The sequence below is a fragment of the Oncorhynchus nerka genome, linkage group LG17, assembly GCF_034236695.1.
Source record: "Oncorhynchus nerka isolate Pitt River linkage group LG17, Oner_Uvic_2.0, whole genome shotgun sequence".
Classification (NCBI taxonomy): Eukaryota; Metazoa; Chordata; class Actinopteri; order Salmoniformes; family Salmonidae; genus Oncorhynchus; species Oncorhynchus nerka.
In genome coordinates this window covers 26,801,200-27,377,915 of record NC_088412.1, presented here as the reverse complement: position 1 = coordinate 27,377,915, position 576,716 = coordinate 26,801,200, and the positions used below count along the sequence as shown (strand labels likewise).

The 576,716-nt window shown below is 42.5% G+C and overlaps 10 protein-coding genes and 4 pseudogenes across 17 annotated transcripts in view; 3 read left to right on the top strand and 11 right to left on the bottom strand.

Annotated features, from left to right (window-relative positions):
- Nucleotides 1-66,722: 66,722 nt before the first annotated feature.
- Nucleotides 66,723-83,753, top strand: LOC135561342 (spermatogenesis-associated protein 6-like; annotated as a pseudogene).
- A 10,804-nt stretch (nucleotides 83,754-94,557) lies between these two features.
- On the bottom strand, nucleotides 94,558-101,862 carry dnttip2 (deoxynucleotidyltransferase, terminal, interacting protein 2). The gene is made up of 7 exons (XM_029686193.2): nucleotides 101,749-101,862; nucleotides 96,868-99,086; nucleotides 96,443-96,581; nucleotides 96,159-96,254; nucleotides 95,816-95,980; nucleotides 95,539-95,648; nucleotides 94,558-95,363 (listed from the first exon to the last, which is right to left on the bottom strand). The coding sequence occupies exons 1-7, from the start codon at nucleotides 101,821-101,823 to the stop codon at nucleotides 95,270-95,272; spliced, it is 2,898 nt and encodes a 965-aa protein (XP_029542053.2). The 5' UTR covers nucleotides 101,824-101,862; the 3' UTR covers nucleotides 94,558-95,269.
- Nucleotides 101,863-103,189: 1,327 nt separating this feature from the next.
- Nucleotides 103,190-114,667, bottom strand: LOC115145003 (glutamate--cysteine ligase regulatory subunit-like). The gene is made up of 7 exons (XM_029686194.2): nucleotides 114,401-114,667; nucleotides 113,461-113,529; nucleotides 106,059-106,143; nucleotides 105,278-105,334; nucleotides 104,597-104,799; nucleotides 104,390-104,504; nucleotides 103,190-104,269 (listed from the first exon to the last, which is right to left on the bottom strand). The coding sequence occupies exons 1-7, from the start codon at nucleotides 114,524-114,526 to the stop codon at nucleotides 104,100-104,102; spliced, it is 825 nt and encodes a 274-aa protein (XP_029542054.1). The 5' UTR covers nucleotides 114,527-114,667; the 3' UTR covers nucleotides 103,190-104,099.
- A 1,713-nt stretch (nucleotides 114,668-116,380) lies between these two features.
- mrpl55 (mitochondrial ribosomal protein L55) lies at nucleotides 116,381-120,626 on the bottom strand. Its single transcript, XM_029686192.2, has 3 exons — nucleotides 120,439-120,626; nucleotides 116,935-117,136; nucleotides 116,381-116,798 (listed from the first exon to the last, which is right to left on the bottom strand). The coding sequence occupies exons 1-3, from the start codon at nucleotides 120,480-120,482 to the stop codon at nucleotides 116,649-116,651; spliced, it is 396 nt and encodes a 131-aa protein (XP_029542052.2). The 5' UTR covers nucleotides 120,483-120,626; the 3' UTR covers nucleotides 116,381-116,648.
- A 28,479-nt stretch (nucleotides 120,627-149,105) lies between these two features.
- Nucleotides 149,106-230,734, top strand: LOC115144999 (breast cancer anti-estrogen resistance protein 3-like). Of its 5 annotated transcripts, XM_065003095.1 has the most exons (13): nucleotides 149,106-149,221; nucleotides 161,340-161,454; nucleotides 184,745-185,102; nucleotides 199,739-199,781; nucleotides 220,355-220,483; nucleotides 223,491-223,936; nucleotides 224,560-224,660; nucleotides 225,156-225,919; nucleotides 227,444-227,559; nucleotides 227,674-227,845; nucleotides 228,360-228,471; nucleotides 228,556-228,762; nucleotides 229,524-230,734. In XM_065003095.1, exons 1-13 carry the CDS (start codon nucleotides 149,132-149,134, stop codon nucleotides 229,697-229,699), a joined length of 2,829 nt encoding a protein of 942 aa, XP_064859167.1. In that variant the 5' UTR covers nucleotides 149,106-149,131; the 3' UTR covers nucleotides 229,700-230,734. The 5 variants fall into 5 exon arrangements, with proteins under 5 accessions (XP_064859167.1, XP_064859164.1, XP_064859166.1 ...); XM_065003092.1 differs by lacking the exons at nucleotides 149,106-149,221; nucleotides 161,340-161,454 and adding an exon at nucleotides 176,653-176,790; XM_065003094.1 differs by lacking the exons at nucleotides 149,106-149,221; nucleotides 161,340-161,454; nucleotides 184,745-185,102 and adding an exon at nucleotides 190,966-191,298.
- A 323-nt stretch (nucleotides 230,735-231,057) lies between these two features.
- Nucleotides 231,058-310,007, bottom strand: LOC115144998 (formin-binding protein 1-like). 2 transcript variants are annotated; one of them, XM_065003096.1, is made up of 15 exons: nucleotides 309,843-310,007; nucleotides 248,489-248,604; nucleotides 245,259-245,309; nucleotides 242,336-242,483; nucleotides 241,815-241,877; nucleotides 240,980-241,084; nucleotides 240,732-240,860; nucleotides 240,428-240,574; nucleotides 238,831-239,040; nucleotides 236,752-236,861; nucleotides 236,469-236,601; nucleotides 235,981-236,075; nucleotides 235,416-235,603; nucleotides 234,882-235,040; nucleotides 231,058-234,086 (listed from the first exon to the last, which is right to left on the bottom strand). In XM_065003096.1, the coding sequence occupies exons 1-15, from the start codon at nucleotides 309,864-309,866 to the stop codon at nucleotides 234,079-234,081; spliced, it is 1,686 nt and encodes a 561-aa protein (XP_064859168.1). In that variant the 5' UTR covers nucleotides 309,867-310,007; the 3' UTR covers nucleotides 231,058-234,078. The 2 variants fall into 2 exon arrangements, with proteins under 2 accessions (XP_064859168.1, XP_029542044.1); XM_029686184.2 differs by having other exon boundaries at nucleotides 231,058-235,040.
- An 11,376-nt stretch (nucleotides 310,008-321,383) lies between these two features.
- LOC115145473 (retinal Mueller cells isomerohydrolase) lies at nucleotides 321,384-336,172 on the bottom strand. The gene is made up of 14 exons (XM_029687008.2): nucleotides 331,804-336,172; nucleotides 331,351-331,433; nucleotides 331,073-331,223; nucleotides 329,576-329,683; nucleotides 329,313-329,454; nucleotides 329,072-329,219; nucleotides 328,892-328,973; nucleotides 328,667-328,799; nucleotides 328,386-328,525; nucleotides 328,169-328,298; nucleotides 327,937-328,051; nucleotides 327,690-327,784; nucleotides 327,459-327,570; nucleotides 321,384-325,223 (listed from the first exon to the last, which is right to left on the bottom strand). The coding sequence occupies exons 1-14, from the start codon at nucleotides 331,812-331,814 to the stop codon at nucleotides 325,075-325,077; spliced, it is 1,599 nt and encodes a 532-aa protein (XP_029542868.1). The 5' UTR covers nucleotides 331,815-336,172; the 3' UTR covers nucleotides 321,384-325,074.
- A 120,729-nt stretch (nucleotides 336,173-456,901) lies between these two features.
- Nucleotides 456,902-576,716, top strand: part of LOC115144992 (leucine-rich repeat-containing protein 7-like) — a 155,404-nt gene continuing 35,589 nt past the window's right edge. For all 3 annotated transcript variants that reach the window (XM_065003090.1, XM_029686177.2, XM_065003091.1), the window contains exons 1-17: nucleotides 456,902-457,637; nucleotides 513,624-513,826; nucleotides 517,761-517,878; nucleotides 518,065-518,143; nucleotides 526,973-527,062; nucleotides 531,721-531,777; nucleotides 534,384-534,447; nucleotides 538,867-538,941; nucleotides 539,960-540,104; nucleotides 540,865-540,937; nucleotides 543,224-543,353; nucleotides 544,648-544,763; nucleotides 545,652-545,721; nucleotides 545,842-545,941; nucleotides 574,822-574,946; nucleotides 575,030-575,212; nucleotides 575,450-575,584. In XM_065003090.1, the coding sequence (XP_064859162.1) occupies nucleotides 457,613-457,637; nucleotides 513,624-513,826; nucleotides 517,761-517,878; nucleotides 518,065-518,143; nucleotides 526,973-527,062; nucleotides 531,721-531,777; nucleotides 534,384-534,447; nucleotides 538,867-538,941; nucleotides 539,960-540,104; nucleotides 540,865-540,937; nucleotides 543,224-543,353; nucleotides 544,648-544,763; nucleotides 545,652-545,721; nucleotides 545,842-545,941; nucleotides 574,822-574,946; nucleotides 575,030-575,212; nucleotides 575,450-575,584 (1,788 nt within the window). In that variant the 5' untranslated portion in view covers nucleotides 456,902-457,612. The remainder of the gene's footprint in view (nucleotides 457,638-513,623; nucleotides 513,827-517,760; nucleotides 517,879-518,064; nucleotides 518,144-526,972; nucleotides 527,063-531,720; nucleotides 531,778-534,383; nucleotides 534,448-538,866; nucleotides 538,942-539,959; nucleotides 540,105-540,864; nucleotides 540,938-543,223; nucleotides 543,354-544,647; nucleotides 544,764-545,651; nucleotides 545,722-545,841; nucleotides 545,942-574,821; nucleotides 574,947-575,029; nucleotides 575,213-575,449; nucleotides 575,585-576,716) is intronic.
- LOC135561299 (glutamic acid-rich protein-like) lies at nucleotides 557,142-558,856 on the bottom strand (annotated as a pseudogene).
- LOC135561298 (glutamic acid-rich protein-like) lies at nucleotides 559,062-560,871 on the bottom strand (the record flags this gene model as incomplete). The annotated part of the gene is given in 4 exon segments (XM_065002738.1): nucleotides 559,062-559,469; nucleotides 560,010-560,465; nucleotides 560,467-560,520; nucleotides 560,740-560,871. Coding segments are annotated over 4 exon segments (1,050 nt in total), but the record flags the coding sequence as incomplete, so codon positions are not given.
- LOC135561297 (glutamic acid-rich protein-like) lies at nucleotides 561,091-562,504 on the bottom strand (annotated as a pseudogene).
- LOC135561296 (glutamic acid-rich protein-like) lies at nucleotides 564,173-565,718 on the bottom strand (the record flags this gene model as incomplete). The annotated part of the gene is given in 4 exon segments (XM_065002737.1): nucleotides 564,173-564,370; nucleotides 564,373-564,594; nucleotides 565,065-565,493; nucleotides 565,587-565,718. Coding segments are annotated over 4 exon segments (981 nt in total), but the record flags the coding sequence as incomplete, so codon positions are not given.
- On the bottom strand, nucleotides 566,302-568,027 carry LOC135561295 (glutamic acid-rich protein-like; the record flags this gene model as incomplete). Its single annotated transcript, XM_065002736.1, has 3 exons — nucleotides 566,302-566,709; nucleotides 567,239-567,667; nucleotides 567,896-568,027. Coding segments are annotated over 3 exons (969 nt in total), but the record flags the coding sequence as incomplete, so codon positions are not given.
- On the bottom strand, nucleotides 570,763-572,520 carry LOC135561294 (glutamic acid-rich protein-like; annotated as a pseudogene).

Genomic DNA, 576,716 nt, shown 5'->3' with positions numbered 1-576,716 from the left:
GTGTGTTATTAAAGGGATAGTTCACTCAAATTACAAAATGTAAGCAGTATACGGACAAGGTATGACAGCAATCCATGCTTGGTTTAGTTTCCTTGGCACTGTTTCCAAATGCTAACTGTTTGACGTTTGTGGCACAAATCCCATTCAAGTCATAACACCAATATTAGCATTTTTTGTGCATAATGTTCCTTGTACATAGACTGCTTACAGGGTAAGGAAACCAATATCTACTTTTGTAATTTGGGTGAACTATCCCATATTTAAGCAGTATTTTTAATGTATTTTTAAAATGTATTTATTAAAGTCTTGTGCCATCGCTTCAACTCCCGTACGGACTCGGGAGAGGCAAAGTTTGAGAACCATGCGTCCTCCGAAACAGGACCCGCACTGCTTCTTGACATACTGCTCGCTTAACCCGGAAGCCAGCTGCAATGTCTCGGAGGAAACACTGTACAACTGGCGACCGTGTCAGCGTGCAAGTGTCCGGCCCGCCACAGGAGTCGCTAGAGAGCGATGGGACAAGGACATCCTGGCCGGCCAAACCCTCCCCTAACCCAGACAGCGCTGGGCCAATTGTGTGCCGCCTCATGGGTCTCCCGTTCGCGGCCGGCTGCTTCACAGACCGGAATCGAACCCGGGTCTGTAGTGACGCCTCAAGCACTGCGATGCAGTGCCTTAGACTGCTGAACTATACCTTTAACAGGGTAATGGCCTGTCATTAAACTGCAGTGTGACATTGCAGCGCCATACTGCTCTTCCTACTGCTCTTCACTGGAGAGACAGGAGGTGGAGGAGCTTTACACACATGGACAGAGATAGAGAACAAAGAGAATGAGAAGGGAAGAAGCACGGTGCTTTGCTCTCTGGTAAAATGATCTTCAAAAAGAATCATTGATACCCACTTTGAACTCACATACAAGTCTTGAACGTTCAATGTTTGGACAGATACATGTCCCCAATAGAGATGCATACCATGCCATGGCAATATTTTTTATTGTGAATTGAGTTGGATGTGTTGAAAGCATCTGCTTTATAAGTGAATGATCCAGTTGCCTCATTCAAATAACAAAATGATATTGTATGCTCTGTCTGAATACACATCCACTACTCAAAGCTTTTTTTATCAAGTCTCTTTTGGTAGTCTGACATCTTTGATGTTCATCTTGTTGAACCCCGAGCCTCCTGACCAAGCGACTTCACTGTTTAATGTGGGTGGGAAGAAGGCAAGACGACTACTCCACTCACACTGCTTAATCAATATCCCACAGACAGACAAGCGAGACTTGGCAGAGGAAAACGCAGGGCTCTCAAGAAAATAGTTTGCCATCCACAATTGAAGCCCCGGGCCGTAAGCAGGGGGAACGCGTGATGTATTTTTAGAGTACGAGATAGAGATTGACAGAGAGCGAGCGAGGCTGTAAATTGAGTGTCAGTGATCTCAATACGCAGTGGGAGAAAAGATGAGAGAAATTAAACCTCAGAGCTGTAACAGAGTAATAAAGCGGGATGCAGTTCGGGGCTGAGCGTCTGGACTTTGTTGCTCTGAAAAATTATTTATAACTCTGGGGAGAGGAACTAATAATATAGTTCCTCTCCCCAGCCTTTCTCTCTCCACTTTGTTGAAAGTCCATGGTTCAGAAGGGGTTGGTTCATGTCCAAATATAACCTCTGGTCTCTCATGAACAGCAACAATGTCAAAATACATGTAGCTCTATCTCAAGGCCCCATTGGCATCTACAGAAAACAACAATGACCTACTGCATTTCACAGATGATGCAATCTCAATTGCACTTCACACTGCCCTCTCCCACCTGGACAAGAGGGGAAATAACTATGTGAGCATACTGTTCATAGACTACAGCTCAGTGTTCAACACCATAGTCCCCTCCAAGCTCATCACCAAGCTAGGGACTCTAGGACTGAACACCTCTCTCTGCAACTGGATCCTGGACTTCCTGACGGGCCGCCTCTAGTGGTGTGGGTAGGCAACAACACCTCAGCCACGCTGACCCTCAATGCTAAGTCCCCCCCTGTACTCTTTGTTCACCCATGGCTGCGGGGCCACTCACAACTCCAACACCATCATCAATTTTGCTGACACCATATTCAAGTGTGTGACAAATCAAATGTGATTTTATTCGATATTTTCAAGTTCAGATTCAGAGAAACGGGCTGGGTTTATGTACAGTGTTGTCTGTCTCTGGATCCAATCACTGTGAATAAAGAACAATAGCAGTGAAAAGCTCCTGTGTTGTTGTTGGAAGGGACCCAGCTAGCACATAACTTTGAGAACATTCTCAGAATATTAATACAACTTTCCATAAAACCCACAAGAAAACGTTTGCAATGTTCAGAGAACGGTCTAAGAATGTTATTTCAAAACATGTACATTCCACTCTCAGCGTCAACAAAACTCTATGTATCTTGTTAAGTGTGTTCAGGTGTGTTGGCTGCGCCCACTAATTGGCCACAACTGATCTTAATGAGTGCTTGTATAAGTAAAAAACATTTTTTGCCATGTTAGCTCCCATCTGGTGGCGCAGTGGAAAAATTCCATGGATAGAGAACAGAAAATAATAGATTTGAATCTCATTGACACCTTGTCACAATACAACATAAATGTGTTTGAAGATTGATACCTAAACAAATAAGTGTCATATTTGTGCATGGAGTTGAAAATAGTTAACTCAAACTAAGCTTGCATTGTTATTAAGTCTTATTGAAACATTCAGTTGAGAAAGTTATTCAAAAGCTTCCAAATTACCTTTATATTTCCTTAACATTAAAAACATTCATAACCTAACATTAATAGGGTGGTAGGTAGCCTTGGAACAGCAATCGAAAGGTCACTGGTCCGAATCCCCAAGCCGACTAGGTGAGGAGAAAAAAAAATCTGTCGATGTGCCCTTGAACAAGGCACTTAACCCTAATTACTCTTGCTAAATGTAAGTTATATCATCAAATCAAATCAAATGTATTTATATAGCCCTTTGTACATCTGCGGATATCTCAAAGTGCTGTACAGAAACCCAGACTAAAACCTCAAACAGCAAGCAATGCAGGTGTAGAAGCACGGAAGTTATAGAATGTTATAACCTAAAATGTATGTTCTCCAAATACACACAAATCTAAGTAATGGAATAAGAATATATACATATAAATATATGGATTAGCAATGACAGAGTGACATAGGCAAGATGCAATAGATAGTATAAAATACAGTATATACATATGAGATGAGTAATGCAAGATATGTAAAACGTTATTTAAAGTGAATACTGTTCCATTTATTAAAGTGGACAATGATTTCAAGTCTGTATGTATAGTAGGCAGCATCCTCTCTGTGTTAGTGATGGCTGTTTAACAGTCTGATGGCCTTGAGGTAGAAGTTGTTTTTTCAGTCTCTCGGTCTCAGCTTTGATGCACCTGTACTGACCTCGCCTTCCGGATGGTAGCAGGGTGAACAGGCAGTGGCTCGGGTGGCTGTCCTTAATGATCTTTATGGCCTTCCTGTGACATCGACATGCTGTAGGTGTCCTGGAGTTTGGTAGGTAGTTTTCCCCCGGTGATGCGTTGTGCAGACCGCACCACCCTCTGGAGAGCCTTGCGGTTGTGGGCGGTGCAGTTGCTGTACCAGGTGGTGATACAGCTCAACAGGATGCTCTCAATTGTGCATCTGTAAAAGTTTGTGAGGGTTTTAGGTGACAAGCCAAATTTCTTCAAGAGTCACCTCCATGTTTCTCACATTGACAACTCTCCGTCAGGTCTGTTTCACCTGGAAAAGGTTATATGGACCCTCCTGGCCTGCAAAACACTATTTAATTTTAGAATTGGTTAAATTAGGTTAGGGTTATGGGTTTGGTTGAGGTAAGGGTCCATTTTAGATTTTGGTAAGTTGTTTTACAGGTCAGGAGTGTCCTAAAAGCCTCTCTCGTTTCACGTGTTGCGGAGGTTGTTTTTTAAAATGGAAAGCAGGCTTCTCTTCTGAGTTTGCACAATATATCCAATACAGCAAAAGGGCTTTGCGCTTGACAGAGCTGTCCCTCTATTTCTTATTAACATTAAGATCACTTTTTTGGTCAATTACATGCAAGGTCCAGCCGAAATGTGACTTCTGCTTTAACCCAACCCCTCTGAAAGAAACATTTTTTGGGAGAGTTGCGAGGGGCTGACGTTTTTGTGTCGGTCAAAAACATACAATGGCAAGGCTTCCAGTTGCCAACCCATTGGACCTAGGAATCAAACGGACAACCCTCCGGTTGCTGGCGCGCCTCTCTAACCTCTGAGCTTCCTGCCACCCCGTATGTTTTACCTTTATGGTAAGAGTCTCCATACTGTTCTCTGTGTCAAAATATCTACAGTTCTCTATACATTTGTGATCATATGGTGCTCTAAGAGACATGTGGAGTTGCTTTTGAAGGTGTTATGATCAAATGGAGTGGGTTGTTTGCCTGGGAAAACACAGTCCATTGTTTTACATGAGAGAGGAAGCTTATGGGGGTGCCCTAGCTAAACTGACCTCGGCTAACGCCTGCACAGATCTGTTGGAAAAGAACACAAAGGAACTGCAGGCTTACATGGTCAATTATTGCTGTGGGGCCATATCTCAGGTTGGGCTCTCACCATTTGCATAATTAGGAGTCCTTGAGCCAGGAAATGTGTGATAGCGTCTCATTAAAGAGAAAGTCCCCACCCCACCCTCAGTCCTCAGCCCCTGCCATGGAGCTGTCACGTCCAATCGCCCATGACCTCAATTGTCATCACTCTTGCCCTTGAAGTGGAGAAATCTCTCTATTTTACAGGGACAAGGCATAAGGGCCTTGATTGCAGCAAATAGATCTGTAATCAGTAATCACACAGCGCTCAGTGCTTTTATCCTGTAGGCTTCATCTCCACTTGAGAGGCCAGGTTATATTTACATGCTTTGTTTTCCAGGGTTTCTCTCTCGCCGTGATTCTGATATGTGTCACACCTGCCATTCTAATCCTCTTTTCAGGCTGACCGTGAAGTCTCCGTCACTGATGGCCCACTTCAGCTGTCCTCTTATCAGCTCTATAGTGATGGTCAGGGGAGCTGTGTTTCAGACAGAATAGTGACTTGACCCCTGTGGCTCCTCTTTCCTCTCAGTGGTCAATCCGCACCTTCGACCAACATCAGCATTGCACATCATACTGTCCTCTGTTACCTCTGCCTGGTACTAGAATATCCTGGAATATAAGTCTGCGGTGGCTATCTGCTTTGCATTTTCATTTTGTAGCAGTTAGAGAGGGAGTTGGCATTGGGTGGAATCTAGATTTGTTATGATTGTCAGCTCTGTTGTCGGTCTGTGACTGTAGGGATGTTGTGGGGGGCAGGGGTATTTATCCGCTAGTGGATATGTGTGGCCTGTAGTGGGAAGGGACAGCGGATGGTTTAATGAGTGTATGAGTGTATTGGCACCAACATGCCTCTCCAAAATAAGATGAGCTGAATAAATCTGAGAGAGTCCAGAGGCTTTGTGCTCCCACAGTCTTATATCCTGTCATGGCCTGACCTTTTCTGAAGGAAGAAAACAGTGCCATGAAGCTCTATTGCTTTTAAAGCCCTCTCTCTTCCTCTCTCTCTGTGTGTCCTTGAGGAGCAGAGGGTGGCAGGGGGGCAGAGAAGGGGGCTCTGATGGTTGTTCGGGCTCAGTCAACTGGTTAGAACAACTGTCTGCATTTTATTCCAAGGCCCGGTATAAATTTTACATGAGTGACAATTATAGCTACCGCATGTCCCCGAATATGATGCGCAAACTGGCGAGCGTGTTGTGTTTCCACCTCAGGAAAGTGAAGTAAATTTATTACAGCGTAAAAGGCTCAGTGCGTTCAGAGGGAGTATGGATTTGGTAGGGGCTGGGGGCTGGGGGGGGCTGCACTGGGTTATTGAAGTCTTCGGACAATAGAGTGGAAGGCAGCATTGGTCTCTCCTCACAGAGCCCACCTAGTGGGCAGTGTGACTGTGGCATCATCTCACCCACTCACAGTCCCATAGAACTCAGTCAACCCTTCTGCTAATCCTTCTGTTCCACTGGTTTTATTGGTCTCTGTGTTTTACATGAACCATTAATTACTTGAGTTAAAGGTCCAATGCAGCTGTTTAAAAAAATATATATATCAAATAATTTCTGGGTAACAAAGTTACTTACTTTAGAAGGTCCTGTGTAGATTGTATTTTCAACCAGCAATTATCTGAAAATAACACTGATAAAATGTTTTCACACTTTTTTCACAGTTTCATCAGCTGTTGTACAATATGCTACAAAACACAGAAAAAACATCATTTTGACTGCACTGGGCCTTTAATAATACACGACCAAGTAAGGAAAATGCATCATGGCATTGTCTTGATGAGATCGTTCAACTCCAACTCAAAAGATATTTTCCACGAAGTGTCTAGAATAACACCTGTAAAGAAAATACCTCTGTAACAGACATATATAAAGTACATGAATACTGAATGGATGACAGTAGTATCCAATAAAAAAAGCTGTCATCTATGCAGAATGTGACATCCCATGAATCCACCTGAGGAAAACAACAACCTCGGTTAATTGTATAATGTCAGAAGCCTTTTCAACGGAGGAGGCTGGTGGGAGGAGCTATAGGAAGATCTCATTGTAATGGCTGGAATGGAATAAATGGATCAAACATATGGAATCCACATGTTTGACTCCGTTCAATAAATTCCGTTCCAGCCATTACAATGAGCAGCCTGTCCTCCTATAGCTCTTCCCACTGGCCTCCTCTGCCTTTCAAGTCTTATCTACTTGAATTAGAAGGATTGAGGCTGTAGCAAAAAAAAGCTAAAATGCACAATTGGAGTGACCTTCAAATTCCATAACATTTAGGTTGTTTGTCAAAGACACTTTTCTTCTTTGATACAATTTACATATTTATCCGACCTGATCGTAAAATGACATGTGGCGTATTTGACTTTCTCAGGTGAAAAATATGCTGAGAGCAGTTTGATGCTAAGGTGTGGGCATACATTTCCCTCCCTCCCTTTTTCTTCCACACACACACACACACACACACACACACACACACACACACACACACACACACACACACACACACACACACACACACACACACACACACACACACACACACACACACACACACACACACACTCTCTCCCTTTACACTCACTTATTATCCTCCCTGACTCGTGACTTTCCTAATGTAAGTCTCCTCCTTATCTGCAATGCTGTGACAGGCCCATTGAGGTCTGTGATGATGGGAGTGTTAAGAGGTTCATTAAAGGTAGACCTGCTCAGCAAGGTACATTCTCAAAGCTTACCTCTTATCACCCCTCCACTCTGCTTATACAGCACTAAGGAGGGGGGGGGGCATTGGTAAAGACTAGCTATCCAAGATAAAATACCAGGTTTTAAACTAAAACAAGTATGTTTTTCAAGGCTGACTGTATCTGTTTAACTATGACAAGTGTAGTTTTACATTGACTTTGTCCTCTGTGGTGGCTTTATTTTGATTCCTTATCCTGCCTCTGAGAATGTGTTTCAGTAGTTGCAGATGTCAGTGTATAAGCCTGGATAATATACATGACATACACATGTACAGTTGAAGTCGGAAGTTTACATACACCTTAGCCAAATACATTTAAACTCAGTTTTTCACAATTCCTGACATTTAAACCTAGTAAAAATTCTGTGTCTTAGGGCAGTTAGGAAAACAACTTTATTTTAAGAATGTGAAATGTCAGAATAATTATAGAGAGAATGATTTATTTCAGCTCATATTTCTTTCATCACATTCCCAGTGGGTCAGAGGTTTACATACACTCAATTAGTATTTGGTAGCATTGCCTTTAAATTGCTTAACTTGGGTCAAACGTTTCAGGTAGCCTTCCACAAGATTCCCGCAATAAGATGGGGGAATTTTGACCCATTCCTCCTGACAGAGCTGGTGTAACCGAGTCAGGTTTGTAGGCCTCCTTGCTCACGCACACTTTTTCAGTTCTGCCCACAAATGTTCTATAGTATTGAGGTCAGGGCTTTGTGATGGCCACTCCAATACCTTGACTTTGTTGTCCTTAAGCCATTTTGCCACAACTTTGAAAGTATACTTGGGGTCATTGTCCATTTGGAAGACCCATTTTCAACCAAGCTTCAACTTCCTGACTGAAGTCTTGAGATTTTGCTTCAATATATTCTTCAATATATCCTACCTCATGATGCCATCTATTTTGTGAAGTGCATCAGTCCCTCCTGCAGCAAAACACACCCACAACATGATGCTGCCACCCCTGTGCTTCACGGTTGGGATCGTGTTCTTCGGCTTGCAAGCCTCCCCCTTTCTCCTCCAAACATAATGATGGTCATTATGGCCGAACAGTTATATTTTTGTTTCATCAGACCAGAGGATCTGGTACGATCTTTGTCCCCATGTGCAGTTACAAATCGTAGTCTGGCTTTTTTATGGAGATTTTGGAGCAGTGGCTTCTTCCTTGCTGAGCAGCCTTTCAGGTTATGTCAATATGGACTCGTTCTACTGTGGATATAGATACTTTTGTACCTGTTTCCTCCAGCATATTCATAAGGTCCTTTGCTGTTATTCTGGGATTGATTTGCACTTTTCGCACCAAAGTACGTTCCTCTCTAGGAGACAGAAAGCATCTCCTTCCTGAGCGGTATGACGGCTGCATGGTCCCATGGTGTTTATACTTGCGCACTATTGTTTGTACAGATGAACGCGGTACCTTCAGGCATTTGTAAATTGCTCCCAAGGATGGACCAGACTTGTGGAGGTCTACAATTTTTTTCTGAGGTCTTGGCTGATTTGTTTTGATTTTCCCATGATGTCAAGCAAAGAGGCACTGAGTTTGAAGGTAGGCCTTGAAATACATCCACAGGTAGGGTAGCCTACTGGTTAGAGCATTGGACTAGTAACCGAAAGTTTGCAAGACAGAATCCCTGAGCTGCCAAGGTACAAATCTGTCGTTCTTCCCCTGAACAAGGCAGTTAACCACGGTTCCTAGGCTGTCATTGAAAATAAGAATTTGTTCTTAACTGATTGGATTGTAAAATACTGGTACACCTCCAGTTGACTCAAATGATGTCAATTAGCCTATCAGAAGCTTCTAAAGCCATGACATCATTTTCTGGAATTTTCCAAGCTGTTTAAAGGCACAGTCAACTTAGTGTATGTAAACTTCTGACCCACTGGAATTGTAATACAGTGAATTATAAGTGAAATAATCTGTCTGTAAACAATTGATTGGAAAAATGACTTGTGTCATGCACAAAGTAGATGTCCTAACCGACTTGCCGAAACTATAGTTTGTCAACAAGAGATTTGTGGAGTGGTTGAAAACGGGCTTTAATGACTCCAATCTAATTGTATGTAAACTTCTGACTACAACTGCATCAGACTGTCTTTCTAATGCTTAGCAAAAATAAAGTGAGCAAAAAACTGTGAGTTTGCCTCTACATAAGCTCCCCCCCCAAACATTTAAAAAAAAAATTGTACATACACCAGGATACCAGGTCCAAGTGATTTTAATTTAAGAAATCTTTTCCCAAGTATTCCCACGCGTAATAAAGAAACACGTGATTGTATACAAATGTAAGCAAGGTTTGACATTATTATGTTTTAGTCAAACATTATATCTGTTTGGGCTTGTGGGAAATTTGCAGTCTACAATTTATTTGTAATGATGTTCCGGTCCCTCGACCACCCGCTTAAGAAAATATTGTCCCGGGGCTGAATTGTTTTGATGTTCCCTGCTCTACAGCATATTTGTCTTGTGTTAAAAGGTTTTATTTCACTCCCCCCTAGACTCGTGTCTTTCTGTGTATTTGGATTTGTTGGGATTACAGAACCCCCTGCTGATCTTTAGCGGCACCTGCAGGCAAGACTGTGCCACTGCAGCTGTGTGCTTTGTTGTGCGCATGGGGGCTGGAACCTGTGGGGCTGTTTGGCTGAACGCTCGGCTGGGCAGAGGCAGAGGCAGACAGACAGAGTTGCAGGGGAGTGCTTGGGCTGAGGAGGCAGCAGGGACCCTATGCACTCTCCATACACTGCACTAAGATAAACTGTAGATCTTCGCTAAGCTGCTAGCCTGGTAGAAATTGGAGTGATGAAGTGCAAGGGCAAATTAGCATAAAATATATATGTCTACCAGAGCATTATTTTCTAACCCCACACGGATTTGTGTTCTGTGGTGTCCGTTGGAGTCTGTTTCAAGACTGTTGGTTTTAATGTGAAGGGGCTTCGTGTGCATGCTAGGTTTACTCTGTAAAGTCCTCTCTGAATGGAGCACTCCTGTGCTCGCCCACGGCACTATATGGGCACTGTTCCATTGTTTTGCATCAGGAGCCACGTCGTGTCGGGTCGAGGCCAAGGTGGAATTCATAACTGATGGAATTTCACACCCAAGTGAGCGCCGAGCCTGGTGAAACGCAAGCACTCACATTTACAAGAAACGCCCCGGCTGTTCCGCCGAGACTCCTGAATGGCAAAGCCATTTGTCTCTGTGAAGGGCAAAGAGAGAAAAGGAGGGAACTATCTTTTTTTTCTTCTCTTTTAAAAACAGAATAATGCTTTATGTTTACGCATCCCCCTCCTCCCCCCCACACACACACCAGAAATCCATGTTTTCCAAGGCCCTCAGAAACATAATTGGAATTAAAGACGGGAAGGGGTGTGCAGCCAATTGCCAATTAGCATTTTCTCAGCTCAGCAGAAGCTCAGGGGGATCAATAGGATATTAAGTTTGTGTACATAGCAATAAGACACACAATCACTTCCAGCCATTAGCAACACTAAACGTGTGGAGAAATGTCGACCTCCGATGGCTGCGTTCTGTGAAAATCATTTGGCAGTATTCAAGCTTGGCTGAAGTGCATTGGTACAGTTTGCTTCCATTGGGCACAATAGTATTCGGCTCTGACAAATAGTATTCTTTAGAAACTCTGAGATGGTAAGATGGAATCTTACACTTTAGTATCTTTAGAATCACTGAGGACCAACTGCAGCAAACAACACAGTTATAGGCTCATGTCAGGTTCTCCAAACAACCAGATTAAAAAATACTATACTATCCATTGGTTAAATATTACAGTATTCTCTGTAGCATTTTTGTTGACTTTTCTGTAGTATTCACTGTAGTGTTTATTGTAGTTTTGCGGACATAACTGTAATATAGTGTAGTATTTACAGTTTACTGTAGTATAAATACTATAGTAAGAAAAAACTGTATTATATACTATAGTGATTACTTTAGTGTTTTTGTAAACTGTAGTATACTGTTGTATTCACTCTAGTGTTTTTGCAGACTGTAGTATACTGTTATATTTACTGTAGTGATTATGCAGACATGACTGAAGTATTTACTCTGGTGTTTTTGTTTTATTATCTTTGGCATACTATAGCAGAAGGGTCGTTGTCCTTGAGGAAACCTACTGGACATAATACTCAGAACAAATCTTCCATAACCTGTAGGTCAGTAGAAAAGTAGGTAGGTAGGTTGGACTGAGGTCTGAATGGACAATTTAGAGCTTCTGCTCATTTCTATAACCTGTAGAGAACACAATATATGGGCTATACTTAGCATGTAGGTTTTTCACTTACGGGTGGCACAAATTGGGATACAGGGGTGAGGAATGGGCAGGGTATATGCAAATGTAATACTGTATTATATACTATAGTAATTTCTGTAGTTTGTTTGTGGACTGTAATGTTTTTGGAGTGTTTTTACAGACATTACTGTAGTAGTATTTACTGTAGCGTTTTTACGGACATTACTGTAGTATTTACTGTAGTGCTTTTGCAGACTGTAGTGTTTTTGCGAACATTACTGTAGTATTTCATGTTTTTTTTATGGTCTAGTACACTGTAGTATTTACTATGGTGTTCTACAGTATAATACAACATATTATAGTAAGTACTACACATGATCAAAGTATTCTACAGTGTGTAGAATAGTATTATACAATATACTACAGTTTAATACATAATTCTATATTAAGTACTGTAGTATTCTGTAGTAAACTGTAGTCTTTTTTCATGTGGGCAGGCCTTGTTTTCTCTTAGCATTGGTTAGAATCATCTCAAGACAACCATCTTTCCAAACCACAGTGATTGGTTGTGGTATCAACTGCAGAGTAACTGTCTGTTATCACAGGCAGTGATACCTGCTCTCAAGCTGAAGTTTCTGCCTATCTCACAACCCTCCAGCGTTGGGCCAGCTCACATAAAAAAGACGGTAGTATACTATACTATGGTTTAAATACTATAGTATTCACTGTAGTGTTTTGCAGACTTTACTGTAGTATTCACTGTTGTGTTTTTGCAGACTAAAGCCAGACTAAAGTATACTGTAGTATGTACAGTTAATTATAATTTAAATACTGTAGTAAGCATTCTATAGTACATTATCAAACTTTACTACAGTGTGAAGTATAGTATTATACAGTATACTACAGTTTACTATAGAATTCTACAGTAAGTACTGTAGTATTCTATAGTAAACTGTAGTATTTTTTCATGTGGGAGTGACACAAAGGTCAAACCGAAAAGGTGGAAAATCTGTCGATGTGCCCTTGAGCAAGGCACTTAACCCTAATTAATCCAGGGTAGACCGTTGATAATGGCAGACCCTGGCTATGACCCCATTCTCCGAGGGTGTCTCAGTGGGAGTTGGGATAAAATATGGAATTCGCATCCACCATCTCTCAACCCTCACAACATTAGCCAAGTCCCCTACCGAGTCCCCTTTTACCCCCCACCCTCCACCAAATTAAGAGCCATAAAGTAAACTCAGCTAAAAAAGAAACGTCCTCTCACTGTCAACCAAGTTTATATTCAGCAAACTTAACATGTGTAAATATTTGGATGAACAAAACAAGATTCAACAACTGAGACATAAACTGAACAATTTCCACAGACATGTGACTAACAGAAATGGAATAATGTGTCCCTGAACAAAGGGGGATCAAAATCAAAAGCAACAGTCAGTATCTGGTGTGGCCACCAGCTGCATTAAGTACTGGACTGCAGTTCTTGTTATGAGATGTTACCCCACTCTTCCACCAAGGCACCTGCAAGTTCCTGGACATTTCTGTGGGGAATGGCCCTAGCCCTCACCCTCCGATCCAACAGATCCCAGATGTGCTCAATGGGATTGAGGTCTGGGCTCTTCGCTGGCCATGGCAGAACACTGACATTCCTGCCTTGCAGGAAATCACACACAGAACGAGTAGTATGGCTGGTGGCATTGTCATGTTGGAGGGTCATGTTAGGATGAGCCTGCAGGAAGGGTAACCACATGAGGGAGGAGGATGTCTTCGCTGAGATTGCCTGCAATGACAACAAGCTCAGTCCGATGATGCTGTGCACCACCCCAGACCTTGACGGACCCTCCACCTCCAAAACGATCCCGCTCCAGAGAACAGACCTCGGTGTAACGCTCATTCCTTCAACGATAAACGCAAATCCAACCATCACCCCTGGTGAGACAAAACTGCAACTCGTCAGTGAAGAGCACTTTTTGCCAGTCCTGTCTGGTCCAGCGCCGGTGGGTTTGTGCCCATAGGTGACGTTGTTGCAGGTGATGTCTAGTGAGGACATGCCTTACAACAGGCCTACAAGCCCTCAGTCCAGCCTCTCTCAGCCTATTGCGGACAGTCTGAGCACTGATGGAGGGATTGTGCGTTCCTGGTGTAACTCGGGCAGTTGTTGTTGCCATTCTGTACCTGTCCCGCAGGTGTGATGTTCGGATGTACCGATCCTGTGCAGGTGTTGTTACACGCGGTCTGCCACTGCGAGGACGATCAGCTGTCCGTCCTGTCTCCCTGTAGTGCTGTCTTAGGCGTCTCACAGTACGGACATGGCAATTTATTACCCTGGCCACATCTGCAGTCCTCATGTCTCCTTGCAGCACTTGCAGCATGCCTAAGGCACGTTCACACAGATGAGCAGGGACCCTGGGCATCTTTCTTTTGGTGTTTTTCAGAGTCAGTAGAAAGGCTTCTTTAGTGTCCTAACTGTGACCTTAATTGCCTACTGTCTGTAAGTTGTTAGTGTCTTAACGACCGTTCCACAGGTGCATGTTCATTAGTTGTTTATGGTTCATTGTACAAGCATGGGAAACAGTGTTTAAACCATTTACAATGAAGATCTGTGAAGTTATTTGGATTTTGACTAATTATCTTTGAAATACATGGTCCTGAAAAAGGGATGTTTCTTTTAGTGCTGAGTTTATTAGTTCTATTCATGCTTGTTTTTACGGACCGTGATAAATGTATACATTATTCAAAGAGCGTTCTGAATAATCCATGCGCTTATTTAATGATTCATTCATACGCGGGCTGAGAGTGAGGGGGAAGTATTTGTGGGTTGACCTGGGCACCAGTGATACCCCCTCCTCAATACCAGCCAAGGTGTCAATCCATCCTCTCCTCCATTGTGCTTGGCGTCTCTCTATCACTTATTCATCCACTGGACTCTCTGAAGACGCAAACGCACACCTTCCTCTTTGTGACCACTGGGCCACATGCCCAGAGATATATCCATTTTTCATATAGTTGAATATGATCCCTGCTATATGGAATGTAGTCATCCATTTTGAATAAGAGACAAAGCGAAGGAAGGTTTGGCCTGTATGTGGTAATGTATGGTGTGTAAAATATGTAGTGAGGTAGAGGGGGCCATTGTGGATGCAGAACAGATTCAGGGATATAGGCGGACTGTTTCTGTGCGGTTATGTTTCTGTGGGCTGCTTTGTCTGGTGAATACCAGCAGCTCCATTCAGCAGGTAACCATGTTGATGGTAATGAAACCTGCCTGCTCTCTTTGGAAATGAGAGGCAGAGCCTGGTGTTTGGAAATCCCATCATGTAGTTGATAACGAGGGGAACATTGTGCTACATGAACAAAGGCTGCTGCGGCGTCAGAGCCCCGTGCCGTCGTCTGCCACCCAGAACAGAGGAGGCAGGAATAGGTATGAGCGTGACTCGCAGCAGGTGGAGGCAGATCAGCATGTTAACAGCTTTTTGTCCAGCCGCACCGGTATTCATCCAGGCAATTTTATTAGCCTGAATGCAATTCTTCCTCATTTCCCCTGTAGCCTGGTACTTTCACAGAGAGAAAATAGCAGGCAGATTTGATTTATGGTGCATTAAGCTGGGCAGTCTATCATGGACATCATGTAGATTGTGAAAACATACCTCCAGCAGAATATCTCCAAATGGATCTGGAGGTCATTGTAGCATCTTTGGTGGGGAAAACTGTACATGGAATTTAATTTGCAGCATTAAAAAGAGCATGTCCTTGGACAAATGGGTTAGAGGAGTCTCACTAGCACACATGTCACATCATTTCCATTGGGTCACAATGTCCCTTTTTAACAATGTTAAATAGAATTGATTTCCATCCCAGTCTGCAGATACTGTATGTTCCGTATTACACCAGCATGCAGTAGTCAGTGAATGTTGTCACTGAATTGACCTGAATGCTAATTTACACCGCATACCTGTGAAGAGTGTTTAGTGACCAATTAATCCTGACAGCAGGGCCCCAGTGTCCCTGACCATATTCTCATCTAACGTGTGTGTGTGTGTGTGTGTGTGTGTGTGTGTGTGTGTGTGTGTGTGTGTGTGTGTGTGTGTGTGTGTGTGTGTGTGTGTGTGTGTGTGTGTGTGTGTGTGTGTGTGTGTTTCTTCTCCAGCTCAACAGAATCCAGAGAAGCAGAAGAAGCTTGTTGTTCTCACAGCCCGTGTACACCCTGGGGAGTCGCCTGCATCCTTCATCTGTCAAGGTAGGTCTCTGTCTCCACCCATCTGTCAAGATAGGTCTCTATCTCCACCCATCTCTCAAGGTAGGTCTCTGTCTCCACCCATCTCTCAAGGTAGGTCTCTGTCTCCACCCATCTGGTAAGGTATGTCTCTATCTCCGCCAATCTGTCAAGATACAGTAGGTCTCTATCTCCACCCATCTGTCAAGATAGGTCTCTGTCTCCACCCATCTTTCAAGGTATTCTCTATCTCCACCAATCTGTCAAGATAGGTCTCTGTCTCCACCCATCTGGCAAGGTATGTCTCTATCTCCACCCATCTGTCAAGGTTGGTCTCTGTCTCCACCCATCTGTCAAGATAGGTCTCTGTCTCCATCTATCTGGCAAGGTATGTCTCTATCTCCACCCATCTGTCAAGATACAGTAGGTCTCTATCTCCACCCATCTGTCAAGATAGGTCTTCTGTCTCCACCCATCTGGCAAGGTATGTCTCTATCTCCACCAATCTGTCAAGATAGGTCTTCTGTCTCCACCCATCTGGCAAGGTAGGTCTCTATCTCCACCCATCTGTCAAGATAGGTCTCTGTCTCCACCCATCTGTCAAGGTTGATCTCTGTCTCCACCCATCTGGCAAGGTATGTCTCTATCTCCACCCATCTGTCAAGATACAGTAGGTCTCTATCTCCACCAATCTGTCAAGGTAGGTCTCTATCTCCACCCATCTGTCAAGATACAGTAGGTCTCTATCTCCACCAATCTGTCAAGGTATGTCTCTGTCTCCACCAATCTGTCAAGGTGGGTCTCTGTCTCCACCCATCTGTCAATGTAGGGCTCTGTCTCCACCCGTCTGGCAAGGTAGGTCTCTGTCTCCACCCATCTGTCAAGATACAGTAGGTCTCTATCTCCACCCATCTGTCAAGGTACGTAGGTCTCTGTCTCCACCCATCTGTCAAGATACAGTAGGTCTCTATCTCCACCCATCTGTCAAGAAAGGTCTCTGTCTCCACCCATCTGTCAAGATACAGTAGGTCTCTATCTCCACCCATCTGTCAAGAAAGGTCTCTGTCTCCACCCATCTGTCAAGATACAGTAGGTCTCTATCTCCACCCATCTGTCAAGATAGGTCTCTGTCTCCACCCATCTGGCCCCATATGTCTCTATATCCACCCATCTGTCAAGATAGGTCTCTGTCTCCACCCATCTGTCAAGATAGGTCTCTGTCTCCACCCATCTGGCCCCGTATGTCTCTATATCCACCCATCTTTCAAGGTATTCTCTATCTCCACCCATCTGTAAAGGTTGGTCTCTGTCTCCACCCATCTGTAAAGGTAGGTCTCTGTCTCCACCCATCTGTAAAGGTAGGTCTCTGTCTCCACCCGTCTGTAAAGGTAGGTCTCTGTCTCCACCCATCTGTCAAGATAGGTCTCTGTCTCCACCCATCTGTCAAGGTAGGTCTCTGTCTCCACCCATCTGGCAAGGTAGGTCTCTGTCTCCATGCATCTGTCAAGGTAGGTCTCTGTCTCCACCCATCTGTAAAGGTAGGTCTCTGTCTCCACCCATCTGGCAAGGTTGGTCTCTGTCTCCACCCGTCTGGCAAGGTAGGTCTCTGTCTCCATGCATCTGTCAAGGTAGGTCTCTGTCTCCACCCATCTGGCAAGGTTGGTCTCTGTCTCCACCCGTCTGGCAAGGTAGGTCTCTGTCTCCATGCATCTGTCAAGGTAGGTCTCTGTCTCCACCCGTCTGGCAAGGTAGGTCTCTGTCTCCATGCATCTGTCAAGGTAGGTCTCTGTCTCCACCCATCTGGCAAGGTAGGTCTCTGTCTCCACCCATCTGTCAAGGTAGGTCTCTGTCTCCACCCGTCTGGCAAGGTAGGTCTCTGTCTCCATGCATCTGTCAAGGTAGGTCTCTGTCTCCACACATCTGTAAAGGTAGGTCTCTGTCTCCATGCATCTGTCAAGGTAGGTCTCTGTCTCCACCCGTCTGGCAAGGTAGGCCTCTGTCTCCATGCATCTATCAAGGTAGGTTTCTCTCTGCTCTATACACCTCCCTAATAATCATGCGCACACACACACACACACACACACACACACACACACACACACACACACACACACACACACACACACACACACACACACACACACAAACGCAAAGACACATACAGCCCAGGTGGAGCATCTCACAAGCAGTTTATCAAGGGTTGGAGCGAGGTGTCTGCAGGTTGTATAACTTTTTCATTACATTTCATTACATTTCATTATAGTACAACGGTCTGATTTGTCTAATCTTAGCAATTTCTCTTAGCTAGCTCTAGTCGTCGTTGTATCAAAGATAAGGTAATTATCGTATTTCTCGTCTCCTATCTGTCCAACACGTTCACCGTCTACCGTAGCACTGTAGTACTATCACACTCAACTGAACGTCTTGATTAGTGTAGTGTTAGCTAGCTACATAGCTAGCTACATAGTTGTCTTTGCTGTCTTCGTATCCAAGATAATTGTGTAGCTTAGAGTGTGGAGTCTTAGAGTGATAATTGCGTTATTATTGTATTTCGTCGCCCTCCTATCTGCCTAGCATAGCTACGTTCACCGGCACCGTAGCACTGTAGTAACTATCACACTCAACCGAACGACTTGATTAGTGTAGTATTAGATAGCTACATAGTTGTCCTTGCTCTTCGTATCCAAGATAATTGTGTAGTTTAGAGTGTGTAGTCTTAGAGTGATTATCTTAATTCACCGAGGTTAGCTAGCCAGCTATTTTGTCGTCCTTAACGTAGGAGACACCAGCCAACAGCCAGCCAACGTCTACTGAATTGAACTTTCGCATTCGGTCGCATTCGCGTCGCTCCACAGGTAGTATCACTCTTTCACTTCATTTCATTACAGTCCCAACGGTGTGATTTGTTTGATCGTAGCTAGCTACATAGCTAGCTACATAGCCGTCTTTGTTTCAAAGATAATTGTGTAGTCTAGAGCGATTTTCTAGGTTAGCTAGCCAGCTATTGTCGTTCTACGCAACGTAACGTAACCAACACTGCTAGCTAGCCAGCTAGCTCCCGATAAGCAGCATTGTAGAAACTTCACACTCAACGGTACGACTTGATTAGGGTAGTGTCAACAACGCAGCTAGCCTACCCCAGCAGTACTCTATCATTTTAATCATTTTAGTCAATTAGAAGCTTAACTTTCTGAACATTCGAGACGTGTAGTCCACTTGTCATTCCAATCTCCTCTGCATTAGCGTAGCCTCTTCTCTAGCCTGTCAACTATGTGTCTGTCTATCCCTGTTCTCTCCTCTCTGCACAGACCATACAAACGCTCCACACCGCATGGCCGCAGCCACCCTAATCTGGTGGTCCCAGCGCACGACCCACGTGGAGTTCCAGGTCTGTAGCCTCTGGAACTGCCGATCTGCGGCCAACAAGGCAGAGTTCATCTCAGCCTATGTCTCCCTCCAGTCCCTCGACTTCTTGGCTCTCGGAAACATGGATCACCACAGACAACACCGCTACTCCTACTGCTCTCTCTCCGCCCACGTGCTCTCGCACACCCCGAGAGCTTCTGGTCAGCGGGGTGGTGGCACCGGGATCCTCATCTCTCCCAAGTGGTCATTCTCTCTTTCTCCCCTTACCCATCTGTCTATCGCCTCCTTTGAATTCCATGCTGTCACAGTTACCAGCCCTTTCAAGCTTAACATCCTTATCATTTAGGTTCATCAATGAGCTTGATGCCTTGATAAGCTCCTTTCCTGAGGACGGCTCACCTCTCACAGTTCTGGGCGACTTTAACCTCCCCACGTCTACCTTTGACTCATTCCTCTCTGCCTCCTTCCTTCCCTCCTCTCCTCTTTTGACCTCACCCTCTCACCTTCCCCTACTCACAAGGCAGGCAATACGCTCGACCTCATCTTTACTAGATGCTGTTCCTCCATAACCTCATTGCAACTCCCCTCCAAGTCTCCACCACTACCTTGTATCCTTTTCCCTCTCGCCCTCATCCAACACTTCCCACACTGCCCCTACTCGGATGGTATCGCGCCGTCCTGTCTCTCTCTCCCCCCACTCTCTCCTCTTCCATCCTATCATCTCTTCCCTCTGCTCAAACCTTCTCCCTTTCTGCATCCTTTGACTCTCTATGTCCCCTATCCTCCAGGCCGGCTCGGTCCTCCCCTCCCGCTCCGTGGCTCCGACTCATTGCGAGCTCACAGAACAGGCTCCGGGCAGCCGAGCGGAAATCTCGCCTCCCTGCAGACCTGGCATCCTTTCACTCCCTCCTCTCTACATTTTCCTCCTCTGTCTCTGCTGCTAAAGCCACTTTCTACCACTCTAAATTCCAAGCATCTGCCTCTAACCCTAGGAAGCTCTTTGCCACCTTCTCCTCCCTCTTGAATCCTCCTCCCCCTCCCCCCTCCTCCCTCTCTGCAGATGACTTGTCAACCATTTTGAAAAGAAGGTCGACGACATCCGATCCTCGTTTGCTAAGTCAAACGACACCGCTGGTTCTGCTCACACTGCCCTACCCTGTGCTCTGACCTCTTTCTCCCCTCTCTCTCCAGATGACATCTCACGTCTTGTGACGGCCGGCCGCCCAACAACCTGCCCGCTTGACCCTATCCCCTCCTCTCTTCTCCAGACCATCTCCGGTGACCTTCTCCCACCTCTGCTCATCAACTCATCCCTGACCGCTGGCTACGTCCCTGCCGTCTTCAAGAGAGCGAGAGTTGCACCCCTTCTGAAAAAAAAACCTACACTCGATCCCTCCGATGTCAACAACTACAGACCAGTATCCCTTCTTTCTTTTCTCTCCAAAACTCTTGAACGTGCCGTCCTTGGCCAGCTCTCCCGCTATCTCTCTCTCAGAATGACCTTCTTGATCCAAATCAGTCAGGTTTCAAGACTAGTCATTCAACTGAGACTGCTCTTCTCTGTATCACGGACACTGCTAAAGCTAACTCTCTCTCCTCTGCTCTCATCCTTCTAGACCTATCGGCTGCCTTCGATACTGTGAACCATCAGATCCTCCTCTCCACCCTCTCCGAGTTGGGAATCTCCATGCCCACGCTTGATTGCGTCCTACCTGACAGGTCGCTCCTACCAGGTGGCGTGGCGAGAATCCGTCTCTGTGCTCTCACCACTGGTGTCCCCAGGGCTCTGTTCTAGGCCCTCTCCTATTCTCGCTATACACCAAGTCACTTGGCTCTGTCATAACCTCACATGGTCTCTCCTATCATTGCTATGCAGACGACACACAATTAATCTTCTCCTTTCCCCCTTCTGACGACCAGGTGGCGAATCGCATCTCTGCATGTCTGGCAGACATATCAGTGTGGATGACGGATCATCACCTCAAGCTGAACCTCGGCAAGACGGAGCTGCTCTTCCTCCCGGGGAAGGACTGCCCGTTCCATGATCTCGCCATCACGGTTGACAACTCCATTGTGTCCTCTCCCAGAGCGCTAAGAACCTTGGCGTGATCCTGGACAACACCCTGTCGTTCTCAAATAACATCAAGGCGGTGGCCCGTTCCTGTAGGTTCATGCTCTACAACATACGACCCTGCCTCACACAGGAAGCGGCGCAGGTCCTAATCCAGGCACTTGTCATCTCCCGTCTGGATTACTGCAACTCGCTGTTGGCTGGGCTCCCTGCCTGTGCCATTAAACCCCTACAACTCATCCAGAACGCCGCAGCCCGTCTGGTGTTCAACCTTCCCAAGTTCTCTCCACGTCACCCCGCTCCTCCGCTCTCTCCACTGGCTTCCAGTTGAAGCTCGCATCCGCTACAAGACCATGGTGCTTGCCTACGGAGCTGTGAGGGGAACGGCACCTCACTACCTCCAGGCTCTGATCAGGCCCTACACCCAAACAAGGGCACTGCGTTCATCCACCTCTGGCCTGCTCGCCTCCCTACCACTGAGGAAGTACAGTTCCCGCTCAGCCCAGTCAAAACTGTTCGCTGCTCTGGCCCCCAATGGTGGAACAAACTCCCTCACGACGCCAGGACAGCGGAGTCAATCACCACCTTCCGGAGACACCTGAAACCCCACCTCTTTAAGGAATACCTAGGATAGGATAAAGTAATCCTTCTCCCCCCTTAAAAGACCTAGATGCACTATTGTAAAGTGGCTGTTCCACTGGATGTCATAAGGTGAAAGCACCAATTTGTAAGTCGCTCTGGATAAGAGCGTCTGCTAAATGACTTAAATGTAATGTAATGTCAAGTTCTCTTGGAATTACAGGGAAATAAGTGGAAAAAAGAAGAAGATGATTAAAACAGATCCTTGGCTTCCACTCATACCTCCCTTAACGTGTCTGCCATTTTTCAGGCTTTCATTAAGATAGGCTCTTCAGGTGAGAAATACTTGTTTCATTGACAAGTGACTGAACTCCTGCAGGGTTTCTCTCCTCAACATAAAGGACATCTGAAGTGCAGCCAGAGTGAGTTACAGTTAATAAGATGTCTTGTCTTGGGTCTTCTTTACTTTCCCATTGTTGAAAATCGAGTGTAAGAAACAGTGGAAAAACACCCAGTTGGTGTCGTAGCGTTTGGTCACCACGTAGCTCTGAGAGCAGACAGTGCACTTAGCTCAATGTGACTTTGAGCTCCACTTAGGACCAACCCCTACTCCGACACGCAGATGTGCATGAAATCATTTCAGGAAGTCCGAGCAATTAGACGGCACACTCTGTGGCCTGTACCTGTATCCCACGCTCTTTCTCTCCTCCTGCCTGCCACATTGACTCAATTAGAGAGCTTGTTATGCCTCCATTAGTGGTAACGAGCAGGACAGAGTGGGGCGGGCGGCTGGAGTAGGAGGGAGGGAGGGAGGCAGGGAGGGAGGGGTACACAGTGCTGGCTGCCGGCCCTCTCTGCTTCTTATTTACCTGTCAATTATCCTGCTTCAGTCCAGGGCTGTGGAGGGCTTTTCAGTGGCCGGCACTGTTTACATGTCTCAATGTTATCTCTCTCTGTCTCGCTCTCTTTTTCAATCTCCCTCTCTCTCTCGTTGGCTGTCTCTGTGTCTCATCTGTAGCAGATAGCGTTATCTCCCTCACTCAGTGTTTGAGGCCCTGTGGGCTAATCAGGTCCTCTGCCCTGTCTGTTTTTATCCCACTGTCAGCTCTATTCAATTTGTATCGATTTTGGAGGGATGTCTCAGGTTTCCCCTCTGATTTTTATAATGCTCCCTTTTGTCCTTCTCTTTTTGTTTCTCAAAACTCAATTAACTGGGGCCTTGGGTTTTCTTTTCAAGTCAATTTGACTGGGAGTGTGTGTGAGGATGTGTGTGCATATTTGTGTGAAGGAAATAGAATAGCTTTGAGAGTGATTCTCTCCAGCCATACAGTAGAGTGAATCTGGAGAGCTTAATAACCCTGACAGTGTCCTTTGTGTTGCTTTAGGAGTGATTGACTTCCTGGTCAGCCAGCACCCTGTAGCTGTAATCCTGCGTGACCATGTGATCTTTAAGATTGTACCCATGCTCAACCCTGACGGGGTCTACTTAGGAAACTACAGGTAAGCTCAACCATCAATATATGAAATTCCCCCTTTCTTCGTGGACAAAAAGAGCAGTTCAGTTGTAATAATTTCCATCCTGTTGTTTGAGGTCTACTGAAAAGTTGTACTTTTGATGGATTCCGCTAGAGATTTCTGACTAGACTGCAGCACATTGCTAGTGCTAAAGAGAGATGCTGTGATGATGTGTTTGGTAACGCCCACTGTGGAGGTCCCCTACCAGATGATTTATTGGCCGCTAGATGCATGTGTGGGAATAGCAGGCTGGGCTGCCGGCCCTCTCATCTTCTATTTCTCCCTCTGCCTCCAAAGCGCCATCCCTGGAATATGAACTGCTTGCGTTCCTATTCTGCTGTCTCTTTTTTCCTCCGTTGACAGTTCAACTCAATGTAATTGCTGCAGTAGTCCAGGCTGTTGCAGGTACTCTAAATCAAATCACCTCTTATTCCCCACTGCTAGTTCTCAATCCAATCATGCGCGCAAACACACACACACACACACACACACACACACACACACACACACACACACACACACACACACACACACACACACACACACACACACACACATCTTTCTGTCTCTATTCTTGCGTAAGATATATCTTGCCTCTGCCAACTGTATGCCCTTGCAATACTGTGTCTCCTATGCTGAGCTGTGTGTGTTTCCTGAGGCCATACACTCCATCCTTTGTTTAGCGTTGAGACACAGGCTCCATGGGCATCATTTCCACCTCCCTCTCCATAATTGTCTTTTACTTAATGGGGTGGACATGAGGAATACAAATGCACTGAGATGATAGTGCTTCCACTGAACATGTGTTTGTGGCCGCCATCTACTGGCCGCTCCCCCCCACTGCGCTGAGACTGTCAATTGTAGATCAAGTTTGCTCTCTGGCAATGATGAGGTTAGACACATCTTGTTTCTAATCGTTCCGTTTTAAAGGCTGTTTTCATCAACTCTGGAAAATGATGCAGTCGGCCTGGCTGAATGGTGTGTGTGTGTATGTGTGTCTTTGCGCGCATGATTGGATTGAGAACTAGCAGTGGGGAATAAGAGGTGATTTGATTTAGAGTACCTGCAACAGCCTGGACTACTGCAGCAATTACATTGAGGTGAACTGTCAACGGAGGAGAAAAGAGACAGCAGAATAGGAACGCAAGCAGTTCATATTCCAGGGATGGCGCTTTGGAGGCAGAGGGAGAAATAGAAGATGACTCCTCACCCACACTACGTCCAGGCACCACATCACCCCTGTCATCCGCGAACTCCACTGGCTTCCTGTCTCCCAATGCAATGATTACAAGATCCCTCCCCCCACACACACACATACTAGCAAAGAAATACACTACTAAGACACTCCTCTCTTCACCATACTGAACTGGGTTCGTGTCCAGATACCTAACCCTCCCCTCCCCATACACTGATACATCACACTCTTTCTCTTCTTTGAGCCCAACTCCTCTCTTTATTCATGTTTTTGTTTAGTTTGACGTTTTGTTTGGACTTTCTTTGCTTTTGTTTTCATTTCTACAATTGTTAAGCGACTTTGGGTTCTTGAAAGCAATGTATAAGTCCCATGTATAATTATTATTATTATTATATATATTATTATTAGCTCCGTGTTAATATGATGTCAATTAGAGCGTCTCTTTCTACCCCTACCAGTGAGGCCTAATTGGCCTTTCTGTGGGCTCGGCACAGCATCTGGAGCGGGATCGAACAGATGCGTGCAGGGAACAGAATCAATCACTGCTGACCACAGATTACTATCTCAGGCATGCACAGTGACATTGACACGCAGACACAGGCCCCCGTGAAAGTCATGGATACTGAGCAGCAGCAGCTGAATAGCCCAGAGTCCTTTCTTTCACAGCCACTCTGACTAGAGGTCCTGGCATTAGCTGCTCTTTGACTGGTGTCCAATAATTAGCTCCACTACATGGCCAAAAATATGTGGACAACTGCTGTCGAACATCTCTTCCAAAATCATGGGCAAAAAAATCAAATGGATTTGGTTTCCCCTTTGCTGCTATAACAGCCTCCACTCTCCCGGGAAGGCTTTCCACTAGATATTGGAACATTTCTGTGGGTACTTGCTTCCATTCAGCCACAAGAGCATCAGTGAGGTCAGGCACTGATGTTGGGCGATTAGGCCTGGCTCTCAGTCGGCGTTCAAATTCATCCCAAAGGTGTTTTTTTTTGGTATTGGTATTTTATTAGGATCCCCATTAGCTGTTGCGAAAGAAGCAGCTACTCTTCCTGGGGTCCACACAAAACATAAAACATAATACAGAATGACATAATACAGAACATCATTAGACAAGAACAGCTCAAGGACAGAACAACATACATTTGATTTAAAGGCACACGTAGCCTACATATCAATGCATACACACACACTATCTAGATCAAATAGGGGAGAGGTGTTGTGTCGTGAGGTGTTGCTTTATCTGTTTTTTGAAACCAGGTTTGCTGTTTATTTGAGCAATATGAGATGGAAGGAAGTTCCATGCAATAAGGACTCTATATACTACTGTACGCTTTCTTGAATTTGTTCTGGGGACTGTGAAAAGACCCCTGGTGGCATGTCTGGTGGGATAAGTGTGTGTGTCAGAGCTGTGTGTAAGTTGACTATGCAAACAATCTTGTATTTTCAATACATTAATGTTTCTTATAAAAAGAAGAGTGTTGCAGTCAGTCGCTCCTCAACTCTTAGCCAAGAGAGACTGACATGCATAGTATTTTATCATTTTGTATTTATTTATTTATTGAATATCTGAAACATACAATATACTTGCAGTGAAGCTGCTCACCAACTACATCATGCCAGTCATCCAACAGATTCCCATTCAGAGCGACACACAGAAGCATCCAGGGTCAATGCCCTGCTCAAGGGCACGTTGACAAATCTACCACCAGGCCAAAAAACATGAACCCGGACCATCTAAGAATGAATCCACCCATTCCAAAACAGACTGCAACTCTTTGTTAAGGGTTTCAGTGATTTCATTAGCTGTGGTTGCTGATGCGTATATGGTTGAATCATCAGCATACATGGACACACATGCTTTGTTCAATGCCAGTGGCAGGTCATTGGTAAAAATAGAAAGAGTAGAGGGCCTAAAGAGCTTACCAGAGGTACACCACACTTTATATGTTTGACATTAGAGAAGCTTCCATTAAAGAAAACACTTTGAGTTCTATTAGATAGATAGATCTGAATCCACGATATGGCAGAGGTTGAAAAGCCATAGCACATAAGTTTTTTCAACAACAGGTTATAGTCAATGATAGCAAAGGCTGCACTGAAATCTAACAGTACATCTCCCACAATCATCTTATTATCAATGTATTTCAACCAATCATCAGTCATTTGTGTCAGTGCAGTACATGTTGATTGCCCTTCTCTTTAAGCATGCTTAAAGTATGTTGTTAATTTGTTTACAGGGAAATCGCATTGTATTTGGTCAAACACAATCTGTTTGGTAAGAGCTGGCAGCAAGCTTATAGGTCTCTGTTAGAATCAGTAAAGGCCGCTTTACCACTCTCGGGTAGCGGAATTACTTTGGCTTCCCTCCAGGCCTGAGGACAAAGACTTTCCTCTAGGCTCAGATTAAAAACATGACAGATAGGGGTGGCTATAGAGTCAGCTACTATCCTCAGTAGCTTTCATTCTAAGTTGTCAATGCCAGGAGGTTTGTCATTATTTATCGATAACAAACATTTTTCCACCTCTCCCACACTAACTTTATAAAATTCAAACTTGCAATGCTCTTCTTTCATCATTTGTTTTTTTATGCATGAATACAATTGCTCACTGATCGTTGTTGGCATTTCCTGCCTAAGTTATCCCACTTTGCCAATTAAATAATCATTCAAATAATTGGCCATATCAAATGGTTTTGTGATGAATAGGCCATCTGATTCGATAAAAGATGGAGATGAATTTGTCTTTCTGCACATAATTAAATTTAAAGTCATCAAAAAGTAATTTAATTGATCTTGGCTTCATAATAAAATGTGTTCTTCTTTTTGTTGAGTTTAGTCACATAATTTCTCAATTTGCAGTAAGTAAGCCAGTCAGATGTGCAGCCAGCCAATTTATTAGCTACTCCTTTTGCCCCATCTCTTTCAACCATACAGTTTTTCAATTCCTCATCAATCCATGGAGCCTTAACAGTTCTAACAGTCAGTTTCTTAACAGGTGCCTGTTTATCAATAACTGGAAGAAGCAATTTCATAAATTCATCAAGTGCAGCATCTGTATGCTCCTCATTAATCACATCAGACCAACAAATATTTTTAGCATCATCCACATAAGAGTGAGTCACAGTAAATCTTTTGTATGATCTCTTATACACTATTTTAGTTCCAGCTGTTGGAACTTTGGCTTTCCTGGACACAGCCACTATACTGTGATCACTGCATCCAATGGGTACGGATACAGCTTTAGAACAAAGTTCTACAGTATTAGTAAAAATGTGATCGATACATGTGAATGATCTTGTTCCTGTAGTGTTTGTAAACACCTTGGTAGGTTGATTAATAACCTGAACCAGATTACAGGCACTGGTTAGAGCAAGAAGCTTCCTCTTGAGCGGACAGTTTGATGAAAACCAGTCAATATTCAGGTTCCCAAAGAAAGTAGACCTCTCTGTTGACATCACATACACTATCAAGCATTTCATACATTATTTAGATACTGACTGTTAGCACGTGATGGTCTATAGCAACACCCCAAAAGAACAGGCTATAGGTGTGCCAAGTGAACCTGCAACCACAACACTTCAATAACACTTGACATAAGATCTTCTCTAAGCATTACAGGGATATGGCTCTGAATATATACAGCAACACCTCTCCCGTAAGCATTTCTGTCTCTATAGATGTTATATCCTTGTATTGCTACTGATGTATCATTAAATAAATTATCTAAGTGAGTCTCAGAAATGGCTAATATATGAATGTTATCTGATGTTAGCAAATTATTGATTTCATGAATCTTATTTCTCAGGCTACATACAGTGGGGCAAAAAAGTATTTAGTCAGCCACCAATTGTGCACGTTCTCCCACTTAAAAAGATGAGAGAGGCCAGTAATTTTCATCATAGGTACACTTCAACTATGACAGACAAAATGAGATAAAAAAAATCCAGAAAATCACATTATAGGATTTTTAATGAATTTATTTGAAAATTGTGGTGGAAAATAAGTATTTGGTCAATAACAAAAGTTTATCTCAATACTTTGTTATATACCCTTTGTTGGCAATGACAGAGGTCAAATGTTTTCTGTAAGTCTTCACAAGGTTTTCACACACTGTTGCTGGTATTTTGGCCCATTCCTCCATGCAGATCTCCTCTAGAGCAGTGATGTTTTGGGGCTGTTGCTTGGCAACATGGACTTTCAACTCCCTCCAAAGATTTTCTGTGGGGTTGAGATCTGGAGACTGGCTAGGCCACTCCAGGACCTTGAGATGCTTCTTACGAAGCCACTCCTTCGTTGCCCGGGCGGTGTGTTTGGGATCATTGTCATGCTGAAAGACCCAGCCACGTTTCATCTTCAATGCCCTTGCTGATGGAAGGAGGTTTTCACTCGAAATCTCACAATACATGGCCCCATTAATTCTTTCCTTTACACGGATCAGTCGTCTTGGTCCCTTTGCAGAAAAACAGCCCCAAAGCATGATGTTTCCACCCCCATGCTTCACAGTAGGTATGGTGTTCTTTGGATGCAACTCAGCATTCTTTGTCCTCCAAACACGACGAGTTGAATTTTAACCAAAAATTTATATTTTGGCTTCATCTGACCATATGACATTCTCCCAATCTCCTTCTGGATCATCCAAATGCTCTCTAGCAAACTTCAGACGGGCCTGGACATGTACTGGCTTAAGCAGGAGGACACTTCTGGCACTGCAGGATTTGAGTCCCTGGCGGCGTAGTGTGTTACTGATGGTAGGCTTTGTTACTTTGGTCCCAGCTCTCTGCAGGTCATTCACTAGGTCCCCCCGTGTGGTTCTGGGATTTTTGCTCACCGTTCTTGTGATCATTTTGACCCCACGGGGTGAGATCTTGTGTGGAGCCCCAGATCGAGGAAGATTATCAGTGGTCTTGTATGTCTTCCATTTCCTAATAATTGCTCCCACAGTTGATTTCTTCAAACCAAGTTGCTTACCTATTGCAGATTCAGTCTTCCCAGCCTGGTGCAGGTCTACAATTTTGTTTCTGGTGTCCTTTGACAGCTCTTTGGTCTTGGCCATAGTGGAGTTTGGAGTGTGACTGTTTTAGGTTGTGGACAGGTGTCTTTTATACTGATAACAAGTTCAAACAGGTGCCATTAATACAGGTAACAAGTGGAGAACAGAGGAGCCTCTTAAAGAAGAAATTACAGGTCTGTGAGAGCCAGAAATCTTGCTTGTTTGTAGGTGACCAAATACTTATTTTCCACCATAATTTGCAAGTAAATTCATTAACAATCCTAAAATGTGATTTTTTTCTCATTTTGTCTGTCATAGTTGAAGTGTACCTATGATGAAAATTACAGGCCTCATCTTTTTAAGTGGGAGAACTTGCACAATTGGTGGCTGACTAAATACTTTTTTGCCCCACTGTATTTTAATATGATCTATTTTCAGCTTATCAGAGATATACTGAAAAGAGCCAACAAAGCAAGAGAAAAATATATATCATCCATATTTAATGGGAATACTTAAACAATGAACAAAAACAACAAACCGACATAAATGAACAAAGACGATACAGTCCCATAACGTGAACACTAAACACTTGCACACTGGAACAGGAACAATCACCCACAAAATACCCAAAGAATATGGCTGCCTAAATATGGTTCCCAGTCAGAGACAACGATAGACAGCTGCCTCTAATTGAGAACCAATCTAGGCAACCATAGACTTATAAAAACACCTAGATAGGAAACACCCCCATAAACATACAAAACCACTTGACAAAATCACATACATCACCGATGTCACATCCCTGACCTAACCAAAATAACAAAGAATACTAAGGCCAGGGTGTGAAAAGCAGTCCATTAATCAATTGGTGTGTGTGTGTGTGTGTGTGTGTGTGTGTGTGTGTGTGTGTGTGTGTGTGTGTGTGTGTGTGTGTGTGTGTGTGTGTGTGTGTGTGTGTGTGTGTGTGTGTGTGTGTGTGTGTGTGTGTGTGTGTGTGTGTGTGTGTGTGTGTGTGATGCGGGGTTGAAGCTACGAACACATAGGTCATCCCTTCCCGGCTTCTGGGAGGGAGGGTGGACAATGAGCCTGTCACCCCCAAAGCCAATTCTTCCTTTGGCCACCTCTCCTTCCAGTTCTCTGCTGCCATTGACTGGAACGAACTACAAAAATCTCTGAAACTGGAAACACTAAACTCCTTCACTAGCTTTAAGCACCAGCTGTCAGAGCAGCTCACAGATTACTGCACCTGTACATAGCCCATTTATAATTTAGCCCAAACAACTACCTCTTCCCCTACTGTATTTATTTATTTATTTATTTTGCACCTTTGCACCCCATTATTTCTATTTCTACTTTGCACATTCTTCCATTGCAAATCTACCATTCCAGTGTTTTACTTGCTATACTGTATTTACTTCTCCACCATGGCCTTTTTTTTGCCTTTACCTCCCTTATCTCACCTCATTTGCTCACATTGTATATAGACTTATTTTTCTACTGTATTATTGACTGTATGTTTGTTTTACTCCATGTGTAACTCTGTGTTGTTGTATGTGTCGAACTGCTTTGCTTTATCTTGGCCAGGTCGCAATTGTAAATAAGAACTTGTTCTCAACTTGCCTATCTTGTTAAATAAAGGTTAAATAAAAAAATAAAAAAATAACGGATGTAAGCAATGTCCCCATGCACTCTGGCAGCTTTCATGTCTGGGATCAGTTACTTTCCTCTTCTGGCGCACAGCTTCAGGATAGTCCTCATTAAGGAAGATATACGTTCCTCTCAAGTTCTTGGCTCTTTCCAGAACAGCTACCTCGTCCTTGAACCTCAGGAACTTGACCACTATCGGGCTTAGGCCTATCACCTGGGCCGGTGGTGGTTTTACCAGTCCTGTGGGCACGCTCCACCTCAATCGTCCTGTGGTCCATCTTCAATTTCTCAGAGATCATTTCCCTCACTTTGTTCTCAGATTCCATCCAGGTCTCATGTGCAGATTCTGCAATTCCGTCCACAACCATGTTGTTCCTCCTTGATTGTCCCTCGAGACTGATTTATCTATCATTGTTAGCATGGATTCACACACACAACTGATGTCCTCTCTCAATGACTTATAGATTGCTGGCATCTTGCCGTTCTCCTGTTTCAACTCATTGAGCTGACCCCGGGAGAACTGCAAACTGTTCTTCATGTCCTGGACCTCTCTGGTTAGGTCATCCATTCTTTTATTAGTAGAATCCACCAGTATTTGGACAAAACACTTGAAGCTATTTTCTTGTTGTTGTAACAACTGCTTGTAGATCTAGTTTAAAATATCCTTTGCGTGTGGCAGAGAGACACCACTGTCCTCAACCGTACTCTCGCCGGCTTTGGTCTTTGTCACAGTAGCTAGCAACTTAAGTTATGCTGTTACTCCTCGCAGTTCCAGACAGGGCAGGTCACGGGGAAAATTGAAAACAACAAACAGCAGGGATCTAGACAGCCACAAACCCGGGAAAATCCACGGTCCCAGGCACAATGGCAAACCGCATCGCGGGCTGTGTTCAAGAAAACCCCGCTAGCTTGATATGCAGCTAGCTAGCAGCGAAGCCAAATAGCTCCTCAGACCCATCCTTGGTCGACAGGATCACTGGAAAGAGACAAGCAGTCCCAGCAACTGATGCCAACTGCGTCGCGGGATCCAAACTAAGAAGCTAGCTAGCTACCAAGAACCTTCCAATAACAAACTTTTCAAACCGAGCTCGTCCTCGTTCAACAGGAGTTGAGGTCAGGGCCCTGCAGGCCAGACATTTGTTTTATTTTTTTTTACCTTTATTTAACTCGACAAGTCAGTTAAGAACAAATTATTATTTACTATGACAGCCTACCCCAACCAAACCCGGATGACGCTGGGCCAATTGTACTCCGCCCTATGGGACTCCCAATCACGGCAAGATGTGGTACAGCCTGGAATCGAACCAGGGACTGTAGTGACGCCTGTTGAACTGAGATGCAGTGCTTTAGACCACTGCCCCACTCTGAAGTCCTAATGTAAGTTCTTCCACACCGATCTTGACAAACCATTTCTGTATGGACCTCGCTTTGTGTATGGGGGCATTGTCATGCTGAAACAGGAAAGGGCCTTCCCCAAACTGTTGCCACGAAGTTGGAAGCACAGAATTGTCTACAATGTAATTGTATGCTGTATCGTTACGATTTCCCTTCACTGAAACTAAGGGGCCCAGCACGAACCATGAAAAACAGCCCCAGACCATTATTCCTCCTCCACCAAACTTTACAGTTGGATTGGTACGGGTATCGTTCTCATGGCATCCGCCAAACCTAAATTAGTCCATCTGGATTGCCAGATGGTGAAGCGCGATTCATCACTCCAGAGAACGCGTTCCCACTGTTCCAGAGTCCAATGGCGGCAAGCTTTACATCGCTCCAGCCGACGCTTGGCATAGCGCCTGGTGATCTTAGGTTTGTGTGCTGTTGCTCAGCCATTTCACGAAGCTCCCGACAAAAAGTTATTGTGCTGACGTTGCTTCCAGCTCTAGCAGGACATAAATAATACCAACTGACTTGTTGGAAAGGTGGCATCCTATGACGGTGCCATGTTGAAAGTCACAGAGCACTTCAGTACGGGCAATTCTACTGCCTATGTTTGTCTATGGAGATTGCATGGCTATGTGCTGGATTTTATATACCTGTCAGCAACGGGTGTGGCTGAAATAGCCAAGTCCACTAATTTGTAGGGGTGTCCATATACTTCTGGCCATGTAGTGTATGTGCAGATTGATTCTTGTAGAACAATCAGGTAGTTAAAGCTATTTGACTGTTTAGTGAAAATCTGAAAGAAAAAATTGATTGCTGATTGAATGAATTAGTGTTGTAGGTATCTGAAAATATTAAACTCATGTGTGTATGGTCATTTCCAGGTGCTCTCTTATGGGTTTTGATCTGAACCGTCACTGGCAGGAGCCGTCCCCCTGGGTCCACCCCACCCTCCACGCCGTCAAACAGCTCATTGTCCAGCTCAGCCAAGACGCAGTGAGTCCCAATCTCCAACCTGCTTCTAACATCTGTATTACACACTTTATACAGTAGTATGGGCTGTGCATTCTTCACCTTGAAGCACACAACATACAACCTTTTCAGAGTCAAGAATGGGCTGAAATTCCACAGAGATCCTAGCTCTACACTGGGTGGACAAAACATTAAGAACACCCACTCTTTCCATGACATATATTGACCAGGTGAATCCAGGTTAAAGCTATGATCCCTTATTTATGTCACTTGTTAAATCCACTTCAATCAGTGTAGATGAAAGGGAGGAGGCGGTTAAAGAAGGACTTTTAAGCCTTAAGACAATTGAGACATGGATTGTGTGTGTGTGTCATTCATGGATTGTGTGTGTGTGCCATTCATGGATTGTGTGTGTGTGCCATTGAGGGTGAATGGGACAAAAGATTTAAGTATCTATGAATGAGGTATGGTAGTAGGTGCCAGGCATACCGGTTTGTGTCAAGAACTACAACGATGCTGGGTTTTTCACTCTTAACAGTTTCCCATATGTATAAAGAACGGTGCACCACCCAAAGGACATCCAACTTGACACGACTGTGGGAAACATTGGAGTCAACATGGGCCAGCCTCCCTGTAGAATGCTTTTGACACCCTGTAGAGTCCATGCCCTGACGAATTGAGTCTGTTCCGAGGGCAAAAAAGGGGGTTCAACTCAATATTAGGAAGGTTCTTAATGTTTTATACACTCCGTATATAAAACACCTGAGTTGAGGTTTGAACTCTGTTCTGAACTCTATTTCCAGTTTAGTGCTTAGTTCACTCCTGTGGAACTGAAGAAAGGTGCTTTGGGATTGATACTCAGCAGCTCTCTGTAACGTGTACTGTAGGTCTCTGGGACATTAGATTGTACTGAGGTGCCGGTGTCTGTTGTGAACTCTATATTCAGCTTGCACTTTCTTTCTTAGAGGACCGGGCCCATGTGGGGTTTTTTCCCTTCGTGTTAATTATAAGTGGAAACGCAGGTTGTTAGATTACTGAAGGTCAGAGTCTGTCCTGGGAATCGTCTGCCCTTTCTTACACTTTCTAATCCTGATAAGACCAGGGCGTTCTGCTGAGCAAAGGGGCGCGCCCCTCAGTTTAACCTTTCCCCCTAGCACTGACACGCTGATCGATGGGCTCCTTCATGGCAGAGTGATCCACTCATGTCCCTCACACTTCTGCAAACTACATACACACACTCACATCAAAACACACACCACACACAAGTACATACTGTAGTTACCCTCTCTCTCTCTCTCTCTCTCTCTCTCTCTCTCTCTCTCTCTCTCTCTCTCTCTCTCTCTCTCTCTGACTCTTTCTCTGACACAACCACATAGCACCATTTGCATTCACTCTCATACTCACGCACATACACTACTGGTCAAAAGTTTTCGAACACCTACTCATTCAAGGGTTTTTCTTTATTTTTACTATTTTCTACATTGTAGAATAATTGCGAAGACATCAGAACTATGAAATAAGACATATGGAATCATGCAGTAAGCAAAAAAGTGCAGTTGCAAAAACCACCAAGCGCTATGATGAAACTGGCTCTCATGAGGACAGGTCACAGGAAAGGAAGAACCAGAGTTACCTCTGCTGCAGATGATAAGTTCATTAGAGTTACCAGCCTCAGAAATAAATAAATGCTTCACAAAGTTCAAGTAACAGACACATCTCAACATCAACTGTTCAGAGGAGACTGCGTGAATCAGGCCTTCATGGTCGAATTGCTGCAAAGAAACCACTACTAAAGGACACCAATAAGAAGAAGAGACTTGCTTGGACCAAGAAACATGAGCAATGGACATTAGACCGGTGGAAATCTGTCCTTTGGTCTGGAGTCCAAATTGGACATTTTTGGTTCCAGCCACTGTGTCTTTGTGAGACACAGTGTGGGTAAACGGATGACCTCGGCATGTGTATTTCCAACCGTGAAGCATGGAGGAGGAGGAATTAAGGTGTGGGGGTGCTTTGCTGGTGAAACTGTCTGTGATTTATTTCAGAATTCAAGCCACACTTAACCAACATGGCTAGAACATCATTCTGCAGTGATAGGCCATCCCATCTGGTTTAAGCTTAGTAGGACTATAATTTGTTTTTCAAAAGTACAATGGCCCAACACACCTCCAGGCTGTATAAGGGCTATTTGACCAAAAAGGAGAATGATGGAGGCCTGCATCAGATGACCTGGCCTCAAGCTAATTGAGATGGTTTGGGATGAGTCGGACCACAGAGTGAAGGAAAAGCAGCCAATAAGTGCTCACCAACAAGTGCTCACCATATGTGGGAGCACTTTCAAGACTGTTGGAAAAGCATTCCAGGTGAAGCTGGTTGAGAGAATGCCAAGAGTGCACAAAGCTGTCATCAAGGCAAAGGGTGGCTATTTGAGAATCTCAAATATAACAAATATTTTGATTTGTTTAAGACTTTTTGGGTTACTACATTTATTTAACCTTTCTTTAACTAGGCAAGTCAGTTAAGAACACATTCTTATTTTCAATGATGTCCTAGGAACAGTGGGTTAACTGCACCTTGTCAGCTTGGGGATTTAAACTTGCTACCTTCCGGCTACTAGTCTAAAGCACTAGGCTACCCTGCCGCCCCAAGAACCAGAGTTACATGGGTCCATATGTGTTATTTCATAGTTTTGATGACTTCACTATTATTCTACATTGTAGAAAATAGTCCAAATAAAGAAAAACCCTTGAATGAGTAGGTGTTCTAAAACTTTTAACCGGTAGTGTCTCACTCCAATGCACTCTAACTCCAATAGAGAACATGCACATGTAGCTCAGTGCAGAGCCACGGGCTGCGAAAGAGAGCCTCTGCCTGCCTGCTACCCACATGTGTAATTATGATTCCACTGGCAGATCCAGTGGCTGGAAGGAGAACTCTCATTAAGCTCTCCACCCCTTCACCACCTCACAGTGTCTTAACCCCCCAGCACCCTCAGCACTACATCCATCCATACAGTACAATCCCAACTAGGGCCGTGTGCCCACATCACATCAGCCCCACTCTCACCTAACCCATCCCCTGCCCTGACTGTGGCCGACTGGCCCTGTCAGAGGAGAATCCTGGGCTGCCTCTCTCCAGCTAATCACATCAGACACAGCACTCAGATTTGGGGCTCCCACATGCCAGTCCCAGTGCCAGTTCTATGGCCAGGGGCCTGGCCCTCCATCCACTGCTGTCTCACACTGTGCATATCCACTAATGAGGCTACAAGGCCACGGTCTGAGGACAACAGGAGGAGATCAGTGCCGGGCTAACATGCTACTCTTTATTTGTCCGCTTCCCTCTAGCTGGCAGATGGTTGCAGACACAGAGGATTCCAAGCTGTCACTGGCCATTTGACTCTTGAAGAATGTCAAACCGAAGCCATTTCTCTAGCTTTAGGAAAGGGCTCAGTGACAGTCAGACTGCAACAGCATTTATTTAATCCCTTTTAGTTATATAGAAGTCTTGTTTTTTATTTTGGAAAATGTATAATTGTATGTCTGTTTCATTAGAGAAAGATCCCTCCTTTTTTGATCATCTCTAAGAAGCCATTTATCTAAGCTTGATTGACAAAGATTTATTTTCATTAAATACAGATTTGAATTGCTTCTTAGCAAAGCTGTCAACTTAAATCCTTATTAGCTCTGAAGCCATCTGAATGTAAGGACATATGTATAGTTGTATAAAATCCTGTCATTTCACATCCACAGCTGTGCATTGGTCAAAAGCAAAAATTTCACAGAGTCAGTGATGCAAGAAAATATATCTGTGAAGAGTGAAGAAACAACTGGACCCATCTCCTAACTAATGCAATGCTTTCCCAGCCCATTTATCAAAGGAGAATAATCATTATTTTTGATTGGCTGATTACTCAGAACATTCATCATAGTGAATGTATCCCCACCAATCTGATAGCGCCATTTTGGATCATTTGTTAAGGATGACAAAAGGGCCAGTATTGCTATGGTTCATTTCTGACCTTTGTAATATTACAAAATTAATTGTATGTCTGAAACAAATGTATTTGGTCCTGTCATGCCTGCTAGATGGAAAATTGCACCTTGAACCCCCCCCCCCCTCCTCCTCCTGGCTCTACTTTCTTTTCCTTTTTCCTGTGGGGAGTCTTTGTCTGCTGTGTTCAGGGCGCTTGGGGACAATGCTATTTTTGTCTGTCTGTTGAGATGTCCTCTGGTGTCATCGGCCCATTTCTTATCCATTTCAGAGATTTACGGCCAATTTGTCGCCATCATTACTCCCCCTTTTCAATTCCTTAACCGCCTATTCCAGTTTGAAGCAGAACTGTCTGGCTCTCACAGGCAAAGAACAAGAAAATGTCACGGCAGAGGAAGCCATTTGGGGTGTCTCTCTAGTTTCGTGCTGTTTGTACTAAAGATGCTTTGGTGACACAATGGGGGCATAGATCCACCAAACAGACCCAGGGTGTGTGAGAGGTTGGGAGGTGGATAGATGGAGTAACAGACTTTCCTGGCACACAGGGCTTCCAGACAGATGCAGCTGCTTACGAAGCATTAACAGCCCTGTTGCAGAGTGCTGCCTGAGTGCCCGTTCAGCTTGATTACAAGTCACCTCTGTGTTAAAAAGGAACAAATACGTCCATCAATCAGTCTGTGGCAGAGAGAGAGAGAATGAGGGGCTTACAGAGCGCTGCCATGTCTGTTCTCTCTCTGTATCCCACTGGGATCCACCCACCGAATGCACTGTGTCCCTCATAACTCTGCTCCCCAGTCATACACGGATACTTCTAGGTTTTATTCTAAATGTATAAACACTCTACGTGCCCTGGATGTTGGAGTACCAGCTGTATGTTAATACTGTTAGCAGAGAGGAAACGTTTGATGCAGCAAGTTCCACTGAACCTAGCTAGGGTTTCTTTTAGAGGTATTGCTGATGCTAAGGGCTTTGTGAGAGAATCTGCCTTTAGTCTGTAATCCTGCTTAAATCCCCCCCCCCTAAAAAAAAAAAAGATAAAGATAAAGATAAAACAAACCGTTTATGGCCCAGACTAATTAATATGTAGCAGATAAGTACTTGTCTGACAAAATTAATTTGACCTTCCCCATTAAACTAAACTGGAGCAACCCCAGTTCAGATCAAGTTGAGTCCAATTCCTTCTATTGAGTTGTAGGAACTGCTACCTAACAATCTGGTCTCTCTCTCTCCCTCTCTCTCCCTCTCTCTCTCACCCTCTCTCTCCCTCTCTCTCCCTCTCTCTCCCTCTCTCTCTGAGACATTTAATTTGTAAAGCCTCTACACTCAGATTGTCTTTTGACTTTCCTTCTCTACATTTCTTAATTGCCTCTAATTGCTTGATTACAATTTCAAATGAACAATTCTCTAGGTCAAAGTGGGTTGGTAATTAAACAATCAATCACTGTTCCAGCCTCACAGTCCAGTCTGCCTGTGATTGACAGCACATTAGGAGACTGTTATGCTAACTCTCAGTTGACATTGTGGGCTGGATTGAACTTCACTGTATCATTGTACTTCCATTGCCCTTGAGATATTAAGGGGAATCACCACTTAGGGGCAAGTGACTCCTTGTTTGGAGACTGGGAGATGCTGTTGGTGATTCACTTTGGCTTCCCAGCTTGAATCTTTTGTATAATTCTGGAGTAAACCGCTGGAGCGTGGCCATTTAAGCCACCCAATGCTGTGCGAACATTTCATTTTGATTCTTAATTTACATTGTTAACAGAGCAAAGCAGTCGAGCCAAGCTATACTTTACGTTGGTAACAGAGCAAAGCAGTCGAGCCAAGCTATACTTTACGTTGGTAACAGAGCAAAGCAGTCGAGCCAAGCTATACTTTACGTTGGTAACAGAGCAAAGCAGTCGAGCCAAGCTATACTTTACGTTGTTAACAGAGCAAAGCAGTCGAGCCAAGCTATACTTTACGTTGGTAACAGAGCAAAGCAGTCGAGCCAAGCTATACTTTACGTTGGTAACAGAGCAAAGCAGTCGAGCCAAGCTATACTTTACGTTGTTAACAGAGCAAAGCAGTCGAGCCAAGCTATACTTTACGTTGGTAACAGAGCAAAGCAATTCGAGCCAAGCTATACTTTACGTTGGTAACGGAGCAAAGCAGTCGAGCCAAGCTATACTTTACGTTGGTAACAGAGCAAAGCAGTCGAGCCAAGCTATACTTTACGTTGCAGAAGCTTGGTACCAGAGAAAATGATGCCATTTCATGCAGTACTCCATCATATGAGCTGTACTTTAACAGGGGGAAGGGTCATTTTACGTGTGTGTAAAAAAATCCCACTAGGTGGTTCCGAAGTCCCAACACCCTCCACACCCTCCTCCCTTTACCTGGGTGAGCGTTGCCGATTAGAGGGCTTTCTGCCTCTAGCAGACACTGGGAAGTGGGAACTCCTTCAACTGCCTGATGGAGCTGCCTTAATGGCGGCTGTGTTTTGCTTTCTTTTTCCCTTTTTGTTGTTTCCCGCTCTTCCTCTCGGTCTCAATCGATCTGCCTGCCAGAGCCTGCTGCCGGCCCACTCCCAGCCACAATATTTCACAGCCAGCCATCAGAGCAGCTGACAGCACCGCGCTTGCCAGGAAATTGCTTTGGCTGTGAGCAGAATTTCAAGCATTGCGTCGCCCTCTCCCCCCTCCTTTTCCTCTCCTTCTCCATCCCTCCCTACCGCCTGACGACCCCCGGGAACTGAGATACGCTCTGGAATGTGTAATGAGAGGAGAAGGAGAGAGAGAGGGAAGAAAGAATGAAAGAAAGAAAAATAAATATGGAGTGAAAGGAGGCTGTGCTGGGCTGTGCTGGGGAATGAGGGGTCAGGGGGAGTGAGAGTGAGAGAGGGCTCATTACACCTGCTTCACCGTGTCCACGGCTAGAGAGAGAGAGAGAGAGAGAGAGCTTTATACACTGGCCACAGTAGCATGGGATTGGCCTGGAATTTCATTCTACAATTCTCTAACATGAAACTGAACTTTTATTCCCCACTGTGTTACCTCTGCTGTGCAGTCTTGTCAACTGAGGAGATTTTCACAAGACTGTCCCTAGAAGAATGTCTATCGCCATATTGCACCGCTTTTATCTCTGTCTTTTAAAGCCAAACTTCTGAAATAAAGCCAGAATTAATTATGAGAGGTGTGTACTGACGTAGATGTGATCTGATGTGATCTGTGTGTGTGTGTGTGTGTGTGTGTGTGTGTGTGTGTGTGTGTGTGTGTGTGTGTGTGTGTGTGTGTGTGTGTGTGTGTGTGTGTGTGTGTGTGTGTGTGTGTGTGTGTGTGTGTGTGTGTGTGTGTGTGTGTGTGTGTGTGTGTGTGTGTGTGTGTGTGTGTGTGTCCTTGAGTGTGTGGCAGCTGGCTCTCATAGTGTATTCCTCTCAGCTCCTCAGGAGTGTAGCTACAGTACCTGGTAGTCTGAGTAAAGCCTGATTGTGTGTGGGCTGGACTATTGTATTGTTGTGCAGCTGTATCTGGAGGGGTCACCCCCAGCCAGTCTCCATATCTCCTCTGTGTGGGGCCACCAGGACTGTCTCCTGAGCACTCCTCTCTTTAGCTCTGTCCCTGGGCTCTACTGGGGATAAAAATAGCACTTGTATCCTATCATTCTTACCCCCCTCCCCTCTCTCTCTCTCTCTCTCTCTCTCTCTCTCTCTCTCACTCTCTCTCTCTCTGTCGCTGTGGGAGGTGTGTCATCTCCTCTGTGCTTTCTCCTCTGCTGCTCTGCCACCTCTGAGAGTCGTCTTTCAGATGGCACTCCCATGCCGCCGCTTCCCGCTGTCCACCCCAGGAAGCTGCCCTCCACAGCCAACCACAGCATTTGTGTGACACAGCTTGGTTGTTGTTGTTCCCACTTGTTTTGTGCTCGGTTGAATCCACGCTGTGGGCATATGAAAACAGTGTAGGCAAGGAGTCTCAGTCAAATCAAGAACTTTACATTTTGATGGAAATGGCAATGGCTATGAAATGTGTAAATGGTGTATATTCAGGAGGTTTACACTCCATTTGTGACACCACTGCTTTCTCTATATTTCTCTTTGTTTGTCTGTCTGTCTGTATTTGTTTGTGGCGTACACAGAAGGTGGGTCTGGAGTTCTACATTGATGTGCACGCCCACTCCACCATGATGAATGGCTTCATGTACGGGAACGTGTTTGAGGAGGAGGAGAGAGTCCAGAGACAGGCCGTGTTCCCTCGCCTGCTCTGCCAAAACGCCCCAGACTTCTCCTTCGTAAGTTCCTCACATCAATCATACCAGGGAAAACTTTACAACTACTGCAGGGACCAGAGTTTTCCCTGGTCAGGCCATATCAATCCTAACCCTACTCATCTCACAGATGTTCCACACGAATACAGCCCACATAATAGCAGGTGCTAGTTGTCTATGCTACAATAGTGACTGCATGAACCACAGGGTAAACTGAGATCTATCATAGAGCTGGGTGTGGAAGCTTTATATTTGAAAAGTCTGTTTCCCTCCTCCCAGCCACACTGACCTTCAGCGCTCAGCCAAAGTGCCATTTTTCAGCAGTGCCAGTTACATACAGTATAGCCAGAAGAATAACCTTTTCTGTGCAGCGACACGTTCACAGCTCTCATATACTTTCTTCACCAGTACACACGGAAATTCTTTCAACAGCTAAAATCATTTTAGCCACCCTCCATATAAATAAAGGATATCACAGATTGTCCACTGGTTATTTGTGATGCTGTCTCAATAAAGAGCTCATCTTTGTCTACAGCAGTGTGTATGCCTGCATGGGTGCGTGTGTGTGTGTGCGTGTGTGTGTGTATACCGTTGGGGTGTGTATAGTAGCGGTGACAGCTGGCCAGAAGTCATGTCCCTTACTGTGCTCTTTTCTTACTGCTCATTCAGCACTGTCCAAAGCACATAGTCATAGAACTCGATAAGTTCTGCCAGGAGTGGAAGTCTGCATTTAAGTTACAGGGGTCATATTCCATTCAAGTTGAGTGAACTAAAGGGCAATGGAAACTTCCTAAATTGACTGAATCATGTTAAATGCTGAAGCTGACTTACAATCCATGTTACTATGCATAACAACAAGACTGCAATGAGCAGCATAGGCATTGTTAGAATGAAGCATTGAAATTCACCAACACACTTCTAAAGATGTAGGATCTTAATTTGAGCCTGTTTGCTACAGCAGGAAAAAAATCCTGCAGCAACAGGAAATGTGAAATTATAATTAATGGGCATTTTTGTAGTGGGAAAATTGCAAATTACAAACTTCAGAATACTTTTTAAACCTCAAATACACTGCATTGCCGGAAGTTCTCCTGCAACAGGGTGATCAAATTAAGATCCCACATCCGTATGCAAAATATATTTTGTCATTTTTCGGACTAATTAAATCTAATTTGAATTATAATGCTGGTATAGTAGAATGCACTCTGTTAACAGTGTGTTTCACCCCCACAGTCCAACACATCGTTTAACCGTGATGTTGTGAAAGCTGGCACCGGGAGGCGCTTCCTGGGCGGCCTGCTGGACGACATGTCCTACTGCTACACCCTGGAGGTGTCCTTCTACAGCTACATGGCAGCAGGGAGCACGGCGCCCGTTCCCTACACAGAGGACACCTGTATCCTTCTCTCTCTCATTGTCCTCATTAGGGGCCCCAGGTGGCCTGGCCAGGCTCCCCTGCCTCTCCCGCTGGCTGTTGGGGGAGAGGAAAGGAGGCATCTGGAGGAGAGACAGAGATTGAGTACACAACATGTGTACCTCACTGATGTTTCCTCCATTTCTTCCTCCCTCCCCTAACTTCCCCAAACTTCTGAGCTTCACATCCCATAGAAATCATGCTGTATGGATGTCAGAGTTGATTGATGGTTCAATCAATACATCCTGACCATCCAGGTAGAATAGAGGCAAGAGGAGTACAGGGAATTGTGGTGTTCTGGTGCTTGGGACTCGTTGGATACAGGCTGCAGCACAGATAGATTGGTTTAAAGGGATATTGAGTGTGAGGTTATGTCCCAGGAAGGTGTGTGGCAGAGTCCTGTGTAGATTGTTTGCTTGTTGCCTCATGTATTGAAAGGCTTGTGTCATTGAGCCAGCAAACCAGTGTTCAAACACCAAGAGTGTTTTCTGTATTTTTGGACAACAAAACGCGTCGCAAACAGAATACGATTTCTTCTTGAGAGCCCTGCCAGTGAGCAGAGATTGGGCACTGTGGGCAGATTACATTTGTGTCCTCTTAAGGGAGATACCCCAGACTACAAAAGCTCTGATTCTCCAAATCAATGCTGCTCCTGAGTAGACAAAAGCCAGCCCTGTACAGTTTTCTGGACCAGTGATGTCTGTACACCAGGCAACAGAACAGACATCTGTAGAGCCCAGTAATGAGGGCTGAGGGTGATAATGTCAGGTTATTGTAGTGGCGCTCCATCCCCTAGCGTTTATCCACATGCTGCCAGCTCCTATAGTAACAACCTCTCATTTAGGGCCAGACGAGAGCCTATTGATTTCTTAATTATTCCAGGAGTCATTATTGGAGGCCTGTCTCGATTGGCATGCAGCGCAGGGCTGAGGTGTGGATGAGTCAGGTCAGCCCCTATCGCACTGCCTTGCTCTCATGTTCCGACAGATACATAGTGACAGTGGGAAGGTGGCACCTGCCCCATTGATTTTGTGTAGAAAAGAGGTAGAGAGCACGTGGGTTCTGCTTTCGTTGTGACGAAGACTAGAATACAGCAGGCCTGTTAATCGCAGTGTTTTGTACACTCCAAAGGGATTCAGGGTTAAATTGACATTCTCTATAGACTCAAGTTTTCCATCTTGTATTACCTTGACACAGCTCAGATCCATGGGATAGAGAAGAGGCAGAAAACCAGAGTGGTGTGAAGCTTCAGCCTACAGGCAGAAAGTGTACTGTGCAGTGTCCAGATTGCCTGAGATGAGAGGAGATATGTGTAGCCTAAGTGCCCTCTAGTGTCAGGAGGGTGAGGTGTCTGTGTGTGGCTCTGCTCTGTGTAGCTATAGCCCTGCCTGGTATCACTCTGTCACACTGTAGATAACACACTGCCAGCCACCCTTATTTCTCGGGCCGATTCTCTGTATATATCAATGATGTCGCTCTTGCTGCGGGCGATTCCCTGATCCACCTCTACGCTGACGACACCATTCTGTATACTTCTGGCCCTTCCTTGGACACTGTGTTAACTAACCTCCAAACGAGCTTCAATGCCATACAACACTTCTTCCGTGGCCTCCAACTGCTCTTAAACGCTAGTAAAACCAAATGCATGCTTTTCAACCGTTCGCTGCCCGCACCCGACCCGCCCGACTAGCATCACCACCCTGGACGGTTCCGACCTAGAATATGTGGATAACTATAAATACCTAGGTGTCTGGCTAGACTGTAAACTCTCCCTCCAGACTCATATTAAACATCTCCAATCCAAAATCAAATCTAGAATCGGCTTTCTATTTCGCAATAAAGCATCCTTCACTCACGCCGCCAAATTTACCCTCGTAAAACTGACTATCCTACCGATCCTCGACGTCGGCGATGTCATCTACAAAATAGCTTCCAACACTCTACTCAGCAAACTGGATGCAGTCTATCACAGTGCCATCCGTTTTGTTACCAAATCACCTTATACCACCCACCACTGCGACCTGTATGCTCTAGTCGGCTGGCCCTCGCTACATATTAGTTGCCAGACCCACTGGCTCCAGGTCATCTATAAGTCTATGCTAGGTAAAGCTCCGCCTTATCTCAGTTCACTGGTCACGATAACAACACCCACCCTTAGCACACGTTCCAGCAGGTATATCTCACTGATCATCCCCAAAGCAAACACCTCATTTGGCCGCCTTTCCTTCCAGTTCTCTGCTGCCAGTGACTGGAACGAATTGCAAAAATCGCTGAAGTTGGAGACTTTTATTTCCCTCAACCAACTTTAAACATCAACTATTTGAGCAGCAGTCCATCTGTAAATAGCCCACCCAATCTACCTACCTCATCCCCATACTGTTTTTATTTGATTTACTTTGCAGCTCTTTGGCACACCAGTATCTCTACTTGCACATCCTCTGCTCATTTATCATTCCAGTGTGAATCTGCTAAACTGTAATTATTCACTCCTATGGCCTATTTATTGCCTACCTCATGCCTTTTGCACAAACTGTATATAGACTTTTTTATACTGTGTCATTGACTTGTTTATTGTGTTATTGGCTTGTTTATTGTTTACTACATGTGTAACTCTGTTGTTGTTGTCTGTGTCACACTGCTTTGCTTTATCTTGGCCAGGTCGCAGTTGCAAATGAGAACTTGTTCTCAACTAGCCTACGTGGTTAAATAAAGGTGAAATAAAATAAAAATAGGGAATCCATTCACTTCTTTGTTTAATTGTTTGTTTATTATTTGATCTTGTATCAAAAAGTCTGTAAAGCCTGTGACTAATGCTGGAATTTCAAATCAAATCAATTGTTATTTGTCACACGCTTCGTAAACAACAGGCGTAGACTAGCAGTGAAATACTTACTTACGGGCCCTTCCCAACAACACAGAATGAAAAAAAGAGAAATAATTGAAAAATAATAACACGAGGAATAAACACAACGAATAACAATAACTTGGCTATATACAGTGGGGCAAAAAGGTATTTAGTCAGCCACCAATTGTGCAAGTTCTCCCACTTAAAAAGATGAGAGAGGCCTGTAATTTTCATCATAGGTACACTTCATCTATGACAGACACAATGAGAGGAAAAAATTCAGAAAATCACATTGTAGGATTTTTAATTAATTTATTTGCAAATGATGGTGGAAAATAAGTATTTGGTCAATAACAAAAGTTGATCTCAATACTTTGTTATATACCCTTTGTTGGCAATGACAGAGGTCAAACGTTTTCTGTAAGTCTTCACAAGGTTTTCATACACTGTTGCTGGTATTTTGGCCCATTCCTCCATGCAGATCTCCTCTAGAGCAGTGATGTTTTGGGGCTGTTGCTGGGCAACAACTCCCTCCAAAGATTTTCTATGGGTCTGAGATCTGGAGACTGGCGGGGCCACTCCAGGACCTTGAAATGCTTCTTACGAAGCCACTCCTTCGTTGCCCGGGCGGTGTGTTTGGGATCATTGTCATGCTGAATGACCCAGCCACGTTTCATCTTCAATGCCCTTGCTGATGGAAGGAGGTTTTCACTCAAAATCTCACGATACATGGCCCCATTAATTCTTTCCTTTACACGGATCAGTCGTCCTGGTCCCTTTGCAGAAAAACAGCCCCAAAGCATGATGTTTCCTCCCCTATGCTTCACAGTAGGTATGGTGTTCTTTGGATGCAACTCAGCATTCTTTGTCCTCCAAACACGACGAGTTGAATTTTTATCAAAAAGTTATACTTTGGTTTCATCTGACCATATGACATTCTCCCAATCTCCTTCTGGATCATCCAAATGCTCTCTAGCAAACTTCAGACGGGCCTGGACATGTACTGGCTTAAGCAGGGGGACACTTCTGGCACTGCAGGATTTGAGTCCCTGGCGGCGTAGTGTGTTACTGATGGTAGGCTTTGTAACTTTGGTCCCAGCTCTCTGCAGGTCATTCACTAGGTCCCCCCGTGTGGTTCTAGGATTTTTGCTCACCGTTCTTGTGATCATTTTGACCCCACGGGGTGAGATCTTGCGTGGAGCCCCAGATCGAGGGAGATTATCAGTGGTCTTGTATGTCTTCCATTTCCTAATAATTGCTCCCACAGTTGATTTCTTCAAACCAAGCTGCTTACCTGTTGCAGATTCAGTCTTCCCAGCCTGGTGCAGGTCTACAATTTTGTTTCTGGTGTCCTTTGACAGCTCTTTGGTCTTGGCCATAGTGGAGTTTGGAGTGTGACTGTTTTAGGTTGTGGACAGGTGTCTTTTATACTGATAACAAGTTCAAACAGGTGCCATTAATACAGGTAACGAGTGGAGGACAGAGGAGCCTCAGGTCTGTAAGAGCCAGAAATCTTGCTTGTTTGTAGGTGACCAAATACTTATTTTCCACCATAATTTGCAAATAAATGTATAAAAAATTCTACAATGTGATTTTCTGGATTTGTTTTCTAATTTTGTCTGTCATAGTTGAAGTGTGGTGAAGCCTGGTATAGAGTTCCTGGATGGCAGGGAGCTCGGCCCCAGTAATGCACTGGGCTGTACCCACTACCCTCTGTAGCACCTTGTGGTCGAATGCCAAGCAGTTGTCATACCAAGTGGTGATGCAGCCAGTCAAGATGCTCTCAATGGTGCAGGTGTAGAACCTTTTGAGGATCTGAGGGCCCATGCCAGATCTTTTCAGCTTCCTGAGCAGCCTTCTTCACGACTGTGTTGGTGTGTGTGGACCATGATAATTCCTTAGTGATGTGGACCGAGGAACTTGAAGCTCTCGACCCGCTCCACTACAGCCCTGTTGATGTGGATGGGAGCCCTCATTTCCTGTAGTCCAGGATCAGCTTCTTTGTCTCGCTGATGTTGAGGGAGAGGTTGTTGTCCTGGCGCCACACTCATCATTATCGTTGATCAGGCAACCACCATCATCGTCAGCAGACTTAATGATGGTGTTGGAGTCGTGTGCAGCCACGCAGTTGTGGGTGAACAGGGAGTACGGGAGGGGACTAAGCACTTACCCCTGAGAAGCCTCCGTGTTAAAGTCAGTGTGGCAGATGTGTTGTGGCCTACCCTCACCACCTGGGGGCTCCTTGAAAGCGGCAGCTCTAGCCTTTAGCTCCGTGCGGATGTTGCCTGTAATCCATGGCTTCTGGTTGGGATATGTACGTGAGGTCACTGTGGGGACGATGTCGTTGATGCACTTATTAATGAAGCCACTGACTGATGTGCTATACACCTCAAAGTTTTCGGATGAATCCCGGAACATATTCCAGTCTGTGCTAGCGAAACAGTCCTGTAGCTTAGCATCCACGTCGTCGGACCACTTCAGAATTGAGTGCTGGTATTTCCTGTTCATTTTGACTTGTAAGCAAGAATCAGGAGGATAGAGTTCTGGTCAGATTTGCCAAATGGAGGGTAAGGGAGAGCTTTGTATGTGTTTTGTTTTGCCTCTGGTTAAACAAGTGACATGCTGCTAAATCCTTGCATTGCCTCTGGATGTGCGCTTTCTTGTTTGCTTATGACCCTATGCAGCTTTATCTTAGTGCCAGCATCGGTTTGTGGTGGTAAATAGACAGCTATGAAAAATGTGAAGGAAAACTCACTTGGTAAATAGTATGTCTGCAGTTTATCATGAGGCATCAAGCGAGCAAAACCTTGAGACTTCCTTAGTTTTAGAGATTGCGCACCAGCTGTAGTTAACAAAGAGGCACACACCTCCCCCTTATCCTTACCCAAAAGCTGATGTTCGGTCTTGATGATGCATAGAAAAACTAGCTAGATGTACAGTATATTATCCATAGTCTTTGTTCAGCCACGACTCCGAGAAACATAGGATATTATAGTTCTTCAGCTCCCATTGACAGGATAGTCTCAAACGGAGCTCGTCCCTGTTGTTCTCTATGTTCACCAATAGAACGAAGGGTAGAGGCGGTATATCATCCATTTAGTCTCGTCAGGAAGCTCGTTTGCCCCTCTTCTCTTCTTCTTTTGAGGCCCGCGATTAGGGCCTGGTCTGGAAAGAGCAGTACATCCACAGCTGTCTACTCCTTGAAGTAGAAATCTTCAACCAAATCGAATGATCTCTAGTGATCGCTGTTCTGATGTCCAGAAAGCTGTTTTTGGTCATAGGAAATAATGGCGGAAATATTATGTAAAATCACACAGCATAATTTTTTTTTTTAAATAGCAGAATTGGTCAGATTGCAGCTTTCCACTGTAGTGCCATCTTCAAACCTCTCATTTCACTCAGTGCTTTTCCCCCACCTAGTGTTTCACTGAACCGTCAAGTCCAAGGACTAGTTGACTGGCTCTCTATAATAAGAAACCCATCCATGTAGAATTACTAGTGTCAAAAATCGGATGGAAACCACAAAAAAAAGCAATTTACTGTGTGTGGAAAGAGTCACAACTTTCCCTCTCCTTGAACATGTTCCTTTTTTTGTTTTCCCACATGAAACAGATGTGCTGTATAGAGAAGACAGTTGGAACAGAAGATTCTTCTGTAATATGTATGTACATAGCATAACCACGGTGATAGCCAGCATCATACTGCATAGATAGGTGGCCACTATGCCAAATAACCAGGGCATAACAAGTCCCTTGATTATTTGTCGCTGTGCATTGGGCTTAAAGAAAGAGATGAGAAAACCGAACAGAGCTGCGGTGGCCCGTCACAACCCTCCTTTATGCTTCGGGAGCAGCAGTGTTTACTGGCCGTCTTTGTTGGTCTCTCTGTGCTAAAGTCCGCTGGCTGAGAGCAAGATGGATTAAGTGAGGTATTCATCTAAATGGCAGAGCATTGTACAGTAGTTCCATAGTGAGGTGAGTGTGGTGGGTGATGGGGAGGTGGAGGGAGGACTGAGTCATGGTAGGGGAGGTGGGGTGCTGAAGGTCAGACAAGAACAGGCCCTGGGGGCTGCGTGAGGCTGGGCCTGGGGAGGGGGGGTGTCAGCTCTACGAGGGGAGAGGACAGCGGAGACTTCATGTAGAGCAAAAATTGGGGTCAGACAGGTTGAAGGAACCAGCCATGTCGCTTTTACGCGCCAGTGATCTGGCCTATGGAGCGTGCAAATCATCAACAAAGACCTTTAAGCTTTGCAACCCCCATCCCGCTCCAAAAAACAAATTCATGACAAATAAATAATTACCTGGACCCCAAATTAACCCAACCTTCTCCGATCTGCTGCTGAGACTATTGTAGCCACCGGCATTGAAATCTTAACCTGTCTAGTAGCATGGGCCTTTATCACAGCATAGAGGGCCTCAGAGAGGGTGCTGGATGGGACATTTTTCAATCTCATAGATTTGTCCTTCCTTTCCTTCCCCTGTGTATGGGAACCCAGGTCTTAAAGACTCATTATATTGGATGAGCAAGCTGTGAATGTTCCCCACCAGAGCAGTTGGAATATTTCCTGTCGTTTAATGATTTAGCACCACCTGTAATCTCACACAAAATGGAGAGAAATTATGTTTCTTGCTGAGAATTCACTGTGGCATTTGCTTTGTTCTTATATTGGGAAGATTCCATAGAGGCTTCATAGGACTGGTGTCCCTCTGAGTCTAAAGTCTCTGTGTTGGTCTGTTATGGCTCTTCGTGGATGGGTATGGGAAACATTATGAGGAGATGAGCACTCATCCAGATGAAGGTACAGTACCAGTCGCTTGCTCAAAGACTTTGTTGTGGAGCTGTTTTCTATAGCTAAATGAAAAGGTTTTTTCTTAAAAAGTGATGTGGTACTTTAAGTATGTATAATATCTCTGAAGCAGGACAGAGCAGGCACATTTGGTTTATCCTTGTGTCGAGGTTATTCTATTTTGTCCTTTAGGTTATTGTGTGAGTTTTCAGGTTATTCTATTTTGTCCTTTAGGTTATTGTGTGAGTTTTCAGGTTATTCTATTTTGTCCTTTAGGTTATTGTGTGGGTTTTCAGGTTATTCCATTTTCTCCATCAAAAATATTTTTTAAATGTTGTGTTGTATACACACTGTAATGTCAGAGCATCATTAACAGTGAGACCAGCAAGTGTGAAGGTTGAGAGAATCTGGGACCTTATTCAAAACCCAGCTTGACGCTTTGACTGAGAGAGCAAGTACTGTGTGACTTTCAAATCTTCCCACTTTTTGGTATTTTATCAAACTTTACGCAATGCCTTCCATTTACTCAAAGTAAGATGGTGAGGGTTGATTGGACGATGAACTCCATCACTAGCTGTGTCATATGCCCAGACATGCCAGTGGTGAGAGGCATCTACGTGTTGCCCTTTTTACTTTGACAAGTTAACAAGTCCAGCGTTGGACTTTAATCCACTGAAGAGAGATTGCTCCATGTTCCGGGTGTGGGCCATTTCCCCCTGTCCTTTAGGCTCTAGACGGCTCCTGAAATACCCATTATCCCTGGGTCTCACAGTAAAAGTCTCACTCAAGCACGGCCATGTTGTCAAACCCTTAGTTTGATATTTCTGCCTCACTTAAGTTGTGCTGGCTTCCGTACACATAAATTGATACAGCACTAGAAGCACAATGTGGAACCGGACAGCTCGGTGGTTCCTCCTGGCTTCAACATCAATCACCAGCCCACTGGTTCCCTGCCTGAAGACCGCACGGCCTGACAGCTAACTGCAGTCTAGGAGATCATTCTGACAACAGTATGACATTGGTACACACAAAGCATGGGAGCTAGACTCACATTTGAATACCAAACTTGCCAATAGAACATTTCAGTATTCACTGAATGTTAGACATAATTGATGGACAGTGACAAGTATGCAAATGATGGATATCAGGCAAATATTCTTCCCAGTTGCAATTTTTTTTTCTATTGTTGCCTTCCTTCCCCCGACAGTGTCGGCTCAAACAAATGCAATTATTCATCAAAACCCTATTAGTTGTCTTACATGACAGTACACATGGAGACTTGAGACTTGTGACGCAGGTTCATTAAATTATATTTCCATCACCATCCCTAGTGGCTTTTAGGCAGACAGATTAAATAGCCAGCTAGAGCTTTATGGCGTGAGATGGACATCATTGTGTACGTACTTACCAATCTAGCCACTGGCCAAATCTGCTGCCTGCCTACCCTCTGCTCCTCTTAAGCAGCGGACACTGGACAGACCCCAGATCTGCAGCACTCAGGGCTACTCCATATCACGGCTGTCATTCCCGATTAGGAGTCTGCTGAAGATGGGCCCCTATCTGATGGCTGTGTGTGTGTGTGTGTGTGTGTGTGTGTGTGTGTGTGTGTGTGTGTGTGTGTGTGTGTGTGTGTGTGTGTGTGTGTGTGTGTGTGTGTGTGTGTTTTGTCTTTGTTACTGCATGGATGCCTGTGTTTTGTGTCTGGATGTCTGTAAGGGGGAGCCATAAGTCTATAAGGGGAACAGGTGTTGTATGTCAAATGAATGAAGCTTTACACAATAGCTACAAAGTTTACTACCTGGTTGTGTCCTCTTGTTGGAGATGGATGTTTTGTTGCTTTTGTCCTATATGAAAATGACACAAGGTCTTTGGGCATAGTTGAGCTGCAGGGGGAAAAACATGTCCCTTTGTCCACCGCTGTTTACTGTTTTAATTAGCATTGTTAATTGGCTCTTTGTGACACCCTGGTGACAGGCCTGTCACTTGAAGGTATTGATGGTGCTGATGTCCCTAATTTGTTTTCTTGTTAGGAATGGTCTGCTGTGGACGCTGATGTCTTGTTCCTTGTCATTGGGGAATCATTGTACGTCTGTCTGTTTCTTTAGACTGGGGCACATGACACTGAAAGCAGATAAACAGCCTGGTAAACAAATCATCTGTCGTAGCTAATGTGTAGTGTCCATTTTTCCCTGTTGTCTCGTCACCTCATCAGCCCCATGTTGGCTCGTCCTTGAGTCACAACATAGGCCTTTATCGATCCTACAAGGATGGATAGAAGAGATATTAAACCTCCTCACGATCCAATGAGAGAGAAAGAGAGAGAGAGAGAGAGGCTGCTTCCTTCCTCTCTGCCCCACTGTAGATCCAGCACAACTCTCATCAACCTGACATTCCAATGTACTAAAAAGGTGAGTTCCTATCACCTTAACCAGCAAGCTACACACACACAGAATTCCTTTCTGAGATCGACTGTAGTCTACTTCCCCTGTTCTGTTTTCCATCTGATAATGCGATGAAGCGCTCACCCTAATTTACCCCCCAATTTCTTGCCTTGTTTCCTAGGGACATCCTGTATTCTCTGGCCTGTCCTCTCTGTGAATTACAGTACAATGGACTGCTAATGAGCTCAGAGCCGGCTGTCTAGTGTCCAGTCTTTTTTCCTTATGTCCTGCGTTTATCTCCAGGGAGGGAGATTTAGTATAGAAATTAGCCTAAGAGGAAGATATTGTCCATCTTGGCAGAGAAGGTCCTTCAGGGAAGGCTTATTCTCTACCTGACAGTGCCAGTGGACCTACTTATATTGGGCAGCCTTATTTTCTATGGAGACAAGGAATTGGAAGAATATTTGATAGTAAAAGAGAAATTCTGAATTGTGCCTTCATTCTGAAAGGGAAAATGTACTGTCTGTGTGTTCTAAGTGGAATGTGTATTTTTGTGTCAGTGAAAGACTTACATATTTTCACCTGCATATATTTTTTTCTTTATGCACTGTTGCAAGAAGGGATGCCAAACTTCCACATCCCTTGACTATGCAGCACCTTTTCTTCCTGCCTGGTGTGTAGAGTTAATATTTTAGACATTTCCGCCCTCCTCTGTGGGCGGCCCTCAAGCTGTGCTTTGGCAGAGTCCCACTTCCTGCCGCTAGCAGCCCATCCCAACCGCTCTGGTTGCCTTTGACAACGGGCCAGCAGCCAATCAGGGTGCTGGAGTGTCCCGCGTGTAGCTGTGGTGCAGATGAAGTACTCTCCTTCCGAAACGTTCGTCCATCACCAACTTCCTGTTATAGATGTGAGATGTGACATCACAAGCTGAGAGGCCATCTGCACTCCACGGGATCCTGGGCCATTTCTGTCGTTGTTCAGAGTATGCGTTTACGCTGGCGCCGTTTCTGTTGACCAAGGGGCAACACAAAACTTTCCCGAGGTCAAAATGAAGATGTCAAGGATACATGACAGATGGTGGTCTCCCAGTGGCTGGTGTAGCATGACCTCTTAGGATAACATCCTGTAGAGCAGGTTAAAATAGATCTGTATATACTGAACAATAATATATACTTAACATGTTAAGTGTTGGTCCCATGTTTAATTAGCTGAAATAAAAGATCCCAAAAATGTTCCAAGCCTATTTCTCTCACATTTTGTGCACAAATGTGTTTACATCCGGGTTAGTGAGCATTTCTCCTTTGCCAATATAATCTATCCGCCTGACAGGTGTGGCATATCAAGGACCTGATTAAACAGCATGATCATTACACAGGTGCACCTTTTGCTGCGGACAATAAAGTGCCCCTCTAAAATGTGCAGTTTTGTCACACAACACAATGCCACAGATGTCTCACGTTTTGAGGGAGCGTGCAATTGGCATGCTGACTGCAGGAATGTACACCAAAGCTGTTGCCAGAGAATTTCATGGCAATTTCTCTACCCATAAGCCACCTCCAATGTCATTTTAGAGAACTTGTGTGCTCGTCGTCCTCACCTCCCCCTCGATTGCTCAGTTTGGCCGGGCGGCCAGCTCTTGGAAGAGTCTTGGTGATTCCAAACTTCTTCCATTTAAGAATGATGGAGTCCACTGTGTTCTTGGGGACCTTCAAAGCTGCAGACATTTTTTGGTACCCTTCCCCAATCTGCACCTTGACGCAATTCTATCTTGGAGCTCGACGGACAATTCCTTTGACCTCATGGCTTGGTTTTTGCTCTGACTATCAATTAACTATCAACTGTGGGACCTTATATAGACAGGTGTGTGCCTTTCAAAATCATGTCCAATAAATTGAATTTACCTCAGGTCGATTTCAATCAAGTTGTAGAAACATCTCAAGGATGATCAATGGAAAGAGGATGCACCTGAGCTCAATTTTCGAGTGTCATAGCAAAGTGTCTGAATACTTATGTAAATAAGGTATTTCTACTATTTGTTTTTTATAAATTATCAAACATTTTAAAAAATAATCTGTTTTCACTTTATCATTGTGGGGTATTTTGTGTAGATTGCTGCGGGTATTTTTTTATTTAATCCATTTCAGAATAAGGCTGTAATGTAATAAAATGTGGAAATAGTCAAAGGGTCTGAGTACTTTCCAAAGGCACTGTTTATCAAAAGGACTTTCTTTGAGGACCCTAACACAGTGGTCTGAAACTCCACAGCTGTCTGAAACTCCTAGTTTACAGACCACATCAGGCCTGCAAATCACATTATTCTGGCTTACAATGTCATTTTGGAATCCAGGCAAAGTGGTGCAATAAAACTACCTACCGATTGGATTAGTTTAGAAAAATGTAATTGTATTTATCTTTTTGTTGCATAAGATGAATAAACCAATCAATGCACATGCAAAAACACGGATATTGACACAACTATTCTGAAAATCAACCTGCAATTGAGCATGCTGGGAAATATGATGACGATGGACTTGGTTTAGAGTGACACAATTACACAATGAGTGACACAATTACACTCAACTCTGATTATTAACACCAGGGCCTTGGTCGGGGAGGTGACCAAGAACCTGATGGTCACTCTGACAGAGCTCCAGAGTTCCTCTGTTGAGATGGGAGAACCTTCCAGAATGACAACCATCTCTGCAGCACTCCACCAATCAGGCCTTTATGGTAAAGTGGCCAGACAGAAGCCACTCCTCAGTAAAAAGCACATGACAGCTCACTTGGAGTTTGACAAAAGGCACCTAAATTACTCTCAGACCATGAGAAACAAGATTCTCTGGTCTGATGAAACCTAGATTGAACTCTTTGGTTTGAATGCCAAGCTTCACATCTGGGGGAAACCAGGCACCATCCCTGTGGTGGCAGCATCATGGAGACTAGTCAGGGTTGAGGAAATGATGAACGAAGCAAAGTACAGAGAGATCCTTGATGAAAACTTGCTCCAGAGCGCTCACACTGTGGCAACAGGACAACATTCCTAAACACACAGCCAAGACAACGCATGAGTGGCTTCAGGACAAGTTTCTGAATTTTTTTAATGTATTTTATTTAACATTTATTTAACTAGGCTAGTCAGTTAAGAACAAATTCTTGGTTACAATGACGGCCTAGGAACAGTGGGTTAACTGCCTTGTTCAGGGGCAGAATTACAGATTTTTACCTTGTCAGCTCGGGGATTCGATCTAGCAACCTTTCGGTTACTGACCCAACGCTCTAACCACGAGAGAGACCTGAAAATAGCTGTGGAGCGAAGCTCCCCATCCATCCTTACAGAGCTTGAGAGGATCTGCAGAGAAGAATGGGAGAAACTCCCCAAACACAAGTGTGCCACGCTTTTAGCGTCATACCCAAGAAGAATCAATGCTGTCATCGCTGCCAAAGGTGCTTCAACATAGTATTGGTCGAAATACTCATGAAAATGTGATATTTCAGATTTTTATTTTTAATAAGTTTGCAAAAATTTCTAAAAACCTGTTTTTGCCTTGTCATAATGGGATATTGTCTATAGATTGATTAGGGAAAAAATTATTAAATCCATTTTACAATAAGGCTGTAACTTAACATTTTGAAAAAGTCAGAGTCTGAATACTTTCTGAATTAACTGCAAGAGTGGCTTTGGGACAAGTCTCTGAATGTCCTTGAGTTGCCCAGCCAGAGCCTGGACTTGAACCCGATTGAACATTTTTGGGGAGACCTGAAAATAGCTGTATTGCAACGCTCCCCATCCAACCTGACAGAGCTTGAGAGGATCTGCAGAGAAGAATGGGTGAAACTCCCCAAATACAGGTGTGTCAAGCTTGTTGCGTCATACCCAAGAAGACTCAAGGCTGTAATCGCTGCCAAATGTATTTCAACAAAGTACTGAGTAAAGGGTAAATGACTTATGTAAATGTGATATTTCAGTTTTTTTACAAAAATGTCAAAAAACTGTTTTTGCTTTTCATTAATGGGTATTGTGTCAAAAATAATCTCAACCCCTATTATTTCACACACAATGAGTCCATGTAGCTTCTTATGTGATTTATTAAGACAAATTTTACTCCTGAATTAATTTAGGATTGCCTAAACAAAGTGGTTGAATACTTATGCAACAGCTATATATTTTTCAAGACATTTTAATCTTCCACTTTGACATTACTCAATATTTTGTGTAGATTGTTGACCAAAATATGACAATTGAATCCATTTTAATCCCAATTTGTGAAACAAAATGTTAAGAAAGCCAAGGGTTCTGAACACTTTTGCGACTCAATTTTTATAGCCTACAGTTTACTCGCCGTTAGTCAGTAACTCTACTAACTTTTTGGGTGTGTGCCAGCTCATGCTTTCACCGAAGATATCAACTATCTCAGTAGGGTATATGTAAAATGATTAAGGGAATACCAGATACATGCACAAATATTCCCATAATATAGGTCAAGTTTAAAACATTCTCAAACTTCTTTTAAGCGTATCAGATTACTCAAACTCCTTTCTAAAAGTGAGAAGAAAAATTACAATAAAAAAGCTTATTCAGATTCAGAAGAGTTCTATGCCGAACCGTTCTTACCTTCCAAAGAATCCTTCTTGCCTTCCAAACAATCACCAAAGGGGTGTGTGTGTGTGTGTGTGTGTGTGTGTGTGTGTGTGTGTGTGTGTGTGTGTGTGTGTGTGTGTGTGTGTGTGTGTGTGTGTGTGTGTGTGTGTGTGTGTGTGTGTGTGTGTGTGTGCGCGCATGTATTCACTTACAAGAAAGGCATGGACCTCCACCCAGACACTCCATTCAGCCCAAGGATGGATTTTTTTTTACGAGTTAACTGCTTTGTGTAATAGAATTGCACCTATAGGGCCTACGATTTATGTTTAATGGGTAAATTCTGACCGTTGACAGAAATTGAAAAAAAGACAAACGACTGAATCACTTTCTTTCTTTCTTTCTTCACGGGCACTTGTTTCAATCACAGAGGTGTGACAGACAAGTCAAATCTGAACATCAACAAGGAAATGACAACAAGAGGTGAACGATTATGTCTCTGTGACATTTCATCATTTGTCTGTCTGGTAAAGAACACATTCGTAATAACAAAGCACCTGAACTGGGGAACCTCCGTGTTCATCTCTGATAGTCTATGGATTTATTGTAGTGTTTTCATGAGCTCTGGCCCTATGAATTATAACTGTACATGAGGAAATGTTTCTCTTATTGTTTTCCGTATTGGCATAACATTGTTTATGTGTGTACGGCTGATTCATCCAGATTGACCACAGTGTTTGTTTACTGTTTTTTTTACATTTTTCCTTAATCTAAATTATCTTGTTATTATTTGTGTTTGCTGTCTAATCCAGCCCAGCGTCATGGCAACTGCACGCAGAATGGCCACACAGTTTTATGATGGAGTGTCTCAAGTTATTGATGTCCTCCATAACGTAGTTGGCGATGACGGCTAGACTTATTAATTTAAATAAAGCCTAGGTGGTAAGTAATTGCCGCTATGTGATTCCCCCTTCGTGTTTTTGGCTGACCAGACTGAAATGCAATTGATTTACCCTCACTTAGTGTGGAACACAGTGTGTTGTATACTGGTCATTTATGTACCACATTTCTCTACTGGTTATTGCTTAGTTATTTACTGCAAATGGTTCTATTCGTTCTGTGAGGGAGAAACTAGGGCTTTGTTTTTTTTAAATTATTCGTAGAGTGTCGGAGGCAGGATTTAGAGGCTTTGTAACTCCAGTAAAGGCCTCCCAGCCGGGGAGAAATGGCCTTAGTGTTGACTAAACTAAAGGCCAACAGCGCCATATGTTCATGTTACAGAAAATAACCTTAACACGGTCCCCTCAGACATGAATCTGGGAAGAAATGTTGCTCGCACATTCCTCGACTACTACAGGCACAACAACTTCATCGATGACAACAAACCACAAACCCCAAATCACATCAACAGGTAATGTTTTTAATGACACATTTCTATAACTTGTCAGTTTACATCCTTTTTGTTTATCTTGATAATATTCACTAATGTTTGTGTTTTTGTGTCCTCAGTACAGAGGTATTGTCCCAGGGTCGACAGGGGAATGGAATTGGGAACGAGAAGACCTTGGGGGGTGGGAGAGGAGCAGAGAGGAAGAACCTGTCTCTTAAAGATTAGACTACTAGGCACCAGGCAGCACCACAACATACTGGAAACACTAGTCCAGTCTGACTACTCTATAGGGGCTCTGGACTCACAGGCCTATACTACATCCACACAGCCCTCATGAAAATTAGATGCACCAGCCTGAGATAAAGGACTCCTTTTCACAAAGGATCAAGTTTGGATAGCATGTTAATTGAAGGACATTTACCCATGGGACTTCATTAGAGCAAGTTTCTCTGACTTTGTATGAAATGTATAGGAGCGATCAAGCTGACACATATACATCTCATGCTCCATTTGAGGACTTCATATGTCATTCTTATATATTACCACAATGTGCTTTTTCCATTTTAGGTGTTGCTTTTTATTCAAATGCATGTATGTACTGTATGTCATTGTAAATAAGTGCATGTGTTTTCTCTTGTATGTAACTTATTGTGTGTTCATCTTGCCTCTCTCTATCATACATTATTTGGACTGGGAGGGGTAACCCATTTTTGTTTAGTCACTACCTTATCAGTATCTAACTATTGTGTTGATAAAAACTATAAAATATAACACACATTTGTAAGTTTGTCAAATGAATGTTCAGTCAGTGTTATTGTATTAGTTTACACAGGCGTTTGTGATTAAAAGAAACAGACTTGGGTTCAATTTGATTTAAACTGAAGTCATTTCATGGATAATGCATTTAAATGAATGCATTTTAAATCCCTATAGAAAATGGTGATCATCTCAAGTATGAATTTAATGTGTCAAATTCACTGATACCCATTCACTTCCCTTTCTTACTGCAATGTAAACATCTATTTAACCTATCTGTTCAGAGCACTGAGTGCTTTTTCACTGTATTTTGTAAAACACCATCCATGGGATTTGCTCAATACTAAGGCATAAGTAGGAGAGTGAGAGATAATGATATATTGGTCAAGTGAAGCATGAAGAACAACATGTATTTTTTCAGACCAGTCATTTGGAAGAAGTGAGGCAATCACTCAGCATAACAGCATAAACAAATTACTTTTACATGGTTGACGAGGAGATGGAGAGGCTGAATGAGAATGACATTTGTCTTTTGATGCTTTTACTGTCATTCTTTGCCCTGGCCAACAATGTAGCGTATGTTAGCACATCGTTCTCTCTTATATACACACACACACACACACACACACACACACACACACACACACACACACACACACACACACACACACACACACACACACACACACACACACACACACACACACACACACACACACACACACACACACACACACACACACACACACACACACACACACACACACACACACACACACACACACACACACACACACACACACACACACACACACACACACACACACACACAGGAAAATGCGTAATTCTATTCAAAGAGCATAGTCCCCATTGTGCTGCTATCATTTTAAGCTTTATCTAGATTCTAGAGCCATTATTCTCTGTCGCTTGCTCCACTAGACTGGGCACATTCCTTTCTAAGTATTTGTAAACAGCTATGCATGCATAATTGTTAATACATTTTCTCTTCAATAGTCAAAACAATTCTATTTAATATTAGCCTTCCTTACATTTGTAATGATATCGTCAGCCTCTTACCAAATCCCAGAGGCTCTTGTTTATCTAAGAAGATGGTTAATTGCACATCAAACAATATGTCTGTTCGAAGCCCTGCTTTGGTAAGTCCTGTATAAAAACAGGCACAAAACCAGGAGAGGTTGGTGTGTATAACTAATCATCAAAGGGTGATCATAAATGTAAGACTAAAGTGGGGTCAAGGAATGGAGGTTTCCTTTTCAAAATAACTCAGAATACTTCTGTCCAAGCGTTACAAAAATAATATACATGCTTGATGAGATATAAAATCCTCTTATTTTATCGCTCTGCAGGCCTGGGTCTATTGTTTGTCAGGACATCGTAAATTAGAAAATTCTATTGATTTTCAATCTGCCCAATAAATGGTTTTATACTTTTGTTGCATCCACTGAGCACAGTCTATAGAATGCAGATTTGATTGAATTCCAGTTATTTTCCCTCGAGAGTCACATGACCACCAAGATCACTGCTTCCTGTTAGTGTTTGGCAGATATGACAACGATGTTTGAAAATGGGTGGGTTGACACCTCAAAAAAGAGCTTTCCTCCTCCAAAATGTCTCAGAAAGCCCTGAAATGCACGGTGCAAATGGAAATCCAAGCTGTAGGTAGTTTTAAGGTTCACGGTTTAATGTCACATGCACAAGTACAGTGAAATGCCTTTCTTGTAAGCTCTAAACCCAACAATGCAGTCATCAATAACAATGTAATACTACAAGTAACACAAGGTAAAATGAAAACACAAGAGAAATAAAAATAAGAACACAAGAAAATAAGTAAGCATACTATATAAGTACAACCTGATATGTTATTTATTCTCAATAAGATTTGACTTAATCCATAATGCCAATAATAACCCACTCAATAATATTTGACACTCAGCTACCTAGTTAACGTTAGCTAGCAAACATTAGCTTGCTATCTATCTTCCAATCATCAATATACACTATTACGTACACTAGTAAAGCCTAATACGTATGCAGCCAACTACTCCCCCTATGAACAAAAGTAAACTCCCAAGCAAAATTGCTAGCTTGCCAGCCGGTTGGGAATGTTTCATGGACTGTAAAAAAAAATTGGGGGGACAAAGCCATTGATGACGTCACCCCATTTTTTCCTATGAGAATGCTCAGTGACACATTTGAAGATCAGGACGTGTAATTTCAGCATGTCACCATCTTACTACATGGAGGAGTTTTTGAAGACATCCTATGCGCAGTTTGAAATACTCTAGGAAGTGACTTTGCAGGCTAGCTCAGTGCTGCCCCGTCTCATTGAGTCTATCAAATTGAAGGCTGACTAAGATACTGCAGGCTTCCTTTAGCAACTAAATTATCCTTTTAACTTTGTCAGTGTGTGATTTTAAAGTAATCGGTTCAAGGAAGAATATCTTGTGAACTAAAAGCAATTATTGGTACCATGATTGCGTTCATGATTTTTTTTATATCCACAAATGCTGACCACGAAGATTTCCCCATTTACTATAACGGGGGATCCTGTTTTCTGGAAACAATGTCTGCAGTACAGGCAGTTCTCTTCTGGTTTGTCTCTAACTAGCTAATACATAGTAATGCCGTCTTTTTGTAGGCACTAATTCCGCCATGGTTCGTTGAGCAAAGCCTATGAAGAAAATGAATGGCGTTTCTGGTGGGGTTTTGGAGAAACGCTGAAAATAAGGTCTGTGGTAAACACAAGCTTAGGAGATCTTATACATGTTGTTCTATGAGGTCATCTTCATCCGCTAACATCACTTTTTGAGAATTTTGAAGAGTTTATGCAATAATAAAAAACACATAAATTAAATCATTCATAAAGGTCATGTGATCTGACTGCTATTATGTAAAAGGTTTCCGAAGACGTAAAAGGTCTCCTATTCTTTCCCCATTCATTTTTCCCATAGGGATGGCTGAATGAACCAGAGGTAACTTCTTTCTGGCTTTTAGAACTACAAGCTTGCAAGCTCCGTAACTCATACCATGCAACTTATTGCACAAAGCAAGGAATAGCTATGTAGCTAACATTAGCCTTGTAACGTTAGCTATCTACAGTTGATTTTTGTTGGATTACAGATTACTTGTCCAGGTTGTATTACCCAATCAGGAAGACATATGCCTCAGTGTCTGCATCATGGGGCAGTTCAAGAATACTCTCTGTCTGCCTCCTGTATTTTCTCTTTAATTCCATGAGAAGATGGTCTTTGTGAGTGTAAGAAGGATAGAAACCATGCTCTTCACCCTGACCCACAACGTTGCTTAGAGGAAGACGAAACAACCTCATTGTCATCCTCAAATTGACTTTCATATGTTCTTTATTTCTCTCCGAAGATGTTCACAGGAGCTGCTGACCCCGTTCCCATTGCAGGCCTAGAAGGTAGTGGTATCTTTTGCATCATTTCTCATGTTGAGCCTTTCTGGGATATCACTCCATAATATTAAACATTGTATGCCTCTGTGTTATTATTCCCTTAGCTGACACAACGTCCTTTGAACTGGTTCAGCTTGGCCCCGATACCGACCTGAGTTAAGTGCTGTAAATGGAACATTACATAGCCGTGGGAAGTAGGGGTGCTGAGGGCAAAAAAGCACCCTCTGAAAAATATGAATTAAATTGAGTTTTTAATCAAATTAACTAAATATTTTTTCCCAAAGTAATGTACTGGGACTTTACTAGTCCTATATTAGCAGACCGATATCGCTGTCTGTAGCGCGGGCCCAAAATAAATTCAGCCCTAAAAGTACTAAAAATAATTATGATATAAATAACAGCATTCTCTATGCACTGGAATTTCCAACTTGATAAGAGCGATTGATAAGAGCTAGGTAAATTAGTAATCTGTTTGGATAAGGGAATTGAAAATATAAATGACACTTGTTTTAGATCTATTTTACCTTACAATCGCTGACAAATGTGAAACCAGTCATATGGCAGCAAACTGAAGTATATCAACTTTCCCACAGTAAATGTTATTAAATTCTGTGCCAATATGCCAAATTTGTTAATTGTACAGCCTTTAAACATGCAGGGATGAGCAGTCTTGAATGTATTAATTATAGGCTACCCCGACTTTATCTGTTTCCTATTTCTATCATGTTAAATATTAGCCACTATCAGTATCGACCGTCAGTAGCCTAATAACACATATTCAACTGCCAGTTTACTGTTAGTTCCCTTCAGTTGGTATGGCCTACATTACCGTTCTAATTTTGTCAACCTTCATTTGCTTCCTCTGCAAATGCCATTACTGCCATGTGGTTGTTGCTGGGGAACATTAGTAATAATTGATAATATATTTAAAAAAAGACATATAGACTAATTAAATCGTTATGGAGCAGAGAGCAGACCAAAATGTAAAAATGTTAACCCGACACATGGCGCAATACTTTCCTGTGTCTTCACACAGTTCCATGGTTAGTGCAGGCAATAGAGGAGGGTACAGCTTACTATTTTACACTATTCTTCCTATTAAAGATTCTATGTACACTAATCTTCCAACATTACTGTTGGTTAAAAAACCTAATGTGTCACTAAAGGCTATCCAAAACAGTTTTTTTTAGGATTCATACATACTTTCCTAAACCTAAAATGTGCGTAATAATCTACAAAATCTGAATATTTTGTAATCTACCACTTGGTGTTGAAACAGAGACAAATATACATATGTTTAGATGGCTTTCATTCATTGATCCCTATTTTCTAAACCGTTCTCTCAATGTATTCTAGTCTGTCAACAAAATTCTTATTAAAGGTACACCGTAATTAAAGATAAATGTACTGAAAACCCTATTGAATAAAAACTCCACAAGAAAATCTGTTGGCCAGCCAGTGGGAGGGTTTTCAGCGGTTGAATTACATTTATTCAGCGAGCGCAAGGGAACCAAGCCTGCAAAGCCCCTTATTACATACCTTCATAAGGTAAGTCTGAATACCAACTACTGAGAAGTGCATAGGCAAGTCATGTGTAAATTCCAATATCGAGATCGGTCCCCTTGTGCCTCCAGGTATGACTTTCCAGACAACTTGTAAATATCCTGCAGTTCATGGTTTTTAATCATAATAGCGACATGGATTTAATCATTTCTAAAAGTAACCTGTTTAGGATCCTCTCTTGGCTTTTCTCTTTTGTTAATGAGCAGTGGTGATTTTACTATGTAAATCTTGGTGGGGCAAAAAATAAATAATGTGGGGTGCATGTATGTGTACAAACTATGGCATAAGGGGACAACAAGCTGTAACGGATGTCGTCGGAAGGATGAGACCAAGGCGCAGCGTTCTTTGAATTCAACATAATATTAATTAAAGAAGTGAAACTTTAGACAAAACAATAAAGAATACAACGACCGAACAGCTTCGTTGTGAAAACTACATGCACACAAACAAAAGAACAAGATCCCACATAGAAGGAGGGGGAAAAAAAGCTACCTAAGTATGATTCCCAATCAGAGACAACGATAGACAACTGTCCCTGATTGAGAACCATACCTGGCCAAACACAAAGAAATAGAAAACATAGAAACTTGAACATAGAATGCCCACCCAAATCACACCCTGACCAAACCAAAAATAGAGACATAAAAAGATCTAAGGTCAGGGCGTGACATAAGCACATAAGAGGCAATCAGTCATTTTGATTAAGACATTAATGAGCGAGCTAGGACAGATGTAGTCAATATAACTATTTGTTCAGCACTTTCGGAATGTACAGCGACCAAAATCAGAACATGGGCCATTCTTACAGTGTTCTCCCTGTACACCAAGTCAGAACAGTAGGATAAATAAATGGGGCATATAATCAGACAATGAAAGCTCTTACAATATTCAATGATTACATTTCTCAAAAACAGGTTATATGCTACATGTGCACCATCAAGTCAGAACAGTAGGTGAAATTAAGAGGTGAAAATAGAAAATAGAAATAAAATATAATGGGGAAGCACATGGGCTACTAACAGCTTACTACACAACTTACACTTAGTATTACTTTCTTAGCTACAGTATACATATCTCCCTGGCATATTACATCATTTATGCAGCAGCATACAAGACATGTTTGGACTCACCTTGTTGTGCTGTGCTCACTTGAACAGGAAGGTGGATTGGCGGGCCATTGTGGGCAAATTTTGGCATCTAACTTTGTCATCAAAGTCTGGCATTCTCTGGATTTATGGTGCTTTCAAGACAACTGGGAACTCCCAAAAAAAGTTTGAATCGTGATGGTGTCAGTAATCTTCAGGTCGTAGCTCTAGAAAGAGGCCCGAGTTCCTGATTTACAAATACGAGTTGGATGAAAGTTTAAAACGTATTTTCCCAGTCATAGCCTGTTTTTCCCGAGTTCCCAGTTGTCTTGAACTCACTAAAGTCCGATTTTGCAGTTCCGAGTTAACAGTTGTTTTGAGCACGGCACAAATTATGCTTCATTGACAACATGGCCAATGTTGAATGTTTCTCATTTTAAACCTGGAAAAGAGACCCTTAATCTTATATTTGGGACCACACAGCCACTCCACTGAATAGCAGAATAATGATTGCTTTGCAATGCTTGCAGTTAGCCACTTAGCCACTGATTCCTTCCAAACCACTCATTGTTGAATTTGCGATTTCCAACTTGTTGTGTAATGTCCAAATGCAGATGAGCACCGATACATTTAATTTATAATTTCTCTTATTTCTCATTATTTCATATTTTCTTGGCTCCTGAGTGGTGCAGCGGTCTAAGGCACTGCATCTCAGTGCAAGAGGCATCACTACAGTCCCTGGTTCGAATCCAGGCTGTATCATATCCGGCCGAGATTGGGAGTCCCATAGGGCGGCGCACAATTGGCCCAGCAACGTCCTGGTTTGGCCGGGGTAGGCCTTCATTGTAGATAAGAATTTGTTCTTAACTGACTTGCCTGGTTAAATAAAAAATGTATATAAAAAGGATTTGCCAGTAGATTATAAACTTGATTCATGATGATGACTGCTAGCTAAGATTTGACGTTATATCTACTATAGACATAACGTGATTTGACAACATTTTGGGGCGGCAGGTAGCCTAGTGGTTAGAGCATTGGACTAGTAGCCAAGAGCTTGGAAGTTCAAATCACTGAGCTGACAAGGTAAAAATCTGTTATTCTACCCCTGAACAAGGCAGTTAACTCACTGTTCCAACAAGGCAGTTAACTCACTGTTCTTAGGCCATCATTGAAAATAAGAAATTGTTCTTAATTGACTTTCCTAGTCAAATTAAATAAATGTCTTATCTATGACCTTGAGCCTTCTTGGATGGGCACTTCTAATGTAACTCTATGGCAGCACCCAAGGGGATAGATTTTTAGAGCTCTACCCTTAGACTTGGCGGTGATGTAGTGTCCCCATGAGTGACACAACACTGAGCCAATCACAACACTCCATACTTTCTGCTGCCTTGCCCCACCACAACACGCCTGCATTTTGGAGCTGCCTTACTCAAGAAAACAAAAAAGAGGCCTTGTTTGTATGCAGCTTTATTAACTCAATAACATTTTTTTTTTGTTGATTGTTTCCAAACTGATATGTGACACGTATTAATGCCAAAATAACATGCAAAACAGGGAAGCCCAAGAAACAAAAACATTTTATTTTTTGGCTAAAAATGTGGATGCTCTGCCCCACCTGCCCTGAATGACAGGTCACCAATGTTAATGAGCATAGCTATACATAGAAAAGCATTAAGATTGTGTGTTTGCACATTTATATTTTAAGCAGTGTGTTATCTGAAGTCACCTTTCTGGTTCGGATTCCATCACCTTGATAAAGGCTTTTGTTTTCTATTGTCCCCACAGGGAATCTCTCCCAAAGTGGAGTTTGCAAGCACATCCGTCCTTAAGGAATGTGATGGGATAGATAGCCAGCCTCAACCTGCCTCCGTTGTGTGTGTCCTCTCCTCTCTGTCCTCATCACAACTAGTGTTCCTTATTCAAAAATAATTTTGTTCAGCTGTGAGTCATTTGAATGATACCTAGACAGCCCAGACAGTGATCCAAATGTCTTTTAGGTTTTATAGCGTGTCTATAAAGCGTGTTTCCCAATATCTTTGCTTGTGTTCTTTTGAATTGATGCTCCCGTTTCACTATAGGGTTACTTAATGGTGGGAGCACATTACATATATTTTGTATAGTCAGTTTATGTTTGCAGCCTGTATTTAAGAGACAATGCCCGAGAAGCCGGTGTTTGGAGGACATATTGGCACCGGTGTTGTTAGGCCCGAGACGAAGTCCTCCAAACACCGGCTTTGAGGGCATTATCACTTTTATACAACGGGTTACCAACATATCCAAAAAAATGAAAGACATATTTTCATTATTTTGATTAATTTATTCATACTATTTCATCCTTCCACAAGATATAGTCCTGAAACAAATCTAGGGTTGCTACCCAAGCCGGCTAGTCGTTTGATCTATTGGTTCGGTTGCCAGAGACGTGACCAGTTGTTTAGTCTTTTTGATCTGTATCTATGGCCAGTCATTCTTTCTAAATGTTCCATTGCCATGCTGGCTGGCAACATTCTTATCCCTTGCTTGCTAGCTAGCTAACTACAGCTAACTTACAGTCACGTCAAACAGTGCAGAGAGAATAACAGCAGTAACAGCGTTTGTTTAAGCTGTTTTCTAGTGACATTTATTTGGATACATCCATAACAATGAGCTTGGGAGCACGATTTCGCCTGGCATAGAAAATGTGCTCTCTTGTTAGGACACTGTTGTTCAGAGGAGCTAGCCAACAACACAGCTAACACAATAACATCAAACTGAAGCTGGAGAAGCAGCAAATTAGCTACACTTTGTTTAGTTTCTTTTTGTATATCCATAAAAATTATGCTAGCTGATTAATGATTTCGACTGGCTGAGAAACACTGCCTGCCTCTCTCTCTCTCGTTCACTACTATGGGACAGATGGAGATCGAATTTGAATATTGAAACAATGTTGCAAATGTCGAAGAGATAGTAATGTTTATACACCGGGCTCGTTATCCTGTTGGACCTTTTTTCCAGTCTGGGGTTCTGGGTGCTCTGGAGCAGGTTTTCATCAAATATCTTTCTATACTTTTCTCCGTTCATCTTTGCCTCGATCCTGACTAGTCTCCCAGTCCCTGCCGCTGAGAAACATCCCCACAGCATGATGCTGCCACCACCATGCTTCACCGTAAGGATGGTGCCAGGTTTCCTCCAGATGTGACCCTTGGCATTCAGGCCAAAGAGTTCAATCTTGGTTTCATCAGACCACATAATCTTGTTTCTCATGGTCTGAGAGTCCTTTAGGTGCCTTTTGGCAAACTCCAAGCGGGATATCATGTGCCGTTTACTGAGGAGTGGCTTCTTTCTGGCCACTCTACCATAAAGCCCTGATTGGTGGAGTACTGCAGAGATGGTTGTCCTTCTGGAAGGTTATCCCATCTCATTTACATTTACATTTAAGTCATTTAGCAGACGCTCTTATCCAGAGCGACTTACAAATTGGTGCGTTCACCTTAAGACATCCAGTGGAACAGCCACTTTACAATAGTGCATCTAAATCTTTTAAGGGGGGGGGTGAGAAGGATTACTTTATCCTATCCTAGGTATTCCTTAAAGAGGTGGGGTTTCAGGTGTCTCCGGAAGGTGGTGATTGACTCCGCTGTCCTGGCGTCGTGAGGGAGTTTGTTCCACCATTGGGGGGCCAGAGCAGCGAACAGTTTTGACTGGGCTGCGCGGGAACTGTACTTCCTCAGTGGTAGGGAGGCGAGCAGGCCAGAGGTGGATGAACGCAGTGCCCTTGTTTGGGTGTAGGGCCTGATCAGAGCCTGGAGGTACTGAGGTGCCGTTCCCCTCACAGCTCCGTAGGCAAGCACCATGGTCTTGTAGCGGATGCGAGCTTCAACTGGAAGCCAGTGGAGAGAGCGGAGGAGCGGGGTGACGTGAGAGAACTTGGGAAGGTTGAACACCAGACGGGCTGCGGCGTTCTGGATGAGTTGTAGGGGTTTAATGGCACAGGCAGGGAGCCCAGCCAACAGCGAGTTGCAGTAATCCAGACGGGAGATGACAAGTGCCTGGATTAGGACCTGCGCCGCTTCCTGTGTGAGGCAGGGTCGTACTCTGCGGATGTTGTAGAGCATGAACCTACAGGAACGGGCCACCGCCTTGATGTTAGTTGAGAACGACAGGGTGTTGTCCAGGATCACGCCAAGGTTCTTAGCGCTCTGGGAGGAGGACACAATGGAGTTGTCAACCGTGATGGCGAGATCATGGAACGGGCAGTCCTTCCCCGGGAGGAAGAGCAGCTCCGTCTTGCCGAGGTTCAGCTTGAGGTGGTGATCCGTCATCCACACTGATATGTCTGCCAGACATGCAGAGATGCGATTCGCCACCTGGTCATCAGAAGGGGGAAAGGAGAAGATTAATTGTGTGTCGTCTGCATAGCAATGATAGGAGAGACCATGTGAGGTTATGACAGAGCCAAGTGACTTGGTGTATAGCGAGAATAGGAGAGGGCCTAGGACAGAGCCCTGGGGGACGCCAGTGGTGAGAGTGCGTGGTGAGGAGACAGATTCTCGCCACGCCACCTGGTAGGAGCGACCTGTCAGGTAGGACGCAATCCAAGCGTGGGCCGCGCCGGAGATGCCCAACTCGGAGAGGGTGGAGAGGAGGATCTGATGGTTCACAGTATCGAAGGCAGCCGATAGGTCTAGAAGGATGAGAGCAGAGGAGAGAGAGTTAGCTTTAGCAGTGCGGAGCGCCTCTGTGATACAGAGAAGAGCAGTCTCAGTTGAATGACTAGTCTTGAAACCTGACTGATTTGGATCAAGAAGGTCATTCTGAGAGAGATAGCGGGAGAGCTGGCCAAGGACGGCACGTTCAAGGGATACTGGTCTGTAGTTGTTGACATCGGAGGGATCGAGTGTAGGTTTTTTCAGAAGGGGTGCAACTCTCGCTCTCTTGAAGATGGAAGGGACGTAGCCAGCGGTCAGGGATGAGTTGATGAGCGAGGTGAGGTAAGGGAGAAGGTCTCCGGAAATGGTCTGGAGAAGAGAGGAGGGGATAGGGTCAAGCGGGCAGGTTGTTGGGCGGCCGGCCGTCACAAGACGCGAGATTTCATCTGGAGAGAGAGGGGAGAAAGAGGTCAGAGCACAGGGTAGGGCAGTGTGAGCAGAACCAGCGGTGTCGTTTGACTTAGCAAACGAGGATCGGATGTCGTCGACCTTCTTTTCAAAATGGTTGACGAAGTCATCTGCAGAGAGGGAGGAGGAGGGGGGAGGAGGATTCAGGAGGGAGGAGAAGGTGGCAAAGAGCTTCCTAGGGTTAGAGGCAGATGCTTGGAATTTAGAGTGGTAGAAAGTGGCTTTAGCAGCAGAGACAGAAGAGGAAAATGTAGAGAGGAGGGAGTGAAAGGATGCCAGGTCCGCAGGGAGGCGAGTTTTCCTCCATTTCCGCTCGGCTGCCCGGAGCCCTGTTCTGTGAGCTCGCAATGAGTCATCGAGCCACGGAGCGGGAGGGGAGGACCGAGCCGGCCTGGAGGATAGGGGACATAGAGAGTCAAAGGATGCAGAAAGGGAGGAGAGGAGGGTTGAGGAGGCAGAATCAGGAGATAGGTTGGAGAAGGTTTGAGCAGAGGGAAGAGATGATAGGATGGAAGAGGAGAGAGTAGCGGGGGAGAGAGAGCGAAGGTTGGGACGGCGCGATACCATCCGAGTAGGGGCAGTGTGGGAAGTGTTGGATGAGAGCGAGAGGGAAAAGGATACAAGGTAGTGGTCGGAGACTTGGAGGGGAGTTGCAGTGAGGTTAGTGGAAGAACAGCATCTAGTAAAGATGAGGTCGAGCGTATTGCCTGCCTTGTGAGTAGGGGGAAGGTGAGAGGGTGAGGTCAAAAGAGGAGAGGAGTGGAAAGAAGGAGGCAGAGAGGAATGAGTCAAAGGTAGACGTGGGGAGGTTAAAGTCGCCCAGAACTGTGAGAGGTGAGCCGTCCTCAGAAAAGGAGCTTATCAAGGCATCAAGCTCATTGATGAACTCTCCGAGGGAACCTGGAGGGCGATAAATGATAAGGATGTTAAGCTTGAAAGGGCTGGTAACTGTGACAGCATGGAATTCAAAGGAGGCGATAGACAGATGGGTAAGGGGAGAAAGAGAGAATGACCACTTGGGAGAGATGAGGATCCCGGTGCCACCACCCCGCTGACCAGAAGCTCTCGGGGTGTGTGAGAACACGTGGGCGGACGAAGAGAGAGCAGTAGGAGTAGCAGTGTTATCTGTGATGATCCATGTTTCCGTCAGTGCCAAGAAGTCGAGGGACTGGAGGGAGGCATAGGCTGAGATGAACTCTGCCTTGTTGGCCGCAGATCGGCAGTTCCAGAGGCTACCGGAGACCTGGAACTCCACGTGGGTCGTGCGCGCTGGGACCACCAGATTAGGGTGGCCGCGGCCACGCGGTGTGGAGCGTTTGTATGGTCTGTGCAGAGAGGAGAGAACAGGGATAGACAGACACACAGTTGACAGGCTACAGAAGAGGCTACGCTAATGCAAAGGAGGTATTTCCGTTTTTTATTTTTAGTACATTTGCAAAAATATCTAAAAACTTGTTTTCACTTTTCATTTTGGGGTATTGTGTGTAGATTGATGAGGGACAAAAATATTGAATCCATTTCAGAATAAGGCTGTAACGTAACAAAATGTGGAAAAAGTCAAGGGGTCTGAATACTTTCCGAGTGCACTGTATATTATCCATGTCCTTGTTAAGCCAGGCCAAGCCAGACCTCCGAGAAACATAGGATATTACAGTACTTCAGGTCCCCTTAACAGGATAGTCTCAAACAGAACTCGTCCAGTTTGTTCTCCAGAGACAGTCAAGATAAAATATTTAAATTGATTTACTTGTTATCATTCCAATCACAGTTTTTACTTCCTTGATAATATTCGGAGTTGAAAAATACAAAACCCGGCCGATATAATGCTAGCATACCAACATTGGTACCCTCAACAGTTAAAATGCACTGACATTAATTACATTGATTTCCTTTCTGTTCAAAATGAGGCAGAGGTTGATCCTGCCACAGATAAGAGCCCAGTGACCACCGTAGTTAGACATTGAAGAATTATTTCTGGACTTCGACAGAATGGCATTGTCTATCAGTCCAGTCGCATTCCATCATATACCTCTTTTGTTGCCATGGCTACTGACATCCCAGAAGTTTAGCAGCACATTTAACGGTATCCTCTCCTTGTGAATGTAATTATACAGAAGCAGATCAGTGGAATTGATATCCAGGTCTGGTTCCTGGTGTCTTTATGTGCTTTGTTTAGAGGAACAGGCAGTCAATCAGAGTTCCTATCCCCTGTTCTCACGTGGCGTCTCACCGTGTCCTTTGGATTTGAAGGGCAACTTGTGCTCAGTTGCATAACATGTCCATTTACTTATCAAACCGAAAATGTTTAGCTCCTTTCAGGATTTATGTTTTATAACGGGTTCTATCAATTTTGCCAGTGTAATCCACTCTCTGATGGCAACGCTTTAAATGGGAGGCCTATATGACAGACAGACAGCAGGACAGTGAGAACAGGGTAGTCATCCATTTTCCCTGAGAATTTCGAAGCCCCTGCAGTCAGTCCAAAAAAGTATTTGTTATTGTTCCAAACCTCACAGTCCTTTCAAAAAAAGTATTATTTATCATCAGTGTTGTGAAATGTAGGCCCATTCTCCAGGTGTTGTGACCAGAGCCATTTATTTTAAAGGGAATTATTGACAAAATGGTAAGTTTCCACGTGACCCCCAAGGAGATGTGGATCAGAGAAAGTTACAGCGAGAAGAATCACTGCTGCTGCCTTTAGCCTTTCTTCTTACAATGGATACTCAGGATTCTCATTACCATGACAGGTTGAGGAAAGCACTGAGGCTCCTCTTTTCAACTGTTATAGCAACCCTTTCAAAATGTCCTGACCTGTGATGTAGAATTTGGTCATTATCTTCTCCCTCTCTTATTTGTAGTCTCTCAGACAGCTGTGTTGTCCATTTCCACTGTTGTCACTCCTATTTTGTCTGTGTTTGTGTGCATGTCCCTCTTTGTAAAGTCTCATGGTGTGGACTTGACATGGTCTTTTTTTAATGGGTTTTCTCTACATGATTTGCATACGTTTGAACGGGTCTCGTTTCTCGTTTAATAAGCTACTTGTGGTTCAGGCTTTGTTGTTTCAAGGACACCCTGCTTTATCACCCGTTACCAATACCACCAGGCACACTAATCACATCAGACAAGCACAACTCATGGTGCAAAATGGCCCCTTTGTGTTCACTGCAAAAAAAGAGGAAGAGCGGAAAAGAATAGGGGAAAAACTACTTAGTTTAATTTCATTAAATCGGTCCGCTCCAAATGGCAATCTCAATTAGGATTTATTTATTCAATTTCCTAAAAATGAGTTTATATGCCAGGATGTCCCAATTAGCATTTACATGATCTTTATTCTACAACCCATGTAATGCTATTATCATATTAGTCTGAAGCTGGCCATCAAATGCAATTAAAAAAAAATTTAAACTTATTTTTCTGGGCATCGCCCGCAGGAACTAAGATATTGCTTCTCAGAATTATGTCAGTGACCACTAGAATTATTGAAGTCATTTAGCAACAAAGGTGATATCCAAGTACAGAAGTGTAACATTTTACGCTGCATGGTTTTAATGAAGGAAATCACATATTTGTAGTGGAGCTCTTTTGTTCATAGCCAGCTTAGTTATTTCCTGATAAACCAACACAGACGTCCGTATAACTGCTTAGATATGTGGCTTGTGCTTTGAATCAACATAAGCTCCTATGTTTATTCAAAATGAAAAAATCAACAACATTGAAATATCAGAAAGTAGCTTAGTTGTGGAATTGCAGTATATAGTAGCAGCTGTGGCACTATAATTGTTTTGCACTCCGACCTGTTTCCTCTCTCTGCAGCCTTGCTGTAGTCCCTCCCCAGCCAAACAGTCCCCAACCAGACAAAGACTGCTGTAGTCCCTCCCCAGCCTGTAGTCCCTCCCCAGTCAGACAAAGACTGCTGTAGTCCCTCCCCAGCCAAACAGTCCCCAACCAGACAAAGACTGCTGTAGTCCCTCCCCAGCCAAACAGTCCCCAGCCAGACAAAGACTGCTGTAGTCCCTCCCCAGCCAAACAGTCCCCAGCCAGACAAAGACTGCTGTAGTCCCTCCCCAGCCAAACAGTCCCCAGCCAGACAAAGACTGCTGTAATCCCTCCCCAGCCAAACAGTCCCCAACCAGACAAAGACTGCTGTAGTCCCTCCCCAGCCAAACAGTCCCCAGCCAGACAAAGACTGCTGTAATCCCTCCCCAGCCAAACAGTCCCCAACCAGACAAAGACTGCTGTAGTCCCTCCCCAGCCAAACAGTCCCCAGCCAAACAGTCCCCAACCAGACAAAGACTGCTGTAGTCCCTCCCCAGCCAAACAGTCCCCAACCAGACAAAGACTGCTGTAATCCCTCCCCAGCCAAACAGTCCCCAACCAGACAAAGACTGCTGTAGTCCCTCCCCAGCCAAACAGTCCCCAGCCAAACAGTCCCCAACCAGACAAAGACTGCTGTAGTCCTTCCCCAGCCAAACAGTCCCCAACCAGACAAAGACTGCTGTAATCCCTCCCCAGCCAAACAGTCCCCAGCCAGACAAAGACTGCTGTAATCCCTCCCCAGCCAAACAGTCCCCAACCAGACAAAGACTGCTGTAGTCCCTCCCCAGCCAAACAGTCCCCAGCCAAACAGTCCCCAACCAGACAAAGACTGCTGTAGTCCCTCCCCAGCCAAACAGTCCCCAACCAGACAAAGACTGCTGTAATCCCTCCCCAGCCAAACAGTCCCCAACCAGACAAAGACTGCTGTAGTCCCTCCCCAGCCTGTAGTCCCTCCCCAGCCAGACAAAGACTGCTGTAGTCCCTCCCCAGCCAAACAGTCCCCAACCAGACAAAGACTGCTGTAGTCCCTCCCCAGCCAAACAGTCCCCAGCCAGACAAAGACTGCTGTAGTCCCTCCCCAGCCAAACAGTCCCCAGCCAGACAAAGACTGCTGTAGTCCCTCCCCAGCCAAACAGTCCCCAGCCAGACAAAGACTGCTGTAATCCCTCCCCAGCCAAACAGTCCCCAGCCAGACAAAGACTGCTGTAATCCCTCCCCAGCCAAACAGTCCCCAACCAGACAAAGACTGCTGTAGTCCCTCCCCAGCCAAACAGTCCCCAGCCAGACAAAGACTGCTGTAATCCCTCCCCAGCCAAACAGTCCCCAACCAGACAAAGACTGCTGTAGTCCCTCCCCAGCCAAACAGTCCCCAGCCAAACAGTCCCCAACCAGACAAAGACTGCTGTAGTCCCTCCCCAGCCAAACAGTCCCCAACCAGACAAAGACTGCTGTAGTCCCTCCCCAGCCAAACAGTCCCCAGCCAAACAGTCCCCAACCAGACAAAGACTGCTGTAGTCCTTCCCCAGCCAAACAGTCCCCAACCAGACAAAGACTGCTGTAATCCCTCCCCAGCCAAACAGTCCCCAACCAGACAAAGACTGCTGTAATCCCTCCCCAGCCAAACAGTCCCCAACCAGACAAAGACTGCTGTAGTCCCTCCCCAGTCAAACAGTCCCCAGCCAGACAAAGACTGCTGTAGTCCCTCCCCAGCCAAACAGTCCCCAACCAGACAACGACTGCTGTAGTCCCTCCCCAGCCAAACAGTCCCCAACCAGACAAAGACTGCTGTAGTCCCTCCCCAGCCAAACAGTCCCCAGCCAAACAGTCCCCAACCAGACAAAGACTGCTGTAGTCCCTCCCCAGCCAAACAGTCCCCAACCAGACAAAGACTGCTGTAATCCCTCCCCAGCCAAACAGTCCCCAACCAGACAAAGACTGCTGTAGTCCCTCCCCAGCCAAACAGTCCCCAGCCAGACAAAGACTGCTGTAATCCCTCCCCAGCCAAACAGTCCCCAACCAGACAAAGACTGCTGTAGTCCCAGTCCCCAGCCAAACAGTCAACCAGACAAAGACCAGTCCTTCCCCAGCCAAACAGTCCCCAACCAGACAAAGACTGCTGTAATCCTTCCCCAGCCAAACAGTCCCCAGCCAGACAAAGACTGCTGTAATCCCTCCCCAGCCAAACAGTCCCCAACCAGACAAAGACTGCTGTAGTCCCTCCCCAGCCAAAAAGCCAAACAGTCCCCAACCAGACAAAGACTGCTGTAGTCCTTCCCCAGACAAAACCTCCCCCCAGCCAAACAGTCCCCAACCAGACAAAGACTGCTGTAATCCCTCCCCAGCCAAACAGTCCCCAACCAGACAAAGACTGCTGTAGTCCCTCCCCAGCCAAACAGTCCCCAACCAGACAAAGACTGCTGTAATCCCTCCCCAGCCAAACAGTCCCCAACCAGACAAAGACTGCTGTAGTCCCTCCCCAGCCAAACAGTCCCCAGCCAGACAAAGACTGCTGTAGTCCCTCCCCAGCCAAACAGTCCCCAACCAGACAAAGACTGCTGTTGTCCCTCCCCAGCCAAACAGTCCCCAGCCAGACAAAGACCAGACCAAGGGGCTGCGGGGAGCCCTGGACGGATGTTGAATGGGAAGAAGCTGCCTATGAATGGTCCATCCAGTGGATATGAGCAGTCCAATTTGGCCTCCCAGACCCATGCTCCCTCTCCCTACAACCACTGCACAGCTGTCTGAAGTCAGGCAGCGACTCAGCCACCTCTATCTAGGGCACTACAGGTTCAAGAAGGAAACAGAGCCACAGATCCCATTTGTGGTTGGTGTTTTTCTTGCTGCCTGAAAAACAGTTCGTCTGACTGTGTTTGTTGGGCTAGGCTACATCTAGAATATTCCTTAATATTGCCATGGCTGCAGGTAGCTTCGTGGTCAGAGCATTGGGACAGAATGGTTGTTGGTTCGAATACCCAAACAGAAAAGGTAAAAACATCTGTTGATGTGCCCTTGAGTAAGGCACTTAACCCTAATTTCCCCGAGGTGCACTACTCTGGCCGACCCTGTAAAACAATGCATTTCACAATACAATATATATGTTTCTTCCACCAGCACTTCTTTCACTCTCTTTCTTTAAGCCTCTTTATATGCATTGTCAGTATAATAGTTTGCCCTTGTTTACTACAAGCATTGTAAATGTATCATGATTGAAGGATTTGCATGTCTTAGATAGGGTACTGCTATGATCAAGCTCAATAAATCCCAAGCCCCTGGGAGTGTATTGAGAACAACTGGAAGGCCTTTCACTGGCTCCTCATGTTTCTGTTTGATTGTTAATTTAAAGAACATCCAGTCCTTAGATGTAAATGTCAAAGCTGTAATGTCATTAAAGTAAAGATTGGAATTAAGCCGTGATATCAGTGCGGCATCTTATGGAATACAGCTTTTAAAACGGAAGCATTTTACAGAAGACATCCCGGGTCTACAATTAACCTTGGTAATTAAGTGTCAAACCATGATTAACAAATAGTTACCTATTGAAGTAGCCTTGCATTGAATGCATTATCAATTCGTGTTTAAAGCCTGCACGCAGTTGTTTATGTAGAAGCAAATAGCTCATTTCTTAAGTGAGGGTGACAATATTCATGTTTAATTGAAGTACCTTTTGGTTGAACCTTTTTATCTAATTGGTTGAACCTTTTTATCTAATTGGTTGAACCTTTTTATCTAATTGGTTGAACCTTTTTATCTAATTGGTTTATGCTTTTTTCTAATTGTTTAAGCTTCTAATCTCTTTGGTTTAACCTTGTTATCTCGTTGGTTTAACCTTTTTATCTCGTTGGTTTAACCTTTTTTATAGTCTTTATATGAAGGGATAAACTCTTGAATATAAAATGTATATAGCAGAAGAAATTAGACCTCTGTGTGTCGTTACATGTTGCCTAGCCCCTCTACTACTCTTATAATGACTGAGTTTAGCTGATTGTGTCACGTTCTGACTTTAGTTCTTTTGTTATGTCTTTGTTTTAGTATGGTCAGGGCGTGAGTTGGCTGGGTTGTCTATGTTCCCTTTTCTATGTTTTGGGATTTCTGTGTTTGGCCTGGTATGGTTCTCAATCAGTCTCCAGAGTCTCCCGTCTGTCAATCGTTGTCCCTGATTGAGAACCATACTCAGGTAGCCTTGTTTCACTTTGAGTTGTGGGTGATTATTTTCTGTTCTGTGTTTTGTTTCACCGTTCAGGACTGTTCGTTTTGTCATTTTATTGTTTTGTTCAGTGTTCAGTATTTCTTATTAAAACAAGATGAACACTTACCACGCTGCACCTTGGTCCTACTCTCTTTCTCCCAACGACGAACGTTACAGAATCACCCACCACCAAAGGACCAAGCAGCGTGGTAATGGGCAGCAGCAGCGATCTCCAGACTCCTGGACATGGGAGGAGATCCTGGGTGGCAAGGGACCCTGGGTACAGCCGGGAGAGTATCACCGCCCCAAGGCAGAGCTGGAGGCAGTGAAAGCCGAGAGGCGGTGGTATGAGGAGGCAGCACAGCAGCACGGTTGGAAGCCCAAGAGGCAGCCCCAAAAATGTATTGGGGGGGCACACGGGGAGTGTGGCTAAGTCAGATAGGAGACCTGAGCCAACTCCCCGTGCTTACCGTGGAGAGAAGGGGACCGGGCAAGCACCGTGTTAGGCCGTGAGGCGCACGGTGTCCCCGGTGCGCAGGCATAGCCCGGTGCGATACATAGCAGCGCCTCGTATCGGCCGGACTAGAGTCGGCATCGAGCCAGGTGCCATGAAGCCGGCTCAGCGCATCTGGTCTCCAGTGCGTCTCCTCGGGCCGGGGTACATAGCACCAGCCCTACGGATGGTGTCCCCGGTTCGCCAGCACAGCCCAGTGCGGGCTATTCCACCTCGCAGCACTGGCCTGGCTACGGGGAACATTCAGACAGTTAGGGTTGGGCAGGCTCGGTGCTCGAGACCTCCAGTGCGCCTTCACGGTCCGGTCTATCCGGTACCACCTCCAACGCACCAGCCCTCCGGTGGCAGCCCTCCGGTGGCAGCCCCCCGCACCAGGCTGTCTCTCCCTCTCCTCCCTACAGGTGCTCCCGCCTGTCCAGTGCTGCCAGAGTCTTCCTCCTGCCCAGCGCTGCCAGAGTCTCCCGTCTGTCCTGAGCTGCCAGAGTCTCCCGTCTGTCCTGAGCAGCCAGAGTCTCCCGTATGTCCTGAGCAGCCAGAGTCTCCCGTCTGTCCTGAGCTGCCAGAGTCTCCCGTCTGTCCTGAGCTGCCAGAGTCTCCCGTCTGTCCTGAGCTGCCAGAGCCGCCCGTCAGCCAGGAGCTGCCAGAGCCTGTCCGGTGCTGCCGGAATCTCCCGCCCGTTAGGTGCTGCCGGAATCTCCCGTCCATTCGGGACCCGTGGCTTGGGTCCCCAGTCCGAGGTCGGCGGCGTGGGTCACCGCTCTGAAGAGGCCACGGAGGCGGTTAAAGAGGCAGAGAAAGACTATGGTGGAGTGGGGTCCACGTCCCGCGCCAGAGCCGCCACCGCGGACAGACACCCACCCAGATCCCTCCCCTATAGGTTCAGGTTTTACGGCCGGACTCCGCACCTTAGTTCTTTTGTTATGTCTTTGTTTTAGTATGGTCAGGGCGTGAGTTGGGTGAGTTGTCTATGTTCCTTTTTCTATGTTTTGGGATTTCTGTGTTTGGTCTGGTGTTTGGTCTTGTTTTATCTTTCATCTGCTACAGGTCTCAAGTACTCTGAGTGCCTCCATGATTGAGACTCCATCTTCTCATCTCCCATCCACCAAAAGAAGCCTTGCCCACAGCAGGTCCACCAGCTTTGCTGCAGACGGGAGATGAGATTATATGTAATAATATCTGTGTAGGTGGATTTAAACACGTTCTATTTTCTGAAATACTTGACTAACTTACAGGTTATCGCTTTTGCACTTTATGGTACAGTACTGTCATTCTTATTTTTCTCTCCATAGATTCCTCCCTCCGTGTCATCATGATTTTTCAACATGGATCTTTACTGTCATTCAATCAATTACAAGTAAGATATGGATTATCCAAGGCCGATTTCTTAAGTTCTTATAACTCAGAAATCATGTTCAATCACTTCAACAGAATCTGGATGAACCTAAGGCATTTAGCATAGACAAAATACTGAAAGAAGCTGCTGCGCCAAATAAGTTAATTGCCAAGTTACAGTGCCTTGCGAAAGTATTAACGTAAGGGGGCTGAATAATTTTGCACGCCCAATTTTTCAGTTTTTGATTTGTCCATAGGACAACAATCAGTTGTATATTGCACAAATCTGGCCTTTATGGAAGAGTGGCAAGAAGAAAGCCATTTCTTAAAGATATCCATAAAAAGTGTTGTTTAAAGTTTGCCACAAGCCACCTGGGAGACACACCAAACATGTGGAAGAAGGTGCTCTGGTCAGATGAAACCAAAATTGAATTTTTTGGCAGCAATGCAAAAACGTTATGTTTGGAGAGCATTTGTGAACAAAGCAACACAGCGCATCACCCTGAACACACCATCCCCACTGTCAAACATGGTGGTGGCAGCATCATGGTTTGGGCCTGCTTTTCTTCAGCAGGGACAGGGAAGATGGTTAAAATTGATGGGAAGATGGATCCATCCAGCCAAATTTTACAGGACCATTCTGGAAGAAAACCTGATGGAGTCTGCAAAAGACCTGAGACTGGGACAGGTGAGATTTATCTTCCAACAAGACAATGATCCAAACATAAAGCAAAATCTACAATGGAATGGTTCAAAAATAAACATATCCAGGTGTTAGAATGGCCAAGTCAAAGTCCAGACCTGAATCCAATCGAGAATCTGTGGAAAGAACTGAAAACTTGGAAAGAACTGAAAACTGCTGTTCACAAATGCTCTCCATCCAACCTCACTGAGCTCGAGCTGTTTTGCAAGGAGGAATGGGAAAAAAATTCAGTCTCTCAATGTGCAAAACTGATAGAGACATACCCCAAGCGACTTACAGCTGTAATCGCAGCAAAAGGTGGCGCTACAAAGTATTAACTTAAGGGGGCTGAATAATTTTGCACGCCCAATTTTTCAGTTTTTGATTTGTTAAAAAAGTTTGAAATATCCAATAAATGTCGTTCCACTTCATGATTGTGTCCCACTTGTTGTTGATTCTTCACAAAGAAATACAGTTTTATATCTTTATGTTTGAAGCCTGAAATGTGGCAAAAGGTCGCAAAGTTCAAGGGGGCCGAATACTTTCGCAAGGCACTGTAAAGGGTTGATTGAAACTCTACCTGATGGTTCAGAACCTATAAGGAAAAAATGGGGAACAGATCTAAAGGAAGAAATTGAAGAGAACCATTGGTCACAGATATGATCGTGGACTTCAGTAAACAGCAGAGGGAGCACCCCCAGATCCACATCGATGGGACACCAGTGGAGAAGGTGGAAAGTTTTAAGTTCCTCGGCACTGTATCACCGACAAACTGAAATGGTCCACGCACACAAACAGTGTGGTGAAGAAGGTGCAACAGCACCTCTTCAACCTCTGGAGGCTGAAGAAATTCGTCTTGAAATTCGTCTTGTCACCTAAAACCCACACAAACTTATATATATGCACAATTGAGAACATCCTGTCGGGCTCTATCACCGCCTGATACGGCAACTGCACCGCCCACAACCGCAGGTCTCTCCAGAGGGTGGAGTGGTCTGCACAACGCATCACTGGGGGCAAACTACCTGCCCTCCGTTACACCTACAGCACCCGATGTCACAGGAAGGCCAAAAAGATCATCAAGGACAACAAACACCCGAGCCACTGCCTGTTCACACCGAGGTCAGTACAGGTGCATCAAAGCTGAGACAGAGAGACTGAAAAACAGCTTATACCTCAAGGCCATCAGACTGTTAAATAGCCATCACTAGCACCGAGAGGATGCAGCCTACATACACAGACTTGAAATCATTGGCCACTTTAATAAATGGAACACTAGTCACTTTAATAATGTAACTTTAATAATGTTTACATATCGTGCATTGCCTCATCTCATATGTATATACTATATTCTATACTAGCTACTGTATCTTAGTCTATGCCGCTCTGACGTTGCTCGTCCATATACAGTGGGGAGAACAAGTATTTGATACACTGCAGATTTAGCAGCTTTTCTTACTTACAAAGCATGTAGAGGTCTGTTATTTGTATCATAGGTACACTTCAACTGTGAGAGACGGAATCTAAAACAAAAATCCAGAAAATCACATTGTATGATTTTTAAGTAATTCATTTGCATTTTATTGCATCTGCTAAACACGTGTATGTGATTGGATATGTGAAAATGCTCATACCTGCTCCTATAACTAAGTCATATAGTAAAAGATAATCATTTGGGATAATGTATGTGCTATCATTTCATTGTGTCTAGGAATTTATATCCATCTCCACGATTATGTCTGTTGGAAAATGTAAATATTGCTGATCAATATCAGAGAAGGTTTTGTAATCTATGTCTAATTGCTGCAAAAACATTCATAGCCATCAATTGGAAAGCCTCATATTCACCCTCAATAACAAACTGGAGGACTGAACTATCTAGCTACATACCTATTTTGTATATTATAAAATTAAACAAAACCGGAAGTGGAAACCATGATCACCAGAAGTGGAAACCATGTTTACCAGAAGTGGAAACCATGATCACCAGAAGTGGAAACCATGTTCACCAGAAGTGGAAACCGTGATCAGCTTGGGGAATGTGTTGTCTAGTGGGCGTTTTGCTTTTGTGTTGTTAGTTGGTTGTTGCGAAAAAGGGACAAAAAAGAAACGTTCCTCCCTCCTTGGCACCTGCTACAGACCTGTTAAAGTAGTGTAGGTCCTTATATTGAAAATATGTAACACATGAAAAACAGCCCATTCATTATCTGTTGCTTGTAAAGAATGGAAAAACTACATTTATTCATGTGATTTAGATAACTAATGCAGTGCATTCAATAGTGCTGACCATAGGGCTTCTGGTCTCTCTCAAGGTAGGGACTGGCTGTCTGTCTGAAATCCCTAGGGAAGTCTTCTAGACAGGACTGTTCCAGAAACCTTGTCAGGGTGGCCTGGTCAACCCTGGCTGCCTAGTCCTCCGCCCCAGTATTTGGCCAGAGAAGTCTACTGCTCAGTCCCCTGCTCAGTCGCTCCTCCCTGAGAAAGGTAACAACACACACACCCGTACTGGAACACATTTCAAAATTCACATATTTTTCTGTCCTGGCCTCCTGTGGGTTTTCTGCTATGTTAGTTTCCCACACAACCGTCCCCCTGAGATAAAGTCTGATAGTAAGGAGCATAATTAAAGTCCCTGCTAATGACTTGGTGTTTTGGCCCTAAGCAGTTTGTGCAGATGTTCACCAATGACAAGATCTAAAGTTGTGTGTCATTAGTTAGTTTGAAAACGGTTTTTCTTCCAGTTGAGTAAAAAGGGGAATAAAAAAAGTTTGGGGTATAATTTGCCTAGACTTCGTCATGCTCTGAGCTAAACTGTTTGTTTGCTCAAAAGCTGTTGAAAGGATTGCGGGCAAACCACCTCTCCCATATGAATTTCCAATGAGGTGGTATTGACAGAATGTGGACCTCATGAGAGCTTGGTCAGATACAACAGGCTGTGTACGTCTAAGCTTTCTTTTGATCACACTCGACAGCCAAGATGAATATCCCCCTCTCTCAAATTACAGGATCTGATGTCTTGTCATGTTTGTTCATTACTTAAAAGAAAAAAAGGATCCCTGAGAAAATAAGGGAAAAGGGTATTGAGTGTGGTTCAACGAGACCGAATGCATTTGACCAGACGCACACTTTAATAAATTCTGAGAGACCCTGTCATTGATCTGGACAGGTGGAAACTAAACCAACAAATGTTTGTTTGTTTGTTCCCCCCACCTCCCTGCTTCAGTTCTTAAGTAAACATTAAAATCAATATACAATTTTAAACTGGAAAGTAAATTGTAGGAAATGAATGATACTTCTCTCAATTGAAAACGCGACAGAAGTCACAGAGCTGGAGATTAAGCTGGGCTTTGTAGATTCCAACAAAGGGAGAAGGAGCACGTCTTCTGGAAGTCTTTAATGGAAAAGCCAATGATAGATGCTCACATCAACTCTACCATCCACCCTCAGTCTATTCATGTTCTAATGATTTATCCTTTATGAGTATCTATCTGAAGCAGTGACTACATTTAGCAACACCAAACGGCAAGACTAACCAATCAGATGTGGATAGGAAGTAATACAGGACTTAGAAGTATTTACTTTGTATGTCTTTGTAAGCTTCCTTTTATTCTATATGGCCATCCTGGCCATTAACGGACAGCAGAACGTTGATGTTGTACTTAAAAATAATAAAATAAGTCTGTGTCCCTAGACTAATACAGTATTTTCTATTGAAATTACACTGCTTAGGATCAGAACGGAGATCCAAATCACATTTTTAGAAGAGTTTAAACAGTCAAAGCCTCAATAATATAGAGCAGTTAGCTACATGCTACAGTGGGTACATTTTGTATTTTTTCATGTGGTATATCTTTTGTTGACATGTTTAATGCCTGTGTTATATCCACTCATATTTGTATCACAGGTCTTACCTTGGGATATAGCACAGTTTAGTGGAGAAAAGGAGTAATGTCAGAATACAAAATTATTGGCACCCATGATAAAGATGAGCAAAAAAGACTGTATAAAATAAATTATACAAATATTGGCCTATATTGTATGCTAAAATAAAGAACATTTGATTATTTTATACTAATACAGTTGCTCAGAGAAATATATTTTGTTTAACAAGTAATACTTTTTTTTCTAAGAAAGATAAGGGTCAAAATTATTGGCACCCCTGTAATTCATTAACTTTCAATAACTCACCTTGCGAGAATAACAGCACAGAGCCTTTTTCTAAAATGTTTTATGAGATTGGAGAACATATTGGGAGGGATCTCAGACCATTCCTCCATACAGAATCCTTCCAGGTCCTTCATATCCGTTGTCTGCGCTCATGGACTGCCCTCTTCAATTCAAACCGCAGGTTTTTAATTGGGTTGAAAATAGAGCTCTTCGGCCACCCACACAAGTGGTGTGTTTTGCATCAAAAGAAATATGCAAATGCAGAAAATAACCCCATACCTACTGTAAAATATGGTGGTGGATCTACATTTTTTGGGCTATTTTGCTACCACTGGTCCTAGGGCCCTTGCTAAGATCAATGGCGTCATAAACTTTACCCAGTACCAGGATATTTTAGCATAGGTTCCTCTGCTAGGAGGCTGAAACTTGGCCGCAAGTGGATTTTCCAGCAAGACAATAACCTCAAGCACACATCACAATCAGCATAGAAATGGTTAATTGGCTGCAAAATCAACATTTTTCAATGTCCATCTCAGTCTCCGGACTTGACCAGCATTGAAAACCTGTGGTTTGAATTGAAGAGGGCAGTCCATGAGCATATACAAAGGATATGAAGGACCTGGAAAGATTCTGTATGGAGGAATGGTCTAAAATCGTTCCTAATACGTTCTCCAATCTCATAAAACATTTTAGAAAACCACTCCGTGCCATTATCCTCGCTAGGTGAGGTATTGAAATGTTGTATTACTTGTTAAACAAGATCTCTTTCTCTGAGCAATTGTATTAGTATAAAATAATATACATTTCACAAAAAAATACATACAATATAGCTGTTTTTGTATTCTTTCTTTTATACCGTCTTTTTTTGCTCATCTTTATCAAGGGTGCCAGTCATTTTGGACCTGACTGTACATAGAATAGTTTCTTTTCTGAGTGAATAGATAGATTTTGATTGTTTTTCTCTTGTTTACAATCAATCAATCAAATGTATTTATGAAGCCCTTCTTACATCAGCTGATGTTACAAAGTGCTGTACAGAAACCCAGCCTAAAACCCCAAAGAGCAAGCAATGCAGGTGTAGAAGCTCAGTGGCTAGGAAAAACTCCCTAGAAAGGCCAGAACCTAGGAAGAAACATAGAGAGGAACCAGGCTATGAGGGGTGGCCAGTCCTCTTCTGGCTGTGCCGGGTGGAGATTATAACAGAACATGGCCAAGATGTTCAAATGTTAATAGATGACCAGCATGGTCAAATAATAATAATCAAGGTGGATGTCGATGATGCAACAGGTCAACACCTCAGAAGTAAATGTCAGTTGGCTTTTCATTCACAGTATCTCTACCGCTCATGCTGTCTCTAGAGAGTTGAAAACAGCACGTCTGGTGAACAGGTCAGGGTTCCATAGCCGCAGGCAGAACAGTTGAAACTGGAGCAGTAGCACGGCCAGGTGGACTGGGGACAGCAAGGAGTCATCAGGCCAGGTAGTCCTGAGGCATGGTCCTGGGGCTCTCAGGTGCTATGAGAGAGAGAAAGAAAGGAAGAGAGAAAGAAAGAGAGAAAAAGAGAGAATTAGAGAGAGCATACTTAAATTCAGACAGGACACCAGATAAGACAAGAGAAATACTCCATATATAACAGACTGACCCTAGCCCCCTAACACATAAACTACTGCAGCATAAATACTGGAGTCTGAGACAGGAGGGGTCGGGAGACACTGTGGCCCCGTCCGACGATACCCCCGGACAGGGCCAAACAGGTAGGATATAACCCCACCCACTTTGCCAAGCACAGTTCCCACACCACTAGAGGGATATCTTCAACCACCAACTTACCATCCTGAGACAAGGCTGATTGTTGCCCACAAAGATCTCTGCCACGACACAACCCACAATAATGTTACATACTTTTTGTATGAAGCTAATGTGATGTGACTCACTGATGTCATTATTCTAGGTTCCATAGTAGTACGTTGAGTCCAGACAATTCTCAACACCCATGCTACTGACAGGAAACTACATTTTGTGAGTAACTTATGACCTTTTTAGGATAGACAAAGCATAGGCCCCCACTGATATTGACTGATACTGAATGTATAAGACACATTTATAATATGGAGCTAGGCACTCTTCTTGGCTATGAAGCTTAATATGCATGTTCTGGGACATTAGTTCTGCACTACATCTTTTTCTAGTCACACTTTTATTTGACTTATTTAGTGAGCTGAACTTCCTCTCACCTCTGTGTTAATTTTGTTGCACATTTCATTTTCATTTTAAGCCCCGAAATACATGTTCGGATTGGTTTGCCTCAAATGGAAAAAGCTGGCAGGTTGGCAGGTGTGTTAAAAAACTTTTCACCTCCCACCTTTTGCTGTTTGAAATGTATTGATGGCAAAACCAAAGTGAAATATGTTTAATTTCTCTAAAGCTATCTGAAATCCGCTCTGAAATAAACGAGAGACAGGGTTTTGTGGGTGGGAGATCTTCAGGCAGTAAGCTGCTGTAAGGGCTCATCTTCCCCAGCATAAAAAGAGAGACGGTACCAAGGAGCCTCAACATGGTGCCAACAGCAGAGCTTCAAGACGAAGAATGGCTTAATCCACACATAATTAAAAGAAAAGACAGAGGGGGATTTGATTAAAGACAATTAAATCCAACAACTGAAAGAGCTTGACTTTAAAGCTGGAATACTTAATGGTGAAACAGCCTCGTCCGTTTGCAATATTTTTGCTAGCGCTGTCTTTAAAAATTTTTTTTTTTAAATGGTCCAATTAATTAATTTGCTAATATTCAATCCGTATCGCAGAAATTCAGTGTTAGAGTGATTTAAATTTAAAGGCAATATTCCCCTGTTAGCGGAGACTGAATTCCCTGTAAACACTGCAGATTTCATTTCAATAGGACATTACCTAGCTTCGACGATACAGATTTAAATGTGGCCTTTGGTGTGTATAATCTGTTAATCTTTTCAGTTATGCTCAATAATAGTAACATTAAACAACATGTTTGCATGCTTTCAGGACGAGGATGGGTGTTTGTCATAGTACATTTAAACACTTCGTCACTGACATCTTCATTTTATAGCAACCTGAAAGACAATGGGCTCTATTCAATCAGATCCACTTCAGTCAAAATCATAGCAGTTGTTTTGGTGGTGTCAGAGGTGGAACTATATTAGAGTTATCAAATCCACAAGTGGCTTCTGACATTATACCTAAAGCAGACATTGCCATTGGTCGCATGAATAGAAATTCCACACAGCCTAGTAAACAAGTTTGAACACTGGAATCAGAGATGTAATCTACACCTCAATTAAGATGCTAGAAATCATAATTTCATTTTTCAATTTGAAACCTCCTCCTTTCTCCTCCAAACATAACAATGGTCATTATGGCCAAAAAGTTATATTTTTGTTTCATCAGACCAGAGGACATTTCTCCAAAACGTATCATCTTTGTCCCCATGTGAAGTTGCAAACCATAGTCTGGCTTTTTTAATGGCAGTTTTGAGGCAGTGGTGTCTTCCTTGCTGAGCGGCCTTTCAGGTTATGTCAATATAAGACTCAATTTACTGTGGATATTGATACTTTTGTACCTGTTTCCTCCAGCATCTTCACAGGGTCCTTAGCTGTTGTTCTGTGATTGATTTGCACATTTCGCACCAAAGTACGTTCATCTCTAGGAGACAGAACGTGTCTCCTTCCTGAGCGGTATGACGGCTGTGTCGTCCCATGGTGTTTATACTTTTGTACTATTGTTTGTACAGATGAATGCGGTACCTTCAGGCGTTAGGAAATTGCTCCCAAGGTTGAACCAGACTTGTGGAGGTCTACAATTGTTTTCTGAGGTCTTGGCTCAGGCCAAGGCTGAGGCCTTGAAATACATCCACAGGTGCACTTCCTATTGACTCAAATGATGTCAATTAGCCTAACAGAAGCTTTTAATGCCATGATGTCATTTTCTGGAATTTTCCAAGCTGTTTAGATGCACAGTCAACTTAGTGTATGTAAACTTCTGACCCACAGGAATAGGGATATAGTGAATTATAAGTGAAAAGTGTCTGTAAACAATTGTTGGAAAAATTACTTGTGTCATGGACAAAGTAGATGTCCTAACCGACTTGCCAAAACTATAGTTTGTTAACAAGAAATTTGTGGAATGGTTGAAAAACGAGTTATAATGACTCCAACCTAAGTGTATGTGAACTTTCGACTTCAACTGTATATACACAGTATATATACACACAGTGTATATAAACTCAGCAAAAAAAGAAACATCCTCTCACTGTCAACTACGTTTGTTTTCAGCAAACTTAATGTGTAAATATTTGTATGAACATAACAAGATTGAACAACTGATACATAAACTGAACAAGTTCCACAGACATGTGACTAACATAAATGGAGTAATGTATCCCTGAACAAAGGCTTGGCCACCAGGTGCATTAAGTACTGCAGTGCATCTCCTAGTCATAGACTGCACCAGATTTGCCAGTTCTTGCTGTAAGATGTTACCCCACTCTTCCACCAAGGCACCTGCAAGTTCCCAGATATTTCTGGAGGGAATGGCCCTAGCCCTCACCCTTCGATCCAAAAGGTCCCAGACGTGCTCAATGGGATTGAGATCCGGGCTCTTCGCTGGCCATGGCAGAACACTGACATTCCTGTCTTGCAGGAAATCACACAAAGAACGACCAGTATGGCTGGTGGCATTGTCATGCTGGAGGGTCATGTCAGGACGAGCCTGCAGGAAGGGTACCACATGAGTGAGGAGGATGTCTTCCCTGTAATGCACAGCGTTGAGATTGCCTGCAATGACAACAAGCTCAGTCCGATGATGCTGTGACACACCGCCCCAGACCATGACGGACCCTCCACCTCCAAATCGATCCCGCTCCAGAGTACAGGCCTCGGTGTAATGCTTATTCCTTCGGCGATAAATGAGAATCTGACCATCACCCCTGGTGAGACAAAACCGCAATTTGTCAGTGAAGAGCACTTTTTTCCAGTCCTGTCTGGTCCAGCGACTGTGGGTTTGTGCCTATAGGCGACGTTGTTGCCGGTGATGTCTGGTGAGGACCTGCCTTACAACAGGCCTACAAGCCCTCAGTCCAGCCTCTCTCAGACAGTCTGAGCACTGATGGAGGGATTGTGCGTTCCTGGTGTAACTTGGGTAGTTGTTGCCATCCTTTTGGTGTTTTTCAGTCAGTAGAAAGGCCTCTTTAGTGTCCTAAGTTTTCATAACTGTGACCTTAATTGCCTACCGTCTGTAAGATGTTAGTGTCTTAATGACCGTTCCACAGGTGCATGTTCATTAATTGTTTATGGTTCATTGAACAAGCATGGCAAAGTGTTGAAGCCCTTTACAATGAAGATCTGTGAAGTTATTTGGATTTTTACAAATTATCTTTGAAAGACAGGGTCGTGAAAAAGGAACGTTTCTTTTTTTGCTGAGTTTATATAGATACATGCATACACACACACTCAACCGATCACAAGTTTCTGAACACCTATTAATTCAAGGGGTTTTCATTATTTGCACTATTTTATACATTGTAGAATAACAGTGAAGACCAGCAGCATACCACCCTGCGTGCTACTGCTGGCTTGCTTCTGAAGCTAAGCAGGGTTGGTCCTGGTCAGTTCCTGGATGGGAGACCAGATGCTGCTGGAAGTGTTGTTGTAGGGCCGGTAGGAGGCACTCTTTCCTCTGGTCTAAAACAAAATGTATCCCAATACCCCAGTGCAGTGATTGGGGACACTGCCCTGTGTAGGGTGCCGTCTTTCGGATGGAATGTTAAACGGGTGTCCTGATTCTCTGAGGTCATTAAAGATCCCATGGCACTTATCGTAAGTATAGGGGTGTTAACCCTGGTGTCCTGGCTAAATTCCCAATCTAGCCCTCAAACCATCACAGTCACCTAATAACCCCCAGTTTACAATTGGCTCATTCATCATTCCCCAGGTCATTGCTGCAACTGAGAATGTGTTCTCAAGTCAATTTACCTGGTAAAATCAAAATATGGAATCATGAGGTAACCACAAAAGTTTAAAAAAAAATCTAAATATATTTTATATTGGACTCTTCAAATAGCCACCCTTCGACTTGATGACAGCTTTGCACAATCTTTAACACATTTTTAAATATATATTTTTTTTAAACATACCATAACCACACCACCACCCTGTTCACATTAGCAAACTGCTCACCCACATGACGCCATCACGTGGTCTGCGGTTGTGAGGCAGGTTGGACGTTCTGCCAAATTCTCAAATATGACTTATGGTAGATAAATGAACGTTCAATTCTCTGGCACGAGCTCTGGTGGACATTCCTGCAGTAAGCATGCCAGGTACATGCTTGTCCCCCAGCACAAGGTGCACCTGTGTAATTATCATGAGGTTTAATTAGCTTCTTGATATGCCACACCTGTCAAGTGGATGGATTATCTTGGCAAAGGAGAAATGCTCATGAGCAGGGATATAAAGCTTTCTGTGCATATGGAACATCTCTGGGATCTTTTATTTCCATAACCCTAACACTTTATGTGTCTATATATACACACACAATCTGTGTGCCCAAACAATTACAGTACATAAAACAAACTAGACAGGCATTATGTTTTACTCCGTAAACTGATAATAATAACTGTACTTTGAAGGATACTGATTAAATATTTGTCTTGTATTAGAACTGTCTTTCCGGTCTCATTTGTGGATTCGGTTAACCCCAGCTATCTTCAATTACTGATAACTTGTTGGATATATACACAGCTAAAAAAAAATAAAGGGAACACTTAAACAACACAATGTAACTCCAAGTCAATCATACTTCTGTGAAATCAAACTGTCCACTTAGGAAGCAACACTGATTGACAATAAATTTCACATGCTGTTGTGCAAATGGTATAGACAACAGGTTGAAATTATAGGCAATTAGCAAGACACCCCCAAAATGGAGTGGTTTTGCAGGTGGGGACCATAGACCACTTCTCAGTTCCTATGCTTCCTGGCTGATGTTTTGGTCACTTTTGAATGCTGGCGGTGCTTTCACTCTAGTGGTGACATGAGACGGAGTCTACAACCCACACAAGTGGCTCAGGCAGTGCAGCTCATTCAGGATGGCACATCAATGCGAGCTGTGGCAAGAAGGTTTGCTGTGTCTGTCAGCATAGTGTCCAGAGCATGGAGGCGCTACCAGGTGACAGGCCAGTACATCAGGAGATGTGGAGGAGGCCGTAGGAGGGCAACAACCCAGCAGCAGGACCGCTACCTCCGCCTTTGTGCAAGGAGGAGCACTGCCAGAGCCCTGCAAAATGACCTCCAGCAGGCCACAAATGTGCATGTCTGCTCAAACGGTCAGAAACAGACTCCATGAGGGTGGTATGAGGGCCCGACGCCCACAAGTGGGGGTTGTGCTTACAGCCTAACACCGTCAGGACGTTTGGCATTTGCCAGAGAACACCAAGATTGGCAAATTCGCCACTGGCGCCCTGTGCTCTTCACAGATGAAAGCAGGTTCACACTGAGCACGTGACAGAGTCTGGAGACGCCGTGGAGAACGTTCTGCTGCCTGCAACATCCTCCAGCATGACCGGTTTGGCGGTGGGTCAGTCATGGTGTGGTATTTCTTTGGGGGGGCCGCACAGCCCTCCATGTGCTCGCCAGAGGTAGCCTGACTGCCATTAGGTACTGAGATGAGATCCTCAGACCCCTTGTGAGACCATATGCTGGTGCAGTTGGCCCTGGGTTCCTCCTAATGCAACCTCATGTGGCTGGAGTGTGTCAGCAGTTCCTGCAAGAGGATGGCATTGATGCTATGGACTGGCCCGCCCGTTCCCCAGACCTGAATCCAATTGAGCACATCTGGGACATCATGTTTCGCTCCATTCACCAACGCCACGTTGCACCACAGACTGCCCAGGAGTTGGCGGCTGCTTTAGTCCAGGTCTGGGAGATCCCTCAGGAGACCATCCGCCACCTCATCAGGAGCATGCCCAGGCGTTGTAGGGAGGTCATACAGGCACGTGGAGGCCACACACTACTGAGCCTCATTTTGACTTGTTTTAAGGGCATTACATCAAAGTTGGATCAGCCTGTGTGGTTTTCCACTTTAATTTTGAGTGTGACTCCAAATCCAGACCTCCATGGGTTGACAAATTTGATCTCCATTTATAATTTGTGTGATTTTGTTGTCGGCACATTCAACTATGTAAAAAAACAAGTATTTAATAAGAATATTTCATTCATTCAGATCTAGGATGTGTTATTTTAGTGTTTCCTTTATTTTTTTGAGCAGGTCTTGAAGTTCAACCTTATGTTACTGATGGCAGCAGCATGGTTCCTGACTGTTCTTTTGGGTAGTCTGTTGATGGGGATTCGCTCCAGTGAGTCCACCACCTGTGGTTTAGCCAGAGAATGGGCCACCTGGACAGAAGACTTGACAGTGCAGTTCTCAAGTGTCTTTATTTTTTTTCTCCCTGTGATCCGTCAGGCGTCCAATAGCGCTCTGGAGCTGCTAGCCACAAACACACTGAGCCAACAGGAGGCTGGCAAGCAGGGGCAAGATTTTTCTGGGTAGAAACTGGGTGAGCAGATGTTTATTCATTTGATCTCTTTGTATGTGGATTTGCATCGGCAGAGACAAGAAAATCTGTTTGATGCTCCAGCAAATATACAGATAATGGGAAGGGTTACAGACAACACAGCTATTGTAAAACAGTCCCTTTAGGCACAATGCAGCCAGTTCAGCCAACTCAATTGGCTTCTCAGGATGGAGCCAAAGAATGTCGACTAACGGTTGAAACTGGTTTTGATTTATTAAAACAATGAAAGTTGAATCTAGCAGACATGTTCTCAACAATATTAGTGCTTGGGCTGCCGAGTGGCGCAGCCGTCTAAGGCACTGCATCTCAGTGCAAGAGGCGTCACTACAGTCCCTGGTTCGATTCCAGGCTGTATCACATCTAGCCGTGATTGGGATTCCCATAGGGTGGCGCACAATTGGCCCAGCGTTATCTGGGTTTGGCCATCATTGTAAATAATTTATTCTTAACTCACTTGCCTAGTTTTAAAAAAAAGGTTACATCTAACGTTTCTTTAAAAATAGACGTGTCCTGTTTGTTTTATCCTGTAGTATTTTAGTAATTTGACTTCTAAAACAATAAATCTCACTCCATATCAGATATTTGTCAGGGGAAATAGGTTTGAAAAATTAATTCTGAACCTCGTCGGCTTAGCCAGTATAGCATAGGCTTATTGTGGCTATGCATACATACTGTATAAATCTATGTTTTTTATTAATAGCTACTAATGTGAACCTCTAAATTACAAAGTAAAAATATGTTGATGCAGATTGTTCATGTTACATGACAAATTTATAAAGAGTTTTAGCTCCATGCAGCCACTAAATTGTATGTTTAATTAATAGGCTTTGATTAAGACATTAACATATTATGGGTCTCAATACAGTCATATGATTGCATTGTGTATTACATCACTCAAAGTCACTGTTACTTTCTGAACTTATTACTCTTCCTATTCTTCTTGCCAGCACCAATGGCTGCTTTTTCTGTCATGATCTGTTGGTATTTCTTCTTGTTGTTGCTGTTGAAGTTAAAGGGAAAGTATTAGCGCTTGACAATTCAAGTAGTTCATATCAGGTATTTGATGTCAATTCAATTGTTCTGCATACCCATGAACTGTATGCCAAAAGCATATTTTCAGGAACACACAAGCTATGAAATTCAATACCGTACATGACACAGAAACCGAAACTTACTGTCTGAACTCTGCATCAGCAAGCAACTCCTCCACCATGGTTCTCTTCCGGTCTTTCTTCGGGACACGGGAATGGTAGAAGTCCACAGGGCTATCTACTACTGTAGCAACCTGCGACAGAAAATTGGTTTTGGGAATTGGTTCTTATGGAATTTCTTGTGGGAAAACGGTGTCGCATCCCTCAAACAGTTCCAGACACTTGTAGAATCTAGCATTTACCTGAATAACACGGACCACTGAGAAAAACGAGCACAGTTGAGGGTTAGATGCTTACTGACCTGGAAGTACTTGGGGAATCCATCTCGATCATTCTTCTTATAAAACCGCTTGGGGTCCATTGCTCCACGCATTTTCAGTGCTTTGAGGTCACCCTTTATTTCCTCTGTCATTTCAGGAGCCCTCATGTTAAACCAGCCGGCTCCAGTGGTCTTGTCCCTCTCCTCCTGAGCATGGCAAGACAAGGAAACATGTCAGTCAGGATAGTCGATGAGTGAACAAACTGAACAAAAATAGCTCAAATGTAGTCAAACTATAACGACTACTTGTCCTTGCATCACACTGTTGGTGTTTGCTACTTTCTCTTCTAAATGAATAAACAAGGGTATATGGACTTGTACTCACTTTGCGCTTCAGTTTCGCAGCCTGTTTGGACTCCCTGTATGGAGGCACAGAATCTCTCTTCTCAAACTCTGGGCCAATAACACTCTTCTTCATCAACTGCCAACAGAGAAAATAAATCACAATGTAGGAGAACATTTTAAAAAACACAGATCCATTAAAGTCGAAAGGTTTGAAATTGCATGAAATACTTCCTCATTGAATTACCCAGCCTTGCATAACTACACAATTTATTACCAATTATACACCATATATCACCTTCAAAACAAAATCAATTAGTCATTTACCTCATCTTGGCTCTTCTGTTCCTTCAGTTTTTTCAGGGAGTTAGAGAATGTCTTTGATTTGCTGCCATCGAAATTGATGTATAATCCCCCAAGCTCCTTCACTTTCAGGCCCGGGTCAATACGGCTGGACAACTCTTTCCTATAACAGATTGTAACAAATAATTACCCAGGAGGCACAGCATTGTCCATTCTCCAACTGGTTCAATCTTGATACGTTAATTAATGAAAATGAATGTGAAAATTCTTTATACGTGCTTGGCATTGCAATTCAATAAAATAGCTCCACTGCATAAGATTAAACAAATCCTGCTTTCCATTCAGAATAAGATGGCATTGTGGTGCTGGAGCCACAACTGTCAAATTAAATTTACATTTTTAAAGCACAGATGACAACTGACATTTGTATGACCAAAACAGATACTTACAATTGTGGATTTCTGCTTGTGAAAAGGACTTGTTCATCTTCGTCATCATCCTCTCCCTCTTCATCAACAAATTCTTCCTCATCTTGCGCTTCTTCAATGGCCTCCGTGTCTCCCTCTTCCTTCTCATCCACGTAGTAATGTTCATCTGACTGAAGGCCAGGCCGGGTGTCTATGACAAACAGGCCATCAGCTGAAGACTGAGCAGCAGCCTGGGGTCTGGATGGGCCTGCCGCCTCCTCTATACAGACAGCTTCCTCGTCACCATCAGAACCCTGTCTTTCCCTCTCATCCCCTTCCCCAGAATGCCGACTGTTGCCGTCGTCATCCTCTTCATCGTCACTGCTCTCCAGCAGACTGATCACGCCAGATTTCTGTATGATGACACAGTCTCTGGACTCCTCTAGCTTGTCAGCATCAGATACACTGACCTTCAGGCTCAGGCTGGAGGTCACCTTAATGGGCTCTGTGGTGTGAGGGGCTTCATCTTGGTCAGCCGTTTTATTCTCAGTTACTAGTGTGCTGCTGACATCCATAGCCTCCTCACTAGGCACTGCCTGACATTCCTGGTTCTTTACCTCCAATGGAGGATCTGTGTGGGTGTTTACATCCACGGTCTTTTCCTCCACTTCCTCAGACACCACTATAACAGGGGACATTAGATTTTCACACGCTGCTACTTTTACTGTTTGCTTAAGAGATACTTGTAAATCAGCTGGTGTCATCGTCTCCTGTTCGATTATCACTGGGGCGTCCGCATTGGCTGCATCCTCAGTGGACAGCTCCCTCTGCTGGTCTTCTGCTTCCACTGCAGGCTCACAGACTGCCTCAGCCCTCTCACCGATGGTCACCTTCTCCTGTATGTTTTCCTGAACAGGGACATCCACCATAGAGGTATTCTTCTTTGGGTCTTCCCTGGCGGTTGTCTCGGCTGAATCCTGCTGTACACTAGTGACCTCTGGCATCTCTGCATCCTCAGAGACTGTCACACTCCCTGTATGCTCCCGAGCAGGTGCTGAATTTTGGATGGGCGCTGCTGGTTCACCAATCACTACATCCTCAACGGTTAGAGTCTTATCTTCTTCCCCCACTTCTTCTATCATGGAGCAGTCTGGATCAGCGTCGACGGTGTCCTCCAACACTACACTTTCTTCAGCAACCCCGGATGCTCTCACCTTATCTGACTGGCATAGGGCTTTCTCAACTACTATATCCAGGGCCTTGGCTGTCAGCCGGGTAACTGGTGCTGCCCTGGAACTGCTGTTGGATCCAGTGCGACTACTGCAGGGAGTGCCCCTACCTCTCACCGACCTAGGGCTCCCCAGAGGGGTATGCACATCAGTCAGGTCAGATTCAGAGTCTGAAACAGTGGTTCCTGTTTGTTTCAGCTTAGACAGCCTGCGAGTGGACCTCCTGGGAGTCATGCTTGGCCCAGACTCAAAGCTCTCTGAGTCCTGGGGACTCCGGGGGTCACAGGGACATTCTTTATACACACCTCTGCTTCTCCTGCGTGGTAGAGGAGAGTTGGAGCCATCGGTGGTTTCCTCCAAATGCATGGGGATAGCTTCAACAAACCTTCCTCTCCTGCTTCTGGTAACTCTGCGCACTGTGGAGGTCTGATCACCAGAGACACAGGACTCAGGATCAGAAAGCTCTGTGTCCTCTGTGTGACACTTTGAAGAAGCACGGCTGCTGGACATGGCAGTCCTCCTGGTCACTCTGGTCTGCGAGCCAGGCACCTTGGACTCAGACACCACAGAGCTGCAGGACTCTGCCTCTGAAACATAATTGTCCTTCTTGGCAGAGTCCGTGAGAAGAGCCTTCCTCAGACTCCTGGTGGCTCTGCGAGTGTTTGGTCTTCTGGAGACAGACAATGAACAAGAGTCTACCTCAGACACGTCCTCCTCCTTCGTAGAGTCAGGCTTGTCCACACCTGCAGCTCTCCTTTGGCCCCTGCGAGCTGGCTGTGTGTCGGGGATAGCCTCCATATCTGATATAGCAGAACAGCAGGAATCTGACTCGGACACGTCAGCTTCATGGGTGGAGTCTACCTGGTTAGCAGAGACAGTTTCACGTTTAGACACCCTGGTCTTCCTCTTCCCGGTGGTGCTCTGGGCTTTGGAGGGAACATCTTGCTGGGAGTCACTGGTCACCTCAGACTGGGTTGCAGTCTCCCCTTTATCAGCTGTCCTCCTGGTTCTCCGAGTGGACGTTGGAGTGGCCTGTGGAGAAATATTATTTGTCAATACCGGTACTTCTGAACTTAAGAGGTCACAGAGAGACAAATTACTTTATAGCATATATTTATATATATTATTAAATCAAATCAATCTCTGGTATGATGAATCTATTGAAAAGCGTTGGGTGTTTCGGGAATCGACAACCATCAAATACACAGGTTTGTTTGACAGCGGAGCAACGCTAAAACAACTAATGAACTCATCAAGACATTGACCACGTTTACATGCACACAATAGGTCTTATTCTGGACAAGCTACATGCACCTTTGATATCTCGCTCACAAGGATCCCTGTATCCATAAATAAACAGAATATTCCTCATTTAAGTTCATATGGGTTAAATGGAATAGTAACAAATATGGACACTGACTGTAGACCTGTAACGTCTCACATGCCAACTGCTCAGCATATGTGAGAACTCCTTCAAGACTGTTGGAAAAGCATTCCAGGGGACCACCTCATGAAGCTGGTTGAGAGAATGCCAAGACTGTGCAAAGCTGTCATCAAAGCAAAGGGTGGCTACTTTGAAGAATTTCATGTGTGTTATTTCATAGTTTTGATGTCTTCACTGTCATTGTACAATGTCGAAAATAGTCAAAATAAAGAAAAACACTGTAGTAGGTGTCCAAACCTTTAATCGGTACTGTATGAATTTTTTTAACTGATCAAAATCAATCAATCCAAACTGTGCAGCAGCCATTTGATGAATGGAAAGAGACGCGTGACAAAACACCTAAAAGTTGAATGACATTGGGAAATTGCCAAGCCTTCGATACTGGGTAAGGCTACAAGGTAGGGAGTAGGAATGTCCCCAACTAAAACAAACCTTGGGCAACCAAGAGGTCTCTTCTTTCGACCAATCACATTTTTTTAACGTTTATTTTTCCATATATATATATATAAACACCCTGTATGTTTTAATAAAGTCAACTATATGCACACCTTTCTTTTAGGGCCAATAATGTGATTATTAAGAAAATGGGCGTGGCTTCACAATTTTAGATTGGAAGAAAATGGCGGGAAATGTGCAGCCGAAGTCTGACGAGAGTGGATACAAATTCATTGCTTTAACAAATTATGACAAATTTAAGGAAATGTTGAGCAATGTAATCAAGTAATGCCTTTTCAACAAGTTCCGTTACACATTGTTGGCTAACAATTTGTTAGATACGCTAACCTGAAGAATCACATCGCATATCATTACAGCAGTTGTGTGTACCAATATATTAGCTAGCTACACAATGTTACTTGGCTACTAATACATCAAACATGGCAGTATATTAACTATTTGCTGTGAAACTAACTACCCAACATGTATTGACTTGATTATTCAATTAATTCTTAGCTAAGTGCTATAGTTATTGTGCGTTCTCAGTGGACATTGTTAATGGAGTCGTACGATGTCTAGTTAGTATTTTTTTAATGCTAGCTAGCAAGAAATTGAATAGCAACAGCATCAACTTCCAGTAGACAGGCAAAGCGCTTGTACGCTCAACTGAAAGGATACCGTTCATTTACAGTATAGTAAAATGAACTATTAGTATGTAGTGCGTGTATATACTCATTATGTGTAGTACATAGTATGTTAGTATGGGTATTTGAACACAGCTCAAGACATGGCCTACATAAATTGTATATGATTGTATTATAAGAACAATGGTGCAACTAGGGTTGCAAAATTACTGGAACTTTAAATAAATTCAACCAGGGGATGTGTGCCAGAATCAGGATGGAATAAACAGGAAATCCAGATTCCTCCAACCACGAGTTATGGAAAACTAGTGAATTAATTGAAAATTACTGGAATTTTGCAACACTATTAAACATAATACTATTGTGACAAATGGGCTTTCACCAGCATTGCTGTCTGCGGTTCTGAAACACAGCCTCATCTTCCGTGCGCAGTTGAATTGGTGCCTTCCCTGACGCTAACCCTGATGCAGTGAAAATAATTAAAAACATTAAGTACGCTTTATGTAGATGCATTACACCTTTGTTAGCCTTGAACAACTAGCCTAAACAATAAATTAACTGCAACATGTCTGCAATTGCATTCATGAATGCATGCAACTTTAGTCTTTGCAGTAATAAAGGCCTTTACACATTTGTTAGAAGAAACTCTCTGGTACACTTATTTCGTGTCGTTTGTAAACTTCCACACACAGTATGTTAGTATGGGTATATATTTATATATATATATTTTTAAATACGTTCGTGTATTTAGTAAATATTTTCTTAACTACATTTTTGGTTACGGTAAGGTATTCCGCACATGTGACAAAATGTGATTTGATGAAAACGTGGTAATTGACTAACGTTAGCCAACTATTTGATTTAGGTGTAAGTGATGAGCTGAAACTAACTAGTTAACAGCAGCAAGTTCTCCAGGACTAATTTGTGAGTGTGTAACTTCAGTGTAAATGGCAATATTGTACTTTTGTATACAACGGATTGCCTCCTAAAAACAATAGTGAACTAAATATTTGTATGCTAGCAAAACAAATGAGGGACTCAAGCTAGGCTAGCTAGCTTGTTGCCACGTGAATATGAACGATCAAGTATTACACACTGAAAACGACCTGTATGTACGAAATGCGCTGAACTGTATCTAAATCATACACATAATCACGCAATTAAAACCAACCGTAACTCCAGAAGATTCATCAGAGTTTGTTTTAGTTGGAGAGCATACGCGTACTCCTCTTCTGGTGGCCACCATCTTGCTCGCGCTGTTCTTTCTCACTTCTGCCACATGTGTTCCTAACGTCAGCCAGAAGCCACCAATCTTCTTCGATGAAGTTTAACGGCGGTTGGCATCCAATAAATGTAGCATTACCGCCCCCTACTAGACTGGAGTACAACTCCCTTAAACTTTGCTTGAAAAATAAAAACACATATCACTACTTTCCCCCAACGCTACACATTCCTTTGTCTCGTGCCCTTCTGCATACGTCTTACATCTAGGAACCTCCCTCCTACACACTGCTGCCACATGTCCAGAAGCTTGACACCTGTAACAAGGTAACATATTTGGCACAAAAGCTCACACAGGAAAACTTATATCCTAACATCACATTGTCTGGAAAAGACTCAACATCAAAACTCAAAAGAACAGGCAATGATTCTCATTTCACCACTCACGCCACCCTGACTGCGTGGCAACAAACGACAAGCATCATAAACACCAGGAATCTTCCCCTTCACTTGGTCAACTTTTACAAGCAAAACGATTCACATTTCTTGCCCACATTAGTTTAATGCGGATTCTCCCTCTGACCAGCAGAAACACACAATTATCACAAGATCACTTCTGGTTACCTTCACCGATTCAACAGCACCCAGCAGTTTTCACCACAAATGGATCAGCCAAAAGGCAAAGGGTCCACTGTTTCCAAAAACTTCACTCCTATCAGACTCATCTTTATCCTGACCCCCGGTGCTCCGAGACCTTCACCACACCTACCGCCTCCGATACTTCGACCTCATTCACTTCCAGTTTGCCTCCTGTCTTCAGCTCACTTTTCTTACACCTTTTTTTAAACATAGTTTTTAACCAACTCAATCTCATTCTCTCTCCCCGACCTCCTCTGCCTCTCTTTCTTCCTCCATTCCTCCTCCCCTGTATTCCAAGTATTTTTCACCTTATAATACTGCACTTCTCCTGACATACATCTTATTCTTGCCTTCTCAAGGGACACCATTTAACCGGCTGTCACAATCTCTGCACAACCGGCACAAACCCCTCGGGCTGTAGTGCATCCCACCTATAAAGCAGCTACTTCATCTTGATGGTCTTCTTTAGCAAATGCTACCGCAAAGCGGTTCCATTACAAACAAGCAAGCTCTTCCAACCACCATCTAGCTTCTTCGATCAAAACCCGACCAATCGAATTGCGATGCATGCTAAGGAACAAACATATTTGTGTGGATCACAGTACTCCAATGAGACTATAGTCTAGTAAAGTTTATCATTTGAGGAGGATTTATTTTAAAGATACTCCCCCCCCCTGTTTTTATGTGATCTGAAAGAAATGGATAGTGATCATGTGCACCCATCTCTTCCAATGAACACAAAACACTTCAAAAGTGTTTAATCATTTAATAAACCCAATAGAACAATACAGAAAATGGTAACATTAAATATATTAATTATTACAGTACAATATAGAGAACTCAAACTTCTTAGGATTGTGCACCCTGCCTGGAAGAAATGCCATGATTAATAAATAAGACATCCACCCAGACACTTCAGAGCTTAGAATTCATTTTCCATGCCAATCTGGAATACTCCAGTACTATCACGTACACGATAAAGGTGTCAAGCCTACTATGAACGTAAACCTCATTTGGGGATATTTCTCATATTACCACTTAGATAGGGACACATTTTCTAATAAGTATGAGCAGTTAGGGGTATAGGACAAATCATATCCTGGTATACCCGGTCAGTAGCACTGGGCTTAAAAAATATATATTTATACAAAGACTTGCCAAGACAACACTTTAACATCCATAAAGTTGTTTCTAAAAATCAAATCACTACCGTACACTAAATCAAGAGAAGTTCATGAAATAACCATACATTTTTCACTCATCAGAAATCTATTGGAATTAGGCTCTTGTCCCCACTATACAGGGTGCCAGTATTATACAGTAGAAAACAGAAGGAGCTGTTCATACACATCAGAGCGCACTAGGACTTTACATCTCTCGCTCTGTGGCTTTAACAACCGATCCAAAGTACTCACCTCTACATAATGTAAAAATATCATGGGACATTTCCGTAGTGGGTTAGAGGCTGTTTAACCTTTGAACTGCTTTGCAATCATTCTAACATTGTACTAAAACAAGGTGATCCATCTAAACAATTGAATTATTTCTGTGGTTCCAATTCAGTTTTGTAGCAGTGTTTGTTAAAGATTTAGCTACCTATGTACCCGTCTTAAATACATTGGACATGAGTAACATCTGAATAACAGATTTTCAGAGGACATGCTACAGGTTGTTTCTCTTTGAGTGAACAAGGTAGCCTTTTGCTTTGATGATACCCCTGCTTTTGACAATGATGGAGTAGCGCAAAACCCACTCCAACCTCCAGTCTGCTACCTTCAGGTCCTGAGTGCTCTCCTGCACTGCCTCCTGGAAGCTGGCAGCAGTAATCAGTTCTACAGGAAAATACAATGTGTTAATTCAGTGCCCCTCAGAGCACACACAGCCTTTCCTTAACATGTATTATCTGATTATACAGTGAAAAGATTACAAATTGAAATGATCACAATCTTCACCTTTTGGGTCATTATGAGTCAGTAGCTGAATGTCAAACTCCTTTGCAAAAGCAGTCAGGTCAGGGGGCATCACACAGCAGGAGGCCAGATTCACCTGGTTACTGCTGGGTTTCACCTAGACCAGGAGAAAATACAACAATTCAAAACCCCAAATACACCAACGCTAACCTACAACAATCTGATGGTCTCGTCAGCATCACCACTCACCTGGGCCCAGTTGTAGAGCTGCTCCAGGAGCTCCTTGTCCAGGTCGGAGGTTCCGATGGCAGCGATCTTGTGGCTCTGCACCAAGCCCTCCAGCTCCGTCCAGGCAGGCTGCAGGTTCTCCAGGGTCTGGCTCTCCCCCTCAGGCAGAACAGGGGGTGCAATGATCACCAAGTCCAGCTGGGACACAGCCAAGGCCTGACAAGCTGTCACAAACAGTCTTATGAGCATGAAACTAGTATACAGTCAGTGCATACTTCTTAAAGCTGATATCTGTAAAAGGGGAAACAGTGCCTTTGTTTTACTTAGATGAAACAGAGAAGAGGAGCTTCCAGTAGCGTGGTAAAAAAAATACACAGCTCAGTACATATTCTGGTGTTCTACCGCACATTCAATAATGTCAGGGAAAAAAAGTTTGTTTTTTGAAGTGATCAACATCTTTGTTGTTGTAATATCCCAAACAGACGTGATAGCTTCTGCCTGTACGGATTTCATCTTTCAAATACAACAAATTGAGGTAAGGAAAGGAGTTGGCATGCCAACAAAAGCAGTTCACCGATATTAAAGTCTGTTGCATTTTTATTTGACACGGTCAGGTCTACAGACAACCGCCTGTGCCAAATGACTTTTCCGTACAGTCACCGAGTCAGTGGTCCTTTGCTGTTTTGTAAATGTAATACTCACACTTATCGACTGCATCTTTGATTGAAGAGAGGTCTGCCTCGCAAATAAATAGTTTCACTGTAAAGCAAGAATATGGACATGTTAATAAAAACAAACAATCAGTAAGACACCATGAATGGTATTTTTGTCATGAAATTCACACACTGGGCTCATAATTCCTTATGCCAATGCCACACCAAACTATGGTATCAAAGCAGGGTTCCCAAACTTTCAGGCCAGGGACCCCTTTCTGATAGCAAATTCATCAGGGACCCCCCTCATAATCAGAACACAACTCAAGTGAGATAAAAAATAGCATACAAAGAGTTCTACTGTGACTTTGGCAATACATGGCCCAACGAAACAAGTCTCCATCCCTGGGAAGGAACATTATAAAAACCCATTTCTTGGCACGGAGAGAACATTTGGGAGTGTTCAAGCACATTTCCTTCAATTCCACAGATATTGTCGAGGGGCAGAGAGATTTTCTGGTTGTTGAAGCTAATATCCTGCAATTCTTCACATTTTGCAATGAGGCAGAGAGAAAATATTGCAGTTATGAAAAAAATGAAAAAAGAAAAGAATTGTGGAATACTGTAGATACCAATATCCCTGTATGTCTCCCAGGCCCATGCTGCCCAGGGTTAAGAATATAACATTTTAGACTAATAATTGCATTGTATTACACCCTCTAAACTTACTCCAGGGATCCCTTGGCCATTAAAAAAAAGTCATAATTATGTAAAAAAGTGGGGTCCATGTGCCACTGAGAACCCCCTGTCATAGAATACCAGTAACTCACCAGAGACCTTCAGCTCCTCCCTTTCTTCAGGTGTGATTGCTTCTGTAGCTTGAGGGATGGAGCAGTCAATGGTGTCTGGTAGGTCCTACATTTACAACAAACGTGTTAGTCAAAGAAAAAGAGAAAGCTTAAAAATACAAAGAAAAAAAGCAACATCAATATTGTCTTAACTTTGTCCAAATACAAACACATGCTTTTGATTTCACAAACTTGTGGAATTTCATTGCAGGGAACATAAGCTTTGACTTTGTGTATGTAAGACCCCCCCCGCTGTACTCACTGAGCGTGTGGAAGCAGATTAGCTGACCCCAGCCGAAAAGCAACAGGGCAAAGCCACTCAAACTTCACAACAGAAGCACATGTAGAACCTTTCACAGCCAACTTTGCATGAATGATTACTATGACAGTTCCCTTTCATCAGTCTGATAAATTCATTGCGGTCAATCAACGTGCAGCTATTTTGTTTTCCCAGCAGAAGAACGCAATTGCATAGTAGTATCGTAACATTGCGACTACTGTGAGCTCCAAAAGTATTGGGACAGTGACTTTTTTCCTGTTGTTTTGGATGTTTACGCCACATATCGGGTAAACTGTTTGGAAATTACAGCACCTTCTGCACATAGTCCCCACATTTTATCAAAAGTATTGGGACAAATTCACTTATGCGTATTAAAAGTAGTCAAAAAAGTTTAGTATTTGGTGTAATTTCTAGCACGCAATGACTACATCAAGCTTGTGACTCTACAAACTTGTTGGATGCATTTGCAGTTTGTTTTGGTGATGTTTCAGCCCAATATAAATTAATGTAGGGTCATTTTGGATTCACTTTCATTGTAAATAAGAATGTTTCTAAACAATTCTACATTAACAAAGATGCTACCATTACAGATTATCATGAATGAATCGTGAATAATGATGCGTGAGAAAGTTAGAAGCAACGCACTATTTCTAAACAGTTTGCCCGATATGGATGAAAATACCCTCAAATTAAAGCGGACAGTCTACACCTTAACATACACATAGTCATTGTATAATTTCAATTCCAAAGCGCTGGAGTACAGAGCCAAAACAAACAATGTGTCACTGTCCCAATACTTTGAGCTCCCTGTATAACTCCTGTTCCCTGAAGGAGGGAAACGAGTGACAACATACTATGGGGAGTCGCACACGCCTGACTTCAGTTTAAAGATCTACAATCATGCCTCGCAGGGCCAATGAAATCTATGCCTCGCTGGAAGCCCCGCCTTGCACATCTGAAAAGCGCGAGGTTCGGATTCATTCCTTCAATTTTAATACCACTCTTCACGAGCCCAGGGACGGGTGGCCAAACAGGTGTTGTGCCTCGTTTCCCCTCCTTCAGGGATCAGTTGTTATAGTCATAACGTTACGCTCCCTTTCAGTTAGTCAACTTCGGTACAACAAACTACGGTCACTGCCCAAGCTGAATGAAGTGGCCCATGGCAGAGCACCCAGACCTGACCCAGCCAGATGCGTCAGTCTGGGTATTGCAAACACCTAGTGACTTTCCCCTGTCCATAAGCACACTGTGGGATACACTGAGAGCAGTGACTAACGATAAAACTTCAAGAACATTTTTAAAAAGTGTGGCGATGCCCAACTGTCCGCAACACAAATATCTCCTACAGTCAATCCTTTAAACAACAGCCAAGACACTGTCAGACCCCTGGTGGGGTAGCAAGTACACCGCTAGGGAACACTTGCTGCAATGTGCCAGGGAGATATCCTCTACAATCCAGAGTGTCCTGACATGAGCTAGATTAGCAAAACAGACAAAAAGCTGGTCACATAACAATTCAGTGCATGTGCATAAAGCTCACACCGGACACAGGGCATATAACCTTTGTTTCTCTTCAGAGCAAAAGGAGGAGATGAAAAGGGAAATCGCTCAAAGCTAAGGACCTGTAGGACATTGCCATGACTTCCGGGGCTAAGGCTGCATTTGGAAACAATGTCACCTTAGTCGCCCGGGGCAAACAAAGTACAGGAAGGGTGTACGGATAACACGTGGAGGTCTCCAACATATTTCGCTGAGGCCAAAGTCATGAGTAGGGAGGTTTTGTAGAAGGATCTTCAGCACCACCAACTCCAGAGACTCAAAAGGGGACACACAGTGCCCCAAAAACCAGCACCAAGTCCCACGTGGGCGCAATAGGTTTAGAGACTGTGTACCCCTTTCAGGAACTGCACAATGTCCCCGGTGTGGCTCCGTCAATTCCCACACGACACACCCACATAGCGATCATGTACACTTTTAAAGTAGAGAAAGCCTGTCCCTGCTCGAATAGCTCCTTTAGGAACATATGGATGTACCTCAGAGCACTGAAAAGGAACCAGCACGCCATCTTATCAACAGAGCTCAAACACTTTTAAATGCATAAAGTCCTCACGTGGAAGCGCACTTGTGGACTGAATGGTAGCAATAACATTCGGGAGGTAAATCTCTAGCCATCAGATTAGCCCTTTCAGGGGCCAGGCAGAAAATAACCAAATCCTTACACGCCAAACCTGCCTGTGCACCTGGCACAACAGGTTCCCGTGCAACGGGCGTGGCCACAGATCCCCGCCTAAAAAGGTGAATGATCTCCGCGAACCAAGGCTGCTTGGGCTGCTTTCAGTCATTTATCCAGAGAAACTTACAGTAGCACGTGCATACATTTTCATACTGGTCTCCAATGGGAATAGAACCGACCACCCTGGTGTTTGATGCGCCATGCTCTACCAATTGAGCCACACAGGACCTCCACAGCAACAGGGTATGAGCCTAGGTGAGGCGGGGAGGGACCGTGTGTCCCACGCCTTCTGATGGATGCAACCGTCATCATGATGGCTCTGACCAGCACATGCCGGCCTGACAAACGAGGGAAGCAGCGCCAGAGCGCTACGTACAGTGTCAGAAGTTCCAGGTAACTAATATGCCAGGCACTCCGACACCGTCCATACTCCCTGAATTGAGTAACCCTCGCACAGCTCGCCCCACCCGGGGGGGGGGGGAAACGTCTGTCGTGACCATATTGCAGAACACCCGGACCATGAGAAACCCTTGTGACAGTAGCCAGCGATCCCTCCACTGGGCTAGTGCCCTGAAGGCAAGTCAAGGATACATGAATCGAGAGGTTTAGGTGGCAATATGTATCCAAGCTCATGGCTAGCAACCAGCACTGGAACAGTCACAACAATAGTCCCAGGGGAATGACCACTATCATAGAAGCCATCAACCTCAGTAGGATCAGAAATTGGTGAAAAACTACTGTGCGCCCCAACCTAAACTGGGCCAAGCAGAGCTGAAACCCGGACAACCTCCCCGGGGGTAGAAAAGCGCTATTAACAATTTTCCAGACCCCTTGTGGACAAAGCCAACTTATTACTCTCACTATGAGGAGAAATGGTATACCCCTTGAGCCCTGTGAACACCATGGAACGTGGGGTAACAGAGGAGCTTTAAACATGGACTAAATTCCAAACTAAATTGTGCTTCCGTGAGACTATAGCCTGGATGAAGCCCGGTGCCCCCACGTTTGGTTACGGCCAAACTGACATCACCGAAATGTTTTTGTTTAGGGTCTCACCGTTGCGCAGACCCGTGAGAAGGCCCCTCACTCCAGGGGTTACCCATGCCCAGTGTTCGGAGGCAGCTTCATCATTGAAGGTGCCCGCAAGCCCCACTTCCTTCACTCTAGGAATGTGATTGCCTTCACGCCGGAGGAAAGCTAGTAAGCTTAATTTGCCGGAAGTTATGCATGCTAGCCGACGTAAGCCATGAGGCTTTTAGTCTAAACTAGCTAGCCTCAGATCGCAGCACGGTCCATTTAGACTAACCAAGCGATGTAATGCTAGACCGGAGCTACCCAAGCAATTCTACCCAAACACCGCTAGGAAGGCGTAATAGCTAGCAGTTACTAGCTTAACTGGCTAGCACGCTATGCATCGCTTTAGGGAAACACCAAGCTCTCTAAAGAATGCTCCACGATTGTCAAGAGAACCTGCGCCACAAACGAGTAAGGGAACAGTGACAGCGGTCTCCTTATCTCGCACATGAACTGATTTGAGTGAGGGCAGCCTAAGCATGCACAGAGCCAAGTCATACAAGACAACTAATTTGAAGAACTAATTGTATGGGATTAGGAAATTTATGAGAACCATACAAACCTCAACACACAATGTCCAGGGGGTGAGCACGTTTTGTTAGCGCAATGTTAGACAGTCTCATGTTCTAATTGTTTGTTTTAGTAGCGCAAATCATTCCTGTTCACACCGAGGTGAAGAACAGAATAATTTAAGGAATGAATCTGAGCCTTATCACCCAGTGATGTGACTAACGTACGGAAGCCATCACAAGTCCATCTTGGTACTCCTCCCCATTGTCATTTTTTTAAAGAAAGCTATAAAAATGCTTTTATTAATGTCTATTTTTTTTTTTTACATATTTATTCTATTAGACAACTTAATTTCAATATACTTTTAAATTACATGATCTAAACAAAAAAAATATACACAAAGAACAAAACGTAAGACAACGACCAACAATTTTACAAAATTACAGTTCATAGGGAAATCAGTCAATAAATTCATTAAGCCCTTATCTATGGATTTCACACGACTGGGCTGGAGTGCAGCCATGGTTGGGCCTTGTAGGGCATAGGCCCACCCACTCGGGAGCCAGGCCCAGCCAATCAAAATGAGTTTTTCCCCACAAAAGGGGCTTTATTACTGACGGAAATACTCAGTTTCATCAGCTGTCCAGGTGGCTGTCTCAGACGATCTCGCAGTTAAAGATGCCAGATTTGGAGATCCTGGGCTGACGTGGTTACACGTGGTCTGCGGTTCTGAGGCCGGTTGGACGTATTGCCAAACATTCAAATCTCTGGCAATAGTTATGGTGGACATTCCTGTAGTCCGCATGCCAATTGCACACTCCCTCTACTTGAGACATCTGTGGCATTGTGTTGTGTGACAAAACTGCACATTTTAGAGAGTAGCCTTTTATTGTCGCTAGCACAAGGTACACCTGTTTAATTCACTTCTTGATATGCCACACCTGTCAGGTGGATGGATTATTTTGGCAAAGGAGAAATGCTCACTAACAGGGATGTAAACAAATTTGGGCACAACATTTGAGAAATAAGACTTTTTTGCCTATGGAACACTCATGGGATCTTTTATTTCAGCTCATGAAACATGGGACCAACACTTTACATGTTGCGTTTATATTTTTGTTCAGTGTGTGTGTGTGTGTGTATATATACACTGCTCAAAAAAAATCAAGGGAACACTAAAATAACACATCCTAGATCTGAATGAGTGAAATATTCTTATTAAATACTTTTTTCTTTACATAGTTGAATGTGCTGACAACAAAAATCACAGAAATTATCAATGGAAATCAAATTTATCAACCTATGGAGCTCTGGATTTGGAGTCACACTCAAAATTAAAGTGGAAAACCACACTACAGGCTGATCCAACTTTGATGTAATGTCCTTAAAACAAGTCAAAATGAGGCTAGTAGTGTGTGTGGCCTCCACGTGCCTGTATGACCTCCCTACAACGTCTGGGCATGCTCCTGATGAGGTGGCGGTTGGTCTCCTGAGGGATCTCCTCCCAGACCTGGACTAAAGCATCCGCCAACTGCTGGACAGTCTGTGGTGTAATGTGGCGTTGGTGGATGGAGTGAGACATGATGTCCCAGATGTGCTCAATTGGATTCAGGTCTGGGGAACGGGCGGGCCAGTCCATAGCATCAATGCCTTCCTCTTGCAGGAACTGCTGACACTCCAGCCACATGAGGTCTAGCATTGTCTTGCATTAGGAGGAACCCAGGGCTAACCGCACCAGCATATGGTCTCACAAGGGGTCTGAGGATCTCATCTCGGTACCTAATGGCAGTCAGGCTACCTCTGGCGAGCACATGGAGGGCTGTGCGGCCTCCCAAAGAAATGCCACCCCACACCATGACTGACCCACCGCCAAACCGGTCATGCTGGAAGATGTTCCAGGCAGCAGAACGTTCTCCATGGCGTCTCCAGACTGTCACATGTGCTCAGTGTGAACCTGCTTTCATCTGTGAAGAGCACAGGGCGCCAGTGGCGAATTTGCCAATCTTGGTGTTCTCTGGCAAATTAAAAACGTCCTGCACGGTGTTGGGCTGTAAGCACAACCCCCACCTGTGGACGTCGGGCCCTCATACCACCCTCATGGAGACTGTTTCTGACCGTTTAAGCAGACACATGCACGTGTGGTCTGCTGGAGGTCATTTTGCAGGGCTCTGGCAGTGCTCCTCCTTGCACAAAGGCGGAGGTAGCGATCCTGCTGCTGGGTTGTTGCCCTCCTACGGCCTCCTCCCTGTCTCCTAATGTACTGGCCTGTCTCCTGGTAGCGCCTCCATGCTCTGGACACTATGCTGACAGACACAGCAAACCTTCTTGCCACAGCTCGCATTGATGTGCCATCCTGGATGAGCTGCACTACCTGAGCCACTTGTGTGGGTTGTAGACTCAGCCTCATGCTACCACTAGAGTGAAAGCACTGCCAGCATTCAAAAGTGACCAAAACAGGAAGCAAAGGAACTGAGAAGTGGTCTGTGGTCCCCACCTGCAGAACCACTCCTTTATTGGGGGATGTCTTGTTAATTGCCTATAATTTCCACCTGTTGTCTATCCCATTTGTACAACAGCATGTGAAATGCATTGTTAATCAGTGTTGCTTCCTACGTGGACAGTTTGAGTTCACAGAAGTGTGATTGACTTGGAGTTACATTGTGTTGTTTAAGTGTTGACTTAATTTTTTTGAGCATTGTATATAAAAGAGTACTAATGTTACTGGCCCCACTACAACAAAAATGCATGTCATTTGGTCCTTGAAACATTTAATTGAAATACTATAGAATTCTGTTCATTCCTATGGAGGACTATTCCAACTGGGGAGTGCCAATATGGCCAACCAGGGCTTCAAAGCCTCTCAATGGCCAATACATAACATCAGCAATCCAGGATTTATATACATTATTGTTATCACCTGTGGAAGGCTTCCAGCGAGACAGGATTTCATTGACCTTGTCAGGTGTGATTGTAGATCCTTTAACTCTAGTCGCAAGAGTGTGACTCCCCATAGTATGTTGTACCAAACTTGACTGACTGAAAGGGAACCAATGGTTACACAATTGTTTTTCATTATGGGTCCATCCCTGCTAGATGATGTAAAATGTTAGCAGGTACTGTAGACACTTGGTCACTATGGGAACTTGGTAAACAGGGATTATGGACACTTGATACTGTTTGGATGTTGGTGAAAAGCTGGTATGTAGCCATGTGTGTAATAAAATATGCATGGGAAATACAACTATGTGGTATAGAGTAGTGAGTGTGTGGACGGAGTGATGTCTCACCGTTGGTGAAGTTGTTGGTGGTATGGTGGCACACCACTCATTAAGAGTGGCTCGAACACAGTCTTGAATCTGTAATGCAAAAAAATGTTTGAGGGGACTAAATTAATAGCAGTGCTAACAGGGTTGCTATAAACACTTGTAACTGTGTAGGCCTTTCATGGACACCTACAGATCATGCAAAGATGCTAAATTATCTAAAATTACTTTGAAAGATGTCATATGGAAAGTATATGATTATTTTGTACACTGCTGGGCACAATGGGTGATTTGAACAGCATGAAAATGTGTGGCCAGAGCTATAGCATGTTATACAATAACTATGAAATGCTGCAGGGAGAGTCTTAGTTACACTTATGAGAGTCAGGTGGTGCACAGCTTCAATGACAGTGGTGTTTGTTCATGCTATATAAAGGCTGGCCTTTTAGAACCTACACATGACAAGTCCTTGTCCTCAAATGTATCATGCATTCTTGAATCTCATTATCAGGTGAATCCTGGCCCAGATACATTTTTTTTTAAAGGTAGGGGCCTGGATCAGAAAAGTATCTGTGACAAACCGATATCTGTATTCCCAGTCATGTGAAATCCATAGATTAGGGCCTAATTTATTTACTTCAAATGGACTGATTTCCTTATATGAAATATAACTAAAATATTTTAAGTTTAATTTTGTTCAATATAGTTAGCTATTGAACGTCGAGGCTATGGTTTTTCAAGATACCTAAATTAACATCTAGCCAGGGGTGTATTCATTCTGCCAATTCTGTTGAAAAACTTTTCTTAAACGGGAGGGAAAGGGATCTACCTGAACTTGTCCGTTTTTGGACCATGGCGATTAATGACTACACTCCAGCTAACTGACCAATGTTGCACTATTTTCTTAAACATCTTACTTCAGCTAGCCAGTCAGTTATGACAGAGTCCCAATGGTCAGTCTTACCTCTTCGCTAGGTGAAGACGGACATTTTTTCTTGAGACGGCTTCGGTTTACTAAATTCCCCGTGTGAAGATACAAAATCGTAGCATGGTTGAGGAGCACCTTAGCACTGGTGGTGTGTTTTTCCATGTGGTGTCCTTGGTAAGTCGATAAATGTATCGTGGTAGAAAGCCTTTATGAACTATTCAGCAACTTCAGTTACTTTATTCTAACAGGAGTGACCTCGTTTCCAAACGGTACCGCTGAATTAGAATGACTTGCATTTGTAGATTATTTAAAACGCCCACATTGTAACCGGGTGTTGTGTGCAAAATCTGGCATGGAGTTCTGGACTCTTTAACCAAGAGATTGTTACAGCTCAGCAATGGTGTTATGACTCACTGTACATTGGAATGTACACTGTAATCATGACACAGCATGTTTCAAGAGACCAGATGTTCCATTTTTTAATTCAACATTCATCCCTTGACCCTAATCAGAGGGCAAACACACCCACACAGAAGACAGTTTGGGCAATAAAAAGTTTAAAGACACAATCAATTTAGTGTATGTAAACTTCTGACTCACTGGAATTGTGATACAGTGAAATAATCTGTCTGTAAACAATTGTTGGAAAAACTACTTGTGTCATGCACAAAGTAGATGTCCTAACCGACTTGCCAAAACTATAGTTTATTAACAAATTTGTGGAGTGGTTGAAAAACTAGTTTTAATGACTCCAACCTAAGTGTATGTAAACTTCCCACTTCAACTGTATAACTACTCCTGTCTATACAGAATTAAATTAAATCACTCAAAATACTTCACCAGAAAGCATGATTTAGCCAGATGAATCGAGGATCATTAGCTTTTCTTTGGGGGGGGGGCAGAGAGTGTGGAAATAGGCCTGGCTGATTATTGACTTGAGGCGGTCAGTGAAAAGCATCTAAAATATGCTACATTACCGCTGCTTGGATATCTCAATACAAAATCATTAATATGGAGTTGTTCCCCCTTTTGCTGCTATATCAGCCTCCACTCTTCTAGGAAGGCTTCCATTTCTGTATGGATCTTGCTTTGTGCACAGGGATATTGTCATGCTGAAGCAGGAAAGGGCCTTCCCCAAACTGTTGCCACAAAGTTGGAAGCACAGAATCATCTAGAATGTCATTGTATGCTGTTGCTTTAAGATTTCCTTTCACTGGAACTAAGGGGCCTAGCCCGAATCATGAAAAACAGCCCCAGACCATTATTCCTCCTCCACCACACTTCACTGACACTATGCATCGGGGTAGGTAGCGTTCTACTGGCATCCGCCAAACCCAGATTCGACCGGCCTGATGGTGAAGCATGATTCATCACTGCTCAAGAGTCCAATGGCGACAAGCTTTACACAACTCCAGCCGACACTTGGCATTACACATGGTGATCTTAGGCTTGTGTGGCTGCTCGGCCATGGAAACACATTTCATGAAGCTCCCGACGAACAGTTCTTATGCAGACAGATCGGTTGAAATGGTAGTATAAATTGTAAGCTTGCCCAAACTTGAAACTCACGCGCCGCCTATGAAGTCGTCTTTTCCATGGTCGAATTTTGCCTATAGGCTACTTTGAAGCAAAGTAAGACCTGCCTCATAATATGAAGTAAAACATTCAGATTTCAAACAATGAATTTCAAAATGCATCCTGCCTCCAGCTCACATTGTAGCGTGGTGGTGACACGCTGATAGCCTTTTGCCTGCACTTGAATGTTGAATGGGAGGTGAGCTTCAATTAGGCTACGAGTTGAGAAATAAAAAATAGTAGGCCTAGCTCTTTTTAATTGTACACCAAAACTATTTAACATGCAATTGCATTTACAATTGTTGTGCAATGGGCTTATAAAAGCACATTTTACTCTTGCAGTAAGCAACTGAGGAGCTGCAGGAGGAATCCCACTCAAAATAAGCTCTGTATGCTGTGTGAGTGATAGTTATGTTGGATAAATCAGATAGGCTACATGACTAACGCAAATACACATGCCAATTTTATTCCACTATATTATGCAAATTAACCTATAGACCGATAAGAATGATGGTCAAATGTATTTCCATCAATGAATAAATAACATTTTGCAATGGGAGTTTTTTTCCTACCAGTCATTTTGGACTGCAACAGTTTTATTTAACAGCTTTTCATTGATTAATTTGTTTTCCAAAAGCTGACAATTGTTGGCTAACCGAAAACCCTGATTGGCAGAATAGTCAAAGTTAAATAGCTACAACAGGCTCTATCACTTCTTCCAAAACTTGCTGTAATCATCCACTTTGAAATCATCTTCGAATTCCACTGTCCTCTGCTTAACAGCTCCCTTCCTGGGATCCCGCTTCCGCATTCTCATTTTCCTTTCTTCCTCTGAGAGTGTACTGATGTCCACAGGCATCTGAAGAAGGGATACAATACCAAACCCTCACAATCAGTCTCACAATCTGATTAGCATTCAAATGTAGTATTCCTGAAAAGCCAAACACTGCAAAAACAGATAATCCAATTTTTGTTTTCAGTTCAAGGATGCTTACCATGAGTATCCTCTTGGGCTCTTTGTACCTAATGTTAATTGTGGAACCATCGGGTTGTACAAGCAACAGTGGATACAACCGTTCATACTTCTGTCGACTGCTTCGTACAATTGATGTCTTGTTGGAGTTGTGCTGAGTGGTTGTTGTGTGTAAACTTGATACACGAAGGAAATGACTCTGAGCAACCATCTCTTGTAGACATCTAAAAGACAAAACATTCACAATGTTGAAACAATTAGGATCTAGAAAGGACAAACTAATATAAAGGCTTCGTGCAAATGTACTCAGAAGCTTGCCGCGAGCTGCCCAGTGATGCGAGCCTACCAGATGAGCTAAATGCCTTTTATGCTCACTTCGAGGCAAGCATGAGAGCAGTATATCGGGGATAGTATATCCAGAGAGAGACATGATTCCGTGAAACAAAGTATGCTACAGTCCCTGATGTCTATCTGGTAGGAGATCCTCACCCTGAGCTCATCTACTTTATTGTCCAGGGACTGAACATTAACGAGTAATATACTCGGAAGCAGTGGATGGCGAGCTAAAAGTCCGCTCTGAATACCTCTTCTTCACCGGCAGCGTCTTGGAGCAGCTTCTGGGATATTCACTCTGATATCCAAAAGTTATTTCCGGCTTTATGTAATAACAACACAAAAAAAAAACGTTCCGGGCTAACAACGTAAGAAAAAATAAATTACAAATAAATACTGCAAAGTTGCTTAGGAGCTAGAAACAGAGCTTGCTGTTGCTAGTACATTTTTCCTAGGATATAAATATTTGGTTGTTATTTTACCTGGTCCTTTTTTGGCTGGATATTTGTAGAATTTTGACCTATTTTGAGTCATACAAAATCATGTGTTCTCTACTCCAACAATTAATCTGCAGATAAAAGAGGAAAGCTAGTTAGTTTTCTTTGATTAATATCTAAAAATTAAACATTAAATAAAAAACTCTCCTCATTCATCTTTCCGCTTCTTCTGGATTTGATATGGTGGTTGGCAACCAACTTTAAGGTGCATACTACCACCAACTGGACTGGAGTGTGAACCTCTTATCTTTCAATCATGTGGGTTAGTATGCTCATAAAAACCAATGAGTAGTTGGGAAAGGCGGGACATGTAGCACATCAAGCATCTATTTTAGCTCCTGGCTACACAGGCCTGCAGGAGCAGTTTGGATGAAATTATTCACAAACATGCATGTGTACATTTATTTTGCAACACGGACAGTTTAGTCAGCATGTAAGAAATCATTTTTCACTTCTCTCATTGACTTCCCCAAAACCCGGCCTGGTCGGGTTCTATTGAACAAATTCAGGTAGGTCCCTCCCCGTTTAGTTAGTTTCCGTTTAAGAAACGCGTTGCAACAGAATCGTCATAATAAATACACTCCCATGGGTGTATTCATTACGTATTGCAACTGAAACAGTTTACCATTTAAGAACCAAACGGTAGCAAATAAAGCAAAACCTGAATTTGTCCAATAGAAACTTTCGTTTTCTTTGCAAAACGGTTTTGTTGGAATAAACGGTTATAAACGGTTTCTGTTGCAAAACCGACTAAACACTTTGCAACAGAATCGGCATAATGAATACACCCCTGCACAGTGGCCTGTTTTGTATGTTATTTTGGCATTCAAACGTGTCACATCAGTTTACAATGTAAAAAATAAAAAATTAAATTAAGACACATACAAACATGGTCTCTTTTTGCTTTCTTGATCAAGGCTGGTCCAAAATGCAAGTGTTTCAGCCTAGCTCAGTGCTTTCTGTGTTTGTGGGAGAGCCAGCAGAAAATACAGAGCGTAGGGGGTGGTAATGTTCTCTATTTGCGCCGTGATTGGCTCAGTGTTCTGTCACTCATGGGGACACGACATCACCGCAAAATCTACGGGGAGAACTCGAATATTCAAGCCCCTTGGGTACTGCTATAGATTTACATTTGAAGTGCCCATCCAAGTCCGGCTCAAGGTCATTTGCCACAGATAAAATTACATCAAATCACGTTATATTTACCATAGCTTTGATTGGACTGTCAACATCATACTTAGCTAGCAAGCTAAATCTTAGCCAGCAAGCTGGAGAAGAAGTCATCATCATGAATCAAGTCGGCAATCTACTGGCAACCCGTTTTTAGTCCTTGTCATATGAAGAAAAATTATAGATAAAACGTATCGGTGCTCATCAGCAATTGGACATAAAAATTACACAAGAGAAAACACAAATTCAACCTTGTTTCTCCCCCCCCCCAGAGTTCCCAGTTGTCTTGAAGGCACCATAAATCCAGAGAATGTCAGACATTGATGACAATATTTGCCCACAAGAAGGACCACCATGCCACCTTCCTCTTCAAGTGAGCACAACAAGGCTAGTCCAAAAATGTATTGCATGCTGCTGCATAAATGATGTAATATGCCAGGGTGATATGTATACTGTAGCTAAGTAATACTAAGTGTATGTTGTGTGGTAAGCTGTTAGTAGCCCATGTGCCTCACCATTATAATTTGGTCTATTTTCACATCTTAATGAGGCGGCAGATTGCCTGGTGGTTCGAGCATTGAACTAGTAACCAAAAGGTTGCAAGATCAAATCCCCGAGCTGACAAGGTAAAAATCAGTCGTTCTGCCCCAAGAACAAGGCAGTTAACCCACTGTTCTTAGGCCGCCATTGAGCATGCTTTTGCGGCACAGTCGATAGCGTGCCGGACCTCTGGCTCGAAGGTTCGAGACCTGCTCCCTGCCTGTTTCATTACATTGGTGTCGGAAGTGATCGGACCTTGCATCCACGACAGTGCGTGAGCTTGGCCGGTGAGCGCGTTCATGTAAGACGTCCACGACAGTGCGTGAGCTTGGCCGGTGAGCGCGTTCATGTAAGACGTAGAGTCGCAAGCTAGTGCGAGGACGCGCTCTTTGAAAGGAGGGAGTGGTGTAACGACCCTGGGTTTATAAACGCGGAAATCGACTCTGCCGTACAGTCGATATCGCGCCGGACCTCGGGCTTGAAGGTCGAGGGTTCGAGACCTGCTCCCTGCGGTTTCATTACAGTATTGTTACACGGGTTACATGCAAAATCGCCACTCACTTTACTTTGAGTAACGAAAGTATATTGAAGCCAATCACTAAAATAACTGGTTACATGGAGGGATGAATGGCAAGATAGACCGCAACGCCACTCGGGAGCCTAGCCTAAGGCACTGTATCTCAGCGCAAGAGGCGTCACTACAGTCCCTGATTCAAATCCAGGCTGTATCACATCTGGCCGTGTGAATCCCATATTGCGGCGCACAATTGGCCCAGCGTCGTCCGGGGTAGGCCGTCATTGTAAATAAGAATTTGTTCTTAACTGACTTGCCTAGTTAAATAAAGGTAAAAACATGTTTTGTTTTGTTTTAAATTACAGGGCGTTGAATGCGGCTCAAGCCGCAAGTAACGCCCTGGACCAGAGCTACTTGTTATCTAACGTGCGTCCCAATGAATGTCTTCAAAACCAACACTTAGTTTATTTACCTGTTTAAAACACTCTTCGACGTCCATACTTTCTGTAGGGCCATGTCGGATTTTAGCTAGCGTTTTTCTCAACGGAACATGGAATTGTTTGGTATTCTAGCTAGTTATCTCGCTAAACGTTATGTTTTAGATTTCTAAAAGAGAGAACAGGAAGTGGAAGGTCGTGCGCAGTTGTCCCGGTAAATAAACGACGTCAGGAAACAATTACCATCCAAAGGGTTCCTACATGTGATAAACCACGTCAGGAAACACATCCTGCGTGAATACAGTCATTGGTTTGAATCAAATCAAATGTCAACATTTAACAATAATGTAATACAGTTGAGTTTATTAAAGAAGAAATAGTCAACTTCATGCGTAAATGTATACATGATATACTTTATTCCTAGTTATATTAATATGCTCTGTCTGTGTAGTTCAGTCTTGTTTGTGGGCAGGGAACAACAGGCTGAAAAGCTGGCTGGTAATGCTGTAGTATAATACTCATTTCTCTGTAGCGAGAAACAAGGCTCCCTTAACTGTCTCCTCAGTCTTGTTTGTTAATAAATTGCGGATGGTTGAAATATTTTTCTTTACTAATTAATAATACACAGAGTTAATATATGTAAGAATTTCTCACTAATGTTCTTAGATGTTCGGTGATTGCTAAACAGTGTCATCTGTCGTGGTTTTTATCAGCCTTCCGTCAGCTTGGACACTTCAATAGGCCACATGTGCAAAGTCATTCACTTTAATTTAGGTTCACTTTTTTTTATTTTAGCTGAGAAGGAAGGTAGAATTGTAATATTTGGTTACTATATATTAAACAGCTACAATTCATCTGACTTGGTCCAGCCATTCCACCCACAATGAAAATTCGCATTATTGTCATTAACCACTAGAGAGCGCACAACCATAGGATAGTATTGAGTTTTCAATGTGTCAACCAAAGCGCTCTATCACCTCAACTTGAGAAGTGTTACACCGGCAACTCTATTAGGGCTTATTTGATTCAGCTGTTGTATTTCATTTATTTGCTGATCAGATCTGTTTGTTGCTATATTTGAGTGTAAGGCCTGCCCATAGGCTTTAAAGTAATTCAACCGTAAAATACAATTTCTTTATGACACAATAATAAAGACAAATAAACGCATGGCAGGGCATATTTTAGTTTCCCAGTAGATGCTGAAACCGCGTTTTCTACTGCCAAGGGTATGAGCAGATGCTGGTTGGAATAAGTAACAATCCCTCTACGTTCCTTCACAAACACAACGGCTGAAAGTGAACTGTTAGAGGTGTGTGTGCAGTTGGTGGCTGTGCATGTGGCTTCTTTATATCCCTGGAGGCCAGTTGAACTGTATTATGATGAATATTATTTTTCTCTTCAATTCCAGAACCAATTATTCACTTGAACAAAAGAAGATGAATTGTGTGGCAGGTATAAGTGAGTGTTGATAATGGTGGAGGCGGATTCTCGGATTCTCATAAAAGACTGTAAATGCAACAGAAATTTGTCTCCACGTGACTTAGATTTGGTTAATATGTTCCCAATTATTTCCACGCATAATAAAGAGATTGTAAATCAATTTAAGCAAGGTTTGAATTATTATGTTTTAGTCAAATATATCTGTTTGGGCTTCTTTCAGTCAATTTGCGGTCTACAAATGATTTGTAATTATGTTTCGGTCTCCAGACCATCCACTCAAGAAAAAAATTGGCCTGTGGCTGAATCAGGTTGATGATCTCTGTGATATGATGGTATTACGTAACTCTAGTGCCTGACTTTTTTCATTTGTATGATTAATGAACTGTGAAATGGCTGAAAACAATTCAAATATGTATTTTTTTTCAAAAGTTGATGTCAAAAATATTTATTCACAGTCATCATGTTTGTGTTTATTTCCTAGCCAAGAATAAACCATACTGTAAATGCATGACAGTGAAATTAGATTAAACAGTAGGAGAGGGCAACCTCCCCCTCTTTTATCAAGCCCTCCAAGGAAAGGAAATATTGTACCGCGCTGTCAGTCTGCACCCAATCGCTGTGTATAGCACTGGCCTTTCAACACATACATAGAGCCAGGGCACGGCAGAGGCAAGCCATTCGCTTTCCTCACAATGAGAGTTTGCCTTTTGTTCTGCTAGCCTAGATGAATGAATGACCTTATTGTAAAATTAACTTATCATCAGTCTAATTTATAATCTTTCTGTGTTATTGTGCACACGTCTCAGTTTTCAGTATTCCAGGGTTCTCCCCTTCAAAGCCAGGGCTCAGATTGGTGCTGCGGCTGTGGGCAGGTGAGTGTGGGGGGAAAAAATGATGTCTGATGAGGAGAAAAGGCTTGCTTTGTACGACACAGATGGCAAAGGAATACCCAGACAGCAGGCCCATTATTTTTCAGGGGTAGGACAGAGAACACTGTGGATCCATGTCCATTTTTATATAGATTAATTAATCCCAAGAGTAAGAACACACATATTTAGACACTGTTATTCAACCTTACCTTATCTGTTTAAAGGAGCAATCTGCAGTAGCTACATCCATTTTTGGATTTATAAATTAAAGATGTGTACCCATTTATTCTTAAAGAATATAACTTAGAAATGCCTCATGAGTTTAGTCAAACCCCATCAGAATCCAAAACATAAGCTTGTTTTACCCCAATGTTTGTAAACAAACTAAATGTAAACAAACATTGTATAGCCTCAACACACGTTTAGAACTATTATTTTGATGTCATGGATGGTCAGTCCTTGCATCCATACCTCTATCAATGAATTTGAGAGTGGTTACATTTCTCCAGCCACACCCCTTGGATTTTTAGCAAAACAGTGGCAGCTGGCAGGGAAAACATTTTTTTTTTTAAATAAAAAAATGTTTAGACGATAACTGAGAATTTGCATTAAATACTTTCTTATGAAACCATAGCTTTGATATCAGACTTGCATATGTAATAATAAATCCCATTGACTGACTGTTTAAAGGTGTGTTTAAGGTCTCAATTGAATTACCAGATGTCTCATAATGGTTGAATTTAGTCTTGAGTGAGCGCAGAAAAACTAGTGGAACAGGGAATGTTTGGTTGAAGGGGGAGAACACTAACAGTGTAGTTTTTCTTATATTTTATATTTTCCCCTTCCTACAGATGTGACTTGTCAGGACAGGACTGTCCAGGGGCAATAGTACAACTAATTTCAGTTTGTCCCTGTACACACAATCTGGACTGACTGCCTCCCCCATGGAGTCCCCATGTCCTTCTCAAAGGAATTTCAGACAGGGCCCCAGGCACCCTGAGTGGCTTGTTTGACTTAAGATAGTTGTGGGGGAAACCATATTTTTCTTTCACCTTATGCCACCAGTACACCATTGCAGTTCCCTTCAACAAATTGTTGTTGCTCAAGACAATACACGGACTGTTGAGAAGCCTTCTAATAACACGTGTGAAACACAAAGCATCTGAAAAATACTGGTTTGAGGAATATTGTTTGAAAGGCCTTCAAGTGTTACAGTATGTAATACAGCTGTAGTGGTAAGCGATAGGGATCATAGAATACAAAACATCTAGACGCTTGTGTTCTGTATAACTGATCTCTGTGGGTGCTTTCTCTCCTACACAGGCAAGTGAAAATGGGTCCCAGACAATGTAACAGTTGTTGGGTGTTTCAGAGGGCTTATTGTGTTGTTTTGTGTGTCTCGTTCTTGGCTCTGCAGACGAGCAGTCTTGCCTGCCTCCTGCCATTACAACTCCACTAGATGCCCATGCCAAGCATGTCATCTGCTATGGTTACCAACAACTGACATGTAAATATTTGTAGTCCCAATTACTGTATCACACAGAGAAAGGGCTGCCTGTTGACTCGCTCCCAGACTAATTACATATCGATGTTGGGTTCGTTCTGGCGCCGCAGCAGAAATCAAAGGGGATCCTGAGACACCATGCCAAAGAGTCTCATCTTCACAAAGAGGAACGGGTATTAAACTATGATAACAAAGTTCTTCTCTCACCAGTCTCTTGGAACATTCAGTTGAATCAGAGAACATAGCCCCATGTGAAAAATGAATTTAATTCAAATGCATTACTGCAAATAATGCATTTGTAAATATGTTACTATAAATATGAGATACATTGTCAATGTATTATTTATTTGGTTTTCTCTCCAAATGTATGCTTATACTGTATATCCTGTATTATTGTACACTTTTGTTCCCTTTAGTGAAAACAAAAAATCATTAGGAACTCTGGAATTAGTTTGCAAGTTTACATCAGTTTGTACAGTTTACACTTGTAAATGTGTAACTGTATAGTTATACAGTAGCCTATCTTAAAGATATCTTCAGAAGTTCCTGATTAAAATATATAGAGGTCCAGTTTGAATATGACCCACATCCTGATGAAACAAGAGGTAAATGATAAACCAATGTCATATCTTAGCAAGAACAATGGTCAGACTCAGACAGCTGAATGGGTTCTGGCTGCCAGCCCTTTATGGGGAAAGTTTAATGAACTAAGTGCTAGTGTTCTTGTCCACAGAGCATTTCATGCAAAGAATAAGGGTCAAGAGGTAAAGGTAGAATTCAGCTTAGGTGAGGATATTTAAATCCTCCACCTACCATTGTTCTTTTGCTGTGGCAGAGTGCGTCCTAAAGTTATATAGCAGACCTCATGTGGTGAGTCAGAGGGAGTGACCATTGTTATGCTGATTACAGAAACAATGACTGAGCCCTAATGAAGCATTGATGACTACACCCCATATAGCTCAATATTTATACTTTGTCCTAATCAATTGGACCATAGTCTACACTAAAAAAAAAAACTATTTAGATCAGTCAAAAAATAAAAATACTTCAACTTGTTAAGAGTGTCGTGTCTTTACTATCATTAATCACGTAACTAATTAACTAGGAAGTTGGTGCACCAAGGAAAACTATTCACATTACAAAGTTATCATTTCCTAAAATAACTTTTTAGATATTTTATCTGATCAATTAGTCTTCGTATTAATGAATTATTTACTGTACCTCACGTTAGTCTCATTCCAAACGTTGTAAATTGTTGTTTATCTGCACGAAAACCAGTCTTCACTATGAGTCATCCATACATCAATTGTCTTAAATCATTTATTTATTACTAACGAAGTAATTCACAGATGCATGCATAAACAAACAAACATGGTAAATGTGGTTACATGAAATGATAGGAGAATGTGCCCTAGTGGGCTGAACCGGCATGGCGGCTTGTTTGACAAAAGGGGAAGTGGGGTCGACTAAGAAGTCACTACAGAGTGATAATTATAACAATTGAAATGCTAATCCTTTACACATGAACGCTCACTCATTCGAGAACAATTGCAATCAATATATATATATTTATTTGTTATACCCAAAGAGGCCAACGTCATGACAAGTAAATGAGTTAGTTTTCTTAATTGAAAAATATAACATTTGTTGAAACCAAATATGATTCAATGCCAACTGTTTTACTTTTAAGTGCTTTGACATTCTATAGAAATGTAATAAATGATTACATTTAGTTGTCACAATATCCTAACCAAGCATTGGCTAATTTAAAGGGATTCTCCAGTACTTTTGTAAACCTTTTGCCAGTATTTCTGAAAGTAGAGCTCACGAGCCAAAAGTGGTCCCCAAAAATGGCATACTACGTCACATATGTACATCACGTCATTGCTCTCACTCTCTCGCTCTGCTGTGGGTGCATCTGGTGTCTCTGGGGGGTCTTTGGCCTGGTTTGCTAACTACCTCTCTCAAAGAGTGCAGTGTATAAAGTCAGAACATCTGCTGTCTCAGCCACTGCCTGTCACCAAGGTAGTACCCCAAGGCTCGATCCTAGGCCCCACACTCTTCTCAATTTACATCAACAACATAGCTCAGGCAATACGAAGCTCTCTCCTCCATTTACATGCAGATGATACAGTCTTATACTCAGTGTCCAAAAAGCTTTCTCTGCCCTTAACCTTGTTCTGAACACCCCCAACACCAATGTCATGTGGTCTGGTAAGAAGAATACCCCTCTACCCACTGGTGTGATTACTACCTCTGAGAGTTTAGAGCCTGACCTCATACATGTACTTTGGAGTATGGTACACTGTCCTTCTCTTAGCACATATCAAAGCTGCAGTCTAAGGTTAAATCTAGACTTGGTTTCCTCTATCGTATTCGCTCCTCTTTCACCCCAGCTGCCAAACTAACCCTGATTCAGATGACCATCCTACCCATGCTAGATTATGGAGATGTAATTTATAGATCAGCCGGTAACGGTGCTCTCGAGCGGCTAGATGTTCTTTACCATTCAGCCATCAGATCTGCCTCCAATGCTCCTTATAGGACGCATCACTGCACTCTATACTCCTCTGTAAACTGGTCATCTCTGTATACCTGTCGCAAAACCCACTGGTTGATGCTTATTTATAAAACCCTGCCATGTTTTTATGCTACCATGTTGTGTTGCTACCATGCTATGTTGTTGACTTAGGTCTCTCTTTATGTGGTGTTGTGGTGTGTGTTTTGTGCTATATTTATCTGTTACTCATGGTGAGGGGCTAAAGGCTCATTGGTGGAACTTGAATTGCTAGGGGGCTGGCCCATGTGGGGGAAATGGTGCAGCTCAGTTTCCAAAAACCTTTGCTGTCAAACTAGGGATTTCGTGTTTAATTAAGGTAAGACAGTAATTCTGCTCATAGATGATGCATGTATGATCTCAATACGGAAAGTAGTCCGATGAAGTGGAAGCTAGCACAGAATGGAATATGTTCCGGGATTCATCTGACGGCATTGAGGAGTATAGCACATCATTCATCAGCTTCATTTGTTAAGCTGAGTGACACCGGGGAACCCAAGAGCAAACTCGGATGAGGAAACGGGGATGAATGAACCAAAATATTTATTGTTACACAGAGATATGGAGTGCAGATCCAGGGTAGCTTGGATGAGTTGCATAAAAAACAGATGTGGAGACTGAGGTTGGAGTTGGCTGAGTAGAACAGGGTGAACAGGTCCTGAGGGGAATCCAAGGTAGTGGTGGTGAGTAAAATCCAGAGCAAGGTAGTTGGGTGGTGAGATGTGGAGCAGGAGCCAGAGACAGAGCGGTAACTGCAATGAGAGGATAAACGGTGTCAGGCACAGGCACAACAGAGTAACAGGATCTTGCGTAATCATAAATGGCTAGAATCATAACTGACTGAGCAGAGATTACGATCTGGCAAAGTGGAAGTGGCAGGACTGAGTATTTGTAGAGGTCTTGATTATGGAACGGGTTGCAGCTTGTAGGGATCTGCTCTGACTCCAGCACATCTGTCTCCAACCACACAATCACACAGAGAGAGAGTACAGGGGGAGTAACTGCAGGTCAAGAAGACACCGGATGAAAACCATAGGGCGTAGCAGGAGCAGATGTGGCATCATTAATAAGTGCATTGACGACGTCGTCCCCACAGTGACTGTACACACACATTCCAACCCAAAGTAATGGATTACAGGAAACATATGCTCTGAGCTAAAGGCTAGAGCTGCCGCTTTCAAAGAGCGGGACACTAATCCGGACGCTAATAAGAAATCCCATTATGACCTCCAACGAACCATCAAACAGGCAAATCGTCAGTACTGGACTAAGATCAAATCCTACAATACCTGCTCTGATGCTCGTCGGATGTGAGAGGGCTGGCATATTATCACAGATTACAAAGAGAAACTCCGCTGTGAGTTTTCCATTGACAGGAGCCTACCAGATGAGTTAATGCCTTCTATGCTCGCTTCGAGGTGAGCAACACTGAACCATTTTTTAAATGTATACCTTTATTTAACTAGGCAAGTCAGTTAAGAACACATTCTTATTTTCAATGACGGCCTAGGAACGGTGGGTTAACTACCTTGTTCAGGGGCAGAACGACAGAGTTTTACCTTGTCAGATCAGGGAGTCGATCTTGCAACCTTTCGGGTACTAGTACAACGCTCTAACCACTAGGCTACCTGCCGCCCCATGCATGAGAGCACCAGCTGTTTCAGACGTAGCCAATGTAACATCCACAAGGCCGCAGGGCCAGATGGATTTCCAGGACGTTTACGCAGAGCATGTGCTGACCAGCTGGCAAGTGTCTTCACAGGCATTTTCAACCTCTCCCTGAACCAGTCTGTAATAAATGTTTCAAGCAGACCACAATAGTCCCTGTGCCCATGAACGCCAAGGTAACCTTCCTACCGCACCGTAGCACTCACATCTGTAGCCATGAAATGCTTTGAAAGGCTGGTCATGGCTCACATCAACACCATCGTCCCAGAAACCCTGGACCCATTCCAATTTGCGTAATGCCCAAACAGATTCACAGATGACGCAATCTCTATTGCACTCCACACTGCCCTTTCTCACCTGGACAAGAAGAACACCCATGTTAGAATGCTGTTAATTTACTACAGCTCAGTGTTCAACTAAGCTAAGGACCCTGGGACTGGATTCTGGACTCCTTGACAGGCCGCCCCAGGTGGTGAGGGTAGACAACACATCCGCCACGCTAACCCTCAACACGGGGGTCCCTCAGGGGTGCATGCTTTGTCTCCTCCTGTACTCCCTGTTCACCCACGACTGTGTGTACACACACGACTCCAACACCATCAATTTGCATCCTGTAGCACTAATTCCAAAATGTTTTGGGACACTAAAGTCCATGGAGAATAAGAGCCCATCCTCTCAGCTGCATACTGCACTGCGGCTAGGAAACACTGTTACCACCGATAAATCTACGATAATAGATCATTCCAATAAGCATTTTTCTACGGCTGGCCATGCTTTCCACCTGGATACTTCTACTCCGGCCAACAGCTCAGCACCCCCTGCAGCAACTTGCCCATGCCCCCTGCCCGCTTCTCCTTCACCCAGATCCAGATAGCTGATGTTCTGAAAGAGCTGCAAAATCTGGATCCCTACAAATCAGCTGGGCTAGACAATCTGGACCCTCTCTCTCTAAAATTATCCACAGAAATTGTTGCAACCCCTAGCCTGTTCAACCTCTCTTTTGTATCTTCTGAGATCCCCAACGATTGGAAAGCTGCCGCGGTCATCCCCCTCTTCAAAGGGGGAGACACTAGACCCAAACTGATATAGACCTATATCCATCCTGCCCTGCCTTTCTAAAATCTTTGAAAGGCAAGTTAACAAACAGATCTCCAAACATTTAGAATCCCACCGTACCTTCTTCACTATGTAATCTGGTTTCCGAGCTGGTCATGTGTGTACCTTAGCCACGCTCAAGGTCCTAAACGATATCATAACCACCATCGATAAAAGACAGTACTGTGCAGCCGTCTTCATCGACCTGGCCAAGTCTTTCGACTATGTCAATCACCGCATTCTTATCGGCAGACTCAATAGCCTTGGTTTCTCAAATCACTGCCTCGCCTGGTTCACCAACTACGTCTCAGATAGAGTTCAGTGTGTCAAATCAGAGGGCATGTTGTCCGGACCGCTGGCAGTCTCTATGGGGGTGCAACAGGGTTCAATTCTCGGGCCGACTCTTTTCCCTCTCTAACTTTTAAGCATCAGCTGTCAGAACAGCTTACCGATCACTGCACCTGTACATAGCCAATTTGTAAGTAGCACACCCAGCTACCTCATCCCCATATTGTTATTTATCCTATTGCTCTTTTGCACCCCAGTATCTCTATTTGCGCATCATCTGCACATCTGTCACTTCAGTGTCAATGCTAAATTGTAATTATTTTGCCTCTATAGCCTATTTATTGCCTTACCTCCCTACTCTTATTGACTGTACGTTTGTTTATGTGTAACTCTGTGTTGTTTTTGTCGCACTGCTTTGCTTTATCTTGGCCAGGTCACAGTTGTAAATGAGAACTTGTTCTCAACTGGCCTACCTGGTTAAATAAATAAAACAATTATTTTGCCGAGGACGGTGGTAGGCCTGATCACCGTGCCAGGACAACAACGTCTCTCACAATGTGAGCAAGACAAGGGAGCTGATCATGGACTACAGGAAAAGGACACACACACACACACACACACACACACACACACACACACACACACAAGCGCATATTGACGCCACACACACACACACACACACACACACACATTCACATTCCTTCACACTCTTCACATACATTGCTGCTACTCTCTGTTTATTATCTATGCATAGCCACTTTACCCCTACCTACAGTTGAAGTCGGAAGTTTACTTACACTTAGGTTGGAGTCATTAAAACTTGTTTTTCAACCGCTCCACAAATTTCTTGTTAACAAACATTAGTTTTGGCAAGTAGGTTGAAACATCTACTTTGTGCATGACAAGTAATTTTTCCCAAAATTGTTTACAAACAGATTATTTCACTTATAATTAACTGTATCCCTATTCCAGTGGGTCAGAAGTTTACATACACTAAGTTGACTGTGCCTTTAAACAGCTTGGAAAATTCCAGAAAATAATGTCATGGCTTCAGAAGCTTCGGATAGGCTAATTGACATCATTTGAGTCAATTGGAGGTGTACCTGTGGATGTATTTCAAGGCCTACCTTCAAACTCAGTGCTTCTTTGCTTGACATCATGGGAAAATCAAAACAAATCAGCCAAGACATCAGAAAAAAAATTGTAGACCTCCACAAGTCCGGTTCATCGTTCAACATCTCAAGGTACCACGTTCATCTGTACAAACAATAGTACACAAGTATAAACACCATGGGACCATGCAGCCGTCATACCGCTCAGGAAGGAGACATGTTTTGTCTCCTAGAGACTAACATACTTTGGTGAGAAAAGTGCAAATCAATCCCAGAACAACAGCAAAGAACCTTGTGAAGATGCTGGAGGAAACGGGTACAAAATGATCTATATCCACAGTAAAACGAGTCCTATATCAACAACCTGAAAGGCCGCTCAGCAAGGAAGAAGCCACTGCTCCAAAACTGACATAAAAAAGCAAGACTTCAGTTTGCAACTGCACATGGGGACAAAGATTGTACTTTTTGGAGAAATGTCCTCTGATGAAACATATGAAACAAAAATAGAACTGTTTGGCCATAATGACCATTGTTATGTTTGGTGGAAAAAGGGGGAGTCTTGCAAGCAGAAGAACACCATCCCAACAGTGAAGCACAGGGGTGGCAGCATCATGTTGTCGGGGTGCTTTGCTGCAGGAGGGACTGGTGCACTTCACAAAATAGATGGCATCATGAGGTAGGAAAAGTATGTGGATATATTGAAGCAACATCTCAAGACATCAGTCAGGAAGTTAAAGCTTGGTCGCAAATGGGTCTTCCAAATGGACAATGACTCCATGCATACTTCCAAAGTTGTGGCAAAATGGCTTAAGGACAACAAAGTCAAGGTATTGGAGTGGCCATCACAAAGCCCTGACCTCAATCCTATAGAACATTTGTGGGCAGAACTGAAAAAGCATGTGCGAGCAAGGAGGCCTACAAACCTGACTCAGTTACACTAGCTCTGTCAGGAGGAATAGGCCAAAATTCACCCAACTTATTGTGGGAAGCATGTGGAAGGCTACCCAAACGTTTGACCCAAGTTAAATAATTTAAAGGCAATGCTACCGAATACTAATTGAGTGTATGTAAACTTCTGACCCACTGAGAATGTGATGAAAGAAATCAAAGCTGAAATAAATCATTCTCTCTACTATTATTCTGACATTTCACATTCTTAAAATAAAGTGGTGATCCTAACTGACCTAAAACAGGGAATTTTTACTAGGATTAAATGTCAGGAATTGTGAAAAAACTATTTTAAATGTATTTGGCTAAGGTGTCTGTAAACTTCCGAATTCAACTGTACATGTTCATATTACCTCAATTACCTCTATTAACCCAAATCCCTGCACATTGACTCGGCATGGGTAGCCCTTGTATATAACCTCCTTATTGTTATTTTATTGGCTATTTTTCCTTTAGTTTAGCAAATTTTTCATACTTACATTTTTTAAATTCTGCATTGGTTAAGTGCCCGTAAGTAAGGATTTGACAGTAAAGGTTGTATTTGCCTATTGTAATTGCAGCATGTGACAAATAAAATGTGATTTGATTTGAACTACACATTGACACATCCAGCCCAAAGCAGGAGGTTTAAAAAAATACTTCATAAATGCCACATTTCAGGACGATGTCAGACCCTTTAGTATCACATGCACTTTTGCAAGTATCATTACATATTCTGGCAGTGTACAATAATACGTTTAAATGATGAAAAGAATAGACACATTAACTGATTCTGACTAAAGGGAGTACAGCTACGACTGTAAGTGACTTTTTCTTAACAGGTTATGAGAATTTAAGCTAGAGTTAAGATCATTAACATGGCAGGTTAGAAAAATGTATATTGTAAGGGTTATCTTAAACACCCCTACTCAACGAAAAGTCACCTCCTTTCATAACTGTACTCCCTCTAGTCACTACCACATTACATTGACTGACGTTCACTTGTATGGGTTGGCAAAAAGAATAAACGGATAGCCACACCCCCAATAAACCCCCAAATATGATTTCTGTCTGCCCCCCACTTCATTACCCCACCGCTATTCAATGCGCATGCGCAAAATGTGAAAGCAGTTTAGAAGCTTTCATTTCAATTTAAAAAATCACATTGATCTTGTAATTTGATTTCAGACACATTTAATAGAATAGGTTGAATGAACCAAAGTGTAATTTTAAATGATTCCAATCAGTAAAAGCACGTTAGATTAACAACAGCATTTTCCCACTTTCTACTGTGTAGTTTCTGCATCATTTCTGGCAAGTGACAATGGGATTTAGTTTTACTGAGAGGGGCGGTTAGATGTGATGATGGCATGTCATTGATGTTATTTTGTCATCTGTAAAAGGTGGCCATTGTAAACACATAGCCTAAACTGATTCAGAGAGGTAGAACACTGGCAGGTTAGCGGCCGTATGAAAGGAATGTGGATGAAGAGCAATCGACAGCACAGCGCATGAAGAGCTCCCAGCGCGGCGCGAAAGTGAGATCAAGCGAGATGCAGTTGCAACCTGAAGCCCAGTCAGTGTAGATTGGAGTTGGCATTTGCTGTTGTTATCTCGGTAGCATCAAACCTGACCTTTTATCCAATGGCGTGCATCTTTGAAGTATGTGCTCTCCACAGGTTTTCTGTCTCCCAAAGGGTGATATGGTTATCCTCTTGGTAAAGAAAGAGACACTTTTCTCATAAAATTCAACTACTCTTCAACTACTCTTTTCGGACTGCTCTTGTGTTTTGGATTGCCTTAAATTTCTCGAGTATTTCAAGGTACGTTGTGTGTTTATTTCTAAGGCTGTCCTTCAAGTGTGCATGATGGACGTGTGTTAATCAAATTAAATAGAATGCTTGTTGTTTCTATTTTAGCATTTTTGATGCTGAAATGTACATGCAATGTACTTTTAGAAAATATTCATTCAAAATGTGTTTTGTGGGGAAATATTCATTCCACATGCACCTGCTCATGTTGTAGCATGGCATGAGGTTAGAAGCTACACATGTAAAGTCCTAACTCCTGTGATTTATTGCAAGGTGATGTGTGCTCACTTGCATCCCACAAGAATGTTAGACAACTTATGTAAATGATAGGGTGGAACACATCACCATTTCATAAGGATTTTCTGTAACCCTTATGATATAAACAAACTGGGGTACGGAGAGCCAGAGGGGCAAGTTGAGCCACCCTTGTTTCTAGGAAACCATACACAAAATTAGTAATTTGACCAAGTATTTAGTAGGTAATCATTTCATTGAGTCTCCGAAGGAAGAAACCCCATGGAAAAAGTTGTAAGCAAGTTATGTCCAAAAAACACATTTATTGTGTTAAGAGTTTTCCTGATGCTTGTATTTAAACCAAAGTAGATTATTTTAAGATTGTTCTATACATCAGTTGGGGTCTCTATAAGCTTCAATATGAGGTCATAAATATAGCATGAAAATGTATCCTTGTAGCTGTGTGGGCTAATATAGTCAAGATGTTTGCCTTGGGGTAAGTTGAGCCAATGGTCATGGGGTAAGTTGAGCCAATGGCCATGGGGTAAGTTGAACCAATGGCCATGGGGTAAGTTGAACCAATGGCCATGGGGTAAATTGAGCCAATGGTTGAGCCAATGGCAAGTTGAGCAAACTGAAGTGTTTTCTTCCCAGGAGTTAGGCCAGGCCCTGTTGTTACCTTGCATATGTTAAAATTGTTTAAAAGTACAAAGTGTTTGTCAGGTGTATATATTTAAAATTATTAAAAGACAAAAAAAAGTGATTGTGATTGTGTTGAGGGAAGTGGTAATATTTAATTCAGTACAGACATTTTGAGGCAACTTCATTTAGGGTTCAATTTACTCCAAGTTATTTTCTTCGACAAGCAACGTTTTCAAAACTTTAATGTTTACATGAATTCATGTTATTTTCCAGTGATACGCAACATCCTGAAACATATGTAGATATCATCTTTGTTAGAACGAATACGATATTTCCCTTGATGGAGTGATGCTGAATGTAAAAAATTGCATATTTTTCCCTAAATCTCTCCCCTAAAATCTGTTTATCAAGATGCCTTAACAAAAAAACATTAGGGAGACCTTACAAGAGAATTTCAATTCCATGGATAATACATATGGTGTTTTTATGCTTGGCTGTTTTTATTCTTATCCCTAGGGGGCATCACTGTGGAGAGTGAAAATCACCTGGTGCATTAACATTAGTACCATGTCTTCTTCATAAAGCCCAGTTATGCAGTTAACATAGAAAGATCTCTGCCACAGTACCAATAAGCCACCTCTGATCCCAGGGTCTCCTGTCATCCTCATGATCATATGTTTGGTACAGAGACCTTGTATCAGTCCAGACATGTGAGCCAGAAGTGCTAATCTCTCCAAATGAAAGAAATGTGATATTTCTCACTGGAAGGCACGTGGATGCCAGGGGGACTGAGGAATGGGTTATTACCGCTATGGATGTAATTTCAGGAGACAGAGACCTGAGCCCCTTCTGGCAGTGTTTAGGAGCTAACCACACCACAGCGCTGCAGAATGTTGAGGGCTTTACATGTGGCACACTGCATCATGCCTTAGCACGATGGGGAGGCTGGCGGGCAGGCGACTGAAGACATTTTGCTCTTCCACTCTGCTCCCACAGCTTTCACACTCACAGCTCCCCAGGATGCTGTCAACTGAACTATCTCAATTATTCCCCCCCCAACGTGGTGAGGATTTGAAGTTATGCAGTAGTCAAGAGATGTGTAATGATAACTGTTGAGGAACATGTTCCCTCTGAACTTCTGAACTGAATCATTTGAGGCATGCGCAGGGACAAGACAAATCAAGAAACATGGCATTTGACTTTAAAAAACAACACATTACATAAAAAGCTAAACTGAATTGTGTCTTATTGGTCCTTTCACTTTATTTCAGATGACTGTAATAGTGACTTTGGCTTGTCATTCACCCACAACTACTGCCAGTGTTAACACAAACATTGCTATGTTTTTATTTTTATTTAACCTTTATTTAACTAGGCAAGTCAGTTAAGAACAAATTATTATTTAAAATGGCGGCCTACCCCGGCCATGTTTAGTGTACATCATTCTAATTTTACTCTAACTTAATTCAATAAAACAATTGTAGACCTTGCAGAGGCAGTCATATGCAGTGGTGGAAAAAGTACCCAATTGTCATATTTGAGTAAAAGTAAAGATGCCTTAATAGAAAATGACTCAAGTGAAAGTCACCCAGTAAAATACTACTTAAAGTAAAAGTCTTAAAGTATTTGGTTTTAAATATACTTACGTATATCAAAAGTAAATGTAATTGCTAAAATATACTTAAGTATCAAAAGTAAAAGTATAAATAATTTAAAATTCCTTATATTAAGCAAATCAGACGGCACCATTTAAAAAAAAAAAAGTATTTATTTATTTATTTTACGGATAGCCAGGGGCACACTACAACACTCAGACATCATTTACAAACGAAGCATTTGTGTTTAGTGAGTCTGCAAGATCAGAAGCAGGAAGGATGATGTTCTCTTGATAAGTGTGTGAATTGGGCCATTTTCCTGTCCTGCTAAGTATTCAAAATGTAACTAGTACTTTTGGGTGTCAGGGAAAATGTATGGAGTAAAAAGTACATTTTCTTTAGGAATGTAGTGAATTAAAAGTGAAAGTTGTCCAAAACAGAAAAGTAAAGTACAGATACCCAGAAAATCTAGTTAAGTAGTACTTTAAAGTATTTTTTACATAAGTACTTTACACCACCGACCAAAGTTAGGGTCACATTGTGAATTCTCTAATGCTTCTCCATTGCTGCCAAGTGCATTCAGCATTTTTCTACCCTCTGCTGTCTGAGACTGTCAATCTGTCTGGGACTGAGTCCAGCTTTCTAATGGAGGGTTGGTTGTTTAGCAACAAAATTGACGCATTCGCAACTATGGGGCAAAATAGTCGAGGTTGGCTTAGATTGACAACATGTAAACTATATTTTGTCTCCATGTTTATTGAACAAATTAATACATTTGCACAATATGCACTCGTTGTCTCTCAAGTACATTGTTACAGTTGTTGGTTAGCTAGCTAGTAATTTTTTTTGTTGCCATATTAGCATTGACATCAGTCAAAACACCTCCAAACAAGACACCCCACTGGGCGCACACAGGTTGAATCTATGTTGTTTCCACATCATTTCAACAAAATTACACGGAACCAACGTGGAATAGACATTGAATTAACGTCTGTACCCAGTGGGATGGTATCAAGAACAAGATAAAACTAGCTAAAACGAGCCACCTATGTTTTCCCACATGGCAGCTTCTTGTCATTGTCAGCCAACCCGTCTATAGATGTACTGTTTTTGTGAGAAACTTAACAATCTCATAAGGATACCCAACAATTTAGACATTTGAAACCCAGAAGACTTTAAGAAAATTATATACGGACAAAAGTCAATCTTTCTGAATAGCCAGGTTGTTGACATGGAGCCCTTGTTGACTTTAGCTGATATTGGCAGCTCATAAAGGGATTTCATGGACCCACAGTAAAATAGGACATGGGAAACAGGGCTAAATGGCTCTGTTTTTATCATTATCTTTGACCTTTGGTAATCCCTTAGAACCTCTATGGCCTTCAGCCTCAGTATTGACATAGAGTTGCAGAGTTTTCCTGTGTGGAGTTGAGGACGGACCCGTTACCAAACTGAAAAGGAAAATAACATGTGAGTGTTTGGACTTTCACAGCACAACTTGACCCAGATTACTCCGGTGTACAGTCTGGGTTTGTGTACTAGCATTGGTGCTATACTGGAAAATATGCATCGTATTTGTGTTTGAATGGTTAACTGTGTGATACATGGGACCATGTCAATGGCTGGGGTTAGGAATCCGAAGCCAGTGTGCTCGGAGTGTTCCAGACCTAACTCATCAGCACAGTCATATGTACTGCCGGGTGCAAACCCTCCCCTTCAGTCAGGACTTAAGAGTCTTCCAATAGTGTTTACAGTACACTACAAACCTGACATACCAGCGCTATCTAACAGCATGTCAGAGATGATGAGTCAAGTCAGAGAATGTGGTGAGCTGTCTTGGCCTTAATACCACGGCTCAGGCATGGCAGGCACACAGTGATTCAGCATGGCACTCACTCCAGGGAGAAAACCCACCTCCGCTTGGCTCTGCTTCCTTGTGAAATGTTCCTCTACTACACAAGCCTCTACCATAGAGCTATGAACTGGCAGATTACGGGTAATGGCCAGTTCTGGGTACTTCATGTCCAGAACTCCAGATCAAGTGCACTGATTTCAGGAGACTTGTACCAGAACGCTCAACTGCATAATGCTGATAGTAAATCTTCTACAGTGCACTGCACATGGATGACATCTCTCTGACAGGTTCAGTGTCAGTACTGAATGGGTCATGCTAAATGACTGCCAAAATCTAAATCAAGTCCCTCCATCTCTCCAGCCTTGATTGATATCAGGTTACTGTTGGAGATAACAGCTGACCTGGCTGGTACAGTCCCTGACTAAAGGCTTGACAAGTGGCTCTTGGTCAATACTGTCTATTCAAAGATATGACATCACCCCTTATATAATGGGCTCAGTTTAGTAGAGCTTTGTACAGTCAATTATTTGTAACAAGAAACTTAAGAACTGTGCTTTGGGCTACAGTACCAGTCAAATTTCTACATTTAACCCCAAAAAGTGTTAAACAAAACCAAATATATTTTAGATTCTTCAAAGTATCCACCCCTTGTTGACAGCTTTTGCACACTCTTGGCATTGCCTCAACCAGCTTCACCTGGAATGCTTTTCCAACAGTCTTGAGTTCCTACATATGCTGAGCACTTGTTGGCTGCTTTTCCTTCACTCTGCGGTCCAACTCATTCGAAACCATCTCAATTGGGTTGAGGTCGGGTGATTGTGGAGGTCAGGTCATCTGATGCAGCACTCCATCACTCTCCTTCTTGGTCAAATAGCCCTTAGACAGCCTGGAGGTGTGTTGGGTCATTGTCCTGTTGAAAAACAAATGATAGTCCCACTTAGCGTAAACCAGATGAGAAGGCGTATTGCTGCGGAATGCTGTGGTAACCATGCTGGTTAAGTGTGCCTTGAATTATAAATAAATGACTGACAGTGTCAGCAGCAAAGCACCCCCACACCATCACACCTCCTCCTCCATTTTTCACAGTTGGAACCACACATGTGGAGATAATCTGTACACCTACTCTGTGTCTCACAAAGACATGGTGGTTGGAACCAAAATTTGGACTCATCAGACCAAAGGACAGATTTCCACCGGTCTAATGTCCATTGCTCGTGTTTCTTGGCCCAAGCAAGTCTCTTCTTCTTATTGGTGTCCTTTAGTAGTGGTTTCTGTATACCACCCCTACCTTGTCACAACACAACTGATTGGCTCAAACGCATTAAGAAGGAAATAAATTCCACAAATGAACTGTCATCAAGGCAAATTGTGACTACTTTGAAGAATCTCAAATATAAAATATATTTTGATTGGTTTAGCACTTTTTTTGCTTACTACATGATTCCATGTGTGTTATTTCATAGTTTTGATGTCTTAACTGTTATTCTACAATATATAAATAGTAAAAAATAAAGAAAAACCCTAGGTGTGTCCAAACTTTTGACTGGTACTGTATATCTATATATATGTTTTTTAATATAATTTTTTGCTAATAGGCAAACTTTAAGACAGGCTACTGTGGAGTTTGGAGGATTATTGAGTTCACATTCTCCTAGCACTTTAAAAACTGTACCCGTTCCGACAACATGCTTTGTCCAGTGTCCCTCCATTCCCTCCCTTCATGTCTTCAATGACTCACACCTGATGATGCAGTGTATTGCGTCATGTACTGCTATATACTGTAGCTGGGCAAGTGGCCACTATTTGATAGCTCCTCACTGTTTGGTATTATTACCATGCAAGCCTGTTGCCGGCCCCTGCTCTACATCATCTGTTGTTGGGTGGAAACACCAGTCGGGGTGGATTTTCTATGGCCCTCATTTCCTGAACTCCTTCCCTAGACCTAAACATACACTGAGGCCCCAATCCTAGTGCCTCGGTGCAGGCCATTCATGTCCCTCCAGATGGTTCTATTCAGAGCTGGCCTAAATATCCCTCCCAAAGCTGTCTGTGTGGGGATGTGCTGGAACACCTTACCATAGAGGCTACAAGCCTGACTCTGGACACCTATTGTTCTCAGCAGAAATGAAACAGACAATTCTACTAGAATTGCTCTTAGAAGAGTCTTTTCTTCTAAGAGCTGGGGCCAAATCACACACAGACAAACACACATATCCCTCCAGTAAAATACTACAAATATTTTGGATAAACTCGGTTTGATAATAAGGACAACAACAGCATGTCTTGACAGTATCATTGGATATGAACATAATTTCTTATCCAGCCATAACTCTATACAGACTAAATAACTATACCAGGTTAAGATTGGCATTTCTGTTGATCTGGAGAGAATATGAATCTGGAGAGAATCTGGAGAGATCTGGAGGGAATAAGAAAATAGGAAAATAATGAATCTCTTCTGAAATAATGGGTCTGTTCTGTTCAGTGGTCACATCTCCAGATTCCTCAGGGCCAGATGTCTACAGTACTGTACTAGTGGAAGCCCGCGAGGCCTCTATGAATGGTACAATGCAGAGAAACAGCACAAGAGCACTGTTGATTAACGTAAACATCCTGCTTGCGTGTGTGTGTGCGCACATGTGGATGGTGATTACCATGACAGCATCGAGTGTGTTAGATCAGAGTGTGCGGTCCACCACCGTACATCACTAGTGCCGAGCTCCCTGCCATACACGACTCTATACCAGGCGGTATCAGAACAAGGCCCTAAAAATTATCAAAGACTCCAGCCACACAAGTCATAGACTGTTATTTTTGCTACCACACAGCAAGAGCTCACGGTGCACCAAGTCTGGAACCAACAGCACCCTGAACAGCTTCTATCCCCAAGCTATAAGACTGCTAAATAGTTAACCAAATAGCTACCCGGACTATCTGCATTGACGCTGTTCAGGGTGCTGAACACTGCTACTGCTTATTATCTATCCTCTTGCCTCGTCATTACTCATAGTGTATTTATTCCTCGTGTTATTATTTTTCTCCCTGCATTGTTGGTAAGGGACCATAAGTAAGCATTTTACTGTTAGTCTACACCTGTTGTTCAAGAAGCATGTGACAAATAAAATTGGATTTGATTTGACTGCTGAGATACAAACATTGTCTTAGGCAACGTGTTGACAGAGTTGGGATCAGATAAGGAATTCAATCAACTGTCACGCCCTGACCATAGAGAGCCCTTGGAGTCTCTATAGTGGTTTAGGTCAGGGTGTTCTAGAATGTGTATTTCTATGTTGGTGGTTTTGTATGATTCCCAATTAGAGGCAGCTGGTAATCGTTGCCTCTAATTGGGGATCATATTTAGGAAGCCCTATCTCCCACCTGCTTTGTGGGATATTGTTTGTGTTAATGTGTTTGGGCACTAAGTCTTCACCTTCTTTAAGTTTTGTTTCTAGTTTCACTTTGTATTAAAAAGACGTGTAACTCAATGCACGCTGCGACTTGGTCCGCTCATTTTGAAGTTTGTGACACTTGTGTGTGTTCTACAGCTGTTCTTTGTCTCTAATTGAGAGAGGCATGCTAATCATCATTGGTGGTTCAAAGGAACCTCTCTAGGGAAATATATTCTAATACGGGATATAAAAAACATATTCCCACACAGGATTCTTGCAGTCAGCTTTATAGTCACATACATAGTGTAACCTGGCACATTCTACAGTCATAGTGAATGCTTATGTTTCAACTCTCAGCAACTGATGATTTTGTTTGTACTTAAAACCAGTTGGAAGTCATTATCTTTCACCAGAAAGACTGCATTCATCTGTGGACAAGTCAATACTAAATAGTTTCATGACTTAGGCACAACCAGTTTAGCTTCCTTCCCTCTCCTCTTCCCTACCAGGGACCCTCTGCACACATCGATAAGCTAGTTTGACTTGCAATTAGAGAAACAAGTTGAGGAAAAAGTAACAAAACAAAACATGTTTTATTATTACCTGAAACAATATATTTATCCTGTCTCGAATTAAAAGTCCAAAATAAACGCAATCTCTAATGAGAGACAGGCTCTCCTCCATCATGTGTTACAGACACTACACTTGTTCGTTCAGTAGCGGGGCAAGACTCCATGAAGATGACTTACTCAGTAATGAAATGAAATACGCTTCGATGTGATCGGGACATTAGAGGAAATAGATAGAACAATGAGAGTTTAGTTAGATTTTTTTTGTTGATAACACAGTGGGTTATGGCATGGATTTTGACAGCGGAAGCGCAGCCTAATCCAGCCGTGACACACATTGCACATATGCACATAGAATAAGAGATGTGGTTTTTGTGCCCATAAATCTCATATTTAGAAACATAAAAAATGTAATGTTTTTTTTCCCATTTGTTTCATTTGATTAAATAAACAAGCGTAGCCTCCCATCCTCTTACTGAAAGGCAGTTGTTTTTTGTCATACCCAATGCATCCGCCAAGTAGTCAAGACTTATCAGTAAAGGGTTTAGCTCGTGAGACTGATTTAAAAAGCAGTCTCAAGCTTTAAGCTTTATTCAAAGATTTGGCAGCAGCAAACAGTAACATCCCCCTTTTATCTATGTAGACTATTACATTATTTTAGCCAGCTTCTGTTATAATGTTGTATGTGCATAAAAACCCCTCCATATAGGCTATATGCCATGAAATGAGAGATTAAAAAATCCATTGACATTCAATGAAAAACATTCAAGTTATTTTCCTGTAATATTTGCTTGTTTTCCGTTTCGTTTGATTAAAAAACAAGGCCACTCTTACCCTACTATAACGAAAGCTGGTTCAACAACAATGCATCTGGTGTCTTTCTTATCCTGGCCTTTCATTAGCCAAGGAGCCTATCCATAAAATATTTCTAATGTTCTACTTGTGAGGCTTTTGCCGAATTGCATTATTCACAATTCACATAGGCCTACCTGCAGTGCATACTCCATTCACAATTCATATAGGCCTACCTGCAGTGCATACTCCATTCACAATTCATATAGGCCTACCTGCAGTGCATACGCCATTCACAATTCACATAGGCCTACCTGCAGTGCATACTCCATTCACAATTCACATAGGCCTACCTGCAGTGCATACTCCATTCACAATTCACATAGGCCTACCTGCAGTCCATACTCCATTCACAATTCATATAGGCCTACCTGCAGTGCATACTCCATTCACAATTCACATAGGCCTACCTGCAGTCCATACTCCATTCACAATTCATATAGGCCTACCTGCAGTGCATACTCCATTCACAATTCACATAGGCCTACCTGCAGTCCATACTCCATTCACAATTCATATAGGCCTACCTGCAGTGCATACTCCATTCACAATTCACATAGGCTTACCTGCAGTGCATACTCCATTCACAATTCACATAGGCCTACCTGCAGTGCATACTCCATTCACAATTCACATAGGCCTACCTGCAGTGCATACTCCATTCACAATTCACATAGGCCTACCTGCAGTGCATACTCCATTCACAATTCACATAGGCCTACCTGCAGTGCATACTCCATTCACAATTCACATAGGCCTACCTGCAGTGCATACTCCATTCACAATTCACATAGGCCTATCTGCAGTGCATACTCCATTCACAATTCATATAGGCCTAGCTGCAGTCCATACTCCATTCGGCTTGTATCCATCTGCATTTCCAAAGAGCGCCTTTTTGTCCGATTACCAAAGACACTCTCCTCCAAACATCGGCTATTAAAATGTTTCAGTCCTATAATGGCATGTCAGTGGTAGGCCTGCAGGCTATATCTTGCTTATTGAGAACGTGCCACACACATACAGTACAATTTAAAGGAGTATTTTTTTTATTTGAGGAGAAGTGCAGCGCCTAAAGGCCAATAGGCCTACTCTTTGAAGCCAATTACAACAATGTTGACTGTCAACACTCCGAAGATATTTTACTGTTGCTATCACGTTATTGAAGCCTATGCTATTTAAACTGTAGTATCAATCCACAATGGTCTAGGAGGAGAATATTCTGAGCCACTAGCCGAATTGTGTTAGGTTTGTTAAAATAGAGCCCCTAGTGTAATACAGTAGTGACACAACATAAACTCATCAAAAAAAAGAAACGTCCTCTCACTATCAACTGCGTTTATTTTCAGCAAACTTAAAGTGTAAATATTTGTAAGAATATAACAAGGTTCAACAACTGAGACATACACTGAACAAGTTCCACAGACATGTGACTAACAGAAATGGAATAATGTGTCCCTGAACAAAGGGAGGGTCAAAATCAAAAGTAACAGTCAGTATTTGTTGTGGCCACCAGCTGCATTAAAGTACTGCAGTGCATCTCCTCCTCGTAGACTGCACCAGATTTGCCAGTTCTTGCTGTGAGATGTGACCCCACTCTTACACCAAGGCACCTGCAAGTTCCCGGACACTTCTGGGGGGGAATGGCCCTAGCCCTCACCCTCTGATCCAACAGGTTCCAGACATGGTCAATGGGATTGTGATCCGGGCTCTTCGCTGGCCGTGGCAGAACACTGACATTCCTGTCTTGCAGGAAATCACGCACAGAACGAGCAATATGGCTGGTGGCATTGTCAGGCTGTAGGGTCATGTCAGGATGAGCCTGCAGGAAGGGAACCACATGAGGGAGGAGGATGTCTTCCCTGTAAGGCACAGCGTTGAGATTGCCTGCAATGACAACAAGCTCAGTCCGATGATGCTATGACACACCATCCCAGACCATGACGGACCTCCACCTCCAAATCGATCCCGCTCTAGAGTTTAAGCCTCGGTGTTACGCTCATTCCTTCGACGATAAACGCGAATCCGACCATCACCCCAGGTGAGACCCAGACACATCAGAGAAGAGCAGTTTTGCCAATCCTGTCTGGTCCAGCGACGGTGGGTTTGTGCCCATAGAGGACGTTGTTGCCGGTGATGTCTGGTGAGGACCTGCCTTACAACAGGCCTACAAGCCCTCAGTCCAGCCTCTCTCAGCCTATTGAGGACAGTCTGAGCACTTATGGAGCGATTGTGCATTCCTGGTGTAACTTGGTTAGTTGTTGTTGCCATCCTGTATCTGTCCTGCAGGTGTGATGTTCGGATGTACCGATCCTGTGCAGTTGTTGTTACACGTTGTCTGCCACTGCGAGGACGATCAGCTGTCCGTCCTGTCTCCCTGTAGCGCTGTCTTAGACGTCTCACAGTACAGACATTGCAATTTATTGCCCTGACGACATCTGCAGTCCTCATGCCTCCTTGCAGCATACCTAAGGCACGTTCACGCAGATTAGCAGGGACCCTGGGCATCTTTCTTTTGGTGTTTTTCAGAGTCAGTAGAAAGGCCTCTTTAGTGTCCTAAGTTTTCATAACTGTGACCTTAATTGCCTACTGTCTGTAAGCTGTTATTGTCTTAACAACCATTCCACAGGTGCATGTTCATTAATTGTTTATGGTTCATTAATTGTTTATTAATTGTTTACGAATTATCTTTTTTGGAAGACAGGGTCCTGAAAAGGGCCGTTTCTTTTTTTGCTGAGTTGATATATTTTTAACTATCTTCTCTGTGTCATATGTTTAACATTTTCTGATCTACTGAAATTAGGATTATAATCACCAATATTGGGGGGAAACAAAAATATTTTTTTATGCATCTTGTAGAATTTTGACATAATAATTTTTTTAAACAGATCAAATATCTGTTGTGAGGGGTCGAGCTGTTGCTCTGACAGCCTCTCTGATGACGATAATTGTGAGATATCATGACGGAAAATACAGTACCAGTAAAGTTTGGACACACCTACTCATTCAATATTTTGTATTTTATTTTGACTAATTTCTACATTGTAGAATGATAGTGAAGACATCAACACTATGAAATAATACATATGGAATCATGTAGTAACCAAAAAAGCGTTAAATAAATTAAATGTTATACTTCATAGTAGTCACCCTTTGCCTTGATGATAGCTTTGCACACTTTTGGCATTCTCTCAACCAGCTTACTGGAGTAGTCACCTGGAATGCATTTCAATTAAAAGGTGTGCCTTGTTAAAAGTTAATTTGTTGAATTTTCTTCCTTCTTAATGCATTTGAGCCAATCAGTTAGGGGTGGTGAAATACCAAGTCCATATTATGGAAAGAACAGCTCAAATAAGGAAAGATAAACGGCAGTCCATCATTACTTTAAGACATGAAGGTCAGTCAATACAGAATGTTTCAAGAACTTCGAAAGATTCTTCAAGTGGAGTCTCAAAAACCATCAAGTGCTATTATAAAACTGGCTCTCATGATGACCGGCACAGGAAAGGAAGATCCAGAGTCACCTCTGCTGCAGAGGATAAGTTCATTAGACTTACCAGCCTCAGAAATTGCAGCCCGAATAAATGCTAAGTAACGGACACATCTCAACATCATTAGACCGGTTAAAATCTGTCCTTTGGTCTGATGAGTCCAAATTTGAGATTTTTGGTTCCAACCGCCGTGTCTTTGTGAGATGCAGAGTAGATGAACGAATGATCTCCGCATGTGTGGTTCCCACCGTGATGCATGAAGGAGGAGGTGTGATGGTGTGGGGGTGCTTTGAATTCAAGGCACACTTATCCTGCATGGCTACCACAGCATTCTGCAGTGATACGCCATTCCATCTGGTCCCATCTTAGTGGCACCATCATTTGTTTTTCAACAGGACAATGACCCAACACACCTCCAGGCTGTGTCAGGGCCATTTGACCAAGAAGGAGAGTGATGGAGTGCTGCATCAGATGACCTGGCCTCCATAATCACCCGACCTCAACCCAATTGAGATGGTTTGGGATGAGTTGAACCGCAGAGTGAAGGAAAGGCAGCCAACAAGTGTTCAGCATACGTGGGAACTCCTTCAAGTCTGTTGGAATAGCATTCCAGGTGAAGCTGGTTGAGGGAATGCCAAGAGTGTGCAAGCTGCCATCAGGCAAAGGGTGGCTTCCTGCTTTTACCTCCACACTATCATAGTCCTTAATTTGTTTTACACTTTTTTTGTTACTGTGTGTTATTTCATAATTTTGATGTCTTCACTATTATTCTACAATATAGAACATAGTAAAAATAAAGAAAAACCCTTGAATGAGTAGGTGTGTCCAAACTTTTCTCTGGTTCTGTATATAGAAACAAAACCAAAAAATCACAACATTTGTGAACTAGGCTTTTATTACTCTTATTCACTGAGAAAGTGAATCCTCAGCAAGCCAGTCAGGTGGGGACCCTCAGGACACATGACTTCACATATGTACGTACGCAGCATCGAAAACATTTGAAAATGTATTCACTCTACTGTAAATCGCTTTGGATAAGGGCGTCTGCTAAATTACTCAAATGTACATGTGAATGTAAAAATCACTTAGCGTGATTGAGGAGGCAGAGAGGACCTGATGACACCTACTGCACCAACCACTCAGTGGCTCTTAAGGGAATTGGATCATTCTGATGTGGATGTCATGTCTAGGGCAACAGCGCTAATACCTTTGTCAATCATATGGTGGTTCCTCATTAGTTATGGTTGAGTGGCGATGGGTGTCAGTGGTAGGGTGTAACTTTGCCATCGTAGATGAATAAGCAACGTCATTACTAATTATATTACTGGCCATCAATTGATGTATTCTTGACCGAGCTTTGTTTTTTTATTTTACTCCTCTGTTTAGCCACTGATTCAAAAATGCTGCTTTCCATGTGTTATGCAACTGCAAACAGTAGTTTATGGAATTGTTAAACAAGTGACATGTTGTACCAACAGACGTTGTGTATTACAATCCAACTCCATTTTCTGTGTGTTTCTGTAAAACAGCATGACTATAATGATGGTAATGAGAGAGTGTGTGACACCATTGGATGCTTCCCCAGTGTCAACAATTCCAGGGAAGAGCCTACTCAGCTATTCCATCCCAGGGTTGTGAAGACGCAATGCGTCTCACTGTGTGTTCTGTCTGACATTGACATACATGATTGAGATGAATGGGGGATGAACCTGCCCCTGTTTTACTCTGCTGATTGCTTCACCCCAGGAGCACCATCCCAGTCAGTGGGCTCAGCTGGGGGAACACACTGCAGGTTGGATTAACTAACTACAACTTTACCACCTCATTGTCCCCTTCAGGGTTTATGACCCATGCTATGAGCCTCCATCTCCACTTTATAGAGCATTGTTTGAGTATGTAGAGAGAGGCCCTATTATAGTCTGGAGAGGGCTGCACTCTGCAGGAGTTTGGCACAAGTTTCCATTGGTTGGAGTGGAGAGAGCAAAGGAATATTTCAATATGATGCCTCCTGTAACAGCAAGAATTCTCATCAAGCAATGATACAGCTACAATATGATTCATATACAGTAAAGACTAGCAGTGCTTTAAGCTAAAGTTGTCTGTTGTCCAACTTGATATACACGCCACCTCTCATTTAGTGTTGCTGTGATGCTGGTCAGTCAGAGTGAGCCTGGTTGTGATGGAGTGTGTCTGGCTGAGCTGAGCGGTGGGAAGAGGACACTTCAGCTGGCATAGAGAACACTTGACAAAGCACTTCTCTGCCTGAGAGTTGACCAGACTGGCCTTCACCTGGCTGGCAAGCCCAAGTAATAACTATAATGGCCTCTCTCCAATGGCCATCTCTCGTTCTTTGCCAAGTTATTAAAGTTGTATTGTTTAACACGTAATCCCTATATTACAGAATTTTTTTTTTGAAACTGATGACAATGTTTTAGATAATGTTTGATAAGTATCTTATTAAACCCTTATTTCTGTTTTCACACATTTCTAACCATTCTGAACATTGAGGAAAGCTTTTTTCTCATATGAGAAAAGTGTGTGAACTGACAGCTCAATTATTTGTTCATGGCAGGGTCTTCAGGCTGTGAGTCGGCCAATAGTGCTACACTGTATATTCCCCATTATGCAGAGTAAAAATGAAAGCGGATGACATCATCTGCTGTTGGTTCCTTTAATGTGGTTTTGATGACTGGTTTGCCTCTTTGTTCTTCACTACAAACAGATGTAGCAGCCATCCTGATTGGGTAATAATGGTGATGCTGTTCCTGGTCCTCTCCTCAGGTGACAGAGGCCCCAGGAGAGGGAGAGGCTGGCCTGGCGGTAGGCTGGCAGCATGAAGCACCTAGCCATCTCCAAGTGGCTCAGTCAGCTGGGTCTGCCGCAGTACTGCACTCTGTTTGACGACGACTATGATGGGGTGGAGGTAAAAGCAGATTTCAGCCTGATTCACTATGTAGACACTGCCCACTCAGGCACGTACATACACACACAAACACAGAAACACACATAAAAGCATGCACAGTAAAGGACACATACGTAGACTCCGCTGCCTATGCAGGTCAGTGGAAAAGACTGCTAAAGCACAGCAGTGGGTCTCAAATGAACTACTTAGTTTACCAAAAGCAGTTAAAGTATACTGAACAAAAATATAAACGCAACATGCAAAGTGTTTCATGAGCTGAAACAAAAGTTCTCAGACATTTTCAATATTCCCAAAATATTATTTCTCTCAAATTTTGTGCACAAATTTTAGTTTACATCCCTGTTAGTGAGCATTTCTCCTTTTCCATCACAATCCATCCACTCTAAAATGTGCATTTTTTGTCACACAACACAATGCCACTGATGTCTCAAGTTTTGATGGAGCGTGTAATTGTCATGCTGACTGCAGGAATGTCCATCAGAGTTGTTGCCAGAGTTGTTTACCATAAGCCGCCTCCAACGTCGTTTTAGAGAGTTTGGCAGTACGTCCAACTGGCCTCACAACCGCAGACCACGTGTATGATGTTGTGTGTGCGAGCGGTTTGCTGATGTCAACGTTGTGAACAGAGTTCCCCATGGTGGCGTTGGGGTTATGGTATGGGCAGACATAAGCTACGGACAGTGAACACAATTGCATTTAATTGATGGCAATTTCAATGCACAGAGATACAGTGACGAGATCCTTATGCCCATTGTCGTGCCATTCATCCGTCTCCATCACCTAATGTTTCAGCATGATAATGCACAGCCTCATGCTGCAAGGATCTGTACACAATTCCTGGAAGCTGAAAATGACCTGCATTACTCACCAGACATGTCACCCATTGACCATGTTTGTGATGCTCTGGATTGACTTGTACGACAGTGCGTTCTAATTCCCGCCAATAGCAAGTCAAGTAGAGAGACACGGAAGCCCAGCTAGCCTAGCTAGCCTGTAGCCTAGCTAGCTTGGCAGTCTGAAATGGAGCTGTGTCTACTTTGCTTTATTTCGGGAAAATGTGGACCGCCTGGACTTTCAATGTAGCAACTGTTAGCTTGCAGTGGACTACTTAGCAAACAAGTAGTGAACCTACATATGCTACTGGGAAATCCACGCCCACCTACTTTTTATTTTTCTTCTACCCCAGTAGCCGGACGCCGCTCTGATCTGGTGGAAGTGTGGCCGCCGGGTAGGCTCTCCACAGCCGACTGGCCTCCACTCTGCAGGGATCCCTCCCCGAAGGGGTCTCCCCCTTCCCTGGAGAACGGAGCTAGTAGGATGCTCCTGGATGACTTGGTGGATGTTCCTGTTCTCGGCCAAACCAACCAGCCATGGAGATATTTCATTTTCCATGGAGATGTTAACGGACACGGATCCAGAGGTTCCGGCATCTTCTTCCTTAGGGACTTCCGATTCACCATCGGATCTGGAGTTACCTGCATCTTTGTCCTCTGTTCTTTCTCCCTCTCCGATGGCTCCCACCCTCATCAGACCTTGAGACTGCCTGAGAGATCAGCCCATCCACGATGGACACTACAGCCGGCTCGATTCCATTGGGCCCCAACGCCCTTCGGTCCTCGAAGGGTCTTCTAAACCGCTTGAGGTGAAAGAACGGCCGGTCCTCCCCGGTTTCACCAGCTGTCATCATCGGCAGCTCTATGGTGAGAAACAAATTGGTTTCCAGTGCAAAAACCCTGTGCTACCCAGGAGCACAAGTACAGGACATTACAAGGTTGCTTCCGACTGTTCTACGACAGATGCCGGGAGCCGACGATGTCGTAGTCCATTTGGGGTCAAACAACATCAGGAGGGCAAGCTCGGAAATGGACTTCTGAACATTGATTTTAAAGAACTGATTCTAGCATTGAAAGATTCCAAAAAGCAGACAAACATTTCAGGTCCAGTACCATTTTTGGGCTGTGGGTGTGAAAGATTCAGCAGGCTACTGGAATTACACATCTGGCTAAAAGATTACTGTAGCTCTGTTGGAATCACTTTTATAGATAACTTTGACACCTTCTGGAAACGAAAGATACTCTATAGTCCATCCAAATCATTTTGTCTCCTCACATTTCAAGGCTGCATTGAGACAATGACTTATCAATGAGCCAAGACCAGCTCAGTTAATACCTACCATTGTGACAATGAGTCGTCATAATGCTGCATGTAATGTACATTATCCCAGTGGCTTTTGCAGACCCAATGTAAGTAACTTAATTAATGTCCCACTAACTGCTCTGAATACCTCCGTTGATCCTACAGCTATTGTATGCAGTAATCATGTGCCTATGAACCAGAGTTACACTGTTAGCACTGAGGTGTGCCCTAGTAGGAAGTCCACTGTGTGCAGCTCCAATATAAATAACATTAGAAAGTCTACTTCTGATAAGCTTCCCAGTAAAGCATTAAAAGCAATCAAGCAACCCAGAAAACTGCTAAAAATAGCCCATATTAACATACGTAGCCTAGGAAACAAGGTCCATGAAGTCAATAACTTGCTTGTAGCAGATAACATTCATATTCTGACTATCTCTGAAACTCACTTAGATAATACCTTTGATAATAGTGGTAGAAATACATGGTTATAACATCTACCAAAAAGACAGAAATACCAACGGGGGCGGTGTTGCGGTCTACATTCAGAACCACATTCCTGTAAAGCTTAGAGACGATCTCATGTTAAATACTGTTGAAGTAATATGGTACAGGTTCACCTGCCTCACCTTAAGCCCATTCTTGTGGGAAGTGCTAACAGTCAGTATCTGGATAATATGTGTGAAATGCTTGATAATGTATGTGATGTCAACAGAGAAGTATATTTTCTGGGTGATTTAAATATTGACTGGCTTTCATCAAGCTGCCCACTCAAGAAAAAACATCAAACTGTTACCAGTGCCTGCAACCTGGTTCAGGTTGTCAGTCAACCTAGTAGGGTAGTTACAAACAGCACAGGAATGAAATCATCAACGTGTATTGATCACATCTTTACTAATGCTGCAGAAATGTGTTATAAAGCACTGTCCAAATCCATAGGATGTAGTGATCACAATCGTTGTTGTTTTTATTGTACATTGTGTATTGTAGATATGTAGTGGTGTAATAATGTATGTACTGTTTTGTCTCTTGTTTTATTTGTAATGTAAGTGCTTTAATGTGTTTGGACCTCAGGAAGAGTAGCTGTTCCTATGGCAGCAGCTAATGGGGATCCCTAATAAATACAAAATACAAATATCCAGCAACGTCGTACTGCCATTGAAGGGGAGTGGGACATTCCACAGGCCACAATCAACAGCCTGATCAACTCTATGCCAAGGAGATGTTGTGCTGCATGAGGCAAATTGTGGTCTCACCAGATACTGACTTTTTTTTTTAATCCAAGCCGTACCTTTTTTTTTTAAGGTATACATGACCAACAGATGCATATCTGTATTCCCAGTCATGTGAAATCCATAGATTAGGGCCTAATTTATGTATTTCAATTGACTGATTTTCTTATATGAATTGTAAATCAGTAAAATCGTATAAATTGTTGCATGTTGCGTTTATATTTATAAAATATAACTAAAGTCAACGGAAGTCCATTTAATAGAAATGTGATTCATTAACTTTTTCCCAATGCCATACTGTAGATATGTTTTGATTTATAGATTCAATCTCCTCAGAGAATGCAGTCTGCAATCCTCAAAATTTTCCACAAGTCAATCCAGGGAATACAAAAACAGATAGCAATATCACTGCCCTGGGAAATCCATCACTTCTCTGAGAAGAACTACCTCTTACCCTGGATCCCTAAACTGCAGGCCTAAAATACAATTATTGGTATACATTTAAAGCTGTGGCTGCCCAGGCCCAGGTGAACATGTGAGGAATGTGTGTTTGCGAGGCAGGAGTGTTTGATGGTGTGTGAGCCCTGGGCTGTCGTGGTGATGGACCTGTTTGGAGCCTGTAAACAGTAGCTGTCCCCCCTCTGACCTCCGAACCAGGCTGCTGTGGACATTCCCTCTCCCTCTGCCTCTCATAACCGCCCACCCACCCACTGTCTCCCTCCCACTGGCTCCCGCCTGTCTTCTCCCACCCCAATCTCTCTCAACCTCTGTCTTCCTTCCCTTTTCCTCTCACTCTCCCTGACCACTTCCCCTGGTCTCCTCCCCCTTTCTCCTTCCTCTCGTCTCCTTCCCTCGTGTATCTTATCCATACCTCCTCTCTCATTCCCTGTGTCTCTCTCCACCTCCCTCTCACTCTCCCTTCCTCTGTCTCCCCTCCACCCAATGCACCCAGCATCTCATCCAGGGCTTCCCCTCCCTCATCCCCAGGAGGCAGCAGCAGCACTGCAGTCATCTCAGAGACCCTTATTACTGGGGATTTATGACACCCACTTAACTGTTCGTTTTTGGACCCAGCTGTCTGCTGGCTGTCACAGAGGCGAAAGGGTTTTATAGTGACCGACTTAACCCAGAGCTAACCCTCTCTCCCCAAGATTAATCCTCAGTGGTGGAAAAAAGTACCCAATTTCTCATACTTGAGTAAAAGTAAAGATACCTTAATAGAAAATGAAAAAGTCACCCAGTAAAATACTACTTGAGTAAAAGTCTAAAAGTCTTTGGTTCTAAATATACTTAAGTATCAAAAGTAAATGGAATTGCTAAAATATACTTATGTATCAAAACTAAAAGTAAAAGTATAAATCATTTCAAATTCTTTACATTAAAGCAAGCCAGACGGCACCATCTTCTTATTTTTTTTCTTCATATTTACAGACAGCCAGGGGCACACTCCAACAGTCAGACATAATTTACAAACAAACCATGTGTGTTTAGTGAGTCCGCCAGATCAGAGGCAGTAGGGATGGCCAGGGAGGTTCTCTTGATAAGTTTGTGACTTGGACCATTCTCCTGTCCTGCTAAGCATTCCAAATGTAACACGTACTTTTGGGTGTCAGGGAAAATGTATGGCGTAAAAAGTACATCATTTTCTTTAGGTATGTCGTGAAGTAAAAGTAAAAGTTGTCCAAAATATAAATAGTAAAGTACAGATACCCCCCAAAAACGACTTAAGTAGTACATTAAAGTATCTTTACTTAATTACTTTACACCACTGCTGATCCTGTCCTGCTACAACTGTAAGTTATTTCCTCTGCGGTGATGTGACTCTATGGTGAAGGGTTAACGGACATAGGCTTGAATCAGATCTCATTAAAGAGTGAAAGTTCTATCTCATTCTTGATCCCAGTGAAAAGTGTGGCAGGTAGCCTAGCAGTTAAGAGCGTTGGGCCAGTTACCGAAAGGGTTCTGGTTTGATCCCTGAGCTGTCTAGCACAAAAATCTGTCGATGTGTCCTAATTGCTCCTGTAAGTCACTCTGGATAAGAGTATCTGCTAAATGAGTAAAACATATGAAAAGGAGATCAAATCAGAATGAGCTTGTCAAGCGTCTCGTAAGGGACCATATCAATGGGATGTCCTAGGACTCTGACTCATGTCAAGTGAAGGAGCTACTTGCCAAGGCCTCCATATTGCTTCAACCATGACTCACACTGCTTGTTTTTGTAGTCTGAGGATGATATGTTGCCTGTGGTTACCGTTACCCCATGCCTTTGTTTCACTTCTGTTTTGGCAATATGTTATGAGATGATTAACCTACAGTATATGATGACTTACCAGCTTACAGTAGATATACTCAGCTTGTTCAAAACATGTTTTGAACAATTCCTATGATGAAGGATTAAATACAGTAAATATTGTTTGGAATCCGTATTAAAGTCCATGCCTAACAGAACAGCAGTAAGAGGCCTAAGAGTTCCACCTGTCCTCACATTATAACACATACCATCCTATGTATGAGGATTTAAACTGGCTTCATAAAGCTTCCCAGTTGTCCTCTAAAAGCATTTTATAATCAAATAAAAAATAAAAAATAATAAATGATATAGCCCTTCGTACATCAGCTGATATCTCAAAGTGCTGTACAGAAACCCAGCCTAAAACCCCAAACAGCAAGCAATGCAGGTGTAGAAGCACGGTGGCTAGGAAAAACTCCCTAGGAAGAAACCTAGAGAGGAACCAGGCTATGAGGGGTGGCCAGTCTTCTTCTGGCTGTGCCGGGTGGAGATTATAACAGAACATGGCCAAGATGTTCAAATGTTCATAAATGACCAGCATGGTCAAATAATAATAATTACAGTAGTTGTCGAGGGTGCAGCAAGTCAGCACCTCAGGAGTAAATGTCAGTTGGCTTTTCATAGCCGATCATTAAGGGTATCTCTACCACTCCTGCTGTCTCTAGAGAGTTGAAAACAGCATGTCTGGGACAGGTAGCACGTCCGGTGAACAGGTCAGGATTCCATAGCCGCAGGCAGAACAGTTGAAACTGGAGCAGCAGCATGGCCAGGTGGACTGGGGACAGCAAGGAGTCCTCATGCCAGGTAGTCCTGTTGGCTTTTCATGGTCCTAGGGCTCAGGTCCTCCGAGAGAAAGAAAGAAAGAAAGAGAGAATTAGAGAGAGTATACTTAAATTCACACAGGACACCGGATAAGACAGGAGAAGTATTCCAGATATAACAAACTGACCCTAGCCTCCCGACACATAAACTACTGCAGCATAAATAATGGAGGCTGAGACAGGAGGGGTCAGGAGACACTGTGGCCCCATCTGATGATACCCCCGGGCAGGGCCAAACAGGAAGGATATAATCCAACCCACTTTGCCAAAGCACAGCCCCCACACCACTAGAGGGATATCTTCAACCACCAACTTACCATCCTGAGACAAGTCAGAGTGTAGCCCACAAAGATCTCCGCCACGGCACAACCCAAGGGGGGGCACCAACCCAGACAGGAAGATCACATCAGTGACTCAACCCACTCAAGTGACACACCCCTCCTAGGGACAGCATGAAAGAGCACCAGTAACCAGTGACTCAGCCCCTGTAATAGGGTTAGAGGCAGAGCATCCCAGTGGAAAGAGGGGAACCAGCCAGGCAGAGACAGCAAGGGCGGTTCGTTGCTCCAGAGCCTTTCTGTTCACCTTCACACTCCTGGGCCAGACTACACTCAATCATAGGACCTACTGAAGAGATGAGTCTTCAGTAAAGACTTAGAGGTTGAGACCGAGTTTGCGTCTCTCACATGGGTAGGCAGACCATTCCATAAAAATGGAGCTCTATAGGAGAAAGCCCTGCCTCCAGCTGTTTGCTTAGAAATTCTAGGGACAATTAGGAGGCCTGCGTCTTGTGACCGTAGCGTATGTGTAGGTATGTACGGCAGGACCAAATCAGAGAGATAGGTAGGAGCAAGCCCATGTAATGCTTTTAGGTTAGCAGTAAAACCTTGAAATCAGCCCTTGCTTTGACAGGAAGCCAGTGTAAGGAGGCTACCACTGGAGTAATATGATCACATTTTTTGGTTCTAGTCAGGATTCTAGCAGCCGTATTTAGCACTAACTGAAGTTTATTTAGTGCTTTATCTGGGTAGCCGGAAAGTAGAGCATTGCAGTAGTCTAACTTAGAAGTAACAAAAGCATGGATACATTTATCTGCATCCATTTTTGGACAGAAATGTTCTGATTTTTGCAATGTTACATAGATGGAAAAAAGCTGTCCTTGAAACAGTCTTGATATGTTCGTCAAAAGAGAGATCAGGGTCCAGAGTAACGCCAAGGTCCTTCACAGTTTTATTTGAGACGACTGTACAACCATTAAGATTAATTGTCAGATTCAACAGAAGATCTCTTCTTGGGACCTAGAACAAGCATCTCTGTTTTGTCCGAGTTTAAAAGTAGAACGTTTGCAGCCATCCACTTCCTTATGTCTGAAACACAAACTTCTAGCGAGGGCAATTTTGGGGCTTCACCATGTTTCATTGAAATGTACAGCTGTGTGTCATCCGCATAGCAGTGAAAGTTAACATTATGTTTTCGAATGACATCCCCAAGAGGTAAAATATATAGTGAAAACAATAGTGGTCCTAAAACGGAACCTTGAGGAACACCGAAATTTACAGTTGATTTGTCAGAGGACAAACCATTCACAGAGACAAACTGATATCTTTCCGACAGATAAGATCTAAACCAGGCCAGAACTTGTCCGTGTAGACCAATTTGGGTTTCCAATCTCTCCAAAAGAATGTGGTGATCAATGGTATCAAAAGCAGCACAAAGGTCTAGGAGCACGAGGACAGATGCATATTTTCTGGGTCAAGGTTTGGCTTTTTCAAGAGAGGCTTTATTACTGCCACTTTTAGTGAGTTTGGTACACATCTGGTGGATAGAGAGCCATTTATTATGTTCAACATAGGAGGGCCAAGCATAGGAAGCATCTCTTTCAGTAGTTTAGTTGGAATAGGGTCCAGTATGCAGCTTGAAGGTTTAGAGGCCATGATTATTTTCATCATTGTGTCAAGAGATTTAGGACTAAAACACTTGAGTGTCTCTCTTGATCCTAGGTCCTGGCAGAGTTGTGCAGACTCAGGACAACTGAGCTTTGAAGGAATACGCAGATTTAAAGAGGAGTCCGTAATTTGCTTTCTAATAATCATGATCTTTTCCTCAAAGAAGTTAATGAATTTATTACTGGTGGAGTGAAAGCCATCCTCACTTAGGGAATGCTGCTTTTTAGTTAGCTTTGCGACAGTATTAAAAATAAATGTAGGATTGTTCTTATTTTCCTCAATTAAGTTGGAAGAATAGGATGATCGAGCAGCAGTGAGGGCTCTTCGATACTGCACGGTACTGTCTTTCCAAGCTAGTCGGAAGACTTCCAGTTTCGTGTGGCGCCATTTCCATTCCAATTTTCTGAAAGATTGCTTCAGAGCTCGGGTATTTTCTGTATACCAGGGAGCTAGTTTCTTATGAGAAATGTTATTAGTTTTTATGGGTGCAACTGCATCTAGGTTATTAAATTGAGTTCCTCAGTTAGGTGGTTAATGATTTTTGTCCTCTGACGTCCTTGGGTAGGCAGAGGGAGTCTGGAAGGGCATCAAGGAATCTGTGTTGTCTGTGAATTTATAGCACGACTTTTGATGCTCCTTGGTTGAGCAGATTATTTGTTGCAATTGCAAACGTAATAAAATGGTGGTCCGATAGTCCAGGATTATGAGGAAAAACATTAAGATCCACAACATTTATTCCATGCGACAAACCTAAGTCCAGAGTATGACTGTGACAGTGAGTAGGTCCAGAGACAGTCGATGATGGCTCCGAAAGCCTTTTGGAGTGGGTCTGTGGACTTTTCCATGTGAATATTAAAGTCACAAAAAATTAGAATATTATCTGCTATGACTACAAGGTCCGATAGGAATTCAGGGAACTCAATGAGGAATGCTGTATATGGCCCAGGAGGCCTGTAAACAGTAGCTATAAAAAGTGACTGAGTAGGCTGCATAGATTTCATGACTAGAAGCTCAAAAGACGAAAACGTCTTTTTTTTTTTTTTGTAAATTGAAATTTGCTATCGTAAATGTTAGCAACACCTCCGCCTTTGCGGGATGCACGGGGGATATGGTCACTAGTCTAGCCAGGAGGTGAGGCCTCATTTAACACAGTAAATTCATCAGGCTTAAGCCATGTTTCAGTCAGGCCAATCACATCAAGATTATGATCAGTGATTAGTTCATTGACTATAACAGCCTTTGAAGTAAGAATCTAACATTAAGTAGCCCTATTTTGAGATGTGAGGTATCACGATCTCTTTCAATAATGGCAGGAATGGAGGTGGTCTTTATCTTAGTTAGATTGTTTAGTTTTGCCCATCCTAGGTCGAGGCACAGACACGGTCTCGATGGGGATTGCTGAGCTGACTACACTGACTGTGCTAGTGGAAGACTCCTGCTGCCTGGCCTGCACCCTATTTCATTGTGGAGTTAGAGCCCTGTCTATGTTGGTAGATAAGATGAGAGCACCCCTCCAGCTAGGATGGAGTCCGTCACTCCTCAGCAGGCCAGGCTTGGTCCTGTTTGTGGGTGAGTCCCAGAAAGAGGGCCAATTATCTACAAATTCTATCTTTTGAGAGGGGCAGAAAACAGTTTTCAACCAGCAATTGAGTTGTGATAATAAGCAACACAAATAACCTTGGTAGGGTCACATGCTGTGGTCATGGATAGACAGTGTTCCCCATGTTAATCAGGCTGCAGGACAAGAACAGAGAGGCTATTAGCGAGGGTATCTTTATACCACCAGCCCGTAAACCTTCTATCCCACCGTTACAGAATAGAGAGACTACAGAGTGAACTCTTCAGATCTCAACATAAATGAGTGTAGCTGATTTTGTTATATGCTCGGATCAATAGTTGTTAGTTATTCCAACCATGTCTTGCTTCTACTAGTGAAGGCCCACAATGCCTCAGTAATGTGAAACAGAGATAATGGAGAGAGATAATGGAATCTCCATTACTGCTCCATGAGTGGTGGAATTAAGGGAGAAAAGAGAGGGAGGGGTACAAGTTTCTAAAACATTTTTTAGAATGGACCTTCTATTTTAATGGTTGAATATGATACAATTCTAACACAAACGTGCTTTTTTTTTAATGCCTTTCTATCAACCATTGGAGAGCATCAATCAGCCAGGAGATTGTGTGTCACGTCTCTCTGCTCCACTGCTGCTCAGACAGGTGATGGAGATGAGGGGAAACGCATGGCTGCATGGCTGCCTTTCCTCTCTGCGTTCTGCCTTTCTGGCTCTGCAGCCTGATAACCCGCCCTGTAATGAGAGTAATGGGGAGATATCCGCAGTTGCTCCTCAGCCCCTGGGGACGAGTTCTGCTACACCGCATGTTAACGCTGGTGAGCGGCAGAGTTACATTAACTGCCAGTCAGTCAGACCCGCCGGTGCTCCTCTCTCTGCAACATCGTCGTCTCAAGTAACCAGACAAGAAAACAACGACCCAGACCAAACCACAATCCCGCAGACAAAGACAACTATTCAAATATCTACATGAGAAATTGATTGAAATGCCTGCCAGTTCTAAAGGTACTTATGTGACTACATATGGCTCGGTCGGATAATGCATAGGAGAGTCTTCAGGACAGACCAAGGGCTGTTTTTGCCTATTGATGTCAGGAAGTGGGCAAGAGGGTGTGGAACTACTAGGGGCCTCTTTGGGTAAGCAGTGTACACCTAAGAGCCATCAGGGGATAATGGACCCTTACCAGCATAGGGCACCCAGACAGACACACACCTGCCCAGCTGCCCAGCTGCCCCCCCCCCCCCCATAACAGAGGCAGGACAATGCAGAAGAATGCCTGGTGATCACAAAGATCCTGGCTGAGATTCCACCGGGATAGAGCACAGATAACAGGGACAAAGACTCTAATGCACTGTGGTGGAAAACTAACTCTCTGATGCCTTAAAACAATCTGGTCCAGATCACTGCTCCATTGCACCAGGGACGATAAAGGCAAAGCAAACAGCCTAGTTGAGAATTTGAACTTTGCACGGTGTCGTTATGAATGATGTTATTATCATGTGACTAAAGCGAACTCGGTCACTTCACTTGCATCAATAATATACGTTATCAATGATTTGTAATTATTTGTAAGCTAACCCTGATCTCATTAAGTACATGAACGCAGAATAATTTCCTCTGTTTGGATATTTCAGTATTGTTAACACAAGCTGAAAGGCATGTTCCAAACAGCAGAAAATATCTTCTAACCAAACCTATCATTTAACTTGTGTGTTTTGTCTTGCTGGGGAACAATGCACGCTGGAACGCTGAGAGAAACAGGGTGGTGTTTGAGAAGACACCACCCAGAATGTATGGTTTTGAAACCAAAGCAAGCCCCTGGTTTGAAGTGTAAGAAAGGGCACCGTTGGCAGCAGAGTGGCAGCCCAGTAATGACAGGCAGTGTGGGGTGCTGGCCTGACTAGATTAGGGGGAGGAGAGGACACACTCAGTTTGGAGGGAGGGGAAAGGTGTCCTTGGTGTTTGCCTGGCTAAAAACAGTCCTGTCTAGCCCCCGAAGAAGGCTGTTGTAGTTGAAATGTTGTCTGCATTGTGGTACAGTTTGGTATACTTCGCGGGCTTGTAATTTGCAAGCTTTCTTTCCTTCTTCATATTGCCTAACCCTTCACCCATCCATCTCTGCAGGACCTGTTGCATCTGAATGAGCTGGATCTGCTGGAGCTGGGCGTCCGTAACCACCTCCACCGCATCCACCTCCTCACGAGCATCCAGATATTGCAGGAGAGCGAGAGGAGGAGAGGTCAGTGGCTCAACATCTCACTGGTAGTTATCTTCCTATACCAAACCTGTTCATGAAAAATATACTTTGTTGGTCTGTTCACATTATGAGTCACTGTTGTTGTGACTCAAATCCTGAAAAGTAATTCCCACTGAAATATTCCCAGTTATTCCTTTTGAAAGCCACAAGATTACAGCATACATTTTGAGCTGTAGTTTGCTAAATGCAATATGCCGTGTGCATATGCCACATACTGTAACACACTGCACTTACACTCGTTTGGATGTGAAAGTAGGGAAAGTGGCAGTGCTTTAACAAGACAAGTATCTTTCTCTTCCAACACTCACACGGCTGACCTAACAGGAGCAGGCCTTATTATGGCTGTTTTCACAGACTGGCTCCGGCCCTGTTTGACTGGTTCCCAGCCCTCCTTCCCGCTGTCTCCCCCTGTCCGGTCCTCTGTTTGTGTTGGGAAGCGCAGGCCCCATAATGTGTTTGGAAGTATAGAGAGAATAGAGAGGATAGGCCTAGTGAGGAACAAGACCCCCGGCACTCTCCCACCAGCCACTGCCACCCCACGGCCCCACCTTTCTGGTCCAGGGGTCAGAGGAGAGGCCCCTCCAGAGAAACAGTGTTGTGCTGAATAGTAGCTGACACTTTCCTTATAGTCACCAGGGAAAACAATGTGCCCTAGTTAAAGGCTAGAGACTTTTTCCTGGCCATCTGAGTGAATAAAGTCACCAGTGACTTGATTATCCTCATCAAGTCACTGATGAGTCAGTTTTTTACTTTTCTTTTTTCTCCTATTCTTATCCCTCGACGCCACCTATAAAGACAAGAGAATCTAATGAGGTGTTCAGCTATAAGTCATGAAAGCACCAGGAGGCTGATGGCAACACGCAGGGATTACTGAGATAAGACAGACAGGCATCATGCTCCTGGGAACAGAGGAGGAAATCAAAACAGTCTCATTTACTGTAAACACAGGTATTGTGTCACTCAAAGGCATGCTTCCGCACATATCACAGCATTATACTCCTACAACCACAGTGGAACACACAAACACCTCAGGTGGCCGGTAGCACCATAATTGGGAGGACGGGCTCATAGTAATGGCTGGAACAGAATAAATGGAATGGTATCAAACACATCAAACACATGGTTTCCATGTGTTTGAACCCATTCTATTCACTCCATTCTGCCCTGAGGCAGGTGCCCTGCTGTGTATAATTAACTCTAGAGAAGTGGGGATGAGGACTCATGCATTATACGCCAACTCCCTACTGTTGCTATGGCTACTGCCAAGAGAATGACATTTGGTTTAGAACATTCTAGTAAGGCCGTTTTGTCAATATTCCATTCCTAATAAAAGACACTTCTTGTTTTTATGTGTCTGCAATAAGTGGCTTTGGGCTGCTGGTAAATCCTGTTGTAGCACCTGAGAGGGTTTGTGGTAAAAGGGTCATCCATTCTCATGTTGCACCATCCATCCACACCACAAGTTTAAATGCATCTCTCACTAACGATCAGAAAAGCAAACTTGCAGGGAGTGTTAGTCCATGGTGTGTGGATTCAGGGATAGTGCTAAATAGACTGAGTGTGGCTGACGTGACTCACGTGACTTACAGCGAGGGGGAGCTGTGACACACTGGTCTGGACAGGGGACTGTTGCTTGAACAGCTAGAATGTTTTCTTTGAAGAAAAAAAGGGGTTAGCACCTAACGCTGTTTGGATTTGAAAATCCAATAGTTGTATTGGAAGGGGTGGTGCTCACAGGCTGTGTGTGGCTGTCCATGTGGGTGTTTCAGTGAGAAAGAGACAAGTAGAACCAATCAGAAAAAAAGCACATCCCCTTCATTATCGACCGTCGTGCCCGACAACATCAAAATAGCCTTTCCAGACTCTGAAGTCAGGAGGACTTTGTTAGGTGTTAGCCAGACTAAAATAGATTAGCCTTCTGTTATTCTGACTGTGATCTTTTCTCTTTGAGGAGTCTGAGCTCTATGAGACAAATATGACACATTCGACATTGTGATTCAGTAATGTAAAGCAGATGGATTAGTTGCCTCAAAACGATTAGAATGGAATTGTCACTATTGAAACATATTTCCCATGCAGTACTGTGTGTTCCACAGAAGTAGATTAAATGTTTCAGTCATGCTGGGTGTTTTTTTCATATGATAAATTTAAAGACAAGCTCCGGAACTTTGGCGGTTTGCTGGTTGTGACAATGTGTAGTTCATACATGCTTAATCTATGAGCAGGATGACTGTTTTAACCCAATTAGCCACCAAATTCCTCATTTGAAAGTGACTGTTTTTCTGGAAGCTGTGCTGCGCCATTTCTCCCAAATTTCCCCCCACATGGGCCAGCCCCAGCCCCCAATTTGAGTTCAACCAATGAGCTTCAGCCCCTCGCCATATGAGTGACAGCAAGCAAGATGCACTTGATAAACCCACAGCAGTGCGGAAGAGAGCAATGACATGGTGCACATATGTGACGTAGTACAACATTTTTAGGGACCACTTTTGACTCATGAGTGCTACTTTCAGAACTTCTGGCTAAAAAGTACACAAAAGTACCGGAGAATATTTAATCAAATGATCATCATTTTAAACATTCAAGCACATTGTCATTTCATGCTTTGTGACTTTTGTGAAATGCCCTCTCATAACCCACTGTTTCCAAGCCAAATATATGTTATTAGTATCAGGCTAAGATTCAAACGCCTTGTATTTAGAGTCGTAAACAAATCCTCTTTTCGATTAGGGAGACTTTTAAAATATGTTTTCATAATATTTGTTATAATTAATTTATTCCTTTAGTATTCTACAGACTTCTAAACATACATAACATTGCTTTTCTTGGGAAAAAAACATTATAATGCATCCCGTTTCTTGTTCCTAATGCTCCTATAAGATTCCTTACTGAGCATTTAAGTCACCACACAGCATCGACATATGACAGGCCAGAGTATCGCCGAGAGCAGGTAGTATAAGCCTACCATTAAATGGAGAGTTGGCATGCTGCCTTCCCTTCTATTAGGGTATATTGTCTATGTACAGTATTTGTTCAAGTTAATGGCATCCTTTGGAAATGGCAAACTCATCTTGTGACCCAGATAAGAGCATTTGAAAGACATAGCACTTTCATCTCTGAGAATTAGAAACACTGCAAAAAAAAGTTAGCTGCAATAAATAAAGGTATAAGATCAATGTTATACTAGACTTTGCCCAGTGAGTCCCACAGTATGATCATTTCATCTCATTATGACATACAGCAATCCTCTCTGCATTGCCCCTCAGGTCCTGAAGATGACATGTGATGTCACAGACATGGCCATGATTGATGGGATGGTTATGGAAACTATTGTGAGATCCAGATTATGACAGCATGGGGATGAAATGCTTTGTGGGTTGGATAGAAAGAGATTGACATGTCAGATGTGGTAACAACAATGCCTGCTACCATTACAACAAGATGCCTTTTGAAACCTCATGGGATCAATGTGTTGTGATTGAGGAGGGCGTTCTCAGAGTGGTCCCAGTTCCCGTGTCTCCTCTGTCACATGGGGCGGGACAGTGGAAGGTTTGACGGTTAGTGGTGAGAGAGTTCAGTCTGTCCAGACCAGACTAGCTATGATCGTCACCAACATAAACACAGTCCTCCATTGTCAACAGCTGGGCATGCTGCGTAAAGAGAGCGAGAAAGCTAGCTCCGTTTGAAATAACACATCCTAATTATCTCTTTCTTAATAATGCTGATTGTAAAACAGTCACAAGCCACTCCAACTAGAAATTACTGGTCAGGTATATTATCAACCAGGCTTGTGTGACAAATGTCACCATGCAATGTGAGCGCAAACCAAGTTTAAGCAGCGTGTCCAATCCAAGGCCATCCACCAGCATTAGCCACCATGCTACATTGTCACTGACACAGGGCCATCCATTATTTTTACAACACTCACTGCTGACTGACAGCCATAGGTTTTGTTGTGCTGTTGGGTCTCAGCGCATTCCTCTTCACACTGTGTGTGGACTTCCCCTCGGTGACAGGCTAAAAGACACTCTTACTGACAGTTGCTCTTGTGCTGCTGCCTGTGCCCAATAATGTTTGTACCCTGTTTTGTGCTGCTACAACGTTGTGCTGCTGCCATGTTTTGTTGCTACCATGTTGTCATGTTTTGTTGCTACCATGCTATGTTGTTGTCTTAGGCCTGTCTTTATGTAGCATTGTGTCTCGTGTCGTGATGTGTGTTTTGTCGTATATTTGTATTCGATTTATTTCGATTTTTAATCCCAGCCCCCTTCTCCGCAGGAGGCCTTTTGCCTTTTGGTAGGCCGTCATTGTAATAAAGAATTTGTTTCTTAACTGACTTGCCTAGTTAAATAAAGGTTCAATAAAATTTTAAAAAAATAAAACAGGCCGTCAGTAGTGTGAGAAGATAGATGGACAGAAATTCAGCAGCATGCCGATGAGCTGTTATTTGTCCCTGACGGAAAATACGAGTTACCATGGTGAGAGAATTCCACCATGGAGACCGTGGACCAAACATTGGTCATAACTGAATTACCAGAGGATTTTACGAGTTGGTGTTGTAGTTGAGTCATATTCAGCTTAACCTGGTCCCACTAACGTTGTTCTGTTATCAGAAGAGTGTTCACCAACAGAGTTAGGATGATCTGTTTGATCACAGGTTAAATATCCACTCTTCCAAAGAAATGGATTCCATGCCAACTGAAGTACAACACATCCTTGAATTTATACGCCGTTAAAAGTTATGGAACGAGGCGTTCTTTAAAACAAGGATAGTTTACATGTGCTGATAAACGGTTCTTCTTCTCAGCCTTGGGTACTGGGCAGAGAGGAACATCTTCAGGTTTACATACTGTTCTCTACTCAGATCAAAACTACAGCATAGGGAAAAGACTGTTAGAGAAACAGTCTTAGTAGACATCCAGTACATCCCTGTACAAAAACATTTCCCTTTACAGAACAAAATCACTGTATTTTTCCCCAGAGGGAACTTGGTTATGATTGACAGCTCACGGGCATGGGATGGCTGGCTCCTGAGTCATGGTAGCTGTCAATGGGCATCAACAGGCAGTGCTGTGAGTAACCACCAGCAGATTACAGATCAGGGTCTTGACTCAGAGCAAATAATGGGTGGAGGAGTGATCAGAGGAGTGATTTCCTGGAAATGCCCTCCTTTGTTTACAACCATGTGAGAAATGGGATGGATCACGACTTTTGGATCTTTTCAGAGGGGAAAAAAGCATAGCACCTGGCATCCAAACGTTCCCTTGGTGAGTGCATGTGCACTGGAGAGAGTTTGTGTGTGTGTGTGTGTGTGTGTGTGTCCCTTGCGTGCGTGCATGCATGTGTGTGTATGTAGTTGAGGTGCCTGAGGACACCCAGGTCAAAAGATGGCACCAGGTCTGTACAGTGTCACTCAATAACAAGCTGTGCCAAGCCAGACTTCACCAATACATAAAGGAGAACACAGACACTGTCTACATTATCAACAGTTCATGTCAAAGAACATGACTTTGACTGATTGAAGTTACATCACATAGTAAGCCATTCTGTTTACGTAACATTTCTACACTAAACACGTTTCATATTTGTAATGTGTGAAACATGTTTAGATACCTGACATCTTAATAAATGAGGGGTGTTATGGGGTATACTCATCTAGAGTATAGTCCTGGCAGGTGCAGTGAAACTGGAGATTGTCTGTTTACAGATGTGTGTCTCTGTGTGTGTGTGTCCTCCTGACCAATGCCTGACTTTGACTGAAACAGTTGACGTTACTCATGTTGGATGCCATTACTGTTTATATTTAGGTGCAGGAGCTCCACAATACTTTTTAGCTAATATTCTATAAGAGGAAATGCAGTAGAACATTTGAGGTGCCGGTACTCTGCCCAAATCAAACACTGCTCCTGACAAAAGACCCAGTTGGGTCTCATGTGCTGAAGGCTTCTGTGGAGACACACACATTCATATATATACACACACACACACACACACACACACACACACACACAGAGCCCTGACCCTGAGTCACCGTGGCAGATTTAGCATAACGTTACACAAAACAAACATCACCTGACTTAAGATGACGCCGAAGAGGATGGCTGATGTTTTACATGCCCGTAACCAATTGTGCTATTTTGTTCAGTTTTTTACAACTTCTTTTGTACATAATGTTGCTGCTACTGTCTCTTATGAACAAAAATAACTTCTGGACATCAGAACTGGGATTACTCACCACGAACTGGAAGAAGCTTTTTCCTTTAACGAGTCCGACGAGAAAGATATACTTCTCTCCTGGGAACAGGCCCAGATCCCTGTCATTTGCATGAATAAAATATGGAGGAAAGAGGATGCCGATCGAGCTGCCTTTTGAGAATCCGTAAGCAAGCGAGTGAACTCCCACTGCCATCAATTCTACTTGCTAACATGCAATCATTGGAAAATAAATTTGATGACCTACGATTAACCTACTTACCAATATCTTATGTTTCACCGAGTCGTGGCTGAATGACGACACGGATAATATAGAGCTGGAGTGTAACGATGTACGTACGCTGAGAGTCGGGAAGCAAGTTCAGGGAGTGAGTACATTTAATAAATAAACATGAACAAATCAAGAAACAGGAACAGCGCACTGACATGAAACAGATACAGAAACAATAACACCTGGGGAAGGAACCAAAGGGAGTAACATAAATAGGGCAGGTAATCAAGGAGGTGATGTGTCATATAAGCGCTGGTGCCCATGATTTTGGTGACAGGTTGTTGAAGGAATTCTACATTCCTCTGTTTTAATTCCCAATCAAATTGAACACTCTGTCAATGCATTCGAAGGGTTTGTAAGACCCTATATTTTATAAGAATGGACAGAGCCCCGGTCTTAAAAGTCAGGTAACAGCCTTTAATTCAAGAGAGTACTCAGTTCATACACATTTTGCCACAGGTTATAAACTGAAAATGACGTCAGCGTTTTCTAAATGTTCCGTCTCTTCTTGACACTGGTAGAAAGGCTCTATAGATCTCAAGCCTTCCCTCCTTGCCTAGAGCCAAGGTCAGTCAGTGTAGATTAGCATTCTAGACAGTCTGGAGATAGTTCATTCATTTGTACAAAGGAACAGACCGTCATTGTACTAAACTCCTGACTACATTATATTCAATACTGAGAGCAACAGAGCCAATTCATACATGTACAGTAACATAAGTCTTTTAATTCATCCTGATTGAAATGTATACATAATTAGTCATTATAGATAAAAAATTCCCTTAACTTGTTGCTCCTACCCTCTACTTTTTTGAACATTTTGTTAAAAATCGCGCAACATTTCAGCGCCCTGCTACTCATGCCAGGAATATAGTACGTTCATATGGTTAGAATGTGTGGATAGGAAACACTCGGACGTTTTTAAAACTGGTTAAATCACGACTGTGGCTATAACATAACGTGCGTTACATCGGAAAGCGCAGGAAAACCTGATCACAGAAAATGGAAATAAATATCCTTGCGCCACTTCCAGCAATTGTTCACAGTGAGCCGAATTAGATAAGACCGAGCATTCAACTCCCACAGCATCCCCATGTTGTCTAGAGTCTTGTGAATTGAATCATCTTTGATTCTTGGTTGAACCGAAACAGGGGAACCACTTACCTCCAGTCTCCGCCCAGATCATTTAGAAGAGCTCTCTCGTGAAATGTTTTCCAAGACGACAGCTAATGATTTTTACATCGCCTCATGATGATTTTTATCGCTTATTAACGTTTACTAATACCTAAAGTAGCATTACAAACGTATTTCGAAGTGTTTTGTGAAAGTTTATCGTCTACTTTTTGAATTTTAAAAAATGACGTTACGTTGTGAAATCGCTGTTTTTTTAGTTTATCACACAGTCTACATATAACGATATCTTGGCTTTATATGGCCCGATTTAATCGAAATAAAGACCCAATAGTGTTTATGGGACATCTAGGAGTGCCAACAAAGAAGATGGTGAAAGGTAATGACTGTTTTCTATTTTATTGTGCGGTTTGTGTAACGCCGAAATGCTAATTATTTTGTTTACGTCCCCTGCTGTGCTTTTGTGTTGTAGTGTATTGGTGCATGCTATCAGATAATAGCTTCTCATGCTGTCGCCGAAAAGCATTTTAAAAATCTGACTTGTTGCCTGGATTCACAACGAGTGTAGCTTTAATTCGATACCCTGCATGTGTATTTTAATGAACTTTTGAGTTTTAACTAATACTATTAGCATTTAGCGTAGCACATTTGCATTTCCAGAGCTCTAGTTGGGACGCAAGCGTCCCGAGTAGAGGAAAGAGGTTAACACAGGTGTGCGTCATAATCAGCTGTCTGGTGACCTAGAGGTCAGAGAGGGAGGTGACGTGACCGTACCCCCTCCCTGACGCGCGGCTTCAGCCGCAGGACGCCGACAACAGGGACGATCCCAGGGATCAGGAGCAGACCGGCCACCTCTGCCAAAGTGCGAGAACCTGTAGAGCCGGCTGGGGCGCGGGAGCCCAGCGACTTAGAGTGCCGAAGAAGGAAACAGAACAGCACCCCCTCTCCGAAGCGTGGCTCCGACCGCAGGACGCCGACCAGAGGGACGTTCCCTGGGATCAGGAGCAGACCAGTTGACTCCGCAAAGGCACAGGAACCTTACGAGCAGCCTGAAGCACCGGAGCCTGGCGAGCCAGCTGTGGCATGGGAGCCTGCCGAGCCTACCGAGTCTTGAAAACCTTACGAGTTAGCTAAGGCATGGAAGCCTGAAGAGCTAGCTGAGGCATCCTCGGTAGACTCGGCAACAGACGCTTGACCCGGCAAACGAGTCTTGATACCCTGTTGTATCAACTGAGGTATGAATGCCTGAAAAGCCGGCAGAACCCAGACCCGACTACACCTCCAACACAAAAACAAGAAACACGCCTTGATGCTTCTCTTTGGTGAGGCATTATTCTGTAACGATGTACGCTGAGAGTCGGGAAGCAAGTTCAGGGAGTGAATACATTTAATAAATAAACGAACATGAACAAAACAAGAAACACGAACAGCGCACCGACATGAAACAGATACAGAAACAATAATACCTGGGGAAGGAACCAATGGGAGTAACATAAATAGGACAGGTAATCAAGGAGCTGATGGAGTCCAGGTGAGTGTCAATAAGCGCTGGTGCGTGTGACGATGGTGACAGGTGTGCGTAATAATCAGCATTCTGGTGAACTAGAGGGCAGAGAGGTAGTATACATGACATGGGGGGATTTTCAATGCACAGCCAGTACAGAGAAGCCCATCGTCTGGTAAGACGAGGAGTGGGGTGTGTGTCTTTTTGTCAATAACAGCTGGTGTGCAATGTCTAATATTAATTAAAATTCCTCAAACATACAAGTATTTTACACCATTTTAAAGATAAACTTCTTGTAAATCCAGCCACAGTGTCCGATTTCAAATAGGCTTTACGGTGAAAGCACACCAAACGATTATGTTAGGTCAGCACCTTGTCACAGAAAACCATACAGCCATTTTCTGCACAAAAATCAGAAATAGCGATTAAATTCATCACAAACCTTTGATGATCTTCATCAGATGGCACTCACAGGACTTCATGTTACACAATAAATGTGTTTTGTTCGATAAAGTTAATCTTTATGTCCAAAAACCTCATTTGAAATTGGTGTGTTATGATCAGAAATGCATTGTCTCAAACAAACATCCGGCGAAAGTGCAGAGAGCCACATCAAATTACAGAAATACTCATCATAAACATTGATAAAAGATACAAGTGTAATACATAGAAATATAGATAAACATCTCCTTAATGCAACCGCTGTGTCAGCTTTCAAAACGGCTTTATGGCGAAAGCACACCTTGCGATTATGTTAGGTCAGCGCTAGTCACAGAAAAACATCCAGCCATTTTGCAAAGAAGGAGAGGTGTCAGAAATGTCAAAAATAACGTTATAAATATTTTCTTACCTTTGATGATCTTGATCGGAATGCACTCCCAGGAATCCCAGTTCCACAATAAATGTTTGTTTTGTTCGATAAAGTCCATCATTTATGTCCAAATACCTCCTTTTTGTTTGCGCGTTTAGCCAGTAATCCAAATGCATAATGCGCGATCACTTGTTCAGACGAAATGTCAAAACATTTCTATTACAGTTCTTAGAAACATGTCAAACGATGTATAGAATCAATCTTTAGGATGTTTTAACATAAATCTTCAATAATGTTCCAACTGGAGAATTCCTTTGTCTTTAGAAATGCAATGGAATGCAGCTACCTCTCACGGGAACGTGCGTGATAAGGTCATGGCACTCTGCCAGACACCTGGTTGAAACAGCTCTCTTTATCTCCCCCTTCACAGTAGAAGCCTCAAACAAGGTTCTAAAGACTGTTGACATCTAGTGGAAGCCTTAGGAAGAGCAATATGACCCCATAGACACTGTATATTCGATAGGCAATGACTTGAAAAACTACAAACCTCAGATTTCCCACTTCCTGTTTTGATTTTTTCTCTGGTTTTTGCCTGCCATATGAGTTCTGTTATACTCACAGACATCATTCAAACAGTTTTAGAAACGTATGAGTGTTTTCTATCCAAATCTACTAATTACATGCATATTCTAGCTTTTGGGCCTGAGTAGCAGGCAGTTTACTCTGGGCACCTTGTTATCCAAGCTACTCAATACTGCTCCTCAGTCCCAAAGAAGTTAAGAGCCTGTAGTAAGCATTTCACGAGGACAAAGACAGGGGAAAGTGTATTCAGTACCACAGTCAAGACAAACACGACTTCCTCTGTTACAAGACACGATACTAGCTACCTTAAAATTGTATACAAATTATTTTAATGTTTTCAGAGATGTGACCAGATTGCACATCATAGGCCCACTGTTGCACTGTCTGTATAATGACAAGTGACAGTAACGTCTTGTTCAAAGAACATTAAAAGATATTTATCACTACTTAGACCTTTTTGTTTCTAGCTGCCATGACATAATGTGGAGTGAAACTGGGCAGTAACAAAGGCTGTTGTTGGGAGGGTTAGGCTGCTCTGTCCTCTATCCTGGGCTTTGCTGAAAGAGGAGAGTAGGGAAAGAGGGGGGAAGAGGAGAGAGAAGTTTTCAGTGCTGTGGGGCAGTGGGAGGATAGGGGGTGAGGGTGAGAAGGAGGATGGTGGGAGGTCAGGGGCAGAGGCCGGGGCCGGTCAGGAGACAACTCTGCTTTCTCCACCCAACCCAGAGGGTGTGGCTGGGAAGTCATAAATCACTCCCCTATGGGGCGGTGTGTGTGGAGGAGCAGGGGCATGTCTGTGTGTTTCAGAGAGAAAGAGGACTGATCACCCCAATCCACAAAAGTGGAGAGAAATTTGACCCAAATAACTACTGTGGGATATGCATCAACAGCAACCTTGGGAAAATTCGCTGCATTATCATTAACAGCAGACCCGTACATTTCTTCAGTGAAAACAATGTACTGAGCAAATGTCAAATGGGCTTTTTACCAAATTATCGTACGACAGACGACGTATTCACCCTGCACACCCTAATTGACAAACAAACAAACCAAACCAAAACAAAGGCAAAGTCTTCACATGCATTGTTGATTTAAAATAAAAAGCCTTCAACTCAATTTGGCATGAGGGTCTGCTATACAAATTGATAGAAAATGGTGGGGGGGGGGGGGGGGGGGACATACGACATTATAAAATCCATGTACACAAACAACAAGGTGTGCAGTTAAAATAGGCAAATAACACACACATTTCTTCCCACAGGGCTGTGGGTTGAGACAGGGATGTAGCTTAAGCCCGACCCTCTTCAACACATATATCAATGAATTGACGAGGGAAATAGAACAGCACCCAGCCTCACCCTACTAGAATATGAAGTCAAATGTCTACTGTTTGCTGATGATCTGGTGCTTCTGTCACCAACCAAGGAGGGCCTACAGCAGCACCTAGATCTTCGGTACAGATTCTGCCAGAACTGGGCCCTGACAGTAAATCTCAGTATGACCAAAATAATGGTGTTCCAAAAAAGGTCCAGTTGCCAGGAACACAAATACAAATTCCATCTAGACACTATTGCCCTAGAGCACACAAACACTATACATACCTTGGCCTAAACATCAGCGCCACAGGTAACTTCCACAAAGCTGTGAATGATCTGAGAGACAAGGCAAGAATGGCATTCTATGCCATCAAAAGGAATATAAAATTTGACATACCAATTAGGATCTGGCAAAAAATACTTGAATCAGTTATAGAACCCATTGCCCTTTATGGTTGTGAGGTCTTGGGTCATCTCACCAACCAATATTTCACAAAATGGGACAGACACTAAATTAAGACTCTGCATGTAGCATTCCACAAAATATTCTCTGTGTACAACGTAAAACACCACATAATGCATGCAGAGCAGAATTAGGCAGATACCTGCTAATTATCAAAATCCTGAAAAGAGCAATTAAATTCTACAACCACCTAAAAGGAAGCAATTCCCAAACCTTCCATAACAAAGCCATCAACTACAGAGAGATGACCTGGAGAAGAGTCCCCTAAACAAGCTGGTCCTGGGGCTCTGTTCACAAACAGACCCCACAGAGTACCAGGACAGCAACACAATTAGACCCAACCAAATCATGAGAAAACAAAAAGATAATTACTTGACACATTGGAAAGAATTAACAGAAAAACAGAATGCTATTTGGCATAGTGGCTGTACACAGTGGCTGAATACCTGACCATCATGACTGACCCAAACTTAACCTCTCTAGGGTACGCTAGCGTCCCACCTCGTCAACAGCCAGTGAAACTGCAGGGCGCCAAATTCAAAACAACAGAAATCCCACAATTAAAATTCCTCAAACATACAAGTATTTTACACCATTTTAAAGATACACTTGTTGTAAATCCAGCCAGTGTCCGATTTCAAAAAGGCTTTATGACGAAAGCACACCAAATGATTATGTTAGGTCAGAGCCAAGTCACAGAAAAACACAGCCCTTTTTCCAGCCAAAGAGAGGAGTCACAAAAAGCATAAATAGAGATAAAATGAATCACTAACCTTTGTGGATCTTCATCAGATGACACTCATAGGACTTCATGTTACACAATACATATATGTGTCGCGCCCTGACCTTAGTATTCTTTGTTTTCTTTATTATTTTGGTTAGGTCAGGGTGTGACATGGGTGATATGTGTGTTTTTGTCTCTTTCTAGGGTATTTGTACTGTCTAGGGTTTTTTGTAGATTTATGGGGTTGATTTCAACTAGGTGTTTATGTTGGTTTATGGTTGCCTAGATTGGTTCTCAATTAGAGGCAGGTGTTTATCGTTGTCTCTGATTGGGAACCATATTTAGGCAGCCATCTTCTTTGGGTATTTCGTGGGTTATTGTCTATGTTATGTTGCACGTTTGCACATTGTTTATATAGCGGTCACGTTCGTCTTAATCGTTTTGTTGTTTTTTGTTTAAGTGTTCTTCTTGTTCTTCATTTCAATAAAGAAGAATGTATTCACGCCACGCTGCGCTTTGGTCCCCTCCATACGACGATCGTGACAGTATGTTTTGTTCGGTAAAGTTTATATTTATATCCAAAAATCAGAGTTTACATTGGCGCGTTATGTTCAGTAGTTCCAAAACATCCGGTGATTTGCAGAGAGCCACATCAATTTACAGAAATACTCATAATAAACATTGATAAAAGATACAACTATTAAGCACGGAATTATAGATACACTTCTCCTTAATGCAACCGCTGTGTCAGATTTCGAAATAACTTTACGGAAAAAGCAAACCATGCAATAATCTGAGTACAGCGCTCAGACAACAAATCAAGCCAAACAGATATCCGCCATTTTGGAGTCAACAGAAGTCAGAAATAGCATTATAAATATTCACTTACCTTTGTTCGATAATGTCCATCATTTATGTCAAAACACCTCCCTTTTGTTCGCGCGTTTAGCCCAGTGTTCCAAATTCATGACGCGCGATCACTAGGAGCAGACCGAAAAGTCTAAAGGTTCCGTTACAGTCCGTAGAAACATGTCAAATGATGTATAGAATCAATCTTTAGGATGTTTTTAACATAAATCTTCAATGTTCCAACCGGAGAATTCCTTTGTCTTCAGAATTGCAATGGAACGCAAGCTAACTCCCAGACAGGACAGGCAAAAAGTGCTCTTCACTGACGAGTTGCGGTTTTGTTTCACCAGGGGTGATGGTCGGATTCGTTTATCGCTTATCATCGAAGGAATGAGCGTTACATCAAGGCCTGTACTCTGGAGCGGGATCGATTTGGAGTTGGAGGGTCCGTCATGGTCTGGGGCGGTGTGTCACAGCATCATCGGACTGAGCTTGTTGTCATTGCAGCCATCTCAATACTGTGCGTTACAGGGAAGACATCCTCCTCCCTCATGTGGTTACACTTCCTGCAGGTTCATCCTGACATGACCCTCCAGCATGACAATGGAACCAGCCATACTGCTCATTCTGTGCGTGATTTCCTGCAAGACAGGAATGTCAGTGTTCTGACATAGCCAGCGAAGAGCCCAGATCTCAATCCCATTGAGCAAGTCTGGAACCTGCTGGATCGGAGGGTAAGGGCTAGGGTCATTCCCCACAGAAATGTCCGGGAACTTGCAGGTGCCTTGGTGGAAGAGTGGGGTAACATCTCACAGCAAGAACTGGCAAATCTGGTGCAGTCCATGAGGAGGAGATGCACTGCAGTACTTAATGCAGCTGGTGGCCACACCAGATACTGACTGTTACTTTTGATTTTGAACCCCCCCCCCCCCCCCTCCTTTGTTCAGGGACACATATTTCCATTTATGTTAGTCACATGTCTGTGGAACTTGTTCAGTGTATGTCTCAGTTGTTGAACCTTGTTATATTGATACAAATATTTACACTTTAAGTTTGCTGAAAATAAACGCAGTTGATAGTGAGAGGACGTTTCTTTTTTTGCTGAGTTTGTGTCCCATGCCACTGAAGCCCCTTGAATTGAATTGAGAGATAGATGTCATACTACTGAGGGGAATAGGAGGGCAACACAGCCACTGTGGGAGGCCCAGGGACACAAAGCAAGTGTGTGAGAGAGAGAGAGAGAGAGAGAGAGAGAGAGAGAGAGAGATGAGGAAGGAATTTGTTTCTGCACGCTGGTCTTGTTGTTGCCTGTCTGTGTGAGTCTTTGTGCTGGTCAGTCAGTCTACTATGTCTTGGACTCTGTAGTGCTACAGCTCAGGAGGAACTCTACTAAAGTAAAGTGAGGAGGAAATCTCTGGCTGTGCTCTTTTTTCAAAACAAGTGCAACTTTAAATAGACAGGTAAGGAATTCTGGAAATGATACTGAATGGAAGTCACAGGGAGTGTTGGAGTGTGGTGTTGTATCTAAATGCTGATAGGAGTTACAGAGGTGTGGGTAGTATCTATCTCTCTAGTATGTTTACGACTTCAAAGAACGTTGATTTATTCAGACTTTACACGTCTTCACAACAACAGGAAACTCTCAGTATTGTTTTTAATCGAGTTACTTCAGTCAATTCAGTTTTTGCAGCCTTTTCTCACTAGCAAGGTCAAACTTTTACAAATATTTCCTGAAACGTTTTTTCTTTATTTTACACAATATCATAAGATAAGCATTTCGACTACTGAATCGATGTCTTTCAAGAACTTTGCTTTCTGAGACTTTTCCCTTGGGAAATAGGCCACCTAAGATGCTGTGTGTGTAGGAGAGAGATGACAGTAGCTGGTCTTGTTGGTGAGGAATGGAGTGGCAGCCACCGCTGTGGGCTTTAATAACTAGCGATTAATATGTCACACACAGACCAGCCATGCAGCCCATAAACTAAGACTCAGCGGGTTTCTCTCTCTCTCTCTCTCTCTCTTGCTTCCTCGCTCTCTGTAGCTGTCTTTCTCTCTGAGGAGGAGGAGAGGAAGATCTGAGTTAATATCAAACACCCCCCTTTCTCAACAAAAGAAGGGCCCAAACAAGTGTCATTGTTCATTTCAGAGATCTGGAGAGAAAGACTGGCCAGGGGATGCTTCAGTAATGCACTGGTGTGTGTGTGTGTGTATGTTTATGCTAAGGTCTGTGTGCAAGCATGTTTGTCCTCAGTTTTCCACCCATCCACTCTCTCCAGTTTGCGGTGAGAGAGGAAGGGCAACCTCACTCAATCAGTTTCCTCTGGTTAATTTTATCCCTCTTCATTTCCCTGCATGATTTTTATTTGTGGCGTTGTTTTCCTGTGCCACTCATTAGCTTTCCCTGTGTGTCTGCTTTGCTGTCTGGGTAATGAGGGGCCAGGCCTGCAGCATGTGACAGAGCTGGAGCTGTAGGGCCTTATAAAATCTGCGTAGCAGAGAATGTGGACAGAATCCAGACATTAAAACTGAATACAACAATATTTAAAAATGTATTTTCAACTAAATCTATTGAACTTATTAGAGAAAATGCATTAATTGGCCCAAGTTAATCATAAGTCACGAACAAAATGTATCAGTGATTCGTATTTTCCTGCAACATTGTGAAACAGCACAGGAATTCCCCTGTCTATGTGTGTGTGCGGTGCACGTGTATGTCTACACTTTGTGTAACCGCTAGCGCTGATGCTAATGATTCCATCTCAACCAGAAGAAGGTTTTTCCCAAAAACCTTCTCAATTACATGTTAACTTTGCATTAATCCCAGTGGCCATTTGTTTTGCAAACTCTGCAATGAGATGAGTGCTACAGAAACACTGCTAACCAAACAATGGTCTATTGCTGGTGCTCACAACATCTATTCGATTCTTCCCAGACGTCAAAAAATGGTCCCCTGATGTGGTTGAAACATTGTGGACTTAGAACATCCAATTGTGTTGTTTTTCTATATAAAAAAATAAGTATGATTATAAGAGGGAAAAATGAAATCAGGCAAAAATTAAACAGATTTTATAGGTCCCTAGAGCTGTGAAGTGTCTGCTGGCTGCTGCGTTTAGAGCCCCAGCTGAAAGACATCCGGATCTCCCTGCCTTGCCTGTTGCCTCCACACCTCAGCTGATTGGGCATGTGAGCTATTCACAAGTCAGATCCTTTCTCCACGGCTTCCTGTTCCTTCCTGTAAACTAGATAAGATGCAAGCTGGACACCCTGCTATAGAAACCCTGAAAGCCGGCTCAGAGCCTGTATCCAGCCTGATTCACTGTGATTTGTGTACTGAGTGGAGGACCAGCGTAAATGCGGGGAGAGAGAACTCCCAAAGCCCTGGGTATGATGGGTCTGATGGGGGGAGAGATGTATGGTCAGCCCAAATGTTCACGGAGTACAACAGGCTGATATTCTAAACTAGACTAGACCAAACTATTTTGTCTCCCTCAGAACTGCCTGTTTCCATTGTCAGATATGGGATGGATGGGAGAAGCTGGATGGGCATAGCAGTCAGCCCTATAGTGCCAAATGTTTTAGAGCATTTATTTTGCAGAGTACTCTCGTGGCCCACAGCCTCTCTCTGGCCTTTTGTCCACTCAACGCAGGTTTGAATTCATTAAAGGGGACTTGCATTATTCACTAGATTCACATGGAGGAGTGAGTGTGGGGGAAGGATGGAGAAAACAACATAACTCTGATTATACTGGCCAGTTTGCACTGGAATATTCTCTTCCTCCACTTTTTAGTAACTTCTCTAATAAGCTTTAGTTTTGATGTTTATAGTTTCATTTCCTTTATATTTTGACTCACATATCTTTCTGATCAAGGCCAATTTTGTCATTGCTCACTATTAGGTAACAGATTTGTAGATGCTGTGTGACTAGTGCAGGACACAATGCTCCTAATATAAGTACAGTAAAAAAATATATATATTTTTGTTTGTTGACATGAGCTAATGACAAGTGCCATAACTTTAACGTGTGTGTGTGTGTGTGTGTGTGTGTGTGTGTGTGTGTGTGTGTGTGTGTGTGTGTGTGTGTGTGTGTGTGTGAGTGAAATATGCATAGGATGATGTCAGCAGTGGGCAGCAGTTAAAGTGATGAGAGGACAGAGACAGAGATGGAGAGAGCCAGAGAAAGACCATTGTGCTTGTGAGAGGTAGACAGACAAAAGAGAGAAAGGAAGTGAAACAGTGTGAGGTAAAGCGGAGTGACATCATGAGGCAGAGAGGAGATAGACAAAAGAAGAGGGACGGTGGCGATTTTCTACACTCACACCTCAGTTCAAATAACAGCCATAACCTTGTCACCTCTTCTAGAATTTCACATTAATAATTTATTTTATCAGAATATTGAATATTCATGTTGTCTTAATGAGCCCAGACAGAGTTAACCCTTTGTCTTCCAGCACGTGCAACAGACTCACCACAGGGAAGTAATTATCAAACAGCATTCCTTGAGTGGGAACAGATGTGCCTGGTTTTGGCCACACTGACTCACTGCTGGTTTCTCATTCTGCTTTTTCTGAGGTCAACAGCAAGCCTCCACACACTGACCAGCCCTAAGCCCTCAGGCACCAGCCAATTAACCCCTTGCCCCAGCCCCACCAGTTTCACTGGCTTCTATTGGAATCCTCACCTGGCCACTGAAGAGTGGTCTGGCACAAAATGGCTGCTTAGCACTAGGTAGGTGCTGTTGGTTAAGGTCGGGTGTTTGATTGAGTCAAAGATAGTTTATTATATTGACAAGATAGTCAAGTGACCGCTCTAACAAAAGAAATACAGTGCATTCGGGAAAGTATTCTGACTTTAAATGTTTTTTTTTTGCAAATTCAACTGAAATACCTTAATTACATACATATTCAGACCCTTTGCTATGAGACTCGAAATAGAGCTCAGGTGCATCCTGTTTCCATTGGTCATATTTTAGATGTTTCTACAACTTGATTGGAGTCCACCTGTGGTAGATTCAATTGATTGGACATGATTTGGTAAGGCACACACCTGTCGATATAAGGTCCCACAGTTGACAGTGCATGTCAGAGCCGTAACCAAGTCAGGAAGTCGTAGGAATTGTCAGTAGAGCTCTGATTATGGATTGTGTCAAGGCACTGATCTGGGGAAGGTTACAAAACATTTCTGCATTATTGAAGGTCCCCAGGAACACAGTGGCCACCATCATTCTTAAATGGAAGAAGTTTGGAACCACCAAGACTCTTCCTAGAGCTGGCCGCCTGGCCAAACTGAGCAATCAGGGGAGAAGGGCCTTGGTCAGGAAGGTGACCGAGAACCCGATGGTCACTCTGACAGAGCTCCAGAGTTCCTTTATGGAGGTGGGGGAACCTTTCAGAAGGACAACCATCTCTGCAGCACTCCACCAATCAGGCCTTTATGGTAGGGTGTCCAGACGGAAGCCACTCCTCAGAAAAAGGCACATGACAGCCCGCTTGGAGTTTCCCAAAAGGCACCTAAGGGACTCTCAGACCAAGAGAAACTAGATGCTCTGGTTTGATGAAACCAAGATTGAACTCTTTGGCCTGAATGCCAAATGTCACATCTGAAGGAAACCTGGCACCATCCCACGGTTTTGCTAAAATTTCTCAGAACCTGATTTTGCTTTGTAGTTATGGGTTAAATTATTTATTTTTTAAACAAATTCCACACTCCCTCATTGACCGCCATACAAAAATTGCTCATTTCGTGGGGTTATTTTCGTGGACAGATTTTGGGCAGAGTAAAACCTCTCGCTTCGCCTCTTCCTCTCTGGGTGAGTTGTGTGATTTGTCACACCCCCATAGACTGTAATTTGTGTTTGTTCTGTGGTATGATGTTGATGATGATGATGATGATGATGAGTAAGTGGAACGTGCTCAGTGACTGAGCCCACATGATGAGTCTGGACACAGAGCAGGGGAATAAACATCTGTGGTGATTTGAGATCCACGTCAGGACATGTGATCGACATGATATTAGAGGTGTTAAGCAATTTCTGGGAGACTTAAAAAATATATATAGTGGAGTTTTTGATTCTGGATAGCTAACCGTACCAAATCACTCTGCGAAAGCCGGTACTCTGATCTGATCTTTAGTCTCACAATACACCTGGAACACAGTAGGTGGATTAAAAGTGTTTCTGATCCAATTTCACCCTGAAATGCCCTAAATTCGCTTGAGATTGAAACCTGTTGTTAACCATGGTTATTTCCCAGTATAAGTAGCTCCTTTTTTGTCTACACTACTGGCCTTCTATCATCTCCTTGATGCTGCTATGCTGAGTAAGGAGACATAGAACAGAGAGAAGGGAGATCTTCGCATACGTCAATTGCAGGACTATGTTGTACTACTATTTTAATTGCATTTGCATGATAGGAATGAGTGTGTCTGTGTATTTGGAAGTGTGCTGTCATCACAGGGCAGATTAAGGTACTCTCCCATCAGTCAGTCAGTCAGTCAGTCAGCAGTACCCGTGATGGTGGGGAATTCCTCCCATGCTACAGAGTAGTCCTCCCTTCTGCTGCCCTCCTGGCACTCAGCCAGTGGGTTAAACAGCGAAGCATCTCCCCATAGAAGAACATATCTGGTTGCACTGCAATCCCTGTGGGGAGGATGAACCGTTTTAGGGATGTGAAGCAGGGCCTTAATCTCCCCCTCTCAGTTAGAGACAGGTCACAGAGTTAATACCAGACCTAAACACTGACACCAGCGCTGGCTCAGATTACATTTCACACAGCAGAAAGAGGACAAAGGCTCTGAAAGCAGCACCAGGCCTGTGTGTGTGTGTGTGTGTGTGTATGTGTGTTGGGGTCACGGTGACCGTGTGTGTATGTGTGTTGAATAGCGCTAGTTAATAGGGTCAGTGCGTGGTCACATTCAGCTGTTGTCTGGGTCAGTGGATTCTCCACCTCTCCTTGTCCCCATCCTCCCCAAGGGGGTGTTTCTATAGGACTGCTGCTCCCTCAACCCACCGCCCATTGTTTTACACGCATTCTGCACTACTCTGCTTTTTTAATCACACAGAGGTTCACAACCATACATGAATGTGTAAAGCAAACCCTGATTAAAAAAACAGTAACATTTCAAGCTGGTCAAGCTGGTCTGACCAGCATGGTCTAGCTGGTTAGGTTGGCCGACCAGCTGGTCAAGCTGGTGATGCTGGTGAACAGTTTATGATGGTATGCTAGTGACCATGCCGATCTATGCTGGTCCACAATAGTCTAACTGGTCAAGCTGGATTGGCAAAACCATGCCCATCATTATCATATTTCCCAGAATTCTCTACTGCAGTTTCTTTTTTTTGAATGGTTTGTTTCACATTTTGTTGTGTTTTTGCATGTACATTGATTGATTAATACATCTTATGCTACACAACGATAAATAACATACATGTTTATAAACTAATCCAATCTGTTAGTTGGACTTATTGTACCTGTTACTGAAATGGTTGTTCCAGTTTAGATGGTCTAATGATTCATCTTTCTTACCCAGGCAGTAATTATGAATACAGATTGTGGGTGAATAAAAGTTACAATTGTTATATATCCCCCATTCTGTCTGGATTCCAACAGGAATTAAAAATCCATTTGCAAGCCAGCCTGGTGTGACTTGCAGGCCTGATGTGGCTACTGCATTAGGGGGAAACTAGAACCTGAAAAGTAAGGCCTTAAAGTACATGTAATGTTCTGTCTTAAATAATGAAGCACTTTGATGCTGGTTTTGCTGGTGACCAGCATACCAGAATAGACTGGTCACCAGCATACCATGCCGGTCACCAGTGTCCTAAACACAGTGAAGACTGGTTACCAGCAAAAACACAGTGAAGGCACCAGCAAAAACATCAGCAAAAACACAGTGAAGGCGCCAGCAAAACACAGTGAAGGCGCCAGCAAAAACACAGTGAAGGCACCAGCAAAAACACAGTGAAGGCACCAGCAAAAACCCAGTGAAGGCACCAGCAAAAACACAACAAAGACACCAGCAAAACACAGTGAAGGCACCAGCAAAAACACAGTGAAGGCTGGTCACCAGCAAAAGCACAGTGAAGGCACCAGCAAAAACACAGTGAAGGCACCAGCAAAAACACAGTGAAGGCTGGTCACCAGCAAAAGCACAGTGAAGGCACCAGCAAAAACACAGTGAAGGCTGGTCACCAGCAAAAGCACAGTGAAGGCACCAGCAAAAACACAACAAAAACACCAGCAAAAACACAACAAAGACCCCAGCAAAACACAGTGAAGGCTGGTCACCAGCAAAAACACAGTGAAGGCGCCAGCAAAAACACAGCGAAGACAGCAGCAAAAACACAGTGAAGGCTGGTCACCAGCAAAAACACAGTGAAGGATGGTAACCAGTCTTGTCTAGGTTGTTTTTTAAGAAACAATCAAAGTGCCAGGCGATCTTAACCAAAGGTTTTCTTTATCTTCCATCACCACACAATTGCATTTGAATGAAGACCGCAGGCTTTATCCTCAGTTGACCCCTTACAGTATGATAATCAAACAGCCTAAATTACAGCTAAACCCTGAGATGATTGACATACCCTTTTGTTTTACACTCAGTCAACCTTCACATGCCACGTCAAGTTTAGGAAATGAAACGGGTTATGGATAATCCTGTGCTGCTGCTCTTTGAGGAGCAGGTGAGGAAACAGCGGCCGCAACAACAAGTGACGTCATCCCCTCTCTGCTGAGGAGGGCATTTGGTTTCTCTGCTTGTTAAGCATGTTAAGGAGTTGGCTGGAGGCGACAGATAAAAGCAAAAAGCTGAGCAGAAAGCTGAGCAGTAAAGCTTCTCGGGCTTTTAGAAAGAAGTCTTTATTTCATTGTCCAATTAGAGGCGTAGTGGTCCAAACTGAGGTAAACATGTTTTTGGAGAAGACCGAGAACAAGAGATCCCTATCTGCTGTTGTGTTGTCAGAGTCAGACTGGCTGGTGGTTCACTGATAGCCTGGAGTTGTGTCTCCATGCTCCTTGCTGTTTCTCTCTCTCTCTGGGTGGTTGTATGGAGAGGGAGGGATCATCAGTGGAACTATGACTTGGATAAATGAAGGATGGTGGTCTCTGTGCCATTGGCATCATTTCAATGTACTTACGTATATAACATGATCTTAACATATCCAGTAGCAATGCCATTGTCACTGTGCTGTACTATACTGACAGCTTAAGAGGAAAGGCACGCACGTAAATGTTGCCACCCATCTTGTGCATCAGCAGCACCTGTTTACTGTCCCAGACACCACGTCTCTGTGATATTGTCACAACAAGGAGAAAACACAGTCGTCTGCGATAACCAGCCTTATATAACCTCTAGGTGGAAGTAGGTCCTCAGTCTTCCTGCCATCTGTTCTGATGTGTGTCTCTCTCTTTCTTCCCTCTCAGAGCTGAGGATGATGGCGGAGGGGAAGTTTGCCAGTCTGCCCAGGAATATGCACATGGGCGTGGGCAGCAGGCAGTGTCCCCTGGCCTCCTCCATGGACCTGCTGACCTCCAGGCCTGCAGTACCAGAGCTGCCCCCAGCCGGATACCACAGTGTCTCCATCCATGGCACTCTGCCTAGGAGGAAGAAAGGGTCCCCAGCCCCTGCCCAGGGCCCTGCCCGCTCCTGGGACATGTACAGCCACATGGGCACCCTTCCCCACCCGGCCCGCACCCGCCTGCCCTCCTCGCCACTCATTCACAACATCATAGAGGAACACCAGCCTTACCATACAGGGAGGGAAGGCCGCTCTGCATACAGGTACAGACACACATCCTTTAATGCTTTAGGACTAGTTTACCTTGGCAGCAGCTAATAGGAGTCCTAATAAATACTAAATACTACATTTTCCTTTGTTCATATCACGCAATCTAAAAGAAAGAGTTATGTTTTGTAAAATAAGACACTTAGGGGTCGCTTTTCAAAGCTACTTGAGTACTGTGCTGCTATCACCCCCCTGACTGACTGAGACTACTTCACTCTGAAATAGTGTCCCAGCTCAAGCGTCTGTCATGGTAAGCAGGTCAACTGAGATCTAATCCGTGAGCAGCACATGTTAGCACTAGCCTCTCTGCTACTGTCTGTCATATCCCTCAGGCCCTGTTGAGTCACTGCATTGCAGCTTCACTCTGGCCCCCTCTAGATGTTATCCGGGGCTTGGGCCTTCCTCCTCCCCACAGCACCTTGCACTCACTACTGAAACACAACAGTGTCAGACTGCTGATAGGGCTAGCTTGATCTCAGATAACACAGAAAGTGAAGGTAGAAGTTCCACAGCATCAATTCATGTGATTAGCACAGAAAGCTCTGTGGGCAGAGACATAATAAAACATACACACATCTCACAGAGATGGAGTGATGGGAAGGCTTCTGTTTAGGGTGATATAAACCACCCAACACAACAACAAAGCTTGTCTCTAGTTGAGAGATATAGGCCCAGACAGCCCTGGCTGTGAGTTAGATCCTGTGTGGCAGAGTCTCAAAGTGGCACTCCAGTCTCCTTTTCACCTCATTTAACACCTGATTTACTTAACAAAAGGCACATCTCAATAGGTTGTCCAGGCAAATCATTACATAGCACAAGTGTGGGGGGGGGCTTTCATCTTTTGTTCTCTATTGCTCCTTTAATGTTCCTTAAGCAACGGGGAGTCCAATGACATCATGGATTCCCATCAGACCAACTCATTGAATGCCCTACTCCTTGAAGTATGCAGTTGTGTAAAAAAAAATATATATATATATTTGGCTCAAACATTGTTTTTACCCTTTAGTGTGTGAAAGTAACTGTATTTATACTTGGGATGTCGCTTTTTAACAGTAAAGGTTTTTTTGAAATCACTGAAGGATGTCTTTATGTGACACTGTAGACCAGAGCAACCCAGCAGCGTGGGACAGAATGAAACACAGCCCCCCTCTGTAGACACGCTCTGAGCAGGCAGATAGAATACGTCTGGGCCTGGGGGGAGGAAGTGGGTCGGGGTGCGCGGGGGGTGTTAATTAGAACTGAAAAGGCTGCGTCCATCCCTTGACATTTGAAGGTTATCTAATATTGGTCTAGTATAACATCCCCATAAAGCTGGTGAGGTTAGTGAAGGTAACAAAGGGAAAGAGAATAAATTAGCCACTGGTTTCCATAACAACCTCCGTTCTGGCACTATGGGATATACACAGTGGAGGTGAAGAGGAGCAACAAGGGTAGAGGACTGTCTGGCGCAGCAAAGCGAGGGAAGGAGGGAGAGAGAGAGAGAGAGAAGGAGGGAGGGAGAGATGGTGAGAGAGGGAGGCAGAGGAGGGTTAGAGAGGTACTGAAGAGAGCCCTGAGGTGTAGTGTCTTCTTCAGAACATTGCATGTCCTAATATTTATATATTTATTTTACGTTTAGGTTTGTCTGTATTGTTGTGAATTGTTAGACACTACTGCACTGTTGGAGTTAGGGACACAAGCATTTTTGCTACACTCGCAATAACATCTGCTAAATATGTGTATGTGACCAATAACATTTGATTTGAACAGGGGATCCTGTGGCATTAAGGACACACACTACAGCTGGACTATGGGCTATCCGATTGTGGCTGCTGCTGTAACTCTAGACACTGATGTGGGGACATGGATGAAGGCTAACAGAACACTGTAAAAGCTTTAGTTCTTAGGGACCCATTCTGCCTGCACTGTGCTGCCTGCTACAGGACAGGACTGCGGCCCCATTGTGTCTATCTTAAGGCCACTGGTTGACTGGTTGTGGCTGGCTAGAGGGGGAGATTTCAGGAATACTCAAAGGTCTTTGTCCTGTTCTGTTCTGAAAAGATAGGTCTGTCCTTAACTTCAGATGGGAGGATATGCCACTCTATCATCTCTTTACATGGAGATTACATGAGTGAATGACCACTTCATTTCTGCTCACTGACTGAACTACTTGGCTAATTGTTGTTCCATGGATATTGTACATGTTTGAAATAAACCTATGTTTCTTTGTGCTGACCTGTTAGTCTCCCTGACTGTCTGTTGACCCTTGCCCCAGACAGTGCTCCATCCTTCAGTGACACGCTACTTAATCAGTGTTTATTCTGTATCAATGACACTATCTGGATTGATCCACAAAGGGAGACATTTTTCAGGTGACCCCTGACCTCAGTCTGTCTGTGTGCGTATGTATAAGCCAGATAGCCCCTATAACCCAGGGCTCACTCACTCTGCTCCAGGGAGAGATAGACAGTTCTGGCTGCGGTGTGCCTGCAAATCCTTTACGAGTTGGTCTCAGGTTGAGCTGGAGAGGAGATTTACAGCCTCGTAGAGGAGATGAAAGGGCTGATTAAAGTTGGAGCTGGCCGTGAGCTCAGAATCTAGACTGACCTGAGCTTCTCTGTTTGTTCCGTTGAGAAATGGGCTGCTGCTGAGTTTGGGCCAGACCCCTGTATGGTAACAGGCAAGGCTGGAGAATGGGGAACAGTGGTGAAGGTTAAAAAAAAGAGTGTTTTTCCAGATATCTGACTGCCAGGGTCAGTTCTGAATAAACCACTCTGATCCAAAACAAAAACATGGAGCTGCAGCTGCAGTCTGTACAGTACATTGATAGGACCATGTGGGTAGGCGAATAGACATCACACACACCACATTCTTTCAAGGAACGTATTGTTGTTTTTCCGGCCATGCCAAGGCTATCCTCAGGATCACAACAGAGATAAATCATGATGCCAGGCCTCGATCCAGGAAAAATATGCTATTGTTATGATCAAATCATGCTGTGGTTGGTTAGGTACAGTGAACCTTCAATTCCAGTATCAAACACAGCCACAGAACAAACATTTACTGTACACCATCATTTGTATTGATTGGCTGTCAGTGTGTTTGTAGTTCTGTTTATAATGTTCACCCAGCCCAGACCATCAGGTGCTGGTTCTGCTTTTGGAAGGCTGCTGCTACTTGTCCTTCTCCCCAGCTGAACCAGCCAGCAGGAGGCTGAGGGACAGAACATGTTCTATCTGAGGGGACACACACCTGCTGCTACTTGTCCTTCTCCCCAGCTGAACCAGCCAGCAGGAGGCTGAGGGACAGAACATGTTCTATCTGAGGGGACACACACCTGCTGCTACTTGTCCTTCTCCCCAGCTGAACCAGCCAGCAGGAGGCTGAGGGACAGAACATGTTCTATCTGAGGGGACACAAACCTGCTGCTACTTGTCCTTCTCCCCAGCTGAACCAGCCAGCAGGAGGCTGAGGGACAGAACATGTTCTATCTGAGGGGACACACACCTGCTGCTACTTGTCCTTCTCCCCAGCTGAACCAGCCAGCAGGAGGCTGAGGACAGAACATGTTCTATCTGAGGGGACACACACCTGCTGCTACTTGTCCTTCTCCCCAGCTGAACCAGCCAGCAGGAGGCTGAGGGACAGAACATGTTCTATCTGAGGGGACACAAACCTGCTGCTACTTGTCCTTCTCCCCAGCTGAACCAGCCAGCAGGAGGCTGAGGGACAGGATCAGACACAAACTACTTGTCCTTCTCCCCAGCTGAACCAGCCAGCAGGAGGCTGAGGGACAGAACATGTTCTATCTGAGGGGACACAAACCTGCTGCTACCCTGTAAAATAAAGAGATTTATCCGACTCACCCTGGGCCAATCATTCACACCCCTTCACCTCCCCCAGTTTCTCCTGTATTAACTATTCCATGGCCAGATGGTCACTCAGTGTGAGTAGTATATGTATGCATTTATTCATGAAAATGACTTCAATAAGATGACTTGATTGAAGTTATTTTGTGCCCCGTAGAGTGCTGATTCACTGTATTATACGTGTAAAAGTTGAGGGATTTGCCAATAGAGTCACACTGCCCCTTGAGTCAGTAATGTGCATGTGCCTTAGGCGTCCAGAACAACCTTTGACTCCTCTGTAGGGCTGAGGGAGTGTTGCATGTCAAGTGCCCCTCTCTCTGTCAGTCAGTCAGAGAAGGGGAGGTTGTGTGCGGGAAATCCAATTATATCCAGGTCGTCTGTGTGTGACCTGGCATGTCCTTGTCCTTGGCTTGACTGAGATCCATTTGAACTTGAGGTTTGAGGAAAGTCCGTGGTTTTGTAGGGTACACATTTTCTCTCTGCGAAACGATGCAGCGGTGGTTTGGCTGACACTCAACCGCTCAGAGGGAGAGGCTCTTTAGCTGGCTTGCGGCCTCGCTCATCCTCTTTCTGTGAAAAATAATCAAATCTCCACTATGCCTCCCAACATCTCTGTTCTCTAGCCTCTCAGACCCAAGAGGTTGGGGATATACTGTATGTCCTGAAAGATACCAACGCGCAGTGAACTGTATGATATCACCGTACTGTGAACTGTATGATACCACCTCACTGTGAACTGTATGATACCACCTCACTGTGAACTGTATGATATCACCGTACTGTGAACTGTATGATATCACCGTACTGTGAACTGTATGATATCACCACACTGTGAACTGTATGATATCACCACACTGTGAACTGTATGATATCACCGTACTGTGAACTGTATGATACCACCGTACTGTGAACTGTATGATATCACCGTACTGTGAACTGTATGATATCACCGTACTGTGAACTGTATGATACCACCTCACTGTGAACTGTATGATACCACCTCACTGTGAACTGTATGATACCACCACACTGTGAACTGTATGATACCACCTCACTGTGAACTGTATGATACCACCGTACTGTGAACTGTATGATACCACCACACTGTGAACTGTATGATACCACCACACTGTGAACTGTATGATACCACCGTACTGTGAACTGTATGATATCACCTCACTGTGAACTGTATGATACCACCACACTGTGAACTGTATGATACCACCACACTGTGAACTGTATGATACCACCGTACTGTGAACTGTATTATATCACCTCACTGTGAACTGTATGATATCACCTCACTGTGAACTGTATGATATCACCGTACTGTGAACTGTATGATATCACCTCACTGTGAACTGTATGATATCACCGTACTGTGAACTGTATGATACCACCTCACTGTGAACTGTATGATACCACCTCACTGTGAACTGTATGATACCACCGTACTGTGAACTGTATGATATCACCGTACTGTGAACTGTATGATATCACCGTACTGTGAACTGTATGATATCACCTCACTGTGAACTGTATGATATCACCGTACTGTGAACTGTATGATATCACCGTACTGTGAACTGTATGATATCACCTCACTGTGAACTGTATGATATCACCGTACTGTGAACTGTATGATATCACCACACTGTGAACTGTATGATATCACCGTACTGTGAACTGTATGACATCACCGTACTGTGAACTGTATGATACCACCTCACTGTGAACTGTATGATATCACCGTACTGTGAACTGTATGATACCACCGTACTGTGAACTGTATGATATCACCGTACTGTGAACTGTATGATACCACCACACTGTGAACTGTATGATACCACCTCACTGTGAACTGTATGATACCACCACACTGTGAACTGATTGGGATGTTACCTAACACTGTAGCTGTAGTTGTTGAGTAACAAGGCCAGCTCTTTATTCGGAGGGAGTGACTTCAGAGCTGAACCAGCCAGCGCAGCAGCCTGCCTGTGTTGTGTTGTGTTCCTCTGAGGTGGTGTGACATACAACCACCCACTCACCCTGCTGAAAGAAAAGCCAGGTTATTGTGTGGGCTGACATGAAAGAATATGCAGAGGAGAGAAAGTTAAGTTCTCCAAGTTCAGTGAGTAGATGAGACGCGGTCGTACAGAAGCTAAATGGAGAAAGAGCTGAGAGGAGCTGTTTAAGAGCTAGTGGCCGACGCTGAACTTCTCAGGATGCAGCAAACATCCTCTTTCCAGTTGACTTTATTCGCCACCGTATTTCCTGCTGCATTCACGCCCTGTTCAGAACATTAGGGAGAAAAGGAAAGACCAAGGGCCATCAAAGTAGTTTGGTGAGTTACTTTTAGATCGTAATCTTACTGTAAATTCTTTGGTTCGGATACCTGTTCGCTTAGCCAACATTTTGTATGGAATAAGGGGCAACATTCCACTGTTTTCTATTCCACAGAGGCTCTTCTTAAAACACTTTTTTGAACACATATTTATTAGTTCCAAATCATCAATTACAGAAATACATGGATTTCTTTATTTCCACACATACCCCACCAACCCAAAGAGACAAAAGCATAACAACCAAACATTCACAGACACATTTCTACTAATAAAAATACATAAAAAGTATTATATTCAGTCGTAGATAATGCAGATTACGCTTCGACTATAGCCAATATTCACCTAATATTCACCTTCCAATTCTTCTAAAATATCACTGGTTTGCAAAAAGTCACAAAACAGATCCCAAATATCATGAAACTCTGGGGGCTTTCTTTTTCACTATATAACTACATTTTTCAAGAGCCAGGATTGACATTAATTATTTTAAGTGAGGGTGAACTGACATACTTTCAGTGCAGAGCAATTGAAAGTCTAGCTTGTAATAGACAGAGATCAACCATTTTCTTCTCTTTCCTATGTAAAGAGAAATTCCCTGGGTAAAGATTTAGGATGCAAAGTTTAGGGATTAATGGTATTGGGGTAGAGGTAATCTCAGAGATATAGTGCAGTACTGAGCTCCAAAACGTTTGTATTTCAGCACATTCCCACAGGCAATGATACAAGGTGCCTACTAAATGCATGTCACATTTAACACAGGTCTGGGATATTAGGGTCAAATATGTGGAGCTTAACAGGTGATATATGTTCTCATTATCAAATTGTATTGCAACAATCTCAGGCAGGTGTTTATTGTCTGTATCTGAACTCTAGAGCATATCCTACCCCTGTCCTCTGCTGAAATATCTTCCTGCATCTTGTATCCACTGTATCTGAACTCTAGAGCATATCCTACCCCTGTCCTCTGCTGAAATATCTTCCTGCATCTTGTATCCACTGTATCTGAACTCTAGAGCATATCCTACCCCTGTCCTCTGCTGAAATATCTTCCTGCATCTTGTATCCACTGTATCTGAACTCTAGAGCATATCCTACCCCTGTCCTCTGCTGAAATATCTTCCTGCATCTTGTATCCACTGTATCTGAACTCTAGAGCATATCCTACCCCTGTCCTCTGCTGAAATATCTTCCTGCATCTTGTATCCACTGTATCTGAACTCTAGAGCATATCCTACCCCTGTCCTCTGCTGAAATATCTTCCTGCATCTTGTATCCACTGTATCTGAACTCTAGAGCATATCCTACCCCTGTCCTCTGCTGAAATATCTTCCTGCATCTTGTATCCACTGTATCTGAACTCTAGAGCATATCCTACCCCTGTCCTCTGCTGAAATATCTTCCTGCATATCTTGTATCCACTGAAGTCTCTTACTATCAGAGTTTATGAGTATCTACCATTTTCCCATATAATGACTCTCCCATAACAGACTAACAGAGAGAGTTTCTAAAGTGGTCAAAGGACGTTGTAGGGAAGATTGTTTTAGACTGGAAAAAATACATCTTCTCAATTGTAAGTATTTGGAAAAAGGCTTTTGTGGTAAGCTACATCTTTCATTTATTTCTTCAAATGACAAGAGCCCTTTTTAATTGAATAAATCCATTACTTTAATTAACAATACCATTTCTTGGCCATTCTTTAAACCCCAAGTCATTTTTATTAGGTGTGAAATTGTCATTGCCCCAAATTGGTGTAAAACTGGATAATACAGGGGATTCGCCCAGATATTGCTGTTCTTCAGGCCACATAGTTAGGATGTTTTTAACAAAGGGATTAGTAGTATTCTTCTTTAGCTTCTTAAAGGGAGCAGAGTACAAATATCCATGCAGAGTTAAGCCTTTTGTGGACAGCATTTCAGTCTGCAGCCTGGGTAAGTATGGTTTCTTGGAGAACTAAAACATTGCAGCCCTAAGTTGTGCAGACCAGTAATACCACTGTAGGTGTGGAAGTTGCAACCCCCCTCTGTCATAGGGCAAATAAAGAAGAGAAAGTCTAAGCCTTGGTTTTCTGTTGCTTCAGATCAAATTTGAGAGTATCTTTCTGATCTTTGTGAAAAAATAAAGGTGGTGGAGCCAGAGGAATTGATTGAAATAAAGAAAGAAATTTGGACAGAATATTTATCTTAATCATATTTATTTGACCAATAATAGATATAGGCAATGATGTCAATCTGTTGATGGATTCTGTTACACTCGTTACCATGGGTTCATAATTTGTTGAAGTCAATGAGCCAATTTCTGGTGTGATTTTAATACCAATATATGTGAACCCTTGTTCTGTATTCACAAATGGATGCTGTACAACTGGATTCAGTCTCTCTTGCTTGTTGAGGAAAAGGATAGAAGAGGTTTAAAGTTGTATTAACTTTAAATCCAGAAACCTGACCAAAGTTATTAATTATATTGGAGAGGGAAGAGATATAATTCTTTAGATCTGTTAAGAATAAGAGGGTATCATCGGCATACATGTTCAGAATCCAATGTTTTAATTCCACTAATTGACGGGTGGGACCTTACTGCAATGACAAAGGGTTCTATAGCTAAAATAAAGAGTATTGGACTGGCCGGACATCCTTGTCTCGAAACCCAAAAAAGCATAAAAGGTTGTGAAATCAAGTTGTTAGTGGCAACTTCTGCAGTGGGGTCGGTATATAATATCTTAATCCATTTACGGAAGTAGTTCCCAAACCCAACTCTCTTAATTAAGCACTTCAAATAAATAAGACCACTCAACTCTATCGAATGCCTTCTCTGCATCATGTGAGAGTATGACAGTATCAGGGGACCCTTCACATGTGCACTATGTTTAGTACTCTCCTCACATTGTGAAAACCTTGACGGTTTTTCACAAAGTCATTTTGGTCTTTGTGTGTTCGAAATGGGAGCACTCTATCCAATCTCCTGGCTAAAGCTTTAGCAATCATTTTTGAGTCAGAGTTCAGAAGAGAAATCAGTTTAACTTTCACATTTTGTTGGGGATTTATCAGGCTTCTGTATAAGAGTGATTAAAGCACTCCTTAGAGAGAGGTGGAAACAACCTTGCTGAGAGGATTCAGCATGCATATCCAAAAGTGGATCTGGAAGTTTGTCTTTAAATATCTACTAGGAGAATCATCTGGACCTGCCGCTTTACCTCCTTCATATTAGAAATAGCATCAGATATTTCAACACCATTCAATTCCTTTCCAGATCCAATTTTGTGTCTTCTGAAATAGAGGGAAAATCAAGACCATCCAAAAATGATGTCTGATTAGTTAAGTTAAGATTCAGAGTTGTAAAGTGTGTTATGTAGTAGGAAGCAAATGTTTGGTTTATTTCTACAGGATCCATTGATAATTGTCCTTGGAAATTAGGAATTCAATTAATGGCTTAATGCACCAGGCCAGCAATTCGCCATGTTTTTCACCTTGATCATAGAAGGACTGTTTCAGCCTCGTTAGGCTGTTTGCAGCCTTTGAGGTGGAAAGTTCTTCATACTGAGCTTTAAGAGTAAATAATTCTTTGTTTACTTCTAGTGAGGTATCCAAAAAAGCTTCCCTCTCCAACTCTCTGATTTTGCTGTCCATCGCTCTCATTTTCAGATGTAATTTATTTGATTTGAAACTGGTAAAACTTATAATTTGCCCCCTAATATAGGCTTTGAAAGCCTCCCATCTGGTACTCGCTGACGTTTGGTCAGTGTTCAATGTAAAATGTACATCTATGTGGACTCCAACATAATGTAAGAAGTCTCGGTCCTGTAACCATCTGGGATGCAAACGCCATCTAGAGGATCCTTTTACTAGTTTTGTATCCCTCAATAGCCTCGGTTTCTCGGATGACTGCCTTGCCTGGTTCACCAATTACTTTGCAGACAGAGTTCAGTGTGTCAAATCGGAGGGCATGCTGTCCGGTCCTCTGGCAGTCTCTATGGGGGTGCCACAGGGTTCAATTCTCGGGCCGACTCTTTTCTCTGTATGTATCAATGATGTTGCTCTTGCTGCGGGCGATTCCCTGATCCACCTCTACGCAGACGACACCATTCTATATACTTTCGGCCCGTCATTGGACACTGTGCTATCTAACCTCCAAACGAGCTTCAATGCCATACAGCACTCCTTCCGTGGCCTCCAACTGCTCTTAAACGCGAGTAAAACCAAATGCATGCTTTTCAACCGATCGCTGCCTGCACCCGCATGCCCGACTAGCATCACCACCCTGGATGGTTCCGACCTTGAATATGTGGACATCTATAAGTACCTAGGTGTTTGGCTAGACTGCAAACTCTCCTTCCAGACTCACATCAAACATCTCCAATCGAAAATCAAATCAAGAGTCGGCTTTCTATTCCGCAACAAAGCCTCCTTCACTCACGCCGCCAAGCTTACCCTAGTAAAACTGACTATCCTACCGATCCTCGACTTCGGCGATGTCATCTACAAAATGGCTTCCAACACTCTACTCAGCAAACTGGATGCAGTCTATCACAGTGCCATCCGTTTTGTCACCAAAGCACCTTATACCACCCACCACTGCGACTTGTATGCTCTAGTCGGCTGGCCCTCGCTACATATTCGTCGCCAGACCCACTGGCTCCAGGTCATCTACAAGTCCATGCTAGGTAAAGCTCCGCCTTATCTCAGTTCACTGGTCACGATGGCAACACCCATCCGTAGCACGCGCTCCAGCAGGTGTATCTCACTGATCATCCCTAAAGCCAACACCTCATTTGGCCGCCTTTCGTTCCAGTACTCTGCTGCCTGTGACTGGAACGAACTGCAAAAATCGCTGAAGTTGGAGACTTTTATCTCCCTCACAACTTCAAACATCAGCTATCCGAGCAGCTAATCGATCGCTGCAGCTGTACATAGTCTATTGGTAAATAGCCCACCCATTTTCACCTACCTTATTCCCATACTGTTTTTTTATTTTTTATTTATTTACTTTTCTGCTCTTTTGCACACCAATATCTCTACCTGTACATGACCATCTGATCATTTATCACTCCAGTGTTAATCTGCAAAATTGTATTATTCGCCTACCTCCTCATGCCTTTTGCACACATTGTATATAGACTGCCCATTTTTTTTCTACTGTGTTATTGACTTGTTAATTGTTTACTCCATGTGTAACTCTGTGTTGTCTGTTCACACTGCTATGCTTTATCTTGGCCAGGTCGCAGTTGCAAATGAGAACTTGTTCTCAACTAGCCTACCTGGTTAAATAAAGGTGAAATAAAATTTTAAAAAAATAGAATAATGACACAGGAGAATGGTCACTCAAAACAATACTATTATATCCACGTCCTGCTACATTGGGAAGCAATAAACTAAAAAGTAGTCTATACTACTTTTAACATGAAGACTCCCTTTTACTCAGGTTCTGTGTCCTCCAAGGTTAATTAAAATAGATTTAAGTCCGTAATGAAATGCTGTAATGTCTTTCTACTCTGCGAGTGGGAAGTGTCTAAACCAGAGGAGCAAGAGTGCAATTAAAACCCCCTGCTATTATGACTTTATCAGGAAGGGAGGCTAAAGAATTTGGGAATAGCATCATTAGGACCATCAACATTAACCAGATTAATACGCCCATTCAAAAGAGTTCCCTGTTCAAAATCTATCTAACTGCTGTATCAGTTATAATATTTTCCACTTGAAACGGAACAACTTTGTGAATTAAAACCATAACACCACGAGAATGAGAGGAGAAACAGGATGCTTTTACTTGCCCTCGCCATCTCCTGCGTACTTTTAAGTAGCTCGTCCTTCAACACGTAGTATACCATGATACGTTTATAAACCCAAAAAAGTATCAAAGATCAGACATTAACAGGCTATGTGAGAAAAAATATACCCTTGAATATGTGCTACATTACCCAAAGGCCCTAGCACATGATGTAGAAGTCAGGCTTGCACATGAGTGTCAATCATTTTAGTCCAAGGAAATGATTGAAACTTAAGTCTTCATATAATGTAGTCCCGATGCTTCTCGGTAATGCAGGATGAATGAATAAGGTCCCGATGTGTCCATTGACATGGAGCTAAACATCTTCATCAGCATTTTGGGGCAGCAGGTAGCCTAGTGGTTAGAGTGTTGGGCCAGTAACCAAAAGGTTGCTAGATTGAATCCCCAAGCTGACAAGGTAAAAATCTGTCGTTCTGCCCCTGAATGAGGCAGTTAACCCCCTGTTCCTAGGCTGTCATTGTAAATAAGAATTTGTTCTTAACTGACAAGCCTAGTTAAATAAAGGTTAAAGAAAACATTTGACAGTGTTTTATGTAATCCAATGGAAGAGAATTATCAACATAACATAAATAAACTTAAACATGACGTCCAATGTTCAATGGACAACTATCTCGCCTGTCATATTGAAGAAACTGAGCTAAGTGATGAGCACATACAGGCTACAAATAATATAAGAAAACTGAGTGGGCTAGCTCACCATATTATTCACTTAACTGTTATGCTAGCTACAGTACTACAGTAGCAGTTAATAAATGATTTATTGTTAGTTAGCTTGCCAACAGTCACATGATCCAAGCGGGTTTAATTCTCCATAGTCCAGAGTGGTGGTAAACTTCACTGCCTCAACATGACTAGGAAGAAGATTTATGTTATATGCCATGGATGAACGCCTCGGTTTGAGAGGGAGATTCAAACTCGTGTGACCATCCATTGTCGGTCAGATATTCCATTGACAATGTTGAGGGACCTGAGCTGGACGTTTGACCCTGTCGTAGCCTTTTCCTTTTCGGCGGGGAACCACAGATAGGTCAGGAAAGAACAAGATCTCTTTGTCCCCGTATATCACCTTGCCCATAGCCCTGGCTTTCCGCATCACTCGGACTTTGTCTTGAAAGTTGAGAAACTTAATGTTAAGGACTCAAGGAGACGGATGGTTTCTCTGGCCTGTAGGAGCAGGAAGCAGATGGGCTCTTTCAACTCATTGGGCCCGGACAACTTTCCATACCCCTTGCGCATTGAAAGAGCACATCAGCTTCCAAGAGATAGAGAGAGAAATGCAAGAGAGAGAGCGAGAAATGCCACTGCGTCACCATTTGCCACTTTTTCAAGTAGATTAACCAGTCTCAAATTAGACCTCCTGTGGTGGTTCTCGAGTTTAGTTTTGAAGTAAGATCCGCCACCTGTTTATCCAACTTTTCGGTCGTTGTTTTGACAGTGACGACAGTATCTTCCACCATGCAAATGTGTTCCTCTGCTTCGTCCAAGTGCGTGAAGTAGGCTTGAAGGTCACGTTTAACCTCACTAATCCCTGTTAGGACACCTTTGTGTTTTGCGGAAAAGTCCGCCCCCATGGCAGAGATTGCTTCCAAAACCCCTTAGTTCTGGTTCTGGTTGTCTACATTGCTGGTTGTCATGTCGGACTTGTGATGTGAGGAGCTTGTAGGGCTTGCTGGGTTAGTAGAGCTGGCTGAATTAGCAGGGCTAACTGGCCTACCCTGGACCACGTTGTCGATGCGAGATGTTCTTCTTGTTTTAGGAGGACTTTGTTTAAGTCGATTCATAATGGATGTAGATACGCCTGAAATTGTCCAAGAAAATTGGTGTTCATGTTACCAGGATTAAAAATAAGAGATCAAAATAAGTTTAGCCGAAATTGGCAGGAGAAAAACACATCCTCCCAGTTCAATGCCATAATATGATGTTTGTGTTTTTTCCCCTTCACAATCTCTATGGGAAAAGTGGTGAAAGGCTGAAGGAATTAATTCCCCCCCTGTAAGGCCTCTGCATCAAGGGTTTGGATTAAACTACTCTTTAATCACACAAAAAAAAAGAATATTGGAGAAAAAAGTAGAGTAGAGAGGCAGAACTCAAATAAACAGAATGTTTAGCAGAACCCTGAGGAGGCATCGTCTCGTCCTCAGGGATTTGAAATGAACTCCTCTCAGCCTTTTGAACTGATTTCTTCTCAAAATCCATTATGGACGTCTCGAGTTGGTTCTGAGAATTTAGGCAGGACTAGCCCTGCTAATGACAGGGAAAGTTTAAACCCCTTTTTCTCATCTAATGTAACAGAGAAAGGACTCATGTGGGAGTTTCTTACCCCTCTGTGAATTTGCCACTGAGGTCAGAAGAAGGGGACATGTGGCTGTGACTTGTGTGGGGGCTGGTTGGGTAGACAAGTGGGTGGGGGCAGGTGGTGTCTGAGCTTGCCACTCCTGTCAGAGAGGAGGTAGAATCTCAGTTAACAGCCAGGGTAGTAGCAGCAGCTCTGCAGACACAACACAGCACAGGGAGGGAGTGGATGGGACCAGCAGCAGCCAGTAGAAATGTGTTCACTCAACAGAACCCTGCCTCTGTCTCTGTTCCCCAGGGACCTCAGCAGCAGCCAGTAGAAATGTGTTCACTCAACAGAACCCTGCCTCTGTCTCTGTTCCCCAGGGACCTCAGTAGCAGCATGGATCCCACCATGGAGTATGTTAAGGTAGGAACCCACTCAACCATTACACATGTGGCTGAGACAGGTGTCACTATTGTTTTGTTATCTCACTTTGTTTTTAAACTGATTCAGAAGCGGTCAGAAATATTGAGGTTTGAATCATCACTTATCTGAATGGTGTTTTAGTCAGGACTGACAAGACCAGTCATACAGGTTTATGTTTTCTACCAGACAACAAATACTGTAAGGATATAGTTCAGCTTTTTTGAAGTTGATATGACACTAATTCCTACAAAACAGTTGAGACTAGTTTTGTGTTCACGAGGTCAGTGAAATAGGGCAAGAATGCTAGTAGCGCTCAAGGACCTCTGACACAAGATGTTGATCTGACATCAAGGATATGATGTGTCTTGGTTTATTTTTCCAGGATTTTAAAGAGATACAAAGAAAGATTAAGACAGTAAATATGTACAGTATATATGGAGAAGACATGATGTGTGTGTGTGTGTGTGTTCGTGTGTTTGAGTTATAAGGCCTGATGATGTCATGTTTTGTAACGCACTAATCTTTGGACAAGAGGTTGAACTTTTTGTTCTCCAGACAGGTTGAGCATTCAGTTCAGAACGTTTCGCTGTGTAAAAGTGTCCTCTTCAAGCTTTGTTTCCTGTGTAGACATCATCTAGTATACCCATTGGTTAGAGAGAGAAAGGGGCATTTGTTTGAAAAGGAGTGAAGATCCAGACGTAGCCCTCATAAGCTCTCAACTGTTACCGCAATGCCACAGGAAAACAGTAGGCAGACAGGAGACTGTAATCACTAGTTTAGTTGTGTTTTGTCTCAGAAGGAGCCACACTGTACTCATCTGTAGCTAAGGAGCTGAGTAACATCTTCAGTGGAGTAACGTCTCTTTGGTTCAAAAGTAGCAGAGACCACTTGGGTAGAAAGGAGTGTCTCTTAGATGGAAACGATGTGGAACACACAATGTTGCATTTCCACCAAGAAGAGAGACATTTCTCTTTAGACTTTTTTGAAATCTAATGCCCTAAAAGTTTTGCATAGTACATGTTTAAGTAGCTAAGTAACCGATGTTGGCTCTAGCTATAATTCCTCTTTATGTAAGGTTGCTGTGAGCATAAATGATTCTACTCTCTAAGGGGGAGGCTGTCAAGAAGCCTCAAAAGGAAAAGGATGAGCGAGCGGTGGAAATGTGCTCTGTCTAGTACACTAATCTAATTTCTCTCCAGGCTACGAGGCACTTTGTCTCAGAAATAGGTCAACGTATCGACCAAATCATATTTCCTATTACCTTCACCTGTGTCCCTGCTCACTGTGATTGGGCTTGAGTGGTGACTGAGGTTTGTGTGTTCTGATACCACACGCCTGACAACTCTCTCACTCTCTTTCACACACATGCTCGTTCACCCAGTCCTTCCCTTTTTCCCCTCACCCACTGTCACTAATACCCTGAGCTGCTTGCCTCATACGATAGGATGCTCTCAGGTCAGTGTGAAAAGCAAACATAGTGGTTCTTCACATGCAGGTCAGGAGAGCAAACAGCTCTCATATCAGGTGCCATGGCAGCCTTTCATGAACACACGCACAGCTCTGCTACCTCACTAGGGTAGTAGGCAATGTTCCCTATAAGCTGCGCCAGCTCCCCTTGGACAGATGAAATATCAGCCCGAGCAGAGATGCACGAGATTGAACTTCCCTTCACTTTCTAGAGTTTTCCTCTTTAGTTTACACTATCAACGTTTCACACTACTGTGGGAATTGTGCTTGAATCAATGCAATGTTAGCCACTTGTTTTGAGATCAAACCAGGGGCTGCATGCAGCCAGCTGTGCACTTTTGTTCATATTCTTTGCTAGTTAGTGAGTTATTAGCCCGGTTATAGATCATTTCTAGTTGCTTCCTACAACAGCAAAACGTTTGTGCATTTCTAGCCGTCTTTAGAAGCAAGTCAGGTAAATAGCTTTTTTTGTAGTAGCCAATAGGCAGAGGGTAGCATCATTTGTCTGATTCTGGAATGGTGGAAATAATAATAATGACTTTTATTTTGTAAAGTGGTTTCTTGCATCAAACAACATAACATTCTCAGTCACCACCTTGTCTGAAGGACAAGTGGATAAACAGGGTAATGTCAAGCCCTGCATGTTTCTTTCCAAAGTCTCATGGAATGTTGGCCTTCATTGAACACCACACATTTGCTGCTACTGTAGTCTGAATGATAGAACAGCTGTTCAAATGTTATGGGATGCATTTTTCTCCATTTTGTTGATGGCAGGCCACACTGATGGGCCGACATTATGATCAAATAGCCACAGTAGCCTACTTGGCCCCTGTTAAAACTGTAACTTAAAGTGGGTACAGCCTCAGTGTTTACTGTAAACGTATGCCGGAAGTTGCACAACATTTTCATGTTCAAGTTAGCGCTCAGCAGATCTGAAATTTGCTCAGGTGTCAAAACATCGGTAGTAAATAGTCCTAACCGCTACTCAGGGCGCTGGCTCAATATGCCTTAGAAAAGAGAAATTGGCCCAAATCAGAAACTCAGTTCTTCAGTCCATTGTTATCTACCCTTTATGTCAAATATGAATTCTGTCACTACCATCTCCATTCATTCATGCTCATTCAGTCACCTCAACATGTTGGAACAGACAACCACATGGACCACCTCTTCCCTCATTACTAAAAGTGATGATGGAGAGAGCTGCCAGCCTCGTCTGACTAAGGTTGATGACAGAAAGTGTTATATGAGGATGAAACATCCCAAACGCTGAGCCCTGTCCTCATCTCAGCTCACCTCAGAGAGATTACACAGGTGAGGGTGCAACTGAGACCATGCAGGGCCTCATTCTTAGACAAGAGTCATCTATGCCAAGCGCGTACACGTACAGTACCAGTCAAAAGTTTGGGCACACCTACTAATTCCAGGGTTTTTATGTGTTATTTCATAGTTTTGACATCTTTACTATTATTCTACAGTGTAGAAAATAGTAAAAATAAAGAAAAACCCTTGAATGAATAGTTGACTGGTACTGTACACACATCTACACGCACGTACACTAACACACACACTAACATAAACATCAGCCCATCTGTAAATAGCCCATCCAATCTACCTACCTCATCCCCATATTGTTTTTATTTACTTTTCTGCTCTTTTGCACACCAGTATTTCTACTTGCACATCATCATCTGCACATCTATCACTCCAGTGTTAATTTGCTAAATTGTAATTACTTGCTACTATGGCCTATTTATTGCCTTTACCTCCTCACACCATTTTCACACACTGTATATAGAGTCTTTTTTTTCTATTGTGTTATTGACTGTACGCTTGTTTTTTCCATGTGTAACTCTGTGTTGTTGTTTGTGTCGCACTGCTTTGCTTTATCTTGGCCAGGTCACAGTTGTTAATGAGAACTTGTTCTCAACTGGCCTACCTGGTTAAATAAAGGTGAAATAAACAAATAAACACACACAGGTACACACACACACAAACTCTGTGGTGAGTAACACTAGATTCGGGGTAGTAAGTGTGGAGTTTCTCCTGTGGTGTTTAACCAACGCTAGAGAGGCCCGACGAAGCACAGCCCGCCTCCAACAGACTCATCCAACTGTGTTATTCTGGGCAGCCACAGTGCAGAGGACAGCAGGAGTACAGCAGACTAGAGCACCTCCTGTTAATATCTCTCCCATTGTTTTGTTTGGAGATCCAGCTGCTGTGTGTGGGGCCTTCCTGCTGAACTCCACTGTCTGGCCCAGGCCTTACATAATGCCCATGATACTTTATCCACTGTTACTGTGAGCTCCACACCTCAACACAGCCCATCCAGGTGTGTTTGTTTTTCCACCCAGCTGGGCCTTAAATGAACAAGCTATTTAAACAACAATGAATGTTTGCCACACATGAACAGGAAACATCAAAGGCCAATGTGCCAAAGTAATTTCCTGTGGGTAGGTGACCCGTGTTGCAACACGGAGCTGGTCAGGGTAATACCCACAATCCTACTGCAACCAACCACTGGGATAGTGGTTTAGGTGGGTGGACTAGAGAGACAGAATGACTGAATGCTGCACCAGTGTAGCTTCAAACTGTTCTTTGTGAAAGTCTTGTTGTTTTGCCTCCAATTTCACATGGCTACTATCTTCAAAGCCAATCTGGAAGGCGGGAGAGTGGAAATTGTTCAAGAAAGACTCAATGCCTAAAAATACAACTTTTTTGCTGGATGGAGCCCAACTTCTCCCTCTGGGAGTGTGTGGTGTTTATGAGAAACAGGTTTTATATCATGGTCATGTGTCTCTACATGGATTAGATTGAGATTAACTGTCAGAGTGACTCAGAGACACAGTCACAAAGAGAAAAGGGTGTCAGATGAGGACAAAGGGCCAGGACCTGCTACTCCAGTAGACTCTTAAGTTCAACATCTAGTTTTGATTCACATTTGGTTGAGTTGTCAACTAATGTGAGTTCAACGTGAAATCAACCAAAAAAGTCACCATGTCATTGGATTTAGGTTCAAAGTTGGGTGAAAGAAATTCTATATGGCCTTACGTTGATTACTTTTTGCAAATCCAATGAGATTTCCACATTGATTCAAAGTTATTTTCGTTCAAATGACTTAGAAACAACGTTGATTGAACCAGTTTTTGCCCAGTGGCTGGAGTGTAGAAGAGAAGAGAGGTATAGCGTGAAAGACTGATTGAGAGTGACCTAGTGAGAAGAATGGAAAGAGAGAGCATGAGAGTGAAAGAGAAGAACCGGAGGACAAGAAAAGACAGGATGGAGAACATCAGGCCTAGTGGATTGTTTGACCTGTTGGTCTCCCCGGGCCCCCGATGAAGGGATTTCTTTACTTCTTTTCACACGAGGCATTAACACAGCCTCTCTCTCTCTCTCCTCCTCGTAGAACCGGCTGAACAGTAAGCAGCTAACTGCTTATGAAAGAGCTTTAAAGGGAACAATGGCTCTCTGTGCCTCCTATGAGATCTCCAGCCCTTGCTAAACACCAGATGAAGACCCTTTGGCCCTCCGTGTGGCCTGCACAGCACAGAACAGCACGCGCAGCCTGCAGGAATACACACAGAAATACACACTATTTGTGACAGGCAGGGTGAGATCTGACAGTCTGACAACTCACCAGACTAGACAGCCTGTATGTAGGATTGCAGTCCTATCATCTTCATCAATACCAAGTAAATGAATTTGCCCAGCACGTAAAACGTTTTCTACTGCAAGGTCAAAGGCTGTGGAGTTTAAGTGATCTTGCTGTAGATAAGGAGAATTGTGTTGCGTTCAGGGAAATAGCCAGCAGTGTCAATTTCCCGGGGTTAGAGAGATTGACTTACCAATTGAACTGCAAAGACATAAATTTGGATTTCTCACAATACTTCTAAATAGGAACATTCATACATAATGTGCATATGGTGTGGCTAGGATATGCAGCACAGGTGTGATTGAGACAGACACAGACAGTTAGCTGCTCCCAGTTAGAGGCAGATGCCAGCAGGATTATGAGGATGGGACCCCCCCCCCCCCCCTACAGTGGGCCTACCTACTGTACCTGGCTGTATCCTAGACTAGTTAGAACTAAGTTCTGCCCTTCAGCAGGGTCTTGGGCTGCGATATTTTTTTTCACTAATTGCATCTCTTGGAAAATGAGATCAGCTCTTTTGACAATAATTGGGCATAAGATCCGAATTGGGCTGTCTGTGTAAATGCAGCCACAGAGTCCACAGTTCATACCACAATGTAAGAGAAATGGCAATCTCTAGTGGTTTGATTGAAGTACTACAGTATAATTACACAGCAGAACAGCTGGACAGACAGTATTGAAGTGCACCCATAATTCCAGTCAATCTCTTGATAGTCTGTTCTTCTCTTTTTATTTTCTGGAGTTGAATTAAAAGATGTGCCAATATGCTTTCCAGGGAAATGGTATTTGTGTTATCCATTGTAGTTTCCAAAAGTCTAAAGGACAGACAGACATTACACACAGTTTCTAGATCTTTTAGACATGACCAAGAGACAAATGTGAATGTTGTATGTGATGTGCTGTAATGGCACACTTGGCACTGGTCAATAATGCTCTTTGGTTCTGTGCCAGCGTTAGTGTTGTGTGTCTCAGCTTTCATCACAGCGTTGTCATCATCAGTGTCACTGACATGCTAAAGGCATTCTGATAAATGCATCACTTACTGATGCTTGGTTGCACACTTCTATCTGGCTCTATATCCATCTGCCTCTATGCTCGTGTCCAAGAATGGTAAAGTAACTGAAATGAATGACTACCGACCCGCAGCACTCACTTCCGTCATAATGAAGTGCTTAGAGAGGCTAGTCAAAGACCACATCACCTCCTCCCTCCTGAGACACTCGACTCTCTCCACTTCACCTACCGCCCTGACAGATCCACGGATGACACAAACCCCATTGCACTGCACACTGCCCTCAACCACCTGGACAAGAGAAATACATATGTGAGGTTGCTGTTCATTGCCTACAGCTCAGCCTTCAGTACCATAGTGCCCTCTAAGCTCACCACAAAGCTCACAGCCCTGGGACTGAACTCTTCCCCATGCAACTGACAAATGACAGTCCATCATGAGCCCCACAAGGGTGCGTCCTCAGTCCCCTCCTGTACTTCCTGTATACCCACGACTGTGTAGCCTCACAGTTCCAACTCCATCATCAAGTTTGCTGAGACGGGACAGTAGTAGGCCTGTTTACCAACAACGACGAGATGGCATACATGGAGGAGGTAGGTACTCTGATAGTGTGGTGCCAAGTAAAAAACCTCTCCCTCCATGTCAGCAAAACAAAGGAGATGATTGTGAACTTCAGGAGGAACCAGGTGGGGCACGCCCCCATCCTCATCAACGGGGCCGCCGTGGAGACATTTCTCGGCATACACGTCTCAGAGGAGCTGAAATGGTCAAACCACACAGACACCTCAGCCACGGGCTGTTCTCCCCGCTTCAATCACTCAGACGTGGGCAGAACAGGAGCATCATGGCTAAAACTAGCAGACTGGCCAATAGCTTCTACCCCCAGACCATCAGGCTGCTGAACAGCCACCACTAGTCAGCTACCTGCTCCTCCTGCCTCCCCGGATGAGTTCCTCATCCTACACATGCACTGTTTGTTTGCGGTTGTATTTGCTCTGTTTCCAGTATCTTCTGTCTGTTTTGTCTTACATAGTTTTTTGTTGTTAAATAACAATTTGTTCTTAGTTGACTTGTCTGGTTAAATAAAGGTGTAATACAATTCAAATGATGATACAGGTCAACTGGATGTCAGTCAAAAGTAAAGAATTCTGAGTTGGCTGTTCCTCCATTCCACTTGTCTAGAGAAATAAATGTGTGTATTTTGGGGGGTACTTTACTTAAAGCTGGTCATTTGAAGCTTGTGAAAACTCTCTAACAGGTTCCTCTCTTTCCCAGGGGCAGGCAGTCTTCTGGGGTTTTAATGAAAGCAATGAACTTGTTTGATGTGTTTCCTGCGGGAAAGCATTTCTGCACTGTGTAGAGAAGAGGGAGTGCCAGCCTGCTTTCCCTAATGTCTTTGTTTACACTTTATGAGCGTTTCGGAGGCAGGGGAATGGAACCCAGCCGATAGGTAGCCAACTGTTTGCATTTCTTAATGGCTCTTGGGTAATTACACTCCCGCACTCATTGGATCTCCTGACCCTTTCCCAGTGCGGTTACAACGGGAGTTTTTTGTTCTTACAACAGATTTATGAATGGCGCAAGACAGAGAGGACCACTTAAAACTATTATACAACATGAAAACAAAGCACATGGATGACTGATTTGTCCTGTAGAGCCCCAGATGTGCTCCAGATGCATATTGGAGATAGATGGAGTAGAAGAACATACTTAATAGAGTATTCACTTTACATATATTTCCAGATTTTTTTGTTGACATTGTGTAAATGGATGAGCAGCAGTATGCATTGCAGTCATTCACTGTCACACATCTGCATCATTAGGTCAGTCGGTTCTCACTCCCCCTCACCTGTAGTTGGACCGTATCTCTGATTCATAGGGATGAAGCAAGCCAGTCCTGTGAGGCTGTATCTAATGATTGCTATGGTATATTTTCATCCGTCTAGCGATCTGGCTTTTTCCCCACATGCCGGTAATAGGCTGTAAGTTTCCCCTAATGCTTTTTCAACGGACAACTGAATGAAGCTGGATTTGACCGCTCACACGTCAGGATGTCAGCTGATGTCATGGTATTGGAGGTCCAACCAAACATTCCCTGGACAGCTGAGAGCCCAACGCTAATGAAATGCGGTTGGTCAATTCCTGTAGTTGTTGGAGTGGTTGACATTCCACTCTGACGGCATTATTTGGGCAGTTGACAAAATGTGGTTCTGTGTCAAATCAAATCAAATGTTATTTGTCACATGCGCCGAACACAACAGATGGAGACTTGACTGTGAAATGCTTAATTACGAGCCTTTTCCAAACAATGCAGAGCTAAAAAGTATGAAAATTAGCTAATAAAAATAGAAAATAGTAACAATAAATAACAATAACGAAGCTACTGTATATGCTGTACAAGGAGTACCGGTACTGAGTCAATGTGCAGGGTTACGAGGTAATATGTACATGTAGGTAGGGGTAAATGTAATTAGGCAACAGGATAGATAACAAACAGAATAGCTGCAGCATATGTGAAGAGTGTGAAAATGTGTTTGTGTGTATGTGTGTGGCGTCAATATGCGTGTGTGTGTGTGTGTGTGAGCATATGTATATATAGTGTGTGTGTGTGTGTGTGTCAGCCATTTGGTAGCCATTTGATGAACCGTTCAGTAGTCTTTGGGGTAGAAGCGGTTCAGGTGTGAACAAGGTGAACAGTCTATGACTTGGGTGGCTGGGGTCTTTGACAATTTTCCAGACCTTCTTCTCACACCGCCTGGTATAGAGGTCCTAGGTGGCAGGGAGCTCTGCCCCAGTGATGTACTGGGCCGTCCACACCACCCTCTGTTGCGCCAGTGTGACTCAGTCGGTAACAGTGTTCACAACATCAAGGTCTTGGGTTCAAGTCCCTGCAGGATCCACCGACATAATATGTATGCAGTCATTGCCCTGTAAGTCATTTGGGTAAAAGCACCTGCTAAGTGCCATTTGCTTTCTAATGAAGAATACAGTCTTCTCGACATGCTCAGTTATACTCCAACCATCTCTCTGACTGAAGTTAAGTGGCCGTAGCATTGAAGGACACAGAGACATTGCTCTGACCCCAGTGAATATGTATCTTGTCACTCATCACTACTCCTGCTTCCCATCTGTGTACTACTACATTCTGCTCAATGGTTGTTCAGAGAGACAAATTAAAAATAGACTGAGAAACCAGATCATTTGCCTATTTCTCTGTTCAACAACTATGTCTGACCGACTTAGTATTAGATCAAGTATGAAAAAAAAGACCTTCACAGTTCAAAACAGCAGTGTGTTAAAAGAACAAAAGAATCACACAGCATGTTTATGGTGGCGGTGTTAATCAGAGCAGCACTGTTGGTAGGGTACCGGGCTTCAGAAGAACACACAGGAGCTTCTCCCCTCCCTCTAAACTCAGCCAGTGGTAAGAGGGGGCTGCAGGGGTTAGTCCTGGTAGAGGCAGTAGAGGCAGTGCCCTCCAAGCTGGCTCTGACTTTATTAGTGGGAGAGCAAGATCACATGGAGTTTCCACCGCTCCATAGATGGAGCTCCGGGACTGCGTGAAGCAGCATGGATTAGTGTGTTCACCGTGTAGAGCACAGACAGCAGGGCTGCTTAGACTGAAAAGGAGACGAGAGAGAGCCACAGAGTAAGGTGCTGCAATGCTCACCCCCTCGGTGTGACAGAGGCGAAGGCTAATTGAGAACCTCTGTGCTTTTTTCATGCCAAGATTTGTTTGTGAGGCCGTTTTTGCGAGTTCACCGAAAAAGGTGCGAAGGATGTCAGAGAGATGCAACGTTCTGAGTACCTTGACTGCAGCCCTGTGCTGCTTCTACCAGAAGAGCTCCGTCATCAGGGCCAAGGTGAGTGACGTCATGCCACTGTTCGTGTCACACGGTCATCCGTCAGCATTCACATCATAGCCTACTGTGTGTTCTCATAGTCAGTGTCTTGCATGTTTTGAAACCAGGTCATCTTAACTGCCTGCCCCGAATTTCCTGGAATTACTTCTGTACTTTAGTGAAAAGGAAACATGAATCAAACCTGGAAAAGGGCTTTGATTCATTCTCTGTAATCTTATTCTAAGCTTTCTTTGGGCAAACAGGCTTAGCCAATGGTAATGTAGATGAATCATCAGTTGCTCCTTTAAAAAGAGGCTTTTATCCTTGATCCCTTACTGTAGCCTGAATGTTTGGGTGTGATGAATGTGCCCTCTGGGCTGTGTGAGTGCTGAATGTCGTTTTTGGGGGAGCTTTCTCCTCTGTATTGACTAGTTAATGTGGGTTAGAGTCTGTCACTGTTGTGGGATGGAGAGAACTTTTTTGTGTGTTTTTATATGCTCTGTGCTGCCTGGCACATGTGTCTGAGTGAAAGCTTTAAATAGCCCTGTTAGTCAGTGCTGGCTGTTTTTTTCCTCCCAGATCAGACCTGCTGTTTAGATATTTTCATTATAGTAAGTGAAGAGGTCAGCCAGATATCCCATTCCATGTGACGACTTATGGGAGTTGGAAAGTGATGCGTGTGTGTGTGTGTGTGCGTGCGTGCGTGCGTGCGTGCGTGCGTGCGTGCGTGCGTGCGTGCGTGCGTGCGTGCGTGTGAGACTATGCTCTTGGACTATAAATGTGTGAGAGCTCATCTGTATAATCTGTGTATTTGATTTAGAATGTATCTCACAATCCACTTAAGTTAATGATACTCTTTACTTTTCTTTGTTTGAAGTATGGCTTTGATATTCCTTTGTAATATGTCCCATTGAAAGTGGTCTGTCCTTTATGACATCAGGGGGAATTGTTACAGTGGCATTAAGTGAATTGGATGGTGAGGCTGGAAAGAGAGAGACACTACAGTATATCTGTCCCAACAGTGTTATAGAAAGGCCCTATATCTGTCCCAAGAGTGTTATAGAGAGGCCCTATATCTGTCCCAACAGCGTTTATGGAAGTGACACAGGCCTGTAACTTCAGAAGGGGCAAGGGGGTCATGAGATGGACCAAAATACTGACATTATTAATAGCCATTATCAGTTATGCCAATTATTTGTGGCTGGCTGAAGAATGACATATACTGTAGGCCTATTCTGTACAGTACAGTACTTGCAGAGACACCTTGTACACAGTGTGTAATACAAGTGGGTTGTAAAAATTGCCTCAACAGATAAGCTGCAAATGAGTTGAAAGGCTTATAGGAAGTGACTTTTCCCTGGAGGTCTACTGCCCCAAAGCTCATCAGTGTTAACCACAGTGAGCTCAGCCCCTCACCCCCAGTCCTCCTCCTCATCATAATTATCATCTACATCTATGCTGGCTCTCACACTCGTCCATCACGTAGAGCTAGTGATCCCTCCATCCCTATTTCTTTCTCGATTCTCTCTCTCTTTTCTTTGGTGACCCTCTCTCATCATCACCCACAGTGGAGAACGGCATGTTTTGTACAAGTCTATGATTAATCTGATTCTATTGTTTTAAGGAGAGATATTTGCCCCAAAATAGCCCACAGTTTGTTGCTCCTGGAGTCTGGCTGTTTGGGCCCAGCGGACCCTAGAGAGTCCAGATAGTCTGTTAGCTTAGACATTGGCTCTGTTTTGTTTGGCCCATGCTTAAAATAGTTCCATGTAAATACCTGGTTCGGACACGCTAGTCTGTGTGTCGGGGTCACAGGGGGTAACACAGTGGGCCGTGTTGGGCCTTGGGGCTCTGGGCTCTGGTGCATGGGGCCATTAAAGAGGGAGAATTATTGCCTGACGGACTCACTCTGAATTTAATTCCGCTGCTCTGTCAATCGCTACATAAATTCAGTCTGAATCTCCCATCCTAGAAGTTGATAATGTCATCAGGCTGGCTCTGGGACCAATCACAATGTGTTCGCATTCTAGAAATTGTATGGGGGTGAGGCAAATCCAGACTCATCGTGGAGAAGAAACATCAGTTTGGCCGGAACGATGTGGATGGGTAGCCAAGTAAGGAGAATTACTCTGTGGCCTGTGCTATGTGCTAGCTACTGAAAGACATCTCACTAATTTCCTCTCCATTAAAACAACACCCAGCAGAGGCTTAAGCACTAATAAAGGAGCCAGGCAGCTCAGCAGCACAGCTGGGAGTGGACGACAGCCATGTAGCTCCAAGGAGCTGTACTGTATGCTGTGTGTGCAAACACCACACACACTCTGCAAGGTCAGAGTAGTAGTGCTAAGCAATTAACCAAAATGATAGTTATTTTTCAGTTTTTAAACAATTCAATTATTTGAATTTCATTTCATTCAGTTTTTTTTCTGTGAGCTCGATGTGCAGTTTCTGTAGAGATAAATTAGATCAAGCCTGAATTGGCGATGAAGTGGGGAGTTGTATTTTCCAACAGGCCAATATTCTACATAGTTTAGCGCAGAAAACATGGTAATTAACTACAATGACCATAATCCATTGCGCCGCTTAAACTTGTCCGGTCTGTGTATAGCAGATACGGAGACCGAGAAGCGAGAACGAGCGATCGAGAGGGATAGAAAGCAGTTGCTTCAGGAGTCTGAAAATACATGATCTAAGTGATTGATAGTTACTATTCAGCAGTCATAAGAGAGTGCCTTATTTACTTTGAAGAACTACTAAGATAGTGATTTTGTCAGACAGCATAGGCAGCAGCTCTACAGAGATGAGATGATGACTTTATGATGGTTATTAAGTGATTAGTAATAATGGGTAGTCACTACCATCATGGGACTTTTATTCATTGTTTTATTCTGTGTTGTTACAGCATTCAACCCACATAATGCGTAGTGCTTTTAATGCGATGGGCTGAGTGGATTGCTGTGGGGGAGCACAACAATCCTATATTTATATTTTGCCTTTTGGTAGGCCGTCATTGTAAATAATAATTTCTTCTTAACTGACTTGCCTAGTTATATAAAGGTTAAATAAATAAGTACAAATAAGAGAAAAGCCTCTGGAAGGTGCTGATTTAACACAGCCAAGGTGGACACAAAACCCCCGCATTCTTCTACTCCATCTAAAACAATGAGGTTTTACAAATCCTTCCAAATGACAAAAAAAAAAAAACTCTGAAGGAAGGCTTTCATCTTTTAGACAAAGTGACGAATTAGAAGAAGTACAACCGATCAGAACAGCGCCTCTTCAGAGAAATGTGGACTTTAAAGCAGCAATCAGCAGTTGAAACAATAACAAATTGTTTTTCCCGCCCCTGTTTTGAGATAAAGGTGAGGGATGAGGCTGGGGAAATGTAACCACTGTCAAATTCAGACAGAGCTATGGATGCAAGGACTGACCATCCATGAAATCAAAATGATAGTTTTAACCATGTTTTGAGGCTAAATAGTGTCGTGTGTGTTTACATTTACTTTGTTTACAAACATTGGAGTAAAATAAGCTTATGTGGTGGGATCTGATGGGGTACGACAGTTGAACTAGCACATATAATTCCAGAGGGATGTAGCAGCTACAGATTGCCCCTTTAAGGCTCATGTCCTCTCCTCCATATCCATCACTTCACATGCTTTCCTGTGTGGATGTGTCCTGTTTCTGGACATTATATTACCAGTGTATTGTTGTGGATAGACATGGCCATGGAGCCCAGTTGTCGTAAACAGGTCAAGAGATAATGGAGGGTGAGTGGACTGCTGCAGGTCTCCAGAGGGGCCTCAGACAGAGATAGGATACCCTGATGGTCCTATCAGTTTACCCCTACACAGGAAGGGTGAGCCCACATAGCAAATCACAGATGAGAATGATAGAAAGGCCATGAAAGACCACTAAATATTCCCCCCTTTTCCTTAACCTCTGTAGCGCAGTGTCCTTCTCCCCCCCCATCTCCACAGGAAACTCAGTAATCACCCACAGGGTTGATGTTCTGAGGGAACATCACATTTCTGTGACAAACGTTGGATGTATACTAGGCCATTGGTATTATAGGTCCCCCTGGGTTCAGCTCCACATGTAATCCTAAATCTGCACTGCCAACTGACTAGAGTTTCAACCATTTAGGCCAGTGTTTCCAAACTCCAGTGCCTCCAACGGCACACATGTTTGTTGTAGCCCTGGGCAAACATACACAATTTAATTAATTGAGAGCTTGATGATTAGTTGAGAAGTTGAATCAGGTGTGCTTGTCCAGGGCTTCAATAAAAATGCATAGTGTTGGGGGTACTTGAGCACTGGAGATGGGAAACACTGATGTTTACTGATGTATACTACAGGGTTAGCAATGTAAGGACCGGGATTAGGAATAAGAAATCGTTATCTCCAAGCGGTCATTATCTCCAAGCGGCTTATGATGGTTCTGTTAACTAGAGGGACTGGAGACTGACTGAATGAATGGGCCGTCAGCTTAAAAGGGACATTTAAAAATGTTCTACTTCATATTCATCCTCGTCTATGGGCTCCCGAGTGGCACAGCAGTCTAAGACACTGCATCTCAGTGCTAGAGGCGTCACTACAGACCCGAGTTCGATTTCAGGCTGTATCACAACCGGCCGTAATTGAGAGTCCCATTGGGCAGGGCACAATTGGCCCAGCGTCGTCCGGGTTCGGGTTTGGCCGGGGTAGGCCGTCATTGTAACATAATTTGTTCATGAACTGACTTGTCTATATAGAGGAAGATAAGTGTTTCCAATGACATAAACCAATTAGTAGGCAATGCCTACTCACAATTGGTTAAAAATCACATGATACACACTGATGTCATTGGAAACACTAATCTTCCTCTGTCCTTTTATACTACAAAACATAGAAATGCGCCGTTTTCACATGTTGATGTTGGGGTGCTGCTGGAGATGATGAATATGAAGTTGAAAATTTGTGAAGTTTCCCTTTAATAGCAGCCTGACCCTAAGGTCCACTGAGCCCTGTGTTGCCATCTCTGTGTGTACAAAACATTATGAACACCTTCCTAATATTGAGTTGCGCTGAGCCCTTCAGTAAGGCCATTCAACTGCCAATGTTTGTCTATGGAGATTGCATGGCTGTGTGTTTGATTTTATGGACCTGTCGGCAAAGGACGTGGCTGAAATTTGAAGGGGTATTTATATCAGTACATAAAATACACTATATATACAAAAGTATGTGGACATACCCCTTCAAATTAGTTGATTTGGTTTCCCCATCTGGCATTCCAATGGACGAGCCCTGACCTCAACCCCTTCAAACTTCTTTGGGATGAATTTAAAGACTGATTGCGAGCCAGGTCTAATCGCCAAACATCAGTGCCTAACCTCACTAACGCTCTTGTTTCTGAATGGAAGCAAGTACCCGCAGCAATGTTACATCTAGTGAAAAACATCTGAGAAGTGTGGAGACTGTTACAGCAGCAAAGGGGGGACCAACTCCACATTTGACGAGCAGGTGTCCACATACTTTTGGTCATGTAGTGTATGTACAGTATATACATATATATATATATATATATATATATATATATATATATATATATATATTATTATATTCTGAGAAATCAATGATACTCACGAGATGAATATGGGGCAAGGTCCTGGCTGCTCACAATCATCTTGTCAAAGACAAGGGCCAGCGGTCCCTAGTAAGCTAGATCCCGGTTAAAACCCAGAGAGATTACTAATAACAAACCGCTACAGAAACCATCATCTGGAGCAGGGGGTGAAAGGGCCAGCTCTCTGAGGAGAACCCACTAAACTCATCACTATTTCCTCAAGTCAATAAATCAGACAATGAACCTCAAGCATTTCCAGTAACTCACAGCCCTCAGAACAAAAAAACAATTATCGCCCGTGTTCATCTGGAAGGATGAAACTTCTGTCACTGTCCTGCTGTGTTTGCCTCTGTATCATTCTGGGGGTTGTGCTATTTAGCTCGTAATCTGGGTGAAGATGAAGGTGACACCACTTAACTGTTTTAGGGAATGGTAGTCAGGGTAATGTGACTGAGCCCAGCCAGAGATATGCACTTGACACACTCATGATTGAGAGTCAGCCTAATATGGATGGGTGCTTTCCAAGGTGATGACATGGACAGTAAAGGGAAGGCCTTTAAAAAGCAACCACATGATCAGTCAAACAAATGTGTGAACATGCCGGCATAATGTGTGCAGCGCTGAACAATATAAATGAGCAGTTTATTAAAAGCAAATGACATTTAGTTGATTGAATGCATGTAGTTACCCTGAAGGATTAACTATGGCCATCATATCATCAGGCTCCTCAGAAGTAATTATACCGGAGCTATTTTAAAACTCAGGTTAAGAGTTGATTGCCTCCAGCTAAGTGGACCAGGGCATGCTGTAATTCCCCAGCATCGTAAAGTGGTGCCTCAGTGCTGTTGAAAAGCCAGGAAATGCCAAGAAAATCTACTTCAGCTGGCGTCAAGATCCCCATACCGCTATAAAACACCCTTAAATCAACAGGGCTAAGTGTCAAGGAGAGGGAGAGGAGGAACTCTGAGTTTGGATGGAGGTTGAAGGTCTTCGGTAGTATTATGTAATGAATTGAAAAAAGTAAGGACTGAAGTAAAGACAAACAGCTCCTTGATAGATGCTTTTCTTAGGCTGCTGTGTGAATATGGAGCGCCTGGTCATTTTAAGGTTGAGCGGTGCTGGCTGGGCCTGAAGGCCTCTAAAGACTGTTGACAACATAGAGAGAGAATGCCTGCCTACCCTGCCACGGCGTGGCCGCCCATCCTTCAGTACAATGCCAGTGCCATCAGTGGTTATTTCAGTCTGTGTTCGCCTGCCCAGGCCTGCGATTGTAAGCCTCTATGGCTGACGTGTGTATATATACTCAGAGGAGATGATATTTACATTACATCATTGACATACAGTAGTGGCCATGCTATGTTTGCTTACTTTTCTGTGGTATTGTATGTAATATTGCATTGCACACTATTCAGGCCTAACCAGGGGTGCATTTTTTTTATTGCAGGTTGACATTTATTGTAATGAATCTTGCCCTGGAGGCAGAACTTAACGATTTCAGCCAGGTGGGCCAGCTGCAAAGTCAAAATTGGATTTATCGTAAAAAATCATGAAAACTCAAATTTGCTTTTGGGTCAGGTTTTCGAGTTAGAAGTGTGGTTAGGGTCAAAATGAGATTGTATGGCTTTGTGGCTGTGCCAGCTAGTGACCATTCTGCAGAGATGCCTCCAGGGCAAGATTCATGACAATAAATGCCAAACTGCTTTTTTATTTCACTCGTCATAACTCAGTTCAATGAAGGACCCCTGGGGGCACACACCAGAGTCATGCAACGACACAGCTCTGACACATACCACACAAACCCTTCTGCAACGGTGAAACGGTTTCACCCTGTCAGCGTATCCATGGAAATAGCATGATGCCTGTAAGCCTGTGACAGAGGCTAATGCCAGAGCCAGAAATAGGACTTTGGTTGATATTTCAGGACAGTGAAACACTACACTGAACTACATGCTTATCCTATAATATTCTCTATTCTCACTGGATGGCTGAACTTGCTCTGACAGAGCCACACAGGGAGGTCCCTCAGCTGTGATGCACAGCAGGGCATATCCAATAATTGATTGATTTGATTGACACACGGGCATTCATGTTATACAAGTACGTTATAGTTAAGCAATAAGGCCCAAGCGGCTGTGGTATATATGCCATTATAAACTGAGTGGGTCGAGCTCTGAATGCTGATTGGCTGACAGCCATGGTTTATCAGACCGTATACCTTGGGTATGACGAAACATTTATTTTTACTGCTCTAATTATGTTGGTAACCAGTTTATAATGGCAATAAGGCACCTCTGGGGTTTGTGGTATTTGGCCAATATACCTCCGTGTTGTGTCGTGCATAAAGAACAGCCCTTTAGCCGTTTATAATTGATCAGCTCTCATTGAGTACACACAAGTGATCAGAACAGAATGATTTTCAGCCCCCTAGAGCAGATTTTTCTCCATGTAACACTCTCTCAGACCATCAAAGGGCCTGGTATAGGATAGATACCATACTCAAGACTGGAGTTACAGTATATAACATCCATCAGGACTGTGTTACCATATGGACCAACATCTTGTCTCTGACCATTCGGAATAATCTTACCATAACCTTACCATTAGCTGTGACTTCTAGACCTGTAGCTGTCGAGGACACAGGCCACCAATAGTATCTAGGATCTCATGCTCTGTCCGGCCGTGTTTGTGAGATGCAGGCGCTCTCTCCTCAGCTGCCCCAGGGTAGTGGGCCGTTTCTAGGGGAGTGTTAGGCCGTGCGGGCATCACACCTGGCTGACAGGCTGCGGCCAGCCCCTTCTCCCCCAGGGTGTTTGTGTGTGTGCAGGCACACTCGTGCGTGTTTTTGTGTGTATGTGCGTATCCACAGTAAAGCAGAGTGAAGGCCTGCCAGCTCAAAGGATGCAGTGTAGGAAGAATATTAACTAGTTCTGTCATGACACGGACAGATCTTGTGCGCTTCACATACATTGCTCACCACTCTAAGTTCAGCATGTATGTCTGTAAGGGGGGAGGGATTTGGGATGTTTTCTCATGTTGTACGGGTTCAGTCTCAGTCATCTGTATCCTCACTTGAGGAAGTCTCTCTCCCGCTCTCTCTCATAATTAAGTCTGAGACTTGCCTTTGAAACACATGAAACCTATTTGAATCTGATGAGCAGCAGGCCCACTGTCTCCCCAACAGGTCTAATAAGATGTATACAGATATATAAAGCAGCAACCCGTAGCTAAATTAGCTCTCTGGTAAAACAAATAGCACCATATTAACTCATGCTAGAGTTTCCCATGCTTACCCCCTCCACCCGCCTCCTGCCAATATAAAACCATTTCCTGGAGCCTTAATTCAGTTTTAGTTGGCATATAATTCAGTCGACCACAACATAAAAAACTGAGATTTACAGTCCTTCAAATGTTCTCTCTGGGGACAAGGGTGAGCGCAGCCTAACAGATTTAGCCCTAGGTTAAGCAGTAGTAGCAAATTGCCTGTTAGGAGCAGCTCCATACAGTGTCTGCTTCTGTAAGTGGTCAGTGAAGCCAAACACTGTGCATTCTGAACATTCCGAACAGTTAGCCAATGTCAAGAAGGCATCATGCTATTTTAGTTGGGGACAAATGGGTGTGGTCCTGTCCCATTCCTTTAAAGGGAAAAACAGAGCTTTATGAAGAGTTTCTGCACTCAAGGCTATTGTTGGTGATGTCAATATCCGCCATAAATACCATTGTTTTAGTATGCAGGGACAAAGACAGCACTAGGTAAGTACGGTTAATGCATTAGAAAACCAAGTATAATATTGGTTACTGCAGGAAGGTATTGAGTTGATGGAACAAAATAATTCTTCAGGTCATTGCTCACCCTTAGGGCTGACGCTGAATTGCCAGTCAACTCCCTCCCCCCCACAACATTTCTTTATGATCCAGGTCTTGGCAGCCCCTTGTAATGCTCAAATTGTGTTTTGGAAAGATGCAGATTGGGTGCCAACATCCCAGAAGAACACAATGGCTACAGTACTTTCCCCCAGTCTAATGCTGCCTGCCATCTCCAGGGGGTTGGTTTAAAAAGCAGCAGAGTTTTAAAACATTGTTGTTGTTCTGGGTCGTACGGACCTCTAGCTAAAAAAGTGGAAAACTGATGCTCGGTTCAACCCCACAAGTGGCGCCACTGGAGTGAAATGTCATTATGTCTCCAGAAGTATTACGTCTAACTCAGTACGACATATATTACGGGCAGACAGACAAGTTGTGCAACAGACCAACCCTTTTATAATGCGTTTAGAAAATATAAGCCAAAGCAGGAAGACAGTGTGGAGGGGAAGTCTATTGATTGTGAAATAGGATTTCCTCAAAGCAGGACTGAGAAGAGTCTCTGTATTATCAACCTGAGAGGTATTTCCTGGCAGGAACCTGCTATGATAGATGAGGTCATCCCATGTCCCCTTTTTGCTATATGACTGACACAATGTGTGTTTTGAACTATGCAAGTAGACTGTAAATCCTAGTGTGAATCACAGCAGCCTGGCATAGTGGACTGTGTGTGTATGAGTGTGTGTGTCACTGTATTCAGGTGAGTGTGTTGTTGCTCCACCCGGAGGCCTCTTGCTGGGGCAGAACAGGGCAGAGGGGCATGGCAACAAGGCCAGGATATGACACAGCAGTCAAAGCAGAGGCAGGTAGAGCCCTCGGCCAATTGGAGTCTTCGGCATAGTGTATCTCTGGGAAGTTACAGCCCAGGAAACAAAGAGGGGAGGAGAGCTCTGTATGACACATGCTTACACAGAAGAAAAGACGAAGAGGGAGAGGGAGAGAGAAAAATAAAGTGTGTGTGAGAGGTAGCTAGAAACAGTAGAGGGAGAGTTATATTACAAAGGTTTACCGGTACATAGACAGACCGACAGATAGATGCAGACAGCCAGTGCAGTGCACACAGTGTGCACCCTCAGTACAGCAACCATGTCTGTGAGGATACCAGTACTGAAAGAGCCTGTTCTTCCTGTCTATGTGCAGTTCTCCAGGGACAAGTACATCATGGAGGGCCCACCGGAGAAACTACGCAAGGAGCTGGAAGACGAGCTGAAGCTGGGCAGTGAGGAACCACGCAGCCACGCCTGGTACCATGGTGCCATCCCCAGACAGGTAATAAAAAAACCCCACAAAAAACACTCTCTCTCTTTCTCTGGAGGGACAACTCAGCTTGCCATGCCTGTTTTAGAGTCCAATGATTTAGCTTGAGTCAAAGGATTCTTGATAAAGTATTTTTTTTGTGGCCGGCGGCACATGCTGGCGCTTTGTGAAAGAGGATATTTAAATAAAGAGATGGAGCTAAGAGAGGCTTACTGTGAAACACGACCAGCCCAATGAAAGCATGCAGAGGGGAGGGGTTCCTCTGTTGCCAACAGCTACGGCCGGCCGGGTGTCCAGTTGCACACTGATTTCATTCAGGGGCCTGTCACTCCCACCCTGTGGAGGAATCACAGCACTGGCGCTCTGAAAACATGGCAACCATGCAAAACCTTGCATACCCACGCAGAGCAGGACAGCTGGCCAGACAGACACGTTTCCAAGCTCAACCAAAAATCTCTGTAATGACATCCAACACAATGCTGTGTTTGATCTCACTGGAGCATTATGTGAATGGAGTCAGGGAGCTCAGACACTTTGGCAGGCAGCTCTTGTCATAAATATGTGAAAACTCCCAGTGACTAGAGGTTTCTAGAGGGTATCGGTGTCTCTTTCATGTGGACTGAAGAGTAAAAGCTACATGGCTGAGGGTCTGGACTTAGGAGGGGGCTGTGACAGTGTGACAGATCCCTGCCCTCTGACAACTAGCGCAGCAGTGTTCAACGATTACCCTCGGAGGTCAGGAGCCTGTTGGTTTTCTGTTCTACCTGATCATTAATTGCACCCACCTGGTGTCCCAGGTCTAAATCAGCCCCTGATTAGAGAAGAACAGCAGAAGAAGAAAAACACAGTGGAACTGGCTTTGAGGTCCAGAGTTGAGTTTAAGGGCTCTAGGGGCTGAGCCTTGTTTTGAACACAGGGATGTAAAGTCTAAGGAGTGTTAGTGATGAAGACCCACCTCAACACCCAGAGCTCAGCTCAAATAAGTGCTTGTACACAGAGTAGTAAAATCAGAGACTGTGTTTTTTCCTATGATTCACTCTCAGGCAACAACTTGTCTGAAACTGGTTGAGCCAGATCAGAATCAGACAAATAAGGACAAGTCAACAACGGAAATAAGTATTTATCTTGACAGGTCTGTTCTACAGCACTGGCTGTATTAAGTCCATTAGGCTGTGTGAGGCTCAGTGACAAAAGGGCAGACTCACTGTCAGTTTGACATACTGTGGCTGAATGGTTCATTGAAATAGGCTTCATTTCAACCTTGTGCTTTCATCAGTATCTCACTAAGAGCTTGTCACTGAGAACTTGTCAGTGTGAACAGAGCGGCGCTGACACACACTTAGTAGTGAAAGCTCAGGCCACAGAGCTCGGTCCATGAACCCCAGCCTCAGCACACAGAGCTCGGTCCATGAACCCCAGCCTCAGCACACACACACACAGAGCGACAGGTCTTAATTGGATGGTAACAACACATGGGTGCAATCAAATGACATGATGCTATTTATTAACCTCTTCTATTATAGCCGTCCACTGATCTGCCAGGGACCACGCCTCTATAAGTCTAATCATCATCCCTAAGATAACAGCTCATCTGTGCTCACTGTGCCACCCATCCCATTTCCCAGTACACCTGTCACCTTCTGGTTCCATCCTACTGTATCTCTCAGTGGAGTGTATGTAGGCCAGGGAGCCCTGCAGCCTTGTTCCATGTCTTACGTTGTGACCTTGTAAGGGGTGTGAGCCAGCATGTATCACAGCCCTCCATTAGGCATTGTGAGAGTCACAATGGCTCTGTCAGTCCCTGGTTACAGTAGCTGCACACGCTGTCCTGTTTACCCACAGGACTGGGCGTCTCTGAACTAGAACTACTAGAACTAGTAAGACCAGCTCAGTCAACTCCCATTCTACCATTAGAGAACACATCAGCAGCTTCAGGTGCCCATGCCAGTGCATCAGGGATAGTGAATGTTGTCACAGTGCATGTATGTCACACGGAAAAACACTGGCCACTCAAGTTGCTCAACGAGTTGTGCTGGCAATGGGATTGTGTTACCATTTTCCCTGCTGTAAAAATAATACTCATAGCTGTTTGAAAACACTTTCAATTTCCATATAATTTCACAACAAAACATTTTACAACGGTTATCTGTCAGAAATGTATAAATAACTTTGCATAGCTAATGGATGTAATATGGAACACAATTTCAATGAGCTATTTCACGAGGTATAAATCATATTACTTTCAATGCGTCAGACTGGGTTTAAAATCTTAAAGCATCGCCTCGTGTGTAAAATCACAGATGGGACCTGAATAAGAAATGGAGCCCTTTTGAGCTTGTCCTTGCGGGCATGTGACAGGATGGCATAAGACTAGTAAACACACACATGCTCAGCTTTACATGCTGCACCTCCTCAGCAGAACAGGGACTTTACTTTACGTAAGGACAAGGTAAAACAGCATTCATGCTGCCTAGTGATCCTAGTAAGGTTTAATAAGCTCCTTCCTGGTGCTACTGCGGCCAGATTGTGAAAAGAGGGCTTTTAAACTTTTAATTAAAAACCCTCCACCTTCCGACTCCAAAACATGATTACTAAGTTAAATACTATCTTAATTAAAAAGGTAATTAAATGTTTGGAAGAACAACATGAGTGAAGTGGAGTGTGTAGACCAATGTGTGACATGACTGAGTTTCTACGCAACACTGGGGCTTTTGGTCATTTGACCCTACAGTTTGGCTGTGTGGCCTGCACTCAGAGAGCATTTTGGGAGGTATCATGATGTTACAGTACAGTAACAGTAGTGCTAGTGAAAACATTCAGTGAGCCAAGCATGTTACTGAGAAGGCCATTCAGTGAGGGAGTAGAGCGCCTGTCGCCACAAATCCAACAGTGAGACAAGTGTGACAAACTGAAAACACGCTAGACATAGTTCTAACTGTGTGATATTGAAAATACAACCAAGTGTGTGAGCTACATGTCTGTGTGTATGTGTGCTCAACATGTGTCCTCTGGTGTCCAGGTGGCAGAGAACCTGATCCAGAGAGACGGGGACTTCCTGATCCGGGACTCTCTGTCCAGCCCTGGGAACTATGTCCTGACCTGCCAGTGGAAGAACAGCCCGCAGCACTTCAAGATCAACAAGAAGGTGGTGGCCATGAACGAGGCTTACTGCCGGGTGCAGTACCTGTTCGAGAAGGAGGGCTTCGACAGCGTGCCCGCCCTGGTGCGTTACTACGTTGGCAACAGGAAGCCAGTGACGGAGGCGGTGGGGGCCATCATCTTCCAGCCCATCAATAGGGCCTTGCCCCTGCGCTGCCTAGAGGAGAAGTATGGCGTGGCCTGTGTCCGTGTGGAGGCTGGCCTGACCCTGCCCGAGAGGAAGAGCCAGACATCTAAACGCCTGAGCCTCAACATCATGAACGGACACACCCAGGACCACAGCCTCGGACGGGGGAACCTGCTTAGGTTAGTAGGCTATCTACAGAGGCTCAGGCCTGTACATAGTGTATGTGGTTGGACATTGTCTGTGAGCCGTAGGCTACAATGGAGATGCTTGCAGGCGCAAGATCCATTTAGATCCAATACAGCAATAAAGTGTGCTTTATTTTCCTCTGCAGCCAGGAGTTTATATAGACACGGTACATTATGCCATACATGTATATGCCGGCAACTTATAAGTAGCTATAAAATATAATTTTGTAGGGGGTTTGTCCAAATGGAATTGGCTCCGTATAATTTCATGTATAGCCTAACATGCAAACACGTGCACTCCAAATTTGTAAGACTAATGTGGGAGTCACAGAGATAAGTACACGTCTACAATAAACCATTCCTGAGGTAAAATAAGGAGTGGTGTTTAGCCTGGATGGAGAATACCAACCTCTGAGCACAATACCAAGGCAAACGAGGACAAAAAAAATCAAATTACACTGTACCATTTTACATAACAAACAGTGGACAATGTATCAGGTTTCTCTAGGGGTTAGTGGTGTGGTGTGCCCAGTAGCCATGTCTCAGTTGGTAGCTAGAGGGATCAGTCCAACTGAACACTCCTTTTCTCCTTCTCTTCCTCACTCTCTGTCTATCAGGAACAAAGACAAGTGTGGAAGCCAGCCGGCGTGTCTGAACCACGTTCAGGAGAGACGACGGCCCCTCAAAACCCACCAGTCAGAGAGCTTCCTCCCGCTAGGTATGTACCATCCCCTCTCTCTTACTCGTTATGCTGCAGTCAGAGGATGTACAGCTCTGACGAGCCTGCAAAAGCCTTGTTTCCGTGAACATGCACTCTTTGCACAGGGGTGGGAATATTTCAAAGGCAAATGTAAACATTTTCTTCTTCAAAACGTTGCTTTGTACACTTTCAACTCAGAAGTGGAAAGTGTGACATGAGCTGGAGATGAAGATAAATGTATTTCTGAAAGGATTACAGATAAAAGTTGAAATGGGAATCGATAGATGCGCTTGAAGTCTGAGTCTTTGGAAATAAAGAGACGAGAGATCAGAGAGATTCAAAAAGCTGCATTCCATTCTGTGACTGACAATGTAATTAAGCTTTCTATGCAGTCAGACTTCAAATAGACAGCAGGACTCCCAGTCAGCAGCTACAGAACACAGCATGGTGGTGTTGCTAGGCTGCAGTGTGCAGGTTTAAATAATGATGTTTACTCACTCACCCTCTCCCCAGGCTCCAGGCCCCAGCCCCAGCTCATGGAGCACCAGCCAAGCCCCAAGTCTCCAGTATTCAGGACGGGTAGTGAGCCGACACTCAGCCCCACCGTGCCAAGGAGGATGGACTTTGAGACCCAGGCTGGGGAGGCCATACGGGGCTCAGACAGCCAGCTCTGCCCCAAGCCGCCCCCTAAGCCCAGCAAGGTGCCCTCCATCAGGATGCCCCACTCCCCACGTCTGCAGCCCCTGGCTGCCCCAGCCCCGGGTCCCCCTGTACCCCCACTGAAACCCAAGAAGCAGCATGTGATCCAGGCTCTCCAGCCTCCGCAGCCCCCCAGCCCAGAAGTGAATTACTGTGAACTCAGCCCCTGCAGCCCAGCAGAGTTGGACAGGCTCCAGGCCCCAGCCCCAGGGCCCCAGCCCAACAACAACAGCTACGTAGAGAGGCTGAGGACGGAGGAGAGCCAGAGGAGCAGATTGGACCGCAGCTCCTACCACCACGCCATCGAAGCCCTGGAGAATGGCAGCAAAGAGGAGGTGGAAGGAGGTGGAAAAGGAGGGATGGAAGAGATAGAGGAGACTGTGGAGGAGAAGGAGAGAAGCTTCCGACGGCCGGTGTTTGAGACTGCTTCTGCGTTCCGGCCGGGGGAGTTTGAGTCGAGGCTGCTGCCTGCAGAGAACAAACCCCTCGAGATGAGTGTACTGAAGAGAGCCAAAGAGCTGCTGGTCCATAAAGACCATCACATCATCGCCAAACACATTCTCATGGCAGACTGCCAGGTACTGCATTGTACTGTCCCACTACACACCGTACCCACATTATGTTCACCACACCACTAATCCTACCAGATGTCTGAACACTCTGGGCTGAATCCCAAACAGAGATCATAACTCAAATTTCAGTGTACATCATGAATTGATTATATACACCGAGAATTCCAAACATTAGCAACACCTTCCTAATATTGAGTTGCACCACGCCCCTTTTTGCCTCAATTCATCGGGGCATGGACTCTACAAGGTGTTGAAAGCGTTCCACACGGATGCTGGCCCATGTTGACTCCAATGCTTCCCACAGTTGTGTCAAGTTGGCTGGATGTCCTTTGGGTGGTGAACAATTCTTGATACACATGGGAAAGTGTTGAGTGTGAAAAACCCAGCAGTTTTGCAGTTCTTGACACAAACCGGTGCACCTGTAACCTACCGCCATACGATACCTCATTCAAATGCACTTAAATATTTTGTCTTTCCCATTCACCTTCTGAATGGCAACACATCCTCAATCCATGTTTCACTGGTCTCGAGGCTTAAAAATCCTACTTTAACCCGTCTCCTCACCTTCATCTACACTGATTGAAGTGGATTTAACAAGTGACATATAGATAAGGGATCATAGCTTTCATTTGGTCTCGTGCAAAGAGCAGGTGTTCTTAATGTTTTGTGCACTCAGTGTAAATTTGCAGGACAGTGTGATGAGTTTGGATTCAGGCCTCATTCAGCAACATCTAACTTAGGGGCTAGAAACAGCCAGGCACACCGAGGGCATCAGAGACTGGTATTTCATTCATTTCCGCTCGTTGGTATTTGGCCTTTTACAGTCAGGTGTCTTATGTCTGTCTGCTACACCACATAAAGTGCAAAACCAAACCAGTGAATTTAACTTAAGTGAGACGCACCAAAAATGATCTGCAGCCAAATCCCTGACTGGGTGTCTAGTCTGAGGGAAACATGTTCCCAGCACTGTTAAAGACAGCTAGAGTACACAGTTATGTAGATGTGGCTTTGAGGTGTCTAGTCTGAGGGAAACATGTTCCCAGCACTGTTAAAGACAGCTAGAGTACACAGTTATGTAGATGTGGCTTTGAGGTGTCTAGTCTGAGGGAAACATGTTCCCTGTTAAAGACAGCTAGATACACAGTTATGTAGATGTGGCTTTGAGGTGTCTAGTCTCCCAGCACTGTTAAAGACAGGAAACATGTTCCCAGCGCTGTTAAAGACAGCTAGATACACAGTTATGTAGATGTGGCTTTGAGGTGTCTAGTCTGAGGGAAACATGTTCCCTGTTAAAGACAGCTAGATACACAGTTATGTAGATGTGGCTTTGAGGTGTCTAGTCTGAGGGAAACATGTTCCCAGCACTGTTAAAGACAGCTAGATACACAGTTATGTAGATGTGGCTTTGAGGTGTCGCTTGTTTAATTCAGTCAGAAGGAGCTAATGATCAAAGATTTCCCCAAGCATGACCATACTAAAAACACTTCTAAAACCACATTAATGCAACAACAAAAATGGTGTACCTGACAGGTTGCTAGGGTACATGGCATCTCTGAGGAGGCGAAAGGTCAAATGGGTGTGTCCTCTGGTCTGGAGCTGGTGACCTTACCCCACGGCAGGCAGCTGCGGCAAGACCTGATGGAAAGGTAAACACACACCCCCAAATCCACCTGACACTCCTCCTCAGGTACTAGGGACTCCTCATGTAGATGCAAAAGGTTCGAGGGACTTATGACTGAACTTTCTGTCGTGTAACCCAGGCACCACACCATGGCCATCGGGGTTGCCGTGGACATCCTGGGCTGCACAGGAAGTCTGGAGGAGCGGAGCGCCACACTGAACCGTATCATCATGGTGGCTCTAGAACTGAAGGACTCCATGGGGGACCTATACGCCTTCTCCTCCATCATGAAAGCACTGGACATGCCTCAGGTACCCCACTCAATACAACTGGACACATAAGACACGGTCCACCACATGGTCTGAGTTGAGTCTTTAACCCTTCACCCTTGTGGGAGTTGGCGAAATTAAAATGTTTCTTACAGAAGAAATATGGAAAGCATATGCGTAACCATGGTAGCAATTGGAAGGGAACAGGTTACAGTTCACCTGACCAGACTGAATCATAACATCACACTGTTGATTTTATGTGCATTTTACATTTACTGTACCTTTCGCTGTATTTGTTGATCACAAAATCTGAATATACTCTGGATACATTCAGTAACATAAGAATATTCCTGGAAAATGTGCGGTAGGTGCAACATAGACAAAAAATGACAAGGGGTTTGAGTACAGCCACTGCGTTCCAATTTAGGCATCTATCAGTGTCCAAATCTGCCCTTTTCAACATGTATACAGGTACGAGTGTAAAGGGCTGCAGGCGTAAGCAGAGATTCCTGGAGATATTGTGGTGTTTGTTTCCTAACACTGCGCTTGACCACAGATCACACGGTTAGACCAGACCTGGACCATGCTGAGGAGGAAGTACACTCAGACTGCCATCATATACGAGAAGTCTCTCAAGCCATTTTACAAGGGACTGTATGAAGGAACAGGTAAATGCACATGATTGGAGCCTTCAGTTGTAGTTGTGTGTTAGTGGCTGCAGTCTCTGACCGTGTCCCTGTGTGTGTGTTTAGTGGACATGCCCCTGACTGGCACCACCGTGCCTCTACTGATGCCACTGCTGATGCTGATGGAGCGCCCGGCGGTGGCGTTCGAGGGCATGGAGCTGTGGGAGAGCAGCGACCAGGGCTGTGAAATCCTGCTACGCCACCTGGAGGAGGCTCGCAGCGTGGCACACAATGCTGACTCATACACCGCCAACACTGAACGAGTCCTGCAAGGTAATGCACTCCAATGCCCACCGCTAGATACACGCCCACCGCTAGATACACGCCCACCGCTAGATACACTCCCACCGCTATATACACACCTACCGCTAGATACACATCCACCGCTAGATACACTCCCACCGCTAGATACACACCTACCGCTAGATACACTCCCACCGCTAGATACACTCCCACCGCTAGATACACTCCCACCGCTAGATACACTCCCACCGCTAGATACACACCCACCGCTAGATACACACCTACCGCTAGATACACACCTACCGCTAGATACACACCTACCGCTAGATACACGCCCACCGCTAGATACACACCCACCGCTAGATACACACCCACCGCTAGATACACACCCACCGCTAGATACACACCTACCGCTAGATACACATCCACCGCTAGATACACACCTACCGCTAGATACACATCCACCGCTAGATACACATCCACCGCTAGATACACATCCACCGCTAGATACACATCCACCGCTAGATACACATCCACCGCTAGATACACACCCACCGCTAGATAGACACCTACCGCTAGATACACGCCCACCGCTAGATACACACCTACCGCTAGATACACATCTAACAGTTGTCCAAATGAATTGCTATGCAAATACTCTTGTCCAAAACGACCTGTATTCACATTTGCACTTTGCGTTTTTCACACTATAACAAATGCCATTCTGCATGTCTCGGCAGGTATGATGAGTTACAAGGCCAATGATAATGTGCTCTTCTTTCTGGCTACAGATTTCCAGGCTGATGAGGATCTGTTGGAGATCTGTAAAACAGACTTCCAGCTGCGTCTGCTGTGGGGCAGCAGAGGGGCGGCTGTCAACCAGACGGAGAGATACGACAAGTTCACACTCATCCTGACTGCTCTGTCCAGGAAGCTAGAGCCAGCGATCAAACACACAGAACTCTGAACAGGACAGTCAGGCTGGTTAACAGAGGATGAGGAAGATTGTTACAGAGCGAGACCGCTGTCCTTTCCCAACCTGTCCACTGGAGTGAGTCAGATCCATCTGGAACTCATCCTTGGCAGGACACCGATCTGAGTGTGCTGATATGAAGGGGAAAAATGTCCCTCCTTGACGCAGGGGGGGGGGTTGCCTGGTCCCAGATCTGTTTGTGCTCTTGCCCACTATTTGGGGTCGGCAGGTAGCCTAGTGGTTAGAGCTTTGGGCCAGGAACCGAAAGGTTGCTGGATCGAATCCCCGAGCTGTCATTCTGCCCCTGAACAAGGCAGTTAAACCCATTGTTCCCTGGTAGGCTGTCATTGTAACTAAGAATTTGTTCTTAACTGTCTTGCCTAGTTAAATAAAGGTAATTTTTTTATTTAAAAAAAATACTCTGTTGCCAATGGCATGACAATGAGTGTCAGGGAGTTGGCACAATAGCACAAACAGACTGTCACCCAGGTTAGGAGGGGGAATTTACACCATATATGGTAGTGTAGCCCTTTGACCCTGGTCCTTAGTCATCCTACTGTATGTTACAGACTGGAACACACACTGACCACAGAGGGGACTCAAGAAGTGTTTCTGAAAGTGTTTGTCAGATGGAAAATGTATGTATGAATGTGTCACTAAAGTAGTGATTGTACACTCGTTATAACGGTACAACAATGACTTTGAAAGGAGAACATAGAATGACGAGACAGAAGTGGAAGGAGGAAAACGATTGGTCGCTATACAATAGAGGCAGTTTAACCGTGTATCTTCAATACTATATACTGTATGTACATTAACTAGATCTTTGACTGTGTTCCATGTTCCTCAGATGGTATTCATCTGGATAATTCTGAATGGTGAATGGTGTACATAATACATAATCATGTGAATGCTAGACTGTAATATATTTCCCTCTTAAATATTGACTTGTAAATAGAGTCGAGTATAATTGCAATATCTTTATATGAATTATTGTGTCAAGAAATGAATAAATAGATGAAGAAATTACATGCAGGTGGTGTCTGAGTAACAACAACAACCGTGGAACATTTCACAGTAAGTATTATGATGCAAAAAAAATGGTCTGGATTCAATCCAGATCACATAAGTATTGTGGAAGATCAGAGTTCTTGCTCGATTGAAATTTAAAAAGGTAGAGACTGTATTGACGGGAAACACTGCAATGTCGTCTCAGTTGGAAATGACCTTTATATTTGAACATGGATCTTATGCGATACAGATTGAATCCAGCCCTGTGTAAATTAGGAGCGAAAACCAGGGAATTTTACAACCCTAATGAAGGCTTCAATAAGATGCTAAATGTTCGTTGGTATGTTCATGTTTGTTTTATTAGAACAATGAGAAAAAACAGATTTTTTTTACCCCCACAAAGTGTCTTGACAACATGAAAAAGTAAAGAGATGTGCACATCAACATGAAGAAATAGAAGTACTGCCATTGATTATTACAATGTGTTAAAATAAGAGTCAACAGTGAGATTATCATATCTATTTTTTGCAATGAAATGAATTTGCTACCATGCCAACTCAGCTAGGTTGGTAGATAACACAATTTGCTCCTTGCCGTGATATCTTAAAGCATATTGTTAGGTTTTTTTGCATAATAATCAGAATTACAGCATAATGGATATGATTTAGCTCACAGTTTTAATCCAAAGTGAAAATCACATTTTTAAATCGCATAACTTTCGCTTAAGGTTGCTAGTGAAAAACCTACAGCATTATCTATCGTCATACTTTGTCACCACTGAAGGCCACTTGCACCAAGGTGCCAAGAATACGGTCGGCACTGTTTTAGGCCATTAGCGAAAAGCGTGTCAAAATCCTACTAATGAAGGATAACCAGACACACACACTGCTGAAATTAATGGGTTAAGGTGCTTCATATTCAAATCAACTACTTACACCATGACAGCTTCTCCTGATTTAGAGATCTACAATGCCATGTTCTAGATATTGGATGATATTGGATTATATTGTAGGGTAGGGTCAATACATATTTGCTGTAAGCTCCAGAAATGTTGAGTCAAGCACCTTCATGCTCTGAAAGCCACTCAAGGGAATTTCACTGAAACGAAAGGGAGGATTCCAACCCCCACTTTCTGATAACACACCTATTAACCAGTTCAACAAGAGAGGAGTGATGATTCAAATGAGAGCATTCATGCAGGCAATGGAATTGACATGATAAACTAAAAATCAACAGGATTTATATAACATGCACTGTTCCATTTGATCTGCATGAGCTTTGTTAGTGCACATTAATCAACGAAGCAGATCGCTCTTAATCAAGACATCCAATGGAAGTACGAACATGGGGTTCTTTAGGAAGTTCAGAGGTACAGTTCAAGTAAGATGAGCATATCATGATATGATAACAATGTCACTTTCACAGCTTTAAGTATTTATTAAGAACTAAAGCACTGCTCGTATAAGCATTTCAAAGTGGGACCATCAAATTTACCACAGAAAAAGTTGTTTTTAATAGCTAATATTATACCCTGCCAAGGGTAAAACGCTGTGTCAGTCTCATAAAAGCTACTTAACTTCTTTGATTAAAGTCCAATCACTCACCATGTCAATTATGCTCATATGCAAATTCAATTCACTTTCAAATCCATTCAATTCAAGAGGGTTAGTATCAAAAGCATTTACATGGCTAGCTACAGTAAATGCCTTTATTTTGTGGTAGTTCTGAACTCTACACCTCCTATAATAACATAGTGGTCACCTTACATTTGTACAAAAGGTAGCATACAGAGTCCATTTCATTCATTCATTTATTCATTGATATTCGATTCAAATGCTACAGGGCAAAAGTGCATCAGTGAAGACCATGTCCCTATTCAGAAGGATGTTCTGACAACAATGCATGGTTACTTTGAGCTAACGGCACGATTCTGAGAAGTGAGTCATTCATCTGATTAAAATCCCTATAAAAAGTCACAATAAAAACACATTCAGAATGAAATAAAAGAGATGTTAACACATACAATTTAGTAATAAAACAAACTACGTATATGCATACACACATTAGTACGCATACATATGTATAATCACATTCACAATTATAATATGCGCTTGAAACAGGAACGGTATGGGAATGCAACACTCTTTCACGTGGAGACCGCACGCAGCAAAGCCCCAAGGATGCTCCTGTGAGACCGAGGAGAAGAGACGCGGCAGGAGTCTGGGTGGGGCGCAGAGGAGCACCACAGCAAGCCACCGTAGACTGTCGGTTGGAGCCCTTGTGTGCGGCAGAGAGTGATGGAAGAGCAATCAGCAGGTCCATCCCCACTCCCAGAGTTAGTATTAAGGCAGAGACTGCAAGGAGATTTGGAGTGTTGTCGTTGAATTGCGGGTGGATGCCCCGTCATTTGTCTCAGCTCAGCCTCCAGGTTTCCTAGCCTGAGCTGCTGTGTGATGACTGGCTGGTGAGGGAGGAGGGCCCTCTGCTGGCATGCTGCCTTTCTCCGGTCTGCAGTGCTGGTGCAGGGTTGAGGAGGAGGGGATGAAGTGGTAGTGTAAGGGCAGGCATGCTGTTTCTAGAGAAGTACTGCTCCTACGCTGATCTGAGTGGCCGTGCCACATGAGATCCTGAACAAGAGCACGACAGAGGTGACGCTCAACACACACAGCACGATGGGAATGTTTCGATTAACACAGAAAGAAAAGAAACGGAGACAAAAGAAACCAAAATCATGGATGAATGAAGGAGACAGACAGGAAGATTAGAAGTGAACCAACGGGCGGCGGGGGCAACCACAGAGTTACATACAAGATGCTGCATTCCTTCCTGTATGACGTAATAACAGTTCATATTACAGACATGCTGAAGCACGTTAAGGTAAGGCGACTGCAGGCGAGTAGCACAGTCAGGCAGACATTCCCAAACAACGGAATGAGAATGTAACAATGCAACAACAAGGCAGGCTGTTAGTGCTGGATGTTGCCTGAAGAGCAGAAATACAACATTAAGAGATGCGTAATAGTGGAGTAGTAGTGTATTCATTGCTTATCTCTCATTATAAAAGATGTTGTGAGTCTAACTATAAGCCCCCTCCCTGGTCCCTGATCTTGCTGGTATGCTGCAGTGGATTGGTTACTCTGTGTTGTGTATAGACAGTTTAGAAGAACACTCCCCTCCTATAGAGGCATAGCTACCACCTCAGGAATCTCCACTGCTATGGAATGATGTTAATGGCCATGGATGTGTGCATGCAAACATGTGACCTGCCAACCCCCTCCCCTCCAAAGTCAAGCCCTGCCTGCCACTAGCTCCACCAGACTCAGCATGTACCCTCCACCAAAGACCTCGCCACACTGCTCCACTCAGGAACCTGCAGTCCAACAGGAGAGAGAGAGAGAGAGAAAGGAGAGGAGTTACTGTATCAACCCCCACCCCTAGGACAGAGACAGATAGCGAACAGTAAGTAGTACACACTGAAGAACCACACCCCTGGGTGTAATATAACCTTGGCCACCAGAGGGCAGCATTGTTGTGACACACACACACATACAAATCAAAGGAAGAGAGAAGAAGTGTACAATTATCTTAAAGGGTAGTATGGTGGTGGGAAATATGAGTCATATAGGCACAAACTAGGCCACTCCTTACCGGGACGTATTACTGCATTCCTGTCTTAATAGGTGGAGCAGAGTACTTAACATACCAGGCTCACAACAGCTGAGTGATAACATATAGACAATACAATGGGTCAAATCTGTATACGTCACTTTTCCTATTTTCCAAATCACTTTGATCCAAAGATCTTAAAACCAGAAGAGCATTTCATCATCTACCTAAAAAAAATACAAAAAAAGATACATGAACTAAAAACAACAAATCACTTTTGAAATATTAAATAAAATAATCAGGCCTAAGGGGTGATGAGTCCCCTTGCCATAGAGCATGATGGCTATGGATATGTCGTCCTACAGACACACATGGCTTAATTAATTGATACTGAGCTCCTAGAGGGTCACGACAATAGCAGGACTGTAGAGTGTTTGTTTGTCCGTGAGCTCACACAGTGAACAAAGAGGACTTGCTGTTCGGACCAGCACTCCCCAGAGGAAGAGGGCTTATAATATGAGTCCATGCAGGTGGTCAGATCAGATGTAGGTGACTGCACCTTTGCTGTTCTTCTCCATGGCGATCTCCACGTAGGACGTGGGCACATAGCCCTCCTCTCCGCTCTGCTTCCTGGCTCGCGTCCAGCCGTCGCCCTTGTCCTCCTCGATGATGTACAGCACGTCGTCCTCCTTCATCAACAGTGTTCCCTCATTCTGACCTGGGGGTCAACAGCACAACACAGACCAGAGACATTCTGTTAGCGCACAGAGAAAGAACCACAACACAGACCAGAGACATTCTATTAGCGCACAGAGAAAGAACCACAACACAGACCAGAGACATTCTGTTAGCGCACAGAGAAAGAACCACAACACAGACCAGAGCGCACAAATAACCACCTTACAGGAATACCACATTACATCATCATTACATCATTAAACATGCCATATTCACATTCATGCAAATGCTAAAAACTGCTCCAGTGTTTGAGTCAATATCGCTAGTTGAAATGCCCAACCCACCACACACAGTGTCACCACACAGTAAGACAGTGAAATGCATAAAGCGCACCACTGGCTCGGCTGTACTATACCATCAAAGGAGTAGAGCGCTTTGCAGTGGCCAAGGACTGGGAGGGGGTCGTCGTTGTCAAATTCATCATCAAACTCGTCTGGCTGGTGGGCCTGTCGGGGGTCTGGCTGGTGGGCCTGTCGGGGGTCTGGCTGGTGAGGGGGGCTGCGGTGCTCCTGGCTGGGGTCATCTGTGTAACTGCCCTCAGGGCTGAGGAGAGGAGGAAGAGAAGAAGAGGGTGGGGAGAAGAGATGGATGAGAGAGTCAGTGCCATCTCAGCCACTCAAGCTGTAGGATTCTGCTCCAGACAGACTGTGACCGAGCGTTCCGAGTCATTTTCCTTTAGAAAAACTATTACGACTCCACCCATGTTAAGCTTTCAAAGACGCAAAGAACAAGGTGTGTCATTCTATTTATATACAGACATCTGGTGAACCTGTTAGATTGGATTTGTTAAATTTACGCTATGGCCCAGGGGAACATGTTACTTTCACCACAATAACTCTACTATGTTACTACTATTAATACTTATTCTAGTCTACAATCTATTACTACCACATAAACAACGTGTTTCTGTGCCCTCTGACCTCTCTCTGCCATGGGGTGTGTGATGGTTGACGTCGGCACTGGGTCTTCGATCTCCTCTGGTGCTCACCTTCCCCTCCACCTCTGACAGCCAGCTCTGTGTGTGTGAGGGAGACAGAGAGAGACATAGAGAGAGACAAAGAGAGCGAGAGAAAAGGACATTAAGAGGTAGACAGTCAAAACATTCATATTGCTGTTAATACCCCCACGATGGATACACTCATTCTTATCCTGGATAGGCCATTGTTCAACCAGTCTTTCAATATAGTGTGGTAGATGTAACCCTCGGACTCTCAAAGAACTCCTATCCTGTTCTACTCAGTGTTCTGTTGGCAAAGGGAAGCCGTGCATATAGTCATCCCCCAGAGGGGGCTAACTCGGCACAGGAAACCGTCGCCCAGTCACTATTTCTCCAGATGTACTGTGATGCCTTTCTTCCGCTCTCCTTCACCCATTCCTTCCTTCAGGGCTCTTGGCTGGGGAGGCTTACCTCATTCTTGTGGATCTCGGAGCGCAGTTTCTCCATGTTGCACATGGTCTCAGAGATCTTGGGCTGGAGGCTCTGTGGGTCGCCCATCTGAGGGTTCTTCTCATACACATCCTTCATCTTGTTCAGTGCATCTCTTCACAAACATACACGCAGTCACAATGTGAACACATAGTAACATAAAGAATTTAACAAATGACACTGACATGCCAATGAAATTCTAATGAAATGTGGACAGTATAAGAGAGACACAGATCAGTGTTAAAGTAAGTCTTCCCTGGCCTACCTTTGGTCCACCTCTTTCTGTAGTTCTTTGCTGAGCTCGTCGATCCGAGCCTGCAGCCTCTTGCGTCTCTGTTCGGGAGGCAGATGGCTGAAGTCCTCCAGTGACGGAGCCTGAAATCGCATCAGGACACTATCCAGTTACAATGACACAGTCACTCGTGGTCTCTAGAGACCTTCTCACAGCAAGAACCTACGAGAACTATACTAGTAGAGACCAGAGAACGAGTAGGTTGGAGAGCCTCACTCTAGAACGGCTCGTGACACTAGACCTGTGCTATAGAACTCCACAAGGTGAGACACGTAGAGCTAACTACTGCAGACCGGACCTCACATCAGTGACTCACCTTCACTGACCACTGGGCAGGTTTGGGTTACAATAGAAGAAAAAGCAAAAGATGGAACGGTTATCAAAACGTAGGTTGTCACGGTAACAGCATCACAAGGGTGTGACTATGGAAGGAGAGTCAAGAGGTTGTCGGGGTTTACCCACAGCTGTCAAGAACAAAGATGGACAGAATCTGATGAGCCCTATTAGTGTGTCAATCTGGGTGAAGTTATATTTATGTAATCTGTTATTATATTTCAATAATTGAACTTATTGAATCTTAACACTACATAGAATGTGGCGTATCATGTATTGGAAAGGCTATCCTCCTAGGAGAATACACTGTTCTCAAGATATCCTTTTAATTCCACTAAAAACAAGTTGACATCTTAAAAGCCCTCTTTAGATGACGCGATGCCATTTGAAGCAGGAAGAAGGTTGTTTCCAGGAAGTCTGTCTCCATACTGCAGACAACCATGAGTCACCTCATACATTAAGGAAATCAAACTAGATCCTTCAGCCAGAAACCAAATGGGACACATAGGGGTGACACACAATCAATGGTCTGGCACAGTAATACCACTGTGTGACATTCATTAGACTGTTTAGCCGTCATACAGTATATTGGCTGGCTCATGACGTGGTCCAGTTGATCTTCATGTCATTTCGACATACCACCGTAACCTCTCCTTATCCAAATACCACCTACAGCTACAGTATCACTTCCTACACGTCACACAACACTCTCTACAATGGCCCTCCTGTGATTTCAACACCCCCCCCCTGTTCCTAACTAGAGAATAACTAACTGGATCAAAACCAGAGAGACAGAAGAGAGGGAGGTGAGAAGGGAGAGAGAGAGAGAAGAGACTTAAATCACTGCAAACCCAAACACACTGACATGCTCTTCATCTTACCCCTCGTTTAAGACCCCTGAAAGAGGCTATCCTGGGTTTGACCGTTCTCAGTTCAGACAGACAGAAAGCTATGGGGTCAGTAGCAAATTTAGGAGCCTGACAGTGGCTGGCGGTAGCCAGGTCGGGGCGGTGGGGAGCAGGGGGAGGAGAGGAGGGGGGAGACTGGGACGACAAAAAAGGAGTGATCAACCTGAAAACTTTTAGAACTAGTAACATAATTGTAACGATGGAACATAAAGTCATGGTGTTGTGAGACAGAGGTAAAACAAATAAAAAAGAGGTTATCCAACGTATTGTCCCACAAAACAAATCTCAACAGGAGAAACACCAGTTAAGGAAGATCATGCAATATGAAATCTGAGAGACCTTCGGGTGAGAAACCAGAATGGACATAAGACAAGAGCAGGCAAATCAAAGTCAATATGAGCACCAACACCCCTTGTAAGTCATTTGAAAATGGTTAGCTACTCTCACACAAACCTACAAAAAGTTATAGATTAACAGACGGTATTGCCTTTGGTAGGTCAAAGTGTAGTGATTTATGTAATGAGATAGAAAATGCTAGATTCAGGTGACTGTTATAAAAAGACAGCTACCGTAAGGTATAAACCTACCAGTGGACTCTGTTACAAGAAAAAAACAGACAAAAATCAGTGAGTGGGCATGCATGCATGCATGCATACATACATACATACATACATACATACATACATACATACATACATACATACATACATACATACATACATACATACATACATACATACATACATACAAGTTGTTCACTATTGAAACAGCGAGCAAAGGTCTTGATAGCAGGTGATGATGAATCTCTCACCTTGGGCTTTTTCCCAAAGAGCCACAGTTTGTTCTTGGCCACCTTGCTAATCGAGTGTTTGGGGTCTGGCTTGACCACCCCCTCGTTCTTGGGGGTGCTGATGGTGTTGTCTGAGCCCGTCCGGGAAAGGTTCTGACTGTAGTCCTCAAATGGGAAGTCCCCCGGAGGCTCAAAGCCTGACTTAAACGACTCCACTACAATCGCTGAGTCCTGACAGAGAGACAAAAAAAAAAGACCGTGTGAGACTAAGATATAGTGAAGAACAAACATTACAGACTGACATTTCTTTAAAATGATGTTTTCTGGGACACCATGACCTGAGTGCAGAGTACAGCTCAGCCCCTGGTGGAAACCACTGTGCAGCATGCGCTGTGTGCATACAGAACAATCAAAGGAAAACATGGCCCACTGAGTGGGAGCAGCTCTGCTCAGCTGGCTGGATGTAGAACCAGCCAGGCTGTATGTAGGCCCGTGGGTGGGAAGGAGAGGGGAGGCTCTGTCTGCCGGGGCCAGCCAGCAACACAAACACTGGAGGAGACAGAGGATGGAGACTAGGCAGAGGCTGACTGATACACCACAGCTAGCATGCTAGCAGATGCCCATAGACTTCTAGTCATTGCGCTAGTTGGCATTGGCTCGCGAAACTACCTCGAACCTCCTTTATACTGGACACAGAGACATAAAAACGGTATCTACGAGTTCATCTGACTCTGGGGAAGTAGACAAAGGGCCTCATTGGTAAAATCCCAAAGTATCCATATAACACTAGAACCGCATGGCCTTTCAGCATCCGCTAGAGAACGTTGCCGGGCGTTCCTATAGCATACGCATCAGATGCATATGCTCAAACACAAGCTTCAAAGTTTGATAAACAGTGCATAAACAACTGTAAATTATAAATTGCATGAAGAAATATTAGTGGAAATATATCCATGTAAAAACATAACAATAGTTATTATTGGGCTCCTGAGTGGCGCAGCAGTCTAAAACGGCAGAGGCTTCCCTACAGACCCTGGTTCAATTCCAGGCTGTATCATTCAGTTAGGCCTAATTGAAATTCAATTGTGAAGTAAAGTGCACAATTATCGCCCATTCATCCATGTCATTCATTCAGTGAGGAGACACACACATTAGCGCCTGGCTGGGTACCAACGTCCTACAGCACAAGTTGGTGAAAATCTTCAATACTTTTAAAACATTTGTGAGTTCAAACTTCTGAAAAATGAGCAATGTAAAAATATAAACATTTAAGGAAAAGTCAAAGAAAGAACAAGAAGTTGCATTTTGTTTTGGCAGATTTTTTTATTTATTTACAAAATGAAAGTGTCAGTGTCCGTCGACCTATGGCGGTTCCAGTGTTTAGAGAGGCATTGCCTCACCGCTGGCCTGGCTGGTGGGTGGATGACTAACTACTGATCCTACTCCACCCATGAGCTGCCTCCGCTCCGTGCTAGAGTCACCATGCTAAAGCAAAGTCTTGTGTACACCCTTCTTCAAACTATAGAGCACCGTCATATATGCTCATGCTATAAGGGAATCATGCTACTGTGTAGGCCACCATAGCATCATAACATAGGGCACCATGCTCCAGACCCACCTTGCGTTGGTCCACAGCCTTGGCAGCAGTCACCATGCCCTCCAGACACTTGGAGATGATGGGGACGACTCTGCGCTCCACTTCGGCAAAGCTCTGGTACGTCTCTCCCAGCTTCACTGTCCGCCTCTCGTCCATGTCCTGCAGGTTCTGGAGAGGTCGGGAACACACACACACACACACACCCCGTGACCTCTGACCTTTTGGTGTCCTGTGAGCCAATCACAGCTCAGATTTCCATCTCTCCGGCCAATGCGGGATGAGACAGAAGTTGGAGCCTGGAGGAGAATGGCTGGCCGTGGCTTACCTTGAATATCTGTGGAATGGCCACATTGAAATGTTTCCACTGTTCCCCGTTAAAGTTCTGCAGCTGAGCGGCGTACTCGTTCTTACTCTCGTCTGCCGAGTGTGTGCGCAGGTACAACTGGGACTTTGCCTGCAGTGGACAAGATGGAAAATTCAGGACCACTCCAATACACACAGCAAATGACATCCTCCGATGTGTATGGGTGTAGGTAGTTTACATGTCAAGGCTCAAGCCAGGTCAGGACTTACCTTTTCTACCTCTGACTTGGTGGCGTTGATGTCGTTGTCTAACCTGTCGTAGCTGATCTGTGATTTCTCTGCCTCCTTGCACTCCCGCTCAAACTTCTTCTTGCTCTAAGAAAGTCAAATAGGAGACAGATTATTCGTCAAGACATATTGAACTCTTCTCTAAACCAGGAGTCAATCCTGCCTTGTAATGAATGCAAGCCTCTACCATTTCTACAGGACATAGATAGGAGAGCAAAACAGAGCAGAAACACTTTATTGTGGTTAAACAGGCAGCAGAGCAAACGAAAAACCTCTAAATAAATGTATGCTTTCCTCCTGCTAAAAAATCTGTGCTGCAACAAAGAGGAATACCTAAGGCATTACAACACTGACATTCGCAATGTGAGATTCAACTGTTGCTGGCTGCAATCGCACAAGCCCTAAAAGCAACAAAAATAATTCAGCCTTTGACAATGTGACACACAGGCAAACTGGAAAGGCATGAAATGCAGGAATACTTCTCTCATCAGTGTGTGTATGTTTGTGTGTGTGTGCCGATGTGTTCTTTTATGTATGCATCTTCCAGTGTGTGTGTATGCACTCCTTTAAGTGTGTATGTGTGTGTGTGTGCGCGCAGAGGTAAGTGGAGATCCTCTTGGCCCTCTCTCACAGGCGGCCCAGCAGGACTGGGCGTCTGGCTGTCGGCAGAGGGGAGCAGGTCCCTGCTGGAGGTCCACGTGTCACACAGGCCTTCTTCCCTGCGAGGGGCCTTCCCTGTCCTCTCCGTGCCCTGTGCCACGTGGCCCTCCCTCCCTCCATCCATCCATCTCTTCCCTGCCTCCTCTCACACACTCACATTGTCCATATGTTTCCAACACTGGTCCAGATACTGCTGGGCCTTCCTGCCCTCCTGAAGGTGCTGTGGAGTCAAAACACACAACTCAACACACAGATGTACCATCTTAATTTGACTAGTTTCTCACAGCGGGAAAATAATCCTGCAGCAATAGGAAATGTTCATTATTATGTGGATTCTAATTAAATGGACATTTTTGTGTAGGGTTTGATACATTTAGCTAGGATAAATCAAGGTTGACATTTTAAAGTGGAAATAAACTTTAGAAGCCTTTTTAAAACCTTGAATACACTACAATTTGCATTTGTGATGGAACAGAGTAAATAGGCATTTTAACGTCAGATTCAGTGGAATGCGGTTTTATCCAATCAGCATTCAGGATTAGACCCACCCGTTATATAAATTAAGATAGTGCACCTGTATGAACAAGAGTATCTACTATACACAACATAACACTGTACATAATGAAGCCTGCAATACGAACATCCAGGGATTATTGTCCTACTGGTAAAGCCACTCACGTGTTTCCTCTCTGACTTGAGGTCCTGTGAATACCTCATCAGCTCTCCGTACACATTGTGTCCCATCTCCTCGGCCACTACCTCCCTCTGCCCCGCGTAGTCATTCAGCTCATTCAGGATGGAGTAGAAGGACATGCACGACGAGAACCTGAACACACAGGACAGGTTACTCAGCACAACAAACAAGGATATTAGCAAGTACACTTTTAGAAATGAATTTGTGAGGATAGAGAGAAAGACCGATCAGATGGCAGTGGTTATGGACAGATCTATAATATGGTTGGTCCTATGCTGGACCTAGGCTCTGATTAAAAAGAGAGACCGGCTCCCCCTCTGTATTACACAGAGAGTATGAGCCCCCCCCCCACACACACGCAGTGGAATAAAGTACTTAAGTAGTACTTCAAAGTTTTTTTACTTAAGTACTTTTTGGGGGTATCTGTACTTTACTATTTATATTTCTGACTACTTTTACTTCACAACATTCCTTAAAAGATTGTAGGGAGTAAAAAGTACATTTTCCCTGACACCCAAAAGTACTCGTTACATTTTGAATGCATAGCAGAACTGGAAAATTGACAAATTCACTCACTTATAAAGAGAACATCCCTGGTTTATCCCTACTTCCTCTGATCTAGCGGACTCACTACACACACATGATTCGAGTATAAATTACATCTGAATGTGGTAGAGTGCCCCCTGGTTATGCGTAAATAAAATAAAATAAACAAGAAAATGGTGACATCTGGTTTGCTTAATATAAGGAATTGGAAATGCTTTATACTTTTAAATTCTATATTTTAGCAATAACATTTACTTTTGACAGACTTTTACTCAAGTAGAATTTTACTGGGTGACTTTTACTTAGTAATTTTCCATTACGGTATTTTACTTTTACTTTTAAAATTGTGTACTATTTCCAACACTGCACACACGCATCCACTGAGGAAGGACCAAGGAAGGAGGGATAGGGACATAAACTCAGCAAAAAAAGAAAACGTCCTCTCACTGTCAACTGCGTTTATTTCCAGCAAACTTAACATGTGTAAATAGTTGTATGAACATAAGATTCAACAACTGAGACATAAACTGAACAAGTTCCACAGACATGTGACTAACAGAAATTGAATAATGTGTCCATGAACAAAGGGGGGGATAAAAATCAAATGTAAGCCAGTATCTGGTGTGGCCAACAGCTGCATTAAGTACTGCAGTGCATCTCCTCCACGTGGACTGCACCATTTTAGCCAGTTCTTGCAGTGAGATGTTACCCCACTCTTCCACCAAGGCACCTGCAAGTTCCCAGACATTTCTGGGGGGAATGGCCCTAGCCCTCACCCTCCGATCCAACAGGTCCCAGAGGTGCTCAATGGTATTGAGATCTGGGCTCTTCGCTGGCCATGGCAGAACACTGACATTCCTGCAGGATATCACGCACAGAGTGAGCAGTATGGCTGTTGGCATTGTCATGCTAGAGGGTCATGTCAGGATGAGCCTGCAGGAAGGGTAACCACATGAGGGAGGAGGAAGTCTTCCCTGTAACGCACAGCGTTGAGATTGCCTGCAATGACAACAAGCTCAGTCAGATGATGCTATGACACACCGCCCCAGACCATGACGGACCCCCCACCTCCAAATCGATCCCGCTCCAGAGTACAGGCCTCGCTGTAACGCTTATTCCTTTGACGATAAATACGAATCTGACCGTCCCCCCGTGACACTGGGTTTGTGCCCATGGGAAACGTTGTTACCGATGATGTAAGGCAGGTCCTCACCAGACAATAGATCTACAAGACCTCAGTCCAGCCTCTCTCAGCCTATTGCGGACAGTCTGAGCACTGATGGAGGAATTGTGCATTCCTGGTGTAATTCCGGCAGTTGTTGTTGCCATCCTGTACCTGTCCCGCAGGTGTGATGTTCGGATGTACCGATCCTGTGCAGGTGTTGTTACACATGGTCTGCCACTGCGAGGATGATCAGCTGTCCATCCTCAATTTCCGTCCTCAATTTGGCGTCTCACAATTTATTGCCCTGGCCACATCTGCAGTCCTCATGCCTCCTTGCAGCATGCCTAAGGCACGTTCACGCAGATGAGCAGGGACCCTAGGCATCTTCCTTTTGGTGTTTTTTAGAGTCAGTAGAAAGGCCTGTTTAGTGTCCTAAGTTTTCATAACTGTGACCTTAATTGCCTACCGTCTGTAAGCTGTTAGTGTCTTATCGACCGTTCCACAGGTGGATGTTCATTAATTGTTTATGGTTCATTGAACAAGCATGGGAAACAGTGTTTAAACCATTTACAATGAAGATCTGTGAAGTTATTTGGATTTTTACGATTTATCTTTGAAATACATGGTCCTGAAAAAGGGACGTTTATGTTATGCATACTTTAGAGGGCCTCCTTCACTCCCTCCCTCGTCCTCTCCCTGTCCTGTTACAGCACCAGTGTAAGCACACAGGGCCAAATGATGTAGGGATAATTTAATTAATTAGGGGAAGAGTTTCAGAGAATTCAGAGGGTGGTGTCCCAAATATCAGTGCTGTGAGGCTGAGGCTAACGGGAGCACTCCCTCCTTCCCTCAGTCTCTCCCTCCCTCCTTCCCTCAGTCTCTCCCTCCCTCAGTCTCTCCCTCCTTCCCTCAGTCTCTCCCTCACTCACAGACCTTTGATATCATTCCTGTGCGATAGCAGCCAATAATGTCTACGTCAGAGTCAGATATCCTACACAGCTGTAGGACTTGCTAACTCTTGCTGACTTGTTACTCTATTCTATGGAAGCAATTAAACATTTAAAAAGTGTTGTGTTGCCATGGCAGTCTGTGTTTGTGGTGACCGGTCTAGTGGAAAGGCCCAGTGTGTGTGGCATAAAGCTGATACCGTTCACAGGTTGTTTACCATTTAATACAAATGGGTCTAATCTACTCACCTAGGTTCATCATCTTTGGAGCGCTTGGGACAGTACTTCTTAACCAGGTTCCTGTGAGGAGAGAGGATACATATGGTCAGAGACAGATAAGAGTGAGACAGACAGAACAGACAGCTGCCTTTTTTACTCCCCAAGACAGGAGCACATTAACCAAAATTACAGCTCTTTCTTTATTTCAGTATTTCCTTCTGTATGTGAATATGATAAAATGATTGGCTGAGATAGCTCAGTTTCTCGCATTCAGACGCTCCTCAGAGAGAGACTAGATAAAAGTAGGTCAGACCGACACAGATAACCTGGTACTGTGTGATATTCCTGCACTCTCCTCGGTTGTTCCCTACAGAACACATGCAGGAGGAGCAACACAAAAGACATGGTTGTCTTTGATAAAGTAGTCCCTCTGGAGAGGGGCTTCTGTAGTGTGGGGCTGTGCTGTGGTGCTCTTCAGGCATGCAGTGCTCAGGTTCCACTCGCTCTTTAGGGATGAATAGAGGAGGAATACAGAGAGGTTTTCAGAACTTGCCGCCGCCCTGCCCCCTCCTCCAATCAGTCCCCACTGAGACCAACTAATGAAGGGGCTTACACCAAACAGCACTCTGTTTCCCAGTCCTGGGAGGCAGGGGAGTGGCTACACACACACACACAGTCCAGGGAGTCAGAGACTGGGAAGAAATACGTCCACAGAAACGGTAGAGAGAAGGAGTGCTGAAAATGGTAGCAGCGTGAAGCCGATCAGCATGAGGGCGAAATCACGAAGCTCTTCTTCAGCCCATGATTCATAGCTGGATATTCACTGGGTTACACACGCCGTGACTAAACATTCCCAGTTTAGTCGTCATTCAGACGCATCTCTTTAAAATAAAATAATCCTCAGCATATTGGTGCTGTAACTAGGCAACACCCAAAGGAGGAGGAGGAGGGGGGGTAGAGCCTGGTGGGGGTGCAGAGGCCACAGCTGGAGTTTCTACGTTACGACCACAGCTCCAGGGATGACCACCGCTCCATGGGGACTGCACTGTTTCTAAATCATACTAACACAGATACTTACGGCAGGTTGCATTTTACGTGGGCTAGAATGTACCTATATGCATCTGATCAGTGCGGGATCACCTATGGTTTACCAACCTAGCCTACATCTTCCTCATCTTGTCAAACCAGTGGTCTCACTCCAACTCAATAACTCGTCGTTTTAGAACTCTTTGTTGTTTTTTTCCCTCCTTGGTAGATTTGCTCCAAAGGTGATAACATGGTTGTCAGGGAGGATCCAGCCTTGAGGGTGCAATCCAACAGCGTATAAATGGGTTTACATCTGTAACAAACTCCAGCGTTCCCATTGGAGGGGATCTGCCTACTCCTCTACTGTCTAGAGACTGGCCAGTAGCCACCTCCTAGATATCTATTATATTGATTTGTGGATCTCCAAAAATCTATTAATGGCAGCACAACCATGTCAGATTGGGCTGAGTTGGCCCTATTGTTCAGGCTGAGTGGACACTTTTAGATACTCGTCAAATCACATCATTTGATAATTATCCTAGTCATTATTTCAGTACCGGTAATTCTACATTGATATTAGATGATTAGCATATTGAAGGTTAATATACAGTACTATTGCATCCATGTCTAATATACAGTGGGGCAAAAAAGTATTTAGTCAGCCACCAATTGTGCAAGTTCTCACACTTAAAAAGATGAGAGGCCTGTAATTTTCATAGGTACACTTCAACTATGACAGACAAAATGAGAAAAAAAAATCCAGAAAATCATACTGTAGGAATTTTAATTCATTCATTTGCAAATTATGGTGGAAAATAAGTATTTGGTCAATAACAAAAGTTTCTCAATACTTTGTTATATTACCCTTTGTTGGCAATGACAGAGGTCAAACGTTTTCTGTAAGTCTTCACAAGGTTTTCACACACTGTTCCTGGTATTTTGGCCCATTCCTCCATGCAGATCTCCTCTAGAGCAGTGACGTTTTGGGGCTGTTGCTGGGCAACACAGACTTTCAACTCCCTCCAAAGATTTTCTATGGGGATAAGATCTGGAGACTGGCTAGGCCACTCCAGGACCTTGAAATGCTTCTTACGAAGCCACTTCTTCGTTGCCCGGGCGGTGTGTTTGGGATCATTGTCGTGCTGAAAGACCCAGCCACTTCAATACCCTTGCTGATGGAAGGAGGTTTTCACTCAAAATCTCACGATACATGGCCCTATTCATTCTTTCCTTTACACGGATCAGTATAATTGGTTTCATCTGACCATATGACATTCTCCCAATCTTCTTCTGGATCATCCAAATGCTCTCTAGCAAACTTCAGACGGGCCTGGACATGTACTGGCTTAAGCAGGGGGACAAGTCTGGCACTGCAGGATTTAAGTCCCTGGCGGCGTAGTGTGTTACTGATGGTAGGCTTTGTTACTTTGGTCCCAGCTCTCTGCAGGTCATTCACTAGGTCACCCGTGTGGTTCTGGGATTTTTGCTCACTGTTGATCATTTTGTGATCATTTTGACCCCACGGGGTGAGATCTTGCGTGGAGCCCCAGATCGAGAGAGATTATCAGTGGTCTTGTATGTCTTCCATTTCCTAATAATTGCTCCCACACTTGATTTCTTCAAACCAAGCTTCTTACCTATTGCAGATTGTCTTCCCAGCCTGGTGCAGGTCTACAATTTTGTTTCTGGTGTCCTTTGACAGCTCTTTGGTCTTGGCCATAGTGGAGTTTGGAGTGTGACTGTTTGAGGTTGTGGACAGGTGTCTTTTATACTGATAACAAGTTCAAACAGGTGCCATTAATACAGGTAACGAGTAGAGGACAGAGGAGCCTCTTAAAGAAGAAGTTACAGGTCTGTGAGAGCCAGAAATCTTGCTTGTTTGTAGGTGACCAAATACTTATTTTCCACCATAATTTGCAAATAAATTAATTTAAAAATCCTACAATGTGATTTTCTGGATTTTTTTTCTCATTTTGTCTGTCATAGTTGAAGTGTACCTATGATGAAAATTACAGGCCTCTCTCATATTTTTAAGTGGGAGAACTTGCACAATTGGTGGCTGACTAAATACTTTTTTGCCCCACTGTACGTCTACATCTATAACACAGAATACCGTATTCAACACAGAATACCGTATTCTACACAGAATACTCATTCAATTAATGATGTAAAGTATAGGCAAACCCCCTCAAAAACAGTTCTATGGAACTGAACGATAAAAGCCACATTCTTACCTTAACTGTTTTGCATAGGTCTGTTCAATCTCCAGCCTTTCCTTGACAAACTTTGCATACCTCTCTAGGAAGTCGATCCCCCATTGAGTATGCTTGTCAAGGTTTTCAAACTGGTCCTGAGAGAGAGGGATGGAGAGAAGAGGGATAAAGAGAGACGTTAGGGTTGGAGAGAGATGACTATATGGGTGCTTACAGTGGCATGCATATGATGGATTAAATTAAACGAGGCATGAATGAGAACCCAGTCGTCTGACATTGAATAACAAGCACATGTTGAGTCACTACGTTATTCCTGTGCTAGGCTGTACTTCCTCAATGATCACACTGGGTACTATCAAGAGTATGTCAAATGATAGGAAAGCTATAGACACACAGCACAGGCATACAGACACACAGCACAGGCATACAGACTAGACACTCCATACTTCTACAGATGAGAATTCCAAGGTGTCTAAGAGAAGAACCGGTAACCTATCGTTTCGAGAGTTAAACGGAAACTTTACAATTTTTCAACTTCATATTCATCATCTCCAGCAGCACCCCAACATCAACATATATGAACCTGGTGCGTTTCTATGTTTTGTAGTAAAAAAATATATAGGTAGATAAGTGTTTCCAATGACATCAGTGCGCATCGTGTGATTTTGACCAATTGTGAGTACGCATTGCATATGAATTGCCTACAAATATGTTGTCATTGGAAAGTAATCTTTCTCTATATTTTTGACTACAAAACATAGAACTGCGCCATTCTCACATATGTTGATTTTGGGGTGCTGCTAGAGATGATGAATATGAAGTGTTTTTAAAATTTATTTTTTAATGTCCCTTTAAGGCAGACAGGCTTTACAGTATATTTTAGATGCTTTAAGCAGCCTGAGATGAATATCCATACAAACACTGCGACTTGTATGCTCTAGTCGGCTGGCCCTCGCTACATATTCGTCGCCAGACCCACTGGCTCCAGGTCATCTACAAGTCCATGCTAGGTAAAGCTCCGCCTTATCTCAGTTCACTGGTCACGATGGCAACACCCATCCGTAGCACACGCTCCAGCAGGTGTATCTCACTGATCATCCCTAAAGCCAACACCTCATTTGGCCGCCTTTCGTTCCAGTACTCTGCTGCCTGTGACTGGAACGAACTGCAAAAATCGCTGAAGTTGGAGACTTTTATCTCCCTCACCAACTTCAAACATCAGCTATCCGAGCAGCTAACCGATCGCTGCAGCTGTACATAGTCTATTGGTAAATAGCCCACCCATTTTCACCTACCTCATCCCCATACTGTTTTTATACTGTTTTTTTTATTTATTTATTTACTTTTCTGCTCTTTTGCACACCAATATCTCTACCTGTACATGACCATCTGATCATTTATCACCCCAGTGTTAATCTGCAAAATTGTATTATTCGCCTACCTCCTCATGCCTTTTGCACACATTGTATATAGACTGCCCATTTTTTTTTCTACTGTGTTATTGACTTGTTAATTGCTTACTCCATGTGTAACTCTGTGTTGTCTGTTCACACTGCTATGCTTTATCTTGGCCAGGTCGCAGTTGCAAATGAGAACTTGTTCTCAACTAGCCTACCTGGTTAAATAAAGGTGAAATATAAAAAATAAAAAATACAAGGTCAACGTTGTATCGTTTCGAGAGATGCCTTATAACAGTGCTGGGCTGAGAGGAAAATGTTGAAACCACACCACAGTCAACACAGCTGACAACCTCTCCTCATGTGACCCTCTTGGCTGAAATTTTTAAAAGTGTATTTTTCCATATATAGACACATTGTGTGTTTTAAGTCAAATCAACTATATGCACTAAGCTTGTCTGATGCTTTAAGCACACTGTTTTATGAAATAATTAAGACAAATAACTAGAGGGAGTACGACCGCAATTGATTTCACTGTGCAGCGCTGGGCTCAGACTCGCTGCGCTAAAAAAGGACAGCCACTGACTGTGACTCGCCCCCATTGTCTCTCCTTCCTGCTGCAGTGACCACCACAGAACATCAAGTGTTTATCGCGTGGTTGAAGCTGCAACATAATTATAGCCATTACTGACTGAACATTTCTGCTACCAAAATCATTAATTTGTTTAGGAAAAAAAATCCCTATTCCCTCAACCCTTGCTCTCTTTACATGACACATGTATGCATCACATGCTGACCTATAGCATGATCACATCAATAAATTGGTTATAACAAACTCTGAATGCCGTACCACGTGACAGCAAAATGGATGCAGAGAACATGACAAAAAAAACGGGGGAATGTTTACTGGTTGCTCAGGAGGTAAAGGGGAAGTCAGATGTGTGGAATAAATTTGACTAGTTGTGGAAAACACTGGAAGATCAAGAAAAGGCAAGGAGCAAGTGCTGCGTGCATATTATGTGTACCAAACTGGTGCTGTTGGATTACAATATAATTTTCCTGAACGATTGGTACGTAAACAATAATAAATAAATTAAACACTAATTATTCAAGGGTCGCTTTATTGTATTTTAAAACTAAAATTCTTGATTGCATTTCAAATCATGAATGACTCGTATGCTATGTGATGTCAAATGAATGAATGATTGATACAGTAGCCTCTATAAATATTGAAATATAGGCATTAAAACTAAACAGGACACGCTCTTAGGCCTACAGCTCAATGGTGGTTATACTTATTATTATAATGATCATAATAATAATAACGAGAAAAGGGAGGGTTATCATTATTATAAATATAATTTGACAATTTGGAACAGTGTAAACACTAAATCAATTATAAATAATACCAGAGACTGTAAAGCCTTCATTACAGAATGGCAAAGATTAAAAACAGCCAAATTTGTGAAATTGTTTACCCGATATTGTGGTTGTGTGAGGCTTGGTGCTCACGGAATCCTGTAGGGTGTTAAACAAATACTCAAAACAGGCAACAGAAGCAGGATCTGTCTTATTTCTGTAGGTAAATATGGATGATTTATAAAGCCAGGCACATTTAGCCTCTTGCTTCTACTCGGGACGCTTGCGTCCCAACTAGAGCTCTGGAAATGCAAATGCGCTACGCTAAATGCTAATAGTATTAGTTAAAACTCAAACGTTCATTAAAATACACATGCAGGGTATCGAATTAAAGCTACACTCGTTGTGAATCCAGGCAACAAGTCAGATTTTTAAAATGCTTTTCGGCGAAAGCATGAGAAGCTATTATCTGATAGCATGTAACACCCCAAAAGACCCGCAGGGGACGTAAACAAAATAATTAGCATTTCGGCGTTACACAAACCGCACAATAAAATAGAAAACATTCATTACCTTTCACCATCTTCTTTGTTGGCACTCCTAGATGTCCCATAAACACTATTTGGTCTTTATTTCGATTAAATCGGTCCATATAAAGCCTAGATATCGTTATATGTAGACTGTGTGATAAACGAAAAAAACATAGTTTCAAAACGTAACGTCATTTTTTAAAATTCAAAAAGTCGACGATAAACTTTCACAAAACACTTCGAAATACGTTTGTAATGCAACTTTAGGTATTAGTAAACGTTAATAAGCGATAAAATTCATCAGGAGGCGATGTAAAGATCATTAGCTGTCCGTCTGGAAAAATGTCCGGCTAGAAACTCAACGAAAATATCCGATCCTAGACCTGAGGAAATACGGTGCCCTGCATGTGTTTGACCAAGAAAAAACTCAAAGGGAAATGACAAGACTCTAGACACCGTGTGGAAGCTGTAGGTACTGCAACCTCAGTCAATTAATTGTGGTTCACCTTTATCAATGGGTTCAAGTAGCGCATGGATATATTTTCCCATTTTCAGTGATCAGTTTTTCCTGTGCTTTTCGATGTAAATGCCGTTCTGGTAAAGCCACAGCAGTGATTTAACCAGTTTTATAAACGTCTGAGTGTTTTCTATCCACACAGACTAAGCAAATGCATATACTATATTCCTGGCATGAGTAGCAGGGCGCTGAAATGTTGCGCGATTTTTAACAGAATGTTCAAAAAAGTAGAGGGTAGAAGCAACAGGTTAACAGTTAGGGTTTCCTCCTCACTTTATTTTTCTTTACAATTAAGACAAGGCCTGTTTCTCGTCTCCGAACACCGCGCTGCTGCCTCCACTCACTGTTTTCAACACCAATATGGTGGTTAACTTTGTTATTATTCACATAGCAACATGGTCTATGAAAAGAAAAGGTTGACCGATTATGATTTTTCAACGCCGATGCCGATTATTGGACGACCAAAAAAGCCGATGCCGATTCAAATCGGCCGATCTTTTTTACATTTATTTATTTGTAATAATGACAATTACAACAATACTGAATGAACACTTATTTTAACTTAATATAATACATTAGTAGAATCAATTTAGCCTCAAATAAACAATGAAACATGTTCAATTTGGTTTAAATAATGCAAAAACAAAGTGTTGGAGAAGAAAGTAAAAGTGCAATATGTGCTATGTAAGAAAGCTAACGTTTTAGTTCCTTGCTCAGAATAGGAGAACATGTGAAAGCTGGTGGTTCCTTTTAACATGAGTCTTCAATATTCCCAGGTAAGAAGTTTTAGGTTGTAGTTATTATAGGAATTATAGGACTATTTCCCTCTATATCATTTGTATTTTATTAACCTTTGACTATTGGATGTTCTTATAGGCACTCTTATAGGCACTTTAGTATTGCCAGTGTAACAGTATAGCTTCCGTCCCTCTCCTCGCTCCTCCCTGGGCTCGAACCAGGAACACAACGACAACAGCCACCCTCGAAGCAGCAGCGTTACCCATGCAGAGCAAGGGAAACAACCACTTATTTATATATATTTTTTAAAATATATATATTTTTAAACACTCCTAGGCTCAGAGCGAGTGATGTTTGAAACGCTATTAGCGCACGCTAACTAGCCAGCCATTTCACATCGGTTACACCAGCCTCATCTCGAGAGTTGATAGGCTTGAAGTCATAAACAGCGCAATGCTTGACGCACAACAAAGAGCTGCTGGCAAAACGCACGAAAGTGCTGTTTGAATGAATGTTTACGCATCTGCTTCTGCCTACCACCACTTAGTCAGATTATATGCAATATCTAGTAATATCATCAACCATGTGTAGTTAACTAGTGATTATAATTGATTTTTATAAGATAAGTTTAATGCTAGCTAGCAACTTTGCTTGGCTTACTGCATTCGCGTAACAGGCAGTCTCCTTATGGAGTGCATGTCACGACTTCCGCCAAGGTTGGCTCTCCTGCCCATTCAGGCGGTGCTCGGCGGTCGTCGCCACCGTCCTACTAGCCACTACCGATCCCTTTTCGTGTATCTGTTGGTTTTGTCTGATTGGTTTCACCTGTGTGTTGTTTAGTTAATTAGTGTCTGTATATAATATAATGTAGGTTGTCCCGCCCTTGTTTTGTGCGGGATTGTTTATTTTGTCATGCATTTTCGTCTGTCGGTGTAATTTGTGTTTCTTATTCTCCGGTTAGTTTTTTATCCTGTGTTGGATAATTTCACCCTGTGTGTATTTTGGGTTGACCGTATTTCGTTCACCGGAGAATAAACTTATTATCGCTATCTGCTCTCTGCGCCTGATTCCACCCACCTTGATTAGACGTGACAGTGCAACGAGAGAGAGGCAGGTCGTTATTGCGTTGGACTAGTTAACTGTAAGGTTGCAAGATTGGATCCCCTGAGCTGACAAGGTGAAAATCTGTCATTCTTCCCCTGAACGAGGCAGTTAACCCACCGTTCCTAGGCCGTCATTGAAAATAAGAATGTGTTCTTAACTGACTTGCCTAGTTAAATAAATAAAAATTAAAATCGGCAAAATCGGTGTCCAAAATCACCGATTGTTATGAAAACTTGAAATCGGCCCCAATTAATCGGCCATTCTGATTAATCGGTGGACCTCGAATGAAAAGGTGCCAATTCAACAGCGCACTGATGTGTTTCAGAACCTCGAAGAGCGTTCACTATCCAACGCAGGAGAAAGCACATGTTATATAAATAATACAACCACGTAATACAACCATATACATTTTCAATATCACGTCTTAGAGTGATGGACTGTGCCATCCCCACGTCTTCCACAATGAATCAGTCCACTCAGACGGGTGTCTTGTACACCATGATTTTATATTTAAATGTTTAGCTACTGCCCGACTAATGAAATCTCGGTCGACTAACAAACAATCGACCAAACAATGGACCAGTTGACTAAATGGGGTCAGCCCTACACGTCACATTTTTATTTTACATTATGAAGGTTACCATAGTACCCCTGAACAGTTGCGCCAGTCATGTGTTTGTTTGTAAATAGCAGAACGGGAGAAAGCAGGAGCAGTTTAGTTCAGCTGTGCATTGACAGGGGTCGCGTTTTAAACTAAATTAAAAGGCATGTTTTATTTTTGCTTCATTAGCGTGATCAGGGACATGCAACTATAGTTTTCCTTCACAGAAAATACATCAGTGCAACACATTTAGGCAGAAAATGTTATCTGATGACAATGAAGCTAACAGAAGAGTTTTTCCTTCAGCCAAGCATGTGTCAAAACCTTGTTCATTTGCGCAATATCTCTCGTTCACATTCGCTTGTAAAATGTCCAACTCACCAAAAATGACATTTGGTACCTACCTACCTACATACATATATGTAACTCCATGGAAATTCATTCACACTTGTGCTAATTTTCTTTGCATTCTGGTAATAGACAACCAATGGGCTTTTATGCGCGGTTTTTAGGCACCCCCTTAAGGACGGTAAGAACATCTGGATACTGTACAGTACAGCTAGGTAGGTCTAGGAGGGAACAGTGGAGCCATACCAAAGTCAGTCAGACTCCGCATACTGATAGCCTTGATTTCACCTGAGGGCTAACCTTCCTACTTCAGAGCTTGTTTGGAGGCTGAGAATAGGTGGTGAGAAACTGTCAGTATCATCCCCACCAAAGATATATACACAGCCCAGACCTGAGTCAGGTGAGGTGAGTAACTCCCATGCTGTGTTCTGGGATACCGAGGGAAAGAGAGGGGATAATAGAGGGAAAGAGAGGGGGATAATATAGAGGGAAAGAGAACGAGGGATGGATTCCAGTTTCACCCTGAAGTGGACTGTCTGAAGAGAGCTCCGGTGTCGTCTCCTCTCCGCATGTCTGAGCTGTGCTGGAGGAGAGGGGGAGAAAGGGAGAGAAGAAGAAAAGTAGAGAGAGAGGGGAAGGGGTGTCTCAATCTCTCCCATGGCTTGTTCCCTGCCTGGGAGCGAGGCTGTGTTCAGGATTGGCTTAGGACCTAGACAGACCCACAGAGACTGACTGGTGGACTCCAGCCAACACACTTCCCCTGTGAGAGAACAATAAGCAGGCCGTCCCAACGGATCCCTCCTCACTGACGCTTCACAGACTCAGTCCATATGCACACAGGGAGGGAGGAGAAAAAGAATGTGCAAGCTACAGTCAATTCCATGGGCCTGTTAAACCATACATTAAACCAACCATTCTCAGAAAATGTGAGCACAGATCATGGTCTAATACTATGACTAATACCATAACTTTACCTTCCTCTGGCTCAGGGACAAAGATGTGTTGCTCATGTAAAAATAATCATGAACATGTAAGTATCCGTACCCTGTAGGATCTATAAAATCAACAACAGATACGGAATTGACAACCATTCCAGAAGTACATCCTGTGACGAGGCAAAACATGCCAAATGAGATGTTCGCAACAGTTTCACACCAACACACAGACACAGAGAAAGAGCGAAAGAGGACAGAGAGAGAAGAAAAAACAAGGGGCTAAAAAGTATTTTCTGGAGCATCGACTGTGACCAGGTCTGCCTGAGCGGCCAGGCCGCTGCTGCTGCTACATTCTCATTCACACAGCTCACTCAGCTGCCTGGATGGAAATCATTTCTCCTCCAATAAAATGGCTTCTTTTGCCATTTCAGGCTCTCCAGAGCTTCAGAGCTTAAATGCTGAGCACATGTCAGGGTCCTGTACTCATGACAACCTATGGGGGGGAATGGAGAACAGAGGAGGAGGCCTTGTGCCTCCAATAACAACAAGAACCAATTATTCTCACTTCTGCTTAATTGTCCTCGGTCTTTTCACACAGTAAACCAACAGAGAAACTCCTTTGGTTGAGTTAATGATTGTTGACATTAGAGAAAGATCACATTTTTGGGCCGATGCCAATACCGATTTGAGGGTCAAGGAGGCCGATATTTTAGACCAATATTCAATATCATTATATTTGAAAATGTATCACTTTTTTTTTTACTCAGCTGCCAGGACAAAAAAAATGAAAACCACTCCATTGGCTAGTTCAGCTATGTGTCAAGAAATGATCCTACTGCTACGATAGGATAGAGCGAGGCTGTAACTCCATTCCCTTTCACATCTCTCTCCATCGCTCATATCACTTGCTGGCTGCTGTTTATTGCTACTTTGTTAACTAGCTCAATGGCGATGTCTTCTGCTACCAAGCCTAAAATGTGCACATCTCACAAGGAGAGTGAGGGTAGGAAAACGATTTAACGTCAATGCACGTTCTGTCCATAGTTTGAGAAGTGAGAACGTGCACGCTGATCTACCGGTTTCTTTGTCCATAAACATGCAGGAAGATCCTTAGGTAGCTAAACCTATTGCCAACTTCCTTCTTTCCCTTTTACGACATATCATCTAATCTGACTATCAAGTGTCAATTTACGGACACGATTGCGGATGGTCAGATCATTACACCAGTAAATAGCTAACGTTACACCAAAAGCGGTTTAGAAACTCTGGTTACACCTCAAGTCAGATGGCTTGTTGCCGGAAATGGTGCTACAAGACCATGGTGCTTGCCTACGGAGCTGTGAGGGGAACGGCACCTCAGTACCTCCAGGTTCTGATCAGGCCCTACACCCAAACAAGGGCACTGCGTTCATCCACCTCTGGCCTGCTCGCCTCCCTACCACTGAGGAAGTACAGTTCCCGCTCAGCCCAGTCAAAACTGTTCGCTGCTCTGGCCCCCCAATGGTGGAACAAACTCCCTCACGACGCCAGGACAGCGGAGTCAATCACCACCTTCCGGAGACACCTGAAACCCCACCTCTTTAAGGAATACCTAGGATAGGATAAAGTAATCCTTCTCACCCCCCTTAAAAGACCTAGATGCACTATTGTAAAGTGGCTGTTCCACTGGATGTCATAAGGTGAAAGCACCAATTTGTAAGTCGCTCTGGATAAGAGCGTCTGCTAAATGACTTAAATGTAAATGTTAAATGTGCATGTTCAAAATTATATCCAGCTAGCGTTAGCTAGCTGCGTTGGCTATTAGCTCCCATCTGATATCTTAGCATTGTGTTTATCTAGCCAACACCACAGATGAAAGGGTTAGTTAGCTATGTGACCTGCAAAGATTACACTATCTGCTTAGCTAGCTAGCTTGTTTATTGCATGCATGCCCGGGCACGTCGACCCAAGCCTGGTTATTAGTAAATTAACCTCTTCAACCTACGGGGGCGCTATGTCATTATTGGACAAAAAAACGTGCCGGTTTTAAGCGCAATATTTTGTCACGAAAAGATGCTCGACTATGCATATAATTGGCAGCTTTGGAAATAAAACACTGACGTTTTCAAAACTGCAAAGATATTATCTGTGAGTGCCCCAGAACTGATACTACAGGCAAAACCAAGATGAAACATCAAACAGGAAATTAGCTGAATTTTTGAAGCTCTGTTTTACTATCGTCTCCTTATATGGCTGTGAATGTGCCGTGAACGAGCTTATGCTCTCTGCCGTTCGTCCAAGATGTCTGCAGCATTGTGATGTATTTGTAGGCATATCATTGGAAGATTGGCCATAAGAGACTACATTTGCCAGGTGTCCGCCCGGTGTCCTGTGTCGAAATTATTGCGTAATCTCTAGGTCCATGTGCGTTCCATTTCTTCAGAAGAGAAAGTCACCTGCCACGAGTGACTTATCATCGAATAGATATGTGAAAAACACCTTGAGGATTGATTCTAAACATCGTTTTCCATGTTTCTGTCGATATTATGGAGTTAATTTGGAAAAAAGTTTGCGTTTTAATGACTTAATATTTTTATATTTTATTTTTTCTTACCCAAACGTGATGAAGAAAACGGAGCGATTTGTCAACACAAATAATCTTTTTGTAAAAACTGAACATTTGCTATCTAACTGAGAGTCTCCTCATTGAAAACATCTGAAGTTGTTCAAAGTTCTTCAAAGGTAAATGATTTTATTTGAATGTTTTTCTGGTTTTTGTGAAAATGTTGCCTGCTGAATGCTAACGCTAAATGCTACGCTAGCTATCAATAGTGTTACACAAATGCTTGTTTTGCAATGGTTGAGAAGCATATTTTGAAAATCTGAGATGACAGTGTTGTTAACAAAAATCTAAGCTTGAGAGCTAGCATATTGATTTCATTTCATTTGCGATTTTCATGAATAGTTAACGTTGCGTTATGGTAATGAGCTTGAGGCTGTATTCACGATCCCGGATCCGGGATGGCTCGTCGCAACAGGTTAAACTGAACGAATATTTGCAATAGGAGTTACATTTTTGGCCAGTGTCAATTAATCACTTTCTCAATACTGCACCCTTCTGTTGGAGAATGAGCTAGCATGCTGCTACTGATTATTGATAGTCCATAGACTAAGAAAGACCAATATCGTCCCGATATTGACACGGAAACGGAATAGACCACAAATAAAGATCGGGTCAGACGGGGTGTCCTACCTTCCATTAACGTCAGCAGGTAAACCAGCTCCTCCTTACCCTCCACGTTCTGATTTCATCCAAACCCAAACAGATAGTTTAGATTTTGTTTTTTTTATTATGATCCCATTCCTCTACATATGCAAATAAATAGTTCATGACAAACTACATGAGACGGAGTTAGTTGATGTACGTCATATTCTGTCAATGTGTGTGCGCGCGTAATGGACACAGCTAGGGATTACTCAGGGTACAGTGAGCACAATCCCGAGCCCCTGCAGCATGCTTCCCAAGGAAATTACTTTACCAGGAGACTGGTGCTCTGCTCAAGTGGAAAAACAATAGGACTCCACGCGAACTGTCTGCCAGCCACCAACTCTTACAGGCCCACGGTACTGTTAGAGCATGACGGTGATAAGTATCATAACCATAAAGAATGACATTAACAAAGTCATAATATTTCTATGATAGCTTCTCTCCTCCTGATTGCATAGCAAGTTCAGATGAGGACCCTATCAACCATCACATCGGGTATGCGCTGTGCACAGAGCAGACACAGCTGTGTACAACGCTAAGCCTGTGTTTTGTCCCTCAACAACACTGCTCGACACTAACCTCCAGGGATGGCCTGTTCAGAGTTATGACATTATGAGTGAAATGGTTGTAAAGCACCCGACTCATCCAGCAGGTGACGGCATGTCTGCATGTAGGCCACAGAATATAGCAGCCACACTTCCTCAACTAAGCAAGTTCAACTCAGTCCCTGGTACAGGTGTGGTCTACCTGAATTCATACCGACAGCAGCAGCTTGCATACAAAACAATGCTAAGAGGAAAATCAGGGCAGCATACGCACGCAAAGAAATCGGACAGACCACGATCACATGGTTTGTGCCATGACAGCAACATGAGGTGGTAAGGTATTTACAGTGTGAAGAGGCAAAATAAGGGGATAGGAAGAAAACCACAAGAACCTCAAGTCCCCAAAATAATATTTCAAATGGACTGAGCTCAGCAACCCACAGTGACTACTATGACGACGCGCCGGGTAACAACCTTGCAATAAAGGTAAAGGCGGGGGGGGGGCCTTGATGAAAAAAATAATAAGCAGGTCCCAAAAAATAGAAATGATGTGTTACACCAGCAAGGTCACAGATTGATTGAACTAAGACATCCTGTGAATGTAACTTCAGTTGTTGGTGCTGTGCCATTTCCCCTCCGAGACAAGCCTGTTTACTGACACTAGCCCATTCCCATATGGGTCCCCTGGCATAGCTGCACCACTGGGCCTAACGGATGTTTTATATAACTCAAGGCAGTTTGAACTCAACATAGTGGGCCTGGGAGCAAAGCCTCCTCTCCTCCCAGGACAGCCTGTGTACTACAAGGACAGCTTGTGTTTTTATTCTCCGCTCACTGCTTAATCTCAAAGTGATAGTATTCTCTCTCTGCGGCAGAGATATCACAATATGCTGAATGTGGTCCAGAGCCAAAGAAGAGATTGATTCTGGCCCAATATATAGTGGTGTTTAGCGGCAGCAATGCGTCGGTTGGGAAACAGCTTGAGCGTGCAATACAGCCAGTCCTTACAACACAGAACACAGCCAGAGCCTCTTCAGTCGGAGAAAAAGAGGTTTCAATCGACCAATGACAACATCAAGGCAAAATGCTCTGGAAAGTAACTTTCTATGAGCCAACGTACAGGCTATGAGCTGCATTAAGAAACAAGTAGAATTCATCTGAATAATCTGAGCATTAAAATAAATAGGCCTCAGTCTCCTATAAGCCACTATGTTGACTTCATGAAGAGAGGAGACAACTGAGGACTTATGGCTAGGCCCAGGACAGACTGGCTCCCATCTTATAGCAGAAACACAGCTTTGACCAATACTCCAAAGGCTCCTGTTGACTCATGAACTTCTGTTAATCTTTGCTCCTCGCTTTTGAGTGTTGTGATGATATAGGTTACTGGTGCCATCAAAGTGCAGAATACTATTACTAATTAACACAACTACCAGCCATAGCTGACAGAGCAGGAGAAAATGTTCATGTTCCCGAGAGCGTCTGTCCCACGTCAGCTTTCCTCCATCGCTCAATACTCATGAATAAGTAACTCAATGAGCTCATCATCCCATCGTCTGCTTACCTGCTCCTCTCTGGCTCACCACATCCACGTCTGTACTGTGACGCACCATACAGTAACAACATACAGAACAAAGCTTCACAGTGCAAAGCAGCACAATATAGCGCAGTGCAGAATGGAATGGCCAGTGATGCGGGCCCAGAGCTCACCTATCAGTAACTTGACCTCCACACAGAAGCCTGTCACCACTAGGATCTCGCTATGGATAAGCCTGAGGGGGAACAGCAGTATGGAGGCCAGAGCACAAGCCAACAGACCGTTGGATCTGTCTGGGAGAGAGACTTCAAGCCAAGTTTCTCACTCTCAGGGGCTGGATTGACTGAAAGGAATGTATTTTTTGGTGTGAAGGGGGGAGAAACGTCCTTGGATTCCTGGATTCCCAGGTTGGAGATTCCCAAAATGCCAGTTCAGCAGATCGGCTTTCTATTTTGAGTGTTCAGGTTTCATTCTCCAATGTTTCTCTTTGCAATGTCTGGGGATGATGTGTTGAGACACACAGGGCAGTGCCAACATCACTACTATGCCATTTAGCCAGCCCGGTTTTTCCTTTCACTCACGCTCTTATCTCAACCAGAGTCAGTTTTAGCAGAGGTCCGATGGTTGGGTTTCAATATAATTTCTCGGCCTTGTAAAGTTATCCCTCTTCCCAGAGTGGGAGCCCAGTTAGCACAATGGCAGTGCACAGGAGAAAACAGATGACCGTCTTACATTTCCTCTCATGATGAAAGATACAGAGCAAACATAATGATTTGATGAAATTCAGTACCCATACCGCTAACATTTCAGTAAAGACTTTACTGACCATAAGACCACATTACTGACCACGCAATAACTTTCACTGAATAAAAACAAAAAGGGATCATGTAAGGCAGCCGCCCAAAACTGCAGACTAGCAGCAACTAGCCACAACCCCAGAGGAACACAAGCATATCTGGAAAGGAATCTCCCTAGGCCAGAGGAAAACAGCCCAACTAAGAATGTCAGGAAGTGATGTCATCACTGGAACAATCTCAGGACTACCAAGGTCTCTCTCTACTAGAAATGCTCTGCTCCATGTAGATAATAAAGGGGTTCGATTTGCATACACGCACAGTGCCTTCATAAAGTATTTCCACATTTTGTTACGTTACAGCCTTATTCTAAAATAGATTCAATAGTTTTCCCCCCTTCATTGATCTACACAAAATACCACAAAATGACATAGCAAAAACAGTTTTTTTGGCAATTATTTTAGTTTTTTTTTACTGACATCAAATTTACATAACTATTCAGACCCTTTACTGAGTATTGTTGAAGAACCTTTGGCAGCGATTACAGCCTTGAATCTTCTAGGGTATGACGCTACAAGCGTTGCACAGATGTTTTTTGGGGGTTTCTCCTATTCTTCTCTGCAGAAGAATGCTGCACAGCTATTTTCAGTTCTCTTCATAGATGTTTGATTGGGTTAAAGTCCAGGCTCTGCCTGAGCCACTGCGGCAGGGTAGCCTAGTGGTTAGTGTTGGACTAATAACCGAAAGGTTGCAAGTTCAAATCCCCGAGCTGACAAGGTACAAATCTGTCGTTCTGCCCCTGAACAGGCAGTTAACCCACTGCTCCTAGGTTGTTATTGAAAATAAGAAATGGTTCTTAACTGACTTGCCTAGTTAAATAAAAAGGTAAAATAAAAAAAATAAACTTTGCTTGTGTGCTTAGGTTTGTTGTCCTGTTGGAAGCTGAACCTTCGCCTTGGTCTGAGGTCCTGAGTGCTGTGGAGCAGGTTTTCATCAAGGATCTCTCTGTACTTTGCTCCATTCATCTTTCCCTCGATCCCGTCTAGTCTCCCAGTCTCTGCTGATGAAAAACATCCCAGTAGCACAAATGGTGTCACCATGGCTCACCGTAGGGATGGTGCCAGGTTTCCTCCAGACGTGACACTTGGCATTCAGGTCAAATCGTTCAATTTGGGTTTCATCAGACCAGAGAATCTTGTTTCTCATGGTTCGAGAGTCCTTTAGGTGCCTTATGGTAAACTCCAAGTGGGCTGTCATGTGTGTTTTACTGAGGAGTGGTTTCCGTTTGGCCACTCTACCATAAAGGCCTGGTTGGTGGAGTGCTGCAGAGATGGTTGTCCCATCTAAAACATAGGAAGTCTGGAGCGCTGTCAGAGTGACCATCAGGTTATTTGTAACATCCCTGACCAAGGCCCTTTCCCACCGATTGCTCACTTTGGCCGGGCGGCCAGCTCTAGGAGTCTTTATGGTTCCAAACTTCTTCCATTTAAGAATGATGGAGGCCACAGCAAAGGGTCTGAATACTCATGTAAATAAGGTATTTGTTTTAATTTGCGATTTAAAACAAAACCAAACAGGTTTTTGCTTTGTCATTATGGGTTATTCTGTGTAGATTGATAATGATTTTTAAATTCATTTTAGAATGAGGCTGTAACGTAATAAAATGTGGAAAAAGTCAAAGGGTTTGAATACTTTTTGAATGCACTGTAGCCGCAGGGACAATACCCTCATTACGCTCTGGTGTTCTGGGGCAGTGTCAAAAACAGGCAGCCAGTTGCTGGGGGAGCGGGGCAGGGAGCAGGGTGGAAAATGTCACCCTGTCTAAAACACTGGCATCAAGCCCTGCCTGTAGTGAGTTTGAGAGTGTGAATGTGTGCGCACAGACATTACAGGTGCATCAAAGCTTGGACCGAGAGACTGAGAAACACTTATCTCCTGGCAATCAGACTGTTAAACAGTCACCACTAGCTGGCCTCCGCCCAGTACACGGTCCTGAACGTTAGTCACCGTTACTAAACGGCTACCACCCGTTACCCAACCCTGCAATTTAGAGACTGCTTCCCAACATAGTCATTGAACACAGGTCACTTCAGTAATGTTTGCAAACTGTTTTACCCACTTTATATGTATATAGGTGTATTCTAGTCATGGCTCACCCTATATAACTACAGTTGTACACACATTTCTATTCACATACTGTCCATACTCACCATTCACATATATACAGTGCCTTTGGAAATTCAGACCACGTTCCTTTTTCATCATTGTTAGATTACAGCCTCATTCTAAAAATGGATGAAATAAAACCAATTCCTCAATCTACACACAATGCCCCATAATGACAAAGCAAAAAGTTTAACATTTCTTGCAAATGTTTTTTGTTTGTTTAAACAACGAAATACCTTATTCACCTAAGTATTCAGACCCTTTGCTACGAGACTAGAAATTGAGCTCAGGTGCATCCTGTTTCCGTTGATCATCCTTAAGATATATATATATATAAAAAAGTTGAGTGTACCGGTTGTAAATGCAATTGATTGGACATGATTTGGAAAGGCACACACCTGTCTCTATAAAAGGTCCCACAGTTGACAGTGCATGCCAGAGCAAAAACAAAGGAGGATGAAGGAATTGTCCGTAGAGATCCAAGTCAGGATTGTGTCGAGGAACATATCTGAGAAAGGGTACCAACAAAATGTTGCAGCATTGAAAGTCCAAGAATACAGTGGCCTCCATCAATCTTAAATGGAAGAAGTTTGGAAGCACCAAAACCCTCCTTGGAGCTGGCGGACCACCCAAACTGAGCAATCAGGGGAGACGGGCCTTGGTCAGGGATGTGACCAAGAACTCAATGGTCTCTCTGACAGAGCTCCAGAGTTCCTCTGTGGAAATGGGAGAACCTTCCAGAAGGACAACTATCTCTGCAGCACTCCACCAATCTGGCCTTTATGGTAGAGTGGCCAGACGGAAGCAACTCTTCAGTAAAAGACATGACAGCCCGCTTGGATTTTGCCAAAAGGCACCTAAAGACTCTCAGACCATGAGAAACAAGATAATCTGGTCTGATGAAACCAAGATTGAACTTGTTGAACTGACTGAATGCCAAGCGTCACGTCTGGAAGAAACCTTGCACCATCCCTACAGTGAAGCATTGTGGTGTCTACATCATGCCGTGCAGATGTTTTTCAGCAGCAGGTACTGGGAGACTAGTCAGGATCGGGGCAAAGATGAACGGAGTAAAGTACAGAAAGACCCATGATGAAAATCTGCTCCAGAGCACTCAGGACCTCAGACTGTGGTGAAGGTTCACCTTCCAACAGGACAACGACCCTAAGCACACAGCCAAGACAACGCAGGAGTGGCTTCGGGACAAGTCTCTGAATGTCCTTGAGTGGCCCAGCTAGAGCCCGGATTTGAACCCAATCAAACATCTCTGGAGAAACCTGAAAACAGCTGTGCAGTGACGCTCTTCATCCAACCTGACAAAGCTTGAGAGGAACTGCAGAGAATAGGAAAAAAATCTCCAAATACAGGTGTACCAAGCTCATAGCATCATACCCAAGAAGAACCGAGGCTGTAATCGCTGCCAAAGGTGCTTCAACAAAGTACTGAGTAAAGGGTATGAAAACACATGTAAACATTGTTAACACATTTGCAGAAATGTAGGTTTTTTGTGGGGGGCTTTGTCATTATGGGGTATTGTGTGTACATTGAGGGGGGGAAAAACAAATGTAAAACATTTTAGAATAAGGCTAACTTAACAAAATGAGAAAAAAGTCAAGGGTCTGAATACTTTCCGAATGCACTGTAATATACAGTATTCCAGACTCTGGTCCGGAAGGTAATTTCCAACAATTCTATCAATTTTGCTATGGAGTTTTGTACTGTGCATTTATATACACAGTATTCTCGACATACAGTACCAGTCAAAGGTTTGGACACACCTACTCATTCAAGGGGTTTTCTTTATTGTACTATTTTCTACATTGTAGAATAATAGTTAGACAACAAAACTATGAAATGACACATATGGAATCATGTAGTAACTAAAAAAAGTGTTAAATCAAAATATATGTTATATTTGAGATTCTTCAAAGTAGCCACCCTTTGCCTTGATGACGGATTTGCGCACTATTGGCAATCTCTCAACCAGCACACTCTGGCACATAAAAATTGCCTGTCCTTGGCTGCTACACTCACTACCGAGTTCCGAACAGCCTCTGGAAGCAACGTCAGCACAAGAACTGTTCATTGGGAGCTTCATGAAATGGGTTTCAATGGCCAAACAGCCACACACAAGCCTAAGATCACCATGTGCAATGCCAAGCGTCAGCTGGAGTGATGTAAAGCTCACCGCCATTGGACTCTGGAGAAGTAGAAACGTTTTCTCTGGAGTAATGAATCACACTTCACCATCTGGCAATACGACGGACAAATCTGGGTTTGGTGGATGCCAGGAGAACGCTACCTGCCCCAATGCATAGCAACAACTGTAAAGTTTGGTGGAAGAGGAATAATGTCATTCTATATGGTTTACATTCTAGGTAATTCTGCGATTCCAACTTTGTGGCAACAGCTTGGGGAAGGCTATTTCCTGTTTCAGCATGACAATGCCCCCATGCACAAAGCGAGGTCTATACAGAAATTGTTTGTCGAGATCGCTGTGGAAGAACTTCACTGGCCTGCACAGAGCCCTGACCTCAACCCCATCGAACACCTTTGGGATGAATTGGAATGCTGACTGCGAGCCAGGCCTAATCGTCCAACATCGATCACTGATTCCAACATCTAGTGCCTTCTCAGAAGAATGAAGGCTGTTAAATGTAGTAAAGGGGGGACCAACTCCATATTAATGCCCATGATTTTGGAATGAGATGTTTGACAAGTAGGTGTCCACATACACAACATGACCAAAAGTATCTACTGCTGTACATATCATTAATATATCTTGTGTATATATGTATAGATTGCATTTGGAATACTGTTACAGTTCTATTCGGGTTAATTGGATTTGTTAATATATATTTTTTTAATTCATGTACTTGTTTGACATTTTACTGCATTGTTAGGCACTAGTAACATAAGCATTTCTCTGCCCCGCCCCCCCTGTAACATCTGCTGAACTGTGTACGTGACCAATAAACTTTGATATGATTTGGCTTTGACAACATCCAGAAAAGAGAGGCTCAGGCTCTGGGTTGAATGTAGCGGGGGGAGGTGAAACTATGCAGCCTCCAGTCTTCATTTCCTTGTATTAAGTTGCCTGGCTGCCTGCAACATTTATGACTCTGGTTAGTCGATCCCTAGTTGTTCTGCCGGCAGGCAGGTAAGCCGGAAAAGTTAGTCGGCCTGGAGGCTGACCATGCAGAGTGCAGACAGAGGCTGCAGCAGCACCAGCACCATGGAGGTGGTAATCCAACTCCCATGCAGAGCAGAGCACTGACTGGATCATTCATCCCCTTAAGGTCATTGCTGTAAATGAGAATGTGTTTGCAGCCAACTTACAGTGGCTTGCGAAAGTATTCACCCTCCTGGCATTTTTCCTATTTTGTTGCCTTACAACCTGGAATTAAAAATTGATTTTTTTCAGGGGTTGTATCATTTGATTTACACAACATGCCTACCACTTTGAAGATGCAAAATATGTTTTATTGTGAAAAACAAGAAATAAGACAATATTTCACCCGCTATTCACCCGCCCAAAGTCAATACTTTGTCGAGCCACCCTTTGCAGCAATTACAGCTGCAAGTCTCTTGGGGTGTCTCTATAAGCTTGGCACATCTAGCCACTGGGATTTTTGCCCTCTCTTCAAGGCAAAACTGCTCCAGCTCCTTCAAGTTGGATGGGTTCCGCTGATGTAAAGCAATCTTTAAGTCATACCACAGATTCTCAATTGGATTGAGGTCTGGGCTTTGACTAGGTCATTCCAATACATTTAAATGCTTCCCCTTAAACCACTTGAGTGTTGCTTTAGCAGTATGCTTAGGGTCATTGTCCTGCTGGAAGGTGAACCTCCGTCCCAGTCTCAAATCTCTGGAAGACTGAAACAGGTTTCCCTCAAGAATTTCCCTGTATTTAGCCCCATCCATCATTCCTTCAATTCTGACCAGCTTCCCAGTCCCTGCCGATGAAAAACATCCCCATAGCATGATGCTGCCACCACCATGCTTCACTATGGGGATGCTGTTCTCGGGGTGATGAGAGGTGTTGGGTTTGCACCAGACATAGCGTTTTCATTGATGGCCAAAAGCTACATTTTTGTCTCATCTAACCAGAGTACCTTCTTTCATGCCTTTTGGCGAACACCAAACATGTTTGCTTATTTTTCTCTTTAAGAAATTGCTTTTTTTCTGGCCACTCTTCCGTAAAGCCCAGCTCTGTGGAGTGTACGGCTTAAAGTGGTCCTATGGACAGATACTCAACCTCCGCTGAGGAGCTTTGCAGCTCCTTCAGGGTTATCTTTGGTCTCTTTGTTGCCTCTGATTAATTCCCTCCTTGCCTGGTCTGTGAGTTTTGGTGGACGGCACCCTCTTGGCAGGTTTGTTGTGGTGCCATACTATTTCAATTTTTTTAAGAATCGATTTTTTAAAAAAAATGGTGCTCCGTGGGATGTTCAAAGTTTCTGATATTTTTTTTATAACCCAACCCTGATCTGTACTTCTCCGCAACTTTGTCCCTGACCTGTTTGGAAAGCTCCTTGGTCTTCATGGTTCCGCTTGCTTGGTTGTGCCCCTTGCTTAGTGGTGTTGCAGACTCTGGAGCCTTTCAGAACAGGTGTATAATATATACAGTGCCTTGCGAAAGTATTCGGCCCCCTTGAACTTTGCGACCTTTTGCCACATTTCAGGCTTCAAACATAAAGACATAAAACTATTTTTTTGTGAAGAATCAACAACAAGTGGGACACAATCATGAAGTGGAACGACATTTATTGGATATTTCAAAATTTAACAAATCAAAAACTGAAAAATTGGGCGTGCAAAATTATTCAGCCCCCTTAAGTTAATACTTTGTAGCGCCACCTTTTGTTGCGATTACAGCTGTAAGTCGCTTGGGGTATGTCTATCAGTTTTGCACATCGAGAGACTGACATTTTTTCCCATTCCTCCTTGCAAAACAGCTCGAGCTCAGTGAGGTTGGATGGAGAGCATTTGTGAACAGCAGTTTTCAGTTCTTTCCACAGATTCTCGATTGGATTCAGGTCTGGACTTTGACTTGGCCATTCTAACACCTGGATATGTTTATTTTTTAACCATTCTATTGTAGATTTTGCTTTATGTTTTGGATCATTGTCTTGTTGGAAGACAAATCTCCGTCCCAGTCTCAGGTGTTTTGCAGACTCCATCAGGTTCGCTTCCAGAATGGTCCTGTATTTGGCTCCATCCATCTTCCCATCAATTTTAACCATCTTCCCTGTCCCTGCTGAAGAAAAGCAGGCCCAAACCATGATGCTGCCACCACCATGTTTGACAGTGGGGATGGTGTGTTCAGGGTGATTAGCTGTGTTGCTTTTACGCCAAACATAACGTTTTGCATAGTTCCCAAAAAGTTCAATTTTGCTTTCATCTGACCAGAGCACCTTCTTCCACATGTTTGGCGTGTCTCCCAGGTGGCTTGTGGCAAAGTTTAAACGACACTTTTTATGGATATCTTTAAGAAATGGCTTTTTTCTTGCCACTCTTTCATAAAGGCCAGATTTGTGCAATATACGACTGATTGTTGTCCTATGGACAGAGTCTCCCACCTCAGCTGTAGATCTCTGCAGTTCATCCAGTGATCATGGGCCTCTTGGCTGCATCTCTGATCAGTCTTCTCCTTGTATGAGCTGAAAGTTTAGAGGGACGGCCAGGTCTTGGTAGATTTGCAGTGGTCTGATACTCCTTCCATTTCAATATTATCGCTTGCACAATGCTCCTTGGGATGTTTAAAGCTTGGGAAATCTTTTTGTATCCAAATCCGGCTTTAAACTTCTTCACAACAGTATCTCGGACCTGCCTGGTGTGTTCCTTGTTCTTCATGATGCTCTCTGCGCTTTTAACGGACCTCTGAGACTATCACAGTGCAGGTGCATTTATACGGAGACTTGATTACACACAGGTGGATTGTATTTATCATCATTAGTCATTTAGGTCAACATTGGATCATTCAGAGATCCTCACTGAACTTCTGGAGAGAGTTTGCTGCACTGAAAGTAAAGGGGCTGAATAATTTTGCACGCCCAATTTTTCAGTTTTTGATTTGTTAAAAAAGTTTGAAATATCCAATAAATGTCGTTCCACTTCATGATTGTGTCCCACTTGTTGATTCTTCACCAAAAAATACAGTTTTATATCTTTATGTTTGAAGCCTGAAATGTGGCAAAAGGTCGCAAAGTTCAAGGGGGCCGAATACTTTCGCAAGGCACTGTACATACATACATACATACATACATATACACTGAGATCATGTGACACATAGATCGACTAACTAATTATGCAACTTCTGAAGGTAATTGGTTGCACCAGATCTTATTTAGGGGCTTCATAGCAAAGGGGGTGAATACATATGCACACACAACTTTCCCATTTAAAAAAAATATATATATATATTTTTTATTTCACTTCACCAATTTGGACTATTTTGGTTATGTCCATTACATGAAATCCAAATAAAAATCCATTTAAATTACAGGTTGTAATGCAACAAAATAGGAAAAAGGCCAAGGGGGATGTATACTTTGCAAGGCACTGTATGTGGTAAAATAAGAGTAAAAAAAAAAAAAAATCAGGTTGTACACAGCAGGGGTCAAGGGAGGGATGAGGGGTCATTTAAAGCGCACACTTTCAACATGCAGTGAGCAGGCTAAGAGACGTCATGTCTCGGCCATACCACATTGTCTTTATGCCTGCAGTTGGCTCCCTGGCTTCAAGCATGGCAATTTCTTTTCAAAAGCGTTCTAGAAGCAGAATCCCTGTGGGCCTTGGATGAGTCTCTTGCTTGGATGAGTATGCCTTGCTGATACATGGAACATCTGGAAGACGCTAGTGAGAAGGAGAGGATCCTGCTGTTTGGATGGAGAGACAGTGGGGCTGTTGATCAAACGAGACCCTGGAGATGAATGTTATCATGCGTAAGAGGACTTGGGACAGGAAGAGGCTGCAGGGCCCAGGGACTAATGTTACACAATGACTATAGTACTGGCAGAAGTTTCCCACTGGTGCTGCAGGCCGCAGCCCCATGCACTCAGCCTTAAAGACTCACGGGCTCCTCTGACAGTAAGTTCCAGGCGGATGGCAGTCAGGCAGTCACATGGAGTGAGATGGTAATTCACCCCCCTTTACTCCACTCGCTGAAGTGGCATCGGTCTACAACTCTGCCTCTGTTCGTGCTGTGTTTGTCATGATGATCTCTCATCGACACTCCTGGGGACGAAGAGTAGCGGATGTGGCAGACAGAACTCTGGCTTGTCCAGGACATGATCAGGTGGATCAGATTAACAACCTCAGAAGTCTTCAGGAGCATCAGGGTTTGCATTCAACTGCCTGAGAACTGACCCTTTAGAGGGTTACAGTAGTTTGAGATGCAGGGAATAGTGAAACAAGATAGGCCCATCGTATGCTTTCCAGACGATACGCCTACGATTCAGAAGCACTACAGTTGCATATTTGTCTAGATTTTGGTTACCAATGAATATACTTGGTGAAATGTGAGCTCATTCATGGGCCATTTGGGACAAACTGATGAGTTAAATTTGACAGGAAGGAACACTAGGGCTATTTTGTGCAAGACCCAGTATTTCAGCAATATTTATGCAATGACTTTAGTAAAATATACACAAGTTCACAAGTAAGGAACATTGTGCTTCACTGCATGGCACAGAGGCTAAATGTTTAGCGTGCAGAAAGACAACATTGATGGAGAGGAAGTAGCCAATGTCTTTAGTGAGTCATTGGGGGAGGGGGGAGGGATGTCAGTGGAATTTCAACCGAGACACTGACATTATGAGTCCTACTACCACCACGGGCTCGCAGAAACAATGGCTTCTTGTCATACTAGTAGTGCCTTGGCTAGTTCATATATACTCATACCCCAGCCTTGGAACAAAAGACATACTGTGGTGTATGACTAACTAACCCTTATGAGAAGGATGGGGGCCTGAGGGACATAAACTAGGCCCTGTTTTCTCATCAGAGCACAGGCCCTTCAGCATGTGAGAGTGGTATTCACCCAGTAGCACTCTAGTCATGCATAATGAGCAAGACAGATTGGCCTAATAAAGTTAATGACACAGCATTTAAGTGACCTGGCTACACACCACAATAGTAATTTATTAAACACTAATACTAATTCCTTTATCATGACACAGAGCCCTAGAGGGTCTCAGCCGGATATGACTTTATATAGAGAGGAAGAAAGACCATTTTTAAAGACTATGTCAGTAAAACATTTAGCTCAGAGATTTGTTTATTGCACACAACATAAAATCATATAGTGGTACTTCCAAGGGTTGAATACATGTTGTGAAAAGTATATACCTTAAATATACATGTCAATAAAACGCATCCATCTTCTGCCCGAGGTCAGACGAATAGGGAAAATCTAGGCTAAAAACATACTATTTTCAGTAAGAGATTTTAAGCAGACATCTAATTTCCCTGTTATGTGATTCCCTCTTGCCTTGTTTGGCTGTTGGCTGTAGAACAGCAGTCTAAATACAGGGCTGACCCTAGCCTGCCTGACACCATCTGGGCCTGAGCTGGTGAGCTCATCATTGCTCCTGGACCAGGGAATGAATTCTGACAGTGTGGACCCAGCATTGCAGCCAGGCTCCCTTAAAAAAAGTCCACTAGGGTTGAATAGCGGGACCAGGGTTACATATCCCAACCAAACCCACTCCCTTTTCCTGGGATTAATAATTGCGAGCAACCGGTAAATGATATACGGTATACCGGGGTATTTGAAAAAACAGACAATTACGGTAAAACTATTTACGTTTTTTTATACATTGGAATATTTGTAGCTACTTTAAGTATATACCTGTAGTAAACTTGTGCAATACGTTAGGAGATAAAGAACATTGTGTTCTTCATTTCACCAGTCACATTATTATGAATCTTACGGTAGTCCCCAGTCACGTGTTCTAAACACACAACGACGAGAGACCGGAAGTGGTTAGCATCTTCCAAAATCAAGAACTTACTTGGTAACAGCAGAGAATCCCCTCCTGGATCAAGCTAATATTTTGTTTTGTGCATGCGGCAAACCTTGAGTAGCATTTTTGAGTAACTTGTATAATTTAGGTCAGAAACCATACAAAATGTTCACACTTGTAATACATTTAGTTAGCATTCTCTATGGGATTAAACATTTACTTGTCCGCATTGCTAACCTTGGGATTAGAGAGTATCAGTTGGGTTTGAAAACAGCACCCCTTGTGTTCAGTGCCGGTACTACAGAATATCCCAGTATGAAGGTATTTAAATAATAATAATAATAATAATAATAATAATAATAATTTCACCTTTATTTAACCAGGTAGGCTCAATTTACAACTGTGACCTGGCCAAGATAAAGCAAAGCAGTGCGACAAACAGAGTTACACATAGGATAAACAAACACACAGTCAGAATAACAAGCCTATTCAAGACAGATTTATAAACTGAATGGTTCGAGCCCTGAATGCTGATTGGCTGAAAGACGTGGTATATCAGCCAGTAATCACGGGTATGACCGAACATTCATTTTAATTAATGTGGCAGTCCTCATGAAAAACTAGACTAGAATAGCTTAAAATATTTTTTCTTCTTCTACTTTTCTAATAGACTATTCGAAGAGGAATGCAGGCTCGTATTTGCTGAATGTTACAGAGCAGCCAATATAACTCATGGGGAGTTTGAAAGAAGTGAGAGCGCACGATGGCAGTATGCTATAGCAGTCACTTATTCAGACGCATAACCATTTAAATCTTCATGAAGACAAGTGCTAGCCGTCTGAATCCTATTCAAGACCTATATTATTTAAACATGTCGTTAAAATGAAGATAAGGACAACAAAATGTATTTGAACTGTTGAAAGCGAGAAAGGAATGAAGTAACAATAGAGAGAAAGGTTTGGTAGGCTAATACTTACATCGCACAACATTAGGGGAAATATTACGAAAGTCATAGGAGTCAGCCTACTAAATGATAAATGTAAAATAGGCCCTATATTTCAAAATTCAAATTTGCTAGCAAATAATTGTAACTTTGTAGGCCGCACGTCCTGCACCAGCATCGCATGTTTTCTCCCAGCTTCATGGTTTAAACGATGTGTGTAATTCAAGTCCATAAATTACAGTATAATACAGTCCAGTCCACACTCACTTAGTCTACTGGAAATTGTTTCATTTTTTTTTAAAATCATGTGTAATGTGTAGTAGCCTATATATCATATTGGTATTGGATAACGGCACAATCATTTGGGCTTGGGATCATAAAATGTCTAATGTATGGCTCATCGGCCCCATGCTTACATTGTCATGCCAATCAAAGCTCTAATCAAATCCAGACATATTTATATGCTTTAGAAGGACACGTCTGGTTTGAGTGTGAAATACAATGTTTTGGTACCTACTGGAGAGCTCTTCTTTGTCTACACCCATTCAGTGTAGTATACTTACAGACACAAATGAGAGAACAGCTCACTGACCATTTTACTCACCCTAGCAGAGCTGGTTAGGCTTATTTTATGTTATCCAGAGCATTGGTGACTGCGACTGAGTTGCTGCCAACAATTTAATTACTCTTTTTTTTGCCAACGTTTGCTGACACTGGCCATATTCAACAGGTGTTGAGCATTTGTAAATGTCAGTTATTCTGCGCTCTGGCACACTCAGACGAGGGTACTCTGAAATCAGAGTAAATAGATGAAGCTGGTAAATTTGTTCTGTTGCCGCAGTGACAAACATTATATTGAAATAGTTACTTGCATTGTGGAGTATTTTGTTAGACATGTAGCTAGCAAAACAATGAACCATAATCCCTACTCCTAACTTTACTACCCTGCATGTATCTGCAGGTAGTTAACCAACCAGTTTCAATGTTAGCTAGCTAACATTAGGCTATAACTAGCAATGCAAATGGCTCTGAGATACAAATAATATTACTACACAGATCATACACGTAACGTTAGTGTACTGTTAGCTAGCTAGCTAGCTTGAAATGAAAATGACTGACAAAATTAGGAATGTGTAATATTTGAAAATGTAGCTAGCTAGACTCTTACCCGTATACATGGATGGACGCTTCTCCCTCTCTGTCACAGATGCCATGGTTACCCTTAGATTGAAGATGTATAAAACACTTGTCTCCGGATTACAACAGCCTTCTGTGTTGTCTTTTCAACTCCATCTGCATATTTGCAATCAAATGCCAGAATTTTCTCCATCTTCTTAGCTATCATATTCCAATTCCACTGATTTCAAAACTCGGTTTTACTAGATCATATCTTTCAAAAAAGGTGCTTTAGAAAGGATTACCTACACATATTGACCAGCTCATATTATAGACAGAAACGTGCTACATGGCAGACCAATCCGAATGAATCTCTCGGCATGTTCAGCCCACTCATCATCTCAGCCAATCATGGCTAGCGGGAAGGTTGCTGACTTTCGGTGGCTAAACCAATTAGGCTCGTAATTTCACAATTGTCTTTGTATTTAAATAATGGCATACACATATGTTATTAAGGCACATGAAAGTTCACATGCTCCAGAAGGCATTTCTGCCCCCCAAAAAACATTTTGTTTTTTCAAAAAAGTTTACGTTCAAATGGTGCTCCTGTGAAGTAGTGACACACACTAGGTTCCAAAAAAATGAGTCACGATTGTGCATCCACACACACCTCAACAATACCATCCTTTCCCACTTCTATACAGTACAATTTAAATATGTCCGTTCCATGACCTTGCAACCTGCCATGTTATGTGCCCTGGACGTGTAGTCCCTGTTCTAATAACGAGCTTGGGAATGTTGTTCCGTCCCAACTGCTCAGCGTGATGGCCCAGGACAGCACACACATCTACTGTGGGAGAGAAACTTCAATCAAAGCTCAGAGAGACCTGTTCATTAACAGTCAACCCAACTAACAATTACTTTTAGTACCAGAACACATCAACACGGAGCCAGTCATTCTGAGGCCATGTAGTGTGGTTTAGTAACCTTGTGACAGGTGTGCGGTTTATATGTCCACATCCAGAGGTCTCTTGGCTGTCGTTAGATAGAGCCCGACTGAATTAAATTGTGGGTGTTTTTTTGTCATGTCACAGATATTTGATTACTCTAGAGTTGCCATAGCTACACTACACGCCTCTATATTTAATCCATATAAAAAAACCTGGACGAGTTTCATAGCAACCCAATATGCCCATGGTCTGCTCTGCTCCTTCTGCACCCCCCCCCCCCCCCCCAAAAAAAAACAACACTGTTGTGCAAGTCAAATGTTTTTTCTGCAGCTTCCAGTAAGGAAGCAGGCATGGCTGGGTGAGGGTGACATTTCTGTCACGAGCAATCAAGGCCTGTGGAGTTACATGGAAGCTAGGGAAAAATCAGAATATCAGAGCAATATTAGCACACAAATGCTAATGGTGGTTGTTGATGTTACAGGCTCTTCCTGTAAACTAATGAAAATAGACACAGATAAACCAGTTCAATACTTGATCGTGTTTATAAGAGACAGCTGGTCACCGTTTGTCACTAAAAATGATTAGCCCATTTCTTTCTTGTTCATCAATTAAACATGAGGGCTTGATTATAATGTTGTCCTGGCAGTAAATATAAGACATGTCTCATCTTGCACCTGTTATTGTGCTCCCAGGTTCCTTTGAGTTAGCATGTATCATGTAGGGTGGCAGAAGGCACTGTGAGGAGTGGATAGGGAGGCCAGACAGGCAGCCTGGGTGCCAGGTCAGCACATGCCATTTATCAGCCTCTGGGCCTAATGACACACATACACACACAGGCACACAACATGGCAGAGAGAGGGCTAAAACAGGACTAGTGATTGACCCATTCACCTCGCCTGGATGTACCAGAGTTCAGTCAAAGAGAAATGCCTGTCGTCATATAGAATCACCCTACAAATTGAAAGGATGTGCCCGTCTATGACTTTCCTTGTCATACAGCAAAACTGCTTTGATGACCCATTGTTCCATGTCTCCCTGTTGATATGATCAGCGCAGTGTCCGAAGTGAGAGGCCAACCCATGTTGCTGCATGTAGAACTAACTTTGTGTGTGTGATATATATATATATATATATATAAAATAAAAAGAGGTTGACCAATTAATCGGAATGGCCAATTAATTAGGGCCGATTTCAAGTTTTCATAACAATCGGTAATCAGCATTTTTGGACACCGATTATGGCCAATTATATTGCACTCCACGAGGAGCCACGGTAAGTTGCTAGCTAGCATTAAACTCATCTTATAAAAAACAATCAAATCTTAACATAATCACTAGTTAACTACACGTGGTTGATGATATTACTAGTTTATCTAGCTTGTCCTGCGTTGCACATAATCGATGCGGTGCCTCTTAATTTACCATCGAATCCCAGCCTACTTTGCCAAACAGGTGATGATTTAACAAGAGCATTCGTGGGGGAAAAAGCACCAATATGTACCTAACCATAAACATCAATGCCTTTCTTAAAATCAATACACAAGTATATATTTTTAAACCTGCATATTTAGTTAATATTGCCTGCTAACATTAATTTCTTTTAACTAGGGAAATTGTGTCATTTCTCTTGCGTTCTGTGCAAGCAGAGTCAGGGTGAAGACCATTTCTTTCTAACTAAGACCTGGCAAATTAATTATGAACTGTGCATAATTATGACATAACATTAAAGGTTGTGCAATGTAACAGCAATATTTAGACTTAGGGATGCCACCCGTTAGATAAAATATGGAACGGTTCCTTATTTCACTGAAAGGATAAACGTTTTGTTGTCGAAATTATAGTTTACGGATTTGACCATATTAATGACCTACGGCACGTATTTCTGTGTGTTATTATATTATAATTAAGTCTATGATTTGATGTCTGAGCAGTGGTAAACAGCAGCAGGCTCATAAGCATTCATTCAAACAGCACTTTCCTGCATTTGCCAGCAGCTCTTTGCTGTGCTACAAGCATTGCGCGGTTTATGACTTCAAGCCTATCAACTCCTGAGATTAGGCTGGCAATACTATAGTGCCTATAAGAACATCCAATAGTCAAAGGTATATGAAATACAAACGGTAGAGAGAGAAATAGTCCTATAATTCCGATAACTACAACCTAAAACTTCTTACCTGGGAATATTGAAGACTCATGTTGAAAGGAACCACTAGCTTTCACATGTTCTCCTGTTCTGAGCAAGGAACTTAAAATGTTAGCTTTCTTACATAGCACATATTGCACTTTTACTTTCTTCTCCAACACACATTAATTTAACCAAATTGAACATGTTTCATTATCTATTTGAGGCTAAATTGATTTTGATGTATTATATCAAGTTAAAATAAGTGTTCATTCAGTATTGTTGTAATTGTCACTACAAATACCCATCTATCTATCTATGAACACTGGTCGAACTACTTCCATACAGTTATGTGGCCCCTGGCCTGACATAGCCTCTTTGTTAGTCGAATGGTGGCACAATGATTGTTTGGCTAAGAGGGCAAGGCATGGCCAGAGAGTAAACACCTTTTGGGAGACAAAGTCCCCTGCTTCGAATCAGAACCTAAGCTACGGCTGCTGCACGAACGCACACACGTCACATGCACAACACAGTTAAACACACACACACACACACGTGATGTCATGGTCCAGCCTCAGGGCCTAAGTCTGTGTAGAAAGGGCACCTCCACAGCTGGCTGCTAACCTAACAGCGTTCATATATCAGTAAGCAGAGAAAAGCCCTGCCTGCATGACATGGAATACCCAACACCTCCAAGCCTGTCAACACCCTGGCCTGTTAGGAGTGATAAGAGAACTGTGCTAATGCCCAGACACACAGGATACAAATAGAAAGGCCTGCCATGCCTTAAAGTCAAATCAGAGTTCCAATGTTAGGAGTTATCAAGAAACCACAGAAGTTGGATGTGACTATGGTGTTGGGTTGTTGAAGTATCTGTACTATTGCTGGGCCATGGTGACTTACTGACTTAATACACACAACAGGGATTCCGTTAGCCGGTAATAGCCAATATATATTTTTAATTTTTTTAAATAGCCAATAAAAAGCACCCCCCCCAAAAATACCATTGCGAAATAATACTTTATAGCCTATTCATTGGCGGATATACCAGTTGACATAAATACATTTGACCGGTCATGCTTATAGGTCTATAGGTTAATATGCATCATTTTGTAGAATTAAATTACCACATTTATATTTGTTAAGCATCTTATTTATCAAACGCGCACAGCATACAGATACTTTGAGCGGAAACTCTGCCAGACAACGCTTTTATAAGCAATATCATTGAGCAACGATTCTATATGCAATCGTGTGTTAAAAATAGTTTTTGGTGCCACAATTAAAAAAAGCTACTATTTTTAATCTCAACTGGTAATTGCATAGGCAACCGAAGGCAGGCTTCATCAGTGCGTCACACCACTTTGCAATGAGCTGGAGGCAGTACGCATTTTGAAAACATATAGCTACTTAACTTGTTTGAAACCTGAACATTTTACTACATGAGGCATGTTTTACCTTGCTTCAAAGTAGCCTAGGCAGAATCCGGCCATATCCGTGGTGGCAATTATTTTATAAAGACTTCTATACGCCATTGAAACCAGTAGCCTATTTCTCTCATGTTCTATTGGTTTTCAAATCAAATAAAATGTATTTATATAGCCCTTCGTACATCAGCTGATATCTCAAAGTGCTGTACAGAAACCCAGCCTAAAACCCCAAACAGCAAACAATGCAGGTGTTTTCAACTTTCATTGTCCAGTAGCCAAATGCACATTAGCTCCGAGCCTACTGCCTTGTGCGTATTACTGCGCTAATAACGTTCCGGAATAATATTTGAGCAAATTTTAAGCTAAACGTTGAGATCTGCTGCATCAGACTCATTGCTTTTTAACATTTTTGTTTGTAGTCTAGGCCTACTTGTTGTATTTTGTTGGTATCTAAAGTCCCATAAGTGTCCCAGAGTCTGTTTGGGCCATTTCTTTTTCAACAACCTGACCAATAGAATAGGTCAAATTTTCTACTATGGGGGATAGTAGATTGACATAGGCTTATAGGCAGCACATCCAAAGGGCTAGGTAAACCATTCCCTAAATTTATTGAATTAAATTGCCAAAATTATATAGCCTACTCCTGTCTATACATAAATAAATAAATAAAATGGGGCTACTAAAGCATGATTTGGCCACAGAGGATCATTAGCTTCCCCTAGCTTTAAAAAAAAAAGTAAGTTGTGGATTGTTTTAAAAATCGCAATACCTACAGACGGAAGGAAAGGCAGCGTGCGCAGCAAAAACCAAATAAAAGATGAGAGTTGCAACTTGTCAGTGAAAAGAGGCCCCATCTAGGCATATAACAATATTTCAAAATTCAATTGCGGGAAAACATTTCGGAAAGCAAATGGCTATTGTGGAATAGAGAAGACAATGAAAATACTCTAACCTGTCTTTTAGTAAACACAATTCTCAACTTAATTGAGCGAACAACAGTAGGCCTACAGCCTAGTCTTACTGGCACCAACAGAGAACATCGGCCACTGTCACGCCTTGGTCATTGTATTTTGTGTTTTGTTAATAGTTTGGGTAGGCCAGGGTGTGACATGGGTATATATGTTGTGTTTCGTATTGGGGTTTGTATTATTTGGGATTGCGGCTGATTAGGGGTGTGGTATAGGTTTGGCTGCCTGAGGCGGTTCTCAATGAGAGTCAGGTGCTTCTCTTTGTCTCTGATTGGGAACCGTATTTAGGTAGCTTGAGTTCGCGTTGTATTTCGTGGGTGATTGTACCTGTCTTTGTGTATTCACCAGATAGGCTGTATAGTTCACATTCCGTTTGTTGTTTTGTTTCTCACAGTTATTTCATGTATCGCTATTTCCTTTATTAACCTGTTGCTTCTACTCGGGACGCTTGCGTCCCAACTAGAGCTCTGGAAATGCAAATGCGCTACGCTAAATGCTAATAGTATTAGTTAAAACTCAAAAGTTCATTAAAATACACATGCAGGGTATCGAATTAAAGCTACACTCGTTGTGAATCCAGGCAACAAGTCAGATTTTTAAAATGCTTTTCGGCGAAAGCATGAGAAGCTATTATCTGATAGCATGCAACACCCCAAAAGACCCACAGGGGACGTAAACAAAATAATTAGCATTTCGGCGTTACACAAACCGCACAATAAAATAGAAAACATTCATTACCTTTCACCATCTTCTTTGTTGGCACTCCTAGATGTCCCATAAACACTATTTGGGTCTTTATTTCGATTAAATCGGTCCATATAAAGCCTAGATATCGTTATATGTAGACTGTGTGATAAACGAAAAAAACATCGTTTCAAAACGTAACGTCATTTTTTAAAATTCAAAAAGTCGACGATAAACTTTCACAAAACACTTCGAAATACGTTTGTAATGCAACTTTAGGTATTAGTAAACGTTAATAAGCGATAAAATTCATCAGGAGGCGATGTAAAGATCATTAGCTGTCCGTCTGGAAAAATGTCCGGCTAGAAACTCAACGAAAATATCCGGTCCTAGACCATAGGAGATACGGTGCCCTGCATGTGTTTGACCAAGAAAAAACTCAAAGGGAAATGACAAGACTCTAGACACCGTGTGGAAGCTGTAGGTACTGCAACCTCAGTCAATTAATTGTGGTTCACCTTTATCAATGGGTTCAAGTAGCGCATGGATATATTTTCCCATTTTCAGTGATCAGTTTTTCCTGTGCTTTTCGATGTAAATGCCGTTCTGGTAAAGCCACAGCAGTGATTTAACCAGTTTTATAAACGTCTGAGTGTTTTCTATCCACACAGACTAAGCAAATGCATATACTATATTCCTGGCATGAGTAGCAGGGCGCTGAAATGTTGCGCGATTTTTAACAGAATGTTCAAAAAAGTAGAGGGTCGACTTAAGAGGTTAAAGCACATGAGTAACCTACACGCTGCATTTCGGTCCGACTCTCCTCTTTCCACAAACGAAGAACGCCGTTACAGCCACGTCACCAGTGAGTGCGCACTGTGCATATTCACTATCGTCGGAAAATATTCAGGCCCCTTGACTTTTGCGACGTTACAGCCTTATTCTAAAATTGAATAAAACATTCTCAATCTACACACAATACCTCATAATGACAAAGCAAAAACAGGTTTGCTAATTTATCAACATTTTAAATAAAAAAGGAAATATTACATTTACATAAGTAATCAGACCCTTTACTCAGTACTTTGTTGAACCACTTTTGGCAGCGATTACAGCATGGAGTCTTCTTGGGTTTGATGATGCAAGTTTGGCACACCTGTATTTGGAGAGTTTCTCCCATACTTCTCTACAGATCCTCTCAAGCCTTGTCAGGTTGGATGGGAAGCGTTGCTGAATAGCTATTTTCAGGTTTCTCCAGAGATGTTCGATAAGGTTCAAGACCAGGCTCTGGCTGGGCCCCACAAGTTGTCTTGGCTGCATACTTAGGGTCGTTGTCTTGTTGGAAGGTTCTCCCATCTCCACAGAGATACTCTGGAGCTCTGTCAGAGTGAACATCGGATTATTGGTCACCTCCCTGACCAAGGCCCTTCTCACATGATTGCTCAGTTTGGTGGTTCCAAACTTCTTCCATTTAAGAATGATGGAGGCCACTGTGTTCTTGGGGACCTTCAATGCTGCAGAAATGTTTTGGATCCCTTACACAGATCTGTGCCTCGACAAAATCCTCTCAGAGATCTACGGACAATTCCGACCTCATGGTTTGGTTTTTGCTCTGAAATGCACTGTCAACTGTGAGACCTTATATAGACAAGTGTGTGCCTTTCCAAATCATATCCAATCAAGTTGTAGAAACATCAAGGATGATCAATGGAAACAAAAGGGTCTGAATACTTATTTCCTTAAAACTTATTGCGGATCAAATGTAAATCAGAGGGACGCTAGCGTAAATATAAAATATAAATATTAGACTACAAGTGCAATACATCAAAATAAAGCTTAACTTGTTGTTAATCCAGCCGCCGTGTAAGATTTCAAAAAGGCTTTACGGCGAAAGCAAACCGTGCAATTATCTGAGGACAGCGCCCAGCACACAAATGCATAACAAATCATTTTCAACCAGGGAGTTGGGACACGAAAGTCAGAAATAGCGATATAATATATGCCTTACATTTGAAGATCTTCTGTTGTAACTAGGACCTTTTGGAGTGCCCTTACAAATGGTCCTCTTATTCGATAATGTCCTTCGTTATATCCATAAAAACTCAGTTTAGCTGGCGCGCTTCAGTCAATAATCGACTCAAGTTTCTCTCCATCAAAATGCATACAAAATTAATCCCAAACATTACTAATAAACTTTTCCAAACAAGTCAAACAACGTTTATAATCAAGCCTTAGGTATCCTAATACGCCAATAAACTATAGAATTTAAGACTGAGAATAGTACGTTCATTACCAGAAATAACTAAGAAAGAAGGCTCTTTCTTCCATACGCTTGGAAACACTACAGTCAAAATGGGAGCCTCCAAGAAAAACTACAATTTCTGGGTTATCTTTCCAAAAACCAGCCTGAAGCTCTTTCTAAAGACTGTTGACATCTAGTGGAAGCCCAAGGAACTGCAATTTGGGAGGACTTATAATTATAGTACTAGCAATTGAAAATAGTGGTAAGGTGAAATATAATTTTTTGGGGATGTTTGTCCTCGGGGTTTCGCTTGCCATGTCAGTTCTGTTACACTCACAGACATAATTTTAACAGATTTAGAAACTTTAGAGGGTTTTCTAACAAAAATCTACCAATTATATGCATATCCTAGCTTCTGGGCCTGAGTGACAGGCAGTTTACTTTGGGAACACTTTTCATCCGGACGTGAAAATACCACCCCCTATCCCAAAGACTTAATTTTTTAAGATTTGTTCTTGCAAAAGTCTACAAATCTGTTTTCGCTTTGTCATTATGGAGTATTGTGAGTAGATTGAGTATTATTATCATTTTTATTTCATCCATTTTAGAGTATGGCTGTAAAGTAACAAAATGTGGGAAAGGGAAAGGTCTGAATACACACATATATATTTTTTAGAGGTCGCCCGATTAATTGGAATGGCCGATTAATTAGGGCCGATTTCAAGTTTTCATAACAATCGGAAATCAGTATTTTTCGACAGCGATTTTTTTTTAACACCTTTATTTAACTAGGAAAGTCAGTTAAGAACACATTCTTATTTTCAATGCTGAGTTGCATTCAAAGAACACCATACCTACTGTGAAGCATGGGGTGGAAACATTATGCTTGGGGCTGTTTTTCTGCAAAGGGACCAGGACGACTGATCCGTGTAAAGGAAAGAATTAATGGGACCATGTATCGTGAGATTTTGAGTGAAAACCACCTTCCATCAGCAAGGGCATTGAAGATGAAACGTGGTTGGGTCTTTCAGCACGACAATGATCCCAAACACACCGCCCGGGCAACGAAGGAGTGGCTTCGTAAGAAGCATTTCAAGATCCTGGAGTGGCCTAGCCAGTCTCCAGATCTCAACACCATAGAAAATCTTTGGAGGGAGTTGAAAGTCCGTGTTGCCCAGCAACAGCCCCAAAACGTCACTGCTCTAGAGGAGATCTGCATGGAGGAATGGGCCAAAATACCAGCAACCGTGTGTGAAAACCTTGTGAAGACTTAAAGAAAAGGTTTGACCTCTGTCATTGCCATCAAAGGGTATCCACTTAAGCCTAGGGCTTACTTTTTCAAACATTCTGTTAAAAATCGCGCAACATTTCAGCATCCTGCTGCTCATGCCAGGAATATAGTATATGCATATGATTAGTATGTGTAGATAGAACACACTGACGTTTCTAAAACTGGTTAAATCACGGCTGTGACTATAACAGAACGTGCGTTTCGTCGAAAAGCCCAAGGAAAACTGATCACCAAAAAGTGGAAAAAATATCAATGCGCCACTTGCATTTATTGTCTATGGCACAGCAAAATACATGGCTCCGAGATTACAAGTCCTACAGCTTCCACACGATGTCGCCAGTCTTGTCAATTGCCTGGGGGTTGTTTCTTGGTCAAACGAAGAAGAGACCCCATTCCATCCGGTCTCCGACAGGATGTTTTGGAAGAGAGATTTCCGACCATGATTTGAAGACGTGGAGCTATTGAATACACATCGCCCCGTGATCAATTTGATAGATTATTAACGTTTACTAATACCTAAAGTTGGATTACAAAAGCATTTTGAAGTGTTTTGTGAAAGTTTATAGGCAACTTTTTTAATTTAAAAAAATGACGTTGCGTTTTAAAACTGTTTTTTTCTGGATCACACACTTTTCATAGATGGATATTTTGGGTATATATGGACCGATTTAATCGAAAAAAAATACCCAATAGTGATGTTTATGGGACATATAGGAGTGCCAACAAAGAAGCTCGTCAAAGGTAATGAATGTTTTATATTTTATTTCTGCGTTTTGTGTAGCGCCGGCTATGCTAATTATTCAGGTATTTCGGGGTGTTGCATGCTATCAGATAATAGCTTCTCATGCTTTCGCCGAAAAGCATTTTAAAAATCTGACTTGTTGGCTAGATTCACAACGAGTGTAGCTTTAATTCAGTACCCTGCATGTGTGTTTTAATGAACGTTTGAGTTTTAACGAGTGCTATTAGCATTTGGCGTAGCGCATTTGCATTTCTTGATGGCTGGGTGGGACGCAGACGTCTCAGGGGACGCTAAGAGGATAACAAAGTATTGAGATAAGTATTTGATCAATAAAAGTTTATTTATTTTCCACCATAATTTGCAAATAGATTAATTAAAAATCCTACAATGTGATTTTCTGGATTTTTTTCTAATTTTGTCTGTCATTGTTGAAGTGTACCTATGATAAATTACAGGCCTCTCATCTTTTTAAGTGGGAGAACTTGCACAATTGGTGGCTGACTAAATACTTTTTTGCCCCACTGTACATACACACATACATACGTACATGGTAGAAGTCAAATTTTTGGACACACCTACATATTCCAGGGTTATTTTTTACTATTTTCTACATTGTAGAATAAGTGAAGCCATCAAAACTATGAAATAACACATGGAATTATGTAGTAAACAAAAGTGTTAAATAAATCAAAATATACTATATGAGATTCTTCAAAGTAGCCACCCGATACTTTGACAACAGCTTTGCTCACTCTTGGCAATCTCTCAACCAGCTTCATGAGATAGTCACCTGGAATGCATTTCAATTACCAGGTGCGTCTTGTAACGAGTTAAGAAGGAAAGAAATTCCACAAATGAATGCGTTTGAGCCAATCAGATGTGTTGTGACAAGGTAGGGGTGGTATACAGAAAACGGTCTTTTACCAAATAGGTCTAAGTCCATATTATGGCAAGAACAGCTCAAATAAGCAAAGAGAAACGACAGCCCATAATTACGTTAAGACATGAAGGTCAGTAAATCTGGAAAATTTCAAGAATTTTGAAAGATTCTTCAAGTGCAGTCGCAACAACTATCAAGCACTATGATGAAACTGGCTCTCATGAGGACAGCCACAAGAAAGGAAGACCCAGAGTTACCTCTGCTGCAGAAGATAAATTCAATAGAGTTACCAGTCTCAGAAATTGCAGCCAAAATAAATGCTTCAGAGTTCAAGTAACAGACACATCTCAACATCAACTTAACAGAAGAGATTGCGTGAACCAAGCCTTCCTGGTCAAATTACACCAAAAAGAGAATTGCTTGAGGCAAGTAACATGAGCAATGGACATCATACCAGAGGAAATGTTATTTGAGATTTTTGGTTCCAACCGCCATGTCTTTGTGAGATGCAGAGTATGTGAACAGATGATCTCCGCATGTGTGGTTCCCACCGTGAAGCAGGGAGGTGGTGGTGTGATGGTGTGGGGCTGCTTTGCTGGTGATCCTGTCAGTGATTTATTTAGAATTAAATTAGCCCAAATTAATCTGCCTGTTACTCAGGCCCAGAAGCTAGGATATGCATATAAATGGTAGATTTGGATAGAAAACACTCTAAAATTTCCAAAACTGTTAAAATATTGTCTGCGAGTATAACAGAACTGATATGGCAGGCGAAAACCTGAGGAAAATCCATCCAGGAAGTACTATTATTTTGAAAGGCTGTTTTTCCATTGAAAGCCTATCCACCATACAAAGACTTATGACCCAGTTCACGATCTCTATGGCTTCTTCTACATGTGGCCAGTCTTTAGGCCTTGTTTCAGGCTTTTACTCTGAAAAATGAGGGAGATACAGCACTTTCAATGAGTGGACAGTGGAAATTTCCAGACAGGAGTCCAGAGTGTGATCGGGAGGGTGCCTTTCTTGTTTCTCCTTTTCTATTGACGAAGCTTTTGTCCGGTTGAAATATTATTTATTACAAAAACAACCTGAGGATTGATTTTAAACATCGTTTGACATGTTTCTACAAACTTTTATTGTACTTTTTTGACTTTGTCTGGATATTGAGAGCGCGCTTTGTGCCTTTGGATTACTGAACTAAAAACACACCAACAAAAACGGAGGTGTTTGGACATAAAGAGGGACATTATCGAACAAAACAAACATTTATTATGTAACATGGGAGTCCTGGGAGTGCCACCAGATGAAGAGCAAAGGTTAGTGATTCATTTAAAAATGGCTATTTCTGACTTTTGTGAGTCCTCTCCTTGGCTGGAAAATGTCTGTATGGTTTCTTGTGGCTAGGCGCTGTCCTAAAATAATCTCATGGTGTGCTTTCGCCGTAAAACCTTTTTGAAATCGGACACTTTGGTTGGATTAACAAGATGTTCATCTTTAAAATGGTGTATAATACTTGTATGTTTGTTGTTTGAATTTGGCGCCCTGCACTTTCACTGGTTGTTGACGAGGTGGGACGCTAGCGTCCCAATGATACCAGAGAGGTAAAGATGCATTACCATAATCTAAAATGTGATTTCTATCTTTCTGAGTACTGTGGGTGGACGCCCTAATGCATAGGCCTATGCTGCCCTACCAAGCAAAAAGGCAGTAACAGCTCATTTGGTCATTTGGTTGTATTTGCTACATTAAATACATGCGGACAAGTATCCTGCCTCTAATGTATTGCGTTTTGGAGAAAATGTGGGTGATATTAGCAGTAACTGTATAAAGTTACTGTGAAACCAAAGTAAATAAAAGCAATTTCTCAGTTCCACGCTATGAGCAGTTACTGCCTTTTTGCTTGATGGGGCAGTATGGATTGGTAAATTTCTCAAATGTCCTGCAAATTCAAATGCTGCCGGTCAAACGTTCAGCGCCACATTTTCATAAAGGAAACCCTGACACACACCAACTGAAGGAAACTACAAAGTACAATCAAGGAGAAGCTCCACTGATTATCCCTCTCTCTCATTCACTCTCCGTCTAACAGCCACCTAATTTCCTGACTCTCTGAAGTATGGTTAAAGTGCCCCTTGAACAAGACAGTCATCACATCCTCCTCCTTTCTCGGCCTGCTGGGCAATACACAGAGAAATGCCACGGCTGACATGACTAATAGCACACAGTGCAGTGGATCTCAGTGAGTTCATACTACTACTAAAGCCATTGGCTACCTTTAAGGAGCCCCACCCGTTTAAAAAAAAAAAAGAAGCCCCAATCATCCACTAACATTTCAGCTCCAGCAGGAAGCAGTATCCTTCCTGACATCCACTTGAGACAGAGGAGAGAAAGAAAGACTGTATAGAAATGAAAGAAAAGAGGAGACAGAGGACAGAGCTGTAGAGAGAGAATAGAGAAATAAGATAGGCAGAGAGAATAGAGAAATACAGGAACAGAGAGAGGGTTAGACAGAAATAGAGAATGGGGGGGGAGGACACAGTCCACATGACACTGGCACTGCCATAATGCGGCACAGCAGGGCCACATCACAAGTTCACAACTGACTGGCCTCAGAGTTTTGATTACTGAGGAGTAGTATCTCCATGTAGCAGGAGCCTCAGCTTTAGCCCAGCCAGGTTGTTACCAACTACTGTACCGAGGAAGCAGCAGCAGCACTGACCTCAACCAGGTGACCTGCCCAAGCCACAAACATGAACCACTGACAACCACAGCTATTCTTATCTGCACCAAACGGAAACTCTTCTTCTCCCTCCACGAGTGTATTATGACAGCACATCCATTCTCACTCAGTCTCCCTGCTGAGTGAGTAGCCAGAGAGGAGAGAATGTGTTCAATAGTCAGGATGAGAATGTGTGTATGTTCTGCCGTCCCAGTAAATCATCTTCAGGACATTTTAATCAGAGGACGATCCTGGCACAGCTGGTGTAGAGGTTGAGGGGGCAGCCAGGACTGAAAGGGGGGTAAGCAAATCTGTTGTGCCCTTGTGTCACTTGGCTGTCTTCCTAGCTCACTCCAGAGCCTGCTTCCAAAACATAATATATGGCATAGAAAAAGTCAACAGTAATGTGAACGTAAGAAGTCCTCCGGTTCAGTCCAGCGCAGCAGGCTGAGTCAGCCGAATGTACTGTAAATTAAAATCTTCCCTACACAATCTGACAATGTAATTTCAGTGCGCTGCAGTCCTGAGCAGTTCCACAGAGTCCTTTAGGTGCCTTATGGCAAACTCCAAGTGGGCTGGTGTATGCCTTTTACTGAGGAGTGGCATCCATCTGACCATAAAGGCCTGATTGGTGGAGTGCTGCAGAGATGGGAGAACCTTCCAGAAGGACAACCATCTCCACAGAGGAACTTTGGAGCTCTGTCAGAGTTAACATCAGGTTCTTGGTCAATGACCATGAGAAACAAGATTCTCTGGTCTGATGAAACCAAAATTGAACTCTTTGGCCTGAATGCCAAAGAGAATGGTTGATTGTCAAGGGCAATGAATTCTATTATCTTGGCGTCAATGATTTCGCCTTTGAGTTGTCTCGCTGAAATTCTTACTCTTTCAAAATGACTGCTCGACTTGTTGACTACTCGATTCACGGAGGTGACATTGTGGGCTAGGTTAGGAATGCTGTGTTGCACGTGTAGCGTAACATTTTACGTGGCGTCATTACGTCATGTACCAATGTTATATAGGCACGCCCGGTAGCTTTGACATCACATTGGCGTTAAACTAGACATTGGGCCAATGCCGGCATTCTTAGCTAATATCGGTCGATTCCAATAGGTTCACAGATATACCGTGCATCCCTAGTCTGAACACTTCCCGAATGCACTGTATATCCTCTTGAATGGATGCCAGTTCAGTGATGACGCGTCAGGTTCCGCTTTCTATTGCTGAGTTTGAAAAGACATCAAAGCATTTGGAATTATATTTGGAAAGAGTGGTAATTGTTGCAAGAACTCCAACTCCAAAAAACAAGCAATATTCTTAAAACAGTCATTATTATTACTCTCACGTCAGCTTTTTTTTGCCAAATGTAAGTTTGGAACACAGGCTCTAAAATTCTTGTTGTAGCTTCTGTGAACGCAGCTAATGCCTCTGATAAGGTGAATGAAAACCCCTTTGACCATCCTCTAATTTACACACTCATGAAGTGGTAAGACTACCGTTCATACCGGTAGAAGACCTTCTGACTCTTCCACACAACACAGTAAGAGGATCCTGCAGGTGTAAAGTAAGAATATTGCTCTGGAGCACTGAAGGCTTTTGACACTGCTGGGATTGACGTCCGTCCAATGCCTTTCCTCAATGTGTACAAAACAGCAAACTCCGCCAGGTGATTTGTTGTGATCCTTATCTGTGCTGTGGACATCCTCACTACAAACATGCATACAGTTGAAGTTGGCAGATTACATACACTTAGGTTGGAGTCATTAAAACTCGTTTTTCAACCACTCCACACATTTCTTGTTAACAAACTATAGTTCTGGCAAGTCGGTTAGAACAGCTACTTTGTGCATGACAGAAGTAATTATTCCAACAATTGTTTACAGACAGATTATTTCACTGTATCCCAATTCCAGTGGGTCAGAAGTTTACATACACCAAGTTGACTGTGCATCTAAACCGCTTGGTAAATTCCAAAATATGTCATGGCTTTAGAAGCTTCTGATAGGCTAATTGACAATTTGAGTCAATTGGAGGTGTACCTGTGGATGTATTTCAAGGCCTACCTTCAAACTCAGTGCCTCTTTGCTTGACATCATGGGAAAATCAAAAGACCTCAGAAATACAATTTGTAGACCTCCACAAGTCTGCTCCCAAGAATGAACCCATTTCCAAACCCCTGAAGGTACCACCTTCATCTGTACAAACAATAGTACGCAAGTATGAACACCACGGGACAATGCAGCCTTCATACCACTCAGGAAGGAGACGCGTTTTGTCTCCTAGAGATGAACGTACTTTGGTGAGAAAAGTGCAAATCAATCCCAGAACAACAGCAAAGGACCTTGGGAAGATGCTGGAGGAAATAGGTACAAAAGTATCTATATCCACAGTAAAACGAGTCCTATATCGGCATAACCTGAAAGGCCGCTCAGCAAGGAAGAAGCCACTGCTCCAAACACTCCATAAAAAATCCAGACTACGGTTTGCAACTGCACATGGGGACAAATATGGTACTTTTTGGAGAAATGTCCTCTGATCTAATGAAACAAAAATAGAACTGTTTGGCCATAATGACCATCGTTATGTTTGGAGGAAAGCTTGCCAGCTGAAAAACACCACCCCAACCGTGAAGCACGGGAGTGGCAGCATCATGTTGTGGGGGTGCTTTGCTGCAGGAGGGGCTGGTGCACTTCACAAAATAGATGGTATCATGAGAAAGTAAAATTATGTGGATATATTGAAGCAACATCTCAAGACATCAGTCAGGAAGTTAAAGCTTGGTCGCAAATGGGTCTTCCAAGTGGACAATGACCCCAAGCATACTTCCAAAGTTGTGGCAAAATGGCTTAAGGACAACAAAGTCAATGTATTGGAGTGGCCATCACAAAGCCCTGACCTCAATCCTATAGAACATGTGTGGGCAGAAAATAAAAAGTGTGCGCGAGAGCAAGGAGGTCTACAAACCTGACTCAGTTACACCAGCTCTGTCAGGAGGAATGGGCCAAAATGCACCCAACTTATTGTGGGAAGCTTGTGGAAGGCTACCCAAAACGTTTGACCCAAGTTAAACAATTTAAAGGCAATGCTATCAAATACTAATTGAGTGCATGTAAACTTCTGACCCACTGGGAATGTGATGAAAGAAAGAAATCATTCTCTCTATTATTATTCTGACATTTCACATTCTTAAAATAAAGTGGTGATCATAACTGACCTAAAACAGGGAATTTTTACTAGGATTAAATGTCAGGAATTGTGAAAAACTGAGTTTAAATGTATTTGGTCAGGGTGTATGTAAACTTCCGACTTCAACTGTATCACCTGAACTCTTGTGCTGCACCATATTCAGTAACTCTTTAAACCGGGCATCGTTTGATGTTGTAATTAACAAAAAAAAACAAGGTATGACCATGCATTTGAAACATTGAATGCAGATTGAGTAGTGTCAGCGCAAGTTATTGTGTGTCAAACTAACTCTGTCCTGGTGTCCCACTTCTGTTTTATTAATTTATGCTTTTGTTCCAAGAACTATGAGCATTTGGCAGCCATTGTTCTGCGAGCATGGAAAATGAATTTAGCTTTAGCATGGGCTCTCTGGGAGTGGGCTTGAGTTGTATAAGAGGGTAACTGAGTTTATTGTTCACTTACTCCCCATTCGTTTTTATACTGGGCCTCTTGCAGCTTGACTAATAGTTTGGGTCTGTTTACATGAAGTGGGAAAAATAAAAAACATGAGAAAGCGGATAGCACTGTTTCACCTTTTTGTTGACATGACAAAGCAATGTATTGCTTATTGACCAGATAAATACAGACTGAACCACGTAATCTAGGGGGGATTGAGTTGTGTGTGTGCCAAGAATCCAGGAAAGTTGTCGTTTTCAGACATTTTTTCTTACCTACCTATTGATTCACAGGCTGTTGTTTTTCTTCCCAGACAGACAATGACCCAAGTAGGAAGAAGGCACGTGTAAGAAAGGAGAATTATCAGGCTGTGTTTTAGTGACCTGCATACTAACGTGTTGACTGGGAGTTGTTGCTGCTGTGGAAACATAGGACAGACAGGGGGTTGTTTGTATCCCAGGCAAAATGTCACTAAGCTGACACTTTAGTACACAATGTGCTAGGTTACCCTCCTCTGAAAGAAGACTTACTTATATATATATTTTTTAAAGTCAGGTAGTGGACTTTCTCATGTACAATTTTATTTATTTATTTTTATTTTTATTACAAATGGCCCAGACCAGACAAGTCCTGAGTATCAGGATCAGCCCATATCCTGCAGGCCAGGGTAGGCAACTAGATTCAGCTGCAGGACGATTTTTGTCAGAGCGAATGATCAGGGTACCAGAACATGATTATAATCATAATCATTGAACACAACTAAGACCAAGTGGAGTTTGTCATTTTCAAATATAATCATTTCATACCTTGATCAAATTGAGGAACAATCATGCCACTTTTTTAAAAATTCACAGGAATACATGGGAACAGATTTCCTTACTCATTTTTAGCTAAACTCTTTTTTTTTCACTGAAAACTTTGGCCCGCAGGCTGCATGCTGCAGGCTGTGTTTTACAAGACAATACTTTAGCAGTACAAGAAATGTATGCCTCATCTCCAGAAGTTAAATAAACAACAGAAGTAGATTAGCCAAGCATGCCAAGCAGGGTCTTACTAACTAACCTACACTCTAGTTGACACAGTGACTAAGACTACACTTAAACTTTTTTTATTTTTTATTAAAAAAAATCTATTTTAGTCTTTTAGCACAGAAACAATTCGGCTTAAGTGCCTTGCTCAAGGGCATACTCAACAGACATGATTTTTACCTAGGTCGGCTCAGGGATTCGAACCGGCAACCTTTCGGTTATTGGCCCAACACTTTTAACCGCTGGGCTACATGCCGCCCGCAGACTTGAATAAGATGTGCCAAATATTTATAGCATGTATGTCATGTTTTGTACTGTTGTGTAAAGTCAACATATGGTACATTTGGAAAGTATTCAGACTAGAGGTTGACCGATTAATTAGGGGCGATTTCAAGTTTTCATAACAATCGGAAATCAGTATTTTTGGGCGCGGATTTTATTTATTTATTTATTTAACTAGGCAAGTCCGTTAAGAACACATTCTTATTTTCAATGACGGCCTAGGAACAGTGGGTTAACTGCCTCGTTCAGGGTCAGAACTACAGATTTTCACCTTTTCAGCTCGGGGATCCAATCTTGCAACCTTAGTTACCTAGTCCAACGCAATAACGACCTGCCTCTCTCTCGTTGCACTCCCCAACTGTTACGCGAATGCAGTAAGCCAAGGTAAGTTGCTAGCTAGCATTAAACTTATAAAAAACAATCAATCATAATCACTAGTTAACTACACATGGTTGATGATATTACTAGATATTATCTAGCGTGTCCTGCGTTGCATATAATCTTACTGAGCATACAAGTATCTAAGTATCTGACTGAGCGGTGGTAGGCAGAAGCAGGCGCGTAAACATTCATTCAAACAGCACGTTTGTGCATTTTGCCAGCAGCTCTTCGCTGTGCGTCAAGCATTGCGCTGTTCATGACTTCAAGCCTATCAACTCCCGAGATGAGGCTGGTGTAACCGAAGTGAAATGGCTAGCTAGTTAGCGCGCGCTAATAGAGTTTCAAACGTCACTCGCTCTGAGCCTTCTAATACTTGTTCCCCTTGCTCTGCTTGGGTAACGCTGCTTCGATGGTGGCCGTTGTCGTTGTGTTGCTGGTTCGAGCCCAGGGAGGAGCGAGGAGAGGGACGGAAGCTATACTGTTACACTGGCAATACTGAAGTGCCTATAAGAACATGAAATACAAATGGTATAGAGGGAAATAGTCCTATAATTCCTATAATAACTACAACCTAAAACTTCTTACCTGGGAATATTGAAGACTCGTGTTAACAGGAACCACCAGCTTTCATCAAATCAAATTTTATTTGTCACATACACATGGTTAGCAGATGTTAATGCGAGTGTAGCGAAATGCTTGTGCTTCTAGTTCCGACAATGCAGTAATAACCAACAAGTAATCTAGCTAACAATTCCAAAACTACTATCTTATAGACACAAGTGTAAGGGGATAAAGAATATGTACATAAAGATGTATGAATGAGTGATGGTACAGAGCAGCATAGGCAAGATACATGTACATATTCTGTTCTGATAAAGGAACTGAAACGTTATAGCTGTCTTACATAGCACATATTGCACTTTTACTTTCTTCTTTGGAACCACCAAGACTATTCCTTGAGCTGGCCGCCTGGCCTAACTGAGCAATCAGGGGAGAAGGGCCTTGGGTCAGAGAGGTGACCAAGAACCTGATGGTCACTCTGACAGCGTTCTAGAGTTCCTCTATGTAGATGGGAGAACCTTCCAGAAGGACAACCATCTTTGCAGCACTCCACAAATCAGGTCTTTATGGTAGTGTCCAGATGGAAGCCACTCCTCAGTAAAAGGCACACGATAGCCCGCTTGGAGTTTGCCAAAAGGCGCTTAAATACTCTCAGACCATGAAAAACAACAGTCTATGGTCTTATGAAACCTAGACAACTCTTTGGCCTGAATGCCAAGCGTCACGTCTGGAGGAAACCTGGCACCATCCCTACGGTAAAGCATGGTAGTAGCAGCATCATGCTGTGGGGATGTTTTTCAGCGCCATGGACTGGGAGACTAGTCAGGTGAACGGAGCAACTAGTCAGGTGAAAGATGAATGGAGCAAAGTAGAGAGAGATTCTTGATGGAAACCTGCTCCAGAGCACTCAGGACCTCAGACCGGGGTGAAGATTCACCTTCCAACAGGACAACAAACCTAAGCACACAGCCAAGACAATGCAGGATTGGCTTTGGGACAAGATTCTGAATGTCCTTGAGTGGCCCAGCCAGAGCCCGGACTTGAATCAATCGAACAGCTCTGGAGAGACCTGAAAATAGCTGTGCAGCAACGTTCCCCATCCAACCTGACAGAGCTTGAGAGGAATATATATATAAATAGTTATTTTGTGTATGACTGCGGAAGACAAACTATCAATCACTTAGACCATGTATTTTCAAGAAGAAACTGTTCCTAAGAAACTGCTCTCTATTAGTGATGCACTGACGAGACATTTTATCCAATACCGATATTTCCTTGCCAAAAAAAACCCTGATAGCGATATATATATATTTTTTAAAGAGTCCTTTTAAGCAGTCTAGTACAGTTAAATAGTTAAACACCCATGGACGCAGCGGTCTAAAGCACTGAATCTCAGTGCAAGAGGCGTCACAACAGTCCCTGGTTTGAATCCAGGCTGTATCACATCCGGCCGTGATTGGGAGTCCCATAGGGTGGCGCATAATTGGCCCAGAGTCTCCCGGGTTTGATTGGGGTAGGCCGTCATTGTAAATAAGAATTTGTTCTCAACTGACTTGCCTCGATAAATAAAAGGTTACACACACACACAGACACACACACATAAAAAGTTGTTGGCATTTGTGTATGTTTTACTGGTAATGGGAACAATCAAAACCTATTTCTTTCACTTACTTGCTGTGCTGTTTCATTGTTGATTTGTTCAGTCGTTTCATTCTCAACCAGGATTTCTATGGAACGCCATGTGGGTCTTTGCTATGGAACGCCATTTGGGTCTTTGCTATGGAACGCCATTTGGGTCTTTGCGTGTCAAAAAATATACAATTTAACACTATTTGACAAGTCAAATAAGCTTGCTGACCAATCAGGACCTGAATATGACTGCACATCACATAATTTAATGCATTGATTCATTTTTACGTAGCTATTACACTATCACTCGTATTTCATATGTCACAACGATTCATCTGCTATGATGCTGGTAAAGTTGTCTTGCGCACCTACTGTGCTGGTCATTAAAAATGGATGCAAACAATGTTCTTCAACAAAAACATAGCAAAACGACAAACTGTTAAAGTAGCGATAGTTAGCTAGCTAACTATATAGCTAGGTGTCATCATCTAAAATAACCCTAATTTATAAGAAAGTTCTTATTTATTTTATTAATGGTGGTTGGGCCCATCTATGTGAAGCTAGTCAAAATAAGGATTAGGCACAAAAGCGGAATTTGCGGTTAGCCTTCAAAATAAAAGTATGGCATAATTCTACTATTTATATTCATTTGCACCACTGTCAAACTTTTCAAATTTTCAAATGACTGCTCGATCCACACAGCAGACATTGTGGGCTAGTTTAGGAATGCTGTGTTGCACATACAGCGCAAAGTTTTACGTGGCGTCATTATGTCACATACCTACGTTATATAGGTATACACATCAGCCTTGACATCAGTTTTGCACATCAGCGTTAAACTAGACATCGGGCCGATACCAATGTTGGCATTTTTAGCTACTATCGGACGATTTAAATATGTTCACCGATATATCGTTCATCCCTACTCTCTATGTATCCCCTCTTGATTGCGCATTCTTCTGTTTCTTACATAGCAGGTTTAAAAGAAACACATGCCGGACAAGTTTAGCAACGCAATGGATTATGGTGATTGTAGTTAATTACCAAGTTTTCTATGCTAAACTATGTAGAACATTGGCCTGAAACTACAACTCCCTAATACAATCACACTGTTCGGGCATATGATCAGATTTGTCTCTAGAGAAACTGCAGTGCAATGAGAGCATTGAGCTCAGGAAAACCAAAAACCAAAATGGAATTCAAATAATTGAACCAACATCTGTCAATTAGTTGTTTAAAAAACAAAAAATGACCGACATTCCGGTTAAACCGCTCAGCAGTGCCAGAGGCATATGGGGCCAAAGTCTCATACACTCATAATCCGAGACAGTTTCACACGCACCACTGGTGTCTCCTCTACTCGGTTTACCCAGCAGAGAGATGGTTTAAAGCTCTGCTTACCGGTCAAAGTCACCTTGAAATTGTGTGGGGGTGATGAGCCCCTTGTATTGAATGGGACAGGAAGAGAAGGGGGAGATGCAGGCCTCATGGTCTGCCCCCCCCCAACCCCATCCTCCTGGGCAGACCCCCAGCCACACACAGCTGTAGTGCTGAACTAACACCACTCAATTAAATGATAACAGAGCACACAGGGCTATGTCCCTCTAAGGCCAGATGTCAGAAACTCATGATGCTATTATTCACCAAAAGAATCCCTCTCCCACATGATAGCATAAGAGTTGTGTTAAAGCCAAATGCATTTTTTCCTCAGATGTACCATACTATCATTTTAGCACTGTACTAATGTGGCTTATGACATGCGCTTTCTCACTCTAAATCAAAGCGTGAAAATTACACAGAACTAGATAGCGAATATAATGAGCTCAGTGTGTCAGACCCCAATATCACATGAATACAACACTATAAATTACTAATTGATTAGATAACAAAGAGTAGGGGAGAGCAGGTACAATCGTAACACCTTCAATTTATCCAAACAGAAGCTGTCTCAGTACAAGTCCATTTCGGTTCTCTCCCTGCTTGAAAAGTTTTGCAATTTGCATGTTCGATGGGCGAATATTTTTTCCAACCAGCTGAATCTCTCTTATACTGCCCTGAGCATCAAGTCCCAATAATTCAAACATGCACAATCGTCATCACTACATGTTGGCTAAACATTGACATGATTTGACAATTTACACTATTGTTGTCTCTTGTCAGAGGCAAGTGAGGTTGCCATGACTGCTGAGTTAGGGGCAATTGTAACGCAGTGTTAAAATGAACCGGAGCCAAATGATAAAATATATATTTAACTTTAGGATTGTATGAATTATACAGTGCCTTCAGAAAGTAGTCAGACCCCTTGACTTTTCTCACCTTTTGTTACACTACAGCCTTATTCTAAAATGGGAAGATTATTATTTATTGAACTACACACAATACCCCATAATGACAAAGCGAAAACATTTCTAAAACCCTGTTTTTGCTTTGTCATTATTGGGTATTGTGTGTAGTTTAAAAAAATAATAATAATTTGAATAAGGCTGTAACGTAACAAAACACGGAAAAAGCCAAGGGGTCTGAATACTTTCCAAATGCACTGTAAGTGTAATGTAATAATGAAATGCATTTTAGGAATTGGGTGCTTAACGTGTAATGACTTTAGGCTTCTACAAACAAAGCACATAGCCTATCGGCTAGCTAGTGAACTCTGGCAGTTAATCAATAAAGACAATTAAGTTCAGCAATATGCTTAGTTACAGCCTCTGTACAGTTGAAGTCAGATGTTTAAATACATTTAAACTTAGTTACACAATTCCTGACACTTAAACCTAGTAAAAATTCCCTGGTCTTAGGTCAATTAGGATCACCAATTTATTTTAAGAATGTGAAATGTCAGAATAATAGGAGGGAGAATGATTTATTTCAGCTTTTATTTCTTTCATCACATTCCCAGTTGGTCAGAAGTTTACATGCACTCAATTAGTATTTGGTAGCATTGCCATTACATTTTTTAACTTTGGTCAAATGTTTTGAGTAGCCTTCCACAAGCTTCCCACAATAAGTTGGGTGAATTTTGGCCCATTCCTCCTGACAGAGCTGGTGTAACTGAGTCAGGTTTGTAGGCCTCCTTGCAAATATTGTGCATTTCTCCAAAAAGTACAATATTTGTCCCCATGTGCAGTTGCAAACCAGTCTGGCTTTTTTATGGCAGTTTTGGAGCAGTGACTTCTTCCTTGCTGAGCGGCCTTTCAGGTTGTCGATATAGGACTCGTTTTACTGTGGATATAGATACTTTTGTACCTGTTTCCTCCAGCATCTTCCCAAGGTCCTTTGCTGTTGTTCTGGGATTGATTTGCACTTTTCGCACGAAAGTATATTCATCTCTATGAGACAGAAACGCGTCTCCTTCCTGAGCAGTATGATGGCTGCGTGGTCCCATTGGGTTTATACTTGCATACTACTGTTTGTACAGATGAACGTGGTACCTTCAGGCGTTTGGAATTGCTCCCAAGGATGAACCAGACTTGTGGAGGTCTACAATTTTATTCAGAGGTCTTGGCTGATTTCTTTTGATTTTCCCATGATGTCAAGCAAAGAGTTTGAAGGTAGGCCTTGAAATCCAGCCACAGCTACACCTCCAATTGACTCAAATTAGGTCAATTAGCCTATCAGAAGCTTCTAGAGCCATGACATCATTTTCTGGAATTTTCCAAGCTGTTTAAAGGCACAGTCAACTTAGTGTATGTTAACTTCTGACCCACTGGAATTGTGATACAGTGAATTATACGTGAAATAATCTGTCTGTAAACAATTGTTGAAAACATTTATTGTCAGGCACAAAGTAGATATCCTAACCGACTTGCCAAAACTATAGTTTGTTAACAAGACATTTGTGGAGTGGGTGAAAAACGAGTTTCAATGACCTAAGTGTATGTAAACTTCTGACTTCAACTGTATGGCTAAGTTACATGTTGCTGATAAGCTTAAAAATGGAATGTATGAAAGAGCTTAGAAATTGAGGTTACATGACATATAAAATCAATTTAGGGATGAGAAGAGTTGCAGGGACAAGAGTGGAGTCACATTTACAGAGCGCACCAGCACAACAGGAAGAACCCAGCAGGTGTGTTTTCAATGTGATTGTCAGAGGACGTAGACAGTGCCAGCAGAGAGTATTAAAAGGTACAATGCTATAATTGTGTGTAAATCTCTATTGGATTGCACTCATTATCCTGGGGTTGTACTGTGCAGGAAAGGTGTAAAGTTTAATTTTTTTTTTATGTAAAAGAAGCTTGGCTGAAAACAAAAATGTAACAATATTAACATGATTCTACAAATTTGTTTTAAATCAGTTTTTTTATCCGAACTGTGCCAAGACATCTTAAGAGAACACGATCTCTCCACCTTTATCCACATTCAGCGCATGATCCCAAAAACCACAGATTGGAGGGGGAAATCACAGACAGGAGATTGCCATGGTATGTAGACAAACACTAGTATTTTCACACTGCAAAATAAAATAACTTCAGCTGAGATTTTAAGTTTCTTCAATGCCCCATTGTTTTAACCCTATGAGCAATGGATTTGAAATGTGTGCTCATGTAAAACCATTAACTTTGCTCCTGACTGGAAATAGATCAGAGATAAAAATAAATATGCCGGATCATGGTGAACCATGGCCACAGTCAGCCTTCAATTGATGTGACCAGATCTCAAAAACCTGATAGAATGAAGTACCAAATACAGACCAACTACAGCCTACTCATTAGTCATTACCCAGTCTTCATTCACCATGGTTGTTATTGGAAGGAAGCCTTGAAAGCCCCTCTGTGAGGCAGGCTGGCAGCACCACCAGACAGACTGGCAGGGAGAGAGTTTAGCTCTAATCTTGGCCTCACCTGATTTAACCCCATGTTGTCCAGATTAACACTAAGAAGGAAGCCTGGACAAAGGAGGTTCACCAGCCAACCCACAAACCATAGGAGGAACTGAGCAACCCAGAATGTGAATCATCTTTTTAACAAGCTATTACAGGTAGGCACAGTCTACATTATTCAGAGGACATGGGATTGCCCTGTCAGAGAGAGAGAAATATATAAAGACATGTTGTATGGCTGTAAACCAGCTAAATACCACAAATTGATGCTCTGAAAATCTGCATTAGGGCGTGAAACATCTGCCAAAAAGTTCCTACTAAATCCTATAATGGAGAAGGAGTTCAAGTTGTCAAAAACATGACAGAATCACAAGGCCAGGACGATGATTCAGCCCAGTCTGGAGGAATAGCACTAATTGAACTGTCTTCGACTGTGCTCTGCTGTTTCTGTGACTCCGTTCTTAAAGCTCTGACCGCCAGTGAGGCGTTACAATGCACCGTCTGGGTAGGAGACGCACGCTGCGTCTGGATAGCATGCGCAGCAACCCCCCCCCCCTTAGTAAGAACCCATCTTAGACCTCCCTAATAATCACAAAAGAAAAATGGTCTGTCTGATCATTATGACAGATTATGGTTTATTTACCTTGTAAAAAGCAAAGACTCCAAAGACAGTCCAGTGTGTCCAGGGCAGGCTTTGACAAGATGCAAATTATAGGGCCTAGGGGATGGAGCCCAAGTAGCGACGCTAAATAACGTCATACTGTCTGAAAATAAAAAGGTATGAGGACACCACTTCTGAGTGTTTGACATAGCAACTAGAGGTCGACCGATTAATTAGGGGCGATTTCAAGTTTTCATAACAATCGGAAATCGGTAATTATGGCGCCGATTCGCCGATTTGTATTTATTTTATACCTTTATTTAACTAGGCAAGTCAGTTAAGAACACATTCTTATTTTCAATGACAGCCTAGGAACGGTGGGTAAACTGCCTTGTTCAGGGACAGAACGACAGATTTTCACCTTGTCAGCTCGGGGGAACCAATCTTGCAACCTTACAGTTAACTAGTCCAACGCAATAACGACCTGCCTCTATCATTGCACTCCACAAGGAGACTGCCTGTTACGCGAATGCAGTAAGCCAAGGTAAGTTGCTAGCTAGCATTAAACTTAACTTATAAAAAAACAATCAATCATAGTCACTAGTTAACTACACATGGTTGATGATATTACTAGATATTATCTAGCATGTCCTGCGTTGCATATAATCTGACTGAGTATACAAGCATATAATCTGACTGAGCATACAAGTATCTAAGTATCTGACTGAGCGGTGGTAGGCAGAAGCAGGCGCGTAAACATTCATTCAAACAGCACTTTCGTGCGTTTTGCCAGCAGCTCTTCGTTGTGCGTCAAGCATTGCGCTGTTCATGTCTTCAAGCCTATCAACTCCCGAGATGAGGCTGTTGTAACCGAAGTGAAATGGCTAGCTAGTTAGCACGCGCTAATAGCGTTTCAAATGTCCTTCGCTCTGAGCCTTCTAGTAGTTGTTCCCCTTGCTCTGCATGGGTAACGCTGCTTCGATGGTGGCTGTTGTCGTTGTGTTGCTGGTTCGAGCCCAGGGAGGAGCAAGGAGAGGGACGGAAGCTATACTGTTACACTGGCAATACTAAAGTGCCTATAAGAATATCCAATAGTCAAAGGTTAATGAAATACAAATGGTATAGAGGGAAATAGTCCTATAATTCCTATAATAACTACAACCTAAAACTTCTTACCTGGGAATATTGAAGACTCATGTTAAAAAGGAACCACCAGCTTTCATATGTTCTCATGTTCTGAGCAAGGAACTGAAACGTTAGCTGTCTTCCATAGCACATATTGCACTTTTACTTTCTTCTCCAACACTTTGTTTACTTGAGGCTAAATTGATTTTATTGATGTATTATATTAAGTTAAAATAAGTGTTCATTCAGTATTGTTATAATTGTCATTATTACAAATAAATTAGATGTAAAAAAAAATAATAATATTGGCCGATTAAATCGGCTTTTTTGGTCCTCCGGGAAATTGGTATCGGCGTTGAAAAATCATAATCGGTCGACCTCTAATAGCAACCTCATGTTGTACTGTTTTATATCAGAGAAATCCCCTGACAGTATCTCTAAAAACATACAGTAGGTCAGTTTGCAAAACAAGTGTAGACAAAATCAGGTTAAGCCATCATAAACCACAACAAACTCTTTCCTTCAATATTAGGTCCAATGGCCTGACATGCCTCAGCCAATGACCTATACTATTTACCATAAAACTGCACAACTAAAAGCTCCAACATGACCAATGGATTTACACGGTAAATCTGTGCAGATGAAGCAAAAATAAACAAATGAATGCAATCCAACGCTGCAGGCACTCTGGAAATGTAGTAGTGCCTCCACCTATCAAATCCCTGTTCACTTGTGATTCCTCCTGATATACCTCTCATTGATTGTTTTACCATATTTCCTTTGTTTTGTCCTGTGTAATTTACTTGGGCAGGGCAGCATTTCCCCTCAATGTTCCCAGTCTTCCCCTGGGGATGCATGGGAACACACGTTACGCACCAAACCCTCTGTCTCCACGACCCTGTCTACCTCCCTCCACTCTCTCCCTGCTCAACACCTCCCTGAGCCATACCTGCTAGCACAACTTCCCTTTATTAAAGACGACATCCACCCACACACTCCCCTACACAATCCTATGATATCACACCCTCTACTCACTGCGGAGAAGGATTTCATGTTGGGTGCTGTGAACTGAATGCAATGGCAGGTCTCAGCTGTGACTCAACATCTGTGTCCTTAATTGAACTCTCTCAAACTCTGTCACTCTTCATTGCACAAAACGACAAGCCAGACTTTAACCATGATCATATCCCTCCCTGTTAACAGCTGTTGCAGTCAACAGAACATAAGCTAGCCTATAAGACATCTGTTATGAAAAAGAATGCTAGAATAACTGTTGATAGCCTGTGTGCTCAGCATGGTAACATTTTGTAGACACACTGCTTCCATTCACAAACCATCTCCAGTGGATCAGTCTCAGTCAGTTAGCTGTGGGGAAATGCCAACCCCATGTAATAAGATGTGTTAGTCTCAGGCTTTTAGGTCTCAAAGCCATGGATGAATGCCAACATGCCAGGCAGACAGATAGTACTTCGACATGTGAACAGATAAATGTGTAATGCACACATATGGCCAACAGTAACAGCCCATCAGAGCCTAAAATCATGTCAATATCACACCTGTCATTCCTTCACTACAGACAGGCCCAGATGTGTTTTTTTGCATCATTGCAATGTGGTTAGTTTCCTTTCTGAATACTCTGGAGTACGCTTACATGCACACTAATAACTCGATATTACACGGATTATGGCAGTAGGCAGAGTATGGCGTTAGTCATGCAAACACCTTATCTTCATTTGCTTAAGGTCATAATCTAAGTAAGCACACAGCGATTAAAATACCTGCTTTCCTGAATAATCATTCTAATTATTAGGACATGTAAACAGCTTAAAAATCAGTGTTTCAGCTGTGTATTTGATCTGCCGCATGTGCCAACACTAATCAAACTATTATATTAATCTGACTCAATGTCTAGGTAGGAACCAGAAGGTATCAGGGCTAAATGAATTTCATTCATAAAAAGAGACAAGACAGACGACATCAGTGTTACGGTGCTACAGATGCAAATTCAATCTACTGTATGTTACTAGAGATGCCTTTCAGTGAACCAGAGAATCTGGGGAATAAATAATCCCATCAGGTCTTGAAGGGATTCCTGATAGAGATTTAAGAGTAAAACCATATGGAATGAGCATTTTGAATCAAGTTGGTGCCCGTATAGCACACAGTTCAAATTTTAGGGATAAGGGCCTAACACATACAGCCAGACAATCAGACTATGCCCGCATGGCCGATTAATTAGGGCCGATTTCAAGTTTTCATAACGATCGGTAATCTGCCTTTTTGGACGCCGATTGTGGCCGATTACATTGCAACCCACGAGGAGAGTGCGTAGCAGGCTGACCACCTGTTACGCGAGTACAGCATCAAAAGGACCTTGTGGCTGCAAGGAGCCAGAGAAAGTTGCTAGCTAGCATTAAACGTATCTTATAAAAAAAACTATCACATAATCACTAGTTAACTACACATGGTTGATGATATTACTAGGTTAACTAGCTTGTCCTGCGTTGCATATAATCAAAGGTGCCTGTTAATTTATCATCGAATTACAGCCTACGTCAACTCGTGATGATTTAACAAAAGCATATTTGCAAAAAAAGCACTACAAATGTTTTTTGTTTTTTTGCACAAATGTATCTAACCATCATTTAATGCCTTTCTTAAAATCAATACACAGAAGTATATATTTTTTGAACCTGCAAATTCATGTTAGCAGGTAATATTAACTAGGGAAACTGTCACTTCTCTTGCATTCAGTGCAAGGAGAGTCAGGGTATATGCAGCATTTTGGGCCGCCTGGCTCGTTGCGAACTGCGTGAAGACAATTTCTTCCTAAAAAAGACCGTAATTCATTTGCCAGAATTTTACATAATTATGACATAACATTGAAGGTTGTTCAATGTTACAGCAATATTTAGATTTAGGGATGCCACCCGTTCAATAAAATACAGAACGGTTCCATATTTCACTGAAAGAATAAATGTTTTGTTTTCGAAATTATATTTTCCAGATTTGACCATATTAATGACCAAAGGCATGTATTTCTGTGTGTTTATTATATTATAATTCAGTCTATGATTTCATATTTGATAGATCAGTCTGACTGAGCGGTGGTAGGCAGCAGCAGGCTGGTAAGCATCCATTCAAACAGCACTTTACTGCGTTTGCCAGCAGCTCTGAGCAATGCTTGAATCACAGCGCTGTTCATGACTTCAAGCCTATCAACTCCCGAGATTAGGCTGGCAATACTAAAGTGCCTATAAAAACATCTAATAGTCAAAGGTATGCGAAATACAAATGGTATAGAGAGAAATAGTCAACGCATTATAATTCCTATAATTACTTCAACCTAAAACTACATAACTGGGAATATTGAAGACTCATGCTTTCACATGTTGTGAGCAAGGAATTTAAACGTTAGCTTTTTTACATGGCACATATTGCACTTTTACTTTCTTCTCCAACACCTTGTTTTTGCATTTAAACCAAATTGAAAATGTTTCATTATTTATTTGAGACTAAATTGATTTTATTTATGTGTTATATTAAGTTAAAATAAGTGTTCATTGTTCAATCAGTATTGTTGTAATTGTCATTATTACAAATAAATATCTGAAAATTATTTTTTAATTAATAAAAATAAATAAAAAAGATTAGGCCGATTAATCGGTATCGGCATTGAAAAATCATAAATCGGTCAACCTCTAAAATCAGACAGCATAGGCTAATGTCTTTACAGCACAACTCAAAATATTTGAATTGCAGAAGGTTGGCCAAATTAGGCATTTTACAGCATGGTGCAGTAGGTTAGGTTCATGAGACCTTTATTATACATACAGCTCTTGCAATCAAGCAATAAGAGCCTCACAAACTGAACTGTAAGCTATTGCCCGAATATACACTGCTCAAAAAAATAAAGGGAACACAATGTAACTCCAAGTCAATAACACTTCTGTGAAATCAAACTGTCCGCTTAGGAAGCAACACTGATTGACAATAAATTTCACATGCTGTTGTGCAAATGGAATAGACAACAGGTGGAAATTATAGGCAATTAGCAAGACACCCCCAATAAAGATGTGGTTCTGCAGGTGGTGACCACAGACCACTTCTCAGTTCCTATGCTTCCTGGCTGATGTTTTGGTCACTTTTGAATGCTGGCGGTGCTTTCACTCCAGTGGTAGCATGAGACGGGGTCTACAACCCACACAAGTGGCTCAGGTAGTGCAGCTCATCCAGGATGGCACATCAATGCGAGCTGTGGCAAGAAGGTTTGCTGTGTCTGTTAGCGTAGTGTCCAGAGCATGGAGGCGCTACCAGGAGACAGGCCAGTACATCAGGAGACGTGGAGGAGGCCGTAGGAGGGCAACAACCCAGCAGCAGGACCGCTACCTCGGCCTTTGTGCAAAGAGGAGCAGGAGGAGCACTGCCAGAGCACTGCAAAATGACCTCCAGCAGGCCACAAATGTGCATGTGTCTGCTCAAACGGTCAGAAACAGACTCCATGAGGGTGGTATGAGGGCCCGACGTCCACAGGTGGGGGTTGTGCTTACAGCGCAACACCGTGCAGGACGTTTGGCATTTGCCAGAGAACACAAAGATAGGCAAATTCCTCACTAGTGCCCTGAGCTCTTCACAGATGAAAGCAGGTTCACACTGAGCACATGTGACAGACGTGACAGAGACTGGAGACGCCGTGGAGAACGTTCTGCTGCCTGAAACATCCTCCAGCATGACCGGTTTGGCGGTGGGTCAGTCATGGTGTGGGGTGGCATTTCTTTGGGGGGCCGCACAGCCCTCCATGTGCTCGCCACTGGCCTGACTGCCATTAGGTACCGAGATGAGATCCTCAGACCCCTTGTGAGACCATATGCTGGTGCGGTTGGCCCTGGGTTCCTCCTAATGCAAGACAATGCTAGACATGTGGCTGGAGTATGTCAGCAGTTCCTGCAAGAGGAAGGCATTGATTTCCAATGATAATTTGTGTGTGATTTTGTTGTCGGCACATTCAACTATGTAAAGAAAAAAGTATTTAATAAGAATATTTCATTAATTCAGATCTAGGATGTGTTATTTTAGTGTTCCCTTTATTTTTTTGAGCAGTGTACATACTTCAGTCTTTTCAGGACACCGACATGCTTTTGAGAGAGATAATTTAGCAGTAACTGAATCGTTCAAGGAAAAACCGTAGTAAATGTACATTTTATCAACAAAACAGGTTCAAAGGTTAATCATACTGAAGTGAACCCATATAAGCCACATGTTGAATAAATCTTCAATATAATGTTCTCTTCCCTCAAACTACATAACAGTGCAGTTATCTCTATCAATGTTAGAGATCAATGTAATTGGTATGAAACAGGCTCATCACTTCTTTGACTAGCTATCATGTTGGCAGCGACACTGCAGTCTTCGCAACTATACATTTTAGAATGATTAGCTGCCCCATTGGTAGGATACTGGGGGTGACCAAACGTTTTATGGGCAACACCCATGTAACTGGAATACATGTCAAAGGAGTTCAATGTCCCTGGTGAGGAATATTTCGATAGGTGCAGATTATTTTCTCACTAACCAAATAACGTGTAACAGATTTTTGCTGCAGTAACATGGTAGCTAGATATAGTCACAAAAATAATTTGGACGATAAACCTTTTGGGCAAGCCGGGTGATGTAGCCAGGGGCCTGGCTGTCAGAGGGCAAGTCAGACCAGACAGAACATGACAAAGACCGTACCTGGAATAAGCACCCCCCCCCCCCCCCCCCACCCCCTCCCTCCGTTCAATGGGTGGGTTGTTTTTTGTTATATTTGGGAGAAGAAAAATGCTTGATTTCCTCAAGTCTACTATTGTTTAACTATTTGACTTGCGCAATCTCATTGCAAACTGGGAACAATGCTGGTCAAGCAGTTTGAGGAGTCACTCACACCCAGCCATATATAAATAAACACTCGAGCTTTAAAACCAAGTTAAACGAAATGTGTACGTGCATTGTTTCATGCTGGTAGCCATCAGATCCATAAACGCATCGAGAGAAAAATAGTACAGGTGGTTACTTGCGTTATTACCCTCCTGTCTCCACCTTTTTGGGGGGATAGCTAACGTTAGCTAGCTTGCTAGTCTGTGTGTGAACTAAGAGGGGTGTGATAGACTCCCTTTTCAAACATAAAACAATAACTGATCAATCAAGCCCCTGTTAGAGACAGTGTTATGATAACAAGTACTAGACAAAGATACGCAAATTATCCCCTTTGCCTGGCGGACATCTCTACACGTCTTGCCTATTGTTTACCGTCTGTAGTACTATGGTAAAGGTGCATGCCAGGCTTAGCTGGCTAGCAGCTTACACAATGCTAAGGTAACCGAGCACCTTCATCGAATTCGTGCTAAATTTTGGCAAGCGTGTTATCAACACAAGAACAAAGAAGAGAGCAACATGGTTTATACCAATAGCAAACTTACCCAAAGCTCCGTTCCCCAAGTCATTGTGGACTCCCCTGGTTGCTAAACCCCCAGATTGTCAGTGTATTCCCTGCTCAAAACTCGCCAATGTTGCGTTTCCAATCGTCTGCTGTCGTCTGTGGTATACACTCCTTGCTCACATCCTGAGGAGCTGTCTAAATTCAGCTCTAGCGAAGGAAGTTGGGATCTAGGATTCAGAGAACCGGGAGGTTCAGGTTCGCCAATAAAATGTTAAATGCATGCATGTTATTCCTTATTATTTAGTCATCAACAAATATATAATATAATAATATTATATAACTTTAATTCAACAGATAAAATAATTACATTTGCTATTCTAGAACTATGCTGATGACATGATCCTCTGCACAGTATTTTTTTAATTCCAAAAATTTGGTGGGAAGAGGAAGACTTTCTGAATAAATTGCATCATCAATTCATTAATTTTGTTGAAATATTCATATTAGCTGCTATCGACCACAATCACTTTGATGATTTTGTTAGAATAATTTGGCCTCAAAAGTTATCCACAATAAGTAATTAACCTTTCATTTATTTAACTCTTACTGTTGAATATAATGCATTTATAAATATACATTTAGTGGGAAATGTCAGGGGACTAATGTCACCTTTTTTATGATTTGCACCGACGCCTATAAACTCTGCGATTGATAAACAAGCTTAATCTGTTTTATTGATTAGTAAATGGCGCCATTTAGTGGTATGTATGGAATATAGGCCAATCAGATAGGCGCATTAAGGGATCCTTTTTGTTTCTGTCAAGACGTTAATCGTGTAACACCTATACGCGGAGTTATTTTGAAACACATCTAATATATTTTACGCAACTAAATAGTCATGTAAAGTTGCCTATCAATGTAAGTAGCTACTTTGCTGCACACAGTCCAAATTATTTGTGATATTGCTGATATTATGTCTGTCTACTGTAAACATCAGTAGTTGTTTTTATATTCACACTTTCGGACATTCAACAGACATTCACAGAACAGCGCAAACTGGCGCTAACCAGAATAGAAAGAAGAGTGGGAGGCCCCGGTGCACAACTGAGCAAGAGGACAAGTACATTAGAGTGTCTAGTTTGAGAAACAGAGGCCTCACAAGTCCTCAACTGGCAGCTTCATTGAATAGTACCCGCAATGTCAACAGTGAAGAGTCGACTCCGGGATGCTGGCCTTCTAGGCAGAGTTTCTCTGTCCAGTGTCTGTGTTCCATTGCACCTCTAAATCTTTTATTTTTATTGGCCAGTCTGAGATATGGCTTTTTCTTTGCAAATCTCCTTTCCCAGTTTCATCAACTGTTTTTAATTCACACTGTTCCAGATGCAAAGGGGGTTGTACCTAATAAAGTGATCCCTGACCACTGTATCTATAGACTTTACAGAATTTTTTCTGCGTATACTCGGGGTATTAAACATTTGGCTGTAAGTGTTGAACCTCAGGAAAAAAGCCTGAAAAAGGAAATACTGATACCGGAAAATACATTTTGGGAGGTATAATGTACTTTGATGTAGGTTTGATGTACCTACTGTAGTTGTTGTAATTCATGTGCCATAATCCCACATGGTGATCTCATGGAACCTTTCTGTTTTTCTCTTTTAGCCATTAGGGGAGGTGTTATTTTTATTCTGCATTAGGCTAACAGGAAATACAGAAAAACAGAGGGAAATTCTCAGACTTACAGTAGATTACAACAAGGTTGACTAGGTGTTTTTGAGATAAACTTTTGTCTCCAATAGGTCATGTAAAGCAGAAAGACGATCTTTGGGGGACCCTTTGCTACAGGGTGTGGGAAGGGGGCAAAGCACAGACAGTGAGAGAACAATGTAGTATGCAACTGTGAGGGACAGATTTAGTCTTTGAAGCACAACCTTTAAAATGATGGGTTCCAGAAAGCGTCTTTAAATATGTCAACAATGCATACAAATGTGGTCCTCTTTTTGTTCCAGTCTTCAATGCGAAACAAGACTGCTCAATGTGTGCTTTGCATCATCCAGAGAAAACTGATGATCATCTGACCAACTGGGTTTGTCTTTGTGTAATATAACAGTAAGCTATGAAAAGTAATGTAGTTTCATCCTTCAAGACATTTAGAAGTATGAAACTTTGTCTTGAAACTCTTTTATCAGGGTTATCCTTGTGTTATTGCTAGGGTTGCACATTTTGGGGAATATTCAGAGGTGGAAACTTTCCGTGGGAATTAATGGGAATACATGTATATGGGAATTAACAGAAATATATGTAAATTAATATTAATACCATTTAAATGATAAGAGCGTCTGCTAAATGACTTAGATGTAAATGTAAATGTAAAATGTAGATGTTTTTTGCATTGGATATATTAGCCATATCATATGGAGACAGAAACATAAACCTTTTACCTTATCATAAGTAGACAAATTGCAAATTATGAAATCCTTCCAATAGAAAAAAACAATAATTTAGTTACGAATTTAACTTTAATTAAATGAGTTGACTCTTCACATGGGATGATTTCACTGAACAACAAAATAAAGGGAATATTGAATGATCCCCAATGATCCCCAGCGCATCTTCAACCTCAGAAGGCTGAAGAAATTTGTCTCGGCCCCTAAAACCCTCACAAACCTGTCGGCTTGTATCACCGCCTGGTACGGCAACTGCACCACCCACAACCAAAGGGCTCTCCAGAGGGTGGTCTGCCCAACGCATCACCAGTGGCAAACTACCTGCCCTCCAGGACACCTACAGCACCCAATGTCACAGGAAGGCCAAAAAGACCATCAAGGACATTAACCACACGCGCCACGGCCTGTTCACCCCGCTATCATCCAGAAAGCGAGGTCAGTACAGGTGCATCAAAGCTGGTACCGGGAGACTGAAAAACAGCTTCTATCCCAAGGTCATCAGACTGTTAAATAGCCATCACTAGCCAGCTACCACCCGGTTATTCAACCCTGCACCTTAGAGGCTGCAGGATTGAATAACTGGGTGGTAGCCGGTTATCACTGGCCACTGTAATAATGGAACACTAGTCACTTTAATAATGTTTAAATAATGTTTACATACGGATTTACTCATCTCATATGTATATACTGTTTTCTATTCTACTGTATTTTAGTCAATGCCACTCCGACATTGCTCAATCTAACATTTATATATTTCTTAATTCCATTCTTTTACTTTTAAATGTGTGTGTATTGTTGTGAATTGTTAGATACAACTGCACTGTTGGAACACAAGCATTTCGTTACACTTGCAATAATATCTGCTAAATATGTGTACGTGACCAATAAAATGTGATTTATAACAACCATGTCATCTATTCATTGCTTTTCAGGGGTTTGAGGATCAAAGGCAGACTACGTCCTATTTATAACTCATCTCAGTCAACTCTATGGAACGTTGACCCGTGCACATCTAGCATGCCCAGGTGTCCAGAACGCTGTTTACACTCAAGCATATCAGCAGGCAACCTATGGCAACGTTTGGCACAGATTCTGTCAGGCCGAGCTAAACAGCAGCCAGTGTCTTCATACTTGATGAGCACCAGTGTGCGCGGAAGGCGATTGCTAAGTGCCTTTCCAGTTTTAGATGATGCCCTCCAGCCAATTCACAATGATGTATTCCAGGCAGAGGAGGCTGGTGGGAGGAGCTATAGGAGGACTGGCTCATTGTAATGACTGGAATGGAATTAAGGGAATGGTATCAAACATATGGAAACCACGTTTGACTCCGTTCCATCTATACCATTCTATCCATTACAATGAGTCCATCCTCCTATAGCTCCTCCCACCAGCCTCTACTGATTCCAGGCTAACCTACGAAACAGCCAGGCATGCCAACAAAGGTAGGTAGAAACTCCATATAACTCAGCAATGTCAGTGTATCAACTAGTTTTCCATTTGTGCTGTATTGTACCAGCCTTCTGACTATGGTGGCCCTTGCAGGTATATTTTAATACTTTAATACTTAAAGAAGTGGGTGGAGAGAATGCAGTAAAGAGGCACACCCAGAGAAACAAAAATACTTTTACAACTAACTTAATTATATTTTCATGCAGTCTTTCATTGCTTCATAAAGTACATGCATATTGGAACCTCTTAAATGATCTATGTTCAAATAAAATATTAATGACCTGCCACATTTTTTAAGCAGAATGTTCAACAAAAGAGCATCAGGACAATAAAGTATTTTTTTTGTTTAACCTTTATTTAACTAGACAAGTCAGTTAAGAACAAATTCATATTTACAATGACGGCCTAGGAACAGTGTCTTGTTCAGAACCACAGATTTTTACCTTGTCAGATCAGCGATTCAATCTAGCAACCTTTCAGTTACTGGCCCAACTATCTAACCACTAGGCTACCTGCTGCCCAAAGTTTAACCCTGTTAATTTGCAAATCAGTTTGGTGTGTTCTGACCAATCATATCTTTCCCTACCAAAACAAGAACCAGATTAAGATGGGCAATCTTTTTGAATGAGAATTGAGAACACAAGGAAAATAAGTCTCTTTAGCCAGCTTTCATCTGCTTTTACAAAGAGCTTCTCTGAGAGCGGCTCATTGCGATGGCAGTGGAATATTCTAGATGCAGAGGGTATTGCAATCTTGATCAGGTGAGCCGGTCGCATCCGCGCTTCGGTCTCCTTCGGTCTGCAGGTTGTATAACTTTTTCATTACATTTCATTACATTTCATTATAGTACAACGGTCTGATTTGTCTAATCTTAGCAATTTCTTCTTAGCTAGCTACATAGCCGTCGTTGTATCAAAGATAATTGCGTAATTATCGTATTTCGTCGTCCTCCTATCTGCCCAACACGTTCACCGTCTACCGTAGCATTGTAGTAACTATCACACTCAACTGAACGACTTGATTAGTGTAGTGTTAGCTAGCTACATAGTTGTCTTTGCTGTCTTCGTATCCAAGATAATTGTGTAGTTTAGAGTGTGGAGTCTTAGAGTGATAATTGCGTTATTATCGTATTTCGTCGTCCTCCTATCTGCCTAGCAGCTAGCCAGCTAGCATACGTTCACCGGCTACCGTAGCACTGTAGTAACTATCACACTCAACTGAACGACTTGATTAGTGTAGTATTAGCTAGCTACATAGTTGTCTTTGCTGTCTTCGTATCCAAGATAATTGTGTAGTTTAGAGTGTGTAGTCTTAGAGTGATTATCTTAATTTACCGAGGTTAGCTAGCCAGCTATTTTGTCGTCCTTAACGTAGGAGACACTCCTAGCTAGCCAACAGCCAGCCAACGTCTACTGAATAGAACTTTCGCATTCCGCTTCGCTCCACAGGTAGTATCACATTTTCATTTAATTTCATTACAGTCCCAACGGTGTGATTTGTTTGATCGTAGCTAGCTACATAGCTAGCTACATAGCCGTCTTTGTTTCAAAGATAATTGTGTAGTCTAGAGCGATTTTCTAGGTTAGCTAGCCAGCTATTGTCGTTCTCCTAACGCAACGTAACGTAACCAACACTGCTAGCTAGCCAGCTAGCCCCCGAATAGCAGCATTGTAGAAACTTCACACTCAACGGAACGACTTGATTAGGGTAGTGTCAACAACGCAGCTAGCCTACCTCAGCAGTACTGTATCATTTTAATCATTTTAGTCAATTAGATTCTTGCTACGTAAGCTTAACTTTCTGAACATTCGAGACGTGTAGTCCACTTGTCATTCCAATCTCCTCTGCATTAGCGTAGCCTCTTCTCTAGCCTGTCAACTATGTGTCTGTCTATCCCTGTTCTCTCCTCTCTGCACAGACCATACAAACGCTCCACACCGCATGGCCGCGGCCACCCTAATCTGGTGGTCCCAGCGCGCACGACCCACGTGGAGTTCCAGGTCTCCGGTAGCCTCTGGAACTGCCGATCTGCGGCCAACAAGGCAGAGTTCATCTCAGCCTATGCCTCCCTCCAGTCCCTCGACTTCTTGGCACTGACGGAAACATGGATCACCACAGACAACACCGCTACTCCTACTGCTCTCTCTTCGTCCGCCCACGTGCTCTCGCACACCCCGAGAGCTTCTGGTCAGCGGGGTGGTGGCACCGGGATCCTCATCTCTCCCAAGTGGTCATTCTCTCTTTCTCCCCTTACCCATCTGTCTATCGCCTCCTTTGAATTCCATGCTGTCACAGTTACCAGCCCTTTCAAGCTTAACATCCTTATCATTTATCGCCCTCCAGGTTCCCTCGGAGAGTTCATCAATGAGCTTGATGCCTTGATAAGCTCCTTTCCTGAGGACGGCTCACCTCTCACAGTTCTGGGCGACTTTAACCTCCCCACGTCTACCTTTGACTCATTCCTCTCTGCCTCCTTCTTTCCACTCCTCTCCTCTTTTGACCTCACCCTCTCACCTTCCCCCTACTCACAAGGCAGGCAATACGCTCGACCTCATCTTTACTAGATGCTGTTCTTCCACTAACCTCATTGCAACTCCCCTCCAAGTCTCCGACCACTACCTTGTATCCTTTTCCCTTCGCTCTCATCCAACACTTCCCACACTACCCCTACTCGGATGGTATCGCGCCGTCCCAACCTTCGCTCTCTCTCCCCCGCTACTCTCTCCTCTTCCATCCTATCATCTCTTCCCTCTGCTCAAACCTTCTCCAACCTATCTCCTGATTCTGCCTCCTCAACCCTCCTCTCCTCCCTTTCTGCATCCTTTGACTCTCTATGTCCCCTATCCTCCAGGCCGGCTCGGTCCTCCCCTCCCGCTCCGTGGCTCGACGACTCATTGCGAGCTCACAGAACAGGGCTCCGGGCAGCCGAGCGGAAATGGAGGAAAACTCGCCTCCCTGCGGACCTGGCATCCTTTCACTCCCTCCTCTCTACATTTTCCTCCTCTGTCTCTGCTGCTAAAGCCACTTTCTACCACTCTAAATTCCAAGCATCTGCCTCTAACCCTAGGAAGCTCTTTGCCACCTTCTCCTCCCTCTTGAATCCTCCTCCCCCCCCTCCTCCCTCTCTGCAGATGACTTCGTCAACCATTTTGAAAAGAAGGTCGACGACATCCGATCCTCGTTGCTAAGTCAAACGACACCGCTGGTTCTGCTCACACTGCCCTACCCTGTGCTCTGACCTCTTTCTCCCCTCTCTCTCCAGATGACATCTCGCGTCTTGTGACGGCCGGCCGCCCAACAACCTGCCCGCTTGACCCTATCCCCTCCTCTCTTCTCCAGACCATCTCCGGTGACCTTCTCCCTTACCTCACCTCGCTCATCAACTCATCCCTGACCGCTGGCTACGTCCCTCCCGTCTTCAAGAGAGCGAGAGTTGCATCCCTTCTGAAAAAACCTACACTCGATCCCTCCGATGTCAACAACTACAGACCAGTATCCCTTTCTTTTCTCTCCAAAACTCTTGAACGTGCCGTCCTTGGCCAGCTCTCCTGCTATCTCTCTCAGAATGACCTTCTTGATCCAAATCAGTCAGGTTTCAAGACTAGTCATTCAACTGAGACTGCTCTTCTCTGTATCACGGAGGCACTCCGCACTGCTAAAGCTAACTCTCTCTCCTCTGCTCTCATCCTTCTAGACCTATCGGCTGCCTTCGATACTGTGAACCATCAGATCCTCCTCTCCACCCTCTCCGAGTTGGGCATCTCCGGCGCGGCCCATGCTTGGATTGCGTCCTACCTGACAGGTCGCTCCTACCAGGTGGCGTGGCGAGAATCTGTCTCCTCACCACGCGCTCTCACCACTGGTGTCCCCAGGGCTCTGTTCTAGGCCCTCTCCTATTCTCGCTATACACCAAGTCACTTGGCTCTGTCATAACCTCACATGGTCTCTCCTATCATTGCTATGCAGACGACACACGATTAATCTTCTCCTCTCCCCCCTCTGATGACCAGGTGGCGAATCGCATCTCTGCATGTCTGGCAGACATATCAGTGTGGATGACGGATCACCACCTCAAGCTGAACCTCGGCAAGACGGAGCTGCTCTTCCTCCCGGGAAGGACTGCCCGTTCCATGATCTCGCCATCACGGTTGACAACTCCATCGTGTCCTCCTCCCAGAGCGCTAAGAACCTTGGCGTGATCCTGGACAACACCCTGTCGTTCTCAACTAACATCAAGGCGGTGGCCCGTTCCTGTAGGTTCATGCTCTACAACATCCGCAGAGTACGACCCTGCCTCACACAGGAAGCGGCGCAGGTCCTAATCCAGGCACTTGTCATCTCCCGTCTGGATTACTGCAACTCGCTGTTGGCTGGGCTCCCTGCCTGTGCCATTAAACCCCTACAACTCATCCAGAACGCCGCAGCCCGTCTGGTGTTCAACCTTCCCAAGTTCTCTCACGTCACCCCGCTCCTCCGCTCTCTCCACTGGCTTCCAGTTGAAGCTCGCATCCGCTACAAGACCATGGTGCTTGCCTACGGAGCTGTGAGGGGAACGGCACCTCAGTACCTCCAGGCTCTGATCAGGCCCTACACCCAAACAAGGGCACTGCGTTCATCCACCTCTGGCCTGCTCGCCTCCCTACCACTGAGGAAGTACAGTTCCCGCTCAGCCCAGTCAAAACTGTTCGCTGCTCTGGCCCCCCAATGGTGGAACAAACTCCCTCACGACGCCAGGACAGCGGAGTCAATCACCACCTTCCGGTGACACCTGAAACCCCACCTCTTTAAGGAATACCTAGGATAGGATAAAGTAATCCTTCTCTCCCCCCTTAAAAGACCTAGATGCACTATTGTAAAGTGGCTGTTCCACTGGATGTCATAAGGTGAAAGCACCAATTTGTAAGTCGCTCTGGATAAGAGCGTCTGCTAAATGACTTAAATGTAAATGTAATGTAAATGTGATGGTGCTCAAACAGTCGGTCAGGATAACAGAAATGACTTGTTGAAAACCTTAATAAATCTTGACAGAAAGTTTACTTTAGTTTTTCATTCTTAAAAACTCCACTTAAAGTACATTTTTTTTATAAAGGCAATACATTTTATTCAAGTGTAATTGCCTGATTTGAATGTTTTTCTTCAGGCATCAGGTTGGCAATGTGGCGAGTAATGGGGAGCTAACGCAGAATGCATCATTGAAAGGCAGCCACTCTGTCTAGCTGTGTGACCAGCGAGACATCCCCCTGATATTTCTACAGAACACCGTTCCAACGCCAGAGTGGACCCTTTTCTAAACCCAGGTGTGGCACTGCAGGCCACCCTGAGCATTCACCACAGAATAAAACAACATGTTGTTATGAAGCACAACAACTGGTGAAGAGGAGCACAGTGAGGCATCTCAACATGCCTTTGTAAACACACAGACATTCCTGTGGAACTCAGCCAGCTCTGTTATATAGCACTATGATTAGAATCAGGTCTTGAATTCAAAACGCCATGTCATCAGAATGTTTCATTAGCTGTTATTTTACATGTGTCATTTAGCAGACACTTATGCGCTCAGTTCTCACACTCATTCTTAAACATGGCTGTGGAATTTCATGTCAGTGTCTTAAAAAGGTTGGCTGGTGTTAGTCATGGAACAGATCTGTGAGTATTTATCCTCTCTCTCCTGTAGGCAGAGACCAACAGACTAAAGGCTCAGGGTTCCATGACGTCTGCTGTGGCATGTCTCTTTTCCAAAAATCACTGTCGCCATGGCCCTGACAGTTATGCTATGGTTTGTCCAATATTGCCAGTAGTAGTCACTATGAAAATCTGCCTTGTGCCTAGACATCAATTCCTTTATATATTGAAAAGACTAAGTAAACTGGTCCCTGTCTTTTGTGTGTGGTTTTCTTTATCTCCTGTGTTTCAGGAAGAAATATGGAAAGAAATATGGAAATAAATATGGAAAGCAAAAATATGGAAAAAATATGGAAAGAAATATGGAAAGCAAAAATATGGAAAGAAATATGGAAAGCATACACATAACCATGGTAGCAATTAAAAGGGAACAGTTTGGAGATTATGGGGAAATTAACATAAGTAACATTAACATAAGTAACATAAGAATATTCTTGTTAAATGTGGGGTTGGTGCAACATAAAACCCCCAAATTACAAGGGTTTGAGTGAGAGGCTAACTGGTGTTTCCAAGTGGCCACACACCTCCCCAATATGTAATTTCAAGGCACTTTTTATGACTCAAAAGAAGTCTTCAACTTTGTTTTTTTTAGCTCTCCTAGCTGTGTCAGTGGGGAATTAGAGCAAAAACACTTGTAGTTGTTTTGTTTGGAACACAACCCTGCATCGCCATCTTTACACAATTACTGTTGTTTACGCAATCCAAAAACAGTCCATTATAAATTGCAATCTGATTCATGTGGGCATAAAGCCCACATGAAAGCTTGTACTATTAAAGCTTGTACTATTGCCAACATGACTAGCTAAATTATAAAATATATCTTACAGTGTTAGGCTTTCACAAAGAAATTCTGAGAAACAGATCATTTTGGTGCGCATAGAATGGAGTCGTGTGCATTCAGATGATTGGTCCACAGCACATTTTCTTAACAATGCAACAAATATAGGCTCATTCTGTTGAGGACAACCCAATGCTATGTCATCTTGTAACTGTACATCAAACATAGTGATCATAAACGTTGACACTGTATATAGCAATGGTTTTATATGGAAATGTAGTGTGAGCGTTCGGATTCACAGGCTTGTTTGTATGACAAAGCAGTATTTATTATAATCCTCATCCTTTCAAAATACATAGTCCTCGTAATTTACAGCAATTTCCACAGGAAACCAAAAACTTGCCAACTTCTTGTCGCATGCAGTGTTCAAGTTTAGAACAGCGGTCAGTCAAGACCCATACAGCGCTGGAAAGCTCAGAGCCAGAACTCTGAAGTCATGTGTAGTATGTTACTTTGCAGCCACTGCGTTCCAATTTAGGCGCTTATCAGAGTCCAAATCTGCCATTTTCAACCCGTATAATGTTACGAGTGTAAAGGGCTACCAGGAGCGTTTATCCTTTTAGGTTAAAGGAGAGCTCTGCGTCCTTCGTCTGGCAGACTCTGGGATGGAGTGATTCTTCCCCAGGACACGGGGAAGGTAAATCTTTGAGAATCATACCTGACACTTATATAGGTTCACAGAGTATTGGCTGGTCCTCACTGACTGGAAGCAGCTGTTGAGGTTTTCTTTAGAAAAACCAAAACCATTACATAATGGCATAGTTTATTTGGCGCTGGCCACAAGTCATTATTTTGGAGTTTGCGTTTAAAATGCAGGATTATTGAATGTCACTTGGTAGGTTAACGAAAAAAATAGTGTTGCAAATCCTTTGAGTGGAAATCCTGATCAGTTTGCACTTGCCCATTCCATGTTTTTCTTCATGCTCATCAGGTTGAGTAATTACCTGAAAATCAAACAGGAATACCAGCTCTCCAAAGACAAATTAAGTACGCCATTACTCTGTGTGAAGCTGACTCACTGTTTTTTTATTTTAAACAATTACCTTTAGCAGAAGTATAATGTTAAATCTCTATTTGACAAAACACCTTTACAGAGGAACTAATTAGCTAAACAATGTGTACCATCACACAAAAATGTTTTTGTTGAGATTTGAATATAATAACACTATCAATGCAATTTTGTTTATTTGTATAAAAGTAGCTGAATACATTTGTAAATACAAGTTGAAACATGTACCATAGAAATCTCAAATAGGTCTGGTGTAAATTCTCATTATGCGGTGCAGACATAATGGAACATGGTTCCATTATAGCTAATGAGCACTAGGCCTCATTATGCAACACAGTTACAGGGTCAAGGTTAAGACAAACTCGGCAAAAAAAGAACTGTCAACTGCGTTTATTTTCAGCAAACTTATCATGTGTAAATATTTATATGAACATAAGATTAAACAACCGACAAACTGAACAAGTTCCACAGACATGTGACAAACAGAAATTTAATAATGTGTCCATGAACAAAGGGGGTGTCAAAATCAAAAGTCAGTCAGTATCTTGTGTGGCCACCAGCTGCATTAAGTACTGCAGTGCATCTCCTCATGGACTGCATCATATTTGCCAGTTCTTGCTGTGAGATGTTACCCCACTCTTCCACCGAGGCACCTGCAAGTTCCCGGACATTTCTGGGGGGGAATGGCCCTAGCCCTCACCCTCCGATCCAACAAGTCCCAGACATGCTCAATGGGATTGAGATCCGGGCTCTTCGCTGGCATTGGCAGAACACTGACATTCCTGTCTTGCAGGAAATCACACACCGAATGAGCAGTATGGCTGTTGGCATTGTCATGCTAGAGGGTCATGTCAGGATGAGCCTGCAGGAAGGGTACCACATGAGGGAGGAGGATGTCTTCCCTGTAACGCACAGCGTTGAGATTGCCAGCAATGGTAACAAGCTCAGTTCGATGATGCTGTGACCCCGCCCCAGACCATGATGTACCCTCCACCTCCATCCCGCTCCAGAGTACAGGCCTCGGTGAAACGCTTATTCCTTCGACGATAAACGCGAATCCGACCATCTCCCCTGGTGAGACAAAACCGCGACTCATCAGTGAAGAGCACTTTTTTGCCAGTCCTGTCTGGTCCAACGACGGTGGGTTTGTGTCCATAGGTGACGTTGTTGCTGGTGATGAGGACCTGCCTTACAACAGGCCTACAAGCCCAGTCCAGCCTCTCACCGCCTATTGAGGACAGTCTGAGCACTGATGGAGGGATTGTGCATTCCTGGTTTAATTGGGGCAGTTGTTGTTGCCATCCTGTACCTGTCCCGCAGGTGTGATGTTCGAATGTACCGATCCTGTGCAGGTGTTACACGTGGTCTGCCACTGCGAGGATGATTAGCTGTCTGTCCCGTCTCCCTGTAGTGCTGTCTTAGGCGTTTCACAGTACGGACATTGAAATTTATTGCCCTGGCCACATCTGCAGTCCTCATGCCTCCTTGCAGCATGCCTAAGGCACATTCACGCAGATGAGTAGGGACCCTGGGAATCTTTCTTTTGGTGTTTTTCCAGAGTCCGTAGAAAGGCCTCTTTAGTGTCCTAAGTTTTCATAACTGACCTTAATTGCCTACCGTCTGTAAGCTGTTAGTGTCTTAACGACCGTTCCACAAGTGCATGTTCACTAATTGTTTATGGTTCATTGAACAAGCATGGGAAACAGTGTTTAAACCCTTTACAATGAAGATCTGTGAAGTTATTTGGATTTTAATGAATTATCTTTGAAAGACAGGGTCCTGAAAAAGGAGCGTTTCTTTTTTTTCTGAGTTTACATTACTATGTGGACTAAGCAAATGAACAGGCTACATGATCAAACAGTACATTCCATAGGCAACACCAGCGATGCCTCAACAAATAGATACTCAAATGATAGTGCATTTGAAAAGTATTCAGACCCCTTGACTTTTTCCACAATGTTATGTTACAACCTTATTCTAAAGTGGATTAATTGTTTTTTTCCACCTCAATCTACGCTCAATACCCCTTTTGGATTCAGGGCTAAACTTAGAACATTGTTATACTCAGAAGTATAGGAACATTAGCTACGAAAGAGAAATGAGGGGTGCCATGATGAAGCTTGATGAAGCTTGGGAGGGACTGAGTGCAGGGAAAACAATCGCATGTGACAGTACTGATAAGGGGAGAAACCGTTGAAGGCTCATATCACTTAGTTCCCTGCTTAGCAAGAATGATGCAACCCTCCCTTGGAAGCCATGTCTGAATTACAGCTGTATCGACCCTTTGGGAAGAATTCAACTTGGCTAAGCTTCTCTAGTGTCCTTGAGTTATTTACTCTGAGAATTAGAACCTAACACCCCATAATGACAAAGCAAAAACCGGTTTGTAGACAATGTTGCAATTTTTTAAAACTGAAATATCACATTTACCTAAATAGTCAGACCCTTTACTCTGTACTTTGTTGAAGCACATTTGGCAGCGATTACAGCCTTGAGTCTTCTTGGCATGACGCTACAAGCTTGGCACACCTGTATTTGGGGAGTTTCTCCCAATCTTCTCTGCCGATCCTCTCAAGCTCTGTCAGATTGGATGGGGAGCGTTGCTGCATAGCTATTATCAGGTCTCCAAAGACGTTTGATATGATAAGTCCGGGCTCAGGTTGGGCCACTCAAGGACATTCAGAGACACCCCGAAGCCACTCCTGCGTTGTCTTTACTGTATGCTTAGGGTTGTTAACCTGCTCCAGAGCGCAACAGGACTTCATCAAGGATCTCTGTACTTTGCCTCGATCCTGACTAGTCTCCCAGTCCCTGCTGCTGAAAAACATACCCACATCATGCTGCTTTCCCGCTTCATCATAGGGATGGTGTCAGGTTTACTCCAGATGTGATGCTTGGCATTCAGGCCTAAGAGTTCAATCTTGGTTTCAGCAAACCATAGAATCTTGTTTCTCATGGTCAGAGTACTTTAAGTGTCTTTTGGCAAACTCCAAGTGGGCTGTCATGTGCCTTTTACTGAAGAGTGGCTTCCTTCTGGCCACTCTACCATAAAGGCCTGATTGGTGGTGTGATGCAGAGATGTTTGTCCTTCTGGAAGGTTCTCCCATCGCCACAGAGGAACTTTAGAGCTCTGTCCAAGTGACCATTGGGTTCTTGGTCACCTTCCTGACCAAGGCCCTTCTCCCCCGATTAATCAGTTTGGCCGGGCAGCCAGTTCTAGGAAGAGTCTTGGTGGTTCCAAACTTCTTCCATTAAAGAATGATGGAGGCCACTGTGTTCTTGGTGACCTTCAATGCTGCAGACAGTTTTTGGTACCCTTCCCCAGATCTGTGCCTCAACATTCCTGTCTCGGAGCTCTCCGAACAATTCATTCGATCTCATGGCTTAGTTTTTGCTCTGACAAGCACCGTCAACTGTGGAAACTTATGTAGACAGGTGTGTGCCTTTCCAAATCATGGCCAATCAATTGAATTTACCACAGGTGGACTCCAATCAAGTTGCAGAAACATCTAAAGGATGACAAATGGAAACAGGATGCACCGGAGCTCAATATCAAATCTCATAGCAAAATGTCTAAATATTTATGTAAATAAGGTATTTGTATTTTGATAAATACATTTGCAATAATGTCTAAAATATGTCACTTGGTCATTATGGGGTATTTTGTGTAGATTGCTGAACTATTTTTATTTAATCAATTTTAGAATAAGGCTGTAACGTTAACAAAATGTGGAAAAAGGGAAGATGTCTGAATAATTTCCGAATGCACTGTAACTAGATGTCTTGTGTAAAGTATAATCCAACAGTTTTAGTATTATGATTGTTCTGTAGATGTGTTGAGAAAGTGGTTCTAAGGCTTGTACATTCCATGGAAGGTGACAGGGATGATAACCTCCACCTCAGCCCGTGCAATCTCTGTCAGATCTCTGGCATTGAGGATGAGGAGGTACCCTGGCCTCTGGTCTGCTCCAGGGTTCACCACGATGCTCAACAACACCCCTAGAAGGAGGAAAAGAGAGCAGTATCACAACCACAAAACCAGAAGTGTGCGAGAGAAGCACACCTACATTTGTATTTCAAGTTGTATACTGCCGGTATGTCAGCATTTTACGTCACACTAAGGTGAATCCCACTGATGGGTTCGGACTTATAAACTTGAAATACGGTTAAATCATCAGGTATCCTATGGAAAGGGCCACAGTCTGGTTTCTAGAACAGAAGTGAATGGTTATCTGTAGGAGGAACGTATATGGTTGCGGTCACTGATAAGGGTGGAGAGCTGTGGATTAGTGAGGAATGGGGCCGAGTTCAGTTCAGGTCCCATTAAGCGAGAAGGAACAGTTTATTACCCACATCACTTAACTTCCTGCCTAGCAATAAATGTGTAATATTTAGAGGGAAGGAGGAGACTTCCCCCATATTGTGGGCTGGAGATAGATACACATATACAGTTGAAGTCGGAAGTTTACATACACTTAGGATACACTTAGGTTGGCGTCATTAAAACTTGTTTTTCAACCATGCCACATATTTCTTGTTAACAAACTATAGTTTTGGCAAGTCGGTTAGGACATCTACTTTGTGCCCGACAAGTAATTTTTCCAACAATTGTTTACAGACAGATTATTGCGAAATGTGCAAATCAATCACAACAGCTAAGGACCGTGTGAAGATGCTGGAGGAAACAGGTACAAAAGTATCTATATCCACAGTAAAACAAGTCCTATATCGACATAACCTGAAAGGCCGCTCAGCAAGGAAGAAGACACTGCTCCAAAACCGACATAAAAAAGCCAGACTACAGTTTGCAACTGCACATGGGGACAAAGATTGTACTTTTTGGAGAAATGTCCTCTGGTCTGATGAAACAAAAATAGAACTGTTTGACCATCGTTATGTTTGGAGGAAAAAGGGGGATGCTTGCAAGCCGAAGAACACCATCCCAACCGTGAAGCACAGCGGTGGCAGCATCATGTTGTGGGGGGGCTGTGCTGCAGGAGGGACTGGTGCACATCACAAAATAGATGGCATTATGAGGAAGTAAAATTGTGGATATATTGAAGCAACATCTCAAGACATCAGTCAGGAAGTTGAAGCTCGGTCACAAATGGGTCTTCCAAATGGACATTGACCCCAAGCATACTTCCAAAGTTGTGGCAAAATGGCTTAAGGACAACAAAGTCAAGGTATTGGAGTGGCCATCAGAAAGCCCTGACCTCAATCCTATAGAAAATTTGCGGGCAGACCTGGAAAAGCGTGTGCGAGCAAGGAGACCTAGAAAACCTGACTCAGTTACACCAGCTCTGTCAGGAGGAATGGGCCAAAATTCACCCAACTTATTGTTGGAAGCTTGTGGAGGGCTACCCAAAACATTTGACCCAAGTTTAAATTGTTTAAGGCAATGCTACCAAATACTAATCGAGTGCGTATGTAAACTTCTGACCCACTGGGAATGTGATGAAAGAAATAAAAGTTGAAATAATTCTCTCTCCTATTATTCTGACATTTCACATTCTTAAAATTTACATTTACATTTAAGTCATTTAGCAGACGCTCTTATCCAGAGCGACATACAAATTGGTGCGTTCACCTTAAGACATCCAGTGGAACAGCCACTTTACAATAGTGCATCTAAATCTTTTAAGGGGGGGGGGGGGTGAGAAGGATTACTTTATCCTATCCTAGGTATTCTTGAAAGAGGTGGGGTTTCAGGTGTCTCCGGAAGGTGGTGATTGACTCCGCTGTCCTGGCGTCGTGAGGGAGTTTGTTCCACCATTGGGGGGCCAGAGCAGCGAACAGTTTTGACTGGGCTGCGCGGGAACTGTACTTCCTCAGTGGTAGGGAGGCGAGCAGGCCAGAGGTGGATGAACTAAAATAAAATAAAGTGATGATCCTAACTGACCTAAGATGGAATTTTTACTAGGATTAAATGCCAGGAATTGTGAAAACTGAGTTTAAATGTAGTTGGCTAAGGTGTATGTAAACTTCCGACTTCAACTGTATATACACACACACACACACACTTGTGCTGGTGGGAACATGTCTGTCTGTTCAGCTGCCTGACACATTGGGTGAATAAACTTGGTTTGAGCTTTTATAGTTGTCCGTCAGTTTTGATCCTGTTATTTAGAACCTAACACTGCTTAGGTATGGTAATTCATGCCACCTGATCCAGTTGAAATGTTAGACAACAGATTGTGATATAATAGAATCGCCTAAAACCCTTCTGTTTACCGTCATCTTCCTCCACAGAGTCTGGGGTCTGCACAAAGATGGGTTCTGAGGGGTACGAGTCTGGCTCCTGCCACACCCACGTCTCCTTGGTCTTCACGTTCAGTTTGCAAATCTGGAGCAGGACACAATCAAACTCACTCCCTGAATGACTATCAGCAGGTTAGTTTTAATCATAAACCTAATCAGAGTTGAATAATGTACTACTAGTTCTCGCCTGCGTGCTATACTTACCCTGTCAGGGATGAAGTGGTTCAGACCCAGTCCATAGGCATAGCTGTAGTTCTTCCCAGAGAACTTACTGTAGTTGATCTGAGGGAACTCGAATGCTGCAGTGATAAAGGATTTTCAATGACTGATTCTACAGAATAAGGAAAATCTTACGACTGATGATATGAAAGAACAGATCGTTAGTGGCATCAGATGGTATAAGAATAGGGGAACCATTAAAGTGTAATGAAACACGCTGTGTGTGGGTTACCTTGTCGTGGTCCAGAAAACAGAACCTCAGGCTCCAGCCAGATGGTTCCATCACTGCGCATCACTGCAGTGGCTGTGGTGTATGGAAGGGATATCAAATTCTTCCCCTGTTTCTCCTGCAAGTACAAAAGGGAAAGACTTCACTGATATAGTCCTCTATCCTGAGATGATAACATCAAAGCAGTGATTACTACTTATTTCAGAAATTACAAGAATAAGGGCACAAAGCTTACTCTGTGGACGTCTATGGGCAGAACGTATCGCCGGACCTCCGGTTGAGGTGCCCTCATAGCAGCTTTCTTCACTTCCTCCCAGTTCTCCCGCAGGTTGGCCAGATATAGGTAGTTGTAGACAAACTCATGACTGAAACCAAACAAAAGAAAGGGGCACTGGATAAGTGTCTGGTACATGTTATTATCAAGTAATTACAACAACTGGTCAATTACCTACCCTTTCCAAGTGCACAGGTCAACAACGATGAAGCCATCGTCCTCATAGCTGTTGATGTGATGGAAGAGATTGAAGGCAGAGGTCCTGAATTTATGCTCTATGTATTTAGCTGGGTCCTTCATAGCCAGATGGAACCATGTCTATATAAGAAAAATACTATTATCTGGTGATGAAGACATTTGTAATAGTGAGATTGATATATTGGCACTATATTAATCAAAAGTGAAACGCTAACAGGCTTTGTATACAGTTAGAGAATAGTGGTCTACAAGTTTACTTACACCCATGGTTTCGTTTGACTCAAAGCAATCCATGTAATTTGTGCCCCAGATGCTCCAAGCAGTCAAGAACTTTAGAAGGTTGATCTTTATTGGAGTCTCAACAAAGACAAAGTAGTTTTCTGTCATTCCAAAGCTGATGGACGACACAGAAAAAGCATTGAAATAAATGTAATAAGCACAAATGTTCCAATATAGAATGTGAACTCAATCAACGATGTCACTAACCTATGAACATACGAGGGCTTGAATCTCTCACTGCTGGGTATCTGCACAAGAACCTTGGACTTTGCAATGGGATCTGACTTGTCTGAAAACAAGCATCAGAAAAAGACAAGACCCAATGCACTTAATTTAGGGACATCTCACTTCAAGAAAAATAGTCTCAATGCTGTATGCAGAACTAACCTTTCTGTGTGGGAGGAATTTTGACAATGTTGTAGGCCAATGACATGTTCTTCCCAAAACAGTTCCCAAGGTTGTACACCGTTCCATCACTTTCAATGTGTGGATGAGCCGTCACCCCATTGACCGAGAGGTAATCACACAGGTCCACCTGGAGAAACAGTTTGTGAGACTTCTCCTTTGTGACGTACGACAGTTCTTATGTTCAATCTATCTGATGTTAGCCAGGGCGAGCAGCACATACCTTTTTCAGAGTCTCCAGTGTGTCTGGGTCCACTTTGGTGATGTAGTTGGTTTCTGTGCAGGCATAGAAATCCTCACCAACAGGGTACACATTCACTAAGCAATTATCTGTCACCTCAATCCCTTTGAAGTAGGTGAAAAACCTACAAAGACAGAAGAAAAGGCTTCATGAAATGAGGAAAGTGTGGATAATTGATGTAATGCCTAGTAACTGAATTGTGAGGACATTGTTTTACTTTATCATAAAATTAGAGCAAATCAGACCGTGAGAATATATTTTTGCAGGGGTCTGGGTAGGCTGCTGTTCCAAACTCAGTGATGACCACTCTTTTCTCTGTCATGGCTCGCACATAGGCATCTGTTTTGACAAATCTACAGAGGAACATAAGGGTTAACTCAACAGTCTAAGCCCTGTCATTTTTGGCCTTACTGCCTTATTAGCCCATCCAAACACATTGAATAACAGTTTCACTACATGGAACAACAGTCCCCCAAAAAAATCCAAAGAAAGTTGGTCCTGAAGTGTCTGTTCTTGATCAGCGATATAAGATCAGGACTTTTTTTATTTTTATTTTTTACATTTAGTGCCTTATTTTTGGCACTAAACAGTCTCCATATATACACTGTACTTCCATTAATTTTTTCCCAACTGGTGCCGGGGGACCTTTAGACGAGTCTTGTGAGCATCCTAGAGCAAAACAACATGTATGACACGTAGCCTAAACTGTTCGGACACTCCAGACAGAAGTTGTCAGATCAGCTGTACCCACTTCAGACAAGTCCCAAGATGGTTGTGGGGGTCATAAAGCAAAACACCATTGTTTGTGAGAGTCCCATTTGCGTACACTACAGACGATTTTGTAAGACGACTAATTTTCGGGATGTCTTATGGTCTGACAAACTCCGCTCTAGCTCGGTCACCTTTCACCGCAGATGCGGAAGTGCGACTGGAGGATGCGGTGGATTGAGACGCGTCCAATGCAAAAAAATATATAGCTCTAGCTAAAACTGACTTGTGGGTATTTTTTATTATGCCAATTAGATTTGCACGGGTGCGCGGACATCGACTCTGAAGTTGAAATAATACTGTGAAAATGATAATACCCTGTTAGTGTAAGAGTAGGTGGTGGGGAAGAAAGAAAATAAAATAATAAAAGTTAGGAGTTTTGGCCTGCCTGGCGACATCACCAGGTGGTAAAAGTTAATTGACCAAGAAAGACTTAAACCTCTGCCAATAACCGTTAGTTTTCAGGATACATACTGTCTCTCCCTCATTAGGCTCATCCAATTGGGTCCCGCACGCAGACCACTCCCAGACAGTCCTAACAAAATTCTTGCATGAGAAATTACTTTTTCAATTTAAACAGTAAAAAAAAAACAAGGTACTGAATTGTTAACTAGAAATTAGAGATAAAAAAAAAACAGCTGCATTGGACATTAAAAACAATTAACATGTAGCTTGGAACATACAGATTGGGAATTGATAGGCCCACTTCTGTTTTAGCTTTCAGAAGCCTTTGAGAGCAGAAGGTCTCTGTGCTTTAGTCACTGTTTTAATTAGAAACAGCCCACGCTGAGGTTGCCCAAAACATTCCAGTCACATTTATTGGCCGAGGGGAACATTTCACAAAACTCCACAATTACTACCAGTGTGTTACTGTAAAATTATTGCATGGCCCCCTCCTCATAATATAGATTTCACCACCGTCAGTGTGTAAACGTGTTATGCATCATCACTGAAGTCAACACGCAGGGGCTTACTTCCGATAGTAGGTCACATGGCCATTCTTTAGGTCAAACTTGTGCATGAGGGCCTGGCCATCAAAAAGGTGGTAGAAAGGTTCAGCCCCCACCTCGAACAGGCCGGGTCCCAGACGCAATAGACTGCCACTCAGCCATTCTGGAATCACACCTGAACACAGCATGAAATGATCCATGTTACCCTGTCGTGTTCAATCCTCACTCAGCCATGATATAACACCAACCTTCTTGCTTGTAAACCAAAAGGGAGTGGAGTCTAAGACCTGTTCCTCACCTACCTACAACGATAGCAGGAATAGGTTCATTCAATTCTCCACACGTCTCAAATATTTTCTTGTACCCACCAGCCGGATGCTGAATTCTGAAAATGAAACAAAAGTGAAAATAAACATCCATTCACAAAAGCATAGGCTGGTGATCTGACTTTTCTGGCCCAACCTAAAAATCTAAATGAGGTACCTCATTCTGCCCTAAATGTGAAGTTTAACTTCATCAAAACCAAAAACTACAATCTCAGACCAGAAAAATAAATGTTCAACTGCTTGACAGTAGCATGCAGTAAAATAGTAATGAGAAGGTACAAATACTTAAAAATAATAATAATAATTCAATAATGTCAGTTACGCAACGCGGAAAGTCTGCAAAAAGTTTGCTTACTCACCAACTTACTATATTCTTGTATTGGAAAGTTATGCGAAGCGAAGGAAAATGTACAAAAAGGAGTTACTCACCGACTAACCATTTTCCTTTAGAGAATCAACAGCTTGTGTGCAGGAAGCCCAGTCTGAAATGCGGAGTGAGCAGCAGCCTTTATAGACAGTTCCATTCCCATGCAGAGCGCCGGGAGTCGGAGAATCTACCCCCAAACCAGAGGTCTCTGAAACAAAAGTTCCTTTGTGTCCAGACCATTCAGTTTCCAGTGAAGTTTAGCCCACCGCCACCACACAATTCTACCCCTTCAAGGAATTTCTCAGCCTAATTAAGACCAGAACCACATTTGTTCACCTGAAAGCCCCAAAAGGTTACAAAAGGGGCTAAACAACAAACACTTCATTGAAGTGAACAGGAAAGTTATGCAGTTCATTATGCAATATCTTTGGTTTCAAATATGTGTCCTACACGTTTTGTCAGAGAAAGACGTTCCTACTCTAGTTAACTAATTTGATGGATTCCAGATGAAAACAAGTTTATATTTAATCAATATTCTCTGTAGGGTGTTACGGATGAGTATGATTAACGCAGTCTTCCTTTTCTTCATCCTGATCTAGATGAATGAAGCGGTCAGTTGGTCAGACTTGGGTTGCAATGCACTTGGAATTATAAGAGATTTCTCTGCCACATCCTTCCAGGGATAGTGCAATGATACTGTGGAATTTGTGCATTTTAAAAAGTAAATAGTGATGCAAGGCAGTATTTCTGTCTGAGTAGCAACCATAGCTCTCCCTTCTTGTGCCAGACAGTACAAGGACACTAAGGTAAACAAATATGAAATAAACCACATCCGTCAAAACATTAAGCCAATATATTTGCATAATTGGTAAGGAGAAAACATTTTGTTTTACAGTTGGACATTCTCCTAAGAATGTAGCATAACAGATTCTTGGCAAGGAAATAATACACAAAAGTTCATAACTGTTGTAATTGGCTCTTCCTTTGAGGCAAGTATACAGCCATAGAGGTATTCGGAAAATGCATCAAACGGATTCCAAAAGGTTTATTAAGACTTCATTGATGGCAAAAAATACATAATATGGCAGATATATATATATATATTAACAATTGTATTGATTGGTCAAAGCTACCATTCATTTAAAATGACAGAAAATAGTGCAAAACTTTTCTGTATCCGAAATGGCTGAACATAACTTGCCAGGTAAGAAAATAGAGACAAATCCCAAGCCCAAAACATATAATAAAGCAGTTTGAGCTTAACTTTAAGAGAATGTTATGGAATAAAAAAAAAATACATTAGATGAAAGAACTACAGAAAAGTGCAATGCCAGAAAAAATAAAAAAAGTGAAACAGATACAAAATATTATGAGCACTTCATACAAACCTAATGAACTAGGTAGACAAATCACACTTAGTAACAAATGTAATCCCTAAAAAAGCTCAAACGTTTTAAAGTTTGAATACTGTATACTCTGTCAATGGTAGTGTATGAATGTAGATCAATTGCAACATTGACAGAAAAACACCAAATCTAATCTTGGTTTGCTTTAGTCTCTTATTATACTCCATAAGAAATCAAAGTAACTTAATTGGTGCACTAAAGATAACTACTGCAGTAGTTTCAAAATAACATACACAAAAACACATTACTCAACATAAAATATGCATAATTCAACCCTAAAGATAATTTTTACATACTTGCAGTCTAAATTGGGAGGTGATCTCACCTGTATATTCCTCCCACCTTTCATTTAGCTGCAAGAACAAAATGTACCTTCAGTTTCTAATACTAAAAGCTTGTGGTCTCTTCATACTTATCAGCAATGGTGGCTTGCTCTTCTGGGACAAACTCAGCTTCTACTCATCAAACTCTTCATCAAACTCAGTGGGGGTGTCTGTCAATAACAGCTGGTGTGCGATATCTAATAAAGAAGTCTCAAGGTATTGCACCGTATGATAAGCTGTAGACCACACTGTCTACCAAGAGAGTTCTATATCTATATTATTGATAGCAGTATATTTACCATTACAGACTGATGCTGGCACTAAGACAGCACTCAACCGACTCAATAAGGCCATAAGCAAACAAGAAAATGCTCACCCAGAAGCGGCGCTCCTAGTAGCAGGGGACTTCAATGCTGGCAAATGTAAATTAGTTTTACCAAATTTTTACCAGCATTTGCAACCAGAGGGAAAAATAAATAAAAAATAATAATAACTAGACCACCTTTACACAGATGCATACAAAGCTCTCCATTTGGCAAATCTGACCATAATTATATCCTGCTGATTCCTAGTAAAGCAGGAAGTACCAGTGACACGCTCAATACGGAAGTGGTCAGATGACGCGGATGCTACAGGACTGGTTTGCTAAGATTGGAATATGTTCTGGGATTCATCCAATGGCATTGAGGAGTATACGACCTCAGTCATCGGCTTCATCAATAAGTGCATCGACAACGTCGTCCCCAGTGACCATACGTACATATCCCAACCAGAAGACATGCATTACAAGCAACATCCGCATCGAGCTGAAGACTAGAGCTGCCGCTTTCAAGGAGCGGGACACTAATCTGGACGCCTATAAGAAATCCCGCTATTCCTTCATACAAGCAAAGTGTCAATACAGGATTAAGATTGAAACCTATTACACCGGCTCTGACACTCTGATGTGGCAGGGCTTGAAAACTATTACGGACTACAAAGTCCAACTGGCAAGTATCTTCATTGGTATTTTCAACCTCTTCCTGTAATACCTACATGTTTCAAGAAGACCACCATAGTCCCTGTGCCCAAGGAAGCGAAGGTAACCTGCCTAAATGATTTCCGCCTCGTAGAGCGCACGTCAGTAGCCATGAAGTGCTTTGAAAGGCTGGTCATGGCTCACAACAGCATCCTCCCAGACCCACTCTTATTCGCATACCGCCCCAACTGATCCACAGATGACGCGATCTCAAATCGCACGCCACACTGCCCTTTCCCACCTGGACAAAAGGAACACCTATGTGAGAATGCTGTTCATGGACTACAGCTCAGCGTTCAAAACCATAATGCCCACAAAGCGCATCACTAAGCTAAGGACCCTGGGACTAAACACCTCCCTCTGCAACTGGATCCTGGGACTTCATGTGCCGCCCCCAGGTGGTAAGGGTAGGCAACAACACGTCTACCAAGCTGATTCCCCCCAGGGGTGTGTACTTACTCCCCTCCTGTACTCCCTGTTCACCCACAACAGCGTGGCCAAACACGATGCCAACACCATCCTTAAGTTTTCTGACAACATTGGTAGGCCTGATCACCAACAACGATTAGACAGCCTATAGGGAGGTGGTCAGAGAACTGGCAGTGTGGTGCCAGGAAAACAACCTCTCCTTCAATATGAGCAAGACAAAAGGAGCTGATCATGGTCTCCAGGAAAAGGCGGGCTGAACAGGCCCCCATTAACATGAACGGGGCTGTAGTGGAGCGGGTGGAGAGTTAAGTTCCTTGGTGGCGACATCATCAACGAGCTATCATGGTCCAAGCACACCATGAGTCGTGAAGAGGGCACAAAAAAAACTTTGCCCCCTCAGGAGACACAGAAGATCTGGCATGGGTCCCCAGATCCTCAAAAAGTTCCACAGCTGCACCAGACAGCATCCTGACCGGTTGCATCACCGCCAGGTATGTCAACTGCTCAGCATCTGACCATAAGGTGCTACAGAGGGTAGTGCGTACGGCCCAGTACATCACTGGGGCCAAGCTTCCTGACATCCAGGACCTATATAATAGGTGGTGTTAGAGGAAAATCCATAAAATTGTCAGAGACTTCAGTCACAAGTTATAGACTGTTTTCTCTGCTACCGCACCGCAAGCGGTACCGGAGCACCAAGTCTAGGACCAAAAGGCTCCTTAACAGCTTCTACCCCCAAGCCATAAGACTACTGAACAATTAATCAAATTGCCACCGGCCTATTACATTGACACTCCCCCGCCATTTGTTATGTACACTGCTGCTACTCGCTGTTTATCATCTATGCATAGTCACTTCATCCCTACCTACATGTACAAATGAACTCAACCTGTACCCACACACACTGACGCGGTACCCCCTGTAAATAGCCCCGTTATTGTCACTTACTATTTTTTACTTTAGTTTATTTGGTAAATATTTTCTTCTTCTTGAACTACACTGTTGGTTAAGGGCTGGTAAGTAAAGCATTTCACAGGAAAGTCTACACTTGTATTCGGCACGAGACAAAGTTTGATTTGCAGACGCAGGCTTACTTTGCTTAGGACTCCGGTACTGTGCATAAGTGGACACCGAAGGCAGAGCAAGGGTCGGCCTAGACAGGTCCAGAGAGCTCTGACAGCGCCTTTTCGCTTTCCTCAGTTTTAGGAGCCAAAATGTAGCCACATAAAACTAGCAAGGGACCAGACAAAAACAAAACTTGTGAAGCCGGCAGGACAAACAAGAGTGGGCACATTTCTTGGGGGGGGGGGGCTAAATTGGACACACGAGTTAGTAATAACACAAGTCACAGCGTAGTCGAGACATCCTCTATTATGAGGCAAATAAACCAGTTGCAGTTTCATGCTGCTTGTATTAGATATGGTCAATCTTATTGTTCAACTGGAGAGTGAAGATATGTCTCAAACAATATCTCATCCAAAATAAGTTGTTTTCCCATTTACAGAGGCATTTCATAGAGAAGGATGAAAATGTAAAACACCATTCACATTACTCATATTAACTAATGTAAACCTGAATCCATTAACCACACCTGAGATGTGTACTGAGATGTGTACTCTAATTTACAAATAACTGCAAATGTTGCTAAAGATGGAGTGCAAATGACATTACGGGTGAATTGACCCTTTGCTAAGTCCCACACTGGACTTTGGGGCAACCAATGGCAGCACTCAAATGGGGGGGCACTTGCTACTGTTTATTCCTGAAATGCAGAGTCTGTTGGAATATTCTTCCAATCTGAAATTATACTTTTGTTACATTGTTTGCTAGCTCTGCTGGTTAGCTAGCTAATGCTAATGCTAGTCAGCCACTCAATAGAACTTGTTTTTCTAAATGCATGTTAACCAGTCAAGTTATGAATACAACTCCCATCTGCTGTCAACATCAGGGTATGATTTGAGAGCTCTACCTACTTAGCGCCATGCTGAGCGAATTCAGAGCCATTCAATGGCTAGCCACACTACAAACATAATATTACCAGGTTCATGTGAAGCAATTGTAATGACAGTCCACCACAACATATCCAATTTCCTGATTAGCAAGGGGTAGTCGGTCTTTTAATACACAATGAAATTGAACAGTTTGAGCTCAACAGTAACCAAAGGGGGCAGGGCTTAGAGAAGGGTAAATTTAATCCAGATTTTAGTAACACCTTAGGTTAGGGAGGAACAGAGAAACCATTGAAATTGAGTGTCATACAATTTCACCTTTGACAATAATGCATTCAATTCAAAAGTTTGTCAAATGTATACATACCCAAGATGTTGACAAACAACTTGTAGTATTCAGATGTGAGAATTGGCCGAGGGAGGCTATAGAAGTAGTCAGAGACCGTTTTAAACACATCCGTCTCAAACCCAGGATAGGATGTCTGGCATCATACTTCGGCCCTAGAATGGTATGGGTGATATTTGACATGTTGGTCTGAAACAAAAGCTCTCATATTGAGTCTTGTTTCATATGAGGGGAAATATTCATACAATACACACACACACAAAAAGTAACTTCCTTTTTTGCAAGACCTTTCATTGCAGACAAAACCCAGTGTGGGAGGTCATCTGTGGGGAAAAAGCTTCAATGAAATTGGTTACTTTTCCTCGCCGTCAAAATTTGCAAATTAAGTCCCATTTATTGTTTTTGTAATTTAATGCTCTTTGACTGTCTAGCTTTCATTTAGGTGATTATTAGCGATCTGGACAGTCAAGAAACTATGGATGTACGTCCTTTATCATCTCTACACACCCGCGGGTCGGATTGGACCCCCTAGCGGGCTGGATCTGGCCTGCGGGCTGTATGTTTGATACCCCTGGTCTACACTGTGTAGACAGAGTGCAGATATAAAATCAGACCTACCCGTCTTATCCTCAAGTGTAACAACCCCATGCTTGTTCACAATGGTCATGTTGTACACAATGTTTTGAGGATTGATGTGTCTTGGATACAAAACAACCTCAAGTGAGGTCAATCCCAATGTTTTCTGCAGGCTGAAAACATGAAATGGCAATAGATTAAGGATCTAACCATTCAAACTTTTGAGAAGAATTTAAGAGTGGATCTTACTGTGTGAGAGTGATGCCTCTCCAAACATCCTGGATTTCTTCCTCTGTTAGTACTCTGGGCTGTACCACTTTGCTCACAGGCTCAGTCTCCATATCTTGGTTTGAGCTAACCACACTTTCCTGTGAAAAATAATAATGCATCTGTCAATTATGTAGACAAGTGAGGAAGTCATACCAGAGACACTGCGGTTGCCCGGCAACCCATCCACAGCGCTCCGGCCAAACGAATGATAGAGGACTCGTGCTCAAAAGCTTGTTTAAGCAGGAGAAGCTCCATTGAGGACTTCCACAATTTTAAAGTATTCAACTGGGTGAGACTTCCTATGGATCTGATAATTCCATCCAGGTCATCAGGAGGGATCAGCCAATGAATTACACTCGTGAGCAAACATTCAATATCTGCAGGTGGCGGTAAATCATCAACCTTGGCTTTATACCTGTTCAAAACACACTCCAGGTGGCAGTATGCACCATTTCAGTTTGTTTACCAACTCAGAAGTAGAAGAAAATTGACTACTTCAAAAATGGAGATGGCCTCAATGGCGCTGCCCGTGTGCTCACAGACACCATAATGGGACAGATGCAGAGTCATCAATCATTCAACAGTCTGGATTTGCCCACTCCCCGACAACTTCTGGAATGCGAAACACTGACCGTTCTGATTGGTCCCGGAAACCAATGGTCTGGGCCATAACTGGCTTACATGAAGTTGTTATCAACTTTGATACTCATTCTCAGATGTTAGAGACGATCCAATTGCTGATGAATTTGTTTTGTACAATACAATTTTCTACCATTCAAAAGAAACACACCAAATAGATAAATTTACATGTAGAGATGGCAGTTGTCTCGAAATCAGAACCCCATCTGCCCTTTACATCCTCGATCACATGATTCTTGAGGAACTTCTTCAGCAGCTGGACAGTCTGTTGCCTGGTGACATCTGGTCCGAAGTTACTATTGTTCCTGAGCAGTTCATGCAACCAGTCAACAGTTGCCACAGCAGTAAAACAGTCCGCATACACTCTGAAGTGCTGCCGATATTTTCGCAGAGGCATTCCCGCTCGGAAAAGCTTTGCAACTTCATTCCACTGCAAATGGAAAATGTAAATAGCTGTATGCATGCATGCCTACAGTACTTTCTAAAAGATTAGCTAATTATCTGTAACATTGCATTTGGGTTGAAGTCCCAGTGCAGTCAAAAAGGTGATTTGTGTGATATTACTTTTAGCACACTAGGAGGTTGGAATACTACTGTGAAAAAGATGACGTTTTAGTGTGAGAGCTGTTTGAAAAGACTGAGTTTTGGCCGACAAGATTGGCCAAGATGGCTGCTTGAACAGACGCTTTTTTACCGAGCTCCGTACCAAACTTCAGAAAGATTGTGAAAATTGTTTAAAAAAAAGTTTAGTCATTATTATTTTTATTTGTTCAAGATATAAGACCTTTCCTGTGACTGGAATGATAATTGGATAATTTATTTCAGCATGTCCATGCAAAGTCGTGACAAAAAAAGAAAGGAAAAAGTTAGCCGTTCTATTGCTAATCAACAAGAGAGAAACGTGCTTATAGACAACTGCCATAACTACACCTGGCCTATGGATAATATCATGCTTTCGAATGCTGAAGATGACGAATTCCCCTCTTTACCGGTTACTCCGTGCAAACCTCCACCCTCCAAAAAACCCAACATGAACTCTGACATCGTGGCTACCCTCTCCTTACTCATCAACTCCAGGTGTGACGCCATTGAGAAAATGGTAGCCGCGAACACCATGGTTATCGAAGGCTTGAAAAAGACTGTGGAGTTTGCATGTGGTGAAATTAATGATGTGAAAACGAGAGTGACAAAAGTTGAAAAAAATGTGGAAAGGGTGGAAAAGAATAACAATGTCTACCATAGACGTCTCACTGATCTGGAACAATACACAAGAAAATGGAACCTGAGACTCTACGGCTTGCCAGAGGTGGAGAATGAAGATGTGCGAGGAGAGGCTATCCGTATCTGCCAAGAAGTTTTGCCTGCAGAGAACAACAAAGTTGGTGATAACATCGACGTTGTACATCGCCTCGGCAAGAAGCAACAGCAAAGCGATTCAAGACCCAGGGGTATCATCATCCTATTCACTACCAGATTCTACAGGGATGCTGTCTGGAAAGCTGCTAGGAAGAACGCCTTCCTTCAGAGCCATGGTATGCGTTTCGCCGAGCATCTCAGCCCGGAAGACATAGAAAGAAGGAACAAGTTGTGGCCAACGATCAAGATAGCACGAAGTGAGGGGAAGGCTGCTTACTTCGTCGGAGGACGAGGTTTCATCAACGGTTCAGAAATCCATATTCCTCCCTAAAATCTCACCAGAAGGAACAGGTTGATTGATGGTTTCAGCCATGGTATTCTCATTTTCCTTATGTTGTTTACCTAACAAGTATCAGGTGACTATTTTAAAGGAATACTCAGGTATTTCAATTCATTAGTTTGTTCTTGTATGACCAGAAGTCCTATTTTGTTTATAAACTTACGAAGAAGATTGAAAGCTGAATTTATGTTTTATGTATACAGTAACTAAGATACTGTTTTAAATGGCATACAGGTCTGCTCTGACTTTACACGGTTATTGTTCTATTTAGTTATTAATACTTATTTCCAAAAAAGGTCTTAGGAACGTTTATATGTAAAACATTTTGTTATTCAATTATTTTATGATCAGTTTTCATATGTACTTAAAGTAGTAGGTACCCTTTTATTTAAATTATTATTTGTATGATTTCTCAGAATAGTTCCTGATTACACTAAAGAGGGTTTTTAGTCTCTCGTACTACAAGAACACTTGGTTTGGTCTTGAACATAATTTCCAGTTGAGTTGCATTTCAAATGTTATGGAATAAGCTATTTTCACTTTAAATTGACTTAAATGGTGCAGATCTCGGTTCCTTATCGTTTACGTTCACTGCTCCTACGTCTTTGACTCATCCTACTACAGTTTATACTTTTATATAATCTTTGTTGTTTTGTCTTTGTCTATATTATCTCTTAATGCTAGGGGGTTACGAAACAGTGTGAAGCGCAAGGCCTTATTTTTATTTGCTAAACAATTTCGAACAGATTTTTGCTTTTTCAAGAGTCTCACTCAATTTCTGCTGATGCCAACTTCTGGAGGTCACAGTGGGGCAACGATATTTGGCTTTCCCATGGATCTGAACGCTCTGCTGGTGTCACTACAATGAAAATACCTTTGGTGGTAATATTCTACACTCGGAATGTGACCCCTTTGGTCACTTTATTTGTCTTGTGATCAGTTACAATGACATTACACTCATTACTGTAAACTTCTACGGGTACAACACCAAACATGAGAATGATGAATTGCTTGAATCTATAGAGAAACATATACTTCATTGGTTATCTAAATTTCCCAATTCGTTATTATTGATAGGAGGGGACTTTAACATTACAATAGATAATTCAACTGATAGATGGCCCCCAGGTAGGCCAACCAATCAGAATTTGGGTTTAATACTTTTTATGGAAAAGTTTGATCTTACTGATATATGGAGAGAGAGGTTTCCGGCCGACAGATCATTCACTTGGAGTAACAAAACAGGCTCCAGACAATCCAGAATAGATTTTTGGCTTATATCCAAATGTATTGATAGTGAGTGTGTTACTACAAATATTTGTACTACTCCCCTCACAGACCATAAGGCTATTTACATTGATATCAAAATATTTACCCCTGATACAAACCTTGGTAGAGCATCCTACTGGAAGCTAAATAGCTCATTTTTAAATAATGATATAGTTACATTTGAGGTTAAAGATCTGCTCTCACACTTTTGGGAAAGGGCTTGTGAAGAAAAATCTTATTGCAAGAACTGGGAGCTCTTTAAATTTGAGGTGTCCAAATATCTTAGAAAATATGGTAGTAATCTTGCTAAGACCAGAAGAGCTGAGGAGGAAAAGGTGATCATTAAGATAACTTCCCTTTCTCAGAGGTCCCCAGCTGACCTCTTGGGGGAGGAGAAGATGGAACTAATTGAGTTACAAAATAAACTGGATAATATATATAAATTAAAAGCAGAAGGAGCCTTTATTAGATCTAGGAAAAAATGGATTGAGGAGGGAGAACAGAATTCATCCTATTTCTTTAGACTTGAGAAATTTCACTCTAAAAATAACACTATCCATAAGTTAAACATTGATGGTGTTATTACAGATGACCAAAAATTAATCGCTAAATACTGCAGCAATTTTTACAGAAAATTGTATAGCTCTACGTACTGTCAGGAATCCACAGATATGTTTTTTAACTCACTGAATAATGTTCACTCTATCAGTGATATAGAATCTAAACAGTGTGATGAACCCATCAAAGTTGAAGAGATTATAGAGTCTATCAAACATCTAAAGAACAATAAATCACCAGGTGTTGATGGAATTACATCAGAATTTTACAAATTATTTTCTGAACAAGTAACTCCCTTCCTATTCAAAGTCTTTTTAGAGAGTATTAAAAACAATGTTCTCCCTCCTACAATGAGTCAGGGGTTAATAACACTGATACCTAAGCCTAAAAAAGAAGTGCTGCTCATCGATAACTGGCGTCCAATTTGTCTTCTTAATAATGACTATAAGATATTAGCCTCACTACTTGCAAAAAGAATTAAAGAAGTTTTGGATGCAATCATTGATGAAACACAGTCTGGCTTCATGAGGAACAGACATATTTCTAACAATGTCAGACTAGTATTAGACGTACTTGACTACTCAGACCTAATAACTGAGGATAGCTTCATATTATTTTTAGATTTTTATAAAGCATTTGACACAGTAGAGCATCAGTTTCTCTTCCACTCCCTTGAGAGACTTGGCTTTGGGGATTTTTTCTGTAAGGCCATTAAGACTCTCTATGCAAATGGTAACAGCTCTATCAAATTGAAATATGGCACCTCACCTAGATTTGAGTTAAAGAGAGGAATTAGGCAAGGTTGTCCTATCTCTCCGTACCTGTTTTTATTAATCACCCAACTTCTTGCAAATTCTTTAAATAATAGTCCTGTACAAGGTATTTCCATAGCTGGTAAAGAAATTATTATAAGCCAGCTGGCTGACGATACTACACTTTTTCTGAAAGACGCTAACCAAATTCCCATATCGATCAATGTGATACAATCCTTTTCCAAAGCGTCTGGTCTATATCTATATCGTCTATATCTTAACATTAAGAAATGTGAACTCATGGCTGTCAAAGATTGTGTGACACCTTCATATTATGGTATTCCAGTAAAAGAAGAACTTACATATTTAGGCATAACCATTACAAAGGATCAGAAGTCTAGAGGCTTACTAAATTTTAACCCTCTTATTAAAAAAACCCAGAAGAAACTAAATCAATGGCTACAGAGGGACTTATCTTTAAAAGGTAGAGTCCTAATAACCAAGGCTGAAGGTATCTCTAGACTAACATATGGTGCTCTATCTTTATATCTTGACCGTAAAATAAGCAAGGATAGACCAGATGCTTTTCAACTTTCTTTGGAGAAACCGTACCCATTACATTAGGAAAACTGTTGTAATGAACACTTATGAGAATGGTGGACTGAATTTTCTGGATTTTACTACTTTAAATAATACTTTCAAGATCAATTGGATAAAACAATTCCTAAGAAGACCCACTTCTATCTGGAATTGTATTCCTCATCATGTCTTCTCTACTTTTGGTGGCCTTAACTTCATGTTGTTTTGCAATTATAATATTGACAAAGTTCCAGTGAAACTTTCTGCTTTTCATCGGCAGGTTTTCTTGTCATGGTCCTTAATTTATAAACACAATTTTTCTCCACACAGATATTATATATGGAATAATCGGGATATATTGTATAAAAATACCTCTCTGTTTTTAGAATATTGGTTCAGAAATAATATCCTATTGGTGAGCCAACTGGTAAATGCAGAGGGTCTTTTACTCAGTTATAAAGAATTCTTATCACTTTACAAGGTCCCTGTAACACCTAAAGATTTTGCAATTGTTTTAGATGCCATTCCCTCAGGTGTTGCTCTGTTATTCAGGAACATGTCAAGACCTGACCCTCAGAGCCTACCTTCTATTGACCCTGTTGACTCATCAGTAGGAAAGATTTGTTTCTCTTTTGGTCCATTCAACAACAGAGCGATACGATCCTTGTTTCAGCAGGATGTTGTATCTATACCTTATGTCATGCCTTACTGGAATGGATTTATTGATAATATCTGTTGGAAAAAAGTTTGGATGTTGCCACAAACATACCTACTTGTTAACAAAATTAAGGAAGTTTCCTTTAAAATGATTCATAAATACTATCCTGCCAACCACTATATGAAGAAGTTTAAGGAAAACATCAACTCAAATTGCTCCTTTTGTAATGACCACCCAGAAACAGTTGTGCATCTTTTTTGGCATTGTATGCATGTAAGAAAACTGTGGCAAGACATCAGTAGGTTTATAATTGAACACATTTATGAAGATTTTACACTATTGTGGAGAGATGTACTGTTTGGATTCTTTACATACAATAGAAATAAGCGGAATCATTTTTATGTAATTAATTTCATTATTCTTTTGGCCAAATTTCATATACACAAATGTAAATTTACAAACAGAAAACCACATTTTCGTATCCTACAAAAAGAAATTGAACTGTATTTTAAGACGGTTAAATGCTCTACTAACAAAAAAGCTGTTAGAATTGTAAGTATATGCATGTCCCTTAAGGTCCTTGTGTAATTGTAATGTGATATTGTACCCCCTAGCCCCGCCCCTAGCTCGATTGTCCATTGTTTGTAATCTATGTATGCTTGTGTTCCCTCATGTGCTTTATGTATTGATTTGTTGTTAATAAAAAAAATATATATAAAAAATATTTAAAAAAGACTGAGTTTTGGCCTGCCTGGGGACATAAATTAGTTAATAGACCAATAAGAAAAACAGTTCCAAAACTCTGCCTATAGGGCTCCGAAAGGACACGCCCCTCTTTCCACAATTTCGGTTCTGAAACTGACACTCACTCATTTGTAGCATACTAATTTCAACATGTGGTCGCGTGTTTCCAAACATTGAATGGGTACAAAAATAATACATATAAAAAATAAAAATAAACATTTTTTACTGAGAAGAAAAGTCAAGGCTATGTAGATACCAGAGTTAGTCGTCGTACAAACTACTCATCCTGCGAACACATGACGGCACCCAATAGCTGCTGTATCGTCCAATCACAGCAGCTACAAGTCACTTAAACTGTTAGCGAACAGGTCATGTCACATCATGTGTTCAATAACAGATCGTTGGACAATAGAGACTGCAAAGCTCATGCTAGTATAGGTTTTGGTGTTCTTTCAAACAGAAACTGACAGTAAAAATCATTTCTCAACACAGGTTGGAACTCTCATAACCGATGGGCACTACATCAACGTACAAATTGTTTAGCAAAAGTCTACATTACAGAGTAATATCGCCAATATTTGATATCACTACGGGTTTCGTGGATTGAGAATCCATGTCCGGAATCGCTCGTTGCAGCTCTAACAGCTAGTTTTCCCCTCCCCACTCAGACCACTCCCAGACAGTAATAGTACATTTTTACCATAACCTTTATTTAACTAGGCAAGAACAAATTCTTATTCACAATGACAGCCTATCCTGGCCTGCACTGGGCCAATAATGCGGCGCCCTTTGGGACTCCCAATCACAGCCAGATGTGATACAGCCTGGAATCGAACCAGGGACTGTAGTGACTCCTCTTGCACTGAGATGCAGTGCCTTAGACCATTTTTCTTTCTTGTTTACCATTTTAATTGAAAACAATCACAGTAAGGTACTTAATTGTTTTACGCAGAAATAACTTGATATTGAGATAAAAACAGCTACATTGGAACTTTAAACTATGTAGTTAAGCTGATTAAGGCATATCCTAAAACATTGGCAAGCAAGCAAACTATCGGGACAGAGGCATATACACAGAGTATACAAAACACCTTCCTAATATTGAGTATATTTGCCCTCAGAACTGCCTCAATTCATCAGGGCATGGACTTTACAAGGTGTTGAAAGCGTTCCCAATTAGCATTAAAATTTTCCCCATGTAATGATATGTACCTGAATGTCTAGAATGAGCATTATGATGCATTTATCTTACACTTCAACATTCCATGGCAGCCATGTTAGCTCCCCATTAACATTACATGGGGAATATTTAAACACAATAATCTGAGTGGTTCGAGCCCTGAATGGTGATTTGCTGACAATCTTGGTTTATCAGACAGTATAAACTCACCCCATTCCGTACAAATGTGCGTAATCGCAACATTCAAACAAGGCTACACAGAAAACTAATGGGACTGTAGCGACTGTGTTTACTTTAAAATCGGGGGTGTGAACTAGGTTTCTATTCAAGCTCTGATCGACATGGTAATGGTTCTATAGTATTGGAGAAAAGTTGACACGTGGCGTGTCATAACGTACAGCACGAATAAAAGCAACTATTTCTGTCTTACACTCTTTCTCCACCAGGTGTAGCACTTCTCTCATCCTTTAAAAACAAGAAATGGACAGTGACGGGGGTAGTCATTTTTTTTCATTTTCATCATCATTGCATGCGATCATCATGCTCAAAGCCGCTGTTTACTTCTAAGATCACTTTAGCACCACCCTAAAAACCCGGTTCAAATTCGACACAAACCTTCAAATAGGTATGTAATGACACATTATATAAACTCTTTATAGAGTTTTATTTACATTTCAGAGGTGATAAGTTGGACAGAGAGTGAAAAAAAGCCATTTTCCCACACAACATCTCTCCTTCACACCAGCACACATTCGTTTCGCTTCCCCATCCGCCATTTTTAAAAAGACCCAAACGGGGCTCATTGCCTGCTTGAATTATGCAAAAACGGACAGTGTTTAGGTCATGTAATTGATTCTGTTGGAAATGAAAGAAATTGTGCTTTACAATGGTATTGACATTACAGTTGATCTGGATTTGATTTGAAGTATTACGTTTTTGGGGCGCTAAAATAAAGGCAATTGTACGGGTTACCACGGGTATGACAAAACATTTGTTGTAGTGTTCTAATTATATTAGTTTATACATTTACATTTAAGTCATTTAGCAGACGCTCTTATCCAGAGCGACTTACAAATTGGTGCGTTCACCTTAAGACATCCAGTGGAACAGCCACTTTACAATAGTGCATCTAAATCTTTCAAGGGGGGGGGGGGGGGGGGAAGAGAAGGATTACTTTATCCTATCCTAGGTATTCCTGAAAGAGGTGGGGTTTCAGGTGTCTCCGGAAGGTGGTGATTGACTCCGCTGTCCTGGCGTCGTGAGGGACGACATTTATAATATAATATATATTTATAATGGGACGTGAGTTTATAATAGCAATAAAGGTGCCCTCGTGTTTCCCAGACGAAACAGGAAGTTAGAGTGCATATACTAAGACACCTTTGTGACATTTTTGTTGGATTTGGGCTTTGTTGTGACTTTCGGCTGTTCCGCTGGCCTCAAGAAAATTGTGTGCCCGAAATTCGGGAGCCGAAGTCAACGCCCCAACGTCCATGATTGGTCAACTGTAGAGATTATTCAATAAAGTAGTCATTCAACGAGAGACAATACTGTGCCAACCATCTTAGTTAGATGTAAAATTTCGCAAATAAAATTTACGACAAAAACATAACAATTAATGACCGAATTCTTGAGTTTACCTTAGATTAATTCGGACTATTTTGAGGAAGTGGATACTGCCTACGATGTCTCAAAATGGACAAATAATACTGTTCGTGTTTTGTTTCTATTTTTCAAGCGTTATTTTAAGGGAGTATGCAAACACTAGGTTCGCATAGCCAATGTCAGCCGAACTGAAACATGCTGATATCTTCAGGCACCTCGGGGTTCGTGGTATTTGACCAATATACCACGGCTAAGGTATCCAGGCACTCAGCGTTGCGAAAGAGAAACCCGTACGCTTCGAACACATCGACCGCTCTTTGCATTTTGGTACAAATTGAAACGCTGCGTTGTGTTCGGTGTGGAGCATACGGAACGTGTGAGTCAAACTGTATGTTTAGACGGCTTGACAGAATTGGTAGCAGAAAGTCAATGTCGAACTTTTGTAGCATACATATCCGGTTGATGCTGGTACTATTTGCGCAATGATACTGTCGGTGTGTTCGAAGCGTCAGCCATGGTATATTGGCCACATACTACTACCCCCGCGCCCCCTTTCTGCATGTTTAGAAATAAAACAATATTCAACATTCTTAAAGAAGGCCTAATTATTCGTAAGGCTCTGTATCGAGAGCTTTACTGCTAATCCTAACATATTGTTGGCTCGGGGTTGTCTGTCTGGCTAAAAATTAAAACATAAAAGACAGTGTTATTTTGCATTTTGAGTGATCTGCACAGATCTTAGTTAACTACTTCCCAGTCAACTTGCAGCATTATTTATTTCAACACACTGTACTGGCTAGCAAGCTAATTTAACGGGCAACTTCGTAACAAGAAAAGATTACCAGTTTTGTCGCCCTGTAAGGACCGGGAGTGACAAGCGAACTCATAATATTGAAGCTAGAAACGGAAGACAATCAACATGCAAAAACACACATTGTCTTAGTTTGTTGCTAGCAGGGGCCAATTTGCCACATTCTCAACGGCGCCGAAGTCACAGATCGAATAAAGAGTTCACTGGCGTTACACACTATTTTAATGTTGTGCCTTGTTCTGGAGGCAGCTGGTTGAACATTTGTCACGTGACTATTCATAGGCGGAAATTTTCAATAAGAGTACTGTACAAATTGGTGAGACCTTTGACAAGACTCATGAGTGATTATGCCAACACGGGCAACAATGTACCAAATCTCCTCAGAGATTATCAAAATGATATATCATGTAGCAGTGAATTCTGAGAACCAGAATTTATAGTGAAACATTGAGTGTAGACTGCCACCTGGTGCATGCACTATGACCCTACAACCAACAAAGCAGTACATACAGTAAGCCACTACAAGCTGTTGTTTTGGCTTAGTTTAGTTAATATAGTTAGTTAATATAGCCTAAACATACCTACAGTGAGCCAGTACTGTAAACAGTAGCATATATAAACTATATGCCTGCAGGAATAACTTATTGAATGACATGTTACCATTCATGACACATTCAGTAACTGATCACAAACAGTCTGGTAGTTACTGTTCTTTGATGTTTTATTTATTTAACTAGGCAAGTCAGTTAAGAACAAATTCTTATTTCCCCCAGACAACACTGGGCATCCCAATCACAGTCAGATGTGATGCTGCCTGGATTTCAACCAGGTACTGCAGTGACACTGGAATGCAGTGGCATAGACCACTGCGCCACTCGGGAGCCCAAGTTGGATGTGATTGGCATACAACTTTGGTACGGAGTTTTTTGTTGTTGTCTAAACTGCCTACAATAAAACTGCTCAATAAAAGCTGCAGGCTAAATTGTGCAGATGGTCATAAATATTGCATTGGAAATTAAACTCCACTATTGAAAGAAGGAAGAAAATGAGGTGTTAAAGGCCCTGTACAGTCAAACGTGATTTTCCTGTGTTTTATATATATTTCCACACTATGAAGTTGGCATAAGACCTGATTTCAAATGCATGTGTATTTGAGTATCTGTTATTAAAAGTATTTTTTTCTGTCTATTTGAGTATTTTCAATTACACCACCCAAAATCAGTACAGTTATGAGTATTTTATTTATTTTTATTAAACCTTCATTTAACTAGGCAAGTCAGTTAAGAACAAATTCTTATTGACAATGACAGCCTACATTTGAATGGTTATTTGTAGAAACCAAATAGTTGATGGAATTGTATTTAATAGGATTTTCAAATACCTGGGTTAAATGCATGGGAATGTATTGGAGTCAGTGTATTACAATTTTTCAAATACTTTCCAAGTGTATTTCCAAATACACAAGACCTACTTGTCTTTTCAAATAAAATATATATGAATACTTTCTTCGAAATGTATGTGAAGGTAATTGGGATATAGTATTTAGACCCAGGTCTGGTTGGAATAATTCCTGTGAAATTGTGAAAATTATGATAATGCCCTTTTAGTGTAAAAGCTGTTGGAAAAGACCACCTGAAATTTCAGTTTTAGCCTACTTGGTGACATCACCAGGCAATATAAGTTAATAGACCAATAACAAAGGGAGTTTCAAACCTCTATGCCAATAACAGTTCATTTTCAGGTTTACATATCCCTCCCATTAGGCTTGACCAATTAGTCCCCTCACTCAGACCACTCCCAGACAGTGCTAGCAAAATTCTTGCTTGAGAAATTGCTATTTGCTAAGAAGTTATTTGTATTAATTTTGAAAATGTCAATTGAAAACAATCCCAGTAAGGTACTTCATTGTTACCCAGAAATGTTTTGACATTGAGATAAAAATGGCTGTATTGGAACTTTAAGAAATGGGCTTTGGGGAACAGATCTGCTGAGCTGAAAGCGTACAAGTGTGGTTCTCTCTGATCAGATCTTCGGAGGAGGCGGCTTCAGAACTACATACAGTCCCTCCTGCTGAGTTGTGCAGGACAGGAACCTCTAATACTATCATCTCATCACCGAGGGCCTCCACTATCCAGGGTTACTACCTGGTTCCCGTAGACAAGTCCTCCCTTGTCTAATAGTAATATTATTCTACAACTTAACTCTAGATTCTAATCATATTTTGCAATATTGAATTATGGATGCACCTTTCCTCAGGACATGGCAAAGGTAGTAACACAGCAGGGAACTGTTGTGTGGGAATAACAACTGTAATCGTGTGTATAAAGCCATAGAATGTCTTTACCCCTGTGCAATATCAGGATAACAATAACAATATGTTATTTGGGTATTATGGTAATCATTTGTTGTTGCATAGATCTTTGTGAAACCTTTGAAAAACAATATGTTGAGGGTGGGGAGAGTTTGACAGATGGGTGGGAAAATAAAGAAAGTCACTCTACTTTGTATAACAAAAGGCCTGGGTGTGTTAAATTACAGTGGGACACAGCTGGATAGCAACACGATGTGTAAATCATCTAATGAGGCCCTCTCCTTTTGTCTCTTTAAAAATGTCTTCCCAGCTGAAACAGTTCCTCCATATATTACGACATTTTGTGACGTTTTTGTTAATATTGAACACAACATTTTTTTTCTGGAGGCAACCCGAAGTTCGGAGCCGAAGTCTACGCACCTTCCTCGTTGATTGGTCAACAGCTGGGATTCTTCAATAAAGTCTTTATTGTCATTCAACGAGAGACGACTCGTTTTCCTGCAAATGAAAAATACTGCACCAAGCATCTTAGTTAGATGTAAAAGATCTCCTCGGCAAAAATGTCAAAATTAATGACAGATTTCTTGAATTATCTTAGATTCATTCAGACTATTTTGAAGGTGCGCATACTGGCTACGGCGTCTCAAAATGGACAAACAGTACTATTGCCGCTTTTTCATTTTTTTTAAGCTAAGATCTTTTAAGGGAGTATGGAGCACACTTGTTCGGTTCGGCCAGCCGTACTGAGGCATGCAGAGACGCCTTTAGTGATTTGGAGGACTCAGGCAGAGGCCAGTCTGAGACCCCCCACCCATGTTTAACACATTCATGGCTACTGAATGAAGAGCTGTTCTGAGCCATCTCTTTTAGGTGAACTATGCAGAATGAAAAGGCTAACTGAAAATACTTAAAATGCTCTTTACTAGTAACAACCTTTTCATTACCACATCACTTTTCATAGCTCAGGCAGTAGGAAGCTCTCTTCTCCATTTATATGCAGATGATACAGTCTTATACTCAGCTGGCACCTCCCTGGATTTTGTGTTAAATGCTTTACAACAAAGCTTTCTTAGTGTCCAACTAGACTTGGTTTCTTCTATCGTAATCACTCCTCCTTCACCCCAGCTGCCAAACTAATCCTGATTCAGATGACCATCCTACCCATGCTAGATTACGGAGACATCATTTATAGATCGGCAGGTAAGGGTGCTCTCGAGCGGCTAGATGTTCTTTAGCATTCGACCATCAGATTTGCCACCAATGCTCCTTATAGGATACATCACTGCACTGTATACTCCTCTGTAAACAGGTCATCTCTGTATGAATTAGATCACATTTTATTGGTCACATACACATGGTTAGCAGATGTTAATGTGAGTGTAGCGAAATGCTTGTGCTTCTAGTTCTGAACGTGCAGTAATATCTAACAAGTAATATAACAATTTCACAACAACTACCTTATACACACAAGTGTAAAGGAATGAATAAGAATATGTACATATAAATATATGGATGAGCAATGGCTGAACCGCATAGGCAAGATGCAGTAGATGGTAAACAGTACAGTATACACATATGAGATGACTAATGTAGGGTATGTAAACATTATATAAAGTGGCATTGTTTAAAGTGACTAGTAATACATTTATTACATCCAATGTTTAATGATTAAAGTGGCTAGAGGTTCAGTATGTTGGCAGCAGCCACTCAATGTTAGTGATGGCTGTTTAACAGTCTGATGGCCTTGAGATAGAAGCTATTTTTCAGTCTCTCGTCCCCAGCTTTGATGTACCTGTACTGACCTCGCCTTCTGGATGATAGCGGGGTGAACAGGCAGTGGCTCGGGTGGTTGCTGTCCTTGATGATCTTTTTGGCCTTCCTGTGACAGCGGGTGGTGTAGGTGTCCTGGAGGGCAGCTAGTTTGCCCCCGGTGATGCTTTGTGCAGACCTCACTACCCTTTGGAGAGCCTTACGGTTGTGGGCGAAGCAGTTGCCGTACCAGGCGGTGATACAGCCCAGCAGGATGCTCTCGATTGTGCATCTGGGGGTGGCCCGTCAGAAAGTCCAGGACCCACTTGCATAGGGCGGGGTCAAGACCCAGGGTCTCGAGCTTAATGACGAGTTTGGAGGGTACTATGGTGTTAAATGCTGAGCTGTAATCGATGAACAGCATTCTTACATACGTAGGTATTCCTCTTGTCCAGATGGGTTAGGGCAGTGTGCAGTGTGATTGCGATTACGTCGTCTGTGGACCTATTGGGGCGGTAAGCAAATTGGAATGGGTCTAGGGTGTCAGGTAGGGTGGAAGTGATATGATCCTTGACTAGTCTCTCAAAGCACTTCATGATGACGGAAGTGAGTGCTACGAGGAGATAGTCGTTTAGCTCAGTTACCTTAGCTTTCTTGGGAACAGGAACAATGGTGGCCCTCTTGAAGCATGTGGGAACAGCAGACTGGGATAGGGAGAGATTAAATATGTCCATAAACACACCAGCCAGCTGGTCTGCGCATGCTATGAGGACGCGGCTAGCGATGCTGTCTGGGCCGGCAGCCTTGCGAGGGTGAACACGTTTAAATGTTTTACCCACATTGGCTGCGGTGATGGAGAGCCCACAGGTTTTGGTAGTGGTCCATGTCAGTGGCACTGTATTGTCCTCAAAGCAAGCAAAGAAGTTGTTTACTTTGTCTGGGAGCAAGACATCGGTGTCCACGACAGGGCTGGTTTTTGTTTTTGAAATCCGTGCTTGACTATAGACCCTGGCACATACGTCTCGTGTTTGAGCCATTGAATTGCGACTCTACTTTGTCTCTATACTGACGCTTAGCTTGTTTGATTGCCTTGCGGAGGGAATAGCTACACTGTTTCTATTCGGTCATGTTTCCGGTTGCCTTGCCATAATTTAAAGCAGTGGTTTGCGCTTTCAGTTTTGAGCGAATGCTGCCATCAATACACGGTTTCTGGTTTAATAGTCACCGTGGGTACAACATCACCGATGCACTTGCTAATGAACTCGCTCACCGAATCAGCATATACATCAATGTTGTTGTCTGAGGCTATCCGGAACATATCCCAGTCCACATGATCGAAGCGATCTTGAAGCGTGGAATCAGATTGGTCAGACCAGCGTTGAACAGACCTGAGCACGTGTGTTTCCTCTTTTAGTTTCTGTCTATAGGCTGGGAGCAACAAAATGGAGTCGTGGTCAGATTTGCCGAAAGGAGGGCGAGGGAGGGCTTTGTATGCGTCACGGAAGTTAGAGTAGCAATGATCCAGAATTTTGCCAGCCCGGGTCGCGCATTCGATATGCTGATAAAATTTAGGGAGCCTTGTTTTCAGATTAGCCTTGTTAAAATCCCCAACTACAATAAATGCAGCCTCAGGATATGGGTTTTCCAGTTTACATAGAGTCCAATTAAGTTATTTCAGGGCCGTCGAGGAGCCTGCTTAGGGGGGAATATACACGACTGTGATTATAATCAAAGATAATTCTCTTGGTAGATAATGCGGTCGGCATTTGATTGTAAGGAATTCTAGGTCAGGTGAACAAAAGGACTTGAGTTCTTCTATGTTGTTATGATCACACCACGACACATTATTCATAAGGCATACCCCCCCGCCCCTCTTCTTACCAGAGAGATGTTTGTTTCTGTCGGCGCGATGGATGAAGAAACTGGGTGGCTGTACTGACTCTGAAAACGTATCCCGAGTGAGCCATGTTTCCGTCAAACAGAGAATGTTACAATCTCTGATGTCTCTCTGGAAGGCAACCCTTGCTGGAATTTCGTCTACCTCGTTGTCAAGAGGCTGGACTTTGGCGAGTAGTATACTCGGGAGCGGTGAGCAATGTGCCCGTCGACGGGGCCTGACCAGAAGACTGCTCCATCTGCCCCTTATTCGGCGCCGTCGTTTTGGGTTGCCTACTGGGATCCGATCCATTGTCCTGGGTGGTGGTCCAAACAGAGGATCCGCTTCGGGAAAGTTGTATTCCTGGTCGTAATATTGGTAAGTTGACATTGCTCTTATATCCAATAGTTCTCCCCAGCTGTATGTAATAAGACTTAAGATTTTCTGGGGTAACAGTGTAATATGTATTTAATAATACATAAAAAAACAGAATACTGCATAGCTTCCTAAGAACGCGAAGCGAGGTGCCCATCTCTGTCGGCACCATCATTACTGTTGCAAGACCCACTGGTTGATGCTTATTTATAAAACTCTCTCACTTCCCCCTATCTGAGATATCTACTGCAGCCCTCATCCTACACTTACACATCCATTCTGCCAGTCACATTCTGTTAAAGGTCCCCAAAGCACACACATCCCTGGGTCGCTCCTCTTTTAAGTTCACTGCAGCTAACGACTGGAAAGAGCTGCAAAAAAACACTCAAACTGGACAGTTTATCTCATTCTCTTAATTCAAAGACTCAATCATGGACACTTTTACTGACAGTGCTTTTCGTGATGTGTTGTTGTCTCTACCTTCTTACCCTTTGTGCTGTTGTCTGTACCCAATAATGTTTGTACCATGTTTTGTGCTGCTACCATGTTGTGCTGCTACCATGCTGTGTTGTCATGTGTTGCTGCCTTGCAATCTTGTTGTCTTAGGTCTCTCTTTATGTAGTGTTGTCTCTCATCGTGATGTGTGTTTTGTCCTATATTTATATTTAATCTTTACATTTTTAATCCCAGCCCCCGTCCCCGCAGGAGGCTTTTTGCCTTTTGGTAGACCGTCACTGTAAATAAGAATTTGTTCTTAACTGACTTGCCTAGTTAAATAAAGGTTCAACTAAATAAATAAATATTAAACATAGAATAGGGGTGGGCAGTAATTTTTGCTTGAGGGCCACATCAGGATTTAAAATTAATCGGAGGACTACACAGATTTTTAGGTTAAAGGCAATTTTTGAGAAAAAGGGCAGTTGTTTTAAATAAATACAGTCACCAGTGAAAGTCTAAACACCCCTTGTGTAACAGTATAACTTTAGACTGTCCCTCGCCCATACCCGGGCGCGAACCAAGGACCCTCTGTACACATGAACAACAGTCACCCACGAAGCATCGTTACCCATCGCTCCACAAAAGCTGCGGCCCTTGCAGAGCAAGGGGAACTACTACTTCAAGGTCTCAGAGCAAGTGACGTCACCGATTGAAACTCTATTTAGCGCGCACCGCTAACTAAGCTAGCTCTTTCACATCCGTTACACTTGCACACTATTCACATTTTGTTGCCTAAAAATAAAATGTACTATTGTAGTGGCAACATCATGTTATGGGTATGCTTGTCACCGGCAGGGACTCAAATCAAAATCACATTTTATTTGTCAAACTGGCCGAATACATATGGTGTAGACTTTGCTGTGAAATGCTTGCTACAGAGCCCTTCCCAACAAAGCAGAGTTTAAAATAGTAACACAAGGAATAAAACAAAATACACAAGAATAGAGCTATATACAGGGAGTACCAGTACCAGATCAATGTGGAGCTATATACAGGGAGTATCAGTACCACATCAGCCCATTTTTTTCTTCGCCTCCTTGGTCTTAATGATGTTGAGGGTGAGGTTGTTGTCCTGGCACCACACTGCTAAGTCTCTGACCTCATCCTTGTAGGCGGACTCATCGTGGTCGGTGATCAGGCCTACCACCACTGTGCAAATTTGATGATGGTGTTGGAGTTGTGCATAGCCACACAGTTGTGGATGAATTAGGAGTATAGGAGGGGAATAAGCACAAACCGTGTTGAGGGTCAGCATGGCGGAGGTGTTATTGCCTACCCTCACCACCTGGGGCCGACCAGTCAGGAAGTTCAGGATCCAGTTGCAAGGGAGGGGTTCAGTCCCAAAGGTCCCTAGCTTGCTGTTGAGCTTGGAGGGGACTATGGTGTTGAATGCTGAGCTGTAGTCTATGAACAGCATTCTCACAGGTGGGAGAGTGCAGTGTGAAGTACAATTGAGATTGCGTCATCTTGGATCTGTTGTCGAGGTATTCAAATGGGAGAGGGTCTAGGGTGTTTGGGATGATGGTGTTGACGTGTGTCATGACCAGCCTTTCAAAGCACTTCATAATTACAGATGTGAGTAATACAGGGTGATAGTCATTTAGGCAGGTTACCTTGGAGATCTTGGGAACAGGGACAATGATGGTCAGCTTGAAACATGTTGGGATTACAGACTGGGACAAGGTGAGATTGAGAATGTCTGTGAAGACACTTGCCATCTGGTCTGCGCATGTTTTGAGAACACTCCCTGGTATTCCTTCTGGGTAAGCGGTTTCTTGTTTGTTTATGGCCCCATACAGTTTGTTGAGTGCCAGAGTGGTGTTGGCTTGTGGAGGGATGTAGACAGCTGTGATGGTTATGGATGAGAACTCTTTTGGGCGATAAAAGGGTCTGCAGTTTACCATTAAGTATTCTTTATCAGTTGAGCAAAAGCTTGACATTTCCTTCACACTTGAAGCACCACACCAGTTGTTATTTATGAAAAACACACTCCACCTTCTTTTGACTTCCCCAAAGCCGATCCTGCCGCTGCATGGAGTATCCACCGAGTACTACGTGCATAGCGTCATCATCCAGCCACGTTTCCGTAAGACATTTAATATTGCAGCTTTTCAAATCTATTTGATAGGATACTCTCAAATGAAGCTCATCCATCTTATTCTCGAGTGACTGGACATTTGCCTATAGAATGAAGGGGAGCGCTCGTTTTTTTCTTCGCCTCAATTTCAACAGGACTCCACCTCATCTCCTGCGGCTACTGCCTGTTGCGTTTTGGTAGTCCGTTGGACAAAGGAATACAATTCATTTGGAAATGCTTCTATGATTTTCATTCACTTTGAAAATGTAGAGTACAGGTTGTGTAGATCTGTAGGAAAAAACAAACTTAATCCCCTTTCAGACTGTGCAAGTTGTGTGTAGACTTTCATTAGGCACTGTAGGTCCATTATAATTTCTACATATTCAATCTGTTTATAGCACTATCAAGTTAGGGATTCATGATGTATAAATTCTGGGCCGACACCCATACCTGATATTGTCTTTGCAATATCGATCAATACCGATATTTTTCTTCTTCATTTTATCAACTTTTTTACCGTTCTAGCACAAATACAAACTGCAAACACAGTTTCTATGTTCATAAGCCTAATAAGAAAAAAATGTAAATTAGCTTGAATATTGGAAAGAAGAATGCATCAAAAAGGTATTGGAAAGTTCCAGAAATCATCAGGGAAGATCATCAGGTAATAATTATGTTTGTAGAACGAGCACAGTCCCTTCTAGTGTCCTGCGCGGCTTGTGCGCATCGTAGAAGGAAATAGTAGACAAGACATGTACGTTTTCCTGAGAGTCATAGCTTTCAGGAATGGGGTCGTAATAACTAATAGCCCCAACCATTCAAAAGCTAGAGCCAAATTCAGAGGAAGGAAACGGAAACTGAGAATTTTGCTAAATAGCACACATAAACACTGTATTATTAAACTAATTATGCCAAGTTCACGAGGCCCACTGATGGTGTGAGGCCCCAGGTAATTTCATTAGTTGCCTAATGGTAAGTCTGCCACTGAGTGAAAGTGATGTAAAGACAGAGGAGAAAGGGCATGAGGCTGTGATGCCGATCATTTCATTTGAGGATAACTGTTCGACAGCTCTTGGTCAGCAGTGGACGATTTCAATCTCATCTAAAATGAAATAAAATTGTATTTGTCATGTTTTGTCAACAACAGGTGTAGACTAACAGTGAAATGTTTAGGGGCCCTTCCCAACAATGTGGAGAGAAAGAAAAAATATAAATAAACAAAAAGTAATAGCATGCAATTTATAAAAGTAATAATAAATACACGATTAGTAACGATAACTTGGCTATATACACGGGGTACCAGTACAGAGTCGATGTGCCTGGTAATGAGGTAACTGAGATTGACATGTACTGTACATATACAGTTGAAGTCGGAAGTTTACATACACCTTAGCCAAATACATTTATTTGGCTGAGGTGTTTTTCACAATTCCTGACATTTAATCCTAGCCAAAATTTTCTGTCTTAGGTCAGTTAGGATCACCACTTTATTTTAAGAATGTGAAATGTCAGAACAATAGTAGAGAGAATGATTTATTTCAGCTTTTATTTCTTTCATCACATTCCCAGTGGGTCAGAAGTTTACATACACTCAATTAGTATTTGGTAGCATTGTCTTTAAATTGTTTAACTTGGGTCAAATGTTTCGGGTAGCGTTCCCCAAGCTTCCCACAATAAGTTGGGTGAATTTAGGCCCATTCCCCCTGACAGAGCTGGTGTAACTGAGTCAGGTTTGTAGGCCTCCTTGCTTGCACACGTTTTTCAGTTCTGCCCACACATTTTCTATAGGATTGAGGTCAGGGCTTTCTGATGACCACTCCAATACCTTGACTTTGTTGTCCTTTAGCCATTTCACCACAACTTTGGAAGTATGCTTGGGGTCATTGTCCATTTGGAAGACCCATTTGCAACCAAGCTTCAACTTCCTGACAGATGTCTTGAGATGTTGCTTTAATATATCCACATAATTTTACTTTCTCATAATGCCATCTATTTGTGAAGTGCACCAGTCCCTCCTGCAGCAAAGCACCCCCACAACACATCTGCCACCCCCGTGCTTCACGGTTGGGATGGTGTTCTTCAGCTTGCAATCTCCCCATTTGTTCCTCCATTATGGCCAAACAGTTCTATTTTTGTTTCATCAGACCAGAGGACATTTCTCCAAAATGTACAATCTTGTCTCCATGTGCAGTTGCAAACCATAGTTTTTTTTTTTTACGGTGGTTTTGGAACAGTGGCTTCTTCCTTGCTGAATGGCCTTTCAGGTTATGTCGACAAAGACGTGTTTTACTGTGGATATAGATACTTTGTACCGGTTTCCTCCAGCATCTTCACAAGGTCCTTTGCTGTTGTTCTGGGATTGACTTGGACTTTTCGCACGAAAGTACGTTCATCCCTAGGAGACAGAACACGTCTCCTCTCTGAGCGGTATAATGGCGGCTGCGTTGTCCCATGGTGTTTATACTTGCGTACTATTGCTTGTACAGATGAACGTGGTACCTTTAGGTGTTTAGAAATTGCTCCCAAGGATGAACCAGACTTGTGGAGGTCTACAATTATTTTTCTGAGGTCTTGGCTGATTTCTTTTGATTTTCCCATGATGTCAAGCAAAGAGGCACTGAGTTTGAAGGTAGGCCTTGAAATACATCCACATGTACACCTCCGATTGACTGAAAAGATGTCAATTAGCCTATCAGAAGCTTCTAAAACCATGACATAATTTTCTGGAATTTTCCAAGCTGTTTAAAGGCACAGTCAAGTTAGTGCATTTAAACTTTTGACCCACTGGAATTGTCATACAGTGAATTATAAGTGAAATAATCTGTCTGTAAACAATTATTGGAAAAATGACTTGTGTCATGCACAAAGTAGATGTCCTAACCCGAATGGCCAAAACTATAGTTTGTTAACAAGAAATGTGTGAAATGGTTGAAAAATGAGTTTTAATGACTCCAACCTAAGTGTATGTAATCTTCCGACTTCAACTGTAGCTAGGAATAAAGTGACTAGGCAACAGGATAGATAATAAACAGTAGCAGAAGCGTATATGATGAGTCAAAAAAAGTTAGTGCAAAAGGGTCAATGCAGATAGTCTGCGTATCTATTTGGTTAACTATTTAACAAACTATTTAGCAGTCTTATGGCTTGAGGCTGTTCGGGGCCCTGTTGGTTCCAGACTCGTGCATCGGTACTGCTTGCCGTGCGGTAGCAGAGAGAACAGTCAATGACTTAGGGCTTTCTTGTGACACCGCCTGGTATAGAGGACCTGGATAGCAAAGAGTTTGGCTCCAGTGATGTACTGTGCCACACGCACTACCCTCTGTAGCGCCTTGTGGTTGGATGCCAAGCAGCTGCCATACCAAGCGGTGATGCAGCCAGTCAAAATGCTCTTAATGGTGCAGCTGTAGAACTTTTGGAGGATCTGAGGGTGGATGACAAATCTTTTCAGCCTCAAGTGTGACATATAAATTGTGTTGGAATAAGAGCTTTACTATGTTTTTGGCTGTGATGAATGAAGAGGCATGCGTAATACAAGCATATGATACAGTAGTATAATGTATTGCCTTTGAATAGCACATATCCAAAGAGTAGCTTAATTCATGGATATCTCCTCTCAAGGCGCTACATAAAAAAGTAAGAAACAACAATTCATTTACAGAGGTTCTTGAAATATTCTAAATTCCGACTAAATAAAAACATTTCAAACGGCCCTGGAGTCAACAACTTGATAACTAAAGACCATCAGCTCTTAACAGTTTTTTCCCCACATCTCTGCTTCACTTTCCACAGATCAGTCTGTTGCTAGGCAACTGTAAAATAAAGCAGAAAACCTCTGAAGTCAGATAGCCTCCTACCAATCACCCTCCACTTCATATTCACAGCATAGATATGAGCCTTTCGATTATTACATAGGAGTGGGAGGATTTGGAGGGGAGTGATTATGATGGCCTTTTTCACAAGCAAGATAAAATTATATTTAGAAGAAATGTCTTTATAGATTGTTGAAGTCTATACACGTAATGGAATTCTCCTGCTTGTGGATAATGAAAAGAGTTTGTTATCTTAAGTAACTATGTTATAGGTTTATGTGACAGGGTGCTACTTTTGCTTTGTCACATGGGGATACCTGGGTTGGGTCTGGAATAGCCTATCCTATTTCATTGTATTATTGGCAATGCTATTATAACACTGTAATAATTCCCATCTAAGTACAGTGCAATTCAAGTGTGGGTGCACATGTACAACTATGCTAAACTCACAATTTGCATTAAGCCTATTCTAACACCATAGATTTGTTGTTGTTTTGTAAATCATATATATGATAAATGTAATTGTGTAATAACACAAACAGGTATTGTTACAAACAGGTATTGTTGTAGTTATAGTAACGACCGGTAGGTCAGGGAAGCGAACCGGGGGTCGCTGGGGTGAAAGGCAAACACCCTACGCATCGCGCAAATATAATTATTTATTTGATGGGAATTGTAACGTGACTCATATAGCGAGGATCGCTACAATATCATAAAACGTAATTTCCCTCCAATTATCCGAGGTGATTAGAAAATATGTATTGCTCAGAAAATGTCTGCATACATCGTAGATAAATATAATAAACTATGGAATGTAACCATCTGTAGCAACAACCTGCACCCTGTGAGTTTACAATCTGGCTTCCAGTATGTGAACATCGGTGCAGTTACGTTAAAAATGAATGTCAATCAAACATAATGAGCCAATCGGCGTTATAGGGGTGGGAGCTCCAATTGCCAATGAACCTGTGTGATTGACTTTGAAAGTCCATAGCGCAGCACACTGTGCCAATCGCAGCAAATATTTCACAGCTCAATATGTAGATAAATTATTAAGAAATCTATAGACCATGCGAGGAAGTAGCGATAACACATACCTACATTTACTCCAACCGTCACAATCCCGAAAGGAGGCATTTGGGAAAATTTGATTAAGAACGTGATTCATTCGTAAAATAGAGGATTTGACAGAGGGAAAGCTATACTACCCTTGTGAGGGTTTTATGAAAAGGTATCCTACGACCTGCTCAACAAGGTAGGTCATTTTTTAAACAAGTGATTATGCATGTGCATGTTCTCTACGCTATGCAGAAGGCTGGTTACATCATATTACTGTACGGGTCCAGTGCTGTAGTCTACTGTACTGTATCTGCATTGTGGAGGAGAAACTACACCTACTGAATTAGGCAGATTACGTCTATTCAGGTAAACACTTGTTTTTAGTAAAGCGAATGTCTTGGCTCAGTTGTTTATTTAATATTTACTCCGAGCCGATACAGTGATACCCAACTTCAAGGAATTACACTAGCTTCAACACAAACTCCAGCAACGCTTTATTTGCATATGAGGGTTGTCAGCAATCGTGAAGGGGCAGTTTACATTGGTTACATTGCAGGTTACATTGTTGCATGTAAACATCACAAGCTCTTAGACAGCTTTACTTAAATGCCCGGAGCGGTGCCTCCTATGAATAGGCATATATTAGAGTGGATGCCGATACAGACTTGACCTCATCCCTACTATGCCAAATTATATGATTTCTGAAGTCCATCCATTCTGACTCTAAAAACACCATTCACAGTGCTATGTAAAGCTGCTGATGCCTTACATTATGTCAACGGGACTGACTAATGAGGGAGTTACATATGAGGGGAACAAAATAATATAATTCATCAGGCTGTATTCCAGTAGGGTGAGGATTGATTGGAAAGCAGTCTGTCATCTTAGATCATCCGCTTTGTGTATATTTTGTGTTTGGCAGCTCTCGACTATCACTACTAGCACTTTTGTACTAGTACAGTTGAGACTTAACTGTACTGGATGGACTTCTTGCCTTCATGCCTCATAAACTTCCAGAACAAAATATTTGCCCTGGAAAACCCACCCCAAGCTCTCAGCCGAATACCAATGATCATATCAAAAGTTTTTGTGCTATAAGTGATCTAACTTTTTTTGCCATTGTAAGAAATATATTTTTCACATTAGACAATGATATTTTATGCTAGCTGACCTAAGCTATTTGTTTCTTATGGAGGGGAGGGGTTCTCCATGTCCTTGCCAGCTCAGTTGGGCTGAGACACCACTCTCACAGGCCAGAGCTGAAATCAAAAGGCAATGTATTGAATTATTACCAGTAAAACAATATCCGGTAACGCAAGTTGTTTTATTTATGTTATTGGTACTCACAGAACTGGATATGGTATCTTTTTAGACCTTAGAAAAACTGACCCTTATTTGGAAAATGTGTCAGCTACTAAAGCCTCTCAGGTACCAATGTGTAAGATAGTGGACCCTAGGCGGTCTTGTCAGGGGGTGCGAATCATTATGAGTCAGATGAAATCTGAAACTCGTCTCCTTCCTGAGCGGTATGACGGCTGCGTGGTCCCATGGTGTTTATACTTGCGTACTATTGTTTGTACAGATGAACGTGGTACCTTCAGATGTTTGGAAATTGCTCCCAAGGATGAACCAGACTTGTGGAGGTCTACAATTTTTTTTCTGATGTCTTGGCTGATTTCTTTGAAGGTAGGCCTTGAAATACATCCACAGGTACACCTCAAATTGACTCAAATGATGTCAATTAGCCTATCAGAAGCTTCTAAAGCCATGACATCATTTTCTGGAATTTTCCAAGCTGTTTAAAGGCACAGTCAACTTAGTGTATGTAAACTTCTGACCCACTGGAATTGTAATACAGTGAATTATAAGTGTAATAATCTGTCTGTTAACAGTTATTGGAAAAATTACTTGTGTCATGCACAAAGTAGATGTCCTAACCGGCTTGCCAAAACTATAGTTTGTTAACAAGAAATTCGTGGAGTGGTTGAAAACTAGTTTTAATGACTAACATAAGCGTATGTCATCTTCTGACATCAACTGTATACTTAGTAGCCTAACTTTAAACAATGTGAACAGTTCTAATAGCTTGTGAAATTTTGTATAACAATTCATGTTTGGAATCGCTCGCATCATGAACAAACATTTGGAATCTGTGTTTTGTGCTAATGCTGGGTTCACGTACTAGTCGGAACCAGGAAATTCGAAAATGTTCGATTTGCTAACTGGTTGAACATGGCACGTGTATAATGCTGCGTTCACTTCATGTCGGATTCTTGGGACCTCCAAGTTAAATATAACGGAAGTTATTTGCGTAGACTAGAGCTTCCTATTGGTTGATTCTGATACCTCTCAAGTGGGAACCTCACAATCCGACTCCTCCGCCTAGGTAAGCAAGTCGGACATTTCTGAGTTTTCTGACTTGATGTGAAAAAGGCATTATGCTGGGGATAGCGAAGTGAAATGTCCCACATGACTGGCACTCTACAGTGCACATGGTAGTGTAGAGGTTTATGCCACGTTCACGTCATATCGGCAACTCTGACATTTCCAACTTGTTAATTTAGGTGGAAGTGTCGCATTCAGAGTTTCCCACTTGCGAGGAATCAGAATCAAACAATTGGAAACTCTACACAAATAACTTACGCTTATTTGAACTCAGAGGTTCTGAGTGTCCAACATGACATGAACACAGCATTATAAGGACAAACAGAGAAACACTTCTTTTTTTTTTGTTGATATTCAGACAGTTATAAAATAGGTTTGGGATGTACTACCCATGCATAATCTGTAATGACGTTCCTAATTACATTGCAAAGCCTGTTCAAACTAGAAGCAATCTGGGTTAAGTTCCAGCTACTTCCAATCAAATCCAATTAACCTTTCCCTAATGCACAAACAAATCATGAAATAAAATAGGGCCAATTATTGTTTGGTGGGAAAAAAAACAGTTGTAAAATGTAATACAATCTTCAATAAGCAAGCAGTGCAGGTCAATAACATTAACCTGATACCTCACCAAGTAATGAATGTCCATTCTTCATTTCATACATTGAACATGTTTTGATATTTTTTATTTGTATTTATTTAACCTTTATTTAACTAGTCAAGTCAGTTAAAGAACAAATTATTACTTACAATGGATGGCCTACCCCGGTCAAACACGGACAACGCTTTTCCATTTGTGTGCCGCCCTATGAGACTCCCAATCACGGCCAGATGTGATGCAGCCTGGATATGATCTTTTTCCATTAGTGCCCTAAGGAGTGTACAGTATTAGGATAGCCTGTTGAGCTCTGTATATTCCAATTAGTATGATCTGAAATACATGAATTAGGTTATTTATGTAATGCTAAATGCTATTCCATTACTGCCTTGTCAATAATGAGTACCATGGCTTGAATGGTTTGGCTTTAGGCATTATTACTGCACACTTCTTGTTCCTTATATAGGTAACAAGCATAAAAACAGCATAATCATTCTGATTGTCTCGTGAAATTTTAAGGCTATTTTCATTGTTGGCTTTATTTTCTGCTGGCGCTAAGGAGGCGCAATTGTCGAAGGCACATTAGCTTGCAATTACGTCATGCAAAACCTGGCGCACTGGCCCTTTCCAGCGCTACCGTCAGGTTCGGCAATACACCCGTCTAACATCAGCTTTCTTGTGCTGAGGTGGTAGGGGTGGCAATATTTGAGGTGTGTCCTTAAAAACAAGAGGAAAAGTGACAATTTCATGCAGCGCTAATTGGAAGTTAAGACACACAATAAGCAGTTCTTAGTTTTAGTTACGCAGTTGATAATGGCATGGAAGGAGAGATGTGCCTTTTGCATCGTGAATCTCGTATTTACCCACTGGTCAAAAACTGGTTGAATCAATGTGGTTTGCACGTTATTTCAACAACAAAAACTCAATGTGATGTACGGAGGAGACCAAGGCGCAGCGTAAGATGAATACATACTTTAATGAAGACGAAGAACACTTAAACTATACAAAACAAACCAAACATGAAGCTATAATAATACTACCGCAGACATAGGCAACTAAACAGACAATAACCCACAAAATACCCAAGGAAGATGGCTGCCTAAATATGGTTCCCAATTAGAGACAATGATAAACAGATGCCTCTAATTGAGAATCAATCTAGGCAACCATAGACAAACAAACACCTAGATAGTAAACGACCCCATAAACCTACAAAAGCCCTAGACAGTAGAAAAACACATACATCACCCATGTCACACCCTGACCTAACCAAAACAATAAAGAATACTAAGGTCAGGGCGTGACAGTACACCCCCCCCCCAAAGATGTGGACTCCCGGCGCACACCTAAACCTATATGGGAGGGTGTGGGTGGGCATGACTCCGAGGTTGCGGTTCTGGCACAGGACGTGGACCCCGCTCCACTTCATCCTTCCTTAATGTCTCTGGAGCGGGAACCCTCACCGCCGACCACGGACTAAAGGACACCACTGGACTGATGGTCGAGTCTGGAGTGAGTGGCGGACCCGGACTGGAGGGAGACTCTGGCAGATCGGTAGGTTCCGGACTGTAGACTGTTGCCGGACGCTCTGGACTGGGTACTGTTGCCGGACGCTCTGGACTGGGTACTGTTGCCGGACGCTCTGGACTGGGTACTGTTGCCGGACGCTCCGGACTGGGTACTGTTGCCGGACGCTCCGGACTGGGTACTGTTGCCGGACGCTCCGGACTGGGTACTGTTGCCGGACGCTCTGGACTGGGTACTGTTGCCGGACGCTCTGGACTGGGGAGGCGCACTGTAAGCCTGATGCGTGGTGCCGGTACTGGGCCGAGGACATGCACCTCAGGGCGAGGAGGAGGAACAGGGCATACTGGACTGCCGAGGCGCACTATAGACCTGGTGCGTGGTGCCGGCACTGGTGGTACCGGGCTGGGGACACGCACCTCAGGGCGAGTGCGAGGAGCATGAACAGGAAGTACTGGACCCTGGAGGTGCACTGGTGGCCTGGTGCGTGGTGGGGGTACCGGGTTGGAGACACGCACCCCAGGGTGAGTGCGGGGAGGAGGAACAGGATGTACTGGGCTGTGGAGGCATACTGGAGGTCTGGTGCGTGGTGTTGGCACTGGTGATACTGGATAGACCGGACCGTGAAGACGCACTGGAGGTCTCGAGCTAATGGCCTGCACAACCCGTCCTGGCTGGATGGTGGCTCTAGCTCGGCACGTGCGGGGCGCAGGCACAGGACGCACTGGACTAAAGGACACCACTGCCGGACGCTCTGGACTGGGTACTGTTGCCGGACGCTCCGTACGGGTGACACAGTGCGCAACGCCGGCGCAGGATATCCTGGCCCGAGAAGTCGCACTGGCTGTCTGGAGAGCAGGGCTGGCACCATCTACCCTGGCTGGATCCTCAACCTAGCCAGGCAGATGCGGGGAGCTGGGATGTAGAGCACCGGGCTAAGCACGCGTACTGGGGACACCGTGCTCTCCACCGCATAACACGGTGCCTGACCAGTACGACGCCCGCCACGGTAAGCATGAGGAGTTGGCTCAGGTCTCCAACCTGACTTAGCCAAACTCCCCGTGTGCTCCCCCCCAAAAATGTTTTGGGGCTGCCTCTCTGGCTTCCATGCTATCCTTGTACCCATATACTGTCGCCGTTCCTCCTGTGCCCTCTCCACCTGCTTCCATGGCAGGGTCTTGTCCCCTGCCATTACCTCCTCCCAGGTCCAGGATGTTTTACCGTCCAGTATTTCGTCCCGAGTCCTCGATTCCACAAAGCGCTGTTCCTCCTTATCACGCTGCTTGGTCCTTTTATGGTGGGTTATTCTGTCACGATCGTTGTACAGAGGAGACCAAGGCGCAGCATAAGATTAATACATACTTTAATGAAGAACACTTTACAAACTATACAAAACATGCTGCTGCTGCTGCTGCTGCTGCTGCTGCTGCTGCTGCTGCTGCTGCTGCTGCTGCTGCTGCTGCTGCTGCTGCTGCTGCTGCTGCTGCTGCTGCTGGCAACTAGACATAGACAATAACCCACAAAATACCCAAAGTAGATGGCTGCCTAAATATGGTTCCCAATTAGAGACAACGATAAACAGCTGCCTCTAATTGAGAACCAATCTAGGCAACCATAGACATACATAAACACCTAGATAGTAAACGACCCCATAAACCTACAAAACCCCTAGACAGTCGAAAAAACACATACATCACCCATGTCACACCCTGACCTAACCAAAACAATAAATAAAACAAAGAATACTAAGGTCAGGGCGTGACAGAATCAACATGGAAAACTGATTGGATTTGCAAAAATGAATCAACATAAGGGAATTTAGTAGTTTTTTTAGCCAATTTTTTTACCTAAATCCAATGACATGGTGACATTTGTTGTTGATTTCACGTTAGTTGACAAATCAATGTAATTTAAATCAGAATTTGACGTATAAATGAAGTCTGTGCCCAGTGAGTAGAAACATAAACAAGATTGGTTTCCCATCATTTCGTTTTCATTTGATTAAAAACCAAGCTTATCATATCACACCCTCCCCTTAACCTTCTTCAAGGCTAGTTTAGTAGCGTCGCATAGGTGCCTTGTTTTATCCTGGCCATTAGCAAAAAGTAGCCTATACGTAAAGGGGTTTTAAATGATCTACTGAGAGTGCTTTTACATTTTATTCACAATTCACATACCTGCACTTCGCTTGTGCATAGGCTATCCATTCCCATTTCAGAGTGGCCCTTGTCTGATTACCGAAGACAAGCTCCTCCAAACTATTCAGTCCTCCTTATAATACCCTAAATGCCAGATGTTTTTTTTCTTCTGCCCCGCACATAGGCAATGATACAATTGACAGGAGCCTAGTATTTTGTATAGATGTGCGAATGTTATGCGTAAAATACATTTCGGCCTATGTGCCCACAGTGCCATGGAAAGAGAGAAGCGATCCTATTTAGAAATATTGTTGTTGGTTTAAAAAACAGATGGTTTTTAATTTCATTTGATTATAACAAAATTAGAAAGACTCACCATCCATGGGTTTATGGTGATAATGTACATTGCTCGAACGCAATGCAATTTCATCTGATATTTCTGGAGAAGTGCCAATAAGATGGTTCCATGATGTGTATAAAACATTCCATTTGTGAGCAGTATAATGGTGAGTGGACATTTCCCCTTTCTTTTTATATTGGATCTTTATCCAGCTCCTGTGAAAAGTTTGGATGTGCGTAAAACCGTCCATACTTTAAGTTGCCTGTATTATAGGCCCCGGGAGCAATTATGATGCTGGTATCTGCATTTAGACAGCTTATTTCAAACAAGTTGTTGTTTCATTTTTATTAGCATTTGATTAGATTGATATACTGTCTTTTTAGGCCTTATCAGTAGCCTAGGGAATTTAATCTTGCTTATTGACGAGGTTAGTCCAGACTGCAACTTACAGTAGGCCTAGCCGCTATATCAGTGTGAATGCTATAGCCCATGTTTAAGTATGTATTTACATATTGAAGCAAATTCAATTAGAACAATGTGGACTGCAAACATGTTCAACATATTTAGAAAATATGCGGTTGGCTATTTAATGAACTAGGCGATAACAGACTAACATTCGAATTGGAGTTGATTACAACCTAAATACATAAAAGACCATAAATAGACAACTTGAAGCAAACACATATTTAGCCATGGAACATGTTCTGATTGGCCAGTGATGGGCCAATCCTCGACATACCCACAACTTGTTTATTTATCAAAACTCAGCCCCTTTGCACCGCTACTGAGCCCATATTCCAGTTGTGAAAAATATTTATGACACCCCCGAACCTATAATGCCGCCAGCTCTAAGATTTACAGTTGTGTTAGGTTTGTTAAAACAGAGCCCTGTGTTTCCTTAGAAACTACATTTTTGGGCATCCCGAGTGGCACAGCAGTCTACGGCACTGAGTATGGAGTGGAGTTATGGCCTCTGGCTGAGAGAGATTTGGTTGCTCAGTGTAAAATATACCCTCTCAGCACCAAGCCTTTCCATTTAACCACTGGAATAAATGAAGAGCCATCAGTTATCTCTCTCATTGCTCTGGATGCGATCATATCTGATGTTCATGCATTTATCCTCACCATGAAGAAATATATATTTTTGAGGATAGCACAGCAACCTCATCAGACTGCCTTATACTTACCCTCTCAGTTGATTCATGACCTTCCTCCAGACAAGTTATATTGTTTGTCCCCTTGCCTTTACATTGCCTCCATTATTTTGGAAGCTCATGATTCGTAAGTTCAGCTACTCTCCTACTGTTATAATACAACAAAATGGCAGGTGTCTCAGGTAAAATAATTGTTAATTTGTCATTTCAAGCTATCAAGCACAGTTTTTCTAAACTTCTTTCAGACTCAGCCCACAAACAGAATACTTTGGTCTGACAGAAAAGAGCCATTGCATAGATAACAGACAATCAGACATATCTCATACTCACTTTTCATGCAATACATTGTTTGGTCCAGTATATTGACTAAAAATTGATGTTCCATGCAGATGTCCTTAGTTTCCACTTGGACTATACAAGCTTTGATCATTTTGATGTAATTCCTTGGAAGTATCTGAATTCGTCTCCAGTTATTCTGAGGGATGATATTCATGCCTTGGAGGATTTGATTTTTCTCCTGCCGAAGGTCACATCCCTGAATGGTTTTCCTTTTCAAAGTTATTGGAGAGCCAGTGGACCTGGCAACTAGCCAAGAAGAAGAAGGATCCTAACATCTGGTTATCTGCTATCTGGAGAAAGAGAGAGAACAGAGGGTTTGTTGAAAACAATCAAGCATATACTGTAACAATACAAAGTATGAGGAGGAGATATAGACCGTTTTTATAGACTTCCTTTTCAATTATAATTTTCCAACCCTCATTAAAATCACAGTTTGTCATTGAGTGGGTGTGTGTGTGTCATTATTCATTCTAGGCCTTGGCATCTCGCCATCACCAGTTACATAACTTAGACAATGAAGCAAAAGTATTATACTTTCTAGTAAAAGCCCATGCGGCTAGTTGTTGTCATTGTGTACTGTATAACATTTGGAGTAAAAGTTGAGTTGTCTTATTGTGGAAATCATGGTGGAACTATCCACATAAAATATACTACAATTTTCTATGGGATATTACAGTACTTACTATAGAATTCTGTCGTAAACAGTAGTGTACTGTAGAATACTATACTACACACTGTAGTATCCCTCGATCATGTGTAGTACTTAGTATAGAATTGTGTAGTATACTGCAGAATGCTATAGTAAATGCTACAGTATTATCCACAAAAAAATACAAGTAAATACTACTGAAATGTCAAAAATACAACAGTCCGCAAATACAAGTACGCTTTTAAACTGTAGTAAATACAACAGTATACAATTTGCATATACTTAACCCTGCCCATTCCCCTCCCCCTTATCCCAATTTGTGCCACCCATAAGTGAGAAACCTACATGCCAAGTATAGACCATATATTGTGTTCCTTATGGTTATAGAAAAGAACAGAAGCGCTGAACTCTTTGTTCAGAACCCAGTCCTACCTACCTACATTTAATAAAACAAAATAACTTTAGTATATACTCAGTAATATCCCCCAAAACACTACAGTAAATACTACAGTATGCTACAGTCTGCAAAAACACTACAGTAATTACTGCAATATATTCTACTATTTCTTTACAACAGTATTTATCCTCTAGTAACTACTACAGTATACTGCAGTAAATACTACAATATTCACTGTAACACTACAGGGAAAACAACAGTAAAGTCCGCAAAAACACTACAGTGAATAATACTATATTATTCTACCATAGTATACACTAGTATTTTTTCATGTGGGTAACTGTAAGAGGACACATTTGGGACAAACAAGCAAAATGTCTGCTAGCCATTACTTTTATCCTCCCGAGTGGCGCAGCAGTCTAAGGCACTGCATCGAAGTGCTAGAGGTGTCACTACAGACCCTGGTTTGATCCTGGGCTGTATCACAACTGGCCGGGATCGGTAGTCCCATACGTCTTCGCAGAATTGGCCCAGCATAGTCCGGGTTAGGGGAGGGTTTGGCCGAGGTAGGCCATCATTGTAAATAATAATTTGTTCATAACTGACTTGCCTCGTTAAATAAATTTAAAAAACAATTCAGCAGGACCTGTCTTAACCATGAGATAGATGACAAGCATTAGGGTATGACTAAATATATGACTTATGTATAATATATGCTTTTTCACTCTCTTCAATCCAGGGGTTGTTCCCCACAATATCTCTACAGAGATTAATAAAGTAATGGCAAACATGACATTGAATAGGGAACATATTGCCACAGTGGGGGAATCTGATGTGTACTGCTGATGCTGAGCATTAAGGCCGGGTACTGCTACTTTTTGTGACATGTCACGTTTCAGCTGGGATCTGCAGGGGAAGAAGGAAGATATGGCTGTGAGACATGTCTGGTTTGGATTAAGCTTGGTGTCGTGTCTTCACTATCATTAACTGAAGACTGATAGTTTTTATCAAAGATTCTCTGTAATTAGATATTACGCAATTAGACTGATTAATCATGTAACCGTAATGACTAGGAAGTCAGGGCACCAAGGAAATATATTCAGATTACAAAGTTATCATTTCCTAAAATAACTTTTCAGATAGTGTATCTGATCAATTAGTCTTCGAATTAATTAATTATTTACTTTACCTCACGTTAGTCTCATTCCAAACGTCGTAAATTGTCGGTTATCTGCACGAACCCAGTCTTCACTATGAGTCATCCATACATCAATTGTCTTAAATCATTTATTTATTACTTACTAAGTAATTCACAGAAATGCATAAACAAACTAGGTAAATGTGGTTACACGAAATGATAGGAGAATGTGCCCTAGTGGGCTGAACCGGCATGGCGGCTTGTTAGACAAAAGGGGAAGTGGGAATCGACTAAGAACTCACTACAGAGTTAATAATTATAACAATTGAAATGCTAATCCTTTACACATGAACGCTCACTCATTCGGGAACAATTGCAATCAATATATATATTTACGCTCAGTGTGTCGTCTTGATCGCTGGTGAAAAGTGTGTTTCTTTTGTAGAATTGTTCGTCTCTCTCCCTCTCTCTCGGTTTGGGTTAGAGGGGATTGTTCAGAGTGACATTCGTTATAGAATGGATGTTTCGGCGGTTGTCATTCTTCGCGTTCAATGATACCTAATTCCCAGCTGCAGACTAGTAATTAATACCAAAGACTTGTTCTTATTCTGGCGGTATTGATAGTCTAAGAGTTTAACCACGTGGTATGGTTAAAAGATTCAGCAATGGTCTACAACTTTTGTCCTCCAAATGGAGAAAAACATGGTCTGCAACCTTTAGCCATCTCGTAATTGAGGTAAGCTCGGTCTGCTGATCGAAAACCCGAGTGGGGGTTTTATTCGGAAGGGCCGAAGAGGGCTGTCCCAGGATGTCTGACCCTAACTGGGCTCAGGGGCGGTCCTCTGATTTAGTTCAAATCAAAAGGGAATTGTATTTTTCTTCATTAAACAGTCCACAATCATATTACCCAATTATACAAACAGTATCATACTCACTCATTCATCGTATACAACAATTAGATGTAAACCTCATATCTGAGGCTATTATATAAACAGCGTTATGGTAATGTGGCCACACCGTCTCCCATGAGCTTCCCAAGTTGTAACAAACGGACCAGTTCGTAGCTGGATTCTTCACCGATCTTTTATACTTTGTCCGGAACATGAAATTTGTTCGTACCTCAAGTTCTGTGTTACGACGTCTCTCTGACCACAGCAACCTAGTTGAAGGAGGAAAGGGGGAGGCAGGGAGAGGGGGATGGGCTTGCTATACCCAAAGAGGCTAACGTCATGACACTGGGAACTGGAAGTGGATAAAGCTTGATAAAGCCTATCAGATGAAATTAGGTCCTATCTCATCTAGGTCACTATGGCCTACATTCACTCGTCCCATGGAATAGCTTGACTGATTTTCCCATTCTTTTTCATAACAAAGGAATGGGCAAAGGGAAGTTTTCAATTCAGTATATGTTCAATATGGCCAAAGACATAGCCTATGTGAGCATTACTCAGTTGTTGGATAATTTACTCTTCGATTATGAAATTCAATACATTTGAAGATTTTTGTTAAGAACAGAGAACTGTGTGTGGGTTTTCACCTGTTGCAGACTTTATTCCAGCACCATCTCAAAGTTTCACCTTTGACCTCCCCACAGCACTCTCATCATCAGTTCTGGTTTTCAAGTCTCTCTTTTCCTTTGGCTAAGGATTCAAGGAATTGCAAAGAGAGTTCTATTGATGTGTTAATCAAAAGTGTAATATCTTACACTTCTTATGACTATACAGACACATTGACTTCAGATTGATATTCTGTTGGTCATTGCTTTCATCTGAAGGTGATAGTATTGTAGAGGGTGGAGTCAGTGATGATTGAAGAGAGATAGATCCACAACGCTGATAAATGATTCAATAAGTTTCTTCATAGTCTTCCCTCAAGATGAACAGAAGCTTTCTGGAATTGCATTCAGTCTAAATATAGCCTGCATTGCGTTGATGCACTTGATGGAGCTCCATCTTGTCATTAAAAAAGGGTCCCTCAATGGCCTCCCGAGTGGCGCAGTGGTCTAAGGCAGTGCATCGCAGTGCTAGCTGCGATGCACTGCCGGCAGGGATGTCCTTGTCCCATCGGGCACTAGCGACTCCTGTGGCGAGCGCAGTGCACACTGACACGGTTGCCAGGTGCAGTGTTTCCTCTGACACATTGGTGCGGCTCTCAACCTTCACCTCTCCCAAGTCCGTATGGGAGTTGCAGCGATGAGACAAGACTGTAACTACCAATTGGGGAGAAAATGGGGTAAAAAAGGGCTCCCTCCTCACCCTGGCTGCTCCCTGTTCCTTAAAGTAGTACTTTAGAGCAGTGAGTTTCCTTGGCCTCGGGGAAAATATCATACACAAGAAGTCACACGCTTTGTAAACAACAATGCAGAGATTTTTTTTTTTTTAAACCTCAAGAAATAAACCCAATGAGTAATGATAACTTGTCTATATACACAGGGTTCCAGTACCAAGTCGATGTGCAGGGGTACGAGGTAATTGAGGTAAATATGTACATACAGTTAAGGGTGAAGTGACAAGGCAATAGGATAGATAATAAACAGTAGCAGCAGCATATGTGGCGAGTCAAAATAATGAATGCATAAAAGGGTCAGTGCAGATACTCCGGTAGCTACTTTGTTAACTATTTAGCAGTCTTATGGCTTGGGGTTAGAAGCTGTTCAGGGTCCTGTTGGTTCCAGACATGGTGCATTGGTACCGCTTGTCATGTGGTAGCAGAGAGAACGGTTTATGATTTGGGTGGCTAGAGTCTTTGAAAATTTTTAGGGCCTTTCTCTGACACCGCCTGGTATAGAGTATCATGCACAGTATACAAACAGAGCAAGGTCATTTACTTGATGCAGTTGATTAAGTATATGGACTTTGTTCTGCTCTACAGTCAAATGTCTTGTAGGCACATTTACCGTAGGCACATTTACCGTAATCACATTTACCGTAGGCATATTGACCGTAGGCACATTTACCGTAGGCACATTTACCGTAATCACATTTACCGTAATCACATTGACCGTAGGCACATTGACCGTAGGCACATTTACCGTAGGCACATTTACCGTAGGCACATTTACCGTAATCACATTTATTAGACAAACAACATTTGTGGAAACCCCTTCTTCAAGACTTCCACCCCAACATTTTTGTTACAAGGACACAAGAAACCTTTTCACCTTGAACAAACTGTTGTAAATTAAGCAAACTGTGGAAAGATATTCCGTTAAGGTTCAAGGAAACATTAGGAATATTTGGGAATTAGGAACATTGGGAATGAAATGGTATGATCAACGTTAGTAACTGTTCATTCAGTGATCTTTAAGCCAACTTTTAGCACCAATTAACATGTATCTTCAGCCACATTTTCCTTGTAATGAAAATTCACCATATGCTCTGCTTAAGAGTAATGATATCAAATATTGCCTGACATAGAAGTGCCCCTATTTTTGGTAAGACATCTTTCTAGCTACGGTACCTCATTAAACTATTGGCGAGGCCCAATTACCACTATGTGTAGTCCGACCAGTAAATCACTTCCTTTCACGCATCAGACAGAGCTTTGCACAACTTGCCAGTGGACTGGCCACCTCTTCCAATCACCATAGCAACAGTGTACTGGATCAACACAGCATAAAAGTGTAAATCACTCATATTGTATGTAGGGATGTATTCTGACTCTGTTATTTACATTAATATAGTTGTATACTTTAGTGAGACAGGTTTTACAAGCTGACACAAGCCCTGTTGTACCCCTCGGATGACTTTGGGGAGGGGGGAGTTTTGGAGAAGAGAGGAGAACAGATAGGAGAGGAGAGGAGAACAGAGAGGAGAGGAATGGAAAGGATCCATAGGTTCACTGAGCTCCCACATGAAAAAATACTATAGTATACTATAATATACAGTACCGTTCAAAATTTTGGACACACCTAATCATTCAACGGTATTTCTTTATTTTTACTAGTTTCTACATTGTAGAATAATAGTGAAGACATCAAGACTATGAAATAACACATATGGAATCATGTAGTAACCAAAAAAGAGGAGACTGCATGAATCAGGCTTTCATGGTCGAATTGCTGCAAAGAAACTACTACTAAAGGACACCAATGAGAAGAAGAGACTTGGTTGGGCCAAGAAACACGAGCAATGAATATTAGATCCGTCTGATGAGTCCAAATTTGAGATTTTTGGCTCCAACCGCTGTGTCTTTGTGAGATTTATTTATTTATTTAGAATTCAAGGCACACGTAACCAGCATGGTTACCATAGCATTCTGCAGTGATATGCCATCCCATCTGATTTGCACTTAGTGGGACTTAGTGGGACTTTGGACTTAGTGGGACCCAACACACCTCCAGCTGGTGTAAGGGCTATTTGACCAAGAAGGAGAATGATGTTGTGCTGCATCAGATGACCTGGGCTCCACAATCACCTGACCTCAACCCAATTGAGATGGGATGAGTTGAACCTCAAAGTGAAGGAAAAGCAGCCAAGAAGTGCTCAGCAAGACTGTTGGAAAAGCATTCCAGGTGAAGACAAGAGTGTGCAAAGCTGTCATCAAGGCGAAGGGTGGCGACTTTGAAGAACCTCAAATTTGTTTAACACTTTTGTTGGTTACTACATGATTCAATATGTGTTATTTCATAGTATTTATGTCTTTACTATTATTCTACAATGTAGAAAATAGTAAAAATAAAGAAAGTCCATTGAATGAGTAGGTGTGTCCGAACTTTTGACTGGTACTGTAAAACCTATAGTATTCACTGTAGTGTTTTAGAATAGTTTACTGTAGTGTTTATGCTGACATGACTGTAGTATATACTATAGTAATTACTGTAGTGTTTTTGCGGACTGCAGTATTCACTGTAGTGTTTTAGAATACTTTACTGTAGTGCTTTTGGGGACATTACTGTAGTATTCACAAAACATTTTTCAATGAACTTTCACATTAAATTGTGGGTCTTTCTCCTTCAGGAAACCTACTGGAGAAATACTATTTTCCATAGCCATTTTCCATAACCTGCAGGCAGGCAGGCAGGCAGGCAGGCAGGCAGGCAGGCAGGCAGGCAGGCAGGCAGGCAGGCGGACAGTTCAGAGCTACTGCACTTTTTATAACCTGTAGGGAACACAATATATGGTCTATACTTGGCATATAAGCTTGTAGGTTTCTCACTTATGCGTGACACAAATTGAGGTAAGGGTGATGGGAGCCTCTTTAACTTTAGCAAGCATGCAGAATGTCATTCACTTATTAACTTTAGCCTATGAGCATGGCACACTAAGGCAATTCCACCACGCTTGCTGATTAACCTATGGGCTCACTCGTGCAATAATCACTTCCCTTTATTTCAATCAAGTGGCATAAATATAGGGGAGTATTTATATGTCAATTTATCCATGTTCTCTCACTTGCTGTTTTTCAGCAACAGTTGTCGACAACCATCCATCTCCCCACCACCACCAGCTATAATAACCTTAAGGCCCATCATTGGAACCTCGTTTTCCCAGCGGGAGACCTGTCATCAGCATCTGGCTCCGAGGAGCATTCCTCTTACACGAGGCCATACCCCAAACTATTCAATAAAATTCCATATTCCATTTAGTCTTTGTTGTCATTCAGTTAATCCTGTACTCGATTGAACTATAGTGCGAACTGTAGTGTTTTTGCGGACATTACTGTAGTATTTACTATAATATTCTACAGTCTACTATAGCATACTACAGAATTCTATAGTAAGTACTGTAATATTCTATAGTAAACTGTAGTATTTTTTTTATGTGGGCTGGCAGCTTAATTCCACTTGACTTTTTGTTGCTCATACTTCTATCTGTCAGTGGACACATAATTAGCTGCAGACAGTGGTGGAAAAAGTACCCAGTTGTCATACTTGACTAAGAGTAAAGATACTGTCAAGCTGTATAATGATAGGAGACAGGCTCAGGAATACGTAATAGGGGATTTGATTTCTCCACACAAAATAAAGTATGTCATGAAAACGACGGGGACGAAGCCCCCCCAAAAACATGTATATATATAACACAGGGATGTGACCCAAACAAAAGAGCGAGGTGTAAACAGGTACACAATAACACGTAGTACGAAAGCCGATACAATAGAGCACAGGTACTCACAAGACCAATGGACATGGGACAATAATCGACAAGGACATTGGGGAACAGAGGGCACATATATACACATACTAATCAGGGGGAATGGGAACCAGGTGTGCGTAATGAGACAAGACAATCCGGGGTTGGTGGTAATGATCCAGTTCAGTGATGCCTAGAAGGCCGGTGACATAGACCTCCGGAGCTGGTGAACGGAATGAGCAGCAGTACCGGGACAGATACCTTCATAGAAAATGTCACCCGGTATAATACTACTAAAAGTCTAACAATATTTGGTTTTAAATAAACTTAAGTTTCAAAAGTAAATGTAATTACTAAAATAAAATAAAAAAGTGAAAGTGTAAATCATTTGAAATTCCTTATATTAAGCAAACCAGATGGTACAATTTTCGTTATTATAATTTTGGGGGGGATAGCCAGGGGCACACTCCAACCCATACGAAGCATTTGTGTTTAGTGAGTCCACCAGATCAGAGGCAGTACGGTAGATATGACCAGGGATGTTCAATTGATAAGTGTGTGAATTGGACCATTTTCATTTCCTGCTAAGCATTCAAAATGTAACGAGTACTTTTGGGTGTCAGAGAAAATTTATGGAGTAAAAAGTACATTATTTTCTTTAGGAATGTAGTGAAGTAAAAATAGAAGTAGTCAAAAAAATAAATAGTCAAATTAAGTACTGATACCCCAAAAAACGACATAAGTAGTACTTACAATTATTTTTTACTTGAGTACTTTACCCCACTGGCTGCAGATATCTGCACGTTTCAATGGTGCTGCATCATCTGTGCGAAAGAGCGAGAGCGAGAGCGAGAGAGATAAGGAGAGACGCCAGTCCGCACACAGCCCATCCCAGGCCGCACACAGATCTACTCTCACTCCTCCTCCTGCAGTGCTCTTCAACACCTTGTTATCATTCCCCTTTATTATACTGTATATCATCACACAGTTTCCTCCCAGTATCCACACTGGCTCAGTGAGCTACACAGCAACAAATCAAATTGTATTAGTCACATGCGCCGAATACAAGACGTGTAGACCTTACAGTGAAATGCTTACTTACGAGCCCCTAACCGACAGTGCAGTTTAAAAAAATACAGATAAGAATAAGAAATAAAAGTAACAAGTGATTAAAGGAGCAGTAAAAAGTAACAATATATACAGGGGGTGCCGGTACAGAGTCAATGTGCAGGGGCTCCGGTTAGTTGAGGTAGTATGTATATGTAGGTAGAGTTAATTAAAGTGACTATGCAGAGATGACAACAGAGAGCGGCAATGGTGTGGAGGGGGGGGGGCAATGTGAATAGTCTGGGTAGCCATTTGACTAGATGTTCAGGAGCCTTATGGTTTGGGGGAAGAAGCTGTTTAGAAGCCTCTTGGACCTAAATTTGCTTGCTGTGTGGTAGCAGAGAGAACAGTCTATGACTAGGGTGGCTGGAGTCTTTGACAATTTTCAAGGCCTTCCTCAGAACACCGCCTGGTATAGAGGTCCTGGACGGCAGGAAGCTTGGCCCCAGTGATGTACTGGGCCGTTCGCACTACCCTCTGTAGTGCCTTGTGGTCGGAGGCCGAGCAGTTGCCATACCAGGCAGTGATGCAACCGGTCAGGATGCACTCAATGGTGCAGCTGTAGAACCTTTTGAGGATCTGAGGACCCATGCCAAATCTTTTCAGTCTCCTGAGGAGGAAAAGGTTTTGTCGTGATCTCTTCACAACTGTTGTGGTGTGCTTCGACCATGTTAGTTTGTTGGTGATGTGGACACCAAGGAACTTGAAGCTCTCAACCTGCTCCACTACAGCTCCGTCGATGAGAATGGGGGTGTGCTCGGTCCTCTTTTTCCTGTAGTCCACAATCTCCTTTGTCTTGATCACGTTGAGGGAGAGGTTGTTGTCCTGGCACCTCACAGCCATGTCTCTGACCTCCTCACTATAGGCTGTCTCGTCGTTGTCGGTGATCAGGCCTACCACTTTTGTGTCATCGGCAAATTGAATGATGGTGTTGGAGTCGTGCCTGGCCGTGCAGTCATGAGTGAACAGGGAGTACAGGAGGGAGCTGAGCACGCAAATCAAAATAAAATAAAATCAACTCGATTTGATTTGATTTGAGCTGAGCACGCACTCCTGAGGGGCAGCTGTGTTGAGGACCAGCGTGGCAGATGTGTTGTTACCTACCCTCACCACCTGGGGGCAGTCCGTCAGGAAGTCCAGGATCCAGTTGCAGAGGGAGGTGTTTAGTCCCAGGGTCCTTAGCTTATTGATGAGCTTTGAGGGCACTATGGTGTTGAACGCTGAGCTGTAGTCAATGAATAGCATTCTCATATAGGTGTTCCTTCTGTCCAGGTGGGAAAGGGCAGTGTGGAGTGCAATAGAGACCCCATGATCTCCTCATCTGACTCATGTGGGCGGTATGCCCTCTAACCTCCAGTTTACGGAGGATGGTAATATCTGTAAATACTTCAACAGAGAAAAAGTCAGTTGTACTTGTGGGTTCATTGAGTCCATATGGGTGTGCCATGCTGAGTTTCCTGAGCTGGTGCCTTGACTGGCTTTAACTGGGTAGGTCATGAATATGCAGAGTCCATCTCCGTTCTCTCTTCTCCTCCAGAATATGGCTGCAGCTCTGGCTTGTCTGCCCACAGACAAAATCAGTGACAAGCTTTTGCTTGTAACAAAGCGTGGGTGTCTTCACTCTGAACAGTTACTCAGGCAGCAACCGAGTAGGGGCCCCTGCAGGCTCCTGCTGCCGACGAGAGTAGCAAGCCAAAAATGGCCCCTGCTGCGGGGAAAGTAAAGAGAGCCTGCTGCAGGATGGGAAACTGGCTCTCTGTGTGTGTGTGTGTGTGTGTGTGTGTGTGTGTGTGTGTGTGTGTGTGTGTGTGTGTGTGTGTGTGTGTGTCTGTGTGTCTGTGTGCATGTGAGAGAGAGAGGGAGAGAGATATTCTGCATGCAGCACCATTTCCCTATTCCACTGTGTTCTGGGCCCTCGGTTTGTGGTGCTGCAGAGGACACACAGAGCTACATTCATCTCCCACAGCATGAGCCTCTCTCTTTCCCAGGCCTGTGTGAGAGCTACTTTTAGGAAAATTGGAAACTACACTATGTGTGGTTCCGAAATGTGACATACACCATATACCCGAATGTGTCATATTACCCACATTCCTTTCAAGATGGAACAGATTTTGCTGTGGGGAGCTAAATAGAGTACAACAATCAATATTAACCGATATGTCTCTTTTGGAGATTTTAGGATTGATCAACCCCTAGCCTGTTAGTGATGGTCCCATGTAGGCCATTAGGCCATTGTGTCTTGTAGCTGTATATGTCAAGCTTGAGTGTAACGCAGCAGGGTAAAGCAATCCTCCATTTTCCAATTTCACAGCTCCTTATTACAGCACTCCAGAGCCTGGTCCGCTGTGGGATGAGTAGAATACACACTGATGCCAGAGTTCCCCCCTATCGCTCTCTCTTCTTCCTTCTATTGCCCTCTCCCTGTCTCATTCTCCCCCTGTATCTCACTCACTTCCATTTCCTCTCTCTATCATTCTCTCTCCCTGTCTCTGTCTCTCCATTCTCTTTCATTGGTGTGCAGATTGAGTAGCATGGCCTCCATCACAAAGTTGCTGAAACAACAGGAGTGGTGTAAATTCTCTGAGGCTCAATACTCACAGATAACTCAAATATTCACGCTACAGCGGAATGTGCATAGATCACTGGATGCTGTGTTTTCGCTGCAGTGTTTTCTTGTTTGAGGGAATAGTATAGAATATTTTATCTGTGAGCAGTTGCTTTTCTGCGTTCATTAATATTGTGAAAGGTTAACAAAACATGCTGCTTTCGTCAATACAAAACGTTGCCTGTAATTGTGCATTGCTGTACAATTAAATGCAGCCATGTTAAACTATAATGGGATTTAACACCCCGACTTTAATCTGACTACTATTGATTTTTCTAAATGCTCATTTTACTTGATGTCAAGTTAAAGGAATATCAACTTCTCATCAGAGGTTTGTCCTCATTTGTATGTACAATAAATGTCACGCAGCAGTTCCATTTCCCCATAAATTAGATATCAGATTTAGGTGGTAATAACGTTCCGTTTCTGTGTTTTTCCAAATGGTTTGTGTTATCCATTTTAAATTCCCACTCTGTTCTCATGCAAACCAGCAGCAGATAATGCAGGAAGGTGTGCGTGTGCATCCTTGCATGTGTGTGTGTGTGTTTATAGCATGCCAATTAGGCGTACCTGATGCCAACAGTGCTGCTTTGCTAACACATCCCAACATAATCCATGACCTTTAAACCCGGTGTCTGGGTCGTAAGGTGTTGGGGGGCCGTAGTGGTGTTAGGGGGGAGACAGCTCAACAGGAAAGGGACATGACATGCTGCTCAAACCTGAGCACTGGGGTAGCTTAGCTCATATATGGACACTCTTTAGCTCATATATGGACACTCTTTAGCTCAAATATGGACACTCTATTCCCAAACGAATTATCAGTGGGCAGCTCACTGTAAAGATATGTACTTGTCTCCTGGTCCCCAGCAGTAAAGTGATGTGTTTGCTGTCGCTAGTCAGCTCCACTCGTCTAAGAGTTCCCACACTGCCTTTTTTTGTGTGAATGCTGCAAAAAGGAATTTCCTTGTTTATTTCCCTCCCATTAAACAATCTGACTGCTAAATTTGCCCGGCGGAGTTAATGTATTCATTTTGCTCGAATGAATGTTCCCATGACAAAATGTCAGGTGCTTCAGTTGTGAGTCCGGGCAGCCGGCTGTATGTAACACAGTGTTGGCTCTTCATGCAAATGTTCTTGTGACTTTTACTGTAGTAAACCCATTCTCAATCAAAGATTCTACTCCAGGTACAGAATCAGAGCAGGACTTGGTAAAAGGCTTGAACAGTTTCTGCCACATTGGTCCTGGAGAAACCTCCAGAGTTTGATTTAATGAAGACAGTTTTATTCTGTCAGAAGTTTTGAAATTGAGAGTTAAAAAACGCTGTAGTATGTGTAACGGCTAGATTGCTCGATGATACAAGCCGGATCTCAATCACTTCACATTTTATGATGATGTCGCGTAACCATACAACCAGCAGGAGAAAGCCAAGTTACATTTGGCTACTGAGACACATCAATTCTCAAAACCTTGTTTGCCATGGAGCCAAATCCTTGAATTCTGTACAGACAGTGGCAGTGTAATTCAAATGCTCCTCTCAGGAATACCCAGGAAAGAAAGAGCATTAATGTAATTGATACTCTCATAATGAACATATTCGTTGTAGAGATATTAGAGCTTGCCAAAGTGATAACACTTGGTCATTCAAATGACACTGCTGTAATATAAATGCATGAATCATGAAATGTGCGACGAGTTCATTGGGCTAATAGGATTACGTTATTAACGATCATAAGTTATAATAACCTGTCCGGCAGATTTGTATTCAACAGATGCAGATGTAGCTGCCTTTACATGTTTCACAGACTGATATGCATTGGAAAGGAAATTGAGTGACGTAGGACTAGGGTCTGCTCTCTATGGGGCTGTTGCTAGGGAAGTTCAATGAAACGTCGCCTGTCGCTTTTTTTCTGTCCCCTTTAGTCTGTGGGGCCTCATATCTGACTGCAGTGACTTTGAAAGATCATTTGATTTGATTTGCTGTCGCAGTGTATTGATCCAATAGGAAGATACATGTGTAATAACTTAACACCATAATAATACATGTTTGATGTGTCATAACTTAACACCATAATAATACATGTTTGATGTGTCATAACTTAACACCATAATAATACATGTTTGATGTGTCATAACTTAACACCATAATACTACATGTTTGATGTGTCATAACTTAACACCATAATAATACATGTTTGATGTGTCATAACTTAACACCATAATACTACATGTTTGATGTGTCATAACATAACACCATAATACTACATGTTTGATGTGTCATAACATAACACCATAATACTACATGTTTGATGTGTCATAACATAACACCATAATACTACATGTTTGATGTGTCATAACTTAACACCATAATACTACATGTTTGATGTGTAATAACTTAACACCATAATACTACATGTTTGATGTGTCATAACATAACACCATAATACTACATGTTTGATGTGTAATAACTTAACACCGTAATACTACATGTTTGATGTGTCATAACATAACACCATAATAATACATGTTTGATGTGTCATAACATAACACCATAATAATACATGTTTGATGTGTCATAACTTAACACCATAATACTACATGTTTGATGTGTAATAACTTAACACCATAATAATACATGTTTGATGTGTAATAACTTAACACCATAATAATACATGTTTGATGTGTAATAACTTAACACCATAATAATACATGTGTAGCAGGTAAGAACACAGGACATTTTTTGTCTGTAAATGTTATAGAACTGACAGGGAGTGTGTAGAGGGAGGAGAGAGGAGTGTGTCTCCTACAGCTCAATAAGCGTCTCTCACCTCAGCATCACCTTCCCTGTCTATGTTATAAACAATGACTGTTGTGTTGGGGGAGCAATGCGAGCATGACTTTTTTTATCTGGATTTGCTTTCAGTGAATGGAAGTCATATCATTTGGATAGGAATGACTGCTGTGGCCTCTGGCACCTGTATGCCTGAGGTGTGAAGGGAGGCTGTGGAGTCTGTACTGCACTGTGTCAAGAGGGGAGATAAGTAAGAGGTGTCACTGCAGTCAATGGTTCAAATCCAGGCTGCATCTTATCTGGCTGTGATTGGCGGTCCCATAGGGTGGCGTGCAATTGGCCCAGTGTCATCTGGGGTAGACCGTCATTGTAAATAAGAATTTGTTCTTAACTGTTCTTGACTAGTTAAATAAAAAAAACAATGAAAAAAAGGGTGCGGCAGCTGTCACTTACAAGTGATTAAAGTCACAGCTCATGGCAATGAATGTATAGCTATTTGTAGGCCTACTCTATAAACTCATTGCAAGTATTCCTTAACTGAAGCAAGTGTTTTACTTAACTTTCACAAATGCTGTGAGAATTATTCGGAAGAGTTCAACACGGGCAATTTTCTCACAGGAGCGTGTGGTGAGAATAGTTTTGAAGTCTTTGTAGTAACACATCACTCTGGCATGCTATGATTAAGGTTATCAGAAGATTTCTGTTGTAGAACATTGTTATATTATCCTAGCTAGTTGCAGCTTTCCTTGCTTGGTGGCAGAGGATATCATTTGCACACGATCGTTCTCGCTAGAGAAATACCTAGAAGAACGTATTTCATTTAACTCAGATGATCTGTTTTTTTTTGCATTAGATGCAAACCATATTAATATGTTAAAACTGTAACCATAAGCTTGAGCAAGTCTAATCATAAATTATAAGGTACTCTTTTCCCATATTCATCAACATTTACAGTATTCTGTAACCTACCTGAAATGGCCTTTATATTGGCATTCATATTAAATAACAGTTGATATTTTATTCTGTATTAAATCACTGGCGATCTATTGTTTATTCCCTGATGATCAATATTACTTTTTAGATTCATTCTTCAATATCGTTCAGAAAATAATATACTGCTTTCCTATGGGGTTTTTACTTTAGCACTCCTGAATTGAAATGAGCGATTACTTTAATATTTATTTATATGATTTATTTTTAATAATCCTCAATATCGTCATTTATTTCAACTGCAGGGCGAATCCAAATGGAGACAGCTCCAGTCTTTGATACTGGCCAAAAGAAAAGAACATCCACATCTCAAACTGCATCGGAAGGCTTGTAGGGAAAATATGGCAATGCTTTCCTTGCTAAACCTACATGGAATGTTTCACAATATGTGATCTATTTACTAGAAATATCCAATGAAATTAAAACTTTATCAATCGCTTTCTGCGTCATCTAGCAATGCTTCGGATCTAAAGACCACACCCAACAGTTACACTACTTTCAAATCCTCTAACAGGAACTACGAAAGTTTCAGTTGACATTTAGAAGTTTAGTCAGCCAAGTTACATCCATAAAAAGCTTTTTTTTTCTTTAACTCTGCCTGCCTGTACATTTCTGCACGGGCCCAGGCTAATCCTTTGGAGCAGTTGGACATGAATCAGCAGAGTTTTTAATTGAAGTACAGGACAACCTGCTCTGGTTGTCACGTCTACTCCCGCTCCTCCTCTCTGGAGCTCGTTGTCGCCAGTTTACTTATCATTACGCACACCTGTCACCATCGTTACGTGAACCTGCGCCTCATGATACTCACCTGGACTCCATCACTTCTATGATTACCTCCCCTATATCTGTCACTCCCTTTGGTTATTTCCCCAGGCAGTATTAGTTATGTTTCTCATGTCGAGGCGCTACTCTTGTTTTGTATTGTTCCATATGTTTTGCATTATTAAATTCACCCCCTGTACTTGCTTCCTGACTCCCAGCGTCTGTGTTACACTGATCAAACAGATGAATCCAATGTGCCGTATGGATTAATGAGTCATGAGGAGGGACTTTGTGGATTACATAGAGATGCACTTGGTGTCTCTTCTTGAAGATATAGTGCTTAATTTGATACATTACCAATGAAAACTCTATCCCTCCTTTTTATTTTTTTTACCTTTATTTAACCAGGCAAGTCAGTTAAGAACAAATTCTTATTTTCAATGACGGCCTACAGTGGGTACATGAACTGCCTGTTCAAGGGCAGAACGACAGAACAGGCAGTTTGAACTTGCAACCTTCCGGTTACTAGTCCAACGCTCTAACCACTAGGCTACCCTGCAGGGAGTCCTTATTCCTTCCACGGTTGTGACCTACTGGTATGGATGGCAGATCAAATACGGGAGATACTGTATATGCTACATGATGCTGCTGAGTCCCAGTCTGAGGTCCCTGTCTGTTGCTCTTCTCTGTTCAGCAGGTGGAGCCCTGGTGCAGCTTTGGAACGGTTGTAGCAAGAATGTGCTAATTTTGCTCTTAAAACATCAATGTTTGGTGTATTGGGTTGAGGCTATGTAATAACTAACAAGCTAAAATAACTAAAATCACATGACTGGCCTGTCCATTCCATGTTGCAACTGTGAAATATTTCATGAATAGGCTACATTTTCTGGAAAACCTTTTTAGATACTTCAAACCAAATTGTATGTGTCACATATGCCATATACAAGAGGTGTAGACTTGACCGTGAAATACTTTACAAGCCATTCCCAACGATGCAGAGTTAAAAAAAATAAAAAAAATAAAAAAATAGTAACACTAGAGGAATAAAATAAAATACACAAGAATGGAGCCATATACAGGAGTACCTGTACCAGATCAATGTGGAGCTATATACAGGGAGTACCTGTACCAGATCAATGTGGAGCTATATACAGGGAGTACCTGTACCAGATCAATGTGGAGCTATATACAGGGAGTACCTGTACCAGATCAATGTGGAGCTATATACAGGGAGTACCAGTACCAGATCAATGTGGAGCTATATACAGGGAGTACCTGTACCAGATCAATGTGGAGCTATATACAGGGAGTACCTGTACCAGATCAATGTGGAGCTATATACAGGAGTACCTGTACCAGATCAATGTGGAGCTATATACAGGGAGTACCTGTACCAGATCAATGTGGAGCTATATACAGGAGTACCTGTACCAGATCAATGTGGAGCTATATACAGGGAGTACCTGTACCAGATCAATGTGGAGCTATATACAGGGAGTACCAGTACCAGATCAATGTGGAGCTATATACAGGAGTACCTGTACCAGATCAATGTGGAGCTATATACAGGGAGTACCTGTACCAGATCAATGTGGAGCTATATACAGGGAGTACCAGTACCAGATCAATGTGGAGCCATATACAGGGAGTACCTGTACCAGATCAATATGGAGCTATATACAGGGAGTACCTGTAACAGATCAATGTGGAGCTATATACAGGGAGTACCTGTACCAGATCAATGTGGAGCTATATACAGGGAGTACCTGTACCAGATCAATGTGGAGCTATATACAGGGAGTACCTGTACCAGATCAATGTGGAGCTATATACAGGGAGTACCAGTACCAGATCAATGTGGAGCCATATACAGGGAGTACCTGTACCAGATCAATGTGGAGCTATATACAGGGAGTACCTGTAACAGATCAATGTGGAGCTATATACAGGGAGTACCTGTACCAGATCAATGTGGAGCTATATACAGGGAGTACCTGTACCAGATCAATGTGGAGCTATATACAGGGAGTACCTGTACCAGATCAATGTGGAGCTATATACAGGGAGTACCAGTACCATATCAATGTGGAGCTATATACAGGAGTACCAGTACCAGATCAATGTGGAGCTATATACAGGGAGTCCCGGTACCAGATCAAATTGGAGCTATATACAGGGAGTACCTGTACCAGATCAACGTGGAGCTATATACAGGGACTACCAGATCAATGTGGAGCTATATACAGGAGTACCTGTACCAGATCAACGTGGAGCTATATACAGGGAGTACCTGTACCAGATCAACGTGGAGCTATATACAGGGAGTACATGTACCAGATCAATGTGGAGCTATATACAGGGAGTACCAGATCAACGTGGAGCTATATACAGGGAGTACCTGTACCAGATCAACGTGGAGCTATATACAGGAGTACCTGTACCAGATCAACGTGGAGCTATATACAGGGAGTACCAGTACCAGATCAATGTGGAGCTATACACAGGAGTACCTGTACCAGATCAATGTGGAGCTATATACAGGGAGTACCATTACCAGATCAATGTGGAGCTATATACAGGGAGTACCAGTACCAGATCAATGTGAAGCTATATACTGGGAGTACCTGTACCATATCAATGTGGAGTTATATACAGGGAGTACCAGTACCAGATCAATGTGAAGCTATATACAGGGAGTACCAGTACCAGATCAATGTGGAGCTATATACAGGGAGTCCTTGTGCCAGATCAATGTGGAGCTATATACAGGAGTACCTGTACCAGATCAACGTGGAGCTATATACAGGGAGTACCAGTACCAGATCAATGTGAAGCTATATACAGGGAGTACCAGTACCAGATCAATGTGGAGCTATATACAGGGAGTCCTTGTGCCAGATCAATGCGGAGCTATATACAGGGACTACCAGTACCTGATCAATGTGGAGCTATATACAGGGAGTCCCAGTACCAGATCAAATTGGAGCTATATACAGGGAGTACCAGTACCTGATCAATGTGGAGCTATATACAGGGATTACCTGTACCAAATCAATATGGAGCTATATACAGGGAGTACCAGTACCAGATCAATGTGGAGCTATATACAGGGAGTACCAGATCAATGTGGAGCTATATACAGGAGTACCTGTACCAGATCAATGTGGAGCTATATACAGGGAGTACCAGTACCAGATCAATGTGGAGCTATATACAGGAGTACCTGTACCAGATCAACGTGGAGCTATATACAGGAGTACCTGTACCAGATCAATGTGGAGCTATATACAGGGAGTACCAGTACCAGATCAATGTGGAGCTATATACAGGGAGTCCCGGTACCAGATCAAATTGGAGCTATATACAGGGAGTACCAGTACCTGATCAATGTGGAGCTATATACAGGGATTACCTGTACCAAATCAATATGGAGCTATATACAGGGAGTACCAGTACCAGATCAATGTGGAGCTATATACAGGGAGTACCAGATCAATGTGGAGCTATATACAGGAGTACCAGTACCAGATCAATGTGGAGCTATATACAGGGAGTCCCGGTACCAGATCAAATTGGAGCTATATACAGGGAGTACCAGTACCTGATCAACGTGGAGCTATATACAGGTATTACCTGTACCAAATCAATATGGAGCTATATACAGGGAGTACCAGTACCAGATCAATGTGGAGCTATATACAGGGAGTACCTGTACCAGATCAATGTGGAGCTATATACAGGGACTACCAGATCAATGTGGAGCTATATACAGCTAGTACCAGTACCAGATCAATGTGGAGCTATATACAGGGAGTACCTGTACCAGATCAATGTGGAGCTATATACAGGGAGTACCAGTACCAGATCAATGTGAAGCTATATACAGAGACTACCAGATCAATGTGGAGCTATATACAGGGAGTACCTGTACCAGATCAATGTGGAGCTATATACAGGGAGTACCAGTACCAGATCAATGTGAAGCTATATACAGGGAGTACCAGTACCAGATCAATGTGGAACTATATACAGGGAGTACCAGTACCAGATCAATGTGGAGCTATATACAGGGAGTTCCTGTACCAGATCAATGTGAAGCTATATACTGGGAGTACCAGATCAATGTGGAGCTATATACAGGGAGTTCCTGTACCAGATCAATGTGAAGCTATATACTGGGAGTACCAGTACCAGATCAATGTGCAAAGGTACAAGGTATTTGAAGTAGATGTGTACATGAAGGCAGGGTAAAATGACTAGGCATCAGGATAGAAATTATAAGAGTAAAATAAAGAACAGAGTAACAGCAGCAAATGATGAGTGTAAAAGTGTGTGTGTCTAATGTGTATGCATGTGGGTGTGTTTGTGTTGTGTCGATATGCGTGTGTATTTTGTGTGTGTGCATATGTAGTTTATGTGAATGTGTGTGGGTTCGGTGTGGGAGTGTCAATGTAGTGTGTGTGAGTGAGTGTGTACTGTATATGGTGTGTATACACTGAGTATACCAAACATTAGGAACACCATCCTGATATTGAGTTTTCCTCTCCCCACCTCTAAAGCTTCCCACAAGGATGCTGGCTCATGTTGACTCCAATGCTTCCCACAGTTGTGTCAAGTTGGCTGGATGTCCTTTGGGTGGTGGTGGACCATTCTTGACACACTCAATAATCTGTAGAGCGTGAAAATCCATGGAGCTCTTGACACAAACCGGTGCGCCTGGCACCTACAACCATACTCCGTTCAAAGGCACTTACATTTTTTGTCTTTCCATTCATTCTCTGAATGGCACACATACACAATCCATGTGTCATTTGTCTCAAGGCTTAAAAATCATTCTTTAACCTGTTTCTTCCCCTTCATCTATACTGATTGAAGTGGATTTAACAAATGACATCAATAAGGGATCATAGCTTTCACCTGGATTCCCCTGGTCAATCATGTAATGGACTGTCGTGTCATCAGCAAACTTGATGATGGTGTTGGCCGTGCGTGGCCACACAGTTGTGGGTGAACAGAGAGTACATTAGGGGACTAAGCACACACCTATGAGGGGCCCCCGTGTTGAAGGTCAGCGTGGTGAAGGTGTTGTTGCCTACCAACACCACCTTGGCCCGGCCTATCATGAAATCCAGGATCCAGTTGCAGAGGGAGGGGTTCAGTCCCAGGGTCCCTAGCTTGGTGATGTGCCTGGAGGGGACTATGCTATTGAACACTGAGCTTTAGTCTATGAAAAGCATTCTCACATACTGTAGTTATTTTCTCTCTTGTCCAGGGGAGAGGGCAGTGTGTACAATTGAGATAGGGTCATCTGTTGATCTGTTGGGGCGGTATGCGAATTGGGTGGGTCTAGGGTGTCTTGGATGATGGTGTTGATGGGTGTCATGACCATGTTTGTTTTGTTGGATTAAAAAAGCAGATGTGGAACAAACCAACTGTTCAAAACCTTGCCTATGTAACACACACTAGTTCAAGAATGGGCGAAATACATTTTTTTTTAACAGAAATTCACACCATGCTACACTGAGGCCAGATATACGTTGCACAGTCAACATTCTAGGTGAAAATGACAGAATTTCTCTTCTCCTCCACTGTCTTACACTTTTCCCCTCGTCTTTCCTGCAGTTTCCATGGCAACTCTGTGTTGCATGACTGGTTGTCAGCCCACTCAGGCAATGCGGTACTGCGCAGTACCCTTAGTGTGAAGTCAGAAATAAAACATTTTCTCCGTTCATTTCACCATCACACCATCTCACCACCACAACAGCTGAGAGAGAGAGACCCAGGCACTTCCCCCTCAGACTTCATGTGTCCCCTATCACTGCTATGAGCTCATACTAGTCCATTCTCTCTTTAGCCCTCCAAACCCTGGGTGAGTTGTAGCCTAGGTTTTTATGAACACAAGCATAGTTACTGTATATCAATGGGCACTGACCTCATTAACTAAGACCATGTAACCCTGAACCTCACCCTCCGAAGCAAATGAAGTTTGATGCCTTTGTTCACTACAAACAAGACATCCTGAAAAGGCTGTGTATTTCAATGGGAAAGGAAGTAAAGCACTAAAGACACTGGGTCTGGATTAGAGAGTAAAAATAGCCTGCTGTGAGTTCTGGAGATAATTAAGATGAAAAGAAATAGAATGGATAATGGAATGGTTTTACAGGAGGTTATGCATCAGGATTGCCTTAACAAGAACCAGTAGAGGATGGCTGAGTTGGATCCTGTTTGGGAGAGTCAGAGAGGGGTCATATTTCAATAGCATCTCCCCTCCCTAGCATGATAATGGAAGACGACAGTTCTACGATCCTGTTACTGTAAGAAGATAAACTTTTACAAGGGTAGGGTCAGTGAGTCAGCATTTAGAGCCTCTCGTTTGACAAAGCAAGAAATATCCTGAGCCCCCGCTCTCTGCAATAAGACGTAGATGAGACAATGTGTCTCGTCTGTCTCCTCTCCTCTCAGGCCCTAATGCAAATGTGTGTTCAGCACACTGATTCAGTATTATAAAGCCATTCACATGCTGTGATGCGAGATTAATGGTCTCAATAAAAGTGAAACTCACTGGCAATAAAAGCAATTGAGGCTCTCTGGTTTGATGGGATACTGCTCCTAAAACCATATCACATGACAAATTGTCATTGGGGGGAGGGGGCGAACAAAACAAAACATCAAGAACAACTCATTATAACTCCACAGAAAAGTGGAATTGACATTCCTGTAGGTCCTTGGCTATTGTTCGTAGATCAGACCTTGATGCATAGTATCAGACCTTGATGCATTTTTGTTTTTCTTTATTTCTGAGTATGGGGCTGAACATATTCGTCACATTCTTGGATTTATGGATAGGCTATACTCACTGGTTTATTGAGTGGTCTTCATTTTTCACTGTGTTGCGGTGATAAAATGCAGGAACAGATATACCAAAGTAGGCCAGTGTGAGGCATTCTGGGATGCCAGGACACCCCCTGGGCTTCTACAGAAGAAGACATCTATTTAATATAGCTTCCATTTATTCCACATTGTTTCATTTTAAAGGTAAATTCTCAAAATGAAAGCATGTTTACATCCTGTCAATACTTCAGTTTAATGTTATGACTGCATAGAATCGATGAAACATATAAAAGTGCTTTCCTCACCATCTTAAATAAGCCCCATTCAAAAAATGTAGAACCAGGAACAGATATAGCCCGTGGTTCACTCCAGACCTGACTGCCCTTGACCAGCACAAAAACATCCTGTGGTGTACTGCATTAGCATCGAATAGCCCCCGTGATATGCAACTTTTCAGGGAAGTTAGGAACCAATATACACAGGCTGAAAGCAAAGGCTAGGTTTTTCAAACAGAAATTTGCATCCTGTAGCACAAACTCCAAAAAGTTCTGGGACACTGTAAAGTCCATGGAGAATAAGAGCACCTCCTCCCAGCAGCCCACTGCATGATAATTTCAATAAGCATTTTTCTAAGGCTGGCCATGCTTTCCACCTGGCCACCCCTACCCTGGTCAACAGCCCTGCACCCCCCACAGCAACTTGCCCAAGCCTCCCCATTTCTCCTTCCCCCAAATCCAGATAGCTGATGTTCTGAAGGAGCTACAAATCTGTAAATAGCCCATCCAACTACCTCATCCCCATACTGTTTTTTTTTTGCTCCTCTGCACCCCAGTATCTCTACTTGCACATTCATATTCTGCACATCTATCACTCCAGTGTTTAATTGCTAAATTGTAATTATTTCGCCACTATGGCCTATTTATTGCCTTACCTCCCTTATCTTACCTCATTTGCACACACTGTATATAGACTTTTTTTCCTATTGTGTTATTGACTGTATATTTGTTTATTCCATGTATAACTCTGTGTTGTTGTTTGTGTCGCACTGCTTTGCTTTATCTTGGCCAGGTAGCAGTTGTAAATGAGAACCTGTTTTCAACTAGCCTACCTGGTTAAATAAAGGTGAAAAAATAAGAAGAATAAAAAATAAAAAATAAAATGTAATCCATTTTGTGATTTGATATTGTAAAATGTAAGCTCTGTTTACCCAGTATTTCTTATCCAAATGTTTCCTTGCCTGCAATTTGTTTTATCCAGGAATGTGAATAGGAGTACAACGTATGTTGTTCTCTGTGAGGTAGAAAACCCCTCTCATTTTACATCAGTGATAGAGAGACATAATGAAATCAAATATAGTTAACTAATTCACTGTATTAGAAAAGAGCTCTCGGTCTTTGGGCCAAAGGAGCACAGATGATGTGAGAAGTTACAGTTATTAGGAAAAGTTTCTTACACTGACAGAAGGTAGCATTTACTCTAAAATGTGGAATGCAGTGACAGAAGAAATGTTGAATTCTGAATATCATTGATATGCATTGAAAAGGTATCATGAGAACAGTGTTGTTTGAGTTCAATGCCAGTCCATTTGACCTCAGAAAGCTGATTAAAGACACATAGATAATTCAGGCAGGTGAGGGAATATATTTATGAATGATTTATGGTGCACTTATTCAAAATACGCTGTGATTTTCACTATCACATGGTAACACTCTTCATCCCTCCCTTTTCTTCCCTCCACCCGGAGCCTGACTGTGACAAACATAGGCTGTATGTATTGTCACGTTCTGACCTTAGTTCCTTTGTTATGTCTTTGTTCTAGTATGGTCAGGGCGTGAGTTGGGGTGGGTAGTCTATGTTCTTTTTCCTATGTTGTGGTTTTGTGTTTGGCCTGGTATGGTTCTCAATCAGAGGCAGGTGTCGTTCGTTGTCTCTGATTGAGAATCATACTTAGGTAGCCTTTTCCCTCCTGTGTTTGGTGGGTGATTATTTCCTGTTTAGTGTTTTTTCCATTCACCTTACGGGACTGTTGATTTGTCGTTTATTGTTTTGTTCAGTGTTCAGTTATTTTATAAAAAATATTAACACTTACCACTCTGCGCTTTGGTCCTCACCTTCTTCCACCACAGACGATCGTTACATGTATAGGATGTATGGATTGTGCTCTGCCCCGCTCTCCTTCTCATCTCTGTGATAATGTGTTTTCAGCACTTCCGTGTGAGCTATGTTAATATGCATCCCAGAAATGATATTTGCTGTTTGGTATTTTATTAGGATCCCCATAATACATAACATTAATAGAGAAGAACAGCTCAAGGACAGAACTACATAAAAAAATAGGTAAAATCGGGTAAAATCGGGTCAAATAGGGGAGAGGCGTTGTGCTGTGAGGTGTTGCTTTATCTGTTTTTTAAAATCAGGTTGGCTGTTTATTTGAGCAATATGAGATGGATGGAGTTCCATTTATATCAGCCCTTTGATTACAATGAATAGCAAGACGTGCCACTCTCTTCTGAGCCAGCTGCAGCTTAACTAGGTCTTTCCTTGCAGCACTGGACCACACGACTGGACAATAATCAAGATTAGACAAAACTAGAGGCTGCAGAACTTGCTTTTTGGAGTGTAGTGTCAAAAAAAGCAGAGCATCTCTTTATTACAGACAGACCTCTCCCCATCTTTACAACCATTGAATCTTTTTGTCTTCACCATGACAGTTTAGAAGCCAAGGTAACGCCAAGTCATTTAGTCTCCTCAACTTACTCAACAGCCACACCATTCATGACCAGATTCAGCTGAGGTCTAGAACTTAGGGAGACCTAAGGGATTTCTGCTCCACTTTCCCCTCCTTCAGTTTATTCATTTATCTCTCTCATATTTGTGCCTGTCTGGACTGAGGACGGGAGGTTGATGTCTGTGAGATGGTCTGTAAGTGAAAGAACAGCATGACTTACCTGTGTTCATCTCAATGGGCTGCAGGAATGATATTGTTGAATGGCATTGTAAGAAAGAGACCGAGGGCCTCAGTCTAGACTAGCGACTAGATGGTGTTGGTGGAGTGGAAGGAGGGTTGCGACAACAGGAACCCAAGTTTAGGTTGTTATTCGGAGCTCCAGTGAGCAATAGCAGGAAAAGGTTTACAGGAACTTGAATTCAAATAAAGTTGCAATGGCATCGAAAGCAAAGCTAAGATTAACAGTTGCTTAATTCAAGACTAGAAACACTGCCAAGACCTGCAGAACACGATGCCCAGATAGGCAACCTCGCCAGAAGGTGAATATAACAATAGCTATTAGCTGTGGCCTGTAGCTTGGCCTCAGCCACACTCTGCCCTTTCTTTTACTAAAATGCCAGAGAGCTGGTTATACACTCAGTGGCCAGTTTATTAGGTACACCCATCTAGTTGACTTGTTTTTTTGTCGCACCATTCTCATAAACCCTAGACACTGTGTAAAGACCTGTGGAGGCTGCCCGTTTCTGAGATACTGGAACCAGTGCGACTGACAATGACGATCATAGCACTCTCAAAGTTGCTTCGGTCACTAATTTTGGCCATTCTAACGTTCAATCGATCAGCAGCTGAATGCGTCGATGCCTGTCTGTCTGCTTTATATAGCAAGCCGCGGCCAAGCGACTCACTGTCTGTAGGAGCGAACCATTTGCGTGAACGTACCTAATAAACTGGCCGCGGAGTGTGCACTGTAGCTCCACCTTGATCCTGGAAGATTCCAACAACAGGTGAGTCAAATCAAATCAAATTTTATTTGTCACATACACATGGTTAGCAGATGTTAATGCGAGTGTAGCGAAATGCTTGTGCTTCTAGTTCCGACAATGCAGTGATAACCAACAAGTAATCTAACTAACAATTCTAAAACTACTGTCTTATACACAGTGTAAGGGGATAAAGAATATGTACATAAGGATATATGAGTGAGTGATGGTACAGAGCAGCATACAGTAGATGGTATCGAGTACAGTATATACATATGAGATGAGTATGTAGACAAAGTAAACAAAGTGGCATAGTTAAAGTGGCTAGTGATACATGTATTACATAAGGATGCAGTCGATGATGTAGAGTACAGTATATACGTATGCACATGAGATGAATAATGTAGGGTAAGTAACATTATATAAGGTAGCATTGTTTAAAGTGGCTAGTGATATATTTACATCATTTCCCATCAATTCCCATTATTAAAGTGGCTGGAGTTGGGTCAGGGTCAATGACAGTGTGTTGGCAGCAGCCACTCAATGGTGGCTGTTTAACAGTCTGATAGCCTTGAGATAGAAGCTGTTTTTCAGTCTCTCAGTCCCAGCTTTGATGCACCTGTACTGACCTCGCCTTCTGGATGATAGCGGGGTGAACAGGCAGTGGTTCGGGTGGTTGATGTCCTTGATGATCTTTATGGCCTTCCTGTAACATCGGGTGGTGTAGGTGTCCTGGAGGGCAGGTAGTTTGCCCCCGGTGATGCGTTGGTGCAGACCTCACTACCCTCTGGAGAGCCTTACGGTTGAGGGCGGAGCAGTTGCCGTACCAGGCGGTGATACAGCCCGCCAGGATGCTCTCGATTGTGCATCTGTAGAAGTTTGTGAGTGCTTTTGGTGACAAGACGAATTTCTTCAGCCTCCTGAGGTTGAAGAGAGGCTGCTGCGCCTTCTTCACGACGCTGTCAGTGTGAGTGGACCAATTCAGTTTGTCTGTGATGTGTATGCCGAGGAACTTAAAACTTGCTACCCTCTCCACTACTGTTCCATCGATGTGGATAGGGGGGTGTTCCCTCTGCTGTTTCCTGAAGTCCACAATCATCTCCTTAGTTTTGTTGACGTTGAGTGTGAGGTTATTTTCCTGACACCACACTCCGAGGGCCCTCACCTCCTCCCTGTAGGCCGTCTCGTCGTTGTTGGTAATCAAGACTACCACTGTTGTGTCGTCCGCAAACTTGATGATTGAGTTGGAGGCGTGCGTGGCCACGCAGTCGTGGGTGAACAGGGAGTACAGGAGAGGGCTCAGAACGCACCCTTGTGGGGCCCCGTGTTGAGGATCAGCGGGGAGGAGATGTTGTTGCCTACCCTCACCACCTGGGGGCGGCCCGTCAGGAAGTCCAGTACCCAGTTGCACAGGGGCGGGGTCGAGACCCAGGGTCTCGAGCTTGATGACGAGCTTGGAGGGTACTATGGTGTTGAATGACGAGCTGTAGTCGATGAACAGCATTCTCACATAGGTATTCCTCTTGTCCAGGTGGGTTAGGGCAGTGTGCAGTGTGGTTGAGATTGCATCGTCTGTGGACCTATTTGGGCGGTAAGCAAATTGGAGTGGGTCTAGGGTGTCAGGTAGGGTGGAGGTGATATGGTCCTTGACTAGTCTCTCAAAGCACTTCATGATGACGGAAGTGAGTGCTACGGGGCGGTAGTCGTTTAGCTCAGTTACCTTAGCTTTCTTGGGAACAGGAACAATGGTGGCCCTCTTGAAGCATGTGGGAACAGCAGACTGGTATAGGGATTGATTGAATATGTCCGTAAACACACCGGCCAGCTGGTCTGCGCATGCTCTGAGGGCGCGGCTGGGGATGCCGTCTGGGCCTGCAGCCTTGCGAGGGTTAACACGTTTAAATGTCTTACTCACCTCGGCTGCAGTGAAGGAGAGACCGCATGTTTTCGTTGCAGGCCGTGTCAGTGGCACTGTATTGTCCTCAAAGCGGGCAAAAAAGTTATTTAGTCTGCCTGGGAGCAAGACATCCTGGTCCGTGACTGGGCTGGGTTTCTTCTTGTAGTCCGTGATTGACTGTAGACCCTGCCACATGCCTCTTGTGTCTGAGCCGTTGAATTGAGATTCTACTTTGTCTCTGTACTGACGCTTAGCTTGTTTAATAGCCTTGCGGAGGGAATAGCTGCACTGTTTGTATTCGGTCATGTTGCCAGACACCTTGCCCTGATTAAAAGCAGTGGTTCGCGCTTTCAGTTTCACGCGAATGCTGCCATCAATCCACGGTTTCTGGTTAGGGAATGTTTTTATCGTTGCTATGGGAACGACATCTTCAACGCACGTTCTAATGAACTCGCACACCGAATCAGCGTATTCGTCAATATTTTTATCTGACGCAATACGAAACATGTCCCAGTCCACGTGATGGAAGCAGTCTTGGAGTGTGGAGTCAGCTTGGTCTGACCAGCGTTGGACAGACCTCAGCGTGGGAGCCTCTTGTTTTAGTTTCTGCCTGTAGGCAGGGATCAGCAAAATGGAGTCGTGGTCAGCTTTTCCGAAAGGGGGGCGGGGCAGGGCCTTATATGCGTCGCGGAAGTTAGAGTAACAATGATCCAAGGTTTTACCACCCCTGGTTGCGCAATCGATATGCTGATAAAATTTAGGGAGTCTTGTTTTCAGATTAGCTTTGTTAAAATCCCCAGCTACAATGAATGCAGCCTCCGGATAAATGGTTTCCAGTTTGCAAAGAGTTAAATAAAGTTCCTTCAGAGCCATCGATGTGTCTGCTTGGGGGGGATATATACGGCTGTGATTATAATCGAAGAGAATTCTCTTGGAAGATAATGCGGTCTACATTTGATTGTGAGGAATTCTAAATCAGGTGAACAGAAGGATTTGAGTTCCTGTATGTTTCCTTCATCACACCATGTCTCGTTAGTCATGAGGCATACGCCCCCGCCGCTCTTCTTACCAGAAAGATGTTTGTTTCTGTCGGCGCGATGCGTGGAGAAACCCGTTGGCTGCACCGCATCGGATAGCGTCTTCCCAGTAAGCCATGTTTCCGTGAAGCAGAGAACATTGCAGTCTCTGATGTCCCTCTGGAATGCTACCCTTGCTCGGATTTCATCAACCTTGTTGTCAAGAGACTGGACATTGGCAAGAAGAATGCTGGGGAGTGGTGCGCGATGTGCCCTTGTCCGGAGTCTGACCAGAAGACCGCTACGTTTCCCTCTTTTTTGGAGTCGTTTTCTTGGGTCGCTGCATGCGATCCATTCCGTTGTCCTGTTTGTAAGGCAGAACGCAGGATCCGCGTCGCGGAAAACATATTCTTGGTCGTACTGATGGTGAGTTGACGCTGATCTTATATTCAGTAGTTCTTCTCGACTGTATGTAATGAAACCTAAGATGACCTGGGGTACTAATGTAAGAAATAACACGTAAAAAAACGTGCATAGTAAACTGCATAGTTTCCTAGGAACGCGAAGCATAGAATGCAATATGTAAATTCTGTGATCTGCTTTTATATCAATTTCAACCTATAATTTATTATCAAAATGCTGAGCATTAAATTCTCTCCAAGGACAGAGTAGCGCACTTGCATTACAATTGGAGAGTGTAGGCCTATGTGTTGGTACATTCGTTAGAATCAGTGGTGGAGCAGTAGTACTCCACATAGGCATTAAACACAATACAGCTTCCCTGCATTTGAACTCTATGAATACCTATAGATCATATACAGTTGAAGTGGGAAGTTTACATACACTTAGGTTGGAGTCATTAAAACTCGTTTTTCAACCACTCCACACAGTAATTTTTCCAACAATTGTTTACAGACAGATTATTTCACTTATAATTCACTGTATCACAATTCCAGTGGGTCAGAAGTTAACATACACTAACTTGACTGTGCCTTTAAACAGCTTGGAAAATTCCAGAAAATTATGTCATGCTTTAGAAGCTTTTGATAGGCTAATTGACATCATTTGAGTCAATTGGAGGTGTATCTGTGGATGTATTTCAAGGCCTACCTTTCAAACTCAGTGCCTCTTTGCTTGAAGAAACAGGTACAAAAGTATCTATAGCCACAGTAAAACGAGTCCTATATCAACAACCTGAAAGGCCTCTCAGCAAGGAAGAAGCCACTGCTCCAGACCCGCCATTAAAAAGCCAGACTACGGTTTGCAACTGCACATGGGGACAAAGATCGTACTTTTTGGAGCAATGTGCTTTGGTCTGATGAAACACAAATAGAACTGTTTGGCCATAATGACCATCATCGTGTTTGGAGGAAAAAGGGGGAGGCTTGCAAGCAGGAGAACACCATCCCAACTGTGAAGCACGGGGGTGGAAGCATCATGATGTGGTGGTGCTTTGCTGCAGGAGGGACTGGTGCACTTCACAAAATAGATGGCATCATGAGGGAGTAAAAGTATGTGGATATATTGAAGTAATATCTCAAGACATTAGTCAGGAAGTTAAAGCTTGGGTCTTCCAAATGGACATTGACCTCAAGCATACTTCCAAAGTTGTGGCAAAATGGCTTAAGGACAACAAAGTCAAGGCATTGGAGTGACCAGCACAAAGCCCTGACCTCAATCCCATAGAACATTGGTGGGCAGAACTGAAAAAGCGTGTGTGAGCAAGGAGGCCTACAAACCTGACTCAGTTACACCAGCTCTGTCAGGAGGAATGGGTCAAAATTCACCCAACTTTATGTGGGAAGCTTGTGGAAGGCTGCCTCAAACATTTGACCCAAGTTAAACAATTTAAAGGAAATGCTACCAAATACTAATTGAGGGTATGTAAACTGACCCACTGGGAATGTGATGAAATAAATCAAAGCTGAAATAAATCCATCTCTCTCCTATTATTCTGACATTTCACATTCTTAAAATAAAGTGATGATCCTAACTGACCTAAGATGGAATTTTTACTAGGATTAAATGGCTGGAATTGTGAAATACTGAGTTTAAATGTATTTGGCTAAGGTGTATGTAAACTTCCGACTTCAACTGTATATTAAATTAGATTTTTTTTCAACCTCATTTTGTGGAAAATGGCATGTTGCAAGGAATGATTTGTGCTCAACAGGTCAGAGAAAGGAGATATGTTTCTGATTTTTGGCCATGCATCCTGCCTCTTGGGTCTGATGTTTGTCTTGAGGTCAGGATTATAACATGATTGAGTTGAGTGGCTGGAGCTAGAGTACTACTTTAAGTGAATCTGTTTGCCATCGTGACTGACACCACTTGACTACTGAGTCACGTGTTACAGTATGTGGGAGAGACACAGATGCAGATGCTCACTAACTAACTTACGTAAGCCATTTTAACCATCTATAGTGGGTTATATATTGCTCAATGACCATGTTTGTGGTTTTGACTCACTCAAAGGGAAAACATTTAGCAACATTTGGCTTTAATCTAAAAGAGGAACATCCAAATTTAAGATGGCTGCCCTGCTCTAATTGTCACAAACGCTCGGAGGAATATGCTGCAGATCGTCCTTTATGTTCTGTATCATACCATCTGAGCTATACAATACATCACCATTTTCAGATGAGGCTTTCTGTGTCTCCCCCAGCTACTGCCTATATAACCCTAAACTAAATCAGGCCCATCAGGGCACGTTTAAATGCTGCTGAACAAAGTGTGAGACTCTTTCTCTCCATTGATCCACCCGCATGGCTCAGTAGCTGTGATTGAACCACTTTGAGTCTGTGCGTGGCTCCACAAATGGCATCCTTATTTCATCAGGTCGCCCCCGTCTTACATGGGAATCCACGAACACCACTACCTACACTAAAGCTGCCATGGCCTGGGAGTCACGAGGCTGGGAGGAATGGGGATCTGAAAGGGTCAGTCATTGTTTACCTGGACAGGCGGGGGTGTTGGGGGTGGTGGTGGGAGGTGACATATTACTCATCACCGCACGTTGTTGGTGTGAGGGCTTATCTTTATGTGCACAGTGTTGGAGCATAGCTGCAGATGAGATTCCTCATCACTTTTCCTGCTGTGCAGGTGCGTGGGAGAATTACAAGCGTGAATATGCTGTTCATACACTGGGGTATTGCCCAGTGAGTTTTACATAGTCATTGTATGGCGCTTTACCATGTCTTTGATGCAGTGAAAGAGGGAGAAAGCATGACTACATGGGTTAAGATGACATGCTGTCAGGCTAAGTATATCTTTACCCCAGACTGTCGTCCTCCAGTATAGTAAACCATTCCCTCTGTGCTCTTTTACACTCGCCAACTTCTGAAGCCCACTTTAGAAAACCACACAACAAAACACATCTCGGCTGATACTCACTAAAACATTATATTACAGCATAATTAAATGTGTTGAGAAAGACAATTGATTTATGTTACATAGTTTAAGTAAAATTGCATTTGTGTTTTCACTTATTGCCATTTACCTCTGAGAAAGCATGCAGCAACGTTTCTGTTTTAAGGAAAGAAAATACTCTCATTTGCCTCAGGGACATTCAAACTATAAACACTTATTATTTATTTTTCTGTCTTTACGTGATTGATTTCAATTGTAAAATATTTTTTTCTCTACTGTCTTTTTCGTTATGTGTCGTCCCCAGTGGTGGAAAAAGTAACCAATTGTCATACTTGAGTAAAAGTATAAATGTCTTAATTGAAAGTTACTCAAGTAAAAGTGAAAGTCACCCAGTAAAGTAATTATTGAGTAAAAGTCTAAAAGTATTTGGTTTTAAATATCCTTAAGTATCAAAAGTAAATTTAATTGTTAAAATATATTTAAGTATCAAAAGTAGAAGTAAAAGTATAAAAAAAAATGTCAAATTACTTATATCAAGCAAAGCAGACTGCACTATTTTCTTGTTTTTAAAATGTACGGATAACCAGGGGCACACTTCAACATTCACATATTATTTACAAAAGATGCATTTGTGTTTAGTGAGTCCGCTTGACCATAGGCTGGGTTTTCTTGATAAGTGCGTGAATTAAACATTTTTCCTGTCCTGATAAGCATTCAAAATGTAACAAATACTTTGGGTTGTCAGGGACAATGTATGGAGTAAAAAGTATAATATTTTCTTTAGGAATGTAGTGAAGTAAAAGTAAAAGTTGTCAAAAATATAAATAGTAAAGTAAAGTACAAATACCCCCCAAAACTACTTCAAACTACTTTTACTTAAGTACTTTACACCACTGGTCGTACCCAGGAAAAAAATAAAAATCAAATTGAATGAATAAGTAAAGTAAACATGACTACAGTAAGTACTTTAGGTTTAATATCTAAACTCAGAAAGCAAAATTAATACTGTATTAGTCAATGTCATATTCAAAAACCACTCAAATATAATCATGAAACAATGAGATCTTCATAACCTTTACTGGGCTAAATTAGGGTCACACAGTGTTTCTTGGCAGTCTTAAACAACCCACTTTGAAACAGCAGTACACCCCTCACACACATGATTATGGGTTTAAAAAAGAAGACATCTGTCAACAGATATAGAGTTGAAAGGTATTCAATTTTGAGTTTGCCTCCTAATAATATACTTTATATACATCACAGAAGACTGAAATATAACAAAACCGTTTGACATAGAAACACCGGATTTGCGGCGGGTTTTTAAATAATGTTGATTAATTATGAAATTATGAAAAACATTTATGACATTCCACACGAGGCCACTAGGTCATTTGACTGCAGGAAAGGGCTACATAACATATCTTTGAGGAGGGCAGAAAGTCTGCTAGTGGACCATCCTGTAGTCTAGAATCTGCTATATATTGACAGAGTAAGTCAGAGATCAGGAGTTAATATTGATGAGGCAGTTATTATCCAAGCCCTAATCGCCTCTGTAGTCATTATCATGCCACTGCTTTGTAGGCTATACAGGGAGAGGCACTCCTCTGAGATCCATGGTATGGCAACCAAACAATCGTGAACAGAAGGGCAGACATCCGTAACGTGGAGCTTGGTATCCTTGAGGATAAAGCTTCTGAAAATAGCCATGTCTCCATCACAACCCTGATGCTGCCTGCTGCCGCTCACAGCAACAACCTCTTTTCTTCTCCAGCTCAGATTTGGGTTTAATACCCGCGATTCCATTTCATGCCTATGACTCACTCGTTCTCCTTCTGAATCTGAGGGTTTGTTTAGTTATTCTGTGGCACCATGGTTTAAGAGCAGGGATGTGTTATTTAATTTTCTCCTCAGTGAGGCTCAGCCCATCCAGCTAACATTACAGACACTCACTACCACTCCAGTGGAATGGGTGTGAAGGATATAAAATCAGCTTCAAAATGTAACAGATTTCTATGATAATAAAACACAGATGAGTTTACATTGCACTATTTAGGTAGGCATCAATTACAAACTGGAGTTTTGAAGATAATAAATTGAGATCTAGCTGTGTTTTGAGGACGTATACATTGCTGGTATCTAGGTTGTTCTACTAAGAATTTAAATAGCCTCAGTCAAATGAAACTGCATTCTTTTGACTCATGCTCGCCATGGCTACAGATTGATATACTTCGCTCTTAGTATTGACTCAATATGGACAGTCGGTTGATTTGATTGCCATGACAGGGAATCATGACATAGAACATAAATAACTTTCAGAGAATGTACATAAACCTAATCTATCTGCATTCTCTGCTTGAGGGGTGATGATGTAAGGTCTGTTTTGTTCTACAGAGACGTCATTGTATTGTTGTTGTGATTTGAAGCGTATTGATGAGAACATTGAATGCAGTGTTTGTCTGGGGTTTTGAAACATTAAACTGTGGGCTAAGATCTTTTCAATGGGGACAAAATTGCTAAATGCCTTTTTCTTGTACTTCATTATTTTTCATTTATTTTCAAATTTAAAAGCATTTTTGCTTGAAGACATGAATCGGGTGGCCATCATAGGCATCGGGGTCCACCTGCTCCTCAGTAAAGGAGGAAAATGTTTCACTCACTAATGAAAGCAGGGCTTTCTGAGTGGCACAGAGGTCTAAGGCACTGCATCTCAGTGCTAGAGGCGTCATAACAGACCCTGGTTTGATCCTGGGCTGTATCACAACCAGCTGTGATCGGGAGTCCCATAGGGCAGTGCACAATTGGCCCAGCGTCGTCCGGGTTAAGGGAGGGTTTGGCCTGGGTAGGCTGTCATTGTAAAATAAGAATTTGTTCTTAACTGACTTGCCTAGTTAAATAAAGCTTAAATAATAATACAAAAAATGTTTATGAGGCTCTCAACTGTAGGATGTTTTGAATGGCAAGATATATGATGTACTAAACATGCCCTCAACCCATCTTCCTCATGGCGCATTGCCCTCTGGGATTCCCTCTGCTCAGAGATAACAATAATACATGTTGATGTATTGTGTATGTTGTTAGTTATGGGGGATTTCTTGTTTCATTTTTTGTTTTTGCCATTGTCTTTTTCTGTATTGAAACAAACTGAAGTACAGTAAACTGCTTGAGTAACCTGGGAAACAGAACTAAATATGTTATTTTCTTTCCCTTTCTCCATTTTCTCAGGAATGATTTGTCGCTTAATAAGTAACGAGCATTCATCATCACATTGGGATTGAGAGCAGGAGACAAAATGGCAGGAGTACCTACTGTACATGACACAGATGATGTAATCAGAGACTTTTCCAGAGCCTAGTGCCCTGCAGGACTTACACTGACAGGGAAGCAAACATTTGGCAGGACAACATGAACAAATGCAGGCCAGTGCACTGGGCAACTCTGTCCATCCACCACCAGTGATATCCAGGGGCCTTCTACTAACCCTGGCCAAACTGACTCCAACATAGGCAACACAAACCGAAGGCTGTCACCTGTCTGCCCTGGTAAGTAATAAAATAGCCCTTTGAAATGCTTATGTTCAAGGATTCCATGCTGTACTTCAGTTGTTTCCATGCATTCTGCTCCGGTCAGAGTTGGCTAATTTATGTTAGTCTTTTTTAGAAACAGTTTTTGGGGTTCATTTTGCAGTGATGTAAGCTTCCAGTATGGTAGATTTACTGGCCCCGTTGCCCAGTGCTGTAGACCTACTGGCCCCATTGCCCAGTGCTGTAGACTTACTGGCCCCGTTGCCCAGTGCTGTAGACCTACTGGCCCCATTGCCCAGTGCTGTAGACTTACTGGCCCCGTTGCCCAGTGCTGTAGACTTACTGGCCCCGTTGCCCAGTGCTGTAGACTTACTGGCCCCATTGCCCAGTGCTGTAGACTTACTGGCCCCATTGCCCAGTGGTGTAGACTTACTGGCCCCATTGCCCTAGTGCTGTAGACCTACTGGCCCCGTTGCCCAGTGCTGTAGACCTACTGGCCCCATTGCCCAGTGCTGTAGACTTACTGGCCCCGTTGCCCAGTGCTGTAGACTTACTGGCCCCGTTGCCCAGTGCTGTAGACTTAATGGCCCCATTGCCCAGTGCTGTAGACTTACTGGCCCCATTGCCCAGTGCTGTAGACGTACTGGCCCCGTTGCCCAGTGCTGTAGACTTAATGGCCCCATTGCCCAGTTCTGTAGACTTACTGGCCCTGTTGCCCAGTGCTGTAGACTTACTGGCCCTGTTGCCCAGTGCTGTAGACTTACTGGCCCCGTTGTCCAGTGCTGTAGACTTAATGGCCCCATTTCCCAGTACTGTAAACTTACTGGCCCCATTTCCCAGTACTGTAGACTTACTGGCCCCATTTCCCAGTACTGTAGACTTACTGGCCCCATTTCCCAGTACTGTAGACTTACTGGCCCCATTGCCCAGTACTGTAGGAATGTAATTTATGTAAATTTCATCTATTCAGTTCTGTACCTGTCTATTCATCTTATGTACAGTATTATGTCATTTTATGTAGTTTTTATGTAGTTGTCTATTAATGTTCTGTATTATGTCATGCTTTATGTTTAGTGTGGACCCCAGGAAGAGTAGATGCTGCTCTGGCTGTAGCTAATGGGGATCCTAATAAAATACTAAAATACTAAATACTGTAGACTTACTAGGCCTGGGAGGCTCTTCTGATGTCATCTGAGTGCATCTGGGTCCTCTACTAAAGTGATGATCGAGGTCTAGTGAAAGGCTGAATGATGTAATGGACTCACTGATGTGTTCTACAGCCAGGATATGGGTCCAATAATACAGTCATTTAACTTCTGGCCTCCACTTCCAGGGAGAGTTTGGCAACAGCTAGATACAATAGTGCAGCGATTATGATCCGTGGACAGATACAGGAGAGGAAGGCCTTTCTGAACATGGCAGATTGGAATGTTGACTCACTCATTCTGTCAAAACATTACATGTCTGTAATTCCAATGTCATTTTTTATAATTGGCTTGTCTTAAATGCCACTCTTTATGGCCAAATGCCAAACACACATCTCCTTGTTGCATTGTTGGGTTGGTAAAAGAGAAGAGTCATTATGAGAAGAGAGTTAGTGGTGCCATTGGGCAGTATGAGGATTAGGCTTCTTCACGCTCCAGGTGTTAAGAACAGGAGCAGATAGAATTTGGAGCGGAACTAATGCTTGCTGTAGCGAAAAAAAGAAGAAAAAAATGTAGCGGTCATTGCTGCGGAATATATAATGTTGTTTTGTATTCCGTTGTGTTTTTGTATCTTTGAGTTATGATGCAAGTGTTGATCTTGATATGTGAGATGAATAATAAGCAGGGGTCTTGATATGAGATAGATAATAAACAGTAGTAATGCATTGCAATTATTCTACTGAAGTGCACTTCTCAAATTTTCTTTATATTGTTTACGGTACACAAATCAGTCAAGTCAGTGGTGTCTGATTCTGTATTACTCAATGAAGTAACATTCCTGACTTTCCTGGTTAAGTAAATCAAATAAATATTATAGCCAGATCTATCTTTATTAAAATAAGACCTGTTTGTTTGTGATTAGAACCTGGAAATTAGGATGGGGTTAATAAATGATCCTGTAAATGTAATTCATTCAGGCTTTACTGACCGTTCAGACTGTGCAGCAGAAAGGCGACAGCAGAGTGAATAGTAAATGTGATCCACTTTGGAGAAGGGAGCTGAGACGTCTCAGGAACACTTCTCGCTCTCAGCCATTTGACCAGGTGTTCTCATTTTCACCTTCTTCCCGGCCCCCAGGGAGGGAGGAGGGTGGCACATTTAGTGTCATCTCGCTCTGCTGCCATTAAACTATAAGAACATTTAGCCCTGCAACACTACATTTCTGCCCTATTTTTTTCATTCGAATACAGGGCCATTCAATGTAATCTGCTCAGAAGGTTATGAACTGAATAACAATCCTCAATGAATAACACTAACCACATTATCTGACTAGGGCTATATATTTACTCTGGTAATTGCTTGATGATTTAATGATTACTTGACATATCATTATTGTTTGATGAGACTGGTTATAAACATGACACAACTAATGGAATCCCAAAAACATTCCGTAACCCAGGACTCTTCAACTAATGACTTTTCGGGAGAATCAATAAAAATGAGCAATTCTGTATAAATCTGGTAGATTTATTGATGGAACAAACAAACAATACTGTTACATTTCAGCATGAATCGCAGCAATGATGAAGGACATTTGGGGAGGGGGGGGATTTTCAAGTACCTCAGTCAAGCACCTGATTGCCTTTTTTGTTTAAGCTGGGCTGAAGTGTGTTTGGCCTATATCACTCCTCACCTCTCCACCTGATAGCTGATGTGTGGTGAGCGTTCTGGCAGAAAAAAAGGTCGCTGTTCATTTCCCAGGGTGGTGCTACACATTTGTGGTGGATGAGGTGAGTTTCTCCCTGCTATGTAAAGCGCTTTGATTACCTCAGTTGGTAGAAAATAACTATATAAATCCAATCAATTAAAACACTTTTTCCATTGTACAACTAATGGAATGTCATGAATATGGAACCACCAAAACTCTTGGAACCACCAAAATATGGAACCACCAAAACTCTTCCTAGAGCTGACCGCCCTGCCAAACTGAGCAGTCGGGAGAGAAGGGCCTTGGTCAGGGAGGTGACCAAGAACCCGGTGGTCACTCTGACAGAGCTCTAGAGTTCTCTGTGGAAATTGGAGAACCTTCCAGAAGGACAACCATCTCTGCAGCACTCCACCAATCAGGCCTTTATGGTAGAGTGGCCAGATGGAAGACACTCCTTAGTAAAAGGCACATGACAGCCCGCTTGGAGTTTGCCAAAAGCCACCTAGATTGAACTCTTTGGCCTGAATGCCAAGTATCACATCTGGAGGAAACCTGGCACCATCCCTACAGTGAAGCATGGTGGTGGCAGCATCATGCTTTGGGGATGTTTTTCAGCGGCAGGGACTGGGAGACTAGTCAGGATCGAGGCAAAGATGTATGGAGCAAAGTACAGAGAGATCCTTGACGAAAACCTGCTCCAGATCGCTCAGGACCTCAGACTGGGGCGAACATTCACCTTCCAACAGGACAACAACCCGAAGCACCCAGCGAAGACAACGCAGGAGTGGCTTCGGGACAAGTCTCTGAATGTCCTTGAGTGGCCCAGCCAGACTCCGGACTTGAACCCGATCAAACATTTCTGGAGAGACCTGAAAATAGCTGTGCAGCAACTCTCCCCATCCAACCTGACAGAGCTTGAGGTGATCTGCAGAAAAGAATGGGAGAAACTCCCCAAATGCAGGTGTGACAAGCTTGTAGTGTCATACCCAAGAAGTCTCGAGGCTGTAATCGCTGCCAAAGGTACTTCAACAAAGTACTGAGTAAAGGCTCTGAATACTTACAGTATGTAAATGAGATATTTCAGTTTCTTATAATACATTTGCACAACAAAAACTGTTTTTGCTTTGTCATTATGGGGTATTTTGTGTAGATCGTTTTAATCAATTTTAGAATAAGGCTGTAACGTAACAAAATTGGGAAACAGTCAAGGGGTCTGTATACTTTCCGAAGGCACTGTATGTCAATCATCTGCAGCAGGGCCAGCCCACCCATTAGGCATGTTTAGGCATCTGCCTACAGTGGCAGATTTCTGTGGAAAGGGTTCTACATTAAATCCAAAAGGGTTCTACCTGAAACTAAAAGGGTTCTACCTGAATCCAAAAGGGTTTTACCTGGAACCAGAAACGGTTATTCAAAGGGTTCTCCTATAGATATAAACTTTTTTTCAAAGTGTGTACTGTAGAGGATAAAGTTGGATATTGAAAAGATTGTTCATTACATTTCTATTTGTTTCCATAGTCACCAATTCATCTGCAACATATTCTTACATTTAAAATAGGTAAGGAACGGGCAAAAGCAAATCTTCATCACTATTTTTTTTTTTTTTAAAGCAACTAGCTCATACAGTATACACACTTTGCGTCCTTCTCCACCACAGAGGTCAGGGACTTTCCAGAGGGCCCACAACTCATCAACCTCCTGAGATTTCTGGCTTTTCAAGACACTTACTGTAAGCATAACAATATAATAAAATACTTTTGCGATTGGCATAATGTGGGCATGCAGGACATGACGATGTAACTTTAAAATTTATGTTGAGGGGGGTAAGGTTAAATGTATCGTATTGTCAAATACAAAATACAAAAAAATACAAGGATCCCTGGTCAAGAAAAACTTCACATCCATATTGGGGGTGCATGTTTCAAGAATTAGATTAGTTTACAAAATCTCTCAGACACACACACACACAATCAATGTTTCGTATATTGGTATTCAAAGTTATTGTGATCATCACCTATCTATGTTTCACACACACACACACACACACACACACACACACACACACACACACACACACACACACACACACACACACACACACACACGAGAAAGAAAGCCTGTTCCCCTAGGACTGTGTGTGATGGCAGCCTTCTCTAGCATAATGACAACATGCCCCTTAGACCCAAAGCTTTAATTCTTTGGTTGAGGTGCCTAGTGGGTTGGATGGAGATGAACACGTGTCGGAATGTGCACTCTGAACAGACAATGGCATGGACATGGCCAGGGACGGAGGGAGCGGGACAGTCCCCTACCTGCACATAAGGATTCCATACAGGGAAAACAATGGGGACTGGAATCGATGACATTGTCAGGAGCATGTATAAGTAATATACATGTGGGAACTGCAGCCTTGTTTAAGAGAAGTCAAATCTACTATTCACCACATCAATGTCGACTACTGTACATGCCACCAGCTGCGTTTGACACACTCAGAATGTATTTGAGTAAAATGGGTTCTGGTCATAAGTCCAGCAGTACAGAAAAGCGTTGTGATGCAAATGTAATTTGAAGATATGGAAAACAAAATGAGACTAGTGTAGGAAAACGTGTATGGGAGGATTATTGAATAGACCATTCTGGGTTTCCAGCTTATATTTAAATGATATAAATGAACAGGAATAGGTGACAGTGTGTTTAAAAGAGAGTTAGACAGTGTATCGTGAGCACATGCAGGCGTTGTTATCACGGTGTATGTGCATAGGCGGAGCAATGGAGCAAACGGAGCAGCTGCATCCACACTTTCAAAATGGGGATGCAAAGGTACGTACGTATGTGAGCACACACACACACATTTACTTTCATTAACTAAACAGATATCAACTTGTTAAAACGTTAGCTAGCTAGCTACAACAGGTAAACATTTTAACTTACCATGCCCATGGAGGATTAGCCAGCTAGCAAAACTTTCTTTGACGTCGCTTTACAAAAGTCAAACAAAAATACAGAGAACTTTTTATGTATAATGTTACATTCTCTTGAAAAAAATGTTACAAGTGCATTAGTGAGGTCGGGCACTGATGTTGGGCGATTAGGCCTGACTTGCAATCAGCGTTCCAGTTCATCCCAAAGCTGTTCGATGGTGTCATTAAAAAATCTGGTTGTGATCATGTTATAAGACATCCCAAACAGATTTCAACCAGTAAAATAGGTCTTTATCACGTTATATGCACACTGTGATATCAAATAAATATTTGCTTCAATGTGAATATGAATGAAAATGTTAACAAACACACCATATCCTAAAAACACGACAGGTAAAAGTAAAATGGATAATTGCCTATGGAATAAAATGAGGCTAGGCTACTCATGGCTGCTGTCCTGAAGTTTCACTCGTTGGGCTAAATTGTCTTGATAATTAGCGATATCAAGTTTGTAGGCCTATTCGTCAATGTCTGAGCTGATCACGGCGAACAAACGGCATTTTCCAAGATAACACGATGCCTGATACACTTGGTTATGCCTATAGCTGACATAGGCAGCACGTGTAGCGGGGTGCGTAATTGGCGGCACAGAAGTCAGGCGCAGGAGAGCAGAACTTGGTAATAACTGGAGATTTATTAAGCAAAACCAACAGAATCCAGCACCTCTCCTCCGGACCGTACCCCTCCCACTCCACGAGGTACTGAAGGCCCCTCGCCCGACACCTCGAATCCAGTATGGAGCGGACGGAGTACGCCGCGGCCCCCTCGATGTCCAGAGGGGGCGGAGGAACCTCCCACACCTCAGACTCCTGGAGCGGGCCAACCACCACCGGCCTGAGGAGAGACACATGGAACGAGGGGTTAATATGGTAATCGGAGGGAAGCTGTAACCTATAACAAACCTCGTTCACTCTCCTCAGGACTTTAAATGGCCCCACACACTGCGGCCTCAGCTTCCAGCAGGGCAGGCGGAGGGGCAGGTTTCGGTCGAGAGTCAGACCCGGCCTCACTGCGGTGACGGTCTGCTGTGGCTTTCTGGTGCAGCATGGCCCGCTGGAGGTGAACATGGGCGGCGTCCCATGTCTCCTCCGCGCGCCTGAACCAGTCGTCCACCGCAGGAGCCTCGGTCTGACTCTGATGCCAAGGTGCCAGAACCGGCCCAGTACGCACTGGAAGGGGGAGAGGTTAGTGGAGGAGTGGCGGAGCAAGTTCTGAGCCATCTCGGCCCAGGGCACGAACGCTGCCCACTCCCCCGGCCGATCCTGGCAATACGACCGCAGGAACCTAACCACATCCTGGTTCACTCTCTCCACCTGCCCATTACTCTCGGGATGAAACGCAGAGGTAAGGCTGATCGAGACTCCCAGACGTTCCATGAACGCCTTCCAGACCCTCGAAGTGAACTGGGGACCTCGATCAGCCACTATATCCTCAGGCATCCTGTAGTGCCGGAAGACGTACGTAAACAAGGCCTCCGCAGTCTGTAGGGCCGTAGAGAGACTGTGCAGAGGGAGGAGATGGCAGGACTTAGAGAACCGATCCACAACGACCAGGATCGTGGTGTTTCTCTGTGAGGGGGAGATCGGTCAGGAAATCCACTGACAGGTGCGACCAAGTCCACTGTGGAACGGGTAAGGGGTGTAGCTTCCCTCTGGGCAGGTGCCTAGGAGCCTTACACTGAGCGCATACCGAGCAGGAGGAAACAAAAACCCTCACGTCCTTGGCCAAGGTAGGCCACCAGTACTTCCCAACCAAACAGCGCACCGTCCGACCGATCCCAGGATGACCAGAGGAGGGTGACGTGTGGCCCCAATAGATCAACCGGTCACGGACAACAGACGGAACGTACAGACGTCCACTGGGACACTGGAGGGGAGAGGGCTCTGCACGTAATGCCTGCTCAATGTCCGCGTCCAGCTCCCACACTACCGGCACCACCAGGCAGGAGGCCGGGAGTGTGGGAGTGGGATCCATGGGCCGCTCCTCTGTGTCATACAGCCGGGACAGTGTGTCTGCCTTCACGTTCTGGGAACCTGGTCTGTAGGAAAGGGAAAAAACAAAACGGGTGAAAAACATGGGCCACCTTGCCTGGCGAGGGTTCAGTCTCCTCACTGCCCAGATGTACTCCAGATTGCGGTGGTCAGTCCAGATGAGAAAAGGGTGTTTAGCCCCCTCAAGCCAATGTCTCCACGCCTTCAGAGCCTTGACAACAGCCAACAGCTCCCGGTCCCCCACGTCAATGTCTCCACGCCTTCAGAGCCTTGACAACAGCCAACAGCCAACAGCCAACAGCTCCCGGTCCCCCACTTCATAGTTTCGCTCCGCCGGGCTGAACTTCTTCGAGAAGAAGGCACAGGGGCAGAGCTTCGGTGGCATACCCGAGCGCTGAGAGAGCACGGCTCCTATCCCAGCCTTGGACGCGTCCAACTCCACTATGAACTATGAACTACACCTGTTGTCATCATGGGAAAGACTCATTGTTATCTTTTCATAAAACAACTGGTTGCAGTAAAGAGCCAACCTGGATACTAAGGAGATCCTGAGGGAAATTGACGAGTACCAACAGCTTTAAGCTATGGAGGAACAACATACTCCATCATGGAAAGATCCGACTTCCTCACAAAATAACTTTACCCCCCCACCCCCCCCAAAAAGAGATTAATATACAGACAAAGACAATTTACTTTAATTTTTTTTATTTCACCTACATTTAACCAGGTAGGCCAGTTGAGAACAAGTTCTCATTTACAAAAATGGAGGAGGCAGGTGGCAGCAGGAGGAGGTAGGGAACTGGTCTGTCTGCCCAATATATGGGATCAAAACTGGCAGAGAAATAAAAATAGCATAAATAGGAAAGTATTCCAGTTTCATTTGTGGACAACTACGCCATACAGATGGCAAAATAGTTGGGAAGAGATTTTTGATGTTTCGATTCCATGGTACAGCGTGTATGAGTTGATATATAAAACAACGCAAGATTAATGACTTCGTGCTTTTCAGCTAAAATGATTATATTGAATTCTTGCCACAAACAAATAGTTTAATATTTGGGGCATAAAATCATAATTTGCCTGAGGCTGATGCCGTGCAGGTGTTTGTACACATGCATATACACACACTCTCATTCAAATACACGCATACACGGACACACACACATGTAATAGTGCCAGACATGCACTCAAACATATACAGTTGGCATTACTGTTATGATTTTAGTTGTCCTTGATGTCCTTTGTTTTTAGTATTTTTTTGTTTTTTGGGGTTCATTTTCTTGATTGTTGGTGCATAGGGCGGAGTTCTTGGGAGTGGGGAAAGGAATTAATTGTATTTATTAAATTGTTTAAGAATTTTTTTCTTAGGGGGGACTGTGAGAGGGGTCTCGGATGGTTGAGGGACAGCTATTGGGGAACTGTGGGGGGGATCTTGGAGGGTTCGGGTTCACATTTTTTGGCCTGGTGGGAGATCAGTCAACGTGCCCTTGAGCAGGGCATTGACCCTGGATGCCTCTGTGAGTCACTCTGAATGGAAGACTGTTGGATGACTGGCGTGGTGTAGTTGTTGCTTCACTGCAAGTATATTGTATGTTTCGGATATTCAATCAAATAAAATAAAAAATAAAGAATATATACATAATTTTTTAAAATATAAAAATATATCAAATTAAAAATAACCAAAAATTGGTCCTGGGATATAAATGTTGTGTTGTTATTTTACCTGAAATGCTCAAGGTCCTCTGCTCCGATAATTAATCCACACATAAAACGGTCAACCAAATCGTTTCTAGTCATATATCCTCCTTCCAGGCTTTTTCTTCTTTGGAATTTATATGGCGATTGGCATCTAACTTTCATAGTTACCACGACGACCGACCGAACTCAGTTAATCTTTCAATCACCCACGTGGGTATAACCAATGAGGAGATGGCATGTGGGTATCTGCTTCTATAAACCAATGAGGAGATGGGAGAGGCAGGATTTGCACAGTGTTCAGCATCATAAATAGAATTGACTTCTATTTTAGTTCTTGGCAACGCAGACGCTCTTTGGTGCGTGCGAGCAGTGTGGGTGCAATAATTGAATAACATGCATGTTTACATTTATTTTGCAATGCTTGTGCATGCGACGCAAGCGGTGTGGTCAGCATGTAAGTTAAGAATGTATCCTACCATTTCTACTGATCTCCATGCCAGTTATGATTTTCATATTCACATTTGGAATAGTTTCATTTCAATAATAACGTTTTCGTGGTTAGTAATATAAATCTGAATTAAAATGATACAAATCTAAAAGTTAGAATTCAGCTAAAGCGAGAGCACCAGCCTCTGCCATACATTGAAGTACACCGTGAGCCGTTTGCGGTGAATGAAATGAGCGCATGGAACTTAGATTTAGCCTATAGGCCAAATTGTCCAATGCAGCAGTAGGCCTATATTTTCCATTGTCAACTATGTAAAAATGCATAAAGCTGACAAATGTACCTTTAATGTAATGAAATGACAGGGAATAATAGAATAGAATAATAGTGACGACATCAAAACTATGAAATAACAATCACGTAGTAACCAAAAAAGTGTTGAACAAATCCAAATATATGTAATATTTGAGATTCTTCAAAGTAGCCACTGATTGGCTCAAGCGCATTAAGAAGGAAAGAAATTCCACAAATTAACTTTTAAAAAGGCACACCTGTTAATTGAAATGCATTCCAGATGACTACCTCATGAAGCTGGTTGAGAGAATGCCAAGAGTGTGCAAAGCTGTCATCAAGGCAAAGGGTGGCTACTTTGAAGAATCTCAAATATATTCACTATTATTTTACAATGTAGAAATAGTAAAAATAAAGAAAAACCCTTGAATGAGTAGGTGTGTCCAAACTTTTGACTGGTACTGTATGAAATGGGGAAATGTGAAAAAAATAAACAATCAAAGGGCAAACCATTTACACAGTCAGGTTTTGCGGTCGGAGTCCGCACCTTTGTAAGCTGACCATTGTAAGCTGTTTATTCTCTGTGTTGGTTGGGGTGTGATAGTGTCTTGGGTGGGTCATCTAGGTGAAATGTATGTCTATGGTGGCCTGATATGGTTCCCAATCAGAGGCAGCTGTTTATTGTTGTCTCTGATTGGGGATCGTATTTAGGTAGCCATTTCCCCATTGTTATTTGTGGGATCTTGTCTACATTTATTTGCCTGAGTGCTCACCAGTAGCTTCACGTTTCGTTTGTGCTTTATTGTTTTGTTTTGTTTTGGTGAGTTTCAGTTTATTAAAATATGTGGAACTCTACCTACGCTGCGCCTTGGTCTACTCATTATAACGAACGTGACAGCCACCCTCTGCCTATTAGCTAGTTAGCTTATTGAAACCTGTCTCAAAATACAACTGTGCCTCCTTAAGACAAAAAACACTATTTAGCTGACTCACTTTCCAAAGATGTCTAGAAATGCACACATTTTGTGCTCTTGTATGAAGCAATCACTCCTCTATTGCTGACTACAAATTATCTATAACTGTGCTAATAACTCCTCACTAACTAGCAAAGGATATGAACAAAATGTGCACACATGGCTACATGCAGCTCTTGCTTTGATCTCAAAACAAGTACATCTACCACAGCTGTAAACAGTCCAGTTCAAAGTAAATGGCACAGATTCATATATAGCAATGGTTTATTTGGATTTCGGCCTACTGCAGCTCTGATGGTTAGGCCACACTTTTGTAGAGTACCTGCAGAGTCGGTCGGGAGAAATAGAATCCTACTCTGATGCGTTCTGCCTACTACAAAATCTCTTGCATAGTTCGTTTTGTTTCACTATGTTGCATTGAAAGTTGCTAATATTGCATTGATTCGATCACAATTGCCACAGTAAAAAGGAAATGATGATAGTGTTAACAGGGAAAACTCTAGAAAGTTGAGTGAAGTTCAATCTCGTGCTTCTCTTCGTGGGCTGATATTTCATCTGCTCTGCACAGAAGTCCCAGGGAGCTTCACTGCAGTCTCTCCGGCTACTGCAGCTTAGAGGGAATATTGCTCAGGACACATTATCTTCACACATATTTTAGATGCTGACACTGACAGATGCAATTCAATAATCAGCTAGGCCTATTGCCACGTGTCCTGCCCAAATTGCCGGCTACCAAACTAGGCATAGGTCTGCTCTTGTGATTTGAAACAATCCACAGCATTTTTTTAAATAAGATAATGGACCTCTGCGGCTTAGTCGTGTTGTCTGGAAGTATTTTGAATGATTTAATTTATTTCAGTAAAGACAGGAGTAATTATATAATTATGGCAAATTTATTTAAATTCACTTCAGAAGACGCCTATGGTAGCTGATATTGAGAGCTTGAATAGCCAAAATGATTTGTCTTAAGTCTTTGTCAGGTACCAGGAGTATAAAGCCAATGCTACTGCCTGTTTTACAAATCGCAATGATAGGCATTCATAAAAGTGCATTGCGGCAGACACTGTATAGCCTAGGTTACTATTCTACTTTGCGGGGGTAGGAGGTGGGCGGTATTTGTTTTTGTCTAGCCCAGGGCGGCATATCGGCCAAGACCGGGCCTGATCTGCAGGGCGGGCTCTCACTGTCACACTGTCATTGTGAGCCTTCCTCCACTCTACTGTGTGTGAGAGAGAGAGATGGGAAGAGAAAGAGAGAGAGATTGACAGAGACAGAGACCAAGGAGACATAATGATAGGATCCCATATGTTACTAGCTGACAAGACCCAGCATAACTGGATACAGGCATGTTCAGTTTTAATTACTAGTGGAGTTTCATCCCTGGCTGGATTTGATTTGAAGGAGAGCTGTGGTTCTGATTGAAGAGCCTTACAGATTCAGGATCACTTGACCAGTTCTATCAGCGTAATCAGGAGATTAACCACTACATCCCATCCCTGGAAAGAGAAATGGCTCTAAGATGACTTCTTGGCCCCAAGCCGACCTTTCCCCAAGAGAGCCGATTATCGTCCATTCCTAGAAATGATATAATTCTTTCTATATGTTTTCCAACCCGAAGCCCAGTCACTACCTAAATCTAATACAATTGAATTTGTCACATGCTTCGTGAACAACAGGTGTGGACTAACAGTGAAATGCTTACTTACGGACCCTTCTCAACAATGCAGAGAGAAAGAAAATGGAGAAATAATAGAAAAGTAAAACATGTAAAAATAATAATAATAACTTGGAATAATCTGACAGACAGTAAACAGTAGCAGCAGAGTATGAAAAGTTAGTGCAAAAAGGGTCAATGCAGATAGTTAAACAGCTAACAAAATAGCTACCCAGACTAACAATTGCCTTGGGGGTATAAGCTGTTCGGGATCCTGTTGGTTCCAGACTTGGTGCATTAGTACAGATTGCCGTGCTGTAGCAGAGAAAACAGTCTATGGCTTGGGTGGCTGGAGTCTTTGACAATTTTTAGGGCCTTCCTCTGACAATTCCTGGTATAGAGGTCCAGGATGGTAGAGAGCTCTGCCCCAGTGATGTACTGGGCCTTACGCACTACACTCTGTAGCGCCTTGTGGTCGGATGCCAAGCAGTTGCCATACCAAGCAGTGGTGCAGCCAATCAAGATGCTCTCAATGGTTCAGCTGTATAACTTTTTGAAGATATTCGGGCCCATGCAAACCTTTTCAGCCTCCGGAGGGGGAAGGGGCATTGTCATTCCCTCTTCACAACTGTGTTGGTGTGTTTGGACCATGATAGATCCTTAGTGATAGGGACACCACTTCATGAATGTGTGTGTTGAGCCCTCCATTTCCTGTAGTACACAATCACCTCCTTTTTCTTGTTGACGTTGAGGGAGGGAATGTTGTCCTGGCACCACACTGCCAGGTCTCTGATCTGCTCCCCATAGGCTGCCTCATTGTCTTCTTTGATCAGGCATACCACCGTTGTTTAGTCCCTAGGTCCTTAGCTTAGTGATGAGCTTGGAGGGCACTATGGTGTTGAACACTGAGCTGTAGTCAATGAACAGCATTCTCACATAGGTGTTTCTTTGTCCAAGTGGAAAGGGCAGTGTGGAGTGCAAAAGAGATTGCGTCACCTGTGGATCTGTTGAGGCAAATTGGAGTGGGTCCAGGGTGTCTGGGATATGGTGTTTATGTGAGCCATGACCAGCCTTTCAAAGCAGTTCATTGCTACAGATAAGAGTGCTACAGGGCAATCGTCATTTAGACAGGTTACTTTGGCGTTCTTGTGCGGAAGGACTATGGTGGTCTGCTTGAAATATGAATGTATTCAAGACTGGGCAGGGAGAGTTTGAAAATGTCAGTGAAGACACTTACCATCTGGTCAGCGCATGCTCTGAGTAAGCTTCCTGGTAATCCTTTTGGCCCTGCGGCATTGTGAATATTAACCTGTTTCAAGGTATTACTCACATCGGCTACTGAGAGCATGATCACACAGTCGTCCAGAACAGCTGGTGCTCTCACACATGGTTCAGTGTTGCTTGACTCAATGCAAGCATAGAAGGCATTTAGCTCGCTTGCGGCTGGGTTTCCCTTTGTAATCCGTGATAGTTTGCAAGCCCTGCCACATCCGACGAGCGTCAGTTAGATGTGGTAGGATTTGATCGTCGTCTTTTATCAACGCTTTGCCTGTTTGATGGTTCGTCGGAGGGTGTAGGGGGATTTCTTATAAGCGTCCGGGTTAGTGTCCCGCTCCTTGAAAGCGGCAGCTCTAGCCTTTAACTCAGTGCAGATGTTTCCTGTATTCCATGGCTTCTGGTTAGGATATGTGCATAGGGTCACTGTGGGGACAACGTCATTGATGCACTTATTAATGAAGCCGGTGACTGATGTGGTAAACTCCTCAAGGCCATTGGAGGAGTCTTGAAACATATTCCGGTCTGTGTTAGCAAAACAGTCCTGTAACTTAGCATCCGCTTCATTGGACCACTTCCACATTGAGCTCGTCATTGGTACTTCCTGTTTGAGCATTTTGGCCGTATACAGCTCATTGAGTGCGGTCTTAGTGCCGGCATCTGTCTGTGGTGCTAAATAGAAAGCTAAGAAAAATATAGATGAAAACTATCTTGAGATATTCCAGCTCCGGTAAGCACACCATCCCCATTGAGCTTACCCGGTGCTGCCATCCTGTCCTGCAGATGTCACACCCTGACCATAGTTTGTTTTGTATGTTTCTGTTTTGTTTGGTCAGGGTGTGATCTGAGTGGGCATTCTATGTTGTGTGTCAAGTTTGTCTGTTTCTGTGTTTGGCCTGATATGGTTCTCAATCAGAGGCAGGTGTTAGTCATTGTATCTGATTGGGAACCATATTTAGCTAGCCTGTTTGGTGTTGGGTTTTGTGGGTGATTGTCTCCTGTGTCAGTGTTTGTACCACACGGGACTGGTTTCGGGTTTTCACATTTATTGTTTTGTAGTTTGTTCATGTATAGTTTTCCTTATTAAAAAACCATGAACTTCAACCACGCTGCGTATTGGTCCGCCTCTCCTTCACCGGAAGAAAGCCGTAACAGCAGATGCATAGAACAAATAACTAGTTGTATATTATCCATGTCCTTGTTCAGCCAAGTTTCCGGGAAACATAGGATATTACAGTTTTTCAGGTCCCTTTTGATCGGATAGTCTTGAATGGAACTCATCTAGTTTGTTCTCCAGTGATTGTACATTCGTCAATAGAACATAGGGTAGAGGCGGTTTATTTCCTCACTGACCGCAATTTCATCATGGTGCCCGCACGTCAACCTCTATATTGCCATCTCTTTCTCTTCCAAGTGTCAGGGATTAGAGCCTGGTCCGGAGTGATCAGTATGTCCTGCGCTGTCGAAGTAGAAATCTTCACCCAAATCAAGGTTAGTGATACTGTTTTGATGTCTAGAGGCTTATTTTTGGTCATAGTTCTGATGTCCAGAAGCTCTTTCGGTCATAGGAAACTTTATGTAAAAACAAAAGTCACGATCAGTGCAAAGAAAACACACAAAATAGTAGAATTGGTCAGGAGCCCGCAAAACGTTCGCTATACATTCCAGCGGCATTCTTCAGAAACACATCCTGTTGTTAGAGTAATATATTCACATATCTATTGTGATAGTCACAGCCTATCATGACCTTGGCTAGCGTTATGCTGTTGATCTGGATACATTTTTCAAAGTGCTTTCTTGTTTTCTTTAGGAACTCCTACATAGCTGTGGAAAAGTGTGGATTTGGCTCAGTGGTCATGCTGCGAGAGGCAATGTTCTGCTTTCGTGCTGTGATGGTCAGCATAGTCAACCAGCCGTGAATACTATGACATTTAAATAATGCCAGTCAGGGTTCATTTCCTTCTTCTTCTTTAAAAACCCCTTTCATGCCACAAAGCTGACATGAGGAAAAAGCCTCTATCTCTCATGTTAAACCTCAGAGTTGATACATTTGATACGAAGGCAAAAATGTATACACAAAGCATAAAGCATGATACAATATACACAAACAGAATACCGGAATACATGTATACCAGTATGTGATTTGGGTCATGGTTTGAGGTCTTAAGTCATAAAATCAATGTGAAAACCCATAAAAGATGTCTCTCTGGTACACAATCATGAGATCAATATTTCACAAGATGTTCTTATTCCCGCTAAATTGTCATGGTGAATCATCACTTCTGCCCCATACAGCTCCTCCATACAACAACCTAAGGTCACTGAACAATGATGAGAACACTGGGAATGATGTGACTTCCCATTTACAATTTCCACCCAACGAGAGAAAAAAAGAATGATAATTAATTATGTAATGTGGCCAGGCAGAAAGAAAGGCTATTGGCGGGGTCCATGATGCTGCATGCAGTTGAATCGTGCTAATAGGAACAGCCCTAGCAAACATTCCCCAACTGTCTCCTATTTAGATCAGTGGGACTGGTCTCCATAGCAACAGCAGCAGATGGACCATAGCTACACAGCAGCAGAGAGCGAGAGCAGCAGAGAGTAACTGGAGTCCTAGTAGAGCGAGGGGATGTGTTCACTGCTGCTGCTTTTTATACCTCTTCTCCACCACCACCCACACTGGAGGCAGGCTTGCCACTCTCACTGTAACACAGAGAACAGGGACACTATTTTATTCATCTTTGTCTTCACTCTTCATGTGAATTTTAGGAGATATACAGTATATTGCACTCTTAGCACAGTCTTCCACTTGCTGTGGTGTTGGAGGTTATTTTTGTGCTTAAGATTAAGGAAGCTGACAGCTGCCATACTGTACTTTATGCTGTAGAATAACACAAGGGGAAATTCTTAAAGCTATGCTCTGGACTGGCATTTGGATTGGTCTGCTGTGTTGAATACATTTTGCGTGTAGTTCGTTTGATATTCACACAAGAAAAACTGGGTCATCATGGCAGTAATCTGTTTCTTGTCTGTTCATTTACAGGTCAATAACTCTCTGTGCTTTGAAGTAATGAGAACTTGAGACCTGAACAGAATAGCACTGAAAATGATGGTATCCAGGCTCATAGACGCCCACTATGGGAACAGACTGACTGTGTGTATCTGTGCCCCCCCCACCTCCTCAGTGATGCTGCAAGACAGAGATATTGTATATAACGACGAGATGGTCTTGTCTCCACCCTAACAATGGTAGTCGTTGTCCCAAAGGCAGGAAAACAATGGTAAATACTGGATGTATTCTTTTACCTACTGAGAATTGACATGTAGGAAATAAAACAAATTATATTGAAATGAGTAATAGAACTGACTAAGCATTCTCTTCATATATGCACTATGCAGAAATATGCACTATGCAGAAATCACTCCGCCATTTCCTGGTTGCAAAAATTCTTATTGTTCACCTAATTTCAGTTTATGTGACAAAACAGGCAAGTATAGTGTAGAGAATCCTTGTCCCATATATACTGCTGTGAAATATATTTTTCATAAGCAAAAATATTGTATTTTTGGCCTCCCAAGTGGCTCAGCGGTCTTAGGAACTGCTTAGCAGTGCTTGAGGTGTCCCTACCGACCTGGGTCCAATCCTGGGCTGTGTCGCAGCCGTGCGCAATCGGGAGACCCATGAGGCGGTGCACAATTGGCCCAGCGTCTTCCGGGTTAGGGGAGGGTTGTCCTTGTCCCATTGCGCTCTAGTAACTCCTGTGGCGGGCAGGGCTCATGCACACTGTCACGGTCGCCAGTTGTACGGTGTTTCCTCTGACACATTGGTGCAACTGGCTTCCGGGTTAAGCGAGCATTGTGTCAAGAAGCAGGGTCGTGTTTCGGAGGACCCATGGCTCTCGAGCTTCGCCTCTCCCGAGTCCGTACGGAAGTTACAGCGATGGGACAAGACTGTAACTACCAATTGGGGAGAAAAAGGGATCAAAGTTTTAAAGAAATATACACACTACCAGTCAAAAGTTTGGACATGAGTCTCATTCAAGTGTTTTTCTTTATTTTTGCTATTTTATACATTGTAAAATAATAGTGAAGACATCAAAACTATGAAATAACACATATGGAATCATGTAGTAACCAAAAAAGTGTTAAACAAATCAAAATATATTTTAGATTTTAGATTAGATTTTAGATTTAGATTACTTAAGGTATTCAGACCCCTTGACTTTTTCAAAATGTTTGTTAAGTTAAAGCTTTATTCCAAAATGGATTAAATAAAAATGTTCCCTCAACAATCTACACACAATACCCCATTAGAACAAAGCAAAAACAGTTTTTTAGAAATGGTTGCAAATGTATAAAAACAATTAAAACAGAAATACCATATTTACATAAGTATTCAGACCATTTGCTATGAGCCTCGAAATTGAGCTCAGGTGCATCCTGTTTCATATTTTAGATGTTTCTACAACTTGATTTGAGTCCACCTGTGGTAAATTCAATTGACTGAACATCATTTGAAAAGGCACACACCTGTCGATGTAAGGCCCTACTGTTTACATTGCATGTAAGAGCATAAACCAAGCCGAGATAGGATTGTGTCGGCACAGATCTGGGGAAGAGTACCAAAACATTTATGCAGCATTGAAGGTCCCAAAGAACACAGTGGTCTCCATCATTCTTAAATTAAATAAGTTTGGAACCCCCAAGACTCTTTCTAGAGCTGGCCGCCTAGCCAAACTGAGCAATCAGGGGAGACGGGCCTTGCTCCGGGAGATGATCAAGAACTCAATGGTCATTCTGACAGAGCTCCAGAGTTCCTCTGTGGCGATGGAAGAACCTTCTGGAAGGACAACCATTTCTGCAGCATGTACGCCACCAATCAGGCCTTTATGATAGAGTGGCCAGACGGAGGCCACTCCTCAGTAAAAGGCACATGACAGCCTGCTTGTAGTTTGCAAAATGCACCGAAAGGACTCAGACCATGAGAAACAAGATTCTCTGGTCGGATGAAACACTTTTGCCTGAATGCCAAGCGTCACGTCTGGAGGAAACCTTGCACCATCCCTACGTTGAAGCATGGTGGTGGCAGCATCATGCTGTGGGGATGTTTTTCAGAGTCAGTGACTGGGAGACAAGTCAAGATCGAGGGAAAGATGAACGGAGCAAAGTACAGAGAGATTCTTGATTAAAACCGGCTCCAGAGCACTCAGGACCTCAGACTGGGGCGAAGGTTCACCTTCCAACAAGACAAAGACCCTAAACACACAGCCAAGACAATGCAGGAGTGGCTTTGGAACAAGTCTCCGAATGTTCTTGAGTGGCCCAGCCAGAGCCCGGACTTGAACCCGATCGAACATCTCCAGAGAAACCTGAAAATAGCTGTGCAGCGACGTTCCCCATCCAACCTGACAGAGCTTAAGAGGATCTGCAGAGAAGAAAGGGGGAAACGCCCCAAATACAGGTGTGCCAAGCTTGTTGCAGCTTGTAGCAGCTTGTCCTACCCAAGAAGACTCAAGGCTGTAATTAATGCCAAAATGGGCTTCAAAAAAGTACTGAGTTAAAGGGTCTGAATATTTATATAAATGTAATATATTTTTTACATTTCTACAAACCAGTTTTTGCTTTGCATTATGGGGAATTGTGTGTAGATTGACAAAAAATAAAATAAAATTCATTTTAGAATAAACTGTAATGTCAGAGCGACGGTAACTCTGGGGATTTTAACAAAGGAAAGTTGAGGAAAACGCTACCGAAGTGCAGTCAACACATTGACTGTAGCACTCGTGCTGCTAAAACCCTCAACCACTGCTACTCCAACTTCTGGGATGCCTACAAGGCCCTCCCCCGCCCCCCTTTTGTTAGATCTGATCACGACTCCATTTAGCTCCTCCCTTCCTATAGGTAGAAACTCAAACAGGAAGTACCCGTGCTAAGGACTATTCAACTCTGGTCTGACCAATTGGAATCCATGCTTCAAGATTGTTTTGATCACGCGGACTGGGATATGTTCCGGGTAGCCTCTGAGAAGGACATTGACAAATACAGTGATACGAGATTATCAGGAAGTGTATAGGATATGTTGTACCCACTGTGACAATTAAATCCTACCCTAACCAGAAACCATGGATAGATAGCAGCATTCGCGCAAAACTGAAAGTGCGAACCATTGCATTTAACCATGGCAAGGTGACTGGGAATATGGCCGAATACAAACAGTGTACAAACAGTATAGAGACAAAGTGGAGTCGCAATTCAACGGCTCAGACACGAGACTTATGTGGCATGTTCTACAGACAATCATGGACTACAAAGGGAAAACCAGCCACGTCGTGGACACCAACGTCTTGCTTCCGAACAAGCTAAACACCTTCTTCACCCACTTTGAGGATAACACAGTACCACCGACACAGCCCGGACTGTGGGCTATCCTTCTCCATGGCCGACGTGAGTAAGACCTTTAAGCATGTTAACCCTCACAAGGCTGCCGGCCCAGACGGCATCCCTAGCCGCGTCCTCAGAGCATGCGCAGACCAGCTGGCTGGAGTGTTTATGGATACATTCAATCTCTCCCTATCCCAGTCTGATGTCCCATCTTGCTTCAAGATGTCCTCCATTGTTCCTCTACCCATGAAAGCAAAGGTAACTGAACTAAATGACTATCACCCCATAGCACTCACTCCTGTCATCATGAAGTGCTACCTTATCTGACACCTTAGACCCACTTCAATTTTCTTTCCGCCCCAATAGATCCACAGACGATGCAATCGCCATCGCACTGCACACTACCCTATTCCATATGAACAAGATGAATACCTATGTAAGAATGCTGTTCATTGACTATAGCTCAGCATTCAACACCATAGTACCCTCCAAGCTCATCATTAAGCTCGGGGCCCTGGGTCTAAACCCCGCCCTGTACAACTGGGTCTTGGACTTCCTGACGGGCTGCCCCCAGGTGGTGAATGTAGGAAACAACACCTCCACTTCGCTGATTCTCAACACAGGAGCCCCACAAGGGTGCGTGCTCAGCCTCCTCCTGTACTTCCTGTTCACCCATGACTGCAGGGCCACGCATGCCTCAAACTCAATCATCAAGTTTGCAAACGACACAACAGTAGTAGGCCTGATTACCAACAATGATGAGACAGCCTACAGAGAGGCGGTGAGGGCCCTGGGAGTGTGATGTCAGGAAAATAACCTCTCACTCAGTCGCCAAAACAAAAGAGCTGATCGTGGACTTCAGGACACAGCAGAGGGACCACACCTCTATCCACATCGACGGGACCACAGTTGAGAAGGTGGAAAGTTTCAAGTTCCTTGGCGTACACATCACCGACGATCTGAAATGATCCAACCACACAGACGGTGTGGTGAAGAAGGCGCAACAGTGGCTCTTCAACCTCAGGAGGCTGAAGAAATTTGGCTTGGCACCTAAAACCCTGACAAACTTTTACAGATACACAATTGAGAGTATCCTGTCGAGCTGGTTTAGCGCCCGGTACGGCAACTTCACCGCCCACAACCCTAGGGCTCTCGAGAGGGTGGTGCGATCTGCCCAATGCATCACGGGGGCAAACTAGCTGCCCTCCAGGACACCTACAGCACCCGATGTCACAGGAAGGCCCACAAATCATCAAGGACAGCAACCACCCAAGCCACTGGTTGTTCGTCCAGTTATCATTCAGAAGGCGAGGTCAGAACAGGTGCATCAAAGCTGGGACCGAGAGACTGAAAAATGGCTTCTGTCTCAAGGCCATCAGACTGTTAAATAGCCATCACTCAGCGGCTTCCACCTGGTTACATAACCCTGCACCTTAGAGGCTGCTGCCCCATATACATAGGCTTGAATCACTGGCCACTAATAATGGAACACTAGTCACTCTAATAATGTTTACATGTTTTTGTTTACTCATCTCATATGTATTCTGTATTCTATTCCACTGTATTTTAGTCTATGCCACTCCCACATTGCTCATCCTAATATTTATATATTCCTTCTTTTTTTTCTTTACTTTTAGGTTATGTGTCTTGTGTGTATTGTTGTGAATGGTTAGATATTTCTGCGCTGTTGGAGCTAGAAACACAAGCATTTCACTGAATCCGCAATATCATCTGCTAAACATGTGTATGTGACAAATTAAATTAGATTTTGAAAAGGTCAAGGCGTCTGAATACTTTCCGAATGCACTGTATACTAAGTGTTACCAATTCTATTATTTTGAAAACCTTGGAATAAGTAGGTATGTCCAATGTTATTTCTCTTCTCTTCCGGACAAGCTATCATTGGAGCTTGGCATGGTGGAGCTCTGTGTTTTAGGTCAAAGAGATGACATGCAATGCTTTTGAGGACTTTGTAGCCTGGTAGCCTCTAATCTGTCTGATGTTCCTCAGGCTGCATGGGCATGGCTTCTTGCTGTAAGGCAGCCCCACATCCTGTCATAGGCTGGCTGAGTTATAGTATCAGGCTCTGGGGGCGGACACATACACAACCCATCCGTGTAGAAAATGACATAAATACTCTGCATACACAAACAGACATCATAAACAGGCAGGCGGATTTGGGTATTAGCGTGAGAGCTTCCGGGTTGACACTCCAGTGTTTAATATAATAACACCGCTGCTCGCACTCTGCTGGTTAATGACATGGAGCTAAACCAACATAGTTCTTATTAGCTTGGCAAATATGAGTGGGTGTTCTATCCTATCATTGATTCCTTCCTTCCCAGAATCGCCCCCTGATTATTCATTTTTTTCATGACATTCCCATGTTTTCCACATTACTTTTTTTCTTTGCATGATGTTCATTAGGCCATTGCAGGCCATCAGTTAGCTGTATGTACTCCTCGGTAGTGAACTGTGTCTGCAATGAAGTTCCACTCCTCCAGCCCAAGTGTCACTTCTCTGGGTAATGATCATAAACACAGCACTCAATAGCCTCTGCTCAATGTCTGATGACCTTGCTGCTGCTGCTGCTGCTGCTGCTGCTGCTGCTGCTGCTGCTGCTGCTGCTGCTGCTGCTGCTTATCAGCGAAATTGTTTTCATTCCTTGTGAAAGAGGAGACAAAGCAGAATAAACTAAATATAACTTGGCATTCCGATTATAAATATTTAATATGACGTGTACATTGAGCCTAAAAGATCATAAATGTTGCATGTAAATGGAATGAATCATGCCTAATCATTAAACAATAACAGACGAGTAAGAGTGGGAAGCTTGCCAAAAGGAATTGTTATGCTAGACAGAAAATTAGATTAATTAGAAGACAAACAACAGAGATTAGTGACCACAGCATAACATTTTATTTCCAAATGTAAAACCCCTTGTTTAAGAATGTTGTACACCCTCACCTATTTGCCCACAAGGCATCAGGGAGACACAAGGAAACCGTTTTGTTCATGTTTAATGTTTTAGTGAAGAGCCCACGTAACCCTGTAGCGCCCTGTTTAATTCCCCTCCCTTAAATAAATCCCCCTCCTACTCTAACTTGTGTAGACCAAGAAGAAGCCTGTACACCATATAAACCGTGGTGATTCTTTGTCATTATTTGTCTTACCTAGAGCATCCGGACAGGCCTAGCTCCTAATCCATCTGTCCTCCACTTCCTCTTCAGGTATTTGATCTGTCTCCACCATTCTCAGCCAGAAAGAATGGGCTAGCTACAGGACATGGTTTCCATGACAACATAGAGCCCATAGGGAAGCCAAGTGGTGAGAATGTGCACGGCTGAGATTTCTTTATTAGAATTGATTTGCAGTACGGGGAAGAAAAATCACAATTGAGAAGAGATTGAGATTTAGCATCATATTATACAAACACACAGACATACATCGGCAATTGACTTCATATGAAAATTGGGGTACAATTATAGATTTTTTTTAAATGATGCAAAAAAAGACATCTACAATTTCCTGCAATTCTACACTGATTCTTCACAGGAGGAATTCATATTTATGAAATTAAATAAGTAACAGCCAACTTTCCAGGACATAGACATGTCTTTTATGGGCAGAAGGCTTAATTTCTTAATCTAACTGACGTGTCCAATTTACAGTAAAATAAAATTAAAAGTTTATTTGTCACGTGTGCCGAATAAAACAGGTGTAGAACTTACAGTGAAATGCTTACTTACAAGCACGAACCAACAGTGCAATGTTGAAGTAAAAACGTTTAAAAATAAATAGGTTTTAGGTAAAGAAAGGATAGGTAAATAAAATAAAGCGTTGCAGACGTGTTACTACCTACCCTCGCGGCCCGTCAGGAAGTCCAAGGTCCAGTTGCAGAGGGAGGTGTTTAGTCCCAGGATCCTTAGCTTACTGATGAGCTTTGAGGGCACTATGGTGTTGAATGCTGAGCTGTAGTCAATGAACAGCATTCTCACATAGGTGTTCCTTTTGCCCAGGTGGGAAAGGGCAGTGTGGAGTGCAATAGAGATTGCATCATCTGTGGATCTGTTTGAGCAGTATGCAAATTGGAGTGGATGTAGGGTTTCTGGGATAATGGTGTTAATGTGAGCCATTACCAGCCTTTCAAAGCACTTCATGGCTACGGACGTGAGCGCTACTGGTCTGTAGTAATTTAGGCAGGATACCTTAGTGCTCTTGGGCGCAGGGACTATGGTGGTCTGCTTGAAGCATGTTGGTATTATAGACTCAATCAGGGACATGTTGAAAATGTCAGTGAAGACACCTGCCAGTTGATCAGCACATGCTCGGAGCACACATCCTGGTAATCCGTCTGGCCCAGCAGCCTTGTAAATGTTGACCTGTTTGAAGGTATTACTCACGTTGGCTACGGAGAGCGTGATCACACAGTCGTCCAGAACAGCGAACAGTGATTTAGCTCATCTGGTAGGCTCGTGTCACTGGGCAACTCGTGTCTGTGCTTCCCTTTGTAGTCTGTAATAGTCTGCAGGCCCTGCCACATCCAACGAGTATCGGAGCCGGTGTTGTACGATTCAATCTTAGTCCTGTATTGGCGCTTTGCCTGTTTGATGGTTCATTGGAAGGCATAGCAGGATTTCCTATATGCTTCCAGGTTAAGGCAGCTCAGCCCTTTAGCTCAGTGCAAATGTTGCCTGTAATCCATGGCTTCTGGTTGGGGTATATACGTACAGTCACTCTGGGTACGACGTCCTCGATGCACTTATTGATAAAGCCAGTGACTGATGTGGTGTACTCCTCAATGCCATAGGAAGAGTCCTGTAGTTTAGCATCTGCTTCATCTGACCACTTTTTTTATAGACCGAGTCACTGGTGCTTCCTGCTTTAATTTCTGCTTGTAAGCAGGAATCAGGAGGATAGAATTATGGTCAGATTTGCCAAATGGAGGGCGATTGAGAGATTTGTACATGTCTCTGTGTGTGGAGTAAAGGTGATCTAGAATTTTTTCCCTCTGGTTGAGCGTTTGATAGATAGATAGATAGATAGATAGATAGATAGATAGATAGATAGATAGATAGATAGATAGATAGATAGATAGATAGATATAGAAATGAGGTAAAAACTGATTTAAGTTTCCCTGCATTAAAGTCCCAGGCCACTAGGAGCGCCACCTCTGGGTGAGTGGTTTCCTGTTTGCTTATTTCCTTATACAGCTGACTCAGTACATAGTGCCAGCGTCCGTTTGTGGTGACAAATAAACAGCCACAATAAAAATAGATGAAAACTCTCGTGGCAAATAGTGTGGTCTACAGCTTATCATGAGATACACTACTTCGGGCGAGCAAAATCTAGAGACTTCCTTAGATTTCCTGCACCAGATGTTGTTTACAAATATACACAGACCGCTCCCCATCGTCTTACCGGTGTCATGAGTCCGACCGAGGGTGGCTTCCCTTCCCGGTCGGGTGGTGCTCGGCGGTCGTCGTCACCGGCCTATTAGCCGCCACTGATTGTCTTTCCTCCCCCTCCTTGTATGTTTATTGGTAGCACCTGTTTGTGATGATTAGTTGGGCTTCTTTAGACAGCCGGCCCGCCTGTTTGTTGTGCGGGATTAATTATTGTAACCTTCGGCTCTGTAGTAGAGGAATGTGTTTGTTCCTGGTCGTGAATTTTCAGTTGTACATTTTTCATTCCCCGTGTTTGGGGCCGTTATTATTGTGAGCACCCTGTTGGTGCATTAAAGAGCACAGCATTGCACTCTCTGTCTCCTGCGTCTAACTCCACACCCACGACACCCGGAGCATTACAACCGGAGTGTGCTATTCAATCTAGCCGGTGCAGTCTATATCCCACTAGCTGAATGTTTTCCATTTCATCATTCAGCCACGATTCGGTGAAACATAAGATATTACAGTTTTTGATGTCCTGTTGGTACGATATTCGTGATCGTACCTCGTCTAATTTATTGTCCAATGATTGTACATTGGCAAGTAATATTGAATGTAAGGGCAGATTTCACACTCGCCGTCGATGGATCCTTACGAGGCATCCCGCCCTGTGTCCTCTATACCTGCGTCTCTTTCTCTTGCCAATGACTGGGATGTTGGCCTTGTCGGGTGCTTGTTGAAGAAAAAATCTTAGTCTAATCCGAGGTGAATGATCGCTGTCCTGATATCCAGAAGCTCTTTTTTGCCGTAAGATACAGCGGCAGAAACATTATGTACAAAATAAGTTACAAATAACACAAAAAAACACGTAATAGCACAATTGGTTAGACACCCGTAAAACGGCTGCCATTTCCTCCGGTGCCATCTTAAAACGTTGTAGTTATTACAGTGGGAAAAGACAACAAGACACTTTTATCACGGCAACTGGTTTGATACATTCACCTCTGAAGGTAAATAATGTACTTACATTTAGTAATCTTGCTCTGATTTGTCATTCTGAGGGTTCCAGAGATAAAATGTAGTATAGATTTGTTTGATAAAATCTATTTTTATACTCAAATGTAGGAAATGGGTCCTATAGTCCTATAGTCTGAACCCCTGCTGTCTCCCAAAATATTCAAAGGCCATTTTCTTAAAAGTAATGTAACAAGTTTATCAACTTTCAAAGCAGAATTACTTTCCCATTTTTCCTCAAATTCAGTATATGATATACCATTTTGATGGTGTTTGAGACTGCACTTGAAGAAACTTTAAAAGTTCTTGAAATTTTCCAGATTGACTGACCTTCATGTCTTAAAGTGATGATGGACTGTCGTTTCTCTTTGCTTACTTGAGCTGTTCTTGCCATAATATGGATTTGGTCTTTTACCAAATAGGTCTATCTTCTGTATACCACCCCTACCTTGTCACAATACAACTATTTATTTCAAACTCATTTAGAAGGAAAGACATTCCACAAATTAACTTAATTTAAATGTATTGCAGGTGACTACCTCATGAAGCTGGTTGAGAGAATGCCAAGAGTGTGCAAAGCTATCATCAAGGCAAAGGGTGACTACTTTGAAGAATCTCAAATATAAAATATATTTTGATTTGTTTAACACTTTTTTGGTTACTTCATGATTCCATTTGTTGTTTCATAGTTTTGATGCCTTCACTAATATTCTACAACGGAGAAAATAGTTTTAAAAAATAAAGAAAAACCCTGGAATGAGTAGGTGTGTCCAAACTTTGGACTGTACTGTACTGGACTGTACTGTACAGCTCCCACACATAATTTACTTATACATGCTCCTGACAATGTGATCGATTCCAGTCCCCATCGTTTTCCCTGGATGGAATATTTATGTGCAGGGAGGGGACTCATTGGGAAGTTGTGTTTAAGGCTGGAGGAGCCAATGCTGAGGGATCACTGAGTGATCACTGAGTGATGAGAGGCCTCAGTGACCTGTGATTACATTCCCCTGCTAGGCCATTTCACTGCTCTGTCCCGCTCCCTCCGTCCCTGGCCATGTCCATGTCCTTGCCTGCTCAGAGTGCACATTCTGACACGTGTTCTTCTCCATCCAGCCCACTAGACCCCTCGACCAAAGGCCCTAATAAGCTTTGGGTATAAGGGACATGTTGTCATTATGCTAGAGAAGACTGCCATTGCACACACTCCTAAGGGAACAGGCATTTTTTCTCATTTGTGTGTGTGTGTGTGTGTGTGTGTGTGTGTGTGTGTGTGTGTGTGTGTGTGTGTGTGTGTGTGTGTGTGGTTGAATTAGTAGTAGTAGTTGTAGTAGTAGTGTACTGCACAGGGCAAGTTTCCTCCAGTGTTATTCAGAGGAAGTAAGCTCGATTTGGAGTAATGATGATTTGCTTGCATTTGTGCTCAAGCTGTCATTATTTTGCTTGCCATTCTCTTAGAAAGCTTTCTGTGGCATTCCCTTGGTCTTCAAGCTTAGAAGGATGCATGCTCCCAATGGAAAAGGAAAGATATGTATTCTGGTTATTCTCAAGCTATTATTTATCTTTTTCCAGGCTTTTCACCTATCCCCTCTACACTTCTAACTATAACAATGCAGCTACATGCAAGCTCTGAAGCTTTATACCGGATCATCGTAAATAGCTAGCTGCAATCCGAGTGGCTACTCCTGGCTAACGTCTCTGTCCCAGAGCAAGCACCAGTTAGCCTGGAGCTAGCCTCGAGCTAAGCCCATCTCCCGACTACCCGAAGAGGTCCAAAAATACCTAATTTGCCAATTGGCCTGGACCCTCTACTGACCCTCTACTGCCGACACGGAGGCCCGCCGATCCATCACGACTGGTCCGCCGACATAATCGTCCGAGGGGTTTCAACAGGCTTTTCCGCTGCGACATCGCCAAAGATCCATCTGCTGGCCAAGGCCCATGAGCTTTCTGAATCACTGTATCTCCAGCTCACCGCATGAAGAGGAATAAATAAACAGACTCACCCCATCGCGACGTCCCCCAAAGGTTAACTCTCTAGCCCTCGCTATCTCCCTGCTTGCAAATTCGGCCTGCTAACGGCTAGCTTGTCAAGCTCCGGTCCGCTAACTGCTACCTTGTCTAGCTCGGGCCTACGAACTGTTAGCTTGTTAGCACAGGCCTGCTAACCGTCTGTACCACCGCGTCCCAATCACTCTCTGACCCCATTTACTTTCTATCTCTTTTGATTTTTAATTTGTTTATACCTTCCGGAAACCTGCCTCACCCAATGTGATACGGAATCGCTATTACTTTTACTCTTATTTTTATTTTTATGACACACTCAAGAACCTCCAGACGCTAACCAGCTAACTAGCTACAAGCTAGTTAGTCATTAGTTAAAAAAAAAAAAAAAAAAAAAAAAACCTGGATAACACTCGCCAGCCCCCTGCCCATCCACCGCTGCCCCTGGACACTGATCTCTTGGCTACATAGCTGACGCACGCTGGACTGTCCATTAATCACGGTACTCCTTTCTGCTTGTTTGTCTTACCTGTCGGCCCCGTTGCCTAGTCAACGCCATTTTACCTGCTGTTTGTTGTGCTAGCGGATTAGCCTCGCCTACTGTTTTTAGCTAGCTTTCCAAATTCAACACCTGTGATTACTGTATGCCTCGCTGTATGTCTCTCTCAGATGTCAATATGCCTTGTATACTGTTGTTCAGGTTAGTTATAATTGTTTTAGTTCACAATGGAGCCCCTAGACCCACTCTGCATACCCCTGTTACCTCCTTTGTCCCACCTCCCACACATGCGGTGACCTCACCCATTACAACCAGCATGTCCAGAGATACAACCTGTCTCATCATCACCCAGTGCCTGGGCTTACCTCCCGCTGTACCCGCACCCCACCATACCCCTGTCTGTGCATTATGCCCTGAATATATTCTACCATGCCCAGAAACCTGCTCCTCTTATCCTCTGCCCCCAACGCTCTAGGCGACCAGTTTTGATAGCCTTTAGCCGCACCCTCATACTACTCCTTCTCTGTTCCGCGGGTGATGTGGAGGTAAACCCAGGCCCTGCATGTCCCCAGGTACCCTCATTTGTTGACTTCTGTGATCGAAAAAGCCTTGGTTTTATGCATGTCAACATCAGAAGCCTCCTCCTAAGTTTGTTTTACTCACTGCTTTAGCACACTCTGCTAACCCTGATGTCCTTGCCGTGTCTGAATCCTGGCTCAGGAAGGCCACCAAAAATTCAGAGATTTCCATACCCAACTATAACATCTTCCGTCAAGATAGAACTACCAAAGGGGCGGAGTTGCAGTCTACTGCAGAGATAGCCTGCAAAGTAATGTCATACTTTCCAGGTCCATACCCAAACAGTTCGAACTACTAATTTTGAAAATTACCCTCTCCAGAAATAAGTCTCTCACTGTTGCCGCCTGCTACCGGCCACCCTCAGCTCCCAGCTGTGCCCTGGACACCATTTGTGAATTGATCGCCCCCATCTAGCTTCAGAGTTTGTTCTGTTAGGTGACCTAAACTGGGATATGCTTAACACCCCGGCAGTCCTACAATGTAAGCTAGATGCCCTCAATCTCACTCAAATCATCAAGGAACCCACCAGGTACAACCCTAACTCTGTAAACAAGGGCACCCTCATAGACGTCATCCCTGACCAACTGGCCCTCCAAATACACCTCCGCTGTCTTCAACCAGGATCTCAGCGATCACTGCCTCATTGCCTGTATCCGCTACGGGCCGCAGTCAAGCGACCACCCCTCATCACTGTCAAACGCTCCCTAAAACACTTCTGTGAGCAGGCCTTTCTAATCGACCTGGCCGGGTATCCTGGAAGGACATTGACCTCATCCCGTCAGTTGAGGATGCCTGGTCATTCTTTAAAAGTAACTTCCTCACCATTTAGATAAGCATGCTCCGTTCAAAAAATGCAGAACCAAGAACAGATACAGCCCTTGGTTCACTCCAGACCTGACTGCCCTCGACCAGCACAAAAACATCCTGTGGCGGACTGCAATAGCATCGAATAGCCCCGTGATATGCAACTGTTCAGGAAGTCAGGAACCAATTCACGCAGTCAGTCAGGAAAGCTAAGGCCAGCTTCTTCAGGCAGAAGTTTGCATCCTGTAGCTCCAACTCCAAAAAGTTCTGGGACACTGTGAAGTCCATGGAGAACAAGAGTACCTCCTCCCAGCTGCCCACTGCACTGAGGCTAGGTAACACGGTCTCCACCCGATAAATCCACGATTATCGAAAGCTTCAATAAGCACTTCTCAACGGCTGGCCATGCCTTCCGCCTGGCTACTCCAACCTCGGCCAACAGCTCCGCCCCCCGCAGCTCCTCGCCCAAGCCTCTCCAGGTTCTCCTTTACCCAAATCCAGATAGCAGATGTTCTGAAAGAGCTGCAAAACCTAGACCGTACAAATCAGCTGGGCTTGACAATCTGGACCCTCTATTTCTGAAACTATCTGCCGCCATTATCGCAACCCCTATTACCAGCCTGTTCAACCTCTCTTTCATATCGTCTGAGATCCCCAAGGATTGAAAGCTGCCGCAGTCATCCCCCCCTCTTCAAAGGGAGACACCCTGGACCCAAACTGCTATAGACCTATATCCATCCTGCCCCTGCCTATCTAAGGTCTTGAAAGCCAAGTCAACAAACAGGTCACTGACCATCTCGAATCCCACCGTACCTTCTCCGCTGTGCAATCTGGTTTCGAGGCGGTCACGGGTTCACCTCAGCCACGCTCAAGGTACTAACGATATCATAACCGCCATCGATAAAAGACAGTACTGTGCAGCCGTCTTCATCGACCTCGCCAAGGCTTTCGACTCTGTCAATCACCATATTCTTATCGGCAGACTCAATAGCCTCGGTTTCTCGGATGACTGCCTTGCCTGGTTCACCAATTACTTTGCAGACAGAGTTCAGTGTGTCAAATCGGAGGGCATCCTGTCCGGTCCTCTGGCAGTCTCTATGGGGTGCCACAGGGTTCAATTCTCGGGCCGACTCTTTTCTCTGTATATATCAATGATGTTGCTCTTGCTGCGGGCGATTCCCTGATCCACCTCTCGCAGACGACACCATTCTATATACTTTTCGGCCCGTCATTGGACACTGTGCTATCTAACCTCAAACGAGCTTCAATGCCATACAGCTCTCCTTCCGTGGCCTCCAACTGCTCTTAAACGCGAGTAAAACCAAATGCATGCTTTTCAACCGATCGCTGCCTGCACCCGCATGCCCGACTAGCATCACCACCCTGGATGGTTCCGACCTTGAATATGTGGACATCTATAAGTACCTAGGTGTCTGGCTAGACTGCAAACTCTCCTTCCAGACTCATCAAACATCTCCAATCGAAAATCAAATCAAGAGTCGGCTTTCTATTCATAACAAAGCCTCCTTCACTCACGCCGCCAAGCTTACCCTAGTAAAACTGACTATCCTACCGATCCTCGATTTCGGCGATGTCATCTACAAAATGGCTTCCAACACTCTACTCAGCAAACTGGATGCAGTCTATCATAGTGCCATCCGTTTTGTCACCAAAGCACCTTATACCACCCACCACTGCGACTTGTATGCTCTAGTCGGCTGGCCCTCGCTACATATTCGTCGCCAGACCCACTGGCTCAGGTCATCTACAAGTCCATGCTAGGTAAAGCTCCGCCTTATCTCAGTTCACTGGTCACGATGGCAACACCCATCCGTAGCACACGCTCCAGCAGGTGTATCTCACTGATCATCCCTAAAGCCAACACCTCATTTGGCCGCCTTTCGTTCCAGTACTCTGCTGCCTGTGACTGGAACGAACTGCAAAAATCGCTGAAGTTGGAGACTTTTATCTCCCTCACCAACTTCAAACATCAGCTATCCGAGCAGCTAACCGATCGCTGCAGCTGTACATAGTCTATTGGTAAATAGCCCACCCATTTTCACCTACCTCATCCCCATACTGTTTTTATACTGTTTTTTAAATTTATTTATTAACTTTTCTGCTCTTTTGCACACCAATATCTCTACCTGTACATGATAATAATGTTAATCTGCAAAATTGTATTATTCGCCTACCTCCTCATGCCTTTTGCACACATTGTATATAGACTGCCCATTTTTTTTTTTTTTCTACTGTGTTATTGACTTGTTAATTGCTTACTCCATGTGTAACTCTGTGTTGTCTGTTCACACTGCTATGCTTTATCTTGGCCAGGTCGCAGTTGCAAATGAGAACTTGTTCTCAACTAGCCTACCTGGTTAAATAAAGGTGAAATAAAAAGTCTCCTGATAATGATTTGACATTTGTTATACTTCTGTGATATTGTATTATTGTATTAACGAAGGGGAAATGTTTTGCTGGTAAATATTTCATGGATAAGAGAAGAAGATCTGTGTTGTGGGCCCCAGAAAGATATACAGCCCGTATTGATGACATTGATTTGCAAGGGCGGACTTCCTGAGGTTGTGTTTTAAAATGATCATAATTAACGAGGGTATTAAAGTGTCAGAGCCTAATTCTCAGCCTTTGGATTAATGGTTCTTGGTAGAGTTTCTGGACTGATCATTGACAACACTGCAACAATGTTAATTAGATGGGGTTTGGAGAGCCTTCATGAGCTGTGAACTAAGAAGACACAAGTTGACTCCTCCTTCCCCAAGGTGAGGGGCTGAAATACTGCTGAAAGGGCCTGTGGAAAATAATCTCATTAATTTATTAATCTTCAAGCAGAAGTGCTGACACTCAGGTTCAACCACGGGGAAAGTTTCGAACTTCTGAGAGGTGGAAGGAGAGGGGGAGTGGGAGATTATTTGTGTATGTTTAGCCATAGTCGGCCCATTTTGAGATTTGATTTAGTATGTATTCCATATCTTATACTTTCACATCATAACCAGAAAAGGCAACTCAGTTTCATGGGGTTTTGTTAGTCTAAGCAAGCACTGTTGGAAGTGGAAAATGAAACAACATGGATTTTAACCTGTTGCTTGGATTATTTTTGCAGCCTAAACTTCATTTTAGAGGTTAAATTGATCGTGACAGCTATATTTGTATTGAATAGCATTGGGATCTTTGTCTAAATGTTTACTTTGTGCTAAGACTACAGGCACTCTCAGGCATAATTGGTTTAAAATATGGAAATTCTGGTGGTATTGCTGTCACAGTCTGAAAATGACAAAGTCAATCTGTTCTTTATAGTCTGAGGTAGCCAATAACAATGCTGTCAGGAAATGAATGCAAAGGTATTGCCTAGTTCTGATTAATTCACCGTATCCAGTCCCAGTGCAATATCATACTGTAGGTTTACTGGCTGTAGATGGAAAAACGATCACAAGAGACCAGAAATATATTAAATTGTATTAGCGCTATAACTTCTCAGGATTTTGAAATGTATTTAGCTTGATGTACTCTCTGTGTATTCAAGACCTGTGTGCATACTAATGTTAACAATGAGATAATGGTGCAATATGTGAGAAGTCAAAGGGGACCGTTTGTAGGCTGTTCCCTTTGAGGAAAGAATCAATGACAATTTACTGCTAACACAACTCTTATCTTGCACTGTTTTCTCTGTGTCTATCCCAGTGAATGGCTGCTCCACTGTAAACTCTCATAGCTGTCTTTCCTTCTGCTAGATACAGCCAGGGGATGATTTTCATAATCCTGTGAGAATGATGAGCTAGTTTACTGACCTTGACAGTGTCATGAATGATCCAGAATCCATTATAAGCATGACAAAGATGCCGAGTTCCATTCGGATGGTAACAATATTAAAATAAACAGAATCTATGTTCTACTTTCAAGCTCTTTAATGTGCTCTGCTAGTGTGGTTGCTGTATAGGGCTATTACATGATTAAGTTAATAAATTAGTAACAACTGCTGGGTTGAACCCTTTGTAATGAGATGCACTCCGTGGCCTTATTTCCATAGCCAAACCACCTTGTCATCACAGGCAGACATCCCCAGGTGGAACCCCACAATGCACTGCGGTGGGAAGGGGTCCATTTCAACACTGATTCAGAAGTGTCCGATTCAATTAGCCAGGCTGACAGCGAGCGCAGCATGTCTGGAGAGACCCTCTTCGTGGGGACTCGGCGAGCTAGTTAACATTGGCAACGCACTCTGCCAGCATACAGCATCAGGCCTCTGCTTCAACACCAAAGACCAGACTTAGACACGTCTTTAACGAAACAGGCAGGGCCTGACCAATCTCACTGAGACAGTTGCAAATGAAGAACCAAATGAAAGTGATCTGACCGCTCCATGTTTCCAAGGCCCAGGGACTGTGTGTGTTTATACTACATGGGAAATGTATTCACTAAGGAGCATAAAACATGATTTGGTCAGATCTGGGTAACTATCTGAGGGTCATAAATATTGCTGATTAGATATTTGTAGGTAATCACTTATTAAAGTGGGTAATTTGTTTGTGTGCTGTCTGTCTCCTGCCGACTGTGCAGTGTTGTGGGCATACTGTGTGGAGTAGACTGCTGTCAGAGGGGGTAAGGGTTCTGACAATGCAATTTCATGCATTGATTAATCAATAACATCATCCAGTCATACCAGGACCAGATGCATATGTCCAATAGATCAAATAGAAATACAGATTAAGTGATAGAATTCTTAGGTTTAGTGGATTCCACTGCAGCTGCCACTTCCCTTTCAATATATGGATTTTGTGAGGCAATGTTGCTAAGTTACGATGGCTTCCCACTGATGTTTTATACTCAGTGATCTCAGTGTAGCTGTGTGTTGATTGAGCAACATTTGGGGATTACTTTGTTGCCTTCCAAATTTGTGTAGTATGAGTTATGACAATGAATATTCAAATCAAATCAAATTAGATTAGTCACATGCGCCGAATACAACAGGACCTTACAGTGAAATGCTTACTTACGAGCCTCTAACCAACAGTGCAGTTTAAAAAAGTATACATTTTGGTGTGTAGAATAAAATTTGTAATGAATGTAAACCTATTTTGCACCATGTGCATGTCAACCCAGTTGATTAATGTCATGTTGGTTTGAACGATTTGGGAGAATGGCGCAGGAATGAGTAATAAGGGTTTTTATTAAGCCCAAATTACAGCATGCCGTACCCAAAACAAAAGAGCGAGGAGTACCTCGAATAAATAACACACGCTCACAATGATTGACCCATGGGACGAGACCCGTAATCATCTGCGCAATCCACAATGGCACGAAAGCCAAAACACACAGCACAGGTACTCACACGCACCAACAGACGTTGTAACAATAATCGACAGCACATGGGAAACCAAAGGGCACACTTATACAAGTACTAATCAGTGGGAATAGGGGACAAGTGTGTGTAATGAAAGTTCCGGAGGGATCCGTGACAATTCAACATATGTTGAGTTAGTACACTGCAAATTAAAATGTTCCTTGAATATTAATGGATATTACATATTCATTTTTTTCCTTTTTTTGTGTGAATTTTACCCCTTTTTCTCCCCAATTTTGTGGTATCCAATAGTTTTTTTCAACGAAGATTGAAAGTCATGCGTCCTCCGATACACAACCCAACCAAGCCGCACTGCTTCTTAACACAGCGCGCATCCAACGCGGAAGCCAGCCACACCAATGTGTCGGAGGAAACACCATGCATCTGGCAACCTTGGATGGCGTGCACTGCGCCCAGCCCGCCACAGGAGTCGTTGGTGTGCGATGAGACAAGGATATCCCTACCGGCCAAGCCCTCCCAAAACCGGATGACGCTAGGCCAATTGTGCGTCGCCCCACGGACCTCCTGGTCGCGGCCGGTTACGACAGAGCCTGGGCGCGAAACTAGGGTCTCTGGTGGCACAGCTGGCGCTGCAGTACAGCGCCCTTAACCACTGCGGGAGGCGATATTATATATTCTAATATAATATTAATAATGTTAACATTGCTGATTTCATACAGTAATAAAGTGGTAACTATTCCAATTTTGGGATTTGTAAAGGTTCTTGAGGAATTCATACACCCCTGTTAGCCTCATTGAATCTACAAAAACTGTCAGTGTTCAACCTTATCATGTGATGACCATACAATGGAACAGATTAACAGGAATGACATTTACTCTAGTGCAGTGATCACCAACCTTTTCTGATTCAAGATCACTTTCGCAGTCAATAAAAACAGTTATGTAGGAAGGAGGTTTGTGCAATAGGTCTAATACATTATCACAGCATATTGGCTATATGCCTGGCCTGACAATATTGTTCATCTCAGACCATATTGTAGATCAAAATTCGAGCTTTGATAACAAAATGGATCAGTTGCGAGGCACAGCTGAGCATGAATTTGAAATAATTTGCAAATAATTTGCTTTTTTATTTTACTGGACTGACGGTACCTGCATCTGATGGTCATGGTGCTTTCATGACAACTGGGGGAACAAGAATGATCTTCAGGTCTAAAAGTTGGAGCTCTAGAAAGATGCCCGAGTTTCCGACTTCGAATTCCGAGTTGAATGATCATTCAAAAATATTTTTACGAATCGGATCTCGTTTTTTCTGAGTTCCCAGTTGTCTTCAATACCACATTAGTCTCAGCAGAGGGAGGGAATAGCACAGGGTCCGCTTCTCACTGTCGCTGCTCTCTTCAGACAGCGGTATTCCTGGCCCTGATATGCAATGTTTCCAAACCCCCACTGATTTTAAATCAAGATCTTAAATCAAGATCTGGTTTTGGTATTTTTCATTTAAATGTACGCAGCCTGTTGTCAAAAATGGATGTGGTTAGGATTTGAGCTAAATCAACTGATGGTGATGTAATTGTGTTTTCTGAAACCTGGCTCAGCAAGTCTGTTTTTGATAAGGATATTTGCATAAGTGGTTACAATGTTTATCGCACTGATCGGGTTAAGAAAGGTGGGGGTGTGGCTATATATGTCAAATCTACATTCCATGTAAGTGTGGCAAAGTCTGAAACTATTTGTAAACAGTTGGAATATCTTGCTTTGAATATTGAGGTTTCAAAGGGCCTCTCTATAACTGTGATTGGCTGTTATAGACCCCCCTCTGCTCTCTATAACTGTGATTGGCTGTTATAGACCCCCCTCTGCTCTCTATAACTGTGATTGGCTGTTACAGACCCCCACTACTCTCGGTGATGCATTTTCTTCTTTGACGCACCTTGTGTCTAAACTTCTTTACAGTGAAATGATCTTGATTGGTGATCTCAACTGGTGTTGGTTAAAGCCGGTGTCTGATGATTTAAAAATGTTTTGTAATTCTATGAATCTTACCCAGTTGATTAACTCACCCACTCGCCCAAATCTTAAATGCCCAGATAAATCTACCCTGATTGATTTGATATTGACAAATGTTCCACATAAATATTCTGCGGTTGGTGTTTTTTGTAATGATTTAAGTGACCATTGTGCTGTTGTTGCTGTTAGAAATACTAAGGTTCCAAAGACAAACCCACGTTTTATTCGTAGGAGAAATTTGAAGTGTTTTAATGAGCAGGCTAGGCTTTCTTTCATGATTTGTTTTATTTTGACTGGAGCAAGATTGAGCTTATCCCTGATGTGGAAACTGCCTGGAAATTCTTTCATGATGGTTTTTCCCAAATAGTAAACAAACATGCCCCATTCCGCAGGTTCAGGGTTAAAGGGCGGGATAATCCATGGTTTTCTTCTGAGCTGTCTTGTATTATTCACGACCGTAATCTAGCCTGGGCTAAAGCAAGGAAATCATGTTCTGATGCTGATTGGCTTATTTTTAGGCAGTTACGAAACAAGTGTTCTTTTCTTCTCAGGAAGGCCAAGTCTGAATATTTTATGTCTGTTACCACTGATAACCTGAATGACCCTAGAAAGTTTTGGAAGGCTATTAAGTCTATGTCTGGTAACAGTAATGTTAATGAATTACCGTCATGTGTTTTGAAGGACTCTGTTGCTATACAAAACTGAAATGCTGAATTGTTTCAATGAGCACTTTGTATCATTTGGTAGGCTGTTTGATTCAGTGTCCTCTGTCTCTGTATAACCCTGTGTGGATGAACCAGTGAGAGCTGGTCAAACTTTTAGCTTTTTGCCATTCTCAGTGCAGGTGGTACTTAAAGCCCTGAAATCCTTGGATCAGAGAAAGCCTGCAGGTCCTGATCTTTTGGATCCCTGCTTTTTAAATCTGGCAGCTGATTTCATAGCTGAACCACTTTACATCTCTGTTCAATGTAACCCTGGAATGTAATGAAATTCCAAAGATCTGGAAATGAGCATTTGTCCTACCACTTTTAAAAGGGGGAGATCCAACTATTTTAAATAACTATAGGCCAATCTCAAAGCTGTCACCCCTGGTGAAAATACTTGAAACCGTGGTAAGTGAACAGCTAAAAGAGTTTTTATTTACTAACTCTATTTTATCAATGTACCAATCGGGCTTTAGGAAGAAGCATAGCACAATGACAGCAGCCATGAAGGTTTTAAATATCACTGAAGCCATTGACAAAAAACAGCACTGTGTCTCACTTTTTATTGATCTCTCTAAGGCTTTTGATACAGTTGATCATGCTATAATAAGGCAGAGATTGTCGAGTGTAGGTCTTTCGGAGCATGCAGTTGCATGGTTTGCTGATAGAACTCAGTGCACTCAATTTGATGGGCTTATGTCTGTTAAATTGTCTGTTTTGAATGGTGTGCCCCAAGGCTCTGTACTTGGTCCTCTCTTATTCACTATTTATATAAATGATTTAGACAAAAATGTCCAAAATGCACAACTTCATTTTTATGCTGATGATACTGTTATTTACTGTTGTGCTTCGTCTCTTACAAAAGCTTTCCAGAACATGCAAACTGCTTTTTATACTGTTCAACATACCCTGTGTCAATTGAAGCTTATCCTCAATACTGCAAAAACTAAACTAATGGTGTTTTCTAATGCAAGAAATAGACCTCTGAACCTTTCACCTATCACTACCTGTCAGGGCAAGGTGATTGAGGTTGTAACCTCTTATAAATATCTTGGAATTTTAATTGATGGCGGCCTCTTTTAAATTGCATATTCGGGGGATCACGTGACCCTTGAACGAGATGGCCGCATGAACTAAGAGCTCCGCACAAGTAGTTTCCAATTCCTAATCTTACCTCCACTCCAAGTTCAAACTCATTTAGCTTTAGTAAGAAAAAGTCATGGCGGCTACAAAAGGCAACACTACAGGTGACATTATTACCCGGACTCGAGTATTAGCGACGGAAAAAGCCTCCAAGAAGAAACTAGCTTCAGAAAAAACTAGCGCCATTAGCCAGGAGCAAGAGAACCCGCTCCCCCCCGAGGCACAACGAATGCCAACCTCGCACTCTGTCGAAGACATCCTTTCTGAGTTGAGATCCCAACGTACAGAACTAAACACCAAATTAGATGCCATTAACTCTCAGCTCAGTGTGATAGGGGGCAAGGTGACAATCCTGGAAAACGCTTTGCCTGACATCAACAACAAGATAACCATAAACGCGGGGCGCCTGGACGAGGCAGAGGGGCGAATCCTATCCATGGAAAACTTATTGATAGATGCCATGGAAACAATAGCATATGCTAAAAAGAAAATTGAGCATCTGGAAGAGAAAACAGAGGACCTGGAAAACAGGGGGCGAAGGAATAATTGTGTTCTATTCAATCTGGACGAAAAAGAAGAGGGAAACATGCCAGTGATCCGCTACCTGCAAGACAAACTTCCCGAGTGGCTCCACCTGTCCACCGACAGGCCCATAGAACTCGAGAGAGGTCACCGAGCACTGAGGCCCCCACCAGCAGCCAGACAACCACCGCGCCCAATCACCAGACGTTTCCTGAGATTCACCGACAAGGAACGAGTCCTACAGGCGGCGAAAAACAACACCATCACAGTGGGAAATGCCAAACTCGCTTTACACCAGGACCTGTCAGCTGGAATACGCCGAAAGCTCTGAGAGTTTGACGAAGTGAAGAAATACTCAATTGACACTGAGGCATCTTCAGGGGATTCAAATACCCAAACGAGCTCAGGATTCTTCACCAAGGAGCCTTGCGACACTTCAAAACTCCCGAAGAGGCAAAACGTTTTTAGAAAGACAATCCTGGTCAATGAGAAACAGACCAATGACTAAATGCGATTAATGCCATTACTAAAGGAGGTAAGACAACATATAACCGATATCCAGAGACCCATCCCCTAAATGTCATTATAGCCGTCCAATTTATATTTATTTTCCTTTAACTGAGAGGGATGGGCTGTATAGCCTAACCTAGGCCTACTAATGTTTCAGCCTCCTTTATTTCCCTGTTTTTTTGTTGCTATTATTACTTGGGGTTCCCTAAGTCCCTTGGGGGAGGTACAGTATATGTAGGCTGGGCTATTGATTTTATTTTTCTCCCCTCTTTTAGTGTGGTCTGGACGGGGGCTACTGTGTCATTTACTCAATGCGGGGTGGAGAGGATGAGGCATTTCTTTGGTGGGGAGAGGGAGACTTTGTGCGTTGCTAACTGTTCCCGGTTTTTGTTTTATTCGGAACACAGAATTGAGACTGAGCGGGGGGGTAATAGATCCAACGGGATGTGTCGAGTTGTTTGGGAACTCGGCTGGGGTGTTCAGAGATTATTATTTTATGTACACCATTTATTTTCCTTTTATGTGAACGCAGCTGTAACTACTATCCACTTTTACCCAGCGATGACTTGCACTAAAGTTCGATTACTGCTCGATGACGATGACTAGTACCTTAAATCTATTGACATGGAACTGCCATGGTCTAGGGCATGCAATAAAACGGAAAAAGGTACTATGTGCTCTAAAAAAGGAAAAAGCAGACATCGCGCTATTACAAGAGACACACCTCTGTGATGCTGAACATGCCAAACTCCGCAGAACTTGGGTGGGACAGGTGTATTTCTCATCTTTCAAATCAAACAGTAGAGGCACAGCCATACTTATCCATAAAAATGTTCCATTCATAATTGACAAAAACATATCTGATCCGGAGGGGAGATTTATTTTGATAACTGGGTCACTATATGGTCAACCAATTACTATATTAAACATATACGCCCCTAACACAGATACTCCTGCCTTCATGTCAAAAATGATAACCCTGTTCAATGAGCATTGTGTCTCCTTTGGCGTGGTGGCCGGAGATTTTAATTGTACCCTTAACCCAACCATAGACAAATCATCTCAAATCCCCACCACAAATCCTAGATCTGCAAAGATGTTGAACTCTCTTACTAAAGAGATGGGACTGATAGATATCTGGAGAGAGACTAATAGCTCATCTATGGACTATACATACTACTCTAATGTCATAACACCTACTCCCGTATAGATTACATTTTTATCCCAAAGAGTTTCATAAATTCAGCCACATGTACAATCGGACCCATAGCACTTTCAGATAACGCCTTTGTCCACCTCCGCTTTGACCTCTGCAAAAACATCCCGAGGTCAAAGAGCTGGAAATTCAACACCTCCATGCTATCAAACGAAGCATTCCATACATTGGTAACTACATGGATAAACAACTACACACAAGACAACAAAGATTCTCCTGTTTCTCCAGCCACAATGTGGGACGCTGCTAAAGCCACACTAAGAGGTCATCTAATCGCATATGCTTCCTCTAAGAAAAAAGCAATGGAAGCACACAGGCTAGATCTTGAGAGGGAGCTGGAATGCTGTGAAAGAATACATAAACAATCCCCAGACAGCACCTCCTGGAGTCATCTTAAAGCAGCCAAAGCCAAACTGATTTGGACTACACTCGGGAGATTAAAAAAACGGTTTTCTTTACTAAACAGAAATACCATGAGTATAGCAATAGGCCCAGTGGATTGCTTGCTTACCAATGAAAAAAGGAGCAGTCAGAGCGTACAATCATGGCTATCCGAACAGCAGAGGACGAGGTCACATACGACCCAAAAAAGATCAATTTAACTCATGATGTTTACTGCAAACTATGCACCTCTGAGAGAAAACACACGGAGGCAGAACTCCACTCTTTCCTAGAGGGAATCTCGCTACCTAAACTATCAGAGACCGACCAAGAAGATCTCAACTCCCCCTTCACTCCTGAGGAGATCCTGGAGGCAATTACCTCCATGCCACCTAATAAGTCCCCAGGCCCAGATGGATTCCCCAGAGAGTTCTACAAAGCTTTTTGGCCCCAGCTCTGCCCTATTTTCATGCCAATGCTGGAGGATTTTTGCAAAAACGGAGTTCTCCCAGACTCAATGCACACAGCCCGCATTACAGTGTTGCTAAAAAAGGACAAGGACCCCCTATCCTGCTCGTCCTTCCGGCCCATAAGCTTGTTGGATTTCGACTATAAAATAATTACCAAATTGCTCGCCAAAAGACTAAACACTCTTCTTCCCAAAATAATAAAAGCAGACCAAACTGGATTTATTAGAGACAGATACTCTTCTGATAACATTCGCCGTCTTTTTGATATTATTGATCAAGTAAACGCACAGAAGACCCCTGTCCTGCTGGCTTCACTGGATGCTGAGAAGGCGTTTGACAGGATGGAGTGGAGCTTTCTGTTTTCAGTCTTAGAAAAGTTCAATATGGGCCCAAATTTTATTAAATGGATCAAATCACTATACTCTCATCCAAATGCCATGGTGACTACTAATGGACTGAACTCTGACAGATTCCCTCTGGAACGGGGCACAAGACAAGGGTGCTCGCTGTCCCCCCTGCTGTACTTGTTGGGGGCGGAGCCTCTGGCAGAGCTGATAAGGAGCAATCCAAGTATTATGGGTGTTTCTGCAGGCGGCCTGCAGCACAAGATTTCGCTTTACGCGGATGATGTCTTGCTCTACATATCCAACCCTGAGAAATCCCTCCCTCTCATTTTAGACACAATTGCTCAGTATGGCAAGTTTTCAGGTTATAAGATCAATTTAACAAATCCACTGTCTGCCCTCTCAATATTACACTCACCAGCTCTATGAAGACACTATGTCCTTTCCAATGGAAAAAACAGGGGTTTCAATACCTCGGGATCTTCATAACACCAGATCTGAATAGCCTTTTTAAGGAAAATTATCTTCCACTCCTGGATCGAATCAAGAACGATCTCCAAACCTGGATCTCCCTCCCAATTACCTTAGTAGGAAGAATTAATGTCATCCGTATGAACGTCCTCCCTAGACTGAACTACTTATTTCAGATGCTCCCATGCTATCTCCCAGTTTCCTTCTTCAAAACAACTAACCAAAGCATCACCAAATTTATATGGGGCAACAAAAAACCTAGGAGCAAGTTTTCCACTCTATCGAAACCTGAATCTAAGGGTGGTCTTGCCCTTCCCTCCCTTCAATTGTACTACTGGTCTGCCCAAATCCGCAACATGCTAACATGGATCACAAACAGACAAGAGTCAACGTGGATTCAGATAGAAGCCTAATCCTGTGGTTCATTGCCCTTAAACTCAATTATATTCATAAATAACTTTAGTGAAGTGGGCAACATAGCCAAAACCTTTGTGATTTACAGCACCCTACTAGCGTGGAGGGACTGTAAGAAATACCTGGGCATTTCCTCACAAATATGTTCTCACTCGCCTATAGTAGGCAACCCAGACTTGCCAAAAGCCCTGAGGGATGCCAACTTTAATCTTTGGCATACTCTAGGAATCAGGACCTTTTCAGACCTATTTCATCAGAAAACCACTACACTGAAATCCTTTCAAGAGCTCTGCAGTGAATTCGATGTGCCAAGATCCAATTTTTTTTAAATATCTTCAAATTAGACATGTAATTTCCTCATTTACCTCCAAGAGGAGGTTTAGAACTCAGTTGAATGAAGTTGAAACCCTTCTTGTCACAGCACAATCCATTAAAGGCAAAATATCTTACATCTATAGACTCCTTTCTGAGAAAGGAGGCTCCTCCTTTACTCCTTTGAAAATAATCTGGGAAAAGGACCTTGGTCTGACTATCAGTGATGAGTTATGGGCGGAGGTTTGCGACAGGGTATACTGCTCCTCTACCAATGTAAAAATGAAAGAATCTAATTACAAATTTTTGTACAAATGTTATTATACTCCTTTGAGACTCCATAGAATGAAAACAGATATGTCTCCTAACTGTAAAAGATGTACCTCTGAAAGTGGAACCTATATGCATGTATTTTGGAGCTGTAGAGAGATTGCCAGATTCTGTTCTTGATCCTGACAGAGAAAATTTGCTTATGGCTATTACATACTTTGCTAAGAAATATATTCTTCTATTGTGGGCCTCTAATACCCCTACTACATTTAAAATGTGGATTGACCAGATTGTTGACTTTCTCCCTCTTGAAAAGCTCACTTATGACCTCCACAAGAGAAAGCCCAAGTTTGATAGACTCTGGTCTCCACTACTCAACTATATTTCAAACTGGACAGAGTGAACGGGGTGACTAGGGAAATGCGCAGATACATGTTGTGTAAGGTACTGTAAAACCTAAAAACGAATGATTGGCCCATCGTCTCAGCGAATGCTAGAAATAGCTGATAAGAACCTTGATAGTGCTGCTGCAAGTGTTATATATGTTTTTTTTGTGTTTTTATTTTAATTTTGTTTTTGAGTACGTGTGCGTATGTATATATATATATATGTGCACCAAGGAAAAGAAATAGATTAAGAAAAATAAGTGTTTTTATTTGACTATCTTTCTTTTTTTTTCATTTTCTTTTCAAATGTACTATTATTTTTTGACTTTTTATTTTTATTTTTTTAAGCCTGTCACATCTGTGAATGTGGAATGTGTTTTGTTGGTTGATTGAAAAACAAGAAAACTTAATAAAACTTTAAATTGAAAAAATAAATAAATTGCATATTCAACAACTTACAAAAAAAATGAAGCTGAAATTGGGATTTTATTTTAGGAATAAGGCCTGTTTTTCTTTTGAAGCCAGAAGGAGGCTAGTATCAGCTACATTTATGCCTTTACTAGACTATGGGGATATTTTATATATGAATGCTTGAGTGTTTGAGATCAATTGACACTCTTTACCATGGCACTTTGAGATTTATTTTAAACTGCAAAACCCTTATGCACCACTGCACTTTGTATACCAGGGTTGGCTGTTCTTCTCTAGTCACTCGTAGGCTCAGTCACTGGTATACTTTTATTTACAAAGCCATTTTGGGTTTATTACCTTTTTATTTGTGCATTTTTATTGTTCAGAAATGTGGTGGCTACTCTCTTCGTTCGCTTGACTTTATCCTGCTAACTGTTCCAAATGCACTCTGCGCCATCGTCTTGGAACACCTTACAAAATACTTTTAAACTGGAAGAACTTGTCCCGTTTGGTGTTTTTAAATCACTGATGAAGGATTTTGAGGCGGATTCTCTGACCTGTCAATGTTTTTAATTTGCTGTTTTATACTCTTGTGAATTCAATGGTTTTTACTAGACTACTTGTAGTTTTTCATGTTGTCTGTCTGTAATAGTTTTGTAATGACTTAGTGCTGCCAATCTTGGCCAGGGCGCTCTTGAAAAAGAGATTTTAATCTCAATGAGCCCTTCCTGGTTAAATAAAGGTTAAATAAAATAAAAAATAAATCTGCCTCGTGCAAATTCATGTTGAATATGATCAGCTAAAGTGAAATCTTCCACAATATTAAAATAGACACGACGAGCTGCTGATGATAATAAAAACGCAGAAGGGAAGAAGGGAGAAGTATGTTTTGTAATAGTGTTGAATAAAAACAGTGTTGACAGTGCTGAATAAACTTAGGCATGAACTCACTCATAAAAACAGCAGCTCTTTGCTGTAGTCTTTGACAGTCTCTCTCTGGTCATTGTTTTAAAAGTTATGAAATCTCACGTAGGCTAGTATAAAACTTTGGTGTGGCCTGGGTCTTGGAAGCCCTAGGCACGGTGATTTGAGCTTTCCCAGCTAGCACAGTGGATCTGGGCTGATTCTGGCTGAGAGTCTGGGCACATGGCTGAGAGTCAGACTCGGCCGACGTCATGTGGCCTGAGTCTGGGCCGCCTTCGGCAGTATTACTTATGGCTAGGATGGAGGGATTGAGCTCTGATTCCAGTGTAATAAGTCTAATGAAAAGTCATAGGAGATTTAATCATCACTCAAGAGCTTGTTTATAGGAATCATCCACTGGGGCATTTATCCCTGTAGTTGAGCTATCAGTTGAAACGAATCCTAACTACGGTATGCATTTTACAAAGCTGCTTTTTTGTATTTTCCTTGAGATCTAGGCTCAGGCACAACACAATGTAAGCCATGCCCTTTTAAAACCTTTACGTGTTTTCTCTGTATTCCCTAATACATAGAACATAATGCATACTCTAAAGCTTTAACCATAGTAGCTGTAACATACAGTTGAAGTCAGAAGTTTACATGCACTTAGGTTGGAGTCATTAAAACTAGTTTTTCAACCACTCCACACATTTCTTGTTAACAGACTATAGTTTTGGCAAGTTGGTTAGGACATCTACTTTGTGCATGACACAAGTAATTTACAATTGTTTACAGACAGATTATTTCACTTATAATTCACTGTATCACAATTCCAGTGGGTCAGAAGTTTACATACACTAAGTTGACTGTGCCTTTAAACAGCTTGGAAAATTCTAGAAAATTATGTCATGGCTTTAGAAGCTTCTGATAGGCTAATTGACATCATATGAGTCAATTGGAGGTGTACCTGTGGATGTATTTTAAGGCCTACCTTCAAATTCAGTGCCTCTTTGCTTGACATCATGGGAAATTCAAAATAAATCAGCCAAGACCTCTGAATTTTTTTGGGGAGACCTCTACAAATCTGATTCATCCTTGGGAGCAATTTCCAAACACCTTAAGGTACCACGCTCATCTGTACAAAAAATAATACGCAAGTATAAACACCATGGGACTACGTAGCCATTATACCGCTCAGGAAGGAGACGCGTTCTGTCTCCTAGAGATGAACGTACTTTGGTACGAAAAGTGCAACTCAATCCCAGAACAACAGCAAAGGACCTTGTGAAGATGGTGGGGGAAACAGGTGCAAAAGTATCTATATCCACAGTAAAACGAGTCCTATATCGACATAACCTGAAAGGCCGCTTAGCAAGGAAGAAGCCACTGCTCCAAAACCACCATAAAAAAGCCAGACTATGGTTTGCAACTGCACATGGGGACAAAGATTGTACTTTTTGGAGAAATGTCCTCTGGTCTGATGAAACAAAAATAGAACTGTTTGGCCATAATGACCATCATTAGGTTTGGAGGAAAAAGGGGGAGGCTTGCAAGCCGAAGAACACCATCCCAACCGTGAAGCACGGGGGTGGCAGCATCATGTTGTTGGGGTGCTTTGCTGCAGGAGGGACTGGTGCACTTTACAAAATAGATGGCATCATAAGGTAGGAAAATTGTGGATATATTGAAGCAACATCTCAAGACATCAGTCAGGAAGTTAAAGCTTGGTCGCAAATGGGTCTTCCAAATGGACAATGACCCCACGCATACTTCCAAAGTTGTGGCAAAATGGCTTAAGGACAACAAAGTCAAGGTATTGGAGTGGCCATCACAAAGCCCTGACCTCAATCCTATGGAAAATTTGTGGGCAGAACTGAAAAAGCGTGTGCGTGCAAGGAGGCCTACAAACCTGACTCAGTTACTCCAGCTCTGTCAAGAGGAATGGGCCAAAATGCACCCAACTTATTGTGGGAAGCTTGTGGAAGGCTACCCAAAACGTTTGACCCAAGTTAAACAATTTAAAGGCAATGCTACCAAATACTAATTGAGTGTATGTAAACTTCTGACCCACTGGGAATGTGATGAAAGAAATAAAAGATTAAATAAATCACTCTACTATTATTCTGACATTTCACGTTCTTAAAATAAAGTGGTGATCCTAACTGACCTAAGGCAGAGAATTCTTACTAGGATTAAATGTTAGGAATGGTGAAAAACAGAGTTTAAATGTATTCGGCTAAGGTGTATGTAAACTTCTGACATCAACTGTAGGTATAACAACAGGTAACTGGACCTCAATCCAGTTTTCCATTCAGATGCAGCAGATTTCTAATAAAGCCAAATATGGTCTGTGTGCTCACCATTCCTCTGGAGAGTGCTGAGATTGCTTGCCCAAATTTATATCTGGAAGATAAAGGGTGAAAGCAATATGCAAGAATAGACTGAAAAATACTGTGTTAAACCTCATTAGTGGACATTTAGTTCACTGAAAGTTGGCTATACTATTCGTTAACATCGACATGGAAGGGTTTTATCCAAATATAATACAGTATAGTACATGGCAGGCTCTAGCGATTCTAGATGGCGGTGGAGCAGTGGTCAAAGTGGAGTGGAGTTCTAGTTTTATGAACGGTTTAATCAGGTTTTATCCTAACTCAGTTTTTCCCTTGCCGCGCACTTCACTCACGCGCGTATGCACGCAGACCACTCCTCTTTCGTCTCCTCTCATATCGATGCAAGGAGAGGAAACGCTCGTTTTATTTCATTCGTAAGTAGTCCTCCAGTAACCCCACCAAGAAGGACATCGACGAGGACAGAGGACTTAACCCGTGCTTGCCTCGAAATTCGATGACGGAATCACCCAATGAGCGTAATTTATCAAACCCTAATCAGCCTCAGCCCGGTTCTTTTTGCGGTGTATGTGCACCTCGCCTAAACGGGATTGTAGCCTATACGTAAGGAAGATTAGAATTGCATTATGAACTTGAACACTTTGATAAAAGTATGGGGATCAATTGCTGGGTGGTCATCTATCGGGTTACAATGATATAAAGCGCATGCATACCCGTAGTAGCTTGATCAATAGCATATCATCTCCTGAAATCCGCTATTTGAATAGGAATACAATTGTATGATTTGTTAACCTCAGTCTAGCGTATATGGTCAGCATGTGGACGCTCATTTGTTCTGTCTTGGAAGAGACCCGTTCATTCCTTGCCACTGGAAGGCAAACCAACACTGGACCATGGTTCGATGCTCCTTGAATAGGCTACTCACCCTTGCATAGACCTGCTATAGAAGGCTACGGCCCAGTGTTGGAATTACAATTGGATTCAAAGAAATGCTGTAAAACAATCCAATGGACAATTACTCACATCTACAACGTAAGTGACAATTGTATTGTTAATACTGTATAGCCTTGCCATCAATAGGAAACTGTATAGTGAGCAATGACATAATTAATTCAATATTGTAGCTCACTCAATTGATCACAAATGTTACCATTTGATTAAAAAAATGCAAGATGATGTATACATTTCACATAAAGGCTGACAGTGATCTGCATTCACCTCAGGCAGATATGATTAATTCAAGTGAAGTATTGTGTCTTAATTGAGAATGTTATGTTACAAACAGGCATAATTTCCTTTAGTTGGGACTCAAGTTTGACAGACTTGGTTGTATTTATATTAGAATTAAATAGAATGTTATGTTACAAACAGGCATAATTTCCTTTAGTTGGGACTCAAGTTTGACAGACTTGGTTGTATTTATATTAGAATTAAATATACCCATTTTGTTTTTTGTTAACCTACAGTATAGGTGACATCAGGCTTGCTACTTGTCCCTGATATACATGATTGACATAATTGTGCCTCTGGTATCAGAGATATTCAAGGTGAACCCTGCTCATCTTAGAACAGTTTTTTTAAAACTTTTCTTGCCCAGGCAGGGACCCCCGCCCAGGCAGGGACCCCCGCCCAGGCAAACCTGTGTTGTCTTATCATCAGGTGAATTTTAATTGCAAGTAGAAGTAAACCATTTCAAAATGAATAGTCCATTGGAAGAGGAAGTGAAAACTAACATAGCCTATTAGCTACGAAGGTAAAGGTATCATGGCGGAGGAGAGAAAATGTTGCCTCTAAAAAGTACATTTTCTGCAATTCAATGAATAATTCTCCATTGAGCTGAGAGAACATTTTGCAGATTTGAAACTAATTTCCAGAAATTATATGCATTTTGCCATGGTTAATGCTGTCTTCCTCTGCTCAAACATTATAACATCAATGTGCATGGGTCCTGAATGCCCAGTTTTTGGAATTTTCAATTATCCCTGACTTTCTAGCGTTTTATTTGATTGTTAGTTCTCAAATATGGTTTTGGTTGTTTAAGTTGTCACAAGGGGTTTTTCAATCCCGAAAATGTTCTATAAAAAATCTAAAAAATTAAGTAATTTATCTACTTTACTAGAGATGGATGAACTGGAAGAGCTAGCATGCTAACTGTTCCTGTATCCTTCCAGTGGCTCGTGAAACTACCTCTAATTTTCTTCATATGGGACACCGATACATAAAAATGGTATCCATGATGGTATTCTGTTTTAGCTAGCAATATTCATAAAAAGTACTATTTTTCACATATATATATATATATATATATATATATATGTTACCATGATACCTTTACCTTCAATTTGTAAGTCGCTCTGGATAAGAGCGTCTGCTAAATGACTTAAATGTAAATGTATATATATCTATCTATCTATCTCCCCCCTCTCCAAAAGGAAGAGTATTTGTCTATTAGTAGTCCATTAGTACAATCCAATCTCAATCCAATCAACTGTTTCTTAAATTGATCAATTATTGAGAAGGTCATGAATTGCCTGCTGTTTTATGAGTGGTGTAATTAGGTCACTCGAACTGATAATGCATTGCCATGATGCAGGTTAGCTTGTGTCTAAATCATGTTGCAATTTATGGGAATGTATCTGTTTAGAGGTCCAGTCAAGGATACAGCTTAATTTGCCATTGACAGCTTCCTTTTTGCATATGTTTGACCAAGGTGTTTAATTTTTCATTTGGTTCATATTTTTGCTGCTACTGGTTGAAAGCTGTCTTCCATTCTCATTAGTAAGCAGTACTGTTCACATTTTGGGCCTTTGAAGAGAGCAGATGAAAGCTCAACCTGCCAGTTAGTCACTTCACTGTGGCAGAGAGGCAGCAGCTAACTGCTCCAGGCTGTACTATTAAAGTTAGCTAGCCATTCAAAGTTGACAACAGGTCTTTCCCGTTAAGAGTTGATTAACGCACCCGTGCATCAGTCTAATTAACATAATATAAAAATCCCCATAAAAAATCTGCCTGTTTAAGCTAGAGATATCTCTCACGGGCTTCGTCTCAATTAACCGCATTCACCTATGCCGGCCATCCGCACTGTAGCGTCCGAACGGTTTGGCCTACAAACTATGGAAAGATGAGGCTCTCACGAACACGATGGTGTTCTCTGTGCCCCATGGGACTTTTCTGAAGTCGGTACAGCCGATGAGCCAACTTCTGTCTAATATGACCCTGTTATGGAAAGGGGGGACTCTCACAAACGCAATGGTGGTCTCCAATTGGTTCTACAGCCCCCTGTGTCAAGTGTCACGGGACTCGTCTGAAGGTAACCCGGTACTGGAAGTAGTTTTGTGCCCTCCCAAAAAAGGAGTTAAATATCTGTAAAAAAATAAATAATAATAATTCCTGAGCTTCCTTATATGTCCTAGATATGGGTCAGTCACTTCAAAACCGTAGTCACAAATTAAATCATAAGAATGTCTGTTTTTCCATTTATGAATGTGTTATTCAATGTGTTTCTATGGGCTAAATTCAATGATTCAATGATTTATCAAATAATATTTGTATATATTTTATACCTACAGGGGTCCTAAAATTCTAACTCAAATGGCTAAATCATCCATGGTATGACCATCTTAAAACAATTCCATATGTTAGCTTAGTAGAACCCCACCCCCATCCCAAGTGCTTAGGCTTTTAGGGGTTTTAATATATCTCAACCTTTCGTAATTACACTTTAGTGCTCTTAAAACAACTGCAGTGGAAGCGGAAATAATCAAATTATCTCCAACTTGGTGAAGCCCCCGGCCATAACCCTATATGTGGGTTTCATCAATTAACATAAATGCGTTTTATTTTTGTGTTAATGAATTGTAAATTTGTAGTTTAACAACTGCTAATGACAAATGAATTACCATCTTTTCATATTTTACAAGTCTAAATATAGTTCTGAAGTTTAGAGGACTTCAGAACTATATTTAGACTTGTAAAATATGAACACAGTGGAAAAGGTGTTCTTTGGTGTGGCATCTGTCGATGGTCATGGGCAGCTGCTGTCTGTGCTTTCTAACATGCAGTATCTTATTCATAATATTTCACTGGCAAGTCCATCTGCCACACTGAAAATGTCAGCCAGTTCATTTTGCATAAAAACACAATATATTTCTACTAACAGTATTCTTCTCAGATATTTTACTTCCCTCCTCCCCACCAGTCGGTGTGTTCATTGCTGAAGCAAGATACCAGGGCAACAAATGCAACTCTGGAGTCAAAACTGAAGAGGAAATCAATATTACAGAGCGAATACAGTTACAGGCTTGGACCTATTTCATCCTACAGTATCTATTCTCAGTTCCTCTTCACTCTCTACTTTATTTTTTACCTTGATAGATGCTAATAGGAGTCAGTTGTCAAAATTGGTGTGGTATCTACTCCGCAGTTGATTTTCTGTTCACTGATGGGAGCGGCCAGCTTAAAGTGGAGAGTGGTTTGATTGTTAGCCATATGGGCAGGAGACTTTACTCTCCCGGGCCTGCCGTGGGATTGCACGGAGGAGATTCGGTGTGGCGGCGATGGTGGTGTCTCCCATAAGCACTGCCATCGGAATGGATCAGGCCTGACTGCAGCACAACATTTGGGAGTGACAGTGTAAGGGGAGTGATGTTTGTATGATGGGCCCTGGCGCTGGCAGGAGATTAATGGGGCCTCTCTTCAGTAGCAGAGAGGAGAGGAGCCAGGCAGGACAGGCAAGCCTGATTCCCCTGGATCCCTGCCAGCCGCTCTGGCAGAGCCATGGGGCCTGTCGCCAAGGGCAGCTCATCTACCATCTACCCATCCACCCGGCCCCTGTCTGGACAGCCGCCTCAACCACAACATATTACCAGAAAGCGTCACATAATATGTCCAAATCGTTGTGTGTTCTGCCACTCCCACTACCTCTTAAAGACAAATTTCAGAATCTGCCAAACATGCTATTCCTTCTTAATTACCTTATGGTGTGTCTGCTTTGAGTTGCCAAGGGAACCCCACTGTTGGCTTGGAGACGAGGCATTGCAGAATCCAGGTCAAATCCTTATCTCCTATAACCCAATGTTGAGCTCATCAGATGCTCTCTGGAAATAAAGCTTCCTGTGTCTGGCTCTACCATGGAGGGGTTTACCAGTGGGGTATAACTATTGCATGGCAGATATAACAGAGGACATAACAATAAGCTTGCGCTAATATCTGTCCTTCTGATGATTTAAGTGTCACCATCAGGTTCAAGATGAGGCATCTGTGTTATTATTATCCAGTTTTGATACGGTTGGGGTTTCTATTGCTAGTAGCATTTAATCATCTGTAGTTTGTCTTGTAACTAAGCAACATACGTTGCTGTAATGTCTGTCTTTCTACTCGCAACATACAGATGTAGGATCTTAATTTGATCACTCTTTTGTTGATGAGAATGTTTCTGTTTGGCAGGAAATGCAAACTTGTAGTGTATTCTAAGTTTAAAAAGGCTTCAGAAGTTTGTAAATTCTACTTTAAAATATCAGACTGTATTTGCCCTAACGTATAATGTATTAACCTCTACAAAAAATATCCATGAATTATAATCCATATAACAATTCAGATGTCCTGTTGCTGCAGGATTATTTTCCTGCCGTAGCAAACTGGCTCAAAATAAGATCCTACATCTGTACAGTAGGCTGTGTTTTATTAGACATTTCAATGAAAATATACTGATTGAGAGGGCAATATACTGTAATGACTTGAATAAATTGACTGCCTCTTTTCCAATGTCAGAGTGTACACATTGAGGGGAATAGCTCCTCTGTTTTAATTTATTACTGCCTGCCTGACAGTTGTTCACTTCATTGCATTAAATAATATGGAGGCATTTAAATATTAGTCACCAAGGGTGGTAAGTTTTACTGTCGGGCAAGTCACAAAATGCTCTTCATGGGTTTACAAGCATTGGGCCATATTCTACCATTTAACTTCCTTTATCCACTATAAACACCCCCTGTTAAAGCCTTCTAGGATATTGTTTCCTCCTGCTGAGTAGTTTTAAGGTGTGTTGAGTCTATTCGAATCTGTAAAACTCAATGGATAACTCAGAGTGGATAAGAAAAGAGAGCCAGCGATTACAATCTGTATCCCCTTGTCACCTGTGCTGACTGCAGAAGCACTGCATATTTCTCACAGCATAATCTCAATTCATTTTGCTTAAAGTGGTAAAGAGCTGTTGTGAGTGTGGTAAATATCCCTACCAGCCTGCATTGGGGATCAGGGTGCCAGTCGGCCATGTCTAATTGCATTCATTCATATGCAGTGTGTGGTAAGGAGAGCGGCAGACAGAGAGAGAGAGAGACACCGTTGCCCTAGAGCACACAAAAAACTATACAGCCTAAACATCAGCGCCGCAGGTAACTTCAACAAAGCTGTGAACGAACTGAGAGACAAGGCAAGAAGGGCATTCTATACCATCAAAAGGAACATACAATTCGACATACCAATTAGGATCTGGCTAAAAATACTTGAATCACCAACCAAGAATTTACAAAATGGGAAAAACACCAAATTGAGACTCTGCATGCAGAATTCTGCAAAAAGTATCCTCAGTGTACAACGTAAAACACCAAATAATGCATGCCGGGCTGAATTAGACCGATACCCGCTAATTATCAAAATTCAGAAAGAGCTGTTAAATTCTACAATCACCTAAAAGGAAGAGATTCCCAAACATTCCATAACAAAGCCAATACCTACACCGAGAGAACCTGGAGAAGAGTCCCCTAAGCAAGCTGGTCCTGGGGCTCTGTTCACAAACAGACCTCATAGAGCCCCAGGACAGCAACACAATTGGACCCAACCAAATCATGAGAAAGCAAAAAGATAATTACTTGACACATTGGAAAGAATTAACAGAAAAACAGAGCAAACTAGATTGCTAATTGGCCCTAAACAGAGAGTACACAGTGGCAGAATACCTGACCACTGTGACTGACCCAAACTTAAGGAAAGCTTTGACTATGTAAAGACTCAGTGAGCATAGCCTTGCTCTTGAGAAAGGTTGACGTATGCAGACCTGGCTCTCAAAAGAAGACAGGCTATGTTCACAAAATGAGGTGGAAACAGAGCTGCACTTCCTAACCTCCTGCCATATGTATGACCATATTAGAGAGACATATTTCCCTCAGATTACACAGATCCACAAAGAATTTGAAAACAAACCCAATTTTGAACTCTGATATCTACTGGGTGAAATAGCAGTGTGCTATCACAGCAGCGAGATTTGTGACCTGTTGCCACAAGAAAATGGCAACCAGTGAAGAAACAAACACCATTGTAAATACAACCCATATTTAAGTTGATTTATTTTTCCTTTTGTACTTGAACTATTTGCACATCGTTACAACACTGTATATAGACATAATGACATTTTAAATGTCTTTATTTTTTTTGGACCTTCTGTGAGTGTAATGTTTACTGTCAATTGTTATTGTTTATTTCACTTTTGTTTATTATCTACTTCACTTGCTTTGGCAATGTTAACATGTGTTTCCCATGCCAAGTCCTTGAATTGAATTGAATTGAGAGAGGCAAACTGCTGCATTGAGCAGTATTAAATGTACTTCCTGTGTAAGGTCTCACCTCTCTGATTATGTGGCATTGCATTTGCATTACCTGGACCTCGGCCACGAAGAACAGTAGTGTAGAAAGAATGGACTAACCCTTTACATTATTTCTGGGACAAAAACAAACAGATCACTTTTCCCCTCAGGCTTGAAAACAAGTACCCTGATGTCTGATGTTTTGTGACAACCTAGCCTATTACTCCTAATAATTATGGCACCATGAAGCAACATGGACTGTATCACTTGAGGAGTTTGCTTTTGCCCAGTCTCCTTTGCAATAATTCTCAACTATTGATCCAGTATATGAAGTGCAAAATTAGAAATGGTAGGCTTTGGCTGGCTTGTATAGCCATGGGTTCATCCTGGCTCTGTGCCTTATTCTGCCTGTCTGAAAGGACAGTGGTTTTTGTATGAATCTACTGGCTTTTTTATTCTAGTATGAGTTCCCACATTAGCGAGTAAAAGTATTCCTGCCTTTTGGGTTCCATTATCTCAACTATAGAAATTACGGAAATTGACTGGAGATGACGAGTAATAAAAACTCCTATCTCTCTGTGTGTTTTTATATTCTGAATCTGAAGGGCCACTGATATCCTAGGAAGACCCATAGCAACTTGTTAAGCTGACAAAGTCTGAAGTTGCATTTTAAGAATCATCCAATTTGATCAATGCACATCTTGTCTTCTCGTCAAATTAGACCTGGCCTCTTTGTTCTGTAAGTCTGGCCAAGCAAGACTAATGTACAGTATGTTGTACGTTTATGCTGAATGTATAAAGAGTAGCTAACCATGTGCTAACAGGCAGCTGACAGAAGTGTGTAGTCTGAGTGGACAGACAGGGCAAGCAGCAGTCAGCTTTGATTTGTGTCTCAGCAGGGTTGCCATTGGCCAGGCTTGGCTAGAGGGCAAAGGGGAGATGAGGATGGCAGATAATAGCCTCTGAGGTAGATCTCAGGACAGCAACACAACTAGTCAATCATTATATTATGTCTACTCATCATGTGCCTGAAGACTCAAACAGCTGCAGTCAACTGATGCTATTGAGTTCACAATGTGTTTTAACCCTACATGAATGCTTACTGTAGTAGGTAAGGCTGTACTGTACACTACCTTGTTGTACCTAAAGTGAATGCTATCTCCTTTTGCACTCCCGAAGGTGTAGTGAGACTGATGTGCTCCTGAGAATCAATTGTGTTAGTTAGCCAGCTAGCTTCAGTTTCTGGCTCATGTTAACTTATTATGAAGAACTCATTCCAATACTGCATTAAAAACCAATTCTGTTCTAAATCGTCCAATTTTAGATAGACAGACAGACCTAATTTCATTTAATTTCATTCCTGCTGATATAGGTTCATAGAAAATGACCTGCACATGTCACAAAAGGAATGAGCTGATGCATTAATTGTCAGAGCTCACAATTGAAACACATCCCATTCTGCATGTTTCATTAACCTTTATTACCAGCTGTTCACTCTTTTTTCAAAGTAAAGAATAGGTATGATGAACTGAACACAATTATCTTGGATAAAATCCAATTTGTGCTTGAGCCGAAAATGTGGCCGGAGGCTCTGTATGGAGGGTGTGACGCAATTGCTGAGGCCAAATTGAGCTCCGTACCGCATCTCTGTGTGCCTCCCAAATGTTGTAACAGTGCGGACGGCTCCTTATAGCTCCGCATTGACATGATTGGTTGACGGTAGGAGGGTGCGGGAGATCCTGCATAAACACAAACTCAATTCCTTGACAACAGCTCTGCTCAACAGCTCTGTTCTGCTCCACGATGCGCACGATGTATGTATGAATGCCTGGCACTTGCAACACCAGGGTTGTGGGTTCGATTCCCATGAGGGACCAGTATAAAAGTATGAAAATATATGCACTCACTACAGTAAGTTGCTCTGGATAAGAGCATCTGTGAAAATGAAAAGATTTAATAAAAAATATATTTATGTGGGGTAAAAATAAATGATTTGACCTTGTTGGCTAAACATCAGCCTGTCATATTTATTGAAAAGGTGCTTCATTATATAACACTAATACAAACTCTTGCATGCAGGCACACTTGGATGATTCACCTATTCTCTTAATATGCTGTTAATACCTTGGATTTAGGAACTGTTGCTTCTGTAAGCTGGATGTAGAATGTTTGGAGGGTAATAAACATCTACTGATATTATTTCTGTTTGTCACTATGTCCAGAATCTCCCAATGGTTGTAAAAATGCCGGTTTACTCTTATCGTCCAGGGGCATTTCATTTTCTATATCAATAAAACATTTTACATCAAGAATATCTACCTTTTGAATCACGTGTCATTAAGTGCACATCATGTTGAATGTTTTTATTGTCACGTGCACAAGTACAGTGAATTGTCATTTTTGCTTGCTCTTCCCCAACAATGCAGTAATCAGTAGACATAAAAAACAAGGGAAATGTGAGTAGGCATCAGGATATATGATCAACACAGTAGCAGCAGCAGACAGTGCATTCGGGAAAGTGTTCCTTCCCCTTTTCTACATTTTGTTACGTTAAAGCCTTATTCTAGTTGATTAAATTGTTTTTTTTTCTCATCAATCTACACACAATACCCCATAATGACAAAAAGTCAAGGGGTCTGAATACTTTCCGAATACACTGTATGTGAGTGTATGTGTGCGTGCGTGTGTTAGTATGAATGAGTGTGGGTTTTATCTACACTACCAGTCAAGTTTGTTCCAGGGTTGTTGTTTTTTAAAAACTATTTTCTACATTGTAGAAGAACGGTGAAGACATAAACTATGAAATAACATATATGGAATCATGTAGTAACCAAAAAAGTGTTAAACAAATATTTGAGGTCCTTCAAAGTAGCAACCCTTCACCCAACATTTTGGAATGAGACGTTCGACGAGCAGGTGTCCACATACTTTTTGTCATATAGTGTGTGCACCCTCAGTGAGGTGAGAGAGAAAACGAAGCAGAATATTTCCTCATTTTCTCACTGCTATTATTGTACAATGTAGAAAATAGTAAAAATAAAGAACAACCCTTGAATGAGTAAGTGTGTCAACTTTTGACTGGTGCTGTATATATCCTGCTCCTTTTTCTCTCACCTCACTGCATGTGTGAGGGTGACACACAGCACTGTGGATTTATTCAGTAGTACGTGAATAACCATCATGGTTGGGGTCTTTATAGCAAAGCAGTACTTCCACAAGTATGAAAAATGTATACATGGCCAAGGTTGTCGTTAAGGAGGAAGTGAGGACTTCAATAGAAAGTAGAGGTTAATTCAACCTACATTCTGTCAAGTGCATGAATATACCACATACATTAGGAGTATGACTAGTTACTACATGTAATTTGCATTGCTTGCTGTTTGGGGTTTTAGGCTGGGTTTCTGTACAGCACTTTGACATCGGCTGATGTCAAAAGGGCTTTATAAATACATTTGATTGATTTGATAAGATGCAACTGTGATGCAATTTCCACATGAATCATGGCCGATGACCTTCAACAATGAGCTCTGGGGTTGTAATAACCTCACATGCTTCTGGTTAGTGGTTCTACGGCTGGCTGATGGGTGTTTTGGGTGGCATTAGTGGTCCTTAGAGAGGGAGGATCTGAAGAATGCTGACCAGACTGTTCAATTCAGAGAATGCTTTACATTGCTGAGGTGTAATTCCACTATTTTCCCAGATTACAGGGCACCTTAAACCATTCTTACCCTCTCTCTGCAGGGCCCTATCAGGATGGAGATGTCATGCTCTGCTCAGGCCTGAGGGAATGGCACAACACTCTGTAATAACACTTTTGAGATGAAAAGGAAGAGAAATACACTGCTTCAGAGCACTAGCAGGATTTGAACACAGATTTGGCTCATTAGTCCAATCAGTCACTCCTCTCTTTTTGTAGTAACAATAACAAATATGGACCTTTGACATTGTAAGATTTGACTAATGTTTTGAGTTGTGCCTAATTCACCGGTGCTCAAATGAGATATTAGATAGGGTGGATTACTTCATAATACCCCGTTTAATCAGCGCTATATTAAGAAAAAGAATGGAGGAACCAAAGATATGGTATTGGACAAGTTTTACAAGGTTTCCTATAACTTTCCAGAGATTGTTCTCCCTGGTAACTCCTTCCTGCTCTCAGAACAACTCACAGTTCTGAATCTAGACCGAGTCCATAGAGCTTTGATCCACTTAAACTGTAGGTATCAGTCTATCGAAAGAGGACCTTTTCTGCTGAGGGAACGTGTTCTGTTTTAGATGCGCTTGTTTGATGACGCGACGGTAACCGCTATTGAATGGAGCTCATTCCTTTGACCTGTCATTACACCTGACTCTCCCATTGGATTTCATTTTTTAAATGATGTTATTTGAGAGGTGCAGCACTTGAGTCCATACTGCTGCTATAAACAGTGGAGCTACTGTACAGTAAGCTCCAAAAGTATTGGGACAGTGACAATTGTTGTTGTTTTGGCTCTGTACTCCAGCACTTATAGAAATTATAGAGTGACTATGAGGTTAAAGTCCAGACGGGCGAGTGAACCGTTTAGAAATTACAGCACTTTTTGTACAGAGTCCATTTTAGGGGATCAACTTTTGGGACAAATTCACTTATACGTGTATTAAAGTAGTAAAAAGTTAAATATTTGGTCCCATATTCATAGCACGCAATGACTACATCAAGCTTGTGACTACAAATTTGTTAGATGCATTTGCTGTACTTTCCGGTTGTGTTTCAGAATATTTTGTGCCCAATAGGAACCTGTTGGGCAGAAAATATGGTCATAACACTGTCATGACACATATTTAGACCTGTTGTGACATATTGAGTTATTTTATGGCTGGTTATGACACCAACAGTTGAAGTCAGTTTACATACACCTTAGCCAATGACATTTCAACTCAGTTTTTCACAATTCCTGACATTTTAATCCTAGTAAAAATTCCCTGTCTTAGGTCAGTTAGGATCCCCACTTCATTTTAAGAATGTGAAATGTCAGAATAATAGGAGAGTGATTTGATTTATTTCAGCTTTTATTTATTTCATCACATTCCCAGTGGGTCAGAAGTTTACATACACTCAATTAGTATTTGGTAGCATTGCCTTTAAATTGTTTAACTTGGGTCAAACGTTTCAGGTATCCTTGCACAAGCTTCCCACAATAGGCTGGATGAATTTTGGCCCATTCCTCCTGACAGAGCTGGTGTAACTGAGTCAGGATTGTAGGCCTCCTTGCTCACTAATGCTTTTTCAGTTCTGCCCACAACTTTTCCATAGGATTGAGGTCAGGGCTTTGTGATGGCCACTCCAACACCTTGACTTTGTTGTCCTTAAGCCATTTTGCCACAACTTTGGAGGTATGCTTGGGGTCATTGTCCATTTGGAAGACCCATTTGCGACCAAGCTTTAACTTCCTGACTGATGTCTTGAGATGTTGCTTCAATATGTCCACATAAGTTTCCTACCTCATGATGCCATCTATTTTGTGAAGTGCACCAGTCCCTCCTGCAGCAAAGAACCCCCACAACATGATGCTGCCACCCCTGTGCTCCACGGTTGGGATGGTGTTCTTCAGCTTGCAATCTCCCCCTTTTTCCTCCAAACATAACGATGGCCATTATGGCCAAACAGTTCTATTTTTGTTTCAACAGACCAGAGGACATTTCTCCAAAAAGTACAATCTTTGTCCCCATGTGCATTCGCAAACCGTAGTCTGGCTTTTTTTCTGGCGGTTTTGGAGCAGTGGCTTCTTCCTTGCTGAGCGGCCTTTCAGGTTATGCCGATATAGGACTCGTTTTACTGTGGATATAGATACTTTTGTACCTATTTCCTCCAGCATCTTCACAAGGTCCCTTGCTGTTGTTCTGGGATTGATTTGCACTTCTGGAATTTTCCAAGCGGTTTAAAGGCACAGTCAATTTAGTGTATGTGAACTTCTGACCCACTGGAATTGTTATACAGTGAATTACAAGTGAAATAATCTGTCTGTAAACAGTTGTTGGAAAAATGACTTGTGTCATGCACAAAGTCGATGTCCTAACCGGCTTGCCAAAACTATAGTTTGTTAACAAGAAATTTGTGGAGTGGTTGAAAACGAGTTTTAATGATTCCAACCTAAGTGTGAACTTCCGACTTCAACTGTACATAAGGGTCTAAAAACCCACAAAATCTACCTTGCCCATGACATGTTATGCGCGTTGCACAGTCTTCCAGTAATGTTGAAATAAATATTACCATTTTGATATCTCAACAGCGTTGATTGGTACCAATGCAATCAGCATAACAGGGAAGGGGAGGGGATACACCATATTACCCAACAAACAAAAAGAATGTCATGTTATTATGATGTCCCATTCTAAATGTTGCCCGCTGGGTGAGCACCAGTGAAAGTCATCATAGTCATTCACAGAATGACCATGTGCATGGTTAGCATCTTCTGTAAAGCAGTCTTATCGATCTTTGTATCAGTCTTTGCATTTAGCTTAATACCATTATATTGCACTGCATATAATTCTGAAGTAGGTCAAAGTAAAATCTGAGATAAATAATATATGTTATAAATTCTTGCATGGCCTGCTGCTGCTCATAATAGTTTTATGGAATATAGTAAAGGATTTTTCATTCTCAGTGCTTAACCTTGTAGCTTTTATAGTATCAAGGACAGGGGTTCATGAATTGCTCGTTTTGGTTTTCTAAAATCCTATTCTTTGCACATTGTTGCTGTCAGAGTGATTTCAGGCCAGTCCATTAGGTGACACCTAAGGTAGAGCGAGCTTTTTTTTTGCGATGGAATTTTGGCAATGTTTTCACTTGACATCGGAGATCCCTGCGACTGCTTTGTATTATTTTTGACAGTTCCTAGTTTTTGTCTTCCTGTACCAGTTTAGACATCATGTTTTTGTTGCAAATATTGTTATGAGAAATCAAAGCATACTGGATTGGGTCTGTGTTCTTCTTCTGTATTCCTTTCCCAGAGTTCTGAATGGTATGGCCCGCTGCGTCACCACTGGAATCCCAATTAGACAATACAGGTTGATTATTTGCAATGCCTCGTTCCCCAGCCTGCTTTCTAATGCACACTGTTGACAAGCCTTTCCTCTCTTTCGGTTCACTCACGTCAGCATGAAATCACTATTTTCTGATGAAAAACAAAAAATAAAACATGTGCTTTGTTCCAGTGTGTTAGAAATATTTTCATAATTCGTCCTGTTGGGTATGGTGATGTAAGGACAGTAATTTAGCAGGAGCTCTCCTCTGTCAGTCCCAAATCATGGAGGTGTCAGTGGAGAACTTCACTGATTAAGTGTAACAGGATTTTGATCACCAGAATCAGTTTTGTAGATCACCAGTCACTCTCAGGGTGAAGCTTGTGCGAGGAGGAGAAGAAGAGAGCTGGATGCTCTCTGTTGCATCCAGCTCTCTTCTTCTCCTCCTCCATTTTTAAACTTGCTTTGGATTATCTCTGAAAGTGGTTCTAGGCCACTTAGGAGAATGAGGTATCATGTGAGAGCCTGCATGCTCAGGCAGCATATCTACTACATTAGCTATGCACTGGAAAGTCATCGATAAACAACATTATTCATTTAATTATTTCTAAGTGGGGCTTTTAAGTTTTTGTTTTGATGTTATTAAAGGCCCTGTATTAATTATTTCCTCTTGACTGCTCCTGGGCAGCAACTAAGTCCAAGTGTATCAGCGTTGTTTGTTGCAGCCATCTATAACACCGGCGGAGATCACTGTAGTGGTAAAACTTATTTACATAGCCTTGTTGATGATATGTTCTGAAGCCACAAGCACTAGTTACTGTTGTGCTGCTTATCAGGCCTGGACTACTCTGTGGTACAGAGGCAGTCTGGTGTCAGGCCCCGTGTTGTCTAACATGGACCTGATTACTGCTGCCTCAATGAGATTGCAGGCTGTTTCAGCTACCTCCAAGCAACTTTCACGTCTCCTCACAACACACACACACACACACACTCACACAAGGTTCCCCTCTCAGGCAGATTGGGATGTGAAGTGGGACAGGCTTAGTGTACAGTGCATTTGGAAAATATTCAGACCCCTTGACTTTTTCCACATTTTGTTATGTTTCAGCCTTATTCTAAAATTGATTCAATAAATTGTTTTCCTCATTAATCTACACACAATACCCCCTATTTGCAAAGTGAAAACAGGTCAAATAAAATAAATGATCAAAATACTGAAATAGTGTCACGACTTCCACCGAAGTCGGTTCCTCTCCTTGTTCGGGCTTCGCTCGGCGGTCGACGTCACCGATCCACTTTTAATTTTCCATTGGTTTTGTCTATGTTTTCCACACACCTGGTTTTCATTTCCCTATTACTGGTCATGTATTTAACCCTCTGTTTCCCCCATGTCTTTGTGTGTGAGTGTTTGTTATTCAGGTCGGTACGTTTCAGGCTGTTTTTTTTCCCCAGGTGCTGTTTTCACCTGTGCTTTGTGGCAACTGTTATTGTTGGCACATTGGTATTGTTACTTTGTGCTATTTCTTAAGTAAAGTGCGTTCACTCATCTCTGCTCTCCTGCGCCTGACTTCATGCACCAGCTACACTCACCGCCTGACAAATACCTTATTTACATAAGTATTCAGACCCTTTGCTATGAGACACAAAATTGAGCTCAGGTTCATCCTCTTTCCATTGATCAACCTGACAGAGCTTGAGAGGATCTGCAGAGAAGAATAGGAGAAACTCCCCAAATTCAGGTTTGCCAAGTTCGTAGCGTCATACCCAAGAAGACCCGAGGCTGTAATAGCTGCCAAAGGTGCTTCAACAAAGTACTGAGTAAGAGGTCTGAATACTTATGTAAATGTGATTTTTCAGTTTTTAATTTGTAATAAATGTGCTAAAATTTCGTCATAGGCTGTTGTGTGTAGATTGATCTGGAAAATAAACTATTTAATCAATTTTAGAATATGACTAACGTAACAAAATGTGGAAGAAGTTGAGGGGTCTGACTACTTTCTGAATGCACTGTATGTACTGTAATATCTGTGAAAAGGAGAAATCTCTCTCTTTCTCTCCTCTCTGCATTTACTGAGACGAGGTTTGATGAACACGGCTTATTTGTTATTTCACATTTAAAGTGGTAGTTTAGCACAGTTAAATGCTTCATGTACTGATGCTAAATGCTTTATTAGCCCCCAAATTGATGTTGTGTGTTGGAAAAGGTGCTTGAGGTTGGCCAAAGTACATAATGGTGTATATCGAGAGGGGGAGGTGGTAAAATGTGTTGTGAGCAGGAGTGAAACGAAAAATCTGTACTGTAGTTTATCGGGGTTGTGTGTAGCTCATAAATGAGCACATGAGATGGAGATGGAGAGCCTTGCAGAGAAATTGGCTGGCACAGACTACAAAGAAATTAAATTGGTGCTAGCAAAGGCGAGGGGAGTCTTTCCCAGAATAATGCATCAATGGAGAAATTCTGAAATGCAGCAGTTTATGTGTGAGAGTCAAATGTGTTCTGTATGGGAAGGTCACTTGTTCCCCAGGACTCATTAAAGTTGGGCCTTAATGGGATGAGTGTAATAATGGATGCAGAGGATGGTCTAATGTGTGTAGGCTAGAGGCATCGCTTCATTTGTAAATTTGGAGGTGCCGGAACAAAAAGTGAGTTCAATAGAGAGGTGACCTGGGGGGCTCTGAGGTACTGGAATGCATGAAAAATAATCACCTTTTATAATAAAGCTTTGCATGAATTATCATCGCTTTTGCATAGTGGAATATTGCCGTAGTGTAGAAGTGGTTGCAGAAGTTGCACAAATGGGGATTATTTGGGGGGTTTAAGCCTAGGGTCCAGGAAAAATGCACGCAATTCTATATAATTTGACATGACTGCATTTTTTTATACCGCACAAATGGTCGAAATGACCGGCTACTTTGGCACTGACAAAATGAGATCAATTAAAACAACCTCGTCGTGAATCCACCAATAGCCTAGGCCTAGGTTTGTGGAGACATATACAATATGAGGAGGAAATTATAGTCCTAAAAAAGCTTTCCAGTTTCACTGAATAAACTCAATGATGTGCCTCTCACTCAGCAGGGCTGGCTGATGCGCTCAAGTGCCACAAGCCTATCTCTCTTTTGTTTTACTTTGTAAACCAATGCTGTTTGCTCAATAGGCCTATTTGGAAGTTGATAAAATATTTTGGTAGCTTATAGACATATATTTTCCTGTGATTGTATTTGAAATATTACGAAAGGCCTGTTTTGGCTGCATGCTGTTCACTGACAGATTTGCCGCTCATTCCCGACTGTATTCCTTGTGATTGGGCTACACACAATCCACAGCTAGGCATTTAAAAAAAAAAAGCTATTGATCCTCTGTGGCATAATTATAGGTCTACTCCTGGTGTAGTATTCTGAATTACTGTGCATTCGGAAAGTATTCAGACCCCTTGACTGTTTACTTAGTGCCTTACTCTAAAATTGATGAGAAATATATATTTTTTTATCCATCTACACACAATACCCCAAAATGGCAAAGCAATAACGGATTTATTTGACATTTTTCCAAATGTAGCAAAGATGAAATATCACATTTACTAGTATTCAAACCCTTTTCTCAGTACTTTGTTGAAGCACCTTTGGCAGTGATTACAGCCTCGAGTCTTCTTGTGTATGACGCTACAAGCTTGGCACACCTGTATTTGGGGAGTTTCTCCCATTCCTCTCTGCAGATCCTTTCAAGTCAGGTTGGATGGGGAGCATCACTGCAGAATGAGTCATTAGGATGTCATGAAATGGTCGCCTAAAGTCATCAGGACATCCCCGGGACCAATCTGGGAACTAGACAAAACCTCAAGGGGAGCATGACACAACGTCTCAAGAACATGCTAAAATCTCCTCAGGGAGATCCCCGGGACCAACTGGGAACTAGAGAAACCTTCCAGGGGACCATGACCAATGTCCAAATGTCGTCCTAAAAACATCCCTGAGACAAACCGGGAACTAGATAAAACCTCCAGGGGACCATGACACAATGTCTCAAGAACATGCTTAAAACGTCCTCCAGGACATTCTTGGGACCAACCGGGAACAAAAAAACCATCCTGGGGACCATGACACAACGTCCCAAGAACGTGCTAAAACCTCCACGAGACAAACCGGGAACTAGAAAAAGGTCCCCTGGAGATCGTTCCTTTGTGACCATCACACAACATCCTAAGGACTAGTAAAATGTCAGTCCTGAGAACGTCCTGACATGGTCTTCCATGACATCCTGGGAACTTACAGGGAACTACAGTGCACTATGACCCCCGAAGAGTGGTAGTAGCATGGCAATTGAAATGCCAGGGTTATGGGTTTGATTCCCGTGACCACCCATAGGTCAAATGTTCCTAGACCGTCATTGAAAATAAGAATTTGTTCTTAACTGACTTGCCTGGTTAAATAAAGGTAAAAAAAAAAATGTATGACTGTAAATCTCTTTGGATAAAAGCGTCTGCTAAATGGCATACATTTATTATTATAGAAAGATCACTTTGGATCATCACTCGACGTCCAAAGGACTAGTAAAATGAAATTCCCGAGAATGTCCTGTCTTCAGTGATGTCCTGCTAATTTACAGGGAACTTACATAAAGGTCTCCCAAAGAATATTCCCTGGGATCATCACGCAAAGTCCTAAGGACTAGTAAAATGAAAGTCCTGAAATAGTTCCCAGCTACGTCCTGGGAAGGTACAGGGATATAGACAAAGGTCCCGCAGCAAACATTCCCTTGGGACCATCACGCAACTTTCTTATAACGTTCTTAGAACGTCAGTGGGATATGCTGTGGGGATATTTTTCAGCGGCAGGGACAGTGAGACTATTCAGAATCGAGAGAAAAATGAACGGAGCAAAGGATGACTGCTGGATGACTAGTGATGTGCGTTTGGAGCAATACTGGCTGTATCCAAGGCTCAGCAAATTGTTCACATAACAACAGAATGCAGCAGGCGACTGAAGAGAGAAGAAACAACCAATTTTTTAGTTACAGCATCAGCGCACGCTCTGGAAAGACCGCGAGAGAGTGGAAAGGCAGTTTGCCAGTTAACGTACAGCAGCGCGTCCCCTGAACAATAACGAAGAGGTAGTTGAGAAGCCTGACCACGGAGACGGGAGTGAGAAGGTGATGAAGTGTACTTCATGAACTGTAACCGAAAACAACTGGCATTTGGAAAGTTTGAGGTGAGGGAGAAAGTGTGGTGGAACAAGTATTGTTAGCATTGTTAAGTATCTTGCTAGCTGGATCGAATTATCCATTAGCTAGCCAGGGAAATGTTGAGCAACATTAGCCAACTGATTCAAATAATTGAGTTTATGGTGTGAAAGTTAGCTGGCTAATAATGTCAGACAGCTAACGTTAGCTAGCTAATGTCAGATGAGTTAACATTAGTAACCAACCAATTCGTTATAGTATTAACTGGTAACGTTATACGACTCCTTGCCATTCCTCCAAGTTATAACACGTCAGTTGCTTACTGGACCCTGGCAATCTGTGTGAAATGTTAGTTCTTTAGCTAGTTAACTACTATCTGTGAACTAATGTTTTCCCTCTATGTGCTTAATTTTTTTTCAGAATGAGAGAATTAGGTGAAAATGAGGCATTGCTTGTTAAACAAGTGTAGCTGGAGCTGGGCCTGGCTTAAGATGGGTGCCACTATAGAGGTGAAAGGAACACCACACACTTTCCCTCTTTCTCACTTTGTCAATACAGTGGATAAAAAGGGGTATGCCAGGTGTACTCTCTGCCTGAAAGAGATCAATTATGCCAACAAAGAACAGATGTCCACAGGCAAAAGTGTACAATGTAATAATGTGTAGTGTAGACCAAAGATATTGTTTTTGTTGTGTTGAAATTGACAGTAACACGTGTGTGGGGGGATTAAAACATTTTTTTACTCAGTGAACTTATTTTTGCACACATGTAGCCTTGTGCATTTGATCAATGTCTATAGTGACCACTATAATAGAGCAAAAATAGAATGTATGTTTGTTTCATTCTATTTATACTTCCCAAGTGCAATATTTAGATGTGTGTGTGTGTGTGTGTGGTCACAAGTGTTCTATTATAAAGGCTGTCATGGCTAGCTGCAATATTAGTGTATTGTTTTTTTTCTCAAGACTTGAGTGTCATTTGCAGTAAAGTCTAGGCAACAAATAACATTGGATTGCTTTCTTTACATTTTTTTTTAGTTGTGAGTTAGGTTCACATTAACCACTTTTTATTTTACACACAGACTGATCATGTAGATTATATTCTTTGTTGTTTAATTAGTTAACCTGCATTTCCCCCTAGCAGGGATGTTTCAGTGTATAAAAAAAAGTGTCAGCTTATTAGGCCCTCACCAGTTTGCATCCTTGATTTAAAAAAAAAAAAAAAAAAAGTTAAAAAAAATATATATATTTGCAAACATTATCGGGTATTGTGTGTAGATTGAGGGAAAAAATCTATTTAATTGATTTTAGAATAAGTCTAACGTTACACGATGTGGAAAAAGGCAAGGGGTCTGAATACTTTCCAAATGCACTGTAATGACTATGTCCTTGGATCTTCTATGATCTTCTATGTAGAAGAACACCTTACCTTCTAACAACTATTGTGTAGCTTATGATAGAGCAATCGACTTATGTAGATTGTCATAGAGCAAAAGTTGTTACATGTGTGTGTGTTTGTGAGAGTCTCAACTTTTCATAGATAGCTTTTAATGGGTTGTAAGATCAAACCATTCAGATGTTTTTTGGAAAAAGACCCGGGCCCATTTGGGATCCGCCAATGTTTCACAAACACCGCTCTAGCTCAGCCCCTGTTAATCACACAAACTAATGGTTGGTACCGACAGATGAAGAAGAAATAGACTAATCCAGATATCTGTAGGTTTAAAAGTAGTTATTACTTTGGAGAATAATTTATTCCTGCCCAGCCAGAGACAGTGGACATGGTGTCTGGCTTCAGAATTCAGATCAGCTTTTGATAGTGGTTCATGGGCCAAGGCTAGGTTCATACAGAGGCATAAGTGCTGCAGAAATATCAGGCAAAACAAGAAGACAAATTGCAGTGAACTGTGTCGTTACCAGTATCTGCAAGAACATTGGCTAAGGAAACATATTCAGGTACATCAAGGCTTGTTCACTTGCAGATGTTACATTTGAATACATTCTTGTCATATGAATTGTGCCCTGTAGGTTAGTTGGTAGAGCATGGCACTTACAACACCAGGGTTATTGGTTTGATTCCCGCAGGGGACCGGTACGAAAATGTATGCACTCACTCCTGGATAAGTGTCTGATAAATTACTTAAATGTAATGCTCAGTGTTGATTACAGTGATACCTTGGTTTGAGTGCCACAGAACAGTCCCAAATGTCAGTAGGTGTTGCCAGATTCCAGCAGGGTGAGTTACCTGTTCTACTTCCCCTACATCTTCTCTATAAAGGTCTGCTCTGCCTGGTGTCCTGGATCTGTCTCCATTATATTGTGTCCCCAGTTCCTAGGGCCCGATCGATGTGACCTAAAATACAGCACCAATCACCACCATCCTCAGTCCTAACTTTATTGCTCAGCATTGCACTCTCTCCAGACATTTAGCTGTTGTCAACACTATTAAAGTAGTGCACACAAGCTAATTTTCAAAATATACTTTTTGATGTAAAGGGAAAATAGTAAAAGGTATAAAGGTGTCTACATAAATGATTATTACCTGGACATGAATTGACGTTAAAGCCTCACTCTACTGTGTGAAAAGCACTGTGCTTTATGGTTAAAGCCCTCAAGCTGTTCCTCCTTAGACACCACACCAGTGGCAGGAATAGGATACTCCAGTCTGATCTTTTTTGGAAGCGAGCTCCTGTTCATGTCGGGATTTGGACATAGGCCTGCTTCTCAAGAGAGGACATAGTGTATCCTCCCTGCATAGGAAGCATACTGCCTCTGCCAGGAGACCGGTATTTTTATGGCACAACATAGCATGCTTACCCTGTAATTATAGGTTGTTGGTACATGCCCTGTCTGGCTTTTCCCCCATATTCGCTATTTACCCCAAAGTTTGTGATAGATTCCCTATTTCTAGCAACGGAGAGTGAGACATCATTATGCTCTGGTTCCTGCCCACTCTCCTGCTCAAGGATCCTCTGCAACAGAGGCAGAACTGGGCCATGGATCACAGGCTTTTTGCCAAGAAAAGAGAAACTAAAGTGGTGGTGAGATTGGCCTCAAAAGAGGCACACTCAAATATAGCTAAATCCCTCAGTGCTGTACCATACAATGAGGTTGTTGGTAATGCTATAATGTTCTAACCAGATTTTTGTCACTCACTTGAAGGCTTGGATAGCTCCTTGGTTTAAGAGTCCGTGACCTGACTGCTAAGTTTAAGAACACAAATTATTCTATTTTAAGCCATGAAACCTCTCTCCACACTTGTAATTCAGACAACTGAAGCCAGTAAATCCCAAGTATTCAAGGACATTCTCAAGTTCACTCACTGAGTTTAAAAACTTTCTACAGTAAATGGTCCCAGGCTTTGTGATGTTGAGCATTTTGCCTGTAATTATTGCAGAGGCCTATGGTCTGACATTTGCGTGAAGAGTCAGAGTAGTAACAGATGATTCCTTCTAACCTCAAATCCACCTAGAGCTATAAAGGAGGATGGGCAAGCAGGCAGGCAAGGACCAGAGAGCAAGTGAAACATGGGGGTGTGTGTGTATGTATCTGTTCACTGTGGCAGAAATGTATGGCTAAAACGGTGACCTATTTAGTGAGGCTAATTAGGCAATTCTGCAGCCGACCAATGGCAGTGTCAGACTGCAAAACCTTGCATACAGACTGCAGCCAATAGAAGAGCTGAGCCTTATTTGCACTATTGTTTTCTCAGTGAATAGCACACCTGGTGATTGAACATGTGAATGTTGTTGTGATGGTAAATACACTACATGACCAAAAGTATGTGGACACCGGCTCGTCGAACATCTCATTCCAAAATCATGGGCATTAATATGGATTTTGTCCCCTCTTTGCTGCTACAACAGCCTCCACTCTTCTGGGAAGGCTTTCCACTAGATGTTGGAACATTGCTGCAGGGCCCTGCTTCCATTCAGCCACAAGAGCATTAGTGAGGTCGGGCACTGGTGTTGGGCGATTAGGCCTGGCTCGCAGTCAGCATTCCAATTCATCACAAAGGTGTTTCGTTGAGCTCAGGGCTTTGTGAAAGGCCAGCCATTTTTGCATGGACCTCGCTTTGTGCACTTGGGAATTGTCATGCTGAAACAGGAAAGGGCCTTCCCCAAACTGTTGCCACAAAGTTTGAAGCACAGAATCGTCTAGATTCTACTATGCTGTAGTGTTAAGATTTCCCTTAACTGGAACTAAGGGGCCTATCCCAAACCATGAAAAACAGCCCAGGTGTTTGAGTAAGCTAAACTAGCTAGCTACATTCGCTAGCTAAGTGAAAGTGAAAAGATTACACAATGAAATATAGCTAGCTCTCTCGTTTCTACTTCATTTTTAAAGAAATGTATTTGTTCAAAACTTTTCAGCTATTGTCTTTCTCTTTTAGTCAACTACTCACCACATTTTATGCAGTGCAGTGTTAGCTAGCTGTAGCTTATACTTTCACTACCAGATTCAAGCCAAACTTTATTTGTCACATGCGTCGAATACAACAAGTGTAGACGTTACTGTGAAATGCTTACTTACAATGCCTTAACCAACAGTGGAGTTCAAGAAGAGTTAAGAAAATATTTTCCAAATAAACTAAAGTAAAAAATAATAAAAAGTAACACAATAAAATAACAATAACGAGGCTGTATACAGGTGGTACCGGTAGCAAATCCACCCTTTGATTGGGTGGACAACATGTCAGTTCATGCTGCAAGAGCTATGATGGGCTGGAGGACGTCCTCTGGAAGTTGTAATAATTCATGTGTAAGTCTATGGAAGTGATACGGGGGGTCGGGGGTGGTCTGCCGGGCATTGGGATGACAACCCAACTCGGGATGAGGAGGGTTTTTACGGGTGGAATAGCGGGGACCAGTTGGAGGTTTACTTAGTAGCAATGCAAATATCATGGTACAGGAATATAGACACTCAATCATCATGTTACTTTTTAATGGTACGTTTACAAACATATATTTTGAAAGTTGTCTCATTATGGTAAGTGGGGAAATAAGTATAGCCAGTTACAATTGTAATGGCTTAGCAGATAATAAGATGATCAGTATTTACCTAGCTATAAGAGAAGGAATTTAATATCTGTTGATTACAGGAAAGTCATTCAACAATTTTAGATGCAGTTTTGTGGAAAAAGGACTGGAGGGGCGAAATATATTTCTTCCATGGACGAAGAAATTCAAAAGGGGTGATGGTATTAATTAACAGTAATTTTGATCCAAATGTGCAAATTGTCCAAACAGATCATCAAGGTAGATGGATTATTTTAAATACGTTATCGGACAATTAACAGATATGGCTTATTTAACTTATATGGTCCAAATAATGATGATCCAAGCTTCTTTGAAAATACAGTTGAAGTCAGAAGTTTACATACACTTAGGTTGGAGACATAAAAACTCATTTTTCAACCACTCCACAAATTTCTTGTTAACAAACTATAGTTTTGGCATGTCGGTTAGGACATCTACTTTGTGCATGACACAAGTCATTTTTCCAACAATTGTTTACAGACAGATTATTTCACTAATAATTCACAATTGCACATGGGGACAAAGATCATACTTTTTGGAGAAATGTCGTCTGGTCTGATGGCCGTAATGACCATCGTTGTGTTTGGAGGAAAAAGGGGGAGGCTTGCAAGCCGAAGAACACCATGCCAACCGTGAAGCACGGGGGTGGCAGCATCATGCTGTGAGGGTGCTTTGCTGCAGGAGGGACTGATGGACTTTACAAAATAGATGGCGTCATGAGGATCGAAAATTATGTCAAGACATCAGTCAGGAAGTTAAAGCTTGGTCACAAATGGGTCTTCCAAATGGAGAATGACCCCAAGCATACCTCCAAAGTTGTGGCGAACCGGCTTAAGGACAACAAAGTCAAGGTATTAGAATGGCCATCACAAAGCTCTGACCTCAGTCCTATAGAAAATGTGTCGGCAGAAATGTTTGCGAGCAAGGAGGCCTACAAACCTGACTCAGTAACACCAGCTCAGTCAGGAGGAATGGGCCAAAATTCACCCAATTTTATTGTGGGAAGCTTGTGGAAGCTTCCCACAAAACGTTTGACCCAAGTTAAACAATTTAAAGGCAATTCTACGAAATATTAATTGAGTGTATTTAAACTTCTGACCCACTGGGAATGTGATGAAAGAAATGAAAGCTGAAATAAATCACTCTATTATTCTGACATTTCACATTCTTAAAATAAAGTGGTGATCCTAACTCACCTACGACATCTCCGAGTATGCCCACGGAGATGTGGGCATACTCGGTATACAAATCCCAAAATAAGAAATGATCTCACTCCAATACATTTTAATAGAAAGTTAGCAAAAATAGATAAGATCTTGCTACCATGGAAAGGAAAATATCTGTCTATTTGTGGAAAAATCACCCTGACTTAACTCTTTAGTCATATCCTTTTACTCTCTGTTCCGAACGTACTAGACGACCAGTTCTTATAGCCTTTAGCTGTAGCCATATCCTACTCCTCCTCTGTTCTTCCGGTGATGTAGAGGTTAATTCTGGCCCTGCAGTGCCTAGCTCCACTTCCATTCCCCAGGCACTCTCATTTTTTGACTTCTGTAACCGTAAAAGCCTTGGTTTCATACATGTTAACATTAGAAGCCTCCTCCCTAAGTTTGTTTTATTCACTGCTTTAGCACACCCTGCCAACCCGCATGTCATAGCCGTGTCTGAATCCTGGCTTAGGAAGGCCACCAAAAACCCTAACTATAACATTTTCTGACAAGATAGAACTGCCAAATGGGGCGGAGTTGCAATCTACTGCAGTGATATCCTGCAGAGTTCTGTCATGCCATCCAGATCTGTGCCCAAATAGTTTGAGCATTTACTTTTCAAAAATCCACCTTTCCATAAACAAGTCTTGCACCGTTGACACTTGCTATAGACCCCCTTCTGCCCCCAGCTGTGCCCTGGACACCGTATGTGAATTGGTTGCCCCCATTTATCTTCAGAGCTCGTACTGTTAGGTGACCTAAACTGGGACATGCTTAACACCCCGGCCGTCAAACAATCTAAGTTAGATGCGCTCAATCTCAAACAAATTATCAATGAACCTACCAGGTACAACCCCAAATCCATAAACACGGGCACCCTCATAGATATCATCCTAACCAACCTGCCCTCCAAATACACCTCTTCTGTCTTCAACCAGGATCTCAGTGATCACTGACTCATTGCCTGCGTCCGTAATGGGTCTGCGGTCCAACGACCACCCCTCATCACTGTCAAACGCTCCTGAAAACAGTTCAGCGAGTAAGCCTTTATAATCGACCTGGCCCGGGTATCCTGGAAGGATATTGACCTCATTCCGTCAGTAGAGGATGCCTGGTTATTCTTTAAAAGTGCTTTCCTCACCATCTTAAATAAGCACGCCCCATTCATTTTTTTTTAACCAGGAACAGATATAGTCCTTGGTTCACTCCAGACCTGACTGCCCTTGACCAGCACAAAAACATCCTGTGGCGTACTGTATTAGCATCGAATAGCCCCTGTGATTTGCAACTTTTCAAGGAAGTTAGGAACCAATATACACAGTAAGTTAGGAAAGCTAAGGCTAGGTTTTTCAAACAGAAATTTGCATCCTGTAGCACACATTCCAAAAGGTTCTGGGACACTGTAAAGTCCGTGGAGAATAAGAGCACCTCCTCCCAGCTGCCCACTGCACTGAGCTTAGAAACACTCTCACCACACTGTCACATTTTTCTACGGCTGGCCATGCTTTCCACCTAGCTACCCTTACCCCGGTCAACAGTCCTGCACCCCCCACAGCAACTTGCCCAAGCCTCTCCATTTCTCCTTCATCCAAATCCACATAGCTGATTTTCTGAAAGAGCTGCAAAATCTGGACCCCTACAAATCAGCCGGTCTAGACAATCTGGACCCTCTCTCTCTAAAATTATCTGCCGCAATTGTTGCAACCCCTATTACTAGCCTGTTCAACCTCTCTTTCGTATCGTCTGAGATCCCCAAAGATTGGAAAGCTGCTGCGGTCATCCCCCTCTTCAAATGGGGAGACACTCTAGACCAAAACTGTTATAGACATATATCTATACTACCCTGCCTTTCTAAGGTCTTTGAAAGCCAAGTTAACAAATAGATCAGACTATTTTGAATCCCACAGTACCTTCTCCGCTATGCGATCTGGTTTCCGAGCTGGTCATGGGTAAACCTCAGCCATGCTCAAGGTCCTAAACAATATCATAACCGCCATCGATAAGAGACAATACATCACACAGCACAGTTGAAAAATATATGGCAAATAAAAATCCAAAATGGATGGTGTAAAGAAATAGATGGGAGGGGTTGAATGGAGCTGAAGGGTGGGACTAATAACAACAAGATATACAGGGTCTGTAAAATGTATATATGTTCAGAAATGTTGTGAAATAGTACAAATGGACATCAGAAATAGACGAAGGACTAAAAACAAACAAAATATAACTATTGTAAAATAGATTGTCTGTAAAATGTATGTAAATCAAATCAAAGTTTATTTGTCACGTGCGCCGAATACAACAGGTGTTGTGAAATGCTTACTTACAGACTAACCAATGGTGCGGGAAAAAAAGGTATATGTGGGTGTGTGTGGGTAAGTAAAGAAATAAAACAACAGTAAAAAGAAATATGAAAAAAGAGTAGCAAGGCTATATACAGACACCTGTTAGTCAGGCTTATTGAGGTAGTATGTACATGTAGGTATCATTAAAGTGACTATGCATATATGATGAACAGAGAGTAGCAGAAGCGTAAAAAGGGGTTGGCGGGTGGTGGGACACAATGCAGATAGCCCGGTTAGCCAATGTGCGGGAGCACTGGTTGGTCGGGCCAATATAGGTAGTATGTACATGAATGTATAGTTAAAGTGACTATGCATATAAGATAAACAGCAGCAGCGTAAAAGAGGGGTTGGAGAGGGAACACAAAGCAAATAGTCCGGGTAACCATTTGATGACCTGTTCAGGAGTCTTATGGCTTGGGGGTAAAAACTGTTGAGAAGCCTTTATGTCCTAGACTTGGCACTCCGGTACCGCTTGTCGTGCGGTAGTAGAGAGAACAGTCTATGACTGGGGTGGCTGGAGTCTTTGACAATTTTTAGGGCCTTCCTCTGACACCGCCTGGTGTAGAGGTCCTGGATGGCAGGCAGCTTAGCCCCAGTGATGTACTGGGCCGTATGCACTACCCTCTGAAGTGCCTTGCGGTCAGAGGCCGAGCAATTGCCGTACCAGGCAGTGATGCAACCGGTCAGGATGCTCTCGATGGTGCAGAACCTTTTGAGGATCTCAGGACCCATGCCAAATGGTTGTTATTCTGGCACCACCCGGCCAGGTCTCTGACCTCCTCCCTATAGGCTGTTTCGTCGTTGTCGGTGATCAGACCTACCACTTTTGTGTCGTCAGCAAACTTAATGAGGGTGTTAAAGTCGTGCCTGGCCATGCAGTCGTGAGTGAACAGGGAGTACAGGAGGGGACTGAGCACGCACCCCTGGGGAGCTCCAGTGTTGAGGATCAGCGTGGCAGATGTGTTGCTACCTACCCTCACCATCTGGGGGCGGCCTGTCAGGAAGTCCAGGATCCAGTTGCAGAGGGAGGTGTTTAGTCCCAGGTTCCTTAGCTTGGTGATGAGCTTTGAAGGTACTGTAGTCAATGAACAGGCAGTGTGGAGTGCAATAGAGATTGCATCATCTGTGGATCTGTTTGGGCGGTATGCAAATTGGAGTTGGTCTAGGGTTTCTGGGATAATGGTGTTAATGTGAGCCATTACCAGCCTTTCACAGCACTTCATGGCTACGGACGTGAGTGCTATGGGTCTGTAGTCATTTAGGCATGTTGCCTTTGTGTTCTTGGGCACAGGGACTATGGTGGTCTGCTTGAAGCATGTTGGTATTACAGACTCAATCAGGGACATGTTGAAAATGTCAGTGAAGACACCTGCCAGTTGGTCAGCACATGCCCAGAGCACACGTCCTGGTAATCCATCTGGCCCCGCAGCCTTGTGTATGTTGACCTGTTTAAAGGTCTTACTCACGTCGGCTACGGAGAGTGTGATCACACAGTCGTCCGGAACAGCTGATGCTCTCATGCATGCCTCAGTGTTGCTTGCCTCGAAGTGAGCATAGAAGTGATTTAGCTCCTCTGGTAGGCTCGTGTCACATTACTTAAAAATCATACAATGTGATTTTCTGGATTTTTGTTTTAGATTCAGGCTCTCACAGTTGAAGTGTACCTATGATAAAAATGACAGACCTCTACATGCTTTGTAAGTAGGAAAACCTGCAAAATCGGCAGTGTATCAAATACTTGTTCTCCCCACTGTATATGGATATACATATTTACCAAAAAAAGATATGGCGGATTGGAAATGGTGCTGACAATTACATTGATGGAAGCAACAATCTTTCTGCAATATTAAGCTGATTCACCCCTAAAAGAAGAAGAAGAAGAAGAAGAGAAAAAAAAGTATATGGAAGTGGGTGAGAACCATGAGCCTCCTAGGTTTTATAAGTCTAATGTACCCAGAGGAGAAACTAGCTGTCCTCTGGCTACACCATGTTGCTACCCTACAGAATGCTGATGAGACTACTGTAGACCTTTGCAAAACAATGTTTCACTATTTTTATGAAATTCAGTGACAAGGATGGTCCTCCCCTTCCTCCTCTGAGGAGCCTCCACTGGATGACTCATGGCACGGTACATGACATTATTTCCCTTGTTCAGTCAGACTATTATTGGAAATCATTGTGTTAAACCAACTGAATTGGTCATTCTACTTGGAGTATTTTTAAGTGATGTCAGAGTTTTCTAAACAAAGTGCCTTTGATGTTGACCTGGATTCTAGGATAAGAATAGCTCAGTCAGAAGCCCAGTCCTGTTATGTAGCATATGTCTTCATTGTCTAGATCTACTGTAGACTGAGTGACCTTTTAATACTGTATCACAGTCAAGTCTGCACGGCCTCCGCTTCCTGCCCGCCTTAACCAGCTACAGTCATTTATTTTATTTTTGTATCACCAATTGAGGGTGTAGTCCGGTTTGTAAAGTTATATGTAGAATTACCTGTGTTAACCTTTAATCTCTATCTGCACAGAGATTTGTTTCTGCAGCCAGCTGTGGCTGTCATAAAGTGTAATATTAATTATGAAACCAACATTTTCTCTCTTGCTGTTCAGTGTTCTTTATAGACAGATGCCATTGTATCAACTGATACATGCTAGATGTGATTTGCTCCAGATCAATGCAGTATATCGATGTCATTGTTTGAACTATATGCAGTACAGTATGTTAAAATCCACATTCCAGTGTAAATTATGATGGTGTTGACTGGCCCATGATGAGAGGAGAGGCAGCTGTGATGATATCATTCTGAAGATGCCTAATCCCTACCCTCTGCGTCTGTATTTGTGTCTGAGAGAGAGAGCATCAGAGTGATACACTGCAGTAGATCCCTGGGCACCATGTTTAAATGGAGAGAGCCTCCACTCATGATGTATGGCTCTCTAAGGCCACAGAGTATGGTGTCAGTCCACCAATTATTTGAATGGCTGAGTCTAACTCCATTTCATGTTCTTGAGAGTCTTACAAATAAGCTCTCAGTAAACAGATCTGTACCAGTAGTCTGTCTGTTGTCTCATCTGGATGTGTCCTACTACTAAAAAGTCATTTTGCATTTAGAAATGTGAGACTAGAGACTACATGCCTTTTATGGACATTTATATAATATTTTCTTAGATGAAATGTGTACTTAATCATATCTGCTACTATCAATGCACACCCATACTAGGGTTTAATTTCAAATGACTGCTTGAATGGTTTTATATATTTTATGTGTTTACACAGTACATGAGTAGTTTTACTCTAAGTGGACTATAGTTTTAATTAATGTATTACAACTGTTGGTTGGATACACTTTGAATCTTAAAGTGAATCCTTCCTATTTGTGTTTATCATGTAGCTAGTGTTGTTGGAGGATTAGACTCCATTTAGCTTTGCAGACACCCTGAGATGAAAATGCCTATCACGGATAATCCAAACATATAGTTGGTGCCCGAGATAAAAGATTAAATGCTGGCTAGGCGTGCTCAGTAACTTGATCTGACTCTGCTCTCATTCAACTGGTCTCTCCCTCCTACTGCCAATTGGAGAGAGATTCACACACTCTTCTGTCTGACACATCAGATCACCCTTTTTAATTGCTTCTCTGTGTCATGTGCCCCTGAGTATCTTTCTAATCTTAATGTCCAGGGATTGTTATCCTGGGCTGCATAGCATGCTCTAACACTGGTCTACCACACTTGGCTTTGTAGTGTGGCGTAACACTGGTCTACCACACTAGGCTATATAGTGTGGTGTAACACCAATCCAACAGCATCAAGGCTATTGATATTTCTTTCTGAGAAGCTGTTTATTAGTGTGAGTGACTGGGGTCTGAACCCGGGTATCCTGCACGCCACAAGACTGTAAGTCTGCTGAGTTAAGATGAGATATTCCAATAGCGCAGACATAGTTGGACATTCTCTTGAGGAAATAGTATGCCTCATACATGCTGCTGTGTGTGTGATTCATACCCATTTACATTTTTCTAAAAGCATTTAAACCGGCAAGAAGTCTGTTTCTAGTGACTTTGTGTGCCCTCCATAGTCTCATCTGTAAACTTTTGTAATCCACTGTTGACTGATGTCCAGCTCGTGATGCTTGTGTTGTATGACTGCACATTGTGACGGAGCCGTGCTGGTCTGACTCCTCCTAACTTGGCTGGGACTTCCACAGGGCCCTGTTCTCAACCCAACCTAACCCAAGGGCTTCACAGTGGAGGTAGAGGACCAGTCAAGTGAATCAAACTGGCCCATGCTGCTTCAGAGGGATGTGCTGCTCACTGTTAAATAAACTGCATCTTCTCTGACAGGGCTGCAGGCACAGGAATAGTGTGAGTAGAACAAATAGGGGAGCTGGATGAGAGTTAGACATGCTATATTTGTACTAACTTCCCTCTTGTGTGTATCCCTTGAAAAGAATGTAGGCATACGTGTTCATATTGACGTGACACTTTGACTGCTTTGGGACTTCTGCTCTGTGTCTCCATTCAAAGGAGCCATTGACAAAGTTGTCAACCTTCAACTTGGGCTCAGCCAGCTGTTGCAAATTCCCATCGCTGCTAGACATCATGACAGTACATATTAATTGACTGATGTCTGAATTATTGGTGGCAAATAACACACCTTGTTAAGCAATGCTAGCAAATTACAACAGAGGGCTTTGGGGTTGTAAAAGTAGAGCATTTAGTGTTTGAAACGAGTTCGACTGCTCTAGTGTTTGAAACGTGTTCAACTGCTCTCGTGTTTGAAACGAGTTTCGACTGCTCTCGTGTTTGAAACGAGTTCGACTGCTCTCGTGTTTGAAACGAGTTCGACTGCTCTCGTGTTTGAAACGAGTTCGACTGCTCTCGTGTTTGAAACGAGTTCGACTGCTCTCGTGTTTGAAACGAGTTCGACTGCTCTCGTGTTTGAAACGAGTTCGACTGCTCTCGTGTTTGAAACGAGTTCGACTGCTCTCGTGTTTGAAACGAGTTCGACTGCTCTCGTGTTTCATCGCAATGTTTTGTATTTTCTTTTGCTGTTACTTTTGTTTAATTTACTCTCCATGCTGGTCTCCGCCACTAACCTGGCTGTTATGAAGCATGACACACTGAGACCGTCCTAACCTATTTATGGCCCATAATGTGACATGACATACACTATATATACAAAAGTATGTGGACACCCCTTCAAATTAGTGGATTTGGTGATTTCCGCCACACCCGTTGCTGACAGGTGTATAAAATCGAGCACACAGCCATTCAATATCCATAGACAAACATTGGCAGTTGAATGGCCTTAATGAAGAGCTCAGTGACTTTCAACATAGAACCTTCATAGGATGCCACCTTTCATAGGATGCCACAAGTCAGTTTGTCAAATTTCTTCCCTGCTAGAGCTGCACCGGTCAACTGTAAGTGCTGTTATTGTGAAGTGGGAACATCTAGGAGCAACAACAACTCTGCCGCGAAGTGGTAGGCGTCACAAGCTCACAGAACGGGACTGCCGAGTGCTGAGTGACTGCCGAGTGCTGAGTGCATACAAATGGTCTATCTCCGGTTGCAACACTCACTACAAGTCTCAAACTGCTTCTGGAAGCAACTTCAGCACAAGAACTGTTCGTCGGGAGCTTCACGATTTGAGTTTCCATGGCCGAGCAGCCGCACACAAGCCTAAGATCACCATGCACAATGCCAAGCGTTGGCTGGAGTGGTGTAAAGCTCGCCACCAGTGGACTCTGGAGCATTGGAAACGCGATCTCTGGAGTGATGGATCATGCTTCACCATCTGGCAGTCTGATGGACAAATCTGGGTTTGGAGGATGCCAGGCGAACGCTACCTGCCCGACTGCATAGTGCCAACTGTACAATTTGGTGGAGGCGGAATAATGGTCTGGGGCTGTTTTTCGTTGTTTGGGCTAGGCCCCTTATTTCCAGTGAAGGGAAATCTTAACTCTACAGCATGCAATGACATTATAGACAATTCTGTGCTTCCAACTTTGTGGCAACAGTTTCGGAAAGGCCTTCTCTAGTTTCAGCATGCCTGTGCCCCCGTGCACAAAGCTAGGTCCATACATAAGTGGTTTGTTGAGATTGGTGTGGAATAACTTGACTGGCCTGCACAGAGCCCTGACCTCAACCCCATCGAACACCTTTGGGATGAATTGGAACGCAAGCCAATGTGCCAACATCTAGTGGAAAGCCTTCCCAGAAGAGTGGAGGCTGTTATAGCAGCAAAGGCAGGACCAACTCCAAATTAATTACCATTATTTTGGAATGAGATGTTCGACGAGCAGATGTCCACATACCTTTTTGTCATATAGTGTAAGTGTTACTGTAAACCATCATTAAATGTAATCTCACAGGGTTGTCATAAACTTAGTTTAGACTGTGAGATTACATTTAATGATGGTTTACAGTAAAAGCTGGTTTATGACAACGTTTTATGTGAATGTTCTGTCATAATGCTTATTATGACAGAACATTCACATAAAACATTACATATCATTGAATATGTACGATTAGACCTACAGGATGCATGGAGATGCCAGCTAGGGAGCAGATGGTGTGTGTTTTAATACTGGTAGCATAGTCACCGTGTCACAGACTATAGGGTCTGTCTGCCTGTTTGTCTTTCTGTGTTTGTCTTTCTGTCAGTGGGCCATGGTTCTGCACAGGCTCTCTGAATAAACCCGTACTACGAGGACCTTTAACAGATTGCTTGATTTATTTCCCCAAAGCCCAGTTTTCTTCATGTCCGTTGTAATCTTTCATTATTTAAAACCAGGCAAGCCATAGCTCTCAATCCATCCCGCAGCATCTATCCTTATTACTATGTTGTTCACAGAGGAAAAAAAACATGTATTTTTTGCCGCCTTCTCTAAACCAATAATATGCTGTAAACATTGAAGATATTTTATATGGTGCAGTCACAACATTCTCTGGATATCTTAATCAATGCTAATTTGCCTTGGCTCCTGAATATTGACTGTCCTGTAAATAAATAAATGTCTCTATAAAAGTACATGTTGACCCTTTAGAGATGGTTACCGGGTAACGGAATGGAGCTTTTGTGAGGAGCTGCACATGTCATGTTGGCTGCAAGTTGACCCTGGGGAATTCCAGCTGTTGGATACACATGCATTTTTTATGAGTGTATATACACTGTTCTGCTGTTCCACATTTCCTGGGAGAGAAGCTTCTCTCACCGGAGCCACTAACATAGACACAAATGACAACTTTCATTTCAAGTAATAAGACCGAGCTTGCTGATTTATTCAAATCTTCAGCCACGAATAACCCCACTTTACAGGCAACATATCCATTGATGAGTATGTTCTCAGAAATGTTCTTGAAAAGCCAAGAAAAGAAATACATATTTTATTTCTTCAAATGTTAAGCCATTGAAGGGGGGGGTTATAAGCTATCATACATTAAAAAAAGATGGTCATACTATGGATCATTTAGCTATTTTATTTTGAATTTAACGACCCCTTTAGATATAAAACAAATATACAGTACCAGTCAAAAGTTTGGACACCTACTCATTCAAGGGTTTTTTCTTTATTTTTATGATTTTCTACATTGTAAAATAATAGTAACCAAAAAAGTGAAATTCTTTAAAGTAGCCACCCTTTGCCTTGATGACAACTTTGCATGCTCTTGGCATTCTTTCAACCAGCTTCACCTGGAATGCTTTTCCAACAGTTTTGAAGGAGTTCCCACATATGTTGAGCACTTGTTGGCTGCTTTTCCTTCACTCTGCGGACCAACTCATCCCAAACTAATTGGGTTGAGGTCAGGTGATTGTGGGGGCCAGGTCATCTGATGCAGCACTCCATCACTATCCTTCTTGGTCAAATAGCCCTTACACAGCATGGAGCTGGGTTTTGGGTCATTGTCCCGTTGAAAAACAAATGATAGTCCCACAAAGCGCAAACCAAACCAAATCGCTGAAGAATGCTGTGGTAGCCATGCTGGTTAAGTGTGCCTTGAATTCCAAATAAATCACAGGTAGTGGTCACCAGCAAAGCACCTTCACACCTCCTCCTCCATGCTTCACAGCGGGCCTACTCTGCATCTCACAAAGACATCAAAAATCCACCAAAAATCTCAAATTTGTACTCATCAGACTAAAGGACATATTTCCACCGGTCTATTGTCCATTGCTTGTGTTTCTTGGCCCAAGCAGTTTTCTTATTATTGGTGTCCTTTAGTAGGGGTTTATTTGCAGCAATTCAACCGTGAAGGCCTGATTCACACAGTATCCTCTCAACTATTGATGTTGAGATGTGTCTGTTACTTGAACTCCGAAGCATTTATTTGGGCTGCAATTTCTGAGGCAGGTAACTCTAATGAACTTAACCTCTGCAGCAGAGGTAACTCTGGGGATTCCTTTCCTGTGGCGGTCCTCATGAGAGCCAGTTTTATCATAGCACTTGATGTTTTTTTGCGAATGCACTTGAAATGTTCCAGATTGACTGACCTTCATGTCTTAATAAAATTACATACCCAAATCTAACTGCCTATTGCTCAGGACCTGATGCAAGGATATGGATATTCTTGATACCATTTGAAAGAAAACACTTTGATGTTTGTGGAAATGTGAAATGTATGTGGGAGACTACTACACATTAGATCTAGTAAAAGATAATACCAAGAAAAAAACATGCTTTAAAAAATAAATTGTACCATCACATTTGAAATGCAAGAGAAAAATGTCATAATGTATTATTCCAGCCGAGGTGCAATTTAGATTTTGGCCACTAGCTGCAGTGTACAGTTCACATACACTTAGGTTGGAGTCATTAAAACTCGTTTTTCAACCAATCCACAAATTCCTTGTTATTAACAAACTATAGTTTAGGTAAGTCGGTTAGGACATCTACTTTGTCCATGACACAAGTAATTTTTCCAACAATTGTTTACAGACAGATTATTTCACTTATAATTCACTGTATCACAATTCCAATGGGTCAGAAGTTTACATACACTAAGTTGACTGTGCCTTTAAATAGCTTGGAAAATTCCTGAAGATGATGTCATGGCTTTAGAAGCTTCTGATAGGCTAATTGACATCTTTTGTCAATTGGAGGTGTAGCTGTGGATGTATTTCAAGGCATACCTTCAAACTCAGTGCCTCTTTGCTTGACATCATGGGAAAATCAAAAGAAATCAGCCAAGTCCCCAGAAAAGAAATGGAGACCTCCACAAGTCTGGTTCATCCTTGAGAACAATTTCCAAATGCTTGAAGGTACCACGTTCACACCATGGGACCACGCAGCCATCATACCGCTCAGGAACGAGACGTGTTCTGTCTCCTAGAGATGAATGTACTTTGGTGCAAAAAGTGCAAATCAATCCCAGAACAACAGCAAAGGACCTTGTGAAGATGCTAGAGGAAATGGGTACAAAATTATCTATATCCATAGTAAAACGAGTCCCATATCGACATAACCTGAAAGGCCGCTCAGCAAGGAAGAAACCACTGCTCCAAAACCTGCATAAAAAAGCCAAACTACGGTTTGCGATTGGACATGGGGACAAAGATTGTTATTTTTGGAGAAATGTCCTCTGGTCTGATGAAACAAAAATAGAACTGTTTGGCCATAATGATCATCGTTATGTTTGGAGGAAAAAAGGGGAGGCTTGCAAGCCGAAGAACACCTTCCCAACCGTGAAGCACGCGGGTGGCAGCATCATGTTGTGGGGGTTCTTTGCTGCAGGAGGGACTGGTGCACTTCACAAAATAGATGGCATCATGAGGGATTAAAATGATGTGGATATATTGAAGCAACATCTCCAGACATCAGTCAGGAAGTTAAAGCTTGGTCGCAAATGGGTCTTCCAAATGGACAATGACCCCAAGTATACTTCCAGTTATGGCAAAATTTCTTAAGGACAACAAAGTCAAGGTATTGGAGTGGCCATCACAAAGCCCTGACCTTAATCCTATAGAACATTTGTGGGCAGAACTGAAAAAGCATGTGTGAGCAAGGAGACCTACAAACCTGACTCAGTTTCACAAGCTCTGTCAGGAGGAATGGGCCAAAATTCACCCAACTTATTGTGGGAAGCTTGTGAAAGGCTACCCAAAATGTTTGACCCAAGTTAAACAATTTAAAGGCAATGCTACCTGTTATGTTAGTTCCTTATATGATGACAAACTTTTAATTAACATATACTTCAGCTAGAAAACTCCATGTTTAGCCATGCAAGGCATTCTTTAACCATCCGCATAGCCCGCATAGCCTGCTGGGTAATGTAGTCTAAATGTTATTAACACATAACACACTACCAAATGCTAAGTGAGTGTATGTAAACTTCTGACCCACTGGGAATGTGATGAAATAAATAAAAGCTGAAATAAATAATTCTCGCTACTATTATTCTGCCATTTCACATTCTTAAAATAAAGTGGTGATCCTGACTGGCCTAAGACATAATCTTTGCTAGGATTAAAAGTCAGGAATTGTGAAAAACGGAGTTTAAATGTATTTGGCTAAGGTGTATGTATTCTTCTGACTTCAACTGTATGTTCAAAGTTTTAGACTGATCCAATGAACCATTGCATTTCTGTTCAGAATGTTGTATCAAGACTGCCCAAATGTGCCTATTTGGTTTATTAATAACTTTTCAAGTTCATAACTGTGCACTCTCCTCAACCAATTGCATGGTATTCTTTCACTGTAATAGCTACTGTAAATCGAATAGTGCAGTTCGATTAAGAAGAGTTTAAGTTTATTCCAATATCAGATATGTCTGTGTCCTGGGGAATGTTCTTGTTACTTACAACCTCATTCTAATTGCATTAGCCTACGTTAGCTCAACCGTCCAGCGGGGGACCCATGATCCTGTAGAGGTTAAAGTAATGATGAACTGTTTCTCTTTGCGTATTTGAGCTGTTCTTGTCATATTGTGGACTTGGTCTTTTACCGAATAGAGCTATCTTCTGTATACCACCCCTACCTTGTCACAACACAATTATTGGCTCAAACACATTAACAAGGTAAGAAATTCCACAAATGACCTTTTAACAAGGCACACCTGTTAATTGAAATGTTTTCCAGGTGACTACCTCATGAAACCGGTTGAGAGAATGTGCAAAATCTGTTGTCAAGACAAAGGGTGGTTACTTTGAAGAATCTCAAATAGAACATTTATTTGGATTTGTTTAACTTTTTTTTAAGTTACTCCATGAGTCATTTGTGTTTTTTTCATAGTTTTGATGCCTTCACTATTATTCTACAATGTAGAAAATAGTAAAAAGAAAGAACCCTTGAATGAGTAGGTGTGTCTGTTACGCCCCTGAAAACGGGGGAGAAATCATCACGAGAGTGATAGTGTTTTCTCAATTCAACTTTTAGTGCAATGAGAAAATACCGCGATTTCTCCAGGAATATGGGTGGAGACCAGAGCAATCGATCTCAGGCTCATAGATTAAGAGCATTTCATAGATCACAGATTAACATTTTTAGGCACCACAAAATAAAGTAATCAATATAACGTTTACACATTACTCTCACAATTCGTACCCTTTGTACACTAGACAGATTTGAACTTTAACACAATTATATGAATGTTATCAATCTCTATCAACTAATACTGAATGCATGATCTTTTTAACCTTAGATGTTTTAAGATCCTCACATACTATGAACTTACTAATACTTTTTAATGTATAACAGGCTATGAATATTTCCTTTAACCTGTCACACTCTCCCTGACAAAATAAATGTTGTCCCAACATTACCAACATTGTCTTCTTCAACAGTCCGTATGCACTGGACCTAGAAAATCCTCTTCTGTAAGGTAGTACTTGAGCAGAGGTCAAGGGTCACAGTTCAAATATAACTAACAAGTTATATTCACAGTCCATATCTGTTGACCAGCTATATAACATAAGCAGTACTTTCTCATACTATTGATCAACAGTCCATCAATTTTAATCATCTATATGCATAGTCTTCAAATTGTCTCTTTTGACAGTCTGTGAAATCAGACAGTAGTCCATGGTCAAACATGTCAACTCTGTAGCCTCATGTTTGCTGAAGCCCATACATGTAAGGTGGCTGAAAGTAACATTGCTGTAGTGATGGCAGCCATGGAACCAGTCCTGGTGCAGAGTAGACAGGGAACAACTGTGGCTGTTGCTGGATAATGTAGCAGGAAGGGATACCCACTCTCTCGCTGGTTCAGCATTCCTCTCCTCAGGTACTGTAGGAGATGTGGGAACCTGTAGCGGCTCATGATGAAGGTCATATTCATCCCGCTGTCTTCATGAGAATCTAGAGGCTGTGATGCAGGCTGGTGTCTCCTCGTTTTCTGACTTTTGTCCACTTTGGTCATTTCTGGTTGTGTCTCAAAAGGTAAGTGGTCACAGGACATGAGCAGGTTTCTGTGCAGGACCCTGGAGCGTCCCCTACCCTTTTCTGGTCTCAATTCATAAATCGGCAGGTCTGAACTCATTTGTCTCACCACTGTGTGAATTGTATCGTCCCAATAGTTACGGAGGTTTCCTGGTCCTCCTCTTGGTGTCAGGTTTTTAATCAGAACTCGCTCGCCAGGCTGTAGCACTGAACTCCTAACTTTAGTGTCATAGTACTTCTTACTTCTTTCAGCGGCTTTCTGAGCATTTTCATTTGCAATGGCGTATGCTTCTTCCATCCCTCGCTTCCAGTTCTCCACGTAGTCTCGCTGGTTACTGGAACCTGCCTCTGTGCACAATCCAAAGAGCATATCAAGTGGAAGCCTGGGTGATCTCCCAAACAAGATAAAATGGTGAATAGCCAGTCACTTCGCAATGGGTGCAGTTATAGGCATAAACCAGTTTGTTCAGAGACTCCTTCCAATTTGACTTTTGTGTCTCAGTTGGTGTCTTTAACATTTGCAACAATGTTCTGTTCATGCGTTCCACTTGACCGTTTCCCATCGGGTGATAGGGTGTTGTTCTGGACCCCGCCATGCCACTGAGTTTCTTAAACTGATGGAACAACTGATTTTCAAATTCTCCCCCTTGGTCATGATGGATGCGGGACGGGAACCCAAACTTCAGGGCAAAGTCATTGAAGATGAGATTTGCAGCAGTTTTACCTGACTTTGATGTGGTGGCGTAGGCTTGAGTGAAACGTGTAAAATGATCAACAATCACGAGGATGTACTCATATCCCCCTTTGCATCTGTCGAGATGAAGGAAGTCTATACATACCAGTTCAAATGGCTGTGTTGTCACAATGTTTGTCAGAGGAGCTCTTGTTTCATGGGCTGGCTTTTTCTGCTTGACAGCTACAAGTTTTAGTCACATAGTGCTCGATGTCAGATTGCATATATGGCCAGAAGAAGCGGTCACGTACTAGTGATACAGTGCGGTCAGTACCTTGGTGTCCCATGTTATTGTGCAACTCTTCCATCACTTTACCTTTGTACTGTTCTGGTAGAACTAACTGCCTGCGGGCTGTAGTGATTCTGTACAGAATGCCATCACTGTCTATTGTCAATTTGTCCCATTCTCTGAATAGGCATTTTGTCTTTGGACTGAATTTATTTTGCTCTTTAACTGGCGGTTTGGAACCAGACAGTTTGAAATTGAGCACAGGACGGATGACCGGATCAGATTCTTGTGCTTCTCTTATCCCATCTTTTGGGATCGAGCTGGTTGTTGCAGTGGTTGTCTCTGATACTGACATAGATGCAGCTGAAAGTGACCAAGGTACAACAGCCTCTTTCTGTACCTCAACTGCTTGTATCGTGGCGGCAATGGTGTCTGGTGGAAGCTCCTCAGAACATTCTCTCATCAGTGACTCTACATCCAGTGGCATCCTTGACAAAGCATCTGCATCACCGTTCTCTCTGCCTGGCCTGTACTTTATTGTAAAGTGGAAATCAGCCAAGTCTGCAACCCACCTGGAAGTGGTTGCGTTCAGTTTTGCAGTAGACAGAATGTAGCAGAGCGGGTTGTTATCGCTGTATACAGTGAAGATCGGAGCATAGTACAAATAATCATGGAACTTATCAGTGATTGCCATTTTAGAGCTAGAAATTCTAGCTTGCTCGAGTGGTAGTGATAGTTCTTCTCAGCTGCTGTTAAGGTTTGAGAGCCATAAGCAATGACCCTCAAGCTTCCCATATTGCTTTTGATAAAGAACTGCTCCCAAGCCTTGGTGTGACGTATCAGTGTGTACAACAAATGGCTGAGTAAAATCAGGGAAACCTAAAACTGGTGGGTGAAGCAAACACTCAATCAGCTGTTCAAGTGCCTGTTGATGCTGGTCAGTCCACAGGATTGGCTTGTTTGAGGGCACCACATGACTTACTTTCTTTGTTTTTGTTTTCCGTGGGTGGTCAGGTAATTTGTCTGAATCTGCTTTCAGGAGGTCATACAGGCAGCTGGCACTCCTAGAAAAGTCTTTGATGTACTGTCTATAGTAAGTGAGTAAACCAAGCATTTTTCTGAGCTGGCCCACAGTCTCTAGTCTGATTTCTTTCAATGCTCTTACTGCTTCAAAATTGTCTGGGTCAACTCGGCTGCCCTCTGCAGACATTATTTTGCCCAAATAACGGAACTGGGGTTTAAAGAGATCACACTTACTTGGTTTGAGTTTAATGCCATACTCTCTGAGACGCTGCTAAACTTTTCGCACATCATTCACATGGCTGTCGAATGGTTTACTGAAAACTAGCGTGTCGTCCAGATAAGGAATGCAGATGTTATTCCGGAGCCCTTCCAAACACTCCTCCATACACCGCATGAGGCCCGAATGGCATACGTATCAACTCATAGAGTCCCCACGGGGTCACAAATTCTGTCAGTGGTCTGCTTTCTTCAGAGATGAACCCCTGGTGATACGCCTTTCCCTGATCTAAGAGGGAGAACCAGGAATTACCACCTAAACTGTCCATGATGTCTTGGACCCGAGGGATGGGCTGGCGGTCGGGATGTGTCTTTCTGTTCAGATCTCTGTAATCTATACAGAACCGGAGGGTCCCGTCCTTCTTACGAACGCACACGACAGGTGATGAATATGAAGAGTTTGACTTCCTAACCCAGCCCTGGACTATGAGTTCATAAATGTAACCCTTCATCTCCTGATACAGTGGCCTGGGCACTGACATGTATGTGCGCTTTACTGGTTCAGAGTCCTTTAGAGAAATAGTCATTTTCAATCGTTCAATGCAGCCAATGTCATTGTCTGATCTGGAGAAGGAGTGACACTCTTCTCTAAGCATTTGCCTAACAACCTCTCTCTGCTCTTCGGTTAGGTGAGTTAAACCTACTGGTGGATCCCACTGTTCAGTAGCAGTACATGGGGTTCAAACTCTGGTGGGATTCACTGTGGCTGGGGTGACAGTTTTTTCAAAGACTTGGGCAGGTAACACAGTCATAATGGTTTGTACTGTACCGATTATTGTGCGTCCTAGCAGGGCAATGTCGTGGTAACGGGTTAGAGACATCAAGCAGGATAACTGGAAAAACACCTTTCCTGACTCTGACTAGTGTGTCAAAGAACTCAAGGTCGTCTGGCCACTGCGGGTTCAGGTCTGGCTGGAAAAGCATTGTCATGTCATCTTTGAAAGGCTGGGAAGCTACACGGCACTCAATCTGAATGCTACTGTGTTTTGGTACAGCAACCTTCTCTTTCTTGGTTTTCTCTGTGTATTCATCTGTCTGTTCTGCGCTAACAGCCTGTATAAAAGCTCTCACCTTGTTTCTTTTGAGGCTTGGGAAAGCTGTTTTTACTGTACTGTATCGTTTAGTCTTTTCGGTCATTGTCAGGATGTGCTCGATAACATTGAAACCTATGAAGGGATGAGATAGGTGACAGCCTTTCATTACCAGCACCGGGATGATCAGTTCCTTTGTTTGGTCAGTTTCAGAGGCTAGCCAAAAAGTTGTTTCAATCCATCCCAGGTACGGCATTTCAGTCCCATTTGCTGCAGTCAACCTTAGATCATCAGGTGAGTCCAGGATTTCTGAAACATCTCAGCCTTGCGTTTGGGAGAGATTCCTCTTTCCATCGTTCATCAATGACCGATACCTGAGAGCCTATGTCCCATAGAGCTTGGAGGTGGTGGCGATTCAGGTGACACTCAATAAGGCACTGTCTGCCGACTAGCGAGGTGACCTTACGGGGGTGGCAACCTTGAGCTAGGGATGGTAAGGAGTGGGCATTTTCCTCTGTGCAGGAAAACCTTTCACTGGTAGAGTAAATTTTGAGGTGAGTGCATTTTTCCTTGTTTAGTCCAATGTTGTTTTTGACATACTTTGGAACAGTACAGTGTTTCTTTACATGATGAACATTGTTTCAGGTTCTCAAATGAATCTTATCTGGCACAATTTGCACATTTCTGGGACTTTTTGGTAGCTACGGTTAACACTCGTCCCTCAGCGGTAACCCGTTTCCATTTAAAGGGGCCTCCCTTGATGGTCTGGCTCCCCGGATTTTACATCCAGCTTGAAAATGTTCTCCACTCCCACATCGGAAGCAGTGTGTGCAGCGTGCATCTGTTCTGGCCTGCTGGAAGACAAAACACCTCCTTGGAGCTTGAGCAGAGCGGTTGGTATACCGGTTAGGTGCATATTGATTCTGCGCAGGGTCAGGTGCTTGGGACCGACTGTAGTTGCTGTAATACTGCTGCTGGGAAACAGGTGGCTGGGGGTCCCTATCTGGCCTCCTAACTGGGGGTGGGGTATAGGCACAAGGCGGTGACTGAAACATAGGCTGCTGTAATGTCTCCTTAATCTGAGCAATCTCTGCACTGAGACCCATTAGAGAAGCTACACCTATCTTAAGTTCAGCCAACCCTGTTAACAGTTCTGCGGGTATCTTAGCTTTGACATCCTTCACAGGACACTTTGCAGATGGGTTATCTTCTAACTGGACTACACTTACAGTTGTAGCAGGCTGTGGGGCATTAAACCACTTTTTGTTTCGTCTTTCTATCTCATTAGCACAAGCAATGTTAAGCTTCTCTAACAAAACCTTATCTGATGTTTCGCTCTCTAGCAGGAGAGGCTGCATGTCTATCTTGATACTGTCACTCTGGAGACCCTTAAGGACTGTGTGTAAACACATGCTCTGGACTAGAGCAGGGTCATACTTAAGCCCTGATTCTGACTCCTGGGATGCAAACAGTACTTTCTGCCTCAAATCTAAGACGCGCATCAGGATGCTTTGAGGGGTCTTCTTGCTATGCTGTGCTTCTGAAGCTAGCTGTTTGTAAAGCTCTGTTGCACTCTTCTCTTGGAAGTGGGAACGCAGGATACATCTAAGTGTGGGAAGAGTTAGCTGGGGTTTACCTTCCAAGTAGCTGCGTAGCTGTGAGCCTGGAGAAATAGCCCTGACTACTGCGTCTACTATTTCTACATCAGGATATCCTCTGTTAAGTCCATTCTCGATCTGATGGGCAAGGCTGGAAAAAATCTGTTTTTCTTTCTGGCCCGGTTCATCTATCTGACCAGAAATGTTAAACTCTTTGCGCCAGTATGAGCTGGGCTCTGCATTGGGTGAGAGCGGCACGCTCCCCTGAAGATTGGCACAGGGTTGGGGCTGACGCAGAGAATCACTGGCTTTGGCTGCAGTAATCTTGTTGTGGGGTTACAGTTCTCAGTTCCTCTATTCTGTGATGTGTTCCGGCTGGTTCATTATCATGGTCAATTTGCCCTGTTTTGTTATCTATGCCACTGATCATCTCTGTCATTTCGTCTTTAAGTAGCAACAATTCCGACATGCCGCCATCTTCTAACTCTGCAGCTTCCTCTCTTTCAAGGAACATCATAATGTGAGTCATCAATGATATGTGGGATTTGTTTTTAACATCTCTTCTCTGTTCGCCTGATATTTCAAGGAAATCACATATCTCTAGTAACTTGTCTTTAGTCAGGGTGTGCAATTCTCCTACTACCTCTTCCTGTAGTTCTTCCAAGGCGCTTGTCATGTTGACAGAACAGGAGGAACTTTTACTGTGCAGGAGTTGACTCTGAATTAGATGGTCCTTACTGTCTCTGATGGTCGATCAGTTGACACGTACTTAACCACTAACTTCCAGCTTCCCTCGAACAGCAACACTTTCCTCACTGCAGCCTGCCTGAGTTGTTATGAGGGGATTTAGCTGGCTCGGAATTCAGCGACCAGGATGTGGAAACTGGACATCTGAGCGGCAATCTCAGCGGAGCCTCCAAAAATGTTACGCCCCTGAAAACAATGGAGAAATAATCACGAGAGTGATACGGTGTTGTTTTCTCAATTCAACTTTTAGTGCAATCATTTTACAAAAGTAACACATTACAAAACAACAGAAAAACCATTATACAAATAACACAGCAAAATATCTTATTAACCATGCACATGTTCATTCACAATCGACATAAAATGGCAGCTACACTAAAATGGCAGCTACACGATGCTATTCTTCGCTACAACCCAGCAGGGCTCATATTACTCTCTGCAAACTTAACTCTTACTTCTTCAAGATGTTACTAAGATGCACCTTAAACACTCTTGACATGTTAGCGAGTTATTACATTTAAATTACTATTTTTTTTATCATCAATAACGTACAAGCACCAGTTAGCCTGGAGCTAGCCTGGAGCTAAGCCCATCTCCCGACTAGCCGAAGAGGTCCAACAATACCTATTTTGCCAATTGGCCTGGACCCTCTACTGCCGACACGGATCCCCGCCGATCCATCACGACTGGTCCGCCGACATAATCGTCCGAGGGGGTTTCAACAGGCTTTTCCGCTGCGACATCGCCAAAGATCCATCTGCTGGCCAAGGCCCGCGAGCTTTCTGAATCGCTGTATCTCCAGCTCACCGCATGAAGAGGAATAAACAGACTCACCCCATCGCGCGACGTCCCCCAAAGGTTAACTCTCTAGCCCTCGCTATCTCCCTGCTTGCTAATTAGGCCTGCTAACGGCTAGCTTGTCAAGGTCCGGTCCGCTAACTGCTACCTTGTCTAGCTCGGGCCTACGAACTGTTAGCTTGTTAGCACAGGCCTGCTAACCGTCTGAACCACCGCGTCCCAATCACTCTCTGACCCCATTTACTTTCTATCTCTTTTTGATTTTTAATTTGTTTATACCTTCCGGAAACCTGCCTCACCCAATGTGATACGGAATCGCTGTTACTTTTACTCTTATTTTTATTTTTATGACACACTCAAGAACCTCCAGACGCTAACCAGCTAACTAGCTACAAGCTATTTAGTCATTGTTAATTTTAAAAAAACCTGGATAACACTCGCCAGCCCAGCCTCCCTGCCCATCCACCGCTGCCCCCTGGACACTGATCTCTTGGCTACATAGCTGACGCACGCTGGACTGTCCATTTATCACGGTACTCCTTTCTGCTTGTTTGTCTTACCTGTCGGCCCCGTTGCCTAGTCAACGCCATTTTACCTGCTGTTTGTTGTGCTAGCGGATTAGCCTCGCCTACTGTTTTTAGCTAGCTTTCCAAATTCAACACCTGTGATTACTGTATGCCTCGCTGTATGTCTCTCTCAGATGTCAATATGCCTTGTATACTGTTGTTCAGGTTAGTTATCATTGTTTTAGTTCACAATGGAGCCCCTAGACCCACTCTGCATACCCCTGTTACCTCCTTTGTCCCACCTCCCACACATGCGGTGACCTCACCCATTACAACCAGCATGTCCAGAGATACAACCCTCTCATCATCACCCAGTGCCTGGGCCTACCTCCGCTGTACCCGCACCCCACCATACCCCTGTCTGCGCATTATGCCCTGAATATATTCTACCATGCCCAGAAACCTGCTCCTCTTATCCTCTGCCCCCAACGCTCTAGGCGACCAGTTTTGATAGCCTTTAGCCGCACCCTCATACTACTCCTTCTCTGTTCCGCTGGTGATGTGGAGGTAAACCCAGGCCCTGCATGTCCCCAGGTACCCTCATTTGTTGACTTCTGTGATCGAAAAAGCCTTGGTTTTATGCATGTCAACATCAGAAGCCTCCTCCCTAAGTTTGTTTTACTCACTGCTTTAGCACACTCTGCTAACCCTGATGTCCTTGCCGTGTCTGAATCCTGGCTCAGGAAGGCCACCAAAAATTCAGAGATTTCCATACCCAACTATAACATCTTCCGTCAAGATAGAACTGCCAAAGGGGGCGGAGTTGCAGTCTACTGCAGAGATAGCCTGCAAAGTAATGTCATACTTTCCAGGTCCATACCCAAACAGTTCGAACTACTAATTTTGAAAATTACTCTCTCCAGAAATAAGTCTCTCACTGTTGCCGCCTGCTACCGACCACCCTCAGCTCCCAGCTGTGCCCTGACACCATCTGTGAATTGATCGCCCCCATCTAGCTTCAGAGTTTGTTCTGTTAGGTGACCTAAACTGGGATATGCTTAACACCCCGGCAGTCCTACAATGTAAGCTAGATGCCCTCAATCTCACTCAAATCATCAAGGAACCCACCAGGTACAACCCTAACTCTGTAAACAAGGGCACACTCATAGACGTCATCCTGACCAACTGGCCCTCCAAATACACCTCCGCTGTCTTCAACCAGGATCTCAGCGATCACTGCCTCATTGCCTGTATCCGCTACGGAGCCGCAGTCAAACGACCACCCCTCATCACTGTCAAACGCTCCCTAAAACACTTCTGTGAGCAGGCCTTTCTAATCGACCTGGCCCGGGTATCCTGGAAGGACATTGACCTCATCCCGTCAGTTGAGGATGCCTGGTCATTCTTTAAAAGTAACTTCCTCACCATTTTAGATAAGCATGCTCCGTTCAAAAAATGCAGAACCAAGAACAGATACAGCCCTTGGTTCACTCCAGACCTGACTGCCCTCGACCAGCACAAAAAACATCCTGTGGCGGACTGCAATAGCATCGAATAGCCCTCGTGATATGCAACTGTTCAGGAAGTCAGGAACCAATACACGCAGTCAGTCAGGAAAGCTAAGGCCAGCTTCTTCAGGCAGAAGTTTGCATCCTGTAGCTCCAACTCCAAAAAGTTCTGGGACACTGTGAAGTCCATGGAGAACAAGAGCACCTCCTCCCAGCTGCCCACTGCACTGAGGCTAGGTAACACGGTCTCCACCGATAAATCCACGATTATCGAAAGCTTCAATAAGCACTTCTCAACGGCTGGCCATGCCTTCCGCCTGGCTACTCCAACCTCGGCCAACAGCTCCGCCCCCGCAGCTCCTCGCCCAAGCCTCTCCAGGTTCTCCTTTACCCAAATCCAGATAGCAGATGTTCTGAAAGAGCTGCAAAACCTAGACCCGTACAAATCAGCTGGGCTTGACAATCTGGACCCTCTATTTCTGAAACTATCTGCCGCCATTGTCGCAACCCCTATTACCAGCCTGTTCAACCTCTTTCATATCGTCTGAGATCCCCAAGGATTGAAAGCTGCCGCAGTCATCCCCTCTTCAAAGGGGGAGACACCCTGGACCCAAACTGCTATAGACCTATATCCATCCTGCCCTGCCTATCTAAGGTCTTCGAAAGCCAAGTCAACAAACAGGTCACTGACCATCTCGAATCCCACCGTACCTTCTCCGCTGTGCAATCTGGTTTCCGAGCCGGTCACGGATGCACCTCAGCCACGCTCAAGGTACTAAACGATATCATAACCGCCATCGATAAAAGACAGTACTGTGCAGCCGTCTTCATCGACCTCGCCAAGGCTTTCGACTCTGTCAATCACCATATTCTTATCGGCAGACTCAATAGCCTCGGTTTCTCGGATGACTGCCCGTCATTGGACACTGTGCTATCTAACCTCCAAACGAGCTTCAATGCCATACAGCACTCCTTCCGTGGCCTCCAACTGCTCTTAAACGCGAGTAAAACCAAATGCATGCTTTTCAACCTATCGCTGCCTGCACCCGCATGCCCGACTAGCATCACCACCCTGGATGGTTCCAACCTTGAATATGTGGACATCTATAAGTACCTAGGTGTCTGGCTAGACTGCAAACTCTCCTTCCAGACTCACATCAAACATCTCCAATCGAAAATCAAATCAAGAGTCGGCTTTCTATTCCGCAACAAAGCCTCCTTCACTCACGCCGCCAAGCTTACCCTAGTAAAACTGACTATCCTACCGATCTCGACTTCGGTGATGTCATCTACAAAATGGCTTCCAACACTCTACTCAGCAAACTGGATGCAGTCTATCACAGTGCCATCCGTTTTGTCACCAAAGCACCTTATACCACCCACCACTGCGACTTGTATGCTCTAGTCGGCTGGCCCTCGCTACATATTCGTCGCCAGACCCACTGGCTCCAGGTCATCTACAAGTCCATGCTAGGTAAAGCTCCGCCTTATCTCAGTTCACTGGTCACGATGGCAACACCCATCCGTAGCACGCGCTCCAGCAGGTGTATCTCACTGATCATCCCTAAAGCCAACACCTCATTTGGCCGCCTTTCGTTCCAGTACTCTGCTGCCTGTGACTGGACGAACTGCAAAATCGCTGAAGTTGGAGACTTTTATCTCCCTCACCAACTTCAAACATCAGCTATCCGAGCAGCTAACCGATCGCTGCAGCTGTACATAGTCTATTGGTAAATAGCCCACCCATTTTCACCTACCTCATTCCCATACTGTTTTTATACTGTTTTTTTATTTTTTTAAATTTTTATTATTTATTTACTTTTCTGCTCTTTTGCACACCAATATCTCTACCTGTACATGACCATCTGATCATTTATCACTCCAGTGTTAATCTGCAAAATTGTATTATTCGCCTACCTCCTCATGCCTTTTGCACACATTGTATATAGACTGCCCATTTTTTTTTCTACTGTGTTATTGACTTGTTAATTGTTTACTCCATGTGTAACTCTGTGTTGTCTGTTCACACTGCTATGCTTTATCTTGGCCAGGTCGCAGTTGCAAATGAGAACTTGTTCTCAACTAGCCTACCTGGTTAAATAAAGGTGAAATAAAAAAAATATATTAAAAAAGTACCTGAAAACAGGGGATAAATAATCACGAGAGTGCAATGAGAAAAGACCGCGATTTCCCCAGGAATATGAGTGGAGACCAGAGCAATCGATCTCAGGCTCATAGATTAAGAGCATTTCGTAGATCACAGATGAACACTTTTAGGCACCACAAAATAAAGTAATCAATATAACGTTTACACATTACTCTCACAATTCGTACCCTTTGTACGCTTGACGGATTTGACCTTTAACACAATTATATGAATATTATCAATCTCTATCAACTAATACTGAATGCATTATCTTTTTAACCTTAGATGTTTCAAGATCCTCACATACTATGAATTTGCTAATACTTTTTAATGTATAACAGGCTATGAATATTTCCTTTAACCTGTCACATGTCCAAACCTTTGACTGGTAATGTATATTCAAAATATTTAATAAGATATTGAATTTCGCCTTTACTACTATAGCCCAGAGAAACGCATTAAATAACAGTCATCAATGACAGTACAGTCAAAAAATAAATCATAATATACAAGGTTTTGAAGTGTTTCGCCTATATCTAGGAAATATAAGAAAGCTTAGGAAATATATATATTTGCACATATGTAATCCCTTTTTCTGGGTAGGCACACAACTACCTTCATACCTCAATTGTTTAACTGTTAACGGTTACTATCAGACGAGTCCTGTGACACTTGTGGGGGTCATAGAGCAAAACAGAGACCACCATCGTTTACTATATTTTGTTGGTTTTACAACCGTTCAGATGCTACAGGCGTTTTTGTGAGAAGACCGATTTTCTGTACGTCTCATTGTCTGACACACACCGCTCTAGGTGCGGAAGTGCTACATTGGCAATTACGGTGGATTGAGACACACCCCCCTCCACATTTTTTTTTTACCTTTATTTAACTAGGCCTGTCAGTTAAGAACAAATTCTTATTTTCATTGACGGCCTAGGAACACTGGGTTAACTGCCTTGTTTAGGGGCAAAACGATGGTAGATCAATCAACTCTAGATACATTATATATACAAAGGTATTGGGACACCCCTTCAAATGAGTGGATTTGGCTATTTCAGCCACACCAGTTGCTGACAGGTGTATAAAATTAAGCACACAGCCATGCAATCTCCATAGGCTAACATTGGCAGTAGAATGGCCTTACTAAAGAGCTCACTGACTTTCAACATGACACCGTCATAGGATGCCACCTTTCCAACAAGTCAGTTCGTCAAATTTGAGCTGTGAAGTGGTAGGCCTCACAGAGCGGGACCGCCGAGTGCTGAAGCATGTAGTGCGTAAAAATTGTCTGTCCTTAGTTGCAGCACTCACTACCAAGTCCCAAACTGCTTCTGGAAGCAACTTCAGCACAAGGCCGATGAATGAATGTCAGGAGAACGCTACCTCCCCCATTGCACAGTGCCACCTGTATAGTTGGTGGAGGAGGAATAATGGTCTGGGGCTGTTTTCATGGTAGGACTAGGCCTAGTGAAGGGAAATCTTAGCGCTACAGCATATAATGACATTCTAGACGATTCTATGCTTCCAACTTTGTGACAACAGTTTTGGGAATGGCTTTTCCTCTTTCAGGACAACAATGCCCCCCAGCACAAAGCAAGGTCCATACAGAAATGGTTTGATGAGATCAGTATGGAAGAACTTGACTGGCCTGCACAGAGCCCTGACTTCAACCCCATCGAACACCTTTGGAACGTATTGGGAACGCCGACTGAGAGCCAGGCCTAATCAGTGCCTGACCTCGCTAATGCTCTTGTGACTGAATGGAAGCAAGTCCCTGCAGCAATGTTCCAACATCTAGTGGAAAACCTTCCCAGAAGAGTGGAGGCTGTTATAGCAGCAAAGGGAGAACTGACTCCATATTAATGCCAATGATTTTGGAATGAGATGTTCGACGAGCAGGTGTCCACACGCCTTTAGTTATTTAGTGTATTATACTCTAGAGTTAGGCCTCACTTTAGAGACATTTGGAATGACTTGCCAAGCAAACTAAATCTAACCAGCAGAGATGTTCCCATAGAGCTGAGAGCGAGATGGAGATGGAGCTGAGCAGGTGTCCTCAATCCTCACCTTTGCAGAATCTGGTCCTCTGTCATGTGGTTTCCATAGCACCCTAAGCAGAAATCACTTGTATTAACACAAGATACTTTAATGCTTTAATTGATCACTTCTTCTTTTTCTCTTTGACACTTGGCAAGACTGGGTAGAATAGAATAATACACATTTTACTGTGTACAAAATGATATTCTTAATAGAAGCTTAATCAGCTGCATACAATTCAACAAGTGATACATTTTCAATTATAAATTGGGTGGTTCGAGCCCTGAATGCTGTTTGTCTGAGAGCCGTGGTATACCATGGGTATGACAAAACATGTATTTGTACTCCTCTAATTATGTTGGTAACCAGTTTATAATAGCAAAAAGGCACCTCGGGGGTTTGTGATATATGGCTGCCTGTCTTCAGCCCCCCTCTCTCTAAATTCAATTCAAAGGGATTTATTGGCATGGGAAACATATGTTTCCATTGCCAAAGCAAGTGAAATAGATAATAAACAAAAGTGAAATAAACAATATAATATTAACCGTAAACATTAAGCTCACAAAAGTTCAAAAGGAATAGGGGCATTTCAAATGTCATATTGTGGTTTTATACAGTGTTTTAACAATGTGCAAAAAATCAACATAAATATGGGTTGTATTTACAATGGTGTTTGTTCTTCACTGGTTTTCAAATTCTTTGTGTGTCTGTGTAATCTGAGGGAAATATGTGTCTCTAATATGGTCATACATTTGGCAGGAGGTTTTGTGGGCAGTGTGCGCATAGCCTGTCTTCTTTTGAGAGCCAGGTCTGCCTATGGAGGCTGCTCTCAATAGCAAGCCTATGCTCACTGAGTCTACATTGTCAAAACTTTCCTTAATTTTGGGTCCGTCACAGTGGTCAGGTATTCTGCCACTGTGTACTCTCTGTTTTAGTGCCAAATAGCATTCTAGTTTGCTCTGTTTTTCTGTTAATTCTTTCCAATGTGTCAAGTAATTATCTTTTTGTTTTCTCATGATTTGGTTGGGTCTAATTGTTTTGCTGTCCTGGGGCTCTATGAGGTCTGTTTGTGAACAGAGCACCAGGACCAGCTTGCTTAGGGGACTCTTCTCCAGGTTCTCTCGGTGTAGGTGATGGCTTTGTTATGGAAGGTTTGTGAATCGCTTCCTTTTAGGTGGTTGTGGAATTTAACGTCTCTTTTCTGGATTTTGATAATTTGCTGGTTTTGGCCTAATTCTGCTCTGCATGCATTATTTGGTGTTTTACGTTGTACACGAAGAGGACACCAGACCTCACAACCATAAAGGGCAATGGGTTCTATAACTGATTCAAGTATTTTTAGCCAGATCCTAATTGGTATGTCAAATGTTATGTTCCTTTTAATATCATAGAAGGACCTTCTTGCCTTGTCTCTCAGATCGTTCACAGCTTTGTGGAACTTACCTGTGGCGCTGACATTTGCCTGACGTATGTATAATTTTTGTGTGCTCTAGGGAAACTGTGTCTAGATGGAATTTTGTGTTTCTGGTATTTCTGGCAACTGGATCTTTTTGTAACACCATTATTTTTGTCTTACTGAGGTTTACAGTCAGGGCCCAGGTCTGACCGTCTTTGCAGAAGATCTAGGTGCTGCTGTAGGCCTTCGTTGGTTGGGGACAGAAGCACCAGATCATCAGTAGACATTTGACTTCAGATTCTCTCGCCCCATTGGGAATTGTCACGTACACAGGCAGCTGAGCCTAGAGTCCTGCAGGTCTGATCTGTGTGATGAGGCCCTATATAGTCACTATTATACTTCTATGAGAGCCCCTCTGTCTGTAAGCTTTACAGCCATAGTCATCAGAGCAGGGATCCCACTCAAAGGCTCTGATTAGGAGACACATGAAGCTGCTGTGTATTTCTAAGTGTATTTTGTGCTATATCACTGGCTTAATAGATTTGCTGCTCAGACGGTCTCTTCCCTGCGTCTTGATTGGCTGCTGACACCTCTCTGACCTCTCTGTGGGTGTGACCCCTGATGCTGTGTTGTTGAGAAGAGCAGAGGACAGGAGAGGGAACTGGCAGTTGCTGCTGGAAGTAGGAGTGGGGAGATGATGGAGGGATTTCACTGTGACCTTGTCTGATATGTACTCCTGAGAGCCCGGCTCCATACAGGATTTATGTCTCCCAAGCTGAAATGTCATTCATCTCTCTGCTCTGCCCTACTGCATCTGGAAGAGAGGATCTTTACAAGGCACTCCGATTGAAACAAGGTTGTTTGTCTCCTTTACAATGGGACCACAGAACAATACAAAGACTATTAGATGGAGAATGTTGTTCTGCCTGTGCCATGTCTGTTTTTGTTGTGTGTTTGGGTGGAAAACAAAGATGAGTGGTGGGCCCCAGCCTGTTGGCTGTGGAGTTGCTGCTGGCTGGTGGAGGCTATGAATCATCACCCAGCTGCCCCTGGTCTCAACCTACCCTGCTGACAAAATACACAACTTTGTAAGGTTTACAGTCAGGGCCCAGTTACAGTAAACACTTGATTTGTACAGGGACAGGGTAATTCACAGACTACTTGTAGTTACAAAGAGCATCCCAATGTTTTGGGGCAATACCAGCTTTACAAGATAATTGCTGTGTCTTGGTATTTTTTGTGGTATTTAATGTGGTATTTACAATGAATAAAACCGGAAAAAGTAAAAGGATGAACAAGTGTCTTGTTAATTCGATTTCCCTGCGTTTGTGATGCTGTGACTACTATGGGCCTAAGTTATCAGCAGAGGCTGAACAATGGCTGCATTGAATGTGCGTCACAGGGTTGAGTATGATAGAAATACGTTTTATTATCACAAGGGTACATTCACATTTCTACCACTACTTAATCAGAACTTTCATTATCTTGGGGGAATGATTGACTTATTTTTACAAGACCCCTCTTATACAACCTCCAAGAGAGAGGAATGTGGCCTTGCAGACACCATAAACTCAGATACAACTCAGATCTTACCTCGTCCTTACATGGAAATAGGACATACATACTCACATTCAAACTCGTTCTCTTAAATCATTTTGAGAGCAGACGGCAGAGCAGCTAATTATTTAGTGTAAATTGTCTTCACAGAAACATGTTCCTCACAGTGTTAGTTGGCCCAGTGGTGATGTGCAGGTAGTCTATCAATATTTATTAGTTAGAGACTATGTTATGAGCCCTAAAATATCTACCATTGACGTTCCCCAGTAAATCTCATTTGCCCAAGAAATATAGCTATAGGAGTTGTTGTCAAGAGCAGAATATGACATTTTTATAGGTGTGAAATTACTCTATACTTCACATTGGTGAATTAGGAGTGTGTGGGACTGGCAGTGAGGTAGGCTGGTATTACTGTGCTGTGTAACAGTGTGAATGGGGGCTTTGACTTAGGTTGGCTAATTGCACTTAACTTTATCGGAGACAATTAAGAGCCAGATTGACAAGTGTGGTTTAGCATGGCTGCTGCGGCTAATTCCATTTCGTCTTCTGCGGTGCTGTCCTGACCTTATCAGGAGGCTGGCGATACAAGGGCCAGGCAATGGTGAGATTATTTAAAGCAGAGTGGGTCAGAGGAATGCTCAGCTAGTTTATGTTGTCTCACTTATCTCTCTCTCCTTTGTCTCCCCTCCCCCTCCCCCACTACAGTGCAGTGTCTGGAGATGACGACTAAGAGGAAGATCATTGGGCGCCTGGTGCCGTGCCGGTGCTTCCGGGGTGAGGAAGAGGTCATCTCAGTGCTGGACTACTCCCACTGCAGTCTGCAGCAGGTGCCCAAGGAGATCTTCAGCTTCGAGCGCACGCTGGAGGAGCTCTACCTGGACGCCAACCAGATTGAGGAGCTGCCCAAGGTGGGTTCTGATGAGGCTTGGTCCTGAGGCCTGGGGCTGAGGCTTGGGTCTGAGAGCTGGGACTGGGTCCTGAGGCTGGGGCTGTGGGATGAAATGGGTGAAGTGTATAAAATGGACTCTGTAAAGTCATAGTTCAGACCATTTCCCAACATTACAAAGCATGGCATAATGTTCGATGTCAACATTATCTCAGCTCTATGTAGCCTCTCTCTTCATTTGGCGCTCAGTGTTGATTGTCTAAATGCATTGCTAAGCCAACCAAACCCCCACAGACCAAAGAGTGGCGTAATGTCCTTCCTGTCTGTAAATGAGCTGTTAATAAAGCAGAGAGAAAAACATTCAGAGAGGGAGAGGGGGAGAAAGAAGCTATGTGGTCAGGAGAGAAGGGGGTTGGTTATGAATAAGCACCATGGACTGCTCCCAGTCAATGAGAGAGCAGTTTAAGAGTTTTTTTTCCAATACACTATATTTTCAGAAAAGGTGTACAATTTACTTTTATTTTTTGAAGAATTTATGAAAGTGTTTTTTCTTCACTTCAATGACAGACATGTAGTTGTTTGAAATCTTTCACTTGATGGTTTCATTTCAGCGAGACAAATAATCATGTTTTAAAAAAAAAGAAGCTATATGTTTGACTCACTGTCAGAGAAATAAGTGGTACTGCTAGGTTTCACACGGTCAAATGTAGCAAATAACTACATTTATTTTAATAAAGAACTGTACAAATGATACATTTGTGACCTCAGGCCAGCATCCTGGAGTCACCTCTTCACTGTTGAAGTTGAGATTGGTGTTTTGTGGGTACTATTTAATGAAGCTGCCAGTTGAGGACTTGTGAGGCATCTGTTTCTCAAACTAGACATCCTAATGTACTTGTCCTCTTGCTCAGTTGTGCACCGGGGCCTCCCACTCCTCTTTCTATTCTGGTTAGGGCCAGTTTGCTCTGTCTGTGAAGGGAGTAGTACACAGCGTTGTACTAGATGTTCAGTTTCTTGGCAATTTCTCGCATGGAATATCCTTCATTTCTCAGAACAAGAATAGACTGATGAGTTTCAGAAGAAAGTTCTTTGTTTCTGGCTATTTGAGCCTGTAATCGAATCCACAAATGCTGATGCTCCAGATACTCAACTGGTCTAAAGAAGGCCAATTGTATTGCTTCTTTAATCAGAACAACAGTTTTCAATAGTGCTAACATAATTGCAAAATGGTTTTCTAATGATAATTTAGCCTTAAATGATAAACTTGGATTAGCTAACACAACTTTCCATTGGAATACAGGAGTGATGGTTGCTGATAATGGGCCTCTGTACTGTATATAGATATTCCATTAAAAAAATCTGCAGTTTCCAGCAGTCATTTACAACATTGTCTACACTGTATTTATTTTAATGGACATGTGCTTTTCGTTCAAAAACATGGACATTTCTAAGTGACCCCAAACTTTTGAACGGTAGTGTACATTTGACATTTAAGTCATTTCTAGTAATCTTATCCAGAGTGAGTTACAGTAAGTGCATTCATCTTAAGATAGCTATGTGAGCCATCCACATATCACAGACAAGTATACAAAGTTAATTCCTGCTAAACAATGGAGATATAGAGTTTGTGGAAAAAAATAACATTTTATACACACAGTTCAAATATATGAGTAACAAATCTGAGAACAGTAATATTTTGCACATACATGAAGCAAATTCGGACAAGTGTGAAAAATTGGTGGATATACAGTAGCGTTTTGGAAATAAACTCTTCAGTTTCTCATAGAGCGATGTAGCGTGTGCTCTGTGCCTGAAGGACTTGCTGACTTTTATCTAACCTTCACACTGAATAGAAAACAATGCAGTCAGTGAATGCAGGTTTCATTAATACTTTCAAAGGAGATCTATTACAGTCTAGATGTATACAATAGTGTCTTCGTTTGAAATGGAAACTCCTGGATGAATACATCATATCATTCAATACAATTTTACCATTCAATGAAGTTCAATACAACATTCAGAAATTTCAACAATTAATTGTCTGAATGTGTACAGTGATATCCTTCAGAGGTTCTGTAGAATTCATGAATTATTATTTGTTTAATACATTTGACAGTGTATTGTGTTCATCAACCAACTCCCAATTAGATACGTTAAGTTATGGATCTCAGTGAGGTTTGTTCAGGGTCTTTGTGAAGAGTTCAGAGCCAGTGTGGTGCCTCACAGGGTTGCATAAGAACCAGGCATTGATAGATCCAAAGTGTGTGGTCTTTTATGTAAGTGATGCCTTGGGCAAGACTGGACAACACTGGCTGTCCTGATCTTCTCGAGTCTCCATTGATGTAGATACTCCCCCTCTGGCTATTATAGCTCTTAAAGAGTAATGGCCTCTCATAATGGGCGTGTTACAGTAATGTCCTTACTGGACTTTAATGTCTCCCTGGCTGTCTCAAATGGCATCCTCTTCCCTATGGGCTCTGGTCAAAGGTAGTGGACTGTGATGTCTCCCTGGCTGTCTCAAATGGCATCCTCTTCCCTATGGGCTCTGGTCAAAGGTAGTGGACTGTAATGTCTCCCTGGCTGTCTCAAATGGCATCCTCTTCCCTATGGGCTCTGGTCAAAGGTAGTGGACTGTGATGTCTCCTGGCTGTCTCAAATGGCATCCTCTTCCCCTGGGCTCTGGTCAAATGGCATCCTCTTCCCTATGGGCTCTGGTCAAAGGTAGTGGACTGTAATGTCTCCCTGGCTGTCTCAAATGGCATCCTCTTCCCTATGGGCTCTGGTCAAAGGTAGTGGACTGTGATGTCTCCCTGGCTGTCTCAAATGGCATCCTCTTCCCTATGGGCTCTGGTCAAAGGTAGTGGACTGTAATGTCTCCCTGGCTGTCTCAAATGGCATCCTCTTCCCTATGGGCTCTGGTCAAAGGTAGTGGACTGTAATGTCTCCCTGGCTGTCTCAAATGGCATCCTCTTCCCTATGGGCTCTGGTCAAAGGTATTGGACTGTAATGTCTCCCTGGCTGTCTCAAATGGCATCCTCTTCCCTATGGGCTCTGGTCAAAGGTAGTGGACTGTATAGGGAATAAGGTTCCATTTGGGATGTAGACCCGTAGAACTTGTCCCCCTCTAGTCTCTGCTCTACATTTAGAAAGGAATCAACTGCTCTAATCTATATTTTACATGGAGAAAGGAATGGACGACAGAGATTTAAGGAAGCGCTTGTTGAACCTGTATTGGCTGGCTTTGTTAAAACAAATTCTGTACATTTATGAATGTAAATATTGATCTTCATTATTCATGTTACACAGTTAGAATGGTAATTATTAACCTGTTATCTCAAACATACTGCATATGGCATGATGCGCATGCACACTAACTCTGCATAGCACCGTTTTCAACCTCCCTCCCTCTGCTTTCTCTTCCTCCTTTATGCTCCACCTCCCTCCCCCTCCCTCCCTCCCTCCCTCTATGCTCCATCTCTCTTTCTCTCTCCCTCGCTCTCTCTCTCTGAGGACTGATGTCTCTCTCTCTCCCTCCTCTATGCTCCACATCTCTCTTTCTCTCTCTCTCTCTCTCTGAGGACTGATGTGGCTCTCTCCCTCCCTCTATGCTCCATCTCTCTCTCTCTCTCTCTCTCTCTCTGGGGAGGACTGATGTGGCTTTCTCCCTCCCTTCATATAGAGCTGTGGACTACTAATGTTGTCCTACAAGGTTACTCAACTGAGAGTTGCTGCTCTTACAGTGAAGGGGAAACGTGTCAGAACATTGAAAATGACGTTGCCTCAGCGTTTCTCTCATGTTTCACATTTAACAACAGCACAGCAGGATCATTAGAGATTGGCCTTATTGAAACAGTGCATGAAATCTCACAAAGTCTACACTTTTTCAACACTGCAGGCTAAGAGATTGATATAACACCAGAATAACTTGTTTCTGTTCTGCCCCTCTCTCTCCATAGCAACTATTTAACTGTCAGGCTCTCCGTAAACTGAGCATACCTGATAATGACCTGTCAAACCTGCCAACCACCATAGCCAGCCTTGTAAACCTGAGGGAGTTGGACATCAGTAAAAACGGTGAGTGAGATGTGATGTCCACAGCAATCTCTGCTAGTTTCTACTCTGATATATTCTAAATGGTCGACTCTCTACTGATACTGTCACTCTAAATATTAGCATGATGTAGAATATGACGAGGCATGAGTATTAAAAAGGTGTGTTCATTTGTTATGAATGACAAACATGTTTCCATTCCTTCTTTAGGTATTCAAGAGTTCCCAGACAACATTAAATGCTGTAAATGCCTATCTGTTGTGGAGGCCAGTGTAAATCCTATTGCCAAGTAAGTGAAGAAAGAAGTGTATCATTGTGGTGGGATGGCTGTAGTCTATAGGGACAATGGTAATGCTGTATTATAATTGCCAACAGCTGTGTCTGTTGCTTTGTGTCAAGCAACAATCACCGATTACCTCAATAAAAAAACAACCATGAATTTTCATATGAAAATGCTTTCAGTCAAATTGGCTGTAGAAATACATTTTTTAATATATATATATTTTAGTCACCTCATGGCAACTTTGAAATGAACTGATAAACAGAATGAGGAAAATAACTACATGCGAGACTGTTGTATTTGTGTATCTGAGGCTTTTGTCTGAATTTAAATGATTAGAAACAATTCCATCACTGTTTACGTAAGACATTTCTTTCCTGCATTGTGTAAATACTGTATGCCATTTGTTAAATATTGAGTAGTTTCCTGTCCTTACAGAGGGTAATGCAGGTCTCTCTGCGAGGTCTTGACATAATGTGCCTCATGCTATAAAATACATTGAAAAACCATAAGGGAGTTACCCCTGAGCAATACGTCATACATTTAGCATTTGTTGGTGGGAAATCATAGGTTGGCAAACAAATGGGTTCTCGTAGATTCTCTTTCTACCTGCCTCTCTCTTTCAATTCAATTCAAGGGGCTTTATTGGCATGGGAAACATATCTTTATATTGCCAAAGCAAGTGAAATGGATAAACAAAAGTGAAATAAACAATAAAAAGTGAACAGTAAATATTACACTCATTATTTCCAAAATAATAGAGACATTTCAATTGTCATTATATCTGTATACTGTGTTGTAACAATGCGCAAATAGTTAAAGTACAAAAGGGGAAATAAATGAATATGGGTTGTATTTACAATGGTGTTTGTTCTTCACTGGTTGCCCTTTTCTTGTGGCAACAGGTCACAAATCTTGCTGCTGTGATGGCACACTGTGGTATTTCACCAAAATCGCTTCCTTTTAGGTGTTTGTAGAATTCAACATATCTTTTCTGGATTTTGATCATTAGTGGGTATGGGCCTAATTATGCTCTGCATGCATTATTTGTTGTTTTACGTTGTACACTAAGGATATTTTTTCTGAATTCTGCATGCAGTCTCAATTTGGTGTTTGTCCCATTTTGTGAAAACCATGAAGGGCAATGGGTTCTATAACGGATTCAAGTATTTTTTGCCAGATCCTAATTGGTATGTCGAATTTATGTTCCTTTTGATGGCATAGAAGGCCCTTCTTGCCTTGTCTCTCAGATCGTTCACAGCTTCGTGCAAGTTAGTACCTGTGGCACTGATGTTTAGCCCGAGGTATGTATAGTTTATTTGCTCTAAAGCAGCGGTGTTTTGAAATCATTTGTATTTGTGGTCCTGGAAACTGGACCTTTGTTGGAACACTTATTTTTTGTCTTACTGAGATTTACTGTCAGGGCCCAGGTCTAACAGAATCTGTGCAGAACATCTATGTAGGCCCTCCTTGGTTGGGGACAGAAGCACCAGATCATTAGTAGACCTTAGACATTTTACTTCAGATTCTAGTAGGTTGAGGCTGGGTGCTGCAGACTGTTCTAGTGCTCTTGCCAATTTGTTGATATATGTGTTGAAGAGGGTGGGACTTAAGCAGCATCCCTGTCTCACCCCACGGCACTGTGGAAAGAAATGTGTTTTTTTTGGTCAATTTTAACTGCACACTTGTTGTATGTGTACTTGGATTTGTTAATGTAATATGTTTTCCTCCAACACCACTTTCCATCAATTTGTATAGCAGACCCTCATGCCAAATTGAGTCAAAAGCTTTTTTTGAAGTCAACAAAGCATGTGAAGACTTTGCCTTTGTTTTGGTTTGTTTGTTTGTCAATTAGGGTGTGTAGGGTGAATACCTGGTCTGTCATACACTAAATTGGTAAACATCCAATTTGACAATTGCTCAGTACATTGTTTTCACTGAGGAAATGTACATGTCTCCTGTTAATGATATTGCAGTGGATTTTCCACAGGTTGTTGTTGACGCATATCTCATATCTCATGGTAGTTATCCACAAATATGTCTCCACATTTGTGGATTTGGGTTGTCAGTCCTTGGTTCCAAATATTAAGGAAGATGCCAGAGCTGAGGATGATGTTAAAGAGTTTAAGTATAGCCAATTGGAATTTGTGGCCTGTATATTTTATCATTTCATGTAGGATACCATCAACACCACAGGCCTTTTTGGGTTGGAAGGGTTTGTAATTTTGTCCTTTTTGTTCATTCAGTGTAACTGGAGAATCCAGTGGTTCTGGTTGTCTTTAATAGCTGATTCTAAGATTTGTAATTGATTATGCATATGTTTTTGCTGTTTGTTCTTTGTTATCGTGCCAAAAAGATTGGAGAAGTGGTTTATCCACACATCTCTGTTTTGGATAGATAACTCTTTGTGTTGTTGTTTGTTTAGTGTGTTCCAATTTTCCCAGAAGTGGTTAGATGCTATGGATTCTTCAATTACATTGTGTGCTGTTCCTTCTTTTTCTGTAGTGTATTTCTGTATTGTTTTATTGATTCACCATAGTGAAGGCGTAGACTCAAGTCTTCTGGGTCTCTGTTTTTGGTTGGATAGGTTTCTCAATTTCCTTCTTAGGTTTTTGCATTCTTTATCAAATCATTTGTCATTGTTGTTGATTTTCTTAGGTTTTGTGCTTGAAATTTTTAGATTTGATAGGGAAGCTGAAAGGTCAAATATACTGTTTAGGCATTCTGCTGCCAGGTTTACAACCTTCACTATTACAGTGAAAAGTTTTGTCCAGTTGTCTAAAAGGGATTGAATTTGTTTTGCCTAATTGTTTTTGGTAGGTTTCTACACTACTTTCTTTCCACCTATAGCATTTCTTAATATAGTGCAGTTATTTTGGCTTTGATTTGAGTATTGCTCTGTTTAAGTAGACTGATTTTTCTGTGATCTGATAGGGGTGTTAATGGCCTGACTATGAACGCTCTGAGAGACTCTGGGTTGAGGTCAGTGATGTAGTAATATTTTAAGATACATACACAACGCAGAGGACTTAAGGTCAAGAGGGAATTAGTTGTTTTTCTGTAATAGGGATTTACATGATTAATGTGTCAGAGACATGGGAGGAATGTCAGCCTGGGACTCATAGCTACATGTGGCAAGTTCTCATTGGTTCAAATTGTCTATACATTGAGCCTGAAATGGGATACTTGTTATGTGGCCATTGGCCCAATTTTATTACCAGGAATTCTATTTGGTCAACCACAGGCTAGGGTTGGGGGTATAAAACTACTCTCTTCCCTTTTTAACACCTGGTAGTTTGGTGGATGGGACTACCAGTTCTATGTAACCTAAAAGGCAACCAGTTGATCTGTCTCATCTATACCATGTTTCTTGTAGGATAACAGTGTCTGTATTTCCAATTTCTTTGATGAAGTCTGGGTTCCTGCTCTTTAGGCCAAAGGCAGATGACCATCATTGAAAATAAGAATTTGTTCATAAGTTAAATAAAGGTCAAATAAAAATAATAAATATAGGGTGTGGCCAGGGTTTGTTTGGGATGGTCTCAGCTGGTTGGGGTGTGGCTCGTGAAGCCATGGGTGTAGATCCTCTTGGCGTGGGTTCTCAGGGTGTCTCGCTGGTCTGGGCGGGGTGTTCGCTGCTCCTGTGTAAGGTGCTGCGGTTGAGGGTGACGTCCTTCCGGGTCCTGGCAAAAGTTGGGATTTCTGCCTGGTGGTAAAGGTTGTTTAAGTCTAGGGTGGACTGGTGGGCCAAGTAGACATTAGGTTTTGAGGCACAGTCACGGGAAATGCTTGCGTTCACCCTTTGTATGGTGGCAAGGTGAATGTCTTCGTGATAGCAGGGTGGAGATAACCACTTGTGCGTTGGAGAAAGTGGAAAAAGCTTTTTCAATCACTCCGTTGAGTGATGTGGCCATCCTTTCCTGCTGGGCCCTCAGGTCATTTGTGACCGTGTGATTTATAATGTGGCTGGGGGACCCTAGTCTGTCCTCTGACAACAGCTCTAGGTCATGCCTAGTGTTTGGGCACCAGAGATTAGCCAGTTTGTGTTTGGGAAAAAGTTTATTTGCCATTTGAGTCAATGAGGAGCACAATTTCTGGCTTTTGTGTGTCCTCAATGGGTTGTCAGGAGAGCTATCGGTGGAGCTGACGGGGGCTGTTAGGAGGGGGTGGGGTCTGTTGGGTTGGTGGGTCCTATGTTGTGGGTTCCATTGTGGTTGTGGTCTGTGTCTGAGGTGGGCTGTTTTGCTGGCTTCTCTGGGGGAGTGTCTGTAACCTCAGCTTTCTCACCTCCTCCTTCACTGCTGTTAGCTGTGCCATGTGTTTATCTCCCTCCTCCTTCACTGCTGTTAGCTGTGCCATGTGTTTCTCTCCCTCCTCCTTCACTGCTGTTAGCTGTGCCATGTGTTTCTCTCCCTCCTCCTTCACTGCTGTTAGCTGTGCCATGTGTTTCTCTCCCTCTTCCTTCACTGCTGTTAGCTGTGCCATGTGTTTCTCTCCCTCCTCCTTCACTGCTGTTAGCTGTGCCATGTGTTTCTCTTCCTCCTCCTTCACTGCTGTTAGCTGTGCCATGTGTTTCTCTCCCTCCTCCTTCACTGCTGTTAGCTGTGCCATGTGTTTATCTAGCTGTGCCTCTCTCCTTCACTGCTGTTAGCTGTGCCATGTGTTTCTCTCCCTCCTCCTTCACTGCTGTTAGCTGCTGTTAGCATGTGTTTCTCTCCCTCCTCCTTCACTGCTGTTAGCTGTGCCATGTGTTTCTCTCCCTTTTCCTTCACTGCTGTTAGCTGTGCCATGTGTTTCTCTCCCTCCTCCTTCACTGCTGTTAGCTGTGCCATGTGTTTCTCTCCCTTTTCCTTCACTGCTGTTAGCTGTGCCATGTGTTTCTCTCCCTCCTCCTTCACTGCTGTTAGCTGTGCCATGTGTTTCTCTCCCTCCTCCTTCACTGCTGTTAGCTGTGCCATGTGTTTCTCTCCCTCCTCCTTCACTGCTGATAGCTGTGCCATGTGTTTCTCTCTCTCCTCCTTCACTGCTGTTACCTGTGCAATGTGTTTCTGTGTTGTTGTTTCTCTCACTCAGGATTAGAGGTCGACCGATTAGTTAGGGCCGATTTCAAGTTTTCATAACAATCGGAAATCGGTATTTTTAGAAATGCTGATTTAGAAATGTTTTTTAAAATTATTATTATTATTATTTTTTTATACCTTTATTTAACTAGGCAAGTTAGTTCATAGAACTACCCCCCTCCCCGGATCCAGGAGAATTGCCGTCAGCTACACTAATTAGCATAACGCAACGGACAAAAAATATTCATATTCATGAAATCACAAGTGAAATATAGTGAAACACAGTTTAGCCTTTTGTTAATCACCCTGTCATCTCAGATTTTGAAATTATGCTTTACAGCCAAAGCAAGACAAGCATTTGTGTAAGTTTATTGATAGCCTAGCATAGCATTATGTCCAGCTAGCAGCAGGAAGCTTGGTCACGAAAATCAGAAAAGCAATCAAATTAAATAGTTTACCTTTGATGAGCTTCGGATGTTTTCACTCACGAGACTCCCAGTTAGACAGCAAATGTTCATTTAGTTCCATAAAGATTATTTTTATAGCCGAAATACCTCCTTTTCTTGTTCACGTTTTGTTGAGAAATCCACCGGAAATTGTGGTCACGACAACGGTGAAAAAAATTACAAGATCCATAATATCGACAGAAACATGGCAAACGTTTTTTATAATCAATCCTCAAGGTGTTTTTCAAATATCTATTCGATAATATATCCATCGGGACAATTGGCTTTTCACTAGGAGCGTGAGGACCAATGGCCACCTTTGTCTATTACGCACAAATCACTCTGAGAGCCACCACCTGACCACTGACGCAATGTTGTCGTTCACGCTCATGTTTCAAAATAAAAGCCTGAAACTATGTCTAGTGACTGTAGACACATTAGGGAAGCCATAGAAAATGGAATCTGATTGATATCCCTTTCAATAGTCAATAGGGATGCATAGGAACGCAGAGGTTTCAAAATAAGAGTCACTTCCTGATTGGATTTTTCTCAGGCTTTCGCCTGCAATATCAGTTCTGTTATACTCACAGACAATATTTTTTACAGTTTTGGAAACTTTAGAGTGTTTTCTATCCTAAGCTGTCAATTATATGCATATTCTAGCATCTGGTCCTGAGAAATAGCCCGTTTACTTTGGGAACGTTATTTTTCCAAAAATGAAAATAGTGCCCCCTAGCCTTGAGAGGAACACATTCTTATTTTCAATGACTGCCTTTGGAACGGTGGGTTAACTGCCTCGTTCAGGGGCAGAACGACAGATTTTCACCTTGTCAGCTCGGGGGATCCAATCTTGCAACCTTACAGTTAACTAGTCCAACGCAATAACGACCTGCCTCTCTCTCGTTGCACTCCACAAGGAGACTGCCTGTTAAGCGAATGCAGTAAGCCAAGGTAAGTTGCTAGCTAGCATTTAAACTTATCTTATAAAAAATAATCAATCATAATCACTAGTTAACTACACATGGTTGATGATATTACTAGATATTATCTAGCGTGTCCTGCGTTGCATATAATCTGACTGAGCATACAAGTATCTAAGTATCTGACTGAGCGGTGGTAGGCAGAAGCAGGCACGTAAACATGAATTCAAACAGCACTTTCGTGCATTTTGCCAGCAGCTCTTCGTTGTGCGTCAAGCATTGCCCTGTTTATGACTTCAAGCCTATCAACTCCCGAGATGAGGCTGGTGTAACCGAAGTGAAATGGCTAGCTAGTTAGCGCGCGCAAATAGCGTTTCAAACGTCACTCGCTCTGAGCCTTCTAGTAGATGTTCCCCTTGCTCTGCATGGGTAACGCTGCTTCGATGGTGGCTGTTGTCGTTGTGTTGCTGGTTCGAGCCCAGGGAGGAGCGAGGCGAGGGACGGATCTAAACTGTTACACTGGCAATACTAAAGTGCCTATAAGAACATCCAATAGTCAAGGTTAATGAAATACAAATGGTATAGAGGGAAGTAGTCCTATAATTCCAACCTAAAAGTTCCTACCTGGGAATATTGAAGACTCATGTTAACTTCTTCAATATAGGGGGCGCTCTTTTAATTTTTGGATAAAAAAACGTTCCCGCTCTAAACAAGATATTTTGTCACGAAAAGATGCTCGACTATGCATATAATTGACAGCTTTGGAAAGAAAACACTCTGACGTTTCCAAAACTGCAAAGATATTATCTGTGAGTGCCACAGAACTGATGCTAGAGGCGAAACCAAGATGAAATTTCAAACAGGAAGTGCCTCAGATTTTGAAGGCGCTGTGTTCCAATGTCTCCTTATATGGCTGTGAATGCGCCAGGAATGAACTTACACTTTCTGTCGTTTCCCCAAGGTGTCTGCAGCATTGTGACGTATTTGTAGGCATATCATTGGAAGATGACCATTTTACACTACATCTACCAGGTGCTCGCTTGGTGTCCTCCGTCGCAATTATTGCGTAATCTCCAGCTGCGTGTATTTTTCCATTTGCGAAAAACACGAAAGGATTGATTCTAAACAACGTTTGCCATGTTTCTGTCGATATTATGGAGTTAATTTGGAAAAAAGTTCGGCGTTGTAATGACTGAATTTTCGGGGTTTTTCTTAGCCAAACGTGATGAACAAAACGTAGCGATTTCTCCTACACAAATAATCTTTTTGGAAAAAATGAACATTTGCTATCTAACTGAGAGTCTCCTCATTGAAAACATCCGAAGTTCTTCAAAGGTAAATGATTTTATTTGAATGCTTTTCTTGTTTTTGTGAAAATGTTGCCTGCTGAATGCTAGGCTTAATGCTATGCTAGCTATCAATACTCTTACACAAATGCTTGTGTAGCTATGGTTGAAAAGCATATTTTGAAAATCTGAGATGACAGTGTTGTTAACAAAAGGCTAAGCTTGTGAGCCAATATATTTATTTAATTTCATTTGTGATTTTCATGAATAGTTAACGTTGCGTTATGGTAATGAGCTTGAGGCTATGATTACGCTCCCGGATACGGGATTGCTCGATGCAAGAAGTTAAAAGGAACCACCAGTTTCATATGTTCTCATGTTCTAAGCAAGGAACTGAAACGTTAGGTTTCTTACATAGCACATATTGCACTTTTACTTTCTTCTCCAACACTTTGTTTTTTCATTATTTAAACCAAATTGAACATGTTTAATTATTTACTTGAGGCTAAATTGATTTTATTGATGTATTATATCAAGTTAAAATAAGTGTTCATTCAGTATTGTTGTAATTGTCATTATTACAAATACATTTTTAAAAAGCGGTTTTTGGTCCTCTAATAATCGGCATTGGTATCGGCGTAGAAAAATCATAATCGGTCGACCTCTACTCAGGATGGACGAGTCATCACCGAGAGAGAGCTTTTCCTGATGTGCTCTCTCTTTGATCCCGTAAAAGTCCTGCTGGAACTGCTTGAGCATGCCCTGCACCATTACTGTCCCAGGCTTGTACTCGTTGACAGAGGTTGCTTAAATTTCCTCAATGTCTAGTATTCTTAGTTTCCACCCTGGGCCAATACCCTCTCTCTTGACATAGGGGTAGTGTGCTCTTATAGCACTGTGCCATGCCAGGGGATGGTCTTTGTGGAAAATGAAGTTGCTTACGTTCCCCTCTTTGTAGCGGTCAGCAAATAGTGTCTCTGGATTATCCTTGAGGAGCTTCTTTTTGTACCTCTTCCGTGCTGTGTAATTTTTTATATCCAAGGGGTAATGTATTGTGATGACATCTTCACAGGGATTCTTTCTCTCTCCCTTTCCGTCTCTCTCATTGCCCATCTCTCCACTGTAGGCTCCCAGAGGGCTTCACCCAGCTCCTCAACCTGACACAGCTCTTCTTAAACGATGCTTTTCTGGAATACCTCCCCGCCAACTTTGGGAGGTGAGTTCAGCCTATGGACTCCCTTGTTCTGGTGTTGTGGGGCCTAGGGCCCTCAGTTGCAGAAGGAGAGGCCCTCTGTGTATGGTTTGGATTGGAACTTTTATTCAGTTACCAGTATGCCTGGGTGGGTTCAAACAGACTGTTCTTCATTCTCTGCACACAACGCCTGGTAAACTTCACTTGCCTGGGGCTTGCATGAATAAAGCAATGGTTTAGGGACAGATCTAAATGTACTGGGGGCAAGGGACCGTCCAACTCTATGTGTCCTGAAAAAAAAATGCACCCCCCTCCCCAAAGTTATAAATATTTTCACATGACCCTTAAATAAACAAACTACCTCCTCATCGAATTAACTCAAAATAATATTTACGACCACAAATAACAATAACTGTAGCGACCATGTGTTTATGAACGTGGATATCAACTTTGCCACTTCAGCATGCTTTTGTGGCACAGTCGATGCCACGCAGGGCTACGGGTCAGAAGGTTGAGTGTTTTCCGAGCACCACAGACTCTCTCTCCCTGCCTGTTTCATTAACCTACGATCAGAGCCATCTGCAGACAGTGATCAGCTGGGGGGAAATCAGGTTTTCAACATTTTGATACCCAGTATCGAAGGCTTGGCGTAACAATCTCTGAATGTCATTAAAGTTTTTGGTGTTTTGCAACAGATGTCTCTTTCCATTCACCAAGAGCCTGCTGCACAGTTTGGATTGAATTATTGATTGATCTGGGATTTATTTCCATTGTGTTCCCTATTTTTTACATACATACATATACAATGAAATACAGTGGGGCAAAAAAGTATTTAGTCAGCCACCAATTGTGCAAGTTTTCCAACTTAAAAAGATGAGAGAGGCCTGTAATTTTCATAATATGTACACTTCAACTATGACAAACAAAATGAGAAAAAAAATCCAGAAAATCACATTGTAGGATTTTTTATGAATTTATTTGCAAATAATGGTGGAAAATAAGTATTTGGTCACCTACAAACAAGCAAGATTTCTGGCTCTGACAGACCTGTAACTTCTTCTTTAAGAGGCTCCTCTGTCCTCCACTCGTTACCTGTATTAATGGCACCTGTTTGAACTTGTTATCAGTATAAAAGACACCTGTCCACAACCTCAAACAGTCACACTCCAAACTCCACTATGGCCAAGACCAAAGAGCTGTCAAAGACAACAGAAACAAAATAGTAGACCTGCACCAGGCTGGGAAGACTGAATCTGCAACAGGTAAGCAGCTTGGTTTGAAGAAATCAACTGTGGGAGCAATTATTAGGAAATGGAAGACATACAAGACCACTGATAATCTCCCTCGATATGGGGCTCCACGCAAGATCTCACCCCGTGGGGTCAAAATAATCACAAGAATGGTGAGCAAAAATCCCAGAACCACACGGGGGGACGTAGTGAATGACCTGCAGAGAGCTGGGACCAAAGTAACAAAGTCAGTAACACACTACGCCGCCAGGGACTCAAATCCTGCAGTGCCAGACGTGTCCCCCTGCTTAAGCCAGTACATGTCCAGGCCCGTCTGAAGTTTGCTAGAGAGCATTTGGATGATCCAGATGAAGATTGGGAGAAAGTCATATGGTCAGATGAAACCAAAATAGAACTTTTTGGTAAAAACTCAACTCGTCGTGTTTGTAGGACAAAGAATGCTGAGTTGCATCCAAAGAACACCATACCTACTATGAAGCATGGGGGTGGAAACCTCATGCTTTGGGTCTGTTTTTCTGCAAAGGGACCATGACGACTGATCCGTGTAAAGGAAAGATTGAATGGGGCCTTGTATCATGAGATTTTGAGTGAAAACCTCCTTCCATCAGCAAGGGCATTGAAGATGAAACGTGGCTGGGTCTTTCAGCATGACAATGATCCCAAACACACTGGCCGGGCAACGAATGAGCATTTCAAGGTCCTGGAGTGGCCTAGCCAGTCTTCAGATCTGAAACCCATAGAAAATCTTTGGAGGGAGTTGAAAGTCCGTGTTGCCCAGCAACAGCCCCAAAACATCACTGCTCTAGAGGAGATCTGCATGGAGGAATGGGCCAAAAAACCGTATGAAGACTTACAGAAAACGTTTGACCTCTGTCATTGCAAACAAAGGGTATATAACAAAGTATTGAGAAACTTTTGTTATTGACCAAATACTTATTTTCCACCATAATTTGCAAATAAATTATTAAAAATCCTACAATGTGATTTTCTGTCATAGTTGAAGTGTACCTATGATGAAAATTACAGGCCTCTCTCTCATCTTTTTAAGTGGGAGAACTTGCACAATTGGTGGCCGACTAAATACTTTTTTGCCCCACTGTATATACAGACACATTACAGAGATGGAGACGAAAACATTCTCAACCTCCAGATGAGTATGAGGGGCGAGTTTAAGTACAATTCTTACAAGCTTGTTTGGCTGGTAGCTTATTCTTCAGATGTTTGGGGCTGCTGGTGGACCATGATGTGCAGGCATAATCAAAGGTACACTGAACTCTTTTTCGGTGTCTATAGCTAGGTTTCCATCCAATTGGTGACAGATTTTAATGTGAATATTCTAAAATCTTCATAAAAACAATATCAGAGTGGGGCACCATAACATGACAGGGAATATTTTAATTTACCGGACATTTTAAGAATTTTTTTTGGACATCCATATACATTCAGATCCAACCTAGCGCAGCCAGCGCCATCAATAAATGAGGTATGTTGGCCAAATGAGCCACATTTACTTTCCTAAAACAATAATTGTCCGCCCCGCGGTTCAGCTGTCAGAGCTTAGCACAAAATGCATCAGGGCATATACACTGCTCAAAAAAATAAAGGGAACACTAAAATAACACATCCTAGATCTGAATGAATGAAATATTCTTATTAAATACTTTTTTCTTTACATAGTTGAATGTGCTGACAACAAAATCACACAAAAATTATCAATGGGAATCAAATGTATCAACCCATGGAGGTCTGGATTTGGAGTCACACTCAAAATTAAAGTGGAAAACCACACTACAGGCTGATCCAACTTTGATATAATGTCCTTAAAACAAGTCAAAATGAGGCTCAGTAGTGTGTGTGGCCTCCACGTGCCTGTATGACCTCCCTACAACGCCTGGGCATGCTCCTGATGAGGTGGCGAATGGTCTCCTGAGGGATCTCCTCCCAGACCTGGACTAAAGCCTCCGCCAACTCCTGGACAGTGTGGTGCAACGTGGCTTTGGTGGATGGAGCGAGACATGATGTCCCAGATGTGCTCAATTGAATTCAGGTCTGGGGAACGGGCGGGCCAGTCCATAGCATCAATGCCTTCCTCTTGCAGGAACTGCTGACACACTCCAGCCACATGAGGTCTAGCATTGTCTTGCATTAGGAGGAACCCAGGGCCAACCGCACCAGCATATGGTCTCACAAGGGGTCTGAGGATCTCATCTCGGTACCTAATGGCAGTCAGGCTACCTCTGGCGAGCACATGGAGGGCTGTGCGGGGCTCTGGCAGTACTCCTCCTGCCCCTGCTTGCACAAAGGCGGAGGTAGCGGTCCTGCTGCTGGGTTGTTGCCCTCCTACGGCCTCCTCCACGTCTCCTGATGTACCAGCCTGTCTCCTGATGTACCAGCCTGTCTCAATCAGTGTTGCTTCCTAAGTGGACAGTTTGATTTCACAGAAGTGTGATTGACTTAGAGTTACATTGTGTTGTTTAAATGTTCAGTGTATATATTTATTTATTTATATATATATATAAGGAAGAGAAGCTTAGGCCTAACCCCAGAGAGATAGATATGCCGGTGGCATGCTACGACACCGACATTTGTATTTATTATGGATCTTAGCTGTTGATAAGGTAGCAGCTACTCTCAAAATTAAGGGAGTTTTACCATTTTAAAAACATTACAATACCTTCACAGATTCCACAACACACTGTGTGCCGTCAGACCCCTATTCCACCACTACCACATATCTTCAATACAAAATCCATGTGTACGTGTGTGTATAGTGCATATGTTTTCATGTGTGTGTATGCTTGCGTCTGTGCCTATGTTTGTGTTGCTTCACAGTCCCCGCTGTTCCATACGGTGTATTTGTGTCTGTTTTTTAAAATCTAATTTTACTGCTTGCATCAGACATGCATTTCTTTGTCAGATGGCTACTGCATCTACTATACAGATATAGACATACAGAAGGAGGGTAATAAAGATAAGCATTATATTGTTAGATTATAGGAGTAACTTTGGTAGCTCTGAAACAGTTCAACTGTCAGAGTCACCATACCAAACCATAACAAACGTTTCCAAACTTTATTAGGGTAATATCAAAAGAACTACCTTCTTATCATCAACCCTCCCTAAAGCAAACAAATTGTTTTACGACCCTCCCCTATTTTGGACCACCCCTCCCCCCCAGTCAATTTCGATCTGTCACTTAGCAGCATCTCCTATCTGGTTTGATGATGAATGGAGAAAAAGTCATGATTTATCAAAAAAGCAGTGGTATTACTCTTGGGCTCAGTGTAATGGAATTTAAGGTTGGGATGTCATGTTTTTTTCTGAAATACTTTACTGTCCTATGCATAGCATTAGCATCTATTAATACTGAGATGGAAAAATCTGTTTTCTGTCTTGTGGATGTGTGTGTTTTTGACATCCTCTACCTTTCAGACTTTCCAAGTTACGGATCCTGGAATTGCGAGAGAACCACCTGAAAACGATGCCAAAGTGAGTGACTCAGCACACAGACCTCACCTCACCTCACCAGGGCAGCGAGTGTTAGCTACAGAGGCGTGTTTGATCATGGGATTGAAAGGAAAGGTTACAATAAACGAAACTTTGCTCTTTGCCAACACACTTTTCACTGAACTTCATGGGTAACTTGCAGCCAATATCACTGATTCCTGCAAATAGAGAGAACTATCATGCTGAACTTTGAGTGTTATCTATCCACATGTTAGTAGAGAGTCCTTTATTACAATGTCTGTGCTTTCCCCAAGCACCTAAAATAAATGATATCCCTCTTCCCATTGCACTCTAGCCAGCTTACCCACCTCAGATCTGTCCCCTCTCTCTTATGTAGAAACCACTGATCTAACCATGAAATGTGTCTGTTAATGAAAGCCTTGACAGTTTTAGCAGCCAACATGCCCATACAGCCCCTATGAATCATCCAACCCTGCCCAAGATACTACTCCATATGGAAGGCTTCGATTTGTATCATTACCCCTGCACCACACAAACCTTAAACCTCAGCTAAATATTATCATGAATAATGTGGAAATTGAGTAAGTTGAGGTGACTAAACTGCTTGGAGTAACTGTCGTGGTCGAAACATATTGATACAACAGTAGCTAAGATGGGGAGAAGTCTGTCCCTGCCTTCTTAACAGCACTATCAACAAGGCAGGTCCTACAGGCCCTAGTTTGTCGCACCTGGACTGTGTGGTCAGGTGTGACAAAAGAGGGACTTAGGGAAATTGCAATTGGCTCAGAACAGGGCAGCATGGGTGGTGGCCCTTGGATGTACACAGAGAGCTAACATTAATAATATGCATGTCAATCTCTCCTGGCTCAAAGTAGAGGAGAGATTGACTTCATCACTACTTGTATTTGTGAGAGGTTTTGACATGTTGAATGCACCGAGCTGTCTGTTTGAACTGCTGGCTCACAGCTCGGACACCCATGCACACCCCACAAGACATGCCACCAGAGTTCTGTTCACATTCAAGAACAGACTATGGGAGGCGCACAGTACTGCATACAGCCATGACTACATGGAACTCTATTCCACATCAAGTAACACATGCAAGCAGTAAAATTACATTTAAAAAACAGATAAAAATACACCTTATGGAACAGTGAGACTGTGAAGAGACACAAGCACAGACACATGCATACCACAATAACATACACGCTGTACACACACGTACATATGGCTTTAATGTTGTAGATATGTGGTAGTAGAGCAGTGGCCTGAGGGCACACTTCATGTGTTGTGAATGTGTTATGTTTTTAAAATTGTATAACTGCCTTAATTTTGCTGGACCCCAGGAAGAGTAGCTGCTGCCTTGGCATTGGGGATCCATAATAAGTACAAGTAGAAATATATACCTCCGGGTGGCCAAATAGCCTGAGTAACATTCCAGGCTGGAATTCTAATGGGCAGATTAGTGTGAGAGCATGGTAAATAGCAGCTTCTAAAGCAAATGCCATCTGTCTCTCTCTGTGCGAAGGGTAGCATGTGTCAGAGGAGGGGCACTGTGCTGTGGCCAGTCCCTGTTGCTCAGGCCTTGTTATTTGATGTCTAAATGAAATGTGAAGACGTCCCCATGTTGGAACGTGCGTGTACAGGTGTGTAGCCAGTGGAGCGCAGCCAATGATGTTGCGATTTATCATCGTGGAGAGTGCTGAGCTGCAAGCCCCAGAGACAGACACACACACTGCTCACATTAGTTGGTGCATGCTGGCTCCCTCAGGTGTCCTGATTGAAAACTATTTTTATCCAAACATGACCAATAAACTTATCCCCCACACTAGAAACCAAGTTGAATGAAGTAAACTCCTCCTCTTGCACCTCAGGTGTGGCACAGCAAGGGATGTTTGTTCATTTGTGTAAACCAACTGAAACGTGTTTCCCCTTGACGATAAGTGTAATGTCCTCATTCAATTAATGAGTTTATCATGTTACCGTGGAGTCATTGGAGGGGGAAGTGTATCCTAGAGGAAGGGTATAGATAACACATAGGCTTTGTTATGTTATGAAGGATGGGGAGACATTCTGCCATGAGGGTTCTGATCTGTTTGTTCTCACATAATTATTGGAATTGACTAATTGCTATGTGGGCCAGCTGCTCTATATCATGACATAAAACAGCAGTATCTGCTTTACTGATTTGACCAATGGACGCTCACTATTCACCACTCAAGACAAAGGTCCTCTGCAATACCAAGCCAATATAACTAGTAATGCCGTGCAAAACATCTTAGATTGAATCATTCTGACATTGCTCTCCCCGGCTGACATTGTGTACATTACATTGCATGGATGAACGAGTCTAATTTGAGGTGTTGCCTGGTGCAATGGAGAAAGCCGTTTCATGTTACATTAATCATTAACTAACTAACTGCATTGTTTTGATTTGAGCTGTTTTAAATTTGCAGTGAATATTATGTGAATGTGTGGGGATGTCTGGCTAGCATGCCATACCCCTCTGGGATGGCAGAGTTGCAGGAAGCCTGGTTTGGAGGGAGTGTTGCTGGTGATTGGCCTTTCTAAATGGGGACTTTGTTTCTATGCCAGAATCTGAGGCTCTTCCCTCTTGTTTGCTGCAGGTCAATACACAGACTGTCACAGCTGGAGCGATTAGACTTGGGAAGCAATGAATTCACTGAACTGGTAAGAAAAGAGGCTATTTGAAGACGCCAGTCACATGGACAGCAGCTGTCACCACACAGGCATCCATGGCCCAGAAGACCTGGGGGACAGGTCAGAGCAGGACCCCCCTCAATCTGCTCTACACCCTCATTAGGTCTCCAGCATTGCTCCCCCGCCCGGTGTGTGTGTGTGTGTGTGTGTGTGTGTGTGTGTGTGTGTGTGTGTGTGTGTGTGTGTGTGTGTGTGTGTGTGTTTGGGTGGGCAGGCATTTGTGTGTGTGTGCGTGAGTGTGTGCCTGTGGATAGGTGGTGGGTGTGCGGGCAGGCATGTGTGTGTGTACACTTGATGCATTATTTACTAGGGTAGCTCAAATGTGCACAACTTGGCACATCAGGACACCCACCACCGAGCACATTTTAATTGGCTGTTGGAGCTGGAGTAAACAATGGCAGGGAATTTATCAAACAATCCAGCCCTATCCCCCTGCACTGTGCTTGATGCTGGCCATGTCACATTAATTTAGTGGTTGTCTAAGTCAATCGCCTGGTCTGTAAGCGGTAAATGACCACAGAGTCTGGAGAAAACATTGAGTCTGAAACCAAAGCGTAAGCCATGATTGTGTTTTTTTTAGCTAGTGATTTGACTAGTTTACCTTTCTTTTAACCCTCCCTTTTCATCCTATTGGCTATGTTCTCTGGACCGTGTTCTGTGTATTTATCTCACTGATTAGTGGTCTGGAGTGGTATACTACAAAGCAGGATCAATGAGTTAGCCAGTTAACTTTGTTTAACAACCAGAAATGACTATTGATTTCCTGGTTCATTACGAAAGCTAAACCGAGATATGTGTTTTTGGAAGTTGAGTCAAAGAGACCATGCCCATTTCAACCTTATCTTTCGAAAAAATGTAAACATGATTTCATAATATTTCGGCAAGTTAGCTGGCTAACTCATTGATCCTGCATTGTAGTATACCCCTCAAGTTTAGAGCAGAGTAATAGAACAGAGTAGGGAGATAAAAACAGTCATACTATTCCCAGGTTCTCAGAATGGGAAATGGATGATACACTAGAGAGGTACTGTGAGGGCAAGGTTTGATCAAAATGCTGCATGGTCATTGACCAACAATCCATGGGATTTCTGGAAGGGGGCGATATGAAGTGTGAGGATGCAGAATGCTCAGGGAGGGAGGCCTTTCAAGGGTGTAACGTAACGTCTCAAAGTCATCCCTGGTTAACAAGATCTCACACTGTGCTGGGGCTGAGGACTGGGGAGCCCTGGGGAGAGCTGCTGGCTGGAGCCATGCATGACATGTTCTGTGCCACAGGTCCCACTGATGCCTTAATTGTGCATTTGTAAATGTGCTGTTAGTGTGAGGCCCGGGCTGCCTCCACAGAGCCCTCTGCAATGCACACAGCAGCACCTGCCGCCTCCTCACTCAAGGGGAAAGACAGACCAGCACAAATAGTCAGCTCAGAATGACTCCAATGTTTTCCTACTCTTTCTCATGCAATAGTCTTAACTCCCAATCTGTGCCCTACTTAAACACAAGCATTTCTCCCTCTACTTATGACCTATCTGATTCTCCCAGTGGTTCCCATCCCTTTTCAGTTATTCTACCACCAACTGATTTTTGCTCTGCTTGAAGTACCCCCTCATGTGCATTTTACCAGTAGGCCTATGGGCTTATCAGTCTTCTCAAGTACCCCTGGTGGATAGGCCCAGTACCCCCTGGGGTCCTAGTGCCTCTGGTTGGGAACCACTGCTCTACCTCATCCCCATTCAAGGACTCCTGTTGCTTTTTGCTGATAGTGTGAGCAACATTACCAATTGCCATCTCAATTCCCCTCAGATAGAACCCTCTAGTGTAGCTTTATTGCCTGGTGATTTTGAAGCCCAGGGAAAATAGAGTGCATTTTCTCACATTCGTTAAGCTGTTGTTGCTTCCTTGTCTACCCTATACTTTGTGCCAACATGCATTTTCTTCAGCTGATGGTTTTTGTTGTGAATCTTAGACTATGTAAGTGTTTTTCAGCCCTGAGAATGAATGGACTTTATCCACCCTGTTTTACTGGTATTGTTTTGTGGAGGGAGACAGCTTTCAGTCAAAAGAGCTTCTAAGAGGCTGACTGAACCAGAGGCTCTATGAAAGCTCTCTCCAACGGATTTAAGCTCATGCCTTATTTTAGTGGCAATCAGTCTTCAGCTGAGAAGCTGTATATTAATACCCAGTTTTACTAAACTGCCAACATTTACATGTATAAGACCAGGATTCAGAAGACCTTTAGCTTGTTTGACGTAAGAAGACCTTCAGCACAAGCAGCTCATTGATATGAATGAGACTGAAAACGTTGTCTGTCTTACTCTAGGCTAAGCACATGCAATGCAGAAGATGCAGATGTAAAAACGTCTGCCACTGACAGAACTACAGGAAAGTGCAACATCAGAGGTGATGACCTCAGCACATTTGGGTCCAGCTGAGTCAAGAACAGATGCTGAGGTGTGTGTCACAGTGGCAGAGAGTGATTCAGGGAATACTGTGAGGAAAGTTTCCTAATTAGTCCCTGCCTGGGGAAGGAAGAGAGGTTTGGGGGGGGGGGGTTGCTGGTGCTCAGAGGGCCGGTGTAGAGAGCAGAGCAGTGGATGGCATCAGCAATTACATCGCAGGGCTTCAAAGACGGACAAGAAGACATGCCTCTGCACAGGAAGCTCCACTGCACCGAGCACTAACCAAGTGTTTCATCTCTATCCGGAGAGAACCGGAGATATGGACAAGGTGCCAACCAAACCCCTCTCTTTGTTTCTCATTAAAACTTTACAAGCAAAACAGTGTGGTGCTACTGTACTGACTCCAGCTCTACTGTACTGTAGATTGTGAGTAGTGGAGTATTGACTCATTACACTCAACACTTCATGAGTTTAATGGGGATTTGGAGATTTTGTGTGATGTTTTGGGAGGGTAGAGGGAAGGTAGGGGACACAGAAACTACAGAGAGTTTTTAGCAGCGCTTCCATTACCCAATGCCAGTCAACCTTGTTTATACCCTTGGTGGGAAGGGAAGTTAATTAGTTTTTGTTTGAAGTTTGCTAACAATTTCTGGTTCAGTAGTTAATAGAATATGCATAGCATCTGTTTGATTTTAGATTGCTATGTTGTAAAGGCTCTGTTGATACTGTAGGAATTTCAATTTTGTTTTAGGAAGTGGTTGTGTACCTCCTGTTTTTGTTGTTAGGTTTTGCCTGATTCCATACTGAGATTCTATCAACTTCTATCACAAATGATGTAACTGAAGCAAGCACATCCAGTTTTTTTTAGGATCATGCCCTTTCCAAAATTAATAAAACATCACAACTTTTTAGTGAACACACAAGGTACTGTAGCTACCCTCACAACCGTCATTGAAAGGCCGTCATTGAAAATAAGAATTTGTTCTTAACTGACTTGCCTAGTTCAATAAAGGTAAAATAAAATAAAAAAACAACTGAGATTAAATAATACTCAAAAATACTCTAAATAGAGAATATTCCAGAAAACCATCTGGAGCCCCCCCCCCCCGCCCATCAGATAGCATATGAACACGTCATAAGCCATTACATTTTTTTTTCTTCTTCATTACAGTAAGTTTGCTTTAAGCTGATGATCTTTCTGTTAGCCTCATGGCAATATGTATATAATAGCAGGAAATGAGCTCTTAAACAGCAACATTTTATCTCGGCGTCAATGCAAAATATGTGAAATAGCAAGAGATTAGCAATAAAACTTCACATTTTTCTCCATGCCCCATGGCATAAAAAAAATGTTATAGACACATAAAAGGTCCGTCCTTGCTCGAACCTTGCGGGGGCCCCGGTAAACTGTGCTATGCCACTGAGTAAAGCCACACCATGCTGCGAAAAGAAATGCATGAGAAAGATTGGAATTGATTAGGGCAGCATGAAGGACCGTGAGGTCTGTCACCTAGTCTCCCAGCCTGGTCTAATGGAGTGATTTCACATAGTCAGGTAGAGCCTTTAGTCCCGATAGTCACACACAGTCTGGCTAGGCCTCTCCACACGTCTGTATCGAACACAATCACTCACAGGACTCTATACGAGATTCAAACACACCGCTTCCATTATAGAATACGGAACGTGAGATTAATTCTAGAATACATCTGGAGGAGCGACTTTGCACCACTCATTGTGCAAATGCCATCATTGACATGCCTACTTTGTTTAGTAATTATGCCCATTGGTATTGTTATTCACTTCTTATATTGATTGGTGTTAAAACCGCACTTCATTTACTTAAAACTACATACCACTTGCCAGCCTGCCCATGAGACAAAATGGCCAGGGCTTTCTTATCTCTCTGCCTTAGTTTCTGGGATATTTTCTACTGTCCAGCCCTCCTGCGCTGGTTCTAGACACAGACGTAATGTGTGTGTGCTTTGTGTTTCAGCCTGAAGTCCTGGAGCAGATCCATAACCTAAAGGAGCTGTGGATGGACAACAACTCACTGCAGACAATACCTGGGGTAGGCCTACACCTCCATTTATTATCTGTTTGTGTCATTTTTTCATTGGCCCTGATGAAGTCTGTGTATGGGCAGTGATGCGCTAGTTAGTTCATGTGGGTCAGTGCATAGGGGTTAGTTATGCACCACCATAGGGCAACCTTTGAAAAAAGTTCCCTCAAACCCCTGTTTTCTTTGCTCTGTCTCCCACCCCCTCTAACAATTCAATTCAAGGGGCTTTATTGGCATGGGAAACATGTGTTAACATTGCCAAAGCAAGTGAGGTAGATAATATACAAAAGTGAAATAAACAATAAAAATGAACAGTAAACATTAAACATACAGAAGTTTCAAAACAATAAAGACATTACAAATGTCATATATATATATATATATATATACAGTGTTGTAACAATGTACAAATGGTTAAAGTACACAAGGGAAAATAAATAAGCATAAATATGGGTTGTATTTACAATGGTGTTTGTTCTTCACTGGTTGCCGTTTTCTTGTGGCAACAGGTCACAAATCTTGCTGCTGTGATGACACACTGTGGAATTTCACCCAGTAGATATGGGAGTTTATCAAAATTGGATTTGTTTTTGAATTCTTTGTGGATCTGTGTAATCTGAGGGAAATATGTCTCTCTAATATTGTCATACATTGGGCAGGAGGTTAGGAAGTGCAGCTCAGTTTCCACCTAATTTTGTGGGCAGTGAGCACATAGCCTGTCTTCTCTTGAGAGCCATGTCTGCCTACGGCGGCCTTTCTCAATAGCAAGGCTATGCTCACTGAGTCTGTACATATTAACATCCATCTGTCCATGTCTCTCAAAACCCTGCCTTCTTCTCTCTCTCCCCCCCACGCCCCCTAACATCCATTGCTTTGTCTCTCAAACCCCTGCTTTTTTGCTCTGTCTCCCTTTCTCACTCACTCACTTTCTCTCTCTCTCCCTTTTTTTCTCTCTCTCTGTCTCTATCTCTCTCTCTCCCACCCCCTCTAACATCGCTCCATGTATCTCCCTCCCCTGCTTCTGAAGTGTATAGGGAAGCTGAGGCATCTGCGCTACCTGGACCTGGCTAAAAACAGGATTGAAAGCCTGCACACTGACATCTCTGGCTGTGAGTCCCTGGAGGACCTCCTGCTCTCCTCCAACATGCTGCAGCATCTGCCTGACACCATAGGTGAGGCCATAGAACTTCTCTGTTCTCTCCACTCTGCAACAAATGGTATTTCCTGGTTAGATTTTCTCTGCTCTCTTCCATCTGCAACAAACGGTATCTCCTGGTTAGATTTTCTCTGCTCTCTCCCGTCTGCAACAAATGGTATCACCTGGTTATAATCTCTCTGCTCTCTCCCATCTGCAACAAATGGATTGGCCATAGAACTGCTCTGTTCATTTCCCTCTGCAACAATAGTGTCTCCTGATTAGATTGTCTCAGCTCTCTCCACTCTGCAACAAATGGTATTTCCTGGTTAGATTGTCTCTGCTCTCTCCTGTCTGCAACCAATGGTATCTCCTGGTTAAAGAGAATAGAGAAAGGATCAAGAAAGGAAGATTAGGAAAGAAGGCTGAGAGAGGATGATTAATTCTGTAATGACTGCATTCATCATGGTGGCTCCTCTCGGAGGCTGTTATCTGAGAGTGCATTTCCCTGAGTTGTTTTGTCATTAACAATCAAATGGCTTGCGTCATTAAAATGTCATTTGTATTTGGAGTGAAACATTTATTCGTTTGAATACTGGGATTTAATTTACACAAACTATGAAGTTATTTTGTACTTAGTAAGTTTTTAAATAATTTCCTGGCTGTAAATTAATGAAATGGTAAGAGGATTATGTTGGCAATGGGTATGAATAATTCCTTTTAAATGTGTTCTTTGCTTTTTGTTTTCGTTTGTTCCTTTAAAAAAATAATCAAATGAGTGTTTGACTCTATTGCAGGAATGTTGAAAAAACTCACAACATTAAAAGTGGATGACAACCAGCTCACCTCACTGCCTAACACCATTGGAAGGTGAGTACCTTATGAGACCGATCATGAATCCGATTGCACTATTTTGTTTACATACACTTCTTAGATTGCAATCCCAGAACTCCCCTCAAGTCGAATAAAATGTTTTGAAATTATTACGCCAATAGCTAAACTACATTCCAAGTCTTGTTTATTAGTTAATATATATCATGGAACTGAATGGCAGTCAATTTTAGGGCATCTATTGCATAACCAAATGAAAAGGCGTCAGAGACAGTAATTTTGATGGTAAAACCGGTTGACACGTTGAATCTCATCTTCTCCGCCGCTGGTTTGCTGAGCTGAGCTGAGCTGTATTCAACACGGCCTGTGGATAGAAGGGTTCTGAAACTCTGCTGAGTCTGGCACCTTCTCCTTGCTGCTCCTTCTCACCTCACATTGACTAACGCTGATTGGTTCCATCACTGTTCACACCAAGTAGAGTGATGCAGTACATTGTGTCTCAGTTAGCGGCACTGAGAGGAGATAGATAGATAGATCTATCCATCTCTCTCTTTCTCTTTTTTCTTTTTCTCTCTTTCTCTTTCTCTCTCTTTCTCTTTCTCTCTTTCTCTCTCTTTCTCTTTCTCTCTCTTTTTCTCTTTCTCTCTTTCTTCCCCCCTCCGGCTTACCATTGTTCCAAAATGTGCACTGACATTTTGGGTGTATGCCATTCATTTGTTGTGGAATATGGCTCTCTGAGAGGAGTTGACTCTGTGCCCGTATTGCAGTTTCAACAGCCGGCCTAATATATTTGTTTTATTTGATATGCTGTATATATTATATCAAAAGTTTAATCTGGAAAATATAATGAGTCAGAGGAAATTTTGTGGGTCAACTCTGAACATGCCATGTCATTGAGACTGTGATCTAATAGGTCAGGGGTCACCAACTTACAGTTCATCATGTCATGTTCATCCTTATCCCCAAGCCTGTGATACTGTTTTCAGTGCACCTTTTTTTCTTGGTTTGTCATTGGTCGGTTTTGTGTGTTGTGGTTATTTCACATGCATCTAAAATGGGCCACTTAGTGGACGCGCCAAATTAGGGTAAGTAGACCGCGAATCACTGTCTCCTGTACACGTTCCTCCTCGCCACAGCATGTTTATTCAGGCAAGTGCTCACCTTAACGTTCCCTGTCTGTACTGTATGTTCCAGCCGGGGAAGGGGATCCAGTGTAAGTCCTGCATATGGGAGGCCAGCTGGGACAAATGTTAAGCTAATGACTCTGCTGTGTGTACAATAAATACAAATGAACTCTGTCCAGTGAGGGGAGGCTTCTCTTCCCCTCGTCCTCTCCTGGTCATATACACTGACATTGTACACTATACGCTCTGTTGGAGCTTGAATTTAGAATTGTTGGAGGCTATGGGAGGACATTTTAAAGCTGGACAGTTGTTCATTTTGCTTACAAATCCATTGTCCTTTCAAATCTGACAAAGAGGCAAGGGCATTTGACTCAATAAACACTGTGGCTTTAGAGTTTAAGATATAGAGTGAAGTTTGTCATTCATGAAGTTCAATTGGAGAATAATATTCAATATATATTTTTAAAAGCATACTGTTGATTATATTCTGATTGAAAAGAGATACTGCACCACCAGATACTGATAGTGAAAGGGAGTCAGCAACATCAATTATTAATTTCCTCTCGTGGGATTAATACAGTTTATGTTCAAATCATGTTTATTTTATTTTAGTTCGCCTTCTAGAGGAGTATCTCATTCTATTAAGTCATGGTTTTTGAATATTGTCATGATTCTCACGAATCCACTTGATTGACCATTTTCACCTCTGTAGCCTGTACATGTCTTAGATGCATCTAGTCTTAAAGGGAACCCAATTAATATTTGTTTCCATGGACACCAAGGAGGGATCAAACATCTGAGGCTCCATCTGTCAACAAAAAATAATGCAACCGGTGGCTGAAATTAATCTACCGGTGGCTTTTCCTCAAAGTGTTTGAGTGAAATAATATTTGTATCATTATGATATATCTAAATGTTCCACTTCAAGAATTCACAGCACATTTTTAGCAGACGAATGAAGTTGGTCTGTGCTTTGTAGGTTCTTAACAAAATTATATGCAAATATTAACATGGTACATCAAAGACATGTGAAGTAGAGTATCTATGCAGAATTGTGATTTTGCCTGTATTATTGTAGATGGTGTGTTGGTTATGTTGCGTCTTAATTTGTTGCTCTTACACCAATAACTAACCAAGTGAAAGTAGCAGTGGCACGTAGGATTCTTAAGGGTCTCTTTCTCCTCTCTCTATCTCTACCCAGTTTATCGCTTTTAGAAGAGTTTGACTGCAGCTGTAATGAATTGGAGTCCCTGCCCCCAACCATTGGCTACCTGCATAACCTCCGCACGTTTTCTGCTGATGAGAACTTCCTTGTTGAACTACCCAGGGAGGTACGTCTGTCTGTCCCACACCAATAACCTCACACTGATCCTATACACACATACACAGTGGAGTTCGAAATGATTCAATCCCTTGATAAAGATGAGCAAACCAGGTCCGATGACATGGGAACGTTTGCCAGATACACCAATGGTGGGTTTGGCCTTCGAAAGAACAATGCAAATGCAGAACATACCTCATCCGTACTGTAAAATGTGGTGGTGGATAGTTGATGTTATGAGGCTATTTTGTTACCACTGGTCCTGGGATCCTTGTTAAGGTCAATGTCATCATGAACTTTACCAAGAGCGATTGTATTAGTATAAAACAAATATATTTTTTTATATATTTTTTGAGCATACAATATACACTACATCACCAAAAGTATGTGGACACCTGCTCGTTGAACATCTCCTTCCAAAATCATGGGCATTAATATGGAGTTGTTCCCCCCTTTGCTGCTATAACAGCCTTCACTCTTCTGGGAAGGCTTTCCATTAGATGTTGGAACATTACTGCGGGGACTTCCATTCAGCCACAAGATCATTAGTGAGGTCCGCCATTGATGTTGGGCGATTAGGTCTGGCTTGAAGTCGGGCTTTCCAATTCACCCCAAAGGTGTTCCATGGGGTTGAGGTCAGGGCTCTGTGCAGGCCAGTCAAGTTCTTCCACACCGACCTTACTTTGTGCAGGGGGGCATTGTCATGCTGAAACAGGAAAGGGCCTTCCCCAAACTGTTGCCAAAAAGTTGGAAGAACAGAATAATCTAGAATGGCATTGTATGCTGTAGCTTTAAGATTTCCTTTCACTGGAACTAAGGATCCTAGCCCAAACCATGAAAAACAACCCCAGACCATTATTCCTCCTCCACCAAACTTTACAGTTGGCACTTTGCATTGGGACAGGTACTGTTCTCCTGTCATCCGCCAAACCCAGATTCGTCCAACGGACTGCCAGGTGGTTAAGCATGATTCATCACTCCAAAGAACGCGTTTCCACTGCTCCAGAGTCCAATGGAGGCGTACTCGATTTTATACACCTGTCAGCAACGGGTGTGGCTGAAATAGCCAAATCCACTAATTTGAAGGAGTGTCCACATACTTTTGTGTATATATAGTGTATCTCAGTATTTGTGTTATTTATTTTACACTGTCTTTTTTGCTCGTCTTTATCAGGGGAACCAATAATTCCAGACCCCACTGTACACTCACACACAATGCATGTATTTCTGTAATTGATATGGTTTGGTGAAAGGAAGATGGAAAGTGATCATTGAAATGTATGCTTGCATCCCTTTTGTTGCAGATTGGGAACTGTAAGAATGTGACAGTCATGTCGTTGCGCTCCAATAAGCTGGAGTTTCTACCTGACGAAATTGGGCAGATGACCAAGCTACATGTTCTCAATTTAAGCGACAATAGGTTACTATTGGTTACCACACACACACACACACACACACACACACACACAGTGAATCCATATGTTCCTCACACTCTCCTTGATAAGGAAACAGCTTAATACTGTAGGCTTGTGTTGTGTGTCTATTTATTTACATAGCGCGTAGGTGGAATGGGACATTCTTCTGAGGAGTTTATATAAACTAGTGGTTATTATTTTGCTAATGGCCCATTTAAGATAGCTGCACAACATTAGAAAGCACTTCCCCTGCCCCCGGGCTAATTAAGCTCTTTATGAGATGTTTAGTTGCTCTGCCAGTGATTTACTGGATCCAAGGTAATTAAACCATACTATCACTAAATACACGGCACCCATTAGGCAGACCTGTGTCCACACGCGACACCACAGAGCTGAGCGTTCAACCACATAGGCTTCCTCAGAACGAGGATCCAGTCACTCCAACCCTGCTTCGTTCTACCTACGGTAGCCATCAACACTGTCTCCCACTGACAGATTTCTGTTGTCAAAGTGAAGTTCACTGAGCGTGTTGCCACGGTAACTTACTTTTTCCCCTTTGTGTGTTGGTTAACTTTCCTGTGTGGTGGGTGTCAGTCAGTCAGAGGCAGGCAGGCTGTGATTGTCTTTGGCAGAGGAATAGTCTTGGCTTTTCACATTGGACTATATGTCGATCTGTGTCCTTGAACACATCAGAACACAATGTGCCTCTTACACACTCTGTGGAGAAGGATGTGAAGTTGAGCTCAAGCCACTTGTCTGAATTATTTCCATATAATCACTTCTCACTTTTAATCGCAAATTAAGTAACCTTTTGAAGTTTAATAAACACATATGTACTCAATTAGATGATATGCCTTCTTACTCCCTATTTTGTCTTCTTCTCCCTTACACAGATTAAAAAACCTTCCGTTCACTTTCACAAAACTAAAAGATCTTGCTGCTCTTTGGCTATCAGACAATCAGGTAAATATGATCTTATGTGTTGTTTTCTTGGGAAGAAATTACATTTACTGATACATTCTAATGATGTAATACCTGTGTATCAGCGGTACTTGAAGAGTTAATGATGTGTGCTGTGTGCAGTCCAAGGCCCTGATCCCTCTCCAGACCGAGGCCCATCCAGAGACCAAGCAGAGGGTCCTCACCAACTACATGTTCCCTCAGCAACCACGACATGATGAGGGTGAGGTAGAAATGACATGTAACACATGCTGACATGAGGGGAAATCCTGACAGCCAACTATTCCCTCAAAGTGGATGTAGTACTACTATCAAATCAAATTTTATTAGTCACTTGCGCCGAATACAACAGGGGTAGACCTTATAGTGGAGTCTTTGACCGTTTTTAGGGCCTTCCTCTGACACTGCCTGGTATAGAGGTCCTGGATGGCAGGAAGCTTGGCCCCAGTGATGTACTGGGCCGTACGCAGTGCCCTCTGGTGCAGCTGTAGAACCTTTTGAGGATTTGAGGACACATGCCAAATCTTTTGTCTCCTGAGGAGGAATAGGTTTTGTCGTGCCCGCTTCACAACTGTCTTGGTGTGCTTGCACCATTTTAGTTTGTTGGTGATGTGGACATCAAAGAACTTGATGCTCTTAACCTGCTCCACTGCAGTCCCATTGATGAGAATGGGGGCGTGCTCGGTCCTCTTTTTCCTGTAGTCCACAATCATCTCCTTTGTCTTGATCACGTTGAGAGGTCGTTGTCCTGGCACCACACGGCCAGGTTTCTGACCTCCTCCCTATAGGCTGTCTTGTTGTTGTCGGTGATCAGGTCTACCACTGTTGTGTCATCTGCAAATTTAATGATGGTGTTGGAGTCATGCCTGGCTGTGCAGTCATGAGAGAACAGGGAGTACAGGAGGGGGCTGAGCACGCACCCCTGAGGGGCCCCTGTTTTGAGGACCAGTGTGGCGTGTGTGATTTAGTGATGGCTAAGGTGTCATGGATATGTATTTACAATTGATTAATGGTGTTTGATATACCCTGTTATCCATTCTAGTAATGTATAGTAGTACGTGTGCAGAGCACGTGTCACTGAACTACCCTTTGAGGTAGAGCTCTTCACGGGTCCAAAAAGTTGTGGGTGAATTGACCTGAGTGCGCACTACCTTCGTAGGCCTGCAGTAGGTAAGCCTAATAATAACCATACCACACCAAAGTGTCTTTACTTTATTTCGGTAATATCCAAAGTAATTAAATAAAGTTTGAATCTTCCCTCTTTGGTTTTTGCTTTTCATGCTTTAAGTGCGAGTAGCCCCAGGCCTAGCGGTAATTCTATTATATTGTGGAAAATACAACATTACAGTTGGAACTTAATTTTGACCAAAGAAAATGGCTGAACAATATGAAACAAACAGATTCTTAAATAGGCTTTCAATAATAACAAGTATATACAATAATAATACTAAATAAATAAAAGTTTGAAAATTCCATCAAACCTGGCTAGCACACAGTCCATGTTGCCGTGCCAACTGTGGTGGATATTATAAAATAAGGATTTGCTGGAGACCAAATTAAGGTTCTTTATATCTGAGCTCAGAGGGAACAACAGAGTAACACTGCACAGTGTAGACCAGGGGTCCCCAAACTTTTTCCTGTGAGGGCCACATAACTTTTCCCTTCTCTGATGGGGGGCTGGTGTCAGTTTGTAACAGAAAAAGTGTGACGATCGTAGGGGAGCTTAAAAAATTAATTGTTTTCCAGAAAGCCACACATAACCAAATAACCCTTTCCAGGTTCTTTACAGAAAAAAAGTCAGGAAACAAATAATAACACTATTAATGAAATAAATAATAACTAAATAACTCTCTCTGGGTTCTTCATAGAAAAAAAAGCCATGGAACATTAACTTTCTGTCGTGCCATGCACAATCTTAACAGATAAAAGTTCAGCTCAGTTGTCAGAGCAGAATCTCTCTGACACATATGAGCAGTCTCTTAAAGTTATTGTGTTCCTTCCTTATAATCCTTTTGTAGGTTCCAGTAGGCTTGTAGACACCGCTGTTTGCAGCTCTCTCTCATCAACTTCCCTGTGAAAACCACAAAAGAAGCAGGTTGAGAAACTGAACTAAGTGATACAGCACCTACACAGCACAATACATTTCACTACCAGTATGGTTGTAAAGATGGATTTTATCCCAGTAGATTTTATTATGATTATATTTGTATGCTCAGAATGACTCATTCAAGTCAGAAAAGTGAGCTTACCTATGTATGTTCATCAGTGTGAACTGTGGGCCTGCATCTGGCTGGTGAGAAGTTGAATATCAGGTTCCATTCTAGTTACAGCCAGTCTCAAGCACTGATGCAAATGTTCATCTGTCAATCTTGATCTCATCGGGGTTTTCAGCAGTTTCATGCGAGAAAAGGTTTTCTCGCAGATATATGTGCTGCCAAAAACTGTGGACATTTTCATTGCGTGTTTTTGATGTTTGGATATGTGTCGTTTGGGAGGCGGCATAGAAGTCAATGAGACTGTTGGGCTTGAATGCGTCTTTCAGAACATCACAGTTCTGTAACTCAGCCAACTCAAACTGATATGAAGGCTGGGCTTCATCAATGTCGGCAACAAAGGGGTTCTGAAAAAGACGGATTTCTTTTGCATGAACATGTAGTTCACTGAATCGCACACCGAACTCCGCCTTCAGCATTTCCAGTGCTTCCACGCACTTTTCAGCTGGGAACGGGACCGCTGGGTTCTCTGTCGACAGGTTTTGGGTAGCAGGAAGATGGACGAAGTTGCGCTTTTTCACTTGTTCCAAAAGCAGCGCTAATTTCACCTCAAATGCTTTTATGTGTGAATACATGTCGCAAATGAGTTTCCCCTCGCCTTGTAGCTGCAAGTTAAGGCTGTTAAGTATTTCTGTCACGTCTGTTAAAAATGTGAGGTGCCATTTCCATTCTGGGTCGATCAGCTCTGGGACCGTTTTGTCTTTTAAATGAAGAAATGCGTTAATTTCGGGTAGCAGCTCGTAAAAACGCCTCAAAACTCTGCCCGGCTCAGCCATCGGACCTCTGTGTAGTACAGCACATCTCCGTGCGTAGACTCCAGTTCAGACAGGAATTCTTGGAACTGCCTGTGTTTAAGTCCCTTTGCTCTGATGAAGTTTATGCACGACACCACAACCTTCATTACAGAATCCCACTTCAACACTTTGCAGCACAGTGCTTGCTGGTGAATTAGGCAGTGGACTCGTAGCGGGCGGTGAGACCCCTTTTTCCAACTCCCGGTTCATCGTCCTATTAGACCGCGAGTTTCGCCCACCATGCTAGGAGCCCCGTCAGTCGTGATGCTAGCTAGCTTTGACCAGTCCAGGTCCAACTTCTCCATGGTTTGGCACACTTTGTCAAAAATATCCTCTCCGTTGTAGTCCCTTTGAGACTTTGGAGGGCTGCCAGCTCCTCGCATATCTCAAAGTTTGCGCTAACTCCACGAATAAAAATGAGCAGTTGCGCTGTGTCTTTGCGTCCGTGCTCTCATCCAGTGCTAATGAAAAAAGTCAAATTCTTTCGTCTTCTGCTGCAGCTGGGCATATACATTACTCCCGATTTCTTCAACGCGTCTGGTGATTGTACTCGCCCGACAGACTTACGGCATTAAATGCATCTTTCTTCTCGGGACACACCTCCTCGCGACAGCATCCATACATTTCTTAACAAACTCTCCGTCAGTGAAAGGCTTACCGCTTCTTGCTATCAGTTTAGCAACCCAGCTGGCCGAACGGATGCCTGGTTCAGCTGAGCTTGGCGTACAAATGTATTCTGCTGAGATAGTAGTCCACTTTTTAGCTTTGAGAGTTTGTCTGCTCGTATTTGGCCTTGCAAGCTATCGTACTTGTCTTTGTGACGGGATTCATAGTGTCGGCGAAGATTGTATTCTTTGAATACCGCCACCGTCTCTTGACAGATGAGACAAACAGCCTTTTCTTTGCATTGAACAAAAAAAAAATTGTTTGTCCACTGCAGGTTAAATACCCTGCATTCTGAATCAATTTTTCTCTTACCTAACCTTTTCGCCATTATTCCGTTCTCTCTTTGACAGGGCCGGGCCTAGGATTTTTTTTCTGGAGGCCAAATAGGAAAAAAATTCGATAGCGTCTCTGGTATTGTTCAGAGGGCCGGGCCAAATGTGCTGACGGGCCGTATCCGGCCCGCGGGCCGTAGTTTGGTGACACTGTAGACAGTCAGAATTCTGAAGCATTGGGTGATAGGCAAATATCTTTATAGTTTCCTGTTATTGGGCAGGACTGTCAGTTCTCCTTTTATACAAGGACACATGAGCAAGCTGGTTTGCAACACAGGATGATTCTCCCGAGAACAGGAGATTATAATAGGATAGTTTCACAAGGTTAGTCACATGCTCAGTTATGTGGACACATACAGTTAAAATTTCCACTTACACAACATTCTTATCATCTTTGTCCACTACAATATTGAAACCTGTCCCCAAGGACATTGTCTTGTCGGCTTCTTTTCACTATACTCTTTCTCTTCTAACTTTTAGTTTTACTCTCTCTCTCTCTCTCGTTCTCTCTCTCTCTCTCTCTCTCGTTCTCTCTCTCTCTCTCTCTCGTTCTCTCTCTCTCTCGTTTCTCTCTCTCTCTCGTTCTCTCTCTCTCTCTCGTTCTCTCTCTCTCTCTCGTTCTCTCTCTCTCGTTCTCTCTCTCTCTCTCTCTCGTTCTCTCTCTCGTTCTCTCTCTCGTTCTCTCTCTCGTTCTCTCTCTCTCTCGTTCTCTCTCTCGTTCTCTCTCTCTCTCGTTCTCTCTCTCTCGTTCTCTCTCTCGTTCTCTCTCTCTTGTTCTCTCTCTCGTTCTCTCTCTCTTGTTCTCTCTCTCGTTCTCTCTCTTGTTCTCTCTCTCGTTCTCTCTCTTGTTCTCTCTCTCTCTCTCTCGTTCTCTCTCTCTCTCTCTCGTTCTCTCTCTCTCTCGTTCTCTCTCTCTCTCGTTCTCTCTCTCTCTCGTTCTCTCTCTCTCGTTCTCTCTCTCTCGTTCTCTCTCTCTCGTTCTCTCTCTCTCTCTCTCGTTCTCTCTCTCTCGTTCTCTCTCTCTCGTTCTCTTCTCTCTCTCTCGTTCTCTCTCTCTCTCTCTCTCGTTCTCTCTCTCTCTCTCGTTCTCTCTCTCTCGTTCTCTCTCTCTCTCTCTCTCGTTCTCTCTCTCTCTCTCGTTCTCTCTCTCTCTCGTTCTCTCTCTCGTTCTCTCTCTCTCTCTCTCTCTCTCTCTCTCGTTCTCTCTTCTCTCTCTCTCTCTCGTTCTCTCTCTCTCTCGTTCTCTCTCTCTCTGTCGTCTCTCTCTCTCTCTGTCGTTCTCTCTCTCTCTCTGTCGTTCTCTCTCTCTCTGTCGTTCTCTCTCTCTCTGTCGTTCTCTCTCTCTCTCTCGTTCTCTCTCTCTCGTTCTCTCTCTCTCTCTCTCGTTCTCTCTCTCTCTCTCTCTCGTTCTCTCTCTCTCGTTCTCGTTCTCTCTCTCTCGTTCTCTCTCTCTCTCTCGTTCTCTCTCTCTCGTTCGTTCTCTCTCTCTCTCGTTCTCTCTCTCTCTCTCGTTCTCTCTCTCTCTCTCTCTCTCTCTCTCTCTCGTTCTCTCTCTCTCTCTCTCTCTCTCTCTCTCTCTCGTTCTCTCTCTCTCTCTCTCTCGTTCTCTCTCTCTCTGTCGTTCTCTCTCTCTCTGTCGTTCTCTCTCTCTCTCTCGTTCTCTCTCTCTCTCTCTCTCGTTCTCTCTCTCTCTCTCTCTCTCGTTCTCTCTCTCGTTCTCTCTCTCGTTCTCTCTCTCGTTCTCTCTCTCTCTCTCTCTCTCTCTCTCTCTCTCTCTCTCTCGTTCTCTCTCTCGTTCTCTCTCTCTCGTTCTCTCTCTCTCGTTCTCTCTCTCTCTCGTTCTTCTCTCTCTCGTTTCTCTCTCTCTCTCTCTCTCTCGTTCTCTCTCTCTCTCTCTCTCTCTCTTGTTCTCTCTCTCTCTCGTTCTCTCTCTCTCTCGTTCTCTCTCTCTCTCTCGTTCTCTCTCTCTCTCTCTTGTTCTCTCTCTCTGTCTCTCGTCTCTCGTTCTCTCTCTCTCGTTCTCTCTCTCTCGTTCTCTCTCTCGATTTCTCTCTCTCGTTCTCTCTCTGGTTCTCTCTCGTTCTCTCTCTCTCGTTCTCTCGTTCTCTCTCTCTCTCGTTCTATCTCTCTCGTTCTCTCTCTCTCTCGTTCTCTCTCTCGTTCTATCTCTCTCGTTCTCTCTCTCTCTCGTTCTCTCTCTCGCTCTCTCGTTCTCTCTCTCTCTCTCTGTCGTTCTCTCTCTCTCTCGTTCTCTCTCTCTCTCTCTCTCTCTTGTTCTCTCTCTCTCTCTCTCTCTCTCTCACCTCGTTCTCTCTCTCTCTCTCTCTTGTTCTCTCTCTCGTTCTCTCTCTCTCTCTCTCTCTCTCTTTTTCTCTCTCTCTCTTTTGTTCTCTCTCTTTTTCTCTCTCTCTCGCTCTCTCGTTCTCTCTCTCTCGTTCTCTCTCTCTCGCTCTCTCGTTCTCTCTCTCGTTCTCTCTCTCGCTCTCTCTCTCTCTCTCTCTCTCTCTCTCTCTCGCTCTCTCTCTCTCTCTCTCGTTCTCTCTCTCTCGTTCTCTCTCGTTCTCTCGTTCTCTCGTTCTCTCGTTCTCTCTCTCTCTCTCTCGTTCTCTCTCTCGTTCTCTCTCTCTCTCTCTCTTGTTCTCTCTCTCTCTCTCTTGTTCTCTCTCTCTTGTTCTCTCTCTCGCTCTCTCTCTCTCTCTCGTTCTCTCTCTCTCTCTCTCTCTCGTTCTCTCTCGCTCTCCCTCTCGTTCTCTCTCTCTAGTTCTCCGTTCTCTCTCTCGTTCTCTCTCGTTCTCTCTCGTTCTCTCTCTGGTTCTCTCTCGTTCTCTCTCGTTCTCTCGTTCTCTCCTCTCTCTCTCTCTCTCTCTCTCTTTTCTCTTCTCTCTCTATCGTTCTCTCTCTCTCTATGCGTTCTCTCTCTCTCTCTCGTTTCTCTCTCTCTCTCTCTCTCTCTCTTGTTCTCTCTCTCTGTCTCGTTCTCTCTCTCTCTCTCTCTCTCTCTCTCTCTCTCTCTCTCCTCTCGTTTCTCTCTCGTTCTCTCTCGTTCTCTCTCTCGTTCTCTCTCTCTCTCTCTCGTTCTCTCTCTCGTTCTCTCTCTCTCTCTCGTTCTCTCTCTCTCTCGTTCTCTCTCTCTCTCTCTCGTTCTCTCTCTCTCTCTCTCTCTTGTTCTCTCTCTCTGTCTGTCGTTCTCTCTCTCTCTCTCGTTCTCTCTCTCTCGTTCTCGTTCTCTCTCTCGTTCTCTCTCTCGTTCTCTCTCTCGTTCTCTCTCTCGTTCTCTCTCTCTCGTTCTCTCTCGTTCTCTCTCTCTCTCTCGTTCTATCTCTCTCGTTCTCTCTCTCTCTCGTTCTCTCTCTCTCTCTCTTGTTCTCTTGTTCTCTCTCTCTGTTCTCTCTCTCTCTCTTGTTCTCTCTCTCGCTCTCTCGTTCTCTCTCTCTCGTTCTCTCTCTCTCTCTCTCTCTTGTTCTCTCTCTCTCTCTCTCTCTTCGTTCTCTCTCTCTCTCTCTCTCTTGTTCTCTCTCTCGTTCTCTCTCTGTTCTCTCTCGTTCTCTCTTCTCTCTCTCTCTCTCTGTTTTTTTCTCTCTCTCTCTCTTGTTCTCTCTCTCGCTCTCTCGTTCTTCTTCTTCTCTCGTCTTCTTCTTCTTCTTCTTCTCTCAACCTAGCTCTCTTCTTTCTTCTCTTCTTCTTCTTCTCTCTTCTTCTTCTTCTCTCTCAACTCTCTTCTCTCTTCTTCTTCTCTTCTTCTTCTTCTTCTTCTTCTTCTCTTCTTCTTCTTCTTCTTCTTCTTCTTCTTCTTCTTCTCTCTTCTTCTTCTTCTTCTTCTTCTGTTTCTTCTCTCTCTTCTTTTCTCTTCTCTCGCTCTCTTCTCTCTTCTTCTTCTTCTTCTTCTTCTTCTTCTTCTTCTTCTTCTTCTCTCTCTCTCTCTTCTTTCTTCTTCTTCTTCTCTTCTTCTTCTTCTTCTTCTTCTTCTCTCTTCTCTCTCTCTCTCTCTCTCTCTTCTTCTTCTCTCTCTTCTTCTTCTTCTTCAAATCTCAAGCTTCTTCTATTGGCATGAAAAACATTCTTCAATATTCTTCTTCTTCAATATCATTGTTCTTCTATAAATTCAAATAATAATATAAAATGGTAGTAAATAATAATACTTTTAAATACAGAAATAATAACAATAAAATGGTAACAGTCTTCTAGAAATGTAATAAATATAAAATCTAATTATGGAAAATGAAACTATAACTAACTTATAACTAAATCTTCATCTTCTTCTTTATATCAGTACTACAACTACAATCATCATTACTACGACTACTACTACCATCACTAAACTGTTATCACTACAATTACCAACCATATTTGGAATGATAAACATTAATAATTATAGTAATAACAATAATAGTAATAATCTTAAGTTACTGTTTACTATGCAGATCTTCTTATTCAGTGTCTTCAGGCTTGGCAGGAAAAAACTTCTTTTCTTCTTCTTCTTCTTCCCTTCTTCTTCTTCTTTTCTTCTGGGTTCAATTTTAAAAATTTCTTCTTCTTGTTCTTCTAATTTCTTGAATTCTTCTTCTTTTCTTATTCTATCACAGTAAAGGAGAAAGCTTCTCTGTCTCTCTCCCCTGTCATCTGACCTTAGCGCTCCTCTTTGGGTAGCCATTCTTTTCTTCTGCCGGTTTCTTCTTCTGGTCTTCTTCTTCTTCTAAGGATCTGTCTCTTCTTCTTATTCTGACAGAGTAGAGATAATCAGCCAATTCATATTCTCTGTTTAGGGTCAGATAGCAATTTCTTCTTCTTGGGATTTTCTTCTTTCTTCTTTTCCTTCTATTGTAAATATCTTCTTCTTTGATTAGTTCTTCTTCTTCTTATTGAAATCTTTCTTTTGAAGCAGTGCTGGTGTCTGCTTGGTTGGTTAGGTCCAACACCAGCTGACTTCTTCTTCTTCTTCTAACTTCTTCTTCATGCTTCTTCTTCTTGAAGTGCTTCTTCTTGCAACCTCGCTTCTTCTTCTTCGTTCTCTCTTCTTCTTCTTCTTCTTCTTCTTCTTCTTCTTCTTCTCTTCTTCTTCTTCGTGTTCTCTCTAGCCTGTTCTCTTCTTCTTCTTCTTCTTCTTCTTCTTCTTCTTCTTCTTCTTCTTCTTCTTCGTTCTTCTTCTTCTTCTTCTTCTAACCTCGTTTCTTCTTCTTCTTCGTTCTCTCTTCTCTCTTCTTCTTCTTCTTCTTCTTCTTCTTCTTCTTCTTCTTCTTCTTCTTCTTCTTCTCTTCTCTCTTCTTCCCTCCTTCTCTCTTCTTCTTCTTCTTCTTCAATTTCCTCTCTCTCTTCTTCTTCTTCTTCTTCTTCTCTCTTCTCACTTCTTCTTCTTCAACCTCTTCTTCTCTTTCTTCTTCTTCTTCTTCTTTCTTCTTCTTCTTCTTCTTCTTCTTCTTCTTCTTCTTCTTCTTCTTCTTCTTCTTCTTTCTTCTTCTTCTTCTTCTTCTTCTTCTTCTTCTTCTTCTTCTTCTTCTTCTTCTTCTTCTTCTTCTTCTTCTTCTTCTTCTTCTTCTTCTTCTTCTTCTTCTTCTTCTTCTTCTTCTTCTTCTTCTTCTTCTTCTTCTTCTTCTTCTTCTTCTTCTTCTTCTTCTTCTTCTTCTTCTTCTTCTTCTTCTTCTTCTTCTTCTTCTTCTTCTTCTTCTTCTTCTTCTTCTTCTTCTTCTTCTTCTTCTTCTTCTTCTTCTTCTTCTTCTTCTTCTTCTTCTTCTTCTTCTTCTTCTTCTTCTTCTTCTTCTTCTTCTTCTTCTTCTTCTTCTTCTTCTTCTTCTCTTCTTCTTCTTCTTCTTCTTCTTCTTCTTCTTCTTCTTCTTCTTCTTCTTCTTCTTCTTCTTCTTCTTCTTCTTCTTCTTCTTCTTCTTCTTCTTCTTCTTCTTCTTCTTCTTCTTCTTCTTCTTCTTCTTCTTCTTCTTCTTCTTCTTCTTCTTCTTCTTCTTCTTCTTCTTCTTCTTCTTCTTCTTCTTCTTCTTCTTCTTCTTCTTCTTCTTCTTCTTCTTCTTCTTCTTCTTCTTCTTCTTCTTCTTCTTCTTCTTCTTCTTCTTCTTCTTCTTCTTCTTCTTCTTCTTCTTCTTCTTCTTCTTCTTCTTCTTCTTCTTCTTCTTCTTCTTCTTCTTCTTCTTCTTCTTCTTCTTCTTCTTCTTCTTCTTCTTCTTCTTCTTCTTCTTCTTCTTCTTCTTCTTCTTCTTCTTCTTCTTCTTCTTCTTCTTCTTCTTCTTCTTCTTCTTCTTCTTCTTCTTCTTCTTCTTCTTCTTCTTCTTCTTCTTCTTCTTCCTTCTTCTTCTTCTTCTTCTTCTTCTTCTTCTTCTTCTTCTTCTTCTTCTTCTTCTTCTTCTCTTCTTCTTCTTCTTCTTCTTCTTCTTCTTCTTCTTCTTCTTCTTCTTCTTCTTCTTCTTCTTCTTCTTCTTCTTCTTCTTCTTCTTCTTCTTCTTCTTCTTCTTCTTCTTCTTCTTCTTCTTCTTCTTCTTCTTCTTCTTCTTCTTCTTCTTCTTCTTCTTCTTCTTCTTCTTCTTCTTCTTTCTTCTTCTTCTTCTTCTTCTTCTTCTTCTTCTTCTTCTTCTTCTTCTTCTTCTTCTTCTTCTTCTTCTTCTTCTTCTTCTTCTTCTTCTTCTTCTTCTTCTTCTTCTTCTTCTTCTTCTTCTTTCTTCTTCTTCTTCTTCTTCTTCTTCTTCTTCTTCTTCTTCTTCTTCTTCTTCTTCTTCTTCTTCTTCTTCTTCTTCTTCTTCTTCTTCTTCTTCTTCTTCTTCTTTTCTTCTTCTTCTTCTTCTTCTTCTTCTTTCTTCTTCTTCTTTCTTCTTCTTCTTCTTCTTCTTCTTCTTCTTCTTCTTCTTCTTCTTCTTCTTCTTCTTCTTCTTCTTCTTCTTCTTCTTCTTCTTCTTCTTCTTCTTCTTCTTCTTCTTCTTCTTCTTCTTCTTCTTCTTCTTCTTCTTCTTCTTCTTCTTCTTCTTCTTCTTCTTCTTCTTCTTCTTCTTCTTCTTCTTCTTCTTCTTCTTCTTCTTCTTCTTCTTCTTCTTCTTCTTCTTCTTCTTCTTCTTCTTCTTCTTCTTCTTCTTCTTCTTCTTCTTCTTCTTCTTCTTCTTCTTCTTCTTCTTCTTCTTCTTCTTCTTCTTCTTCTTCTTCTTCTTCTTCTTCTTCTTCTTCTTCTTCTTCTTCTTCTTCTTCTTCTTCTTCTTCTTCTTCTTCTTCTTCTTCTTCTTCTTCTTCTTCTTCTTCTTCTTCTTCTTCTTCTTCTTCTTCTTCTTCTTCTTCTTCTTCTTCTTCTTCTTCTTCTCTTCTTCTTCTTCTTCTTCTCTTCTTCTTCTTCTTCTTCTTCTTCTTCTTCTTCTTCTTCTTCTTCTTCTTCTTCTTCTTCTTTCTTCTTCTTCTTCTTCTTCTTCTTCTTCTTCTTCTTCTTCTTCTTCTTCTTCTTCTTCTTCTTCTTCTTCTTCTTCTTCTTCTTCTTCTTCTTCTTCTTCTTCTTCTTCTTCTTCTTCTTCTTCTTCTTCTTCTTCTTCTTCTTCTTCTTCTTCTTCTTCTTCTTCTTCTTCTTCTTCTTCTTCTTCTTCTTCTTCTTCTTCTTCTTCTTCTTCTTCTTCTTCTTCTTCTTCTTCTTCTTCTTCTTCTTCTTCTTCTTCTTCTTCTTCTTCTTCTTCTTCTTCTTCTTCTTCTTCTTCTTCTTCTTCTTCTTCTTCTTCTTCTTCTTCTTCTTCTTCTTCTTCTTCTTCTTCTTCTTCTTCTTCTTCTTCTTCTTCTTCTTCTTCTTCTTCTTCTTCTTCTTCTTCTTCTTCTTCTTCTTCTTCTTCTTCTTCTTCTTCTTCTTCTTCTTCTTCTTCTTCTTCTTCTTCTTCTTCTTCTTCTTCTTCTTCTTCTTCTTCTTCTTCTTCTTCTTCTTCTTCTTCTTCTTCTTCTTCTTCTTCTTCTTCTTCTTCTTCTTCTTCTTCTTCTTCTTCTTCTTCTTCTTCTTCTTCTTCTTCTTCTTCTTCTTCTTCTTCTTCTTCTTCTTCTTCTTCTTCTTCTTCTTCTTCTTCTTCTTCTTCTTCTTCTTCTTCTTCTTCTTCTTCTTCTTCTTCTTCTTCTTCTTCTTCTTCTTCTTCTTCTTCTTCTTCTTCTTCTTCTTCTTCTTCTTCTTCTTCTTCTTCTTCTTCTTCTTCTTCTTCTTCTTCTTCTTCTTCTTCTTCTTCTTCTTCTTCTTCTTCTTCTTCTTCTTCTTCTTCTTCTTCTTCTTCTTCTTCTTCTTCTTCTTCTTCTTCTTCTTCTTCTTCTTCTTCTTCTTCTTCTTCTTCTTCTTCTTCTTCTTCTTCTTCTTCTTCTTCTTCTTCTTCTTCTTCTTCTTCTTCTTCTTCTTCTTCTTCTTCTTCTTCTTCTTCTTCTTCTTCTTCTTCTTCTTCTTCTTCTTCTTCTTCTTCTTCTTCTTCTTCTTCTTCTTCTTCTTCTTCTTCTTCTTCTTCTTCTTCTTCTTCTTCTTCTTCTTCTTCTTCTTCTTCTTCTTCTTCTTCTTCTTCTTCTTCTTCTTCTTCTTCTTCTTCTTCTTCTTCTTCTTCTTCTTCTTCTTCTTCTTCTTCTTCTTCTTCTTCTTCTTCTTCTTCTTCTTCTTCTTCTTCTTCTTCTTCTTCTTCTTCTTCTTCTTCTTCTTCTTCTTCTTCTTCTTCTTCTTCTTCTTCTTCTTCTTCTTCTTCTTCTTCTTCTTCTTCTTCTTCTTCTTCTTCTTCTTCTTCTTCTTCTTCTTCTTCTTCTTCTTCTTCTTCTTCTTCTTCTTCTTCTTCTTCTTCTTCTTCTTCTTCTTCTTCTTCTTCTTCTTCTTCTTCTTCTTCTTCTTCTTCTTCTTCTTCTTCTTCTTCTTCTTCTTCTTCTTCTTCTTCTTCTTCTTCTTCTTCTTCTTCTTCTTCTTCTTCTTCTTCTTCTTCTTCTTCTTCTTCTTCTTCTTCTTCTTCTTCTTCTTCTTCTTCTTCTTCTTCTTCTTCTTCTTCTTCTTCTTCTTCTTCTTCTTCTTCTTCTTCTTCTTCTTCTTCTTCTTCTTCTTCTTCTTCTTCTTCTTCTTCTTCTTCTTCTTCTTCTTCTTCTTCTTCTTCTTCTTCTTCTTCTTCTTCTTCTTCTTCTTCTTCTTCTTCTTCTTCTTCTTCTTCTTCTTCTTCTTCTTCTTCTTCTTCTTCTTCTTCTTCTTCTTCTTCTTCTTCTTCTTCTTCTTCTTCTTCTTCTTCTTCTTCTTCTTCTTCTTCTTCTTCTTCTTCTTCTTCTTCTTCTTCTTCTTCTTCTTCTTCTTCTTCTTCTTCTTCTTCTTCTTCTTCTTCTTCTTCTTCTTCTTCTTCTTCTTCTTCTTCTTCTTCTTCTTCTTCTTCTTCTTCTTCTTCTTCTTCTTCTTCTTCTTCTTCTTCTTCTTCTTCTTCTTCTTCTTCTTCTTCTTCTTCTTCTTCTTCTTCTTCTTCTTCTTCTTCTTCTTCTTCTTCTTCTTCTTCTTCTTCTTCTTCTTCTTCTTCTTCTTCTTCTTCTTCTTCTTCTTCTTCTTCTTCTTCTTCTTCTTCTTCTTCTTCTTCTTCTTCTTCTTCTTCTTCTTCTTCTTCTTCTTCTTCTTCTTCTTCTTCTTCTTCTTCTTCTTCTTCTTCTTCTTCTTCTTCTTCTTCTTCTTCTTCTTCTTCTTCTTCTTCTTCTTCTTCTTCTTCTTCTTCTTCTTCTTCTTCTTCTTCTTCTTCTTCTTCTTCTTCTTCTTCTTCTTCTTCTTCTTCTTCTTCTTCTTCTTCTTCTTCTTCTTCTTCTTCTTCTTCTTCTTCTTCTTCTTCTTCTTCTTCTTCTTCTTCTTCTTCTTCTTCTTCTTCTTCTTCTTCTTCTTCTTCTTCTTCTTCTTCTTCTTCTTCTTCTTCTTCTTCTTCTTCTTCTTCTTCTTCTTCTTCTTCTTCTTCTTCTTCTTCTTCTTCTTCTTCTTCTTCTTCTTCTTCTTCTTCTTCTTCTTCTTCTTCTTCTTCTTCTTCTTCTTCTTCTTCTTCTTCTTCTTCTTCTTCTTCTTCTTCTTCTTCTTCTTCTTCTTCTTCTTCTTCTTCTTCTTCTTCTTCTTCTTCTTCTTCTTCTTCTTCTTCTTCTTCTTCTTCTTCTTCTTCTTCTTCTTCTTCTTCTTCTTCTTCTTCTTCTTCTTCTTCTTCTTCTTCTTCTTCTTCTTCTTCTTCTTCTTCTTCTTCTTCTTCTTCTTCTTCTTCTTCTTCTTCTTCTTCTTCTTCTTCTTCTTCTTCTTCTTCTTCTTCTTCTTCTTCTTCTTCTTCTTCTTCTTCTTCTTCTTCTTCTTCTTCTTCTTCTTCTTCTTCTTCTTCTTCTTCTTCTTCTTCTTCTTCTTCTTCTTCTTCTTCTTCTTCTTCTTCTTCTTCTTCTTCTTCTTCTTCTTCTTCTTCTTCTTCTTCTTCTTCTTCTTCTTCTTCTTCTTCTTCTTCTTCTTCTTCTTCTTCTTCTTCTTCTTCTTTCTTCTTCTTCTTCTTCTTCTTCTTCTTCTTCTTCTTCTTCTTCTTCTTCTTCTTCTTCTTCTTCTTCTTCTTCTTCTTCTTCTTCTTCTTCTTCTTCTTCTTCTTCTTCTTCTTCTTCTTCTTCTTCTTCTTCTTCTTCTTCTTCTTCTTCTTCTTCTTCTTCTTCTTCTTCTTCTTCTTCTTCTTCTTCTTCTTCTTCTTCTTCTTCTTCTTCTTCTTCTTCTTCTTCTTCTTCTTCTTCTTCTTCTTCTTCTTCTTCTTCTTCTTCTTCTTCTTCTTCTTCTTCTTCTTCTTCTTCTTCTTCTTCTTCTTCTTCTTCTTCTTCTTCTTCTTCTTCTTCTTCTTCTTCTTCTTCTTCTTCTTCTTCTTCTTCTTCTTCTTCTTCTTCTTCTTCTTCTTCTTCTTCTTCTTCTTCTTCTTCTTCTTCTTCTTCTTCTTCTTCTTCTTCTTCTTCTTCTTCTTCTTCTTCTTCTTCTTCTTCTTCTTCTTCTTCTTCTTCTTCTTCTTCTTCTTCTTCTTTCTTCTTCTTCTTCTTCTTCTTCTTCTTCTTCTTCTTCTTCTTCTTCTTCTTCTTCTTCTTCTTCTTCTTCTTCTTCTTCTTCTTCTTCTTCTTCTTCTTCTTCTTCTTCTTCTTCTTCTTCTTCTTCTTCTTCTTCTTCTTCTTCTTCTTCTTCTTCTTCTTCTTCTTCTTCTTCTTCTTCTTCTTCTTCTTCTTCTTCTTCTTCTTCTTCTTCTTCTTCTTCTTCTTCTTCTTCTTCTTCTTCTTCTTCTTCTTCTTCTTCTTCTTCTTCTTCTTCTTCTTCTTCTTCTTCTTCTTCTTCTTCTTCTTCTTCTTCTTCTTCTTCTTCTTCTTCTTCTTCTTCTTCTTCTTCTTCTTCTTCTCTTCTTCTTCTTCTTCTTCTTCTTCTTCTTCTTCTTCTTCTTCTTCTTCTTCTTCTTCTTCTTCTTCTTCTTCTTCTTCTTCTTCTTCTTCTTCTTCTTCTTCTTCTTCTTCTTCTTCTTCTTCTTCTTCTTCTTCTTCTTCTTCTTCTTCTTCTTCTTCTTCTTCTTCTTCTTCTTCTTCTTCTTCTTCTTCTTCTTCTTCTTCTTCTTCTTCTTCTTCTTCTTCTTCTTCTTCTTCTTCTTCTTCTTCTTCTTCTTCTTCTTCTTCTTCTTCTTCTTCTTTCTTCTTCTTCTTCTTCTTCTTCTTCTTCTTCTTCTTCTTCTTCTTCTTCTTCTTCTTCTTCTTCTTCTTCTTCTTCTTCTTCTTCTTCTTCTTCTTCTTCTTCTTCTTCTTCTTCTTCTTCTTCTTCTTCTTCTTCTTCTTCTTCTTCTTCTTCTTCTTCTTCTTCTTCTTCTTCTTCTTCTTCTTCTTCTTCTTCTTCTTCTTCTTCTTCTTCTTCTTCTTCTTCTTCTTTCTTCTTCTTCTTCTTCTTCTTCTTCTTCTTCTTCTTCTTCTTCTTCTTCTTCTTCTTCTTCTTCTTCTTCTTCTTCTTCTTCTTCTTCTTCTTCTTCTTTCTTCTTCTTCTTCTTCTTCTTCTTCTTCTTCTTCTTCTTCTTCTTCTTCTTCTTCTTCTTCTTCTTCTTCTTCTTCTTCTTCTTCTTCTTCTTCTTCTTCTTCTTCTTCTTCTTCTTCTTCTTCTTCTTCTTCTTCTTCTTCTTCTTCTTCTTCTTCTTCTTCTTCTTCTTCTTCTTCTTCTTCTTCTTCTTCTTCTTTCTTCTTCTTCTTCTTCTTCTTCTTCTTCTTCTTCTTCTTCTTCTTCTTCTTCTTCTTCTTCTTCTTCTTCTTCTTCTTCTTCTTCTTCTTCTTCTTCTTCTTCTTCTTCTTCTTCTTCTTCTTCTTCTTCTTCTTCTTCTTCTTCTTCTTCTTCTTCTTCTTCTTCTTCTTCTTCTTCTTCTTCTTCTTCTTCTTCTTCTTCTTCTTCTTCTTCTTCTTCTTCTTCTTCTTCTTCTTCTTCTTCTTCTTCTTCTTCTTCTTCTTCTTCTTCTTCTTCTTCTTCTTCTTCTTCTTCTTCTTCTTCTTCTTCTTCTTCTTCTTCTTCTTCTTCTTCTTCTTCTTCTTCTTCTTCTTCTTCTTCTTCTTCTTCTTCTTCTTCTTCTTCTTCTTCTTCTTCTTTCTTCTTCTTCTTCTTCTTCTTCTTCTTCTTCTTCTTCTTCTTCTTCTTCTTCTTCTTCTTCTTCTTCTTCTTCTTCTTCTTCTTCTTCTTCTTCTTCTTCTTCTTCTTCTTCTTCTTCTTCTTCTTCTTCTTCTTCTTCTTCTTCTTCTTCTTCTTCTTCTTCTTCTTCTTCTTCTTCTTCTTCTTCTTCTTCTTCTTCTTCTTCTTCTTCTTCTTCTTCTTCTTCTTCTTCTTCTTCTTCTTCTTCTTCTTCTTCTTCTTCTTCTTCTTCTTCTTCTTCTTCTTCTTCTTCTTCTTCTTCTTCTTCTTCTTCTTCTTCTTCTTCTTCTTCTTCTTCTTCTTCTTCTTCTTCTTCTTCTTCTTCTTCTTCTTCTTCTTCTTCTTCTTCTTCTTCTTCTTCTTCTTCTTCTTCTTCTTCTTCTTCTTCTTCTTCTTCTTCTTCTTCTTCTTCTTCTTCTTCTTCTTCTTCTTCTTCTTCTTCTTTCTTCTTCTTCTTCTTCTTCTTCTTCTTCTTCTTCTTCTTCTTCTTCTTCTTCTTCTTCTTCTTCTTCTTCTTCTTCTTCTTCTTCTTCTTCTTCTTCTTCTTTCTTCTTCTTCTTCTTCTTCTTCTTCTTCTTCTTCTTCTTCTTCTTCTTCTTCTTCTTCTTCTTCTTCTTCTTCTTCTTCTTCTTCTTCTTCTTCTTCTTCTTCTTCTTCTTCTTCTTCTTCTTCTTCTTCTTCTTCTTCTTCTTCTTCTTCTTCTTCTTCTTCTTCTTCTTCTTCTTCTTCTTCTTCTTCTTCTTCTTCTTCTTCTTCTTCTTCTTCTTCTTCTTCTTCTTCTTCTTCTTCTTCTTCTTCTTCTTCTTCTTCTTCTTCTTTCTTCTTCTTCTTCTTCTTCTTCTTCTTCTTCTTCTTCTTCTTCTTCTTCTTCTTCTTCTTCTTCTTCTTCTTCTTCTTCTTCTTCTTCTTCTTCTTCTTCTTCTTCTTCTTCTTCTTCTTCTTCTTCTTCTTCTTCTTCTTCTTCTTCTTCTTCTTCTTCTTCTTCTTCTTCTTCTTCTTCTTCTTCTTCTTCTTCTTCTTCTTCTTCTTCTTCTTCTTCTTCTTCTTCTTCTTCTTCTTCTTCTTCTTCTTCTTCTTCTTCTTCTTCTTCTTCTTCTTCTTCTTCTTCTTCTTCTTCTTCTTCTTCTTCTTCTTCTTCTTCTTCTTCTTCTTCTTCTTCTTCTTCTTCTTCTTCTTCTTCTTCTTCTTCTTCTTCTTCTTCTTCTTCTTCTTCTTCTTCTTCTTCTTCTTCTTCTTCTTCTTCTTCTTCTTCTTCTTCTTCTTCTTCTTCTTCTTCTTCTTCTTCTTCTTCTTCTTCTTCTTCTTCTTCTTCTTCTTCTTCTTCTTCTTCTTCTTCTTCTTCTTCTTCTTCTTCTTCTTCTTCTTCTTCTTCTTCTTCTTCTTCTTCTTCTTCTTCTTCTTCTTCTTCTTCTTCTTCTTCTTCTTCTTCTTCTTCTTCTTCTTCTTCTTCTTCTTCTTCTTCTTCTTCTTCTTCTTCTTCTTCTTCTTCTTCTTCTTCTTCTTCTTCTTCTTCTTCTTCTTCTTCTTCTTCTTCTTCTTCTTCTTCTTCTTCTTCTTCTTCTTCTTCTTCTTCTTCTTCTTCTTCTTCTTTCTTCTTCTTCTTCTTCTTCTTCTTCTTCTTCTTCTTCTTCTTCTTCTTCTTCTTCTTCTTCTTCTTCTTCTTCTTCTTCTTCTTCTTCTTCTTCTTCTTCTTCTTCTTCTTCTTCTTCTTCTTCTTCTTCTTCTTCTTCTTCTTCTTCTTCTTCTTCTCTTCTTCTTCTTCTTCTTCTTCTTCTTCTTCTTCTTCTTCTTCTTCTTCTTCTTCTTCTTCTTCTTCTTCTTCTTTCTTTCTTCTTCTTCTTCTTCTTCTTCTTCTTCTTCTTCTTCTTCTTCTTCTTCTTCTTCTTCTTCTTCTTCTTCTTCTTCTTCTTCTTCTTCTTCTTCTTCTTCTTCTTCTTCTTCTTCTTCTTCTTCTTCTTCTTCTTCTTCTTCTTCTTCTTCTTCTTCTTCTTCTTCTTCTTCTTCTTCTTCTTCTTTTCTTCTTCTTCTTCTTCTTCTTCTTCTTCTTCTTCTTCTTCTTCTTCTTCTTCTTCTTCTTCTTCTTCTTCTTCTTCTTCTTCTTCTTCTTCTTCTTCTTCTTCTTCTTCTTCTTCTTCTTCTTCTTCTTCTTCTTCTTCTTCTTCTTCTTCTTCTTTCTTCTTCTTCTTCTTCTTCTTCTTCTTCTTCTTCTTCTTCTTCTTCTTCTTCTTCTTCTTCTTCTTCTTCTTCTTCTTCTTCTTCTTCTTCTTCTTCTTCTTCTTCTTCTTCTTCTTCTTCTTCTTCTTCTTCTTCTTCTTCTTCTTCTTCTTCTTCTTCTTCTTCTTCTTCTTCTTCTTCTTCTTCTTCTTCTTCTTCTTCTTCTTCTTCTTCTTCTTCTTCTTCTTCTTCTTCTTCTTCTTCTTCTTCTTCTTCTTCTTCTTCTTCTTCTTCTTCTTCTTCTTCTTCTTCTTCTTCTTCTTTCTTCTTCTTCTTCTTCTTCTTCTTCTTCTTCTTCTTCTTCTTCTTCTTCTTCTTCTTCTTCTTCTTCTTCTTCTTCTTCTTCTTCTTCTTCTTCTTCTTCTTCTTCTTCTTCTTCTTCTTCTTCTTCTTCTTCTTCTTCTTCTTCTTCTTCTTCTTCTTCTTCTTCTTCTTCTTCTTCTTCTTCTTCTTCTTCTTCTTCTTCTTCTTCTTCTTCTTCTTCTTCTTCTTCTTCTTCTTCTTCTTCTTCTTCTTCTTCTTCTTCTTCTTCTTCTTCTTCTTCTTCTTCTTCTTCTTCTTCTTCTTCTTCTTCTTCTTCTTCTTCTTCTTCTTCTTCTTCTTCTTCTTCTTCTTCTTCTTCTTCTTCTTCTTCTTCTTCTTCTTCTTCTTCTTCTTCTTCTTCTTCTTCTTCTTCTTCTTCTTCTTCTTCTTCTTCTTCTTCTTCTTCTTCTTTCTTCTTCTTCTTCTTCTTCTTCTTCTTCTTCTTCTTCTTCTTCTTCTTCTTCTTCTTCTTCTTCTTCTTCTTCTTCTTCTTCTTCTTCTTCTTCTTCTTCTTCTTCTTCTTCTTCTTCTTCTTCTTCTTCTTCTTCTTCTTCTTCTTCTTCTTCTTCTTCTTCTTCTTCTTCTTCTTCTTCTTCTTCTTCTTCTTCTTCTTCTTCTTCTTCTTCTTCTTCTTCTTCTTCTTCTTCTTCTTCTTCTTCTTCTTCTTCTTCTTCTTCTTCTTCTTCTTCTTCTTCTTCTTCTTCTTCTTCTTCTTCTTCTTCTTCTTCTTCTTCTTCTTCTTCTTCTTCTTCTTCTTCTTCTTCTTCTTCTTCTTCTTCTTCTTCTTCTTCTTCTTCTTCTTCTTCTTCTTCTTCTTCTTCTTCTTCTTCTTCTTCTTCTTCTTCTTCTTCTTCTTCTTCTTCTTCTTCTTCTTCTTCTTCTTCTTCTTCTTCTTCTTCTTCTTCTTCTTCTTCTTCTTCTTCTTCTTCTTTCTTCTTCTTCTTCTTCTTCTTCTTCTTCTTCTTCTTCTTCTTCTTCTTCTTCTTCTTCTTCTTCTTCTTCTTCTTCTTCTTCTTCTTCTTCTTCTTCTTCTTCTTCTTCTTCTTCTTCTTCTTCTTCTTCTTCTTCTTCTTCTTCTTCTTCTTCTTCTTCTTCTTCTTCTTCTTCTTCTTCTTCTTCTTCTTCTTCTTCTTCTTCTTCTTTCTTCTTCTTCTTCTTCTTCTTCTTCTTCTTCTTCTTCTTCTTCTTCTTCTTCTTCTTCTTCTTCTTCTTCTTCTTTCTTCTTCTTCTTCTTCTTCTTCTTCTTCTTCTTCTTCTTCTTCTTCTTCTTCTTCTTCTTCTTCTTCTTCTTCTTCTTCTTCTTCTTCTTCTTCTTCTTCTTCTTCTTCTTCTTCTTCTTCTTCTTCTTCTTCTTCTTCTTCTTCTTCTTCTTCTTCTTCTTCTTCTTCTTCTTCTTCTTCTTCTTCTTCTTCTTCTTCTTCTTCTTCTTCTTCTTCTTCTTCTTCTTCTTCTTCTTCTTCTTCTTCTTCTTCTTCTTCTTCTTCTTCTTCTTCTTCTTCTTCTTCTTCTTCTTCTTCTTCTTCTTCTTCTTCTTCTTCTTCTTCTTCTTCTTCTTCTTCTTCTTCTTCTTCTTCTTCTTCTTCTTCTTCTTCTTCTTCTTCTTCTTCTTCTTCTTCTTCTTCTTCTTCTTCTTCTTCTTCTTCTTCTTCTTCTTCTTCTTCTTCTTCTTCTTCTTCTTCTTCTTCTTCTTCTTCTTCTTCTTCTTCTTCTTCTTCTTCTTCTTCTTCTTCTTCTTCTTCTTCTTCTTCTTCTTCTTCTTCTTCTTCTTCTTCTTCTTCTTCTTCTTCTTCTTCTTCTTCTTCTTCTTCTTCTTCTTCTTCTTCTTCTTCTTCTTCTTCTTCTTCTTCTTCTTCTTCTTCTTCTTCTTCTTCTTCTTCTTCTTCTTCTTCTTCTTCTTCTTCTTCTTCTTCTTCTTCTTCTTCTTCTTCTTCTTCTTCTTCTTCTTCTTCTTCTTCTTCTTCTTCTTCTTCTTCTTCTTCTTCTTCTTCTTCTTCTTCTTCTTCTTCTTCTTCTTCTTCTTCTTCTTCTTCTTCTTCTTCTTCTTCTTCTTCTTCTTCTTCTTCTTCTTCTTCTTCTTCTTCTTCTTTCTTCTTCTTCTTCTTCTTCTTCTTCTTCTTCTTCTTCTTCTTCTTCTTCTTCTTCTTCTTCTTCTTCTTCTTCTTCTTCTTCTTCTTCTTCTTCTTCTTCTTCTTCTTCTTCTTCTTCTTCTTCTTCTTCTTCTTCTTCTTCTTCTTCTTCTTCTTCTTCTTCTTCTTCTTCTTCTTCTTCTTCTTCTTCTTCTTCTTCTTCTTCTTCTTCTTCTTCTTCTTCTTCTTCTTCTTCTTCTTCTTCTTCTTCTTCTTCTTCTTCTTCTTCTTCTTCTTCTTCTTCTTCTTCTTCTTCTTCTTCTTCTTCTTCTTCTTCTTCTTCTTCTTCTTCTTCTTCTTCTTCTTCTTCTTCTTCTTCTTCTTCTTCTTCTTCTTCTTCTTCTTCTTCTTCTTCTTCTTCTTCTTCTTCTTCTTCTTCTTCTTCTTCTTCTTCTTCTTCTTCTTCTTCTTCTTCTTCTTCTTCTTCTTCTTCTTCTTCTTCTTCTTCTTCTTCTTCTTTCTTCTTCTTCTTCTTCTTCTTCTTCTTCTTCTTCTTCTTCTTCTTCTTCTTCTTCTTCTTCTTCTTCTTCTTCTTCTTCTTCTTCTTCTTCTTCTTCTTCTTCTTCTTCTTCTTCTTCTTCTTCTTCTTCTTCTTCTTCTTCTTCTTCTTCTTCTTCTTCTTCTTCTTCTTCTTCTTCTTCTTCTTCTTCTTCTTCTTCTTCTTCTTCTTCTTCTTCTTCTTCTTCTTCTTCTTCTTCTTCTTCTTCTTCTTCTTCTTCTTCTTCTTCTTCTTCTTCTTCTTCTTCTTCTTCTTCTTCTTCTTCTTCTTCTTCTTCTTCTTCTTCTTCTTCTTCTTCTTCTTCTTCTTCTTCTTCTTCTTCTTCTTCTTCTTCTTCTTCTTCTTCTTCTTCTTCTTCTTCTTCTTCTTCTTCTTCTTCTTCTTCTTCTTCTTCTTCTTCTTCTTCTTCTTCTTCTTCTTCTTCTTCTTCTTCTTCTTCTTCTTCTTCTTCTTCTTCTTCTTCTTCTTCTTCTTCTTCTTCTTCTTCTTCTTCTTCTTCTTCTTCTTCTTCTTCTTCTTCTTCTTCTTCTTCTTCTTCTTCTTCTTCTTCTTCTTCTTCTTCTTCTTCTTCTTCTTCTTCTTCTTCTTCTTCTTCTTCTTCTTCTTCTTCTTCTTCTTCTTCTTCTTCTTCTTCTTCTTCTTCTTCTTCTTCTTCTTCTTCTTCTTCTTCTTCTTCTTCTTCTTCTTCTTCTTCTTCTTCTTCTTCTTCTTCTTCTTCTTCTTCTTCTTCTTCTTCTTCTTCTTCTTCTTCTTCTTCTTCTTCTTCTTCTTCTTCTTCTTCTTCTTCTTCTTCTTCTTCTTCTTCTTCTTCTTCTTCTTCTTCTTCTTCTTCTTCTTCTTCTTCTTCTTCTTCTTCTTCTTCTTCTTCTTCTTCTTCTTCTTCTTCTTCTTCTTCTTCTTCTTCTTCTTCTTCTTCTTCTTCTTCTTCTTCTTCTTCTTCTTCTTCTTCTTCTTCTTCTTCTTCTTCTTCTTCTTCTTCTTCTTCTTCTTCTTCTTCTTCTTCTTCTTCTTCTTCTTCTTCTTCTTCTTCTTCTTCTTCTTCTTCTTCTTCTTCTTCTTCTTCTTCTTCTTCTTCTTCTTCTTCTTCTTCTTCTTCTTCTTCTTCTTCTTCTTCTTCTTCTTCTTCTTCTTCTTCTTCTTCTTCTTCTTCTTCTTCTTCTTCTTCTTCTTCTTCTTCTTCTTCTTCTTCTTCTTCTTCTTCTTCTTCTTCTTCTTCTTCTTCTTCTTCTTCTTCTTCTTCTTCTTCTTCTTCTTCTTCTTCTTCTTCTTCTTCTTCTTCTTCTTCTTCTTCTTCTTCTTCTTCTTCTTCTTCTTCTTCTTCTTCTTCTTCTTCTTCTTCTTCTTCTTCTTCTTCTTCTTCTTCTTCTTCTTCTTCTTCTTCTTCTTCTTCTTCTTCTTCTTCTTCTTCTTCTTCTTCTTCTTCTTCTTCTTCTTCTTCTTCTTCTTCTTCTTCTTCTTCTTCTTCTTCTTCTTCTTCTTCTTCTTCTTCTTCTTCTTCTTCTTCTTCTTCTTCTTCTTCTTCTTCTTCTTCTTCTTCTTCTTCTTCTTCTTCTTCTTCTTCTTCTTCTTCTTCTTCTTCTTCTTCTTCTTCTTCTTCTTCTTCTTCTTCTTCTTTTCTTCTTCTTCTTCTTCTTCTTCTTCTTCTTCTTCTTCTTCTTCTTCTTCTTCTTCTTCTTCTTCTTCTTCTTCTTCTTCTTCTTCTTCTTCTTCTTCTTCTTCTTCTTCTTCTTCTTCTTCTTCTTCTTCTTCTTCTTCTTCTTCTTCTTCTTCTTCTTCTTCTTCTTCTTCTTCTTCTTCTTCTTCTTCTTCTTCTTCTTCTTCTTCTTCTTCTTCTTCTTCTTCTTCTTCTTCTTCTTCTTCTTCTTCTTCTTCTTCTTCTTCTTCTTCTTCTTCTTCTTCTTCTTCTTCTTCTTCTTCTTCTTCTTCTTCTTCTTCTTCTTCTTCTTCTTCTTCTTCTTCTTCTTCTTCTTCTTCTTCTTCTTCTTCTTCTTCTTCTTCTTCTTCTTCTTCTTCTTCTTCTTCTTCTTCTTCTTCTTCTTCTTCTTCTTCTTCTTCTTCTTCTTCTTCTTCTTCTTCTTCTTCTTCTTCTTCTTCTTCTTCTTCTTCTTCTTCTTCTTCTTCTTCTTCTTCTTCTTCTTCTTCTTCTTCTTCTTCTTCTTCTTCTTCTTCTTCTTCTTCTTCTTCTTCTTCTTCTTCTTCTTCTTCTTCTTCTTCTTCTTCTTCTTCTTCTTCTTCTTCTTCTTCTTCTTCTTCTTCTTCTTCTTCTTCTTCTTCTTCTTCTTCTTCTTCTTCTTCTTCTTCTTCTTCTTCTTCTTCTTCTTCTTCTTCTTCTTCTTCTTCTTCTTCTTCTTCTTCTTCTTCTTCTTCTTCTTCTTCTTCTTCTTCTTCTTCTTCTTCTTCTTCTTCTTCTTCTTCTTCTTCTTCTTCTTCTTCTTCTTCTTCTTCTTCTTCTTCTTCTTCTTCTTCTTCTTCTTCTTCTTCTTCTTCTTCTTCTTCTTCTTCTTCTTCTTCTTCTTCTTCTTCTTCTTCTTCTTCTTCTTCTTCTTCTTCTTCTTCTTCTTCTTCTTCTTCTTCTTCTTCTTCTTCTTCTTCTTCTTCTTCTTCTTCTTCTTCTTCTTCTTCTTCTTCTTCTTCTTCTTCTTCTTCTTCTTCTTCTTCTTCTTCTTCTTCTTCTTCTTCTTCTTCTTCTTCTTCTTCTTCTTCTTCTTCTTCTTCTTCTTCTTCTTCTTCTTCTTCTCTTCTTCTTCTTCTTCTTCTTCTTCTTCTTCTTCTTCTTCTTCTTCTTCTTCTTCTTCTTCTTCTTCTTCTTCTTCTTCTTCTTCTTCTTCTTCTTCTTCTTCTTCTTCTTCTTCTTCTTCTTCTTCTTCTTCTTCTTCTTCTTCTTCTTCTTCTTCTTCTTCTTCTTCTTCTTCTTCTTCTTCTTCTTCTTCTTCTTCTTCTTCTTCTTCTTCTTCTTCTTCTTCTTCTTCTTCTTCTTCTTCTTCTTCTTCTTCTTCTTCTTCTTCTTCTTCTTCTTCTTCTTCTTCTTCTTCTTCTTCTTCTTCTTCTTCTTCTTCTTCTTCTTCTTCTTCTTCTTCTTCTTCTTCTTCTTCTTCTTCTTCTTCTTCTTCTTCTTCTTCTTCTTCTTCTTCTTCTTCTTCTTCTTCTTCTTCTTCTTCTTCTTCTTCTTCTTCTTCTTCTTCTTCTTCTTCTTTCTTCTTCTTCTTCTTCTTCTTCTTCTTCTTCTTCTTCTTCTTCTTCTTCTTCTTCTTCTTCTTCTTCTTCTTCTTCTTCTTCTCTTCTTCTTCTTCTTCTTCTTCTTCTTCTTCTTCTTCTTCTTCTTCTTCTTCTTCTTCTTCTTCTTCTTCTTCTTCTTCTTCTTCTTCTTCTTCTTCTTCTTCTTCTTCTTCTTCTTCTTCTTCTTCTTCTTCTTCTTCTTCTTCTTCTTCTTCTTCTTCTTCTTCTTCTTCTTCTTCTTCTTCTTCTTCTTCTTCTTCTTCTTCTTCTTCTTCTTCTTCTTCTTCTTCTTCTTCTTCTTCTTCTTCTTCTTCTTCTTCTTCTTCTTCTTCTTCTTCTTCTTCTTCTTCTTCTTCTTCTTCTTCTTCTTCTTCTTCTTCTTCTTCTTCTTCTTCTTCTTCTTCTTCTTCTTCTTCTTCTTCTTCTTCTTCTTCTTCTTCTTCTTCTTCTTCTTCTTCTTCTTCTTCTTCTTCTTCTTCTTCTTCTTCTTCTTCTTCTTCTTCTTCTTCTTCTTCTTCTTCTTCTTCTTCTTCTTCTTCTTCTTCTTCTTCTTCTTCTTCTTCTTCTTCTTCTTCTTCTTCTTCTTCTTCTTCTTCTTCTTCTTCTTCTTCTTCTTCTTCTTCTTCTTCTTCTTCTTCTTCTTCTTCTTCTTCTTCTTCTTCTTCTTCTTCTTCTTCTTCTTCTTCTTCTTCTTCTTCTTCTTCTTCTTCTTCTTCTTCTTCTTCTTCTTCTTCTTCTTCTTCTTCTTCTTCTTCTTCTTCTTCTTCTTCTTCTTCTTCTTCTTCTTCTTCTTCTTCTTCTTCTTCTTCTTCTTCTTCTTCTTCTTCTTCTTCTTCTTCTTCTTCTTCTTCTTCTTCTTCTTCTTCTTCTTCTTCTTCTTCTTCTTCTTCTTCTTCTTCTTCTTCTTCTTCTTCTTCTTCTTCTTCTTCTTCTTCTTCTTCTTCTTCTTCTTCTTCTTCTTCTTCTTCTTCTTCTTCTTCTTCTTCTTCTTCTTCTTCTTCTTCTTCTTCTTCTTCTTCTTCTTCTTCTTCTTCTTCTTCTTCTTCTTCTTCTTCTTCTTCTTCTTCTTCTTCTTCTTCTTCTTCTTCTTCTTCTTCTTCTTCTTTCTTCTTCTTCTTCTTCTTCTTCTTCTTCTTCTTCTTCTTCTTCTTCTTCTTCTTCTTCTTCTTCTTCTTCTTCTTCTTCTTCTTCTTCTTCTTCTTCTTTCTTCTTCTTCTTCTTCTTCTTCTTCTTCTTCTTCTTCTTCTTCTTCTTCTTCTTCTTCTTCTTCTTCTTCTTCTTCTTCTTCTTCTTCTTCTTCTTCTTCTTCTTCTTCTTCTTCTTCTTCTTCTTCTTCTTCTTCTTCTTCTTCTTCTTCTTCTTCTTCTTCTTCTTCTTCTTCTTCTTCTTCTTCTTCTTCTTCTTCTTCTTCTTCTTCTTCTTCTTCTTCTTCTTCTTCTTCTTCTTCTCTTCTTCTTCTTCTTCTTCTTCTTCTTCTTCTTCTTCTTCTTCTTCTTCTTCTTCTTCTTCTTCTTCTTCTTCTTCTTCTTCTTCTTCTTCTTCTTCTTCTTCTTCTTCTTCTTCTTCTTCTTCTTCTTCTTCTTCTTCTTCTTCTTCTTCTTCTTCTTCTTCTTCTTCTTCTTCTTCTTCTTCTTCTTCTTCTTCTTCTTCTTCTTCTTCTTCTTCTTCTTCTTCTTCTTCTTCTTCTTCTTCTTCTTCTTCTTCTTCTTCTTCTTCTTCTTCTTCTTCTTCTTCTTCTTCTTCTTCTTCTTCTTCTTCTTCTTCTTCTTCTTCTTCTTCTTCTTCTTCTTCTTCTTCTTCTTCTTCTTCTTCTTCTTCTTCTTCTTCTTCTTCTTCTTCTTCTTCTTCTTCTTCTTCTTCTTCTTCTTCTTCTTCTTCTTCTTCTTCTTCTTCTTCTTCTTCTTCTTCTTCTTCTTCTTCTTCTTCTTTTCTTCTTCTTCTTCTTCTTCTTCTTCTTCTTTCTTCTTCTTCTTCTTCTTCTTCTTCTTCTTCTTCTTCTTCTTCTTCTTCTTCTTCTTCTTCTTCTTCTTCTTCTTCTTCTTCTTCTTCTTCTTCTTCTTCTTCTTCTTCTTCTTCTTCTTCTTCTTCTTCTTCTTCTCTTCTTCTTCTTCTTCTTCTTCTTCTTCTTCTTCTTCTTCTTCTTCTTCTTCTTCTTCTTCTTCTTCTTTCTTCTTCTTCTTCTTCTTCTTCTTCTTCTTCTTCTTCTTCTTCTTCTTCTTCTTCTTCTTCTTCTTCTTCTTCTTCTTCTTCTTCTTCTTCTTCTTCTTCTTCTTCTTCTTCTTCTTCTTCTTCTTCTTCTTCTTCTTCTTCTTCTTCTTCTTCTTCTTCTTCTTCTTCTTCTTCTTCTTCTTCTTCTTCTTCTTCTTCTTCTTCTTCTTCTTCTTTCTTCTTCTTCTTCTTCTTCTTCTTCTTCTTCTTCTTCTTCTTCTTCTTCTTCTTCTTCTTCTTCTTCTTCTTCTTCTTCTTCTTCTTCTTCTTCTTCTTCTTCTTCTTCTTCTTCTTCTTCTTCTTCTTCTTCTTCTTCTTCTTCTTCTTCTTCTTCTTCTTCTTCTTCTTCTTCTTCTTCTTCTTCTTCTTCTTCTTCTTCTTCTTCTTCTTCTTCTTCTTCTTCTTCTTCTTCTTCTTCTTCTTCTTCTTCTTCTTCTTCTTCTTCTTCTTCTTCTTCTTCTTCTTCTTCTTCTTCTTCTTCTTCTTCTTCTTCTTCTTCTTCTTCTTCTTCTTCTTCTTCTTCTTCTTCTTCTTCTTCTTCTTCTTCTTCTTCTTCTTCTTCTTCTTCTTTCTTCTTCTTCTTCTTCTTCTTCTTCTTCTTCTTCTTCTTCTTCTTCTTCTTCTTCTTCTTCTTCTTCTTCTTCTTCTTCTTCTTCTTCTTCTTCTTCTTCTTCTTCTTCTTCTTCTTCTTCTTCTTCTTCTTCTTCTTCTTCTTCTTCTTCTTCTTCTTCTCTTCTTCTTCTTCTTCTTCTTCTTCTTCTTCTTCTTCTTCTTCTTCTTCTTCTTCTTCTTCTTCTTCTTCTTCTTCTTCTTCTTCTTCTTCTTCTTCTTCTTCTTCTTCTTCTTCTTCTTCTTCTTCTTCTTCTTCTTCTTCTTCTTCTTCTTCTTCTTCTTCTTCTTCTTCTTCTTCTTCTTCTTCTTCTTCTTCTTCTTCTTCTTCTTCTTCTTCTTCTTCTTCTTCTTCTTCTTCTTCTTCTTCTTCTTCTTCTTCTTCTTCTTCTTCTTCTTCTTCTTCTTCTTCTTCTTCTTCTTCTTCTTCTTCTTCTTACAACTTCTTCTTCTTCTTCTTCTTCTTCTTCTTCTTCTTTCTTCTTCTTCTTCTTCTTCTTCTTCTTCTTCTTCTTCTTCTTCTTCTTCTTCTTCTTCTTCTTCTTCTTCTTCTTCTTCTTCTTCTCTTCTTCTTCTCTCTCTCTCTTGTTTTCTTCTCTCATTCTCGCTTCTCTTCTTTCTTTCTTTCTTCTCTCTTGTTCTTTCTCTTTTCTGTTTTTTTTCTTCTTCTTTCTCTCTTTTTTCTGTTTCTTCTGTTTTCTCTCTTCGTTCTCTCTCTCTTCTCTCTTCTCTCTGTCTTTCTTTCTTCGTTTTCTGTTCTTCTTCGTTTTCTCTCTCGTTTTCTCTCTCGTTTTTCTCGATCTCTCGTTCTTTCTTCGTTTTCTCTCTCGTTTTCTCTTTTCTCTTTCTTCTGTTTCTCTCTTTCTCTCTTCTTCGTTCTCTCTCCTCAACAGCAGACACACGTGAGGTGAGCAGCCGGAAGCAGTTTCAGCTGTACATAAGCTATGCTCTTTATTGAGTTGCAATTGGCTGACACAGATTATAAGCGTGTGCAGTTATCATCACCTCACACATTAAATTAACAGATGACGGGTCAAATCGGGTCCGGTCGGTAAATCCATTTTAATTGCACATACCTGAGACCCGGCCGTAGACGCTTGCGACTGCTCGGATCTGGGAATTTCAGGTCTGTTGAACCTGTGAAGACCTCTACTTTGAGGGAGTTGACAGTTGGTTAGGTTATGTGCCACTGTATGCTGGTGGTGAAGTGAGCATGTCAGAATCGCATCAGTGTGAGACCAGTGCACAGTAAGTCAGTGACACCTCCCTGTCTCTCTGCCCATCCTCCGTAGACTACCAGTCAGACAGTGACAGTTTCAACCCCACCTTATGGGAGGAACAGCGTCAGCAGAGGATGACTGTGGCCTTTGAGTTCGAGGAGAAGAAGGAGGAAGAGGACAACTCTGGAAAAGTCAAGGTTTCATAGGACTTTTTGTTGAGCGTTTCTCACTGTTTTTATTTTGTTATTCCCGCTTATTTTTGCCCGTCCTCTCTGTCCAGGTTGAGATCAATCTGAAGCGCTACCCTACACCGTACCCAGAGGATCTGAAGAACATGGTGAAGTCAGTGCAGAACATGGTGGGCAAGAACCAGCATCCCCTCAGCACTAACTGCTCTGGTACCAATATGGAGTCACGAAAACAAGAACAGTATGAGCCCCCCTGGCCCATGCCCCCCAAAGAGGTAACAGGCCAGGTCACACCACACACCCAGAGACCCACACATACCATCTCTCTCGCTCTTGCTCTCTTGCTCTCTCTCATTCATATGTGTGTGTGTGTGTGTGTGTGTGTGTGTGTGTGTGTGTGTGTGTGTGTGTATTTATGTGTGTATATATATGTGTACAAAAACAAATGCATAGATACATACATTTTTGGATGAATGGGATAAATATGTTTCACTCAGAGTGTCCTGTTCCAGGTGATGGAGAGAGAGATGAAAGAGAGAGAAAGAGAGTTCAACAAGACTCAGATGACAGAGCAGGGTGTAATCCACAATTCTGCCATCGACATCCCAAAGCGCAAGGACAAGGAGGATCTGACTGAGAGCTCAGAGGTACAGGAACAATCTCTTTGTGGACATGTTATTAAGAAGGTTGTACTTATTACACTCTTGTAACACCAGGAAAACAAACTAAACAACAGTTTGTATTGGGCACGATGCGGGAGGGAGTAATGACATAAATGTTTACACTGCAGCCTCAAGTTTCTTTCAGGCGATTATGTCAGATTTACTTGTCCTCAGTTGCCTCTGTTTCAACGTGAGAGTTCCGGTAGAGGTGAGACCAGTTGTACTGAACGTAATTTCGAAAGATATAGATTAATGTAGGCTCAGCCCACTGGGCGCAGACGTCAGTTGTCAACTAATGTGAAATCAACCAAAAATGTGAACGACTGGCTCGATTCGGTCTTGTGTAGCAACATTTGAAATGGTGTTTTTTAGATTGGATAAAAGTAGAGACTCGGAGGTTGAAAATGGTATATCATACACTACAGTTGAGGAACAATGGAAAAGTGATTCTGCTTTGAAAGTTGATAAACTTGTAACCCCACTTTTGAGAAAATGGCCCTTGAATTTTAGGTACACCTACTGGACAGCCCTTCTTTGTCTACACTCATTCTTTGTCTACACTCACACCCTATTAAGCCTTAGGCCCACCCTTCTCTTTAAGGATTCCACGTGAGGCCATGTTCTGAACAGTGGGTATGGTAGTATACAACCAAAGATTTCAAGACTAAAGGCTGGTTTATACTAGACATGTCTACAGTTGTTGCAGTGACATCATGAACATTCTATTGTCGTCCGACATCAAACTTTTCATTGTCGTTATGTAAAGGTATGAACACAAAAACAACAGGCTGCATGATGGTCCAAAATAGCATAACTGGTGTATTTTAACACCAATAAACCCATCCGTTTAAAAATGAATTTAGTGTATGTCTATCTAGTAAACAAGGTAACTAAAAGCAACTTTCTAAACAATGTTTTGGTTTGTTTCTAGCTTGTTAATAAAAGCAGGGCATTCTACCGGAGATTTTTAGAACTTGGACACTGTCTCGTTGGCCTAACGTTAAATCCTAATTTGTCTTTCGTGCAGGTCATGTTGTTCTTCACATTAACATCCCTGCTAAACACACACTATATCAAGTAAAATCAAAGTTTATTTGTCACGTTCACAGAATACAGA

Excerpts from the sequence above, each read along its gene's own strand:
- mrpl55 (XM_029686192.2), bottom strand. The coding sequence starts at position 120,482 with ATGGCCCTACAGAAAGTATGGACGTCGAAGAGTGTTTTAAACAG. Across the intron at positions 117,137-120,438 it reads TCGAAGAGTGTTTTAAACAG|ATGTCTACAAGAGATGGTTG; the intron begins GTAAATAAACTA and ends TTTGTCTTTTAG. Across the intron at positions 116,799-116,934 it reads AGCCCAAGAGGATACTCATG|ATGCCTGTGGACATCAGTAC; the intron begins GTAAGCATCCTT and ends TCCCTTCTTCAG.
- LOC115144999 (XM_065003095.1), top strand. The coding sequence starts at position 149,132 with ATGAAGCACCTAGCCATCTCCAAGTGGCTCAGTCAGCTGGGTCTGCCG. Across the intron at positions 220,484-223,490 it reads ATGGTGCCATCCCCAGACAG|GTGGCAGAGAACCTGATCCA; the intron begins GTAATAAAAAAA and ends TCTGGTGTCCAG. Across the intron at positions 224,661-225,155 it reads AGAGAGCTTCCTCCCGCTAG|GCTCCAGGCCCCAGCCCCAG; the intron begins GTATGTACCATC and ends CCCTCTCCCCAG.
- LOC115144998 (XM_029686184.2), bottom strand. The coding sequence starts at position 309,866 with ATGACTTGGGGAACGGAGCTTTGG. Across the intron at positions 248,605-309,842 it reads CTTGGGGAACGGAGCTTTGG|GACCAGTTTGAAAACCTTGA; the intron begins GTAAGTTTGCTA and ends CCTCTCTCTCAG. Across the intron at positions 236,602-236,751 it reads CAGAAAGAGGTGGACCAAAG|AGATGCACTGAACAAGATGA; the intron begins GTAGGCCAGGGA and ends ATGTTTGTGAAG.
- LOC115145003 (XM_029686194.2), bottom strand. The coding sequence starts at position 114,526 with ATGGAAAAACACACCACCAGTGCTAAGGTGCTCCTCAACCATGCTACG. Across the intron at positions 113,530-114,400 it reads CGTCTTCACCTAGCGAAGAG|ATTCAAGACTGTGTTCGAGC; the intron begins GTAAGACTGACC and ends TTTGCATTACAG. Across the intron at positions 104,270-104,389 it reads GACTCATAATGACCCAAAAG|AACTGATTACTGCTGCCAGC; the intron begins GTGAAGATTGTG and ends ATTTTCCTGTAG.
- dnttip2 (XM_029686193.2), bottom strand. The coding sequence starts at position 101,823 with ATGGTGGCCACCAGAAGAGGAGTACGCGTATGCTCTCCAACTAAAACA. Across the intron at positions 96,582-96,867 it reads ACAAGCAGAAATCCACAATT|GAAAGAGTTGTCCAGCCGTA; the intron begins GTAAGTATCTGT and ends AATCTGTTATAG. Across the intron at positions 95,649-95,815 it reads GATTCCCCAAGTACTTCCAG|GTTGCTACAGTAGTAGATAG; the intron begins GTCAGTAAGCAT and ends TTTCTGTCGCAG.
- LOC115145473 (XM_029687008.2), bottom strand. Across the intron at positions 328,052-328,168 it reads TGCCCATAGACGTCCACAGA|GAGAAACAGGGGAAGAATTT; the intron begins GTAAGCTTTGTG and ends TTGTACTTGCAG. Across the intron at positions 325,224-327,458 it reads CTCTGTGGAGGAAGATGACG|GGGTGTTGTTGAGCATCGTG; the intron begins GTAAACAGAAGG and ends TCCTCCTTCTAG.